Source organism: Hydractinia symbiolongicarpus, chromosome 8, assembly GCF_029227915.1.
Source record: "Hydractinia symbiolongicarpus strain clone_291-10 chromosome 8, HSymV2.1, whole genome shotgun sequence".
Taxonomy (NCBI): Eukaryota; Metazoa; Cnidaria; class Hydrozoa; order Anthoathecata; family Hydractiniidae; genus Hydractinia; species Hydractinia symbiolongicarpus.
In genome coordinates, this window is record NC_079882.1 from 1,736,614 (window position 1) to 2,254,410 (window position 517,797).

General features: G+C 34.8%; 41 protein-coding genes and 2 long non-coding RNA genes across 69 annotated transcripts; 23 read left to right on the forward strand and 20 right to left on the reverse strand.

Annotated features, from left to right (window-relative positions):
• Positions 1-158,192: 158,192 nt before the first annotated feature.
• LOC130655291 (probable inactive 1-aminocyclopropane-1-carboxylate synthase-like protein 2) lies at positions 158,193-159,518 on the forward strand. The gene has a single exon (XM_057458025.1). It carries the CDS (start codon positions 158,193-158,195, stop codon positions 159,516-159,518), a length of 1,326 nt encoding a protein of 441 aa, XP_057314008.1.
• A 2,726-nt stretch (positions 159,519-162,244) lies between these two features.
• Positions 162,245-181,471, forward strand: LOC130654230 (potassium voltage-gated channel unc-103-like). 5 transcript variants are annotated; one of them, XM_057456774.1, is made up of 10 exons: positions 162,245-162,311; positions 163,000-163,079; positions 163,898-163,958; positions 169,043-169,186; positions 177,402-177,815; positions 177,929-178,319; positions 178,992-179,191; positions 179,435-179,687; positions 180,260-180,462; positions 180,584-181,467. In XM_057456774.1, exons 3-10 carry the CDS (start codon positions 163,917-163,919, stop codon positions 181,220-181,222), a joined length of 2,286 nt encoding a protein of 761 aa, XP_057312757.1. In that variant the 5' UTR covers positions 162,245-162,311; positions 163,000-163,079; positions 163,898-163,916; the 3' UTR covers positions 181,223-181,467. The 5 variants fall into 5 exon arrangements, with proteins under 5 accessions (XP_057312757.1, XP_057312758.1, XP_057312759.1 ...); XM_057456775.1 differs by having other exon boundaries at positions 162,294-162,311; positions 163,000-163,107; positions 180,584-181,468; XM_057456776.1 differs by lacking the exons at positions 162,245-162,311; positions 163,000-163,079; positions 163,898-163,958 and adding an exon at positions 165,702-165,801 and having other exon boundaries at positions 180,584-181,468.
• A 681-nt stretch (positions 181,472-182,152) lies between these two features.
• On the reverse strand, positions 182,153-197,368 carry LOC130654229 (uncharacterized). Its single transcript, XM_057456773.1, has 27 exons — positions 197,184-197,368; positions 195,275-195,305; positions 195,048-195,164; positions 194,288-194,405; positions 193,462-193,527; positions 192,758-192,823; positions 192,168-192,309; positions 191,948-191,987; positions 191,511-191,584; positions 190,990-191,063; positions 190,744-190,854; positions 190,573-190,619; positions 190,275-190,479; positions 189,485-189,546; positions 189,338-189,397; positions 189,038-189,149; positions 187,291-187,338; positions 187,079-187,177; positions 186,964-187,008; positions 186,128-186,694; positions 185,824-185,946; positions 185,085-185,202; positions 184,768-184,918; positions 184,494-184,556; positions 183,782-183,854; positions 183,643-183,696; positions 182,153-182,953 (listed from the first exon to the last, which is right to left on the reverse strand). Exons 1-27 carry the CDS (start codon positions 197,341-197,343, stop codon positions 182,798-182,800), a joined length of 2,982 nt encoding a protein of 993 aa, XP_057312756.1. The 5' UTR covers positions 197,344-197,368; the 3' UTR covers positions 182,153-182,797.
• Positions 197,369-199,014: 1,646 nt separating this feature from the next.
• Positions 199,015-203,577, forward strand: LOC130655102 (uncharacterized). 2 transcript variants are annotated; one of them, XM_057457802.1, is made up of 3 exons: positions 199,015-199,156; positions 200,201-200,480; positions 201,290-203,577. In XM_057457802.1, exons 2-3 carry the CDS (start codon positions 200,207-200,209, stop codon positions 202,957-202,959), a joined length of 1,944 nt encoding a protein of 647 aa, XP_057313785.1. In that variant the 5' UTR covers positions 199,015-199,156; positions 200,201-200,206; the 3' UTR covers positions 202,960-203,577. The 2 variants fall into 2 exon arrangements, with proteins under 2 accessions (XP_057313785.1, XP_057313786.1); XM_057457803.1 differs by lacking the exon at positions 199,015-199,156 and adding an exon at positions 199,955-200,096.
• Positions 203,578-209,228: 5,651 nt separating this feature from the next.
• Positions 209,229-219,321, forward strand: LOC130654455 (rho GTPase-activating protein 6-like). Of its 2 annotated transcripts, none has more exons than XM_057457039.1 (11): positions 209,229-209,426; positions 210,231-210,838; positions 211,087-211,243; positions 214,297-214,380; positions 214,806-215,380; positions 215,678-215,828; positions 215,963-216,114; positions 216,197-216,268; positions 216,514-216,627; positions 216,758-216,864; positions 217,171-219,321. In XM_057457039.1, exons 2-11 carry the CDS (start codon positions 210,242-210,244, stop codon positions 218,105-218,107), a joined length of 2,946 nt encoding a protein of 981 aa, XP_057313022.1. In that variant the 5' UTR covers positions 209,229-209,426; positions 210,231-210,241; the 3' UTR covers positions 218,108-219,321. The 2 variants fall into 2 exon arrangements, with proteins under 2 accessions (XP_057313022.1, XP_057313021.1); XM_057457038.1 differs by lacking the exon at positions 209,229-209,426 and adding an exon at positions 209,450-210,073 and having other exon boundaries at positions 217,171-219,320.
• Positions 219,322-219,341: 20 nt separating this feature from the next.
• LOC130654458 (uncharacterized) lies at positions 219,342-222,926 on the forward strand. Its single transcript, XR_008984428.1, has 2 exons — positions 219,342-219,760; positions 222,584-222,926. It is a non-coding gene; the product is annotated as an uncharacterized LOC130654458 (long non-coding RNA).
• A 1,090-nt stretch (positions 222,927-224,016) lies between these two features.
• On the forward strand, positions 224,017-225,986 carry LOC130654457 (prolyl 4-hydroxylase subunit alpha-1-like). Its single transcript, XM_057457041.1, has one exon. The coding sequence runs from the start codon at positions 224,253-224,255 to the stop codon at positions 225,783-225,785; it is 1,533 nt and encodes a 510-aa protein (XP_057313024.1). The 5' UTR covers positions 224,017-224,252; the 3' UTR covers positions 225,786-225,986.
• LOC130654456 (acid-sensing ion channel 2-like) lies at positions 225,883-232,470 on the reverse strand. The gene is made up of 6 exons (XM_057457040.1): positions 230,863-232,470; positions 230,100-230,247; positions 229,937-229,996; positions 227,604-227,820; positions 227,311-227,402; positions 225,883-226,641 (listed from the first exon to the last, which is right to left on the reverse strand). Exons 1-6 carry the CDS (start codon positions 232,060-232,062, stop codon positions 226,454-226,456), a joined length of 1,905 nt encoding a protein of 634 aa, XP_057313023.1. The 5' UTR covers positions 232,063-232,470; the 3' UTR covers positions 225,883-226,453.
• Positions 232,471-234,941: 2,471 nt separating this feature from the next.
• LOC130655053 (acid-sensing ion channel 2-like) lies at positions 234,942-249,609 on the reverse strand. 3 transcript variants are annotated; one of them, XM_057457751.1, is made up of 7 exons: positions 249,479-249,609; positions 237,147-238,206; positions 236,843-236,990; positions 236,217-236,276; positions 235,755-235,974; positions 235,477-235,568; positions 234,942-235,248 (listed from the first exon to the last, which is right to left on the reverse strand). In XM_057457751.1, exons 1-7 carry the CDS (start codon positions 249,511-249,513, stop codon positions 235,067-235,069), a joined length of 1,797 nt encoding a protein of 598 aa, XP_057313734.1. In that variant the 5' UTR covers positions 249,514-249,609; the 3' UTR covers positions 234,942-235,066. The 3 variants fall into 3 exon arrangements, with proteins under 3 accessions (XP_057313734.1, XP_057313735.1, XP_057313736.1); XM_057457752.1 differs by having other exon boundaries at positions 237,147-238,219; positions 249,479-249,579; XM_057457753.1 differs by lacking the exon at positions 249,479-249,609 and adding an exon at positions 247,337-248,837 and having other exon boundaries at positions 237,147-238,219.
• On the reverse strand, positions 238,250-243,309 carry LOC130655054 (acid-sensing ion channel 2-like). Of its 4 annotated transcripts, none has more exons than XR_008984554.1 (8): positions 243,033-243,299; positions 241,698-242,762; positions 241,337-241,484; positions 241,208-241,267; positions 240,782-241,001; positions 240,278-240,369; positions 239,610-240,003; positions 238,251-239,445 (listed from the first exon to the last, which is right to left on the reverse strand). XR_008984554.1 is itself a non-coding variant. In XM_057457755.1 (7 exons), exons 2-7 carry the CDS (start codon positions 242,748-242,750, stop codon positions 239,786-239,788), a joined length of 1,755 nt encoding a protein of 584 aa, XP_057313738.1. In that variant the 5' UTR covers positions 242,751-242,762; positions 243,033-243,309; the 3' UTR covers positions 238,250-239,785. The 4 variants fall into 4 exon arrangements, 2 of the variants coding, with proteins under 2 accessions (XP_057313738.1, XP_057313737.1); XR_008984553.1 differs by having other exon boundaries at positions 238,251-239,486; XM_057457755.1 differs by having other exon boundaries at positions 238,250-240,003; positions 241,373-241,484; positions 243,033-243,309.
• A 1,330-nt stretch (positions 249,610-250,939) lies between the features above and the next one.
• Positions 250,940-252,467, forward strand: LOC130655032 (uncharacterized). Its single transcript, XM_057457733.1, has 2 exons — positions 250,940-251,316; positions 251,954-252,467. Exons 1-2 carry the CDS (start codon positions 251,214-251,216, stop codon positions 252,331-252,333), a joined length of 483 nt encoding a protein of 160 aa, XP_057313716.1. The 5' UTR covers positions 250,940-251,213; the 3' UTR covers positions 252,334-252,467.
• Positions 252,468-253,326: 859 nt separating this feature from the next.
• On the reverse strand, positions 253,327-255,531 carry LOC130654439 (pyrroline-5-carboxylate reductase 3-like). Its single transcript, XM_057457019.1, has 2 exons — positions 255,071-255,531; positions 253,327-254,065 (listed from the first exon to the last, which is right to left on the reverse strand). Exons 1-2 carry the CDS (start codon positions 255,375-255,377, stop codon positions 253,530-253,532), a joined length of 843 nt encoding a protein of 280 aa, XP_057313002.1. The 5' UTR covers positions 255,378-255,531; the 3' UTR covers positions 253,327-253,529.
• An 86-nt stretch (positions 255,532-255,617) lies between these two features.
• Positions 255,618-257,093, forward strand: LOC130654438 (uncharacterized). Its single transcript, XM_057457018.1, has 2 exons — positions 255,618-256,420; positions 256,503-257,093. The coding sequence occupies exons 1-2, from the start codon at positions 255,770-255,772 to the stop codon at positions 256,806-256,808; spliced, it is 957 nt and encodes a 318-aa protein (XP_057313001.1). The 5' UTR covers positions 255,618-255,769; the 3' UTR covers positions 256,809-257,093.
• A 1,152-nt stretch (positions 257,094-258,245) lies between these two features.
• Positions 258,246-270,430, reverse strand: LOC130654437 (phosphatidylinositol 3,4,5-trisphosphate 3-phosphatase TPTE2-like). Its single transcript, XM_057457017.1, has 19 exons — positions 270,288-270,430; positions 267,598-267,763; positions 267,368-267,501; positions 267,041-267,088; positions 266,752-266,827; positions 266,442-266,515; positions 266,231-266,347; positions 265,136-265,226; positions 264,606-264,669; positions 264,430-264,494; positions 264,268-264,328; positions 263,518-263,599; positions 263,293-263,381; positions 262,900-262,961; positions 262,713-262,793; positions 262,443-262,548; positions 260,214-260,410; positions 259,889-259,959; positions 258,246-259,402 (listed from the first exon to the last, which is right to left on the reverse strand). The coding sequence occupies exons 2-19, from the start codon at positions 267,733-267,735 to the stop codon at positions 259,258-259,260; spliced, it is 1,701 nt and encodes a 566-aa protein (XP_057313000.1). The 5' UTR covers positions 267,736-267,763; positions 270,288-270,430; the 3' UTR covers positions 258,246-259,257.
• Positions 270,431-271,789: 1,359 nt separating this feature from the next.
• Positions 271,790-274,407, reverse strand: LOC130655677 (leucine-rich repeat and IQ domain-containing protein 4-like). Its single transcript, XM_057458460.1, has one exon. It carries the CDS (start codon positions 273,780-273,782, stop codon positions 272,775-272,777), a length of 1,008 nt encoding a protein of 335 aa, XP_057314443.1. The 5' UTR covers positions 273,783-274,407; the 3' UTR covers positions 271,790-272,774.
• A 1,018-nt stretch (positions 274,408-275,425) lies between these two features.
• LOC130655335 (zinc metalloproteinase nas-15-like) lies at positions 275,426-282,565 on the forward strand. Of its 2 annotated transcripts, XM_057458076.1 has the most exons (18): positions 275,426-275,577; positions 275,648-275,794; positions 276,134-276,251; positions 276,894-276,997; positions 277,331-277,402; positions 277,511-277,732; positions 278,048-278,089; positions 278,302-278,427; positions 278,514-278,552; positions 278,728-278,769; positions 279,087-279,200; positions 279,277-279,306; positions 279,701-279,820; positions 279,995-280,039; positions 280,115-280,324; positions 280,773-280,988; positions 281,435-281,592; positions 281,946-282,565. In XM_057458076.1, the coding sequence occupies exons 1-18, from the start codon at positions 275,511-275,513 to the stop codon at positions 282,123-282,125; spliced, it is 2,052 nt and encodes a 683-aa protein (XP_057314059.1). In that variant the 5' UTR covers positions 275,426-275,510; the 3' UTR covers positions 282,126-282,565. The 2 variants fall into 2 exon arrangements, with proteins under 2 accessions (XP_057314059.1, XP_057314060.1); XM_057458077.1 differs by lacking the exon at positions 278,514-278,552.
• A 13,831-nt stretch (positions 282,566-296,396) lies between these two features.
• Positions 296,397-297,118, reverse strand: LOC130655395 (putative nuclease HARBI1). Its single transcript, XM_057458145.1, has 2 exons — positions 296,680-297,118; positions 296,397-296,638 (listed from the first exon to the last, which is right to left on the reverse strand). The coding sequence occupies exons 1-2, from the start codon at positions 297,116-297,118 to the stop codon at positions 296,397-296,399; spliced, it is 681 nt and encodes a 226-aa protein (XP_057314128.1).
• Positions 297,119-297,855: 737 nt separating this feature from the next.
• Positions 297,856-308,717, forward strand: LOC130655336 (zinc metalloproteinase nas-15-like). Its single transcript, XM_057458078.1, has 18 exons — positions 297,856-297,897; positions 298,137-298,283; positions 298,725-298,845; positions 300,154-300,257; positions 301,196-301,267; positions 302,050-302,271; positions 302,347-302,382; positions 302,621-302,746; positions 302,933-302,989; positions 304,215-304,328; positions 304,653-304,679; positions 304,867-304,890; positions 305,516-305,635; positions 305,996-306,034; positions 306,109-306,318; positions 306,445-306,660; positions 307,462-307,619; positions 308,352-308,717. The coding sequence occupies exons 1-18, from the start codon at positions 297,891-297,893 to the stop codon at positions 308,529-308,531; spliced, it is 1,980 nt and encodes a 659-aa protein (XP_057314061.1). The 5' UTR covers positions 297,856-297,890; the 3' UTR covers positions 308,532-308,717.
• Positions 308,718-310,497: 1,780 nt separating this feature from the next.
• On the forward strand, positions 310,498-312,089 carry LOC130655337 (uncharacterized). The gene is made up of 5 exons (XM_057458079.1): positions 310,498-310,992; positions 311,188-311,261; positions 311,350-311,458; positions 311,566-311,604; positions 311,693-312,089. Exons 1-5 carry the CDS (start codon positions 310,761-310,763, stop codon positions 311,776-311,778), a joined length of 540 nt encoding a protein of 179 aa, XP_057314062.1. The 5' UTR covers positions 310,498-310,760; the 3' UTR covers positions 311,779-312,089.
• A 3,291-nt stretch (positions 312,090-315,380) lies between these two features.
• LOC130655338 (uncharacterized) lies at positions 315,381-317,255 on the forward strand. The gene has a single exon (XM_057458080.1). The coding sequence runs from the start codon at positions 315,594-315,596 to the stop codon at positions 317,094-317,096; it is 1,503 nt and encodes a 500-aa protein (XP_057314063.1). The 5' UTR covers positions 315,381-315,593; the 3' UTR covers positions 317,097-317,255.
• Positions 317,256-317,653: 398 nt separating this feature from the next.
• LOC130655339 (metalloproteinase inhibitor 3-like) lies at positions 317,654-319,117 on the reverse strand. Its single transcript, XM_057458081.1, has 2 exons — positions 318,787-319,117; positions 317,654-318,538 (listed from the first exon to the last, which is right to left on the reverse strand). Exons 1-2 carry the CDS (start codon positions 318,914-318,916, stop codon positions 318,309-318,311), a joined length of 360 nt encoding a protein of 119 aa, XP_057314064.1. The 5' UTR covers positions 318,917-319,117; the 3' UTR covers positions 317,654-318,308.
• A 2,344-nt stretch (positions 319,118-321,461) lies between these two features.
• LOC130655349 (uncharacterized) lies at positions 321,462-324,349 on the reverse strand. The gene is made up of 9 exons (XM_057458093.1): positions 323,996-324,349; positions 323,854-323,881; positions 323,730-323,771; positions 323,455-323,613; positions 323,186-323,259; positions 322,976-323,084; positions 322,788-322,826; positions 322,662-322,703; positions 321,462-322,545 (listed from the first exon to the last, which is right to left on the reverse strand). The coding sequence occupies exons 1-9, from the start codon at positions 324,053-324,055 to the stop codon at positions 322,415-322,417; spliced, it is 684 nt and encodes a 227-aa protein (XP_057314076.1). The 5' UTR covers positions 324,056-324,349; the 3' UTR covers positions 321,462-322,414.
• LOC130655352 (uncharacterized) lies at positions 322,716-348,201 on the forward strand. Of its 4 annotated transcripts, none has more exons than XM_057458099.1 (4): positions 322,716-323,057; positions 347,053-347,142; positions 347,328-347,472; positions 347,728-348,201. In XM_057458099.1, the coding sequence occupies exons 2-4, from the start codon at positions 347,064-347,066 to the stop codon at positions 348,002-348,004; spliced, it is 501 nt and encodes a 166-aa protein (XP_057314082.1). In that variant the 5' UTR covers positions 322,716-323,057; positions 347,053-347,063; the 3' UTR covers positions 348,005-348,201. The 4 variants fall into 4 exon arrangements, with proteins under 4 accessions (XP_057314082.1, XP_057314079.1, XP_057314081.1 ...); XM_057458096.1 differs by having other exon boundaries at positions 322,721-323,057; positions 346,893-347,142; XM_057458098.1 differs by lacking the exon at positions 322,716-323,057 and adding an exon at positions 340,508-342,328.
• Positions 328,429-335,886, reverse strand: LOC130655344 (uncharacterized). 4 transcript variants are annotated; one of them, XM_057458086.1, is made up of 18 exons: positions 335,480-335,886; positions 334,814-334,965; positions 334,577-334,693; positions 334,138-334,179; positions 333,059-333,184; positions 332,687-332,836; positions 332,208-332,279; positions 332,064-332,120; positions 331,917-331,955; positions 331,788-331,802; positions 331,577-331,621; positions 331,458-331,487; positions 331,251-331,340; positions 330,446-330,487; positions 330,213-330,359; positions 329,666-329,710; positions 329,453-329,588; positions 328,429-329,370 (listed from the first exon to the last, which is right to left on the reverse strand). In XM_057458086.1, the coding sequence occupies exons 1-18, from the start codon at positions 335,767-335,769 to the stop codon at positions 329,271-329,273; spliced, it is 1,695 nt and encodes a 564-aa protein (XP_057314069.1). In that variant the 5' UTR covers positions 335,770-335,886; the 3' UTR covers positions 328,429-329,270. The 4 variants fall into 4 exon arrangements, with proteins under 4 accessions (XP_057314069.1, XP_057314070.1, XP_057314072.1 ...); XM_057458087.1 differs by lacking the exon at positions 334,138-334,179; XM_057458089.1 differs by lacking the exon at positions 333,059-333,184.
• A 59-nt stretch (positions 348,202-348,260) lies between the features above and the next one.
• On the reverse strand, positions 348,261-366,129 carry LOC130655341 (structural maintenance of chromosomes protein 1A-like). 2 transcript variants are annotated; one of them, XM_057458082.1, is made up of 37 exons: positions 365,999-366,129; positions 360,507-360,583; positions 358,865-358,980; positions 358,532-358,652; positions 357,993-358,060; positions 357,821-357,911; positions 357,663-357,740; positions 356,637-356,744; positions 356,295-356,485; positions 356,168-356,216; positions 355,941-356,051; positions 355,791-355,862; positions 355,353-355,495; positions 354,783-354,845; positions 354,420-354,611; positions 353,619-353,721; positions 353,398-353,529; positions 352,708-352,859; positions 352,375-352,570; positions 352,127-352,195; positions 351,956-352,045; positions 351,664-351,707; positions 351,486-351,576; positions 351,106-351,222; positions 350,785-350,862; positions 350,605-350,688; positions 350,464-350,520; positions 350,274-350,384; positions 349,878-350,062; positions 349,687-349,794; positions 349,509-349,569; positions 349,298-349,351; positions 349,160-349,209; positions 349,013-349,087; positions 348,674-348,743; positions 348,489-348,599; positions 348,261-348,412 (listed from the first exon to the last, which is right to left on the reverse strand). In XM_057458082.1, the coding sequence occupies exons 1-37, from the start codon at positions 366,105-366,107 to the stop codon at positions 348,350-348,352; spliced, it is 3,690 nt and encodes a 1,229-aa protein (XP_057314065.1). In that variant the 5' UTR covers positions 366,108-366,129; the 3' UTR covers positions 348,261-348,349. The 2 variants fall into 2 exon arrangements, with proteins under 2 accessions (XP_057314065.1, XP_057314066.1); XM_057458083.1 differs by lacking the exon at positions 365,999-366,129 and adding an exon at positions 363,497-363,637.
• On the forward strand, positions 362,258-363,400 carry LOC130655354 (uncharacterized). Its single transcript, XM_057458100.1, has 2 exons — positions 362,258-362,854; positions 363,197-363,400. The coding sequence occupies exons 1-2, from the start codon at positions 362,474-362,476 to the stop codon at positions 363,293-363,295; spliced, it is 480 nt and encodes a 159-aa protein (XP_057314083.1). The 5' UTR covers positions 362,258-362,473; the 3' UTR covers positions 363,296-363,400.
• On the reverse strand, positions 363,422-363,969 carry LOC130655355 (uncharacterized). The gene is made up of 2 exons (XM_057458101.1): positions 363,585-363,969; positions 363,422-363,519 (listed from the first exon to the last, which is right to left on the reverse strand). Coding segments are annotated over exons 1-2 (387 nt in total). The 3' UTR covers positions 363,422-363,517.
• A 5,945-nt stretch (positions 366,130-372,074) lies between the features above and the next one.
• On the forward strand, positions 372,075-385,936 carry LOC130655346 (digestive cysteine proteinase 1-like). The gene is made up of 9 exons (XM_057458090.1): positions 372,075-372,360; positions 378,046-378,218; positions 382,563-382,788; positions 383,482-383,662; positions 384,204-384,406; positions 384,508-384,599; positions 384,671-384,832; positions 385,047-385,230; positions 385,513-385,936. Exons 1-9 carry the CDS (start codon positions 372,168-372,170, stop codon positions 385,698-385,700), a joined length of 1,602 nt encoding a protein of 533 aa, XP_057314073.1. The 5' UTR covers positions 372,075-372,167; the 3' UTR covers positions 385,701-385,936.
• Positions 378,632-380,321, reverse strand: LOC130655351 (uncharacterized). The gene is made up of 2 exons (XM_057458095.1): positions 380,113-380,321; positions 378,632-379,974 (listed from the first exon to the last, which is right to left on the reverse strand). Exon 2 carries the CDS (start codon positions 379,733-379,735, stop codon positions 379,217-379,219), a length of 519 nt encoding a protein of 172 aa, XP_057314078.1. The 5' UTR covers positions 379,736-379,974; positions 380,113-380,321; the 3' UTR covers positions 378,632-379,216.
• A 5,123-nt stretch (positions 385,937-391,059) lies between the features above and the next one.
• Positions 391,060-400,596, reverse strand: LOC130655343 (hyaluronan-mediated motility receptor-like). The gene is made up of 23 exons (XM_057458085.1): positions 400,416-400,596; positions 398,140-398,238; positions 397,905-397,988; positions 397,656-397,796; positions 397,492-397,557; positions 396,755-396,828; positions 396,595-396,668; positions 396,397-396,504; positions 396,197-396,267; positions 395,996-396,077; positions 395,785-395,914; positions 395,230-395,331; positions 395,008-395,078; positions 394,732-394,785; positions 394,586-394,627; positions 394,234-394,296; positions 394,100-394,153; positions 393,364-393,417; positions 393,082-393,129; positions 392,951-392,999; positions 392,698-392,874; positions 391,981-392,125; positions 391,060-391,888 (listed from the first exon to the last, which is right to left on the reverse strand). Exons 1-23 carry the CDS (start codon positions 400,453-400,455, stop codon positions 391,878-391,880), a joined length of 1,839 nt encoding a protein of 612 aa, XP_057314068.1. The 5' UTR covers positions 400,456-400,596; the 3' UTR covers positions 391,060-391,877.
• Positions 400,597-400,692: 96 nt separating this feature from the next.
• Positions 400,693-402,265, forward strand: LOC130655350 (leucine-rich repeat-containing protein 51-like). The gene is made up of 5 exons (XM_057458094.1): positions 400,693-400,871; positions 401,187-401,296; positions 401,427-401,485; positions 401,557-401,730; positions 401,850-402,265. Exons 2-5 carry the CDS (start codon positions 401,188-401,190, stop codon positions 402,126-402,128), a joined length of 621 nt encoding a protein of 206 aa, XP_057314077.1. The 5' UTR covers positions 400,693-400,871; position 401,187; the 3' UTR covers positions 402,129-402,265.
• A 1,620-nt stretch (positions 402,266-403,885) lies between these two features.
• Positions 403,886-406,877, forward strand: LOC130655347 (beta-2 adrenergic receptor-like). Its single transcript, XM_057458091.1, has 2 exons — positions 403,886-403,962; positions 404,251-406,877. Exon 2 carries the CDS (start codon positions 404,269-404,271, stop codon positions 405,277-405,279), a length of 1,011 nt encoding a protein of 336 aa, XP_057314074.1. The 5' UTR covers positions 403,886-403,962; positions 404,251-404,268; the 3' UTR covers positions 405,280-406,877.
• Positions 406,878-406,998: 121 nt separating this feature from the next.
• Positions 406,999-414,118, reverse strand: LOC130655348 (glutathione-specific gamma-glutamylcyclotransferase 1-like). The gene is made up of 3 exons (XM_057458092.1): positions 414,000-414,118; positions 408,225-408,456; positions 406,999-408,105 (listed from the first exon to the last, which is right to left on the reverse strand). The coding sequence occupies exons 2-3, from the start codon at positions 408,432-408,434 to the stop codon at positions 407,497-407,499; spliced, it is 819 nt and encodes a 272-aa protein (XP_057314075.1). The 5' UTR covers positions 408,435-408,456; positions 414,000-414,118; the 3' UTR covers positions 406,999-407,496.
• Positions 414,119-414,688: 570 nt separating this feature from the next.
• LOC130655342 (protein phosphatase 1 regulatory subunit 12A-like) lies at positions 414,689-417,583 on the reverse strand. The gene is made up of 2 exons (XM_057458084.1): positions 417,425-417,583; positions 414,689-417,222 (listed from the first exon to the last, which is right to left on the reverse strand). The coding sequence occupies exon 2, from the start codon at positions 417,187-417,189 to the stop codon at positions 415,084-415,086; it is 2,106 nt and encodes a 701-aa protein (XP_057314067.1). The 5' UTR covers positions 417,190-417,222; positions 417,425-417,583; the 3' UTR covers positions 414,689-415,083.
• Positions 417,584-419,483: 1,900 nt separating this feature from the next.
• On the forward strand, positions 419,484-428,338 carry LOC130655360 (ubiquitin carboxyl-terminal hydrolase 14-like). 2 transcript variants are annotated; one of them, XM_057458111.1, is made up of 20 exons: positions 419,484-419,732; positions 422,169-422,212; positions 422,311-422,456; positions 422,815-422,847; positions 423,066-423,170; positions 423,245-423,348; positions 423,764-423,825; positions 424,065-424,132; positions 424,248-424,310; positions 424,999-425,128; positions 425,299-425,317; positions 425,439-425,521; positions 425,602-425,633; positions 425,755-425,820; positions 425,906-425,998; positions 426,602-426,718; positions 426,801-426,879; positions 427,106-427,213; positions 427,922-427,996; positions 428,076-428,338. In XM_057458111.1, the coding sequence occupies exons 2-20, from the start codon at positions 422,197-422,199 to the stop codon at positions 428,135-428,137; spliced, it is 1,461 nt and encodes a 486-aa protein (XP_057314094.1). In that variant the 5' UTR covers positions 419,484-419,732; positions 422,169-422,196; the 3' UTR covers positions 428,138-428,338. The 2 variants fall into 2 exon arrangements, with proteins under 2 accessions (XP_057314094.1, XP_057314093.1); XM_057458110.1 differs by having other exon boundaries at positions 419,484-419,660.
• A 1,994-nt stretch (positions 428,339-430,332) lies between these two features.
• Positions 430,333-432,596, reverse strand: LOC130655359 (solute carrier family 22 member 3-like). The gene has a single exon (XM_057458109.1). It carries the CDS (start codon positions 432,322-432,324, stop codon positions 430,798-430,800), a length of 1,527 nt encoding a protein of 508 aa, XP_057314092.1. The 5' UTR covers positions 432,325-432,596; the 3' UTR covers positions 430,333-430,797.
• A 7,369-nt stretch (positions 432,597-439,965) lies between these two features.
• LOC130655363 (uncharacterized) lies at positions 439,966-441,951 on the reverse strand. The gene is made up of 2 exons (XR_008984636.1): positions 441,027-441,951; positions 439,966-440,697 (listed from the first exon to the last, which is right to left on the reverse strand). It is a non-coding gene; the product is annotated as an uncharacterized LOC130655363 (long non-coding RNA).
• On the forward strand, positions 440,206-441,017 carry LOC130655362 (uncharacterized). The gene is made up of 2 exons (XM_057458112.1): positions 440,206-440,748; positions 440,840-441,017. The coding sequence occupies exons 1-2, from the start codon at positions 440,214-440,216 to the stop codon at positions 440,920-440,922; spliced, it is 618 nt and encodes a 205-aa protein (XP_057314095.1). The 5' UTR covers positions 440,206-440,213; the 3' UTR covers positions 440,923-441,017.
• Positions 441,952-443,569: 1,618 nt separating the features above from the next.
• Positions 443,570-447,611, forward strand: LOC130655358 (protection of telomeres protein 1-like). Its single transcript, XM_057458108.1, has 3 exons — positions 443,570-443,919; positions 444,548-445,052; positions 446,125-447,611. The coding sequence occupies exons 1-3, from the start codon at positions 443,609-443,611 to the stop codon at positions 446,890-446,892; spliced, it is 1,584 nt and encodes a 527-aa protein (XP_057314091.1). The 5' UTR covers positions 443,570-443,608; the 3' UTR covers positions 446,893-447,611.
• Positions 447,612-448,305: 694 nt separating this feature from the next.
• Positions 448,306-468,625, reverse strand: LOC130655356 (cyclin-dependent kinase-like 5). Of its 6 annotated transcripts, none has more exons than XM_057458103.1 (19): positions 468,485-468,625; positions 468,145-468,323; positions 459,590-459,624; positions 458,877-458,922; positions 458,687-458,768; positions 458,540-458,594; positions 458,413-458,468; positions 458,162-458,226; positions 458,013-458,072; positions 457,322-457,412; positions 455,849-456,698; positions 455,361-455,412; positions 455,097-455,166; positions 454,570-454,642; positions 454,418-454,485; positions 454,266-454,299; positions 454,048-454,116; positions 449,119-449,199; positions 448,306-449,051 (listed from the first exon to the last, which is right to left on the reverse strand). In XM_057458103.1, exons 2-19 carry the CDS (start codon positions 468,179-468,181, stop codon positions 448,653-448,655), a joined length of 2,223 nt encoding a protein of 740 aa, XP_057314086.1. In that variant the 5' UTR covers positions 468,182-468,323; positions 468,485-468,625; the 3' UTR covers positions 448,306-448,652. The 6 variants fall into 6 exon arrangements, with proteins under 6 accessions (XP_057314086.1, XP_057314085.1, XP_057314087.1 ...); XM_057458102.1 differs by having other exon boundaries at positions 455,097-455,181; XM_057458104.1 differs by lacking the exon at positions 454,048-454,116 and having other exon boundaries at positions 455,097-455,181; positions 468,485-468,624.
• Positions 468,626-476,093: 7,468 nt separating this feature from the next.
• LOC130654539 (nuclear pore complex protein Nup85-like) lies at positions 476,094-492,665 on the forward strand. 2 transcript variants are annotated; one of them, XM_057457150.1, is made up of 25 exons: positions 476,094-476,128; positions 481,626-481,698; positions 481,780-481,869; positions 482,924-482,978; positions 483,125-483,195; positions 484,104-484,147; positions 484,231-484,300; positions 486,083-486,204; positions 486,617-486,703; positions 486,889-486,936; positions 487,006-487,128; positions 487,969-488,006; positions 488,632-488,725; positions 489,158-489,261; positions 489,347-489,430; positions 489,515-489,580; positions 489,651-489,701; positions 490,008-490,108; positions 490,188-490,273; positions 490,442-490,473; positions 490,559-490,659; positions 491,293-491,392; positions 491,477-491,528; positions 491,986-492,081; positions 492,379-492,665. In XM_057457150.1, the coding sequence occupies exons 2-25, from the start codon at positions 481,626-481,628 to the stop codon at positions 492,484-492,486; spliced, it is 1,896 nt and encodes a 631-aa protein (XP_057313133.1). In that variant the 5' UTR covers positions 476,094-476,128; the 3' UTR covers positions 492,487-492,665. The 2 variants fall into 2 exon arrangements, with proteins under 2 accessions (XP_057313133.1, XP_057313132.1); XM_057457149.1 differs by lacking the exon at positions 476,094-476,128 and adding an exon at positions 481,050-481,184.
• Positions 492,666-504,378: 11,713 nt separating this feature from the next.
• On the forward strand, positions 504,379-505,185 carry LOC130655474 (ankyrin repeat domain-containing protein 12-like). Its single transcript, XM_057458237.1, has one exon. It carries the CDS (start codon positions 504,379-504,381, stop codon positions 505,183-505,185), a length of 807 nt encoding a protein of 268 aa, XP_057314220.1.
• A 54-nt stretch (positions 505,186-505,239) lies between these two features.
• LOC130655476 (uncharacterized) lies at positions 505,240-508,308 on the forward strand. The gene is made up of 3 exons (XM_057458238.1): positions 505,240-506,124; positions 506,176-506,297; positions 506,517-508,308. Exons 1-3 carry the CDS (start codon positions 505,240-505,242, stop codon positions 508,306-508,308), a joined length of 2,799 nt encoding a protein of 932 aa, XP_057314221.1.
• Positions 508,309-517,797: the final 9,489 nt, after the last annotated feature.

Here is a 517,797-nt window from a genome sequence, read left to right on the forward strand (position 1 = left end):
TACAACCGAGTAATATGAGAAAAATAACCCTAAGTACATGTTGGTACGAATATGTGACGCAACCGTTGTAACTGAAGCGGATTGATACCGTTTGAAAGTCAATGAAATGTAGTTTTTGAAACTATCGCTATTTCTTCAGCGCTCGATAACAGTTTGTATTGGTCCTACAGCAAAAAATGACTTATTTACCTAAACTTTTAAATGAAGCGCTACCACAGCGCCCAGTGTAATCGCTGAGTTCCGGCAATCACGTAAAACTATAAAGAATGTTATTTCTTGGAGTCCACTTGTCTCACTTATAACATTTATAAAGTCACAGACCAAAATCTAGCCCCACAGTCAATCGTTTCACTGTTAAAAGCGATACAACCGAGCAATATGAGAAAAATATCGCTGATAACATGTTGGTGCGAATATGTGACGCAACAGTTGTAACTGAAGCGGGATGATACCGTTAGAAAGTCAATGAAATGTAGTTTTTGAAACTATCGTTATTTCTTCAGCGCTCGATAACGGCTAGGATTGGTCCCACAGTAAAGAATGACTTATTTACCTAAACTTTTAAATGAAGCGCTACCACAGCGCCCAGTGTAATCGCTGAGTTCCGGCAATCACGTCAAATGAAGAACAATGTTATTTCTTGTAGTCCAATTGTTTCATTTATCCCATTTATCAGGTCACAGTCCAAAGTTAGTTCAATAAAGTCCCACAGTCAATCGTTTCATTGTTAAAAGCGATGCAACCTAGTAATATCAGAAAAATGTCGCTAAATACATGTTGGTACGAATACAGGACCCAACCGTTGTAACTCAAACGGACTGACAACGTTACAAAGTCAATGAAATGTAGTTTCTGAAACTGTCCCTATTTCTTCAGCTCGCGATAACGGCTACGATTGGTGCCACAGTAAAAAAGTGACTTTTTAATCTTAATTCTTAAATGAAGCGCTACCACAGCGCCCAGTGTAATCGCTGAGTTTCGGCAATCATGTCAAATTAAGAAGAATGTTATGTCTTGGAGTCCACTTGTATCACTTAAAACATTTATAAAGTCACAGACGAAAATCAGTTCAATTTAGCCCCACAGTCAATTGTTTCACTGTTAAAAGCGATGCAGCCGAGTAATATGAGAAACATATCCCTAAGTACATGTTGGTACGAATATGTGACGCAACTGTTGTAACTGAAGCGGATTGATACCGTTAGAAAGTCAATGAAATGTAGTTTTTGAAACTATCGCTATTTTTTCAGCGCTCGATAACGGTTAGGATTGGTCCCACAGTAAAGAATGACTTTTTTACCTAAACTTTTAAATGAAGCACTACCACAGAGCCCAGTGTAATCGCTGAGTTCCGGCAATCACGTCAAATGAAGAACAATGTTATTTCTTGTAGTCCAATTGTTTCATTTATCCCATTTATCAGGTCACAGTCCAAAGTTAGTTCAATAAAGTCCCACAGTCAATCGTTTCATTGTTAAAAGCGATGCAACCTAGTAATATCAGAAAAATGTCGCTAAATACATGTTGGTACGAATACAGGACCCAACCGTTGTAACTCAAACGGACTGACAACGTTACAAAGTCAATGAAATGTAGTTTCTGAAACTGTCCCTATTTCTTCAGCTCGCGATAACGGCTACGATTGGTGCCACAGTAAAAAAGTGACTTTTTAATCTTAATTCTTAAATGAAGCGCTACCACAGCGCCCAGTGTAATCGCTGAGTTTCGGCAATCATGTCAAATTAAGAAGAATGTTATTTCTTGGAGTCCACTTGTATCACTTAAAACATTTATAAAGTCACAGACGAAAATCAGTTCAATTTAGCCCCACAGTCAATTGTTTCACTGTTAAAAGCGATGCAGCCGAGTAATATGAGAAACATATCCCTAAGTACATGTTGGTACGAATATGTGACGCAACCGTTGTAACTGAGGCGGATTGATACAGTTAAAAAGTCAATGAAATGTAGTTTTTGAAACTGTCGCTATTTCTTCAGCGCGCGATAACGGCTAGGATTGCTCCCACAGCAAAAAATGACTTAATAATCTAAATTTTTAAATGAAGCGTTACCACAACGCCCAGTGTAATCGCTGAGTTCCGGCAATCATGTCAAATTAAGAAGAATGTTATTTCTTGGAGTCCACTTGTCTCACTTATAACATTTATAAAGTCACAGACCAAAATCAGTTCAATTTAGCCCCTAAGTCAATCGTTTCGCTGTTAAAAGCGATACAACCGAGTAATATGAGAAAAATAACCCTAAGTACATGTTGGTACGAATATGTGACGCAACTGTTGTAACTGAAGCGGATTGATACCGTTAGAAAGTCAATGAAATGTAGTTTTTGAAACTATCGCTATTTTTTCAGCGCTCGATAACGGTTAGGATTGGTCCCACAGTAAAGAATGACTTATTTACCTAAACTTTTAAATGAAGCACTACCACAGAGCCCAGTGTAATCGCTGAGTTCCGGCAATCACGTCAAATGAAGAACAATGTTATTTCTTGTAGTCCAATTGTTTCATTTATCCCATTTATCAGGTCACAGTCCAAAGTTAGTTCAATAAAGTCCCACAGTCAATCGTTTCATTGTTAAAAGCGATGCAACCTAGTAATATCAGAAAAATGTCGCTAAATACATGTTGGTACGAATACAGGACCCAACCGTTGTAACTCAAACGGACTGACAACGTTACAAAGTCAATGAAATGTAGTTTCTGAAACTGTCCCTATTTCTTCAGCTCGCGATAACGGCTACGATTGGTGCCACAGTAAAAAAGTGACTTTTTAATCTTAATTCTTAAATGAAGCGCTACCACAGCGCCCAGTGTAATCGCTGAGTTTCGGCAATCATGTCAAATTAAGAAGAATGTTATTTCTTGGAGTCCACTTGTATCACTTAAAACATTTATAAAGTCACAGACGAAAATCAGTTCAATTTAGCCCCACAGTCAATTGTTTCACTGTTAAAAGCGATGCAGCCGAGTAATATGAGAAACATATCCCTAAGTACATGTTGGTACGAATATGTGACGCAACCGTTGTAACTGAGGCGGATTGATACAGTTAAAAAGTCAATGAAATGTAGTTTTTGAAACTGTCGCTATTTCTTCAGCGCGCGATAACGGCTAGGATTGCTCCCACAGCAAAAAATGACTTAATAATCTAAATTTTTAAATGAAGCGTTACCACAACGCCCAGTGTAATCGCTGAGTTCCGGCAATCATGTCAAATTAAGAAGAATGTTATTTCTTGGAGTCCACTTGTCTCACTTATAACATTTATAAAGTCACAGACCAAAATCAGTTCAATTTAGCCCCTAAGTCAATCGTTTCGCTGTTAAAAGCGATACAACCGAGTAATATGAGAAAAATAACCCTAAGTACATGTTGGTACGAATATGTGACGCAACCGTTGTAACTGAAGCGGATTGATACCGTTTGAAAGTCAATGAAATGTAGTTTTTGAAACTATCGCTATTTCTTCAGCGCTCGATAACAGTTTGTATTGGTCCTACAGCAAAAAATGACTTATTTACCTAAACTTTTAAATGAAGCGCTACCACAGCGCCCAGTGTAATCGCTGAGTTCCGGCAATCACGTAAAACTATAAAGAATGTTATTTCTTGGAGTCCACTTGTCTCACTTATAACATTTATCAGGTCACAGTCCAAAGTTAGTTCAATTAAGTCCCACAGTCAATCGTTTCATTGTTAAAAGCGATGCAACCTAGTAATATCAGAAAAATGTCGCTAAATACATGTTGGTACGAATATATGACGCAACCGTTGTAACTGAAGCGGATTGATACCGTTAGAAACTCAATGAAATGTAGTTTTTGAGACTGTCACTATTTCTTCAGCGCGCGATAACGGCTAGGATTGCTCCAACAGTAAAAAATGACTTATTAATCTAAATTTTTAAATGAAGCGCTACCACAACGCCCAGTGTAATCGCTGAGTTCCGGCAATCATGTCAAGTAAAGAAGAATGTTATTTCTTGGAGTCCACTTGTCTCACTTATAACATTTATAAAGTCACAGACCAAAATCTAGCCCCACAGTCAATCGTTTCACTGTTAAAAGCGATACAACCGAGCAATATGAGAAAAATATCGCTGATAACATGTTGGTGCGAATATGTGACGCAACAGTTGTAACTGAAGCGGGATGATACCGTTAGAAAGTCAATGAAATGTAGTTTTTGAAACTATCGTTATTTCTTCAGCGCTCGATAACGGCTAGGATTGGTCCCACAGTAAAGAATGACTTATTTACCTAAACTTTTAAATGAAGCGCTACCACAGCGCCCAGTGTAATCGCTGAGTTCCGGCAATCACGTCAAATGAAGAACAATGTTATTTCTTGTAGTCCAATTGTTTCATTTATCCCATTTATCAGGTCACAGTCCAAAGTTAGTTCAATAAAGTCCCACAGTCAATCGTTTCATTGTTAAAAGCGATGCAACCTAGTAATATCAGAAAAATGTCGCTAAATACATGTTGGTACGAATACAGGACCCAACCGTTGTAACTCAAACGGACTGACAACGTTACAAAGTCAATGAAATGTAGTTTCTGAAACTGTCCCTATTTCTTCAGCTCGCGATAACGGCTACGATTGGTGCCACAGTAAAAAAGTGACTTTTTAATCTTAATTCTTAAATGAAGCGCTACCACAGCGCCCAGTGTAATCGCTGAGTTTCGGCAATCATGTCAAATTAAGAAGAATGTTATTTCTTGGAGTCCACTTGTATCACTTAAAACATTTATAAAGTCACAGACGAAAATCAGTTCAATTTAGCCCCACAGTCAATTGTTTCACTGTTAAAAGCGATGCAGCCGAGTAATATGAGAAACATATCCCTAAGTACATGTTGGTACGAATATGTGACGCAACCGTTGTAACTGAGGCGGATTGATACAGTTAAAAAGTCAATGAAATGTAGTTTTTGAAACTGTCGCTATTTCTTCAGCGCGCGATAACGGCTAGGATTGCTCCCACAGCAAAAAATGACTTAATAATCTAAATTTTTAAATGAAGCGTTACCACAACGCCCAGTGTAATCGCTGAGTTCCGGCAATCATGTCAAATTAAGAAGAATGTTATTTCTTGGAGTCCACTTGTCTCACTTATAACATTTATAAAGTCACAGACCAAAATCAGTTCAATTTAGCCCCTAAGTCAATCGTTTCGCTGTTAAAAGCGATACAACCGAGTAATATGAGAAAAATAACCCTAAGTACATGTTGGTACGAATATGTGACGCAACCGTTGTAACTGAAGCGGATTGATACCGTTTGAAAGTCAATGAAATGTAGTTTTTGAAACTATCGCTATTTCTTCAGCGCTCGATAACAGTTTGTATTGGTCCTACAGCAAAAAATGACTTATTTACCTAAACTTTTAAATGAAGCGCTACCACAGCGCCCAGTGTAATCGCTGAGTTCCGGCAATCACGTAAAACTATAAAGAATGTTATTTCTTGGAGTCCACTTGTCTCACTTATAACATTTATAAAGTCACAGACCAAAATCTAGCCCCACAGTCAATCGTTTCACTGTTAAAAGCGATACAACCGAGCAATATGAGAAAAATATCGCTGATAACATGTTGGTGCGAATATGTGACGCAACAGTTGTAACTGAAGCGGGATGATACCGTTAGAAAGTCAATGAAATGTAGTTTCTGAAACTGTCGCTATTTCTTCAGCGCAAGATAATGGTTAGGATTGGTCCCACAGTAAAAAATAACTTATTTACCTAAACTTTTAAATGAAGCGCTACCACAGCGCCCAGTGTAATCGCTGAGTTCCGACAATCACGTCAAATGAAGAACAATGTTATTTCTTGGAGTCCAATTGTTTCATTTATCCCATTTATCAGGTCACAGTTCAAAGTTAGTTCAATAAAGTCCCACAGTCAATCGTTTCATTTTTAAAAGCGATGCAACCTAGTAATATCAGAAAAATGTCGCTAAATACATGTTGGTACGAATACAGCACCCAACCGTTGTAGCTCAAACGGACTGACAACGTTACAAAGTCAATGAAATGTAGTTTCTGAAACTGTCGCTATTTCTTCAGCTCGCGATAACGGCTAGGATTGCTCCCACAGCAAAAAATGACTTAATAATCTAAATTTTTAAATGAAGCGTTACGACAACGCCCAGTGTAATCGCTGAGTTCCGGTAATCATGTCAAATTAAGAAGAATGTTATTTCTTGGAGTCCACTTGTCTCACTTATAACATTTATAAAGTCACAGACCAAAATCAGTTCAATTTAGCCCCTCAGTCAATCGTTTCGCTGTTAAATGCGATACAACCGAGTAATATGAGAAAAATAACCCTAAGTACATGTTGGTACGAATATGTGACGCAACCGTTGTAACTGAAGCGGATTGATACCGTTTGAAAGTCAATGAAATGTAGTTTTTGAAACTATCGCTATTTCTTCAGCGCTCGATAACAGTTTGTATTGGTCCTACAGCAAAAAATGACTTATTTACCTAAACTTTTAAATGAAGCGCTACCACAGCGCCCAGTGTAATCGCTGAGTTCCGGCAATCACGTCAAACTAAGAAGAATGTTATTTCTTGGAGTCCAATTGTCTCATTTATCACATTTATCAGGTCACAGTCCAAAATCAGTTCAATTTAGCCCCGCGGTCAATCGTTTCATTGTTAAAAGCGATGCAACCTAGTAATATCAGAAAAATGTCGCTAAATACATGTTGGTACGAATACATTACCCAACCGTTGTAACTCAAACGGACTGACAACGTTCAAAAGTCAATAAAATGTAGTTTCTGAAACTGTCGCTATTTCTTCAGCTCGCGATAACGGCTAGGATTGGTTCCACAGTAAAAAATGACTTTTTAATCTTAATTCTTAAATGAAGCGCTACCACAGCGCACAGTGTAATCGCTGAGTTTCGGCAATCATGTCAAATTAAAAAGAATGTTATTTCTTGGAGTCTACTTGTATCACTTATAACATTTATAAAGTCACAGACCAAAATCAGTTCAATTTAGTCCCACTGTCAATCGTTTCACTGTTAAAAGCGATGCAACCGAGTAATATAAGAAAAATATTGCTGATAACATGTTGGTACGAATATGTGACGCAACTGTTGTAACTGAAGCGGATTGATACCGTTAAAAAGTAAATAAAATGTAGTTTTTGAAACTGTCGCTATTTCTTCAGCGCGCGATAAGGGCTAGGATTGCACCCACAGTAAAAAATGACTAATTAATCTAAATTTTTAAATGAAGCGCTACCACAACGCCCAGTGTAATCGCTGAGTTCCGGCAATCATGTCAAATTAAAAAGAATGTTATTTCTGGAAGTCCACTTGTCTCACTTATAACATTTATGAAGTCACAGACCAAAATCAGTTCAATTTAGCCCCACATTTAATCGTTTCACTTTTAAAAGCGATACAACCGAGTAATATGAGAAAAATATCCCTAAGTACATGTTGGTACGAATATGTGACGCAACCGTTGTAACTGAAGCGGATTGATACCGTTAAAAAGTCAATGAAATGTAGTTTTTGAAACTGTCGCTATTTCTTCAGCGCGCGATAAGGGCTAGGATTGCACCCACAGTAAAAAATGACTTATTAATCTAAATTTTTAAATGAAGCGCTACCACAACGCCCAGTGTAATCGCTGAGTTCCGGCAATCATGTCAAATTAAGAAGAATGTTATTTCTTGGAGTCCACTTGTCTCACTTATAACATTTATAAAGTCACAGACCAAAATCAGTTCAATTTAGCCCCACAGTCAATCGTTTCACTTTTAAAAGCGATACATTCGAGTATTATGAGAAAAATACCCCTAAGTACATGTTGGTACGAATATGTGACGCAACCGTTGTAGCTGAAGCGGATTGATACCGTTAGAAAGTCAATGAGATGTAGTTTTTGAAACTATCTTTATTTCTTCAGCGCTCGATAACGGTTAGGATTGGTCCCACAGTAAAGAATGACTTATTTACCTAAACTTTTATGTGAAGCGCTACCACAGCGCCCAGTGTAATCGCTGAGTTCCGGCAATCACGTCAAACTAAGAAGAATGGTATTTCTTGGCGTCCAATTGTCTCATTTATCACATTTATCAGGTCACAGTCCAAAGTTAGTTTAATTGCGTCCCACAGTCAATCGTTTCATTGTTAAAAGCGATGCAACCTAGCAATATCAGAAAAATGTCGCTAAATGCATGTTGGTACGAATACATGACCCAACCGTTGTAACTCAAACGGACTGACAACGTTAGAAAGTCAATGAAATGTAGTTTCTGGAACTGTCGCTATTTCTTCAGTGCGCGATAACGGCTAGGATTGGTCCCACAGTAAAAAAATGACTTTTTAATGTTAATTCTTAAATGAAGCGCTACCACAGCGCCCAGTGCAATCGCTGAGTTTCGGCAATCATGTCAAAGTAAAAAGAATGTTATTTCTTGGAGTCCACTTGTCTCACTTATAACATTTATAAAGTAACAGACCAAAATCAGTTCAATTTAGCCCCTCAGTCAATCGTTTCGCTGTTAAAAGCGATACAACCGAGTAATATGAGAAAAATAACCCTAAGTACATGTTGGTACGAATATGTGACGCAACCGTTGTAACTGAAGCGGATTGATACCGTTTGAAAGTCAATGAAATGTAGTTTTTGAAACTATCGCTATTTCTTCAGCGCTCGATAACAGTTTGTATTGGTCCTACAGCAAAAAATGACTTATTTACCTAAACGTTTAAATGAAGCGCTACCACAGCGCCCAGTGTAATCGCTGAGTTCCGGCAATCACGTCAAACTAAGAAGAATGTTATTTCTTGGAGTCCAATTGTCTCATTTATCACATTTATCAGGTCACAGTCCAAAATCAGTTCAATTTAGCCCCGCAGTCAATCGTTTCATTGTTAAAAGCGATGCAACCTAGTACTATCAGAAAAATGTCGCTAAATACATGTTGGTACGAATACATTACCCAACCGTTGTAACTCAAACGGACTGACAACGTTAAAAAGTCAATGAAATGTAGTTTCTGAAACTGTCGCTGTTTCTTCAGCTCGCGATAACGGCTAGGATTGGTCCCACAGTAAAAAATGACTTTTTAATCTTAATTCTTAAATGAAGCGCTACCCCAGCGCACAGTGTAATCGCTGAGTTTCGGCAATCATGTCAAATTAAAAAGAATGTTATTTCTTGGAGTCTACTTGTATCACTTATAACATTTATAAAGTCACAGACCAAAATCAGTTCAATTTAGTCCCACTGTCAATCGTTTCACTGTTAAAAGCGATGCAACCGAGTAATATGAGAAAAATATCGCTGATAACATGTTGGTACGAATATGTGACGCAACTGTTGTAACTGAAGCGGATTGATACCGTTAAAAAGTTAATGAAATGTAGTTTTTGAAACTGTCGCTATTTCTTCAGCGCGCGATAAAGGCTAGGATTGCACCCACAGTAAAAAATGACTTTCTTAATCTAAATTTTTAAATGAAGCGCTACCACAACGCCCAGTGTAATCGCTGAGTTCCGGCAATCATGTCAAATTAAGAAGAATGTTATTTCTTGAAGTCCACTTGTCTCACTTATAACATTTATGAAGTCACAGACCAAAATCAGTTCAATTTAGCCCCACAGTCAATCGTTTCACTTTTAAAAGCGATACAACCGAGTAATATGAGAAAAATATCCCTAAGTACATGTTGGTACGAATATGTGACGCAACCGTTGTAACTGAAGCGGATTGATACCGTTAGAAAGTCAATGAGATGTAGTTTTTGAAACTATCGCTATTTCTTCAGCGCTCGATAACGGTTAGGATTGGTCCCAAAGTAAAGAATGACTTATTTACCTAAACTTTTATATGAAGCGCTACCACAGCGCCCAGTGTAATCGCTGAGTTCCGGCAATCACGTCAAACTAAGAAGAATGTTATTTCTTGGCGTCCAATTGTCTCATTTATCACATTTATCAGGTCACAGTCCAAAGTTAGTTCAATTACGTCCCACAGTCAATCGTTTCATTGTTAAAAGCGATGCAACCTAGTAATATCAGAAAGCTGTCGCTAAATACATGTTGGTACGAATACATTACCCAACCGTTGTAACTCAAACGGACTGACAACGTTAGAAAGTCAATGAAATGTAGTTTCTGAAACTGTCGCTATTTCTTCAGCTCGCGATAACGGCTAGGATTGGTCCCACAGTAAAAAAATGACTTTTTAATCTTAATTCTTAAATGAAGCGCTACCACAGCGCACAGTGTAATCGCTGAGTTTCGGCAATCATGTCAAATTAAAAAGAATGTTATTTCTTGGAGTCTACTTGTATCACTTATAACATTTATAAAGTCACAGACCAAAATCAGTTCAATTTAGTCCCACTGTCAATCGTTTCACTGTTAAAAGCGATGCAACCGAGTAATATGAGAAAAATATCGCTGATAACATGTTGGTACGAATATGTGACGCAACTGTTGTAACTGAAGCGGATTGATACCGTTAAAAAGTCAATGAAATGTAGTTTTTGAAACTGTCGCTATTTCTTCAGCGCGCGATAAGGGCTAGGATTGCACCCACAGTAAAAAATGACTTATTAATCTAAATTTTTAAATGAAGCGCTAACACAACGCCCAGTGTAATCGCTGAGTTCCGGCAATCACGTCAAACTAAGAAGAATGTTATTTCTTGGAGTCCAATTGTCTCATTTATCACATTTATTAGGTCATAGACCAAAATCAGTTCAATTTAGCCCCACAGTCAATCGTTTGACTGTTAAAAGCGATACAATCGAGTGATACGAGAAAAATATCCCTAAGTACATGTTGGTACGAATATGTGACGCAACCGTTGTAGCTGAAGCGGATTGATACCGTTAGAAAGTCAATGAGATGTAGTTTTGGAAACTATCGCTATTTCTTCAGCGCTCGATAACGGTTAGGATTGGTCCCACAGTAAAGAATGACTTATTTACCTAAACTTTTATATGAAGCGCTACCACAGCGCCCAGTGTAATCGCTGAGTTCCGGCAATCACGTCAAACTAAGAAGAATGTTATTTCTTGGAGTCCAATTGTCTCATTTATCACATCTATCAGGTCACAGTCCAAAGTTAGTTCAACTACATCCCACAGTCAATCGTTTCATTGTTAAAAGCGATGCAACCTAGTAATATCAGAAAAATGTCGCTAAAAACATGTTGGTACGAATACATTACCCAACCGTTGTAACTCAAACGGACTGACAACGTTAGAAAGTCAATGAAATGTAGTTTCTGAAACTGTCGCTATTTCTTCAGCTCGCGATAACGGCTAGGATTGGTCCCACAGTAAAAAAATGACTTTTTAATCTTAATTCTTAAATGAAGCGCTACCACAGCGCACAGTGTAATCGCTGAGTTTCGGCAATCATGTCAAATTAAAAAGAATGTTATTTCTTGGAGTCTACTTGTATCACTTATAACATTTATAAAGTCACAGACCAAAATCAGTTCAATTTAGTCCCACTGTCAATCGTTTCACTGTTAAAAGCGATGCAACCGAGTAATATGAGAAAAATATCGCTGATAACATGTTGGTACGAATATGTGACGCAACTGTTGTAACTGAAGCGGATTGATACCGTTAAAAAGTCAATGAAATGTAGTTTTTGAAGCTGTCGCTATTTCTTTAGCGCGCGATAACGGCTAGCATTGCTCCCACAGTAAAAAATGACTTATTAATCTCAATTTTTAAATGACGCGCTACCACAACGCCCAGTGTAATTGCTGAGTTGCGGCAATCACGTCAACTTAAGAAGAATGTTATATCTTGGAGTCCACTTGTCTCACTTATAACATTTATAAAGTTACAGACCAAAATCAGTTCAATTTAGCCCCACAGTCAATCGTTTGACTGTTAAAAGCGATACAATCGAGTGATACGAGAAAAATATCCCTAAGTACATGTTGGTACGAATATGTGACGCAACCGTTGTAGCTGAAGCGGATTGATACCGTTAGAAAGTCAATGAGATTTAGTTTTTGAAACTATCGCTATTTCTTCAGCGCTCGATAACGGTTAGGATTGATCCCACAGTAAAGAATGACTTATTTACCTAAACTTTTATGTGAAGCGCTACCACAGCGCCCAGTGTAATCGCTGAGTTCCGGGAATCACGTCAAACTAAGAAGAATGGTATTTCTTGGCGTCCAATTGTCTCATTTATCACATTTATCAGGTCACAGTCCAAAGTTAGTTCAATTACGTCCTACAGTCAATCGTTTCATTGTTAAAAGCGATGCAACCTAGTAATATCAGAAAAATGTTGCTCCCACAGTAAAAAATGACTTATTAATCTCAATTTTTTAATGACGCGCTACCACAACGCCCAGTGTAATTGCTGAGTTGCGGCAATCACGTCAACTTGAGAAGAATGTTATATCTTGGAGTCCACTTGTCTCACTTATAACATTTATAAAGTTACAGACCAAAATCAGTTCAATTTAGCCCCACAGTCAATCGTTTGACTGTTAAAAGCGATACAATCGAGTGATACGAGAAAAATATCCCTAAGTACATGTTGGTACGAATATGTGACGCAACCGTTGTAGCTGAAGCGGATTGATACCGTTAGAAAGTCAATGAGATTTAGTTTTTGAAACTATCGCTATTTCTTCAGCGCTCGATAACGGTTAGGATTGGTCCCACAGTAAAGAATGACTTATTTACCTAAACTTTTATGTGAAGCGCTACCACAGCGCCCAGTGCAATCGCTGAGTTCCGGCAATCACGTCAAACTAAGAAGAATGTTATTTCTTGGCGTCCAATTGTCTCATTTATCACATTTATCAGGTCACAGTCCAAAGTTAGTTCAATTAAGTCCCACAGTCATTCGTTTCATTGTTAAAAGCGATGCAACCTAGTAATATCAGAAAAATGTCACTAAATACATGTTGGTACGAATACATGACCCAACCGTTGTAACTCAAACGGACTGACAACGTTAGAAAGTCAATGAAATGTAGTTTCTGAAACTGTCGCTATTTCTTCAGCTCGCGATAACGGCTAGGATTGGTCCCACAGTAAAAAAATGACTTTTTAATCTTAATTCTTAAATGAAGCGCTACCACAGCGCCCAGTGTAATTGCTGAGTTGCGGCAATCATGTCAAGTTAAAAAGAATGTTATTTCTTGGAGTCCACTTGTATCACTTATAACATTTATAAAGTCACAGACCAAAATCAGTTCAATTTAGTCCCACTGCCAATCATTTCACTGTTAAAAGCGATGCAACCGAGTAATATGAGAAAAATATCGCTGATAACATGTTGGTACGAATATGTGACGCAACCGTTGTAACTGAAGCGGATTGTTACTGTTAGAAAGTCAATGAAATGTAGTTTTTGAAACTATCGCTATTTCTTCAGCGCTCGATAACGGTTAGGATTGGTCCCACAGTAAAGAATGCCTTATTTACCTAAACTTTTAAATGAAGCGCTACCACAGCGCCCAGTGTAATCGCCCAGTGTAATCAAACTAAGAAGAATGTTATTTCTTGGAATCCAATTGTCTCATTTATCACATTTATCAGGTCACAGTCCAAAGTTAGTTCAATTAAGTCCCACAGTCATTCGTTTCATTGTTAAAAGCGATGCAACCTAGTAATATCAGAAAAATGTCACTAAATACATGTTCGTACGAATACATGACCCAACCGTTGTAACTCAAACGGACTGACAACGTTAGAAAGTCAATGAAATGTATTTTCGGAAACTGTCGCTATTTCTTCAGCTCACGATAACGGCTAGGATTGGTCCCACAGTAAAAAAATGACTTTTTAATCTTAATTCTTAAATGAAGCGCTACCACAGCGCCCAGTGTAATCGCTGAGTTTCGGCAATCATGTCAAATTAAAAAGAATGTTATTTCTTCGAGTCCACTTGTATCATTTATAACATTTATAAAATCACAGACCAAAATCAGTTAAATTTAGTCCCACTGTCAATCGTTTCACTGTTAAAAGCAATGCAACGGAGCAATATGAAAAAAATATCGCTGATAACATGTTGGTACGAATATGTGACGCAACCGTTGTAACTGAAGCGGATTGATACCGTTAGAAAGTCAATGAAATGTAGTTTTTGAAACTATCGCTATTTCTTCAGCGCTCGATAACGGATAGGATTGGTCCCACAGTAAAAAATGACTTATTAATCTCAATTTTTAAATGAAGCGCTACCACAACGCCCAGTGTAATTGCTGAGTTGCGGCAATCATATCAACTTAAGAAGAATGTTATATATTGGAGTCCACTTGTCTCACTTATAACATTTATAAAATCACAGACCAAAATCAGTTCAATTTAGCCCCACAGTCAATCGTTTGACTGTTAAAAGCGATACAATCGAGTGATATGAGAAAAATATCCCTAAGTACATGTTGGTACGAATATGTGACGCAACCGTTGTAACTGAAGCGGATTGATACCGTTAGAAAGTCAATGAAATGTAGTTTTTGAAACTATCGCTATTTCTTCAGCGCTCGATAACGGTTAGGATTGGTCCCACAGTAAAGAATAACTTATTTACCTAAACATTTAAATGAAGCGCTACCACAGCGCCCAGTGTAATTGCTGAGTTCCGGCAATCACGTCAAACTAAGAAGAATGTTATTTCTTGGAGTCCAATTGTCTCATTTATCACATTTATCAGGTCACAGTCCAAAGTTAGTTCAATTAAGTCCCACAGTCAATCGTTTCATTGTTAAAAGCGATGCAACCTAGTAATATCAGAAATATATCGCTAAATGCATGTTGGTACGAATACATGACCCAACCGTTGTAAGTCAAACGGACTGACAACGTTAAAAAGTGAATGAAATGTAATTTCTGAAACTGTCGCTATTTCTTCAGCTCACGATAACGGCTAGGATTGGTCCCACAGTAAAAAATGACTTTTTAATCTTAATTCTTAAATGAAGCGCTACCACAGCGCCCAGTGTAATCGCTGAGTTTCGGCAATCATGTCAAATTAAAAAGAATGTTATTTCTTGGAGTCCACTTGTATCACTTATAACATTCATAAAGTCACAGACCAAAATCAGTTCAATTTAGTCCCACTGTCAATCATTTCACTGTTAAAAGCGATGCAACCGAGTAATATGAGAAAAATATCGCTTATAACATGTTGGTACGAATATGTGACGCGACCGTTGTAACTGAAGCGGATTGATACCGTTAGAAAGTCAATGAAATGTAGTTTTTGAAGCTGTCGCTATTTGTTCAGCGCGCGATAACGGCTAGGATTGCTCCCACAGTAAAAAATGACTTATTAATCTCAATTTTTAAATGAAGCGCTACCACAACGCCCAGTGTAATCGCTAAGTTGCGGCAATCATTTCAACTTAAGAAGAATGTTATTTCTTGGAGTCCACTTGTCTCACTTATAACATTTATAAAGTCACAGACCAAAATCAGTTCAATTTAGTCCCACTGTCAATCGTTTCACTGTTAAAAGCGATGCAACCGAGTAATATGAGAAAAATATCGCTGATAACATGTTGGTACGAATATGTGACGCAACCTTGATTTTTTTTGATTTTCTCTTTATTTAACGTCGATAGATACAATAGTATTTAAATAACTAATTTAAATCGACAACAAGACGTAAAACAAGGCAAACAGCGATAAAAAATAAGAAAAATAAATAAATAAATAAGTAAAGTTAAAATATGTATGGTATATCCATGCATATTTTACAGGTGCAAACATCACCTTCCCAAAATTTTATTGAGCTACGGAAGGCTTCGAGAGAAGGAGCATTCTTTGTAGCGTCAGGCACAGATATCCATAGCTTCCCTGCAATATTTGATAAAGTATTTAAGCCATAGTACGTTGTCCGACAAGTTGGTCGCCTGATCAAATTAAAGCAACGAAGGTTGTACTTGTTTTCCCTAACAGAAAATATCTCGTTCATATATAGAGGTGACAATCCATTTAAAAATTTGTAAACCTCTTTCATTAAATTCTGTAAATTGATGATGTGAATATTTTTAACATTACATAAAGATAAAAGTTCATCGTAACTGCCATTTATATCGTCCTGTATGATTCTTAGACAACGTTCATGAATATAAATACCTTTGTAACTGAAGCGGATTGATACCGTTAGAAAGTCAATAAAATGTAGTTTTTGAAACTATCGCTATTTCTTCAGCGCTCGATAACGGTTAGGATTGGTCCCACAGTAAAGAATCACTTATTTACCTAAACTTTTAAATGAAGCGCTACCACAGCGCCCAGTGTAATTGCTGAGTTGCGGCAATCATATTAACTTAAGAAGAATGTTATATATTGGAGTCCACTTGTCTCACTTATAACATTTATAAAATCACAGACCAAAATCCGTTCGATTTAGCCCCACAGTCAATCGTTTGACTGTTAAAAGCGATACAATCGAGTGATATGAGAAAAATATCCCTAAGTACATGTTGGTACGAATATGTGACGCAACCGTTGTAACTGAAGCGGATTGATACCGTTAGAAAGTCAATGAAATGTAGTTTTTGAAACTATCGCTATTTCTTCAGCGCTCGATAACGGTTAGGATTGGTCCCACAGTAAAGAATAACTTATTTACCTAAACATTTAAATGAAGCGCTACCACAGCGCCCAGTGTAATTGCTGAGTTCCGGCAATCACGTCAAACTAAGAAGAATGTTATTTCTTGGAGTCCAATTGTCTCATTTATCACATTTATCAGGTCACAGTCCAAAGTTAGTTCAATTAAGTCCCACAGTCAATCGTTTCATTGTTAAAAGCGATGCAACCTAGTAATATCAGAAAAATATCGCTAAATGCATGTTGGTACGAATACATGACCCAACCGTTGTAACTCAAACGGACTGACAACGTTAAAAAGTCAATGAAATGTAGTTTCTGAAACTGTCGCTATTTCTTCAGCTCACGATAACGGCTAGGATTGGTCCCACAGTAAAAAAATGACTTTTTAATCTTAATTCTTAAATGAAGCGCTACCACAGCGCCCAGTGTAATCGCTGAGTTTCGGCAATCATGTCAAATTAAAAAGAATGTTACTTCTTCGAGTCCACTTGTATCATTTATAACATTTATAAAATCACAGACCAAAATCAGTTAAATTTAGTCCCACTGTCAATCGTTTCACTGTTAAAAGCAATGCAACGGAGCAATATGAAAAAAATATCGCTGATAACATGTTGGTACGAATATGTGACGCAACCGTTGTAACTGAAGCGGATTGATACCGTTAGAAAGTCAATGAAATGTAGTTTTTGAAACTATCGCTATTTCTTCAGCGCTCGATAACGGATAGGATTGGTCCCACAGTAAAAAATGACTTATTAATCTCAATTTTTAAATGAAGCGCTACCACAACGCCCAGTGTAATTGCTGAGTTGCGGCAATCATATCAACTTAAGAAGAATGTTATATATTGGAGTCCACTTGTCTCACTTATAACATTTATAAAATCACAGACCAAAATCAGTTCAATTTAGCCCCACAGTCAATCGTTTGACTGTTAAAAGCGATACAATCGAGTGATATGAGAAAAATATCCCTAAGTACATGTTGGTACGAATATGTGACGCAACCGTTGTAACTGAAGCGGATTGATACCGTTAGAAAGTCAATGAAATGTAGTTTTTGAAACTATCGCTATTTCTTCAGCGCTCGATAACGGTTAGGATTGGTCCCACAGTAAAGAATAACTTATTTACCTAAACATTTAAATGAAGCGCTACCACAGCGCCCAGTGTAATTGCTGAGTTCCGGCAATCACGTCAAACTAAGAAGAATGTTATTTCTTGGAGTCCAATTGTCTCATTTATCACATTTATCAGGTCACAGTCCAAAGTTAGTTCAATTAAGTCCCACAGTCAATCGTTTCATTGTTAAAAGCGATGCAACCTAGTAATATCAGAAATATATCGCTAAATGCATGTTGGTACGAATACATGACCCAACCGTTGTAACTCAAACGGACTGACAACGTTAAAAAGTCAATGAAATGTAGTTTCTGAAACTGTCGCTATTTCTTCAGCTCACGATAACGGCTAGGATTGGTCCCACAGTAAAAAATGACTTTTTAATCTTAATTCTTAAATGAAGCGCTACCACAGCGCCCAGTGTAATCGCTGAGTTTCGGCAATCATGTCAAATTAAAAAGAATGTTATTTCTTGGAGTCCACTTGTATCACTTATAACATTCATAAAGTCACAGACCAAAATCAGTTCAATTTAGTCCCACTGTCAATCATTTCACTGTTAAAAGCGATGCAACCGAGTAATATGAGAAAAATATCGCTTATAACATGTTGGTACGAATATGTGACGCGACCGTTGTAACTGAAGCGGATTGATACCGTTAGAAAGTCAATGAAATGTAGTTTTTGAAGCTGTCGCTATTTGTTCAGCGCGCGATAACGGCTAGGATTGCTCCCACAGTAAAAAATGACTTATTAATCTCAATTTTTAAATGAAGCGCTACCACAACGCCCAGTGTAATCGCTAAGTTGCGGCAATCATTTCAACTTAAGAAGAATGTTATTTCTTGGAGTCCACTTGTCTCACTTATAACATTTATAAAGTCACAGACCAAAATCAGTTCAATTTAGTCCCACTGTCAATCGTTTCACTGTTAAAAGCGATGCAACCGAGTAATATGAGAAAAATATCGCTGATAACATGTTGGTACGAATATGTGACGCAACCTTGATTTTTTTTGATTTTCTCTTTATTTAACGTCGATAGATACAATAGTATTTAAATAACTAATTTAAATCGACAACAAGACGTAAAACAAGGCAAACAGCGATACAAAATAAGAAAAATAAATAAATAAATAAGTAAAGTTAAAATATGTATGGTATATCCATGCATATTTTACAGGTGCAAACATCACCTTCCCAAAATTTTATTGAGCTACGGAAGGCTTCGAGAGAAGGAGCATTCTTTGTAGCGTCAGGCACAGATATCCATAGCTTCCCTGCAATATTTGATAAAGTATTTAAGCCATAGTACGTTGTCCGACAAGTTGGTCGCCTGATCAAATTAAAGCAACGAAGGTTGTACTTGTTTTCCCTAACAGAAAATATCTCGTTCATATATAGAGGTGACAATCCATTTAAAAATTTGTAAACCTCTTTCATTAAATTCTGTAAATTGATGATGTGAATATTTTTAACATTACATAAAGATAAAAGTTCATCGTAACTGCCATTTATATCGTCCTGTATGATTCTTAGACAACGTTCATGAATATAAATACCTTTGTAACTGAAGCGGATTGATACCGTTAGAAAGTCAATAAAATGTAGTTTTTGAAACTATCGCTATTTCTTCAGCGCTCGATAACGGTTAGGATTGGTCCCACAGTAAAGAATCACTTATTTACCTAAACTTTTAAATGAAGCGCTACCACAGCGCCCAGTGTAATCGCTGAGTTCCGGCAATCACCTCAAACTAAGAAGAATGTTATTTCTTGGAGTCCAATTGTCTCATTTATCACAATTATCAGGTCACAGTTCAAAGTTAGTTCAATTAAGTCCCACAGTCAATCGTTTCATTGTTAAAAGCGATGCAACCTAGTAATATCAGAAAAATGTCGCTAAATACATGTTGGTACGAATACATGACCCAACCGTTGCAACTCAAACGGACTGACAACGTTAGAAAGTCAATGAAATGTAGTTTCTGAAACTCTCGCTATTTCTTCAGCTCGCGATAACGGCTAAGATTGTTCCCACAGTAAAAAAATGACTTTTCAATCTTAATTCTTAAATGAAGCGCTACCACAGCGCCCAGTGTAAGCGCTGAATTGCGGCAATCATGTCAAATTAAAAAGAATGTTATTTCTTGGAGTCCACTTGTATCACTTATAACATTCATAAAGTCACAGACCAAAATCAGTTCAATTTAGTCCCACTGTCAATCATTTCACTGTTAAAAGCGATGCAACCGAGTAATATGAGAAAAATATCGCTGATAACATGTTGGTACGAATATGTGACGCGACCGTTGTAACTGAAGCGGATTGATACCGTTAGAAAGTCAATGAAATGTAGTTTCTGAAACTCTCGCTATTTCTTCAGCTCACGATAACGGCTAGGATTGGTCCCACAGTAAAAAAATGACTTTTTAATCTTAATTCTTAAATGAAGCGCTACCACAGCGCCCAGTGTAATCGCTGAGTTTCGGCAATCATGTCAAATTAAAAAGAATGTTATTTCTTGGAGTCCACTTGTATCACTTATAACATTCATAAAGTCACAGACCAAAATCAGTTCAATTTAGTCCCACTGTCAATCATTTCACTGTTAAAAGCGATGCAACCGAGTAATATGAGAAAAATATCGCTGATAACATGTTGGTACGAATATGTGACGCGACCGTTGTAACTGAAGCGGATTGATACCGTTAGAAAGTCAATGAAATGTAGTTTTTGAAGCTGTCGCTATTTGTTCAGCGCGCGATAACGGCTAGGATTGCTCCCACACTAAAAAATGACTTATTAATCTCAATTTTTAAATGAAGCGCTACCACAACGCCCAGTGTAATCGCTAAGTTGCGGCAATCATTTCAACTTAAGAAGAATGTTATTTCTTGGAGTCCACTTGTCTCACTTATAACATTTATAAAGTCACAGACCAAAATCAGTTCAATTTAGTCCCACTGTCAATCGTTTCACTGTTAAAAGCGATGCAACCGAGTAATATGAGAAAAATATCGCTGATAACATGTTGGTACGAATATGTGACGCAACCGTTGTAACTGAAGCGGATTGATACCGTTAGAAAGTCAATGAAATGTAGTTTTTGAAACTGTCGCTATTTCTTCAGCGCGCGATAACGGCTAGGATTACTCCCACAGTAAAAAATGACTTATTAATCTAAATTTTTAAATGAAGCGCTACCACAACGCCCAGTGTAATCGCTGAGTTCCGGCAATCATGTCAAATTAAGAAGAATGTTATTTCTTGGAGTCCACTTGTCTCACTTACAACATTTATAAAGTCACAGACCAAAATTAGTTCAATTTAACCCCAAAGTCAATCGTTTCACTGTTAAAAGCGATACAACCTAGTAATATCAGAAAAATGTCGCTAAATACATGTTGGTACGAATACATGACCCAACCGTTGCAACTCAAACGGACTGACAACGTTAAAAAGTCAATGAAATGTAGTTTCTGAAACTCTCGCTATTTCTTCAGCTCGAGATAACGGCTAAGATTGTTCCCACAGTAAAAAAATGACTTTTCAATCTTAATTCTTAAATGAAGCGCTACCACAGCGCCCAGTGTAAGCGCTGAATTGCGGCAATCATGTCAAATTAAAAAGAATGTTATTTCTTGGAGTCCATTGTATCACTTATAACATTTATAAAGTCACAGACCAAAATCAGTCCAATTTAGCCCCACTGTCAATCATTTCACTGTTAAAAGCGATACAACCGAGTAATATGAGAAAAATATCCCTAAGTACATGTTGGTACGAATATGTGACGCAACTGTTGTAACTGAAGCGGATTGATACCGTTAGAAAGTCAATGAAATGTAGTTTTTGAAACTATCGCTATTTTTTCAGCGCTCGATAACGGTTAGGATTGGTCCCACAGTAAAGAATGACTTATTTACCTAAACTTTTAAATGAAGCACTACCACAGAGCCCAGTGTAATCGCTGAGTTCCGGCAATCACGTCAAACTAAGAAGAATGTTATTTCTTGGAGTCCAATTGTCTCATTTATCACATTTATCAGGTCACAGTCCAAAGTTAGTTCAATTAAGTCCCACAGTCAATCGTTTCATTGTTAAAAGCGATGAAACCTAGTAATATCAGAAATATCGCTAAATGCATGTTGGTACGAATACATGACCCAACCGTTGTAACTCAAACGGACTGACAACGTTTAAAAGTCAATGAAATGTAGTTTCTGAAACTCTCGCTATTTCTTCAGCTCGAGATAACGGCTAAGATTGTTCCCACAGTAAAAAAATGACTTTTCAATCTTAATTCTTAAATGAAGCGCTACCACAGCGCCCAGTGTAAGCGCTGAATTGCGGCAATCATGTCAAATTAAAAAGAATGTTATTTCTTGGAGTCCATTGTATCACTTATAACATTTATAAAGTCACAGACCAAAATCAGTCCAATTTAGCCCCACTGTCAATCATTTCACTGTTAAAAGCGATACAACCGAGTAATATGAGAAAAATATCCCTAAGTACATGTTGGTACGAATATGTGACGCAACTGTTGTAACTGAAGCGGATTGATACCGTTAGAAAGTCAATGAAATGTAGTTTTTGAAACTATCGCTATTTTTTCAGCGCTCGATAACGGTTAGGATTGGTCCCACAGTAAAGAATGACTTATTTACCTAAACTTTTAAATGAAGCACTACCACAGAGCCCAGTGTAATCGCTGAGTTTCGGCAATCATGTCAAATTAAGAAGAATGTTATTTCTTGGAGTCCACTTGTCTCACTTACAACATTTATAAAGTCACAGACCAAAATTAGTTCAATTTAACCCCAAAGTCAATCGTTTCACTGTTAAAAGCGATACAACCTAGTAATATCAGAAAAATGTCGCTAAATACATGTTGGTACGAATACATGACCCAACCGTTGCAACTCAAACGGACTGACAACGTTAAAAAGTCAATGAAATGTAGTTTCTGAAACTCTCGCTATTTCTTCAGCTCGAGATAACGGCTAAGATTGTTCCCACAGTAAAAAAATGACTTTTCAATCTTAATTCTTAAATGAAGCGCTACCACAGCGCCCAGTGTAAGCGCTGAATTGCGGCAATCATGTCAAATTAAAAAGAATGTTATTTCTTGGAGTCCATTGTATCACTTATAACATTTATAAAGTCACAGACCAAAATCAGTCCAATTTAGCCCCACTGTCAATCATTTCACTGTTAAAAGCGATACAACCGAGTAATATGAGAAAAATATCCCTAAGTACATGTTGGTACGAATATGTGACGCAACTGTTGTAACTGAAGCGGATTGATACCGTTAGAAAGTCAATGAAATGTAGTTTTTGAAACTATCGCTATTTTTTCAGCGCTCGATAACGGTTAGGATTGGTCCCACAGTAAAGAATGACTTATTTACCTAAACTTTTAAATGAAGCACTACCACAGAGCCCAGTGTAATCGCTGAGTTCCGGCAATCACGTCAAACTAAGAAGAATGTTATTTCTTGGAGTCCAATTGTCTCATTTATCACATTTATCAGGTCACAGTCCAAAGTTAGTTCAATTAAGTCCCACAGTCAATCGTTTCATTGTTAAAAGCGATGAAACCTAGTAATATCAGAAATATCGCTAAATGCATGTTGGTACGAATACATGACCCAACCGTTGTAACTCAAACGGACTGACAACGTTTAAAAGTCAATGAAATGTAGTTTCTGAAACTCTCGCTATTTCTTCAGCTCGAGATAACGGCTAAGATTGTTCCCACAGTAAAAAAATGACTTTTCAATCTTAATTCTTAAATGAAGCGCTACCACAGCGCCCAGTGTAAGCGCTGAATTGCGGCAATCATGTCAAATTAAAAAGAATGTTATTTCTTGGAGTCCATTGTATCACTTATAACATTTATAAAGTCACAGACCAAAATCAGTCCAATTTAGCCCCACTGTCAATCATTTCACTGTTAAAAGCGATACAACCGAGTAATATGAGAAAAATATCCCTAAGTACATGTTGGTACGAATATGTGACGCAACTGTTGTAACTGAAGCGGATTGATACCGTTAGAAAGTCAATGAAATGTAGTTTTTGAAACTATCGCTATTTTTTCAGCGCTCGATAACGGTTAGGATTGGTCCCACAGTAAAGAATGACTTATTTACCTAAACTTTTAAATGAAGCACTACCACAGAGCCCAGTGTAATCGCTGAGTTCCGGCAATCACGTCAAACTAAGAAGAATGTTATTTCTTGGAGTCCAATTGTCTCATTTATCACATTTATCAGGTCACAGTCCAAAGTTAGTTCAATTAAGTCCCACAGTCAATCGTTTCATTGTAAAAAGCGATGAATCCTAGTAATATCAGAAAAATATCGCTAAATGCATGTTGGTACGAATACATGACCCAACCGTTGTAACTCAAACGGACTGACAACGTTTAAAAGTCAATGAAATGTAGTTTCTGAAACTGTCGCTATTTCTTCAGCTCGCGATAACGGCTAGGATTGGTCCCACAGTAAAAAAATGACTTTTTAATCTTAATTCTTAAATGAAGCGCTACCACAGCGCCCAGTGTAATCGCTGAGTTTCGGCAATCATGTCAAATTAAAAAGAATGTTATTTCTTGGAGTCCACTTGTATCACTTATAACATTTATAAAGTCACAGACCAAAATCAGTTCAATTTAGTCCCACTGTCAATCATTTCACTGTTAAAAGCGATGCAACCGACTAATATGAGAAAAATATCGCTGATAACATGTTGGTACGAATATGTGACGCGACCGTTGTAACTGAAGCGGATTGATACCGTTAGAAAGTCAATGAAATGTAGTTTTTGAAGCTGTCGCTATTTGTTCAGCGCGCGATAACGGCTAGGATTGCTCCCACAGTAAAAAATGACTTATTAATCTCAATTTTTAAATGAAGCGCTACCACAACGCCCAGTGTAATCGCTAAGTTGCGGCAATCATTTCAACTTAAGAAGAATGTTATTTCTTGGAGTCCACTTGTCTCACTTATAACATTTATAAAGTCACAGACCAAAATCAGTTCAATTTAGTCCCACTGTCAATCGTTTCACTGTTAAAAGCGATGCAACCGAGTAATATGAGAAAAATATCGCTGATAACATGTTGGTACGAATATGTGACGCAACTGTTGTAACTGAAGCGGATTGATACCGTTAGAAAGTCAATGAAATGTAGTTTTTGAAACTGTCGCTATTTCTTCAGCGCTCGATAACGGTTAGGATTGGTCCCACAGTAAAGAATCACTTATTTACCTAAACTTTTAAATGAAGCGCTACCACAGCGCCCAGTGTAATCGCTGAGTTCCGGCAATCACCTCAAACTTAGAAGAATGTTATTTCTTGAAGTCCAATTGTCTCATTTATCACATTTATCAGGTCACAGTTCAAAGTTAGTTCAATTAAGTCCCACAGTCAATCGTTTCATTGTTAAAAGCGATGCAACCTAGTAATATCAGAAAAATGTCTCTAAATACATGTTGGTACGAATACATGACCCAACCGTTGCAACTCAAACGGACTGACAACGTTAGAAAGTCAATGAAATGTAGTTTCTGAAACTCTCGCTATTTCTTCAGCTCGCGATAACGGCTAAGATTGTTCCCACAGTAAAAAAATGACTTTTCAATCTTAATTCTTAAATGAAGCGCTACCACAGCGCCCAGTGTAAGCGCTGAATTGCGGCAATCATGTCAAATTAAAAAGAATGTTATTTCTTGGAGTCCATTGTATTACTTATAACATTTATAAAGTCACAGACCAAAATCAGTCCAATTTTGCCCCACTGTCAATCATTTCACTGTTAAAAGCGATACAACCGAGTAATATGAGAAAAATATCCCTAAGTGCATGTTGGTACGAATATGTGACGCAACTGTTGTAACTGAAGCGGATTGATACCGTTAGAAAGTCGATGAAATGTAGTTTTTGAAACTATCGCTATTTTTTCAGCGCTCGATAACGGTTAGGATTGGTCCCACAGTAAAGAATGACTTATTTACCTAAACTTTTAAATGAAGCACTACCACAGAGCCCAGTGTAATCGCTGAGTTCCGGCAATCACGTCAAACTAAGAAGAATGTTATTTCTTGGAGTCCAATTGTCTCATTTATCACATTTATCAGGTCACAGTCCAAAGTTAGTTCAATTAAGTCCCACAGTCAATCGTTTCATTGTTAAAAGCGATGAAACCTAGTAATATCAGAAAAATATCGCTAAATGCATGTTGGTACGAATACATGACCCAACCGTTGTAACTCAAACGGACTGACAACGTTAAAAAGTCAATGAAATGTAGTTTCTGAAACTGTCGCTATTTCTTCAGCTCGCGATAACGGCTAGGATTGGTCCCACAGTAAAAAAATGACTTTTTAATCTTAATTTTTAAATGAAGCGCTACCACAGCGCCCAGTGTAATCGCTGAGTTTCGGCAATCATGTCAAATTAAAAAGAATGTTATTTCTTGGAGTCCACTTGTATCACTTATAACATTTATAAATTCACAGACCAAAATCAGTTCAATTTAGTCCCACTGTCAATCATTTCACTGTTAAAAGCGATGCAACCGAGTAATATGAGAAAAATATCGCTGATAACATGTTGGTACGAATATGTGACGCGACCGTTGTAACTGAAGCGGATTGATACCGTTAGAAAGTCAATGAAATGTAGTTTTTGAAGCTGTCGCTATTTGTTCCGCGCGATAACGGCTAGGATTGCTCCCACAGTAAAAAATGACGTATTAATCTCAATTTTTAAATGACGCGCTACCACAACGCCCAGTGTAATCGCTAAGTTGCGGCAATCATTTCAACTTAAGAAGAATGTTATTTCTTGGAGTCCACTTGTCTCACTTATAACATTTATAAAGTCACAGACCAAAATCAGTTCAATTTAGTCCCACTGTCAATCGTTTCACTGTTAAAAGCGATGCAACCGAGTAATATGAGAAAAATATCGCTGATAACATGTTGGTACGAATATGTGACGCAACCGTTGTAACTGAAGCGGATTGATACCGTTAGAAAGTCAATGAAATGTAGTTTTTGAAACTGTCGCTATTTCTTAAGCGCGCGATAACGGCTAGGATTACTCCCACAGTAAAAAATGACTTATTAATCTAAATTTTTAAATGAAGCGCTACCACAACGCCCAGTGTAATCGCTGAGTTCCGGCAATCATGTCAAATTAAGAAGAATGTTATTTCTTGGAGTCCACTTGTCTCACTTACAACATTTATAAAGTCACAGACCAAAATCAGTTCAATTTAGCCCCACAGTCAATCGTTTCACTGTTAAAAGCGATGCAACCGAGTAATATGAGAAAAATATCGCTGATAACATGTTGGTACGAATATGTGACGCGACCGTTGTAACTGAAGCGGATTGATACCGTTAGAAAGTCAATGAAATGTAGTTTTTGAAGCTGTCGCTATTTGTTCAGCGCGCGATAACGGCTAGGATTGCTCCCACAGTAAAAAATGACTTATTAATCTCAATTTTTAAATGAAGCGCTACCACAGCGCCCAGTGTAATCGCTGAGTTCCGGCAATCACGTCAAACTAAGAAGAATGTTATTTCTTGGAGTCCATTGTATCACTTATAACATTTATCAGGTCACAGTCCAAAGTTAGTTCAATTAAGTCCAACAGTCAATCGTTTCATTGTTAAAAGCGATGAAACCTAGTAATATCAGAAAAATATCGCTAAATGCATGTTGGTACGAATACATGACCCAACCGTTGTAACTCAAACGGACTGACAACGTTAAAAAGTCATTGAAATGTAGTTTCTGAAACTGTCACTATTTCTTCAGCTCGCGATAATGGCTAGGATTGGTCCCACAGTTAAAAAATGACTTTTTAATCTTAATTCTTAAACGAAGCGCTACCACAACGCCCAGTGTAATTGCTGAGTTGCGGCAATTATTTCAACTTAAGAAGAATGTTATTTCTTGGAGTCCACTTGTCTCACTTATAACATTTATAAAGTCACAGACCAAAATTAGTTCAATTTAGCCCCACAGTCAATCGTTTCACTGTTAAAAGCGATACAACCGAGTAATATGAAAAAAATATCCCTAAGTACATTTTGGTACGAATATGTGACGCAACCGTTGTAACTGAAGCGGATTGATACCGTTAGAAAGTCAATAAAATGTAGTTTTTGAAACTATCTCTATTTCTTCAGCGCTCGATAACGGTTAGGATTAGTCCTACAGTAAAGAATCACTTTTTTACCTAAACTTTTAAATGAAGCGCTACCACAGCGCCCAGTGTAATCGCTGATTTTCGGCAATCACGTCAAACTAAGAAGAATGTTATTTCTTGGAGTCCAATTGTCTCATTTATCTCATTTATCAGGTCACAGTCCAAAGTTAGTTCAATTAAGTCCCACAGTCAATCGATTCATTGTTAAAAGCGATGCAACCTAGTAATATCAGAAAAATGTCGCTAAATATATGTTGGTACGAATACATGACCCAACCGTTGTAACTCAAACGGACTGACAACGTTAGAAAGTCAATGAAATGTAGTTTCTGAAACTATCGCTATTTCTTCAGCTCGCGATAACGGCTAGGATTGGTCCCACAGTAACAAGATGACTTTGTAATCTTAATTCTTAAATGAAGCGCTACCACAGCGCCCAGTGTAATCGCTGAGTTTCGGCAATCATGTCAAATTAAAAAGATTGTTATTTCTTGGAGTCCATTGTATCACTTATGACATTTATAAAGTCACAGACCAAAATCAGTCCAATTTAGCCCCACAGTCAATCGTTTCACTGTTAAAAGCGATACAACCGAGTAATATGAGAAAAATATCCCTAAGTACATGTTGGTACGAATATGTGACGCAACCGTTGTAACTGAAGCGGATTGATACCGTTAGAAAGTCAATGAAATGTCGTTTGTGAAACTATCGCTATTTTTTCAGCGCTCGATAACGGTTAGGATCTGTCCCACAGTAAAGAATGACTTATTTACCTAAACTTTTAAATGAAGCGCTACCACAGCGCCCAGTGTAATCGCTGAGTTCCGGCAATCACGTCAAACTAAGAAGAATGTTATTTCTTGCAGTCCAATTGTCTCATTTATCACATTTATCAGGTCACAGTCCAAAGTTAGTTCAATTAAGTCCCACAGTCAATCGATTCATTGTTAAAAGCGATGCAACCTAGTAATATCAGAAAAATGTCGCTAAATATATGTTGGTACGAATACATGACCCAACCGTTGTAACTCAGACGGACTGACAATGTTAGAAAGTCAATGAAATGTAGTTTCTGAAACTGTCGCTATTCCTTCAGCTCGCGATAACGCTAGGATTGGTCCCACAGTAACAAAATGACTTTGTAATCTTAATTCTTAAATGAAGCGCTACCACAACGCCCAGTGTAATCGCTGAGTTCCGGCAATCATGTCAACTTATGAAGAATGTTATATCTTGGAGTCCACTTGTCTCACTTATAACATTTATAAAGTCACAGACCGAAATCAGTTCAATTAAGTCCCACAGTCAATCGTTTCATTGTTAAAAGCGATGCAACCTAGTAATGTCAGAAAAATGTCGCTTAATACATGTTGGTACGAATACATAACCAAACCGTTGTAACTCAAACGGACTGACAACGTTAGAAAGTCAATGAAATGTAGTTTCTGAAACTGTCGCTATTTCTTCAGCTCGCGATAACGGCTAGGATTGGTCCCACAGTAAAAAAATGACTTTTTAATCTTAATTCTTTAATGAAGCGCTACCACAGCGCCCAGTGTAATCGCTGAGTTTCGGCAATCATGTCAAATTAAAAAGAATGTTTTATCTTGGAGTCCACTTGTACCACTTATAACATTTATAAAGTCACAGACCAAAATCAGTTTAATTTAGTCCCACTGTCAATCGTTTCACTGTTAAAAGCGATGCAACCGAGTAATATGAGAAAAATATCGCTGATAACATGTTGGTACGAATATGTGACGCAACCGTTGTAACTGAAGCGGATTGATACCGTTAGAAAGTCAATGAAATGTAGTTTTTGAAACTGTCGCTATTTCTTCAGCGCGCGATAACGGCGAGGATTACTCCCACAGTAAAAAATGACTTATTAATCTAAATTTTTAAATGAAGCGCTACAAAAACGCCCAGTGTAATCGCTGAGTTCCGGCAATCATGTCAAATTAAGAAGAATGTTATTTCTTGGAGTCCACTTGTTTCACTAATAAAATTTACAAAGTCACAGACCAAAATCAGTTCAATTTAGCCCCACTGTCAATCGTTTCACTGTTAAAAGTGATGCAACCGAGTAATATGAGAAAAATATCGCTGATAACATGTTGGTACGAATATGTGACGCAACCGTTGTAACTGAAGCGGATTGATGCCGTTAAATAGTCAATGAAATGTAGTTTGTGAAACTGTCGCTATTTCTTCAGCGCGCGATAACGGCTAGGATTGCTCCCACAGTAAAAAATGACTTATTAATCTAAATTTTTAAATGAAGCGCTACCACAACGCCCAGTGTAATCGCTGAGTTCCGGCAATCATGTCAACTTAAGAAGAATGTTATTTCTTGGAGTCCACTTGTCTCACTTATAACATTTATAAAGTCACAGACCAAAATCAGTTCAATTAAGTCCCACAGTCAATCGTTTCATTGTTAAAAGCGATGCAACCGAGTAATATGAGAAAAATATCCCTAAGTACATGTTGGTACGAATATGTGACGCTACCGTTGTAACTGAAGCGGAGTGATACCGTTAGAAAGTCAATGAAATGTAGTTTTTGAAACTATCGCTGTTTTTTCAGCGCTCGATAACGGTTAGGATTGGTCCCACAGTAAAGATTGACTTATTTACCTAAACTTTTAAATGAAGCGCTACCACAGCGCCCAGTGTAATCGCTGAGTTCCGGCAATCACGTCAAACTAAGAAGAATGTTATTTCTTGGAGTCCAATTGTCTCATTTATCACATTTATCAGGTCACAGTCCAAAGTTAGTTCAATTAAGTCCCACAGTCAATCGTTTCATTGTTAAAAGCGATGCAACCTAGTAATGTCAGAACAATGTCGCTTAATACATGTTGGTACGAATACAAGACCCAACCGTTGTAACTCAAACGGACTGACAACGTTAGAAAGTCAATGATATGTAGTTTCTGAAACTGTCGCTATTTCTTCAGCTCGCGATAACGGCTAGGATTGGTCCCACAGTAAAAAAATGACTTTTTAATCTTAATTCTTAAATGAAGCGCTACCACAGCGCCCAGTGTAATCGCTGAGTTGCGGCAATCATGTCAAATTAAAAAGAATGTTATTTCTTGGAGTCCACTTGTATCACTTATAACATTTCTAAAGTCACAGACCAAAATCAGTCCAATTTAGCCCCACAGTCAATCGTTTCACTGTTAAAAGCGATGCAACCGAGTAATATGAAAAAAATATCCCTAAGTACATGTTGGTACGAATATGTGACGCAACCGTTGTAACTGAAGCGGATTGATACCGTTAGGAAGTCAATGAAATGTAGTTTTTGAAACTGTCGCTATTTCTTCAGTGCGCGATAACGGCTAGGATTACTCCCACAGTAAAAAATGACTTATTAATCTAAATTTTTAAATGAAGCGCTACCACAACGCCCAGTGTAATCGCTGAGTTCCGGCAACCATGTCAAATTAAGAAGAATGTTATTTCTTGGAGTCCACTTGTCTCACTTATAACATTTATAAAGTCACAGACCAAAATTAGTTCAATTTAGCCCCACAGTCAATCGTTTCACTGTTAAAAGCGATACAACCGAGTAATATGAGAAAAATATCCCTAAGTACATGTTGGTACGAATATGTGACGCAACCGTTGTAACTGAAGCGGATTGATACCGTTAGAAAGTCAATAAAATGTAGTTTTTGAAACTATCACTATTTCTTCAGCGCTCGATAACGGTTAGGATTAGTCCCACAGTAAAGAATCACTTATTTACCTAAACTTTTAAATGAAGCGCTACCACAGCGCCCAGTGTAATCGCTGAGTTCCGGCAATCACGTCAAACTAAGAAGAATGTTATTTCTTGGAGTCCAATTGTCTCATTTATCACATTTATCAGGTCACAGTCCAAAGTTAGTTCAATTAAGTCCCACAGTCAATCGATTCATTGTTAAAAGAGATGCAACCTAGTAATATCAGAAAAATGTCGCTAAATATATGTTGGTACGAATACATGACCCAACCGTTGTATCTCAAACGGACTGACAACGTTAGAAAGTCAATGAAATGTAGTTTCTGAAACTATCGCTATTTCTTCAGCTCGCGATAACGGCTAGGATTGGTCCCACAGTAACAAGATGACTTTGTAATCTTAATTCTTAAATGAAGCGCTACCACAGCGCCCAGTGTAATCGCTAAGTTGCGGCAATCATGTCAAATTAAAAAGAATGTTATTTCTTGGAGTCCATTGTATCACTTATAACATTTATAAAGTCACAGACCAAAATCAGTCCAATTTAGCCCCACAGTCAATCGTTTCACTGTTAAAAGCGATACAACCGAGTAATATGAGAAAAATATCCCTAAGTACATGTTGGTACGAATATGTGACGCAACCGTTGTAACTGAAGCGGATTGATACCGTTAGAAAGTCAATGAAATGTAGTTTTTGAAACTATCGATATTTTTTCAGCGCTCGATAACGGTTAGGATTGGTCCCACAGTAAAGAATGACTTATTTACCTAAACTTTTAAATGAAGCGCTACCACAGCGCCCAGTGTAATCGCTGAGTTCCGGCAATCACGTCAAACTAAGAAGAATGTTATTTCTTGGAGTCCAATTGTCTCATTTATCACATTTATCAGGTCACAGTCCAAAGTTAGTTCAAATAAGTCCCACAGTCAATCGATTCATTGTTAAAAGCGATGCAACCTAGTAATATCAGAAAAATGTCGCTAAATATATGTTGGTACGAATACATGACCCAACCGTTGTAACTCAGACGGACTGACAACGTTAGAAAGTCAATGAAATGTAGTTTCTGAAACTGTCGCTATTCCTTCAGCTCGCGATAACGCTAGGATTGGTCCCACAGTAACAAAATGACTTTGTAATCTTAATTCTTAAATGAAGCGCTACCACAGCGCCCAGTGTAATCGCTGAGTTTCGGCAATCATGTCAAATGAAAAAGAATTTTATTCCTTGGAGTCCACTTGTATCACTTATAACATTTATAAAGTCACAGACCAAAATCAGTTCAATTTAGCCCCACTGTCAATCGTTTCACTGTTAAAAGCGATGCAACCGAGTAATATGAGAAAAATATCGCTGATAACATGTTGGTACGAATTTGTGACGCAACCGTTGTAACTGAGGCGGATTGATGCCGTTAAATAGTCAATGAAATGTAGTTTGTGAAACTGTCGCTATTTCTTCAGCGCGCGATAACGGCTAGGATTGCTCCCACATTAAAAAATGACTTATTAATCTAAATTTTTAAATGAAGCGCTACCACAACGCCCAGTGTAATTGCTGAATTGCGGCAATTATTTCAACTTAAGAAGAATGTTATTTCTTGGAGTCCAATTGTCTCATTTATCACATTTATCAGGTCACAGTCCAAAGTTAGTTCAATTAAGTCCCACAGTCAATCGATTCATTGTTAAAAGCGATGCAACCTAGTAATATCAGAAAAATGTCGCTAAATATATGTTGGTACGAATACATGACCCAACCGTTGTAACTCAGACGGACTGACAACGTTAGAAAGTCAATGAAATGTAGTTTCTGAAACTGTCGCTATTCCTTCAGCTCGCGATAACGCTAGGATTGGTCCCACAGTAACAAAATGGTTTTGTAATCTTAATTCTTAAATGAAGCGCTACCACAGCGCCCAGTGTAATCGCTGAGTTTCGGCAATCATGTCAAATGAAAAAGAATTTTAATCCTTGGAGTCCACTTGTATCACTTATAACATTTATAAAGTCACAGACCAAAATCAGTTCAATTTGGCCCCACTGTCAATTGTTTTACTGTTAAAAGCGATGCAACCGAGTAATATGAGAAAAATATCGCTGATAACATGTTGGTACGAATTTCTGACGCAACCGTTGTAACTGAGGCGGATTGATGCCGTTAAATAGTCAATGAAATGTAGTTTGTGAAACTGTCGCTATTTCTTCAGCGCGCGATAACGGCTAGGATTGCTCCCACAGTAAAAAATGACTTATTAATCTAAATTTTTAAATGAAGCGCTACCACAACGCCCAGTGTAATCGCTGAGTTCCGGCAATCATGTCAACTTAAGAAGAATGTTATTTCTTGGAGTCCACTTGTCTCACTTATAACATTTATAAAGTCACAGACAAAAATCAGTTCAATTTAGTCCCACAGTCAATCGTTTCACTGTTAAAAGCGATGCAACCGAGTAATATGAGAAAAATATCGCTGATAACATGTTGGTACGAGTATGTGACGCAACCGTTGTAACTGAAGCGGATTGATACAGTTAGAAAGTCAATGAAATGTAGTTTTTGAAGCTGTCGCTATTTCTTTAGCGCGCGATAACGGCTAGGATTGCTCCCACAGTAAAAAATGACTTATTAATCTCAATTTTTAAATGAAGCGCTACCACAACGCCCAGTGTAATTGCTGAGTTGCGGCAATTATTTCAACTTAAGAAGAATGTTATTTCTTGGAGTCCACTTGTCTCACTTATAACATTTATAAAGTCACAGACCAAAATCAGTTCAATTTAGTCCCACTGTCAATCGTTTCACTGTTAAAAGCGATGCAACCGAGTAATATGAGAAAAATATCGCTGATAACATGTTGGAACGAATATGTGACGCAACCGTTGTAACTGAAGCGGATTGATACCGTTAGAAAGTCAATGAAATGTAGTTTTTGAAACTGTCGCTATTTCTTCAGCGCGCGATAACGGCTAGGATTACTCCCACAGTAAAAAATGACTTATTAATCTGAATTTTTAAATGAAGCGCTACCTCAACGCCCAGTGTAATCGCTGAGTTCCGGCAATCATGTCAAATTAAGAAGAATGTTATTTCTTGGAGTCCACTTGTCTCACTTATAACATTTATAAAGTCACAGACCAAAATTAGTTCAATTTAGCCCCACAGTCAATCGTTTCACTGTTAAAAGCGATACAACCGAGTAATATGAAAAAAATATCCCTAAGTACATTTTGGTACGAATATGTGACGCAACCGTTGTAACTGAAGCGGATTGATACCGTTAGAAAGTCAATAAAATGTAGTTTTTGAAACTATCTCTATTTCTTCAGCGCTCGATAACGGTTAGGATTAGTCCTACAGTAAAGAATCACTTTTTTACCTAAACTTTTAAATGAAGCGCTACCACAGCGCCCAGTGTAATCGCTGATTTCCAGCAATCACGTCAAACTAAGAATAATGTTATTTCTTGGAGTCCAATTGTCTCATTTATCACATTTATCAGGTCACAGTCCAAAGTTAGTTCAATTAAGTCCCACAGTCAATCGATTCATTGTTAAAAGCGATGCAACCTAGTAATATCAGAAAAATGTCGCTAAATATATGTTGGTACGAATACATGACCCAACCGTTGTAACTCAAACGGACTGACAACGTTAGAAAGTCAATGAAATGTAGTTTCTGAAACTATCGCTATTTCTTCAGCTCGCGATAACGGCTAGGATTGGTCCCACAGTAACCAGATGACTTTGTAATCTTAATTCTTAAATGAAGCGCTACCACAGCGCCCAGTGTAATCGCTGAGTTTCGGCAATCATGTCAAATTAAAAAGATTGTTATTTCTTGGAGTCCATTGTATCACTTATGACATTTATAAAGTCACAGACCAAAATCAGTCCAATTTAGCCCCACAGTCAATCGTTTCACTGTTAAAAGCGATACAACCGAGTAATATGAGAAAAATATCCCTAAGTACATGTTGGTACGAATATGTGACCCAACCGTTGTAACTGAAGCGGATTAATACCGTTAGAAAGTCAATGAAATGTAGTTTGTGAAACTATCGCTATTTTTTCAGCGCTCGATAACGGTTAGGATCTGTCCCACAGTAAAGAATGACTTATTTACTTAAACTTTTAAATGAAGCGCTACCACAGCGCCCAGTGTAATCGCTGAGTTCCGGCAATCACGTCAAACTAAGAAGAATGTTATTTCTTGCAGTCCAATTGTCTCATTTATCACATTTATCAGGTCACAGTCCAAAGTTAGTTCAATTAAGTCCCGCAGTCAATCGATTCATTGTTAAAAGCGATGCAACCTAGTAATATCAGAAAAATGTCGCTAAATATATGTTGGTACGAATACATGACCCAACCGTTGTAACTCAGACGGACTGACAATGTTAGAAAGTCAATGAAATGTAGTTTCTGAAACTGTCGCTATTCCTTCAGCTCGCGATAACGCTAGGATTGGTCCCATAGTAACAAAATGACTTTGTAATCTTAATTCTTAAATGAAGCGCTACCACAACGCCCAGTGTAATCGCTGAGTTCCGGCAATCATGTCAACTTATGAAGAATGTTATTTCTTGGAGTCCACTTGTCTCACTTATAACATTTATAAAGTCACAGACCAAAATTAGTTCAATTTAGCCCCACAGTCAATCGTTTCACTGTTAAAAGCGGTACAACCGAGTAATATGAAAAAAATATCCCTAAGTACATTTTGGTACGAATATGTGACGCAACCGTTGTAACTGAAGCGGATTGATACCGTTAGAAAGTCAATAAAATGTAGTTTTTGAAACTATCTCTATTTCTTCAGCGCTCGATAACGGTTAGGATTAGTCCTACAGTAAAGAATCACTTTTTTACCTAAACTTTTAAATGAAGCGCTACCACAGCGCCCAGTGTAATCGCTGATTTCCGGCAATCACGTCAAACTAAGAAGAATGTTATTTCTTGGAGTCCAATTGTCTCATTTATCACATTTATCAGGTCACAGTCCAAAGTTAGTTCAATTAAGTCCCACAGTCAATCGATTCATTGTTAAAAGCGATGCAACCTAGTAATATCAGAAAAATGTCGCTAAATATATGTTGGTACGAATACATGACCCAACCGTTGTAACTCAAACGGACTGACAACGTTAGAAAGTCAATGAAATGTAGTTTCTGAAACTATCGCTCATTCTTCAGCTCGCGATAACGGCTAGGATTGGTCCCACAGTAACCAGATGACTTTGTAATCTTAATTCTTAAATGAAGCGCTACCACAGCGCCCAGTGTAATCGCTGAGTTTCGGCAATCATGTCAAATTAAAAAGATTGTTATTTCTTGGAGTCCATTGTATCACTTATGACATTTATAAAGTCACAGACCAAAATCAGTCCAATTTAGCCCCACAGTCAATCGTTTCACTGTTAAAAGCGATACAACCGAGTAATATGAGAAAAATATCCCTAAGTACATGTTGGTACGAATATGTGACGCAACCGTTGTAACTGAAGCGGATTAATACCGTTAGAAAGTCAATGAAATGTAGTTTGTGAAACTATCGCTATTTTTTCAGCGCTCGATAACGGTTAGGATCTGTCCCACAGTAAAGAATGACTTATTTACTTAAATTTTTAAATGAAGCGCTACCACAGCGCCCAGTGTAATCGCTGAGTTCCGGCAATCACGTCAAACTAAGAAGAATGTTATTTCTTGCAGTCCAATTGTCTCATTTATCACATTTATCAGGTCACAGTCCAAAGTTAGTTCAATTAAGTCCCGCAGTCAATCGATTCATTGTTAAAAGCGATGCAACCTAGTAATATCAGAAAAATGTCGCTAAATATATGTTGGTACGAATACATGACCCAACCGTTGTAACTCAGACGGACTGACAATGTTAGAAAGTCAATGAAATGTAGTTTCTGAAACTGTCGCTATTCCTTCAGCTCGCGATAACGCTAGGATTGGTCCCATAGTAACAAAATGACTTTGTAATCTTAATTCTTAAATGAAGCGCTACCACAACGCCCAGTGTAATCGCTGAGTTCCGGCAATCATGTCAACTTATGAAGAATGTTATTTCTTGGAGTCCACTTGTCTCACTTATAACATTTATAAAGTCACAGACCGAAATCAGTTCAATTAAGTCCCACAGTCAATCGTTTCATTGTTAAAAGCGATGCAACCGAGTAATATGAGAAAAATATCCCTAAGTACATGTTGGTACGAATATGTGACGCTACCGTTGTAACTGAAGCGGAGTGATACCGTTAGAAAGTCAATGAAATGTAGTTTTTGAAACTATCGCTGTTTTTTCAGCGCTCGATAACGGTTAGGATTGGTCCCACAGTAAAGAATGACTTATTTACCTAAACTTTTAAATGAAGCGCTACCACAGCGCCCAGTGTAATCGCTGAGTTCCGGCAATCACGTCAAACTAAGAAGAATGTTATTTCTTGGAGTCCAATTGTCTCATTTATCACATTTATCTGGTCACAGTCCAAAGTTAGTTCAATTAAGTCCCACAGTCAATCGTTTCATTGTTAAAAGCGATGCAACCTAGTAAAGTCAGAACAATGTCGCTTAATACATGTTGGTACGAATACAAGACCCAACCGTTGTAACTCAAACGGACTGACAACGTTAGAAAGTCAATGATATGTAGTTTCTGAAACTGTCGCTATTTCTTCAGCTCGCGATAACGGCTAGGATTGGTCCCACAGTAAAAAAATGACTTTTTAATCTTAATTCTTAAATGAAGCGCTACCACAGCGCCCAGTGTAATCGCTGAGTTGCGGCAATCATGTCAAATTAAAAAGAATGTTATTTCTTGGAGTCCACTTGTATCACTTATAACATTTCTAAAGTCACAGACCAAAATCAGTCCAATTTAGCCCCACAGTCAATCGTTTCACTGTTAAAAGCGATGCAACCGAGTAATATGAAAAAAATATCCCTAAGTACATGTTGGTACGAATATGTGACGCAACCGTTGTAGCTGAAGCGGATTGATACTGTTAGAAAGTCAATGAAATGTAGTTTTTGAAACTATCGCTATTTTTTCAGCGCTCGATAACGGTTAGGATTGGTCCCACAGTAAAGAATGACTTATTTACCTAAACTTTTAAATGAAGCGCTACCACAGCGCCCAGTGTAATCTCTGAGTTCCGGCAATCACGTCAAACTAAGAAGAATGTTATTTCTTGGAGTCCAATTTTCTCATTTATCACATTTATCAGGTCACAGTCCAAAGTTAGTTCAATTAAGTCCCACAGTCAATCGATTCATTATTAAAAGCCATGCAACCTAGTAATATCAGAAAAATGTCGCTAAATATATGTTGGTACGAATACATGACCCAACCGTTGTAACTCAAACGGACTGACAACGTTAGAAAGTCAATGAAATGTAGTTTCTGAAACTATCGCTATTTCTTCAGCTCGCAATAACGGCTAGGATTGGTCCCACAGTAACAAGATGACTTTGTAATCTTAATTCTTAAATGAAGCGCTACCACAGCGCCCAGTGTAATCGCTGAGTTTCGGCAATCATGTCAAATTAAAAAGAATGTTATTTCTTGGAGTCCATTGTATCACTTATAACATTTATAAAGTCACAGACCAAAATCAGTCCAATTTAGCCCCACAGTCAATCGTTTCACTGTTACAAGCGATACAACCGAGTAATATGAGAAAAATATCCCTAAGTACATGTTGGTACGAATATGTGACGCAACCGTTGTAACTGAAGCGGATTGATACCGTTAGAAAGTCAATGAAATGTAGTTTTTGAAACTATCGCTATTTTTTCAGCGCTCGATAACGGTTAGGATTGGTCCCACAGTAAAGAATGACTTATTTACCTACACTTTTAAATGAAGCGCTACCACAGCGCCCAGTGTAATCGCTGAGTTCCGGCAATCACGTCAAACTAAGAAGAATGTTATTTCTTGGAGTCCAATTGTCTCATTTATCACATTTATCAGGTCACAGTCCAAAGTTAGTTCAATTAAGTCCCACAGTCAATCGATTCATTGTTAAAAGCCATGCAACCTAGTAATATCAGAAAAATGTCGCTAAATATATGTTGGTACGAATACATGACCCAACCGTTATAACTCAAACGGACTGACAACGTTAGAAAGTCAATGAAATGTAGTTTCTGAAACTATCGCTATTTCTTCAGCTCGCAATAACGGCTAGGATTGGTCCCACAGTAACAAGATGACTTTGTAATCTTAATTCTTAAATGAAGCGCTACCACAGCGCCCAGTGTAATCGCTGAGTTTCGGCAATCATGTCAAATTAAAAAGAATGTTATTTCTTGGAGTCCATTGTATCACTTATAACATTTATAAAGCCACAGACCAAAATCAGTCCAATTTAGCCCCACAGTCAATCGTTTCACTGTTACAAGCGATACAACCGAGTAATATGAGAAAAATATCCCTAAGTACATGTTGGTACGAATATGTGACGCAACCGTTGTAGCTGAAGCGGATTGATACCGTTAGAAAGTCAATGAAATGTAGTTTTTGAAACTATCGCTATTTTTTCAGCGCTCGATAACGGTTAGGATTGGTCCCACAGTAAAGAATGACTTATTTACCTACACTTTTAAATGAAGCGCTACCACAGCGCCCAGTGTAATCGCTGAGTTCCGGCAATCACGTCAAACTAAGAAGAATGTTATTTCTTGGAGTCCAATTGTCTCATTTATCACATTTATCAGGTCACAGTCCAAAGTTAGTTCAATTAAGTCCCACAGTCAATCGATTCATTGTTAAAAGCCATGCAACCTAGTAATATCAGAAAAATGTCGCTAAATATATGTTGGTACGAATACATGACCCAACCGTTATAACTCAAACGGACTGACAACGTTAGAAAGTCAATGAAATGTAGTTTCTGAAACTATCGCTATTTCTTCAGCTCGCAATAACGGCTAGGATTGGTCCCACAGTAACAAGATGACTTTGTAATCTTAATTCTTAAATGAAGCGCTACCACAGCGCCCAGTGTAATCGCTGAGTTTCGGCAATCATGTCAAATTAAAAAGAATGTTATTTCTTGGAGTCCATTGTATCACTTATAACATTTATAAAGCCACAGACCAAAATCAGTCCAATTTAGCCCCACAGTCAATCGTTTCACTGTTACAAGCGATACAACCGAGTAATATGAGAAAAATATCCCTAAGTACATGTTGGTACGAATATGTGACGCAACCGTTGTAGCTGAAGCGGATTGATACCGTTAGAAAGTCAATGAAATGTAGTTTTTGAAACTATCGCTATTTTTTCAGCGCTCGATAACGGTTAGGATTGGTCCCACAGTAAAGAATGACTTATTTACCTACACTTTTAAATGAAGCGCTACCACAGCGCCCAGTGTAATCGCTGAGTTCCGGCAATCACGTCAAACTAAGAAGAATGTTATTTCTTGGAGTCCAATTGTCTCATTTATCACATTTATCAGGTCCCAGTCCAAAGTTAGTTCAATTAAGTCCCACAGTCAATCGATTCATTGTTAAAAGCGATGCAACCTAGTAATATCAGAAAAATGTCGCTAAATATATGTTGGTACGAATACATGACCCAACCGTTGTAACTCAGACGGACTGACAACGTTAGAAAGTCAATGAAATGTAGTTTCTGAAACTGTCGCTATTCCTTCAGCTCGCGATAACGCTAGGATTGGTCCCACAGTAACAAAATGACTTTGTAATCTTAATTCTTAAATGAAGCGCTACCACAGGGGCCAGTGTAATCGCTGAGTTTCGGCAATCATGTCAAATGAAAAAGAATTTTATTCCTTAGAGTCCACTTGTATCACTTATAACATTTATAAAGTCACAGACCAAAATCAGTTCAATTTAGCCCCACTGTCAATCGTTTCACTGTTAAAAGCGATGCAACCGAGTAATATGAAAAAATATCGCTAATAACATGTTGGTACGAATATGTGACGCAACCGTTGTAACTGAAGCGGATTGATGCCGTTAAATAGTCAATGAAATGTAGTTTGTGAAACTGTCGCTATTTCTTCAGCGCGCGATAACGGCTAGGATTGCTCCCACAGTAAAAAATGACTTATTAATCTAAATTTTTAAATGAAGCGCTACAACAACGCCCAGTGTAATCGCTGAGTTCCGGCAATCATGTCAAATTAAGAAGAATGTTGTTTCTTGGAGTCCACTTGTCTCACTTATAAAATTTACAAAGTCACAGACCAAAATCAGTTCAATTTAGCCCCACTGTCAATCGTTTCACTGTTAAAAGTGATGCAACCGAGTAATATGAGAAAAATATCGCTGATAACATGTTGGTACGAATATGTGACGCTACCGTTGTAACTGAAGCGGATTGATGCCGTTAAATAGTCAATGAAATGTAGTTTGTGAAACTGTCACTATTTCTTCAGCGCGCGATATCGGCTAGGATTGCTCCCACAGTAAAAAATGACTTATTAATCTAAATTTTTTAATGAAGCGCTACCACAACGCCCAGTGTAATCGCTGAGTTCCGGCAATCATGTCAACTTAAGAAGAATGTTATTTCTTGGAGTCCACTTGTCTCACTTATAAAATTTACAAAGTCACAGACCAAAATCAGTTCAATTTAGCCCCACTGTCAATCGTTTCACTGTTAAAAGTGATGCAACCGAGTAATATGAGAAAAATATCGCTGATAACATGTTGGTACGAATATGTGACGCTACCGTTGTAACTGAAGCGGATTGATGCCGTTAAATAGACAATGAAATGTAGTTTGTGAAACTGTCACTATTTCTTCAGAGCGCGATAACGGCTAGGATTGCTCCCACAGTAAAAAATGACTTATTAATCTAAATTTTTTAATGAAGCGCTACCACAACGCCCAGTGTAATCGCTGAGTTCCGGCAATCATGTCAACTTAAGAAGAATGTTATTTCTTGGAGTCCACTTGTCTCACTTATAACATTTATAAAGTCACAGACCAAAATCAGTTCAATTAAGTCCCACAGTCAATCGTTTCATTGTTAAAAGCGATACAACCGAGTAATATGAGAAAAATATCCCTAAGTACATGTTGGTACGAATATGTGACGCTACCGTTGTAACTGAAGCGGAGTGATACCGTTAGAAAGTCAATGAAATGTAGTTTTTGAAACTATCGCTGTTTTTTTCAGCGCTCGATAACGGTTAGGATTGGTCCCACAGTAAAGAATGACTTATTTGCATAAACTTTTAAATGAAGCGCTACCACAGCGCCCAGTGTAATCGCTGAGTTCCGGCAATCACGTCAAACTAAGAAGAATGTTATTTCTTGGAGTCCAATTGTCTCATTTATCACATTTATCAGGTCACAGTCCAAAGTTAGTTCAATTAAGTCCCACAATCAATCGTTTCATTGTTAAAAGCGATGCAACCTAGTAATGTCAGAACAATGTCGCTTAATACATGTTGGTACGAATACATGACCCAACCGTTGTAACTCAAACGGACTGACAACGTTAGAAAGTCAATGATATGTAGTTTCCGAAACTGTCGCTATTTCTTCAGCTAGCGATAACGGCTAGGATTGGTCCCACAGTGAAAAAATGACTTTTTAATCTTAATTCTTAAATGAAGCGCTACCACAGCGCCCAGTGTAATCGCTGAGTTGCGGCAATCATGTCAAATTAAAAAGAATGTTATTTCTTGGAGTCCACTTGTCTCACTTATAAAATTTACAAAGTCACAGACCAAAATCAGTTCAATTTAGCCCCACTGTCAATCGTTTCACTGTTAAAAGTGATGCAACCGAGTAATATGAGAAAAATATCGCTGATAACATGTTGGTACGAATATGTGACGCTACCGTTGTAACTGCAGCAGATTGATGCCGTTAAATAGTCAATGAAATGTAGTTTGTGAAACTGTCACTATTTCTTCAGCGCGCGATAACGGCTAGGATTGCTCCCACAGTAAAAAATGACTTATTAATCTAACTTTTTAAATGAAGCGCTACCACAACGCCCAGTGTAATCGCTGAGTTCCGGCAATCATGTCAAATTAAGAAGAATGTTATTTCTTGGAGTCCACTTGTCTCACTTATAAAATTTACAAAGTCACAGACCAAAATCAGTTCAATTTAGCCCCACTGTCAATCGTTTCACTGTTAAAAGTGATGCAACCGAGTAATATGAGAAAAATATCGCTGATAACATGTTGGTACGAATATGTGACGCTACCGTTGTAACTGAAGCGGATTGATGCCGTTAAATAGTCAATGAAATGTAGTTTGTGAAACTGTCACTATTTCTTCAGCGCGCGATAACGGCTAGGATTGCTTCCACAGTAAAAAATGACTTATTAATCTAAATTTTTTAATGAAGCGCTACCACAACGCCCAGTGTAATCGCTGAGTTCCGGCAATCATGTCAAATTAAGAAGAATGTTATTTCTTGGAGTCCACTTGTCTCACTTATAACATTTATAAAGTCACAGACCAAAATCAGTTCAATTAAGTCCCACAGTCAATCGTTTCATTGTTAAAAGCGATACAACCGAGTAATATGAGAAAAATATCCCTAAGTACATGTTGGTACGAATATGTGACGCTACCGTTGTAACTGAAGCGGAGTGATACCGTTAGAAAGTCAATGAAATGTAGTTTTTGAAACTATCGCTGTTTTTTCAGCGCTCGATAACGGTTAGGATTGGTCCCACAGTAAAGAATGACTTATTTACATAAACTTTTAAATGAAGCGCTACCACAGCGCCCAGTGTAATCGCTGAGTTCCGGCAATCACGTCAAACTAAGAAGAATGTTATTTCTTGGAGTCCAATTGTCTCATTTATCACATTTATCAGGTCACAGTCCAAAGTTAGTTCAATTAAGTCCCACAGTCAATCGTTTCATTGTTAAAAGCGATGCAACCTAGTAATGTCAGAACAATGTCGCTTAATACATGTTGGTACGAATACATGACCCAACCGTTGTAACTCAAACGGACTGACAACGTTAGAAAGTCAATGATATGTAGTTTCTGAAACTGTCGCTATTTCTTCAGCTCGCGATAACGGCTAGGATTGGTCCCACAGTAAAAAAATGACTTTTTAATCTTAATTCTTAAATGAAGCGCTACCACAGCGCCCAGTGTAATCGCTGAGTTGCGGCAATCATGTCAAATTAAAAAGAATGTTATTTCTTCGAGTCCACTTGTCTCACTTATAAAATTTACAAAGTCACAGACCAAAATCAGTTCAATTTAGCCCCACTGTCAATCGTTTCACTGTTAAAAGTGATGCAACCGAGTAATATGAGAAAAATATCGCTGATAACATGTTGGTACGAATATGTGACGCAACCGTTGTAACTGCAGCAGATTGATGCCGTTAAATAGTCAATGAAATGTAGTTTGTGAAACTGTCACTATTTCTTCAGCGCGCGATAACGGCTAGGATTGCTCCCACTGTAAAAAATGACTTATTAATCTAAATTTTTAAATGAAGCGCTACCACAACGCCCAGTGTAATCGCTGAGTTCCGGCAATCATGTCAACTTAAGAAGAATGTTATTTCTTGGAGTCCACTTGTCTCACTTATAACATTTATAAAGTCACAGACCAAAATCAGTCCAATTTAGCCCCACTGTCAATCATTTCACTGTTAAAAGCGATACAACCGAGTAATATGAGAAAAATATCCCTAAGTACATGTTGGTACGAATATGTGACGCAATTGTTGTAACTGAAGCGGATTGATACTATTAGAAAGTCAATGAAATGTAGTTTTTGAAACTATCGCTATTTTTTCAGCGCTCGATAACGGTTAGGATTGGTCCCACAGTAAAGAATGACTTATTTACCTAAACTTTTAAATGAAGCACTACCACAGAGCCCAGTGTAATCGCTGAGTTCCGGCAATCACGTCAAACTAAGAAGAATGTTATTTCTTGGAGTCCAATTGTCTCATTTATCACATTTATCAGGTCACAGTCCAAAGTTAGTTCAATTAAGTCCCACAGTCAATCGTTTCATTGTTAAAAGCGATGAAACCTAGTAATATCAGAAAAATATCGCTAAATGCATGTTGGTACGAATACATGACCCAACCGTTGTAACTCAAACGGACTGACAACGTTAAAAAGTCAATGAAATGTAGTTTCTGAAACTGTCGCTATTTCATCAGCTCGCGATAACGGCTAGGATTGGTCCCACAGTAAAAAAATGACTTTTTAATCTTAATTCTTAAATGAAGCGCTACCACAGCGCCCAGTGTAATCGCTGAGTTTCGGCAATCATGTCAAATTAAAAAGAATGTTATTTATTGGAGTCCACTTGTATCACTTATAACATTTATAAAGTCACAGACCAAAATCAGTTCAATTTAGCCCCACAGTCAATCGTTTCACTGTTAAAAGCGATACAATCGAGTGATATGAGAAAAATATCCCTAAGTACATGTTGGTACGAATGTGTGACGCAACCGTTGTAACTGAAGCGGATTGATACCGTTAGAAATTCAATGAAATGTAGTTTTTGAAACTATCGCTATTTCTTCAGCGCTCGATAACGGTTAGGATTGGTCCCACAGTAAAGAATAACTTATTTACCTAAACATTTAAATGAAGCGCTACCACAGCGCCCAGTGTAATCGCTGAGTTCCGGCAATCACGTCAAACTAAGAAGAATGTTATTTCTTGGAGTCCCATTGTCTCATTTATCACATTTATCAGGTCACAGTCCAAAGTTAGTTCAATTAAGTCCCACAGTCAATCGTTTCATTGTTAAAAGCGATGCAACCTAATAATATCAGAAAAATATCGCTAAATGCATGTTGGTACGAATACATGGCCCAACCGTTGTAACTCAAACGGACTGACAACGTTAAAAAGTCAATGAAATGTAGTTTCTGAAACTGTCGCTATTTCTTCAGCTCGCGATAACGGCTAGGATTGGTCCCACAGTAAAAAAATGACTTTTTAATCTTAATTCTTAAATGAAGCGCTACCACAGCGCCCAGTGTAATTGCTGAGTTTCGGCAATTATGTCAAATTAAAAAGAATGTTATTTATTGGAGTCCACTTGTATCACTTATAACATTTATAAAGTCACAGACGAAAATCAGTTCAATTTAGTCCCACAGTCAATCGTTTCACTGTTAAAAGCGATGCAACCGAGTAATATGAGAAAAATATCGCTGATAACATGTTGGTACGAATTTGTGACGCAACCGTTGTAACTGAAGCGGATTGATGCCGTTAAATAGTCAATGAAATGTAGTTTGTGAAACTGTCGCTATTTCTTCAGCGCGCGATAACGGCTAGGATTGCTCCCACAGTAAAAAATGACTTATTAATCTAAATTTTTAAATGAAGCGCTACCACAACGCCCAGTGTAATCGCTGAGTTCCGGCAATCATGTCAACTTAAGAAGAATGTTATTTCTTGGAGTCCACTTGTCTCACTTATAACATTTATAAAGTCACAGACGAAAATCAGTTCAATTTAGTCCCACAGTCAATTGTTTCACTGTTAAAAGCGATGCAACCGAGTAATATGAGAAAAATATCGCTGATAACATGTTGGTACGAATATGTGACGCAACCGTTGTAACTGAAGCGGATTGATACCGTTAGAAAGTCAATGAAATGTAGTTTTTGAAACTGGCGCTATTTCTTCAGCGCGCGATAACGGCTAGGATTACTCCCACAGTAAAAAATGACTTATTAATCTGAATTTTTAAATGAAGCGCTACCACAACGCCCAGTGTAATCGCTGAGTTCCGGCAATCATGTCAAATTAAGAAGAATGTTATTTCTTGGAGTCCAATTGTCTCATTTATCACATTTATCAGGTCACAGTCCAAAGTTAGTTCAATTAAGTCCCACAGTCAATCGATTCATTGTTAAAAGCGATGCAACCTAGTAATATCAGAAAAATGTCGCTAAATATATGTTGGTACGAATACATGACCCAACCGTTGTAACTCAAACGGACTGACAACGTTAGAAAGTCAATGAAATGTAGTTTCTGAAACTATCGCTATTTCTTCAGCTCGCGATAGCGGCTAGGATTGGTCCCACAGTAACAAGATGACTTTGTAACCTTAATTCTTAAATGAAGCGCTACCACAGCGCCCAGTGTAATCGCTGAGTTTCGACAATCATGTCAAATTAAAAAGAATGTTATTTCTTGGAGTCCATTGTATCACTTATAACATTTATAAAGTCACAGACCAAAATCAGTCCGATTTAGCCCCACAGTCAATCGTTTCACTGTTAAAAGCGATACAACCGAGTAATATGAGAAAAATATCCCTAAGTACATGTTGGTACGAATATGTGACGCAACCGTTGTAACTGAAGCGGATTGATACCGTTAGAAAGTCAATGAAATGTAGTTTTTGAAACTATCGCTATTTTTACCACAGCGCCCAGTGTAATCGCTGAGTTTCGGCAATCATGTCAAATTAAAAAGAATGTTATTTCTTGGAGTCCATTGTATCACTTATAACATTTATAAAGTCACAGACCAAAATCAGTCCAATTTAGCCCCACAGTCAATCGTTTCACTGTTAAAAGCGATACAACCGAGTAATATGAGAAAAATATCCCTAAGTACATGTTGGTACGAATATGTGACGCAACCGTTGTAACTGAAGCGGATTGATACCGTTAGAAAGTCAATGAAATGTAGTTTTTGAAACTATCGCTATTTTTTCAGCGCTCGATAACTGTTAGGATTGGTCCCAGAGTAAAAAATGACTTATTTACCTAAACTTTTAAATGAAGCGCTACCACAGCGCCCAGTGTAATCGCTGAGTTCCGGCAATCACGTCAAACTAAGAAGAATGTTATTTCTTGGAGTCCAATTGTCTCATTTATCACATTTATCAGGTCACAGTCCAAAGTTAGTTCAATTAAGTCCCACAGTCAATCGATTCATTGTTAAAAGCGATGCAACCTAGTAATATCAGAAAAATGTCGCTAAATATATGTTGGTACGAATACATGACCCAACCGTTGTAACTCAGACGGACTGACAACGTTAGAAAGTCAATGAAATGTAGTTTCTGAAACTGTCGCTATTCCTTCAGCTAGCGATAACGGCTAGGATTGGTCCCACAGTAAAAAAATGACTTTTTAATCTTAATTCTTAAATGAAGCGCTACCACAGCGCCCAGTGTAATCGCTGAGTTTCGGCAATCATGTCAAATTAAAAAGAATGTTTTATCTTGGAGTCCACTTGTACCACTTATAACATTTATAAAGTCACAGACCAAAATCAGTTTAATTTAGTCCCACTGTCAATCGTTTCACTGTTAAAAGCGATGCAACCGAGTAATATGAGAAAAATATCGCTGATAACATGTTGGTACGAATATGTGACGCAACCGTTGTAACATAAGCGGATTGATACCGTTAGAAAGTCAATGAAATGTAGTTTTTGAAACTGTCGCTATTTCTTCAGCACGCGATAACGGCCGGGATTACTTCCACAGTAAAAAATGACTTATTAATCTAAATTTTTAAATAAAGCGCTACAAAAACGCCCAGTGTAATCGCTGAGTTCCGGAAATCATGTCAAATTAAGAAGAATGTTATTTCTTGGAGTCCACTTGTCTCACTTATAAAATTTACAAAGTCACAGACCAAAATCAGTTCAATTTAGCCCCACTGTCAATCGTTTCACTGTTAAAAGTGATGCAACCGAGTAATATGAGAAAAATATCGCTGATAACATGTTGGTACGAATATGTGACGCTACCGTTGTAACTGAAGCGGATTGATGCCGTTAAATAGTCAATGAAATGTAGGTTGTGAAACTGTCACTATTTCTTCAGCGCGCGATAACGGCTAGGATTGCTCCCACAGTAAAAAATGACTTATTAATCTAAATTTTTTAATGAAGCGCTACCACAACGCCCAGTGTAATCGCTGAGTTCCGGCAATCATGTCAACTTAAGAAGAATGTTATTTCTTGGAGTCCACTTGTCTCACTTATAACATTTATAAAGTCACAGACCAAAATCAGTTCAATTAAGTCCCACAGTCAATCGTTTCATTGTTAAAAGCGATACAACCGAGTAATATGAGAAAAATATCCCTAAGTACATGTTGGTACGAATATGTGACGCTACCGTTGTAACTGAAGCGGATGGATACCGTTAGAAAGTCAATGAAATGTAGTTTTTGAAACTATCGCTGTTTTTTCAGCGCTCGATAACGGTTAGGATTGGTCCCACAGTAAAGAATGACTTATTTACATAAACTTTTAAATGAAGCGCTACCACAGCGCCCAGTGTAATCGCTGAGTTCCGGCAATCACGTCAAACTAAGAAGAATGTTATTTCTTGGAGTCCAATTGTCTCATTTATCACATTTATCAGGTCACAGTCCAAAGTTAGTTCAATTAAGTCCCACAGTCAATTGTTTCATTGTTAAAAGCGATGCAACCTAGTAATGTCAGAACAATGTCGCTTAATACATGTTGGTACGAATACATGACCCAACCGTTGTAACTCAAACGGACTGACAACGTTAGAAAGTCAATGATATGTAGTTTCTGAAACTGTCGCTATTTCTTCAGCTCGCGATAACGGCTAGGATTGGTCCCACAGTAAAAAAATGACTTTTTAATCTTAATTCTTAAATGAAGCGCTACCACAACGCCCAGTGTAATCGCTGAGTTCCGGCAATCATGTCAACTTAAGAAGAATGTTATTTCTTGGAGTCCACTTGTCTCACTTATAACATTTATAAAGTCACAGACCAAAATCAGTCCAATTTAGCCCCACTGTCAATCATTTCACTGTTAAAAGCGATACAACCGAGTAATATGAGAAAAAAATCCCTAAGTACATGTTGGTACGAATATGTGACGCAACTGTTGTAACTGAAGCGGATTGATACCGTTAGAAAGTCAATGAAATGTAGTTTTTGAAAGTATCGCTATTTTTTCAGCGCTCGATAACGGTTAGGATTGGTCCAACAGTAAAGAATGACTTATTTACCTTAACTTTTAAATGAAGCACTACCACAGAGCCCAGTGTAATCGCTGAGTTCCGGCAATCACGTCAAACTAAGAAGAATGTTATTTCTTGGAGTCCAATTGTCTCATTTATCACATTTATCAGGTCACAGTCCAAAGTTAGTTCAATTAAGTCCCACAGTCAATTGTTTCATTGTTAAAAGCGATGAAACCTAGTAATATCAGAAAAATATCGCTAAATGCATGTTGGTACGAATACATGACCCAACCGTTGTAACTCAAACGGACTGACAACGTTAAAAAGTCAATGAAATGTAGTTTCTGAAACTGTCGCTTTTTCATCAGCTCGCGATAACGGCTAGGATTGGTCCCACAGTAAAAAAATGACTTTTTAATCTTAATTCTTAAATGAAGCGCTACCACAGCGCCCAGTGTAATCGCTGAGTTTCGGCAATCATGTCAAATTAAAAAGAATGTTATTTATTGGAGTCCACTTGTATCACTTATAACATTTATAAAGTCACAGACCAAAATCAGTTCAATTTAGCCCCACAGTCAATCGTTTCACTGTTAAAAGCGATACAATCGAGTGATATGAGAAAAATATCCCTAAGTACATGTTGGTACGAATGTGTGACGCAACCGTTGTAACTGAAGCGGATTGATACCGTTAGAAAGTCAATGAAATGTAGTTTTTGAAACTATCGCTATTTCTTCAGCGCTCGATAACGGTTAGGATTGGTCCCACAGTAAAGAATAACTTATTTACCTAAACATTTAAATGAAGCGCTACCACAGCGCCCAGTGTAATCGCTGAGTTCCGGCAATCACGTCAAACTAAGAAGAATGTTATTTCTTGGAGTCCCATTGTCTCATTTATCACATTTATCAGGTCACAGTCCAAAGTTAGTTCAATTAAGTCCCACAGTCAATCGTTTCATTGTTAAAAGCGATGCAACCTAATAATATCAGAAAAATATCGCTAAATGCATGTTGGTACGAATACATGGCCCAACCGTTGTAACTCAAACGGACTGACATCGTTAAAAAGTCAATGAAATGTAGTTTCTGAAACTGTCGCTATTTCTTCAGCTCGCGATAACGGCTAGGATTGGTCCCACAGTAAAAAAATGACTTTTTAATCTTAATTCTTAAATGAAGCGCTACCACAGCGCCCAGTGTAATTGCTGAGTTTCGGCAATCATGTCAAATTAAAAAGAATGTTATTTATTGGAGTCCACTTGTATCACTTATAACATTTATAAAGTCACAGACGAAAATCAGTTCAATTTAGTCCCACTGTCAATCATTTCACTGTTAAAAGCGATGCAACCGAGTAATATGAGAAAAATATCGCTGATAACATGTTGGTACGAATAATTGACGCAACCGTTGTAACTGAGGCGGATTGATACCGTTAGAAAGTCAATGAAATGTGGTTTTTGAAGCTGTCGCTATTTCTTCAGCGCGCGATGACGGCTAGGATTGCTCCCACAGTAAAAAATGACTTATTAATCTCAATTTTTAAATGAAGCGCTACCACAACGCCCAGTGTAATTGCTGAGTTGCGGCAATCATTTCAACTTAAGAAGAATGTTATTTCTTGGAGTCCACTTGTCTCACTTATAACATTTGTAAAGTCACAGACAAAAATCAGTTCAATTTAGCCCCACTGTCAATCGTTTCACTGTTAAAAGCGATGCAACCGAGTAATATGAGAAAAATATCGCTGATAACATGTTGGTACGAATATGTGACGCAACCGTTGTAACTGAAGCGGATTGATACCGTTAGAAAGTCAATGAAATGTAGTTTTTGAAACTGGCGCTATTTCTTCAGCGCGCGATAACGGCTAGGATTACTCCCACAGTAAAAAATGACTTATTAATCTGAATTGTTAAATGAAGCGCTACCACAACGCCCAGTGTAATCGCTGAGTTCCGGCAATCATGTCAAACTAAGAAGAATGTTATTTCTTGGAGTCCAATTGTCTCATTTATCACATTTATCAGGTCACAGTCCAAAGTTAGTTCAATTAAGTCCCACAGTCAATCGATTCATTGTTAAAAGCGATGCAACCTAGTAATATCAGAAAAATGTCGCTAAATATATGTTGGTACGAATACATGACCCAACAGTTGTAACTCAAACGGACTGACAACGTTAGAAAGTCAATGAAATGTAGTTTCTGAAATTATCGCTATTTCTTCAGCTCGCGATAACGGCTAGGATTGGTCCCACAGTAACAAGATGACTTTGTAATCTTAATTCTTAAATGAAGCTCTACCACAGCGCCCAGTGTAATTGCTGAGTTTCGGCAATCATGTCAAATGAAAAAGAATTTTATTCCTTGGAGTCCACTTGTATTCCTTATAACATTTATAAAATCACAGACCATCTTAATTTCTTGGAATCTTAATTCTTAAATGAAGCGCTACCACAGCGCCCAGTGTAATCGCTGAGTTTCGGCAATCATGTCAAATTAAAAAGAATGTTTTATCTTGGAGTCCACTTGTACCACTGATAACATTTATAAAGTCACAGACCAAAATCAGTTTAATTTAGTCCCACTGTCAATCGTTTCACTGTTAAAAGCGATGCAACCGAGTAATATGAGAAAAATATCGCTGATAACATGTTGGTACGAATATGTGACGCAACCGTTGTAACTGAAGCGGATTGATACCGTTAGAAAGTCAATGAAATGTAGTTTTTGAAACTGTCGCTATTTCTTCAGCGCGCGATAAAGGCCAGGATTACTCCCACAGTAAAAAATGACTTATTAATCTAAATTTTTAAATGAAGCGCTACAAAAACGCCCAGTGTAATCGCTGAGTTCCGGCAATCATGTCAAATTAAGAAGAATGTTATTTCTTGGAGTCCACTTGTCTCACTTATAAAATTTACAAAGTCACAGACCAAAATCAGTTCAATTTAGCCCCACTGTCAATCGTTTCACTGTTAAAAGTGATGCAACCGAGTAATATGAGAAAAATATCGCTGATAACATGTTGGTACGAATATGTGACGCAACCGTTGTAACTGAAGCGGATTGATGCCGTTAAATAGTCAATGAAATGTAGTTTGTGAAACTGTCGCTATTTCTTCAGCGCGCGATAACGGCTAGGATTGCTCCCACAGTAAAAAATGACTTATTAATCCAAATTTTTAAATGAAGCGCTACCACAACGCCCAGTGTAATCGCTGAGTTCCGGCAATCATGTCAACTTAAGAAGAATGTTATTTCTTGGAGTCCACTTGTCTCACTTATAACATTTATAAAGTCACAGACCAAAATCAGTTCAATTAAGTCCCACAGTCAATCGTTTCATTGTTAAAAGCGATGCAACCGAGTAATATGAGAAAAATATCGCTGATAACATGTTGGTACGAATATGTGACGCTACCGTTGTAACTGAAGCGGAGTGATACCGTTAGAAAGTCAATGAAATGTAGTTTTTGAAACTATCGCTATTTCTTCAGCTCGCGATAACGGCTAGGATTGGTCCCACAGTAAAAAAATGACGTTTTAATCTTAATTCTTAAATGAAGCGCTACCACAGCGCCCAGTGTAATCGCTGAGTTCCGGCAATCACGTCAAACTAAGAAGAATGTTATTTCTTGGAGTCCAATTGTCTCATTTATCACATTTATCAGGTCACAGTCCAAAGTTAGTTCAATTAAGTCCCACAGTCAATCGATTCATTGTTAAAAGCGATGCAACCTAGTAATATCAGAAAAATGTCGCTAAATATATGTTGGTACGAATACATGACCCAACCGTTGTAACTCAGACGGACTGACAACGTTAGAAAGTCAATGAAATGTAGTTTCTGAAACTGTCGCTATTCCTTCAGCTCGCCATAACGGCTAGGATTGGTCCCACAGTAACAAGATGACTTTGTAATCTTAATTCTTAAATGAAGCGCTACCACAGCGCCCAGTGTAATCGCTGAGTTTCGGCAATCATGTCAAATTAAAAAGAATGTTATTTCTTGGAGTCCATTGTATCACTTATAACATTTATAAAGTCACAGACCAAAATCAGTCCAATTTAGCCCCACAGTCAATCGTTTCACTGTTAAAAGCGATACAACCGAGTAATATGAGAAAAATATCCCTAAGTACATGTTGGTACGAATATGTGACGCAACCGTTGTAACCGAAGCGGATTGATACCGTTAGAAAGTCAATGAAATGTAGTTTTTGAAACTATCGCTATTTTTACCACAGCGCCCAGTGTAATCGCTTAGTTTCGGCAATCATGTCAAATTAAAAAGAATGTTATTTCTTGGAGTCCATTGTATCACTTATAACATTTATAAAGTCACAGACCAAAATCAGTCCAATTTAGCCCCACAGTCAATCGTTTCACTGTTAAAAGCGATACAACCGAGTAATATGAGAAAAATATCCCTAAGTACATGTTGGTACGAATATGTGACGCAACCGTTGTAACTGAAGCGGATTGATACCGTTAGAAAGTCAATGAAATGTAGTTTTTGAAACTATCGCTATTTTTTCAGCGCTCGATAACGGTTAGGATTGGTCCCACAGTAAAGAATGACTTATTTACCTAAACTTTTAAATGAAGCGCTACCACAGCGCCCAGTGTAATCGCTGAGTTCCGGCAATCACGTCAAACTAAGAAGAATGTTATTTCTTGGAGTCCAATTGTCTCATTTATCACATTTATCAGGTCACAGTCCAAAGTTAGTTCAATTAAGTCCCACAGTCAATCGTGTCATTGTTAAAAGCGATGCAACCTAGTAATATCAGAAAAATGTCGCTAAATATATGTTGGTACGAATACATGACCCAACCGTTGTAACTCAGACGGACTGACAACGTTAGAAAGTCAATGAAATGTAGTTTTTGAAACTGTCGCTATTTCTTCAGCGCGCGATAAAGGCCAGGATTACTCCCACAGTAAAAAATGACTTTGTAATCTTAATTCTTAAATGAAGCGCTACCACAGCGCCCAGTGTAATCGCTGAGTTTCGGCAATCATGTCAAATTAAAAAGAATGTTTTATCTTGGAGTCCACTTGTACCACTTATAACATTTATAAAGTCACAGACCAAAATCAGTTTAATTTAGTCCCACTGTCAATCGTTTCACTGTTAAAAGCGATGCAACCGAGTAATATGAGAAAAATATCGCTGATAACATGTTGGTACGAATATGTGACGCAACCGTTGTAACTGAAGCGGATTGATACCGTTAGAAAGTCAATGAAATGTAGTTTTTGAAACTGTCGCTATTTCTTCAGCGCGCGATAAAGGCCAGGATTACTCCCACAGTAAAAAATGACTTATTAATCTAAATTTTTAAATGAAGCGCTACAAAAACGCCCAGTGTAATCGCTGAGTTCCGGCAATCATGTCAAATTAAGAAGAATGTTATTTCTTGGAGTTCACTTGTCTCACTTATAAAATTTACAAAGTCACAGACCAAAATCAGTTCAATTTAGCCCCACTGTCAATCGTTTCACTGTTAAAAGTGATGCAACCGAGTAATATGAGAAAAATATCGCTGATAACATGTTGGTACGAATATGTGACGCAACCGTTGTAACTGAAGCGGATTGATGCCGTTAAATAGTCAATGAAATGTAGTTTGTGAAACTGTCGCTATTTCTTCAGCGCGCGATAACGGCTAGGATTGCTCCCACAGTAAAAAATGACTTATTAATCCAAATTTTTAAATGAAGCGCTACCACAACGCCCAGTGTAATCGCTGAGTTCCGGCAATCATGTCAACTTAAGAAGAATGTTATTTCTTGGAGTCCACTTGTCTCACTTATAACATTTATAAAGTCACAGACCAAAATCAGTTCAATTAAGTCCCACAGTCAATCGTTTCATTGTTAAAAGCGATGCAACCGAGTAATATGAGAAAAATATCGCTGATAACATGTTGGTACGAATATGTGACGCTACCGTTGTAACTGAAGCGGAGTGATACCGTTAGAAAGTCAATGAAATGTAGTTTTTGAAACTATCGCTATTTCTTCAGCTCGCGATAACGGCTAGGATTGGTCCCACAGTAAAAAAATTACGTTTTAATCTTAATTCTTAAATGAAGCGCTACCACAGCGCCCAGTGTAATCGCTGAGTTGCGGCAATCATGTCAAATTAAAAAGAATGTTATTTCTTGGAGTCCACTTGTATCACTTATAACATTTATAAAGTCACGGACCAAAATCAGTCCAATTTAGCCCCACAGTCAATCGTTTCACTGTTAAAAGCGATACAACCGAGTAATATGAGAAGAATATCCCTAAGTACATGTTGGTACGAATATGTGACGCAACCCTTGTAACTGAAGCGGATTGATACCGTTAGAAAGTCAATGAAATGTAGTTTTTGAAACTGTAGCTATTTCTTCAGCGCGCGATAACGGCTAGGATTACTCCCGCAGCAAAAAATGACTTCTTAATCTGAATTTTTAAATGAAGAGCTACCACAACGCCCAGTGTAATCGCTGAGTTCCGGCAATCATGTCAATTTAAGAAGAATGTTATTTCTTGGAGTCCACTTGTCTCACTTATCAAATTTCTAAAGTCACAGACCAAAATCAGTTTAATTTAGCCCCAGAGTCAATCGTTTCACTGTTAAAAGCGATGCAACCGAGTAATATGAGGAAAATATCCCTAAGTACATGTTGGTACGAATATGTGACGCAACCGTTGTAGCTGAAGCGGATTGATACCGTTAGAAAGTCAATGAAATGTAGTTTTTGAAACTATCGCTATTTTTTCAGCGCTCGATAACGGTTAGGATTGGTCCCACAGTAAAGAATGACTTATTTACCTAAACTTTTAAATGAAGCGCTACCACAGCGCCCAGTGTAATCTCTGAGTTCCGGCAATCACGTCAAACTAAGAAGAATGTTATTTCTTGGAGTCCAATTGTCTCATTTATCACATTTATCAGGTCACAGTCCAAAGTTAGTTCAATTAAGTCCCACAGTCAATCGATTCATTGTTAAAAGCGATGCAACCTAGTAATATCAGAAAAATGTCGCTAAATATATGTTGGTACGAATACATGACCCAACAGTTGTAACTCAAACGGACTGACAACGTTAGAAAGTCAATGAAATGTAGTTTCTGAAACTATCGCTATTTCTTCAGCTCGCGATAACGGCTAGGATTGGTCCCACAGTAACAAGATGACTTTGTAATCTTAATTCTTAAATGAAGCTCTACCACAGCGCCCAGTGTAATCGCTGAGTTTCGGCAATCATGTCAAATGAAAAAGAATTTTATTCCTTGGAGTCCACTTGTATTCCTTATAACATTTATAAAATCACAGACCAAAATCAGTTCAATTTAGCCCCACTGTCAATCGTTTCACTGTTAAAAGCGATGCAACCGAGTAATATGAGAAAAATATCGCTGATAACATGTTGGTACGAATATGTGACGCAACCGTTGTAACTGAAGCGGATTGATGCCGTTAAATAGTCAATGAAATGTAGTTTGTGAAACTGTCGCTATTTCTTCAGCGCGCGATAACGGCTAGGATTGCTCCCACAGTAAAAAATGACTTATTAATCTAAATTTTTAAATGAAGCGCTACAACAACGCCCAGTGTAATCGCTGAGTTCCGGCAATCATGTCAAATTAAGAAGAATGTTATTTCTTGGAGTCCACTTGTCTCACTTATAAAATTTACAAAGTCACAGACCAAAATCAGTTCAATTTAGCCCCACTGTCAATCGTTTCACTGTTAAAAGTGATGCAACCGAGTAATATGAGAAAAATATCGCTGATAACATGTTGGTACGAATATGTGACGCAACCGTTGTAACTGAAGCGGATTGATGCCGTTAAATAGTCAATGAAATGTAATTTGTGAAACTGTCACTATTTTTTCAGCGCGCGATAACGGCTAGAATTGCTCCCACAGTAAAAAATGACTTTTTAATCTAATTTTTTTAATGAAGCGCTACCACAACGCCCAGTGTAATCGCTGAGTTCCGGCAATCATGTCAACTTATGAAGAATGTTATTTCTTGGAGTCCACTTGTCTCACTTATAACATTTATAAAGTCACAGACCAAAATCAGTTCAATTAAGTCCCACAGTCAATCGTTTCATTGTTAAAAGCGATACAACCGAGTAATATGAGAAAAATATCCCTAAGTACATGTTGGTACGAATATGTGACGCTACCGTTGTAACTGAAGCGGATTGATACCGTTAGAAAGTCAATGAAATGTAGTTTTTGAAACTATCGCTGTTTTTTCAGCGCTCGATAACGGTTAGGATTGGTCCCACAGTAAAGAATGACTTATTTACATAAACTTTTAAATGAAGCGCTACCACAGCGCCCAGTGTAATCGCTGAGTTCCGGCAATCACGTCAAACTAAGAAGAATGTTATTTCTTGGAGTCCAATTGTCTCATTTATCACATTTATCAGGTCACAGTCCAAAGTTAGTTCAATTAAGTCCCACAGTCAATCGTTTCATTGTTAAAAGCGATGCAACCTAGTAATGTCAGAACAATGTCGCTTAATACATGTTGGTACGAATACATGACCCAACCGTTGTAACTCAAACGGACTGACAACGTTAGAAAGTCAATGATATGTAGTTTCTGAAACTGTCGCTATTTCTTCAGCTCGCGATAACGGCTAGGATTGGTCCCACAGTAAAAAAATGACTTTTTAATCTTAATTCTTAAATGAAGCGCTACCACAGCGCCCAGTGTAATCGCTGAGTTGCGGCAATCATGTCAAATTAAAAAGAATGTTATTTCTGGGAGTCCACTTGTCTCACTTATAAAATTTACAAAGTCACAGACCAAAATCAGTTCAATTTAGCCCCACTGTCAATCGTTTCACTGTTAAAAGGTGATGCAACCGAGTAATATGAGAAAAATATCGCTGATAACATGTTGGTACGAATATGTGACGCAACCGTTGTAACTGAAGCGGATTGATGCCGTTAAATAGTCAATGAAATGTAGTTTGTGAAACTGTCGCTATTTCTTCAGCGCGCGATAACGGCTAGGATTGCTCCCACAGTAAAAAATGACTTATTAATCCAAATTTTTAAATGAAGCGCTACCACAACGCCCAGTGTAATCGCTGAGTTCCGGCAATCATGTCAACTTAAGAAGAATGTTATTTCTTGGAGTCCACTTGTCTCACTTATAACATTTATAAAGTCACAGACCAAAATCAGTTCAATTAAGTCCCACAGTCAATCGTTACATTGTTAAAAGCGATGCAACCGAGTAATATGAGAAAAATATCGCTGATAACATGTTGGTACGAATATGTGACGCTACCGTTGTAACTGAAGCGGAGTGATACCGTTAGAAAGTCAATGAAATGTAGTTTTTAAAACTATCGCTATTTCTTCAGCTCGCGATAACGGCTAGGATTGGTCCCACAGTAAAAAAATGACGTTTTAATCTTAATTCTTAAATGAAGCGCTACCACAGCGCCAGTGTAATCGCTGAGTTGCGGCAATCATGTCAATTTAAAAAGAATGTTATTTCTTGGAGTCCACTTGTATCACTTATAACATTTATAAAGTCACGGACCAAAATCAGTCCAATTTAGACCCACAGTCAATCGTTTCACTGTTAAAAGCGATACAACCGAGTAATATGAGAAGAATATCCCTAAGTACATGTTGGTACGAATATGTGACGCAACTCTTGTAACTGAAGCGGATTGATACCGTTAGAAAGTCAATGAAATGTAGTTTTTGAAACTGTAGCTATTTCTTCAGCGCGCGATAACGGCTAGGATTACTCCCGCAGCAAAAAATGACTTCTTAATCTGAATTTTTAAATGAAGAGCTACCACAACGCCCAGTGTAATCGCTGAGTTCCGGCAATCATGTCAAATTAAGAAGAATGTTATTTCTTGGAGTCCACTTGTCTCACTTATCAAATTTCTAAAGTCACAGACCAAAATCAGTTTAATTTAGCCCCAGAGTCAATCGTTTCACTGTTAAAAGCGATGCAACCGAGTAATATGAGAAAAATATCCCTAAGTACATGTTGGTACGAATATGTGACGCAACCGTTGTAGCTGAAGCGGATTGATACCGTTAGAAAGTCAATGAAATGTAGTTTTTGAAACTATCGCTATTTTTTCAGCGCTCGATAACGGTAAGGATTGGTCCCACAGTAAAGAATGACTTATTTACCTAAACTTTTAAATGAAGCGCTACCACAGCGCCCAGTGTAATCTCTGAGTTCCGGCAATCACGTCAAACTAAGAAGAATGTTATTTCTTGGAGTCCACTTGTATCACTTATAACATTTATAAAGTCACGGACCAAAATCAGTCCAATTTAGCCCCACAGTCAATCGTTTCACTTTTAAAAGCGATACAACCGAGTAATATGAGAAGAATATCCCTAAGTACATGTTGGTACGAATATGTGACGCAACCCTTGTAACTGAAGCGGATTGATACCGTTAGAAAGTCAATGAAATGTAGTTTTTGAAACTGTAGCTATTTCTTCAGCGCGCGATAACGGCTAGGATTACTCCCGCAGCAAAAAATGACTTCTTAATCTGAATTTTTAAATGAAGAGCTACCACAACGCCCAGTGTAATCGCTGAGTTCCGGCAATCATGTCAACTTATGAAGAATGTTATTTCTTGGAGTCCACTTGTCTCACTTATAACATTTATAAAGTCACAGACCAAAATCAGTTCAATTAAGTCCCACAGTCAATCGTTTCATTGTTAAAAGCGATACAACCGAGTAATATGAGAAAAATATCCCTAAGTACATGTTGGTACGAATATGTGACGCTACCGTTGTAACTGAAGCGGATTGATACCGTTAGAAAGTCAATGAAATGTAGTTTTTGAAACTATCGCTGTTTTTTCAGCGCTCGATAACGGTTAGGATTGGTCCCACAGTAAAGAATGACTTATTTACATAAACTTTTAAATGAAGCGCTACCACAGCGCCCAGTGTAATCGCTGAGTTCCGGCAATCACGTCAAACTAAGAAGAATGTTATTTCTTGGAGTCCAATTGTCTCATTTATCACATTTATCAGGTCACAGTCCAAAGTTAGTTCAATTAAGTCCCACAGTCAATCGTTTCATTGTTAAAAGCGATGCAACCTAGTAATGTCAGAACAATGTCGCTTAATACATGTTGGTACGAATACATGACCCAACCGTTGTAACTCAAACGGACTGACAACGTTAGAAAGTCAATGATATGTAGTTTCTGAAACTGTCGCTATTTCTTCAGCTCGCGATAACGGCTAGGATTGGTCCCACAGTAAAAAAATGACTTTTTAATCTTAATTCTTAAATGAAGCGCTACCACAGCGCCCAGTGTAATCGCTGAGTTGCGGCAATCATGTCAAATTAAAAAGAATGTTATTTCTGGGAGTCCACTTGTCTCACTTATAAAATTTACAAAGTCACAGACCAAAATCAGTTCAATTTAGCCCCACTGTCAATCGTTTCACTGTTAAAAGGTGATGCAACCGAGTAATATGAGAAAAATATCGCTGATAACATGTTGGTACGAATATGTGACGCAACCGTTGTAACTGAAGCGGATTGATGCCGTTAAATAGTCAATGAAATGTAGTTTGTGAAACTGTCGCTATTTCTTCAGCGCGCGATAACGGCTAGGATTGCTCCCACAGTAAAAAATGACTTATTAATCCAAATTTTTAAATGAAGCGCTACCACAACGCCCAGTGTAATCGCTGAGTTCCGGCAATCATGTCAACTTAAGAAGAATGTTATTTCTTGGAGTCCACTTGTCTCACTTATAACATTTATAAAGTCACAGACCAAAATCAGTTCAATTAAGTCCCACAGTCAATCGTTTCATTGTTAAAAGCGATGCAACCGAGTAATATGAGAAAAATATCGCTGATAACATGTTGGTACGAATATGTGACGCTACCGTTGTAACTGAAGCGGAGTGATACCGTTAGAAAGTCAATGAAATGTAGTTTTTAAAACTATCGCTATTTCTTCAGCTCGCGATAACGGCTAGGATTGGTCCCACAGTAAAAAAATGACGTTTTAATCTTAATTCTTAAATGAAGCGCTACCACAGCGCCCAGTGTAATCGCTGAGTTGCGGCAATCATGTCAAATTAAAAAGAATGTTATTTCTTGGAGTCCACTTGTATCACTTATAACATTTATCAAGTCACGGACCAAAATCAGTCCAATTTAGACCCACAGTCAATCGTTTCACTGTTAAAAGCGATACAACCGAGTAATATGAGAAGAATATCCCTAAGTACATGTTGGTACGAATATGTGACGCAACTCTTGTAACTGAAGCGGATTGATACCGTTAGAAAGTCAATGAAATGTAGTTTTTGAAACTGTAGCTATTTCTTCAGCGCGCGATAACGGCTAGGATTACTCCCGCAGCAAAAAATGACTTCTTAATCTGAATTTTTAAATGAAGAGCTACCACAACGCCCAGTGTAATCGCTGAGTTCCGGCAATCATGTCAAATTAAGAAGAATGTTATTTCTTGGAGTCCACTTGTCTCACTTATCAAATTTCTAAAGTCACAGACCAAAATCAGTTTAATTTAGCCCCAGAGTCAATCGTTTCACTGTTAAAAGCGATGCAACCGAGTAATATGAGAAAAATATCCCTAAGTACATGTTGGTACGAATATGTGACGCAACCGTTGTAGCTGAAGCCGATTGATACCGTTAGAAAGTCAATGAAATGTAGTTTTTGAAACTATCGCTATTTTTTCAGCGCTCGATAACGGTTAGGATTGGTCCCACAGTAAAGAATGACTTATTTACCTAAACTTTTAAATGAAGCGCTACCACAGCGCCCAGTGTAATCTCTGAGTTCCGGCAATCACGTCAAACTAAGAAGAATGTTATTTCTTGGAGTCCAATTGTCTCATTTATCACATTTATCAGGTCACAGTCCAAAGTTAGTTCAATTAAGTCCCACAGTCAATCGATTCATTGTTAAAAGCGATGCAACCTAGTAATATCAGAAAAATGTCGCTAAATATATGTTGGTACGAATACATGACCCAACAGTTGTAACTCAAACGGACTGACAACGTTAGAAAGTCAATGAAATGTAGTTTCTGAAACTATCGCTATTTCTTCAGCTCGCGATAACGGCTAGGATTAGTCCCACAGTAACAAGATGACTTTGTAATCTTAATTCTTAAATGAAGCGCTACCACAGCGCCCAGTGTAATCGCTGAGTTTCGGCAATCATGTCAAATGAAAAAGAATTTTATTCCTTGGAGTCCACTTGTATTCCTTATAACATTTATAAAATCACAGACCAAAATCAGTTCAATTTAGCCCCACTGTCAATCGTTTCACTGTTAAAAGCGATGCAACCGAGTAATATGAGAAAAATATCGCTGATAACATGTTGGTACGAATATGTGACGCAACCGTTGTAACTGAAGCGAATTGATGCCGTTAAATAGTCAATGAAATGTAGTTTGTGAAACTGTTGCTATTTCTTCAGCGCCCGATAACGGCTAGGATTGCTCCCACAGTAAAAAATGACTTATTAATCTAAATTTTTAAATGAAGCGCTACAACAACGCCCAGTGTAATCGCTGAGTTCCGGCAATCATGTCAAATTAAGAAGAATGTTATTTCTTGGAGTCCACTTGTCTCACTTATAAAATTTACAAAGTCACAGACCAGAATCAGTTCAATTTAGCCCCACTGTCAATCGTTTCACTGTTAAAAGTGATGCAACCGAGTAATATGAGAAAAATATCGCTGATAACATGTTGGTACGAATATGTGACGCAACCGTTGTAACTGAAGCGGATTGATGCCGTTAAATAGTCAATGAAATGTAGTTTGTGAAACTGTCACTATTTCTTCAGCGCGCGATAACGGTTAGAATTGCTCCCACAGTAAAAAATGACTTATTAATCTAAATTTTTTAATGAAGCGCTACCACAACGCCCAGTGTAATCGCTGAGTTCCGGCAATCATGTCAACTTATGAAGAATGTTATTTCTTGGAGTCCACTTGTCTCACTTATAACATTTATAAAGTCACAGACCAAAATCAGTTCAATTAAGTCCCACAGTCAATCGTTTCATTGTTAAAAGCGATACAACCGAGTAATATGAGAAAAATATCCCTAAGTACATGTTGGTACGAATATGTGACGCTACCGTTGTAACTGAAGCGGATTGATACCGTTAGAAAGTCAATGAAATGTAGTTTTTGAAACTATCGCTGTTTCTTCAGCGCTCGATAACGGTTAGGATTGGTCCCACAGTAAAGAATGACTTATTTACATAAACTTTTAAATGAAGCGCTACCACAGCGCCCAGTGTAATCGTTGAGTTCCGGCAATCACGTCAAACTAAGAAGAATGTTATTTCTTGGAGTCCAATTGTCTCATTTATCACATTTATCAGGTCACAGTGCAAAGTTAGTTCAATTAAGTCCCACAGTCAATCGTTTCATTGTTAAAAGCGATGCAACCTAGTAATGTCAGAACAATGTCGCTTAATACATGTTGGTACGAACACATGACCCAACCGTTGTAACTCAAACGGACTGACAACGTTAGAAAGTCAATGATATGTAGTTTCTGAAACTGTCGCTATTTCTTCAGCTCGCGATAACGGCTAGGATTGGTCCCACAGTAAAAAAATGACTTTTTAATCTTAATTCTTAAATGAAGCGCTACCACAGCGCCCAGTGTAATCGCTGAGTTGCGGCAATCATGTCAAATTAAAAAGAATGTTATTTCTGGGAGTCCACTTGTCTCACTTATAAAATTTACAAAGTCACAGACCAAAATCAGTTCAATTTAGCCCCACTGTCAATCGTTTCACTGTTAAAAGGTGATGCAACCGAGTAATATGAGAAAAATATCGCTGATAACATGTTGGTACGAATATGTGACGCAACCGTTGTAACTCAAACGGACTGACAACGTTAGAAAGTCAATGAAATGTAGTTTCTGAATCTGTCGCTATTTCTTCAGCACGGGATAACGGCTAGGATTGGTCCCACAGTAAAAAAATGACTTTTAAATCTTAATTCTTAAATGAAGCGCTACCACAGCGCCCAGTGTAATCGCTGAGTTGCGGCAATCATGTCAAATTAAAAAGAATGTTATTTCTGGGAGTCCACTTGTCTCATTTATCACATTTATCAGGTCACAGTCCAAAGTTAGTTCAAGTCCCACAGTCAATCGTTTCTTTGTTAAAAGCGATGCAACCTAGTAATGTCAGAACAATGTCGCTTAATACATGTTGGTACGAATACATGACCGAACCGTTGTAACTCAAACGGACTGACAACGTTAGAAAGTCAATGATATGTAGTTTCTGAAACTGTCGCTATTTCTTCAGCTCGCGATAACGGCTAGGATTGGTCCCACAGTAAAAAAATGACTTTTTAATCTTAATTCTTAAATGAAACGCTACCACAGCGCCCAGTGTAATCGCTGAGTTGCGGCAATCATGTCAAATTAAAAAGAATGTTATTTCTTGGAGTCCACTTGTATCACTTATAACATTTATAAAGTCACAGACCAAAATCAGTCCAATTTAGCCCCACAGTCAATCGTTTCACTGTTAAAAGCGATACAACCGAGTAATATGAGAAGAATATCCCTAAGTACATGTTGGTACGAATATGTGACGCAACTGTTGTAACTGAAGCGGATTGATACCTTTAGAAAGTCAATGAAATGTAGTTTCTGAAACTATCGCTATTTCTTCAGCTCGCGATAACGGCTAGGATTGGTCCCACAGTAACAAGATGACTTTGTAATCTTAATTCTTAAATGAAGCGCTACCACAACGCCCAGTGTAATCGCTGAGTTCCGGCAATCATGTCAACTTAAGAAGAATGTTATTTCTTGGAGTCCACTTGTCTCACTTATAACATTTATAAAGTCACAGACCAAAATCAGTTCAATTAAGTCCCACAGTCAATCGTTTCATTGTTAAAAGCGATGCAACCTAGTAATGTCAGAAAAATGTCGCTTAATACATGTTGGTACGAATACATGACCAAACCGTTGTAACTCAAACGGACTGACAACGTTAGAAAGTCAATGAAATGTAGTTTCTGAAACTGTCGCTATTTCTTCAGCTCGCGATAACGGCTAGGATTGGTCCCACAGTAAAAAAATGACTTTTTAATCTTAATTCTTAAATGAAGCGCTACCACAGCGCCCAGTGTAATCGCTGAGTTTCGGCAATCATGTCAAATTAAAAAGAATGTTTTATCTTGGAGTCCACTTGTACCAATTATAACATTTATAAAGTCACAGACCAAAATCAGTTTAATTTAGTCCCACTGTCAATCGTTTCACTGTTAAAAGCGATGCAACCGAGTAATATGAGAAAAATATCGCTGATAACATGTTGGTACAAATATGTGACGCAACCGTTGTAACTCAAACGGACTGACAACGTTAAAAAGTCAATGATATGTAGTTTCTGAAACTGTCGCTATTTCTTCAGCTCGCGATAACGGCTAGGATTGGTCCCACAGTAAAAAAATGACTTTTAAATCTTAATTCTTAAATGAAGCGCTACCACAGCGCCCAGTGTAATCGCTGAGTTGCGGCAATCATGTCAAATTAAAAAGAATGTTATTTCTTGGAGTCCACTTGTATCACTTATAACATTTATAAAGTCACAGACCAAAATCAGTCCAATTTAGCCCCACAGTCAATCGTTTCACTGTTAAAAGCGATACAACCGAGTAATATGAGAAAAATATCCCTAAGTACATGTTGGTATGAATATGTGACGCAACCGTTGTAACTGAAGTGGATTGCTACCGTTAGAAAGTCAATGATATGTAGTTTCTGAAACTGTCGCTATTTCTTCAGCTCGCGATAACGGCTAGGATTGGTCCCACAGTAAAAAATGACTTTTTAATCTTAATTCTTAAATGATGCGCTACCACAGCGCCCAGTGTAATCGCTGAGTTTCGGCAATCATGTCAAATTAAGAAGAATGTTATTTCTTGAAATCCAATTGTCTCATTTATCACATTTATCTGGTCATAGTCCTAAGTTAGTTCAATTAAGTCCCACAGTCAATCGTTTCACTGTTAAAAGCGATACAACCGAGTAATATGAGAAAAATATCCCTAAGTACATGTTGGTACGAATATGTGACGCAACCGTTGTAACTGAAGCGGATTGATACCGTTAGAAAGTTAATGAAATGTAGTTTTTGAAACTGTCGCTATTTCTTCAGCGCGCGATAACGGCTAGGATTACTCCCGCAGCAAAAAATGACTTATTAATCTAAACTTTTAAATGAAGCGCTACCACAACGCCCAGTGTAACCGCTGAGTTCCGGCAATCACGTCAAACTAAGAAGAATGTTATTTCTTGGAGTCCAGCTGTCTCATTTATCACATTTATCAGGTCACAGTCCAAAGTTAGTTCAATTAAGTCCCACAGTCAATCGTTTCATTGCTAAAAGCGATGCAACCTAGTAATGTCAGAAAAATGTCGCTTAATGCATGTTGGTACGAATACATGACCCAACCGTTGTAACTCAAACGGACTGACATCGTTAGAAAGTCAATGAAATGTGTTTTCTGAAACTGTCGCTATTTCTTCAGCTCGCGATAACGGCTAGGATTGGTCCCACAGTAAAAAAATGACTTTTTAATCTTAATTCTTAAATGAAGCGCTACCACAGCGCCCAGTGTAATCGCTGAGTTTCGCCAATCATGTCAAATTAAAAAGAATGTTATATCTTGGAGTCCACTTGTATCACTTATAACATTTATAAAGTCACAGACCAAAATCAGTTCAATTTAGTCCAACTGTCAATGGTTTCACTGTTAAAAGCGATGCAACCGAGTAATATGAGAAAAATATCGCTGATAGCATGTTGGTACGAATATGTGACGCTACCGTTGTAACTGAAGCGGAGTGATACCGTTAGAAAGTCAATGAAATGTAGTTTTTGAAACTATCGCTATTTTTTCAGCGCTCGATAACGGTTAGGATTGGTCCCACAGTAAAGAATGACTTATTTACTAAATCTTTTAAATGAAGCGCTACCACAGCGCCCAGTGTAATCGCTGAGTTCCGGCAATCACGTCAAACTAAGAAGAATGTTATTTCTTGGAGTCCAATTGTCGCATTTATCACATTTATCAGGTCACAGTCCAAAGTTAGTTCAATTAAATCCCACAGTCAATCGTTTCATTGTTAAAAGCGATGCAACCTAGTAATGTCAGAACAATGTCGCTTAATACATGTTGGTACGAATACATGACCCAACCGTTGTAACTCAAACGGACTGACAACGTTAGAAAGTCAATGATATGTAGTTTCTGAAACTGTCACTATTTCTTTAGCTCGCGATAACGGCTAGGATTGGTCCCACAGTAAAAAATGACTTTTTAATCTTAATTCTTAAATGATGCGCTACCACAGCGCCCAGTGTAATCGCTGAGTTTCGGCAATCATGTCAAATTAAGAAGAATGTTATTTCTTGAAATCCAATTGTCTCATTTATCACATTTATCGGGTCACAGTCCTAAGTTAGTTCAATTAAGTCCCACAGTCAATCGTTTCACTGTTAAAAGCGATACAACCGAGTAATATGAGAAAAATATCCCTAAGTACATGTTGGTACGAATATGTGACGCAACCGTTGTAACTGAAGCGGATTGATACCGTTAGAAAGTTAATGAAATGTAGTTTTTAAAACTGTCGCTATTTCTTCAGCGCGCGATAACGGTTAGGATTACTCCCACAGCAAAAAATGACTTATTAATCTAAATTTTTAAATGAAGCGCTACCACAACGCTCAGTGTAATCGCTGAGTTCCGGCAATCATGTCAAATTAAGAAGAATGTTATTTCTTGGAGTCCACTTGTCTCACTTATAAAATTTTTAAAGTCACAGACCAAAATCAGTTCAATTTAGCCCCAGAGTCAATCGTTTCACTGTTAAAAGCGATGCAACCGAGTAATATGAGAAAAATATCCCTAAGTACATGTTGGTACGAATATGTGATGCAACCGTTGTAACTGAAGCGGATTGATACCGTTAGAAAGTCAATGAAATGCAGTTTTTGAAACTATCGCTATTTTTTCAGCGCTCGATAACGGTTAGGATTGGTCCTACAGTAAAGAATGACTTATTTACCTAAACTTTTAAATGAAGCGCTACCACAGCGCCCAGTGTAATCGCTGAGTTCCGGCAATCACGTCAAACTAAAAAGAATGTTATTTCTCGGAGTCCAATTGTCTCATTTATCACATTTATCAGGTCACAGTCCAAAGTTAGTTCAATTAAGTCCCACAGTCAATCGTTTCACTGCTAAAAGCGATGCAACCTAGTAATGTCAGAAAAATGTCGCTTAATACATGTTGGTACGAATACATGACCCAACTGTTGTAACTCAAACGGACTGACACCGTTAGAAAGTCAATGAAATGTAGTTTCTGAAACTGTCGCTATTTCTTCAGCTCGCGATAATGGCTAGGATTTGTCCCACAGTAAAAAAATGACTTTTTAATCTTAATTCTTAAATGAAGCGCTACCACAGCGCCCAGTGTAATCGCTGAGTTTCGGCAATCATGTCAAATTAAAAAGAATGTTATATCTTGGAGTCCACTTGTATCACTTATAACATTTATAAAGTCACAGACCAAAATCAGTTCAATTTAGTCCAACTGTCAATCGTTTCACTGTTAAAAGCGATGCAACCGAGTAATATAAGAAAAATATCGCTGATAACATGTTGGTACGAATACATGACCCAACCGTTGTAACTCAAACGGACTGACAACGTTAGAAAGTCAATGATATGTAGTTTCTGAAACTGTCACTATTTCTTCAGCGCTCGATAACGGTTAGGATTGGTCCCACAGTAAAGAATGACTTATTTACCTAAACTTTTAAATGAAGCGCTACCACAGCGCCCAGTGTAATCGCTGAGTTCCGGCAATCACGTCAAACTAAGAAGAATGTTATTTCTTGGAGTCCAATTGTCTCATTTATCACATTTATCAGGTCACAGTCCAAAGTTAGTTCAATTAAGTCCCACAGTAAATCGTTTCATTGCTAAAAGCGATGCAACCTAGTAATGTCAGAAAAATGTCGCTTAAAACATGTTGGTACGAATACATGACCCAACCGTTGTAACTCAAACGGACTGACACAGTTAGAAAGTCAATGAAATGTAGTTTCTGAAACTGTCGCTATTTCTTCAGCTTGCGATAACGACTAGGATTGGTCCCACAGTAAAAAAATGACTTTTTAATCTTAATTCTTAAATGAAGCGCTACCACAGCGCCCAGTGTAATCGCTGAGTTTCGGCAATCATGTCAAATTAAAAAAAATGTTATATCTTAGAGTCCACTTGTATCACTTATAACATTTATAAAGTCACAGACCAAAATCAGTTCAATTTAGTCCAACTGTCAATCGTTTCACTGTTAAAAGCGATGCAACCGAGTAATATGAGAAAAATATCGCTGATAACATGTTGGTACGAATATGTGACGCAACCGTTGTAACTGAAGCGGATTGATACCGTTAGAAAGTCAATGAAATGTAGTTTTTGAAACTATCTCTATTTCCTCAGCGCTCGATAACGGTTAGGATTGGTCCCACAGTAAAGAATGACTTATTTACCTACACTTTTAAATGAAGCGCTACCACAGCGCCCAGTGTAATCGCTGAGTTTCGGCAATCACGTCAAACTAAGAAGAATGTTATTTCTTGGAGTCCAATTGTCTCATTTATCACATTTATCAGGTCACAGTCCTAAGTTAGTTCAATTAAGTCCCACAGTCAATCGTTTCATTGTTAAAAGCGATGCAACCTAGTAATATCAGAAAAATGTCGCTAAATACATGTTGGTACGAATACATGACCCAACCGTTGTAAGTCAAACGGACTGACAACGTTAGAAAGTCAATGAAATGTAGTTTCTGAAACTGTCGCTAATTCTTCATCTCGGAATAACGGCTAGGATTGGTCCCACAGTAAAAAAAATGACTTTTTAATCTTAATTCTTAAATGAAGCGCTACCACAGCGCCCAGTGTAATCGCTGAGTTGCGGCAATCATGTCAAATTAAAAAGAATGTTATTTCTTGGAGTCCACTTGTATCACTTATAACATTTATAAAGTCACAGACCAAAATCAGTCCAATTTAGCCCCACAGTCAATCGTTTCACTGTTAAAAGCGATACAACCGAGTAATATGAGAAAAATATCCCTAAGTACATGTTGGTACGAATATGTGACGCAACCGTTGTAACTGAAGCGGATTGATACCGTTAGAAAGTCAATGAAATGTAGTTTTTGAAACTGTCGCTATTTCTTCAGCGCGCGATAACGGCTAGGATTACTCCCACAGTAAAAAATGACTTATTAATCCAAATTTTTAAATGAAGCGCTACCACAACGCCCAGTGTAAGCGCTGAGTTCCGGCAATCATGTCAAATTAAGAAGAATGTTATTTCTTGGAGTCCACTTGTCTCACTTATAACATTTATAAAGTCACAGACCAAAATTAGTTTAATTTAGCCCCACAGTCAATCGTTTCACTGTTAAAAGCGATACAACCGAGTAATATGAGAAAAATATCCCTAAGTACATGTTGGTACGAATATGTGACGCAACCGTTGTAATTGAAGCGGATTGATACCGATAGAATGTCAATGAAATGTAGTTTTTGAAACTATCTCTATTTCTTCAACGCTCGATAACGGTTAGGATTGGTCCCACAGTAAAGAATGAGTTATTTACCTAAACTTTTAAATGAAGCGCTACCACAGCGCCCAGTGTAATCGCTGAGTTCCGGCAATCACGTCAAACTAAGAAGAATGTTATTTCTTGGAGTCCAATTGTTCCATTTATCACATTTATCAGGTCACATTCCAAAGTTAGTTCAATTAAGTCCCACAGTCAATCGTTTCATTGTTAAAAGCGATGCAACCTAGTAATATCAGAAAAATGTCGCTAAATGCATGTTGGTACGAATACATGACCCAACCGTTGTAACTCAAATGGACTGACAACGTTAGAAACTCAATGATATGTAGTTTCTGAAACTGTCGCTATTTCTTCAGCTCGCGATAACGGCTAGGATTGGTCCCACAGTAAAAAAATGACTTTTTAATCTTAATTCTTAAATGAAGCGCTAGCACAGCGCCCAGTGTAATCGCTGAGTTTCGGCAATCATGTCAAATTAAAAAGAATGTTATTCCTTGGAGTCCACTTGTATCACTTATAACATTTATAAAGTCACAGACCACAATCAGTTCAATTTAGCCCCACAGTCAACCGTTTCACTGTTAAAAGCGATACAACCGAGTAATATGAGAAAAATATCGCTGATAACATGTTGGTACGAATATGTGACGCAACCGTTGTAACTGAAGCGGATTGATACCGTTAGAAAGTCAATGAACAGTAGTTTTTGAAACTATCGCTATTTTTTCAGCGCTCGATAACGGTTAGGATTGGTCCCACAGTAAAGAATGACTTATTTACCTAAACTTTTAAATGAAGCGCTACCACAGCGCCCAGTGTAATCGCTGAGTTCCGGCAATCACGTCAAACTAAGAAGAATGTTATTCCTTGGAGTCCACTTGTATCACTTATAACATTTATAAAGTCACAGACCAAAATCAGTTCAATTTAGCCCCACTGTCAATCATTTCACTGTTAAAAGCGATGCAACCGAGTAATATGAGAAAAATATCGCTGATAACATGTTGGTACGAATATGTGACGCAACCGTTGTAACTGAAGCGGATTGATACCGTTAAATAGTCAATGAAATGTAGTTTTTGAAACTGTCGCTATTTCTTCAGCGCTCGATAACGGTTAGGATTGGTCCCACAGTAAAGAATGACTTATTTACCTAAACTTTTAAATAAAGCGCTACCACAGCGCCCAGTGTAATCGCTGAGTTCCGGCAATCACGTCAAACTAAAAAGAATGTTATTTCTTGGAGTCCAATTGTTCCATTTATCACATTTATCAGGTCACAGTCCAAAGTTAGTTCAATTAAGTCCCACAGTCAATCGTTTCATTGTTAAAAGCGATACAACCGAGTAATATGAGAAAAATATCCCTAAGTATATGTTGGTACGAATATGTGACGCAACCGTTGTAACTGAAGCGGATTGATACCGTTAGAAAGTCAATGAAATGTAGTTTTTGAAACTGTCGCTATTTCTTCAGCGCGCGATAACGGCCAGGATTACTCCCACAGTAAAAAATGACTTATTAATCTAAATTTTTAAATGAAGCGCTACCACAACGCCCAGTGTAATCGCTGAGTTCCGGCAATCATGTCAAATTAAGAAGAATGTTATTTCTTGGAGTCCACTTTTCTCACTTATAAAATTTATAAAGTCACAGACCAAAATCAGTTCAATTTAGCCCCAGAGTCAATCGATTCACTGTTAAAAGCGATGCATCCTAGTAATATCAGAAACATGTCGCTTAATACATGTTGGTACGAATACATGACCCAACCGTTGTAACTCAAACGGACTGACAACGTTAGAAAGTCAATGAAATGTAGTTTCTGAAACTGTCGCTATTTCTTCAGCTCGCGATAACGGCTAGGATTTGTCCCACAGTAAAAAAATGACTTTTTAATCTTAATTCTTAAATGAAGCGCTACCACAGCGCCCAGTGTAATCGCTGAGTTCCGGCAATCATGTCAACTTAAGAAGAATGTTATTTCTTGGAGTCCACTTGTCTCACTTATGACATTTATAAAGTCAAAGACCAAAATCAGTTCAATTTAGCCCCACAGTCAATCGTTTCACTGTTAAAAGCGATACAACCGAGTAATATGAGAAAAATATCCCTAAGTACATCTTGGTACGAATATGTGACGCAACCGTTGTAACTGAAGCGGATTGATACCGTTAGAAAGTCAATGAACTGTAGTTTTTGAAACTATCGCTATTTTTTCAGCGCTCGATAACGGTTAGGATTGGTCCCACAGTAAAGAATGACTTATTTACCTAAACTTTTAAATGAAGCGCTACCACAGCGCCCAGTGTAATCGCTGAGTTCCGGCAATCACGTCAAACTAAAAAGAATGTTATTTCTTGGAGTCCAATTGTCTCATTTATCACATTTATCAGGTCACAGTCCAAAGTTAGTTCAATTAAGTCCCACAGTCAATCGTTTCATTGTTAAAAGCGATACAACCGAGTAATATGAGAAAAATATCCCTAAGTATATGTTGGTACGAATATGTGACGCAACCGTTGTAACTGAAGCGGATTGATACCGTTAGAAAGTCAATGAAATGTAGTTTTTGAAACTGTCGCTATTTCTTCAGCGCGCGATAACGGCCAGGATTACTCCCACAGTAAAAAATGACTTATTAATCTAAATTTTTAAATGAAGCGCTACCACAACGCCCAGTGTAATCGCTGAGTTCCGGCAATCATGTCAAATTAAGAAGAATGTTATTTCTAGGAGTCCACTTTTCTCACTTATAAAATTTATAAAGTCACAGACCAAAATCAGTTCAATTTAGCCCCAGAGTCAATCGATTCACTGTTAAAAGCGATGCAACCTAGTAATATCAGAAACATGTCGCTTAATACATGTTGGTACGAATACATGACCCAACCGTTGTAACTCAAACGGACTGACAACGTTAGAAAGTCAATGAAATGTAGTTTCTGAAACTGTTGCTATTTCTTCAGCTCGCGATAACGGCTAGGATTTGTCCCACAGTAAAAAAATGACTTTTTAATCTTAATTCTTAAATGAAGCGCTACCACAGCGCCCAGTGTAATCGCTGAGTTTCGGCAATCATGTCAAATTAAAAAGAATGTTATATCTTGGAGTCCACTTGTATCACTTATAACATTTATAAAGTCACAGACCAAAATCAGTTCAATTTAGTCCCACTGTCAATCGTTTCACTGTTAAAAGCGATGCAACCGAGTAATATGAGAAAAATATCCCTAAGTACATGTTGGTACGAATATGTGACGCAACCGTTGTAACTGAAGCGGATTGATACCGTTAGAAAGTCAATGAAATGTAGTTTTTGAAACTGTCGCTATTTCTTCAGCGCGCGATAACGGCCTGGATTACTCCCACAGTAAAAAATGACTTATTAATCTAAATTTTTAAATGAAGCGCTACCACAACGCCCAGTGTAATCGCTGAGTTCCGGCAATCATGTCAAACTAAGAAGAATGTTATTTCTTGGAGTCCAATTGTCTCATTTATCACATTTATCAGGTCACAGTCCAAAGTTAGTTCAATTAAGTCCCACAGTCAATCGTTTCATTGTTAAAAGCGTTACAACCGAGTAATATGAGAAAAATATCCCTAAGTACATGTTGGTACGAATATGTGACGCAACCGTTGTAACTGAAGCGGATTGATACCGTTAGAAAGTCAATGAAATGTAGTTTTTGAAACTGTCGCTATTTCTTCAGCGCGCGATAACGGCCTGGATTACTCCCACAGTAAAAAATGACTTATTAATCTAAATTTTTAAATGAAGCGCTACCACAACGCCCAGTGTAATCGCTGAGTTCCGGCAATCATGTCAAATTAAGAAGAATGTTATTTCTTGGAGTCCACTCTTCTCACTTATAAAATTTATAAAGTCACAGACCAAAATCAGTTCAATTTAGCCCCAGAGTCAATCGTTTCACTGTTAAAAGCGATGCAACCTAGTAATATCAGAAACATGTCGCTTAATACATGTTGGTACGAATACATGACCCAACCGCTGTAACTCAAACGGACTGACAACGTTAGAAAGTCAATGAAATGTAGTTTCTGAAACTGTCGCTATTTCTTCAGCTCGCGATAACGGCTAGGATTTGTCCCACAGTAAAAAAATGACTTTTTAATCTTAATTCTTAAATGAAGCGCTACCACAGCGCCCAGTGTAATCGCTGAGTTTCGGCAATCATGTCAAATTAAAAAGAATGTTATATCTTGGAGTCCACTTGTATCACTTATAACATTTATAAAGTCACAGACCAAAATCAGTTCAATTTAGTCCCACTGTCAATCGTTTCACTGTTAAAAGCGATGCAACCGAGTAATATGAGAAAAATATCGCTGATAACATGTTGGTACGAATGTGTGACGCAACCGTTGTAACTGAAGCAGATTGTTACCGTTAGAAAGTCAATGAAATGTAGTTTTTGAAACTGTCGCTATTTCTTCAGCGCGCGATAACGGCTAGGAATGGTCTCACAGTAAAAAATGACTTATTAATCTAAATTTTTAAATAAAGCGCTACCACAGCGCCCAGTGTAACCGCTGACTTCCGGCAATCATGTCAAACTAAGAAGAATGTTATTTCTTGGAGTCCAATTGTCTCATTTATCACATTTATCAGGTCACAGTCCAAAATCAGTTCAGTTAAGTCCCACAGTCAATTGTTTCACTGTTAAAAGCCATACAACCTAGTAATACCGGAATAATATCACGAAACACATGTTGGTACGATTATGTGACTCAACTGTTGTAACTCAAACGGATTGATACTGTTAGAAAGTCAATGAAATGTAGTTCTTGAAGCTGTCGCTATTTCTTCAGCGCGCGATAACGGCTAGGATGGGTCCCACAGTAAAGAATGACTTATTTATCTAAATTCTTAAATGAAGCGCTACCACAGCGCCCAGTGTAACCGCTGACTTCCGGCAATCATGTCAAACTAAGAAGAATGTTATTTCTTGGAGTCCACTTTTCTTAATTATCGCATTTATCAGGTCACAGTCCACAGTTAGATCAATTAACTCCCACAGTCAATCGTTTCATTGTCAAAAGCGATGCAATCTAGTAATATCAGAAAAATATCGCTAAAGGCATGTTGGTACTAATATGTGACCCAACGGTTGTAACTCAAACGGACTGACACCGTTAGAAAGTCAATGAAATGTAGTTTTTGAAACCATCGCTATTTTTTCAGCGCGCGATAACGGCTAGGAATGGTCTCACAGTAAAAAATGACTTATTAATCTAAATTTTTAAATGAAGCGCTACCACAGCGCCCAGTGTAACCGCTGACTTCCGGCAATCATGTCAAACTAAGAAGAATGTTATTTCTTGGAGTCCACTTTTCTTAATTATCGCATTTATCAGGTCACAGTCCACAGTTAGATCAATTAACTCCCACAGTCAATCGTTTCATTGTCAAAAGCGATGCAATCTAGTAATATCAGAAAAATATCGCTAAAGGCATGTTGGTACTAATATGTGACCCAACCGTTGTAACTCAAACGGACTGACACCGGTAGAAAGTCAATGAAATGTAGTTTTTGAAACCGTCGCTATTTTTTCAGCGCGCGATAACGGCTAGGAATGGTCTCACAGTAAAAAATGACTTATTAATCTAAATTTTTAAATGACGCGCTACCACAGCGCCCAGTGTAACCGCTGAGTTCCGGCAATCATGTCAAATAAAGAAGAATGTTATTTCTTGGAGTCTATTTGTCTCACTTTCACATTTATAAGGTCAAAGTCCATAATCAGTTCAATTAAGTCCCACAGTCAATCGTTTCACTGTTAAAAGCCATACAACATAGAAATACCGGAAAAACATCACGAAATACATGTTGGTACGAATAGGTGACCCAACCGTTGTAACTCAAACAGACTGACACCGTTAGAAAGTCGATGAAAGGTAGTTTTAGAAAATGTCTCTATTCCTTCAGCGCGCGCAAACGGCTAGGATTAGTCCCACAGTAAAGAATGACTTATTTATCGAAATTTTTAAATGAAGCGCTACCAAAGCGCCCAGTGAAATCGCTGAGTTCCGGCAATCATGTCAAATTAAGGAGAATGTTATTTCTTGGAGTCCAATTTTCTCATTTATCACATTTATCAGGTCACAGTCCAAAGTTAGTTCAATTAAGTCCCACAGTCAATCGTTTCATTGTTAAAAGCGATGCAACCTAGTAGTATCAGAAAAATATCGCTAAATGCATGTTGGTACGAATATGTGACCCAACTGTTGTAACTCAAACGGACTGACACCGTTAGAAAGTCAATGAAATGTAGTTTTTGAAACTGTCGCTATTTCTTCAGCGCGCGATAACGGCTAGGAATGGTCTCACAGTAAAAAATGACTTATTAATCTAAATTTTTAAATGAAGCGCTACCACAGCGCCCACTGTAACCGCTGACTTCCGGCAATCATGTCAAACTAAGAAGAATGTTATTTCTTGGAGTCCACTTTTCTTAATTATCGCATTTATCAGGTCACAGTCCACAGTTAGATCAATTAAGTCCCACAGTCAATCGTTTCATTGTCAAAAGCGATGCAATCTAGTAATATCAGAAAAATATCGCTAAAGGCATGTTGGTACTAATATGTGACCCAACCGTTGTAACTCAAACGGACTGACACCGTTAGAAAGTCAATGAAATGTAGTTTTTGAAACCGTCGCTATTTTTTCAGCGCGCGATAACGGCTAGGAATGGTTTCACAGTAAAAAATGACTTATTAATCTAAATTTTTAAATGACGCGCTACCACAGCGCCCAGTGTAACCGCTGAGTTCCGGCAATCATGTCAAATAAAGAAGAATGTTATTTCTTGGAGTCTATTTGTCTCACTTTCACATTTATAAGGTCAAAGTCCATAATCAGTTCAATTAAGTCCCACAGTCAATCGTTTCACTGTTAAAAGCCATACAACATAGAAATACCGGAAAAACATCACGAAATACATGTTGGTACCAATAGGTGACCCAACCGTTGTAACTCAAACAGACTGACACCGTTAGAAAGTCGATGAAAGGTAGTTTTAGAAAATGTCTCTATTCCTTCAGCGCGCGCAAACGGCTAGGATTAGTCCCACAGTAAAGAATGACTTATTTATCGAAATTTTTAAATGAAGCGCTACCAAAGCGCCCAGTGAAATCGCTGAGTTCCGGCAATCATGTCAAATTAAGGAGAATGTTATTTCTTGGAGTCCAATTTTCTCATTTATCACATTTATCAGGTCACAGTCCAAAGTTAGTTCAATTAAGTCCCACAGTCAATCGTTTCATTGTTAAAAGCGATGCAACCTAGTAGTATCAGAAAAATATCGCTAAATGCATGTTGGTACGAATATGTGACCCAACTGTTGTAACTCAAACGGACTGACACCGTTTGAAAGTCAATGAAATGTAGTTTTTGAAACTGTCGCGATTTTTTCAGCGCGCGATAACGGCTAGGAATGGTCCCACAGTAAAAAATGGCTTATTAATCTAAATTTTTAAATGAAGCGCTACCCCACACCCAGTGTAACCACTGAGTTCCGGCAATCATGTTGAATTAAGAAGAATGTTATTTCTTGGAGTCCAATTTTCTCATTTATCACATTTATCAGGTCACAGTCCAATGTTAGTTCAATTAAGTCCCACAGTCAATCGCTTTAATGTTAAAATCGATGCAACCTAGCAATATCAGAAAAATATCGCTAATTGCATGTTGGTGCGAATATGTGACCCAACCGTTGTAACTCAAACGGACTGACACCGTTAGAAAGTCAATGAAAGCTAGTTTTAGGAAATGTCTCTATTTTTTCAGCGCGCGCTAACGGCTAGGATTTGTCCCACAGTAAAGAATGACTTATTTATCTAAATTCTTAAATGAAGCGCTACGAAAGCGCCCAGTGTAAGCGCTGAGTTCCGGCAATCATGTCAAATTAAGAAGAATGTTATTTCTCGGACTCCAATTGTCTCATTTATCACATTTATCAGGTCACAGTCCAAAGTTAGTCCAATTAAGTCCCACAGTCAATCGTTTCATAGTTATAAGCGATGCAACCTAGTAATATCAGAAAAATATCGTTAAATACATGTTGGTACGAATAAGTGACCCAACCGTTGTAACTCAAACGGACTGACACCGTTAGAAAGTTAATGAAAGGTAGTTTTAGAAAATGTCTCTATTTCTTCAGCGCGTGCTAACGGTTAGGATTGGTCCCACAGTAAAGAATGACTTATCTATCTAAATTTTTAAATGAAGCGCTACCAAAGCGCCCAGTGTAATCGCTCAGTTCCGGCAATCATGTCAAATTAAGAAGAATGTTATTTCTTGGAGTCTAATTGTCTCACTTTCACATTTATAAGGTCACAGTCCATAATCAGTTCAATTAAGTCCCACAGTCAATCGTTTCACTGTTAAAAGCCATACAACCCAGTAACACCGCAAAAATATCACGAAGTACATGTTGGTACGAATATGTGACTCAACCGTTGTAACGCAAACGGATTGATACTGTTAGAAAGTCAATGAAATGTAGTTCTTGAAACTGTCGCTATTTCTTGTGCGCGCAATAACGGCTAGGATTGGTCCCACAGTAAAAAATGACTTACTTATCTAAATTCTTAAATGAAGTGCTACCACAGCACCCAGTGTAACCACTGAGTTCCGGCAATCATGTCGAATTAAGAAGAATGTTATTTCTTGGACTCCAATTGTCTCATTTTTCACATTTATAAGGTCACTGTCCAAAGTTAGTTCAATTAAGTCCCACAGTCAATCGCTTCATTGTTAAAAGCGATGCAACCTAGTAATATCAGAAAAATATCGCTAAATACATGTTGGCACGAATTGGTGACCCAACCGTTGTAACTCAAACGGAGTGACACCGTTAGAAAGTCAATGAAAGGTTGTTTTGGAAAACTGTCGCTGTTTCTTCAGCGCGCGATAACGGCTAGGATTGGTCCCACAATAAAGAATGACTTATTTTTCTAAATTCTTAAATGAAACGTTACCACAGCGCCAATTTAATCGCTGAGTTCCAGCAATCATGTCAAATTAAGGAGAATGTTATTTCTTGGAGTCCAATTTTCTGATTTATCACATTTATCAGGTCACAGTCCAAGGTTAGTTCAATTAAGTCCCACAGTGAATCGCTTTAATGTTAAAAGCGATGCAACCTAGTAATATCAGAAAAATATCGCTAAGTGCATGTTGGTACGAATATGTGACCCAACCGTTGTAACTCAAACGGACTGACACCGTTAGAAAGTCAATGAAAGCTAGTTTTAGAAAATGTCTCTATTTTTTCAGCGCGCGCTAACGGCTAGGATTGGTCCCACAGTAAAGAATGACTTATTTATCTAAATTCTTAAATGAAGCGCTACGAAAGCGCCCAGTGTAAGCGCTGAGTTCCGGCAATCATGTCAAATTAAGAAGAATGTTATTTCTTGGAGTCTAATTGTCTGACTTTCACATTTATAAGGTCACAGTCCATAATCAGTTCAATTAAGTCCCACAGTCAATCGTTTCACGGTTAAAAGCCATACAACCTAGTAATACCGCAAAAATATCCCGAAGTACATGTTGGTACGAATATGTGACTCAATCGTTTTAACTCAAACGGATTGATACTGTTAGAAAATAAATGAAATTTAGTTCTTGAAACTGTCGCTATTTCTTGTGCGCGCAATAACGGCTAGGATGGGTCCCACAGTAAAGAATGACTTATTTATCTAAATTCTTAAATGAAGCGCTACCACAGCACCCAGTGTAACCACTGAGTTCCGGCAATCATGTCGAATTAAGAAGAATGTTATTTCTTGGACTCCAATTGTCTCTTTTATCACATTTATAAGGTCACATTCCAAAGTCAGTTCAATTAAGTCACACAGTCTATCGTTTCATTGTTATAAGCGATGCAACCTAGTAATATCAGAAAAATATCGCTAAATACATGTTGGTACGAATAGGTGACCCAACCGTTGTAACTCAAACGGAGTGACACCGTTAGAAAGTCAATGAAATGTTGTTTTTGAAACTGTCGCTGTTTCTTCAGCGCGCGTTAACGGCTAGGATTGGTCCCACAGTAAAGAATGACTTATTTATCTAAATTCTTAAATGACGCGCTGCCACAGCGCCCAGCGTAATCGCTGAGTTCCGGCAATCATGTAGAATTAAGGAGAATGTTATTTCTTGGAGTCCAATTTTCTCATTTATCACATTTTTCTGGTCACAGTCCAATGTCAGTTCAATTAAGTCCTACAGTCAATCGCTTCATTGCTAAAAGTGATGCAACCTAGTAATATCTGAAAAATATCGCTAAATGCATGTTGGTACGAATAGGTGACCCAACCGTTGTAACTCAAACGGACGACACCGTTAGAAAGTCAAAGAAAGCTAGTTTTAGAAAATGTCTCTATTTCTTCAGCGCGCGCTAACGGCTAGGATTGGTTCCACAGTAAAGAATGACTTATTTATCTAAATTCTTAAATGAAGCGCTACCAAAGCGCCCAGTGTAATCGCTCAGTTCCGGCAATCATGTCAAATTAAGAAGAATGTTATTTCTTGGAGTCTAATTGTCTCACTTTTACATTTATAAGGTCACGGTCCATAATCGGTTCAATTAAGTCCCACTGTCAATCGTTTCACTGTTAAAAGCCATACAAACTAGTAAAATCGGAACAATATCACGAAATGTATGTTGGTACGAATATGCGACTCAACCTTTGTAACTCAAACGGATTGATACTGTTAGAAAGTCAATGAAATGTAGTTCTTGAAGCTATTGCTTTATCTTCAGTGCGCGATAACTGCTAGGATTTGTCCCACAGTAAAGACTTATTTATCTAAATTCTTAAATGAAGCGCTACCACAGCGTCCAGTGTAATCGCTAAGTTCCGGAAATCATGTCAAATTAACAAGAATGTTATTTCTTGGAGTCTAATTGTCTCACTTTCACATTTACAAGGTCACAGTCCATAATCAGTTCAATTAAGTCCCACAGTCAATCATTTCATAGTTATAAGCGATGCAACCTAGTAATATCAGAAAAATCTCCCTAAATGCATGTTGGTACGAATATGTGACCCAACCGTTGCAACTCAAACAGACTGACACCGTTAGAAAGTCAATGAAAGTTAGTTTTAGAAATTGTCTCTATTTCTTCAGCGCGCGCTTACGGCTAGGATTGGTCCCACAGTAAAGAATGACTTATTGATCTAAATTTTTAAATCAAGCGCTACCAAAGCGCCCAGTGTAATCGCTCAGTTCCAGCAATCATGTCAAAGTAAGAAGACTGTTAGTTCTAGGACTCCAATTGTATCATTTATCACATTTATCAGGTCACAGTCCAAAGTTAGTTCAATCAAGTCCCACAGTCAACCGTTTCATAGTTATAAGCGATGCAACCTAGTCATATCAGAAAAATATCGTTAAATACATTTTGGTACGAATAGGTGACCCAACCGTTGTAACTCAAACGGACTGACACCGTTAGAAAGTTAATGAAAGGTAGTTTTAGAAAATGTCTCTATTTCTTCAGCGCGTGCTAACGGCTAGGTTTGGTCCCACAGTAAAGAATGACTTATCTATCTAATTTTTTAAATGAAGCGCTACCAAAGCGCCCAGTGTAATCGCTCAGTTCCGGCAGTCATGTCAAATTAAGAAGAATGTTATTTCTTGGAGTCTAATTGTCTCACTTTTACATTTATAAGGTCACAGTCCATAATCGGTTCAATTAAGTCCCACAGTCAATCGTTTCACTGTTAAAAGCCATACAACCTTGTAATACCGCAAAAATATCACGAAGTACATGTTGGTACGAATATGTGACTCAACCGTTGTAACTCAAACGGATTGATACTGTTAGAAAGTCAATGAAATGTAGTTCTTAAAGCTGTCGCTACTTCTTCAGCGCGCGATAACGGCTAGGATTGGTCCCACAGTAAAGAATGACTTATTTATCTAAATTCTTAAACGAAGCGCTACCAAAGCGCCCAGTGTAATCGCTCAGTTCAGGCAATCATGTCAAATTAAGAAGAATGTTATTTCTTGGAGTCTAATTGTCTCACTTTCACATTTATAAGGTCACAGTCCAAAGTTAGTTCAATTAAGTCCCACAGTCAATCGTTTCACTGTTAAAAGCCATACAACCTAGTAATACCGCAAAAATATCACGAAGTACATGTTGGTACGAATATGTGACTCAACCATTGTAACTCAAACGGATTGATACTGTTAGAAAGTCAATGAAATTAGTCCTTGAAGCTGTCGCTACTTCTTCAGTGCGCGATAACGGCTAGGATTGGTCCCACAGTAAAGAATGACTTATTTTTCTAAATTCTTAAACGAAGCGCTACCACAGCGCCCAGTGTAATCACTGAGTCCTGGCAATCATGTCAAATTAAGGAGAATGTTATTTTTTGGAGTCCAATTTTCTCATTTATCACATTTATCAGGTCACAGTCCAAAGTTAGTTCAATTAAGTCCCACAGTCAATCGTTTCATAGTTATAAGCGATGCAACCTAGTCATATCAGAAAAATATCGCTAAATGCATGTTGGTACGAATATGTGACCCAACTGTTGTAACTCAAACGGACTGACACCGTTAGAATGTCGATGAAATGTAGTTTTTGAAACTGTCGCGCATTTTTCTGCGCGCAATAACGGCTAGGAATGGTCTCACAGTAAAAAACGACTTATTAATCTAAATTTTTTAATGAAACGCTATCAAAGCGCCCAGTGTAATCGCTCAGTGCAGGCAATCATGTCAAATTAAGGAGAATGTTATTTCTTGGAGTTAAATTTTCTCATTTATCACATTTATAAGGTCACAGTCCAAAGTCAGTTCAATTAAGTCCCACAGTCAATCGTGTCATTGTTATAAGCGATGCAACCTAGTAATATCAGCAAAATATCGCTAAATACATGCTGGTACGTATAGGTGACCCAACCGTTGTACCTCAAACGGAGTGACACCGTTAGAAAGTCAATGAAATGTTGTTTTTGAAACTGTCGCTGTTTCTTCAGCGCGCGATAACGGCTAGGATTGGTCCCACAGTAAAGAATGACTTATTTTTCTAAATTCTTAAATGAAACGCTACGACAGCGCCCAGTGTAATCGCGGAGTTCCGGCAATCATGTCAAATTAAGGAGAATGTTATTTCTTGGAGTCCAATTTTCTCATTTATCACACTTATCAGGTCACAGTCCAATGTTAGTTCAATTATGTCCCACAGTCAATCGCTTCAATGTTAAAAGCGATTCAACCTAGTAATATCAGAAAAATATCGCTAAATGCATGTTGGTACGAATATGTGAACCAACCGTTGTAACTCAAACGGACTGACACCGTTAGAAAGGCAATGAAAGCTAGTTTTAAATATGTCTCTATTTCTTCAGCGCGCGGTAACGGCTAGGAATGGTCCCACAGTAAAGAATGACTTATTTATCTAAATTCTTAAATGAAGCGCTACCAAAGCGCCCAGTGTAATCGCTCAGTTCCGGCAATCATGTCAAATTAAGAAGAATGTTATTTCTTTGAGTCTAATTGTCTCACTTTCACATTTATCAGGTCACAGTCCAAAGTCAGCTCAATTAAGTCCCACAGTCAATCGTTTCATTGTTATAAGCAATGCAACCTAGTAATATCAGAAAAATATCGCTAAATACATGTTGGTACGAATAGGTAAGCCAACCGTTGTAACTCAAACGGAGTGACACCGTTAGAAAGTCAATAAAATGTAGTTCTTGAAACTGTCGCTATTTCTTGTGCGCGCGATAACGGCTAGGATTGTCCCACAGTAAAGAATGACTTATTTATCTAAATTCCTAAATGAAGCGCTACCACAGCACCCAGTGTAACCACTGAGTTCCAGCAATCATGTCGAATTAAGAGGAAGTTATTTCTTGGACTCCAATTGTCTCATTTATCACATTTATAAGGTCACAGTCCAAAGTCAGTTCAATTAAGTCCCACAGTCAATCGTTTCATTGTTATAAGCGACGCAACCTAGTAATATCAGAAAAATATCGCTAAATACATGTTGGTACGAATAGGTGACCCAACTGTTGTAACTCAAACGGAGTGACAGCGTTAGAAAATCTATGAAATGTTGTTTTTGAAACTGTCGCTGTTTCTTCAGCGCCCAATAACGGCTAGGATTGGTCCCACAGTAAAGAATGACTTATTTATCTAAATTCTTAAATGAAACGCTACCACAGCGCCCAGTGTAATCGCCGAGTTCCGGCAATCGTGTCAAATTAAGGAGAATGTTATTTCTTGGAGTCCAATTTTCTCATTTATCACATTTATCAGGTCACAGTCCAATGTTAGTTCAATTAAGTCGCACAGTCAGTCGCTTCATTGTTAAAAGCGATGCAACCTAGTAATATCAAAAAAATATAGCTAAATGCATTTTGGTACGAATATGTCACACAACCGTTGTAACTTAAACGGACTGTCACCGTTAGAAAGTCAATGAAAGGTAGTTTTATAAAATGTCTCTATTTCTTCAGCGCGCGCTAACGGCTAGTATTGGTGCCACAGTAAAGAATGACTTATTTATCTAAATTCTTAAATGAAGCGCTACGAAAGTGCCCAGTGTAACCGCTCAGTTCCGGCAATCATGTCAAATTAAGAAGAATGTTATTTCTTGGAGTCTAATTGTCTCACTTTCACATTCATCAGGTCACAGTCCAAAGTTAGTTCAATTAAGTCCCACAGTCAATCGTTTCACTGTTAAAAGCCATACAACCTTGTAATACCGCAAAAATATCACGAAGTACATGTTGGTACGAATATGTGACTCAACCGTTGTAACTCAAACGGATTGATACTGTTAGAAAGTCAATGAAATGTAGTTATTGAAGCTGTCGCTACTTCTTCAGCGGGCGATAACGGCTAGGATTGGTCCCACAGTAAAGAATGACTTATTTACCTAAATTCTTAAACGAAGCGCTACCACAGCGCCCAGTGTAATCGCTGAGTTCCGGCAATCATGTCAAATTAAGGAGAATGTTACTTCTTGGAGACCAATTTTCTCATTTATCACATTTATCAGGTCACAGTCCAAAGTTAGTTCAATTAAGTCCCACAGTCAATCGTTTCAATGTTAAAAGCGATGCAACCTAGTAGTATCAGAAAAATATCGCTAAATGCATGTTGGTACGAATATGTGACCCAACTGTTGAAACTCAAACGGACTGACACCGTTAGAAAGTCAATGAAATGTAGTTTTTGAAACTGTCGCGATTTTTTCAGCGCGCGATAACGGCTAGGAATGGTCCCACAGTAAAGAATGACTTATTTATCTAAATTCTTAAATGAAGCGCTACCAAAGCGCCCAGTGTAATCGCTCAGTTCCGGCAATCATGTCAAATTAAGAAGAATGTTATTTCTTTGAGTCTAATTGTCTCACTTTCACATTTATCAGGTCACAGTCCAAAGTCAGTTCAATTAAGTCCCACAGTCAATCGTTTCATTGTTATAAGCAATGCAACCTAGTAATATCAGAAAAATATCGCTAAATACATGTTGGTACGAATAGGTGAGCCAACCGTTGTAACTCAAACGGAGTGACACCGTTAGAAAGTCAATAAAATGTAGTTCTTGAAACTGTCGCTATTTCTTGTGCGCGCGATAACGGCTAGGATTGTCCCACAGTAAAGAATGACTTATTTATCTAAATTCCTAAATGAAGCGCTACCACAGCACCCAGTGTAACCACTGAGTTCCAGCAATCATGTCGAATTAAGAGGAATGTTATTTCTTGGACTCCAATTGTCTCATTTATCACATTTATAAGGTCACAGTCCAAAGTCAGTTCAATTAAGTCCCACAGTCAATCGTTTCATTGTTATAAGCGACGCAACCTAGTAATATCAGAAAAATATCGCTAAATACATGTTGGTACGAATAGGTGACCCAACTGTTGTAACTCAAACGGAGTGACACCGTTAGAAAATCTATGAAATGTTGTTTTTGAAACTGTCGCTGTTTCTTCAGCGCCCAATAACGGCTAGGATTGGTCCCAGAGTAAAGAATGACTTATTTACCTAAATTCTTAAACGAAGCGCTACCACAGCGCCCAGTGTAATCGCTGAGTTCCGGCAATCATGTCAAATTAAAGAGAATGTTACTTCTTGGAGACCAATTTTCTCATTTATCACATTTATCAGGTCACAGTCCAAAGTTAGTTCAATTAAGTCCCACAGTCAATCGTTTCAATGTTAAAAGCGATGCAACCTAGTAGTATCAGAAAAATATCGCTAAATGCATGTTGGTACGAATATGTGACCCAACTGTTGAAACTCAAACGGACTGACACCGTTAGAAAGTCAATGAAATGTAGTTTTTGAAACTGTCGCGATTTTTTCAGCGCGCGATAACGGCTAGGAATGGTCCCACAGTAAAAAATGGCTTATTAATCTAAATTTTTAAATGAAGCGCTACCCCACACCCAGTGTAACCACTGAGTTCCGGCAATCATGTCGAATTAAGAAGAATGTTATTTCTTGTACTCCAATTGTCTCATTTATCACATTTATAAGGTCACAGTCCAAAGTCAGTTCAATTAAGTCCCACAGTCAGTCGTTTCATTGTTATAAGCGATGCAACCTAGTAATATCAGAAAAATATCGCTAAATGCATGTTGGTACGAATATGTGACCCAAATGTTGTAACTCAAACGGACTGACGCCGTTAGAAAGTAAATGAAAGCTAGTTTTAGAAAATGTCTCTATTTTTTCAGCGCGCGCTAACGGCTAGGATTGGTCCCACAGTAAAGAATGACTTATTTATCTAAATTCTTAAATGAAGCGCTACGAAAGCGCCCAGTGTAAGCGCTGAGTTCCGATAATCATGTCAAATTAAGAAGAATGTTATTTCTCGGACTCCAATCGTCTCATCTATCACATTTATCAGGTCACAGTCCAAAGTTAGTTCAATTAGTCCCACAGTCAATCGTTTCATAATTATAAGCGATGCAACCTAGTCATATCAGAAAAATATCGTTAAATACATGTTGGTACGAATAAGTGACCCAACCGTTGTAACTAAAACGGACTGACACCGTTAGAAACTTAATGAAAGGTAGTTTTAGAAAATGTCTCTATTTCTTCAGCGCGTGCTAACGGCTAGGATTGGTCCCACAGTAAAGAATGACTTATCTATCTAAATTTTTAAATGAAGCGCTACCAAAGCGCCAAGTGTAATCGCTCAGTTCTGGAAATCATGTCAAAATAGGAAGAATGTTATTTCTTGGAGTCTAATTGTCTCACTTTCACATTTATAAGGTCACAGTCCATAATCAGTTCATTTAAGTCCCACAGTCAATCGTTTCACTGTTAAAAGCCATACAACCCAGTAATACCGCAAAAATATCACGAAGTACATGTTGGTACGAATATGTGACTCAACCGTTGTAACTCAAACGGATTGATACTGTTAGAAAGTCAATGAAATGTTGTTTTTGAAACTGTCGCTGTTTTTTCAGCGCGCGATAACGGCTAGGATTGGTCCCACAGCAAAGAATGACTTATTTATCTAAATTCTTAAATGAAGCGCTACCACAGCGCCCAGTGTAATCGCTGAATTCCGGCGATCATGTCAAATTAAGGAGAATGTTATTTCTTGGAGTGCAATTTTCTCATTTATCACATTTATCAGGTCACAGTCCAATGTTAGTTCAATTAAGTCCCACAGTCAATCGCTTCATTGTTAAAAGCGATGCAACCTAGTAATATCAGAAAAATATCGCTAAATGCATTTTGGTACGAATATGTCACCCAACCGTTGTAACTTAAACAGACTGACACCGTTAGAATGTTAATGAAAGGTAGTTTTAGAAAATGTCTCTATTTCTTCAGCGCGTGCTAACGGCTAGGATTGGTCCCACAGTAAAGTACGACTTGTCTATCTAAATTTCTAAATGAAGCGCTACCAAAGCGCCCAGTGTAATCGCTCAGTTCCGGCAATCATGTCCAATTAAGAAGAATGTTATTTCTTGGAGTCTAATTGTCTCACTTTCACATTCATCAGGTCACAGTCCAAAGTTAGTTCAATTAAGTCCCACAGTCAATCGTTTCACTGTTAAAAGCCATACAACCTTGTAATACCGCAAAAATATCACGAAGTACATGTTGGTACGAATATGTGACTCAACCGTTGTAACTCAAACGGATTGATACTGTTAGAAAGTCAATGAAATGTAGTTATTGAAGCTGTCGCTACTTCTTCAGCGGGCGATAACGGCTAGGATTGGTCCCACAGTAAAGAATGACTTATTTACCTAAATTCTTAAACGAAGCGCTACCACAGCGCCCAGTGTAATCGCTGAGTTCCGGCAATCATGTCAAATTAAGGAGAATGTTACTTCTTGGAGACCAATTTTCTCATTTATCACATTTATCAGGTCACAGTCCAAAGTTAGTTCAATTAAGTCCCACAGTCAATCGTTTCAATGTTAAAAGCGATGCAACCTAGTAGTATCAGAAAAATATCGCTAAATGCATGTTGGTACGAATATGTGACCCAACTGTTGAAACTCAAACGGACTGACACCGTTAGAAAGTCAATGAAATGTAGTTTTTGAAACTGTCGCGATTTTTTCAGCGCGCGATAACGGCTAGGAATGGTCCCACAGTAAAGAATGACTTATTTATCTAAATTCTTAAATGAAGCGCTACCAAAGCGCCCAGTGTAATCGCTCAGTTCCGGCAATCATGTCAAATTAAGAAGAATGTTATTTCTTTGAGTCTAATTGTCTCACTTTCACATTTATCAGGTCACAGTCCAAAGTCAGTTCAATTAAGTCCCACAGTCAATCGTTTCATTGTTATAAGCAATGCAACCTAGTAATATCAGAAAAATATCGCTAAATACATGTTGGTACGAATAGGTGAGCCAACCGTTGTAACTCAAACGGAGTGACACCGTTAGAAAGTCAATAAAATGTAGTTCTTGAAACTGTCGCTATTTCTTGTGCGCGCGATAACGGCTAGGATTGTCCCACAGTAAAGAATGACTTATTTATCTAAATTCCTAAATGAAGCGCTACCACAGCACCCAGTGTAACCACTGAGTTCCAGCAATCATGTCGAATTAAGAGGAATGTTATTTCTTGGACTCCAATTGTCTCATTTATCACATTTATAAGGTCACAGTCCAAAGTCAGTTCAATTAAGTCCCACAGTCAATCGTTTCATTGTTATAAGCGACGCAACCTAGTAATATCAGAAAAATATCGCTAAATACATGTTGGTACGAATAGGTGACCCAACTGTTGTAACTCAAACGGAGTGACACCGTTAGAAAATCTATGAAATGTTGTTTTTGAAACTGTCGCTGTTTCTTCAGCGCCCAATAACGGCTAGGATTGGTCCCAGAGTAAAGAATGACTTATTTACCTAAATTCTTAAACGAAGCGCTACCACAGCGCCCAGTGTAATCGCTGAGTTCCGGCAATCATGTCAAATTAAAGAGAATGTTACTTCTTGGAGACCAATTTTCTCATTTATCACATTTATCAGGTCACAGTCCAAAGTTAGTTCAATTAAGTCCCACAGTCAATCGTTTCAATGTTAAAAGCGATGCAACCTAGTAGTATCAGAAAAATATCGCTAAATGCATGTTGGTACGAATATGTGACCCAACTGTTGAAACTCAAACGGACTGACACCGTTAGAAAGTCAATGAAATGTAGTTTTTGAAACTGTCGCGATTTTTTCAGCGCGCGATAACGGCTAGGAATGGTCCCACAGTAAAAAATGGCTTATTAATCTAAATTTTTAAATGAAGCGCTACCCCACACCCAGTGTAACCACTGAGTTCCGGCAATCATGTCGAATTAAGAAGAATGTTATTTCTTGTACTCCAATTGTCTCATTTATCACATTTATAAGGTCACAGTCCAAAGTCAGTTCAATTAAGTCCCACAGTCAGTCGTTTCATTGTTATAAGCGATGCAACCTAGTAATATCAGAAAAATATCGCTAAATGCATGTTGGTACGAATATGTGACCCAAATGTTGTAACTCAAACGGACTGACGCCGTTAGAAAGTAAATGAAAGCTAGTTTTAGAAAATGTCTCTATTTTTTCAGCGCGCGCTAACGGCTAGGATTGGTCCCACAGTAAAGAATGACTTATTTATCTAAATTCTTAAATGAAGCGCTACGAAAGCGCCCAGTGTAAGCGCTGAGTTCCGATAATCATGTCAAATTAAGAAGAATGTTATTTCTCGGACTCCAATCGTCTCATCTATCACATTTATCAGGTCACAGTCCAAAGTTAGTTCAATTAGTCCCACAGTCAATCGTTTCATAATTATAAGCGATGCAACCTAGTCATATCAGAAAAATATCGTTAAATACATGTTGGTACGAATAAGTGACCCAACCGTTGTAACTAAAACGGACTGACACCGTTAGAAACTTAATGAAAGGTAGTTTTAGAAAATGTCTCTATTTCTTCAGCGCGTGCTAACGGCTAGGATTGGTCCCACAGTAAAGAATGACTTATCTATCTAAATTTTTAAATGAAGCGCTACCAAAGCGCCAAGTGTAATCGCTCAGTTCTGGAAATCATGTCAAAATAGGAAGAATGTTATTTCTTGGAGTCTAATTGTCTCACTTTCACATTTATAAGGTCACAGTCCATAATCAGTTCATTTAAGTCCCACAGTCAATCGTTTCACTGTTAAAAGCCATACAACCCAGTAATACCGCAAAAATATCACGAAGTACATGTTGGTACGAATATGTGACTCAACCGTTGTAACTCAAACGGATTGATACTGTTAGAAAGTCAATGAAATGTTGTTTTTGAAACTGTCGCTGTTTTTTCAGCGCGCGATAACGGCTAGGATTGGTCCCACAGCAAAGAATGACTTATTTATCTAAATTCTTAAATGAAGCGCTACCACAGCGCCCAGTGTAATCGCTGAATTCCGGCGATCATGTCAAATTAAGGAGAATGTTATTTCTTGGAGTGCAATTTTCTCATTTATCACATTTATCAGGTCACAGTCCAATGTTAGTTCAATTAAGTCCCACAGTCAATCGCTTCATTGTTAAAAGCGATGCAACCTAGTAATATCAGAAAAATATCGCTAAATGCATTTTGGTACGAATATGTCACCCAACCGTTGTAACTTAAACAGACTGACACCGTTAGAATGTTAATGAAAGGTAGTTTTAGAAAATGTCTCTATTTCTTCAGCGCGTGCTAACGGCTAGGATTGGTCCCACAGTAAAGTACGACTTGTCTATCTAAATTTCTAAATGAAGCGCTACCAAAGCGCCCAGTGTAATCGCTCAGTTCCGGCAATCATGTCCAATTAAGAAGAATGTTATTTCTTGGAGTCTAATTGTCTCACTTTCACATTTATAAGGTCACAGTCCATAATCAGTTCAATTAAGTCCTACATTCAATCGTTTCACTGTTAAAAGCCATACAACCTAGTAATACCGCAAAAATATCACGAAGTACATGTTGGTACGAATATGTGACTCAACCGTTGTAACTCAAACAGATTGATACTGTTAGAAAGTCAATGAAATGTAGTTATTGAAACTGTCGCTATTTCTTGTGCGCGCGATAACGGCTAGGATTGGTCCCACAGTAAAGAATGACTTATTTATCTAAATTCTTAAATGAAGCGCTACCACAGCACCCAGTGTAACCACTGAGTTCCGGCAATCATGTCGAATTAAGAAGAATGTTATTTCTTAGACTCCAATTGTCTCATTTATCACATTTATAAGGTCACAGTCCAAAGTCCGTTCAATTATGTCCCGCAGTCAATCGCTTCAATGTTAAAAGCGATTCAACCTAGTAATATCAGAAAAATATCGCTAAATGCATGTTGGTACGAATATGTGAACCAACTGTTGTAACTCAAACGGACTGACACTGTTAGAAAGGCAATGAAAGCTAGTTTTAAATATGTCTCTATTTCTTCAGCGCGCGGTAACGGCTAGGAATGGTCCCACAGTAAAGAATGACTTATTTATCTAAATTCTTAAATGAAGCGCTACCAAAGCGCCCAGTGTAATCGCTCAGTTCCGGCAATCATGTCAAATTAACAAGAATGTTATTTCTTGGAGTCTAATTGTCTCACTTTCACATTTATCAGGTCACAGTCCAAAGTCAGTTCAATTAAGTCCCACAGTCAATCGTTTCATTGTTATAAGCAATGCAACCTAGTAATATCAGAAAAATATCGCTAAATACATGTTGGTACGAATAGGTGAGCCAACCGTTGTAACTCAAACGGAGTGACACCGTTAGAAAGTCAATAAAATGTAGTTCTTGAAACTGTCGCTATTTCTTGTGCGCGCGATAACGGCTAGGATTGTCCCACAGCAAAGAATGACTTATTTATCTAAATTCCTAAATGAAGCGCTACCACAGCACCCAGTGTAACCACTGAGTTCCAGCAATCATGTCGAATTAAGAGGAATGTTATTTCTTGGACTCCAATTGTCTCATTTATCACATTTATAAGGTCACAGTCCAAAGTCAGTTCAATTAAGTCCCACAGTCAATCGTTTCATTGTTATAAGCGATGCAACCTAGTAATATCAGAAAAATATCGCTAAATACATGTTGGTACGAATAGGTGACCCAACTGTTGTAACTCAAACGGAGTGACACCGTTAGAAAATCTATGAAATGTTGTTTTTGAAACTGTCGCTGTTTCTTCAGCGCCCAATAACGGCTAGGATTGGTCCCACAGTAAAGAATGACTTATTTATCTAAATTCTTAAATGAAACGCTACCACAGCGCCCAGTGTAATCGCCGAGTTCCGGCAATCGTGTCAAATTAAGGAGAATGTTATTTCTTGGAGTCCAATTTTCTCATTTATCACATTTATCAGGTCACAGTCCAATGTTAGTTCAATTAAGTCCCACAGTCAGTCGCTTCATTGTTAAAAGCGATGCAACTTAGTAATATCAGAAAAATATAGCTAAATGCATTTTGGTACGAATATGTCACACAACCGTTGTAACTCAAACGGACTGTCACCGTTAGAAAGTCAATGAAAGCTAGTTTTATAAAATGTCTCTATTTCTTCAGCGCGCTCTAACGGCTAGTATTGGTCCCACAGTAAAGAATGACTTATTTATCTAAATTCTTAAATGAAGCGCTACGAAAGTGCCCAGTGTAATCGCTCAGTTCCGGCAATCATGTCAAATTAAGAAGAATGTTATTTCTTGGAGTCTAATTGTCTCACTTTCACATTCATCAGGTCACAGTCCAAAGTTAGTTCAATTAAGTCCCACAGTCAATCGTTTCACTGTTAAAAGCCATACAACCTTGTAATACCGCAAAAATATCACGAAGTACATGTTGGTACGAATATGTGACCCAACTGTTGAAACTCAAACGGACTGACACCGTTAGAAAGTCAATGAAATGTAGTTTTTGAAACTGTCGCGATTTTTTCAGCGCGCGATAACGGCTAGGAATGGTCCCACAGTAAAAAATGGCTTATTAATCTAAATTTTTAAATGAAGCACTACCCCACACCCAGTGTAACCACTGAGTTCCGGCAATCATGTCGAATTAAGAAGAATGTTATTTCTTGGACTCCAATTGTCTCATTTATCACATTTATAAGGTCACAGTCCAAAGTCAGTTCAATTAAGTCCCACAGTCAGTCGTTTCATTGTTATAAGCGATGCAACCTAGTAATATCAGAAAAATATCGCTAAATACATGTTGGTACGAATAGGTGACCCAACCGTTGTACCTCAATCGGAGTGACACCGTTAGAAAGTCAATGAAATGTTGTTTTGGAAACTGTCGCTGTTTCTTCAGCGCGCGATAACGGCTAGGATTGGTCCCACAGTAAAGAATGACTTATTTACCTAAATTCTTAAACGAAGCGCTACCACAGCGCCCAGTGTAATCGCTGAGTTCCGGCAATCATGTCAAATTAAGGAGAATGTTACTTCTTGGAGACCAATTTTCTCATTTATCACATTTATCAGGTCACAGTCCAAACTTAGTTCAATTAAGTCCCACAGTCAATCGTTTCAATGTTAAAAGCGATGCTACCTAGTAGTATCAGAAAAATATCGCTAAATGCATGTTGGTACGAATATGTGACCCAACTGTTGAAACTCAAACGGACTGACACCGTTAGAAAGTCAATGAAATGTTGTTTTGGAAACTGTCGCTGTTTCTTCAGCGCGCGATAACGGCTAGGATTGGTCCCACAGTAAAGAATGACTTATTTTTCTAAATTCTTAAATGAAACGTTACCACAGCGCCCAGTGTAATCGCTGAGTTCCGGCAATCATGTCAAATTAAGGAGAATGTTATTTCTTGGAGTCCAATTTTCTCATTTATCACATTTATCAGGTCACAGTCCAATGTTAGTTCAATTAAGTCCCACAGTCAATCGCTTTAATGTTAAAAGCGATGCAACCTAGTAATATCAGAAAAATATCGCTAAATGCATGTTGGTACGAATATGTGACCCAACCGTTGTAACTCAAACGGACTGACGCCGTTAGAAAGTCAATGAAAGCTAGTTTTAGAAAATGTCTCTATTTTTTCAGCGCGCGCTAACGGCTAGGATTGGTCCCACAGTAAAGAATGACTTATTTATCTAAATTCTTAAATGAAGCGCTACGAAAGCGCCCAGTGTAAGCGCTGAGTTCCGATAATCATGTCAAATTAAGAAGAATGTTATTTCTCGGACTCCAATCGTCTCATCTATCACATTTATCAGGTCACAGTCCAAAGTTAGTTCAATTAGTCCCACAGTCAATCGTTTCATAATTATAAGCGATGCAACCTAGTCATATCAGAAAAATAACGTTAAATACATGTTGGTACGAATAAGTGACCCAACCGTTGTAACTAAAACGGACTGACACCGTTAGAAACTTAATGAAAGGTAGTTTTAGAAAATGTCTCTATTTCTTCAGCGCGTGCTAACGGCTAGGATTGGTCCCACAGTAAAGAATGACTTATCTATCTAAATTTTTAAATGAAGCGCTACCAAAGCGCCAAGTGTAATCGCTCAGTTCTGGCAATCATGTCAAATTAAGAAGAATGTTATTTCTTGGAGTCTAATTGTCTCACTTTCACATTTATAAGGTCACAGTCCATAATCAGTTCATTTAAGTCCCACAGTCAATCGTTTCACTGTTAAAAGCCATACAACCCAGTAATACCGCAAAAATATCACGAAGTACATGTTGGTACGAATATGTGACTCAACCGTTGTAACTCAAACGGATTGATACTGTTAGAAAGTCAATGAAATGTTGTTTTTGAAACTGTCGCTGTTTTTTCAGCGCGCGATAACGGCTAGGATTGGTCCCACAGCAAAGAATGACTTATTTATCTAAATTCTTAAATGAAGCGCTACCACAGCGCCCAGTGTAATCGCTGAATTCCGGCGATCATGTCAAATTAAGGAGAATGTTATTTCTTGGAGTGCAATTTTCTCATTTATCACATTTATCAGGTCACAGTCCAATGTTAGTTCATTTAAGTCCCACAGTCAATCGCTTCATTGTTAAAAGCGATGCAACCTAGTAATATCAGAAAAATATCGCTAAATGCATTTTGGTACGAATATGTCACCCAACCGTTGTAACTTAAACAGACTGACACCGTTAGAATGTTAATGAAAGGTAGTTTTAGAAAATGTCTCTATTTCTTCAGCGCGTGCTAACGGCTAGGATTGGTCCCACAGTAAAGAACGACTTGTCTATCTAAATTTCTAAATGAAGCGCTACCAAAGCGCCCAGTGTAATCGCTCAGTTCCGGCAATCATGTCCAATTAAGAAGAATGTTATTTCTTGGAGTCTAATTGTCTCACTTTCACATTTATAAGGTCACAGTCCATAATCAGTTCAATTAAGTCCTACAGTCAATCGTTTCACTGTTAAAAGCCATACAACCTAGTAATACCGCAAAAATATCACGAAGTACATGTTGGTACGAATATGTGACTCAACCGTTGTAACTCAAACAGATTGATACTGTTAGAAAGTCAATGAAATGTAGTTCTTGAAACTGTCGCTATTTCTTGTGCGCGCGATAACGGCTAGGATTGGTCCCACAGTAAAGAATGACTTATTTATCTAAATTCTTAAATGAAGCGCTACCACAGCACCCAGTGTAACCACTGAGTTCCGGCAATCATGTCGAATTAAGAAGAATGTTATTTCTTGGACTCCAATTGTCTCATTTATCACATTTATAAGGTCACAGTCCAAAGTCCGTTCAATTAAGTCCCACAGTCAATCGTTTTATTGTTATAAGCGATGCAACCTAGTATTATCAGACAAAAATCGCTAAATACATGTTGGTACGAATATGTGACCCAACCGTTGTAACTCAAACGGAGTGACACCGTTAGAAAGTCAATGAAAGGTAGTTTTAGAAAATGTCTCTATTTCTTCAGCGCGTGCTAACGGCTAGGATTGTTCCCACAGTAAAGAATGACTTATCTATCTAAATTTCTAAATGAAGCGCTACCACAGCGCCCAGTGTAATCGCTCAGTTCCGGCAATCATGTCAAATTAAGAAGAATGTTATTTCTTGGAGTCCAATTTTCTCATTTATCACATTTATCAGGTCACAGTCCAATGTTAGTTCAATTAAGTCCCACAGTCAATCGCTTTAATGTTAAAAGCGTTGCAACCTAGTCATATCAGAAAAATATCGTTAAATACATGTTGGTACGAATAAGTGACCCAACCGTTGTAACTAAAACGGACTGACACCGTTAGAAACTTAATGAAAGGCAGTTTTAGAAAATGTCTCTATTTCTTCAGCGCGTGCTAACGGCTAGGATTGGTCCCACAGTAAAGAATGACTTATCTATCTAAATTTTTAAATGAAGCGCTACCAAAACGCCAAGTGTAATCGCTCAGTTCCGGCAATCATGTCAAATTAAGAAGAATGTTATTTCTTGGAGTCTAATTGTCTCACTTTCACATTTATAAGATCACAGTCCATAATCAGTTCATTTAAGTCCCACAGTCAATCGTTTCACTGTTAAAAGCCATACAACCCAGTAATACCGCAAAAATATCACGAAGTACATGTTGGTACGAATATTTGACTCAACTGTTGTAACTCAAACGGATTGATACTGTTAGAAAGTCAATGAAATGTTGTTTTGGAAACTGTCGCTGTTTTTTCAGCGCGCGATAACGGCTAGGATTGGTCCCACAGCAAAGAATGACTTATTTATCTAAATTCTTAAATGAAGCGCTACCACAGCGCCTACTGTAATCGCTGAATACCGGCAATCATGTCAAATTAAGGAGATAGTTATTTCTTGGAGTGCAATTTTCTCATTTATCACATTTATCAGGTCACAGTCCAATGTTAGTTCAATTAAGTCCCACAGTCAATCGCTTCATTGTTAAAAGCGATGCAACCTAGTAATATCAGAAAAATATCGCTAAATCCATTTTGGTACGAATATGTCACCCAACCGTTGTAACTTAAACAGACTGACACCGTTAGAATGTTAATGAAAGGTAGTTTTAGAAAATGTCTCTATTTCTTCAGCGCGTGCTAACGGCTAGGATTGGTCCCACAGTAAAGAATGACTTGTCTATCTAAATTTCTAAATGAAGCGCTACCAAAACGCCCAGTGTAATCGCTCAGTTCCGGCAATCATGTCCAATTAAGAAGAATGTTATTTCTTGGATTCTAATTGTCTCACTTTCACATTTATAAGGTCACAGTCCATAATCAGTTCAATTAAGTCCTACAGTCAATCGTTTCACTGTTAAAAGCCATACAACCTAGTAATACCGCAAAAATATCACGAAGTACATGTTGGTACGAATATGTGACTCAACCGTTGTAACTCAAACGGATTGATACTGTTAGAAAGTCAATGAAATGTAGTTCTCGAAACTGTCGCTATTTCTTGTGCGCACGATAACGGCTAGGATTGGTCCCACAGTAAAGAATGACTTATTTATCTAAATTCTTAAATGAAGCGCTACCACAGCACCCAGTGTAACCACTGAGTTCCGGCAATCATGTCGAATTAAGAAGAATGATATTTCTTGGACTCCAATTGTCTCATTTATCACATTTATAAGGTCACAGTCCAAAGTCCGTTCAATTAAGTCCCACAGTCAATCGTTTCATTGTTATAAGCGATGCAACCTAGTATTATCAGAAAAAAATCGCTAAATACATGTTGGTACGAATATGTGACCCAACCGTTGTAACTCAAACGGAGTGACACCGTTAGAAAGTCAATGAAAGGTAGTTTTAGAAAATGTATCTATTTCTTCAGCGCGTGCTAACGGCTAGGATTGTTCCCACAGTAAAGAATGACTTATCTATCTAAATTTCTAAATGAAGCGCTACCAAAGCGCCCAGTGTAATCGATCAGTTCCGGCAATCATGTCAAATTAAGAAGAATGTTATTTCTTGGAGTCTAATTGTCTCACTTTCACATTTATAAGGTCACAGTCCATAATCAGTTCAATTAAGTCCCACAGTCAATCCTTTCACTGTTAAAAGCCATACAAACTAGTAAAATCGGAACAATATCACGAAATGCATGTTGGTACGAATATGTGACCCAACCGTTGCAACTCAAACAGACTGACACAGTTAGAATGTCAATGAATGGTAGTTTTAGAAAATGTCTCTATTTCTTCAGCGCGCTAACGGCTAGGATTGGTCCCACAGTAAAGAATGACTTATTGATCTAAATTTTTAAATAAAGCGCTACCAAAGCGCCCAGTGTAAGCGCTGAGTTCCGGCAATCATGTCAAATTAAGAAGAATGTTATTTCTTGGACTCCAATTGTCTCATTTATCACATTTATCAGGTCACAGTCCAAAGTTAGTTCAATTAAGTCCCACAGTCAATCGTTTCATAGTTATAAGCGATGCAACCTAGTCATATCAGAAAAATATCGTTAAATACATTTTGGTACGAATAGGTGACTCAACCGTTGTAACTCAAACGGACTGACACCGTTAGAAACTTAATGAAAGGTAGTTTTAGAAAATGTCTCTATTTCTTCAGCGCGTGCTAACGGCTAGGATTGGTCCCACAGTAAAGAATGACTTATCTATCTAAATTTTTAAATGAAGCGCTACCAAAGCGCCCAGTGTAATCGCTCATTTCCGGCAATCATGTCAAATTAAGAAGAATGTTATTTCTTGGAGTCTAATTGTCTCACTTTCACATTTATAAAATCACTGTTCATAATCAGTTCAATTAAGTCCCACAGTCAATCGTTTCACTGTTAAAAGCCATATAACCTTGTAATACCGCAAACATATCACGAAGTACATGTTGGTACGAATATATGACTCAACCGTTGTAACTCAAACGGAATGATACTGTTAGAAAGTCAATGAAATGTAGTTCTTGAAGCTGTCGCTATTTTTTCAGCGCGCGATAACGGTTAGGATTGGTCCCACAGTAAAAAATGACTTATTAATCTAAATTCTTAATTGAAGCGCTACCACAGCGCCCAGTGTAATCGCTGAGTTCCGGCAATCATGTCAAATTAAGGAGAATGTTATTTCTTGGAGTCCAATTTTCTCATATATCACATTTATCAGGTCACAGTCCAAAGTTAGTTCAGTTAAGTCCCACAGTCAATCGTTTCATTGTTAAAAGCGATGCAACCTAGTAATATCAGAAAAATATCGCTAAATGCATGTTGGTACGAATATGTGACTCAACCGTTGTAACTCAAACGGACTGAGAACGTTAGAAAGTCAATGAAATGTAGTTCTTGAAGCTGTCGCTATTTCTTCAGCGCGCGATAACGGCTAGGATTGGTCCCAAAGTAAAGAATGACTTATTTATCTAAATTCTAAAATGAAGAGCTACCACAGCGCCCAATGTAATCGCTGAGTTCCGACAATCATGTCAAATTAATGAGAATGCTACTTCTTGCAGTCCAATTTTCTCATTTATCTCATTTATCAGGTCACAGTCCAAAGTTAGTTCAATTAAGTCCCACAGTCAATCGTTTCATAGTTAAAAGCGATGCAACCTAGTAGTATCAGAAAAAATCGCTAAATGCATGTTGGTACGAATATGTGACCCAACTGTTGTAACTCAAACGGACTGACACCCTTAGAAAGACAATGAAATGTAGTTTTAGAAACTGTCGCGATTTTTCAGCGCGCAATAACAGCTAGGAATGGTCCCACAGTAAAAAACGACTTATTAATCTAAATTTTTAAACGAAGCGCTACCAAAGCGCCCAGTGTAATCGCTCAGTTCAGGCAATCATGTCAAATTAAAAAGAATGTTATTTCTTGGAGTCTAATTGTCTCACTTTCACATTTATGAGGTCACAGCCCATAATCAGTTCAATTAAGTCCCACAGTCAATCGTTTCACTGTTAAAAGCCATACAACCCAGTAATACCGCAAAAATATCACTAAGTACATGTTGGTACGAATATTTGACTCAACTGTAGTAACTCAAACGGATTGATACTGTTAGAAAGTCAATGAAATGTTGTTTTTGAAACTGTCGCTGTTTTTTCAGCGCGCGATAACGGCTAGGATTGGTCCCACAGCAAAGAATGACTTATTTATCTAAATTCTTAAATGAAGCGCTACCACAGCGCCCAGTGTAATCGCTGAATTCCGGCAATAATGTCAAATTAAGGAGAATGTTATTTCTTGGAGTGCAATTTTCTCATTTATCACATTCATCAGGTCACAGTCCAATGTTAGTTCAATTAAGTCCCACAGTCAATCGCTTCATTGTTAAAAGCGATGCAACCTAGTAATATCAGAAAAATATCGCTAAATGCATTTTGGTACGAATATGTCACCCAACCGTTGTAACTTAAACAGACTGACACCGTTAGAATGTTAATGAAAGGTAGTTTTAGAAAATGTCTCTATTTCTTCAGCGCGTGCTAACGGCTAGGATTGGTCCCACAGTAAAGAATGACTTGTCTATCTAAATTTCTAAATGAAGCGCTACCAAAGCGCCCAGTGTAATCGATCAGTTCCGGCAATCATGTCAAATTAAGAAGAATGTTATTTCTTGGAGTCTAATTGTCTCACTTTCACATTTATAAGGTCACAGTCCATAATCAGTTCAATTAAGTCCCACAGTCAATCGTTTCACTGTTAAAAGCCATACAAACTAGTAAAATCGGAACAATATTACGAAATGCATGTTGGTACGAATATGTGACCCAACCGTTGCAACTCAAACAGACTGACACAGTTAGAATGTCAATGAAAGGTAGTTTTAGAAAATGTCTCTATTTCTTCAGCGCGCTAACGGCTAGGATTGGTCCCACAGTAAAGAATGACTTGTCTATCTAAATTTCTAAATGAAGCGCTACCAAAGCGCCCAGTGTAATCGCTCAGTTCCGGCAATCATGTCCAATTAAGAAGAATGTTATTTCTTGGAGTCTAATTGTCTCACTTTCACATTTATCAGGTCACAGTCCATAATCAGTTCAATTAAGTCCTACAGTCAATCGTTTCACTGTTAAAAGCCATACAACCTAGTAATACCGCAAAAATATCACGAAGTACATGTTGGTACGAATATGTGACTCAACCGTTGTAACTCAAACGGATTGATACTGTTAGAAAGTCAATGAAATGTAGTTCTTGAAACTGTCGCTATTTCTTGTGCGCGCGATAACGGCCAGGATTGGTCCCACAGTAAAGAATGACTTATTTATCTAAATTCTTAAATGAAGCGCTACCACAGCACCCAGTGTAACCACTGAGTTCCGGTAATCATGTCGAATTAAGAAGAATGTTATTTCTTGGACTCCAATTGTCTCATTTATCACATTTATAAGGTCACAGTCCAAAGTCCGTTCAATTAAGTCCCACAGTCAATCGTTTCATTGTTATAAGCGATGCAACCTAGTATTATAAGAAAAATCGCTAAATACATGTTGGTACGAATATGTGACCCAACCGTTGTAACTCAAACGGAGTGACACCGTTAGAAAGTCAATGAAAGGTAGTTTTAGAAAATGTCTCTATTTCTTCAGCGCGTGCTAACGGCTAGGATTGTTCCCACAGTAAAGAATGACTTATCTATCTAAATTTCTAAATGAAGCGCTACCAAAGCGCCCAGTGTAATCGATCAGTTCCGGCAATCATGTCAAATTGAGAAGAATGTTATTTCTTGGAGTCTAATTGTCTCACTTTCACATTTATAAGGTCACAGTCCATAATCAGTTCAATTAAGTCCCACAGTCAATCGTTTCACTGTTAAAAGCCATACAAACTAGTAAAATCGGAACAATATTACGAAATGCATGTTGGTACGAATATGTGACCCAACCGTTGCAACTCAAACAGACTGACACAGTTAGAATGTCAATTAAAGGTAGTTTTAGAAAATGTCTCTATTTCTTCAGCGCGCTAACGGCTAGGATTGGTCCCACAGTAAAGAATGACTTATTGATCTAAATTTTTAAATAAAGCGCTACCAAAGCACCCAGTGTAAGCGCTGAGTTCCGGCAATCATGTCAAATTAAGAAGAATGTTATTTCTTGGACTCCAATTGTCTCATTTATCACATTTATCAGGTCACAGTCCAAAGTTAGTTCAATTAAGTCCCACAGTCAATCGTTTCATAGTTATAAGCGATGCAACCTAGTCATATCAGAAAAATATCGTTAAATACATTTTGGTACGAATAGGTGACTCAACCGTTGTAACTCAAACGGACTGACACCGTTAGAAACTTAATGAAAGGTAGTTTTAGAAAATGTCTCTATTTCTTCAGCGCGTGCTAACGGCTAGGATTGGTCCCACAGTAAAGAATGACTTATCTATCTAAATTTTTAAATGAAGCGCTACCAAAGCGCCCAGTGTAATCGCTCATTTCCGGCAATCATGTCAAATTAAGAAGAATGTTATTTCTTGGAGTCTAATTGTCTCACTTTCACATTTATAAAATCACAGTCCATAATCAGTTCAATTAAGTCCCACAGTCAATCGTTTCACTGTTAAAAGCCATATAACCTTGTAATACCGCAAACATATCACGAAGTACATGTTGGTACGAATATGTGACTCAACCGTTGTAACTCAAACGGAATGATACTGTTAGAAAGTCAATGAAATGTAGTTCTTGAAGCTGTCGCTATTTTTTCAGCGCGCGATAACAGTTAGGATTGGTCCCACAGTAAAAAATGACTTATTTATCTAAATTCTTAAATGAAGCGCTACCACAGCGCCCAGTGTAATCGCTGAGTTCCGGCAATCATGTCAAATTAAGGAGAATGTTATTTCTTGGAGTCCAATTTTCTCATATATCACATTTATCAGGTCACAGTCCAAAGTTAGTTCAGTTAAGTCCCACAGTCAATCGTTTCATTGTTAAAAGCGATGCAACCTAGTAATATCAGAAAAATATCGCTAAATGCATGTTGGTACGAATATGTGACTCAACCGTTGTAACTCAAACGGACTGAGAACGTTAGAAAGTCAATGAAATGTAGTTCTTGAAGCTGTCGCTATTTCTTCAGCGCGCGATAACGGCTAGGATTGTTCCCACAGTAAAGAATGACTTATCTATCTAAATTTCTAAATGAAGCGCTACCAAAGCGCCCAGTGTAATCGATCAGTTCCGGCAATCATGTCAAATTAAGAAGAATGTTATTTCTTGGAGTCTAATTGTCTCACTTTCACATTTATAAGGTCACAGTCCATAATCAGTTCAATTAAGTCCCACAGTCAATCGTTTCACTGTTAAAAGCCATACAAACTAGTAAAATCGGAACAATATTACGAAATGCATGTTGGTACGAATATGTGACCCAACCGTTGCAACTCAAACAGACTGACACAGTTAGAATGTCAATGAAAGGTAGTTTTAGAAAATGTCTCTATTTCTTCAGCGCGCTAACGGCTAGAATTGGTCCCACAGTAAAGAATGACTTATTGATCTAAATTTTTAAATAAAGCGCTACCAAAGCGCCCAGTGTAAGCGCTGAGTTCCGGCAATCATGTCAAATTAAGAAGAATGTTATTTCTTGGACTCCAATCGTCTCATTTATCACATTTATCAGGTCACAGTCCAAAGTTAGTTCAATTAAGTCCCACAGTCAATCGTTTCATAGTTATAAGCGATGCAACCTAGTCATATCAGAAAAATATCGTTAAATACATTTTGGTACGAATAGGTGACTCAACCGTTGTAACTCAAACGGACTGACACCGTTAGAAACTTAATGAAAGGTAATTTTAGAAAATGTCTCTATTTCTTCAGCGCGTGCTAACGGCTAGGATTGGTCCCACAGTAAAGAATGACTTATCTATCTAAATTTTTAAATGAAGCGCTACCAAAGCGCCCAGTGTAATCGCTCATTTCCGGCAATCATGTCAAATTAAGAAGAATGTTATTTCTTGGAGTCTAATTGTCTCACTTTCACATTTATAAAATCACAGTCCATAATCAGTTCAATTAAGTCCCACAGTCAATCGTTTCACTGTTAAAAGCCATATAACCTTGTAATACCGCAAATATATCACGAAGTACATGTTGGTACGAATATGTGACTCAACCGTTGTAACTCAAACGGAATGATACTGTTAGAAAGTCAATGAAATGTAGTTCTTGAAGCTGTCGCTATTATTTCAGCGCGCGATAACAGTTAGGATTGGTCCCACAGTAAAAAATGACTTATTTATCTAAATTCTTAAATGAAGCGCTACCACAGCGCCCAGTGTAATCGCTGAGTTCCGGCAATCATGTCAAATTAAGGAGATTGTTATTTCTTGGAGTCCAATTTTCTCATATATCACATTTATCAGGTCACAGTCCAAAGTTAGTTCAATTAAGTCCCACAGTCAATCGTTTCATTGTTAAAAGCGATGCAACCTAGTAATATCAGAAAAATATCGCTAAATGCATGTTGGTACGAATATGTGACTCAACCGTTGTAACTCAAAGGGACTGAGAACGTTAGAAAGTCAATGAAATGTAGTTCTTGAAGCTGTCGCTGTTTCTTCAGCGCGCGATAACGGCTAGGATTGGTCCCAAAGTAAAGAATGACTTATTTATCTAAATTCTAAAATGAAGAGCTACCACAGCGCCCAGTGTAATCGCTGAGTTCCGGCAATCATGTCAAATTAAGGAGAATGCTACTTCTTGCAGTCCAATTTTCTCATTTATCTCATTTATCAGGTCACAGTCCAAAGTTAGTTCAATTAAGTCCCACAGTCAATCGTTTCATAGTTAAAAGCGATGCAACCTAGTAGTATCAGAAAAAATCGCTAAATGCATGTTGGTACGAATATGTGACGCAACCGTTGTAACTGAAGCGGATTGATACCGTTAGAAAATCTATGAAATGTTGCTTTTGAAACTGTTGCTGTTTCTTCAGCGCCCAATAACGGCTAGGATTGGTCCCACAGTAAAGAATGACTTACTCATCTAAATTCTTAAATGAAACGCTACCACAGCGCCCAGTGTAATCGCTGAGTTCCGGCAATCGTGTCAAATTAAGGAGAATGTTATTTCTTGGAGTCCAATTTTCTCATTTATCACATTTATCAGGTCACAGTCCAATGTTAGTTCAATTAAGTCCCACAGTCAATCGCTTCATTGTTAAAAGCGATTCAACCTAGTAATATCAGAACAATATCACGAAATGCATGTTGGTACCAATATGTGACTCAACCTTTGTAACTCAAACGGAGAGATACTGTTAGAAAGTCATTGAAATGTAGTTCTTGAAGCTATCGCTTTTTCTTTAGCGCGCAATAACGGCTAGGATTGGTCCCACAGTAAAGACTTATTTATCTAAATTTTTAAATAAAGCGCTACCAAAGCACCCAGTGTAAGCGCTGAGTTCCGGCAATCATGTCAAATTAAGAAGAATGTTATTTCTTGGACTCCAATTGTCTCATTTATCACATTTATCAGGTCACAGTCCAAAGTTAGTTCAATTAAGTCCCACAGTCAATCGTTTCATAGTTATAAGCGATGCAACCTAGTCATATCAGAAAAATATCGTTAAATACATTTTGGTACGAATAGGTGACTCAACCGTTGTAACTCAAACGGACTGACACCGTTAGAAACTTAATGAAAGGTAGTTTTAGAAAATGTCTCTATTTCTTCAGCGCGTGCTAACGGCTAGGATTGGTCCCACAGTAAAGAATGACTTATCTATCTAAATTTTTAAATGAAGCGCTACCAAAGCGCCCAGTGTAATCGCTCATTTCCGGCAATCATGTCAAATTAAGAAGAATGTTATTTCTTGGAGTCTAATTGTCTCACTTTCACATTTATAAAATCACAGTCCATAATCAGTTCAATTAAGTCCCACAGTCAATCGTTTCACTGTTAAAAGCCATATAACCTTGTAATACCGCAAACATATCACGAAGTACATGTTGGTACGAATATGTGACTCAACCGTTGTAACTCAAACGGAATGATACTGTTAGAAAGTCAATGAAATGTAGTTCTTGAAGCTGTCGCTATTTTTTCAGCGCGCGATAACAGTTAGGATTGGTCCCACAGTAAAAAATGACTTATTTATCTAAATTCTTAAATGAAGCGCTACCACAGCGCCCAGTGTAATCGCTGAGTTCCGGCAATCATGTCAAATTAAGGAGAATGTTATTTCTTGGAGTCCAATTTTCTCATATATCACATTTATCAGGTCACAGTCCAAAGTTAGTTCAGTTAAGTCCCACAGTCAATCGTTTCATTGTTAAAAGCGATGCAACCTAGTAATATCAGAAAAATATCGCTAAATGCATGTTGGTACGAATATGTGACTCAACCGTTGTAACTCAAACGGACTGAGAACGTTAGAAAGTCAATGAAATGTAGTTCTTGAAGCTGTCGCTATTTCTTCAGCGCGCGATAACGGCTAGGATTGTTCCCACAGTAAAGAATGACTTATCTATCTAAATTTCTAAATGAAGCGCTACCAAAGCGCCCAGTGTAATCGATCAGTTCCGGCAATCATGTCAAATTAAGAAGAATGTTATTTCTTGGAGTCTAATTGTCTCACTTTCACATTTATAAGGTCACAGTCCATAATCAGTTCAATTAAGTCCCACAGTCAATCGTTTCACTGTTAAAAGCCATACAAACTAGTAAAATCGGAACAATATTACGAAATGCATGTTGGTACGAATATGTGACCCAACCGTTGCAACTCAAACAGACTGACACAGTTAGAATGTCAATGAAAGGTAGTTTTAGAAAATGTCTCTATTTCTTCAGCGCGCTAACGGCTAGAATTGGTCCCACAGTAAAGAATGACTTATTGATCTAAATTTTTAAATAAAGCGCTACCAAAGCGCCCAGTGTAAGCGCTGAGTTCCGGCAATCATGTCAAATTAAGAAGAATGTTATTTCTTGGACTCCAATCGTCTCATTTATCACATTTATCAGGTCACAGTCCAAAGTTAGTTCAATTAAGTCCCACAGTCAATCGTTTCATAGTTATAAGCGATGCAACCTAGTCATATCAGAAAAATATCGTTAAATACATTTTGGTACGAATAGGTGACTCAACCGTTGTAACTCAAACGGACTGACACCGTTAGAAACTTAATGAAAGGTAATTTTAGAAAATGTCTCTATTTCTTCAGCGCGTGCTAACGGCTAGGATTGGTCCCACAGTAAAGAATGACTTATCTATCTAAATTTTTAAATGAAGCGCTACCAAAGCGCCCAGTGTAATCGCTCATTTCCGGCAATCATGTCAAATTAAGAAGAATGTTATTTCTTGGAGTCTAATTGTCTCACTTTCACATTTATAAAATCACAGTCCATAATCAGTTCAATTAAGTCCCACAGTCAATCGTTTCACTGTTAAAAGCCATATAACCTTGTAATACCGCAAATATATCACGAAGTACATGTTGGTACGAATATGTGACTCAACCGTTGTAACTCAAACGGAATGATACTGTTAGAAAGTCAATGAAATGTAGTTCTTGAAGCTGTCGCTATTATTTCAGCGCGCGATAACAGTTAGGATTGGTCCCACAGTAAAAAATGACTTATTTATCTAAATTCTTAAATGAAGCGCTACCACAGCGCCCAGTGTAATCGCTGAGTTCCGGCAATCATGTCAAATTAAGGAGATTGTTATTTCTTGGAGTCCAATTTTCTCATATATCACATTTATCAGGTCACAGTCCAAAGTTAGTTCAATTAAGTCCCACAGTCAATCGTTTCATTGTTAAAAGCGATGCAACCTAGTAATATCAGAAAAATATCGCTAAATGCATGTTGGTACGAATATGTGACTCAACCGTTGTAACTCAAAGGGACTGAGAACGTTAGAAAGTCAATGAAATGTAGTTCTTGAAGCTGTCGCTGTTTCTTCAGCGCGCGATAACGGCTAGGATTGGTCCCAAAGTAAAGAATGACTTATTTATCTAAATTCTAAAATGAAGAGCTACCACAGCGCCCAGTGTAATCGCTGAGTTCCGGCAATCATGTCAAATTAAGGAGAATGCTACTTCTTGCAGTCCAATTTTCTCATTTATCTCATTTATCAGGTCACAGTCCAAAGTTAGTTCAATTAAGTCCCACAGTCAATCGTTTCATAGTTAAAAGCGATGCAACCTAGTAGTATCAGAAAAAATCGCTAAATGCATGTTGGTACGAATATGTGACGCAACCGTTGTAACTGAAGCGGATTGATACCGTTAGAAAATCTATGAAATGTTGCTTTTGAAACTGTTGCTGTTTCTTCAGCGCCCAATAACGGCTAGGATTGGTCCCACAGTAAAGAATGACTTACTCATCTAAATTCTTAAATGAAACGCTACCACAGCGCCCAGTGTAATCGCTGAGTTCCGGCAATCGTGTCAAATTAAGGAGAATGTTATTTCTTGGAGTCCAATTTTCTCATTTATCACATTTATCAGGTCACAGTCCAATGTTAGTTCAATTAAGTCCCACAGTCAATCGCTTCATTGTTAAAAGCGATTCAACCTAGTAATATCAGAACAATATCACGAAATGCATGTTGGTACCAATATGTGACTCAACCTTTGTAACTCAAACGGAGAGATACTGTTAGAAAGTCATTGAAATGTAGTTCTTGAAGCTATCGCTTTTTCTTTAGCGCGCAATAACGGCTAGGATTGGTCCCACAGTAAAGACTTATTTATCTAAATTCTTAAATGAAGCGCTACCACAGCGCCAAGTGTAATCGCTAAGTTCCGGAAATCATGTCAAATTAAGAAGAATGTTACTTCTTGGAGTCCAATTGTCTCATTTATCACATTTATCAGGTCACAGTCCAAAGTTAGTTCAATTACGTCCCACAGTCAATCGTTTCATAGTTAAAAGCGATGCAACCTAGTAATATCAGAAAAATATTGCTAAATGCATGTTGGTACGAATATGTGACCCAACCGTTGTAACTCAAACAGACTGACACCGTTCGAAAGTCAATGAAAGGTACTTTTAGAAAATGTCTCTATTTCTTCAGCGCGCGCTAACGGCTAGGATTGGTCCCACAGTAAAGAATGACTTATTTATCTAAATTTTTAAATGAAGCTCTACCAGAACGCTCAGTGTAATCGCTAAGTTCCGGAAATCATGTCAAATTAAGAAGAATGTTGCTTCTTGGAGTCCAATTGTCTCATTAATCACATTTATCAGGTCACAGGCCAAAGTTAGTTCAATTACGTCCCACAGTCAATCGTTTCATTGTTAAAATCGATACAACCTAGTAATAACAGAAAAATGTCGCTAAATGCATGTTGGTACGAATATGTGACCCAACCGTTGTAACTCAAACAGACTGACACCGTTAGAAAGTCAATGAAAGGTAGTTTTAGAAAATGTCACTATTTCTTCAGCGCGCGCTAACGGCTAGGATTGGTCCCACAGTAAAGAATGACTTATTTATCTAAATTTTTAAATGAAGCGCTACCAGAGCGCCCAGTGTAATCGCTCAGTTCCGGCAATCATGTCAAATTAAGAAGAATGTTATTTCTTGGAGTCCAATTGTCGCATTTATCACATTTATCAGGTCACAGTCCAAAGTTAGTTAAATTAAGTCCCACAGTCAATCGTTTCACTGTTAAAAGCCATACAAACTAGTAAAATCGGAAAAATATCACGAAATGCATGTTGGTACGAATATGTGACGCAACCGTTGTAACTGAAGCGGATTGATACCGTTAGAAAATCTATGAAATGTTGCTTTTGAAACTGTTGCTGTTTCTTCAGCGCCCAATAACGGCTAGGATTGGTCCCACAGTAAAGAATGACTTACTCATCTAAATTCTTAAATGAAACGCTACCACAGCGCCCAGTGTAATCGCTGAGTTCCGGCAATCGTGTCAAATTAAGGAGAATGTTATTTCTTGGAGTCCAATTTTCTCATTTATCACATTTATCAGGTCACAGTCCAATGTTAGTTCAATTAAGTCCCACAGTCAATCGCTTCATTGTTAAAAGCGATTCAACCTAGTAATATCAGAACAATATCACGAAATGCATGTTGGTACCAATATGTGACTCAACCTTTGTAACTCAAACGGAGAGATACTGTTAGAAAGTCATTGAAATGTAGTTCTTGAAGCTATCGCTTTTTCTTTAGCGCGCAATAACGGCTAGGATTGGTCCCACAGTAAAGACTTATTTATCTAAATTCTTAAATGAAGCGCTACCACAGCGCCAAGTGTAATCGCTAAGTTCCGGAAATCATGTCAAATTAAGAAGAATGTTACTTCTTGGAGTCCAATTGTCTCATTTATCACATTTATCAGGTCACAGTCCAAAGTTAGTTCAATTACGTCCCACAGTCAATCGTTTCATAGTTAAAAGCGATGCAACCTAGTAATATCAGAAAAATATTGCTAAATGCATGTTGGTACGAATATGTGACCCAACCGTTGTAACTCAAACAGACTGACACCGTTCGAAAGTCAATGAAAGGTACTTTTAGAAAATGTCTCTATTTCTTCAGCGCGCGCTAACGGCTAGGATTGGTCCCACAGTAAAGAATGACTTATTTATCTAAATTTTTAAATGAAGCTCTACCAGAACGCTCAGTGTAATCGCTAAGTTCCGGAAATCATGTCAAATTAAGAAGAATGTTGCTTCTTGGAGTCCAATTGTCTCATTAATCACATTTATCAGGTCACAGGCCAAAGTTAGTTCAATTACGTCCCACAGTCAATCGTTTCATTGTTAAAATCGATACAACCTAGTAATAACAGAAAAATGTCGCTAAATGCATGTTGGTACGAATATGTGACCCAACCGTTGTAACTCAAACAGACTGACACCGTTAGAAAGTCAATGAAAGGTAGTTTTAGAAAATGTCACTATTTCTTCAGCGCGCGCTAACGGCTAGGATTGGTCCCACAGTAAAGAATGACTTATTTATCTAAATTTTTAAATGAAGCGCTACCAGAGCGCCCAGTGTAATCGCTCAGTTCCGGCAATCATGTCAAATTAAGAAGAATGTTATTTCTTGGAGTCCAATTGTCGCATTTATCACATTTATCAGGTCACAGTCCAAAGTTAGTTAAATTAAGTCCCACAGTCAATCGTTTCACTGTTAAAAGCCATACAAACTAGTAAAATCGGAAAAATATCACGAAATGCATGTTGGTACGAATATGTGACTCAACCGTTGTAACTCAAACCGATTGATACTGTTAGAAAGTCAATGAATGTAGTTCTTGAAGCTATCGCTTTTTCTTCAGCGCACGATAACGGCTAGGATTGGTCGCACAGTAAAGAATGACTTATTTATCTAAATTCTTAAATGAAGCGCTACCACAGCGCCCAGTGTAATCGCTGAGTTCCGGCAATCATGTCAAATTAAGGAGAATGTTATTTCTTGCAGTCAAATTTTCTCATTTATCACATCTATCAGGTCACAGTCCAACGTTAGTTCAATTAAGTCCCACAGTCAATCGTTTCATAGTTATAAGCGATGCAACATAGTCATATCAGAAAAATATCGCTAAATGCATGTTGGTACGAATATGTGACTCAACCGTTGTAACTCAAAGGGACTGAGAACGTTAGAAAGTCAATGAAATGTAGTTCTTGAAGCTGTCGCTATTTCTTCAGCGCGCGATAACGGCTAGGATTGGTCCCAAAGTAAAGAATGACTTATTTATCTAAATTCTAAAATGAAGAGCTACCACAGCGCCCAGTGTAATCGCTGAGTTCCGGCAATCATGTCAAATTAAGGAGAATGCTACTTCTTGCAGTCCAATTTTCTCATTTATCTCATTTATGAGGTCACAGTCCAAAGTTAGTTCAATTAAGTCCCACAGTCAATCGTTTCATAGTTAAAAGCGATGCAACCTAGTAGTATCAGAAAAAATCGCTAAATGCATGTTGGTACGAATATGTGACGCAACCGTTGTAACTGAAGCGGATTGATACCGTTAGAAAATCTATGAAATGTTGCTTTTGAAACTGTCGCTGTTTCTTCAGCGCCCAATAACGGCTAGGATTGGTCCCACAGTAAAGAATGACTTACTCATCTAAATTCTTAAATGAAACGCTACCACAGCGCCCAGTGTAATCGCTGAGCTCCGGCAATCGTGTCAAATTAAGGAGAATGTTATTTCTTGGAGTCCAATTTTCTCATTTATCACATTTATCAGGTCACAGTCCAATGTTAGTTCAATTAAGTCCCACAGTCAATCGCTTCATTGTTAAAAGCGATTCAACCTAGTAATATCAGAACAATATCACGAAATGCATGTTGGTACCAATATGTGACTCAACCTTTGTAACTCAAACGGAGAGATACTGTTAGAAAGTCATTGAAATGTAGTTCTTGAAGCTATCGCTTTTTCTTTAGCGCGCAATAACGGCTAGGATTGGTCCCACAGTAAAGACTTATTTATCTAAATTCTTAAATGAAGCGCTACCACAGCGCCAAGTGTAATCGCTAAGTTCCGGAAATCATGTCAAATTAAGAAGAATGTTACTTCTTGGAGTCCAATTGTCTCATTTATCACATTTATCAGGTCACAGTCCAAAGTTAGTTCAATTACGTCCCACAGTCAATCGTTTCATAGTTAAAAGCGATGCAACCTAGTAATATCAGAAAAATATTGCTAAATGCATGTTTGTACGAATATGTGACCCAACCGTTGTAACTCAAACAGACTGACACCGTTCGAAAGTCAATGAAAGGTACTTTTAGAAAATGTCTCTATTTCTTCAGCGCGCGCTAACGGCTAGGATTGGTCCCACAGTAAAGAATGACTTATTTATCTAAAATTTTAACTGAAGCTCTACCAGAGCGCTCAGTGTAATCGCTAAGTTCCGGAAATCATGTCAAATTAAGAAGAATGTTGCTTCTTGGAGTCCAATTGTCTCATTAATCACATTTATCAGGTCACAGGCCAAAGTTAGTTCAATTACGTCCCACAGTCAATCGTTTCATTGTTAAAATCGATACAACCTAGTAATAACCGAAAAATGTCGCTAAATGCATGTTGGTACGAATATGTGACCCAACCGTTGTAACTCAAACAGACTGACACCGTTAGAAAGTCAATGAAAGGTAGTTTTAGAAAATGTCACTATTTCTTCAGCGCGCGCTAACGGCTAGGAATGGTCCCACAGTAAAGAATGACTTATTTATCTAAATTTTTAAATGAAGCGCTACCAGAGCGCCCAGTGTAATCGCTCAGTTCCGGCAATCATGTCAAATTAAGAAGAATGTTATTTCTTGGAGTCCAATTGTCGCATTTATCACATTTATCAGGTCACAGTCCAAAGTTAGTTAAATTAAGTCCCACAGTCAATCGTTTCACTGTTAAAAGCCATACAAACTAGTAAAATCGGAAAAATATCACGAAATGCATGTTGGTACGAATATGTGACTCAACCGTTGTAACTCAAACCGATTGATACTGTTAGAAAGTCAATGAATGTAGTTCTTGAAGCTATCGCTTTTTCTTCAGCGCACGATAACGGCTAGGATTGGTCGCACAGTAAAGAATGACTTATTTATCTAAATTCTTAAATGAAGCGCTACCACAGCGCCCAGTGTAATCGCTGAGTTCCGGCAATCATGTCAAATTAAGGAGAATGTTATTTCTTGCAGTCAAATTTTCTCATTTATCACATCTATCAGGTCACAGTCCAACGTTAGTTCAATTAAGTCCCACAGTCAATCGTTTCATAGTTAAAAGCGATGCAACCTAGTAGTATCAGAAAAAATCGCTAAATGCATGTTGGTACGAATATGTGACGCAACCGTTGTAACTGAAGCGGATTGATACCGTTAGAAAATCTATGAAATGTTGCTTTTGAAACTGTCGCTGTTTCTTCAGCGCCCAATAACGGCTAGGATTGGTCCCACAGTAAAGAATGACTTACTCATCTAAATTCTTAAATGAAACGCTACCACAGCGCCCAGTGTAATCGCTGAGCTCCGGCAATCGTGTCAAATTAAGGAGAATGTTATTTCTTGGAGTCCAATTTTCTCATTTATCACATTTATCAGGTCACAGTCCAATGTTAGTTCAATTAAGTCCCACAGTCAATCGCTTCATTGTTAAAAGCGATTCAACCTAGTAATATCAGAACAATATCACGAAATGCATGTTGGTACCAATATGTGACTCAACCTTTGTAACTCAAACGGAGAGATACTGTTAGAAAGTCATTGAAATGTAGTTCTTGAAGCTATCGCTTTTTCTTTAGCGCGCAATAACGGCTAGGATTGGTCCCACAGTAAAGACTTATTTATCTAAATTCTTAAATGAAGCGCTACCACAGCGCCAAGTGTAATCGCTAAGTTCCGGAAATCATGTCAAATTAAGAAGAATGTTACTTCTTGGAGTCCAATTGTCTCATTTATCACATTTATCAGGTCACAGTCCAAAGTTAGTTCAATTACGTCCCACAGTCAATCGTTTCATAGTTAAAAGCGATGCAACCTAGTAATATCAGAAAAATATTGCTAAATGCATGTTTGTACGAATATGTGACCCAACCGTTGTAACTCAAACAGACTGACACCTTTCGAAAGTCAATGAAAGGTACTTTTAGAAAATGTCTCTATTTCTTCAGCGCGCGCTAACGGCTAGGATTGGTCCCACAGTAAAGAATGACTTATTTATCTAAAATTTTAACTGAAGCTCTACCAGAGCGCTCAGTGTAATCGCTAAGTTCCGGAAATCATGTCAAATTAAGAAGAATGTTGCTTCTTGGAGTCCAATTGTCTCATTAATCACATTTATCAGGTCACAGGCCAAAGTTAGTTCAATTACGTCCCACAGTCAATCGTTTCATTGTTAAAATCGATACAACCTAGTAATAACCGAAAAATGTCGCTAAATGCATGTTGGTACGAATATGTGACCCAACCGTTGTAACTCAAACAGACTGACACCGTTAGAAAGTCAATGAAAGGTAGTTTTAGAAAATGTCACTATTTCTTCAGCGCGCGCTAACGGCTAGGAATGGTCCCACAGTAAAGAATGACTTATTTATCTAAATTTTTAAATGAAGCGCTACCAGAGCGCCCAGTGTAATCGCTCAGTTCCGGCAATCATGTCAAATTAAGAAGAATGTTATTTCTTGGAGTCCAATTGTCGCATTTATCACATTTATCAGGTCACAGTCCAAAGTTAGTTAAATTAAGTCCCACAGTCAATCGTTTCACTGTTAAAAGCCATACAAACTAGTAAAATCGGAAAAATATCACGAAATGCATGTTGGTACGAATATGTGACTCAACCGTTGTAACTCAAACCGATTGATACTGTTAGAAAGTCAATGAATGTAGTTCTTGAAGCTATCGCTTTTTCTTCAGCGCACGATAACGGCTAGGATTGGTCGCACAGTAAAGAATGACTTATTTATCTAAATTCTTAAATGAAGCGCTACCACAGCGCCCAGTGTAATCGCTGAGTTCCGGCAATCATGTCAAATTAAGGAGAATGTTATTTCTTGCAGTCAAATTTTCTCATTTATCACATCTATCAGGTCACAGTCCAACGTTAGTTCAATTAAGTCCCACAGTCAATCGTTTCATAGTTATAAGCGATGCAACCTAGTCATATCAGAAAAATATCGTTAAATACATGTTGGTACGAATAGGTGAGCCAACCGTTGTAACTCAAACGGACTGACACGGTTAGAAAGACAATAAAGGTAGTTTTAGAAAATGTCTCTATTTCTTCAGCGCGTGCTAACGGCTAGGATTGGTCCCACAGTAAAGAATGACTTGTTTATCTAAATTTTAGAATGAAGCGCTACCAGAGCGCCCAGTGTAATCGCTCAGTTCCGGCAATCATGTCAAATTAAGAAGAATGTTATTTCTTGGAGTCCAATTGTCGCATTTATCACATTTATCAGGTCACAGTCCAAAGTTAGTTAAATTAAGTCCCACAGTCAATCGTTTCACTGTTAAAAGCCATACAAACTAGTAAAATCGGAAAAATATCACGAAATGCATGTTGGTACGAATATGTGACTCAACCGTTGTAACTCAAACCGATTGATACTGTTAGAAAGTCAATGAATGTAGTTCTTGAAGCTATCGCTTTTTCTTCAGCGCACGATAACGGCTAGGATTGGTCGCACAGTAAAGAATGACTTATTTATCTAATTTCTTAAATGAAGCGCTACCACAGCGCCCAGTGTAATCGCTGAGTTCCGGCAATCATGTCAAATTAAGGAGAATGTTATTTCTTGCAGTCAAATTTTCTCATTTATCACATCTATCAGGTCACAGTCCAACGTTAGTTCAATTAAGTCCCACAGTCAATCGTTTCATAGTTATAAGCGATGCAACCTAGTCATATCAGAAAAATATCGTTAAATACATGTTGGTACGAATAGGTGAGCCAACCGTTGTAACTCAAACGGACTGACACGGTTAGAAAGACAATAATGGTAGTTTTAGAAAATGTCTCTATTTCTTCAGCGCGTGCTAACGGCTAGGATTGGTCCCACAGTAAAGAATGACTTGTTTATCTAAATTTTAGAATGAAGCGCTACCAAATCGCCCAGTGTAATCGCTCAGTTCCGGCAATCATGTCAAATTAAGAATAATGTTATTTCTTGGAGTCTAATTGTCTCACTTTCACATTTATAAGGTTACAGTCCATAATCAGTTCAATTAAGTCCCACAGTCACTCTTTTCACTGTTATAAGCCATACAACCTAGTAATACCGCAAAAACATCACGAAGTACATGTTGGTACTAATATGTGACTCAACCGTTGTAACTCAAACGGATTCATACTGTTAGAAAGTCAATGAAATGTAGTTCTTGAAACTGTCGCTATTTCTTCAGCGCGCGATAACAGCTAGGATTGGTCCCACAGTAAAGAATGACTTATTTATCTAAATTCTTAAATGAAGCGCTACCACAGTACCCAGTGTAACCACTGACTTCCGGCAATCATGTCGAATTAAGAAGAATGTTATTTCTTGGACTCCAATTGTCTCATTTATCACATTTATAAGGTCACAGTCCAAAGTTAGTTCAATTAAGTCCCACAGTCAATCGTTTTATTGTTATAAGCGATGCAACCTAGCAATATCAGAAAAATATCGCTAAACACATGTTGGTACGAATACATGACCCAACCGTTGTAACACAAACGGACTGACACCGTTAGAAAGTCAATGAAATTTAATTTTTGAAACTGTCACTATTTCTTCAGCGCGCGATAACGACTAAGAATGGTCCCACAGTAAAAAATGACTTATTATTCTAAATTTTTAAATGAAGCGCTACCGCAGCGCCCAGTGTAATCGGTGAGTTCCGGCAATCATGTCAAATTAAGAAGAATGTTATTTCTTGGACTCCAATTTTCTCATTTCACACATTTATCAGGTCACAGTCCAAAGTTAGTTCAATTAATTCCCACAGTCAATCGTTTCACTGTTAAAAGCGATGCAACCTAGCTATTTTAGATAAATATCGCTAAATACATGTTGGTACAAAAATGTGACCCAACCGTTCAAACTCAAACAGACTGACACCGTTAGAAAGTCAACGAAATCTAGTATTTGAAACTGTCTCTATTTCTTCAGCCCGCGCTAACGGATAGGATTGGTCCGACAGTAAAAAATTCCTTTTTTCTCTCAATTTTTAATTGAAGCGCTACCACAGCGCCCAGTGTAATCGCTGAGTTCCGGCAATCATGTCAAATTAAGGAGAATGTTATTTCTTGCAGTCAAATTTTCTCATTTATCACACATATCAGGTCACCGTCCAACGTTAGTTCAATTAAGTCCCACAGTCAATCGTTTCATAGTTATAAGCGATGCAACCTAGTCATATCAGAAAAATATCGCTAAATGCATGTTGGTACGAATATGTGACTCAACCGTTGTAACTCAAAGGGACTGAGAACGTTAGAAAGTCAATGAAATGTAGTTCTTGAAGCTGTCGCTATTTCTTCAGCGCGCGATAACGGCTAGGATTGGTCCCAAAGTAAAGAATGACTTATTTATCTAAATTCTAAAATGAAGAGCTACCACAGCGCCCAGTGTAATCGCTGAGTTCCGGCAATCATGTCAAATTAAGGAGAATGCTACTTCTTGCAGTCCAATTTTCTCATTTATCTCATTTATCAGGTCACAGTCCAAAGTTAGTTCAATTAAGTCCCACAGTCAATCGTTTCATAGTTAAAAGCGATGCAACCTAGTAGTATCAGAAAAAATCGCTAAATGCATGTTGGTACGAATATGTGACGCAACCGTTGTAACTGAAGCGGATTGATACCGTTAGAAAATCTATGAAATGTTGCTTTTGAAACTGTCGCTGTTTCTTCAGCGCCCAATAACGGCTAGGATTGGTCCCACAGTAAAGAATGACTTACTCATCTAAATTCTTAAATGAAACGCTACCACAGCGCCCAGTGTAATCGCTGAGCCCCGGCAATCTTGTCAAATTAAGGAGAATGTTATTTCTTGGAGTCCAATTTTCTCATTTATCACATTTATCAGGTCACAGTCCAATGTTAGTTCAATTAAGTCCCACAGTCAATCGCTTCATTGTTAAAAGCGATTCAACCTAGTAATATCAGAACAATATCACGAAATGCATGTTGGTACCAATATGTGACTCAACCTTTGTAACTCAAACGGAGAGATACTGTTAGAAAGTCATTGAAATGTAGTTCTTGAAGCTATCGCTTTTTCTTTAGCGCGCAATAACGGCTAGGATTGGTCCCACAGTAAAGTTTATTTATCTAAATTCTTAAATGAAGCGCTACCACAGCGCCAAGTGTAATCGCTAAGTTCCGGAAATCATGTCAAATTAAGAAGAATGTTACTTCTTGGAGTCCAATTGTCTCATTTATCACATTTATCAGGTCACAGTCCAAAGTTAGTTCAATTACGTCCCACAGTCAATCGTTTCATAGTTAAAAGCGATGCAACCTAGTAATATCAGAAAAATATTGCTAAATGCATGTTGGTACGAATATGTGACCCAACCGCTGTAACTCAAACAGACTGACACCGTTCGAAAGTCAATGAAAGGTACTTTTAGAAAATGTCTCTATTTCTTCAGCGCGCGCTAACGGCTAGGATTGGTCCCACAGTAAAGAATGACTTATTTATCTAAATTTTTAACTGAAGCTCTACCAGAGCGCTCAGTGTAATCGCTAAGTTCCGGAAATCATGTCAAATTAAGAAGAATGTTGCTTCTTGGAGTCCAATTGTCTCATTAATCACATTTATCAGGTCACAGGCCAAAGTTAGTTCAATTACGTCCCACAGTCAATCGTTTCATTGTTAAAATCGATACAACCTAGTAATAACAGAAAAATGTCGCTAAATGCATGTTGGTACGAATATGTGACCCAACCGTTGTAACTCAAACAGACTGACACCGTTAGAAAGTCAATGAAAGGTAGTTTTAGAAAATGTCACTATTTCTTCAGCGCGCGCTAACGGCTAGGATTGGTCCCACAGTAAAGAATGACTTATTTATCTAAATTTTTAAATGAAGCGCTACCAGAGCGCCCAGTGTAATCGCTCAGTTCCGGCAATCATGTCAAATTAAGAAGAATGTTATTTCTTGGAGTCCAATTGTCGCATTTATCACATTTATCAGGTCACAGTCCAAAGTTAGTTAAATTAAGTCCCACAGTCAATCGTTTCACTGTTAAAAGCCATACAAACTAGTAAAATCGGAAAAATATCACGAAATGCATGTTGGTACGAATATGTGACTCAACCGTTGTAACTCAAACCGATTGATACTGTTAGAAAGTCAATGAATGTAGTTCTTGAAGCTATCGCTTTTTCTTCAGCGCACGATAACGGCTAGGATTGGTCGCACAGTAAAGAATGACTTATTTATCTAAATTCTTAAATGAAGCGCTACCACAGCGCCCAGTGTAATCGCTGAGTTCCGGCAATCATGTCAAATTAAGGAGAATGTTATTTCTTGCAGTCAAATTTTCTCATTTATCACATCTATCAGGTCACAGTCCAACGTTAGTTCAATTAAGTCCCACAGTCAATCGTTTCATAGTTATAAGCGATGCAACCTAGTCATATCAGAAAAATATCGTTAAATACATGTTGGTACGAATAGGTGAGCCAACCGTTGTAACTCAAACGGACTGACACGGTTAGAAAGACAATAAAGGTAGTTTTAGAAAATGTCTCTATTTCTTCAGCGCGTGCTAACGGCTAGGATTGGTCCCACAGTAAAGAATGACTTGTTTATCTAAATTTTAGAATGAAGCGCTACCAAATCGCCCAGTGTAATCGCTCAGTTCCGGCAATCATGTCAAATTAAGAATAATGTTATTTCTTGGAGTCTAATTGTCTCACTTTCACATTTATAAGGTTACAGTCCATAATCAGTTCAATTAAGTCCCACAGTCACTCTTTTCACTGTTATAAGCCATACAACCTAGTAATACCGCAAAAACATCACGAAGTACATGTTGGTACTAATATGTGACTCAACCGTTGTAACTCAAACGGATTGATACTGTTAGAAAGTCAATGAAATGTAGTTCTTGAAACTGTCGCTATTTCTTCAGCGCGCGATAACAGCTAGGATTGGTCCCACAGTAAAGAATGACTTATTTATCTAAATTCTTAAATGAAGCGCTACCACAGTACCCAGTGTAACCACTGACTTCCGGCAATCATGTCGAATTAAGAAGAATGTTATTTCTTGGACTCCAATTGTCTCATTTATCACATTTATAAGGTCACAGTCCAAAGTTAGTTCAATTAAGTCCCACAGTCAATCGTTTTATTGTTATAAGCGATGCAACCTAGCAATATCAGAAAAATATCGCTAAACACATGTTGGTACGAATACATGACCCAACCGTTGTAACACAAACGGACTGACACCGTTAGAAAGTCAATGAAATTTAATTTTTGAAACTGTCACTATTTCTTCAGCGCGCGATAACGACTAGGAATGGTCCCACAGTAAAAAATGACTTATTATTCTAAATTTTTAAATGAAGCGCTACCGCAGCGCCCAGTGTAATCGGTGAGTTCCGGCAATCATGTCAAATTAAGAAGAATGTTATTTCTTGGACTCCAATTTTCTCATTTCACACATTTATCAGGTCACAGTCCAAAGTTAGTTCAATTAATTCCCACAGTCAATCGTTTCACTGTTAAAAGCGATGCAACCTAGCTATTTTAGATAAATATCGCTAAATACATGTTGGTACAAAAATGTGACCCAACCGTTCAAACTCAAACAGACTGACACCGTTAGAAAGTCAACGAAATCTAGTATTTGAAACTGTCTCTATTTCTTCAGCCCGCGCTAACGGATAGGATTGGTCCGACAGTAAAAAATTCCTTTTTTCTCTCAATTTTTAATTGAAGCGCTACCACAGCGCCCAGTGTAATTGCTGAGAATCGGCAATCATGTCAAATTAAGAAGAATGTTATTTCTAGGAGTCCAATTGTCTCACTTTCACATTTATAAGGTCACAGTCCATAATCAGTTCAATTAAGTCCCACAGTCAATCGTTTCACTGTTAAAAGCCATACAAACTAGTAAAATCGGAAAAATATCACGAAATGCATGTTGGTACGAATATGTGACGCAACCGTTGTAACTCAAACGATAGATACTGTTGGAAAGTCAATGAAAGGTAGTTTTAGAAAATGTCTCTCTTTCTTCAGCGCGCGCTAACGGCTAGGATTGGTCCGACAGTAAAAAATTACTTTTTTCATCTAAATTCTTAATTGACGCGCTACCACAGCGCCCAGTGTAATCGCTCAGTTCCGGCAATCATGTCAAATTAAGAAGAATGTTATTTCTTGGAGTCTAATTGTCTCACTTTCACATTTATAAGGTCAAAGTCCATAATCAGTTCAATTAAGTCCCACAGTCAATCGTTTCACTGTTAAAAGCGATGCAACATAGTAATATCAGATGAATCTCGCTAAATACATGTTGGTACGAATATGTGACCCAACCGTTGTAACTCAAACAGACTGACACCGTTCGAAAGTCAATGAAAGGTACTTTTAGAAAATGTCTCTATTTCTTCAGCGCGCGCTAACGGCTAGGATTGGTCCCACAGTAAAAAATGACTTATTTATCTAAATTTTTAAATGAAGCTCTACCAGAGCGGTCAGTGTAATCGCTAAGTTCCGGAAATCATGTCAAATTAAGAAGAATGTTGCTTCTTGGAGTCCAATTGTCTCATTAATCACATTTATCAGGTCACAGGCCAAAGTTAGTTCAATTACGTCCCACAGTCAATCGTTTCATTGTTAAAATCGATACAACCTAGTAATAACAGAAAAATGTCGCTAAATGCATGTTGGTACGAATATGTGACCCAACCGTTGTAACTCAAACAGACTGACACCGTTAGAAAGTCAATGAAAGGTAGTTTTAGAAAATGTCACTATTTCTTCAGCGCGCGCTAACGGCTAGGATTGGTCCCACAGTAAAGAATGACTTATTTATCTAAATTTTTAAATGAAGCGCTACCAGAGCGCCCAGTGTAATCGCTCAGTTCCGGCAATCATGTCAGATTAAGAAGAATGTTATTTCTTGGAGTCCAATTGTCGCATTTATCACATTTATCAGGTCACAGTCCAAAGTTAGTTAAATTAAGTCCCACAGTCAATCGTTTCACTGTTAAAAGCCATACAAACTAGTAAAATCGGAAAAATATCACGAAATGCATGTTGGTACGAATATGTGACTCAACCGTTGTAACTCAAACCGATTGATACTGTTAGAAAGTCAATGAATGTAGTTCTTGAAGCTATCGCTTTTTCTTCAGCGCACGATAACGGCTAGGATTGGTCGCACAGTAAAGAATGACTTATTTATCTAAATTCTTAAATGAAGCGCTACCACAGCGCCCAGTGTAATCGCTGAGTTCCGGCAATCATGTCAAATTAAGGAGAATGTTATTTCTTGCAGTCAAATTTTCTCATTTATCACATCTATCAGGTCACAGTCCAACGTTAGTTCAATTAAGTCCCACAGTCAATCGTTTCATAGTTATAAGCGATGCAACCTAGTCATATCAGAAAAATATCGCTAAATGCATGTTGGTACGAATATGTGACTCAACCGTTGTAACTCAAAGGGACTGAGAACGTTAGAAAGTCAATGAAATGTAGTTCTTGAAGCTGTCGCTATTTCTTCAGCGCGCGATAACGGCTAGGATTGGTCCCAAAGTAAAGAATGACTTATTTATCTAAATTCTAAAATGAAGAGCTACCACAGCGCCCAGTGTAATCGCTGAGTTCCGGCAATCATGTCAAATTATGGGGAATGCTACTTCTTGCAGTCCAATTTTCTCATTTATCTCATTTATCAGGTCACAGTCCAAAGTTAGTTCAATTAAGTCCCACAGTCAATCGTTTCATAGTTAAAAGCGATGCAACCTAGTAGTTTCAGAAAAAATCGCTAAATGCATGTTGGTACGAATATGTGACGCAACCGTTGTAACTGAAGCGGATTGATACCGTTAGAAAATCTATGAAATGTTGCTTTTGAAACTGTCGCTGTTTCTTCAGCGCCCAATAACGGCTAGGATTGGTCCCACAGTAAAGAATGACTTACTCATCTAAATTCTTAAATGAAACGCTACCACAGCGCCCAGTGTAATCGCTGAGCTCCGGCAATCGTGTCAAATTAAGGAGAATGTTATTTCTTGGAGTCCAATTTTCTCATTTATCACATTTATCAGGTCACAGTCCAATGTTAGTTCAATTAAGTCCCACAGTCAATCGCTTCATTGTTAAAAGCGATTCAACCTAGTAATATCAGAACAATATCACGAAATGCATGTTGGTACCAATATGTGACTCAACCTTTGTAACTCAAACGGAGAGATACTGTTAGAAAGTCATTGAAATGTAGTTCTTGAAGCTATCGCTTTTTCTTTAGCGCGCAATAACGGCTAGGATTGGTCCCACAGTAAAGACTTATTTATCTAAATTCTTAAATGAAGCGCTACCACAGCGCTAAGTGTAATCGCTAAGTTCCGGAAATCATGTCAAATTAAGAAGAATGTTATTTCTTGGAGTCCAATTGTCTCATTTATCACATTTATCAGGTCACAGTCCAAAGTTAGTTCAATTACGTCCCACAGTCAATCGTTTCATAGTTAAAAGCGATACAACCTAGTAATATCAGAAAAATATTGCTAAATGCATGTTGGTACGAATATGTGACCCAACCGTTGTAACTCAAACAGACTGACACCGTTCAAAAGTCAATGAAAGGTACTTTTAGAAAATGTCTCTATTTCTTCAGCGCGCGCTAACGGCTAGGATTGGTCCCACAGTAAAGAATGACTTATTTTTCTAAATTTTTAACTGAAGCTCTACCAGAGCGCTCAGTGTAATCGCTAAGTTCCGGAAATCATGTCAAATTAAGAAGAATGTTGCTTCTTGGAGTCCAATTGTCTCATTAATCACATTTATCAGGTCACAGGCCAAAGTTAGTTCAATTACGTCCCACAGTCAATCGTTTCATTGTTAAAATCGATACAACCTAGTAATAACAGAAAAATGTCGCTAAATGCATGTTGGTACGAATATGTGACCCAACCGTTGTAACTCAAACAGACTGACACCGTTAGAAAGTCAATGAAAGGTAGTTTTAGAAAATGTCACTATTTCTTCAGCGCGCGCTAACGGCTAGGATTGGTCCCACAGTAAAGAATGACTTATTTATCTAAATTTTTAAATGAAGCGCTACCAGAGCGCCCAGTGTAATCGCTCAGTTCCGGCAATCATGTCAAATTAAGAAGAATGTTATTTCTTGGAGTCCAATTGTCGCATTTATCACATTTATCAGGTCACAGTCCAAAGTTAGTTAAATTAAGTCCCACAGTCAATCGTTTCACTGTTAAAAGCCATACAAACTAGTAAAATCGGAAAAATATCACGAAATGCATGTTGGTACGAATATGTGACTCAACCGTTGTAACTCAAACCGATTGATACTGTTAGAAAGTCAATGAATGTAGTTCTTGAAGCTATCGCTTTTTCTTCAGCGCACGATAACGGCTAGGATTGGTCGCACAGTAAAGAATGACTTATTTATCTAAATTCTTAAATGAAGCGCTACCTCAGCGCCCAGTGTAATCGCTGAGTTCCGGCAATCATGTCAAATTAAGGAGAATGTTATTTCTTGCAGTCAAATTTTCTCATTTATCACATCTATCAGGTCACAGTCCAACGTTAGTTCAATTAAGTCCCACAGTCAATCGTTTCATAGTTATAAGTGATGCAACCTAGTCATATCAGAAAAATATCGTTAAATACATGTTGGTACGAATAGGTGAGCCAACCGTTGTAACTCAAACGGACTGACACGGTTAGAAAGACAATAAAGGTAGTTTTAGAAAATGTCTCTATTTCTTCAGCGCGTGCTAACGGCTAGGATTGGTCCCACAGTAAAGAATGACTTGTTTATCTAAATTTTAGAATGAAGCGCTACCAAATCACCCAGTGTAATCGCTCAGTTCCGGCAATCATGTCAAATTAAGAATAATGTTATTTCTTGGAGTCTAATTGTCTCACTTTCACATTTATAAGGTTACAGTCCATAATCAGTTCAATTAAGTCCCACAGTCACTCTTTTCACTGTTATAAGCCATACAACCTAGTAATGCCGCAAAAACATCACGAAGTACATGTTGGTACTAATATGTGACTCAACCGTTGTAACTCAAACGGATTGATACTGTTAGAAAGTCAATGAAATGTAGTTCTTGAAACTGTCGCTATTTCTTCAGCGCGCGATAACAGCTAGGATTGGTCCCACAGTAAAGAATGACTTATTTATCTAAATTCTTAAATGAAGCGCTACCACAGCACCCAGTGTAACCACTGACTTCCGGCAATCATGTCGAATTAAGAAGAATGTTATTTCTTGGACTCCAATTGTCTCATTTATCACATTTATAAGGTCACAGTCCAAAGTTAGTTCAATTAAGTCCCACAGTCAATCGTTTTATTGTTATAAGCGATGCAACCTAGCAATATCAGAAAAATATCGCTAAACACATGTTGGTACGAATACATGACCCAACCGTTGTAACACAAACGGACTGACACCGTTAGAAAGTCAATGAAATTTAATTTTTGAAACTGTCACTATTTCTTCAGCGCGCGATAACGACTAGGAATGGTCCCACAGTAAAAAATGACTTATTATCCTAAATTTTTAAATGAAGCGCTACCGCAGCGCCCAGTGTAATCGGTGAGTTCCGGCAATCATGTCAAATTAAGAAGAATGTTATTTCTTAGACTCCAATTTTCTCATTTCACACATTTATCAGGTCACAGTCCAAAGTTAGTTCAATTAATTCCCACAGTCAATCGTTTCACTGTTAAAAGCGATGCAACCTAGCTATTTTAGATAAATATCGCTAAATACATGTTGGTACGAAAATGTGACCCAACCGTTCAAACTCAAACAGACTGACACCGTTAGAAAGTCAACGAAATCTAGTATTTGAAACTGTCTCTATTTCTTCAGCCCGCGCTAACGGATAGGATTGGTCCGACAGTAAAAAATTCCTTTTTTCTCTCAATTTTTAATTGAAGCGCTACCACAGCGCCCAGTGTAATTGCTGAGAATCGGCAATCATGTCAAATTAAGAAGAATGTTATTTCTAGGAGTCCAATTGTCTCACTTTCACATTTATAAGGTCACAGTCCATAATCAGTTCAATTAAGTCCCACAGTCAATCGTTTCACTGTTAAAAGCCATACAAACTAGTAAAATCGGAAAAATATCACGAAATGCATGTTGGTACGAATATGTGACGCAACCGTTGTAACTCAAACGGATAGATACTGTTGGAAAGTCAATGAAAGGTAGTTTTAGAAAATGTCTCTCTTTCTTCAGCGCGCGCTAACGGCTAGGATTGGTCCGACAGTAAAAAATTACTTTTTTATCTAAATTCTTAATTGACGCGCTACCACAGCGCCCAGTGTAATCGCTCAGTTCCGGCAATCATGTCAAATTAAGAAGAATGTTATTTCTTGGAGTCTAATTGTCTCACTTTCACATTTATAAGGTCAAAGTCCATAATCAGTTCAATTAAGTCCCACAGTCAATCGTTTCACTGTTAAAAGCGATGCAACATAGTAATATCAGATGAATCTCGCTAAATACATGTTGGTACGAATATGTGACGCAACCGTTGTAACTGAAGCGGATTGATACCGTTGGAAAGTCAATGAAATGTAGTTTTTGAAACTGTCGCTATTTCTTCAGCGCGCGATAACGGCTAGGAATGGTCCCACAGTAAAAAATGACTTATTGATCTAAATTTTTAAATGAAGCGCTACCACAGCGCCCAGTGTAATCGCTGAGTTCCGGCAATCATGTTAAATTAAGAAAAATGTTAATTCTTGGACTTCAATTGTCTCATTTATCACATTCATCAGGTCACAGTCCAAAGTTAGTTCAATTAAGTCCCACAGTCAATCGTTTCACTGTTGAAAGCGATGCAACCTAGTAATATCAGATAAATATCGCTAAATACATGTTGGTACGAATATGTGACCGAACCGTTGTAACTCAAACGGACTGACACCGTTAGAAAGTCAATGAAATGTAGTTTTTGAAACTGTCGCTATTTCTTCAGCGCGCGATAACGGCTAGGAATGGTCCCACAGTAAAAAATGACTTATTAATCTAAATTTTTAAATGAAGCGCTACCACAGCGCCCAGTGTAATCGCTGAGTTCCGGCAATCATGTTAAATTAAGAAGAATGTTAATTCTTGGACTTCAATTGTCGCATTTATCACATTTATCAGGTCACAGTCCAAAGTTAGTTAAATTAAGTCCCACAGTCAATCGTTTCACTGTTAAAAGCCGTACAAACTAGTAAAATCGGAAAAATATCACGAAATGCATGTTGGTACGAATATGTGACTCAACCGTTGTAACTCAAACCGATTGATACTGTTAGAAAGTCAATGAATGTAGTTCTTGAAGCTATCGCTTTTTCTTCAGCGCACGATAACGGCTAGGATTGGTCGCACAGTAAAGAATGACTTATTTATCTAAATTCTTAAATGAAGCGCTACCACATCGCCCAGTGTAATCGCTGAGTTCCGGCAATCATGTCAAATTAAGGAGAATGTTATTTCTTGCAGTCAAATTTTCTCATTTATCACATCTATCAGGTCACAGTCCAACGCTAGTTCAATTAAGTCCCACAGTCAACCGTTTCATAGTTATAAGCGATGCAACCTAGTCATATCAGAAAAATATCGTTAAATACATGTTGGTACGAATAGGTGAGCCAACCGTTGTAACTCAAACGGACTGACACGGTTAGAAAGACAATAAAGGTAGTTTTAGAAAATGTCTCTATTTCTTCAGCGCGTGCTAACGGCTAGGATTGGTCCCACAGTAAAGAATGACTTATTTATCTAAATTTTAGAATGAAGCGCTACCAAATCGCCCAGTGTAATCGCTCAGTTCCGGCAATCATGTCAAATTAAGAATAATGTTATTTCTTGGAGTCTAATTGTCTCACTTTCACATTTATAAGGTTACAGTCCATAATCAGTTCAATTAAGTCCCACAGTCACTCTTTTCACTGTTAAAAGTCATACAACCTAGTAATACCGCAAAAACATCACGAAGTACATGTTGGTACTAATATGTGACTCAACCGTTGTAACTCAAACGGATTGATACTGTTAGAAAGTCAATGAAATGTAGTTCTTGAAACTGTCGCTATTTCTTCAGCGCGCGATAACAGCTAGGATTGGTCCCACAGTAAAGAATGACTTATTTATCTAAATTCTTAAATGAAGCGCTACCACAGCACCCAGTGTAACCACTGATTTCCGGCAATCATGTCGAATTAAGAAGAATGTTATTTCTTGGACTCCAATTGTCTCATTTATCACATTTATAAGGTCACAGTCCAAAGTTAGTTCAATTAAGTCCCACAGTCAATCGTTTTATTGTTATAAGCGATGCAACCTAGCAATATCAGAAAAATATCGCTAAACACATGTTGGTACGAATACATGACCCAACCGTTGCAACACAAACGGACTGACACCGTTAGAAAGTCAATGAAATTTAATTTTTGAAACTGTCACTATTTCTTCAGCGCGCGATAACGACTAGCAATGGTCCCACAGTAAAAAATGACTTATTATTCTAAATTTTTAAATGAAGCGCTACCGCAGCGCCCAGTGTAATCGGTGAGTTCCGGCAATCATGTCAAATTAAGAAGAATGTTATTTCTTGGACTCCAATTTTCTCATTTCACACATTTATCAGGTCACAGTCCAAAGTTAGTTCAATTAATTCCCACAGTCAATCGTTTCACTGTTAAAAGCGATGCAACCTAGCTATTTTAGATAAATATCGCTAAATACATGTTGGTACGAAAATGTGACCCAACCGTTCAAACTCAAACAGACTGACACCGTTAGAAAGTCAACGAAATCTAGTATTTGAAACTGTCTCTATTTCTTCAGCCCGCGCTAACGGATAGGATTGGTCCGACAGTAAAAAATTCCTTTTTTCTCTCAATTTTTAATTGAAGCGCTACCACAGCGCCCAGTGTAATTGCTGAGTTTCGGCAATCATGTCAAATTAAGAAGAATGTTATTTCTAGGAGTCCAATTGTCTCACTTTCACATTTATAAGGTCACAGTCCATAATCAGTTCAATTAAGTCCCACAGTCAATCGTTTCACTGTTAAAAGCCATACAAACTAGTAAAATCGGAAAAATATCACAAAATGCATGTTGGTACGAATATGTGACGCAACCGTTGTAACTCAAACGGATAGATACTGTTGGAAAGTCAATGAAATGTAGTTTTTGAAACTGTCGCTTCTTCTTCAACGCGCAATAACGGCTAGGATTGGTCCCACAGTAAAGAATGACTTATTTATCTAAATTCTTAAATGAAGCGCTACCACAGCACCCAGTGTAACCACTGACTTCCGGCAATCATGTCGAATTAAGAAGAATGTTATTTCTTGGACTCCAATTGTCTCATTTATCACATTTATAAGATCACAGTCCAAAGTTAGTTCAATTAAGTCCCACAGTCAATCGTTTCACTGTTAAAAGCGATGCAACATAGTATTATCAGATAAATCTCTCTAAATACATGTTGGTACGAATATGTGACGCAACCGTTGTAACTGAACCGGATTGATACCGTTGGAAAGTCAGCGAAATGTAGTATTTGAAACTGTCTCTATTTCTTCAGCGCGTGCTAACGGCTACGATTGGTCTCACAGTAAAAAATTACTTTTTTATCTTAATATTTAATAGAAGCGCTACCACAGCGCCCAGTGTAATCGCTGAGTTTCGGCAATCATGTCAAATTAAGAAGAATGTTATTTCTTGGAGTCCAATTGTCTCACTTTCACATTTATAAGGTCAAAGTCCATAATCAGTTTAATTATGTCCCACAGTCAATCGTTTCACTGTTAAAAGCCATACAACCTTGTAATACCGTAAAAATATCACGAAGTACATGTTGGTACGAATATGTGACCCAACCGATGTAACTCAAACAGACTGATACCGTTAGAAAGTCAATGAAAGGTAGTTTTAGAAAATGTCTCTCTTTCTTCAGCGCGCGCTAACGGCTAGGATTGGTCCGACAGTAAAAAATTACTTTTTTATCTAAATTCTTAATTGACGCGCTACCACAGCGCCCAGTGTAATCGCTCAGTTCCGCCAATCATGTCAAATTAAGAAGAATGTTATTTCTTGGAGTCTAATTGTCTCACTTTCACATTTATAAGGTCAAAGTCCATAATCAGTTCAATTAAGTCCCACAGTCAATCCTTTCACTGTTAAAAGCGATGCAACATAGTAATATCAGATGAATCTCGCTAAATACATGTTGGTACGAATATGTGACGCAACCGTTGTAACTGAAGCGAATTGATACCGTTGGAAAGTCAATGAAATGTAGTTTTTGAAACTGTCGCTATTTCTTCAGCGCGCGATAACGGCTAGGAATGGTCCCACAGTAAAAAATGACTTATTAATCTAAATTTTTAAATGAAGCGCTACCACAGCGCCCAGTGTAATCGCTGAGTTCCGGCAATCATGTTAAATTAAGAAGAATGTTAATTCTTGGACTTCAATTGTCTCATTTATCACATTCATCAGGTCACAGTCCAAAGTTAGTTCAATTAAGTCCCACAGTCAATCGTTTCACTGTTGAAAGCGATGCAACATAGCAATATCAGATAAATATCGCTAAATACATGTTGGTACGAATATGTGACCGAACCGTTGTAACTCAAACGGACTGACACCGTTAGAAAGTCAATGAAATGTAGTTTTTGAAACTGTCGCTATTTCTTCAGCGCGTGATAACGGCTAGGAATGGTCCCACAGTAAAAAATGACTTATTAATCTAAATTTTTAAATGAAGCGCTACCACAGCGCCCAGTGTAATCGCTGAGTTCCGGCAATCATGTTAAATTAAGAAGAATGTTAATTCTTGGACTTCAATTGTCTCATTTATCACATTCACCAGGTCACAGTGCAAAGTTAGTTCAATTAAGTCCCACAGTCAATCGTTTCACTGTTGAAAGCGATGCAACCTAGTAATATCAGATAAATATCGGTAAATACATGTTGGTACGAATATGTGACCCAACCGTTGCAACTCAAACAGACTAACACCGTTAGAAAGTCAATGAAATGTAGTTTTTAAAATTGTCGCTACTTCTTCAGCGAGCAATAAGGGCTAGGATAGGTCCTACAGTAAAAAATGAGTTATTATTATAAATTTTTAAATGAAGCGCTATCACAGGACCCAGTGTTACTGCTGAGTTCCGGCAATCATGTAAAATTAAGAAGAATGTTATTTCTCGGAGTCCAATTCTCGCATTTATCTCATTTATCAGGTCACAGTCCAAAGTTAGTTCAATTAAGTCCCACAGTCAATCGTTTCATTGTTAAAAGCGATGCAACTTAGTAATATCAGATAAATATCGCTAAATACATGTTGGTACAAATATGTGACCCAACCGTTGAAACTCAAACGGACTGACACCGTTAGAAAGTCAATGAAATTTGGTTTTTGAAACTGTCGCTATTTCTTCAGCGCGCTATAACGGCTAGGATTGGTTCCACTCTTAACTCTTAATCAGTTTAATCGCTGAGTTCAGGCAATCATGTCAAATTAAGAAGACTGTTATTTCTTGGAGTCCAATTTTCGCATTTATCACATTTATCAGGTCACAGTCCAAAGTTAGTTCAATTACGTCCCACAGTCAATTGCTTCATTGTTAAAAGCGATGCAACCTAGTAATATCAGAAAATTATCGCTAAATGCATATTCGTACGAATATGTGACCCAACCGTTGAAACTCAAACGGACTGACACCGCTAGAAAGTCAGCGAAATGTAGTATTTGAAACTTTCTCTATTTGTCCAGCACGCGCTAACGGCTAGGATTGGTCCCATAGTAAAAAATGACTTATTAATCCAAATTTTTAAATGAAGCGCTACCACAGCGCCCAGTGTAATCGCTGAGTTCCGGCAATCATGTTAAATTAAGAAGAATGTTATTTCTTGGACTCCAATTGTCTCATTTATCACATTCATCAGGTCACAGTCCAAAGTTAGTTCAATTAAGTCCCACAGTCAATCGTTTCACTGCTAAAAGCCATACAACCTAGTAATACCGGAAAAATATCACGAAATACATGTTGGTACGAATATGTCACCCAACCGTTGAAACTCAAACGGTCTGACACCGTTAGAAAGTCAATGAAATGTAGTTTTTGAAACTGTCGCTATTTCTTCAGCGCGCAATAACGGCTAGGAATGGTCCCACAGTAAAAAATGACTTATTAATCTAAATTTTTAAATGAAGCGCTACCACAGCGCCCAGTGTAATCGCTGAGTTCCGGCAATCATGTTAAATTAAGAAGAATGTTAATTCTTGGACTTCAATTGTCTCATTTATCACATTCACCAGGTCACAGTGCAAAATCAGTTCAATTAAGTCTCACAGTCAATCGTTTCACTGTTAAAAGCGATGCAACCTAGTAATATCAGATAAATATCGCTAAATACATGTTGGTGCGAATATGTGACCCAACCGTTGCAACTCAAACAGACTGACACCGTTAGAAAGTCAATGAAATGTAGTTTTTAAAATTGTCGCTACTTCTTCGGCGCGCAATAAGGGCTAGGATAGGTCCTACAGTAAAAAATGACATGTTATTATAAATTTTTAAATAAAGCGCTATCACAGGACCCAGTGTTATTGCTGAGTTCCGGCAATCATGTCAAATTGAGAAGAATGTTATTTCTTGGAGTCCAATTTTCTCATTCATCGCATTTATCAGGTCTCAGTCCAAAGTTAGTTCAATTAAGTCCCACAGTCAATCGCTTCATTGTTAAAAGCGATGCAACCTAGTAATATCAGAAAATATCGCTAAATACAGGTTGGTACGACAATGTGACTCAACCCTTGTAACTCAAACGGACTGACACCGTTAGAAAGTCAATGAAATGTGGTTTTTGAAACTGTCGCTATTTCTTCAGCGCGCGATAACGGATAGGAATGGTCCCAGAGTAAAAAATGACTTATTAATTTAAATTTTTAAATGAAGCGCTACCACAGCGCCCAGTGTAATCGCTGAGTTCCGGCAATCAAGTCAAATTAAGATGAATGTTTTTTCTTGGACTCCAATCGTCTCATTTATCACATTCATCAGGTCACAGTCCAAAGTTAGTTCAATTAAGTTCCACAGTCAATCGTTTCACTGTTAAAAGCGATGCAACTTAGTAATATCAGATAAATATCGCTAAATACATGTTGGTACGAATATGTGACCCAACCGTTGAAACTCAAAAACGGACTGACACCGTTAGAAAGTCAATGAAATTTGGTTTTTGAAACTGTCGCTATTACTTCAGCGCGCTATAACGGCTAGGATTGGCTCCACTCTTAACTCTTAATCAGTTTAATCGCTGAGTTCCGGCAATCATGTCAAATTAAGAAGACTGTTATTTCTTGGAGTCCAATTTTCGCATTTATCACATTTATCAGGTCACAGTCCAAAGTTAGTTCAATTACGTCCCACAGTCAATCGTTTCATTGTTAAAAGCGATGCAACCTAGTAATATCAGAAAAATATCGCTAAATGCATGTTCGTACGAATATGTGACCCAACCGTTGAAACTCAAACGGACTGACACCGCTAGAAAGTCAGCGAAATGTAGTATTTGAAACTTTCTCTATTTCTCCAGCACGCGCTAACGGCTAGGATTGGTCCCATAGTAAAAAATGACTTATTAATCTAAATTTTTAAATGAAGCGCTACCACAGCGCCCAGTGTAATCGCTGAGTTCCGGCAATCATGTTAAATTAAGAAGAATGTTATTTCTTGGACTCCAATTGTCTCATTTATCACATTCATCAGGTCACAGTCCAAAGTTAGTTCAATTAAGTCCCACAGTTAATCGTTTCACTGTTAAAAGCGATGCAACCTAGTAATATCAGATAAATATCGCTAAATACATGTTGGTACGAATATGTGACCCAACCATTGTAACTCAAACGGACTGACACCGGTAAAAAGTCAATGAAATGTAGTTTTTGAAACTGTCGCTATTTCTTCAGCGCGCAATAACGGCTAGGAATGGTCCCACAGTAAAAAATGACTTATTAATCTAAATTTTTAAATGAACTGCTACCACAGCGCCCAGTGTAATCGCTCAGTTCCGGCAATCATGTCAAATTAAGAAGAATGTTATTTCTTGTAGTCTAATTGTCTCACTTTCACATTTATAAAGTCAAAGTCCATAATCAGTTCAATTAAGTCCCACAGTCAATCGTTTCACTGTTAAAAGCGATGCAACATACTATTATCAGATAAATCTAGCTAAATACATGTTGGTACGAATATGTGACGCAACCGTTGTAACTGAAGAGGATTGATGCTGTTAGAAAGTCAATGAAATGTAGTTCTTGAAGCTGTCGCTATTTCTTCAGCTTGCGATAACGGCTAGGATTGGTCCCACAGTAAAGAATGACTTATTTATCTAAATTCTTAAATGAAGCGCTACCACAGCGCCCAGTGTAACCGCTCAGTTCGGCAATCATGTCAAATTAAGAAGAATGTTATTTCTTGGAGTCTAATTGTCTCACTTTCACATTTATAAGGTCAAAGTCCATAATCAGTTCAATTAAGTCCCACAGTCAATCCTTTCACTGTTAAAAGCGATGGAACATAGTATTATCAGATAAATCTAGCTAAATACATGTTTGTACGAATATGTGACGCAACCGTTGTAACTGAAGCGGATTGATACCGTTGGAAAGTCAATGAAATGTAGCTTCTGAAACTGTCACTATTTCTTCAGTGCGCGATAACGGCTAGGAATGGTCCCACAGTAAAGAATGACTTATTTATCTAAATTCTTAAATGAAGCGCTACCACAGCGCCCAGTGTAACCGCTCAGTTCCGGCAATCATGTCAAATTAAGAAGAATGTTATTTCTTGGAGTCTAATTGTCTCACTTTCACATTTATAAAGTCAAAGTCCATAATCAGTTCAATTAAGTCCCACAGTCAATCGTTTCATTGTTAAAAGCGATGCAACCTAGTAATATCAGAAAAATATCGCTAAATGCATGTTCGTACGAATATGTGACCCAACCGTTGAAACTCAAACGGACTGACACCGCTAGAAAGTCAGCGAAATGTAGTATTTGAAACTTTCTCTATTTCTCCAGCACGCGCTAACGGCTAGGATTGGTCCCATAGTAAAAAATGACTTATTAATCTAAATTTTTAAATGAAGCGCTACCACAGCGCCCAGTGTAATCGCTGAGTTCCGGCAATCATGTTAAATTAAGAAGAATGTTATTTCTTGGACTCCAATTGTCTCATTTATCACATTCATCAGGTCACAGTCCAAAGTTAGTTCAATTAAGTCCCACAGTTAATCGTTTCACTGTTAAAAGCGATGCAACCTAGTAATATCAGATAAATATCGCTAAATACATGTTGGTACGAATATGTGACCCAACCGTTGTAACTCAAACGGACTGACACCGTTAAAAAGTCAATGAAATGTAGTTTTTGAAACTGTCGCTATTTCTTCAGCGCGCAATAACGGCTAGGAATGGTCCCACAGTAAAAAATGACTTATTAATCTAAATTTTTAAATGAACTGCTACCACAGCGCCCAGTGTAATCGCTCAGTTCCGGCAATCATGTCAAATTAAGAAGAATGTTATTTCTTGTAGTCTAATTGTCTCACTTTCACATTTATAAAGTCAAAGTCCATAATCAGTTCAATTAAGTCCCACAGTCAATCGTTTCACTGTTAAAAGCGATGCAACATACTATTATCAGATAAATCTAGCTAAATACATGTTGGTACGAATATGTGACGCAACCGTTGTAACTGAAGAGGATTGATGCTGTTAGAAAGTCAATGAAATGTAGTTCTTGAAGCTGTCGCTATTTCTTCAGTTCGCGATAACGGCTAGGATTGGTCCCACAGTAAAGAATGACTTATTTATCTAAATTCTTAAATGAAGCGCTACCACAGCGCCCAGTGTAACCGCTCAGTTCCGGCAATCATGTCAAATTAAGAAGAATGTTATTTCTTGGAGTCTAATTGTCTCACTTTCACATTTATAAGGTCAAAGCCCATAATCAGTTCAATTAAGTCCCACAGTCAATCCTTTCACTGTTAAAAGCGGTGCAACCTAGTAATATCAGATAAATATTGCTAAATACATGTTGGTACGAATAGGTGACCCAACCGTTGTAACTCAAACGGTCTGACACCGTTAGAAAGTCAATGAAATGTAGTTTTTGAAACTGTCGCTATTTCTTCAGCGCGCAATAACGGCTAGGAATGGTCCCACAGTAAAAAATGACTTATTAATCTAAATTTTTAAATGAAGCGCTACCACAGCGCCCAGTGTAATCGCTGAGTTCCGGCAATCATGTTAAATTAAGAAGAATGTTAATTCTTGGACTTCAATTGTCTCATTTATCACATTCACCAGGTCACAGTGCAAAATCAGTTCAATTAAGTCTCACAGTCAATCGTTTCACTGTTAAAAGCGATGCAACCTAGTAATATCAGATAAATATCGCTAAATACATGTTGGTGCGAATATGTGACCCAACCGTTGCAACTCAAACAGACTGACACCGTTAGAAAGTCAATGAAATGTAGTTTTTAAAATTGTCGCTACTTCTTCGGCGCGCAATAAGGGCTAGGATAGGTCCTACAGTAAAAAATGACATGTTATTATAAATTTTTAAATAAAGCGCTATCACAGGACCCAGTGTTATTGCTGAGTTCCGGCAATCATGTCAAATTGAGAAGAATGTTATTTCTTGGAGTCCAATTTTCTCATTCATCGCATTTATCAGGTCTCAGTCCAAAGTTAGTTCAATTAAGTCCCACAGTCAATCGCTTCATTGTTAAAAGCGATGCAACCTAGTAATATCAGAAAATATCGCTAAATACAGGTTGGTACGACAATGTGACTCAACCCTTGTAACTCAAACGGACTGACACCGTTAGAAAGTCAATGAAATGTGGTTTTTGAAACTGTCGCTATTTCTTCAGCGCGCGATAACGGATAGGAATGGTCCCAGAGTAAAAAATGACTTATTAATTTAAATTTTTAAATGAAGCGCTACCACAGCGCCCAGTGTAATCGCTGAGTTCCGGCAATCAAGTCAAATTAAGATGAATGTTTTTTCTTGGACTCCAATCGTCTCATTTATCACATTCATCAGGTCACAGTCCAAAGTTAGTTCAATTAAGTTCCACAGTCAATCGTTTCACTGTTAAAAGCGATGCAACTTAGTAATATCAGATAAATATCGCTAAATACATGTTGGTACGAATATGTGACCCAACCGTTGAAACTCAAAAACGGACTGACACCGTTAGAAAGTCAATGAAATTTGGTTTTTGAAACTGTCGCTATTACTTCAGCGCGCTATAACGGCTAGGATTGGCTCCACTCTTAACTCTTAATCAGTTTAATCGCTGAGTTCCGGCAATCATGTCAAATTAAGAAGACTGTTATTTCTTGGAGTCCAATTTTCGCATTTATCACATTTATCAGGTCACAGTCCAAAGTTAGTTCAATTACGTCCCACAGTCAATCGTTTCATTGTTAAAAGCGATGCAACCTAGTAATATCAGAAAAATATCGCTAAATGCATGTTCGTACGAATATGTGACCCAACCGTTGAAACTCAAACGGACTGACACCGCTAGAAAGTCAGCGAAATGTAGTATTTGAAACTTTCTCTATTTCTCCAGCACGCGCTAACGGCTAGGATTGGTCCCATAGTAAAAAATGACTTATTAATCTAAATTTTTAAATGAAGCGCTACCACAGCGCCCAGTGTAATCGCTGAGTTCCGGCAATCATGTTAAATTAAGAAGAATGTTATTTCTTGGACTCCAATTGTCTCATTTATCACATTCATCAGGTCACAGTCCAAAGTTAGTTCAATTAAGTCCCACAGTTAATCGTTTCACTGTTAAAAGCGATGCAACCTAGTAATATCAGATAAATATCGCTAAATACATGTTGGTACGAATATGTGACCCAACCGTTGTAACTCAAACGGACTGACACCGGTAAAAAGTCAATGAAATGTAGTTTTTGAAACTGTCGCTATTTCTTCAGCGCGCAATAACGGCTAGGAATGGTCCCACAGTAAAAAATGACTTATTAATCTAAATTTTTAAATGAACTGCTACCACAGCGCCCAGTGTAATCGCTCAGTTCCGGCAATCATGTCAAATTAAGAAGAATGTTATTTCTTGTAGTCTAATTGTCTCACTTTCACATTTATAAAGTCAAAGTCCATAATCAGTTCAATTAAGTCCCACAGTCAATCGTTTCACTGTTAAAAGCGATGCAACATACTATTATCAGATAAATCTAGCTAAATACATGTTGGTACGAATATGTGACGCAACCGTTGTAACTGAAGAGGATTGATGCTGTTAGAAAGTCAATGAAATGTAGTTCTTGAAGCTGTCGCTATTTCTTCAGCTCGCGATAACGGCTAGGATTGGTCCCACAGTAAAGAATGACTTATTTATCTAAATTCTTAAATGAAGCGCTACCACAGCGCCCAGTGTAACCGCTCAGTTCCGGCAATCATGTCAAATTAAGAAGAATGTTATTTCTTGGAGTCTAATTGTCTCACTTTCACATTTATAAGGTCAAAGTCCATAATCAGTTCAATTAAGTCCCACAGTCAATCCTTTCACTGTTAAAAGCGATGGAACATAGTATTATCAGATAAATCTAGCTAAATACATGTTTGTACGAATATGTGACGCAACCGTTGTAACTGAAGCGGATTGATACCGTTGGAAAGTCAATGAAATGTAGCTTCTGAAACTGTCACTATTTCTTCAGTGCGCGATAACGGCTAGGAATGGTCCCACAGTAAAGAATGACTTATTTATCTAAATTCTTAAATGAAGCGCTACCACAGCGCCCAGTGTAACCGCTCAGTTCCGGCAATCATGTCAAATTAAGAAGAATGTTATTTCTTGGAGTCTAATTGTCTCACTTTCACATTTATAAAGTCAAAGTCCATAATCAGTTCAATTAAGTCCCACAGTCAATCGTTTCATTGTTAAAAGCGATGCAACCTAGTAATATCAGAAAAATATCGCTAAATGCATGTTCGTACGAATATGTGACCCAACCGTTGAAACTCAAACGGACTGACACCGCTAGAAAGTCAGCGAAATGTAGTATTTGAAACTTTCTCTATTTCTCCAGCACGCGCTAACGGCTAGGATTGGTCCCATAGTAAAAAATGACTTATTAATCTAAATTTTTAAATGAAGCGCTACCACAGCGCCCAGTGTAATCGCTGAGTTCCGGCAATCATGTTAAATTAAGAAGAATGTTATTTCTTGGACTCCAATTGTCTCATTTATCACATTCATCAGGTCACAGTCCAAAGTTAGTTCAATTAAGTCCCACAGTTAATCGTTTCACTGTTAAAAGCGATGCAACCTAGTAATATCAGATAAATATCGCTAAATACATGTTGGTACGAATATGTGACCCAACCGTTGTAACTCAAACGGACTGACACCGTTAAAAAGTCAATGAAATGTAGTTTTTGAAACTGTCGCTATTTCTTCAGCGCGCAATAACGGCTAGGAATGGTCCCACAGTAAAAAATGACTTATTAATCTAAATTTTTAAATGAACTGCTACCACAGCGCCCAGTGTAATCGCTCAGTTCCGGCAATCATGTCAAATTAAGAAGAATGTTATTTCTTGTAGTCTAATTGTCTCACTTTCACATTTATAAAGTCAAAGTCCATAATCAGTTCAATTAAGTCCCACAGTCAATCGTTTCACTGTTAAAAGCGATGCAACATACTATTATCAGATAAATCTAGCTAAATACATGTTGGTACGAATATGTGACGCAACCGTTGTAACTGAAGAGGATTGATGCTGTTAGAAAGTCAATGAAATGTAGTTCTTGAAGCTGTCGCTATTTCTTCAGTTCGCGATAACGGCTAGGATTGGTCCCACAGTAAAGAATGACTTATTTATCTAAATTCTTAAATGAAGCGCTACCACAGCGCCCAGTGTAACCGCTCAGTTCCGGCAATCATGTCAAATTAAGAAGAATGTTATTTCCTGGAGTCTAATTGTCTCACTTTCACATTTATAAGGTCAAAGCCCATAATCAGTTCAATTAAGTCCCACAGTCAATCCTTTCACTGTTAAAAGCGATGGAACATAGTATTATCAGATAAATCTAGCTAAATACATGTTGGTACGAATATGTGACGCAACCGTTGTAACTGAAGCGGATTGATACCGTTGGAAAGTCAATGAAATGTAGCTTCTGAAACTGTCGCTATTTCTTCAGTGCGCGATAACGGCTAGGAATGGTCCCACAGTAAAAAATGACTTATTAATCTAAATTTTTAAATGAAGCGCTACCACAGCGCCCAGTGTAATCGCTGAGTTCCGGCAATCATTTTAAATTAAGAAGAATGTTATTTCTTGGACTCCAATTGTCTCATTTATCACATTCATCAGGTCTCAGTCCAAAGTTAGTTCAATTAAGTCCCACAGTCAATCGTTTCACTGTTAAAAGCGGTGCAACCTAGTAATATCAGATAAATATTGCTAAATACATGTTGGTACGAATAGGTGACCCAACCGTTGTAACTCAAACGGACTAACACCGTTAGAAAGTCAATGAAATGTAGTTTTTAAAACTGTCGCTATTTCTTCAGCGCGCGATAACGGCTAGGAATGGTGCCACAGTAAAAAATGACTTATTAATCTAAATTTTTAAATGAAGTGCTACCACAGCGCCCAGTGTAATCGCTCAGTTCCGGCAATCATGTCAAATTAAGAAGAATGTTATTTCTTGTAGTCTAATTGTCTCACTTTCACATTTATAAAGTCAAAGTCCATAATCAGTTCAATTAAGTCCCACAGTCAATCGTTTCACTGTTAAAAACGATGCAACATAGTATTATCAGATAAATCTAGCTAAATACATGTTGGTACGAATATGTGACGCAACCGTTGTAACTGAAGAGGATTGATGCTGTTAGAAAGTCAATGAAATGTAGTTCTTGAAGCTGTCGCTATTTCTTCAGCTCGCGATAACGGCTAGGATTGGTCCCACAGTAAAGAATGACTTATTTATCTAAATTCTTAAATGAAGCGCTACCACAGCGCCCAGTGTAATCGCTGAGTTCCGGCAATCATGTCAAATTAAGAAGAATGTTATTTCTTGGAGTCCAGTTTTCTCACTTATTACATTTATCAGGTCACAGTCCAAAGTTAGTTCAATTAAGTCCCACAGTCAATCCTTTCACTGTTAAAAGCGATGGAACATAGTATTATCAGATAAATCTAGCTAAATACATGTTGGTACGAATATGTGACGCAACCGTTGTAACTGAAGCGGATTGATACCGTTGGAAAGTCAATGAAATGTAGCTTCTGAAACTGTCGCTATTTCTTCAGTGCGCGATAACGGCTAGGAATGGTCCGACAGTAAAAAATTACTTTTTTATCTAAATTCTTAAATGAAGCGCTACCACAGCGCCCAGTGTAACCGCTCGGTTCCGGCAATCATGTCAAATTAAGAAGAATGTTATTTCTTGGAGTCTAATTGTCTCACTTTCACATTTATAAGGTCAAAGTCCATAATCAGTTCAATTAAGTCCCACAGTCAATCCTTTCACTGTTAAAAGCGATGGAACATAGTATTATCAGATAAATCTAGCTAAATACATGTTGGTACGAATATGTGACGCAACCGTTGTAACTGAAGCGGATTGATACCGTTGGAAAGTCAATGAAATGTAGCTTCTGAAACTGTCGCTATTTCTTCAGTGCGCGATAACGGCTAGGAATGGTCCCACAGTAAAAAATGACTTATTAATCTAAATTTTTAAATGAAGCGCTACCACAGCGCCCAGTGTAATCGCTGAGTTCCGGCAATCATTTTAAATTAAGAAGAATGTTATTTCTTGGACTCCAATTGTCTCATTTATCACATTCATCAGGTCACAGTCCAAAGTTAGTTCAATTAAGTCCCACAGTCAATCGTTTCACTGTTAAAAGCGATGCAACCTAGTAATATCAGATAAATATCGTTAAATACATGTTGGTACGAATATGTGACCCGACCGTTGTAACTCAAACAGACTGACACCGTTAGAAAGTCATTGAAATGTAGTTTTTGAAACTGTCGCTACTTCTTCAGCGCGCGATAACGGCTAGGATTGGTCCTACAGTAAAAAATGACTTATTATTCTAAATTTTTAAATGAAGCGCTACCACAGGGCCCAGTGTAATTGCTGAGTTCCGGCAATCATGTCAAATTAAGAAGAATGTTATTTCTTGGAGTCCAATTTTCTCATTTATCACATTTATCAGGTCACAGTCCAAAGTTAGTACAATTAAGTCCCACAGTCAATCGTTTCACTGTTAAATGCGATGCAACCTAGTAATATCAGATAAGTATCGCTAAATACACGTTGGTACGAATATGTGACCCAACCATTGAAACTCAAACGGACTGACACCGTTAGAAAGTCAGCGAAATGTAGTATTTAAAACTGTCTCTAATTCTTCAGCGCGCGCTAACGGCTAGGATTGGTCCCACAGGAAAAAATTATTTTTTTATCGTAATTTTTAATTAAAGCGCTACCACAGCGCCCAGTGTAATCGCTGAGTTTCGGCAATCATGTCAAATTAAGAAGAATGTTTTTTCTTGGAGTCCAATTGTCTCACTTTCACATTTAAAAGATTACAGTCCAAAATCAGTTCAACTAAGTCCCACAGTCAATCGTTTCACTGTTAAAAGCCATACAACCTAGTAATACCGGAAAAATATCACGAAATACATGTTGGTACGAGTATGTGACTCAACCATCGTAACTCAAACGGGTTGATACTGTTAGAACGTCAATGAAATGTAGTTCTTGAAGCTGTCGCTGTTTCTTCAGCGCGCGATAACGGTTAGGATTGGTTCCACTCTTAATTCTTAATCCGTTTAATCAATGAGTTCCGGCAATCATGTCAACTTAAGAAGAATGTTATTTCTTGGAGTCCAATTTTCGTATTTATCACATTTATCAGGTCACAGTCCAAAGTTAGTTCAATTAAGTCCCACAGTCAATCGTTTCATTGTTAAAAGCGATGCAACCTAGTAATATCAGAAAATATCGCTAAATACAGTTTGGTACGAATATGTGAACCAACCCTTGTAACTCAAACGGACTGACACCGTTAGAAAGTCAATGAAATGTAGTTTTTGAAACTGTCGCTATTTCTTCAGCGCGCGATAACGGCTAGGAATGGTCCTACAGTAAAAAATGACTTATTATTCTAAATTTTTAAATGAAGCGCTACCACAGGGCCAAGTGTAATTGCTGAGTTTCGGCAATCATGTCAAATTAAGAAGAATGTTATTTCTTGGAGTCCAATTTTCTCACTTTCACATTTAAAAGATTACAGTCCAAAATCGGTTCAACTAAGTCCCACAGTCAATCGTTTCACTGTTAAAAGCCATACAACCTAGTAATACCGGAAAAATATCACGAAATACATGTTGGTACGAGTATGTGACTCAACCATCGTAACTCAAACGGGTTGATACTGTTAGAACGTCAATGAAATGTAGTTCTTGAAGCTGTCGCTGTTTCTTCAGCGCGCGATAACGGTTAGGATTGGTTCCACTCTTAATTCTTAATCCGTTTAATCAATGAGTTCCGGCAATCATGTCAACTTAAGAAGAATGTTATTTCTTGGAGTCCAATTTTCGTATTTATCACATTTATCAGGTCACAGTCCAAAGTTAGTTCAATTAAGTCCCACAGTCAATCGTTTCATTGTTAAAAGCGATGCAACCTAGTAATATCAGAAAATATCGCTAAATACAGGTTGGTACGAATATGTGAACCAACCCTTGTAACTCAAACGGACTGACACCGTTAGAAAGTCAATGAAATGTAGTTTTTGAAACTGTCGCTATTTCTTCAGCGCGCGATAACGGCTAGGAATGGTCCCACAGTAACAAATGACTTATTAATCTAAATTTTTAAATGAAGCGCTACCACAGCGCCCAGTGTAATCGCTGAGTTCCGGCAATCATGTCAAATTAAGAAGAATTTTATTTCTTGGACTCCAATTGTCTCATTTATCACATTTGTCACATTCATCAGTTCACAGTCCAAAGTTAGTTCAATTAAGTCCCACAGTCAATCGTTTCACTGTTAAAACCGACGCAACCTAGTAATATCAGATAAATATCGCTAAATACATGTTGGTACGAATATGTGACCCGACCGTTGTAACTCAAACAGACTGACACCGTTAGAAAGTCATTGAAATGTAGTTTTTGAAACTGTCGCTACTTCTTCAGCGCGCGATAACGGCTAAGATTGGTCCTACAGTAAAAAATGACTTATTATTCTAAATTTTTAAATGAAGCGCTACCACAGGGCCAAGTGTAATTGCTGAGTTCCGGCAATCATGTCAAATTAAGAAGAATGTTATTTCTTGGAGTCCAATTTTCTCATTTATCACATTTATCAGGTCACAGTCCAAAGTTAGTTCAATTAAGTCCCACAGTCAATCGTTTCACTGTTAAAAGCGATGCAACCTAGTAATATCAGATAAGTATCGCTAAATACACGTTGGTACGAATATGTGACCCAACCATTGAAACTCAAACGGACTGACACCGTTAGAAAGTCAGTGAAACGTAGTTTTTAAAACTGTCACTATTTCTTCAGCGCTTGGATATTCACCATTATCTCGATACTTGAGTGGTACCTTGTGATCTAGTTCCCACTGTCCCCGGTTGCTCCAGCTCATCCCATCTTTAAATTGATCTTAGATATGGCCAATGAAAGTGCAGATATTGCATCCAAGGTACTCCTGGGAGGCTGTCTCCGTGTCTTTGTTTAGAGCAGCGCGAATCCTGGCTAGAATGCGGTGATACTGATACCCAGGAAAATCACAATCCTTACAATGACCATACAGTTTTTTATGCGGGCATTTGGTACGTGCCTGTGACGCATTATGACTATCCAAGCATTTGATACATTGTTTTGTCCGTTGCCTATTGCGCTTGTTGATCTTGAAATTATGAAAAGATAAATTTTTTTAAAAGTTTGAACAGCACTTGGTCTCCTCCATTTTTTGTTGTATATACTATCAATATATACAAACTTTAGGACAAGAGTCATCACTTATAATTCTAATGGCTTTGTATGAACACCATCCTCATGTACAACTCTCTTATCATAGAACGCTGATAGGCCTACCTTATTTTGCTGATATGTGACCATCCCTTGATTGCGTACCCGGAACCCCCGATTTTTTGCATCATCAAGCTCTCCATTAAGTGCTCGCATATATCCAGACCATGTTATCTCGTTCTGTCTTTTCGACATGCCTTTGCACGATAATTTCGTGCCATCTTGACCTTTGACGAAGTAACATTTACACGTCAGCGCTATCATCCGGGATCCGATGAATTCTTCTTTGAACAAACATCCGGTGCGACTCGAGTGCTTGTCGGTAACGAGCCAATGAGCCACATCCTCATCGTACTGCTCGAGTAATTCAGGATGAACAACATCACGTAGTTTATCTCCAGAAATCGCAAAATATGCGGAGTCCGTATCCATGTATCCGAGTAAATCTACTCAAAATCTCGACGATCTACGTACTTGTCGAGAAAATTGTAGTAAAATTCAAGCATACGCAATTTAGCCAATTGATACACTAGGATTCCACATTGATACGCCCTATTTATGGAAACGCCTTGTTTAAGCCGCCTTACTTCGTACGCGTCTCCAATTTCTTCAATATTGTCCAAGTACGGGCTCCTCATAGCGGCATCTACTACCTTTTCATCCTTTGTAAATGTGGTATTGTTATGTCTCGCCAGGTCCTCGTAGATTAGTGGTTATAGCTCTCGTACTCTGTGCGGGAGACCGGGGTTCGATTCCTCTTGACGGCGATTCAACATGGGCGAGTGAATGTTACCATAGCCCGGGTTAACCCAAGCCATGTGAGGGAAATTGGGAAGATGGCACACTGTGTGGGCCGTTGGATGTTGCCGGGAGTTGTCTAGTAGAGCGCGGGCCCTAATTGGGTCTGCGTCGCTCAAAATGAGCATTAAATACTCTAGGACTCTCCATCTAAGCCATGGCCCCTCCTGGAAATAATAGACAGGGTATATCCCTCGATATTTGTGAGGCTAGCCATGTAAAATATGCACATCTTTATCTTTATCAGCTTGACGTCGCGCATTCGCGATTTCTTCCGGGAACCAAGGGAATGGTTTACCGCGTTTGTATTTGAGTAGCTGGTAGCAAGCCGTAATTTTTAAACCCTGATTAAGATACCATTTAAGCAGGACCGTACAAAGCAGGATCTTATAAGCTCTCATCACTCCCAACTGCTTCCTAGTGCCCGGGATACGTTTTCGCCCGGTCTTGTTTAAGTACTCGTGCATATGCCGAGGGATTTGACTGTCAGGGATCTCTCTAACCACAAATAGCGGTGACATTTCGCTAAATTTGTCGAGCAACTCAGTAGGGACTTCAAGGTCAACTTGAGCAAACCCGAATAGCGATTCATCAAGAATGTCTCGCACCAGTTCATCTATTTTTTCAGCAGGGTCTGCCATTTCTACCAGCTTCTCCTTACCACAACGGAAGTCCTTAGCAGGGTGCTTGCGTAGAGCATATTGGCGTCATACCCGAGTATAGTCTTGCATTTCTTTGGCTCGGTATAAATATGCGATCTTATACCCGTCACATTACTTTCATGATACCTACAAAATACGATTGCGGGACCACCCACCATGCCAGTTTGAAGGAGCTTATATGCTTCATTATTTGTACATAGTGTACAAGATTTTTGAACCTGCTTGCATGCTTTGCATAACGCCTTGGTACAACGAGCCTCACATTTATGCTTACATGGATCACCCGGTGCGTAAAGCTTTATATCCGGGTTCAACCTCAGAGATTTGTTCAGTACATACTGCATCGAAACACCCGGAATGCTCACTGCATCCTTTAGAATGTCAATCTCATCCTGTAGTACGTATTGCGGGTTTTGTCCACAGCCTCTATAAATGGTATTACATCGGCCATATTGTACTCGGCTAGCCAATCCAGCACCGTGACGCATTCTCTTTTAAAAAACTCATCTCTGAAAGCCTGGTAATCTTCGGCGGATAGGGTGTTTTTACCACTGAGAGTGCTATAAAATGCCTCATGATCTACTGACCCCATATGGTTCAACTTTTCGTAGCATGTTAGCCATTCATATGGAAACACGAGCTTCTCGAGATTGCACTCCAGCGATTTGCACCATTTTTCACTCAAGCCTGACGCCAGAAAATTTTTTATATCGATGAATTTGAACCTCGATGTGGTTAGAAACATGTAGTCGTTGTCTTTTTTCGCCATTTTGATATTATCATCATCCGCAATTCGTTCGACAAAATACCGCTTTATCGTACTTGCCACTGTTAAAGCCTATCACCGTCACTTGATTTATCCATTCGTGCCAAGCATTTTGAGTTTGTTCGGAGAGCATATCGAAATCATCCGGCTTGGGGTACATCTTTTTGACTTCTTCCACAATCCTCAATTGTCTCTGTTCCAATTGCTCGACAAAATTTTGCACAAGCACCTTTGGAATTTCATTCATGGTGAAGGTAGGATGTTCTTGTAGACTATCGTGGATGGCTACACTTACAGGGATATGCTCTGATATATATGTTAAGTCAGACGTTTGCTGCTGTTTCAATGGTGTCAGGAAAGCCTCGAAATCAAAAACGATAAAATGGGGATATGCTCGAAATTTTTTCTTGTATAACCTCTTAACCTTGGGAGGCTTTTCGCACCCCCATGCATGGACAAGTTTGTACCCCAGCCCCCGAATGTGGTCTTCTTTAAATTTGGTACGATTGAAATTATTTTTATCGGCATTGGTTAGCTGTGGTTGACATGGATGCCCATGCAATTTGCAGCCTTGGTATTCGTATACTGTTTTTGTATGGGGCTCATACCCATCGATCTTGTATACAGCCTTAATACCCTCACGTATCACGCGTCCTCCCCCATGCCCACAGAGTGCTTGGTGTATATGTCTGCCTGTTTGCTTTGTCATGGCTTTAATCCATTGACAACCCGCGTAACTGAAACCTTTATCGGGGTAGAATACCCTCTCCGAGCTCTTCTGCATGCGCTCGATCTTTTCACCTGTGCAAATAATCTTGGTCTTAATACCTTCGCATTCATTCTGTTTATGTCGTGTGAGGTTCTCCGATCTGTTGCATCTTTGTGTACAAACCTCGCATTCCCAATGCTGAGTTAGGACCTCCATTTTCTTGATATAACAACAGTGACCACCTAACATACCAATGTTGATCGTGCCCAAACCCCTTTTGTATTGGTCTTGTCCATATACGAGACGCCATAGGGCCTTATCGGTGTTTGTCTTCGGTTCGAAGACCCTTATGTTAATTTTGAATTTTTTGGCAATGCCCTCTAAGTCCACGAGCCTCGTAGCCCTTACCTCTTCCCTCTTTAATTTAGGTTCGTCATAGTATTTACGAGCTAATTTGAGGGCTGTCTTTGTGAGGAACTATGTCCCTCTTTTTACATCCCCTCTCTCCCTTACAGCTGGACACCTCCAGAAGCATAGATTGTCCGTTCTAGCATCTCACCGTCCATGGCATCGATACATCTTTTTCCGCACAGGCAATCTGCTAATGGTCCACATCCAAGTAGGGGTTCTCTCGTAGAAATTATCTTGATTTGAACGTGTCTAAATACTACCTTGCCCTCATATGCTCCTGGTGTCTCGATAGTTCTATCTGGTGGCAAGTAGGCTTTCGTCCAAAATTCGGCATCCTCCAGATCAAGGCGCTTAATTTCGCATTCATCCAGAAAGGCCTCGATGTCAGCCATGCTTGAAAGTGACCTTAAGCTCTTGGTTGTGTGATATTTCGCAACATCTCCACTGCCTCGGTAAATCTCGCAGCCGAAGCTGTATATTACCTTCGCACGCATGTCTACGTGTGGTGTGATTTTTCGCATAATGGTATCTTTCAATGGCTGGTTAAGGTTTTTGTTAAACCTCCATGTCTTGATGCGGTTTCCGTCTTCTATCATTTCCGCGTCATCGTTAAAAATATTATGGATATCCTCAATTACATCAGTGTTGGTGGCATGCTTAGATTCTTTCCCAAACATGTGTTTGAGGTCCTCAGTTCCTTGGTATTCATCTTTAATGGTGACCAGTTGAACCTCATCGTGGAGAGTTGGTGTTCCTGAAAATTGATCCCTGATCTTGTTATAATAGTAACTAACGGTATCCCGAACGCTCCTTAGTTCTTCAGTGAGAGCTTCGCAAATTGCCGCTACTGGTGCCGACACGGTATTATATAGTTTACTGATTGCATTTTGAACCAACTCATGGCTTTATTATATACAGATTTTCTTTTCAACCAGAAAATTTTGTTTGGTCAAGGATTGAATATTTTAGGAATTTCCCTTACTCATATTCTGTATACTAGCATATGCTATTGCGCATGCTTTGATGACGTCATGTATATTACATTTAATATTATTATATGTTATTATTTGTATTAATATGATTTTGTGTTGGTGACTGGCATTATAATTTCATATTATTTTGTGTTGATATCAGCATATGATTTAGTTTTTACTTGTTTTGGGATGGAGGTGGTGGTGGAAATGGTGAAAGCGGGATTTTTGGGGGTAAAGGTGTGGAAGGAGCGAAAACTGTATATATTCACTCCTTACTACTACTCATTTGACCAAATATTTTTTAAATTTGGTTAAGAGGTCAGCGTAGCACGTTTTTATTGCAGCCGTCTAATTACACGACGAAAGGTTAAGTTTGCGGTATGTAATAACAATTTGTTAAACGTTCAATAAAATCCTTCAGCTAGAGCAATAGACACATAACACCAAATATTGTTAGCAGCCACCGCGAGTTGCGTGGCGCCACTAATAAAATGACTGACTCGAATTTAAATGGGACAGCTTATTAGATGCGCTACCAATCTCATTCTCACCAAATTTAGTTTGCCTCGACATGTGATAGTTTGTAGGATTGTGTTTTTAGTATAAGTGATTTAAAAATGTCGTGTTTTGGTATTCCAAAAAGATAGAACATTTATGTGTCAGGCTTCATATTCTCGCTAAAACAAGCGTGCGGCAAGTTTAACTCTGTCAGCGAAAAACTTTTTTACGAAATTGAATCCTACGTATTTTACTCAAAAACCAATGTGGACATATCATACAAGTGTAACTTTGCCTTATCACTAAAGGTTTATCATTTCTTAAACATGATAGTTTAGTAGGGGACGTTTCGGAGATCTTCTCGTGTTGTAAGGCAAAGTAAAATAATGTTGGATATCTATGTATATAAACGCGTAGGACAGAAATTCAAAAGGTTTAACCAATCAGGAACAAGCTGCTTATTACTGTTAAGTAAGGGCAATTAATATTTTCCGGAACCGGAAGGAAATGACTAATTCTTCCGTAAGGCTGGCAACTAAATCTCCTAAAACTACATGAGATGTTTATGTGTTTGCTTGTCACCTTCCACGTTTTCAATTGTTTCCTTTATCTTGCTAGTTTTTGTTCTAGATTTGTCGAAAATTTACTATACATTTTCTGATACATTGAATCTCAAAAACACATATTCTGAAAATGTTTTTCTCGCCCTTTTTTAATCACGTGATTATATAATGATGTCGAAGAAAACATTTTCGGCGTAAAAGGGTTAAGAGGGGTCAAATTTTTATTACCTTAGCTTCAATACTATTTAAGATATTGGCAGTTAAACATTTTTACACTGTCGCCTTTTTCATCCTAAAATTTTGACCCTCAACAAGTTGTTGCTTTATTGCAAATTACGCGAATTCTATTTTTTTTACAAGAACCAAGTTTATAATAACATTAAGGCTAAAATTGTGACAAAGACTGAGAACATTCAACTTGCGTTTTTTCGGGGAGTCAAGAATTATTAAGAAATAATTAATTTACAACGGTTATTTTTCTCTTGTTCTAGTACAACATGTATGTTTTTACAAATAATCAACATTATCTTTTGCAGTCCTAAAAATTTACATCAACATTTGTAAACCTGAGCACATATTATATTTGTGTAATTTTTTAGAAAAACACAAATACGAACTTTTTAGTGAAAAAAAGTGTAAGGAATAATTACATATAATATTGCTTTATGTTACTTTCATGTTACTTTCATGGATATGTTTTTCATGATGCTAGAAAAATACATTGTTGTCGTTAATGTTCTGGAAACACATTTCACGAGATTATGCGCGAAGATTCTACTTACTAACAATAGTTTATTATTTCTTTTCTTGATGTATCCACTTATTTATGCAATTTGTTCATCTAGAACTTTCTTTGAATTTATGTATATACATTATATAGGGCAAGGTTGTATATTAAACAGTTTTTATATACAAAGAACATACGTAAACATTATAGCAAAACAGAACTTGATTAAATTAAAGTCTTCCATGAATACAAACCTAAAAAATGTACTATTACATAAAAGCAATTTAAAAGTTCTTCCAAACTCAATTTTTTCAGGAAGATATTTTTCAAGGTCAAAAGGATGATACATCATATCACTGACTTTCAAACAAAAATTTTTGAGTCAATGGACGTCAAATGTTGAGAATGTTCGAGATAGTAAATGCTGTAAATTACTGATTAAGCGCCCTAGCCGTTTATATAATTTTCGAACTATTACACTGAGCGCCTTTTCAGACGGAGCAGTTCTTTAACAACAAGCGCCTTTTTAAAAATTTGACATAAGAAGCAATAATGATGGATAAGAGATCAACAATAAAAATAACGTAATAACTATAATACAAAAGAGATTACAAAGGTCAACAATGTTAGCACGTTGTGTTTAATTCTTTTCTTTCACCTTCTCTATCGTTCCTTGATTTACTAAATCACATCAAATGCCACTATAAATGTTACTACATATGGATAAACTACAAAAAAATACTTGTGTATTGCTTTTTTTAACAAGCGCCCAAAACCTTCCGCTGAGCGTTTATTCAGACTGGACGCTTATTTGTATAATAGAACACAACAGTTTGATTTTTATTTCCACATTTCCTTATTTAAAAAATAAGGCCGGTCAATGTCTCAAACAATATTTTTTATTTAAAAACCAACATGATGTATGTGTATATAGTATAGCTGCTGGTTTATGAAAGCTTATAAAAGTGCGTTTTTAAGACTTTGCGGATGCTTTGAGCTACATATAAGTGATTTTGCAAAAATCTTTCTACTAGTCAGCCAGCTAGCTAGCAACAGCTTTTTCCTTTTAATCAGATCTGACTAATAGTTTTTCTTTGCTGCCTTATTATTGCGCAAATATAATGTAAAGTAAGTAGCTACAGTTGTGATTATCCAGTTGGAATTGAAGTAATCAGCCGCAAAGACGCATTCAGTTATGTATGGCTAGCTAGCTAGACAATGGCTATCTAGCTAGACAGTGGCTAGCAAGCTACCTAGGCGATGCTTAAACTCTTTACACTTGCACTAGTATCTGAAATACCCTTGACTGTTCCAGCTATGATTGGGTAATGACAGATTGAGTATTTAGGGCGTGTAGTTCGTGAACAAATCCTAGAGGTTTCTCAGCAACAACATTGATTGCCTGTAAGGTGATTTATATCCGCAATTAGTTTCCATGAGTTCATTCTGTGAAACAAGAAACACTACATGACTACTTTAGCTACGGCAGTAAAGCGACAGGTTGTAGCTTGTATTTTAAACACAATCGATGCAGTTATTTTTTGAAAAAATACCCAAAGCGATACATGATTCACTTTCTTGCATCTAATTTGTCGAATTCGAGATTTCAAAATTCTCTCATTTGTAGTGTCGCATGCAAAAATAAGTTCACGCTAAGATTGGTTTAAAGGGGAATGAACTATTCGTAACAACATACGATACAACATGTTAATCCACAAACGCTAAATAAAAACGCAAAACCTTACTTAGTAAAAATGCAAAAGAGAATATAATAAAAGAAAAGCAAACATGCACATACACAAAACCCACCCCTACAGGAACAAAACTAATAAAGGACCCATATATCCACCACAACAAACAAGATGGGAAGCAAGTGGCCCAGTGGAGGCCTAAGTTTAGTTGGTGTGAAATTCTCATTATGTATAACATCTAGATTCTAGTAAACCAAGGATACTCAATCAAATAAATACAGTAACCAAACAAAAAGAATAAATAAATGATAGATCGTGCATTGCCCGCTTAAGAGCTACTTCGTGGTACTATTTTTCGCACAAACTTACGAAAACTTTCTTTACCCATCATTCGCGAAAACTAACATCGGCGGAAAAATTAAAAATTTCTCGACATTTGGTTTTATCTCACATTGAAAAAAGTATTGTGAAAATCCAAGGGATCATTAAAAGTGTAATTCCGCGAATATACACCAACTGGTTATCTTTAAATACTATTCGATAACATTTTAACGCGAAACTTGAAACAGCAATAATTCACGAGAATTTAAATCTGTAAAATGTAATATTTTTGGACGTCAATTTTTGAAATTGTCTACCTGAAATCAGTAGCATGAAAATATTTTCAAAACATTTTAACTTTGAAAATTAAAACAATGTTGACACTAAAGGTTTTCGAATTTCGAATCTCGAAACGAAAATATTGTGTTTTAAGAAAACAGATAAATCAATAAAAAAGAACCTAAAAAGCAGGGCGGTTGGAAATTTTTCGGGACGTAACTGGAGGTTTATATTCGGTAAGGTTATCGGACACGTTAACATGAGTATAAAACTTTTGACAAAAGAAACTTTCAGCAAGCGTTTCCTTAATGTCTTGGCACATCCTCAAATATTTTTTGATGCGTCATTCGTTGATGAAAATGCCTCTACTTTAACCTTTTTTTTAACCTAGTGACTCAACTAATGCATTGTTTGTTTAACCAGTTCCCAAACAGGGCGGGAGTATTGGTAGTTACACTCCGCACTAATCATATAATAAATCAAATATTAATAGGAGACACATTGGAACCCAAATTCCTAAAACAAATATAAGGGTTTCCATTATGATATTCATAAAACCACATAAACATGATAATAAAAAAAATTGTTATTCTTTAAGAAAACACATGCTTTAACTGCTATGAATTACTAACTTTGATCATCCTAACAATAAAAATCCAAGACGGAGAGAAAATTTTAATCTACCTAACCGAGATCTCGATTCAACAAAGCATTTGCCATGATAGAGACATGCTTATATACCGGCTTGTTACAGTGCTAAACTTTGTGGCAAGTTTGGATTCGATGTACACCTCGTATTGGGGCTAACATGTGTGGTGAAAATGCGGTTTTTCCAGATGGCTTTGTCACGGTGAATTTAATTTAACGCTCGAAGCCTTCCATAAATATTTGACCTACATTAATGCAAGAAATGATGCTAAGTCATTAATTATTTCCTACACATATCACGTACATGTACGTTTAAAACGAAATAAAACTGGTCAAGGTTATATTCTGAGAAGAAAACACCAAAACTTTGTACAAGTGCGTCATTTCCAGTGTTTAACCATATAATAGGAAAAGGTTGGAAGTTTCAACGTTATTACTATACGTTAGAAAAAACTATAAAAGTTCGATTTATTCGTTGTAATTTTTATTCACTTTCGCTCATTTCAAGAAGAATAGCAACGTAAGTTAACTTTGAACTATTAAATATCATTATGTTGTCAAAACGAGTTTCTCAAAACAAAGCCTCACCAAACCTCCTTCATTCTGCTTGGTACAGACAGCATTTAAACCCATACGATGCTCAAGAGAATCCAACTGGCATTATAAATTTGGGAACTGCTGAAAACCGCTTGTTGTATGATGTTATGCAGGAGAAACTCAAAGATATAAAAATTGAAAATATATCTGAGGAGTACACTCACTATTGCAAACTTTCTGGAACTGATCAATTTCGAGATAAGTTAAATACTTTTTTAACAAAACATTTAAAGCCATCTGAGAAACTTCTAAGAGACGACATTTATGTGATGAATGGCTGTGGAACAGTCATTGAAGCTCTTGGATATTCACTCTGTGATGAAGGTGATGGTGTACTCATTCCTGCTCCATACTACTGTGGATTTAAAAGTGATTTGGAGCAAAGAATTGGTGTAAAAGCATATCCTGTGAATTTAGAAAGTATATCTCTTCATCAGGAGATACCGTTTCAGTTAACAACTCAACAGCTCGAAGAAGCATTTATCAAAGCCGAGGAAAAAGGAATCCATATCAAAGCACTTCTTCTATCTAATCCAAACAATCCACTTGGAATCATATACACTGAAGAAGAACTTGAATCGTATATCACCTTTTGCAGTAAGTATAACATTCATCTTATCTGTGATGAAATATACATGATGTCTGTTTACGATGAAAACGTTGATTTCAAAAGCGTTCTTTCTCTGAAAAGTTACCTAAAACACAGTGATAAGATTCATGTTGTATGGGGCTTCAGCAAAGATTTCGGATTGTCTGGATTTCGATGTGGCGTTGCGATAACGAAAAATGTGGAATTGCAATCGGCTTTAACATCTGTTGGTTACTACACTAGTGTACCAACTGTAACACAATACATTCTTGAAGAACTGATCACAGACGAAATATGGTTAAATAAACTGAAGTCATTCAATCATTCTCGATTGAGAGAGTCTCGCGATCTTGTCACTCAACATTTACAGAAATTGGACATTCCATACATATACCCGACAAGTGGCTTATTTCTTTGGATGAACTTATCCAACTATCTCTTGAGTGGCGACAAACAAGCAGAAATAGATATGTTCAATAATTTAATGAACCACGGATTATACTTGGTACCAGGATTTGCATTTGAATGTATCGAGCACGGTTGGTTTCGAATGATTGTTTCGCACCAAACAAATATCATCTCTGTTGCATTAAGAAGATTATGCCATATATTTGCAAATAAAAAGGTCAACCGTCATTTATCTGGTTCAAATGTCAACAAACGACGCTCTAGTATAATGAGAGGAAACTAACAACTTTTAAATTTGTGCATCCACACAACGTTTTAATGGACATCGAATTCTAAAAGGAAGGAAGAATGTTGAAGGCTAAATGCCCAAAACAATTTGTTTTTATAATTAAAAATAATATATATAATAATATTTGTAAGCATTATAGGTTGTACATTTTAATATTAGTATATTTTACCTAGAAGTTGTAAATAACATACGAAATATGTAGATTCAAATTATATCAATATATGGGGTAATTTAAGTAATGTTTCATTTATTAATCCTAAATTGACAAAAGTAATTTTAATAAGCCTTTTCTTTTCATATTATCAATAGTGAACTATTTTAGATTTCTTGCTTTCAAAATGTATTCCGGTGTAGCTGAGAGAGCTCAATAGAAACATATCTTGTTTAAATTGCATTATGTTGTATTTTATCTGTGTTAAATGAAAACTTAATAAAAAAGAATTAGTATTTGGGACGTGAACACATTTGAGAAATATTGGTCTGTCTGAGGCATTTCTTGATCTGAAGAAAGAAGTAAAACAACTAATTTAAATAAACAAGTCCTACCTACCCTTGTTAGGGTTTATAAAATGCTACGTAAGTTCGCTAAACATCGTCAGGAATGAAAAAACAAAAAAAACAGAAAAGAAATGGCGAACAACATCGAACATACTTGTCTATTCCAACAAATATGAGCTTGAAAGCACTCGATTAAATACTTTTCAACAACAACACAGGGTCGACAATAGGTCAACAAAATGGATGGGTTGAAAATGGCCTAGTTTCACCAAAGTCATGGTGTATAAAATGCACGATTTTCATGATATAGCAAAAAATTCTAAAGATATTTTTAGTGGTTGATCTTTTAAATTTCGGGCGATACATATCCTGCATAATGGTTGCACAACGAAAATCTCTTTAATGAAAACCACGCTTTATATTCGATCGCCCTTGTTCCGCTCGCATTTGTAAATTTAGGAACTTTAGCTAATATAAGATCCTTTATTCTACATACTTCTTCTTAAGAATCAGTAAAATCTGATCTGAGCCTGGTTGTTCTTATTTTTGCATTTTTCTGTTTGATTTTTTCTTATTTTGTTGTGAATAGTAAAGATTGCAACTTATAGATAGTACTACTACTAAAAACTTAAAATGACAAATTCAAAATATTTCTGAACAGTGGAGTCAATATAAGGGAATTCTTACAGTTATTGGAGGCGAGAAAAAAACGACCAAAGGCAAAAATAAAGAAGTTACATCCTCGATTGTCATTTCATCGGATTTCATGTTTTTCGTTATATATAGATGTAAAAAACCTAAGCTTTTAGTTGGGTCTTTTTTTTGTTTTCTTTAAAAATTGATAATTTAGGCTTCAAATGTTTTTAATAATTAGTTGACTCTTAAAATTTCTCTAAAAAATATTTAATTTAAAAGTCCTTGTAGGACATTGAACGATGTTTTTGATACATACGAACGACATTTGCTCTGTTTTGATATTGTTTTTCAGCCTTTAAAATAAAACAGCACATTCTTGTCGCTGTTAATATTCATTAAATGTGCCTGAGAGATGCTCATCCATAATCGGTCACCAAAGGACTGTTTTGGTTATCAAGTCATAATAGTCACATAAACCTCCAAAGGGAAACTGTGATACTATGGATTAACTTAAACTACCATTTTGATTATTATTTACCGACAACACGGAAAATAGCTGCCTGACGGCGATACATGAATGATGCTAATTCAGCTGCACAAACCTCAAGTAATTGTTCTTGTATTTAGGGACCATTCAATATTACATAAAGCCTGAGGAAATGGGGAGGGACAGGGGCAGAGGTAGTATTGTATGATCATTTTTGTTAGGAAGTGGTAGGGCAGAGCTCTTTTGTTATGAAAAAGACCATTTTTTTATTAGTGTATGATCTACATCTGGAGTTTGTTTTGTCTCTAGTAGACTTACGCCAAAGCTGCAAAAACTTTATCTTGCGTGCTAAATACATAGACCTGTTATAATTTTTTTCATATTAAATAGATTAGGTCTTAAGATTGGAAATATAACGTAGCAAAGGGGTTTGGTACTGGATTTGTTACGATGCGTGACAAGGCGTGAAGGAGGTGGCATTCTGTCACAAGTTCTTGGAGAAAATTTTAATGTTATAAATGAAAAGCTACAATTTTTTCATTATATCCTTTACTGGCATACATTGTTAAAAAAAACAAATTTGTCAGACGCTTTTTGATATATTGACACAAAATTTAACTTGTTCCCAAGATAAAATAAATTACCTAGTAAAACCTTGTAAAGAGCTGGGATAACCTGACTTTGGAAACTAAGAAAATTGTATTTTAAAAATACAAGCGTATGAATAAACCATAGTTAGTAAACAAACAAACAAAGAGTTAACACATCCTTATCAAGTTGATTCACGTAAATAACCATTCTTTATGCTATCAGGGAAACAACAGTTCACTCTATCTGAAAGCGGTGTCTATATATTCATTAAACTACCTGAACATCTGTGAGAGAGATTAAAGGAAAACAATTGTGCTCGAAAAGTGTGAAGAAGAGCTAGAAACGTGCACCATCGTTAAGTTCTTTTTTTAGGACGTACGTTTAAAATAATGCGTAGCAGATGGTACTACAACGCTTGGCCAAACATTCGACAATAAATACAACAAATATTTATTTAGATTACGTGTTTTGCACAATACTCCAGGTTATTGGTGTTAATTAGAAACACATCAGAAAATACAAGAGATTTTTGTTTTTTAAAAAAAACAATGAAAAAGAAAGGATGTTAAGAGAGGGTAAGAGAGTTATTATTTGGGGTCTTGGATTTTTTAGAACTTTAACTTTTTATGAAATAAGTTGAACTTAACACAGTGGTAACGGTAATCACGATGTAAGAATAGCAAATTAGACCAAAACCTTTGAAACGCTGACTGTCACTCTGCGCGTTGAAATAATACATGTAACTGCCCTATTTTGAATAACAAAAAGTGCATTTTTTTGCACTTTACAAATGGTATAAAAGACAAATTTCAAAACTTAGTGACCCGTTAATATATTAGTTTAGTGTAGGTTTATTGGCACTCCATATGTTATTATAAATGAAAATTTCTATTTGACACCTGGTAAGGTTACAAGATAATGAATAATAATTCTCATCTAAGCAACTCCATCTCTAAAAAATGACTGTACGCAGACGACGATATTTATTTTTCTATTTTCATCAATTTTTCTTTACGGTGCGCACACGTCAACTAATGCAGGTCAGAAAAGGAAAGAAATAGAAATTCAGAATTTCCCAAACTCACATAAGTAGCTAACATATTTGCAATTGTACCACATATTATAAAAAGTTTAATTATTTGAAGTGAAGTTGTCCTTTTCACCTTGTTTCATTTTCTCCATTCTTGCGTGGTTAAGTAGCTCATTATTGAATACAATTAGCTATCTTTATGGGGTTATGTTTTATGCCAATTCATTTTCTAGATTCTGCTGTTGGATATTTGCTCCACCGCAATAAATATATTCAATTTTCCTGAAAATTCCTAATTTGAGGAAATATCAAGGTACGACTGATCATTTTTTAGAATCAAGGTGAGCGAAGTTGTATTTTGTATAACTTCAAGAGAGTTTATAATTGATACCATAAACACAACTTGCATCGCTTTGCAATTCTCTTTGCTTTAATTTGTAATCCCTGTCCCGATTTGCAGTGATACGCAGTAACATGCTTTGGACACGTGACACGATAAGCTAATTTTTGATGTTCGTTCAAAACAAATTAAAATTTTACCGGAACGTCCGTGATTGTATTCATGTAGAATGCTAATGTGCCTACTTGCAGTGAAATAAGAGCAAGTGAGGAAATTATCACAAATCAGAACAAAATTTACATATTGGAAGCGGGAAAACAAAGTGGACAAATGATCGATAATCCGAACTAAAATTGAAAATCCGAACAAAGAATTACATCTCAGGAGCCGGAGCACAAATGTGGAAAAATGATTAGGAATCTGAACATACATTACGTATTAGGGGAGGGCGGGAACAAATATGGACAAATGATTGAAAATTTGAATAAAAAATTACAAATAGGGATTACAAATAGGTTTAGAATCAATTTTATAATTAAACGTTGAAAATATTATAATTGTTCATACGTAGTAATATTTATGGATGAAACTGGTCAAAAAATAAAATGTCTTTATTTTATTAAAGTGAACAGAATCCTAACGTTTTCAGTTCAGACAATTTAGGCTATATGTTGGTAGAAATGTTTGTGAGTAGAACTAACAGCTTAGTTAGTTTAAAACACAGTATATAACGTACATACAAGAATTGAGGTTCCAATGACTGCACTAAGTTTTTGTATGTTAAATTTTAGGTATAACTTCCAATCCAAAATGACAGCATTACTCGTGGTACCAAAAACACCTATTGAACAGGTTAGTAAATAACATCCAGCCTATTTTTTCATAGATTAATAGCACCAGTAAATAAGTCGTCATGCACAAAATTTATTGGCTGCGCGAATTTCCTTCTTAATCAAACGTTAGTTATTTTTATTACTAGTTGTTTTATTAGATAAGACGTTCCATGTAGATTGTGGATTTATATGCGAAACCATAAATTGTAGAAACCATAACATTGATGATTTTAGTTAGATTAAAAAAAAGTTGATATGTATTATAAAATAAAATAATCTAATGGTTAAAAAATGTTTATTGCTGAACGTTCTAACCGGCCATGTAATTGTTTTTTATAAATATTTTTTTTCTCTGTCAAATATTATCTGTAGTGAATTCTTTTCGGTACTCTTCGAATTGTCTATTCTTGTTCAAATTAGTACAATAAAACATTATAGCATTTTAACGTAATTAATTGACAAATTTTTCCTCATGAAACAATTCTGACATAAGTATTCGTGAAATCTACTTGCAACCCAATTAGATAAAAAACAAAACAACAAAAGATGATTTAATATATACGCAGATAAAATGTGACATAAAAACAATATTTGTCAAAATACTTGTGAATATAGTAAAAATATAAGAACATTTTAAAACATCTAAAAGTAAAAATATTATTTGATTAACAGCGGAAACCATCGCCAAATTGGTCGTTATATTGCCATTAGTAAAAGGAAAAACATTTCAATTATAATAATTACGTTAATATGTGCGGACAGTTACTGTAAACAAAACAGTACAGGAGAAAGCATTTTTAATATACAATGAAGAAACATAAAATAGGTATTGAAAAGAAAACAGAGGTAGGTTGAATTTATGTTATTTATAGTTAGTGAAATTTAAGTAGCGTTCTTATTGCTTTTATTTTTTTGTTTGGTGTTGTTACTATCTGTCATTGTTATTTGTTTGTTTGTTTATTTTTATTTGTTTCTTTGGTGTTATTACTATGTCTCATTGTTAGTTTGTTTGTTTATTTTTATTTGTTTCTTTGGTGTTATTACTATGTCTCATTGTTATTTGTTTGTTTGTTTTATTTCTTTTTATTGATGTCGTTGGTCTTTGGCTCTTTTTTTAAGTAGCTACCCGAGAAAAAAAACTCTATGACGCTCACAGTACGACAAAATCTTTTCATAAAAAGCTTATTGTCATGCAAACACGTTTCTGCACAAACACAAGCTAATAACACACACCTAGCAACTCGTTAACGTAAAATTAACTGGAAATTCATGTGTGGTTAGATTTATGTTTTGACTTGTTTGGTAGACCACACAAAGCACAAATGGAACAAAAGCAAAACATCCTCCATTTTTGCTTTCTCTAAATGGTTATCTTTTATATTTAATATCAAAATTTTTTTATCAAAATAAGTGGAGTAACATCGTTGATTGTGTCAAGGATTAGAAAAGTTTGACTTTGTATTTATATTGTACAACGTTTCGAGCAAAACAACGCTCAGTTTCAAGTAAACGTATTGTCCAATGTTTCAGTATTTATACATACTTTTTTTGGAGTAAAATTGTGAAAGACTCAGGAAATAACTCAATAAGAAATAGAGATCATTTCTAATCCATAAAAATAGGGATGATGATCAATTCTCAACTGATTTGATACATGATTATATTAATCAATTGTATCTTTTTTAATTAAAAGTTAATATGAATTAAAATGACAAAAAGTGTGGTTGGATGCTGGCTTGATATTAATAAATATTTAACAGGTGCTCTCTCTTAAACTAAAATAATAACTAATTTGAAAATTGAGACAAATGTTGAAATGCAAGTAGAAAAGAAAGAATGGGATGTTGAGCAACTTTAGAATGGTATGCAATTAGTTTTTGTGATAAGCCTCATTACGTTTCACGCAATTTCAAAGAATTAAATCTTGCTATATATATTTCATGTTTATTTCTTAATATTTTTGACTCTAACCAATTAATGTGATTGAAATCTTAAATTATGGCTGCATGCAAATATTTATCAGCTCTTTTGTATTTTAGCTACTTTTTTATATTCTCACATTATGGTATTCCTTTCTTAGTAGCTTCAAGGTAATATTATTAAGATTAAAAAAGGATCGAGATACGTACTTAAACCATAAAAAATGAAGTTATTCTTCAAAATAACCAGGTAAAGCGTGACTAAGACCGTGCAAAGTATATATAAGAAATATATACATCCTGTACGCAGCAAAATTTCAAAAATTACATCAATTCTTCAAATAAATTTTAAAAAAAGTAAAAAGTATGGAAATATAAATAATATTTTGCTAAAATACAAAGCAATACAAATGTAAAAAGGTTCCAGCGTTTATATTATCAGATTTTGTCAAATAGATTTATTTGATTCGACAATATCTGATAGGGTAAACAGAAAAATTGGAAGCTTTTTTGATCTGAAAAGTTTCAACTTTTTAGATTTTGTCTGATGAGAATTAACCAATGATGTAACAGTTTGCTTCATTAAATATTAATGATTTGAGAATTCGCATAATTTCGAAAGTACGACAAGATAGAAACATCTTTCAAGATATTAAAATTTCAAAAACAGAAATTTTTATTGAATTTTATTGAATCCTCTGTACAAAGACAGGAATGATAAAGCAAAGGCAATTATCCACATTTGCGACAAATTATATTCCAAATCTTCTCTTTTAGTTTTCCTACTTTTTTCTTCTCAATAAAACAGATCACGATTGCGGCAACAGCACGCCTTAAGCCAAATTTCCACTGCACAATATTCGCGACGATTTTTGCGACGAAAAGTAGAAACCAATTCAACTTTTCGTTATGACGAATATCGCGACCAATCAAATTCGAGTATTGATGACGACCGTCGTAAAAATCGCCCTGTGGAGATTCGCCTTTAAGGAACCATGTTGAAAATAAAAATAAAAAATTTCGACATCTGATACAAATGTAAACGCAAGAATCTGATGTGAATAATTAATCAGAAAACTGATAGTTTAGTAGGCGACGTTTCGGGAGATCCTTCTCCCATCATCGGGCAAAGTAAAATGGTGTTGAGCATGTATTTATATAATTGCAGAGGATCAAAATTCATAAAAATTACCCAATCAGAAACGAGCTGATAATTACAGTTAATTACGGTAATTAACATTTTCGGACCTAAATGTAGGTAACTACTTCTTCTGTAGGGCTGTTAACCAAATCTCATAAAGTTGATACGAGATGCTGTTTATATGTTTGTTACGTGCTACACTGTTGATGGTTTCTTTAATCTTCATGGCTGTTGTTCTGGATTCTCTGTCAATGATTTTCTTCACATCCCAATTAAACTGATGACTTCTGCTCCAGCTGTGGTCCGCAAATTCGTTTTTCTTCACATCTCCGTTTCTCACTGCGCGCATATGTTCTTGTACTCGTTGCTCCCGAAACGTCGCCTACTAAACTATCATGTTCAAGAAATGATAAACTTTCCACAGTAACATGAATACTGGACAGACAAACTGAAATAATATCTTCAATAATAATCAGAAAACTCTTCAGACAAAATCTAATAATGTAAACGCTATTTAAAGTTTTAGGTAGATCCTTTTAGTAAAGTGTCAAAATTTCAAGAATTAAGTTTACTGAATTTTATTACCTGTGAATTTAAAAATAGTTTAATTATAAAATCTCATTTAAGCAAAATTAAATAAAACATTATAAAATTTAAATAAGGAGATAAATATTGAGCTTTTAAAATTATGCACAGTCGATAAACTCTTCAGACAACTTTGTACGGTATGTTCGGTGCTAATTGAGTGAATGTCCTAATTAGCAGAATCTTTTTTTTTCTAGTTCATTTATATTTTATTGATATATAGATAATATAGAGGTCACTTAATTACAATTAAAGAAATTTGGCTAACAAGATGTCTTATGTTTGCACGTCTCAGGTCTGTTGGGTTTTCGCCACTAACTCAATAACGTAAGATCTGCACGTCAATTTGCAATAAGATGTGGAGGATGAATTTGCATAGACAATATATAATTACCGACGTGCAGATGATTGGGTTGACAGCAAAAACTTAAGCGGTCTGGAACAGGAAAGTGCCATTTTGGCATGCTTTTGCATGAAGTATGCAGCGTCATAATTAAATCTAAAAATCTTTAAATGCAAATATCTTGAGAAAGATACATAAAATGTTAAAAAACATGGTTCTAGACCTCCACCATTGTTTTATCACTATAAAATCAATCAATAATTATTAAGCTTCAAGCCTTATTTAATAATAAGTTCTAAAGGACTTTTACCGACGTGGACCAATCAAAAAAGTACTTACTCTTGTGAGACCTTTAAAAAACCGCGTGAAAAAAAAGGTTATGGTAGCATATCAAAAGGTAAAAAATTAATTCAGGCAAAATAAAAGCATTGTCTAATGATTACATGAGAAATTTTGCAGATAATGATTTTGTACCAAACGCCTTTTCTATGCTGCATACTGTGCTAAAGCAGTATATTCATAGTGGGAACAAATATAGTCATATACTCGCTCTTCTAAAAGATTACAGAAAATTACAGATTATTTCCTTGCTTTGAAATGAAAAAGAATTACGAAACATCAGTCCATTGTTTGTGTATTTTGTTATGTATTCTTGCGTTGTTTGTGTTCTTGCTTTTATCAATACCTTTGATGGCTTTTAATAGTCATGCATTTAAAAGTCATAAATTAGGGAAATTGGTATTTCCTAACATCAGTATGGTGTTTTTAAGCGAAAGAGATGTATTAAAGAGAGGCACGTTAATAATACTTTATGCATACATTATTATAAAGTGAAAACATTCAAAAACGATTCTTTAAAATAGAGGATTAAAGAAAAATTTTTAATTAATACACAAGTTATTCGACTTTATGACGAATACAAACTGTTGGAGTTAATTAAGCTGTGTGCAAAGTTATAAACAAATGAGATTTAGTCGTACATACAACGTTGTATGGTTAGTGGAAGGTTGAAAGGTAAATTGTTGTTATCAAAATGGTATTGAAATTAATCCATATGTGTATTTTGTTGAAACCAATCTAGAATGATTATCAAATGACATAATTTGTGATTTTAGGATATGGTGATTAGTCCCAGGAACTTTCCAGCTCCCATGGGAGAGAAAGAAAGAAAGCAGGCTGAAAGAGAAAGATTAGAAGCTGAACAGAACGATGGTAAACTCTTTATGACTGGTATTAAGGTGCAAGCACCAAGGAGTATGGTAGGTAGTAATTTTGTATTGAAACAGGGTAGATGTATTCCCGTGGATGTGCAACAAGGTTATATACACAAGAAATGTATTCCACAGTGCTGTTAATGTTAATATAAGAAACAAACTTTGGCCCTGTTTAAAACCCGTTAAATTTAGAGATCGTTTCCAACAATATTTCAACTTTCGGCACACGCATTTAATCTCAAATCTTCCCAACAAAACTAAAAACCATGCTGAACCATGTTGATCCTTTCCACATACTTAGTTTTTTCTTATTTTCTTATTATTTAATACTAGTCGATAAGACACATAGGAAAATCCACTTAGGTAATAGGACATTGAAAAAGTTGGTTGTTTAAGACGTTTTGCTGACGTCAGCATTGCAAAACCAAAACAAATTGGCGAAATTTAGTTTATTCGTTGCCTGTAACGTGTAGAGGTTGAAACGCTGATCAAAATAATGTATAGGATCATATCTTTTCTACGAACGACTAAGGACATATAAGGGTTTAAAAATTTTGCTGACGTCAGCAATGGCCCGTCAAAACCCCAACATTTTTATCAGTATTATTATAAGAGATTGCCATTAAACGCGTTTATAAATGTTGCCTTATTCTCGTGGGTGCTTTTAACATAAAGAAAAGTGTGTACTAATTTAGAATCATTTAAAAGTGAGCCTAAGCCTCTAAGTATTATTCTTAAGTTCTGGAATGAAGCTATATGAAATGTAAGCATTCAACTTCACAAAATTACAACCCGGTTTTATGTGCTGACTGGATCGAAAGGTGGACCAATCTTTTACACAATTATTTCAAAACGCGTCATGAGTTTAAAGGTCCTATAATCCTTCATGTGTGGGACATAGCTACAGCGGATGTTCTTTAAGTAATTAAGAGTTCACTGCTGTGCCCACTGCTGCGTTCACTACTGTAAATAGACATGACTGTACAATGCTCATGAGGAGGACTTTTTTTATTTCGTAAAATTAGTTTCTGCTAGCTACAATAACACAGATTTTTTTCACATAAAAGCAAGATAATCCAACTTAGCATAAGCGGAAATATTAAAATGATTGATGCCTTTCGGAGTATAACTAATACATTAATAACATGTAGGTAGAAAATTCATTATTACCCCATGCTGGTAAATTATTATAAAATTGCATTTAGTTTGGATTAGCTTAAGAGATAATATTGTTTGTAATGACGTGCGTATTCTTAAATGTACTTCCTTCAACTTATAAAGATTATCAAAACAATTTTTGTGCTGTATTTTTGTTGTAGCTTTTATAAATAATATGAATGTTCTCAGTTTTAAGATTGTGCCGACTTTTTCGTTAAAAGAAGGGGTTGTTGGTCCTCTTCTTTTTACTTTTCGTATGTTGGTTTTAGACCTGCGTTTTGCAAAACTCCTTTTAAGAATAAACAGTTTTTGAGGAGTAGCGCAGACGTAAGACGTTTAAATACAATGTTTTTGTTTCTTAATATTTTTTGTTTATTTTTTATACCCTAACAAACTCAGAGAGCCTTAACTTAATTAAAACATTTGTCCCAAATTTCCAGGTAATAATAAAAAAGTTTTATCGCAAATAGTAGGCTATATTGAATAAAAACGCGACCTATTCTTGATCGACAAGTAACTTTTTATGCTGGCCGTAACCACACTCAATTATGGCACAAGTCCAAAACACTTGGTTCAATTGATGCTTTTTTGTCAATTTAATATTTGTTTTTTGAATACCTTATTAATAATTTTCAAGGTTAATTTAAGTACAATTTGGGCGTTATGGCGCATGCATGGGTTTTTTGCTTTTCACACTTTTTAATTTGCGCTCATTTTCGGAAACGCAGCAAAATTTGTCCGTACGAAAAATAAATATTGAAATTGTTTCGCCCTGTGAGCTATTCTACAAATATATTTTTTGGAATATCTCTCTTTTGTGCCGGCAAGAAGATCAAAACCAAGCTTTTGATTGAAATTGCTTAGCTCTTGCCAAGCATATTTAACCTTGGTCTAACTAAACGAACTTAGTTTTCAAAATGATGATTTGTCTTTAATCTGATGGATTATCCAAATGTCATTTAATGTCAATATACCACAAACGCAAACAGACGAAGGTATAAAACACGAAAGTGTGAAGGACGATATGTAGACATACCGTAATGATCCGATTAAACGCTCAGCATTTTTAAGCGCCCCCTGGAATAAGCGCCCAGGTAATTTCCTCAAAGTTCAATAAGCTCCCGGCACTTATTAAGCGCCCTCCTCGAATAAGCGCCCACCTGATAAAAGGGTGCGCTTAATCAAAAAATACTTTGAGAAACTGGGCGCGTATTTGAAAATTTTACTTTCTTATATTGAGAACCTTAGAAAGACTAAAATTTATTTTCCTACATCTATTGTTCAGTTTTATTTTTTCAAGGAAAAAAATTGAAAATTACCGTTGTCTTTAATTTATATAAAAATAGGAAAAATTTATAAGCGCCCAGCATTTTTAGGCAGCCCTCTCGATTAAGCGCCCATGCAAAAAAAAACAAAAATTTAATAAGCGCCCAGGGCGCTTGTTTAGATCATGACGGTACCAAAGAATTAATAAAATGATAGATCATATAAATCGTAGAGTATTCAAATGGACCTAAACTTTTTTGAAAAACTACAATGATATATATTCATAGAAAGAAAAAGCTACACACGGTATAAAAATCGACTTTATATGTGGTCAAGTGGTTTATAAAATTTTTCAGTCTAGTTTCTTAACATGAAAAATTTATTATAGATCACGGGAGTTGCTATTTTTGTCACCAACAAAAGGAATACAAAAGCATTGTTTACTGAACCAGCATCATATAAAGAATATAAAACAGCCTTTATGAATTTTTATACAGCTATAAGTGTGTATTTTTACAGACCAAATGTATTCACATATCCAAATTCTAATGATCTCAGTGTAGCTAAGCTCAGTGTAGGTGTTTAAAAGTAGCATTGATATATTAGTTAAGGGGTCTTGATGGTCAGTAACATATTATGGTGAAAAAAATTTTGATCGCGTTAGCTACAACAAATTTTAATTTACCATACTTCGTCAGGAACAGGCATACAAGGTATATAAACTATTGATGTTTTACAATTCAAAGGGGCTAACATTGTTCATTTCGAATCCTTACAGCTTGCAAGTAGAGATTTAAATGTTTAGCACATCAACCTCCCAAATCCTTTTTCTTGTCTAATTAAACTGAACAGCTAAACGGATTCATAGTTTTCAGAGCTTTTAGTTTTCCTTTTCTAATTATAATACAATGAGCAACGAGGCTTTACGGTTGTGACAGCCATGATATATTCTCACTCAAAAATGTTTTTTTCAATTTGTCTGCAAAGGTTCAGCAGATACAATTCTTGTTTTTTCAATCTCATTACTTTTACTAATTTTTTAATATATATCAGCCAATATATTATTCTTAATTTTGGATTTCTGCGTGAAAACACAAGAAAGTTTTTTACTTCCGCAAATGCTAGATATATTGTCTCGTCGTACCTTTAATAGTGGTGTCTTATGTTGGTTCTAGATAATTTTCTTTGCATGTTTTAAAAGTACAGGCTGTTAAAGTTACCAATCAGATCTTCACTCAATGCAATTAGAAGTACATCATGTTATTCACCCACGGAATTTTTAAAGATGATGTCAGCAAATTTTGTTTTAAAAAATATTACATTACAAACCAGTCAACCCTACCCACACGGCTTTCAAACATTAAAACAAAGTTTATTACACAATCGGTGATTACAGATGTTTAAGGCATTTGTATGAAACCTGATTTTTTATAACATTATATGCAAGTGATTTTCATACCTCTGACAGTGACGTTTACCTATTTTTAATGGTCAAATAGCTAATATAAAGGGAAAGTGGTTCATATTAGTCATCTCTGTTGGCCTGACAATTGTACCTCTACGTTTCACTTGTCCTTCAACATACGTGGCAATCGGTTCCTACATTTTCTATCTAATTTACAATGGTTGTCTATAATCAGTTTTTAACATCCATTGCAATCCCCTCAACCTAAAAGGTGCTAGGAGTGGCACCGTAGTTGAATTTAACCCCTTGTGCTTAAAGTTTTTGGAAAACTGCGTTAATGTTATGCTTTCAAAATGCGAATTTTTGACAAACCGCGTTAATATCGCGGACGTTAATTCTCTGAGTTGTTAATTTTCTGATTCGTTAATTTCCTAAGGTATTATGAAAAATTAATACATAAAATCATTAGGATTTCATTGACCTATCAAAGATAAACAACAGAATAGAAATAAACAGCTGAAAAAATACTTCCACATGTCGCCATGGTAAAATATTGCTTAACAACAAACAAAACAGAGTTCGTCTTCTTTGTTGCAATGGGACTTACTTTGAATATTCGGATTAGTAATATCAAGAATTAAATGAAATCAAAAATTTATTTCACTAAAATGAAAAAAAGTGACTTTTAGAACCTTTGCTAGGTCAAAATTGAGCAATTAATTAAACTCTGAAAAATGTGTAATATCCTGTTTGTCGGCAAAAATTAGGTCGTGCGTATGAAATCTATAAGTTAAAAATGGCAAATGATTATATTTTTATCGAACTTGCTCTGACCACGCGCGCGTCAACCAATTACAAAAACAACTTTCACAAAACAACCAATCAACATTTTAGCGACCTCTAGATTATTTTTAAAACAATCGACAAAATCCGCCATTTTAAAAGTGTTGTGTTAATAGCATGATGGATGAGATTTGGAGATGGTGCGACATCTAACGACTTTGTAATTTAAAAAGGAATTTTTTGAATTATAAATATTTCTGCTATTTTAGCTTAACATGATAACCCTGTGTTCTGTTTTTCACTTATATCGAACTTGTGAGAAAAGTTATTTTTTAAAAAAAAAGCCGAGCAGTGTGCATGGCAATGCTCTACCCCAGTGTTTGGCTTGCCAATAATCGCATACTGTTGCTGTTCCTGATTCTATAGATTGTAATTTCTTTGCCGAGAATATGACAGACTTTAACCTGTATTTTTATTTAAATCAAAGTTACAATTAATTTTGGAACTTTCACAAAAACACATTCCTCAAAATTGGTAGGAAACATTACGATGAACCCTGTGATTTTATCTGAACCGCTGTTGTGGTAAAATTATTTTTTAAATAAAAATTTAAAAGTAGGCGGGGTAAAGTATATCTGCCCTTAAGCGCTCCAAGTCACTCAGCTACATTTGGATAATAAAACTAGAACTCGAGTAAAAGAATGAGAACAATTTTTGTTATTTAAAAAGCCAAGGAAATTACGCAGACGATTTTTGACGCAGGCTGGTTTGTCTTTTTTTTATATTTTTATCATTTAAGGAATGATATTAATTATTAATCAAAAGTTAAGAAGAAGAATTAGAAAAGTATGCAAAATATATTATGTAAACCACACAAAAAATGTCAATCAACTTAAAAAAATATGAATATACGCACCCACACATAAAAGCCTACAAAATCACTCTTCTTCACCAAGTGCTGACTACATTTTCTGTGTTTTCGCCTCAATTTTTGTTGCTGATACAATAAACAACTGGTGAGCATTAACAGCTCCAACAAAATCATTTAAGGATACTGTAAGGGTATAGACACATATTCAGTATATTCGTTAGTTCTCAATAATTATGTTTTTTTCTTCAAAATTGTTTATTGAATATAAAAGCAAATTAAATTGTCTATAGGATAATATAAATATGAAATTTAAATTTTTTTCCAGGTCTCCCCTCCGTTTTATGTTTTTTATTGATCACTCACTTTACCATAACAACAATACTTTGTCACATTTTTTCGAAAAAGCGCGTCGTTTGTTATAAATTAGTGAGGAAAATGAATTTTTGCTCGCTCCTTTGTGTTTTAACCTGTCTTTTTCTTTACATAATCAAAATGTGCATAAAATGTGACAAAGTCATTTGCAGCAGGGATGAGCACGTGTGGATGGTTTTGTTGAGTTTCTTCATCGTGGAGGGGCGTTTCAGACATTTAAGTCTTGTATACATCGTGAAAAACGAACATCTAAAATTCCTCGCACAATAGTTTTTCGCAACCTGACCTTTACAACAATAGCGTATTGAAAGATGTGCAGAAGGTGTTAAGCGAACTACCGGTAACTTATTAAATACTTATATTATGGTAGAGAATATCAAACTCCACATATTTTGGAGAAAAATTTTTTTTGTAAAGAAATTATATTTATACGATTACAATATCCTTAAATATTAAACTTTAACTTACTTGAGTGTTGTATGAAAATATTCAATAGGTAATCTATTATTAAATTAAACGAAACATCTTTTCACCATCGATGCGAACAGTATTAAATAATATATTGGCTAACAATAAATGGAAGAAGAAATTTGTTACAGATACTGGTTTTCTGTGATAAAGTAGAAAATTATAATTTTGAGGTTCTTAACGAGATTCTAAAAAAGGTTTTGTTTTCGTTATTGATTAAGAAATATAAGTAATGGTTCATTTATATTTAAAGTTAGGCTTCAAAGAAGTTATTGACTGAAAATCCTGAAAATCCTTTTCTTAATACAATTTAAGAAAGTACGAAATATGTTCTCGAGATACAATCATTCAAGAGCTTGCGAAAAAAAAGAAGACTTTGCTGAAATAAAAAAATTGAAAAAAACATCGAAATACTTGAAAGAAAACAAATACAAGCTGGTTTCTACTTATTTGTTAAACCATTTTTTGTTTAAAAATAAAGTTAACTGATGGTACCAGTCATCAAGATTAAAACTGATTAATTCATATCAAAATAATGTTAAATTAAAATTGTTTTAACGTTCACAAATACTAGCTTAAAATCTCCGAGTAAGGTCGCGTAAAACCTATATTTGCTAGCAGGTTCTTGAGTAGTAACTAATCATTAAAACATCGATCAGAGAGCAGGCTTGTTGTAACCAGCAAACCTATTAAATGAGGAGTTTGTAGAAAAACGTTTTCGACATTTTATAGAGTAGAGTAGAAAATGTTAAATTTAAGTTTAAATGCTGATCGAGGACTTCTTTTTGCTGACGAGGTAAGTCAAATTTATAAGCATTTTATTTATTTTGCTTCATATCGTGTACTTGTGCAGTAGTTGTAGAGAATTGCAGATTTTATCTTCTACAACTTTCTTACAAATAATTTTTTTTCTACTCAAAGTCAAACAAGGGTACCGTTTGTTTTTTCACGCATTATGTGAGGCTGGTATGCCTACATATTTATTTAGACTATTTTCTTCTGTTGCTAATTCAGACACTAAAGCAATAAAAAATGTCGACGAATATTGTTTAAACAGTAAGATTAGGCTAACTTTGGCGTGGTATGAAGTTATTCAGTAGGTAATTACTTTAAAATTAAAATAGTGGTCTCTTGGTAGAGCTTTCGCCTCCAGTGTGGAAGGTCTTGGGTTCAAACCCCGCCCGAGTCATGCCAGAGACTATAAAAGTGTTAAATCCACCCTTTCTGTTTAATTTTCAGCAAAAGAATAGGATTGATATCTAAGGCGGTTGTTTAGTTGAGCCACTGTTGTGCTTGCACGCCTTCTGTAGCATAAATGGGAGCTATAAATGCACTAGAACCCCCTTCGTAGGACCCTCATTGATAACAGTTCTATTAGGACTGAAGAGGCTATCCTGAGTAAATAAATAGTTGTAATGATAATAATAATTTACAAACAGGGATATTATTGTTTGTCACTTTAGAAATTATAGCTAAATTTTTTAAATTAAATGTTTCAAAAATATTCTTCAAGATACCATTACAAAATACCTGTGAAGAACTTAACAAGTCGATGATTTGTGGAAAAGAGCGCAAATTCATTTAGACGAAGAAAAAATTCTCAACTCGATAAAAAGCTATGTCACAGCATTTTTTTTTCAGTTTATCTATATTTTTTTTCTTTTATTAAAACTAATTCTTAAAACTTATCCGCAAAATTTAAAAATAAAATTGGCAAAACTATTTGACGACATTAGTCCTTCGTCATTCGCGAAAATTAAGATGCACTCTCAAAATGTGGCTTGTTCTTAAAACCGCGAAATGACATACCCGCGAAAATTAGTACAATTACTATACAATCTGAAACTGTGAATGGTCATCTAATTATTAGCCTGAGCAAGTTTTTCTTTCACAAATGTGTCTACTTCTTAGGTAGTACAATTGCAATTTATCTTTAGGACTCGATAGCAAGTGCTGGGTCGCGCAGTCAAACATCTAACCGATGCAACTGTATTGTATATCACGAGGGACGCTTCAAGATTATATGGGACTGGATGGTTCTTGTCTTGGTCATATTCACTGCTATACAGATACCTTTCTATGCTGCATTTGATTACAAACCTCGCATAATATTGAATGTCGTTGACGGAGGTGTCAAACCAATGGTCATATTAAGTGTTATTGTCGACTTTATGTTCATTCTGGACATTTTTATCAACTTCCGTACAACTTATATTAAATCAAGTTCAGATGAAGTTGTTAGAAATCCTCGTATGTTAGCAAAACATTATCTTAAAACTTGGTTTACCATTGACCTGTTGGCAGCAATTCCTTTCGATTGGATTATGCATAACAGAAATTCAGGCAGTAATGTAAGTAATTTTGGTTGGTAAAATAAAATTAAAAAATTTTAAAATAAATGCCAAATGAAACAAATGAGTTCAGCATTAACATTCAATTTAATCTTTTCTTTCTTTCTTCACAGACATCAACGTTGGTTGGCTTATTGAAAAGTGCCAGATTATTGCGGTTATTCCGAGTAGCTCGAAGAATAGATAGATATTCTGAATACGGCATTGCTGTGTTTTTTTTACTGATGTCATTATTTACATTGATTTCTCATTGGCTTGCATGTGGGTGGAACTTTATTGCCCGTCACGAAGAAGACAACCCGCTCAGTTGGGTTCGACGCATGGACGCCACTCTTCATGGTGAATGGAATTTTACAAACTCCACAATTTCAATGACACAGTCAGAGAGATATGTGGCGTCATTATATTTTGTCGTATCGTCACTTACTAGTGTCGGATTTGGAAATATTGCAGCAACGACGGAAACAGAACAAATATTTAGTATTATCGTCATGTTACTTGGAGGTTAGTACTGATTATCTAAGTATTTGTCATTTTAATAATAAATCAATCAAAAAATAAACTGATACCTTAACCTATAGCGGGAGAAACACGTACACACGTAGATATATGGTCTAAAATCGGGCAAAACAGCCTTACAGTTGAGACGCCATAACTCCTAAGGACTTGGTTGTTATAAAAAGTGTTTCGTATCTTTTACAAAGATGATAAACGACAATGACAAAATTTTAAAAAACATATTTTGTATAAAACTAATTTTGATCAGAATTAATAAACGTTGATACACGAACATTTCAATAAGTAAGAAAATAGTCAAGTGTGTAACAATGTTACACTTTCCAAAAATCAGAAAGTTTCTATGTTGCAATGAAAGAACGCACCTTGTATTGTGCATCTTCTTATGAATAACGAATAAATCCCTATAATAACCTTAATCTGTCTGCTGGCTAAAACCAGGTGTTGCTGAACTATGTAAAAAGATTTTCTACGGGCGAACGACAAGTATAAAATAAACATAGTAAAAATCAAAACAATTCTGATCTTTGGGATGTTCTACGCAGATGATGCAATTACTTTACTCTATGCTTACTCTAACCTAAAACTCTAAACGGTTGTGATATTAAAGTTTTTTTACAATTTTATTAGATTTTACAATATTTAACTACATTGCTTTAGCGTTGATGTATGCATGTATCTTTGGTAATATGGTCGCCATTGTGCAAAGATTGTATTCAAAAGCCTCTACCTTTCACGCAAACATTCAGACTGTTAGAGAATTTTTGAAATTTTACAAAATACCAGAAGAGCTTCGGTCATCGATTAATAATTACGTCCGAAGAGAATGGAATGTATCACAAGGAGTTGATGTAGAAGCTGTATGGAATTCTTTCATATTTTTTGCCATATTTATTTTACAAATTTTTAAATTTAATCTTGTTTAGCACTCGTTTTAGCGTTTTACTTCCTGCTCAAAAGCTTCGCGAAGCTTCTCTCTGAAAATATTCAACGAGCATAAAAAACGTTTCAAAAAGTCAATAACGCCATTTAATATCTGTGAAAGATTCGCATCAAAAGTTTACAGAAGCATTTGCCTCTACTTTAAAATTTCAATTGTTTAGGTTCTCCGACGTTTTCCAGATTGTATTCAAGCTGATTTGACTTACGAGTTGTATCAAGGGGTATTCAACAATGTCAAACCATTTCGTGAAGCCACTGTGAGCTGCATGAGAGCACTGGCCATGCGTTTTAAAACCATAACATTACAAGCTAATACCTACGTCTTGCGGCAAGGAGAGGGAATTAACAGATTGTACATTTTAGGAAAAGGATCGTTAGAAGTTATTACAGACGGGGACTTAAAAGATATTATTGGTAAGTATAGTTATAAACCTAAAGTTATATTCATTGGGAGTTATAGCTTATATAACGTCTTATCTTTAACATTTTCTCTTTTTGGTGTCAAAATTTTATAGGCAAGCATATTCTTTCTATATTCTTAACTTTTTGTCTAATTCCTTTTGAATATTCTTATAGAGTACTTGCTTGCAAAAAAGCGTGTAGAAAAAAAAAAGAAATATTAAGTTATCAAGTGCATCAAGAGTTTCTAGTAATAAAATCTATACCAAGAGTATTAAGAAGAATATCCCGAAATAAGAATAACAATAGGGTAGTTCTTTTTGTTTTTAAATCTTACTTTAAAGATTCCCGCGGCGGTAAGTAATAACCAATCAAAGTTAAAATACAATGATTGACAGATGCTGTGAAATAAATTGCCACGTGGTATCAAAATGAAAAAAATAACTAGCTACATTTCGTAAATTTTAAATTGAGATCACTTCAAAAATTTATTCTATCCAATTTTTTTACGCGATAAAAACAGGAGTGGAAATCCATACGTTCACAAGTAAAAGCTTTAATTTATGTACATTTGTATTGCATCTTAGGACGTTATACAACATTTGGCTACGACTTTACAAAAAAACCAAAATATCCAAAAAGCAACGCCAGCCTCCGTGCATTAAATCTTGTGGAAATTCATTACATACAAAAAGACGATATGATGGAGATATTAAAAATGTATCCAAAGTTTGCAAAACGATTCCGAGAATCTCTGACGCTAGGATACAACTTAAATGACGAAAAAGAGGTAAAAATATACTTCTTCAAAATGACTTCATAAACTGTACTTTTGGCTTTGTTCACTAATTGGTGCTTCTAAACCTTTTGTGTTGCGATCAGTGTTTAGTCCTACACAATTTTGTTTCTAGGAAGGATATCGAAAGTGCATACAAAGAAAGCATAAAATGCACATAACTGCTGTCGCCAAAAATGCTTTAGGTTTGCCGATAATGGCTCGATTTACAAAATCATATCGCAAAAAATCTTCACAATCAGAACCGGGAGAAAGTTTAAACACATTTGTCGAAAGCAACCAAAATGGCACACGGAAATCGATGAGCCACGATGCTATACTTGAAAACTACGAGCCTCCAAGACCAATAATAAAATCACAAACTACAGACATCCCTCTGAAAAGAATAGGGTCTGACTCATCGTACAACAGCGTTCAATTCTCAGATGAAGAACTTCAACGCGAAAGAAAAGATAGTGACACTTCTTTGAAATCAGAAATCAGCTTGGAAAATAGAATCGAGTCCTTAGAAAAACAAGTTCGTCACTTAAATTACGACCTCGACAAAAAGCTAACCATAATTTTGGACTTATTAGGTGCAAACAGAAAACATTCACCTAGGGCGTCACCAACGAACAGTGATTATGTATCAGTGACACTAGATGATGCAGGTAAAGAAACGGACACCCCTCACATTAGGCATGACACCAATGATGCTTCGAATGAAAAACATAAAGAATTATATAATGCTAGATATTTTGAAAGCAAACTTTAGGGTTGCAAAAAAAATAGAAACTAAAATTTATAAAAATATTTGTAAAATAAGTTTTCAATAGTTACGTTAATTTTATTATAATGTAAGATAAGAAAAGTTAAAGAATTTTTTTGTAATTCTGTCTTTTATTTCTCAACATCATGTTAATGATGACAGGAGGAGATTGGCGTATAATAAATGGAGAAGAATTTTCCTCTACTTCAAGATCTTTTAGAACATACCTAAAATGGGAGCATCTGTTACAATACAATTTTACGACCGTAGAACAAATTCGTTTTACGGGACTATTGTCAGGAACTTCCGTAAAAACATATTAAAGACACAAAAAAGAAAACGAAACATGAAATAAACAAACAAATAAACGTATAACCACATAAACCATTTCAAGGCATTCTAAATAGATTAGACACTGAAAGAGACAAGTATACCTTTCTTGGTTATCACATTGGTTTTGTTTCTCATCAAAAGAGTTTACGTAATAACGGTTATGAAATACCGACACAACATAATATACACACGGAGCCAGCCTTAAAAAAAATAACCTGTCAGAAGTTGGCGTATTTATTAGCTTACTAATTACGCCATTTTTTGATTTTGGTTTAAATTTTTTTAAAAGCAAAATATGTAGATTCAATTCTCAGGAAGCTTACATATCTATCAAACAGGTTACGAGATCGACCGAATTTAGATGAATACGCGTACAATAAAAGCCCCCAATAAATCCCAACCCTTCCAATAAGACCCCACCACCACCACCACCACCAAAATCATTTCTGACTTAAAAAACGAATACTCAGCGTACCAACTGTTCCATAGGGAATCTAGATTCCGAATGTTAAGAACAAGATGAGGACAAACACCAAGTTTACTTTCAAATGGATATATTGTTTAAAATAAAGCTAAAGATAAATATATTCAAATAAAATGTTAAAATTATATACTCGTATTATTTTTCATTTTTTAATTTCATTATTTTTCCATTTTTAATTATCTTATTTATTTCGAAGAAATAAAGAAAACTAAGAAGGTGATCTCGCCAATAACTGCATAAGCGTTCGCCAGAAGCCTGAGTATGTAATAAAAATAAAAACATTCACAGAGAAAAATATGTATATAAATGCAACTATAAAATTCCACACACGTTAATCGGTTATAATTTCTTTTCATTTTTGTACATAAAATATTGACTAATAACACAAGTATTCCAGATATATATTACTTGCTTATTCCTAACTGAGACGGTCATAAGTCAACGCAAACCATCGTTTTTTAAAAATATTTACGGTTAAACTCATACTTCTAACACAGGAATTTTACATATGAGAAAAACGCCGATAAAAATCGGCAAAATAAAATACACCAAGTGAATTTTGTGAGTTTTCTTATCATTACAACATTTTACGTTAGTGGTTTAACTGTGGCAAAAACAAAGTCGCTAGAAAAAGAGGCTATAACGTTGTCATCAATTAAATACATCGTCGTAACATGATGTAAATATAAAATTCCTTAGATAAATAATTCGATGCAAATTTTAGAACTTATTATTATTATATTATTATAGCAAAACTTTCTTTTTTAAAAATCGAATTCCTCGTTTTCATTAATAGCTCTTTTCTCTAATCCAGTTTTGTCTTTTGCTAGACACGGGTGCAGTGCAGCCTTTAAGCTTTTAAAGAGATCTGGGAATAAGACCTCCTGTTGAGCTAATACTTGCTTCATTCGATGTCTTTCCTGAAAACGATAAATTAATACAAGGTATAAACTAAATTAAGCTCGCAAAAACAACAACAGCTACAACTATAGAAAACAATTTGTTGGATGAAGCCAGCGACAAGTAATTTGTAAATTTAGATACTCTACTTCCGTCTGTCTGTAACAGGACAAAGTAGTTGTGTTCTTTTTCCCCAACTTTTATTTTTATTCTGTCATTTCTATGTTTTATTTAAAAAATTAATTATGCAAAAGTCGCACGTAATTAACTGTAATTGTTTCTTCATTGTATTTGCTTTAATATTATTCACAGGCGAATTTACGGGCGAATTCACAGGCGAATTTACGGGTGAAGTTACAAGCAATTAAAAATGTCATTAATATCGTTGTCTATTTCGTTTAAAACGTTTACTTATTTTTTAAAAATAATTTTACGGTGACAAAAAGTATAATTGACAGTTTCTTTTTTATTTTTATTTTTTTTCTTGTTCATTTTATTCTTGGCTTTTATTGAAATTAACAAGTATACTTTCAATACTTCACTACCATAAGTGAATTGTTTCGCGAGTTAGACAATTAGGAAAACTAACATTTAAATTAGCACACTACGTACATAGCCAATCCTAACTGCCCAACATGTAAATACTCTATTGAATGATTTATCATACCGCAAAAAAATACATAAATTAAAATAAATAGACAAATAATACCTTTGGAGCTTCAAAGCACGCCGGGCAATTTTCAGGTATTATGGGTAGTCGTACCTAAAGAAGAACAGTATACGTATGTTTATCACTTACAATAATGTACCATTGCTATGAATAAAAAGACTCGGCGTCCCACACGTACCTTTTCAGCAAACTTTCTCAATTCTCTTTCACGGACGTATATCATTGGTCGAATTACACGTAAATCTCCTTCGCTGAAAGCAGAACAAAAAGTCTATAAACTTTGTTGAATTTTTATATAGACTGAATCATATGCTAGCTAAACTAACATAAATCAAAGAACATTACACACGCTCTAAAGATCTTTAGGACGCCAGAAGCAAATATTATGGTGTAAATTAATTCCATAAGTCTCTTCTTTGTAGAATTAATTCCATTAACGTTAATTCGCAGCTTGTTAATAACATAAACGTGTCTTTCTTTAAGATTTTATACATATTTAAGTTGGTAAAGCATGCCTTCGTAAGGTTTGATCGCCACCGGGATCGCCACCTTAAGAGGATTAATTAACATCGAACATTTTGGGAACGGGTTTTACTGCGAATGTGTCTCCCCAGAGAAAAAAATTTTTGTTCTTACTTTCTTACTTTCTACATTTCTACATAATTTATTTTTCTACACTATCTATTTCTATTTTTCATCCTATCTTTGTGATAATTATTTTTAAGAATTTTCGTTTACGAACCACTTTATGGTATTTAGTTCAAACATTGGGTTACGAAAAACTTTTGACAGAATCCTCAAAAATAATTTTCACAAAGAAATAATACCGCTCGATTTAATCTAGTATTAATTTATTCGTGTAAATAGAGTTTTAACATCCTGGTACATACCTTACAAGATAATTAGCTTTCATAGTACGTATGTAGCCGTTGTGAAATGTTGACATTAGAAAGCTAAAATGAAAATTAAAAAAAAAATCTTATATAATAAAAAAAGTGAGCTACTTTTCCCCTAATTTTTACTCTATAGCTCCATGTTAATTTTCCGTCCATGGAAACAGAAGCGGGTGGAAATACAGAAAATAATAAAACGCGTCGAATTTTATGTGTCCACTTGCATACTATTTGTTACCTTTGACTTAACAGCAACTGTTAAAATCCTTACCTTTCTGCAGCATCGTCAAGATGCTGACCTAATGCAATTACGTTGTAGCCTTCACGTCGCGCGCATGCGTAAATACGACCACGTTTCATTCTGGAACAATAGCTGCAGATTGATGCACAAACTGGTAACTGTTCGGCTGCTCCAACGATATCTGAAGATACATTGAAAATATGTAAATCAAAAAACAACAGAGAGACTATTAAGTAGCTATAATCTAAAGCCATTCTGAATATAATTCAGAGTGGATGAAGCAACAAGATTTTTATTAGCACATTTAAGACGAATATACACGCTATAAAAAATCCTTCTTCCCATACCTTGTTCTTCATAGTGATACGGCACGCCCAATGTTTTTAAGTAGCCCTTCAGTGGACTTGGATCATATTGCGCGCTTTGCGGATCCACAGTCATCGCACCAAAGTCGAACGAGATCCCCTAAAACAAGAAGATGGAAACTAAGTTACAACTCATGTTCAGATCTGTTCTCATCACGTTTGCATTGAATGACAAACCACATTAGAAAAAAATTAACAAATACGTCACTGAAGTATACGCCTGACTAAACTAAGACTTTAAGAAATTCATTTATTTTTACCTCTTGTAATCACTTTAATTTTAATTCACTACTGTTGACAGGTTACGCTAACACTAGCAAATCGACAGAAAATCTTTCTAAAAAATCATCTATATAATATTATCTGTAGAATTATCACAAGTTTTTCCTGTTTGCTTAATTGCTTGCTAAGCTGTTTGTTTGTTTTTTGGAAGCCGGTTTGGTTTTAAAAACAAAAAGTCAGTTAAAAAGTTAAAGTCCATTAAAGAACCACCTCACAGACGATGTGACGTGGTATTGACTTGCCTCCAAAACAATGCGTTCACACATGGACAGGCCAAAAAAATTATTATGTATAATTGTGGAAATTATGTATTCTTAAATTAATGTTGTTAGCCAATTAGCTCTATCCAGTCTTTCTTTTTCTGCCTGTCTGCATGCGCGCGCATATACTGAACTTTTATAAAAAAAATCACAAGACACAAATTGTACTGAGAAATCACCTTGCTTTTTGCGTAATGTTTATACTGCTGCATGATATGCAGCATTGATAGAGAATCTTTACCACCTGATAGACACAACAAGATGCGATCATTATCTTCAATCATTTTAAATTCTTCAATGGCCTAAAATGATAAAAGGTTCTCTATTATGCTTCATAGTTTAATTTCTGATACGAGTGGGTTTTTAATATTACGAAATAATAGTGTATTACAGAAAAAATAATCGAAAATGTACTTTAACGTTTCCCGAGAAAACTCCAGTCTCTTCTTAAATGCTAAGCTCTTTGAGAAAAAAAATTTATACCTCAATGGATGGAGCGAATACAATTTTTGGTGGGTTATGAAATGTTAAAACGGTTTCTTTCTTTTTAACATCTTCTAACAGTTGAACCATTTCATGTTCCTTATCTTCATTTAGCTTCTTCTCTTCCTTCGTATTGGCTCTTGTCTCTCCGCCAACAATTAGATTACACTGGTTTAGTTCTCCGGATTGTGGAACCTTTTTTTCATCCGCATCATCTTTCATGATTACCTCAGCCTCAAAACATTTTTTGTTTGTGCTAAAAGTGTCTTCTCTGATGTCACTCTTCTTCATATCTACATTTTCTTTAGGCTGAAAACCGTTTCTTTCTATGATGTTCATAAATACTGGTGAACAGCTGCAGTAATGGACTTTCAGCTCATTCGCCACCTCAGTTTTGTCAAAATTATTAGTCGCCCTTCCTGGAAAAAACGGCATGTTGAAATCAGCACAACTTGTTGGTATATCACCGTGCAGGTAATCTTCAGCCTCGCATGGAAGTAAAAACCATCTCAATCTTTCCCCTCCGTCACCAAACAATAAGGTTTGATCTCCTCCACTGTCAACTATCTGAAACAGGAAGTGACTTAACGTCAATAGCGTTATATAGTCATATTTCACGGATTTCACAATCAAAATTATCTGTGATAAATTGCTTTAAGAAATGGAGTGATATTTTAACTCATGTTTTTATATTATTTTAAAATTATTTATATCGCTTTTTCTTTTTACCGTTAATATATTCCTTTTAATAAGTAAAACTTTAATTTGACTAAGTTTTAGTGAGCTGTTTCCACCTTCTTCAAAGGTGAAAACGGTTTTATTAAGAAGCAACTTACTTTTTTGATGTTGGTCAATAAACGTTTCATGTCAATAATTAATTCCTATAACAAAAAAAAAACTCTGTATATATGTGTCAGGTACCTTACATATTATACAATGACATACTCATACTTCAAAGGTTGTCTCAGTTTTCTCAATGATTTGCTGTGGATACGATACGCCACCATCTTTAAATTTGATTGAACCAAGCCATATCTTATCTTTAAAGATCTGTAAAAAACCAAATCACTGCAAAATTGAAAATATTAGATATCTTTTTTATTTGCATGTGTCAAAAATGCTTACCCTTAAAAATTTGAGAAAAATAAATTTTACGAACTCACGTGGTGATGTTTGTGCCTCCATTCTCCAGTTTCTGGATTTAAGATGTACTAAGATATAAGTAAACGAGTCGAATAATATGTTGAATGATTCTCGGCAGATTGACATAAAAATATTTTATTTAAGCTGATGTTTTTTATATTTGTGTATTCAATGTTTTGTTGGGAAGAACTGTATATGTGATTTCAGTTTTGCTGGAAGAAAATTCCACGGTTTCAAGTTTTTTTGTTGAGAATTTTACAATATCTTAATCCGAAATGTGAATGGAGAACAGCTTGTAAGAAGTAAATTCAAAATCAACAAAAACCAGTTCTTCCAATATTATTTTCAAAACCAATGTCGAAAACTAAGTCATTTCTGTACTTGCAGTTTGACAAAGTTCAATTGATTTGCGGGATTTAATATTTGGTGGTGATCAAAAATTACTAAATGTCATGACTGAAACTGTTTTTTGTTTTTTTTACATTTTGTGTAAATTTTGTAACGGCTGAAATACACTTTATCATTGAAAAATGACAGTGTATACAGGAAAAAATGTCATTTTTGTATTCCCGCCGAAATTTGTCATTTTTAATGTCTTGGAATGTATCATTGAAAAATGATAGTGTATTTCAGCCTTAAGGGAGGAAAAAAAACTTTTATACAGTAACATTTTACGCCTTTTAAGTTGTATTTTTTTATATTTTGTATAAAATCTAATGAGCAAGGACTTTATGCAAGATACTAAAATGACTGACTTTTATGTAAGAGTTTATGGGAAAAGACAATTTAACACCAGCCCGATGAACTGGTTTTTGTTTAGATTTGCTGTTTTATATTTTGTGTAACCTTTTTTGAGGAAGGACTTTAAAATAAAGATTTTTGTTGATTTGAAATTTACTCCTTCCTCGCCACATTTATGACATTTCGGTTTAAAATGTTTGGTAAAGGGCAGTATGGATCGTCATACCAAAGAGCAATTAATTTTGTGGTGTTGACAGGTTAATTTTTACATTTTGTGTAAATTGTTGTGGGAGAGGATGGTATGCAACCGAAATGACTGATTTTTCTAGATTTAAATTGATGCTTTCCGAACTATGGCTTTCTGATATTTTTACGATAAGCTTTTAGCGGAAAGACAATATTTAAAATGCGGAAAGAACTTATTTTTGTTAATTTGTGCTAACTCTTGCAGGCCTCCTTTTGACATTTCATATTAAAATACTGAGGGTTTTCAACATAATCACTCATAAGTTGTACATATTTGAGATGCGTTATTTCTTACATTGTTATTATCCGTGTTGTGACTGTCGGTTTTGTTACTGTCAGTGTTGTTACTGTCGGTTTTGTTACTGTTGGTGTTGTTACTGTCGGTTTTGTAAGTATTTATGTTGTAGGTGTCGATGTTGTAACTTTCAATCAATCTAGATTTTACACCTATAGCGAGCTGTTCTTTTTAATTTTGTGTAAGATCTGTGTGGAGGACTTAATGCGATTTGACATTTGACAATTTGTGTAAGAATTTAAAAACATTTTTGTTAAATTAGAAATAACACCTTGTAAACGGACTTTATTGACATTTTCAGATTCATTTTCTTGGCAAAGGGCAGTGTGCTACTGAAATATTTACTGACGTCATTAAAATTTATATGATAGATTTTTTCCATTGTCCTTCCTTCTGTGTAACTGGATTTTTTCACGGGCCTTATAGACTAGTAAAGCAAAAAATAATTTGCAATGTCAATACAGACATGAATTGATATTACTTACAAACGGTAGTAGTTTCCATCCATAGTCAGCCACTATCAGTACAGCTTTTAAAATGAATGAAATCATTTCGTCATCATAAAAGTAAGGCAGGTTAATGCGAGTGAAGCCAGGTCTAAATAAAAAATGAAGAATTCAAATAAACACGCCCACCTTCCGCACAACGCCAGCGCATTTCATTGAATTCAAAACACTGACATAATAGAATGCTTTTCATTCTTTAGCACTTTTCAACCTAGCGAAAGACATAAAAACTTTAAATCGTATTATCTAGTATGAATAATAATAGTTCACACTGCATACCTTAAGATCTCTTTATCAGAATACTCTCTGTATCGTCTCAAATGATGTCTGTCCAAACGTCTATTAAAGAAATCACGACAAATAAACAACAAATAAACAATTATCCTTGACACACCAATCAGAAACAGGAAGAAATAATTGTCTTACTGATCTTCCAATAACAATGTTTCAATCTCTATTGCGACATCTTCACTCATACCCAGTAATGTCTAAAAGAATAGTCAAGAATCCTTAGTCTCGAAGAATTCTTGGTCTCTTAATACAGTTTTCAATCCCTAAGAATCTTTTTGGAACTCAATGTCTTAAACATTGAGTAAGCTATTTAACTTTCATGTAAGGAAAACAAAATTTAAAAACCATTTGAACGAAAAAAATTCAAAAAAATCAATTTTAAAAATTTTAAGAATTCTCTTAGCCACACATTACATATTCAATTCTATTCCAATAAGATGATGGTTATAAGACTATTGTTGATTTAGTATTTAAAAGGTTGCCATTTTTTACTGCATAGATAACAGACATTTCATGTGTTTTGGCTTTTAATAAACAAGTTAAGTCAATAAAAGAGTAGTTAGTAACTTCTGTTTGCCTCACGTGATTTACTCTAAAATTGTAGTGACCGACTTTTTAATGTGTATGCCACTGATTGACACAGGTCGCCAACTGCAAAATCTTATTAAATTGTGCCTTTTACAACTAAGCACATATTACGCCATTAGTTCGTGAGAAACGCCATACATATATTTTGCCTATTCTTTCAGATGTTTTAAAGAATTATAAACAAGTTTGATATTACATATAATGTGCACTCCGTTCTCAATGTAAACGTTGATTATCTTAGAACTGTTCTTGGCTCACAGAGAATAGGGTATTACATAGAATATAATGTGATATATAATAAAGAAGGTATACATCTACCAATGTAAATATGTCAAACCTGAGCATATGGGCCAGCACAAGCACAACCTCCACGTGACTGAATTCCAAACAGGTCGTTCAGTAACACAGAAACATAATTATGATGCAGCAACCGACCAGATTGAGCGTGTTTGATTACAAATGAAAAAATTGGAAGCTTTTGATGAGTTTTTGGTCCAAGTAGGATTAGATTTAGGCAGTTTTCCCAAGTCTTATATGCCATACTAAAATTTTACACGAGAGAGTTGCTAGTTAATTTACATGCGAACCTTTAAAATAACACCAAGTCCTACAATTACTTTGATCAGACTATTTACCTGATTAGTTCCTTTTCTCTTTTGTCAATATTTTCTTGTTTGACATTCTAAAAATTGATAAGTTATTAGGTACTTAATAATAAACAATGACTAAAAAAAATAAAGGAGAAAAAAACAAAGCCAGGGGGATAGCACTGTATATAATAAAAAAATTAATGTTTAAATGCAAACCTCTTTCAGTTGAAAGACAAGACCCGCACGTACACTGTCAACAATTGCTGGTGTTCCACCTTCTTCCCTCATTTCAATTTCTTTTAGATAACGATGAGTGTGAGCTGTAACCTACAGCATGAAATAGCAAATTTTTTTTTGAAATTAATTTCAAAAACATAATAGTTAAACTAAGTAGTTAAACATTCTTATTTTATCAAGACATCACGATATCAAGATTGACCCGTCGTGAGGGTAATTACTTACATAAAATACTGTACCCCCACCCCCTTCTGAGGGAATTGGGTTAAAGAACATATTCTTCTTTGCAATAAGAACGCCTAAATGAAAAGATGCAATGAATCTTAAATTACGATACAAGAATTCAGAATACAGCCCCAGAAGTTAAAAGCTATATATTGATAAAGCCTTGTAACATATGACTTTCTCATATTCTAATATAAGCAGCATATATTTATCAACATTATCTACTGTTCAAAATGTTCAGAAGTAATACAAAGAACAGTAAAGGTAAAAGGTGTTGTCTCTTGTAATATTATCAAACTACTGTGTTGAAACCTTCAATGAAATAAACAAAATACAAATGCCAGTGATCATTAGTTGTTATTTATGTAACAGTTGCATTACTAGCACTGCATGATGCTCAGGGTTGAGGTTTTTCGTTACCATCAAAGGCATCTCCGGAATAAAAAAGAATGTCATCAAAAACACAAACAAGAGTTGCAACTTATTGTTGTTTTCACTTTAGATATAAAGTTACAACTGACCTGGAGTACCTGGACCTCCAACAAATTTATGAGGCGACAAAAATACAGCATCCTTGAAAGCCAAACCAGACTGGCTAAAAATGATAGATTACTTCATAAATGCAAATATAGCATAACTGTCAACATTTTGAACATTTTGAACACGAAAAACCCTCAAAATTTAACCAATTAGTGAAAAAATGTGTTTTAGCACAATCATGCTTTTTGGTTTTTTCATATCAATTACATGTTACCCTTGAATAATTATAAGAAAATTTTAAAAGTGTTAGAAAAATTCAATAAAACTAATTTTAGGGAATGTCAATAATCACTTCTCATTTTTCAACCTTCCTCCCTCAATCAGATTAAAATTAGTGTTTGTTTTAAAAAGCACCAAAACACTTGATGTATTACGGCATGGCCTACTTAGGAAAAATTTTAGATGTAGCTTAACTAACCTGGCTGTTGTTGGGTTCATATCAATTTTCACATAAGGACCTAAAAAAGTTTCAAGCGTTAAAAAGAGAACAAATTATAAATATAAAATTTGAAATTTTTTGGCTGAAATATTGACTGACTTCATCATACAGTGTTGCTTAAATAGCTTATGAAACTTTCGAAAAAATACAAAATTTATGCAAATTTTGCAAAATTCTAAATTTAACTTAAGTATCCCACCTGCTGAAGCATAATCAAATAATGCCAAAGCTCCATATTTATGTAAACATTCTGAAACTCCATTTACATTTAATAAAATGCCAGTGATATTAGAAGCTGCTGAAAAACAACCTATTAAAGGCCGGCCATGTTTCTTGTATTTCTAAACAACAGTTGTTACGACATTTATATGCCCGCAACAGATTGCAAAAACCTTTAAATCTATTTCCCTAAAGGGGCATACAAGGAGCAGTTTCACCTGACTGTTTAAAACATGCTGGACTTCTTATACAGTTATTGCTATGTTAATGATGATTATATATGGAATAGTTATATATCCTTTAGAATTGCTAACTATAATAGAAGAACTGGTAAATTCTTTCAACTTTGTTTTCTTAAGACAAAAAGACCTATGGTCACATAGATGAGCAACACCAGTTGTTGTGAGACACTAATTTTGGAGATCATAATCCATATTTAGTCGCAAAACTTCAACACGATTACAACAGCTTAGTACATTTACTAAAATTTTGTGCCATCAAAATCTTGGTTGTTTGATGTAACAGTGTGGTGCAAAAAATAACAAAAAAACAGATCAAAATAGCACTTGCTTGCAGGTTTTTTTCCAGGTTGTTGATATCAACAAATCCATCATTATTAACACTTGTCCATACTATCTATAACACAAATAAAGTAGAGTATGCCTTAAGAATCAAATATATCATCCAATGAGTTAAAATCTTCGAAATTTCAAATATTCCAGTAAAAAATATTTTTTACACCATAAAAGTTTTCCATAAAATTCAATTCTAAATTCACAGCATAATTATGCAAAAAGAAAAATTTATGACTGAAGCGTATGAAGATAAAAAAGCTACATGGTATACACTTAGAGAGTTGGAAGAGATTCAAAATGAATGTTTACTTTTTAATCGTAATCAGTTTGAAAATGAAATGCTCAAAGCTGCAGGCTCAAAGGCAAGCTTTTTTTACAAAAAAAATACTGTTGATTTTTGCTTTAAAAAATGTGTTTATTAAAAATGTTTAGGGCATATATCTTCTTGATAAAAGAATGTAAACACTTCACGAGAAAAAGCGTTTGCAAATAAATACAGAATTTTTGGACAGAACCAACTTCATGAAATCACCTAAAATTCACAAAAGTAATGATATCATATTATCTCTTATACTGTGCATGAGAATCTTACAATTTTAAGACTTTAATTTTTCTCTCCACTCTAATTCCCTAATTTTTATATTTAATATAAAATTTAAAAAAAATCTCTTATTCAAATAATAAACCAAAAAGTTATACATCTCCACCAATTTCTTTCCAGGGTAGCAGTACAGAATGATGCTCAAATGGACTAACAAATACAATCTAAAATAAAATTATAAACAGATAAATTGCAGTGGTTTGCACTTTCTATTTATTCCGGCACAAGGAGTAAAAAAAACTGGTATTGAATATTTCATGGATCACCCAATAAAAGAAAAACTTGCTTAGCATTTTTAATGCCAGATTGTATTTTGCAGGGCAGAGCTGGAAAAGACAGGATGACTTTGCCAGCCATACCCTTCTGTGGGTACTACAATAAAGATATGCAAAGAAAGGATTAAGTAGCTTGACCAATTATTCACAAAATAGGTCTGTCACTGTAAAACCTGCACACTGCATCGGAAGATCTACTAAACTGAAAAAATCTATCAATTAAGTTCAAACAAGCTCAATGCAATGAAAAATTTTTGCACTTATTTATATTTAATTATCAGAAGAGTCGCCTTTTCTATTTATTTTGTGTGGCCAAATCTGATCATTCTTAGGAATTAAGACTAGTTGTGTTTATTTGACCTAGCATTTTAAAGTAAACAAATTCAAACTATAGCATATTCCATGTGTTTACCTAGCCCAAAAATAAGGTAATATTCCATGTTTATTACTAAAATACATAAGACGAAATAATTTCAACGAAAAAAACATATTTTTGTTACTCAGATAGATTAAAAATAGGAAAGAGCAGTACAAATCAAATACCAGCAGCAAAGCTGATCTATAGATTTAGAAAACCAAAAACCAATAAATAGTATTGGTTTTCTAACATGATAAACTTTGAATCATTAAAAACTATAGGCTGTCTTACAGGAGGAGATTGGAAATTCAAAGCATGAATTAGTTTATGAACAGCTCCAGTGCATCCATTGGCAGTAAAAATTACAGCATCATCTTCACCTGCATTTACACATTTTCTGACAATATCTCTAAAAAAATACATTACATAAACATAAAAGTAGAAAATGGTTTTTCTCATTTTTAACAAAAATAAATATAATTTTTTGGCAACTCATCTATATCAAACACTTGATGCCTGTCTGTTAGCCCACTTAAAAACTGGGGGTTTTGTAATCAAAAACGCCTGGCCCTAAAATTATAGTTAACCCCAGTCCAGGTAAATTTCATTACTTTATGTTGGAAATATGTATAACTCGTGATCCCACATGAAATTTTGCATCAGCTAACAACTGGTATATATATTAAGTTTTTCAAAATTTTATAAATGAAAAAATGCATATATAAAGTTTATTCAATAGTATATATTATATACATAAGTCTCAATTAATTTTTAATTAGTTTAGTCAGTGCAGTATATACATGAGTCCAATAATATTATTTTTATGTAACTGTGTCACTTATAAACCCTAGGCTTGCTCTTGGAAATTCCCCAATAAATTCTTACAGTATAGCACATAACTGTAGCAGCAAAGACTGCCATTCACACACAACTAAGGATAACTTTTGGATCCAAGAAAAAACTATAAAATTATTGATCTGTGAAGATGTATGCTTTACATATCAATATATGTCTCAAAACTATCAAGTATAGGTACAATAATTATTTCTACCTTGCTTCATGACGAAACATAGTTGTCTGAAGAGAAGTGACTGATGTAGTTGTGTGAGTATTTCCATAATGGGGTAAAACATTTTCTTGAATGTAATCTTCAATGTATTGCAGTGACCTAAATATAAAACAAATAATTTATATAATCAGTTTACAACTACATAACATTATTAGTCTATGCAGTGGTAAGAAAATGGGTATATGGGTTGGGTATTTTTGATGTGTTACCTTCCAGATGCAGTATAGTCACAGTAGACAACTAAAAAAAATAAGAGGAAGAAATATCAATTATCCACATAATCACACAATAAAAACATACTAAAATTTAATCTTTAATGAACCTGACAAGCAAGTGATTTCATGTAAGTTTTATTAGAGAGTTCGGGTTTCATGGCTTCATAAAGACATACTATGGATGCATCAGAGGTCAGGGGCAGTTGTTAAAAAAATGGCTATTATAGAGAACAAAAAGTTAGACACTTTAAAATTTAATATCCATTAAAACATATATTCCATATACAACAAACCAAATACAACAGACGTTGATTAAAACTATGTCAACCATGCCACCCAATGTGGTAAAAAAATGTCAAAAAATATTACGATACTCAGAATAATATGCAGAATCCTGAGATATAAACTTTTCTGTCCCATGGTATTGACTAGATCATAAATATTCCTCATAACACCCTGCCACACAATGTGTTAAAAAATAGGGTGTTTATTTTGCATATCCATTGCAGGATGAAGATAATACACATTTTCACAGTTGAGTAAAAATAACATACCCTTATTTTATCCAACTCAAGTTATCTGTACAACTAGTTGCACCGTACTATTCCTCTTAAAATCAATTTAAAAGACAACTTAAATATTGAAACTGAAAATGACCTTTCCATTTTACCAAAAAACCCACTGATGTGGGCTGGAAAGCGTGTTTGTTGCTTTTTCTTTTGTTTCCATACAGTAGCCTCTGCGCAGATTTTTCTCATAGCCGTAGATTAGTGTTTATAGCTCTCGTACTCTGTGCGGGAGACCGGGGTTCGATTCCTCTTGACGGCGATTCAACATGGGCGAGTGAATGTTACCATAGCCCCGGGTTAACCCAAGCCATGTGAGGGAAATTGGGAAGATGGCACACTGTGTGGGCCGTTGGATGTTGCCGGGAGTTGTCTAGTAGAGCGAGGGCTCTAATTGGGTCTGCGTAGCTCAAAATGAGCATTAAATACTCTAGGACTCTCCATCTACGCCATGGCCCCTCCTGGAAATAATAGACAGGGTATATCCCTCGATATTTGTGAGGCTAGCCATGTAAAATATGCACATCTATCTATCTATCTATCTATGTGGTGCCGTAGATTAGTGGTTATAGCTCTCGTACTCTGTGCGGGAGACCGGGGTTCGATTCCTCTTGACGGCAATTCAACATGGGCGAGTGAATGTTACCATAGCCTCGGGTTAACCCAAGCCATGTGAGGGAAATTGGGAAGATGGCACACTGTGTGGGCCGTTGGATGTTGCCGGGAGTTGTCTAGTAGAGCGCGGGCCCTAATTGGGTCTGCGTCGCTCAAAATGAGCATTAAATACTCTAGGACTCTCCATCTAAGCCATGACCCCTCCTGGAAATAATAGACAGGGTATATCCCTCGATATTTGTGAGGCTAGCCATGTAAAATATGCACATCTAATCTAATCTAATCTATCATAATAACTGTGAAAACGTGTATAGCTTGATCTCGAAATAATGGGGCAGTTGATTTGAACTACTCTACCTACTGGGCTACTCTACCTACTATGATTTTATTAAATATGGACCTGTAGTAAAGGCATACATTATTAAAAGTGAGTTTAAACACCTCACTGTTGTGTGAATAGAATTCATTTATTCATGGTTAAAATTGTACATATGCATGGCGTAATAGTGCTAGCTATAGTACCTTTCCTTGACAAAATTTTTGTGCCATTACCCAGCAACTGTTTCTGAGAATATTATTAAGGCCAAATATCTTCATAGTTTTTATAAGCAAACATATCTCCGATAAGTAAGGAAGCAGACAGGACTTAACTTAGTCTAAAACTACAGTAAAAGTTACAGGAGTAAGGTTTTTTTAATAAACTGACTGATATAGCTAGCTACCTTTTCTTACGCCAAATGGTCCATGAAACATCTGATCCTTTCCAATTACATTTTCATTGATAAAGTAAAATAAAGATTTGCGATTTTCGGTAGGTATGCGATGTTCATTTTGTATCACAGGAAAATCCTCGTAAAATTTTCGTCCTCCTTCCATTGCCATGCTTGTTTTTGTTATGTTATGATTCTAATGTTTACATGGTTTTATGTCAAACTCTCACGAAAATAGTTATAGGCACCTAGTTCCCAGGATATTTAAAGAAAGCTCAAACTAAAATAGCCTAAAAGAACTCGTGCTCTGTTGATCTTTTGATCATTACCTGATGTTATGCACGTTTCTTTCTTCTATTTCACATTCTTTACGGTTTAGAAAAAAATATTTGCAATTTTTGTCAAGGCTACAACAACACGGATGGGAAACCCTTCCTGACTAATGCTTCTTCACACGATCTCAAATTGCGAGCAGAGTAGGGTGAAGATTTAAAGGGACAAATGATGTCTAATTTAAAGGGACACTTTCATGATAACCACGTTAGGTTATGTGTACATATTTTAAACATAAAATACAGCGGCACATCTCCATAATAAAAGAGGACAGAGAAAGAACGATTGCATCTTATTTTCATAGCTTAGCTATTATAGCTATTCTAGTGGTTAGCCCGTGGAAAAATCCACGGGTTCGCCCGTCCTTTAAATTTACCCGTCGCAACAAAGTGGACAAAAATATATCGCATTTGGTATTCGTGCGCATTTTAAAAATTTTGTGTTTCCGTTACGGGACGCTGCTCTCGCGGACACACAGACAGACGACGGCTATTATTAAAGAGATTTTTTTTTGTTATTTTACTCCTTGTAAATTAAAAAAGCTAGCGGGAAATAAGTACAAAAAAATAAAATAACATTTTTTGAATCCTAAATTCTCTTAAATGTTCTTTTACCGAGGAAATATCAGTGTTTTCTTCGTTAGTTCTCTGTTTGTGGCAAAAAGTATAGCAAGCAAGAGGACGGTTTTCTTGGCTACCATAGCAGGGCCGGCAAATTCATTCTTAAAAAAAGAAGGAGGAGAGCAACATTCAATATTGAATCCCAGATCGTTCATTGTTTATTGTTGCTCTTGTCCAAAACTCGTTTCCAGCAAAAAGTGAGACCGTGGTGGTACCGGGGGCTGGTCCCAGAATATAAAAGGGGTAGAAGAGCACCGGGGACGAGGTTGCATCACGTTTGTTTAGTAGTAAATATATAACTGCTTTACTTGTCACGATGGGACAAATAAATTCTTGAGCATTTTTCTTTTCTTTTTCAGGGCACTGATTATTGCCTATATCAGGTTGTAGGGTTACAATTACCAGAGTCTACAAACCTCTATCCCAGGTTTTTTTTCTCACTTTCAGATATTGTCCAAGTGGAAAAAGAGACCCTTGAGACAAGGTTAAAAGTCTACATGAGAATCTACTGTGAATATTTGACCAGGAGAAATCAATGATAATGTAAATTAAGAGGAGGAGAGAGAGGAAGGTGTTGGGGAGCAAGTAGAAGAATTTTTCCGAATACCAGTTATCGATAGAGATCAACAGCGTCTCCAGGGATGCTCTATTATAAGATTTCTGTTTGAACATTATGTTACAATGGGTAATTATCAATTAGGGCTGCCAGTACTGTACTGGAGTACTGTAATAAAAGTATAATCTCCTTTTATTTCAAATGAAACAACTGAGTTCAAGAAATCCCAAAGGTTGGAAATTATTGCCCAGCAACAATAGTTACGGTCATAACAATATTCTTGTGTCCAGGGATTAAGCATTCACATGTTATTATTATATAAGTAAAAAAAAAATCGAATTCGCAGCATTTTCTTTATGAGGGTTCACTTAGTCATTCCACTGGGAAAATAATGCTGACAAGTTATTCCATTTTTGCGTATGCAGAACGTAGCTCTGAAAAAACAAATCTAACGATATCGTTCAATTCTTTAAAAAGTTAGTTTTAAATATCTTTTTTCTGCTATCAATATTTGAGGCCAAGTAAATCTTTCTTTTGTAAATGAACACTTGTTTTTGTCATATCTAGACAGACGTTAAGCAATTTGGTATTTAGCAAGTAAATAATTCTGTCGTATTTTGTGCAGTGGTCAAGCACTTTTGTGCTTCCTTTCAATGTTGTGTTGTCAATTCGTTCGGAGTCTCTTAGTGACCACAATCGGGACATTGTGGCAAACATGTAGACATAAGTGCTACCTCTGGTGACAGTGCAAAAAGTTACAGTCGAAGAGGGGAATCTAGTTGTTTCAATATAATCGCCAAACTTTCGTGTCTCACGTTATATCAACTCTGTATTATATCCCTAATTACAGAGGAAACTAAAACTCTGAAGTAATTAATAAGCATAATTTAAAAAAATAACAAGTTTTAAAATAGCAAGAATTTGCAATTTTTTTGGCTATACATTTTTTCTATAAGAATACCAAAATTTTGACCATGCTGGCCATTACTTTGTTTTTCTATTGTTCTAAACACCAGAAATCAACCTCGATCCCAGGACCTGTTGTTTTTAACCTGAAATCTTCTCGGCCTGTTATTCTTATACTTTACTGACGGGCGCTGGTGTAATTATCAATTTCGTTCTCAGCCTTTCAAGATTGCGTATTACTAAGTACATAACAATTCAAAATCAGTTGTAATTAAATAAGATAAAAAGATTTTATCAGCTAAACTGAATAGAAAGCTTACATGAGACAATAAAACTATAAATTAACTTGTTAAATGCGGTCTTATTATCGTGGTAATACATTCTTTCATTCAACTGTTCGTATAAGCAATCCCTCTAGTAGTGAGTAATCCACTCTGATATGAGTAATATTCTAGCAAAAACAGTAACGAAGTTGGGATTGACTTAAATTTTCAGTGTAAAGGAATAGAGGTGATTTTTGTCTTATAACAGGAGTTTTAATAACGAATATAAAAAAGTGAGTCGTACGTTTTGCGTGTTCGTTATGTTATATACTTGTATTCCTGCTTTTTTAGTACACAATGGGCAACGAACATGGAAAATTACCATCCAGTATCGACTTGTTACAGGAATGTAAAACACATTATGAGTTTATACAAGAGCTAAACTTTTCCCCAATCGTGTTTCATCGTAACACAGTCAAATTAGCTATCATTCGTTATGAAAAATATTGGCTGCCTTTTCTTGTCAAACACCCAAGTGAAAAGTTGGTGGCTCCACTTGATATAGAACTTGTTTGGGTTTCACATATGTTGGACCCGTATGCCTATGAAGCAGATTGCATAACAATAGCGGGTAAGAAATAGCTAAATAGTTTTTTGTTTTATTTTTACTATTCCCCAAACTTATTTATGAAACAAAAATTAAGAAGGAAAAGAACAGCACTTGTTATGCTACAATGTGATAATAAATCCCACTCTAGTAACCACAGTGGTGGATCGTTATGGTACCAATCAGTACTGAATATAATATATTAGCAGAGCGTTTTTTATATTTATATATGTTTATCTATTTTCTACTACCTATCATAATTAAAATTCCTTTTCGAGTATACTGTAAAAGCGATATAATTGAACACTGCAAATCCAATATGGATAATTGCCAAAATTAATAAAAAGAAATAAACCATGTCCTGTTTGTTGTGGACTAACAAGACGTTAATGCGTTTCAAAAAAAAACATATATCATTTAGCTACCTAATACCTTTTTAGTGACTACCATATGGCCTAAAATTTACTGCACTTGTGAAACCGAGGAAAAATCTACTTGTTATTGGTAAAAAATATTTTAAAGTTTCTTTAATGGAGCGGTTTCACAATTAAAATTTAACTAGAGATTAGCTTGTGGAAAGTACATACTTTTAGCATTTTCTATTTTATTCATTCTTGTTTGGCTGACACGAAGTAATGAAATATTTTGCAGGTCTTGAAAAAAAGCTGCGACGTAACCATTTTGGACACATAAAATGCGGCTGTTAAAATGTCATATTATGAGATCGTGGAATTGCTGTTGTTTATTTCTTCTCCAATTTTTCATTGGCTATTGATTTTAAAATTCAACACTAAGAAAAGAATTCTTAAAAAAACGTTTTCTGCTTTCTTTAGGTAAAGTCTTTCCACATCGTCTACCTACGCTAGCTCAACGCAAAAGTGACCACCATACCAAAAAACTATGGAATGCTATGTATCAAGAACGTATTCCATTTAAAATGGATGTTGATACCGTGCAACCAAAACCAGCTCCGTATCAATCTGTGATATCGTGTGATTTACTACAGGCTGTTAATGATTACCGTCTGTTTGCTAGACAAGTATCACTTCCGCATTATGAGGATGAAAAGTTCTTGGAAATTGGATTGCACACATACCTTCTAGATGCTCAACTTGGTGATCAAAGAAAGGTATCTTATCCATACCATAAGGGATTTGTTTGGAAAACACACATGCTGAATCCTTATGCATATAACAAGGATATCAAAGGAGTAAAAGAGGAATTTATTAAGAGCGTTCATAAAAGAAAGAACAGTACCTCACACGCATCCGTTGTGAGACAAGGTAGCTGGCATCAAGTGCATGAATCGGTTCCTGGGGCCATGTTTAGAGGAGATGTCTGTCCATTAGCAGATAGCATAAGTTACAGGGATTTTTTGTTAATGGGAAATAAGGTGTACAGCTTAAGTGTAACAGCGCTGCGGCTAGAAAACCTTGAGCAAACCAAAGGCAAAGCGTATCATCTCAATGTCAACGCCAAAGCTTTTCGCACGAACGACGAAATTAACCTTATGAAGTATGATGTAACAGGGGCAGGAAAAGGAAATATTTTTTTTAAAATATTTGATGATATGTCAGTACAAAACATTGTTCAATTCGACACTACTGCATACGATTTATTCCATTTTCAATTGCTCGAGGGTACGGTCGATCATTCCCCTGTCAATCGTGGCTACTCGACTTATGAAAACTCCTACGATACGGATTTCAGTTTTCCTGGAAATCAGGACTATGCAGAAGGAGATGAATTTAAGGTTTCTTTCACATTACCGCCTACTGAAGGAAGTAGGTTTGACACCAAGGAAATCTCAGGTTGGCTAAAGTTTCGCTGTGATAAAATTAATGTTGGAAACATAACTTTAGCTTTCGCAGCGGATAAAAATCATATATCTCTATCTCAGCATTACGGTGACGTTCTTGCTTATCCAATGATGATGGCGCCGTATACTTCAAAGTTAGACGAAGCTCCTTGTGTTTACCTGAACATGCTTATGATGGATGAAGAGCAAAAGACAACATTAAAATGTAGAATCCTGCAATCAAATCTTGGTGAATTTTCTGCAGTAGAGATCTTTGATTCAAAGAATTCCTTAATTGCAAGTTCATACACTGTTGGTAAGGAATCTCTGCCGAGTGAAAAACAAGTGAAGCATCCTGAAAAATGCTGCATATTGAGAGATAGAGAAGAAACCGTGTTTGTAATTCGAAGCACGAACCATGAATGGGGCATGCTAAAAGTGTTCAAACAAGAAGATGAAATTACGCCTGCAGCTCTTCGTTTTTTGAATCTTAAAAATGTAACACTTGCATGGGAGAATCTATATGATGCATTTGACAACGTCAGGAGTGTATATTTCAAAGCTCACAAAGGAGGTTTGATCGTTGACATCGATTCCGCAAGGATCACTCTTCCACCTTCTTATCGCGAATTTCCAGAGTTACTATCGTTAGGGGCAACCATCATCACTTTATTCTGTGTGAAACAGTTTCAAAAGCTCTCCTAACTGGTAGTAGAAGTAGTACTTCGTAGTTTTAGAACTTTTAGCTTAGTAGAAAAAATAATACTGTATAGACAAGAACGACAACGGAAATAAAAACACTGGCGATAACAACCACAATGACAACATATATTTGACCCTCCGTAAGTTATTTTGACGCCTATTTTATTAGCCCAGTAAAGTTGACCTTTTGAATATACTATATAACACGTAAATAAACAGAAACATCCATAACCCTTGCTAAATTACAGAAAACCTCCATAGACCTACACATTGATACCACGGGTTTACCTGCTAACATCAGAAACTGCCAAATGCAAATATTTCACTAATAAGAATATTATTTTTCTTTTACATATTTTATCATTTTTTTGTAATGTTTTTATGTAATTAATCGACTTTGTATTGCACCTTAAAAGTTGCATTTGTTAAACCACTGTCGTTGGAAACTCTTTTTCAAAAAATGAAAGTATTTTAAAAGGTACCTAAACCTCTATTTGGAGGACACTTATCTTTTCTTCATCCGGCTGTTTGCTACAAACAGGTTTGACTAAATCCTTTGTAGTTTTTGGATTATTTTCATATGTATATATTTTAATTTTCGCAATAAATTAGTTTACAGTTTTTATTTGTTTTCATTGATTAATATATTTATTTGATTGTTGATTTCCACGAAATTTAACGCAAATTTTTAAATTTTTTAAAATTAAATTTTCTGAAAAAATAGTCGATGCCGCTGTAGATTTTGTGGAAAATTATATTCTATTGGTTGGAGAAAAGAAAATAACTCTAGAAGTTTATATAAAACTGTATGACATGTTTGATCTAGATTCGATGAATGGTGTGGACCATTCAGTGGAGCAGCCTTTCAGGCACTTTTAAAAATAACCTCTTCAGGTTGCATAACAACATAAGCTGCAGCCTGTCGTCACACTGTCGTTGATAAAACAGTCATTATTTTCAATTGTCTTCTTTCATTGAAATGACTGAAAATTGTTCTTCGCTCAGCTTTTTAATCTTCTCTCTCCCTAACTTCATGTTACTTCTATGCTTGCTGATAATCGTGGCTGAAGAATGAGTTTGTTTTATTCCATCTCTGTCTGTAAAAACATGGCATTTAGCACACTCAAGTTTGCGTTTTCTTGTGTTAACCCTTAGACTTCTGAGGGTGTTTTTAGAGAAACTAAAAGCATCCGCGAGACTTTGCCCCATTATTAAACTCGGTCATCCGTTCTTCCAAAATTGAGAGAATCGGTTGACACTGAAAGGGCATTTTGACCATCTTTAATCCGGGCATCCGGTTTTTCAAAGTTCATTGGTTATGAACTATGGCTGATAGTTACCATGTTAGAATTTCAGCCTCATTTAGCGTAAAATACGTCTTTGGAGTCTAAAGTGTTAAATTAGGGGCGTTTTTATATTGAGCAGTTGGCTCAACCTTGTCCCTAGGACTATTAGCTTCTCAATGGCACTGCGTTTTCTGATAGTTCTAGTCGAGCTTGCAGTTAGCTAAAATAAATTGTTCTGGTCAAAGCAATGTATGACTGGATCTCCTCCCCACCAAAACTTCTTTTTTGTTTTTCTTCTAAGTATTGCTCTTTACAAATTTAGTTAAAAGAATAGCTGAAGTGGTCATAGGCTGTTTCTCAAATATCTTAAACTCTCCATGTAACTACTAAAATTCTGTGGTTTACGGCGAGTTAACGATAGGCTTGGTAGCACAAACAAATTAACTCCAATTCACTATTTTTCAAAAACTTTTACGATTTAATCTTCAAATAGAACTAAAGGAGCGAAAGTATCGACCGTAGGATATTTACACTGTATATCATCCTAAACATCAAGACGATTCACACCTCATTAGAAATACCTATGCAACGAACAAAAATTTGAACCTGGACCTTTTCATTTCAGATGTTGTCAGTCGCCTTTAAAGATTGTATGTATGAGTTTGACAATCCGAATGACTAAAGTAATATCTATCTTCAACGAAATTATTTCATAGTGCATAAATCAGCATGCACTACTAAGAAAAGTTAAATTAACGACCCCTGTTGCTGCATGGATAAATAACTTTAAAATCCAAAAACGAAAAAAATGCGCACAAGACCTGTCCTAACAGTGATCAAGACCGGAGATATACTTTGAAGAAAAAGTATAAGTCCACAAACCCTTTGTTTTTTGGAAACAACCAAATACAACGAAGTAACAGATCTCTCTATTGACTTGAACAACTATTTCACTACACGACAATCCTAATCAAAAATAAGTATAACCTCTGCGTAAATCATTTTACATGTATACTAAAAGCAAGGTAATTATTCCCAGATGCATAGAAAGTCGCACAGTGCATCTAAAAACCCACCCTCGTCCCCAAGGTTTTACGCCTTTTTGATCTCTCCTATCAGAAAGGCAAAAAACCTGGGGACGAGGGTGCCCAAAATCCCAAGGTAGATTATCATTTCAAACTTGAAAATTAAAGACCTATGTCTGTACTATCAGTTTTATCTAAAGTGTGTGAAATTTTATTATTGCATCAACCATCAGCCCTTTATTGAAAGTAAAGCAATTTATACTCAATCATATTTTCGAAAAGGTCACTCCCTTCGAGATGTATAAATGTGCAATGAATTAAAGTGAAGTAACGTTAGCAATTGTGGTAAATTACTCCGAAAAAATTACTCCAAAACATTGTCTAAAGATTTTCTACATCTTTGAAATAGAAACGAATATGTTTAGGTGGACGACTTTTCATTAAGCATGTTAGGGAATCATTTCGGTGTACCACCAGGTAGTATGTCGTAATTCTTTAATTAAACGCCCCTCTAAAGTCGCCCCCTCTAATAAACGCCCTGCTTTCGAGGGGCGTTTATTTGAAGAAGATAGAAGAAGATAGAAGAATATATCGTTAGCTGTTGATATAAATGACGATGACGATATTGATGATGATGTAAATAATATGTTAACAAATGTATTCTATTGACAAAAGAAAATACGAAAAACATAGAAAAAATAATTTAAATACACCCGCCTCTTTTAAGCGCCTCGCATAAATGCTCTCTCTAAAAGTCTAACAACTTAATAAACGCCCCAGGCGTTTATTCGAAGGATTACAATATCAGGCATGCATAATTCAATATATACGTCGTTGACTTATTAAAACAACCTTTGTGCATTTTTGTGCAATATACAGATGATACAACCCTTTACAAAAGTGTAGAAGTGGCTTTTACAAGAACGCGTGTATTAAATTTAGATTCAGATTTGAAGAATATATCGCAATGGCCGTCTAATTAAAATGTCATTTTTAATAATAGTAAAATAAACGCTATTCTGTTCTTAACGTCATAGTTGAGTAAGAAACGCAAGTATACCGGTACGCTTTCAAAATTGTATATAATGTCTCGGTGTACATTACGACAGCAGCCTCACTTGAAAAGATCACGCTAACTATGTAGTGAAATCTTGCTATGGAACTCTTCAAATGCTTCGACAATTCAAAAGATTTACACTCCACTCTGTTAGGATAATGTTAGCTGAAATTCTATCTATATTGAATTATTGTAACGTCGTGTGCAGGAAGATGTCAATATATTTATTTCACCAACCGCTTTCAACGAATTCCAAATGCAGCTGCTGTATATATCTTTGGTCAATATGCACATTTAATTGATGTTGTCAATCTAAACAAGCAGCAAGTCAAACAGAGTATTTTAACAAAGTTATCATATTTAGATTGACCAAAAAAAATTTGCAGAATTTAAATTGATTTAGAAAAGCCGACAAGAAATTTGCGATAGGCTTTTTTTGTCCCCTCTCCACCTGTCGTCTTTTTAATGTTTAGAAATCTATTTTTAATAAATTCAGCAACTGCCCTAAAGAGACTAGGACTAGACTAGGATTTTACTATTTTTATTAGCGACTTTAAAGTGCTGAATAATCGCCGCCCCTCGAACAAACCCCTACTTCCTACCCTTTGATCGCTCATTTATTTCAATCCACGGACGGTCTCCGCTGCTTAGAAAGTTACGGACTTAACGACGTTTGCAGTCGATAAAATACACAGCTGGCTAAGGACTGACCAGCTAGAATATTTTAATTAGTCAGTAAAATACTAAATAAAGTCTCTATAATAATAGCCGTCGTCTCTCTGTCTATAAGCAAAATGGTGCCGCAAGTAACTAGACACACGAAACTCGACTTATAGCAGGGAAAAAAAGGTATTAGAAAGAAGATGAATGGAATATCGCAGGCAAACAAACAATGAAAAGCGTCCTACCCCAGAGTTTTCGATTTTGCAGGTTGTGACAAAACATGAAATTAAGGCTTCCATCTTCGTTAGGTTTGTGATAGGTTGTATACCTGCCCAATACTCTATTTTATTCATTACACCCGCTAACGCAATCAACACTGAAAAAGTTAAAAAACAAAACAAGAATCTTTTCAATCCGCGAACAACTTAAATGCATTCAGTGAAATATAATGGAAATAACCACATTACTGTCTTTGGCCTTATCAAAGAATTAAAAATAATAAAATAGTATGATGCAGTTGCTGTGGTTAGCACTTTTTCCTTAAATCAATATGGTAATATGTCAAGCACATTAGCATCCATGTCCACCTTGATTACATTTGTTATAATAGTTTCAAGTAACCCTTTTTTAACCTTTGCACGTGTTGGTATGATGATATTATCAAAATAAACAAATCGGTATTAACTTTGATCCTTGGTTGATCACCATTGAAAAGAGGCAGATACGTTTGATGTTTGGTTAAAATGCATAACCAACAGGATGTTAGATACACAGAAGTATAATTAATTGATCCTGCGAATTGTCATGAACGATCATCACAACTGATTTATATCGAGTGATAAAACATCTTCGTAGGGTTTCTTTTGAATTTCTTAAAAGCTTTTGTGTAGAGATATGTAAACAATTGTACCCCTTCCTGCTACTACTGTATGCTAGATTATCCTTTCCTAAGGATTTATATCACGTTTGGTGATGGTGCTGCATTCAATAGGGTAAAAGAAACCCAAACTGTGTTTACAGATGTTGCCAGGACAAAGTAATTTTGTCTGATCTTTCTTTATGTGTTTGCTCAGCTTGCTACTTTTTTTATTGAAAGCAAGAAGAAACCGGATAAGATATGAACGTGTTGAGATTAACCAAGATAAATGGGGATGGCTTGCGTCATCCATTACTGCTATAAATGGAAAGATATGACTTGATTGTTCTTCTACAGTGTCTGCTTTTATAGAAAGAACGAACAGGATCAGTATAAGTTGCTCAGCCATGCGTTATTTGATCATTTAAAATACGTTTTTAGTTTAAGGATTGATTTATCGATACATTTTTAAGATGAGAAGTGGAGACGTAAATAACAACAAGCTTAAATTAAACCCTGCAAAACGTAAACTTTCGAAATTCTTCATTTGTTATCAATTAATTCAATGAAATTATCTTTTTTTATTTTATCTTCACACTATGGCTACCTGCATTCTTTGGATAATTTGTTTTTGTCTAAAAACTAAGCAGTTTCGGACGTTGTTAATACACTGATAAATTCAGTAGTAACACTGAGCTGATTGTTCTTATATCCCAAATTAAAACTTTATTAGGAAAAACCTGGAAAGACCAAAACGATCCTCAAAAAAATAATAGGGTTACAGTGTTTGATTCTATTGTCATATAAACGAGGGACAAATTCCCCAAAAATTGGTAGAAAAATCTCCTACCTAAATTTGATTATTACTAAGCCTTATTTAGATTAAAAGTGACAATAATATATCCTGTGTCCAGTTGGTTTTGGATTATCAACCTTTTCTATACCACTAAATATTTAGCTGAAGTGATGACGTTGTGGACTTGATTTTATCACCATTAAGGAACCAACTCTTTTTATACATTATTGCATATCTTGATCCCCTTTTCGTGACGTCATTTACAAAGCTTTGTTCTTTCAAAAAAATAAACTAATTTTACCATATATATTTGAGTGTTATTAGCGATGTGTTCAAATAGTAAAAAAAAATCGGGTTGTGCTTAAACGCTTATTTCTGTTGCAAGATTTTACATTTCAACAGACACGTTTGATTCGATCTTAAAACGTTTTTTAATGTTTTATTAAATGTCTTATTAGCACTCTCCCTCAGGTGCTAACTAAGTTATTGCGTAAAAAAATAAGTTAATGAACTTTCATTCAACTGCCTGCTCTACTCTAAGTTCAACTCTACTAACAGAGTCAAAAAAGGTGCAGTGGCACAGCTTAACTTTGATTATAAAAATCATGGACTTTTTTTAACTTATAATATCGCTTAATTACCTTAATCCTTTTTGAAATTAACGATTCATTAAAACGCTGATGAGGCACTTATTAAAATATCGCTGCACTTAATTCTTTCAAACAAGATTCAAGCAAAACAACAACTCAAAATTTTTTATCGGAGAGACGTCTGAAATTTATTTCAGGTAGGAATACTAAGAAACACTTTAAATCCTTGTTTTCAGTTTACCACACAAAGCCCTCCTTCACGCTTTGTTAAGATACAACTTATTAATATGTTGGATCAATGTAGGTATTAAACACCATAGTTTTAAAAAACAAAATTAACATATGTACTTTCCTTTAAAAAAACACATGTCATTGACCTAAACCACATCCGAAAATATAATGTTTTTTTAATATGTGCGTCATATAAGAAATGTTTCATATATAATTTCATTCAAGTACTTTAAGTGTCTTTCTTTAACAGGTAATTGAGAAAACGTTCTCTCAAGGAATGATTTGTATAGACAACACATTTTGATATTTTCCCAGTGAACATAGCTAGATAGAGTTACGTTTGCATAGTTTAATGTTTTCAGAGCCATATAAAGAATTGAATGGCATTAATTGACGCCACATGATATGGTATGCTAAAGTATTATTAAAAGCCAATGGAGTGAGACGGTCTTGTCAGATAAGCGCATTATAGCATTTATCACGTTTCATAGGCAAATCAATCTACAAACCTAGTATTTCTATAGGCTTTTACTGCCTAGGTGTATTATGATTTCGTGAGATAGGACAAACCTAGATATTAAATAAGTATAAACAAACAAACAATTATAGACAGGTACAAAGAACTAACAAGTATTTTTTTTTTTTTTTCAAGAAAGTATCACATACTCTTCTTGCATTGATATTGCAAGAATAACTCAAGTTGTTTATTTGTGGGAAAAAATAATTATTTATAAAGTCATGTTCACACTTTCTTCCTCATGTTTATATAGTTAACTTTTCAATGGTGGTTGATGTAGGGAGGACCGTAGATCGAAACATCTTTCGAAGAAATATATCTGACGAAGATAGTGTTTATGAAGATTTACCCATGTCGAGCTCGGTAGGACGACGGAATTTACTGCGGTTAAACATCGATACGTCAGTGAAGCGAAACTCAGATATAATGCGACAAAGTGAGGAAAAACTATGCTCAAAGGAGAAAGATGATAAGTCAGAAACTTTTGAAACTGATGTAAACCGCAACAGCATTGTTGATAAACCAATCTGTATAACACCTGAAGACATATGCGAAGTGACGTCGACGGAAATAACAGAACGGAAAATCAGGAAAAAAAACTCGGCCATAAATAGTTTTCGTAGTTTAGTAAAGGCTACTGTAATTAGTTCTGAACTTAATAAAACGTCACAAAACCAGGACAGTGGAAGTAAAACGTCTCCTGTAACAAAAGCACGAAGCGCCGATGACAATAAAAAAGAAATTAAAATCAGTAATAAGAAAAAAATATCCACAAGTTCAAGAGATAAAAAACTTAGAAAGAAACGAAACAGACGATCTCGAGCGATACCAAATGAAGGAGCGTCACTGTGGGCGCCAATAGTAAGTAATCCGAAAATCCGAAATGTTAACCGAAAATTAACTCAGTAGCATATCTTAACTTCTTTTCATATTTGTAAAATACAAAAATGTTTAAACATTTCAGTGGGGGCTAGAACTTCAACATAAATTACGGGAAGCAATACCAAGATCCATAGCGAAAGCCCAATTGTTTTTTCTACAAAAAGAACCTTAAAAAAATTACCAGCCTAGAGTGCATGTTCCATTACAATAAATATTTATTTTTTAAGGATAATTGCTGTTGGAAGTCAGCAGGTGGTCGAACAGTAAATTTGGAAGATATTTCTTTGGCTCAATTATGTGATGCTGAAAGGCGCGCACTAAAAAAACTTGCAATCTTACGACTACACGAACTAGGAGCTGATTGCCAGGTCACCATCCCAAAAGGTAAGCTATGTTATTCTGGAACTTGTGGTGAATAATATATAAAAATATATACAAAAAACCCCACAAGACAATGAAAAAATTATTAAATAGGTTTTTGCAACTGCCTTGCCACAAATGCGTACAAAGTTAAGTGGTGTACAAATTACAGGTAATCTCTTGGTTAACATAACAAACAAGACGATTTTATACAAGAAGAAAAAAATGGAAACCTTTATTTAACATAGTAGAATTTGAATTCGCACAAATAAAAGCTATGGAATTTATTTCCTAAGCATGTTAGCTAAGTGTGGTAAAACATGTATTTCGTAATCCTTTTTAGTGGATAAAAAAGGGCACATAAAGGGTGTTAAATGGATTTAAATTCGCACGTTTTAATATCGCATCCTGCAAACAATTCAGCATTGTATTTCGTTGATGATAATGTGCTTAGCAGATGTTTTCTTAATCAGTTCAATTTTTTCTTCAGAAACTAAGAAATATGAACACAAAAGTTCAAAATTTAGAGAGTTTAATTTTTTAGCAAAACCGGCTATAAATAAATATCTGGTAATGTTTGATGACTTTATAAACTTTGTGTGAGAAAAGCGGTAGGACTTTTGACTTTCTCAAATTTAAGTATGAGTTTGACACTCAGCTTACAATGTCTTTTTGCATCAACAATGACATCAATTTCGTCCATTTTTTTTTGCATAATTAAAAACACTTTAAACGTTCCTTTTGTCGTCGATGCTAATGATAAATTCATTTTATACAAATGTTGAATAGCTCAGGATTATTAGCTAGAATTGTCCTATTGTTGTTATCAACATATCTTTTGTGACCTGTTTTAATAACTTTATGAAATTAAAGCCGGTACTAACAACTCTCACATCAATTTGAGGTTTGAAGAAAAATATATAATAGCTTCCCCACTGCTTTTCCAATGATAAAGATTACACTAAATACAACAAAAATAAGTTTTTGTGTTTCATTTATGATTTTCAAATTTTCATTGATTTTTATTTTTTTGAGAAATCTGTACATTTCCCTCTACTTTTCAACTTCTTGATAATGGTGGACAGAAGTTTAAATCAGCTTTTGGATTAGAACGGTATACTGCCATAAATTTACCTAACCCCTTTGAGGCGTTTGGACAGATTTGAGGCGTTTGGACAGATTTTGTTTGAAAAAAAACTTGACTTAAGGGGAAATAAACTCCGACGAACAATAAAACTGGGGATTTAAACTTAACCTAGGGAGCAAAGAGGGAGAAAGAAGGGACGGGAAGCTTTGTTATGACTTAACACAACCACTTATACTTTTTGCTACGTAATGTTTTGTTCAGGTTTTAACAAAAATGTCATTTGTTATCCTTTTTTTATGTAATAATAGCGAGCGTGTTTTTTTTTATAGTTTTTAAATCTCTCCGCCCACGAGGGGGTGTTTTTAACTGCCTTGATTTTTGTTTTTACTGACAGAGTTTGTTACACCGTCACTTTAAAACCTGTATAGCGGCTGTGAACTCACAAAGTTGGGGTAGAAATACCTTATAAATTAAAAAGTGTCTAATCAAAAATCTATAAGTTCCAACTAAATGCACGTTTTGTTTAAATTTATACTCAACTTATTAAAAAATACCGCCTGTCATTGTGATAGGCTTTTTGGATTATTAGTTAAATGTATATTAGGAAAGAATTCATTTTGATTTGTGAGAACATACGCTTGTTATCACAAAAATTCTTATGATTGATTCCTTTAGAAGTTTTTTAAATGGGAAGGGATTACAAAGCTCTCCTATGGAATGCGAACCATGTGAGGTTTAATTAGTGTTTAATGAATAGATCTTGATACAGCGACTTATATGGAAACGTGTTTGATTCTTAGTTTGCGAAAGTGGCAGACAGCAAAAGTCATACACAAACTTTTCTGTTCCATGCGCCATCTTGCCCATTTAAAATCGACTTCCGGGAAAATGACAATTAATAAAGACATTATCACAGAGTGTTTTAATGTCTTGTCTTATCTCCTGGTGTTTTTCTAAATCGGTAATTTCTTAAATATTTTAATTGCCATGTTTGTGGTTGGAAATTTTATTAATTTATCAGATAAATTGTTCTCATTTGTTTTATTTTTACCCATTGTCACCACTAATTTGACATTTCATGACTTCCGGCTAAGTCTTTATGTAGCATTTAGACAACAATCTTTTTTTATAAGAAAAGGCTAAGATCGAGTTGCCTTAAAAACCTTAAGAACCTTAAGAGCCCTAAGTGCCACCCTCAATTCATGAGATACACAGACTTTTTATTAAAAAAATCCTAGGTTAAAAAATTGTGGAAAAAGAGAAAAATTAAGAACACCTATACAAAATATAACGTTGCCAAATTTTTCCACACTTGTGACTTTTCTTGTGTTAATTACACTTGACATAAAAAATATGTAAAAAAACCATTCTGCACCCCAGAGCTCTTTGGATAAACTTAATCTCAAAGAGCTCTGGGGACAAAAATGTAGAAGAACAATTGTTCCGGCCTCTTTAAAAAACGATTTTTAATGAGATCCTTAGTTTCTGTTGATCATGTCAATAATAACCCTACAAGGGCGTTTCTGGCGAATAGGATTCTTACAACAAAGCTACCAGAGTCATGGTAAATCAACAGACCAACTAGACAACTGATAACTTCATCAACCTTATTATGACTGATCTGTTCGCAGAAAAGATGAATTTCCATTACCACTATTGTTGTTATGAATCTAGCAAGATTAAACTAAGTGTGTTTATACAGTACCACGCATGGACACATAAGAACTTAGTGTTTTGTTTTTCTCCATTTCCAACACAATTCGACACATTTTAATTTTAGCATTTGTAGATTTGCGTGTCTTACAGTTGACTTTAAAACACTCCATTGTTTTTGAATCATTTCACTGATTCAGGACATAATTTCGACAGAATGTAATAGGGAAGACACAACTTTTGGTAGCTAGTTTTCCCTAACGATATTTTATTACTCTGCTATCCAATTTTACATTTTTGAGATGTTTCTAAAATGTTCTACGACACTTTTATTTAGAACACCATGCAGCTGCTAGAAGAAGATGGAAACAAATTTTAACTATAAAAAGTAAAAAAGTCAAAGGAGATGCAAATGAAAAAGGTACCTTCTTTGTGATAGTTGTTTTGCCATTATTTTCCAGCTATGTAGGTAGTGTGTAAGCAAAAAGTTTATATTACACATTTTCTAAGATTATATAAACATCATGGGTGTTGCTAAATAAGAAACAATTCAAAATTTTATATAAAATATTATTAAAATGTCAAGGTAAAACTTTTTTTAATAAATAATCACAGTAAGAATAAGTAGCGTTGCATTTGTCTTGCTCGATGCGCGTCTAGCACAATTGGGGAAAAGAGTCGTTAAGATCGTTTAAAACTAAAAGCCTTACTAAATTTAAGTCCTAATTCAACGCCAACAATGAACTTTGACAATTTCACAATACGTTTGTCAGTTCTTTTCATTCAAAAAGTAGATAGATACTACTTTAGCTACATATTTACTATTTTGTTTTCGTTTTCTTTCAGCATCAGCAAAACCAACCAATCCCGTCTTTTGCATTGAATTATTTCAAGTCATAGAGAACGATAAGGCAGTTGAGAAAGCTCATCAGGCAGTTATGGAAAAACTAGATATGGTTGGTGAAGAAATAGAAGAAGAAGGAGAAGAGGAAGTGAAGGGACTGGATTTAAAACAAGACGAGTTAAACAACGACCTACCAAATTCTGGAATGTTTGAACGAAGAAATAGTGACCCTATTTTGTTTAGTAATCGTGGGAGTTTATTTAATACTAAAACTGAGGGCGATGATGCAGAGGTTTCAAACTATATGTTGAATGCTTTACGAACTATTGATACTTTAAAAGAAGAAGATGAAGAAGAAATAGCGATTAGTAAACGAAAATCGAGACTTATAGAAGCCCTAACGTTGTCCTCGACATCTGCATCTTCTATGTGTATTTTAGATCGTGAGATAGAATTTAAGGCTCCCGCACCTCAAGTTCCAAAAGTAATAACGCAAACGGTGGATTATATAACGAAATACGCTTTAAATACGATCGGCATCTTTCGAACTGGAGGCTCAAAGAAGCGAGTTCGTCAGGTAGGTCTGAACAAATTCTTGTTGTATTAATAAATACAGTGTCGCCATTTTTTTCACCACCGACGATTAGAATTTGTTGCATGCTAAAAACAGTTAATGATGTAATATTGTTACCTATTTTAAAATTCAGAATCATCAATTTCGTTGACTTTATAATCTGGCATGGATAAATCGTGTCCAGAATTGTTACAAATATTCAATGGTAACAGTTTCTCCTGCATATATTTGGAAACGTTCTGTAACCCATTTAAATATTATATTTCTTCTGCATTAAAGTTATAACTGATTTCCATTCAGATGAAAGAGGACTACGATTCCGGACATTCGTGTGTCATAACAGAAGACACAAACCCACATGATGTTGCTGCGTTATTGAAAGATTTTCTCCGATGCCTTCCAGACCCATTATTAACTAGAGAATTATATCCAGCCTTCCTTTCGTGTGCAAGTAAGTATCGCGCAGTAATTTGCCACTTAATTTTTACAGAAAATCTATGTTGCAATTTACTCTGTGCTGTATTTGCATTTATTTTTTTATTTTTTTAAACAAATGTGTAACATAGTGATTAATTCCTTTGTTAGAAAACCAGAAAAGAAAAATTATGCTGGACATTGTCAAGCCACTTATATGGCTTCTACCTGTACCAAATCGTGATACGTTGAAGTTAACCCTTCATTGTCTACAAATGGTAGCAGATAATGCACTGGACAGAAAAGATGAGGATGGAAATTTGGTAAGAAATCTATAGCTTGCCGATTAACTTTAATCACTTTCGAAATTCCACATGTGCATATTAACGTTCTTTTACAATTTAGATACCTGGAAATAAAATGGACAGCCAAAATCTAGCAACATTAATGGCACCAAACATTCTTCATAGATGCAAGGTAAGGAATTAATCGCCTTATATATATATATATATATATATAAAAGAAGGGAAATTATTCTTTGGTTTTTAAGTAGCTATAATATATTTTAAAAATATGAGAGAAATATGTCTGGTCTCGATATGTTTTGATAACAAAACCAGGAATAATTTGAAATTGGGACAATAGCGTTCGGTTTTACAAGGTTTGTTGTTCTGATCTCATATTAATGCTTAAATAATAAACTAGCTGATTTTATTTCTTAGACATACAAAAATCCACAAGCTTTTCAAGTAGATGGTAGCCTAAACTCGGATGATAATAAATGTTCGATTGAAGTTGTCGAAGCCATGATCTCCAACAACGAAAACTTATTTGAGGTGAATATCTGCCAGATAACATTCCATCATTATTTCAACTTCATATACACTAACTTGTTTCTCTTTTAATGTTAAGTTACGGTAAATGTTATTAACATTTTTTTTGATTTCATATTTTTTTTTTTGTTAGATATCCGCCAATGATCATCACGCTGTCCTTTCTATCCTACTGGAAGAAGATCCAGAGACCGTGGACTACGTGTTGAGACGAAAATCAACCAGGACAAGTCTTGTGGAGTGAGTGTTTGAAAAATTTTGTTGTAAAAATTAAAATATTATTTAAACTTTTTTAGATCAAAAACTTTAATACTAGTAGCTAACTGCTATTCTAAGCACATATTTTAATTTTTGTTTGAAATATCTAGTTACAACCTCGTCCCGAGGGCATCTTGAATTTTTTCTAACATTGGAACGGCGATTCGAACATGTTCGTCTTGCCGTCCTGATATAAGAAGGACACAACAGGCGCTGGGAGCGAGGTTAATCTAATTACACATTTACACATAAGAGCAACTTCATTTACCTATTATTGCATGCCTACAGGGCCATCGAAGGTATGGAGGAAGAAATATGCATCACTGCTAATGTCAATGGAAAGCGCCCCTCTAGTGCAGGTCCACGCACTGTTTATAATCATGAAGAAGTCACTTTCCGAAAGAGTAATTCTTTTAATCAAGGTCCTTATAAACCGTTCGTTCGACGTCGTAAGGACAGCACAGGTAGCAGACCAACTTCGACAAAATCTGATCCAGATAGAAACAGTTTAAGAAGGTCTGGAATGGGTACGCCGCCGCATAGAATAAGACGGAAATCTTCAAAAGTCTTTGCTGAGTTGGGAGATGGAGAGGAAGCGTTAAAAAGAAATTCTGAAAGTCCTCGGGACAGTGGGGTTGTGATCGCTGCATCGACACCTCCATTTCAAAGAAATTCGTTACGTAATTCACTTGAGACAAGGATAGGAAAATCTCTTTCGGACTCACCCACAATTACAAAGATTCCTTTAATCGTGCGAAGACAACAAAGTCGTGACCGCGATTCCAGAGACTCTGCATATGATAGTGGTATGCAAGGTATGTTTTCAAATAGAAACACGACCACTTCAATCCAAATAATTACTGATGAGGAGGGCGACAATCTTGATATTGATTTAACAAGTTCACCATCAGACGTCGGTTCTCCTAAGTCACCTTTTTACTTAAGTGATGTGTTAGATACTCCCTCATTTGTCTCCCCGGAAATGCATTCCCCCAACACTGTAATGAGGAGGAAGATCTCTCTGCCAGCATTTGCTGCCACTGAACGCCCTACCGGGAGGGCCACAAGCAAGTCAATGAGCATCGATGGAGAAAAATGTTGCAGACCAAGCTTATCTTCCACCAAGACTAATTCACCAATAGATTGGAATAACGAAGATAACTGGCCTAATTGGGAAATGAATCCTAGAGAAAGCCAGTTTCCAACACAAGAGACCACACTTTAAAAAGAAGGAAGAAATTCTATTTCTTCTAAAAGGGAATACGATAGAGAACCAATGTAGAGATGTCAACTGTAGGATCAGTGGAAGTTATATGTAATCAGGATGCTTAAGAATTATATTCTTATACAACTTACCTCCTGAAAACTGAAAAAAAGAACACTTTAATAACTCAGTAAGTCTAGACACACTTCTAAAAGCCGACAACCATTACATGTCGCCATTTTCACGAATTAATAATTATTTTATGTAGTAGGTTAATATTTTTTCCCAAAAAGACAAAACTATGTAATATGCCAGAACAAGTGTGAGCACTGCTGCTTAATATTTTTGAGCAAACCATGTCCATGCTATGTATGTGATTGTCTTGGGTTTTTTTAACTCACATTTGTTCAATTTTTTAATGAAAAGTTCCCATTCATGATAGGAAGACGTCACAGTTTATACGCTACAATTTTTCTTATATACTCTACAAAAATATAGCAAAAAAAATAGAAGGAACAAATGTCTTTTTGCAACAAGTTTTAAATGTTATAAGCTTGACACTGAGAGGGCTGAATTCGGAAAACCTCTACGTGCTCGTATTCATCACGTCTCTACTGTCAACGTCAATCCTCCCTAAAAAGATTTTGGAAAGTCAAAGAAAAACAACCGAACTTGTGTAATTTGCATCTATGGTAACACAAAATAAACAACTCATCTCAGCAGATCCTTTTTAAGCGGCTTAATCCCTGTCGTAGAAATTATTTTTAACTTATTTAATTTATAAAATTTAAAAGGGTCTACAAAAACATATTCTGTAGACCCGTGTGCTTGTTTGGGTATCGTGAATGCATACTTTTTTAAAGAGATTACTATGTTCATACTGACTATTTTTCGATATATTTTTTTAAATAAACGTTTTAAATTATTTTTTTGTAAATCCATAGCTTACTTCAGTATTCAGCACTCTCGTATTTATCATGCAATATTTTGATGAAAATATTTTTTGGTCTTATTTTTTTGTCAAGAATGTTAATATTTTGAAATCTAAGAAGTAAATATGTAAATAGAAAGTAGAAAGTTTTGTTCTTTTTTTGTGTCAATGACACCATTCCATAAATTTGGTGTTCTTAAAACCTTATTAGCAGTGACTTCACTTTTTGGATAGCAATAATGGCAGAATCAAAGAAGACCCTATTTTGCTTTATAAAATATATAGATACGATTAGTAACAAAATACAATAACTTAAATCTTTACAGAAATGAATAGCTACAACTCTTGTTATGCTTGCTTTTTGATTTCTCTCTCCGCTAAGCGGAGCGGAATCTTTAAATAGCACAGTATTAGATATATACATATATATATGTATATATAGAGAGAGAGATGAAAACAGCACAGAGCCCGGACGCTATTACGTTGTTGTTAACGAGGCTAAAACTTTTTACCTCGGGAAAATTCCATTTTCTAGAAAGCCAATGTAAATGTTCTCTATGGCTTCATTGTCAACCAATCTAAATATAGATTGTTAATTTTAACCCCGCCGGCCGCTCACGAGAATTCTTCGTGTGGCCAGTAGTCTCGTGAGTCATTGCTAATTTTTTCACTCTTGCTCGTTGTTGATAAAGTCATATATGTATTGTGATAAGTTGATGTCATTCATGAATATATTCTATCAGGTAGGAATTATTATACTTTTTTTGCTAGATAGCTGGGATTAAAGGATTAAAATAAGAAAAAATTTGGCTAACTGGTTAGCTAGCTTAACTTTTAATGCTGGCTAACCCTACCCCTTAACCGTAACTAGCTGGTTTAGCTATATCTATGTAGTAACTAGCCAGATAGCTGCGAGAAAATGAAGAGGCATTCTCCCGGTCGGAATGTCACGTGGTACTACTTTCGGTTGAGGGAGAACACAGACCTTGCACGGTCAAATTCTCACGGAAGAATATTCAATTAAACAAGAACTGCAAGTATCTGAGTTAAAGAAAAAAAAAACTCCCCCCTATTTATGAAGAGGTAACCGCGTAAATGGCGTGTTTGCCTTTAAACCCTAACGGCTGCCTTAAAAAAAAACTGTAATTCTACAGTTTAAGGTGACGGTATACCTTTATTGTATCAAAAAATCGATTTTTTTTATTAGCCATTTATATTAAAGAAACGACGATCTTTCCAATGGTAAAACTATTTATTCATTTTTCGAAAGGGAATATTGATTTTATCCAAATAACTAACTTCTTTTTCTGATCGGTCTCTCACACCTCAAATTGAATATGAGTTAAGAAAAGAAATGACCATCTGAAAAAACCCACCTCAAATCTTTCAGTTCTAAAAATGTATGCCATCCTGTTCTGTTTCTGCAAGTCACAGAAAAATGTTAAACGAATTAGAAAAGTTCTATTTCTATGGTATACTCAGTCACGTCATTGCGAATAATGAATATATTCATCGTCTCGAAAGTATGAAAGTATCACCATCATTATGAGTATGCTTTAAAGGTGTGATAATTTAAAAAATCTTCAAGGCCTTCTTTTTTTGTCGTACCTATGTTATAATACCCGTATACGTCTCTCAGTCTGTCTCGCAAAATGGTAGCCGCAGTAGCCAGACATGAAATGCAGTCAATAAATAACGGGCTAAGCCGTGAATTTATCCACGGGTAACCGACTGGTACCATCTATTACATTTCAAATCTCTTTTACAAAACTACAGAAGCTCTACCAGGAAGGGTGCTACTCTGCTGAAGCCAACGTGTTTATCTAAAAGCGATTTTTTTTATTATTAAAAAATTAACGATTCTCTAGATATTACATCTTAAAGAAGAAAGTTTAAGTTAAAAAATAGCTTTTTTAGAGAAAGTATAAAATAAATCAAAAACGGTGACTTTATGGAAAACAATTAAAAAATCGTTTTTACATACATTTATTACGATTCTAAAGAACATCAAATGAGATTTGGAAACGATGTAGTTTTGTAAACGAAGTCACTTTTTTGAAAGCAGGGTGTGTTTCAAAAATGTCTCTGTACTTTTCACAAGTTAAAATGTTTCAAATTATTTTTATACTATTTGATAGGTGTTTATAAATGCTTTTTGGTGATGTATGAATGAATAAATTTTGATTAACTATCGCTGAAAAATCACGATTTAAAAAAACATGCTCAAAAGGTATACCGTCACCTTAAACACACTTCTCTTCTATGATCCCAACAGTTTTCTTCTGTATCCTCACTCTTCTGCAATTTTGACACTTCTTTTCTGCACTTAACACTTCTCTGCATGTGGCCCGAAACTTTCGCTTAATAACTAAATTTAAAAATCTGGTCCTAAATTTACACCCATGGTCTGTATACTTTTTTCACTTTTCGCAAGAAGTGGCTAAAGGGGGATTTTCATGAAGCGAATTAAACGGCGAATTCGCTTTTTAATTTTCACGACAAAATAAATTAGACGCCAATTCATTGTTTACATATGATTGGTCAATAACTAGCAGCGAAACCTTTAGTCGCGAAAAAGTAGGAACTGTTTCTACTTTTCAGCGAAGCGATTATTTGCGCATGCTCAGATACAACTCGCCGTCGAATTCGCCGTTCAATTCGCTTCGTGAAAATCCCCCTTAACACATGCTCAATTTACAAACAGCTTATTGTAGCAGGTCTTGACGCATGTGCATGAATAAAATAATATCACTAATCAATTCAGATCAGTAGCAGAGTAGTTAATTTTATTTATTAATAGACACATCAGTAAATGTCTGTCCAGAGTCCTCAAAATCATGGTAGTGTCCAACAAGCAAATCACGTGCTTTTTCTTTGTTAATTATAATGAAAATACCAGGCTAGGATTTTAGGGTAAAAACAATAGTTCTTTTGTTTAGAACAATAGAAAAATAAAAATACTGACCAGCCTGGTTAGAATTTAGTCTTATATAAGTGTGTATTGAGAAAGATAAAGAAATGCCTCAAACCACAATATATTTTTATCTAAAGTTAAGCGTAGTGGTCCACTACACACAAAACTTTATGAGAGTTACCAAGAACACTTGATCTTTTTATGGTCGGTATGTCATTTACTCATCCTTGTCCTCAGGTATTTTTCATCATTATATCCGTCATCCATTATATTTCGAAAAAGCAAAAATGCCTGGGGACTAGAGGGTTGTCATTCATTCAAAAACCTGAGTTATCAAAATCCAATTCAATCAACATTCTCGAATTGGGTCTGGGAATTTGAGTTCATGGAAGAGAAATGCTTCTCACTTTGGAAGAGAAGTGTTTCAAACGGAAGAGAAGATTTCGGAGGAAAAAAGGGAAGTGTTTAAGCCATAGGGGCCATCTCACAATTGGTTTAAAAGTATCACGTGACATTTGCCGATCGAGAGAATAATATTTTGTTCAGGCTATGTTATTCTCACTAGAACAGTATGCCGAAATAAATAGACCGAACCATTGAATAGCAAACTGGTGCTAATTCTGTGCTGAAATTGTTTTCTTTTTCTTTATAGATCAGCCGTCGTCAAAATATCCTCATCACAGAAAAATCTTGAATAAGAAAAATATTTTTAAACGCTCAAATATACGGAAACATTTTCAAATGACACTTGGTTTATTTACCTTGTTCACGAGTTGTTGCATTCGAATAAAAAGTGTTCTTATTATTTTTTTTTTCTTATTCATCTTGGAACTGTTTTTCTTTTTTTCTTAATGGTCATATTGAATTATATTGTTCTTGTATAAAAGTAGCTATAGTCAAAAAAGTGATTTGTGATGTAAAATTATAGCTTAGTTACCACAATAATTGAAATTTGATTTTTGTATAAAAATCCATTTATTGATATTGTTTTCCCATACTCTTAGGTCTACTTCTGTCAGCCCTTTCTAAGTTATTGGAAATCCTGTGTTGTTTATGACGAAAATCTTCAAGCCTCAGGGTTTCTTGTTTATGTAGAAAAACGTGTACTATCACTAAAACTGGAAGATTAACCCTTGGAAAGGTTTTGTGCAGTGTCAGGAAGATTCTGTAGTCTCCAAGGTCCCCGTCTTCTTATCCCCAGGGTTTTTTTTGCCTTCTGCACCCCCTTTTCTGGAGATGGTGATTTTGTAGTTATACAAAAGTTATTGTACGGTAATTATAACAACGTTACTGTTTGGTCTTAATATTTACACTTACTGTGTCCCGATGAAACTTCATTGCAAATTGACCCTTCTTTTTTCCAAAAAGTGCTACTAAATATACTTGGCTACTCAGCTATCTGAATTAAGCTTTTGGTGGCGGCGGAATGATTTTTTTTTTTTTTTTTTTGTGGAACAAAATTTAATTCTACAGCAGATCAGAGAAAACTTAATAATTCATACAGCTTAATTATACGAACACATCGTATCTTAAAACTTTTACTCTTCGTTAACCTTTTTTTCTTATAAAAAGGTTGTCGAAACAACGAGACTCCGGAAAAGGTAAAAAGTTAGAACAATGAAAAACAAGACGAAATGTTAATGATTCTCGCTTTTTTTCTTAAAAATCCAAGAAACTTGAAGTAGTACATCTTTTAAGACAGAAATATCTATAGACTTTCGATTTTATAATATGTTAGATTATTGATCACAAGTAAGAAACGAAAGTCTAAAAGTGTGAAAAGAAAAACAAGAACATCTTCGGTTGTTATAAAACAAAAAAATATTGGTTGATTTATTTTTTCGCTTTCATGCCTCAAATAATTAAATGGGCTGAAGGGAAGGTGCTTCTTTCTGCTCACGCATCTTTCTCATCTAAGCATGATTGATGTTTACATATGTACTCCAAAAAAACTGATATTTGAAAGTTTTGAAATTAATCTGTTGTAAAATTATCGTCTAAAAAGTTTTCAGAAATCTTAGTTAGTATACGCTTTTCAAACCAACAAAACTAACGCGAGTTTTCAGCACAGTCATAATTTTATGCAAAAGCTGATTGTTCTGTTCGCTATCACATTCCGCATGAAACCATAGCTGCTCGCATTGCTTCGACCTGGCAACACATAAGCTCGGTATGAAACTGATCAGCCTAGAAACTTCTATCAGAACCGGAGATACGATCACAACGTAGAGAAAACTCAAGAAAGAAACATTGCTTAAAACAAGAAAGAAGAAGAAATCATAAAAAAAACTTAACAAGACAGAACAGAACAGAAAGAAACGATGTCACTTATTTTTTATCTCTTGCTGCTCTGTGGTCTAGCGAGAGCTGACTACTACACAACTGCTTCTGAAATGGAAAATTTACTATTGCTAGAAAGGGAATTGTCAAGAACCTTCCTTGAGTATTATAAGTCTCGTGTAAGAAAGCTGGACGAGCTAGAACGATTTTTAGATGGCTTGGACCAAGAGGTGGAAGTTGACATTTCTCATCCAACAAACTCGTACCTTTTAATAAAGAGATTTGTCCAAAAATGGACAAACATTGATCAATTTGGACATGACGAAAAAGTAAAGACAGACTTCGAGATGCTTATTGCTCAAACTGACAGCATAATAGAATTTAACGATCGTTACGAGTTACAAGGAGCTGTTTTTGCTATAATGAAGACCCAAGAAATTTACAACGTAAAAGTGAGCGATTATGCGAAAAATTTTGGCGGAAATGCTCATAATCTCACACCTGAGGACATTTTGGATATTGGAAAAAATGCTCAAAACTTGAATTACTTTCAACTGGCGACAATGTGGCTGGAAGAAGCACTCAAATATTACAAAAACAACGAGAAAGAAAAATTATCGTCGATATACGAGTACTTAGCCTGGACAACATATCAATCAGGTGAGTTAGAAGCAGCTATTGATTATACTCAAAACCATCTGGATTTGGTTAAAGATTCAGCTGTAGCGGCTTGGAATTTATGGCATTATAAGAGGGAACTAGTCGCAAGTTTCAGCGATCCCACTATACGAAAAGATCCGACTGTTCACGAAAAACCCTGGAATAAACGACACAAGGTTTTATGTCGACACGAAGAGGAAATACCGAAAATGGTAAAAAAAACTTTATTTTGTGATTATTACGCGCCTCATTATCAGTTTTACTTGAAGCCAATGAAAAGAGAGATTGCATACGACGAACCTAACTTGGTCATTTTTCATGATATGATACTTGCACATGAGATAAATCATTTAAAAAAGGTCGCTCGCAACAAGCTCAGTACTGCGCATGTCTACTCCATGATAGATGGAAGGAGAATGACCGCCAATTACCGGATAAGTAAAAACACTTGGATTGATGACAAAACTGACATTTTTGTTGCTAAAATCATCAGACGAGTTGGAGCACTTCTAAACTTAGACATGCGTTACAGCGAGCCTTTACAAGTAGCCAATTACGGCATAGGGGGAAATTATGAACCACATTACGACTTTGCTACACCACCACATAATGCGAGTATATTTGGAGATTATGGTGAGCATGGTAATAGAATGGCCACAATGTTGATTTATCTAACTGATGTAGAAAAAGGAGGGGACACCGTCTTCACTACGACAGGCCCTGGTCTTATTGCCACACCAAAGAAGGGCTCTGCAGCATTTTGGTATAACCTTAAGCGGTCTGGGGAAGGGGATTATAAGACAAAACATGGTGCGTGTCCCATTTTATTAGGTGAAAAATGGGTGGCCAACTTGTGGATACACGAGTACGGTCAAGAGTTGAGACGACCATGTTCGTTAAATCCAGACGAATAAGAACCTTTCGCTTTTATAAGAAGTATTTAGAAGTAACTCCTATTTATAAACTGCATAAATCCTATCAGGCAATAGCTAAGTAACAAAAATGAGAGCGTTTGTAGAGTTATCTTAGACCAGTAATATATATTTGAAATATTTTACTGTTTACACGAATTTTATAATTTTTTTTATTCCGGAAATATATTGTTCTAAAAAATATATTTTTCGTTATTACTTAGCTAAATAGCTGTCGATGAATTTTCTTGCTATACTTTCATATGACAATTTTAATTTGACAGCTAAATGCTTAATGAAATATATGGACAGCCTCATCACTGTCTATAAAATTACATACAAGACTCATACAATATCTACTTCAATCGTACTAATTTTCGCGCGTATTCATTTTCGCACAAGCTTTTTTAACAAAATATGGGTTCATTTAAAACGCCTTTCTGCAATCAGTTTTATTTCTGGAAAAATATCAATTTGCGCGCGTAATTTCTACACTAAAATTCGCGCACTGGCAAGCATTTTTGCGCGAAGACGCGAAAGTATGTGCAAAAAAGGGAAATTAAATTCACGGGTTCGCCTTTACTTTTAAATACCGCATTTCGTGTGTCTCGCTACTGCGGTTAACATCCTGCGCAGAGACAGACGAGGGCTATTTTTATAGAGACAAGCTTTCAAACAGGAGTTGTTTCGTCAACTTGAGTGGTCATCAAGCTCAGTTTTCTTGACTCCTTCACTTCCTTCTTGCGCTTGTGGAAGCGCAAGATTTGATGATAACCAAGAAACGCAAATACGTCAACAAATTCAACAAAGGTCAGCAAGCTAGCGCCAAGCATCAAACCAATTTCACCTCCCATATCACCTAAAAGGAAGAAAAGGAAAAAATCGTCAATGTAAAATATTCCTTACTCGCGATTTTAATAGATTTTGACCACTTTATCAAAACATAACAGATTTACCGATGTGTTCCGTCTTTTGAAATTTCATGACTATCATACTAAAGTCCTATATTTAGCACTATACTTACTATAAATTTTTTACATAGCTCGGTAGTAAAGCGTTTTCAATCGATCAAAATGATTAAGTTAGGCAGACAGCTTAATAAATAATTTATGCTGGTTTGATAACTTTGGCTACGATGAGAAAATAAAATTTTATCCGACTCACGAAAAAAAAAAGTTAAAACTCCGCACGTTCGACGAAAACAACAACGTTGCTTAAAGGAGAATATATTAATTAACTTTATAAACCTCTCCCGATCGCGTCCCCATGTATTTTAAGAAGGTTTAAAGCAACGCAGTCATGAATCGCATAATTGTCAAAGGTTTCAAATTGTCCCAAGGGAACATGTCAACAATTGTTTGGTATAAAATGGTTCTAATGGAAGTATTTTTAGGACATGTTAAAAAAAATTCCGTCATAGAAAATCTTCATCTTGAAAGAACTGTATCATATTTCGTAATATGTCGTGACAACTGCTTCGTGGCAATTGTTTTTTGAGCAGGTTGACCTCATTACTAAAACTACCTACCTAAAAATTGATAAAAGTCGAAAGAGGCTTCTTGTTCGTTTACAACTTTACTCATTTCACCAAAGAAAAATATAACAACAATGATATTCCTCCTGAAACAAAACATAGTAGTAACATGTGAGGTCAACACATTTTTTTGTGTGTTATTTAAGGTTCTATCTACACTAGCATGCTTGTTGTAAGAAGTAGTCACTTGTGAAGCATAGTAACTCATACATTTTTATTTTTTTGGTTCCTTTGTTTTTTAACAAGATTCAATAAGTTTTTCTTAAATAACTGAATTAAAATTTTACTCAATGTACGCATCCAGTTCTTTCTGATTCATCCTGTTGCTTAAGTTTAGCAGATGAGAAGACAGGTTCCTTTTACCAAATTCTTTTTCAAGCAGTATTGGATCGATGCCTTTTGGTGGATTGTGAACGAATCTTGCATCAGAAAGTCGAGTGGTGTAAGAGGTTATCTCGCAATCTATCGGACACTCTAGACGCATTTCGTAATCATTGAAAGATTCTAAAAAATAAAAGAAATAAATGCTTTTGCTGTTTGTTACACAGTACAAAATATATTTCTGGAAGTAGAATTAATTTTTGATTTTGCAGATGGCAGAGAACAAAAAGCATTAACAAAATTTAATTATTTTAGCTTTCCTTTCAAATGTTGTTTAGCAGTTAAAACTGTAATGTTTAGGCTCACATTTTACGTTTTTATAATCTATGAAAGAATTCCAGGATGAATACTACGTTCTTAAAATGTTCTTTATTTTTGGCGTGCGTCAGCCTTCCCAACTAGGTTCTTATAAAAAAACGTTTCTTACAAAATCATGACATGTTAACAATCGGGAACTGATTTGCAGATTAGGTTATAGAATTTCCCGAACTGCTTTGTCGCAGATAGCAGACCTAGTGACAAACCACACAGTATCTTGTGTGTTTGATTAAGGCAGGGAAAGCAGAGATTAAACGTCAGGTTGAGTTAAATATTATAAACAGGTAATTTGTTTTCAAACCGCCTAAAAATAATACTTTCGCCAAACTTATGACTTCGAGTAAGACGAACGTCTTTTTTCGTAACAGTTGGATTTATGACGGCGATTTCTTTTTGATTAATTTTTTGTATTTGCCTGCCGATTACACCTTCGGGTACAAACACGAAAACAAAAGATTAACATTACATTTACATTTTGAAATTATTCGACGTTTTCTTCTATTCGTAAATTACTGCCTGTCGAACATGTCTGAACCTGCAGACAGCATTACAAATGTATTCCACTGCATCGACTGTGAGAGAGTAATAAGTACTGAAATGAGACTCAAATTGCATAAAAAATCCTTCAAGAAGAAAAACGCGATTATTGTTTCGAATATAAATCCAGAGTCTCCAGATAACGATAACGTTGAGCCATCTGCTGTGAAATACAAATGGTGACGACGGGTCTTTTGAAAAGAACTAAGCACCTATATATGACGAAATTGGTTATTAGAGAAAGAATGTTCTCTTTTTACAAACTGGTGGAGCTGGTAAAGCGAATGTAGATAAAGTTTCAAGACTTATATGAATGTTTGTGTTGATGATTTAGCACAGAAGATAGTCGCCTTCAATGCTATAATGGTATACCCAATCAATTGCTTCAGCAACCATCCAAGAAAAGTAAAGCAAAGCAAGGGAACATTTAAGTGCACTTTGAAGATGTGTGAAGCCTTTGCATGCAGGAAATGTTCCTTAACTATATTTGGAATGCAAAGCTATCCAAAATTATTTGAAATGTAGCTATCTAAACCAAACAGGCGGAAATATCAAAGAATTTCACAAACAAGATTCAGAAAGGAAATGTTATTAGATGAAAGCAGCGCTATTGGTGGACGCTGCAAATCCATTTAATTCGTCTTTACAAATAACATTGAAATAATCTGCTCATAGCGACCGTAACCTTTGTCCACAACTGATGAAGCCACTAAAAAGGGTTTTTGTTGCGCTGGTCAGATAGCTATTTTTATATCACGGTGTTCAACCCACTACTCAATAAAGTCACCAACAAATCTCGAAAACTTACTAAATCATCGAGAAAGAAAAGAAGCACCAGTCAACAAAGGCGCTGGATGTCGAGCATTTCAGTTTATGCCAGTTGTGTTTGCTGCAACTGTTAGAGAAGATAGAGAAGGTTACACATTCTTGAAACGATTAGCTGAGACTACCAGAGAAAAGAAAGGAGCGCTATAATATTACATCATGGATCAGACAATATATATGCTTCTTATTGATGAACACTGCAGAAATTTGTTCGCATCACATCATTTCTCTTTTTATAAATTTTAATTCATCATTTGAGAATATTGCACTCATCTATAGGCTGACAATTGATTACCATATGGAAAATTTTTAAAAAAAATAAAAAGCAACTTAGATGGTTACAAGTGCTTGTACATTGTATTTTTTAGAAACACGAACATCTTTTTGCCGTGTGCTTGTAAACTCAGATTCTACTGGAGAAATTACGTGAATCTGGCTGTAAGCTGGGTGCATCAAAAACTGTGAAACTGAAAGAAAATATTATAGTTTGTGAAGTCAATTGGAACGAGTTTATTTAACACAAACAAACATAATTTCAAAAATCATATATAATATTTACCTTTAGCTTCCAGTGCGCACAATATGGTCTCACGAAGCGAACAATACGGCAATCTGTTATCTAAGCAAAAAATTGTGTTAAAAAAGTATTCAACGTTATACCGCCTATTTTAAGTTGCTTTTCGAATTTTGAGTAAATCTATTTTAACAAATCATCATGCTACCTGGCATAAAAGGTTCTCTGCAACCGCATTGCTCACCAACATAATCTGTTAGTGATTCTAGCAAGCAAGCTTTCTGGGAGTAAATATCGAAATACTTTAACTTCTTTTCCCCGCAGTGAGTATCATAGGGCGGAGGAAGATTCTTTGTCTAAAAAAAATAAGCGGAGTAGTTCTACTTTAAATTTTCGGCATTTCGGCATTTCGGCATTTCGGTTTTATTCTTTATAAGTCTCAAAATTTACAGGTGAATTTAGGTCTTGTGAAAGTCATGACTTTCAACAACCATAATTCTGGATGACTATACCTAGACCGAATTGGTTGATGTAGAAAAAATATTCGATTGAATTTAAACTTGACTCATTTCCGACCTTTTAGACTCGAGGAAAGGCTTCTTAAAGTCAAAAAATGAATTTGGACCGCCCGGAGTAAATTAAAAGCAACAATTACGCAAGTTTGTGTGCGTATGTGCTACCCACTAAGGCGGAATAACTGCGTAGATTGATGGATAATATTTTCCTAAAAACAGGTTAGAAACCAGAACACTGACCATTCTACATATTATAAATTAGCAACATGACCAATATTCTTTAATCTTTTAATTATGTAGGTTAAGTGACCTGGTTTCATAGCTATGAAATGCTTAACCAACCTTAATAAAAATTTAGGTTTAACTTGTCCTGGCTTATATTTTAAGTACCGTGCAACACGTTTCGGTAAAGCTTACTAAAATTTATATGCTGACTCCAAACAAATACCTGTTTACCTCTACTCTTTGCATGCTAACATAGGTTTTGAAGCCCGAAGTAAGCATCAATCCAAAGTTCGATGTTGGTAATTCATTTTGATCGTGTACAATTGCTTGCAATCCGCTGTACCCAAAGGTGTGTACAGCATCGTCGTTTTGGAGATCAAACATGGCCTCGAAACCGAACTTTAATCCTTCGTGATCTACACTTAACAGTCGATGACCAACCTTTCCAGAATTTAAAGTAAAACACAGCTGGCCTGTTTCCGAGAAGTAGGAGGTGAAGTTTTGATGACTGCAGTTGTTAGGAGGCAGGTGCGGATGATCGGTTTTTCGTCGGATGTAATCGCATTCCTTGAAAATATCCCGAATTGAAAAAGATGTTCTCTTAAGTTCTTTCACGAATTCATCACCTGGTATGTCATAGCCTGGATCACTCCAGTTTGTGTATATCGGTAATCTTTTGTTTTTATACAATGTTTTGAGGGGACTATCAAGAATTTTACTTTTTTTAAATTGGTTTACTGTGCAAAAACTTATAGCCGGGAATGTTAAATCTGTCACGTACTCCAGTGTCGAAAGAGTGCTAAATGGATAAGACATGTATTCTATAATTCCTTCTTTTAGCTTCACGATGAAGTATACTGTACCAAGTACCATAAGAACAGCCCAAATGAAGCGGCGTATAAGATACGTATCCGAACATGTGTAGCGAAAGCCATGTAGGGTAGACGTATCGACATACCGGCGAAATATTTGTTTAACGGTTAAGCGCTCTTCGGCAATTTTACGCATGCGATCTTTAAGTCTACGACGAATTGTTGAGGAAAGTAACGATTTTGAAGCTTTATCAACATTACTTGCTGTTGTTACGACTTTCGCCATTTTTGCAACACCGTGTTTGTTCTCTTTTTCTTCTTCTTTTTCTTTCTCTATATTTTGTTGTGGTTTCTTCCAAGCTGCTACAAATTTAGCACGTGGTAAGCCATTTGACAAAAATACATTCTGATGCGAAGGTGTTTTCATAATTCTATTACCGTTACCAGTGTTTTCGTTTTCTTGCTCCGTCGTTGTTTCGTCATTTAACGACACTTCGTTATCGAATGCAGCGCATTCATCTAGTAACACCGCTTCATCGTCGTTTTCATTACGTTGATTTTGCTGTTGAGCAAGTCGCGCAAAATTAATAAACTTTTCTGTTCTCCTCAATCCAAACATATTAACAAGAAAAAAGCAACGTTTAAAATGTAAACAAACAAAGTTCAGATTTTTTTGATTTTTTAATTATAACCTTTTCAATAAAAAACAAGATGTAAATTCACACTTCTTTCTTCAAGAAGTTCTCCTACTCTTTGGTGGCTTTTCTTTCAATTTAGATTTTGTGAGCCATCACCTGGTTGATTTAATTCATTTCGCAAATTCGTGTCCAGGCTTTATTGTTCATTCTAATTGCTTTCGAAACTATGGTATAAATGTAATTATATATATGTTCTTTATCTGATCAACATTTGCACCAAACCACACATACGCTTTCTCGTATATTTTTGTGTTAAATTCTTTAAAAAGTAGCCATTAATTCGACATAACATTTTTAAACCTGTTTATAACCATGAAATTGTAGAAGGTACTTTATAGTACCTTCTACAATTTCATGGTTATAAACAGGTTTAAAAATGTTATTTTTCGTTTAAAATACACCATACAGCGTCGAATTAATAACACAAGACTGTATGTAAATAAATCTAGAAAAATAAGCTTTATTATTTTTTGTTCTTTTTTGTTTAATTAGCCGATAAATGTTAGCGGTGATTTTCACAAACTTGTGTTCAAAAAGATAAAGCTTCTTTAACTAAATGTATTATATGATAAATAATGTACATCATTTTGTGCGAAATGTTAATCCGATTCGGGAAAATGTGATGTTTTGTCTTATCCGACATTAAATTAGCTCAGATCGAAAAAATGCATCCTATTTTAAACACCGCTTTTTGTAATTAAACTTTTAAACGCCCTGTTTTAATTAACGCCCATGAAACGCCCTAAATTAACTCAGTAGAATTCAAAATTTACAGCGAGTTTTTTGAATGAACAGAACTCGATTTAAAGTTAGTATGTCAAACTTTGTCAAACAAACTTCCTCTGTTTGATCTTTGGTTCACAAGTTATGTTGACTATATACGTCTTATATGCTATCAGACATAAAAGAAAAAATAACACGGGCAATCAGATAAAGATACTTAAAAGACGTATAAGATCTGCTTTAATTTTGCAAGACAAAGAAAGCACAAGAAACAGGAAAAAAGTGGACGAAATTTAAAATCATGCTACATTTGCATTTACATAATGTATTTTTTACATACATACGTATGAAAGCATACGTCTTTACATGAGCTTATACCATTGACTGCAACAAAGAGGTTGGGAAGAGAGTTTTAAACTGCCTTGCTGAGAACACTTTGCGGGTTGATTTTACTTTTCATCTAAAACTTACCACATGTATGTTGTTTACAGTTCATTCGAAACTATGAGAAACACTAATCCTGTAAAGGATACACACTCAGTGTTTTTGTTTGTCATCAAAATTATTAATCCAAGTTACTTATTTTGTCATCTCTAGTCTGAGAATCTACTTAGTGCCCATTCTCCTAGTCTCGTGATGCGCTTTAACGAGTTTGAATTAAATAGGTGGCATGCTTGTCCAGAAAAACTTCGGGTTGTGTGTTAAGAAACAAGGTTTTTTTATTAGCAACACTTTATAAGCAACACAAGGCTCAAACTTTTTCGAAACAACTGGTTAACAACAGCCCACCCTAAAGGGGGTAAATAAAAAGGTTCATCGGAATTATAAGAAAAAACAATAGTTTCCCAGAGTTACCTTGTTCCAGCTGTTATGTAAAAATTTTACGAGAAAAAAATCAATTTTGATTGGCGTATTAATTAACCTATCAGAGCAGTTAAGCACATCCGGTTTCCAAAGCAGATAGTCAACCAGCAACATCCTATAGAAAAGATAAGCGTTAAACCGCATGGGCGCCAACATTTTGTGTTGCTTATACTAAGAACGTACCGGCAGAAAATCGCGGTCTTCGATGTTGAGGGTAATCAAAAGTTACAGTGAAAAATGGAAAGTCACAGCAGTTGTAAACGGTGTTGGCTTTTTAAGCTGTGACCGTGACTCCCTAAGGCACTTCTATGTTTGATGACGGGGCGATTTGATAATTGTCAACTAAACATGAGACTAAATTTAAACCCAAGTTTTTACGAACAAAAACATGTCACCTTTTTTCATATTTTTGTTGCAATGTCAAATTTTTCGTAAAATGAACAATTAGCCATTATATTCTGTGGGCGGTGATTCATGCTTTCGTTGAAATATAAGCAACAACATATATTTTTCGACAACTTCATCTCTTTATTGGCCTTTCGCTAGAAAAAATACAATTTCATCATCGCCTGAATTCTGCCCAATAAGAACACCATGTAGATAAAAGGATAAAGCATACGCGTTTAGCCCTATTAGACCTGGCTATTTTATGCCCAGAGGCGTACCAGTTCTGCTTAAGTAATGAAACTCGGAACACGCGCGTTACATGTCTTGATACAAACTTTTTCTTGGTTAAGATTAACTTGTCCCGGGCATCATAAATGACGTCACACGTACAAAAATGAGCCGTTTTTCTTATTTTACAATACACTTTAAAATCTCACGTAGTATTGTGTTATGACCGTGCTACTTGGTAAAATTGTAGACCGAATGCAAAAAAATTGGCTTCACACAGAGAAAATAAATTTAGTTACGTCACTGAGATAAAAAAAAAATAATTTATCTGCAATGTTTCTAATTTCAAGTATAATAATATAAAGATACGTTTTTCCAGAAGTATTGACGCTTCTGTCATAAAACTTGGTGCATCTGTATAACATTGCATTCAAAGGTGATCGAGTTAAAAAAGACAAAAGCTATAATGACGTGAATGACGTGAAGATCAGGCAAATGAAGGTATTTCTTCGGATCGATAATTTCTTTCCCTATATAATAGAGTTAAACCTACATGTGTGTTCTACCAAGTTTTGCATTCAAAAATAGGCAAAAGTAATATGATAATAAATTATATTACTTTCAGTGCAGACTGTCGCAAGACAAACTTTATATAAAAATAACCTTTTATAAAACGACACATTAGTTTTACAAAGATAGATAGATTAAAGGAGAAAAATATAGTTAAGTTATTAAACTTTGCTTCTCTTCCAGCACCATACTCTTTCGATTCTCTTTCTCCAGTTTTTGTTGTTTATGCAAACGTAGTAACTGATGGTAGATGAGGAAGGTGAGGAGGTCGACAAACTCGAAAAATGTCAACAAGCTTGCGCCTAACATCAATCCAAACGCACCGCCAATGTCACCTAAAAAAGGTAGAATTTTTGTAATTAACCTTTTTTGAGCTATATTGATTTCCACAACTGCAAAATATTCTTAATTTGTGAATGTAGTTTGGGGTACTTAGAGTAAGAACAGAGAATAAATACATAGAGTATTTTTGGGAGTCTGGTTACTTTTCTTCAGTGTAATAACCGTAAATATTAAATATATATCAGTCCCATAAATGAATTTTAAGCTGTTGATTAACCTACCTAAGAAATTGTAGAAATTAAATGATGCAGTCTGCATGTAGATCACTTTACTCATCTCGCCATAATAGAATATAACTACAATGATATTTTCCCTAAAGAAATATGCGCCCTATCATTACAATTAATTTTTAACTATTAAGCGTGGGCGTATTTATTACTTCTTACAATTAACTTTTCAGAAAATGTCTATTTTGACAAAGATTTTTTTTTAATATATTAGGCTGTTATATATGCTTGCTACTCGTCTTCGTTTTCTAATAATTTGTTTCAACACTTACTCGATGTATTTAGCAAACTCTTCATTGCTGTATTTCTTATACAGCTCCAGTATATGAGATCTGTTCAATTCTTTCTTCTCCAAAGACTTCTTAATCAAAATTGGTTCGATTCCAGTTGGTGGATTGTGTAAAAATTTAGAATCAGATCTTCTCGTGACGTACGATATTTGTCGGCAATCAACTGGGCATTGCGACCTCATTTTGTACTCATTAAATGAATCTAAGGAAAGAAAGACAACACAGATAAAATCCATAAAATGACAAAGCAAATGTGTTAGCAACAAAAAAATTAAAGAATCAAAACATATGAAGGCACTATTAATTGTTTTCTCAGTTATCAAGCATATGTTTAGGTCCCAATATCTCTCCTTAACTATACGTGGAGTGGAAGTTTCCGGTTAGAAATGAGAGCTACACTTTAAAACAGTAGAAATGTTGCTTTGAAAATTTATCTGGTCATACCTTTGACTTGATACAAACATGATGTTCGTTGACGTAATGAGCAATACGGCATGCCATTATCTGAAATGGTATTTGTTATCTTATCAGAATATATTAACAATATGATTTGCAAAAGAAATAATTTAGGGGAAAACGATCTACTGCTCCAGATAAAAATTTTATTAAGACAAATATTTTGTGATTCGACTTTTGTTATGTTTAATAAACGTGGAAACGAACATTGGCGTGCAGAGAAAGCAGCTACGGGTACATAATCGCAGTTTCAACCCTACTCCATTCGGGGGTTTTCGAACATACTATAACCGGGAGAAAAGCTGGACCCCGGTTCCATCCATAATTTTTAATTCACTTTCCCAAAAGCAATACATTTTTGCTGATGTCAACAGTTTTTTGTGACGTCATCAGAAGCTTGAAATTTGTCTAAAGTACAACTGCTTAAAATCTGAATACTTAGTTCCAGATCGAATTTTGGCAGGTGTCTAATATATGAATATAAAAACTCAGCAAGTAGCATAACAATGCAACACAAAAATAAGAAACCAAGAATGTGTTTTGTGGCTACTTTTTATTTCCTTTTTATCAATGAATAAATCTTTTCATCCCTCCAAAGAAAAATCAATGAGTACCTGGCATAAATAGCTCCCGACATTTACATCTTTCCCCAACATAATCTGTTAAAAGTTCCAAAATGCAACTTTTTTGGTTGTAGGTTGAAAAATATTTTAGTTTCGTTTCTCCACATTTTGTTGCGAATGGTGGCGGTAGGTTCTGGGTCTAAAAAAATTGTATTGCGAGAAAATGTATAACTGGGTGTACTTTAGAAAATCTTTTTTGGTACTTGTTGTCCCAGCACGGCTCTCTCGTACTATTCTATACTTTGAATGAATTTGTTATACACTTTTATGTAAAAAAGCATGCTTCACCTCTTACCTCAGATTGTTCCATTTTAATATAACTTTTAAAGCCAGGTGGTAATATAAATCCAGTATTCGATACAGGAGGCTCGTTTTGATCGTGGACGATGACTTGCAGGCCGGATATTTGATATTCTTTTATCGCGTCCTCGTTTCGTAAATCAAACATCAACTCAAAACCATAATTTAGCCCTGCATGGTCCACTTCTAGTAACCGATGACCAATTTTACCGGAGTTTAAAGTAAAACATAATTTTCCGCTCTCTGAAAAATAACTTGTGAAATTTTCTGTCCCACATGGTTGATGAGGTAAATTTGGGTGGTCTGTATCTCTCCTAATATAATCACAATCCTGGTTAATATCCTCTATGGAGAAGGAAGTCCTTCTGATTTCGCTTGCTAACTCCCTCCCGGAGAAATCATGATTCCAATTGCTTAAATTCCTCTGAAAGGGTGAGCCATATTTTTTAAAAAGTTTTTTAAGCGAACTGTTTTTGACTTTTGAAAAACTGAATTGATTCAGTGGACAGAAACTAATGGCAGGAAATGTAAGTTTGTTCACATACTCTAAAGTTGCCTTTGTACTAAAGGGATAGTCGAAGTAGGTGACTAATCCATCGTGGAGCTTTAGTATGAAGTAAATAGCACCTGCTACCATTAACAATGTCCAAATAGCTCTACGGAGGAGATAGGTATCAGTACATGTGTAACGGAATCCGTGGAGCGTTGAAGATTCGACGTAACGTTTAAAGATTTGCCTCACTGTTAGTCTTTCTTCAACTAATTGACGCATGCGTTCTTTTAATTTTAATCTTTCTCTGATTCTTCTTCTCAAGTTGGCTTTTTCTTTAAACACTCCCGCTGCTTTGTTAGCTGCATGAAGCCTCCATGCTATTCCCGCCATGCCAGTGTTTTCTTTTTTCTCGTTTTTTTCTTCTGTAAATTCTTCCGTGTTTGGCGTTTGATTAAATGTTGTTAAGGGTATACTATCTTCATCATCAGGCTCTTTTTGGCTCATGTGTGTGTTGGCGACCGCTTTTTGAACAGCATCGCTAAATCGTGTTGGTGCCATGGTGCTAAAAGTTGAACCTTAAAAATGAATGAGCATGTATGCGAGTATTATGGATTGGATTTATCCATTAACACATTTATTCACCCTATTCTTTTACCCTTTCCTTCTACCTTCTATCTTCTACTCGTGTACTTCCTTTATCAAAACCAACAAATATAACTTCAGACTGATATATTTTCATTTGTTCAAGTCAAAACTGTTATTTAATTTATGTTCCTACACTACTAGTTAGGACAGGTAAAACAGTCGTATGAAATTTTTGTGCAGGTTAGAAACGTTCCATTTGTTGTTGTTTTTTTTATGAAAAAGGAAAACATTGAAATTTCAGCTTTGCTTGTAATTTTAGATCATGTTCTTATTTTTCAATTACTTTCAGATTTTTGGTTTCAAAGAGCATAAAATTGTTCTGAGAAAAAAAAAGAACGTACTAATATCTCTCAAAATAACAGATACAAAGTTAGTAACATTAAACTGATAGGACGGATAAATTTACTCTTTTTTATAAAAACGCTCGCCTAACCTTGTTTCTCTAACATGTTTTTAAATATTATTAGTCAAAATGTTACCTTTCAAGAGGAGAAATGTCCACAAAATCAGGTAGGAGTTGATTACTCGCAAAAATAAGCTATTGATTTACAAAAGTATTGAAAATTGTTACAGACGACGGGCAAGACAAATATCGTTCAAAGAATGTATTTTACTTGTTATTAGATTTTGGTGCTATCTTTGTTGTAATAAAAGCTTTTTGTTATCTTTTTAAATATTAGAAAAATCTTTCATAAATTATCCCCCCCCCCCCAGCATTGGGTATTTGAATAGGGATGAGTACTACCCAATGCCACTCCCCGTGTTTAAGATTAATATACTTGCTGTTTTCCATGCACTCGCATAAATGTACAGATATAGCTAGCATTTTTATTTTGATATTAGAAAGGTTATTTGGAACTGAGCAAGAAGAGACAAACGAGGATACGGATTTTAAGATCCTTCGAAGTAAAGGAACCAAAGAAATACAGATCAAAGGTTGAGATGACGCCTCGGAATGTTACTGTGAGTGGACAGTCTAACAAGAAAATCTTCTTTATTTTTAAGATTGATTTTGTTCTTGTTGATAAGTCCACTAAACATACAACAATTTTTTGTATTTTCAATTTTCTCTAGTTTAAACATAAATTTACAGTAATTCTAATAATTAGACATCTTTTCTTGTCAATGTCACGTCTTCTGTGCAATAATCGTGAATCTACGATGTGAATTCTGGAATTATTATAATTGTTGACTTTTCTATAAAGAAAGCAAACGAGTGCAACTACAAAGACCAGTTACTTCACAGGTATACTACAAACGATATGAAAGCGTATGTTGCGAGATTTTGAGACTATTTTTACACTACTTATCAGTAATTACCTAGTAGAAATGGTCTTTTCCTGAAGAAGAAAAATAAAATTATATTTTTTCTTATCAATTGTTTTCATCCGTAGGAGAAATCCTTAAATATTATTTTCTTTTTCTTTTAAAACTGCCAGAAGAATATCTCAAGTATCCCATTTGTTGCTATAGAGATAGTAAAATTAGTTGTCAAGTCACAGGGCGTTGATATCATTTTCTTTCATTTCCTCATCTTCATCTTCTTCCTCTTCAATTGCTTCATACACACTTCTTCTCTGTGCATCTTTTGCTTTGTTTTTTTTATGGAAACGCAGAAGTTGATGATAGATGAGGAAAATAATCAAGTCAACAAATTCAACAAAGGTCAACAAGCTAGCGCCAAGCATTAAACCAATTTCACCTCCCATATCACCTAAAAAACGAGAGAACATTTAATATTGCTTAGAAAAAAGACGAAGATAAAAAAACCCCTCACTATGTATTGCAAATTTAAAATGACGAATCATAGTTTTTTTATGGGGACTGTTGTTAAATAAACTGACTCATTATACACAATGCGAAACCCAATCCTTTATCCACATATCTTGTTTATCACGAAGTGTAAAATTTATGCACATAGCTAAAACTTTGAAGAAATGCAGAAAATGATAAACTCAAACAAGAATATTTCAAATTGTATTACTCACCTAGAAATTGATAAAAGTCGAACGACGCTTCCTGCTGTAAAATGTCTTTTTTAAGTTCACCATAAAAAAATATCACTTGAATAATATTTTGCCTGAAAAAAAACAAAAATAGTTCCAGTAAAGATGCATTGTATGGTCAAATTCGTTTTTATAAGCGTCACAAAGTGGATAAGATATAAATGAAAAAATGGAAATATGAAGTCAGATAGCTCGCTTTATCGATTTCTCAAATTAGAAGATGAAGTGTTGATGTCATTTATTTTATCTGGTTGTTAAAAGCATCCCAGTTGCAAAGGGCTCACAATGCGTGTTGATAAACAAGATAGAGAACAACGAGAACGGCGAAAAAGCTTTCTATCCTTAGCGTAACGTAATGACTGACCCAACAATTTGAATTACTCATTAAAAATCTCCAGGTTTAAAGCATGGAAAAGAGAGGTTTTTGCCTTGTTTCACAAAAAGTTCTTAAGACTCAAGATGTTGGCAAAATATTGCCTTGCTTACTCGACATATTGGTCCAGCTCTTTGGATGTCATCTGCCTTAGTAATTTCAACAAATGTGTCTCGTTTACTTTCTTTCTCTTTGCTTCTCTCGTCAATATAATTTCATCGGTACCTTTTGGTGGATTATGCAAATATCTTGAGTCTGACAACCTGACAGTATAAGACACAACCTCGCAATTCACGGGGCATTTTTGACGCATGGAAAACTCATCAAATGACTCTAGAAATACAAGAAACATGAAAGCACTCAGAACTCTATCAAGATAACAGAAATGACGTTTAAGTAGAGTGTTACATCAGAGCTAATATAAATTCTGTTCGTGGTAATTTTTTTTGCAATTACAGGTTAATGAATAAGAGCTACTGAATGGTAGCTACGCAGTACAATCATCTAGATGCTACCTCAAAATAGTATGAAGTGAATACCTTTTGCAGGAAGCATACACATAATCGACTGCCTCAGTGAGCATAATGGTCTTCCATTATCTATAAAAGACAGGGAGAATTATTTTTTCTAAGTTTTGCACACATGATGCCGTATGTTAATAATAATACCTGGCATAAAGAGTTCTCTACATCCACATTTTTCACCTGTATAATCTGTTAGCAATTCCAGTAAACACGCTTTTTGGTTGTATGTTGGAAAATATTTCAATTCTATTTCACCACAATGGGTAGCGTAAGGAGGGGGTAGATTTTCAGTCTAAACAAATACAAAATCTCAGTTTTAAAATCCTTTGGATGTGAGGAATACACGTTAGCTTTTAAGTTAAAATTTCAACAGAGCAAAAATAATGAAAATAAAGATTTTTATTTTTCTTACTTTAATTTTCAACCTGTTACCTTCATTATAAGTATTGCTATTATTTTCAAAACTAGACATTTAAATCCAACGAAACAATTTTCACCAACATACCTCTACTCTGCTAAGTTTGACAAAGGTTTTAAAGCCTGGTGAAATACTGAACCCTTCCTCCATGACAGGTGGTTCATCTTGATCATGAATAATTATCCTCATACCAGTATAGAGGAAACTTTTCAAAGCTTCACTGTTGTTCAAGTCAAAAAACAATTCATAGCCATAATTTAAACCAGCATGTTGTACACTCAATAAGGGATGTCCATCCTTTCCTGAATTAAGGGTGTAACACAATTGTCCTCTTTTGTTAAAAAACATAGTAAAGTTTGACGTGCCACATGGGTTGGGGTCTTTTTTTGGGTGATTTGTATCTCTCTTTATCCAGTCGCAGTCTTTTAGTAGCTCTTCAATCTTGTAAGATATATTGTATAAGTATTTAGCATACTCGTCACCAGGAATATCAAATCCAGGATCCTTCCAGCTTTTATCTAACGGTAGTCGATCTTTCAACCTTCGCAGTGGAGTGTTCTCCAACTCGTGCAGTTTATAACTGTTTAAGGGGCATATACTGATCGCTGGATAGTTTAGTTTTGTTGTGTATGACACCATGAACAAAGTGCTAAATGGGTAATCAAAATATTCGATTATGCCTTCTTTTAGTTTCCATATAAAATAGGCAGCGCCTAAGATCATAAGCACAGACCAGATTAATCTACGTATAAAGTAAGTATCTGAACATGTGTAGCGAAAACCATGCAAGGTGGAGTGTTCGACGTATCTTTGAAAAATCTGTCGGATTGTTAACCGTTCGTCGATTATTTTTCGCAATCGATCTTTTAGTGAAGCTCTTATTGTTCCTCTTCGTAATTTGGCAAAACTGCTTTTTCTCTTCTCGTTCATATCATCTGCGACTTCTGTTTCACATGGCTCACTTGGACGCCTAAATTTAGCATATGAATCCATTCGACGAAATCCTTGAAAAGAAGGAGATTCCTTGCTTGAAGCAACGAACGAGTCTTCAAAAACATTGTTCACTTTGCCCTCTTTTGCTGTTTCTGCTGCTACCCTTTTGGCCATATCGGCAAACCTAAAACCGACTTTTCGCTCCATGGTGAAGAAAGTCTAAAAAAGAATACCATGCAATTTAGGTAGATGTTTAAAGGTGCATTTCTTACTCTGCATAAACACCAAAGATTAAAGTTTAAAATATAATCAATCCAAATGGAAGTAATTATTGAAGTTACAGATCTATTATTTTCAATTTAAAATGTTTTATTTTATTCTGTTTCAACTTAATACACAGTCCAAACAATCGATCTAAAACCGAAGAAACTCCAATAAAGTAAAACACCTGGTTGACAAAACCAGTAATCAAAAAAAAATGAGACTTACAATAACTAAATATTTCGGGTAAGATCCAGCAAACTAACTAAAATATAACGATAATAGCAGTTTCAAAGCTTTCTGCATTGAAGACTGAAGTTTTTTGTTTGTTTTCGTGACACGGTAGCCAACTTCATTTGATCATCAATCTATGTAGCATCAAAACATAAATTGATTTTCTAATACGATAACATTAACATAGCTGTATTTTAAATTAGAACGCATTCACATGTCTTAAGAAATACAAAAGCACAATCAAGTATTAATTTGTAAATATTTGAACTATCGAGTCTCGCACAAATAAAACAATTGAGATTCAAAACAAAATGTTAAGTTGTGGAGATGTTTTATATTGTAACGAAAGAAAAAGAAAAAGAGAATATCTAAGTAAACTAGTCTTAAGTTTTTCTCTTATGTAAATGTTTATATGGCTCAAAACATATGTGTTTTTTTACTGCGAAAGCAACCAGCTAGTCTTGTCGCCAACCAATCTGTCGTTAATAAAATTTACATGTGGCGTAATTAAAAAAAATTGGACAGATATATTTTTGTGATAAGTTAGCACGGGATATATTTGCTCGTTTTATTATCGTTAGCTACTAAGCCGCTTAACTGGGGAGCTTTGTATATAAAAATAATTAATACATTCAGTACTCACCTTAAACTCTTCCCATGACACTGTCGCATGATACCCGCCGTCATCAAAAACACCGACTTTTATTAAAATTAAACTCGATTACCGGTTTAACATATGGATTTTAATATCGTTTGTAATAAGCGTTCTAATGAGCGTAGAGGGCTTGATATAAGACATGAGTTGCAGTGTAAAAGGGTACGCAGCAGCCGTAGCGCAGCAGTTCAAGGGGCACAATGTATTGTTGGACTTAAAGCATAGGGTAAAATGGTCGGAACCTTTCACTGGACTTTTTCTGACTCTTCTTAAAATTGGAGTGGTAAGTCGACTGAGGCTTGTTCCTCTGTAAATTATAATAGGTCCTGGGGTCGAGGTTGTCTTAAGGTAAAGATGTAGTGACATTGTTGTCCATTGGATTCCGAATAGAAGACTATTATCAGATGATGAGTGAATTATTAACTTCAAAATGATTTTAAAGCTGTGTTCCATCTTGAGAAAGAAAGTAGTGAAAACTTTTGTGTTATAATCATTGAAGTACATCGTTGTTGCGGAAACTTCTGGAAATAGTTTTGAGTTTGCTTCAAGGGGCTCGCCTACCCAGAAACAACTTCATATACAGGCAATGACATATCAACATTTAATGAACCTGCAAATATATATACACTAGCCGGGGAGCCCTGCATCAAACACGGAGTGCAGAGTTAACCATTCTGATTTACAATAATAAGTCTCAAATATTTTTTTCGTTAAAACGTTACTTTTAATATAACATGAAGAACACTGTGCGTATCTTCTACCATGTAAACTGCACTTTACTTACCACGTGATGCGGAAATTTCTGCAATGTTTTTACCAATTCTCTATTGCATAAAATCATTCTACAGGACATTTTTAGACAAAAAATCCTGGGAACGAGGGTGATTTCTGTGTAAAGTTTTAGAGACTTTACGAAACAAGGACATACATTTTTTTCCTAAATTTTGTGAGTTAACACTGTTCGGCCCCCCTGACGTTTTTTTTTAATAACTCCTTTATGCTATATTGCATGGCTATGATACTAACTGAGTTTCAATATTTATCTATTAGACACTTGCATGACAAATTCTTAGGTTCCATACCCCTCAGAGGCTTTGATTGGCTATTACTTAAAATTCCCCCAAAAAATTCCCCCAAAAAATCCTTATAATCGGGAAAGTAAAATAACACTTGTTAAGATTATCCTTAGAACTTGAAACTTACAACACAACTTTGTTTCATCAAGTAGAATCCTTGAGTATGCTTTTGACACGTGATTAAGCTGATTTCCCATTTTTTCGAATTACATTGTTCATGTGAACAATGTAAAAACCAAAAAATATAAAAATATATTAAATAATTTTTATATTGATTTCAGAAACTTTAAACAAAAGTCGTAACATATTTTTAAAAAAATCCGGACCAAATAGGTTTCTGTCCCTCTTCTTTGATTTTTTTTCAGATTCGCATTTACTTGGAAATTTCGGAAGTAGCATTATTTATTTTAATTTTTTTTCACGTTGTCGCTTTCGCCTAATTTTTCGTAATCAATTTTTGGCACGTTCCTTATAACGGGTTTTATATAAAGTTATGACGACGTTGCAAATAGCCCTTGTTCTTGTTTGTAAATTATGTCAATCTTAAACGTTTATGATTTTTTTCGTTTCAGAAGTGTCAAACTCCGTCGTCGTGGAGTTAGCTACTTCGTTTATTTTTTAAAAAATTGCACAGCAATCAGCAGGTCATCTTGTATGTTATGGAGATCTAAAACCATCACGCGTTTCCGGGTAACGTATCAATACGTTTACGCATGCGCTATTTAAACGTTGACGCTCTCTACTCCGCCCTCTTATTATCATTACTCTTGCTGTTCGAGGTGATACTCTCATAAAGGTGTAAAATCGACCCTTCCAGAGCCGCGATGGAAAATTATAGCCATAAAAGCAGGAGGACGTACCATGTTACTACGAAATTCCGTGCCCAGCTGGAGTCTAAAACTTAACCTATACTAGCAAATACTAGATAAGAGATAACAAATTAACCTAAATGACCTGGTGTTTTAATTAGCAACGAGAAACTCATCGAGACAAATTTAACTTAACCATAGACATGGCTTTTCATATTAGAATATTAATCCAATTAAACGTTTTAAAGCATAAAATTTTTATCATATATGGAATTTCTTAGGGAGCCTTGCGTAGCAAGAAATTAGTTTTAATCCTCACTATACAGCCAACGAATGGTACCTCCATTTTTTTGACGAAAATCTATATGCTTTATATTCTTCTGGAAATACTGAAAGTCAACTCAAATGCATTTACTAAGTTTGACCCACACGACATTATTTACAAGATGTTCATTCAGTAACACACGAACGAGGGCAAGTTAAATACCCAGACAAAAGAATCGGAAAAATTAGCGTAAAAAATTTTAAGTTGCAGGCTGCTTTAATGTGGATTCATTTCAGCTGCGTGTAACGATATCCCATAATTTTGGAGATTTTTAGTGAAATCCCTAGAGATTAGCAGCAACGTCCCAGTTTAAATTTTACCGTAGTTTGGATTTTTACATATTTAACGTGTTTAGCATATATGTCTTTAATTTTTTTATTCAACTTTAAGAAAATTTAAGAGAATTTTGGACTATAACTTTGTTATACATGAGCGGCAGGGATATAGCTGACACACAAATTTTGTGGAGCGAATGAGGGGGATGTAGATCAGAAATTGTGAGATTATAACCTCCTAGTTTGGATAAACTCGCATCCTCTGAACAAATCTCTTCCAAGTTCGACTCTAACCCACCCCTGTCCCTCTAGGCTACTACGGCATTTTATTGATTGGCAAAACTTTCACGGAAAACCTTTAAATTTTTGCTCTTTTAAGCCGAAAGTTTCTTAATGAAACTTTAGAAATTAGAATGGTTTGTAATAAAAAGATGTGTAATAATTTGCGTCAATCTAATCGAGTCATGAAATATCTGGTTTCACAATTCTCCGCTTTGTTAGGTCATAGTGATGGATTAGATGGATCCTATAACCATCACTAAAGGCAGTTTCCACTCAAACGAATGCGGTCGAATCGATCGATCGATGGCGTTTTTATTACAATTTGTTTCCATTTAAATTCGATCATGCCTCGATCGATAGCGATTCATTCAAATTCATTTGGAAACAATTACACAAATTTGATATGAAATAATGATATTGAGCATGGACTTAGAATTCCATGACATATAAATGTGATAAACAAAAGTATTTTTGTACTATTGTTCTATAATTTCTCAGCCATTTGCCTCCAAAGTCTTTACTGTGTTTCGAGATATTGAAATTCGCGAACTCATTCTACAAATGTTATCTAAATTCCTCGACATTCATCTGCGAATAATCATTTACCGGTAATGCATTTACGTCTTTTAACACTTGCTCGTGTTAAATAACGTATTGATGTTGCTGCATCAAACATGCTAATAAATTTTCGTTCGTTTAAAATTTTGTTTTCAAACCAATTTTAATAAAAACGCCATCGACCGATTCGATCACATTCGTTTGAATGAAAACCCGCCTTTAGACTCGTGTCCGGAAAAAGAACAATGCAAACTTCCAATCTCTTCATTATATTTACTCTTCGAAGCAGTGTAAACAAAATATAAAATCATCACCTACCTTAGGCCAGAAATTCGATCGTAATGAAGTGTACACCAACCTCTCTACCAGTCGTCAGTAATCGTCAGCAAATTAATCACTTCAACAATGTAACTATTAGCTTTACAAATATTGACCAATAAAATATGCACACACAAATTCATCTGTTAATAAATAAATTGAGTTTTTTTCTTCATCAGTTGTCAAACACTAACATAACCCGCTGAAAATATGCAAAACAATTTCTTTACTGTTGAAAAGTTCAACCTCATTATTTATTATTGCAAAGGATCGGTATTAAGATATGCAAACAATAAGCAACATAGGTGTTGATGGTTGGTTACCAACATAATTGCCTTTTGTCGTGATTGACATAAAGAAATCCACTCAGGACACCAATTAAGCCCCTCCCCTTTGCAGGGGTTAATGATAAAATTTAATCTGTCTCCAATAAGTGTCTAAGTGTATATTTCTAATTGGCAACACAGCATCAATGAAAGCATTCATGATACATCACGTTGCGTGCTAATACCACTTGACAGGTAATATGCGTTACTCATTGCTTTCTTAATCTGTTTATATCGATATAGATTCTTTTAAAACAAGCAAACCTTCTGCTAACTTTTTTTCCCACTCAACATCGATCTAGCACAGCATGACAATAATCAATGATAAAATTTTCGATAAAACTTTGTGCTATTTCCCAGACTAATTTGTGATCTACAATGCTTGCTGTCTGTCTGTGAGGCAAAGATGGTAGCCAAGAGTAACGACTAGTATTTTAAATTATCATTGCAGGTACATATTGGGATTTGGTCGAAAATTAAAAGTTAATACCCGCGACCCTTAAACGGCGAATAATATTGACAATGAGCACCCTTTTTCATATAGTGATCTAGGTAAAAACACTGAACTGTAAAAAAATATGCAATCAGCTTCTGTGAATTCGCGCGTTATTCAAGATTATAAGACCTTTGTACCGCGAAAATTTCTAAAAATTTCAATTTAGCTGTCATAAAGTAAACCTTGTCCCGAGGAATTATTAGGTTTTTTCGTATTATGGCGGAACTTGCAGCCCTAGGGACAATACAGAAAGTTCAAAAAGTAGTTGTTTTAGAAGTTAAGGGACTTATTGAAAATCTAAGAAGGAATCGAGCTGACGGTTTTTTTAATAACTCCTTAATGCTATATTAAGCATTTTGATAGTTTTTTTTATCTATTAGACACTTGCATGCCATATTTTTAGGTCCCATACCACTCAGGGGCTTTGATATTGGCTATTACTTGAAACTACCCTAAAAATCTCGATGAAATCCCTAATCCCTAATTCCATATTAGGATTATCCTTTAAACTTGAAACTTACAACACAACTTTGTTTCATCAAGTAGAATCCTTTTGTATGTTTTTAACACGTGATTAATCTGATTTCCAAATTTCACCCAAAAATAGGGAAAAACCGGATTTTTGGACAATTTTTGCAGCTTTTTATGCGAACCATCTAAAAACCGGAAATTGTCTTTAAAAACTTTTTTAACTTTTAGAAAATGTTAAAATTTGCTCTAGAACTAAAGTAATTGAATTTTAGGCAAGTAATGACATTTTGATCGATTCTAAGCTTTTATTGACGTCATAGAAAAAATGCTGACATAAGCAAAAATTTATTGCTGCCATTTTGTTCCTTTTGACACGTACTATAAGTTTGTCAAGTTTGATTCAATTTGAACAACCCTATGAAAAGTTAATAAAGGATGTACTGATTCATATAAGATCAGTATAAGGTGAATTTAATCAATTTACATTCACAGCCTGTAAACGTTGGATTTTATTTGTTACATTATGATATAACTTGTTGCTAACATCATCGTTAATTTATTTCAACAACATCAAGACGATCTATTTAAAAACAGCTTTGTATAGAAGTCTTATGCATCGAATAAGATATGAACGCCCTATCCTCGTAGAGAATTATAGGTGTTCTTTTATGACACAAAACAAAGATGAAGTAGTTCTGAAGTTCTTCCCAAAAGATTTTACACATTGCGACAGTAACTTTGTTATAGATTGCGACACATTTTTTACAAATTGCAACAGAGCAACAAGCAGTATATCAGATATTATACTGCGAAAATAAACAGCTATTCTAAAAATACATAAAAAATCACCTGAAAAAAATTGGTTCCCTCAAATTGGATTTCATGTATAATATCAACCCCAGAATTTTTACAATACAATCTTCCCAGAAAGATTAAAAAAAGAGAAGTAAAAAATAAGTTATTATTGTAAGTTTCTTATCAACACAATCTGGAAATTCACATAAAAAATATTTCTTATTTTTCTTAAAAATGTGTTCTCGTATAGGCGGTAAATGTCTACCATTGTAAAAAAATAGAATCTCTAAACACTATACAAGAGGCCCTGGGTAAAAGCTGCGCTCTCAAGTGGATAAATTTCTTATGTAAACTGTTGTATAATTTATACATGACGTATGGCATAATTAGAAACCATGCGGCAGTTGGAAATGGTAGTGCAAGAAGAAAGACGTTTATAAATACTGGGTATTTTTTTGCCTTTCTCTGAAATCCGGAATCTGGAGTTCCGGTACTGTCGCTGAAAATGCTTTGAGTATATGGTTGCTGTCCATGCATGACTTTTACATTTTTCACGCTAAAAATTTATTGCTACTTCCAACATAAAATATTTTATATTTATAAATGTTTTTTTTTGTTTGTAAACTAAGGCTTTTTTCGCAAATTACTTCAACCCTTGGAGGTCTGTGAACTAGGATGTAAAATTGTTTTCATATCGAAACTTGACTCCTAGGTATACATGTAAACAAATTTTTCCATTGAAGAGAAGGAGTAAAAGTGAAGTGGAACGCTCAAATGTGGATAACCAGCATGTTTTTCTTTATATGATTGTCATCATGCCATTCTTAAAGCCCTCTTTACACTATAACGAATCGAAACAATTTTTTTTAATTCCTACTTTGACCCAACTCTGAAAGTAGAGAATTGTTTTTTATCCTGATTGTATGTTTTTTTCACACACAAATCAGTTCCAATCTATGTTTTCTTAAAACAGTGGGCACATCCGGAGACAACATCTGGAGTAAAAACTTTTATTTGGAAATTATTAATTACTCACCCTTTCTGCTAGTTGGTTAAATGGACCATGAACGACTAACCAAAAAAGGACAGCCTTGTTCCCAGGGCATTGTGCCTCACTCCGTAATAACAGCTCAGGGCCACAAGACCATGGGGAAGAGGTTGCAAAAATGGGTTGTTCCATTAGCGTGATGTCGGTGAAGTGAAGAAGAGCTAAAGTGTCGAAAACTGTAATTAATTGCGCTCTTTCTTTAAACAGTTCCTGCGCTACCCGTGACTCACAAGGGACCTTTAAACACGCTAGCATGAAGAACCTAAGTTTTAACGTTGGTTTATGTAAAAATTTGCAGTCGCCGTGCAGTAACCTAATTTAGGCTTTTCCAGTGTGATTTCATCATCGATAAAAAAAAGTTTATAGGGATGAAAGCAAAAATTACAAACTACCGTACGGTTACTAATTCCTTAATATGTTTGAGAATCCCATTTCCTTGTAATCCTGCAAAGCTGCAAATTATTTACTGTAAATGTAAATAAAGCTTCTCTTTTTGTTTTGAATGAAAATAACTCGTCATTACCCCGCACTTTGACTGGCTAAGTTATCTATTGGCAAACTATACTAAAAACAAAATTCCCTTGAAAGTAATTTCAAATTCTGTTGACGGATATTTCAATAAGAAACACCCGGAGAGAAAGACGGAATTTGTAAGAACTGCTTAGATAAACTTTTTTCATTCATTTAAGCTTCATAAGTTTGTTGTTCTCAGGAAACCGTCAAAGTTGAAGAGAGTATTGGATGATTTTAAAGTGTAACTCGCCGCACCGTTACCTACACGTAAAAGTTGTAATGTTGCCAAAAGAGTTGTTGTTAGTGGTTTTATGTCTCGTATTGACTTCAGGTATTTGCGCGTATTATTTATTACTGATGTAAATTTAAGTTAGAATTCTGGTCAGCTGCAATGCAATTTGGCGTTATAAACTTTTGCGAACGGCTTGATTTTAGATATTATGTTCCTAAACTTAAAATGTCGTTCACAAGATTTTTCTATGGCGAAATTTTCGCGTCACCACGCATATTAAAAGGAGAAAAGGAAACTGTATGGACAAGATTCCGAGAGTCCGCGAAGAGAGCATTTTTATATTATTTTTAAAGATAACAAGCCTTTTAAGAAAAAAAAAATTAAAATGGATCAGTCAGGCGATGCTGTTTTGCAATTTCTAGAAATAGACAAAAAATATTTAACCGGGTTGTTGCTTAGGAAAATTAGGCATATTTAGAAAGCGGTTTAAAGTTAATAAGAAAGTTTCTATAATTAATAAATAATAAAATGAGAAAAGTACGAAAGGGAATACAAATGAGAGATAAATATTTTATGTGAGTGTTAACTTTCCCAACCATAAAAGAAAAATTTTAGATACGGGTGTGTGAATCAAAAACTTATTACACGATTTTTATTTTTTTATAAGAATAGTGTTTTTTCGTTTCAACATGATAGGATAAAAGATTCTTATAGAGTATATTCTTACATTTTTTAGATCCAATCCTCTCCCAACTATTACCGGGTTACGAGATCACTGTGTTACAACACGAAAAAAAACGAACGTCGGAGTTACCAAAACTTCAACAAGCCAATCGGAGCACTTGCTGTAAACTGGGCAGAAGTCTTGCAAAACGTGGTTTCACAGAATGTAGCAACAGACGAAACAATATATCGAGACTAGACAAGTTGCTTTCACGCAATGCTGGACGCACTATTCTTGTTTCTAAACGACTTGTGCGAAAATGCGAACTCGTCTACTCAAAGTATTTTGCAAAATGCTGCTTTCGTGTGATTCAAAAAGACGTTATTTATCACAAGCGAAAAGCTACGAAATATTTACTAACCGCCATATCGAAATTGACAACTGACAATTAAAACCTCTTTTTTCATGCATGACATGGTGATATGTGTAGCTACACCAAAAGAAATTTATTAATATTATTATGACTAGAATTGTATTCAACTTAACTTACAAAATGAAATTTACATACATGTTATATCTAACCAAATTCGTCCCAAGTCTTCTTTTTACCAACGTAACTAAAAGGAGAAAATTCCTTCACACATGCACTATGCCATCATCCCTATAGCTAATATTCTTTCACGCGCAGAATTCGGAATTATCCAACCGCAATAGACCAAGTGCTAATTAAGATAAATTCCTCAAAGCTTCACTTACAGCAGGTAGTGCTTCAAATAATGGAGATCTAGTAGAGACCCTTCAAATATACTTAAAAGAAAACTCATAGTCACCTGCCTAAAAAAAAACCTGTCTAGCGAATACCTCACCAAAAAAACCTCTTATAAAGACACGCAAGTTTAGGTCCCGTCTGAAAATACCCATCCTATAATGACTTACCTCTTATCACCATATTTTGGCCAACCTAATAATCGCAGTAAAAAGTAAACCGTACTTCCCAAGGATTTTTTTAAGATAAAAAACGGGGCAAACATCCCGAGCTCAGTAACTTTTTTTATGACACGACGACAGAAGTTATAGTAGCTAATATACAAAATTTTGCCGTTCAGAAGCAACAAACTAAGATTTAAAAATAATATTGTTTCACGATGAATACTCTCTTTAATTAACGGATACTGCAAAAGGCTGACACGTCTGGTCAACGCACAGATTTTAGCCTGGCCGAACTTTGGTCTATAAATCATAGAACAAAGAAAATTTTCTAAAAAGCGGACAAGCATTTAGCGAACACTCTAATTAACGGACAGGATTTTATACACGGTATGGGTATTTCGACCTTTTTTTGTAATTAGTGGACACCTGCAAAAAATGATGCAAATATTTTTGTTTTTTTAATCAATTCTCCTAAGGGAGGACACCTCTAGGGGAAAGATAATTTGCACCAATGCTAATTAGACTAGTACAGGCAATGCCACATACATATGTTTTTAAAATACAAATAAAAAAAATAATACATGCTTAGGGACTCTCTTTATAAATTCACTGTTTTATATATGTCCAGAAGAAAGTCGGTCATTTTTATGTGCTTTTTGATAGCAGGTGTATTGTTTTAAAGCTACAAACTAATTGATTGTATTTCATTTGTTTACATCTATGATCCATTTGATTCGTTCAACAGTTTTCCGAGTTCTTTCGAGCGATCACTAGCTGCTTTCACAGCATCTATAACTGCAGCTCTCATTCCAGCTTTCTCCATGGCGTGTATTCCATGTATGGTACTTCCTCCTCCTGAACAAACTGCATCCTTAAGTTCTCCAGGATGCTTTTGAGTTTCTTCCACCATTCTTGCCGCACCCAGAACCGTTTTAGCTGCCATTCGTAGAGCTTCATCTCGATTCATTCCTCCCAAAACTGCACCATCTGCAATAGCTTCGATAAAGCAATACGCATACGCAGGTCCGCCACCCGCAAATCCTGTAACTGTATCCAGTAAATCTTCTTTGACTTCTCTACAAAAGCCAACAGAAGTCATCAGCTGTTGAATCATTTTTCTGTCTTCAGGTTTACAATGTTGTCCTAATGCAAACGACGAAACTCCTTCCCTGTATTGTACAGGCGTGTTCGTCATCAGTCGAGCTAGTTTGGTTTTGGGAGGCAATAGATATTGCATTGTACGCAGTTTCATACCTATTAAAAAATATACAGTGTGGCAAAAAATGGTGGCAAAGATGTGCTGATTTGAGTACCTCAACCTACAGATTGATAAATAATTCCGCACCCTCGAAGAATAATACCACCTTTTTTTTCTTATGACTATGATAATACCTATGATGTGGTGCGATTTTTCCTTGTCCGAAGTTCGTCCGAACATTATCGTTTAAAGAACATCCGAAATTAATTTGTTCGAAGCTTGTCACTGAAAGGAGACAACGATAAAGTTTTAGGTTGGCTGCGGAAAAAAATGCATGTCTTAATGCTCCATATGACTTTGATGTTTTTTCGGTTGTCTATATTTTCATAACATGCTATCACGCATTCTTCGTTGGTTTGAAGAAAACTTGGATTCGTTCGCTGTAGGCGCCATATAATGAAATTTAGGCATAGACAACCTCGTCCCCAGGCCCATTTTTCTCTCGGATATCAAAAAAGCGAAAAATTGCCCTGGGAACGAGGTTGAGGCATAGAGTAACGTAATGAGGAGAACGCGTGACATTGTGGACCCAATAGCGTTAATTTTAAACACGCAATCGGCGTTGAGTTTGAAATCCAGATTTCCATAGCGTTATTTCGTATGCGCCACATGCCACTCAAAAAAATTGATTGGTTAATTAGACACAATTTACGTTAATGGCTTCAGCTTTCGTAGAGTGTAGTTAATTAATTTGAAGATTGAGAGGTGTGTAGGAGGAATTGTCAGAAATTAGAAAATGTTTATAAGCGTAAGATCTGTCTTGAACTGACTATAGCATTGTGTTTTCCATTCAATGAATTGTAATTTGTCCCAGCGAATAAAGCTTTTTATTTCGGTAAATGACAGAGTTCAGAATGTCAAAGTTTTGGAATTAAAATTGACATTCCGTGGGAGCACTTTACAAGAAGATACAAGGAAACTTACCAAACCAACTCTGTCATGATAGAACTTTTCACCACATATCTATTATTGCTATATTTTTAAGACAAAATTTAACAAACCTGCAGCAAATGATAATAATAAATGGTCCTGAGTAACATGAGGTGATATTTCACGTAGAACATTTGGTAAAACTTGAGGTTTGACTGCCAATACCACCAGTTTATTTTCTTTCAACAAATTTATATTATCTGTGGTAGTTTGGCATCCCAGTTTTTTTGCTCTGTAAACATCTCTTTCAGTTGGCGCACTTGCCCAAACTTGATCAAGTTGAACAGCACCGGCCGATACAAACCCCTTGGTCAAAGCTTCCACAAGGGTTCCTGCTCCTAGAAATGCTATTTGTGGCAGTTTAAAAGTTTGATACATCTTCGCGAATGTATTTTACGAAGATGCTAAGTTTGTTAAAGAATATATCACGGCAAACAAAAACAATGCCCAACACGTGCTTTACACTGGTAGCTTTGAAAAATGTGTAAAGAGATCTTCCTCGCGGTAGTTAAAACAATGCAGTCTTAATTAAATTGTTAAAAATTAAATTAGGAGAAATTATTAAAAATTTTGCTTTGTAAAAATCTTTAATAGTTAACAGATTTTCTCAATACTTTCATCACGCACAACACTGTGGTGTAAATGTGTAAGCAAAGCATGAAAAAAACACCCAGGATGAAGAGCTTACACGTGCGGCAAATAATGGTTCTTTAATTAAACGCGGGATTTCAGTTGTATCGCGGTTATTTATTTTGATTCCGAAAGTAAAGATGGCGGATGGTGGGTCTTGTGATTATCGAGATAAACAAACCAAGTTTAGCAGATATGACATGGAAATAAATAAGTTGGTTAATGAGATGGGGTTTGGAAGGGAAGAATCACGAATGGCTATACAAGATGCTCATGGTAATGTTGATGCGGCAATTGAAAAGCTTCTAAATGGAAATTATGCGCCCCCTCCGTATACCCCTGCAGTTACTGTAGTAGCACCATCAAATCCCCCAGTACCAGTGTTGACAGAAGAGAGCAGTGTTAAAAGGAAAGAGAAAGGCCATACCAGCTTTTTTCCCCATTTCATATCTGATCTAACTCACCGCAATAAAAGTACACCACCTCACGAAGACCACCCGACAGCTCCACCACTTTCAAGTATTGGTGGCATCTATCCAGATCTACCACCTTCCAACTTTGACAATTTAAATTTACTTCTACCTCCTTATGAAAAAATTGAGAAGAGTGAAAAGATACAAAAGTGGGAACAAGATGAGAATGTGTTTCATTTGACTATGGAGAACTATAATGCTAATAATTTTATTGGATTTAGTTATTCAGAAAGATGTTCAGTCTGCTTCAGTCAATTAGCCCATGGAGAATTAGATGTGAAAAGTTTGAAAGAGAATATTATAAAACAAAGAGGGAAGGTAACTAAATACATATATTTTTAATTTTATTGCATAATGGCTGTTGTACTTAATTTCTGTTCTGTTTTCTTTATTTTTTTAGTACTATCATTATAATTGCTTCACAAAAAAATTTGGTCCAAAATGTGCGTACTGTTGCTTTCCGTTAGCACAACCAGATAAAGACCACGAACTTTCTGGAAAATATCTGATGTACAAAAATAAAGATTACCATGTCGAGTGCTATGAAAAGTATGCAGGACCAAGATGTACATATTGTTTTAATGTTATTATTGAAAAACCAAATGGAGAATTTAGTGGAAACTGGGTTGTGGACAGACAACAAGAATTCCATGTTGAGTGTTACCAGAAAAAAATGTATGCCATATGGAGAGCTAAAAATTCATAATCTATCCATGATTAAATGATATAATAAGAAAGAGTTGTGTCTCTGCACTCTTGATACTGAGTCACCATAACCAGACGAAAGTCCAGTTACATTGTCAATTGGCATATATGCGTTATGTTTATTATGTAACTAATATACTGTAAATTTATCAAATTAAAAGCAAACTTATATTTTTGGGCAAGAATTCTTTGAACTATTTTAGCACAATTTAAGCAGGCCTTAAGTTGTATAATGTTTCTGTAACAAAGTTTCCACATACATTTAAAATAAATTAAAATAGAGTAATGTCTGCGTTTTTTTATTTACCTGATACTTAAGCCAGGAGAATAAGAGTAATCTTTCTTACCACCAAAAAATTGACATTGAGAAAAAGAGTGTATTTAAAAAATTTTTGAGAAATTTAATTACTGGACTTCTGATTCTTCGTCTTCAGTTAAATGTGGATGGTCATCAATTAGGAGGAAGTAACGCTACAAAAATTTCTAGTTTATGCAAATTAATTATTTTCCCTCCCGGGAAATCCCATTATTAAAAAGTTATTAATATTTCGCCTAACTTTTGTCAAGAAAATTACTTAAAGAATGAAACTTTCGCTAGTTGAAAATTTTTTTTGCGAGAAATTAATTTTGGGAATGATTTCATTTATTTTTCGCAAGAATTCACTTTTGCAGCTTCTTCGAAAATTTTGCAATTCAATTTTGAGGTAATGTTAAGAAAAAAGAAAGCCCAGGGTCTCTGCCGTTTTTTTACACAATTTTTTACGGCTGTGTAAAAAAACACTCTAAATTAGGCACTGTTTAAAAATGTTGAACCATGGGAAGGTAATCATCCAAACAAGACAATTGATTGGAGCGGCCTCAAAAATATCAAATACGAAGGTCTCTTGTTTCATACGTAATTTATCGGTATAAAATTTTCATCTTTTTAAATGGAATTGACAGTCCTAAAAACGTAAGAATTAACTTATCATTTCAACATATTACGTAGGGATAATTTTTTTCCTAATTGAGCCTCTGTACTATTTGCACAGATCTACTTTTACAATTTTGATCCAACAATCTAAATTTGTCACCTCAGAAAAAACAGTAGTAACTGTCCTAAATAGGAAATATAATAATGACTGGGACCAAGAAGAGTATCTGCAGTCACAAATATATGAAAATTAAAAGCCGATGGAGGGGTGACCTTAGATTCTAAGGTGTCAATAAGAGGGGGGACTTCACATATTTGCGACCACAAATTCGAGTTTAGGTCAAAACTTTAGCGATGGATTCGAATTGACAGGGAGTTAATTTTGTTACTTCAACTTTTTTCTATAGCTAACAAAATTTTTTTCTAACAGCTTTTTTATACTGACATTACCATATCTTCTAATACCCTGCGCCCTAGGTGTCAGAGGCGGTGAAATAAAGGATTCCTTCGTAGTAAAAACAAGTATTATTCCGAACGCGGAACACTAAAATATATTTTAAATTCTACAAAAACAGACAAAATTAATAAATACAATTTGTGAATATGGAAAATTTATATACTAAATTAATATTAAATTATAAACATCTCTTCATTCATTACAAAATTTAGCACTATTTGTACAAAACTTCAGGGACTTGGTAAACTCACCAATGAGTCTTGCAAAATACAAAAACATACCTTCACTTGACATGTCTCAACGGACGGACGTCACGCGTAAGCCAATGAAATTGAAATACAACTTTGAGATATTTTTAAAACTGTTCAGAAATCCATGAACATTTTCGGAAAATTGTCAAAGTTGTATAATAATTTCGTACTATGATTTATATAACTCACTTGTACTCATTTTTGTTCATCGAAACGAAATCAAAATTAAAGTAAATAAAATTAGTCAAACACCTGTGAGAAAACAGACGCTCCAGATCCTAACAGAAACAGTCATTTTTTTTTTGTTTACTTGAGCTTTGATTAATAGCTACATGTACAAAATAGGACAGCGAAGACATACACCTAACTATTCATAATTAAATTTGTTGACATATTTTAAGTGTTGTGTCTAAAAATATGTGATATTGAAAAACTTATAAACAAAAATAGGAAAGAAAAAAAGGCAGGTATAAAAACCTAATGTTATTTTGAAATTTCACAAAAAATTAATCGTATTTAATATTATTGTAAATATAAAAACATTAATTTATACTTTTAATTTTAGACAAAAGATTTATCGGAACCTGACCGAAAATTATGATAAGTGACAGGGAAGTAAAACCAACCGTTCTTAATTGAACAAGCTGGTGTTTTATAAAATATTAAATTTGTCTTTTTACTAACTATTAAAAAAAGTTATTTTAATATGGCTTGCCATCATTGTATACACACAAAGTTTGGCTTTTATAATCTGCTAGTTTGTCGGAAATCATGTGAGGTATAAATCGAATCGACATTTTTCTCACCATTCATAAACCCAAACCGACCATTAAAATTTATCGCTGCTGGGCTCTATTTCAACCATATCCTTCGGCGGATCAGCAAATTTCAAAGTGATAGAAAATTTTTCTGTGTAAATCTTGGAAAATTTCTTTTTGTGGCAATTCCCAATTTCGTGTCTCGCTAGATGAAGTCTAAACAAACGCATAAAGTTATAACCTCAATCAAATAACTATTTATTAGTTCCAGGACAGTAAATAACTTCTTAGAGAATTGACACAAAGAAAACAGCATATTGCAATGAGTTTTAAACCGCCCAGGTAAGCACTGAAAAAATCAAGACCTCTAAAACCACCATCTCAAAAAGTGCCACTGTGAAAGAAAGCGATTTCTTACTCCTAATAAAGTCGTAAATATCAGGATTTTCGAATTTATATTGACGTAAAAAGAAAGTTGGCTGTGTTCTAACTGTAGTTCACATGATAAATATGTATAAGACTAGCTGATAAGCCGCGGTATGTCGAAATAAGATTGTCCTGTAGCGTCCATTTAAACTTCTTTAAAAAAGCTTTCATTTTAGAGGTGGGTACTTATTTGAGATGGAACGTGAAACAAACTAATTTCAAATTATAGTTTTTACCCCAGTTTTAACAAAAATAGGCAAAAAGTAAATAACTCACTTGTGTTCCTTTATAAAGCTCGTATGGAACCAAAAGAAGAAAGCACATCTGTCATACTCCTTTGGAACGTTCTAGAAATAAAATCAAAAAACAAAGGTGAAAGAGTGCAAAAAATGCAGAGCACTTGCTGTTTTGTATGAATTCTTCTTCTGCAAACTCTCTAGTTATTCATTCTACTGAGAACTCTAATCTGCGCTATGCTCCTGAAAATGTTTTATACCTTTTTGTCCCACCTTCTACAATATTGAATTAACGACCTTTGAAGAAAAACGCATTACAACAGAACCAGATTCCTATCGTGCTTTATAAACCAAACAGTACTTACTGCGTTGGACGAATAAAATCTAACTTTTACGTCAGCCGAAACTACGGGCGTGTCATCAACATTGAACTTTACTTTCACTTCGTCTCCCTTTCTCGTCACTTGACCAACGATGGGTACGTTGAAGTTCAGCTCGTAAATCACACGTCCATTTATAATGACTTCCATTTTCAGATCGCTTCCATCTCCATTCCCAACATCTAGACACAAAACGCAATTAAAATTAAACTTGCGAAGTCATCTATGGTTTTACTTTTTGTAACACCTAATACGTTTCTTTCGTGAGAAACCAAATTTACTGAAAAAATATTTTGCAGAACCCACAATACAAGATAGAGATCCAATTAAAGGTCGGTGGTCGGTAAAAATCGGCGTGAATTAAGGGAGCGGCAGCATGGTTGACCCCGCGTACATGATCGTAATGTGAGAGAAGAAGAGAGATTTTTGCCAATTGTGTTTGTTAATTCGCTGTGCCAAAATTAAATTAGTAACATTTCACCAGAACTAAAAAGGACATCGCGTGCATCATAGGAATTTTAAGTTTCCAGCATCCGTTACGAGAATCCGTAGCATATGTCCGCTTTCACTGGTTTAACTGTGATCTTGTCAACCGAGTGGCTGTTCGGACCGTTCACTACACACTCGTGGAGCTCTTGTACGCTGCTTACTCCGTCGCGTATTTTAAGAGGTGAAGTGAGGAGTTAGCTTAAGTGAACGATATATTTTTTGGTGAGTTTTCAACCTTTTTTATCATAGTTTTTCAGGAGAAGACTACTCTGTCGTGGAGTAACAGATAGCTCTGTGGTACATAAATAAATATTGATCAAAAAGTTACATTTTTTTACAAGTTCAAATTAGGTTTTTGGCCACCATGTATGTTTGATTAAAATCTTACATTTCAATTTTTGAACAATGACTATTGCATATTACTCGAAGCAACTCTGCTCGAGTAATGGCCTATGAGAATGCAAGTTACGTGCTAATATTGTTAAAAACCACTATTTGAACATCACTCCAGAATAACTTCTAATAATAGTTGCGGGTAAGGGGTGTTCCGAAAAAAGTTTCCTTATAAATGCAATTAAACAATTGCTTGGCCATTTGAGTGTAGTGTCACTGATATAGCTGTCTTCAACATTAATTGTATAACACTGCACAGCTTATTGCAATTGCGTGAGAAAAAAAATTGTGCACTTAGAGGACCTTAATTAACCAAGATAAGCTTACAAATGTCACGTATTTGATTATTGATGACTTCTCAGTTATAAGTTTGAAAATGCTAGGTTAGTAGATCGACTTTTACATCAAACCAATTGTTTTTAGACTTGTTGGCCCTTCAAAAGTAATCAAGTATGTTAGGGATGAATAATGGCCGATGGTTCGGTACATGTACCATACAGTTGTCCAGAAATAATAAAGTACATGTATACAAATCATGCGTCAATGCTTCGTGTTTCATTTCTAGGAGAAGCCGTGGTAAAATACAATGAAAGTTAATAGATGTAATGAAACAACTTTGCTGAAGGAAGGAATAAGTATCGTAACAATATTCCCAGATATCGTCAAGAAGTTTTTTTCCTAACATTACAAATCATAAACACAACCAGAGGCTGAATTCCTTTTTTAAAAAGATTTAGTTTTACCATCAACAAAAAAAAACTAATAAACTTGACCAAATAAATTGCAATTTATTTTACCGTTTTGCTGAATAGGTGAATATATGAGAGCCGAATAAATGCTGATTACCGCTTTTACACATCGTGAACAAGTTATTGACGTCATACTTTTATTTGACTGAACATTCTATGTACTCGCAAATTATTTTTACTCAAAACGTGAGGTACTTGAAGTTCCTCGGCGGCATAATAGTTCGGGACTATAGCTCGTATTTTAGTTACTTACGCAGAGCTTCGCATTTGTTAATGTGAATATTATTATTTATATTTAACCCATAAAAGACGAATAACGTATATATCTAGGGTCAAATAATTGAATCAAAAACCTCCCAACAGTTGGACCGCCATAACTTCTGAGGACTTGGGTGTGGTGAAACGTGCTCCATATGTTTTAAAAGAAGATGGGTTGGGCTACCCAACGGGACCAAATATGAACTTTAGGTTTGAACAAGCGGAATTTGAATCCTAATAGCTAGAAAAAATTCCAGCACATTTCAATGATGCTACTTCCCAATCAATTACCTTTAAAAGAATATTAATAAAACGTAGTACTTACGTTTTAGACCAGTGATTTTCATACTTTTAAACAAAAGTGGTTTAGGTGTTGGTAGCCGACCGTGCATATCGCGCAAAACCTTTTCCAGGTATCCAACATAGCGGCTCTAAACATAACAAGCTGTAAGTACTTCATCTTTTCACACAAAAGTAAGTTGGGACAAAAATCCTTCACATCGATAGAATTTCCTCACTGGGAATCCGAAGTCAAAAAAATCCGCACAATCATTAATAAATTATAGTGTGAATTAATTAAAAATATTTTTAGTACCTGGCTCGGAGTTTGTACTCCCTGAAACATTGAGCCTTTCGCTTTGTCTGTTCTTCTCAAGCCGAAGTAAGCTAAAGCTTTCTAGAGATTAAATGGAAGTAAGCGTAGTGAAAGAACACCTTATAAAGAGTACCTGTACGTACTTTTAATGTCTCACATGTACCACTCACAGCACCAAAATACCTACCTCGGCTGTTTTAAATTGTCCAGAGTAAAGAAGCCAAGCAGCAACACAAGTGCCTGTTCGACCTATAATTTATGAAAATTTATGAAAAAGAGTTGTAAATTTATGTTTAACCCATAATTATGACAAGCTATGCACATTAATGTTTGACTTATAATTTATGACAATTTATGTAAACAAGTTATGTAAATGTATGTTTAACCCATAATTTATGACAATTTATGTAAGCAAGCTAGGCACATTAACGTTCGACCTATAATTTATGACAATTTACGTAAGCCAGCTACTTGCATTTATTTCAAACCTATAATTTATGACAATTTATGTAAACAAGTTGTGTTCTACCTATAGACGGACACTGTATATCTATACAGAATAAAATAAATGAAAATATACCTTTTCCGCCCTTGCAATGAATGGCTAAAACATTCTTTTCGTCCTTTTGCATCCATTCGTTAGCCACATGACAAAATTGTAATAACTGACTGAAACAAAAAAAAGAAAGCTATTAATAGTATAATAATGACAACAATTCTAAAAATTGCTAACTGCCGTGAAATTTAGTTTGCAACTTGATACCATCTAACTTATTCTGATAAAATTCAACCAGTGATATCTTACCTCAATCTCGGTACGTTATGGTCATCAATCAACACTCTTTCCACGTTGTTATTAAACCAATGTGTTTCATAGCTTCGTTCACCTGAAATTATAAGTGGCTGTCAAGTTGCTGTTACGCCGCATTCTAATCATAGCGACATTCATATCAACAAACTTAATTTATTTGCAACTATTTTTGGTTCACTGAATCAAAATTAGTTGACAAGAATGCCAAGTTGAATGGTATGTTAATGTTAATAGGGGGTTTTGGCAGGCGTTGAAATTTTGCTCATGAAAAATTAGAACTGGGCAAATTAAAAGGAATTCTTTAGCTGGTCATGGAAAGGAAAAACTTTTTTTGCGGCATAATTTCGAGGATTTCTGAAATTATGCCGCAAAAAAGAGGGAATTTATTTTTACAGAAACACATGCAGTAACTAAAGTTTCCATAGAAATTTTTATTTTATAAAATGTAGTTATGTCAAATTATGTTCTTATTTATCAAACATTGTTGCTACAAACAAAAGCACAAACAAAAGAACGAACAACATGCAATGAATAGAAATTTTGATAAATTGTGCGGGGTTTTTTACCCCGCAAAGATTTTGGTAATAAGATGTTACAACTTTCAAAAAATTAGAAAAACTTTACTGGTGAAATTATGCGAACTGATAAAATATAAATTTAAAAGTGAATCAAAAACTGTGACTCCACGTATAAATATTGATTAGAGAAAAGCGACATATCTATGCACAGAAAACATATACTTACTGCACAAATTGACAAGCATGTAATGATCTGGATGCTTTGTATTAAAGAAGCGCGACACCTCCTGTGAAAATAAAAACGTTTCAAGTATACTACTTTTTACAATTCAAATTATGCATGGAGTACTTCCATAAAACATACATAATTTTAAAACAAGTGGCTTACCTCTATAGGATTCCTATACATTGATGTTTTACCAGAAGAAGGAAATGACATAGCAATAACCCGCTCTGAAGAAATAAAAAGTATAAAATGAAAAATTAAAAGTGAAATTTTGCTTAGAAAATACAAAATTTTCAAGATAAAAAAAAGAGCTATAGGTATATAGAAATTTTAAATACCAGTAACATAGGTCAAATCCAAATCAAACCCATCTTTCACGTAACGTCGTTTGTTTTGTGATATCTTAAAATTGGTTACATTTTATTAATATAATTTACAAAAAACAAAAACATATTAGACAATTCTAAAAATGCAATACAGTACCAGATTTTTCAATTGACTTATAATAATACTGTTTTATTTCTTTTTTCATTAGTAAAGACAAGGAAATGGAGCTGTGTGTTTGAAATATTTAAAAATACTCTTGTTGTTTATAAAAATCACATGGTCAGCCTTCGGCACGACGGCAATTGTTACGTCGGCATAATACCATCACAGTGCATCTTCAAATATTCGAAAAACATTAACCATATCAATTAAACATCTAACCTCATATCAACACAATACACCTTACAAATTGCAAGTGTGATGTTGCACAAAACAAACTTCCCTGAGTTTTCATCAATATTTAAAAAAGTCTCTTTTTTTTAGCCAGGTCTGTCTGAACCCTGATTAAGAATTACTTTTTTCTGTTTACTTTAATACTCACTAAATTTCGTGTCGATCTTTCAACATGTTTACGACCAGTACAAATGCGTGCCAGTAGTAGTATTCTTAACAATCGGAATATGACAATCAACCTGAGAAAATAAGAAGAAAATTACTATAAAGCCACAAAAATCTCTATTATCATGAATCCAATTTGTGACATACATTTTCACTAGTGCCCCTAGCTTTTTTACAAGAAAAATTCGTGCATTCAAGCTGCAACAGTTGGTATTAGTTGTCATGTGCTGGTTGAGAAGCACGACTAAATAAGGAGTGAATCAGTAAACATTTTCAAAACTTACGTGATATAATAAACAATGACCATTGACAAACAGAAAAAGAGATACATCAAAGGAGATCTAATTTGCCTAATGTATGTTACAGCTAAATGGTGCCATTTGGAATCCACAACCTCGCTGATAAGGTTTTTTCACTCTAAAACTTATTTTCCATTCTTTTTGGATGACAACTTTTCAATCTAATCGTCTCCGAGTGATCTAACATATATTTGCGTTTGCGACTATATTATGTTTCCGTCATCATCACCCCTGGCACCCCCCCCTAGCCTTTCAAAGTCCCTGAAAATCAGGACCTAAATAATGTTAAGTTAAAATAGAGCCTTCTATAATACACAAAGCCACAAAAGTTCGTAATAAAACAAAAAATCATTGTCAAGCATATGTTTTTTCTAGAAGTGAAATGCTGAGTGAAATGTTGAGCTTGAATATTTGCTTTATTATGGAAATTTTTAAAAAGATAATAATTTTTAAAAAAATTCATCAGTTGTTATTGCTTTAAAGCTATTTTTCATGACTTAGCAAACTTCTATTTTTGCAATAACTTGTGTTTGAATACGCTCGTAGAGCGACTAGTACTAAACTCTATTGTGTATTGACACTACCAAGTGACATCAGGGTGATAGCGATTCCCATAGTTTGGCAAATGTGCAAAAACTTTATCTGCTTAAAATATGAATCTTAATAAAATATTTTAAAAAGCTAAATGTTAAGAAATTTCATAAAAAAATATTTCGAAAAATACAAAAAGAGTATGAAGTCAAACATGTGTCAAATCAACAACAATAGAGGTTACTTACTTGCCATATTTGACATTTTTATTCTGGATAGCGATTTCAAAAATTACGGTGATGAGAAAGGTTAAAATTATGATAACCATGTCAATAATTTCCAATCGATGGTGAAAAAACTCTTTTCTAAGGAAACAGAAAATAGATTTCAGCACTTTAAAATTTTTAGCTTAGATACAAAAGTTGTTTATTCACATGACAATCAACAATTGTTAATTACCCCCAAGAAAATATTCTAAGCGCCAACTCCACCATAAAATATGACACAATTGCTAATGTTATTGGTGCATATACCTAAAAAATTAAAAAGGTGTGCTAAATATACTTAATAAGAGGATTCAGAAAAAAGAAGGAAAATAGGTTAAAATAAAAAGAACTTTACAAAATGGTTTTAAACAAATAAAGTAGCTCGTTCTTAGGGCTAGGAATATAAAAATATAGGCAAAGCACTCTCTTGTTCAGTTGATGATTTGAAAATAGATTTTATATATAATAAACAACAGAAACAAAAAAAAAACAATACAACTTACCTTTGTGTCAGCTTCGGTTGCTAAAGCAACAAGAACTAATACTATATCTGTTAAAACTAGAAGGATGCTAAACAGCCTAGAATACAGAACAGAGAAAATAAACTAGTGTTTTGTTCTACTTTCTTCAATATTTCAAACACTACAAATACTAAAACAAGCCTACAGGGAAGCAACATTGTTTTACCTTTGATACTTTAGTCTTGTTACAAATTCAACATTACCACACATACATAAAAATTATTGCTAGGTGTAAGTTTGACACTCCTAACAACAAGCCTAATGTAATTACCTGGCAGCAACATGGTCCATAATAAGGTGAATTTTGAAACGTACTCTCCTGAGACAAATAAAATTTCATATATATTTACATAATTCAAGGAGAAGTTGCAACAAAGCAAGAAGCAAATGTTGCAAAAAATTTTCAGGTATAAATTATTATAAATATATAAATTCACCATATGTAGTATATATATATATATACACATAGTCAAAATTTTTTTTTTACATAGTAAAGTGTTACGTAAAAGGAACACATGAATGCTGAGATTTACTACTGTATATTTAGACAACACAAACTACCTCACACAAGACTAGCTTGGCTTATCGATAAACATACCCCATTTTAGTGTCTAAATTCCATACATGAGCTCTGTGTTCAGTCGAATCATAAAGAGTATGATCAACAAATAAGGTGTCTTCCACTCCACCAATTTTTACAACACTATCTTGTGCTTCAACGTTTTTAATTACCTATAAATGATAAGAAATTGACTATTCTAAAGAACTATGCATATGCATCTAAAATAAATGAAATCGGAAATTTACAAAATCCTAAATATTACATACGTCGGGACTTTCATCCTCCTCATCCTCGAACTTCCAATTGTCATCTTCGTCATCATCAACCAAAAGATCCTCGTCAGACATGGCTCGTTTTTGAAAACTTACTTTTAAACTGCCTCTAAAACTGCCATTTCTAACCATGATAAAAACCTAAGTATGTTTGCACAAGCTAAAAAAGAAAATAGAAACGAAAAATGCTTTCAGGTAGGTTTCCATGCAACTGCATTTTCTGCTCTAGAAGAAAAACTTCAGAAACATTATTTTCTCAAGTTTGAACTTAATGGAAATCAGTTTTCAGCTTGAGAGAACAGATGTTCAGAATAAAATAGCTGCAGTTAACAAAAAATACATTTTGTGACAAAATTTGAAAGTAAGAACAACTTTGTTTTCATGGCATCATATTAAAAGAAGACTTGATAAGAAACAACTAAACAGGTATGGATGAAAAAAATTTTTGGGACAGAGGAGTTGCACATAATTATTATTGATTGTTTAATTATGTGAGGGAAATTGGGGAGATGGTACACTGTGTGGGTCATTGGATGTTGCAGGGAGTTGTCTAGTGCAGCACGGACCCTAATCGAGTCTGTGTGGCTCGAAATGAGCATTAAATACTTTAGGACTCCCCATCTAAGCCATGGCCCCTCCTGGAAATAATAGACATATTTGTGAGGCTAGCCATGTAAAATATGCACATTTCTATCTCTCTCTCTAACTTTTTTTTATTATTATTATTATTAATCATATTTATACAGGTTTACATCTTCAGTATGATATAATATATCTGCACTGTTATCAACGAGTGACCTGTTAAAACAAAAATAAACAAAGTAAACAAAGAGCCAAAAATTGTTTTTTGGTTTTAAATAATATATATAAAATTATGAGAATGTTAGAAAAAAAGAAAGAAAAGAAAATAAGAATCAAATAGCAGACTATGAACAGAAAAATTAGCAAAAATGGGAATTAGAAAAAATTTGAGTTTAGGATTCCAACTTCACAACAAATCAGAGAAACAATAGCCTATCTCCGAGACACCCTGTAACGTATAGGATCAAGCTAAGGTAAGTTGCCAAAATCAAATTTGAAAAATATTATCAGTAACTCTTTTAGGGAGGATAAGATGGAATGAGAGAGAAAGAAAACATTATATCAATATTGGCATTAAAATCACCCATCAGAAGGTTTTATTTGTTCTCTGTTGAGGCTTTGGAAAGAACAGAAAGCAAATAGTTTTAATAAAGTCATGAAGGGCATATTTAGGTAAGCATATCAAAAAATCTACGTTCTATTTGACTTAACCTTAGAAATATATAATAAGACACTGTCCTTTGTTTCTTCAGTTGATGTGAGTTTGTATAAGTACTCTTTTAGATTACAGTTAATAGATTTATATTCTGAAAGGAAATCTATTTTACAAATCCTATACTGAGGTTAAGCCTAATCTTACCAAGTACATGAAACATGTCAAAATGTTTAGAAAGAGAAGATATAATAATGTTAAAAAGAGAGAATAATTTAGAACTAACATTGCCTGTACAAAAATCATTCGCATCATAGTAACTGTAACTAATAATGTCCATGTCATCAAGCTAAATTAGAGAAAGAAAGTTTTTACCCCTGTGGATGATACAAAGCATAACATTTATGCATTCAGAACAAAACTATTTCTCATCACATTTCTGAAAGTGTTCATAGTCCTTTTTGTATGCACCCATTAGCACATATGCCACTAGCCCTATGCTTCAAATTTACTAACCGGTTACATTCCCTGCAAAGATAATCTATTATTCAAAGTCTGACAAAAACGCAAAAACATATAACATATATACAGCTAAGAAGTTTTCTGGGACATGATTTTTAACTCTTTAAATAGAAATAACACAGGAATTTATAATTGAATCATCGTCTAGTTGTTAGGATGGTGAACTACTTGCAAGACTTAGACAGTGAGCCCCACCTAACAACCATGGACGTGGCAGATGACAAAATCTTGGACAAGGATGTGGCAGACCGAAAGGGCTATCAGAGGAGGAAGGAGACTTTCAAATGAAGGAACCGTGCCTGAGCAAGGACAGGACTTACTGGTACTGGTATGGCGACGTTAATGTATTTTTATTTCCTATTCTATTGATCCCTTGAGTTTCAGCAAAAATTTTATTATATATATAGTGGCTTTATTGTATAGCCTGACGATGTAAAAGTTTTATTTACGAAAAGCTTCGTGTATGTTATTGTAAATTTTATATGTTCTTGTATATAATAAGTTATCAGAGAATATTCGATTTGGTGTTGCTAACAAAAAGGCCAAGCAAATTTTATTTTAATATTTCCGCCCCTCTGCCCCTAAAATTATCGAGCTTTTTAGTTTGAAAGTTAGGGCGGGTGACCCATGTACCAGGCATATTTGCGATTGCAGCCTTACAGCGAACTTAAAAAGATTTGATGGCATTTCCAAGATGAAAGAAATGGTGGTAAAATTAGCTTTTACTGTCTATATATTACCTGAAAACCTTTTAGCTATCTGAGTGATCCTAGCACTTAACAAAATATCTTTATGTTGGGTTTAGAGCTGGCTAGTTGAAAGTAAAGGAAAGAAGCGCCAGACAAACTGAAACAGTGGGACTAGTTATTGTATATTTGGACATTTGTCTATTAGATTATTTGATAAAATAAGTCAAAATATCACTCACGTGCGTCCTACTTGAATTCTTTAGTACATTCATCTGTGGCTACAGTTTCACATTACAAATTTTATGATATTTGATCCGAGTTCATTCCATCAGCGCTCCGATGGTTTGTTTTGATTTTGTAAAACTCTCCACCTCGCACGCTTTAAACATGGTAAATAAACGGGCTTATAAGAAAAGTGAGACCTAATACCCCGGGTGGTACCCGAGGCCCCGATCTTTTATTTTGAATTTTAAGGGAAGAAAAAAACATTTGAAATCACGTTAGAAACGAACCAACTATATAAATGCTTACTTTAAAAAAAGACTTGTAAACGTAACTTTTTCAGGTCAAATAAGGAACATATTAAGAAGAAACATCTGAAGCTTTAACGAAGTTTTAAGAAACTCTCCAGACTCATCAACGAAATGCTTAGGATTACTGTATTGTTATAATTAGTAAAACATCCAGTTCACCCCCCTCCCAAGGTATCGGGGTAGTGCCAGGGTATCGGGTATTTGGTCTCAGGTATCACTTAGGGTTACGGGTCTCACTTTTCTTATGTGTAAATAAATATGTAAATGGTTAAGTGAAAAAACAAGAGTGGGGTCGTGTTTAAAACTAATATATTTGTGATCCCTTAAAAAAGATTGACAGATCCATTAATAAAATTATTAGATCTTAAAATTAACATGTTACAGTGATCTAAATATCTCGGTTGCTCAAGTGAATTAGGTTTCAATGATCTGCGTTTCATTAAATAATACAGGGCAGAATGCAAGTGACTTAAACAGTAGATACCGTAAATGACAGATAAGGCGCGCCATTCCCATAAGCGCTCCTGTCTAATAAGCCCTAAGTTACCTTATAAGTTATCTCAAAACAGATCTGGCTCGGGACAATCTCGTTCTGTCTTGTTAACCAACGGCTCCGGGGACGAGGTAGGGGTCGGGAATGAAGAAATGGCGCAATTATTTGAATACGTGAAGAAAAGTAGATTAAGTCATGATTGAGTTTAACTAAAAGGCTTCATTAGTTTGTGTTTACTTAATTGTTTACGCCTAATTATTTTTTTTCAAATTATTTCAAAGACCAGAATTCCAAACATTCCATGGGGATACATATAAGAATACTTTAACATATTAGATAAGAGTCTTGTAGCTGCATTCCTCAATAGTCTTGCAGAAAATGTACGCTCCCAAAATAAAGAGAGTGAAAAAAAACCAGGAAGAAAGATAAAACTTTGAAACAGCATTTTTAGGATGATCGTTTAGTATTTTGCATAAATTAAACTACCCAGGCTTTTTTCCTATATAATAATTGTTCTTTTATGAAAGTTATAAATAAGTACGTAAGAAATTAAAAAATTTACACTTTAACCCCAATCCCATCGCTTTTTATCTTCTTATACAGTGAACTGTCTATAATTCAAACAGCCACGGGGAATCGGAAACCGTTCGAGCTATAGAGAGGTCCGGGTAAAAGAGAGTTGGGGGGGGGGGGGTTTCCAAGTTTTTGTATAAATTTTGTATAAATGACCAATTAGGCGTGATTTTTCTCCCTTATATTTTTCTCCCTTTCTTTGTACAGGATAAAATCTCAACCTTGTAGGCTAAGAGCGGACTAAAAAAATAAATAATATTTTATCTCAACGATTTATTCTTGGAAAGAGAAGAAATCCGAAATTAGAGCTTGCTTTTTGTATGAAGGAAATCTTTTTCAACAGTTTGATTTAAGTCCTTTAGTCATCTCATCATTGCCTCCCTGAAATTTAAAAAGAGGCTGAAATCTTCAAGAACACTTATAGCTTTCCGCACTTCTCCGTTCGTTGGTTTGGTTACTACATCTTCATATTCTTTGTCCTTATTTTCTTCATCCTCTTCGTTTTCTACTTGTGTCCAGTTACTTCAACAAATATATCAGAAGTTGTTAGTCTGCCATGCGATGTGGCTATTTTGATGTTAAAATCCACATAATCGTCGGTTGAATTATATAAGACCCCTCACACATGTAGATATAAAACATTCGAATCAGTGAAGGCTCTGTTTACGTTTACAGAGTTTACAGAGTTTAAAGTTTTAGATACATGTTTCGATGTTCGAGTTATAGAAAGGAAATACCCGAAGAAACCAAAAAACGTTCCAGTTAAGGAGAGATTCGAGTTATGGGGATTCGAGTAATAGAGAGTTTTTTATGAGAGTTTATTAGGAAATTCCCACCGTGTCAGCGAAATCGTTCGAGTTAGGAGACATTCCAGCCGTAGGGGTTTGAGTTATAAAAAGTTCACTGTATATAAAAACGACAAAATATTTCAGGACAGTGGTTGCTTAATGTACATAAGTCAATACAACAATTCAAATAAACTAGTCCTTAACCCGTAAAAAAGTCCACGGAGTTACCCGTCTTTAAATTACACGCTATTTAGTGTGCACGTTGCACGACACTTTTCTTGCGGACAGGCAAACAAAATACGGTTATTAATAAAAAGACTAAGTACTAAATTGCTTGTATCATAGCGACGTGCTTCGCTTAGCGCTATCGATACCACCAGATGAAAAAGACGAATTTGAGAATGCAAAAGACTGAAACACATATATGTCATTTTCAGAATCGGTTGACGGTGAGTTTCGTCCTTTTTGGTGGATCAATCCTTCCTTTACAGGATCGTTACATTTGCTGTTATTGTAAGGTATTGACGGTAATTGCAAAGGTCGGTGAAAGTGTTCATCTAAATTGTTTTTTAATGTGTGATCAACAAAATCGTTGTTCATAGTAACGCGTCCTTTGTGGCAAAAATTATTAGTTTTCATATCTCCAATATAAACTTCGTGTAGTCGAGATAAATATGTTTTAAGTTTGCTACTTATATTTTTTATGTAATTGCCTCGAACATCAAGTTTTTCTAGATGCCGCAAAGCTAAAAATTGTTTGGACAAATAAGTCAAATTGTTGTGACAAAGCTCTAAATTCTTTAGTTTTTCAATCGTGAATAATGCTTGCGGAACATCCCACAAACCATTGCCGTGGAATTTTAGTTCTTCTAAATGTCTTAAGACCTGGAAACTACATGGCAGAGATTTTATATTATTATAACTTATGTCTAACTTGTTCAGTGACGTAAGATGACCAACTGCGTAAGGAAGAGAATCTAGCTCATTGTAACTGACGTCCAAAACTTCCAATTTCATCAACGAACAAATCTGCACGGGAAAATACCGCAGGTGATTGTGCTGTAAATAGATTTCTCTCAAAGCCGTCATGCTTGCCATGTGATAAGGAAGCGTTTTCAAATAGTTGTTTTGTAGTTTTAGCACCTGAATACCTTTACTAGTAAACTTTTTTAAATTTGCTCTTCTCAGTTCCTTCATACTCATATCTAAAACTTTCCTTCCATCATAACCTTTTAAAATGGAAAACTTTAACTGGGAATTGTAATGGCATTCACTTAAATCCAAACTACGCGCGTACTCATCAACGGAATAATAATCTTTTTGATTATTCGAAGCGATTTGCCCCATCTTGATAACTTGTTCGGCAAAATATCACTAGTTACATTGTTTATTTATTTTTAACAAATCTTGATTGCACTGTTTAGTGGAGCGTGACGGCAGTCTGTTTAATTTTTAAGCTTAGGTGAAATAAACATGCGTTTACCGACGAATTCCTGTAAACCAATAACACTCTTTACAACACGCAGGATGTGCCAAAATATGCGTATTCCGATGCTATATAGCACTTCTAATTAATTTCCCCTTGAAATCTTGAAATTACTTCTACTGCGTCCTCTTTATCGAAGAATTTTCTTTTGAAGCTCACTCTTTTTCTCTTTAACTTTCTTTAAGCAAAAGAACACAACGATTTTTTAAGATATATATATTTAGTTTTCTTCAACGCTTTACTTTTTTCAATATGTTCACAAAAAACTTATCTCGTATTCACTATTCATTGAAACGCTTGTTAATTTTTTATGAGCTTTTTTACAAGTTCATTGCTTGTTAAAAAACCTTTTTTTCTCACCTTTTCAATTAATTTGATTTGGTCCAAGCTAATTCTTCTGTTTTGTACTTAGAAAAGAAGAATTAAGCACAAAGTTTATGCTGGGAAACAAAAAAGCGAACACATGCGTTTTATATATATATATATATATATATATATATATATTATGTATGATGCTAATAACAAAAGCTTCTTATCCAAACGAATAAAAAATATTTAAATTTGTCCCCATTGCTTATCAGTTTTTCATATTTCTATAAATTAAAAAAAAAATGAAATGAAAGAGACTAGAGCCAACAGGACTTCTATGTTTCTTTTTTATAAAAAGCGGACTTAAACAACATAAGATACACTGTGACAGAAAAATTCCCCTTGGATAATTTCCCCCTACGGACAATATCCAGCCGCTAATTTCAATTATCCACTCACCAGTTTATTTTTAGCATTAATAACTGCCCTTTAATAATAACTGGCCCTGGGTAACTTTAACCTAGAACAATTCCTCTTCAATAACAGCTGAACACCCCCTTCCCTGTCAACTTTTGCTTACCCCCTCTTACCCCTAAAGTGCGGACGTCCTTTATAGGTGAATCCTTTTTTTGCTTTCTTCTTCAGCATTCTAATACTTTTTTCTGTTCCTTTTTTTAATTATCTATTTAATTTTTCCTAATTTAATTATTATTATTATTATTTTTGTCAAGACATCTCGTTGTTAAATATTCCATTGCTCCTTACCCTTCCAGCAATTGCATCACTCCCTATTCTTTCTTGTTTGAGGGGAGATTGACTCAAGACTTTTTTATAATTTTTATAAAGTCTTTTAAACTAGGCAATCACAAATATTATTCGTTGTGAATTATGTAGTGTTTTTCTCTTCAAACTGCTACAAAGTGAAGTTAAACATTGAAAAGAAACGCCTTCTCAAATTCTGGACAAACACAGATTTGTACTTTAGCGGGATCTAACAAAACGTTTTATTTACTTTGTCTACAAAATTAAATAAACAGTCTGCTGCTTAAATACTAAAACTAATTTTTCATTCTAATTTAAAAAAACTTAACGAATGAACAAACAGAAAACGATATTGCATCTCGCTCTCTCTTTAATGTGTACTTAACAGCTTTGCTAGTTACGTGTCTCGTCGCTATATCACGTGATATAGTAATAATTGCGCTAAGTAACGCTTGGTTCATTTTTTTACGCAGGAATACTTTTTACGTTCAGTCTAACTTGAGCGATCCATAGACAACATGTGGCAGTTAAGCTTCTTCTTTTTAGTCGTGCCAGCGCTGGTACAGACTTATGAACCAATGGAAGGCAAGTTTTTAAGTCGCTTATCTTCTAGTGGCTGATTTGTTTTTAATTACTTATACTTATACCCCTTTAGATCCTAACCTTTTCGAAGGTGACATGATATTATCTCCAGATCAACTAGAAGAAATTCGAAATGGTAAAATTAACAGAGCTGTTCCCATGGCAGCAACAAAAACAAATTTGTGGCCAAGAAAAATACCTTTTGATTATCACGAGTTAAGTGAGTAGAAAAATGTAATTTTTAAGAACATTAAAAATTAGGAGAGGTGTGACAAATCGATCTCAGTATTTTGTCTGAGGGGAGGGTGGAAACGTATTCTACTTCAGCTGGAAAGGTAAATAAAATGACAAATATGATTCGTTAGAAGGGTTGATTTGAATTATATATCGCTTCTTTTGACTAAACTTATTGTTACTTAAAAGTTTATCATATTGTTTCTGTTTAAGAAATTGCGACTTTTTTTTTCCGCTTTACAGTTTTGTTAATAAAACTTTTTATTTGTTTATTTATTTATTTATAATTTAACTTAATTCTATTTTATATTGCTGACGTTTTTAGAATGGACATCCGGTCGAGCATCAATCGATACAGCCTTCAAAGCGTTTGAAAAACACACTTGTTTACGTTTTGTAAGAAGAACCACCGAAAAGGGCTACCTAAAGTTTTACAACAACGGGTGAGTGTTAAACTCGACACAGTAACCCCTGGTACCTCGAAACTTTAAGAGACCAAAGGAAACAAGAATAGGCAAGACAAGTGAAAGTCAAGTATATACAATGACATGTATATCGTCTTTCCAGTCCGCGATATTATCCTTTTTATTTAATTGAAAACTCTTATCATCGTGTCTGTATATATATTAACAAACAGCGGATAATCTTTTGGTTTTCACCGTTGCCAGCTTTCAGACTAAAAGTCTTCCAACTAATAACCAATTAACATCGTCGGCAAGTAATTTTAAATAGGCGTTTATCTTTTCCAGGGTATTGGAATTCATTTCCGTTTTTGCATGAAAAAACTAAAAGCTATGAACTGCTCTGTAGAGTATAATCGCATACCACATGCCGTTCAGATAAAATGACAGCTTCAGTCGCGAAAATTTTGATGTATCCTTACCTTGTTTTGAATTGAGTATCATTTTGGTCAGAAATATATTTAAGCTATATTTAACCAAACAACATCTTCTTCAGCAAAACATCGCTCCAACTGGCAACGTGTCATCAGAAATTTTCTTTATTTTTTTTGTCCTTATAAAAACGTGCTTAGAAAGGGAGTTGGGATTGTCTAATTTTCTAAATTTCTAATTTTATCATTTTAGCTGCTCGACGCAAGTTGGATATACACAAGGGCCAAGAAGAGTAAATCTTGGAAAAGAATGCTGGGAAAATCATATAGCAACGCATGAAATAATGCATGCTTTAGGTAAAACAAGAACTTCGATTACTTTTCTTCACAATATTTTTTTATATGCTTAGAAAAACACATTACACAAAAACTAAAATGAAAAAAAAATTAAAATATTTTTTTCTACTTTTGTTGAATAAATGGGAACGACATCCTTTAACAAAAAATTTAAAAAAGTAGTTTAATTAAACATAAACAAATCAATTTTTTACTCTTGAGCATCTTGCATTTGTCAGCTTTTTGGAATAAGAATAAGGACTTTCAGTTTAAAATGAGTTCCTGAAAGATTTACTACTGTCTGATTAGACATTGCCAGCAAAAAACAACATTCTTCACCGGTTTTAATTTCAGGTTTTTATCATGAACAAAGTAGGCCTGACCGAGATCAATTCGTGAAAATTAGATACGAAAATATCCTAAAAGGTACTGTACAGTTATTAGTCACCTCTACGTATTATTTTTTAAGCTGACCTAAGATAGTACACTTTCTGTAAAGGTTCTATAAAATGTTAATTTTATAAATTCCTTAAGGACTTGAACGACAATTTGAAAAAAGGGGTAGTAATGTGATCGACTCACTTGGTGTTCCATACGACTATAAATCTATCATGCACTACAGAAAAACTGCCTTTTCAAAAAATCGAGGAATAACTGTCGAAACTTTGGACCCTACCAAACAAGACGTCATTGGCGAACAAAAAGCGTTAAGCAAGTCAGACATCAAGCAAATCAATTTACTTTATAAATGCAATGGTAAGATTCAAATGTTTTCTCGTCCAGAATCTTGTCATGACATTTCGGGAATTACCTACATGGCAAAATTATTTGCGATGACGTTAGTCCAATTTAATTTTCTTGATTTTTTATTCTATTTTTTCTTTTAAATACACAACATTCCATAAATTTACGAAGGTTCTACATATTTGTGTCCTCTTATAAAAGTAATGTTCCGATTCGCAAAACTTAATCCACTCAGAGTTCATTAAAAATTTAACTCCCAATTTAGCAGACATTACTGAGGGCAAATGTTTTTCATTTTTAATCTTTTCTTTACGTATTATGGTTTAGAACCTGAAGTGACACCCTCTCCATCACAAAAGCCAACACCAGGTAGGCTTTACTCAATATGTAGGCAAAAAACATCCTCGCGACTTAAATTAATGGCATTTTCCAAAAAAAAAGGAAAAAAGATTGAAAATTTTCATTAATCTTCAATCTTGAAAATGTTTGAGCAATTCGCAAACTTTTTATCTTGACTTCTGAATAGACATTTAATAAAACCATTAAAAATAATCTTAGTCTTAATATAACGCTATCTATAGATTCCCAATGCACTGATGTTTATGACAGGTGTAATAGTCACAAACATAAATGCTCGTCCCCAAAAGATGACACATGGTTCAAATGGGTAGCCGAGAACTGTAAACGAACATGTGGATTCTGCTCAGGTTGTAAAATCATTCTTTATATTTTTTTCATTTTTTATTTTTCGTAGTGTATTGTGTTAATATCTTTGTCGGCATGTTTTTTGCAGCGTCACCTCAATCAATCGAAAAGCTTGGTGACAATTCAGGTATACCTGTGGCCTTTATTTATTTTCTTCGTGCTGTACGTGTGCTGAGACAGGCTGCAGGTCCATTTCATCATACTTGTTGTTACAACTTTAATCAATTACCTCAATCGAGGTTTAACGTTTACATGATTACTGATGTCAACGCAACGCAATCTATAATTTTCATTTCTTTTAGGTCCTCCTTCTCCTCAAGACACTATCCAAGCTGGTAGTTCAGGTAAAAATCGACTCATAAGTAAGCTATTAAGTAGCCCTTCCACAGGGGTATCTTAAAGTTGATAACCATACTTCGTATTGCAGAAACGAGGAAACTGTTTATAATCTCAAAAGTGATTTATTTTTCCTTTATTTAATATTTTTGGCTTATACTGCTTGATCTGGGATATTTCAAGCTTTGATCAAAGGGCAAATTTCTATGTTCGCTTAAAACCTTTTACTTTAGGTCTGTGTCAACTTTTTTTCTTAATTAATTCTTGATTATTATTTTCGAAGAGGTTCTTTCTGACAGTTATTGTCTTACATATTTCATTTTAGAATGTAAAGACAAGCTTGTCAATTGTGATGCATTTTCCAAATACTGTTTGTCGTCAGAGAGCTCTTGGAAAAATTTTCTAAAAACAAATTGTCCCCAAACATGTGGATATTGCGGTAACTATATTAGTATAAGAAAAAAATAATGAATTAGCCAGTATATTTTTAATATTTTATTCTTTTTGCTTTGTAGGACCAGTTACAAAAACAACAGCAAATCCTAGTATGTCTCATTTTTTTTTTATCTTTTTAAAACTACTTAGGCTTATATGTATAAGCCTAAGGCAATTTATAGAATCGTGTTCTAACTAACAACAGAGTAATATGGTAATATTCGCTAAGTAGTAATTTTCATAGATTCTGACACGGTTATTTGTTTCTATCCAGTCAGTCAGTGTGAGAGCTTATGTATTTAGGTGTCGACATATCACTTAAGTAGTCATAGCGTAAAGCTGATATGTTCGCGTTAAATGCACCAGAATCTCGTTTGTGTAACGTTCGTTAATACAATGACATTGTGAATAGCAGCAGAAAATTTTTTCTATACTTATTAACCAACTTTTCACTAAAACATCACCCACAAATTTATATTAATCAAACTGCTATATTCTCTTCAGATTGCTACGATCTTGCAGACTGCACAGGTTACGTTGCCAGAGGATATTGTAGTCCGAAAGCCATTCCACATTTCCATCGATACATGAAGAAAAATTGCATCAAGAGCTGTGGATGGTGCGGTAGGTTTTTTTTTTATTTTCTTACAACTTTAGCAAATTAAAGTGGTATTAATAATTTAACGGGTCTTAAACCAGCCAATTTTATTATACTGAAATGCTTTCGCATATTTTGAAAATAAAAACTTTACCCACAATTTTATTAGTCGTAACGCAAGGTATATTTTTACGTTCTAGTGAAGGCCACAGCTCTTCCACCAGTTGGAACTGTTCCTCCATGGCGTAAGTATTAAAACTGTTTTTCTTTTGTTAGAAAACAAAATGTACCTACATTGACTATTGTTTTTTTTTTAACAGCAAAAGAGTGCGGAGTACCATCTTTTCAAACATCAAAGGTAATTGGAGGCGTGGATGCAAAGCCAGGGGCATGGCCATGGCAGGCTCGATTATACAAAACAAACACTAAAACATCATATTGTGGTGCCTCGCTTATTTCAACTAATTGGTTAGTAACTGCTGCACATTGTGTCAAAGGAAAGTCTGCATTGGAGATAACGGTTCACCTTGGTAAGTAAAAATAGGATACTTATATGATCGAGATGACAGAAGCACCAATTTTTGGGCGAGTAATCCTTGCCTTTCTCAAATTCTTAGTTCGTAAACACAAAACTTTATAAGGTTGCTATAACTCCAACATAGAGAATCCATGATATGTACACAGTTAATAAACTAGACTGGCTGTAGTGACAAGTCCAAGTTAGGTAAAGGGAAGTTTTTGCGTGTTTCCTATAACAAAATTAAATAGCACCTTTTTTGTTGTTTCAATTTTTCTTTCAACCGATATAATGTAACAACAAAACAGAAAAGTTCCAATAAGTTCCAAAAAAAATATCATTTCTCTCTTTAATTTTGCAAACACAGATTTAAAGTATAGCTTAGTATTAATCAGTGTTGTAGTAATCAAAAGAATATACTGATTATTAAAAAATAGATATTAGACCCTATGTTTTTTTAGGCGTCCACAGTTTAGCTAAGAATGAAAAATCTCTTCAAAAGATACCAGTACGACAAGTTATCATTCATCATTCCTACGGAAGGCCATCCAGAATGAATAATGATATCGCTCTCCTGCAACTTGTTAGACCAGCTATTTTGAATGATCGAGTCAAGTCAGTTTGTTTACCGAAACAGGATGATTCTGTAAAAGTCGGGACTAAATGTTACATAACAGGTAATGTTTGAGGTATTATAAGTCTATGAACATAGAAGTAAATTGCATCCATAAAAATAAACTTCCAGGTTAAGATTTCCCTTTTTTATGACCGCAGCTACATTTGTACTTCGACACAATGCCTAATCATCATCACACTAAAAATGGCAGTTTTGTATTTTTATTGGTTCTTGAACAGATCTTAGTTAGCTGAAGGTTGGAACTTTACTCGTTTCAAACTCTCACGTCTATCCACAAATACTGACCGCTGGTAGCTTTGGCGAAGCCTTAATTAGCAGCAGCCGTTGCGCTTTTACAATGCGTTTCAAAATTTCTTATTTATATTCTACCGTTTAAACACCAAGCATATACATTTATCATATATTTAAGATCCCGTTTTTTTATGTTTTTCCATGTTGCAATTTTGTGAAGGTACTCCAATTGAAATTTTTTATCTTACTTGTTAGGTTGGGGAAAAACAAAGCACCCTGGTACAGGCTCGATCATTCTGCAACAATCCGACTTAGACATTGTTGACAACGGTATATGCCACGCATTGAATTATGGGAATTATAGGATTCGAGTGACAAAAGGAATGGTTTGTGCTGGGTTGGGAAAAGGCACTGTAAGATATTTTTCTACAATAGAGAAATAAACCCTAAATAAAAAAGTTTCCTTAAAGGTTCTAGTTATGTGAGCATACAACCCAATTCTATACAAAATCTCTCGTAAAAACATATATTCTGTCATTTGCTATCCCATAAAAATAGCAGATTCCTTCCTTCGTTTTTTTTAAAACCTTCTATTCATTACTTATCGTCATTTCTTAATAGCAATCTCAACAACAAGATATCTTATAATATCATCTTATAGGTCCAGAAGACAAAATAAGTTAAAGCCTTCGATAAACCACCAACATAATTCACCAAACTTTTGTGTGCCTAGACTATTACACCAACACTTTTTCTGCTTTTTCAGATACAAGGTGGTTGTCATGGAGATTCTGGTGGTCCATTAGTGTGCAAACAAAACGGTAAATTTGTTTTGCATGGTGATGTGAGTTGGGGAAGTCATACTTGTGATACTTCGAAAGGATATACAGTGTTCGGAAGAGTCAGTCATTACAGAACATGGATGGATCAATATATTTACACTTAAAACAATGTTAAATTATTGAAAAATAATTATGCATCAGTTTAAAATTTTCTTTTTTCATTTTATTGTTTTTGGGACTACAAAATTAGAGTTGCATTTGGGCTAAGTTCCTTGATATGTTAGCTGTTTCAGGAGTTGGGTTGACAAAAACTACGCATTCTTAGAAACCAGCGTGCACATAAGAAAACCATTGAAAGCCCTTTTTGGTATGTGTATGGTATATGTCTGGTGAATCGAACACACATAAGGAAATTTAATCGAAGTATCAAATCTTAATGCACTAGTAAACATATTTTTTGGTACAAAAAATCCTCAGGAACCTGTTATTCCTAAAATTGATAAATGAGTGTTTTTCTAATACAAGGGCCTTTCTAACATGTACCTTCCTACCATGTACCTCCTTAACAAGTACCTCCTTAGGATATACCTCCCTAACATATACCTCCCTAATATTTACCTTCCCAACATGTACCTCCGCAATATGTACTTCCCTAACATATACCTCCCTATTTTTTACCGTTCTAACATGTACCCCCTAACATTTACCCGCCTAACATGTACCTCCCTAACATATACCTCCCTAACATATACCTCCCTAATTTTTACCTTCCTGACATGTACCCCCCTAACTGAAATTTGCGAACAAAGTCATAACAACTCTGAGCCAGCACAGTGTTTTGCAAGTTCCAATTCTATTCCCTGCGAGTTAAACGCTCATACGAGATTAAATAACTTGCGCATTAAAAACCTTCATAGAGTAGCTATTGGGCATATAAATATCAACTCAATAAGAAACAAATTTGAGATGCTTTCTGCGACTGTAGATGGTAATCTTGACATTTTGATGGTCTCAGAGTCTAAAATCGACAACTCTTTTCCCACAGCACAATTTTTTATCAATGGCTATACCAAACCATACAGGCTAGACCGAGACTGTTTCGGTGGCGGTATTCTGCTGTATGTACGGCAAGATATTCCATCCCGACCCATTACCTGTAAATTTCAAAACCATGCAGAATACTTATTAGTGGAAATAAATCTGCGGAAACAAAAGTGGCTCTTCTGTTGCGTATGCAACCCTCATAAACAAAATTTGAAAAAACATTTGCAATATATTGAAGAGGAACTTCCTAAACATTCTGCTACTTATGACAATCTTCTTGTGATCGGTGATTTCAATGCTGAACCAAGCGAAATTCCACTTTCTGATTTTGCAAAAATGTATGGTTTGCATAACCTTGTAAAAGAGCCTACTTGTTTTAAAAGCCAATGCAACCCAACTTGCATCGACTTGATCCTTACTAACAAATCATCAAGCTTTCAACACGCTAATGTTGTGGAAACAGGCTTATCTGACTTCCACAAGATGACTGTGACTTTTATGAAAACTAAATTTAAAAAGGGTAAACCGAACATACAACAATATAGGGACTACAAAAAATTTGACCGTGAAACTTTCCGGGGGGACCTTTTTAAATCGTTAAATGAAACCGATTTCTTAGGTATTGATCTTGAAGCATCTTTGAACAAAGTCATGAACACTCTTAATATACATGCTCCAAAGAAAACGAAATATTTGAGAACCAACCAAGCACCTTTTATGAATAAAGAGTTAAATAAGGCAATAATGACTAGATCTAGACTAAGAAATAAATTCTTAAAAAACAAAAGCGATGAAAATGAAACTGCTTTTAAAAAGCAAAGAAATAAATGTGTCAAACTAGTACAAAAAAGTAAAGAAACCTACTATAACAATTTAGAGATTAAAAGTGTTACAGATAATAAAAAATTCTGGAACACAGTTAAACCTTGATTTACTGAGAAAGTCAAAAACAAAGAGCTGATAACATTAGTCGAAAATGGAAAAACTATCACTGATGACCTTGAAATAGCATCGATTTTCAATGATTATTTTTGCAACCTTGTTCCCAATCTTAGAATCAAGCTAAATGAAAATCCACAAAATGATAATATTTTTAATGATAAATCTATTGAGACCTCGTTATCGAAATTTGCTAATCATCCAAGTGTTGTCAAAATCAAACAGTTTTATGGCGAGTCTGGTAAAAAGGTGTCTTTTAGACGAGTCAGCCTATCTGATGTTACCAAAAAAATTAAAGATTTGGATAAAAATAAAACTACACAGCAGTCTGACATTCCAACGAAAATAATACAGGAAAATTCTGACATTTTTGGAAATGTTTTGTGCAATAGCATAAATTATAACATCGACCAATCCAATTTTCCAAAACGCCTTAAGAACGCAGACGTCATTCCAGTTTTCAAAAAGGAGGACCGTATGGACAAGTGTAACTACCGCCCGGTCAGTATACTGCCTAATATCTCTAAGATATTCGAAAAATGCTTATACGAACAAATTGAAGCATTTTTTCAACCTATTTTTAACAAGCAGCAGCGTGGTTTTCGGAGAGGTTTTAGTACGCAGCAATGCCTTATAGCAATGATCGAAAAATGTAAAAAAAGCCTAGATAATAAAGGATCTTACGCAGCGTTATTGACAGACTTGTCTAAAGCTTTTGACTGTATAAATCACGATTTACTTATTGCTAAATTGCACGCTTATGGGTTTGACAAGGATGCTTTGAGATTAATACATAGCTATTTCACTGGCCGGAAACAAAGAGTTAAAATGAACAACTCATTTAGTACGTTACTGGACATCTTATTTGGTGTGCCACAAGGGTCTATTTTAGGCCCACTACTCTTCAACGTTTTCCTGATAGATTTATTTCTGATAACGATTAAAACTGATATAGCTAGCTACGCAGATGACAACACCCCATATACGTATGGGTCTGATAAAAATCAAGTTGTAGAAGACCTTGAAAAAACAGCAAAAAGAATGTTTATATGGTTTGCTGAAAACGGTATGAAAGCCAATGAAGCAAAGAGCCATCTTCTTTCTAGCTTACCACTTGATACAAAAGCTGTCGTTGGAGACACGTACATTGAAAACAGTGACCAACAGAAACTGTTAGGGATAAAAATTGATCGGAAATTAAAATTTGATTTGCATGTAACGGACTTATGTCAAAAAACCAGCCAAAAACTACATGCGTTAGCGCGTGTTGCACCTTACATGGATACTCAAAAAAGAAGAGTTATTATGAAGGCTTTTGTTACCTCTCAATTCAGTTACTGTCCTTTGATATGGATGTTCCACAATAGAACACTGAATAACAGAATTAATAATCTGCATGTAAGAGCACTTCGAATAATCTATTGTGACCATACATCAACATTTAAGGAACTGTTACATAGAGATAAATCAAAAACGATACACGAAAAAAATCTTGAAACACTAGCTATAGAAATATATAAAGCTAAAAACAAACTCTCACCTGATATAATAAGTGATATTTTTCTGTTCCGTAGTAGCACTTATAACTTGAGAAATGAAAGAGAACTTTGCTATCGCACAGCAAAAACGTCTACTTATGGCACTGAAACTATCTCAAACTTCGCGCCAAAATTGTGGCAGATGATACCATCAAATATAAAAACATCTGAAACGTTACAAGAGTTTAAGTCAAAAATTAAGAAATGGAATCCAGAAAGTTGCCCTTGTAGGTTGTGCAAACCGTATATTAATGGATTAGGTTTTATTTGACAGGCAGACTTTTATTTAGTATTTATAGCATTTTGCGGTTTGTTTTTGTTTTTGTTTTTTTTGTTTGTTTTTTTCCCGAATTTTCTGGCATACCACTTCCTTGCAATATATAGGATCTCAAAAATAAAAGCTATAGTCTAACCATCCTTTATTTCAGGATGATGGTATGCAAAGCAAAGAAGTCAAATTAACTAAATTAATTGCCTTCTTCATTGACTTTAATTAGCGACTTTTCCCGAGAAGCTAGAATTTTTTATTTTTTTTTACACGTCAATGTAAAAGAAATTGTTAATAATAATAATAAATAGACATATATCCATTATATGGATGACAGTTATGTTTAAAAATCTACTCGTTTTTTGGGACTATTTCTTTTTGTCCGGTGTTTGCTTTATCAGAGTTCAACCCTAATTTGGCAGGCCTAAAGAAATAGAAAATCCACTAATCGCTATCTATATGTTGCACATAGTATAAACTATATCTTAAAGCCTGATTATATGAGACAAGCTGGCTCGGCATCGGTTCGTAACATGCTCAGCATGATAAAATAAAACACCTTGCTATAATGGCAGATCATATTGACTTGGTTCATAAAATATTACTTTGACGAGGCGCCGTGTTGAAAAATAAGAGCATGTGCATTGCGATCCAATACAGAAGAAAACCAATAATGGCGAGCGAAGGAGCTGACTAGAAGTTAATTAGGCTTCCAAGTTTGTAAAGCAGAAATGATAATTTTAATTTAATTGCGCTTGTTTGTTTACATCTTGCATCCTCCGTTTTTAAAGAATTACGCACATTTTTTTTCAACCCGGCAGCAGCGTAGGTCTTGTTGTTGGTTGACTTGCCCCATATAATACTTTTTTAAACGGGTTGCCCCGCCAACGGATCTTACACCGAGACAACTCGCCTCATATAATTAGGCTTTAAAATCCTCTTCTTCCAGGGGAAGAAAGGCACTGTGTTTCCTAAAATTAAGATTAAGTTTTAAACAGGCACCTTGATACAACTTCCAGAAAATCGAAACAGAAAAAAAATTTGAAATGTACTTACGAAAATTAATGGTTTGTTCCTGTGACTATACAAAACTGTCAACTTTAGTAGAAATATAACCACACACCTGCATTTCTGCCAAAACTAAATAGAACACCGAGTGCGTTAGATACGCGAAATTAAAAATTAAAACAAAAATCACGACAATTGGAATATAAGGAACAAAAATTGCACGTTGAATTTACTCGTTACATTAATCAATCAGCACAGACAAAAACCATGTGCTCGACGCTTCTTTGACTAGGCATAAATTTTCTTAGTTCAGGAAGGTGGCAAACGTGATTTTTATATAAAAAATCTAATACAGTTAACTCCCGGTAACTCAGACCTCCAAGGTACCGAGGTGAGAATTTACTCCCATTAAGTCAAATTTAGTCTAAAATTTGAGTATAAATTTTTTCAAGAGAGTTACCGGGAAGAGGTTCAATCTTGGCGATGAAAAAGGCATGCAAGTCCCTTGTAAACTTAATTTGCCTTGACAGACAACATTACCTGTTTATATTACATCAGGAGTTAATAAAAACTAGTTTTTGATGTCCTTTTTAAGGGTAAAAAGTTCGAGTTATTCCAAGAAATAAACCTCAGAGTTAAAATAAGTTATTTATAAGAAAGTATTAACGAAAGTTCAAGTAACCCAAGAAAATAGTTCGAAATAATGAAAGTTTGAGTTATCCGGTGTTTGAGTTAAAACTCCGAGAGAAAACTGTATATGATATATGATACAAGCTTGTAAAACTTTATAGAGATTTTGGTTTTTTTAGTTGCATTGCAAGAGTTAAGATATTCAGATAGATAGTGAGTTAGCAATGTCTCCGTTACACAACAACGCGATTGGCTAAATCTAAAAAATTTCCTGTCCCACGGGCAACTATCAATCAAGAAGAAACAAAATCTATATCTTTTTATTTGAAAAGACTTTACATGTCACTAGAAGCAACTTCATAGATGCACATAGAACGAATGCAGCTTGCATATCTTATATGAGTCTTAGCTTAAGCGAACACAGTTACCCTAAGAAACCTTAATATCTCTAAATTCATGTTTAGAAGAGATACTTCAAATAAAAAGAAATTTACCACTTTATTTCAAACGCTGCATAAACAAAGAAAACTATTTTTCAAGTGCTTTGTTTCTCCCTCAGTACCTAAATATTACTTTTTGACATATGATCAAATATGTCGTGTTGATATATTTAACATGTTTGTTTATTATGTTGGCTAGACTTGTTTTACAGACCTTTTAAATAAAGAAGTCCAACAATTTAGTGCATTATATCTCCTTGAAAAAAGTGAAAACAAGATGTGGCGATTTAACGTATTGCTCTTAGGGGCTGTTTATATGAGAGGCGGGACGGGACGATTGCCGGGACGGGACGTTTGCCGGGATCCCGCTCTCATTGATAATTATACTTAAAATCACTTTGCGTTTATATGGAAAATTTTTGTCCCGGGACAATTTCGTCCCGTCCCGGCTGAGCGGGATCCCGCTTGAGCTAAGCGGGATCCCGGCTTAGGCGGGACGTTTTTTTCCATATAAACACACCGTCCCGGGACAAACGAGGTAATATTTGCACTATCAGCATATTTCAATAGAAAGAAAAAAACAAACATGGCTGCTAAACGTGCACTTGTTAAGAAGCCAACAGATGTTCCAACCAAGAAAAAGTGTTTTAGATTCAATGATGAAATGGTTTTTAACCTCATTAACTGTCTATTAGATTATAAAGCAAAGTGTGAGTTTGAGAACATTGATTTTGATGCAGACAAACCAATGCAATACAAAGTCATTCGAACTGAGTTGGCAAAATTATATCAAAATGAAGAAGAAGTGTTTGGGCCAGTGGAGGATACCTCCACTGAGCTCTCCCAAGAAAATGTTAGGGAAATGAAAAAATTGATAGCAAGAGGCTACCAAAGAGTGTTAGAAAAAATAAAAGATTTACGGCAGGGATTTTCTAAAGCAGTAATTAGTGGCACGCGTAGTGGCTGTGGCAGATTAGTGTATGAACACTATGACAGTTTGAAGCTCCTTTGTAGTGGAAGTGCAAACACAGAGCCCCTACCCAATGGCATTGATAGTGCTGATGTGAATCAAACAAAATCAAGTAATGAAATGTTATCTGACCATGATGATCCAACTGCAAATATTAATAGTGTTGACAGTGGTGAATATGAAGATCCAGCAGATGACGATAATTTGAGCTTGTCATCAAGTGATCAGTCAGTCTCGAAAAATTCATGCATTGTTACTTCCACACCAAAAACTACATCAGCAGTGCCAAAACTTATTGATAATAAAAGAAAACAACTTGAGAGAAAGTTGTCATCTGCTCAGCGTGATACCTTACTGTTGAGAGAAGCAAAAGAAGAAAGATCTGATCGTAAAGAGCTCCAAGAGATGATTAAAAATTCTAATGAGTCCTTTACAGCTGCACTTAATAATATAAGCCAGGCTATGTTGCAAATTAGCGAAACTATGTCACACTCCATGCAGCTGATGGCACAATCATTCAGCCAGCAAGCAGGTCCAAGCTCACAAAATTATGAAAGCTATGGTAGACGTCACCATTTTCAGCATATAAATCCAAATTGTAATGTCGTCTCAAGCATCGTAACCCAAAACAACAACATAAGTCCCAACGATCCCAGTGGCGGTGGTTATTATCAATCATTAATGAGGGAATGATACGAAGAAAAAAAAACATGTGTATATAGTTCAGAGAGTGTTTCAGGAACAATTAATTGCTTTGGGTTCCAGAATAATAACACAAATTGATAGAAACAATGTATTTCTGTTGGAATGAGTAGATACAACACATTCAGTATGCGTAGACTATTTATGAAATTTTTGGGGAATGGGTAGGAATGAAGGTGCCTCCTTCGTGCTCCGTCATATGCACAAATATATAATGCATAACCTGAGCGTCAGGTTATGCGTTATAGACGTTTTCATGCCCTGAGCGTCAGGTGCATGAGACAGATGAGATGCACTGAGCGTCAGATGCATCGACATGTCCTGAGCGTCAGGCACATGCTAATTATGGTGTTCTCTTCCATACCCTGAGCGTCAGGTGTATGAGAGATGCCCTGAGCGTCAGGGGCTTCATCATGCCCTGAGCGTCAGGTGCATGTTTCTTATTCACATAATGACTACACTAGAGATGCCCTGAGCGTCAGGTGCATCGACATGTCCTGAGCGTCAGGTACATGCTAATTACTGGTGTTTTTATTCATACCCTGAGCGTCAGGTGTATGAGAGATGCCCTGAGCGTCAGGGACTTCATCATGCCCTGAGCGTCAGGCGCATGTTTCTTATTCACATGATGACTACACTAGAGATGCCCTGAGCGTCAGGTGCATCGACATGTCCTGAGCGTCAGGCACATGCTAATTACTGGTGTTTTTATTCATACCCTGAGCGTCAGGTGTATGAGAGATGCCCTGAGCGTCAGGGGCTTCATCATGCCCTGAGCGTCAGGCGCATGTTTCTTATTCACATGATGACTACACTAGAGATGCCCTGAGCGTCAGGCGCATCGACATGTCCTGAGCGTCAGGCACATGCTAATTACTTGTGTTCTTATTCTACAATGACTTTTATCATAACATTACTTGCCTAAACGGCTGACGAAGGAGGCCCAACACACCCACCAATTAAATTAGAGGCTCCCTACAGACTTGTTGTTTCTACCTCTGGACTAAAACCCTGACATAACATGAGCCAAAAGAAATGTCAGGGAAACCTTGAGGCAGAAGCAATTTGTCTGGTTATGTTGTGCTGCGTGCTCACATAACAGTTGTGATGTGGTTGTCTTTAGTTGCATTGGAGAGGTTCATGATATTTCCATTTCGACTCGAGTCCATTGCACCACGATGATTGAATTGGTATCTCATCCACCATTAGTAGGCGTGTTGATGACATAAAATAAAAAAAAGAAATAGGTGAAAAAATCAATCTATAAAAGGGTGGGAGGGTGGGTAACTGTAAGCTGTAAGGTACATCTGAAGAACTTGTGCAGTGTGGGATGTTGGGTTCTTATATGCAACCATTAATAATCAAGACCTGGGTAGGGTCCAGTTCCTTTACAGGCAAGTGAGACTAATAACCCTGGCAATCTTTAAGATTAGGTCTATAGGTAGAAACCACCCCCACTGTGTCAGGCTCTACATGACATGTTTAATGACTAAGGTAAACCTAATGTATATTAACCACAATACTAAAGAACTGTAATTCTGTCACCACAATTAACATGAGCAAAACTTGCAGTTTAGCTCCATTTAATTGCTTTGGGTTCCAGAATAATAACACAAATTGATAGAAACAATGTATTTCTGTTGGAATGAGTAGATACAACACATTCAGTATGCGTAGACTATTTATGAAATTTTTGGGGAATGGGTAGGAATGAAGGTGCCTCCTTCGTGCTCCGTCATATGCACAAATATATAATGCATAACCTGAGCGTCAGGTTATGCGTTATAGGCGTTTTCATGCCCTGAGCGTCAGGTGCATGAGACAGATGAGATGCACTGAGCGTCAGATGCATCGACATGTCCTGAGCGTCAGGCACATGCTAATTATGGTGTTCTCTTCCATACCCTGAGCGTCAGGTGTATGAGAGATGCCCTGAGCGTCAGGGGCTTCATCATGCCCTGAGCGTCAGGTGCATGTTTCTTATTCACATAATGACTACACTAGAGATGCCCTGAGCGTCAGGTGCATCGACATGTCCTGAGCGTCAGGTACATGCTAATTACTGGTGTTTTTATTCATACCCTGAGCGTCAGGTGTATGAGAGATGCCCTGAGCGTCAGGGACTTCATCATGCCCTGAGCGTCAGGCGCATGTTTCTTATTCACATGATGACTACACTAGAGATGCCCTGAGCGTCAGGTGCATCGACATGTCCTGAGCGTCAGGCACATGCTAATTACTGGTGTTTTTATTCATACCCTGAGCGTCAGGTGTATGAGAGATGCCCTGAGCGTCAGGGGCTTCATCATGCCCTGAGCGTCAGGCGCATGTTTCTTATTCACATGATGACTACACTAGAGATGCCCTGAGCGTCAGGCGCATCGACATGTCCTGAGCGTCAGGCACATGCTAATTACTTGTGTTCTTATTATACAATGACTTTTATCATAACATTACTTGCCTAAACGGCTGACGAAGGAGGCCCAACACACCCAAATTCCCCCATATTGTAAAAAGGAACAATAAGAAGAAACACACTATTGCATAATTCTCCAATATGACGTGATGCAATGTAATAACACAATAATAAATTCACATATGTAATTGACTGACACTGCCACACTTTATTGCACCAACACTCACAGCTGATATTACACAATGCAGTCATAAAAAAAATTAATTTTGAATAAAGAAACTGTTAACGTTAAATAATATTAAGACAATTTAAATATGTCAACAAATTACACTGAACACACTAAAGAAGCCTCACATTCCATAGCCTAGTGATCTTATTAATCATTGGCAATATTATTACACCGGTTTTCTAAAACATTGTAATTAAGTGAATATATCTGTGATAACAGTCACATCCTAGTTAACCAGATCTTACAGACTCCAAATATAATTTTTTAACTTGATATGAATGTTAAGAATGTTATTGTCCTATGAACTAAAATCATGTGGTGATAAGTGTGTGAGAGGATTCCATTTGTGTTTGGTAGGAGAGATGTACTTGAAAATGGCTGAAAATGTCACTGATACTAAGTAATGCAACATAGTTTTATCATAGTTAGGAAATTGACTATCCCTCTAAAACAACAAAATCTCAGATAGATGAGCTGGAGTAATTGGTAGGCAAAGTACATGTATGTTACGCAAGCCTCCTGCTAAGCAGTCGGTTGAGCCTGGAGTTTAAAATTTCAAAAACTAGTTTGTGATAAATAGATAACACAATAATAACTGGTTTCTCATTCATACCCTGAGCGTCAGGTGTATGAGAGATGCCCTGATCTTCAGATGCTTCATCATGCCCTGAGCGTCAGGCACATGTTTCTTATTCACATGATAACTGCACTAGAGATGCCCTGAGCGTCAGGTGCATCAACATGTTCTGAGCGTCAGGTACATGCTAATTACTGGTGTTCTTATTCTACTTTATGAGAAACTCTTTTTATTCTGTCCACCCTTTTGTCTGTTATATGAAAATAAGTTTCTTAATGTTGAAGATTATCTCATCCTGCTCAAATTTTTAAAGGTTTCTTAAAATTTTTGACTTTCCAAGCCTAAGGTTTCTTATGGACTGGTTTCTTATAAAAAAAAAACGTGTAAAATGCATAGTTTATTCATGTTTGGCATTGTGTTATAACCATAATAACGCTCTCATATTGGACTCCAGCAAGACAAACTCTCATGGTTTTTATTTGACCATTGACACAAGGGAGGTACTCAAAGATTTTTAACCTAATTCCTGAAGTGGAAATAAAGGTGTTGACAATCGACAGCAGAACCCTTTGTATGCACGAAAACCAATACTTTCATAAAATTGTTTGTAAATTTAGCTTCTGTTAATCCTTGTACTTATATACACTACAAGCTTTATGTAAATATTTAGACTGAAGATGACATAAGAGTAGCTCAGAACATGTATATGAATTAAAAAAAAATGTGAGATTTTATTAAATTAGTAGTTATTATTTTTATAATGCAATAAACGTCACAGTCAAAGCACAAGAGTGACCTAATCTAACAATTTTTGTAATAGCAAAGGTGGAATGCCAACATGATAAAATGTTTAATGTGCATTTCCTTTTCTTTTAAAGAACCCTCTTGTCACTATGGGTGTTCCCAAATAGAATTCCTGTAAATGGAAAGCCTGACCATTTTTATACCTTCACTTACTTTGCATGTAGAATCGTTTTTAACAATTTATTTCCTGATTTCCAAACACTCAGTGATCTAATTTATATGATTGTAACAAAATTGTGTAATGATTGCAAAACAGAATTTGTATTTATTATAAAGTCATAGCAAAAGCATGATAAAGTTAATATGCATTTCCTTAATTTTGAAGAAGAATTACAAGGAAAGCCTGTCGTTTTATACTACCAATCGCTCAGCATCTAGGGATCAGCCAATAAGGTTATAATTGTTCTAAATTAACAAAAAGTCATGTACCTAGGCACAAGAGTAGCCAATCCGACACAAAATTGCATTCAACGTCGATGTTTGTTAATGTTACCCTAATAAGTGTTTAGATGAAATCATCTTGGGAGCTAAACTCCCAAGAGGCTTTTCGACTTAAGAACCCATCATAAGGGGAACATCTCTGATTTTTTTTTTTTTTTTTTTGCAGATACTCCGATTGATATTATAAGCTATTTAGTTAAAAGGATTGTTTGCTTGAAGTTTCATTTTTGTGAGAATTGTCTCTTTTGTGTTCCTTAACAGGCCCGGCTAAATTAAATTATTAAATTCTTCAGTGTTAAAGGAGGCCGACCATGGTTGAGGCCAACAGGCTAAGAAAATTTTTAAACTTTCGGCCCCCTAGATTGGCTAAAACATAGTTCAAATTCTGAAATATTGCGCTTGAAAGCCTTCACCAATGCAGGATTATATATAGAAACACCATATTGTATGTAAGATATATTTTCAAAATAAGCAATATTACCATGGAAGCAAAAAAAAAAAAAAAAAGATAATGCCAGTCCTTTGTAAATTTTCCAAATACTCGCTTCCAGTTGTTGTGTGATTGAACAAATGAGTTGGCAATTTTGATCAGGTCTAGTTTATCATTCCTATCTTTTTGGAAACGGAGAATCGAGACAGAGTTGAAACAAGCTGGAAGTATATATTGTTAATCTCATACAGAGCATATATATATTAATCAATTAATTATTAGAACACATGATAACCTTATAAAAAACATCACTTTTTGACAATTCAGCCTGGTAATGTTTCTTACATGTTTCCCAAGTATCTTTATAAATTTTTATATAAGCAATTGAAATGCTAAAATGGGGCTTACAGAGGCTTATGAAAAACATGATCAGGCCCAAAATAGTCTAATTGTGTTCAGCACCATTAATTACAATTTAAATCTTAAGACATACTGGTTAATGCAGATATAAAGAATAAAGAAAAACTGCTAACGAAACAAAACATAAAAAAAATGTTTTCTTCGGCTTCGCATAACGCTTATATATGCTTAAAATGACTAAATTTAAGCCTAGGGATGCTTATAAATGTCATGCTCATAAAATAAACATGTATAAGAATCGGAGCTTCGCATATAGAAAAATTTTTATTTGCATTACCACCTGGTAAAGGAATTCATAATAAAACAGCTATGTGTAGTCGTTCTGACACTGTTGTTCTAGGAATTTCGAACAGGTTTTAGGATGTTAACAACGGTATGTTGCTAGGCAACTTAAAGGAGGGAATGTATATATGTGTGTGAATCTAGAAATAAAGCAAAATGAGCCACAACAACAGATAGGTTTTCCTGTTAAGTAAGGATCTGTTAGATAATCCTACCTACCACGACTCACAATGTTGGCCTTTGTAGCCCCTAACTACTATTACTTAGTATTAACAAATGTAAAAGGATGATGAATTAAAACCACAGGGTTCAAATTGAACTTGCATAAAATCCATAATGGCTACTAGAAGTGCATAACTAATTGGATAACTAAGCTTTCTATTCCATAATACCTTCTCTGCTAACCAGATTTCTCAGAAAGAAGTGTGCTATTAACCCTATGCTGGGGCCCACAGTTGCAAGAGACATGCCCTTTGCCTTCTATAGTTTAAAAGTGACATTGCCTGAACTCTCTTAACATTAATAGATAGTAAATAATATGAAAAGAACTGACCTGGCTACATGCAATGTCTCTTCTGATGAAATATCCAAAGCTTTTTATCTAATGCCTCCTTGTGCAATATAATCCAGTATATACATAGAAGGATAATGGCTAGATAGATAACTGTAAGCTGTAAGGTACATCTGAAGAACTTGTGCAGTGTGGGATGTTGGGTTCTTATATGCAACCATTAATAATCAAGACCTGGGTAGGGTCCAGTTCCTTTACAGGCAAGTGAGACTAATAACCCTGGCAATCTTTAAGATTAGGTCTATAGGTAGAAACCACCCCCACTGTGTCAGGCTCTACATGACATGTTTAATGACTAAGGTAAACCTAATGTATATTAACCACAATACTAAAGAACTGTAATTCTGTCACCACAATTAACATGAGCAAAACTTGCAGTTTAGCTCCATTTACATTGATGCAAGTTTATGTTCACAGACAAACCTAAAAGTTATATTATGTTGATTGCCTAAACATTTATGTTATGTTAGTTGCCCAACAAACTATATGCCCAAAACGTTCTAATCCGTAGATTTTTAACAAAAATTAACAACAAACAAAAATATTTTCACTGTGAGTTACATTGAGCATAATAGGCTTTCAAATCTTTAGCAGTATCAGAAGAAACTTTTTATTGAAATTAATGTGCGAATGTTTGAATTTAGCCTTTATCATTTCCTTTTACAGAACATGCAATACTTTATAAATCTTTACATTTTTTGTATATATTGTATATATATATAATTGTTAGTATGGAAGACTGTCTTGTATAAAATTTGTTATTACTTCCCATACAACATCACCCTCTGCAAGATTTCCTAAATACACAGAGTAATCTAATTGTTGTGTCTCTGCTTTATGCTTTTCTATTTCAATTTTCACCAAATCAGGGTCAATAACACATTTGTTAAGTTCACATATATTGTGCAGCACAAAACATGCATAGATTGCCACAGGAACAAAATCTATTTTTAAATCAACTTTCTTTGCTAAAAAACCCCATCTGGCTTTTAAGCGTCCAAAAGCACACTCGACTGGGTTTCTTGCTGACCGGAGCATGTTGTTAAATAACACTTAGCATTTGTTGAACAACTATGGTACTCTTTCATACAGTACGGTGTCAAGGGGTATGCAGGGTCACCAATTAAATAGTTTGAAACTTTGGCTCGGCCTGGCAGGATGTCCTCATAAGTAATGGATATTTCCTCATCTTTAAGTTTAGCAGCAATATTTAAGTTGGCGAACACCTTCGCGTCATGTACACTGCCTGGCCACCTACAATCAACATCCATGAAATAGCCACGGAAATCGCATACTGCCTGAACGTTAAGAGAAAAATACATTTTGTAAGAAAAATAATCTTGTGAATGTTCACTAGGTCGTAAAATTTGTACGTGGGTGCCATCTATGCAGCCAAAAGCTTGCGTCATTCCAAATTTGGCCTCAAATTCTCCTACTTTTTCAAGCATCTCTTCTTTCGTTTTTGGCAGGGCTATGTATTTTGGTCCAAGCTTGTAAGTTATGCAGTTACAAACATCTCTTATGACTTTTTACACCGTAGATATGTGCAGGCCAAAAGTGTTTGCTGTCATTGACAAAGATCCTGTGTCTTTCAAGTAGTACAACGTTACTGCAACTTTTTTTTCTGCAGACAAGGCTCGATAATTTGGAGATGTGTTGTCAGGAGTAATCCATATGCGTATTTGATCTACTAAATCAGTAAACATAGCCTTTGTCATTCTGAAGTTCTTTTTCCAATCCTCCTCGGGAAGAACATCAAAAAACATGTTCAACCACCACTGTTCCACTCGTCCTTATTTGAACCATGTTGAACGAGGAATTCGGTTTTTCCTTTGCTCTTTCAATGCTTTCTGTTTTTTTATCCAACAGTTTCTTTTGCTTCCACTCAAAAGTGATGCAGTTAAAAGAGTTCTATAGTGAGTGTATTGAAGTGCTAAAATCATTAACAATGTATTGAGCTGCAACAACAATGTTGATGATGTTAAAAAAATCTGTTTATTCGCTTGCAATTTTGTTTTGTTTTCGTTTTGACGCGCCATTATACTTTAGAAAAATTTAAATTTGGCGCTTGTGTTGTGAAATCGTCCCGGCGCACTTTTTTCCATATAAAGGCGGGTTAAAATCATCCCGGCAAACGTCCCGTCCCGGCAATCGTCCCGTCCCGCCTCTCATATAAACAGCCCCTTATTCGCAGTCACTTTTGCAGACTGTCATGGCCCTATGGAAGGTAAAGTTTTCAAGTTTTTTGTTATATACTTCGAATTGAAACACGTGAAGCCTAATGTGACAATTGTCCTACAAATCTTCTGAAGTGACACCGTAAAGTATATATATTTGTACCAAGACGTTTCTAGACCCGTTTCTAGATCCTGACCGTTTGGGGGATACATTTCTTCTAGATCCTAACCGTTTTACGAGTATGTTTCTTCTAGATCCTAAACTTTTGTAGGGGTATGTTTCTTCTAGATCCTAACCTATTCGAAGGCGATATGATTTTGTCTCCTGACCAACTGGACAATATTCAAAATGGTAGGATTAACAAAGCTATTCCAATGGCAGCAGCGAAGACAAATTTGTGGCCAAGAATCATCCCATTTGATTATAAAGAACTTGGTGAGCCTTTTGTTATGTAATCAACTTTTATCTTACAAAGATGTTATATTGTTCAAAAAACTGCTTTGCTGCAAAATATTCCGCAATATTCAAATTCTATAAATTAAATTCGCGCCAAATTTAAAAATGGATGCTTTTTTTTAATGGCGAATGAATGAAATACCATATCAGAAAAAAGTCCCAGAAAAGTATAAAAAACTTTGCATGCAATTCTCCAGACTTTTCTTTAATCCGAATAATTCATCCGGAGAAAAAAGGCATTGGTTTAGGCTCTTTTGTAAATGTGATTTAGTTTTTAAGAAATTCAATGCCTTTTCATTATTCTCAAATTCAACTTCTCGTCAAATTTAACAAAATATTTCAAATAGTCAAATTAAATTCAAATTTTCTCCAATTCAGGGTAGATATATGACGTATTAATTGTTTTCGTTCATTTTTTAGAATCTACACCTGGCCGCGTTGCAATTGACAAAGCTATTAAAGAAATCGAGCAACATACGTGTTTACGTTTTGTTAAAAGAACAACCGAAAGAGGTTACTTGAAATTCATTAACCGTTTTAAGTAAGTTTTTTAAAGTTACAGTGGTATTTACAACACTAGATGGGAAAACTAAATTCGGGTAAACCATGTTGCGCATCGGGGTAGAATTCTTGCAGAACAGCATCAAATAAGCTGTTTTAAAAATACTTTCCCGTAATTTCGGTTCAGGTGAAAATAGATGGTACAAACTGGCCTGGAACGAACAAACAAGTCTTATTTTGGTTAAAAAAATCGTGTTAATCAATTCACTTCTATAGTATCTATAAATTGATAAAGTTCGAATGTACATCAAGCAAGTCCAAAATTACAGATGACATCATAATTTATGTAGTATAATTAGGTCTAATAACATTTAAATGTGAATATCTTGAGAACGAATTAAAAAGTTTAAAAAGATTTGTTAAACAACTTTTTAACTTCTATAAAGTAAATCCAACATCATTTAGCACACCAGGACACCTTTCATGCTCGACCTCAGTATAATCTGCATTTCTTAGACAAATTAAGGCAAAAGATTTGCGAAGGAGGTTTTTTTAGAAAAATCTTCCAAATAGCTATTTTGGTCCTATATCCAAGCGTTAGATGTCTTCGATATGCGAAAAACTGCATCAATCGCGTCATAAGCAAAAAAGTAATTGTATCTAAAAAAAACAAGCTACACTCGTACATTAAACGCAAGATATTAATACTAATGTTGCAACGAGATAAAGTTGAAGAATCTGTCTGACTGCTCGTATTTAGCTAGGTAGACTGAACATAAAGAAGAAATAAAGTTGACTAGGATAAAGTCCATTAATACCAAACTTAACAAAACGCTTTAGCTAGATAGCCTTGATCATAAAGCCTGTTTAGTAGGCAAAATTTGCTTGTCTACGATTTGTATACAGTTAAAAAGCTTGATAAAATATTCCTCTGAACAGGTATGGCTATAAACATAAAAATCTTTCCAGAAAGAGCTTTTGACATCGTAGCCCTGATCGTTGCATGTTTTATTGTCAGTATGTTGGAGATCGTGCAAAACTTGTTGACAAAATCTCTAAATCTTGTCTATGTCTTTGTCAAAAGTGTTTTCGCGACGGATTACTGACTAGAATAAGACCTCGGAAAGAGAAGTTCATGTCAAGTTAAAAAATTCAAATACTAATTCCGTTTGTTTTGTTACGTTATTAAAACGAGTGACTTTCCAAGGGACACGTAATGCAACACACTCGTAACAAACTTAGCAGGTTTATTAAAAAATTAACAGATACACGAAACATTGAAAGTGAGTGAAGAAAAAGTTCACAAGTATCGATTCCTCAACTTAATATATTATAAACTTTAATTTAGATGCGCAACTTTTGTTGGTTACTCGCCAATGATGATAAAAGTTTCCTTTGGGAGTCTTTGCTGGGAGCCTGGTATTGCCGTTCACGAAATCCTGCACGCCTTAGGTATATTTTTAGTTAATTTTTTTTGTTAGGATACCTTAACAAATTTCCCCATCTCTACCTTATACGTTTAGCCAAGCCTATGCTTACAACCTCTGGAATTTAACCATGTCTCCAAGCAAATACAGACCGATTCTCCTCCCCGGGACGGGAGTGCAACAGACCATCCTTATAACAACATGCACTAAGTAGGTGCGAAGTAAAATGTTGGTATAAAGAAAAACTCCCACCTGAATTTCAACCATTTTTGTGTAAAAGAAACAAAGTGAATCAAAAAGGCGCTAAGAAACGAGGCTGCTGTATCGTTTCTCTCTATCTCCCCATTATTCTAAAAATCTTAATCAAGCTAAATTATTCTTCCAAAAAATGTACCCTTAAACAATCCCGACAGCAACGTCTGCACGCATTGCAACCCTTTTACTAAGCCCCTTCGTCCCCTCCTTTATAAACACTTTTATAAGTATTATTGAAGATATTATTTCGGTTTGTCTGTTTAATATTCATATTACTGTGGAAAGTTTATCATTTCTTGAACATGATAGTTTAGTAGGCAACGTTTCAGGAGATCCTTCACCCATCATCGGGCCCGTTGATAGGAAAAGGATCTCCCGAAACGTCGCCTACTAAACTATCATGTTCAAGAAATGATAAACTTTCCACAGTAACTTTTTTAAGTCTTATTATTATATAAAAACGAATTGTGGATGTTACAGAAAAAAATCAACAACAAAGGTAGTAAAATATATATGTAATAGTTGAAGAGAAAATAAATAGTTTTTTTTACCAAAACCAGTTGCGCAAATATTTGAATGTTGTGTCGCGAACGTCGTCACCAAGGTGTAGTAATAATAAAAGGGTTTGTGTATAAAATATGTATTCTCTCTTTCCTAACTCATTCACAATATTTATTAATGAATTTGATTTTACTAATTTTTTCGTAGGTTTCTATCATGAGCAGAGCAGACCAGATCGAGATAACTTTGTTAAAATTAACTACGAAAATGTACTGCAAGGTATCTTGTTGTTTTACCCAGTTGATCCAAGGACCGACAAAACGCTATTCTAAAACACTATGTAGCAAATTTTTAACCGCAATGTAGAGGTCTTAAAATTTAAAGTTAAGGTCCTCAACATTATATTGTTGCTGCTTTGAATGTATAAGCGTTGTTTCAAGTGAATTTTTAAAAGCAGCAGCGTGTATAAAATATGCTGTGTACAATTTAACGCAGAGTCGTTGCAACGGAATTTGTCAAAAATTGTTTCATGTCGCTGTTAGCAAAATTAATAAACGCTATGGGTGAAAGAACTTATGCGGTAATTTGGGCAATTGAAATCAAACGTGATACATGCGCCAAATGTTATGAGTACTTTTTTTAAAAGTCGTGGGAGAAAGTGAGAAGAAGAAAGAGAAGGGTTTCTAAATAAGATATGAATTATCAAATATATAATAAAATTTACTAAATGTTATGCTACTTTAGGTTTACAAAAAATCATTAGGCGTCCTTGTACTTAAATCGTAACAATATTTAGGACTATACACATTCCAAGCCATGTTTTAGAGAGACAAAATGTACTTTCTTATGACTTCTAGAGGGTTTTTCGCTTGTATCAATAAATCAACTCAGTTGGTGAAAGAGAAGTTCAATCATGTAGTTAGAATTTTTATTTTCCTAATAGCGTTAGCTTTTAGAGGGCTGTGGGAACGAGGTTAAGGGAAGTATACTTTATCTGGCACTTATCGACGCTTAGTCATAGAGAAAAGCAAATAATCTGATGTTTACAATTAAATGTTTAGGCTCCGCAATACAGTTCAAAAAGTACGGCACAGATAAAATTAATTCGCTTGGTATTCCGTACGACTATCAATCCATCATGCATTATGGGGAAAAAGCCTTTTCAAAGAACAGAAAAAATACAATTGAAACATTGGACCCCAAGAAGCAATCTTTGATTGGACAACGAAAAGGGTTAAGCAAATTAGATATTCAACAAATCAATTTACTTTACAAATGCAACGGTATGTTACAAATAATGTTTATATTCTTTAAAATATCAGTTTCCACGGTATTTTGATTGTTTTGTTTGTTTACAGAGAAATTGAACACGTCTACGTTACCAAGAACAAAAGGTGGGTGGAACACATAATGATTGTTAAAACTCGAGGAAGCACAACACGAAAATGTTTGAAATTAACTCTTAAATAATTTTCAGAACAACATGGTTGAGACAAAACACAATTTGTTTGTTTGAACTTTTTGGTTCATATTTTTTATATGTTTATGTCCAACTCTCGTGTGCACTCTCGTATGTGACTGGCAACTAATAAAATCCACAATAAAATTATGCACTTTTCTATTCAATATTAGCGTCAACATGCACGGATAGAACCCCTGATTGTAGTTTGTTCAAACAGAAATGTCAGCTGAAGAAAGATCCTCTGCACAAATGGACTGTACGCTACTGCAAAAAGACTTGCGGGTTGTGTGCCAAAGGTATATCAGGCGTTGAAATCCACAATAATTACGATAACTAGCTAGCGTTATCTGCAATCATAAAAAAGATGAAAAAAGTTGGATGCCTGAATGGTTGTGATATTTAACTTGCTTCTGTTATTCTGTATATCGCAGAGGTTAAAATTAGTGAATAAAGGTATTAACTTTCTTATTTTTTATTTGTAGTTTCAACATTAGCTAAACAAAATGTTCAAGTGGAATCAAGATACGAATACCAACAAGGTAACAGACTCGCTTATTGTTATTGTTGTTGTTGTTGTTGTTGTTGTTGTTGTTGTTGTTGTTGTTGTTGTTGTTGTTGTCACGCCACTTAGCTAGACATGTATTAGGTTTATTTTTGTCAGCTTATTTATGAAAATAAATGAAAGTTCAAAATAGCAAAATGTTGAACAACATGTGACGAATATAAATTCATTATTTTTCTACTAAACGTTACTAAACAATTTTGTGAGTAAAGGTAAAAAAAATTAAGATTTTTGAATAACAATGAAGCCACCATATTGCGCTGTATCATGTCAATTTAATGTTGAATGTTTCCGGTCTGTATAGTTATCAAACTTTGCGCCATCTCCTCATAACAAACATCATCGTACGAAACTGGTAGTACGTTTTGTAAAGGAGATTTAAAACATGAAAAAAAAATTGTTGTTGGTCCTGACAGGTATTTTTTAAGTTCAGAGAAGTTTAAACGAAGGTTATAAAATATGTTAGTACTATAGTAACGTAAAATATTTTTGGTTCTCGAGACAAAGATCTTATTTTTGATATTTACTATCCATCCAAAACCTACTTATTTTCACCCATATAGTTATGAAGATTTAGTAAAAACGTGGCTAGAAAGATAGTCACTAACCCGTGGATAAATCCACAGCTTCGCTCGTTTTTTATTAACCGCATTTCGTGTGTCTCGCTACTGCGGTTACCATTTTGCGTGACTATTATAGTAGAATTTATCGCTTAAAGTGTATTTTACAACAGATCCTGGTAGACCTCCCACATACCTGGACTTCCGGTGTGCAAATTGTCGTAAAAAGGCATTTAGTGAGACTTAGTGAGATTTAGTGAGATGCATTTTATCGGAAGTAGTGGACTTCAAAAATATTCACGTTTAACCGAGTTTAATGCCAGTAAATCGTGTCTCACGCAGTTGATAAGGTAGTTAATAAGGTCAACTTTCGTTGCTGGATGTTTTGAAAGTGCTGTACTGCAACTACGCTTCTTTCTTCTTGGAGCCAAATGCTATGTACCTTTGAGACACATTCTTAGTTTAATAATTCTATTTCCTTGCATTTATATTGTTGTCAATTTCAAATTATCACTTTTTCTACATTGAGCAGAATTTACTACTCTTCATATGGGCCGACCAGTAACTTCTGTGTTTCGCAATCTCTTTGATAAACAAATCTTCAAATATTTCTTTGTAATTATTTCTCACATTGGTGTTTAGTTTGCAAGGATGAATTGGTCAATTGCGATGCATTTTCGCACAAATGTAAATCCTCGGAAAGCTCCTGGAAAAGTTTTGTAAAAAATCAATGTGCCAAAACGTGCGGATATTGCTGTAAGTTGTATTCTCTTCACTTCCTTTTTAAACTATCACCATACACTTATGGCATTAGTTGGAATGCATTAGCTTCCAACAACCATTACATTTTCGTGAACTAACAAATATGGTAAGCTTTGTAACTAATCAAGATTATCATAAGCTGGCCAACAAAACATTATGTTGCTGTACCTAGTAAAAAATAATCTGTTCAAAATGGAATGAAATACCCTTCGACGCATTTACTTGTAGTTCATATTGCCTGTTACCATGATCTCCTTTCCATGATCGAGCAAACGTTTCATTATAATCATGCATTCTAGATTGTTTTTTTACCTTTAGCAATGGCTGTAAAGACAACAGTCCCTGGTACGTATTAACATTGCAAATGTATATAAGCATTTTTATCAGATGTACCTTTTCATAAATAGGTTGTATTAAACAGTAGATAGACTTAAGAAAAAAATTTTAAATATTACAATGTTATAATATTACCATATTGCAATGTTACGACGTTACAATGGTATGAAAAGATTTCCTTATATCTTTATTGTAGCACCAGTCACTACTGCAAACCCCTGTAAGTTTTTCTTATTATGCCAATTTCTTGCCGCATATTTTATTTATTCATTTATTTGTTCGTTTGTTCGTTTGTTCGTTTGTTCGCTTGTTCGTTTGTTCGTTCGTTCGTTCGTTCGTTCGTTCGTTCGTTCGTTCGTTCGTTCGTTCGTTCGTTCGTTCGTTCGTTCGTTCGTTCGTTCGTTCGTTCGTTCGTTCGTTCGTTCGTTCGTTCGTTCGTTCGTTCGTTCGTTTGTTCGTTTGTTCGTTTGTTCGTTTGTTCGTTTGTTCGTTTGTTCGTTTGTTCGTTTGTTCGTTTGTTCGTTTGTTCGTTTGTTCGTTTGTTCGTTTGTTCGTTTGTTCGTTTGTTCGTTTGTTCGTTTGTTCGTTTGTTCGTTTGTTCGTTTGTTCGTTTGTTCGTTTGTTCGTTTGTTCGTTTGTTCGTTTGTTCGTTTGTTCGTTTGTTCGTTTGTTCGTTTGTTCGTTTGTTCGTTTGTTCGTTTGTTCGTTTGTTCGTTTGTTCGTTTGTTCGTTTGTTCGTTTGTTCGTTTGTTCGTTTGTTCGTTTGTTCGTTTGTTCGTTTGTTCGTTTGTTCGTTTGTTCGTTTGTTTATACATCTGTTTATCTATTGAATGTTATTAACCTAGATTGTTATGACAAAGTCAATTGTAAAGACTACGTCGCAAATGGATATTGCAGTCCAAAATCGCCTTCATTTTTCCATCAATACATGAAGAAGAATTGTATAAAAAGCTGCGGATGGTGTGGTGGGTCAATCTTACATAAAAATTTATATATACGTGTATTTGAAGATTACTAATGTTACTACTAATACTAAGGATTGCATCTCAACTCTTATTTGTACGACGTGAAGCTAATTTCGTCAAGTGATTAATGAAAGGGATAACCTCTAGCAAAAACTAAGATCGAAACACAAAATATAGAAGATTTTTGACTAATTTAACTCTATTGCTTCTACGATTTAGTTTTGTTACATTTTCATTGTATTATTAAAACAACATGTAAAGGAAAATCATCGTGAGAGGCCTGATGAATAATACAATAATAAACCAAATACATTTAAAGATGTTGGTGTCATCAGAATAAAACATTGTTCTGTGTTTTAGTAACTGTTCTTCCACCCATTGGAACACCCCCTCCATGGCGTAAGTAGTGATTTGTTTTGTGAATCTTCAATAATACCTTTGTGATACAAGCATAAATGTAATATTTTTCACAGCTAAGGATTGTGGTGTCCCAACTTATCAAACATCAAAAGTGATTGGTGGAGTTGACGCAAAACGAGGAGCATGGCCATGGCAGGCTCGATTATACAAAACAAATACTTATGCATCGTATTGTGGTGCCTCGCTTATCTCAACAACTTGGTTAGTAACTGCAGCACATTGTGTCAGCGGTAAATCTGCGAAAGATATCACTGTTCATCTAGGTATGATTTTACGAATGTTTTGAAATGCATGTTTAAGCAAGTGGGTAACATTAGTAATTTATTAATGGTGCGAAGACAAGGTTTTTGCGAGAAGTTAAAGAATAGTTCGAATTTATTTATTTATAGGACTACATAACTTGGCCAAAGCAGAAAATTCTATCCAAGAGATACTTGTACGACAAATTATTGTCCATCCGTCATATAACAAACCGACAAGAATGAATAATGACATAGCTTTATTGCAACTTGTTAAACCAGCTATTTTGAATGATCGAGTCAAAGCAGTATGTTTACCGAAACAGGGAAAAGCCGTGAAATTGGGGACGAAATGTTACTTAACAGGTTTCCTTATAAATGTGTAGTTATTATTGTCTCGCCTACTCGTTTTCACATTTTGTTTGTTATGTTTGTGAACGAATTCTTAAAAAATCATACTTGAGTATCTGTAAAATAAAATACGCATTCTCTAATCTGGTTTATGACAGTTATAAAATCAGTTATAAACTTGATAATTCTTCTGCTCATCCGCAGTGCAATGTAAAAGCGCATAAAAGAAAAAATTATTAGAAGTTTTCTTTAATGGTATTTGGCTGTTATTTTCACAACTTCTACTGAGTGTATCATCAATTATTATTACTTTAAATGGCTGTCAAGTGAACATTGTGGCTATTTTAGCGGGCATCAACACAATAATCGCCTGCTTACCAGGCAGGTCATTGTCATTGTTACTTTTAGCCCGCGAATATATCTCCTTTTCAAGATTTTTGAAAACTAAAAATCGTTATCGTGTCGGTATTTCTTTTATTGTGCTCATTAGACTAGTTACGTTAAATATTCCCAAGTTGGACCATATAATGTATTGATCGTAAAAGTAAAATTGACACACAATATTTTGGTAGCGAACGTGGAAATAATTTGCCACAATTTATGTTGTGCTATATGGATTGCTATATGGTCCTCGGTCATAATTGTGGCGCCCCGTTTGGCGTCGGAACCAAAAATTCTGAACTCGTGGTTTTCCGCGGGCAATTAAAAATCCATATCACCTTTCAAATCATGTTATTGCTATATTTTTTGACGTTAGACTTTATGTTTGGCAATGCTTAATTTCTCCGTGTTCCATAAACTTAATTGTTTATTCAGGCTGGGGAAAGACAAAACATCCTGGAGGACCGTCCTTAGTCTTGCAACAAACTGATCTAGATATTGTCGACAGTAGTATTTGTCATGCATTGAATTATGGGAATTACAGAATTCCGGTTACCAAAGGAATGGTTTGCGCTGGTCTTGGACACAACACGGTAAAACACAGATTATTTTGAATGTTTTGATTGGGACAGTTCAAGATTTTACAAATCCATTAGAAAGTTAAGATAAGTAACATAAGTTTTTGGTATGAGTTCTATTATACGTTTCACTTGAAACCATATTGTTTTTCGCTCTCAACATGTTAAAGTTAAAGCGAATTCTCGAATAAACGTATGGTACCTACATAATTTTTAATAAAATTAATTTCTGTCCTAGTTTCTAGTCTACTAGCATAAAAATTTAAAGTCAAAAAAGGTTTCGCACTTTGATTTAAATGAAATAGGTAAAAGACGCGCATGACTAATTGGCATCAGTATTTTTTTATCAACCATTGATACCTTTTACTGCACAGCTAAAATGTTGGCATTCATGAAGAGCACTTTCACTGTTCGATATGAATAGGATTGCATGTGATATGGTGAATCAAAGCATTTTTAGATATCTTGTGGAAACGTAATTTTTATAGCATTGTAATTCTTTTTTTTTGTATTCGCCATTCCAATAACTCCACACCTCGTAGGAAACTAGATCGTTCCAGGGAGGGGGTTAAGTCTTTGTCTGATCAGGCTTAGAAAATTTGTAAATTCAAAAGTTTAGATAATGTAAAAACACAACAAATATAAAATCTTTTTGTTCGTTTGTTTTGTCGGTCTCCCCGGTTGCTAAGGGTTTGCTTCAATTTTTGAATTATTGCTTAGATAAATTCATCAAAATTTCAATTTTAGATACAAAGTGGTTGCCATGGAGATTCTGGTGGTCCATTGGTGTGCAAAGAAAACAATAAATTTGTTTTGCATGGTGATGTAAGTTGGGGAAGTCATATTTGTGATGCTTCGAAAGGATATACAGTGTTTGGAAGAGTCAGTCATTACAGAACATGGATGGATCAATATATTTACACTTAAAATATAATAACATAAAACAGAATATACGAAAATAAAATCATGACAAAAAATTATTAATTTTACGCATTGTCCGCTTTTTAGCACCAAAAGCTCAATTTTGCGTACTTGCCAGGTTATCAAAGGTTTACTGATTGAATTTATTTAAAGTGTCAATTTTTATTTATTTTTCACAACGTACCTGCAAGAACAGTATCACTAGGGGAACATTACTGTATATTACTGTATATTTACATCTATTCATGCTGGAGTTGTCCTTACATCTAAAATACTGCTCTAACAGGCCTAAAACTTGATGACTTTTAATATCCTACAACATTTCTTAAAAAAATTTAAAATACCATTTCAGGAGTTACCATGGCAACTGTGCTGCTAATTGTAGTCCACCCAAAAATTATCCTGATTTTTAGGACTGTTTTTGCTCACCTTCTATATTATCCAATGCGAGTGATAACATAAGAACCATCTAGCAAAAAAATTACGCATGAATTTATTATAGTCAACACCTGTTCTCTGAAAAATTTCAAACTCTGTCTTATTTATTTTTTCATGCTTTAATAAATTATCAACATAAAGCCATTCAAAGGTGTACTGTCCCCCCTCCCCAAACACCACCACCACAACTCCAGAAAACTCAATAATCAAAAACATTAATGCGGAAGTACTTTATAATCATTTTATGATTTCTTGTAATAAAATATGTAACATATGTATTCCCCAGGGCAACTTGTGTCTTTTCTAAGATAACAGGCGCTGGGAACGAGGTTGTTAAAAGTTTGTTTAAAAAATATTGATAACATCAGCAGCGACCTTTTCATATACTAAAGAAGTTTTTTAAAATAGCCGTTGGTCCTATTACGTAAAGCTGGGATCGCTAATTAAAACAATGTATAGGATCATGTGCTATTTACAAACTGTTAAGAAGGTTTTGTAGAGGTCATCGACCCATCATCAACGGGTTTGGCTTCACTAAGCTTTGAGAATCAGACCGATCTTGTTCCCAGGTGACCCTTAATAGCGCACACGAGATAAGGAACAGTTGTCTAAGTATACACAACTACAAACTCTGGAGTAGAACTCGCAAGGAACTGGTAAACTTATTTGAGATAAAGAAAGTTAGAGAAAAAGCATATAAGAAGAGAAAATCGGGTAAGGGACTTTGGGCATTTTTTGTGCAGACAGGGAGATGGACAAGATAGAGGCCACTGTATATTAAACTTTGGATTTTTCTAGATCAAATCATTTTGTACACCTGTGTGCACTTAGAGAGGTTCTTTTGTATTTTCACACCAGACTCGAGCACTGCAGCGATGTCAGCAGAAATCTTTTTTCTCCCCTTTCACTTCATTATAATGTGGATAGGCTGGCTTTAAACAACAATTTTATTCCTTTTGTTTTAAAGCCTCACACTTTTTTGTACGTATTCTGTCCTATAACATATTAATTACTATTGTTTTAATTATTGATGTTTTACTAATAAATTTTATTAACTAATATACTAACTTATGCATAACTTATTAATATTTATAAACTACAGAAGAAGAAAATCTTTCTACAAGGAACCCCGCGTAGACACTGCGTGGTTGTAAACCTCCAATTACTCATTTATGCCTTTGAACTGATTGAGGTCTGCAGAATCTGTAGGCACTTGCACAATGAAAATACAGATGACGTCTTTAGAAACTGTATTTACATGCGTTCCGAAAATGCAGGCGGTATGTCTTATTTATAAAAACATAACAATAAATTCATTAGCCTCCGCATCAAGAAATGTTATATAAACTCATCCACATGCAAGTTGCAATCATAAAATTGCTTTAGAAGCTTACAGTGTAACATCAAGTGAATATTTTTCTTACGACAAAATGGTTGGAGCAAATATATTATTTTTCATATTCGTGCATGCAACATCTGGATCTGTTCTGGTAGGTATTCAACTTGTTTGTTGTTTTTGGAAATAATTGTACGACTTATTCTTTTTGTGGTTATTATGACTGAACTATATAATACATATTTCTAATTTTGTCGTTTCCATTTAGCATAAAAATGGACAAGATGGCAACAAAGGTGAAATTTCTTTTATGCTAAAATTTTTATACTTGCAATTTCACCAAAAACCCATGCTAAGTTAAATTTTTCGTTTTTTAGAAATTTCGAAGGATCAATTTGTCAAAATGTTTGTGAAAACAAGTAAGTATTTTTTTATGCTGCAACAATTAACACATTCTAACCATGTCTTTCCAATATTTGTGTGGCACTCATGATAGAAAAGTTAAAAAATTTTCAAATAATCTATTTTCTTTAGATAAACTGTTGACAGATCAAGATTATCATCAACTACAGAACAATCCAAACTTCCCTTTACAATGTGCAAAAAGTAAAGCATCAATTGGAGGAATGTTTGCGAGAGATCAGAATGGAAAATTAGCTCTTCTGTTTTATGTTAATAGAATTTCAGCAGCAGGTTGGCGAATTTTAATCATTTTACAGTTACTCCTGAATGGAGAACAAAAAGTTTTTCTTGCTTACTGTTTTTTTATACCTGTCGACTTTGATATTTATTTTCACACCAGCGAAACAAATTTGTCATGTTGTCACCAACGAAATATAATAACGATTGCCATTGTGAAGTAAAAAACATTGAAATAATTAATTTCAGGTTGTTGGGGATATTATTTGCATCTTCAGGAAGGATCAAAAATTCAACAAGAATACTTTAATTTCCACAATATTGTAAGTACTTTTTATCTCTTTCAACTGGTTTAAAAAAAATCATTTTTCTGCTTTTATTACCGAGTTTACAATTGCTTCAACATTGTAGGACAAAGACTTTCAAAAAGTTGCTTACCTTCAACTTTCCACTTCGTATAACTTCACTGTGATACCGTTACCCAATGGTCCACCAAAACATTTAGTTTTCACATCACCAAGTGAGTACTAAATATCTGAATATGTGCATCTTATTTTTAAAGCTTTCAAACTCACAAAGTATTTCTTAAATACCCTTTTATATTATATTACTTTATTTATTTTTTAGGTCCATGTGTATTTGAATTGATATATGAAATAACAATGGGTAAGTGTGATTGAGGTATCTTCGTGTTTCAGTAAATATAGTAATGTTTCATTTAAATTCAAAACATAAATAATTATTAATTTTTCAGAAGTGGGAAAATCGAATATTTTTGATGGCTGTGGCTTACCAGGTAAAAATTTTCAAATATTTTTTACAGCACATCAGCTAAAGTAAATTGTGTATTTTAAAAATGTATTTTTTAAATTTGTATTACTCGTACATGCCTTTGAATTATTTGATAAAATTTTACATTTAGGATTCGTTGAGAAGAGAGGAGTGGCTGAAAAAATATGTGAGACGTATCCTAGCAACAAAAAGATGCAAACTCAAGTTGTCAGACACGAGTTACAAAATACAAACTGCATGTTGGATTGGAAAAAGATTTAGAAATAAATATATACTAACAAAATTTGAAAGTTGATCTTTCAAGATATTGTACGGTGTAAATTTCTACTTGCTATATAAAAGTTGTTACGTTATTATAATCATTCTTGTGCTGTATAAATAATTATTTAACTTATGATGAGTGTATAAACTTGAAATGTAAACTACCAATTTGGAATAAAATCTGAAATTTCAACTTTTGTGTACTCGATGCATTTCAGTGAATGCACGTTTCCCGAATTGCATATTTTTTTATTTATAAAAATTGACTTGTGCATAAATTTTGTGAAAGTGAAAATGCTGTTTTGGTGGTATAAATGTTACGGTCAAAATCTTTTTAATTTTCTACTTGTACTATTAAGCCTCAATTTCAATCAGAAATCAATTAGTACAAAATTAAAAAACTGATGTAGGAGGTTGTTTGTATGAATCTCAAGATTTAACATCAAAGAAAGCTAATTCGGGAAAGGTGTATTAGAAAGATTAGCGATACATTTCTATCTCAAATAAAAGGTAAAAAAATAAAGTTGCCAGACAAATAAGCATTTTTGGGAACAAATATCTTCTATTTTTTTAATCAAATTTTAAATAGTGTGTAAAATATTGTTTATCATAAAAATAAAATTTATTGTTGTAAAGTATGTACAGTAAAAATTTCCCTGATGAAAGTAAAATTTCACAATATAAAAGAAACTGTGGTGTGATGGCGACGATGATGTCACTACATTTTTTTAATTTCAAATTTATTTTTCCAACAGCCTCATTTCCACTTGGACCACACTTCATGTATTGCTTCAAATGTTTTGAAAACATTGTGTTAACCTCAAGTAAATAGTCAATATAAATCTTTTTTTTACAAAGCAATGGAGCCTTCACATGAAGTTTCATTTTGGTACGGGCGAAATGAAAATTTTATTTCGGTCAACCTCGTCCCCAGGGTCTTGTGGCCCCTGAGCTGTTATTACGAAGTGGCCAACAATGATCCTGGAACAGGCTGGTCATGTGATAGATATACTGGGCATTTTTGAAATTCCAAAGATAATGAGATGCAAGTTTGGCGCTCGCCTTAAGAATTAGAGATGGCGGACGAAAAAAGACACAACGTTGAAGAAACTATTCTGTCGATGGAAGCAAAATTGTCAGAATATTACTGACGTAAAGTGTATTAATCTGGCTTAGCTTTATTATTCAATCTTGGCGAAAAGCCTTTAATTTAGAAAATGTTTTGGAAATTTGTTCCATTAAAATTCATGAGCTCTAGCTAGCTGGGCTGTGTATTAGGTGACTGTCTAGTGAGCTAGATAACGTGACAACCTGAGACAGCTTTACTCAACCATATTTGTAAAGGACATATTAAAATGGCTATTATTTTTCAGGTAGGTGATTTTGTTAAGAAAACGTTAGAAATTGTAGGAGAAGATCTGGTACTCTAGTTGCACGCAAATTTTTCTAGTATGCACAACAAATTTTCCTACTTCTAAAATCAAAACTAAGAATGACAGGTTGTAGTGCTATATTTATGGATTATTCTCGGATCCAGGTTAACATGCGTGACACTTTATGATCATTTTCAACAAAAATGACCAAAATTTGAATTCAGCATCAAAACTTATGGAATCTTGCATTTTTCAAGTTTATACTCAATTACCTTAAGTGGATAAATTTTGGCGAGTATTTAATTTGGCGAATGACCAAAATGGAATTTTTGTCGGGGATTTAATTTGGCGAATGACACAAAGAATTTAATTTTTATGTCTTTTTTGTCATCAAATTTATCAACAAGCGAAATGCCCTGGAAACGAGGTTGTATTCGTAGTCTATCAATATGTACATGATTTCAGGCGAAATGAAACTCATTTCCGTGTTGATTTCATTTTGATCTAAAGGACGGAAATAAATTTGTTTTGCACAAAAAATTCAAAAATTTCTGAGAAACACAAAATGTTATAGGGATCCGTGCATTAAAAAAATCGTTTATATAAAAACTTTAAATGTGTTAAGAAGTCTACCTTACTACATCATCAATAATGACGTCACAAAGTCAGTTAAAATTTTTTGAAGCCAAATATAAAGGCGAGTTTCCACTCAAACGAATCGATCGATGGCGTTTTTATTAAAATTGATTTACATTTGAATTCGATCGATGTCAAGTCAGTCCCAAGACACTGAAATCCGCGAACTTATACTACAAATATTATCACTAATTCCTTAACATTTATCTGCGAATAATCACTTATCGGTAATCTTTTAACACTTGCTCGTGTTAAATAATGTATTGATGTTGCTGCATCAAACATGCTAATAAATTTTCGTTTGTTTGAAATGTTTTAGCCACTTTTTACTTTTACCCGCTTCTCAGTGTAGTTCATTTCTTCGTCGATTTTTTTACATCACGTGGGTATAAAACAATCTCATTGGATAAATTTCAATCGATCGACGAAAAAGTAGAAAGCAATCCTATTTTTGAATTCGATCCACAAATATTACGCAATGTTCTATTTTTAGTAACATCGATGCGTAGAGTGAAAACCCGCCTTAGGGGCTATTTATATGGAGGTGGGCTGGCTCGGCAAACCGAGCTGGCTTACTTACATGCCGGGCTGGCTTACTTGCCTTTTAACTTATTTTTATATGAAAACAGAACTACCTCGATTGGGTTGAATAATGAAACATTAAATAATGTACAACAAAGGAAATAATTTTCATAACAAAAGAATTTAATTACTTGAGCATAATAAATCATCTCGCCCAGGCGCGCTAGCCCGTTTAGTTACTGTTTATATGGAGTTTTATCCAGCTTGCTTGCCGAGATATTTCGAGTAAAATAGGCGAGATCTCGGCAAGCGGGTCAGCTCGCCTCTCCATATAAACGAAAGTTTAAATTCCTTTCAAAATAGCTTTTAGGCGAGATCACGGCTCTGCAACCATATAAACAGCCTCTTAAGAAAAAAGTTCCAAAAAGTCTTATTAACCGATTTTTGTCTACAACGTACAAAAATATTTTAGTTAATTTAAGTTAGTTAATTATTTTAGTTAAATATTTTTTTATTAAAAATTTTGTTTACAATTTTTGCCACTCGGTGTGAGTATAGCCATAAAGAGCAAAAGTCAAAGTGAGATTGTGTTTGGTATTCTTCAAATCATGTAATATCGCGCTTACAATGGAAGACGTTATCATACTTAATTTGTTCCATTTAAATTTCATTTAATGGTGTTGGAAGTCTTATATATTCGTCAAATTAAACCTAATTTGAACACAAAAGACGAGTATAAAAGTCATACATTAGTGGATTATAATAATGAACGACGTCTTCAGGGATGTTGGCAATAGCTTATTATAATTATAATCCGATTAAAGATGTGTTTAACATTCGTAGTATTTTTTTTAAGCTGTGTATAAGTTTTTTAATAAAACTTTTTTTAAACTGTTATTTATTTGTTTTATAGAGAATGAATCTCATGATGAGTTACAAAAGCTCAAAATATATTATTTAATGAAATTGCGTTGTTGGTCATTAAAAGTTTCCCGAGGAAATTGTGGTTAGCATAATTTAAATGATATTCACTGCAAAATTCCATCATTATCTGGAAATACATCAACCAAAATGGCAATGCTTTTCTTAAGCGTGACTGCGACGATATTAAGCACAACGGCTGGCAAGTTATGTTCAGGATTGTACGTAATTTTTGAAAAAAAACGACAACGCGAACACGAATTGCTACAAGAAGATAATTACACGGAATTTACGGAATTAATCACATGTGCAGAACCATATGAGGAATTTTTGGATGTCGATCTTAGACCAAAAAATATTTATTGGTTTTATAAATGCGCGTTAACAACTATCGCTATTGTATTAACATCATTATTGATTATTCTAGTGTGTTTTATTTTCACTCCTTCCATATCTCCCTGCGTGAACTACATGAGTTATGGAAAAAGTACTGTAATCCTACGATTTATTTATGACTGCCTAGCTGGAGTACTTCTTCAAATGTGGTTTTCAGTCCAGGCGTCATTTTTGCTGTCAATTAGACAAGTCTGGAAAATGAACATTATGCAGAATCATTTACTTGCATCCATGGTTGATGTCGGCTATCGTTGTTATTTACTCGTGCGTGGCAAATATCCGTGCAGAAATGGACATTGCTACGTTTTATCAGCGGTTTGGTTGATCAATTCCTGCGTTAGTGCAACAATAATTACAATCAAATGTCAAAATGGATGGAGAAATAGAATTAAATTGTTCTTTGTAATTTCCTCTCAACATTTGTTTTCGTTTGCACTTATATGTATTATTAATGAAATTGTGATACCGTTCTTTGCTGGACTTCCTGGTCGTCAACAAATCTTTTTTACTGTCGCAGTAATGACTCCATGTTTTATTGCAAGACTAATAAGTCGGGCTGCAAGTCAAAGCAAGAATGTACCATTTTACCCTTCAAAGCTTTATTTATTGTCGGCTTCCATCGACATTTTGGTAAAATTGGAATACCGCTTTTTGCAAGCATACATTCGTCGACCTGAAACGTATATATTAATGAGCCTTATTCAGAGTTTTTTAGCTTTTTTCGAACGTATCAGCATCTTATTGACTAATTACATATTAATGTTGTTTATAAAAAAGTATTTTAAGGGGCAACAAGTCAATCTTTCCTCTCCTGTATCAAGAAGAATTATGGCAGACCTTATTATCATTGGCTTTGTAAGTGAAATCGTAACAGCGATATTGCCCCCAACATTTATTTACTTTATTTTCAGAGTGCGCCAAATCCGGATACAAGTTGGAGCAAATGACGTGATCTACTCTCATGAAGATCATTTTATAGATTACTGCACACGCGCTGGGTCAACACTCGCTATAACGTTTGTATTTTTGCTGGCCTCGATATACATTGTTAGCAGATACGTGAATTTACCGGTTGTAATATTGTGGAAGAAAACATGGAAAGAAAAATCTCTTTTTACGTTTTGCACAATAGCGGGAGGTGTTCTTTACGGGGCTCAAAATTTAATAACTAAACCATTTTATGAAATGAAAAATCTGGAGTATAATTCTACGCAACCCATCTTCATCTGTAATAGTTCTTATCACATATTTTGGTAACACTTCAAAAAACCGTTTGTTCTGGAAACAAAAATGTTTCATAAATCAGACAAAGGACATGGTGAATCTGCTTAACAGGAATGTACGTGCAACTCTTAGAAATATACTCTGTTTGTACAGTTTGTACCTAGAATATATATTTTTACTTATTGTCTTTAATACATTTTCTTACTCCTATTTTGTATACATACATACTGTATGATGCTGCTCTATTTATTTGGGCACTTAACTAGTATCATTCGGTTTCATAGCAACAATGTTCTTAAAAAGAAAGGGAGGGGTTAACCACTTTGGAGCAATTGATGGTTTGTTGATAACACTTGGAAGGAACATAGTGGCGTTTAAATTCATTTTTCTGAGAACACGTATTTTTAACTCTGAACATTGTGCGATGGTTAAGTTGACAAATGCGTGAATTTTGTTTAGTAAACGGTTCCCTTTTTGGACATTTAAAAAGGTGATTAAAAGCAATGCCCCAACCCCTCTTAAAAAAACTAGGAAAAATAGTTTCTTTAAATGAAGATAACTGGAAGGCTCGGTGGAACGAACAGTATTCATAAAAAACATAAATTATTGTGTGTGTGTATTTGTACTCTTTTACAGTGTCAATATTTTTCATGTTAATTTTTTAATCGTTATGTTTACAATTCTTATCGTCATGATCGTCATCTTTTATATAATTCAGTTTCGTCAAAAATAATTCATGCGTCAATAATAATAAATATAACAATTAAAATAACTCATTTTACTTTCTCTTTACTTCTCTTAATTGGGAAGAATTTTGAATAATCAGAAAGTAGAAGTGAAAATACAAAATCCTAAATGTCATCGTAATTCAAAGTAAATTAAATTTTTGGTTTTGCTTTGTAAAACCAAAAATTTTATAAAAAATAAAATTATTTTAGACATTATTGGACCAATTTATTGGCCTCCAAGGCTAACATTTTGTATATTGGTCATCGGATATCCATGAGCACTCGCTGCCTCTTCTGCCGCACATGCGATACTTGGCCGAACATTCATCAGCAACATCCCATTGGCATGAGCTTTTGTAATCGCAGTAACCATCCACACATGTCGCTATAGTACAGTCGCACTCATATGCTCCGTGTACACCATTCTTAATTTGTTCTGATAGCAAGTGCCACTCATTGTTCAAATCACACTTGCTAAGCATCATCCAGCAACCAAGTAAATAGATGCCTCCTTTTCTTAGCAATAAACTGCAGGAATTTGCTCCATCGTTTGATGTTGTGTACACAACAGCTTTGGTAGAGCTTCTTCTCTCAGTAAATGTTGTATGTTAGACTGTCCTTTAAAAATTTTCATGACAGTGATGTTGTAAAAAGCAATCTGCAAGGGAGGGAGCCCCATATCGACATATTGTTGGTAATTTTCGACCAGTGAATATTGGTGTTTAGAGGTTATTGTAACTTTGATGACTATAAAATAATAAAATGACGTTATATAACCGGTTTTTTTTCTTTTCTTTTTTTGTGACATCAGCATTTTCGTCTAACCTTTTCAAATTTCTCAAGTTAAAGCCTATCTTACGCTTTATTTTGTTGAGGTTAAACGTAGTTGATTTTGAGCATGAAATGAAAAACAGAGAGGTCTATTTCACGAAGGTTTACAAGTTTACGAAAGATGGTGGTGAAGATAATTTGCTAATTAAGAAAGAATGACTTACCGAAATCTGAATTGCAGAAAGCATTTTGTGGATGCGCTGGCATACACACGCAACTTTCAACTATTATCGCCAATCTAGAAAAAGACAGCAATGAAAGAAAAACTGTAAATGTGTAGTTTACGAATCCCATTGCTTCTCGTCTTTATTCGTTGTGTTGTACTGACTTGCTGACTTGCTTGTGATTTTCGCAATGTGAAAGTAGCGTACAAATAATGTAATCAGAAGGTTGTATTTATATGACATCAGGAGGCATACTGTGTACACATAAATTTGTCACGATCTGAAATCACCCTCCTTCATCGGATATGAGCTTATATAATCAGGAAACATGTATTATTTTTGGAAGATTGGTTGTTTATCTGAGAAGAGGGAAAAATGCTGAATCTCTTTTTACTATTTTTGTTTGTTTGTTTGTTTAATATTAACTTATTTTTATCTCGATACACGTCAGAATGTCAGCTAGCATGTACATACAAACAATGTTAGTGATTGTTTGTTAATTTAAATTTTATTTGTTTTGTTTTCGGCAAACTTTGTTTATCGCGATTCATTAAAGTTTGATCATAGAGATAATATCTCTATAGTTTGATACATTTACGTAGTGTTTTGTTGTCAAAGAAAGAAATTAATAGAAAAAAATACGGTTAACTTCCAGTAACGAGTTACCGGGAGTTAAGCAAAGCTCCCGTTAAGTTGAATTTAGTCTAAAAGAGATTATAGTTCGAGCTAAAGCAATTTTTTCAAGAGGTAGGGCAACGTAACCGAAAAAAGGTGCATTCTGGGCCCTTGTAAATTGAATTTTCCTTGACAGACAACACCCTCTACCTATAATACATCAGGACTTTATAAAAATTTCGAGTTATGCGAAAAATTAGCCTGGAGGGGGGGGGGGACGTAAAATGGGTCGAGTTAACGGATGTTCGAGTTATCCGAGGTTCGAGTTAACCGGAATCGTTTATAAGAAAGTATAAACGAAAGTTCGAGGGACCCTAGAAAATGGTTTGAGAAAATGAAAGTTAAGCTAACTGTAAGTAAACAATCGTAAACCCAAAAAATCCAATTATTTGTCGTGAGATGAATTAATCAACTATGAGAGAAAACTGAAATAGATTTCGAACGTTTATTAGAATTATTGGCGACGTATTTCTTCCTCTATTTTTTTAAAGCAGGAGAAGCAACATACGGTAAAAAATGATAAAAAAAGATCTTTTTTTACTCTCGATATGCAATATCTCAAGTTATTGTTTATTTATGTTTTTCTTCGATGACACTGTGTTAAGTTAGGGGAGCTCTTTTGTAATCCCTTTTGCGTTTTGGTGTATTATTTTGTTTGCTTGATGTTTCGTGAGTCAATATTTTTGCTCAACTGTCCATGTTGATGACACACTAGTGTCATCACGATTTTTACTTTGTTTAACATAAAAAACATTTGTTATAAAGAAACCCTCAATTCAAAATTTCGTTTTGTACCCAAGTTGCTGTATTTTTGATTTTTGACGAAGTAGGCTTGACGATTAATCATGACTATATGACAACTATGGCTTAACTGATCGAATTTTTGTCCATAATTTCTTATATTAAGTTGACCACTACACTAATATTTCAAAAAAATATTTCGTACGTAAGGCAGTGATCAACCAAAGGAATGCAAATCCTGTTATCATGTAAGGCTACATCCGACGTAAGACCAAAATAATGAATCCAGTATATATATATTCTATTCGAATTTCGAGTCTCTCATCAAATGAGGGTGTTCATTGACTTGAAATGATTGTTTTGATTTACTGTATGTTGACAATGTTATAATGTTCGAAATTGACTTGAGTTGTGTGCCCTCCAGCCATATCTCAGTTGTCGAAATATAGTCACAACTTTTAATATGATTTAATTTATCATCAGCTCTTTATCATTGTATATTTTATATTTTAATAAATACATTTTAATTATTTATCATCATACTGTTGTGTGAGTGTTCAAACTGCTTCAATTCTTGTTGTTTTTACATGAGACATTAGAAATTCGATTGACAATATTTTATGTTAAAACTTGTACATCCATGAGTATGTGTACAAATTAAAACCACATTTTACGACGTTTCGGGTGTGATACACCCATTTTCAAGTAAAATAAAAATTATACAACAGGTCTATATAAACAACAACGTTGCCATAGATACAGAATATACAAAAATAATCAATACAATATTTAAGTATAAAGTATGTGTACAATAAGTGTGATCAAACCGGACGGTTTTCTTGTTATATATAAGAGACTAGTCGGTTAGAAAATTCACCACGTTCGCCTTTAGCAAAATGTACACCTTTGAGGGATCTGAAATGAAGCTACGACGCTAACATTTTGCGCGGAAGCAATATTCGGGTATCAATAAAGAAGATTAAAAGCAATTCATTTATTTAAACATATTTCACGAAATCCTGGATGAAACAACAGCATGTTTTAGGAGCTGAAATTTTCGCGATTGTTTGCTATGCACGATATTTCACCATAAAACAAGGTATTTCTGCAGGGATACAGATATACCTACTATCTCTATAAATAATAAAGCAGTGTTGAATAAGAAGTGTTGTGTAAGAAGTGTGCAGTGTTGTGTAAGAAGTGTGCAGTGTTGTGTAAGAAGTGTGCAGTGTTGTGTAAGAAGTGTGCAGTGTTGTAAAAGAAGTGTGCAGTGTTGTAAAGGAAGTGTGCAGTGTTGTGTAAGAAGTGTGCAGTGTTGTGTAAGAAGTGTGCAGTGTTGTGTAAGAAGTGTGCAGTGTTGTGTAAGAAGTGTGCAGTGTTGTAAAGGAAGTGTGCAGTGTTGTTTAAGAAGTGTGCAGTGTTGTGTAAGAAGTGTGCAGTGTTGTAAAAGAAGTGTGCAGTGTTGTAAAAGAAGTGTGCAGTGTTGTGTAAGAAGTGTGCAGTGTTGTAAAGGAAGTGTGCAGTGTTGTAAAGGAAGTGTGCAGTGTTGTGTAAGAAGTGTGCAGTGTTGTAAAGGAAGTGTGCAGTGTTGTGTAAGAAGTGTGCAGTGTTGTAAAGGAAGTGTGCAGTGTTGTGTAAGAAGTGTGCAGTGTTGTAAAAGAAGTGTGCAGTGTTGTGCAAAAAGTGTGCAGTGTTGAATAGGAAGTGTGCAGTATTGTACAAGAAGTACGCAGTGTTTCATTTACGAAGAGCCATCGTAATATTGATCTTAGGCGAAGGAACACGTCGTTGATGAGGTGAGAATTACGACACATATTAATTATTTTTTTGTCCTTTTTTTTAAAAAAAAAAATTTTTTTTTGGAATAAGGCATTCACACTGAAACATGCTTCAAGAACAAAATCAGAAAAATTATTTTTTATCAAGAAAACAGCTCGTGAACAAACAAAAGTTGCAATGCTGTGTGTATTTAAGCCACTCGCAAAATGGTATATGACACAAATACACATATATTAAGTTGTATTAAAAATCAGATTTTATTCCAATTTGGTAGTTTACATTTCAAGTTTATACACTCATCAAGAGTTAAATAATTATTTATACAGCATAAGAATGATTATAATAACGTAACAACTTTTATATAGCAAGTAGAAATTTACACCGTACAATATCTTGAAAGATCAACTTTCAAATTTTGTGAGTATATTTATTTCTAAATCTTCTTCCAATTTAACATGCAGTTTGTATTTTGTAACTCATGTCTGACAACTTGAATTTGCATCTTTTTGTTGCTAGGATACGCCTTACATATTTTTTCAGCCATAGCTCTCTTCTCAACAAATCCTAAATGTATTAACACAAATGTATTATTTCTTAAGTGAGTAAGCATTTTCGCTGGCTGATATAAGTGTTTTCGTCAAATGTATGTTTTTTGTCAGAAGTTATTTAAAAATATTTACCTGGTAAATTACATCCATCGAAGATATTCGAAATTCTCATTTCTAAAAAAAAAATACTTTGAAAGTTAACATCATTTTATACAATATTACATTTATTTTCTATATATACATAGAAATCGCACTTACCCATAGTTATTTCATATATCAAATCAAACACACATGGACCTAACCAATAAATACATGAAAATTAATGAATAAAAAACAGACATTTACATAATACGTGTGAAAAGTTAGAATTTATGATGCATATATCCGGCCTGTCAAATTTAACGACAACATTAAACTTACAAAATAGTACACAAATGTTAACTCACTTGGTGATGTGAAAACTAAATGTTTTGGTGGACCATTGGGTAACGGTATCACCGTGAAGTTATACGAAGTGGAAAGCTGAAGGTAAGCAACTTTTTGAAAGTCTTTGTCCTACAATGTTAAAAGAAAATACACAATGGTTAAAAACATAATGTATAAACATAATGTTTTCAGTTTAGACGTAAGCATATTTTATTATTTTAAGTACTTACAACATTGTGGAAATTAAAGTATTCTTGTTGGATTTTTGATCCTTCCTGAAGATGCAAATAATATCCCCAACAACCTGAAATTGATTATTTCAATGTTTGTTACTTCACAATGGCAATCGTTATTATATTTCGTTGGTGACAACATCTCAAATTTGTTTCGCTGGTGTGAAAATTAATATCAAAGTCGACAGGTATAAAAAAACAGTAAGCAAGAAAAACTTTTTGTTCTCCATTCAGGAGTAACTGTAAAATGATTAAAATTCACCAACCTGCTGCTGAGATTCTATTAACATAAAACAGAAGAGCTAATTTTCCATTCTGATCTCTCGCAAACATTCCTCCAATTGATGCTTTACTTTTTGCACATTGTAAAGGTAAGTTTGGATTGCTCTGTAGTTGATGATAATCTTGATCTGTCAACAGTTTATCTAAAGAAATTGTATTATTTTAAATACTTTCCACACTTTTCTATCATGACTGCCACACAAATATTGGAAAGACATGGTTAGGATGTGTTAATTGTTGCAGCATAAAAAATACTTACTTGTTTTCACAAACATTTTGACAAATTGATCCTTCGAAATTTCTAAAAAACGAAAAACTTTAACTTAGCATGGGATTTTGGTAAAATTGCAAGTGTGAAAATTTTAGCATAAGAGAAATTTCACCTTTGTTGCCATCTTGTCCATTTTTATGCTAAATGGAAACGACAAAATTAGAAATATGTATTATATAGTTCAGTCATAATAACCACAAGAAGAATAAGTCGTACAATTATTTCCAAAAACAACAAACAAGTTGAATACCTACCAGAACAGATCCAGATGTTGCATGCACGAATATGAAAAATAATATATTTGCTCCAACCATTTTGTTGTAAGAAAAATATTCACTTGATGTTACACTGTAAGCTTTTAAACCAGTTCATGATTGCGACTTGCATGTGGATGAGTTTATATAACATTTCTTGATGCGGAGGCTGATGAATTTATTGTTATGTTTTTAAAAGAAAATGCCTGCGCTTTTAGAACACATGCAATGACAGTTTCTAAGGACGTCATCTATGTTCCCTGTTTGCAAGCTGCCTACAGATTCTGCAGATCTTCTCAATAACTGCAGCTGCCTACACATTCTCAATAAGTTGAGGTACATGAATGAGTAAAGTCTAAATATTATTACACACCCTCCCCCACGTCTTTTATTTGACCACACTAAGTTTCTATGCGGGGTTCCTTGTAATAATTATTTTCTCATACTAAAATATTAATGCTGTATGTATAATTTACATTTTCTGGCTCTATCAAATATCGTAATGCGAAGGAGTGTGAAAAAAATATAATGGCCTTAACAAAACGGTCTGTCCACACCCTTGTCCCCAGGCTTTTTTTGTCTTTTTGATATGAGAGAAGACTCATATCAAGGAGTCAAAAAATCCTGGGACGAGGTTGGGTGTGTCCACGCTACCGCTAAAGTTCCATCTATGACTGTTAAATGCACGTCGCAGCAGATGAATTAGACAGGAGATGTGACCCTATGAATATTTGTTACGTGATTTTTTTAAAAATACATGAAACCTTCTAAAAGTTTATTTGAAACGTTTAAACAAAAAGTGAAACAGTAAAATTAACATTCCCAGATTTTATGCATAATTGGTGAAAACAAAAGATAAATTTGCTTTGAAATTTTGTACAGTTGCTGATAAACTGGTTGTTTCTAAAAATACGTGTGTATTCACCATTAAGTTGAGAAATAACGAACTTGAGATAAACTTTTTATTGGAGTAGTATTTTCAGTGTCTTCGTTTTTTTCATTCCAATAGTGGGGGAGGGGGAAGATAGTATGGAGGACCCTTACCCTTGTGACGTCTTTTTTGTCCTTAATGAAATAAATTTTCGCAAGAATTTAAATTTGCGTTTTTGCGAATCTAAATTTGCAATTTTTTTTAATTTCGCGAGAATTCAATTTCGCGAATGAATAGTTTCAATTACTTTCACGTGAATAAATTTTCGCGGATGGCCAATTACTTGCATTTAAGGAAACCCGTTGATAAGAAGGGGACTGCTAATTGCTTATAAAATAACGAGCCAAATATTTTAAAACCTACACCGGGGCATCTTTTCGAAAAGCATGAATTGCTACGGTAGGTTTTCGTCCAGCTAATAGTCGAAGAGAAAATGTCCGGTCAAAGAAAACCGTCTGATGACAAGATACAGAAACCAGAAAACACTCAATCCACAATTAATCAATCAATGTATTATTTAATTAGTGTATTCTTGATTATTGTATTTTTTACATTGCAATCAAAAACTTCATTTGCAAGATTGTAATTGCAAATGACAAAAATTGAAAAAAATTAGCGAGAACAAATTTTCGCAAATTGCGACAGTGACAAACATTTCGCAAAAATTCCAAAAATAAGATTTAGCTACTCCATTCGTAACGGAATTTATTTAAGCAGACGAATACAGTAAACCTTGGATTTGGAATAGCAAAAGGTTGGCGACCGATTTTAGTTTTCTTTCGCCGGTTTTGTTTGCACACTAATTTTTACCCCGGCAACATTGTCCCGTTAAAATGACTACAGGTCCACAGCGCATTTTCAGTCGCGAACATTTTGTAATTTATTTATTTTTTTTACTAAAAAAATTCCTCTAAATTGATGGAGAAGTTGTTTAAGATTACCAGAAAACTTTGCTAAAATATCACAAGCAATTGTTTGATTTTATTGTCAAACTCTTACTTAAAAGTCAAAAAAGTAAATTGTTATTAATTGTTACTTAAAACCCATAGTAAATTGTTATTCAGTCCTATATGAGATTTCTTATATATGATATAAAGGATCACCTTAGAGACACGTAAAGACCATCTGTCAAAACCAACATTGGTCAATATTGCACATAAGGAACATTTGTTGCATATGTCTAATATTATTCGAGTTGCTTGGTAATCTTTCAAAAAAAATACATGTGGTCATTAAATTTTAACGTTACTTTGACGTAACGTTGACGTTTTTAACGTTACTTTCACTTGTAGTAACGTTAACGTTACTACAAGTGTTTTTGTTTTTAAGAAGAGCCTCGAGGCGGTGACACACGATCTGATTAATCGTATTCGATTTGTCGAAATTATATTGAGCATTAAAATTAAATCGAAACTTAACAGGTGGCAAGGTGATGATACACGATTCAATTATTCGAATTCGATTTATCGAAATATATTGAACATTATTAAAAACTGGACAGATTTTTGATAATTTCCTTTCGATAAAATGTCTTTAGGGAGTGAAGACAGAGTTGAACTCGCTGCTGTTACATTTATTACTACAACTACTAAAAATTTAAGAAAACGTTAGAAACTGAGTGTGTTATTTGTTACTTCTCCGTTAATAAGCTTCATTCACTGATAAAAATCTCGTTGATTTCTGGTTTATCCTTTTTTGACGACATGATGTGCTTAAAGTTCCTCTACTAATGTTCATTTTTTATATAGAGACTAACATTTTTTTATACGCACATTTGATGTACAGATTTTAAGCGTTTTGATTGGTTAAAAACCTTTCGATTATTCGAAAAAGTTGAGCCGGTCCAAATTTTAAAAAATCGAATTCGAATTTCCCTCCTTCAAACGAAAAACATGTATACGACATTAACAGCCAATATTAAGGTTTAAAAAACGGTTCATATGACACCAACAGCTGCACAGCCTGCAAAATACAAAACCATACAGAAAAATACTAAAGCATAAATCAACTCGATAAAGTTAAACGAAATAGGATAGACTAAAGTTAGCAAATATCCTGTTTTTCCAAACAGTAAATAGATAGCTGACAATAAAGTCACTCGTTTTGACGTCATCCAGAGTTTCGGTAGTAAAACGGATTCATCATTATACCAGCTGATTGAGTGAATGGCAACGACGAGGTGAAGGAAGAGTTTTTTAACAAACACATTTCCATTAACAGAACTCAAAAACAGGAGCAGCATACTCCCCATCCTGCTCAGCTGCCACACAGCTATCACGTTGGCTTCATCAAAGTGACGCAGTAAAACTGGAGACAGTCTGTTGCCTATCATAGCAACAGAGTAACGCAACCCAAACAGCAGAGAAAGATTCCAACTGCTTATTTTGTAAATTTCGCCATATTCCTGCAACGTCATTGTTGATATCTGCCAGGTTAACCTCACCAATAACGGACAAAAAAGTATAATCGCTATTGTTATTGTGTTTTCACCCGTTGTTTCTTCACACTCTTTTGCGTTCGCTTGATCGTAAATGATTGCAGTTGATTGGCATCTAGGGACACATAATGTTGCGATAATAGCAATGAAGAACAAAACTGCTACAACTAAGGTGGGTAGGGTTGATGTTGTTATGCGTTTGGTAAACAGAATGAATGTGAAGTCTCTTGGTAAGAGTCTCAGTAAACATGCAGTGAAATTACCTGTCAAACATGCGAAATAAAACCTACTTATTAATTCAACTTGCTTTTTCTTCTCTACCAAATGTTTAACTTCTGCAAATAGTATTGGTTTCAACTCCTTAGATAGACCAGCCACCATCAAGCTAACAAGTGCGACATATTCGTTCTGTGAGAAACTGTAGCAAATCAATGCAACTATCTTCACTGCCATTAGAGAAACTAACGTTGAGATTCTCCAGCCGGTTTTATCCACAAATAGTCCAACAATCGGATCAAAAACAAAAGACGAAATCCAAAATAGACCGAAACCAATACTAAAATCTTTTTGGGCGTTTTTCGCATTTATGTCATTAACGAAGTGACTGAACAGAAAAATAGCATAGACCGTTCCCTCTAAGCCGATCACAAAAAACAAATATGTTAAAAGACAACGATATGCTATATTCATCTTGTGTGTTAAATATCTTTTTTATCGCTCAAAACACTTCCTTCCGTACTAACACTTCCTTGCATGTTTCAAATGACTTTCGCTGTTAAGAGGTTTTTTACACTGTCCCAGAAGTCATTTGTTCATGCATCGACGCAAATTCGTTTTTTTTTATTTCAACCACTTTGGTTTGTTAATCACAAGACCTTTGTTTAATTTCATAATTATGCGTAGTAATTATTTATTTTTTTATGTTGTTATTAAGTACTATTTGTGTGCCCTATCTTTTTAGCACATTGCTAAGGAAGCTTGTTCTTGTTTTGTGAGATACTGCACCTATCTTGCACTCTCTTGATGGGGTTTCCAACAAAGGGTAGAAAAAAAGAAAAAATAATATTTATTTACAATTATTATATTTGAGGCGCGAATAAAATAAAAATGATATCGTATGAAATAAAACAATGATTTGAAGATCGCCCAACACAAATATACAATCCTTATTATCTAGCTGCTTAAAGTACCTGTTTTATGACGTGTTATCAGAGCTTTACGCTAAGTTCATAACGTTATGAATTAGTTACACGGTTTTTTGTATCAGGAGGAAAGATATGTTAATTATTAAGAAGCACGTCAAATCTAAAATTTTTTAAAAACAAGCAGGAACAGCTAATCCTTAAAAAAACAATAAATATAAAATTCAAGAAAGGGTTCATTATTTACTAACCTTATACATCTACACAACATTTCAGGCTCATCCAAGTATTAATAATAACGATACAACATCTCAGGCCAACGAATTTGCAAAACATTTAGAAGAATTAAATTGTGCAGTGCTCAGAATAAAGGTACTTGTGCTTCGTAAACAACTGTATATAATAAAGATATATGCACAACAGTATGTGCACGGCTCACAATTAAATTTTTACGTAAAAAACAGCAGTTCAAAAAGTTCAGTGGTTAGGTACAAGAATGAAAATATATCTTTTAGTCTACAAGTAAAAGTGTAGTAGAAAAAAAAGCGATGTATAAAAAATGAATTGAAAAAAAGCACGATTATACATGTTTTCTACTGTCATGTGAGCAGGTCATGTGACACGATTTGCAGTCGAACAAGATTTAATGATATTTATTCTACGTCTTTCTTTGGTATGTTTTGAATAATTATAAAATGAATTTTGATAAATATAGTTGAGTGTGTTTCGAGTGTGCCAGACCAACCCTCACACTCAGCATTTTTTTTAATAATCCGCCTGCCAGCTTTGCGTCACGACCTGGCCACGAGGTCTCGGAACTCCGCTACCTGGACTGTGACTTCTTCGAGGACGAGCCGCCGATTCACTAAAATACAAAGCGGTGAATAAATAACATGAAGTGGGGATTAAAACATGTTTGAAATGATAAAACTTTTTATTCTCCTCACCTTTTTACAGGTAGAGAGCCAGTGCTTCTTCTGACCTGCGGTATACCTTGAACTCGTGCTACGGCCGACGGTTCTTTTGGCCTCCTAGGAGATGGACTCGAGTCTTGAACAGGGGCTGGTCCCCTCCTGCGAATAACTAAAAACAAACAAATAGTATAAAGCAATGCTACTACCCTTAAACGTTTTTACAAAGAAAGTACAATTTTTTCTTACCGGCTCCTTCTCCTGAATTAGGCAAATTAACTTTAAAACTTGCGTCTAAGAGAAATAAATAAATAATAAATAAATTGCGTTATGCCCAGAAAATTCTTAGCTGTTAGAAATATACGGAATACAGATAAGTCTGCTTACAGTGGACAAATTTCTAAGGGTCCTAGCCTAATACCGGTCAGATTGTTACAGAAAAACATTGTAAATAAAAACAAATTACGGCGAATGTATGGTCAGTATGCTTAAAACTGCAATTATGTTGGGATATTTTAATTTCCACGCGATATCGAAGCCAAATTAAAGAATGTGAAAAGAGGAATATTTAAAGTTATTAAATACAAAAATAATATTATCACATTAAAAACAATTGAAAACCCAGCCATATTGTGTGTAAATGAGAACTGAATTAAGCGTTAACTTTACTAAATGAGAAAAAATAGTGATACGAAGTCCATAATTTTAAAATTAAACCAATTTTCGAATGTACTGAGCCTATAAAGCTGGTGACCGCTATAGAAAGGTTGTATTCAGTGACCATTACGTGATTTACCTCCAGACTTGGTTTGAAGTTCAGACGCCGAATGTGACTTCCCTAAACCGCCTGGACCACGTGGTTTTAGATTATTAAAACTCCCTGGTCCGCGCAAACGCACTGCGCCCACTTGTTCCGCTTGTTCGGGTGCCTTTCGGCGTTGTACTGAAAAGTGGAAAAAACTCGTGTTATGAGGTCGCACAACATTCATTGTTGTTGAATGCAAAAAAATATAAATGCTCTACATATACCTGGCTTGGCGATGTTACCGACACCTCTAGGAGAAGCAACATCTAAAAGTATCAAAACAACCTTAAATGGCGCGCTTAAACAATAAATTTCGTTTTGGCGCATCATAGCCTTAAATTTCCGGTTTCACTCAGTCTTTAAAGTGACTCTTCTACTTACAGTCCCTAAATAAATTATTTACATCGAGCCGAAAAAAATTGTTATTAATCTACTAATCAGTGACATAATTTAGTTTATCAAGTCAGCGAGGCGGATATAAAAATCGTTGAATTAGCTTAAATTTGGAAGGTGAAATACAAATCATCAACTAGTTTGTACAGTCAACAACAAAAAAAAAAACAATTCATTAACTGAGTTTAGAGGACTAACAAATCAGTTTGTCATGTTGAATGGTCAACAGCAGCCCGAGGAAAGGCTGACTGTAAAAAGTCTTCAAAAAAAATAACGAAGAATGATTCATTTTCATTTACCTCTGACTTCTCCAGACTAGATTGCACATTTTTCAGTCTTGCGTATGTAAAATTGCACATTAACAAATTCGCTATCTTCACTATTCATCTTACCTGGTGTGATTACGAACAACTTAACACGCTGTATTGAACTAATCCATCCTACTCACTGATTATTTGAACAATTTAATAACTTCACCTCCTTCATAAATTTATTCGGCGTTTTTTTTTCAACTTGATAAACTTAATTAGGACACTGATCGTGTTCATTTTATTTAAAACATTATATTAAGTAATTAATGTTAATTATTTTACAACACCTTTATTATCCAAAAACTATTTTTGAAAAAAAAATTACCAACGGCACGGAACGCGCGGAAATCCTCTTCTATTATGACGTCACAGCTAGCAAAAGTGATTCTATGTTTAGTGTGTGAAGTCTGTCGGGCTAGCAAGTAAATTAATATACTTTATATTTATTTTAACTATTTAACATTACTTTTAATATCAATTCATTTAAATTTATTATTTAACCTGTTTATAACTAACAGTAATTATCCCTTACCTCTTTTGGCTCCTCTGGGTACAACAGGTGCTACAAGAGAGGAAAAAAACCAAAAAATGTGAAGAGGTAATTTTCATCTCACTTTTAGAATTACAAATAAAGCACCACAACCAACTTACCGTGTTCGCTGAATTCTGCATCGTCAGGTGATGACATGCGAAAATCTGGAGATAAAATGGAAATTTGAAAGGAAAATGTTTTATATTTTGACTCAATAGACTAGGTGAGTTTTAAGGCATGCTCCAAATTAGAGGAGTTTCTTAAATGGAATTTACAATGCAGTTAGAAAAAATGAAACACCAAAGTGAGAAAAAATATTCGCCCACAAACCTGTGTCATCACGTGCTAAAAAGAAAAAACAAAACACATTTAATTCCATTGTTTTGAATCGTCAGTTTAAATCAAATTTGCCTATTAAGTGCGGCAAGATGTACTGCAAGTTAACAAGGTTAAACTTACTTGGTCCTTTTCTTGGTCTGACACCACCAGTGGGCTTAGCTGAATCAAAAAATACAACGGAGTATAGTGTCATTGTCCCTTACGTTCTTATCTCAGATGTAAGGGTAGGGTAGAGAAGGAAAACATCAAAATAAACAATCAACATACCGACAAGGTCGTCATAATCGTAATTTTCTCGAGCACGTGGAGTAGCAACACCAAGTCCTAAGTGGACAGACGTTTATAAATAAAAAAATGGGTTATGGAAACAAAATTGATGTAAAAAAAATGAATCGGATATTCATCTCATACCTGATCCACCGCGTTTCACGATAGTTGGGTTTGGTGCCACCTGAATCCTACTTCTGGCAGAACTTTGTGATGCTACAAGAAAAGTGATCACACAATTTAATAAAATTTGACAATAGAAAGATTTCGTACCGGCCAACACCGAAAGTTAAGTCGGCCTAAGTGGAGACGAAATCAGTACTTGTACTCGTACAAACAGATCGCGCTGATTAAACAGTCGAAATTGGAGATGAATACTGTAGATAAAAGCACTGTTGTTGCAGCCTCTAAGCTTTCCCATTTTTTAATATCATTCCTGACACAACATAAAGGAACGTTTGGTGTCAAATATTTAGATTGCATTTTCTAGTTACTGTGCCAATGTTTGTGAAATCTTATTCATCATGGAGATTGCAAAATTTGTCCAAGGTAGCTAACAGAATGTCATGACAGTTAAAAGAACCTAAAACATAACAGAAAGAAACCCGGCAACACAAGCTTACATTTATTGAAATCGATTTGCATTGGATGTAATTCTTCATCATCGCTCCAATCAAGTGAAAAAGTCCGTTCAATCGACGTATCAGCTTTTGTTTTACGGCCAGGATCTGTCCACGCGTGTCTGTCTCTGCTAAGATTCAGTAATTGCGACGCTATGAAATGAAGAAAAGTTAAAAATGAAGACCTAAATAAAAATTCTATCATTATGTAATATATTAAAAGATCATTCAAAGTAGCATAACGGTAACATTAAATAAAATATTGGTGAGGATAATATAAAGAGAATTTTCACATTTCTTCTGGTCTGAAAGCAGAGTAGGTGAAGGGTTTAAAATGGGAAAGGACGTAAAACAAGGTGGGCAATAATACTAAACCTATTTGAGGTGGCATATCATGATAGGCACGAGGTTCTGGGTCAGAATCATAGTCATCTTCTGGTCGATAATGGTTTGTTACGTCTTCAAGGCTAACATGCTCTGAACCGATAGATAGTTCGTCATCTGAAAACATTCACAATTAAAAAAGTAAACGTGCAATGGAGATCCTTCTGCCGATTAGTTTTTAATTTTAAGCTTCCACCTGCATAAAAATCCAACCTATCAGTCCAATACATATGCTGTTAAATGAATATTAGCAGTGCACTGAGAGTTGATAGTTGACTTTTCAAAGTCAAAACACATCTTAAACGATAACAATATGTCACAGACATGCTTACTTATAAACACAAAGACATGGTGCATTTTAAAAAAATTATCTTTAAAAATACAACATTTATATCAAATGTAGAAGTTTACGAAGGTGTGTAGAACATAAATCTCCAAATACCGTAAATAATTAAAAAGACAACTATAATTCACAAAATCATTTTTGTCTCCGAAGGTGTGTATTTGAAAGGTGTAGAGAAAGTGTAGCGGGAGGGGAAAGGGGGGGAGGGGAAAGGGGGAGGTATTTCAGCCTGGAGACTTATTGATTCACATTGTAGAATTTTTTAATAATCCTGGAACTTTACTTGAGAGGATTGGCTTTCCAAAATTTGGGGCTTTTTTGATTATTTACTGTATGTATAAATTCACATGAAATTGCTAATATTTTATTCAATGTTTAATTCCACGTATTAATGTTTCTGATTACGTCATGTTCGTATGTTATTTAATAAAAACCTGAAAATTAGCATGCATGCATCAAACTAACAACATCTAATTAAGTTTAAAGTTGACAATTAGAATCATTTACCAATGCATTAGTATATACTATTCTATGCATGACGATAATTCTGAGTTTCATTTAATTTTTATGACTTTTTAAACATGTTAGAATAACAATAAATTAAGAAGGGATATAATTCTATGCATAATTATTTTACTCTGAGCAAGTCAAACAACTTCCATAAAGTCAGCACATAGATTTATACCCCCTTGAAAACAGTTTAGTCGGGTTAGTTAGAATAACTTACTTGACAAGTTAGTCCTGTTAAACGAATTCGAACGGTTTTTGGCTAAGAAGAATAACATTTTACAATATTAATGATGACATTCATGCATGTAGTGGTGCTCCTTCCTCTTCCTCTTCGTTACAACTTATAACAAGGAAAGGATAACATTAAAATTCATTAACAAGTTTTATCAAACACAAAAAAGCTTTAAAGTTTAAAGCAATACTTTTTCAGCTTTGGGTTGGGCAAGAGGCATTAGAAATTTTTTCACCGGACAAATGCCAATAAAAGGACCGTATAAAGCCTCAAAAAAAAATGACTCAACCCAAACCTGATATGTATTGCCAGAACCACGGTTAAAATCTTGGTGCAAAATACAATATGTAAGAGTGCAGTTTAGGGTCTCCCTTTTTGTTTATTAAAAAAATTTATTGAAAAAAAAAAGAAAAATGTTTTTTACCTTCATCATAATCCCAGTCAAGGCTGAGCACACTGTTCATACTACCAAACTTATTTTGTTTAGAAATTCGTCGAACCTCGCTACTGTCTTTACGATTGGATAATTTTTGATACTGACCTATGTATAGGGGAAATAAATTTATAAAAAGAAAAAACTATTTTACTACACACAATATAACTGCTCACACAGTATACATAAAACAACTGTATTAAAATTATATTTCATTTGAATATAAACCTTTTCGGCTTTCAAAAGCGATAACTTCTAACTTAGCTGACAACGATCCTCGAACTCTCATCAGTTCAGGTGTTGAAGTATCATCTTTAAGCCATTTTTCTGGACTTCTTGATGGACCAGGTGTTTGGAACTTCTTAGGAGATTCAAATAACCTAAAATAGTATTGTAATGATGATACACATAAACTTTGATCTTCAAAGGAAAAAAAGTGGACATATTCAAAGTTTGTTGTCAGGCTTTCTGACAGCATGTGCAAAATGTCAAATTCACCAATGTTGCACACCGGAGAGCAAGCCCAAACCAATTAAATGGGCTTTTGCTGCACATGTGAAACAATATATCTAAAAAAACCTGTATAGCACAGGTTTTTTTGGGTATATTGTTAATAATATATATATAAATATCTATCCACATAATTATATCCTCCATAAAAATCTTTTTTGTAAATTGACATAATGTATCCTAAGAAAGATCTAAAGTTTAAAAATACTATCTCGGCATGTTTGAAAGCCAATAAAATTTACTTTCCATCTTAAATATTGCTATAAAGGCCTAAAAAATTGCCATTGTTTCTCAACTTATACTTCCTGCATTAATTTCTTTCACGTGGACCCTTTTTTTAAAGTAATAGAAAAGGAGAAACAATAGTAGAATAGACCAACTTACCAACTATCTTCAGAATCAAGGTCAGTGTCAAATTCAAACTCTTGAACTGGTCCAACATTTTCCAAGGAGCACCGATCATTATTGTTCATGTTTTCGTCATGGCTAACTGAGTTACTACTCTCAAAATGTTCTGAAAACCCATTTTCATGTTTTTTAGGAGAAGGCAGATCATTCTCCTCTTCCAGTTTATGAACTAAGTCATGAAGTTTATTTACACTTTCCCTTGCTCCAACCTTCTGGTGCACATTCTCACCATTCACAACAATAGTTTCTACATCAACAGAACCCATATGCTGATATTTACATGAACCATTAAGTCAAATTTTCATATTAATATAGCTAATGTATGCCACTATATATTACAAACTGTGGCAATGTGTGTTTTTCTGAAAAAGTAAAAAAGAAAATAAACAAAAAATAGTATACACAAAGTATACCCCATTACCCAAATACACTTACACATGTTAATTTTTTTCGGCATTTGATGTAATATGCCGTGGTGCATTTTTGCAAATCTACATAAACAGCACCTTTGTATGTACATCACTTAGCTTTTACAAATTGAAACTTAACCACACTTAAATACTCCTCCATTTTGTTAGTATCTATTCTTTCATATTTTGAGTTTATCTGTTTTGGTGCTACATAATATAAAGTTGTGTTAACCTTTTCATGGTACTCTAAACCATGTAATATTATTAGTCATCTATTTAATAGTTTGGAAATAAGCAGTCCTTCAAGCACAGGGAATGTTATTCTTTTTATTTAACATCGTTTTAGTCAAAATACACCAAATTAGTCTCAGCTGGTTGGTTGTACTCTTGCAGCTGTTTTAGGTGTTTAAACTCCTTTTGGAAAATATATTTTATTAAATAGTAGACTTAAAGGATGTCAAGTAAGCTCATTTAAATCAAGTCTAAGAATTTAAGATTTTTTTTAACTTACTGACGTAATACCCAAGAGGATTCAAGAATTTAAGTACATCTAGGCAAGAATATAATATTATTATCCATAAAACATTTGCATCTAAAGAGGTTCCTTAAAAAAAAAAAGATACGGATTGAAAGTTAACATATGTATAGGAAAAATGTTTCATGGAAGAGTACTAACAAAAAAAATTATATAACTAAAAGTATAAAGCATTGGGAACAATCTGGTAAGAGACGGCATCTGGGACAAACACAGATTCAGGATATAGCTCCACTTAAAATATATAGGCATGAAGAAATATCAATGTAGTACAGTCCATAGCAGAGATTTGTGGATATCCCATAATTTTTCATTTTTTCTTTCTCAATTGAAAAACACTAAAGGACAAAAAAAATCACCAATTACTTTATCCACACAATGGCCCTAAACTAAAATCACTGCACTTAGAGGTTTTCATGTTTACTGCAACACTGTTAATTGGGAGCCGTATGTTGGGCAAAAAATATCTTTTAAGCGTGAACACAATAACAAGTACGATAAGTTTGCGGTGGCTGGACAAGCGTTCTTGAGAGGTCGATTAGGAGAAATAATTGTTAGACATATTCCTAGAGAAGTTTTCCGTTATACTTGGTATGCTATGGCAGGAGGAGCATTTGTTAAGGATACAAAACAGAGGCCATCCCCATTACTTCAGGGTGGGCTTGAAATACAAATCAAAATGGAAGTAAGCTGGCTGAACAAACAAAAACTTTTGATTTACACAGCAAAAGTTACAGAAGTTCAATATCCAATGTATTTGGATTATGTCGACAGCTTCAAAGCTATCTTGGAAGAACTTGTTGGCCATGAAATCGAAGATTTAGATAACGATGAGGAAGTGGAAAGTGACAATGAAGAAGAAAGTAATTGCGAAGAAGCTGCTGAAAACTGCAGTGACAATGAATGTATGATTACTCATTAGTTATAATTAGTATTTCTTTTCGTTGAAAATTTATTAAAATCTAGTATCTGTCTTGTTCTTTTCAGGATAACATAGCCTTGAAATTTAATCGATGCGCGAAAATAAATTTTAATTGAGGACAAAAAATGATATATATATGATGTATATGGTAATGTATACACACTAGGGAGTTTTTAAATTTTTTTAGTTTTTTTTTTTAGATCACAAATTAAGGGTGGTTTAATTAACACGGACCAGAAATTAAGGGCGGTTTAATTAACACGGTTGGAAGTCAACCGCGTTGCGTTAATAACCACACAGCGTTAATTTTGTGTAATAAGGTATGTTGGTAATAATGTACCTAACAAGTCTTTTAAAACACACAATCATATGAAACTTGTCGATACGGAGTTCCCCTGAACTTAAGAAATCATTGTTCTTTGTTTTAAAATATAACAACGAGACATTGTCCAAATTCATTCAAAAAAATATTGAAACAAAGAATAACGTAAACACAGAAACACATTTTTAGAAAATATCAGAAAGTTTCTCGTTTAATTATACCGTTTGCCTATCGTGCACGCTAGCGAGTACTGTGTGAGTAAAATAGAAAAAATGTGTGAGTATTTTCGAAGTACTCGTACGTGCAGGATACTTGTCGCATACTCATAGAATACCCACAGAAGAAATTACTGGTACCCGTAGTTTAATACTCGTGTATAGTTACTCGTGATCGGCATTGTATTTCCTTGGTTTTCAATAATTTATGTTTGTCTACGGTAAGGTGAAAAGTATCTACAAAATATGTATAAAAAGAACATTGTTTTTTACCTAATTAAGGGGGTGTTGACAATTCACCTTTATATTTTTTAATGACTACAGACTGCTAGACGTCAAGCTGCTTTTTCCAAAGTCGCTGGAAGAGTACAAATATTCTTTGATGGTTCTGCTTTTCTCTGTTTGAAAAAAACTTGTTTTTGCTGCTTTAAAGCATGACAAGCCATATAAAGGATGGCATAATTTCCCAAATTAGGATTCGATTAGCTAGGCAAATTTAGTGACATTAGGAAATGGTTGTTTAAGCCATAAAAGTTGTACCTCAGTTTACCATAAGACACCTACATGTTTATTTAGCACTGAATCTCTCATTAAACCCATGTACCAAACAAAAACATACCATACAGTAATTTGAATTTTCAAAACTTACATTTCAACCTGGACCCCAGGCTCTTTGTCTCTTTTATAACAGGACGGCAAAGTGAGATAGAAATCCTGGAATGGAGGTTGCTCACAATCTGCATTATTCTATGTTTATAACCGCCAAAACAAAACATCTAACAATTTATGCACATGCAACAAAAATAAAAATAAAATAATAATAAAATAAAAATGGAAAATGTCCAAAAAAATCAAAGGTGTCTAAGAACTGTTACGTAAAAAGCGAAATACGCTAAAACTATATACTTGCTTTGCCATTCCAGAAGTACACTAGGGGAAAAAAGTATACCAGACATTGAAAAAAGTCCATCATTTTTTATTAAGTCATACAAAATCAGCAGTTCAGTCTATTGTATACGGCAACCCTTTCAAAGTTATACTCAAAATATAAGAAACCAATAGTTGACAACACATAAAAAGAAATATAAAAACTTGAATCATTTGTTATATTGTATATCTACCGAAATATTCCAATCCAAAATATTAAAAGAACAGTTTGCCTTACAGACCCAAACTTATAATTTAGAAAATCAAAATCAAGGAAAACTTTATGTGTCAGGAAAGCAGTACAAACGTGCCATGCGTGATAGCAATGCAGCGTTTTCAAATTTAAGATTTAAATATATTTCAAGCAATCGTAACGTAACAGATGTAAGTATTGATTTAAGTTTAGGTTTTAGGTTTATTATAACATCAATAAGAACAACAACACTGAATTCATACACTCTGTAGGATTAAAAACAGTATATAACAATGGAAAAATTACTATTTACAGTTGATCTAATTTTTTTGTAGAATATACATGCTGTTTTTATAAGAATAGTGTGTTTTCGTTTTAGCCTTCATGTTCTTAACAAATGTTTATATGTAAAACAATCAATCAAGCTTAGACATATTCTTAGGATATTCTTAACTTCTGACCAATTTTTCAGAGTATATTCTTACAAATTAATTGCTTGAGGAAAATATTTTCTGGCTCAAGACACAGCAAGAAACTTAATATTTAAGGAAAAATTTAACTCTGAAAGTTAAAACGGCTAAAAATGGTTATACACCCAAATTCATTTCTCTACCAAATAATCTCAACAACACACCTGCTTTTTTTTGCGTTCTTAGTAGGAAGTTTACTAGCATTCTCTGGATAAAAAACAGTTCAATCAGCTTCTCACTTTAAATATTAAACTTCGTTTTATCCTGAAGAGAGCGAATTGGAAGCGTATACAATTTTTTGATACATACATCATACATACATTTTACTCGTTTCAGCCTCAATATTCATAACTTTCTTAACAAAAACTATCCTAATTAATCTTAAAAAATGTCCCTAGCATGGCTATGGCCTGAAAAATATAATTTTCTTAATAAAATAAAGCTTGCTATAAGTCACTTGGCTATTTGTAGCGCCGTAGATTAGTGGTTATAGCTCTCGCACTCTGTGCGGGAGACTGGGGTTCGATTGACGTCGGTTCAACATGGGTGAGTGAATGTTACCATAGCCCTGGGTTAACCCAAGCCATGTGAGGGAAATTGGGGAGATGGCACATTGTGTGGGCCGTTGGATATTGCCAGGAGTGTCTAGTACAGCGCAGGCCCTAATTGGGTCTGTGTAGCGTAGCTCAAAAAGAGCATTAAATACTTTAGGACTCTCCATCTAAGTCAAGGCCCATCCTGGTAATAATAGACAGAGTATATCCCTCGATATTTGTGACGCTAGCCATGTAACATATGCACTTTTATATTAAGAACAAACAATCGAGATTGGACATATTCTTACGATATTCTGAACTTCTAACCCATTTTTATCAGCATTATATATCTTAAGGCTTTGTTTTTCTAGAAAAATTATATAATTTTTTAAAACATGCTAAATCCAAGGTGTATTGGAAATTCATGAATTACAACCTGGCACAAGGTCTGGGGGTTTAGGAATGCTTAAATGTAAACAAAGACGTGTGCCAGAGAGGCAATAAATCTTTTTAAAAAAAGAGCCTCTCCTTGTTAGTACTTCTCTTATGCGGATTTAAAGTCCAGCTTACACCATTTGCAGAAAAAATAATTATGGCTGCGCTAACTCCAAAAAGCGTATTGAGTTGAGGGAGATCGTCAATAGTTAACAAAATATTTTTTGTGAAAACCAAACAAAGAAGAATGCAGCTGATTTCCAACGCAAAGAAGTTGTGATTCCTTTTGTAACGCGTGTCGCATAATTATTTTACACCTTTTGGGAAAGAATTGGAAAATATAAAAGATCTTAAGCAATCAAAACAATTACTAGCATTCTATTAACATTTCAAAGATAAACAAACCAAACCACCCTCCTGCTGTCAAAACGTAACTCCGCCGCCATCTTACATTCAAAGCTTGTTTTCTTTTTTACAACGACCGTAAAGTAAGCGAACACGGCCCTGTTTGCAATCTGTTGTTTTTTTTCGCGATAAAAAATAATGACACTTTTGTGGCACATCTCGTGTAGGGATTGTTGCCTGATGTCGGATGAGCTATCGACAACCTTGATAAAATACGATATATTCATTTTTAATTAAATAGGAAAAAGTTACGGAACCGTTTTCATTGTACATAATCTCTTTAACAAAAATCGAAGCTTATTATTTCCAACATTGGCTCCACTAATTTTTACGTTTTTTTGCCATAAGTAATTTAATATCGTCCTCGTTCCCAGACCCCTTATCTTGGAGAGCTGTGCGAACGAGAGCGTGTTGCATCAAAACTATTACACATATTTGGTCTGTTATGGATTTTTGCTAAACTATGTGCTGGACATGGATTACACCTATTCGTGGCGGACAGAAAACAAACCGTAACTATTAGAAACATTCCATGTAAATACTCTTTTTTTTCTCTTAAAGTCAAGAATAAAAAGGGAACAATTGTATGTATAGTGTCGTAGATGGATATTTAGAGCAAATTTATTGTTGTTTTTTAACCTATCGACTTGACATAAAAATGTTTTTCACATAAAGCCGCCTTAAAATTTTGTTATAAAATATGTCTAAATTCATATGTCTGTCCTTAGAAAAGAAGACTAATTCCGAGGACACTTAAAAGAGCTATGTAGCCCAGTCTCTACTCTAAAATAAATTTATTGGCTCTTATAAGAACTTTCACCTATGTAAACAACTGCCTGAATTGCTCTGTTTGTCGAAGAGAAGTGCTGGCTATATATCTTTAAAACGTAGAGTTCAATAAACATTTCTACTAAGCTTTTTTTTTATAAAATAATAGTGATGTGGTATTATAATTCAATGTTAATTTTCTTTGAGTTAAATTAGGGATTTGTTCGGATGCGGTTAATAAAGTGAATACAGAATTTGCTTTCACGAAGATAAAAAGAAAAAAAGGAAGGCAGTGGATATGTTTTCTTTTTGTTGCATCATTGAAATCGCAAGATCTTTTATCTAAAACTGAAAGATTGGAAATTAGTTTTTGTACGTCTCGTCTTCAAGCGATATAGCCTAAATTATTTAATTAACAATTCCAATCGTTCTTGATAACATAACAGGCAGGAATTTTTTGCTCAAACATTCTAAGCAAAAGTTTTGTCCAACATCGTCTTCTTCCGACCAAAACACGTTTATTTCACAAAGAAATTTTTTTGAAATGTCATCTTTCTGTTTTTGTCATGTAATGTTTTGATTTCATTCAAAAAAGATTTGTACAATTAAAAGGAATCATTGGACTAATGTTGATAGCTCTGATTGAATTTTCTTTTATTTAAAAACTGTTGTATGAAAGGAATACAGGTATTTTATTTTCTATATTTTCGTTGTTCTTGTTGTTGATGTAAAAGGATAACACAGTTTTGATAAACAAAAGTTTTCTTTGTGTACCACCCTGTACCACTCGGTATTTTTTTTGCGGTTTGTAGTCGTAAAAGCAAACTTTAGTTGGGCTGAATTCTGTGGGGTTGTCAACCCCAGTTATGTTATTTCCACACGTGAGAAGTGGCTTATGTGCATAATTATATATATATAGCTTATGGTGATAGATTCTGAAGTTTGTCAGTTAAAAAAACCAAAGGTTAGACAGCAACAACTTTGGTTCCAGTATATCTTTTCTTTGTCATCTTTCGGATCTTAAAAATAAATTGTAGGTTTATCCTTTTCACGCCGTATTTCGCAGTGCAACTCATTGTTTACATAATCACATAAAAAATAGAAGACAAAAAATTAGTTAAGTTAAAACGGTACAAATTTCTGTCCCTAACGAGAAAGTAATTTACCAATGCAAATGGCTATCTACTGTAATAAAGCAACGGAAATGAAAAGATTGATACAGTACGCACAATGGTTAATTGCACAATGATTAACCGCAAAATGTTTAAGCGAGACTTTATTTTATCATCCGCATCTTTTATATGCAACTCCATTTTTTAACTTCAGTCACAGCTGTTTAGGGACAAACTTATTCAAATATGTTTGACGTTTTTACATGTTGTTATACATGTTATTGGAGAGGCTACGAAACGATTCAATCAGCTAAATCCTCGCACGTTCTGAAGAATGGCGTGTAATGAACGGACCACTCACAAGGTCAATTGTACACATTTTAGAACCACATAGATATCTAAACAACCTGTTTATAAATAATTTATTTTTCTGATGAACTTGTTACTTTTTTTTTTTATTTTTCGAAAAAAAAGAAATTTTTTTCTTCAATGCTATGTTACTATAGCTTTAAGAAGGTAATCAATACCTCTAAAAAGATTGTAAATCATTCTTGTTGCTTCGATTTGATTTATGTGCACTAAACTTGTGTGTTTCTATGCAAAACTTCAAAGGATGTAGCTAGTTTGTTTAAAAAGTTTGAAGTTTATTTTAAAAGAAAACCTGTAATACGGACATACGATGTTAAAAAAATTATAAGATGCTCTGGGGACAAGCTGGTGGTAATGCTGACATGATAAAACAAAATTAAAAAGTTGATCTGGCTTTAAAAAGTAACGCTGCTATTTTTTTTTATACTTAGCTCATAAGTGTATTATAGTTGACACAGATAATAATTTCTTTTATTTTCTAATTTCAATCTAATATCTTTAACACACTTTCTTTAACCCGTTTAGGCCAGCCTCGATCCCAGGACCTAATCCTATTTCTTAAATGCAGTTTTGAGAAGGCATTACTGCACTGCGTTTGTTTTAATATTGAGTATATTCTTTTTGTTTGGAACAACTTTAAAAATTTGATATTGAACAGTTGAACAGACAATTTTTGATAGGATTATTCATCTATCTTGAATTTTTCTCTGCTAATTAAAATTATCTTGCTCGTGTAATCTATTATCGTATATAATTATAATATTTAAAATCGAAGATCTGAGTACTAAATTAATTTTAAGAAAATAAATTTTAATTCAAGGTTTACGCCCTTTAGAATTAAATGACATCAAGCACACAAATGCATGACTATTTAGTAGAAGTTTAGTGATCTTGTTACGTTTTAAGTGTCACGGATTTGCAAGAATATTACTGCAGGACTCATGGTGAACATCGCGACTCGGCAAAAAAATGACTTTGTGTGTTAATTTTTAATATTATTTAATATTATATATAGTATATATATACATAGCTATAGTATATTTAATTTATATTGTTTTGCTAGAATACCATAGAATCTAGACCTATTTAAAATATATTGAATGCAAATTTAGACGAAATTGTATGTGGTATTTTTAGAGTTAGATTTGGTTGACATATTATACGGAGAATAAAGTTGCAAAGTGAAAGTTTTTTGATCTGGAAGTTTTTTATACAAATGTTTGAATAATCTCAATGTTACAACTTTTTTATAATTTCGCAATTTCGCCAGATATCTAAGCCGTTTAGGATTTCCTAACTTGTATTTTTATCGTTTTAATAAAACTTTAATTTTGATATGGTAAATATCGACCGATATTTTGCTTCAATAAAATAAGTATGAAATGTGTTGGCAAGGCTTCTTTATGCATTTTGGCGGAGTGTTATCTGTGGGCACAGCTAGTTTAGATAATCTGTTATTAATTTGAAATTTTTTTTGTCAATACAATCACACAGGTTTGACAGTTACTACTTTTCGTGTTTTTCTGATTCTTTTAGCGAAACTTTTGGAAACTTCAAAAACAAAATGTCAACTCATCAAAAGAAATTTTTAATCATGTTAGTGCAAGGAGGTTTTCTTAATGGGATCAAAAATGAGAATTACTACATCGTCGTCGCTCCAATTAAGTTGTAAATTTTTCGACTAAAAGTCGAAAATAATAAAAATGTTCTTTAGCTATTAAATCTAACCTTTATCGATTTTTGCTTTAACAAATGACGACTTTTTTACTTTGTAGCTAGCATGTCATTCCATTACATTGTAACATATTGTAAAGCTAAAGTTTATTGACCTCTGTTGTGTTTTATGAATTAAATTTGAGTCGACTAAATTCTCCAGGTTTTTTTCGTGCAGAGTTATACTAAAAAGTTAACCTCTATTCTTACATATTTAGGTTACAATTGGTGTTACGTTTTTTAATATTTTACAACCAATTCACATTTGAACTACTTTTTTTTATAAGCATGCTTTTTTTTGACCCAGCCTCAGTATGCTTAGAAAAAAGGTGTTTTTAGGCTTAAATTATGCTTAATTTTTAGGATTTTTTAGCGTAAGTGTACTTATAAAAAAAGGGTTTAGAATGAGGCAATATGATCAGTTTCTGAAAATTCTTAAAATGCGATCGGCGATGGAGTACATAAGCTTAAAACGTAACTCTAATTTACGATGGCCCCTATGGCTCACTTCTCTTCCAAATCAAAATCACTTCTCTTCTATATAACGAAACACTTCTCTTCTGTATTTTGACACTTCTCTTCAGTATTTTGACACTTCTCTTCTGCACTTAACACTTCTCTTGCATGTGGCTCTTTACAACTTGAATTCTAAAATCTGGTCCGCAATTTTACACCATTGGTCCGTAGCTTTAACCTTTTGTGAGGTTTATTACACGGGATCAGTGCCCTCGCCATGTGACATTTTTTCAACAAGAAAAAGGTCTGATGATGGTACTGAAAACTGTATTTTGGATGCTGTTGAGATTGCATTAAGATCTCAGCATAATGACGAATATGCTGGCACTGGCAGTTTTATTGTTGGTACATTCCCAGCTAATCAAAGAATCAAATCTTTTTGGTCACAACTTTCAAAAGACAGACCAAGTTGGTGGAGGTTATTTTTTAGAGAACTTACAGACTTAGGATTTTTGCTGGTGATGCACTCATTGCTGAATGTGTACGCCACTGCTTTATGGATTTGATCAGAAAGAGCCTTAATGAATTTGCGATTCGTTGGAATCAACATCTGTTAGCACCAAGCAAAGGTGCTCCCCGTAGAAGGCCTGATACATTGTACTTTGTTCCAGAATTATATGGTTGCGAGTCCTATCTGTACCAGATCACGATAATGAGCCTGAATTTATTGAGTTTGCGGAAACAGTTCTTCCAATGGAGGGTTTCTCCAAACTTAAGCCAGATACAGCTCATGAAGCTATTGATTATTATATCGCCTTGATTTGTGCAGTAGAAAGATATATGTAATACAACACCTGTAACAATGTAAAATGCTTGGATTTTAGAAATATATATATCTTGTTTTTTGAAAACCACGAGTTCTTTTCCCAATAAACATCACAATGTTTATTGCTGCAAAAAAAAAATATCTTGGTTTTTGTAAACCACGAGTTCTGTTCCTAACAGACATCACAATCAATGTTTATTCCCGGACAAAGTAGGGTCAATTGTAACACGCAAAACGTCTAGTTTCGCCGAATCGCAATTATAAAAGTTCAAAGTTAGTGGAAACTAGATAAAAAAAGCTATCTCGTATTACGCTTCTGGAACCGTATAAGAATATAGCTTAAAATTTCGCAAAGTTTCTCCCGCGAAAAATCTAATTTTGTAGGAACGTTCATATGCCCCCCCGTAAGAATTTATGCAAACTGTACTGGGTCCAAAATTTCCTATGCGCAGGGCCCGGGGTGTGCCATTTATTCATAAACAATATTTGAATAAATTCATATATTAAGGACCAGATTCGGTCTGGGAAATTTTCCAGCTTATGGAAGAGAAGTGTTTCGCGCTTGGAAGAGAAGTGTTTCGAACGGAAGAGAACTTTAGGTATCAAAGTAGAGAAGTTTTTTATACAGAAGAGAAGTGTTTTTATACAGAAGAGAAGTGTTGTTATACAGAAGAGAAGTGTTTTTATTGAGAAGAGAAGTGAGCCATAGGGGCCATCGTACTAATTGTGCACTCTCTGAAATCATTAATTTTGTTATTTGTTATTTTCTTGTCAGATTATGCTAAAGATCGAAGGTTCAGATTATGCTTGTCTTTTACTTAAAATTTGAGGGATTTTCAGCCTGTGCATGCTGTTCATTCTTATAAAGAAAAAAGTGTAGCCGTGTGCAGACGTTGAATACAATCAAACTGAATCTGTTTAACGTATCTTCTCAGGACATGTCAACATGATGCAATCGACGTTTCATTCTGGTTTTACTGACACTGTGCTGTTGTTTAAAGAATGGAAAATTTCAACGTCTGGAGGTATATATGTTTATTTTCTGCTTGTACATAAACTGCTTCAAGTTTTATTACATTTTTAACGAATCTTCTCCTGGATCTCATTCGAATATGCATTTTGACAATTGATAAAGAAATTCTTTTCTTCAAAACCATGTCCTACAGAAAATTTTATCCTTTAAAATACCGATTTTAATTTCCTAATTTAGAATTTCTTCTATCACTTTTATTCATCATATCGATCACAATCTGCGCAGAAGGTTGTCGAGCATACCAAACGTTCCTAGCATACAGTTTAAGCGTCAGACGAGCAAACAATGAAAGTCGAAAGGTTACTTTAACACGTCGAACAAGGTGAGTGTTTATGTATCAACGAACTTTTCAAATCTAGTAAGAAGTGTGTAACAAAATTAAAAAAAGAATCACAATTTTCTGATACATCGTGTACTCACTCTGTCGTCTAATTTTTCATATTTCTTAAAATGTTATAAATTTGTTATCGATTTAAGACGTTTTTATAAATAACGAATATTAAACACTAATCCAATTCTCCAAGGATTAAGCCATTGTTTTTTATGAATCAACTTTAAACTTTTTTTTTAATTATAGAATATACCGTCATCTCCTAGCGACCGTTGTATACGTTTTTCAACTGACGTTCGCATACGTCATTATGTTGTGCGTCATGACGTTTCAGGTGTACATACTTGTCGTTGTTTTAATCGGCGTCGGACTAGGTTATTACCTATCCCAACCAGTTATTTTGAAAGGCATCGGAACATTATATATAAAAGTTAGTAACCAACATGAAAAAATAGCGGGAGAAGAAAGCGAAAAAGTATTGCTCACGGAAAATAACGAGGACATATCACTGCAACCGCTGTAGAAGGCTACCATGTAAAAGTTTTTATAATCTATGTACTTAGTTTACTATGTAATTTTAAATAATCTTTTTTTTTGTTATGAAGAAACGAAAGCCATTCAACTAACCACGCCCTTGTTCCTTACTCCCATAGTAAGGCATGAAGGTAAGGCGTCGAGTTACAACGTCGAGATGGTTTTTAATTATATATCTAAAACTTTTGGCGAGATTTGGCTTTATGTTAGTGCGGACTAAGTTCATTGCAATAATAAAAAAAAGATTTCGAACAGTTATATTAACAAAAAGGTTGAACAAACAAATATACATAAATAAGGCGAAAAGTTTTGATATAGTTTCTGGCTTCGCTCATCAGTCTTCGTATTCTCGAAGATCTAGCATAAACGTTTCCGTTGTGGTGCATTCATTATCAGGCTATAAAATAAAAAGTGTTTAGTGAACATAACGATAAATGCCAATACAGAAACATGCTTGGAAAAGGTCAACTTACGTCAGCTGTTACACCAACAAGACTATCTGCTTTCGTGTAGAATTCCTCTTTCAGTGAAATGACAATGCACTGAAAATTGTTTTCCGTTTGATTCTTGATATAATTTGTAACCTAGACACGAAAACATCTTAAACATTTTTGAATTCACAATTTATCGTGTGTAGAAAAGAATAACATGTGCATACCCTGTTAATATTTGTGTTATCCAATGCGGCATCTATTTCATCCAACACGAAAAAAGGCGAGGGTTGGTAACTAAGGTTAAAAAAACTTAAAAATAAATACAGCGTCTTTGGTGTAACAAATATATAAACAATAAAACTTTTAAACACGTGACCATATCATATTAATCATATTAAAACGACGTGAACTAACATATAAAAACATCAACCAAATGTATCACAAATCTGCTGCAACTGCTATCGTTATGCGGAGAAAAAAATGGCATTAATAAAAAAAGTTGTTTTGTACTCGGTTAAAAAGTAACAACTGTATCTAAAATAAGAGAGGTAAAAATATATCACCTGTGAATAGCAAAAAGAAGAGCTAAAGCGGCAACTGTCTTTTCTCCTCCAGATAAGTTATCCATTGGTCGGAATCTAAAAAAAATAGATTTGTTCAACTTAACAATTTACATAAGACAGAAGTCCCAAAAGTCAAACGCTACTAACCTTTTCCCAGGAGCTACGCAGTTATAACTGATACCTTCTAGATAAGGTTCCTGCAAAAGAAGATAATGAACATTGCAGTTCATGCAAGCCCAACACTACACTACAACATGTCAGTAGAGCGAGAAATAAAGTCAATACCTCCGCATTTTCAGAGCCAAGGAAAGCTTGAGCACTTGGATTATTTGATAATTCCTGCAAAGAAGAAAAGAAAATTTCAGCTCGAGTACAACGCATCAGAAACAACACGAAATAAAGAAACATGAAAACCAATGTGTGTCGCTACTTTATGTCAAATAAGTACTGCGGTATACTTGTGACTTAGAGGAATAAAAATACGCGGTTGCCATACCTTGTAAATATCATCTATCTTTTGAGAAACATGTTCAAACGCATCCATAAATTTGTCGTACCTAAATAAAGGAACAGGAAAAAATACTAAAGCATAAAAAGATAAGAAAAAAAGAGCAGTGCATAGAATTATTTTAATGATAATTTTTAATAAATTTTTTGACGTTGACCGACACTACCTTTCTTTCTGTATAGCTTCATACTCCATTTTTGCTTTTCTTGCTCGCTTTCGCGTTGTTTCGAACTCGTCACTCGTTTCCTTCAACCGATGCTGAACATCGTCTAATCTAAAAATTAGTTAAAGTTCAAAACAATTAATTACCTCCAACAGAATAACACATTCAGGGTAACGAACGAACATACTACATACTTGCTCACTGCTTTCATATTAGGAGCAGCAATGCGCGATAATGTAGCATCAAGTTTATTAACGTTCGAGGTAAGTTCTTGAGATATCTTTTTAACTTCATCCTCATCGCCTGGATCCTTATAATTTGCACTCAAACCTCTGTAATTCACTTCAATGCCATCGTCCATACTCGACAGTTTCGTACTCTGTAATGCAAAACGTAGGATGGTCATGGGAGCAAACGGCAATTGCAAAAAGAGAAGTTCAAAAAAAACAAATAAACTCCGCTAGACTTATTCTGATGTACTAAATACATACTAACAGCATTTACGTAAGCAAAAGCATTACGAAGATAACACGGTACATAACTTCATCGTACCTAGAGGTAGACAACATATATGAAGGTACATTGCATACCTGGCTAGAGCCATCTACCTCCATTTCTTCATCGGCTTGATTAGACGTAGCTGCCGACGCATCTATATTGTTTAATGAACCCTTTTTAAGTGGTATTTTAATATCATCCATCTACAAACAAAGTCTCCAATATTAGCTTTGTAATAAAAAACGTAAATTTATAGTAACAAAAATTAACTTCCAGTCTTACCTTGCATTGCTTTAGAAGGCTAACACGATCACCAAGTTTCTCTTCATATTGTCGTTCCTGAAATAATAAAATAAAAGAGCTTGTAATGCAAAAATAACGTTCAGATTTAAACTGGGAAGATGTTGCTGAATTGTGACCCACCTTGGAGGAGATTTTCTTTTGCAATGCAACTTCATCCTTGGTGTGCGAGGTCATTCGTTTTTTAACTTCTTTTATTTCAATTTCCTTCAGACATACAAAAGCAAATACTTTTTGTCAGGATAACTTGAAGTAAAACATAAATACTTTTTTTTGTTGATCTATATTTCAATCCAACTATACCTTGTCGTTCATTTCATTTTTTAACACCTGAATATCGAGGCGAAGTTTTTCCAATTCGCTAGTGTCTCGGTCGATCTCCTAAAATGTTTAAAAAGTATCAACTTAATCGCGCTTGCTCATACTCTATCAAGAATTACCGAACGTGATTGGTCGTTATTTGCTGATTTGTCCGCACATTAAAACCTTAAAACTTGCTGCTGTGCGGAAAAACTAATTCTCAACTAATCAAAAAAGGGTCAGACTCAATCAATACAGTGGAAAATACTAGGTTGCGTTTGAACAAGTGACAATATTAAGAAACCATGAAAGGGAAATGAATACCTGCATTTGTTGTTTTTCTTGTGCTTTCAATTTTTCAATTTCCTCTTCATATTTTTTCATACTTCTTTCCAATTTCTTAAGCTGATCCTTATGGTCGTGGGATTTTGCGTAATCCAGCTAGTGCATAACAAAAAGAAACCGAGGTCAGATTCAAACTAACAACACGCTTTTTATTTATTTATTACTAAGGCTACCGTGATATCTTAGAGGCAATAAAACTCTTTTCTCCGATGTAAGACAGCGAAATAATGAAATGGGGTAAGCGATTCACGAGGACGATATAAAGAACCACACCTAGCCTGACACAAGCCGTATATGAAGGTTTTCGCTGCAGGTTCAGTCAATGAACGTATCTGCTATTTTTCAGTATTTTTACTCACCTGACTCTGTAAACGTCCTTCTTGTTTTTGAAACTCCAACCTCTTCTGCGTTTTTTCTTGTTGTGCTACTAATTGTTTTTCTTCGTATTGCCTACGCAAAAAAATGTAAACAAACATTTATTTATAGACATAAAGAGCACGATAACGGAAAGTAAGTGCTATAAAGAGTAAACAATACCTGATATTATCAACGCCTATTTGTTCACAAAACGATCCAAATATCTAAGGAGACATGACAAGTTAATTTTTCATGCTAATTTTAAAATTATCGTTAAGTGAAACTGTACTAAGCGGTTGTAATTGTCATCACGTGGCTGATTCTATTCTGAGCGATGGGAATGTTACTTAATGCGACTCATAACTAAATCTCCGAGAAACATTTTGTTAAACTAAGTTATAGCATAGAAAGGTATAAAAACTAAAAAAAACAACTAAAATTAACATAAAATAAAATGCACTAGACTTGATACCTCGTCATCGACTGCATTCTTTTGTTCTTGCAGTTTCTCAATTTCTTTCTTACGCTTCGAAATAGCAACTACGTGTTTCTCAGATTGAGGCTAAAAAGAAAAGATCAAGAATTAAAAAAAAATCGCTTTCTCTATTTGCAAACATTCGATAAAAACAACTTCTAAACATACCTCAATTTCTTCGAGTTTTGAAGCAATAACTTCTAGCTCTCTTTCGTTACTCACAAGTGATTGTTGTTCCTAACAGAAAGAAAAAGTAATAAAGTTAAAATTAAAAAAACAACTCAGTACTTAAAAGAATTACACGCTAAAAATACTCAAATACAGAAAAAAAAAAACCAGGAACTCCGAGTTCTGCTTTTACCAACCAGAGCACTATGCTTCGAATACTAAATTAAGGAAAAAACTACAAATTTTACTATCGTTTCTTTATCTCTTCTTGTGTATTTAAGTCGTGACTCTAAACCGCTGATTTGAGATTTTAAATCTTGTAAAGCAGATTCTTTTCTGCGCTCTGCGGTGAGGTCTTTTACTTCAGTAACATACTGGTCACGTCGACGTTTCAATTGATCAATTTGTTTAGAATCCCAACGCTTCGCTTTTCTCTGAATATCACTACACATAAAAAATAGCATATTACAGAAGACTGAACAACAGAGAAACATATAAAAAATAAATTAGTACTTATGCTATAAAATACTTGCTAGTTCCCTAGTTGGACATTCACAACATAAAATCACAAATAAACTAACCCAAGTCCGCCAGAAAAAACTCCTGATTTTTCGAACATTGTTCCATCCACCGATACAGTTTTCTTGCGTTGTGATCCAGTGAATGCTAACTTCCTGGCTTCCTCCATAGTATCACAAACAAGAGCATTACCACAAGAAAAAACCAGTGCACGCTGAAAAACAAAAAGTAATGGAAGAGCATTGAGCAGCAATAACAAGAACATCTGCGGGTTTAGTGATTTAAATTTTAGGAACTAAAACCCAACTTTTATTCAAGAGTTTACATCAAGCTACGGGGTATGAGGCAATATTCTCAGGCGATGGTCACAAATTTAATACTGTTACAATCGCTTACAAGTTGCATGCCGCTTTAAAGATACAAATCGATCAAATCGATTTGATTTTATATCTTGTTAATTGACGTTGTTAGCAACAAAAACCTACAATGACGACACAAGCTACATTTTAGGCGATAGTAATTGAATTTGTTCCTGTTGCCTTTAAAAATTGTCCCCATGGTGTTAGCTTTAGTAGATATAAAATATTAAGAGGCCGCTATGCAAAAGAGCATTCGAAATAAGATAAAACATATATGGAGAGAAACTAGAATCACATTTATCAGCACAAATTCCTTTTCTAATATGCAACATTTCCCGATTTTGGGCTGCGCGAGAAGGCAGTGTTCTCCCACACAAGTCAAATAAAACTTACCTTAATACACTCAGGATCATACTTGATAACATCGACAACAAGTTTTGCAGTTCCTCCCACTTGACGAAGCTGTTCATTGATTGGTTTCACTTTAAGTGTATCGAGAGGTAAGTACAGCTCACGTTGAATCATCTATGATAAATAGAGAACACAACTACACTTATTGACTGTATTTATTCAAATATATTACATAAAAGCTGAAAGAAGTATCAATAACAAACCTGTTCTTTCATGTACTGGATACACTCTCTACCAGTCTTTTCAGTATCCACTACAATAGCTTCCATGTTCTTGCCTAACACTTTCGTTAAAGCAACTGCGTACCTGAAAAAAAAGGCATGAAACATACCGTAAACGACAGATTAAGCGCTCCGTGCCCAATAAGCGCTCCTTCAAATAGACGGCCCGGGGTTAGAAATATATTTGTAAATAAGCGCCCCTGCTCTAATAAGCGCCCCCTGTCAAAATGGAATTTTTATATAAACGCCCCGGGCGCCTAATCCGTTATTTACGGTATTTGCAACTAAAGGCTTACAAATTGTTGTTAAGTTTTGTCAAATGTTGAAAATCCTGGTTTGCATATTCACATTAAAGAAAGGTCAGTTTTCAAACAGAGAAATACTCAAAGCGATATTTATCGCGTTGCATTTATTTTTTAGCCCCTGTGCTCTAACCAAGAAAGGTTGAATAAAGTTTTACAAAAAAAATTATTTCATATTCTCAGCATATATCTGAACTATGATTGGTTGTCCACGTTAAGCGCAAAATATAGCTTGCAATACTTCCCAACACATACTTTTTTCTGTCAGAACGCAGGAATTCTGTTGTATGTAAACAACTGATTTACAAACTTTAAAATAGTTTTGCTTAACTTATATAAAATTTACAAAGTATTCGATTGATTACAAGTATAATTCGTAGATAAATATAATTTTACAACTCAGTCACCTAGCCAGACGCTAACTATTTGGATCTGTCAATATTTTGATAAAAATGCTAAATCTTTAAAAATAATTGTTTACCTTTTGTGAACAGGCTCACACAAATCAACCAAACGTCCATAAACACCAGGAAACAACTTCTTTAAGTTATCCACAAATTCCGCTTTTCTTTGCGAGCGAGTATTTTCTGATTTGTCAGCTTTCGCCTCATTAATTTCTTTTTGTACGCCTTCAAGCAGGGTGTTGACTTCTTGGTAGCGCTGATTAGCTTGCCTAAATAAATACGAAAGATACACGAGTATCAGGGTAGAGTTAACTACAGAAAGTATATTTGACATAATCGATATCTCCAAAGTTCCCGCTATTGGCACATATTACCTTGAGTCAAACACCAGGTACGGAACAACGAAATGTGTATTCAGTTTTAAATGAAATATGAAGTACCTCACAGATTTTTCAAGGTTGTCATACTCGTCTTTGTGCTTCTTCATTTTTTCAACGTTACTCCTATAATATACGATTAAAAAAGCTTTACATGTACGTTTAAAACTGAATTTTTTTTTTTTTAGGTAATGAGAACGCCATAATTTAAAAATCAATGTTAACAAACCATTTTGCTGCAAAATTTTGAAATTTAGGATTTTTCTGCTTTAGTTCCCATATCTATATATTTCAAATTTGGATAATTTTATTTTTACTATAGTTGGCTATTAAAATGAAAACTTTGTCACTGTCAAAGTCAGTACACTTTAGTATTTCACACTATTTGCAGTCTCACTCACGACAGCAATTAAAATTTCCATCCGTTCACAATTTTTAAGTGAAAAAATGTTTCTGTTAGGACACAATTATGCAGAAATTTGAAAGAAATAGCAAAAATATTTCACCAAAATTTCTGACCATTCAAACCTATTCCCACCAACTTTTCCTTGTAATTTTTTTTATCACAATTGTATATACTATATATACAATTGTAACTGTATATGAACAGTTATAATCATTCATTCGACATACTTGACATATTCATCACATTGTGTAATACGTTGCTGTAATTGTTGCTTCTGCTCTTTTAATTCTTTTTGTCGTGCAAGGAAATCTTGTTTACGTTGTTTCACTTGTTGCAAGCTCTCTGTGTCAGCACGCTGCTCACGGTTAATCTAAAAGACAAAGTAGCTAGTTGATTTTCAATCAGATACAAGGTGAATATAATGTACAGAGATATAGAGATTTTAACTAAGACATTTCTTTGAGTCTAGTAGAAGGGGGACAGGGTAAACATATTGTTTAGCACAGTGTACACTATAAAAAATAAACCCTCCATAGACAAAACAAAGCTTAAATGCAATGATAGAAATTTTCGTTGCATTTTCCAACAAACAGAAAACAACAAAGACTTTTCACATTTTTTCCAGATTTACCTTCGTCTGTCAGACCCATTATAATTTAGTATACCTTGTCCAGCTGGGCTTGAATAGCAGCTGCTTGCTTCCCAGCAGCTTCTTTCAGTTGATTGTATTCAGCAATCTGAAGAAAATTAATCAATAATAATCAAATGGTTATATGACATATCTTTAAACACATTTCGAGATAAAAAATACTGACTTGATTATCCATTAGCTCTAAACTTTGGCCTTGACTTTCCTGTGAAACTTCCTCATCGTATTGTTTGGCCATTGCTTGAACCTCTTGCAGTTCTCTTTCCAATTCCTTAATCTAAACATTAAAATAAGGGTTTAGAAACAGTTCTGTTTTTATTCATTATAAACGGGACAAACTTTGAACTCTTAAGTTGTTGTGGAAAGTTAATAGTTTTATATTTTCCACCTTACCTCATTCTTTTGCTTTTCAGCATTTCGTTTTGTCTTCGAGTGAGCTTGTCTTAAATCATGAATAAAAATTAAGAGAGGTTGGTCGAATAACTATCAAGACACAAATCGTCTACATTATATTTCCCACCTTGTATCTTCAAGCTTCTTATTGTGATGTTGCGTTGTTTGTTTGGCTTTTAAGTACAGAGGTCTCTTCTTGTTTAAGTCTGCTTCTTTATCAGCGATGCCTTTCTCCTTCAACGCAATTTCTCGAGACAATTTACCATTTTCAGATTTCTTAGCTTTTAGCTGAGTTTCTATAACACTTTTTTTGGAATCCTAATAACAAAAGGAGGATGGAAAAATTTTTAGGAATTAATTGGTTTGAATTTTAACAAAACAAATTTAATAATATAAATTAAGTTAACATTCACACATCCATACATAAAAATAATGTACACAAATTGTGGATTAAACTGAAGAAAATTACCAATTTGTTTTGTTCCTTCTGGTGTTCTTTTATTTCAACCTCAATTTTTTTGATATCCTGTTCTGTGTGGTACAATTTAAACAGCTGTGCCTGGAGTTTTGCATCAACCTATACATAAAAAAGTAAACTTAGCCTTCGACATAATTGCAAGGGATTAATTGTCTGTCCAACCACAGCACTTGAGGAAATGATCATTGCATCGCATAAAATTTCTATGGAAATAGACTTTTTTAGAAGAAAATTTTATTTTTATTTTTTTTTATTTTCTTATACATTCTGAAAATGAATTTAAAATAAATTTAAACGCAGTAGACAAATTATTTTTCTCCATAATGATTACATTGAATTTATGATATATTATCTAAGTGGTCATCCATCCATACTGACTTTTTACCCCCTCCCTGTGTATGTGCAGATACAAACTGTGACATTTTCATCAATTCTTCGTGGTCGATATAGTTTCTTAGTAAACCCACCGATACATCCCTGTACTAACGCAGAAATTTGTTAGTTAATGCCTAATATAGAGAATTAAAAAGCAAAAAAAGTTCCCATACAAAAACGATTAAGAATTCTTGAATAAAAATGATTTTAATGCACAGGGATAAACAAACTACTTGTATAATACTCTGTTCTCTCCAAAGTGAGAACTAAAATCCAGAAAAAAACAAAAAATTTTTTGTAAAAGACGTCCGCATTTAGACTGAACACCCCCTGCCCTCTTTTGCATTCATTATTCCTAACCCTCTCGCCTCAAATATGTGGACCTCCTTTAGATGGCTAAAGATTGTTTAAATTAGGAACTGTCCCAAACACTTGAATTACTTTAAAAAATTGAATGTGCTCTCAGCAATTATAGTGTACATGAGAAAATGAAATACAACAATGGAAAGGATAGTGTGTTTTGTTTTTCTTAACATTTTTTACTCACATTTAATGACAAAATATTGGGCACCAGGTTAATAACACTTATGGTTCACCTAAAATGTGTTTTTTTTTGTTAATTTTTAAAAATGCTGACATTACCAAATCCTGCAACAGTTTCTGGTATTTCTCAGCCTCATCTTTCTCTGCTTTAGCTTCTTTTCGTTCTGCAGTAATACCCTGCAAAGAAATACATATCACTCTCCATAAAAACAATTTAAATTTGACCAAAAAGAAATATACAACAGAAAATATTTTACTTTTTTCTTATGCAAGGAAAATGTTGTGTCTTCTTCAGCTTTAGCCATTGCTTGCTTACGCTTCTCATATTCTTCTGCTAGGACTCCAGATCTAAAATAACATTGCATTTTCAAAAGTTGAAAGATGTACAACACTACTCCAAATTATTACTTTAAATTCTTTTTAACATACCCACTGATTTTTTCAAACATTTCAGTTCTCTCTTTTGGTGTTTTCATTGCAATCGATTCTACTGCTCCCTGAAAATTAAATTAAGTTTACATTATAAAACTTCAACAAGTGCACTTTTCCTTCCTTCCACACTTAAATACTTCAGGTTTTTTTTTGGCTTTTCTAATCCTGTTAACCAGGATAGCTTTTGCAAGAGACTTGGTTTGGACAGAAGTTTTGTTTTCAGTAAGGCATGACTCACAAATCGGGAAATGTACACTTCAATCAAATGTTAGGGAGGAAGGGGGGTAAAACTTTGACGTTAAATATTTCATACAATGAAACATTGTTGTTTTGGAGAATAGAGATTTTTTCGGGTGATTTGTCGTCCACATGCTTCACAGAAGTTTATGTAGGAGTCCAGGGAATCTTGATGCTCAAGGAAATTTAAGGAAGGAGTAAAATTTGAATGCCAGATTGACATATGGGGTAACTTTTCGATTCCCCAAAAACATCAATGGATATTCCATAAAAATTTGTTTAATCGACAATATATTCACCTGGAAAACAAGAAAGTTTTTGGCTTTGATTAAAATTCCAATGTTTTCCAAGGCTTGTTGATAATCCTTGTTATTAATGACTTTACCATTAATGCGATACTCTGTGCCTGAGCCAACAATTCTGAAAAGGTTAAATCAAAAATAAGAAAAATAAAAATAGGTGGAACTCGTTTACAACATGATCATAATTATTTGTTCTTCTGCTTAGTGTTGAAAGATGCACTAAATAAAAGCATGCTTGAAATGTAAAAAATGATGTCAGGCATTGATATGTTATTTTAACATCTGTGTATGGTTAAACTTTTTGAAAGCAATTCTTGCACCTATACTTACTTTCTTGTAAAAACTGTTTGTGTGCTTTTCCCAACCTTGTCAGTGTCAATGTAAAATGCAGATACACTAGCAGTTGTTGCAATCGGTTTGTTTACAGGTGCACCATGGATGAGTTCCTAAATATAAATGTTAATTTTTACTGCCAAAAAATGTAAGCAGTACATGTTTTGCTTCAAATTGATAACTACTTATAACCCCTAAAGGAAAAAAGGTTACACAGCTTCAGTTTATTGTATCTTGAAGGAGGATTAACAATTTTACGATAATTGCGGAGCGAAACCTATTTCCTTGTTAACTAAGGCAAATATAAGTAAAAAGTAATTATGGTGGGGAGTATATAGTATTTCCCTGCATCTATACATTCAAAAATATCAAAATTTCATTCATTTTCAGTTCTGTTTTTTTCAGTGTTTTAATATTGTCTTTCTTTACTACATACTACAAACGTTCCAGGGTAGTACACATTGCCAAATTGACTTTTTTTAACCCTGTTGGTAAGCATATATCGGTTTTGGTCAAATGACAGAAACAGAAAGTATTTCTATATCGGACATATTAATAAGGCCTATCAAATTATAATGAGCGTTTCTCCTGCAATTATCAACACATACTGAAAATTTTTAAATATATTTATCACATTCATTTTTTAGGTTTAATCAAAACGCATTTAAGAAACACAAAGTAATTTTCTGGATAAGAATTCTCATAATTTCTACACCGAAAAAATAATTTTTCTGATATACTAATAATTTCCTGATAAAGAAATAATTTTCGAGTCTGTAAATTGACACGAATTGTACATCGATTCTGGATACCATTCTTGTTTTGTTTAACATTTTTCAGCATTTTCTGATACATCAGGTTTTAAACAGAATATGTGACTGGCCCATGGAATATTGTGTCCCAAAAAGATTGCAGTACTGCTAATGCAGGAGCCCTGGGACATATTTCATCAAATTAACTTTTTTCGCTTTGGCAAAAAATAAAACTGTTTAATTGGATAAATCGAGCCAAGGGGATTTGTTTTTATATGATTTGACTGAAAGCGGCACCTACAATTTTTCTCTTGCAAACCTAGAGGATCCTGTCCCCCACTCCGCAACCCTTTCTATATAATTCTATTTAGAAAACAAACATGAGGAAATGAGAGAAGAGAAAAAGGTTTTGGATATCATAAATGAACATATTTACATTAGGTCTAAAACCAAAAATTTTAGAGTAAATTTTAACTAGCCTTGCTGCACGAATAAGGTATTTATACTGTTTTATTAACATTGCAGAGTTGGTGTAGTGGTAGCGCATTCGATTTGTAATCATAAGGTTTCAGGTTCAAGTCCCCACTCCGGCGCACTTTAAATGCAGTGTCGTCAGTCCATTTGGTGCCATCTACTGGCCGCTAAACGGCTTGTGTGGCAGGCAGGCAAGTTTCAGCAATGCTATATGTATCTCTGGCGGTAATGTAACATACTTACAGTTGGAGGGGAGGAAGAGCCAACCGTTAGGATGGAATCCCCAAGGACGTTAAAACTTTCCATTAATTACTTACTACTGACTATTGATTTTATAAGCTATGTATTTTTGAATAAAGTTATTCAGAATATAAATTTTGTTTAAAGTTAGGTAAAACAATGTACAGACCCACCTTGACTGTTTTTACTCTAAGATTTGATGTTCTTTCACCCAGGACAAAACTGATAGCATCCATCATATTTGACTTTCCTACATACAAACAAAGTTATGGTTAATTTTAAAAATTTTTAATTTTGATGCAATGTGTGTATTAAAAATGTGCTGGCCCATGGTTTACCACATGATTTACTTTTCCTTTTGTTCTTAGATGAATTTAGATAATAGTTATTATATACTTTCTTTAACCAAAAAAAATAATTAAGCCTCCGGTTTTCATTATTAGCAAGTAGCACAAGTTAAAATTAAGAAGATTTGTATTTACTTACATAACCAGGTACTTTATGTATTATTATTAATTTTGATTTTTAACTTCAAATATTTTTTAGCTGTAAAATATGATATATCATGGAAAGAGTGTTCTATATTATTCTATGATTATTACTTGCATTTTTAGTTTATACTACTAATTAACCCGTGGAAAAAACCACAAGGTAACAGACAGACAAAAAACAACTATAATTATAGAGAAATGCTTTTGTAAGGAGTTATTTTTCTATAAATTCCTTCATTCTCTATAACAGCAAATGACAGCAATTTTAACTTTTTTAGTTTTTTTCCTTCTGGACAAAGTATTTTGTTTGATAGGAAGAATCATTGCGCTAGTAAATTGACAACAAAAAGAAAAACATTTTGATTGTTCTCCCTTTTTTAGGTAAAACATCTTTACAAACAAGAACGAAGTTATAAAAACTTTTTAAATCTACTTTGCTTTGTTGTAAACTTTCTGTTGTTTTCAGAACTCACACCTGCTTATCTAACTTTTTCAGATTTAAAGACCTGTTGCCCAATGAATTAAAGTCAGGCGTCATTTACAAATATAAGTGCAGTGGCTGCAACGCCACTTATATAGGTGAGACGTCACGTCATCAAAGGTTTGGGCCAGCAAGCACCTCGGAGTGTCTCCCTTAACAGGTAAGAAATCAACCTCATCTAAATCGACGTCATCTTGCATCTTAAAGCCTGTCACACCACATCATCTCTTGACGATTTTAGTATACTCTCTAAGGGTAACAACCGGTATTTGCTACAGATTAAAGAGAGTTTCTTCATAATGCGGGATAGTCCCCAGTTGAATAACAACGTTAGATCTGCTCTATTGTATTTATACAATAAGTATTTAATCTGTAACTATGGTTACTGTTAAACTTGTATATACTTAGGAGAACTTTGTACGTTTTTAATTGCTTAAAAATGGGTGTGTGAAACACCCGAATTGTCGCAGATAGTTGTTTGCTTTAACATTTTTATTGGTATACATGAAATAAAAATGCTGATGTATATATTCATTTTAGTTTCTACCAAGCTTTTTCAAATTATTTTTTCCCCAGTTGCTAACACATGTGGGTAGAATGGTACCCTGTGAGTTTTTTATAGTGTTTGTAAAAGAAACTTTTATAATCTTTAGAAAGAATGCAAACGTTTGTTTTTAAATTTTTATGTGCACGAAAAGATAACAAACACTAGGTTTAATTTTACATGTCAGGAAATAAAGCAAAAACAAAGAGGAGGAACCAAAAGCAAAAAATAATTTTGTGAGGAAAAAAGGAAAAAGTTAAAAATTAATTTTCTGAGAAAACAAGACAAAATTAAAAAGTAATTTTTAAAATGCATTGGTTTAAAGGGAAACTAAGGTCAAAATTTTTTTTTTCATAAAAACGTTTATTATACTATTTAAAAAAGATACCTTAAATTTTTTGTCAAAAAAAATGTATTTTTATGAGGATTTTAGAGTAAAAAGGTTATTATTTACATCTCCGTTAGAGTACATAAAAAAACTCTACGATGGAGAGCAATGACGTATGATCCGCGAGTGAGTAAGTGAAACCATACTATAAGGTTCGCCTGATTTGATGTATGAAGACATAAAAGATGAATTTTACTTCTTAACTATAATTGTACATTTTGTCTTTACTACTCAAAATGCCAAGTTGCCTGGCATATGGATGTTCGCAAACCACTGGGAGAGTAACTGCTAAAAAAAGTTTTTTCATGATCCCAAAGCCAGAGAAACTTCGCGCAGCACAATGGTTGCATAATATTGGTACTGGATTGAATGTAGAAACATTTCCATTTGGGAAAAATAAAGTTGTATGTGAAGACCACTTCCATCCTGACTGCATAAAAGATGATTTAAAAGGACGTCTAACGGGGATACCATCGAAACGGAAAGTAGAGCTACTTTGTGGAGCAGTTCCAACTATTTTTAAACACAAAACTTACGAATTTATTAACATGGATGGCACTACCGTATTAAAACGTGATTCATCTTTAAAAAGAAAAATGCAGGAAGAATGCCTACATGTGAGTTACAAAAATCATATTTTTTAATTTCAACCTTTTCTGGTACAACTCTTTTAGCGAACATATTTAATTAGATAGCCTGGTTTCTATATTGTAATTAAAATATAAATGTGTTTCGTAATTTTTTTTAAGTAGTGAAAATAAGTGGAAATTTTATAAAAATTTCCATGAAAAATTCTTAATAAAATTTGGAAAAACGCACGAATATTATTACTAGTATTACTTTTTATTATCATATGTTATTTTTGTTATCAATGTTAATGAAAACCAGGTTAAGTTTTCATGCGCACCTGGCTGGACTTCGAAGAAAAATCTGATCTACACTTTATTTTTTTATTCTAGACCGTAAAGAAGTTACTTAGTGAAAACAAAGAAACCACACTTTCACAGACATTACATTTCATAGTAATGCACCCAAGCCGTATATTGTCTGTATGCTGAAAAGCGTAGTTGTCTAAAAAGAATATAATATGTTTTGTTGTTGTGGAACCTAGGCCTTACAAAATGTTGTATATATATTTTTAAATATTCTTTGACTCACATTCAGTAAACGAACTTTTATGTAGATAAAGAACGCATTTTTTTTTTCGCATATGAAGTAATATTTTATATTTGTTTTGAAAGGTAGAATAATAAGCTTACTTGTTTTGAAAAGATTTTATATCCTTGAAATTATTTTGATATCTGCGATGTCTAATGCTTGCTGTCTCTAATACGGTGCGATTTAAACAAAGAATATTAAAATCTTTATGCAAGGTAATACATGTATTCTCTTCCAGCTTTTCTCCCAGTAAAGTTGTAAACTCCAAACAACACTTGCATTCTTCAACAGTCATTAACTCGCGTATATCACATTTTTTACACTTACACCAATGTAAGTTTTCTAACCTGCTTGAGTCTAAATCCTCATCTTCGTCGTCGTCTGAAATATCATTCGCAGTTTTTGATGAACAAATGTTTTTCAACTGACTTTCAGTATATTCAGGTTCGTTATCATAACACCCTTTGCAAATACTTTCATCTGTTTCAGAACTATATACTTCGCTATGTTCACTAGCACAACTACTTTTTTCGCTGCTATCCATGACTAAGTGATTTTGAGTCTCGCGGCTCATACGTCATAATTCTGTATGGTTCACGAGGAACCGTGAATGGAGTACACGGTTAATTTCAGAAAACCTTAGAACTTTTAATGGGCTAAAACAGCCTAAATAATGAAAATTAAGAGTTAATTTTTTTTTCAATAGTTTATTTAGATGTTATACAACGTTCTTAATTTTTTTTTAATAACATTTTTTTTTGACCTTAGTTTCCCTTTAAAAGACAATGTAAAAAGTATTCCTTCATCATCACTAATTCAATTAACACTTGTGTGTCTGCTGCTTCTGCTTGCTGCGGCCGTTAAAGTACTTAGCTTGCTGCAGCCGTTTAAGAACTTAATAATAACAACTGACATATTTGACATTAATTCTGAAATGTAAACTCCTGGTAGCATATTAACATTTAAATGTTCTCTTTCACAATCAGATGTAGTGATCTGTGACAAGAACAACTTGTCAGAGGCACATAATGGCATTATTTAAATAGAAAAAATTATGAGAAGTTTGGCGCAATAAATCACAATAGAAGCAACTTGTGAGAAGAGAATTTAATATAGAACAAAATTTAATTACTAATATATATAAATTAAAACAAGATAATCAATGACAATCATTTACAGATACATAGAAATGCACTTTTTCAATTTGCAGCAACACCACATTTATCCCAGTCATAAATGGTGTAGTTAGGAAATAAGATTCAATCAACCTTTCTGGCAGATGTCTTGCCTAAACTTTGTTTGAATGGTGATTATTCATCATTTGTATGTAGAAAATTATATGCATAACCTTACACGGCTACCATGTATTACCTTAAAATTGGCATTACAATTACACAAGATTTCGTGGAAAATATTACATTCATTCTCTGGACATAGTTCAAATGTGACAGTATACTCTTGTTTTTAGATTGAACACTAGTTTTATTTGTCTTTTTAACTACCCAACGAAGTATGTCTCTGGTATATGACACACTAACTTGTTCGTATATATGGCATACACTCTTGTCATTCAACGCGTAATTACTTGTGGCTTAAAAACATGGTGTTTAGACATGGGGTCTCCTGCTAGAAACACAGCAAAAAAAAATGAAATAACATTTCAACACATCTTTAGTTGTGTCAGTTGAGAAAGCATTATTTGCTTCTGACAAGCTGTTTTTGTCTCGTGAAATTGTTATAAACTCTACTTATGTGTCTCTGACAATAAATAAATAAAGGAGAATATTCATACAGATTGAGTTAATGTTAGACTGCAAGTTGACCAAAATAATCAAGACCAAATTGATTTTTTCTAAAATTTTCAGAATAATAAATATAGAAAACACTTTAATTGTTATAATTGACTTTTTTTACACATATTAGCATGGTGTGAAAAAAAAGTTAAAAATAGAATAAACACATGTGCCTTTTAAAATATTTTTATCTCTTAAGCTCAATAACGGAAATCTTAAAAGGAAAAAAAGCTTCTTTTTGTTTGCTCATGATTTGATTTTGATATGCTTTTCGCAATTTTCTCAACATTGGCAAAAAATTCCCTTTCAAATTTTGGTGTTGTTATAATTCTTTTTCTTTTTCAATTTTCACAGATTATAAAATTGAGATTACGCAGTTCATCATTTTTTGTTTCCTTTTTTTATTACAGTGGCCCCTAGTGAAAACAATTTTCATTTGCGTCAGCAATATTTTACCAAGGTGCTTTTTGCTAAATTTAAGAATCGTTTATATACTTCCTTTCTTACCACAGTCTCCTAAAAAAAGTTTGGTATGGACCACAACACACAGGTCTTCTGTAGACAGCTTTGACTTAAATTTGTGATATGATATTCATTCTGATGTTATTGATGTCATACAAACATATATTTTAAAAAATATTTTCTAGCTTTTAAAATATACCCAATATTAATATCCCAAAAATGACAGAAACGGCCCTAAAGATACTGTGCTAACTTTAACATAGATTTTATCAAATGCAATTTTTCAATTCCACTTTACTGCTGACAATAAAAGCGGAATATATAGCTACATTAGAATTTATTCCTTACCACATCCATTGGGTCCAATAATACTTGCAAACTTTGTGAATCCAACAACATGCTTGCCTTTGTATGATTTGAAATTTTGTATTTCAAGTCTTTCAAGATAACCAGGCATCTCTTTATTGTTTATTTATTTCCTAAATTAAGTTAGATAGTGCATATTTTACATGGCTAGGTTCACAAATACCAAGGGATCTATTGCTGTCTCAGGCTGCGTCATATTAGGTGCGCAATCGCACCTTGGTACGCTCCTAAAGTGTGTTAGGTGAGTGAAAAATAACTCGCCTAAAATATCAATTCATTTCTTAGGTGCGTGAACAATCACGCTCCTAAATAAAACTGTAGCGGGAATAATTCTTAAAAATCACATTACGGAAAGAAAAAATTTTAAAAATGCGAAACTCCAAAATTTTTCTTCTAAATAAGGTCACGCGATGTCTAGAATATTAAAGAAAAAGATTTGCGTGTTCGAAAGTAAATCGGGGAAAACTCATTGATCACTTTTTGAATTAACAGGTAAAACCCATTGATCATTTTTTTGAATAAAAAGGTAAAAACAATAAAACTTCTTTCAAAATAAACAGAATTGCGAGTAGCGTGGAGAGATAACAACTGTAAAGGGAAATTGTTTAGCCTTAAAAACCTTTTTAAATTATAACGTGCCAGATGTAATTGGCTATAAAACCATTGAAAAAGACGGGCCAAAAGTTGGTAATTTTGTGTGGTGTAAGATCTGTGCCAAATTTAGGAGATAAAAAATTGTTCTACGATAAAAGGGACAGCAAAAACCGCAATGTAGGCATATATCAAAGGAACAAGTTTTGTGACAAAGTATCAGGTATGCTTTGTTTTTTTATTGGTATCGACCTAATTTTGTTGTGAAATTTGACTGCCACGATCAAAAACGATTGGAGGTATTATGAAGAACGTAAGGTATAGAGAACATTAAAGTCGGCCCTTTTCATTCATGCTGAAACTCTTATGTTCGGCTGGTGCATTACACTGAGACTCGAACGAAAGACGGAAGACCATTTAGAACCATGCCACAAGTCAGTCTGACCTTCATGGTCACAGAGAATACTGAGTGAAGAGTGCTCACCCATGCAAGTTAAATATAACCAAAACATGGGAGAGGTTAGGTGTCTTGTAACTTAATACAGCTTTCGGACGAATGTTCTCGTGATGATACCAAAGAAAAAACATGTTGAATAAAGTTTAAACAAGAAGCCCAGGGGCTTGAAGATTTCCTCCATTAGCCTAAAAAATTTTAAAATTTGAAGTTGATCTTGAAAACGGAGAATTATGGGGTAAATAAATCATTGAGTATTCTCAATTATTATTGTAAAGGGCCTGATACACTTGTACAATATGACTTTGAAATATCACTTATAATATCAATATAATTTAAAAAAATATGTTTAAAATAGAGTTATAATTTCTTATAATTTCTTATAATATAGCTATAATATGTACAATTTCAACACCTGACATGTGCGTCATAACCTCATAATTTGCGGCATGGCTATAATATTTGAATAAAATCAAAATAATAATATATATATTGTTGGTGATCTGGTTTCGAATGCCTTTTGTTAGTGTGACAATAGATCTATTATCTGCTAGCTGTTATGAAATCAAATGAAATTATAACCATATTTTAACAAATTATAAGTATATTGTAGAAAAATTATAACTGTATTATAGAATATATTTAATGATATTATACAGGTGAATCCTGGCCTTAACTAACCTGCAATGTTAAAATACAACTCAATAAATAAAAAATAAAATTCATGAATAATTAATTAGTTCTGCTGAATATAGCTTTAGTCTACGTGCTTGAAAAATTGTACAGAAAGAAATGACGTCACATCAAAGATGGCGCATTATAAGACGATCTTCATTATGCTACAATGCACAAGCTTTAACTTTCGATAGCATATAAACTTCAATAAAGTATTGTTCATTGGATAATAAAACAATCTGTTGCACTGTTAGGATTCTTATTGGCTTAAAACTCATTTTAGCCTCGTTCTCAGAAAAAAATCTTTAGCCTGGATAAGTTTCGGGCGTCCAGCCTAGCTGCGCTGTCTCTATCTATCTCTCTATCTCCTTATCTCCTCAGGCGATTTTAAAGATTCAGCCTTTCGTTGGCAGAAATCAAAAATTCTTAAAAGGGGAAAGAGAAATGAAATATGTTTAGTAATAATAATCGAAAAAATTGTATATTGTATTAAAAAGAAGTCCAGACGTTCTGTCTCCCACATGACACAGCAGGCAATAAGTCAGCCCTGCCCTCGGTTTTGTGAGAAGAGACATTCTGCAAAGACTCAAACCTGTACAGTTTTGCTTCATGTTAAGCTGTGCCAGTGACAAGCATTTTCGAAGCATGCCACTGGCGACTACTGCGATATACAACCTAATGATGCCATAAACTAATAAATAAATAATTCATTTTTAAACGCGCATGTTTTTCATTCAAATTCCAAACTGTAAGTCATTTTTTTCTTTGATTATTAGTATAGTAATTACTTTATACAAAAGACACTTCAGGTGCGCATTATTGAAGTGACTTAGGTGTTTTTGGTGTGTGATTGAAAACGCTGCTCCATTGTTGCAGGAGCGTGCAGAGGTACAGGGCGCAATTGCGCACCTCAAAAGACCAGGACTGCTCAGGCAAGTGATAAATCACGCACCAAAATCTCTGAAAACATTTTTTAGGAGCGCAACGTACCACATGCCTGTGTTTTTTTATATGATGCAGCCTGCTGTCTATTATTTCTGGGAGAAGTCTGAAAATAATGCTGGGTCCTAGAGTATGTAATGCTCATTTTGAGCTATGCCGATCTAATAGGGCCATGCTCTACCAGACCACTCAAAAGTTAACAAATATTTTTGTGACATTACTGATATTTTTCAGCTTAAAAGCCTAACATTTTTTTAATTTTCTTCCCTACTTTTTCCTAAAGTTATGGTTGATAAACTAGAGCAGTTCAGTAAAGAAAAAAATACAACATACATGAAGAAAAAGAGAAACAAAGGATGCCACAAATACAGTTAAAGATAAAAACTCACATTGAAAAACATGTTACAATGAGAAGCATATGCATTATGGGGACTGAAAAGTTTAAATTCCTGATCTTTTCTGACATTTCATAAAAAGACCAAATTTTCCTGACACCTTGCAAATATTTTCGTTGAATTATTTTAAAATCAGTTAAAAATCCATAAAGTATTTTCAAAAAATACTTTATTTAAAAATGTTATATATTTTTAAAAGTGTTCTTTGAAATATTTTCTTTTAATATTTGCTAACAAATTCCCAACATTTCTGACAGAGTAAATGTTAAGTTTCTATAATATAGAATAACAAAAATTTAATTAGTCCTCAATCTTTTATTATATTGTTTAGTAAATACAATATTATATTATCATTAAAGCCTAAGAACTTTATTATAAATAATGGTACAAAGCATATTTTGCAGGCAATGAGAAAAAATCTCTAACAGTGATGAGAAAACTGGTGTGGTACTCAAATCGCTCTCAATCGATGTAAAATTTTACTCAAGAATCAATTTAATCAACAAACTTTATTCGTATTAGGCCATCTGGTAAGCTTCTGGTTTTTTCATTAGTTTGTATTTGTTTCTCTCTCATTGTTTTTTGCAGTGGCTAGGCTAGTTTTTTAGTTTAATTTACATTAAACTTTACATATAACTAATTTATTTATTTGTAGTTTGAACCTGATCTCAATAATTCAATGTTACAAACACTCGCCTATTCACTTTTTGTCGGTATGACATTACAGTACACACCTGAGTTTTTTCCTTCAATTGTCCTTTTCATGGCATTGAGGTACATCTTGATTGTGATTTATTTTGATAACTGTATTCATCTTATATCTTCAGAATATCGTAATTCAGTTAACAAAAATGCTCATGGCAAAAAAATGAGAAAAATAACGCATATGCCGTAAAAAGTGGCGGCGTTTTCAGGCAAGTTCGACGTTTTGAAAAAAAAATCAAGTATATATTCTCCTGAAAAACCCCGTATAGATCCGAATACCTGAAAAAGCACCTTCTTCCCACTTTCCAACAAGGAATGTTATTTTGGGAATGCTCCGGGCGAGTGCGGGAAAGTGCGAGCTGTTTCAGAGGACAGCCGCCAATTTAATTTGAAAAGTCACCCAAACTTGCCCTTATATGAGGTAGGCAATATAACCAGGGATCAAGTCAGAGGTCTCATACAAAATAATTTTCGCGAGTTAACTTGATGGTCTTGATAGTTAACTTGATGGTCTTGATAGTTAACTTGATGGTCTCGTTAGTCCATAAAACAAGAAAAGTTTTGAAAACTAACGCCCAGGAAGATATCAAAACACTATAAGTAACATAAATAAAACATGTGGTTTTATTTTGAAAATTGGTTTCATTTTAAAAATTTTGTATATTAATTTTAATTCTTCTTTTTAATTCTTGCCAATTTTAAAAACATTCTCTCGAAATTGATTGGTGATTAAATAAACAGAAATACTGTGAATCAAATTTATAACATGAAAATATCCTCGCAAACTTAAAACATTTTTGGTGTGCACAAACATATTTAAATTTAGCTAGAATTTATTTCATTAAGCCAAGATGAATGATAAAGTTCCTCAACGAGTTGTGACAAGTAACTCAAAGAAATTAATTTTATAGATTCGCCTCTGACTTGATGCCTGCTGGTTATAGTGCCTCACATGAGGAGGAAGAGGGGGCGTTTGCGGCTTCTCAGCACCCTCTTCAGAAATATTTTAAGTACAGAAAATTTAAAGATGTGGTGAACCTAGGTCCAGATTTTGACCATCAAATCTTGTGCTTAATGAAATACTACTATAAACTTACACTATGCTTGCAAGCCATGGGATCAATGCTGTGTTTAGCTAGCTGTTAGTTATATAAAAAAGTATAGCTAGCTAGCAATCTTGATTTGGTGACAAACCAAGAATGGCAAATGCTACCATTTTGTATGCCTTTGGATGACCACCTCTCCCTTTAGAACGTACATATTTTATCGAATGACCCAATTGTATTGTATTCACACGAATAACAGAAACAGAACAGAAAATCTTGGTGTCTTTTGGTTGTTTTTTTTGTATGCAATAGCTACCTAACAAGATGCCTCAATAGGCCGGTGTTTGCAATAATACGAACCTCGCTGCTTTAGTCACTGCAACAATTACTTTTTTTAACTCTATGGCAGTAAATATTTATTGCTTCAGATAAGCTTTTGGACGTGGATATTCTGCCGGTACCGGCAGAATAAGTAGGGGTGTTTATTCTGCCGGCAGTAACCAACTACCGGCAGAATAAAGAGAGATAGTCTGCCGGCAGTAACTGCCGGCAGAATAAAGGGGGCTATTAATTCTGCCGGCAGTAATCAACTACCGGCAGAATAAAGAGAGATATTAGTCTGCCGGCAGTAATAACGGAAATCACGATAAATACACCAAAAAGGTATTATTTTGCAAAAAGTAAATATAGTACATAATCGTGGCAAAAATACAAAAAAACTCAAAGCAAACAAAACTCCGGTTTTATTCCACGACATGACGGAGACAAAAAAAACGTGTAAAGTGTACCAAACACTACTAAAAACTGTACTATTAAAATTGCAGTATATAAAGATAAAGATCTCCATATACCAAACTTTCTGAATTTTTACAAAATGAAAGTTCTTGAACCAACACAAGTAAGTTAATTAGAACAAAAATAAAAATACATCAGTCGTGTTACCGGTTCATGACTTATACGCATTGACGAGTCGCATAACAATATGTTCTAATCTAGCACAGGTAGTTTTACCAATGTCAAAGCTCTCCTTATAACCGTGATGGACAAAATTTTATTTATTTTGTTTCGGCGTCTTTTAGGCCTGCTAAAATTATGCGCCAAAACAAATTTTATGGCGCGAACTCCATCGGAGAGTCCAGCTACTCAGCAAGGCATCACGTGCCGAACACGAGAAACGAGGTATGGCTGCACGTATTAAAACAAAAATATTAAATGGTAATACAACCACAACTGGATTTCATGAAGACCAGGCCATTCTTTTGTGGTACATAAAACGAGACAAAATCATTCGAAATTGGTAGGTGGTTCTGTTTACATCACTTTCATTATTCGAATCGATCAGCATGTTGGCAAGTTATATTATCCTAATATTTACTCCTGCAATTTTTGGATACATCACCCATAGAACTCCACCGAAATGGCCGGAAAGATACTACGTGGAAGGAATACTAAGTTTGCCATATGCAGAACTGAACGAGCCCTTCAACGCATGGTATGATGGTGTTTCTAAAAGAAGTAGAGTCGATTTATACGCAGGTTAGTATATCTAGCTATCTTTTCTAAGTTTGGTATAACAGGTAATTAGCCCTATTCTGTGAGGGGATTCCTTTTATAAACCCAAACTCAAATTACTTATGGCATGACCCCTTAAATTTGTGCAGAAAATAATAACATCGTCCATTGCAGCATGAGCTGTTGATGTATTTAGCATCAGTTTGTATAAGTTTAAAGGGCAGGTAAGTTTGCTACTAAAAAAATAAGACCCCGGGAAACTGCTACTGAATCCAAAGCTTTATTTTTGTTAAAACAATAGTATAGCTGTCTGTCTTACCATGGCACCTAGGCCTAAGAAATTGAACAAGGGTGCTGACCAAAAACACCCGTATATATAAGGGTAAGTTTGGGCAACTTTTTGAATAAAGTTTGCATTTTTCATCTGATAACTTCCGAACTCACCCAAATTATTCTCAAATGCAAAAAAGTGCAAGCCTTTTTGAAAACTCTATGCCAATAAACCTTATTCTCGGATCCGGGTTAATCACTGACGGTAATTTTCTGCGCATGCGCGATTTACTGCAGTGAAAACAAACTCTCCTGGAGCAGTCATTTTAACCTAGCGAAGCTGGAGTGAACACATAGAAGTTTTTAAAATGCCAAATAGTTGTGCTGCTTTTGGTTGTTCAAACCATAATTTAATGGAAAATAAACCTGGATTCTACAGATTCCTGGTCAAGACCTTTATAATTGCAATATTGGGAACTGTAAAAAATTTTTTATCATAAGCAATACAATTGAAAAAGTCTTGACCAGGAATCGAACCTGGGTTTCCTACTGTTTAAAACAGTGAGGTGTCCTACCACTGGACGATCAAGACAGATGTGGCTATAAAAATAGCCGGTTTGACGTTTAAAGTCATGTCACTGACTGTGTTGAGATACCTTTTGTTTTCTGGCCTTTCGACACAAGGGACAATACCATGAACCTTTTGGGACTCTTTTCAATTTAACACAGCTCAAATGAAACCATTCATACTTGCAAGATGTAGAGTCACAACCAATAAATGTTTCGTCATTAGGATTGTATTCAGACTGACAGAGACAATACAATTTTTCACTTGCATTTGCTTGAGGAGGAGGAGGTGGAGCTTTACGCTCTAGTCTTCTTGTCAATAACTCTGGTATAATGTGTCGGAGATAAAACTGTTCAACTTTGTCCATATTCAAATTGATGAAGTTCACATCAAACAAAACTCAACAGCATGTAACCAATGTGGAGTCCACACAATAAAAAAACAGCTTTTGCAATTGAAAACAAACATTTGAAACTGTACTTGATAGTAATACCTGTGCTCTTTTTTCAACTTTCCTTCAGAATTCATAACAAATTTGTTGTCAGATACAGCAGCAGCGAAGGAAACAATGTTGCGATAACTGTACGGGCACTTGATTTCAATTAACTTTTCTTCCTTATGACAATCACATGTGAATATTCCATCAGGTGTAGCCCCAATATACGTCCGTTCTGGTACAAGTTTCAACCCACAATCAACAATCTTTGCATTTAAATGGTTACTACGTTTTAAAAAATCAGCGACAGCATGTTTCTCATGGTCAAGGCCCCAACGTAAAGAGGATACAGTGGTGGATACAACAGATGAAATTTTACAAATCCTTTTGATTAGGGACTCTGATGGAGTTTCCAAGTTAGTGTGGAGAACATCATATACTTTTGATGCAGTAATTCTGCCAACACGTATCTCATGCCAAATAAAACTTTTCGATTGTTTCGTACTTGAGTTGTAAATGTAATCAATAACCTCTGCTGACAAAGTCATGTTATTATAAATATCTCTTGACATTTGTTGTAACTCGTCACCATCTTTATCAATGTTGTTACTGTTAAATAGCGTTCTCAATGACTTTGGTAACTTGGCTCTTCTAGGTGGTTCATATATTGGCACGAATGGTTTATAAAAATCAGAGAATGTATGCAAAACAATGGATTTTTTGTCCAATTTAGACAGTTTTGATAAAAACCTTGCCTTTTCTTCATCAGTTGGTGGAACATTACTACCAGGAAATTTATTACTGCTACGATTGTTTTTCTTAAAGTTCTCAACAGCCTTCTCAGAATAAAATTTAATGTCAGAAATCTTCTTCGGTGCAACTTTTTTGACAAAATCGACATTCCACTTACATGCTTTTTCAGTACATGCTTTCTTTAGTGAATCCAGCACGAACAGCAGCCTCGATTTTAAATAACAAAGCCCCTATGTGACTACATGACTCACCAAGCCCAGCCATACATGTGCAGTGGGCAGAAAGAACATTAACATTTTTTATGTCCACAATGATCCAGGGTATGTGAGGATCCTCATTTACTCTTTGAGAAGGCATAACTTCTGCCTTCAGTAAAATATATGGCCATGTTTTGTCTTTCTTAAAGAAAAACACAGTTCTAACCCATCCACTAACAAATTGATTGTGGGCTTCCAAACTTTTTCGACTCTTCATAGCTTCTCTTGTAAAAATGCCAGGGGTGTTTACCAAGTAATCATAAACCTCAGGGTACTCCAAGTTTGGCCACTTCGAAGGATCGTTTATCCAAGCATCTGCTGGCAATTGGTATGGACAAGTATCCAAATTAACAATTTTTAGCTTATTAAAATATCTTGTTTTCGCTTCGACACTTATTTCTTCAATGTTGTAACTCATTGTGTCATAGACCTTCTCTTACAGTAAACTGCAGTGAAAAAAGCTTTCCACAGCTAGCGCAAAACGTTTGTTTTCACTGCAGTTACTCGCGCATGCGCGAAGATTGGCCAATCTTCAGCGGTGTGACGTCAGCCCGGATCCGAGAATTGGCAAAGTTCATTTGTGATACCATCATAGTTTATCTTACGTTATGTTTTTTGTCAAAATTATGTACAGGACTTTTGGGATACAATGCTCATCCTGCTTTAAATAAATAGAAAAGGGATCCTTAGTCAATGCAATTCTTGTTTCATAGACAAAGTAATGTTGAGATTAACTCTGTGATTTTCGGACCAGTTCCTGTATGGCTCTAAAATACAGCAGAGACATTACTACAACCAAGCTTATTCAAGCTTATTTGGGCTTATCAAGCTTATGTGGGCAAAACTCTTGAATTGGTTGAATTGGTACCTTAGTACACTGTTGTGATGTGATGTGCACAAAATATTTCAAAAAGCTTATTTAGGTATTATTTGGTTAATACACCTCTTCACAGTTAAGGTTATTCACCATTTCTGTATTGAAAAAAGGAAGTAAACAGTGTGAATTCAATTAGGCTTTGATCATGGGCATTATGGATATTTCTCATTTTATGAAGAAATAATTAGGCTCACAGCTAGAAAAGTTAGTATACTATTGCCAGAATTTTAACTTTCCTTTGCACAATATTTCACTTCAATGTCAGAGGTCTCAATAAGAGCATTGTAACAAAAGAAAGATTTATTTTAACAATGTTTAGCTGAAACTGTGAACCCATGTATTGATCTTAGGTTTCTTTAAGGGAAAATAATGAACTTTTCATGTGGTGGTAAATATACAAGTCTTTCCAAATCTGTATATACTCCAACATAGCATGTAGTGAAACTTTAAAAGCATGCTAATCTTATTATGTTAACAATGTTCAAGTGCCTCAAGTGGTATGAAATCATAAAAAAATCCTTCAGGTGGGGGTACTCAATTTTCGTCAAAAGCCTTGTTGTTGTAATTTCAAAAAAAGTATTTCGCTTAAGCACAAAAAAATCTTTCAGGGTGGCTTTTATAATATGCTCTGGGTTGAATTTCTGTAAAATTTCTACACATAATACACACATGCATGTATTATATAGTTAAGCGCATATTCATCAACGATATGGTGTAATACGTAAGAAGCTGCTTAACTATCCTGCGAGTAACTTTGCATGTTGTTTTATTAGGGGGCACAAAATTCAGTTATTTGCTTTAATTCACTGTAAAAATTGTAGCGTATACCCCCTAATTTAATCTCACTGTACTTCAACTTACTTGTTGTATTAGGGAAAATGAAGAATATAAATAATGGTTAATATGTGATCGTAAAAAGCATAAGTCAACCCCCGTAATTTTAACATAATTAAGTTGAATAAGGCAAGAATATTCATTAAGGGGTAGTGCCTTGTGAAATACCGTTAAAAACCGTTAAAACAAAAACAAATGGTGCTTTACTTCGTCGCACAATAGTTTTTCGCAACAAAAAAAATAATAAAGAACATATTTAATTTTAAAGATTTGTTAGCAAGGTCATAAAACAGCAAAGAAACAAGAACTTGACAAAAATTGTGCAACTACCCCCTGATAAATTTATGTCGACCGACTTGTAAAAAGATTTCCATGCTAAACTGAATATAAAACTTTGGAGCCGTAGCATGTGTGGTGTTCGTACAAAGTTTTTTTGTCAGCTGGAGGAAGAAAAAGCATGATGTTTTTTTTTTTACTAAAGCTTTGCTCTATCTTGGTTAAGTTGGATAAAGAAAGTTGCTGTGCCTGACACTATTTTCGAATTAAAAGCAGATATAAAGTGGAATAAACTGCTCTCAATCAACGATTGTAGCTTAAAAGAATGGTTTACTTTACAAGAACTCGATAAACACGGAAAATGCCTTATTCACATAAAGAATGTAATTTATATTTTATAAAATATAATTTTATGCTGTCTTGTAAAATTTTATTCTGTTTTTTTTTCCTCACACATGCTTTCATAAAACGGTACATTTGTTCAGCTGGTCACCAAAAATATGCTCTCCAGTGTAAAATAAGCCATGCGGTATACAAAAATTTGTAGTTTTTAAAAAAATGCCTCCTGGATAGAGGGTTAAAATACTCGAGATTTTTTTTTAAAGCGTGCAGAAATTTTGACAACACAGGGTGTGAAAACTGGTCACCCTATGAAACATGTCATTTTAAGTAAACCGGCTTTAATCTCAGTATAAAACTGGGTAATATATAGACCTGTCCCTGCTTGGTTTTCTTTGTATTGGCTTTAATGTATTTTTAAAATGGGATTTTAAGCGCTAAGTAAAAATGGACTAACTTGTTTAAATTCCTGTATCTGCCCTTGCAGGGTAATATATATTTGAGGTTTTTGAAAATAGAATGCTTTTTTCATTCAGTGTCCTTGTTTAGTAAAAATGTGTATTGGTCTGAAGAGGAGTTGGTATGTAAAGCAGAAACTCTTCAAACCATTCTTTTGCCTCAGCTCAGCAAGATGGAAAGCGCTTCTGCTTAATGTTCCCTGATTCAAAAATTGGTAAAAGTTGATAACAATGGCTGAGAAAGTGCAATTTACGTTCATGTTGAAAATAATTGAAATTACCTGTAAATCTTATTTTGATTAAAATTTTCATAACACAAAAAACTAAATTGGTATGCTCCATGGTGCATAGACTACTAAATATAAAAAAGTTTGCCAGCACCAAAAAAGGGGTCAGAAAATCCAAGGTCAGCATTTCATATTGTCCTAGTCCTTTGTGTTTTACTTTCTTTAGTTTAAAACTGTAATGTAAATTTTTGAAAAGTTTATAAAGCAAATTAATGCTGTAAAAGATCACAAATGAAGTTTTAAAACAAGGAAAAATAGTTATTGTATTCATAACTCACAGTTTGGAAATTATATAATAATAGGTCATGGAATTTTTTGTGGATGTGTTTTATTAAGATTTATTTGTGTATGTAGGTACTACAAAAACAATCCAGAGAGGTGATAAAGGATCATATGGCCAACATTTCATGATTGCACCCATGTCAAATGAGGAGGTTCTAAATCAAATAACATGTTTTCAACTCAATGGGACTGCAGATGCAGTTGTTGGCCCACAGCATATGCTTCCTGACATGGCTAACTTTTCTGTAAGTTTGTTTTTAAACAATATAGTACCCTGGTTTAAATCCTCAAGATTTTTAAGAGCCTATCAGTTCCTATAAGATCCTTAGATATATCTTTAGTAATAGTTGTATTCTGTCTGCCTATTCAAAAGGTTTTTCAAAAGTTATTCAAAAGTAATTAAATAGACATTCAGACGTAAAAAGCACATGCCTTTGAAAAAAAATATTTCACATCAACTGTGTCTGAAACTTTTTTTACCGTTTTCTGGTCATTGTAAAACTTTCCTAGCATTGTTTTTTCAACATTATAGAATGATATACTTTAAGGAAAAACTTTCGCAGGAAGAAAGTTTCGCGGTTTCGCGGTTTTTGAGGCCTTTCCGCAAAAGTTTTTTCCACAAAATTTTTAAAAATGTGTTGCTGTGAAAGTTTTTTCCTGCAAATTATTCTAAAACGTGTTGTCCATGAAAGTTTTTTCCCACGAATTCTGTAATCTTGTAAATTTACTTCCCAGTGAGGGCTTTTTATTTAATTGTATTTAACTACTCAGTAAAAGCAAAGAACAAGTATCTTTGTCTTAATTTTTTTTAATTAGCTGAGTTTATAGAAATTGGAAAAAGGCTTAGAAATTATAACAAAAGTGATAAAGAAGCAGAACTATAATTTTTGTAATTTTTGTCAACGAGAAAATAATTTTCATTTAAAGGCTGATGAAATTTCGGAATGGTATGTAACAACTAAAAACAAATAACTCTTGGATTTGTTCTTCCTCTTTTCTTCCTCGTCTAACTCGTCCAAAACACTAAAAATTTTCTTTGTCTGCTGGTTGCCAGTAATCGTCATTGTCGTCAGAATCTTCTTCACGAGAGTAGCCGATTTTGTTTCAGGCGTAAGGCTACAGATTGCAGTGAAATCATCAGCAACTACAAGATTCGTTTCTACCATAGGCTCTAAGTCAAATGGATCGATTGAGGGAAGCTGACTAAGACCTAAACGGCATCTGTTACACCCGCAGACCACCATCACCTTTCAATATCATTTTTCACTGTGCTGGAAGTCATGTGGTTGTAAAAATTGGTGATCCACTCGGCGTGTAATAGCTTCAGCAGAGACAACCAAAAATTAATGCTGATTTCGTCAATTGGAACTCCTTTATCCAATTCTTCACTTAGTTTCTTTGTGTACCAGTCGTTGAACTTATTGGACATGTACCATTTGGCAAATCCATTCACAGTAAGGTCTAAGGGCTGGTAATATTTGGTCATGTTTGAGGGGACGTTGGTGAGGAGAACATTGTTTCCACTGAGCAGATTCAGGACATCACTCGTCATCTGACCAGTACACACATTTATGATAACTAAAGCTCGTTGATCAGCTCCCATATCATGGAACAAGCGCTTGGACTCGATGTAGGGAATAATTATATTGTTGAGGAACTTCAATGAATCCTGTGTGTTGGAGTAATGTTTTCCGTTGACGCTTAGCGAAAAAACATTCAGGGAATTTGTACCGTGGGAGGCATTGTTGCGTTTTCCCTCCATAAATCAGTTGCATCGGGAGAAATTCACCAAACAAAGCAACAACAAATGTGGCTGTTATGGTTCTTTTGTCTAACTGTTAACGGAGGCATACTTTCCGATAATGTACCGTTCTTCGTCACTCCATTTTGTATATTTCGATCGTTTGGACGACGATGCTCCAGCATTGAAGCCAGAATCAAATACAAAGAAAACAAAATTACCTAAACCAGTTTCTTATCTGGTAACACGTGGAACTAGCGCTATAAAACAAAATAAACAAAGAATGTTTTTAATGAAAAAGAAACAAAGTATTTGTATACCGTAAATCTTTAAATTAGCGCCCCAATAATATTTGTCATTATCTTAAAAATTCTGCGCACAAAAAAACCCGTCTTTACCAGAATTATCTTTTTCTGTTGTTGGAGGATCGTTTGAGGATTATGATTCTTGAGCTTCTTTCACTTTTTCATCGTTTTTCTTCTTATTCATATCTGCTCTTAAAAACGACATACTTTCACCAACTTTTTTTGTTGGTATGAACCTTTTCTTTCTTTTTGGCACGAATAAAAGGTAAGAAAAAAGAATACACATTCATGTTATTTATATCATACGAATCTTTTTTCCTTCTTTTGTATTTGTTCAATATCTTCATTTTAGAGGCTTAAAAAATACTTTAATTGGATAAATTTTCACGGGGATTAAATTTTGCACATTTCACTGTAAAAATATGTTATATGAAAATGTGCAGGTGTTATATTTTTTAATGATTTTAGAAATAAAGCGAGTTTGAAAACTACTTAATGAAGTACAATAGATATAATTTTAGCTGATTTCCCTTTTTTTTCGACTGTCTTCACGCGTAGGTCCGGTTCTAGCAGCACCGTTTAAAAACATCGTTCTGATGTCGCTATCTCATCGTGGTTTCTTGGATGGAACAGCAGCAGATCTTTACTCTTTTGTCGCATTTGCCAGGGAAATTGCATCGCAAAATGTAATCAAAAATGACCCAAGGATCTTTGAGTTTCAACAAAACTCACTACAGTAACGCAGATAACGCTTTCCAAATGATCAAAGAAGTTCTCAGGCCGTACGTAGAAACAGTTATTAAAGAAGAAGAAAAAATTTTAATTTTACCACTTATCAAAATATGGATGTCTTTACTGGACAAATGACAAAGGAAGTCTTGGATCTGTAAAAGAAAGAAAATAACAAAATCTTCTGCGTTCCTGCTAATATGCAAACTTCTCCAATCTCTGGATTTGACCGTAAATGGTTACGCAAAGAAGCACACACGTAAAAAGTTTAACGATTGGTATACCGCTCAGATTGGTCTGCAACCAGATGGAGGTAAATCGCTGCAAGACATCACCGTCCCAACTTACCTGCTTGAAGCTCAATGGATGGTGGATTTATACAACGATATGACGAAAGTGTCACAGAAGCGCTTGAAGCTGGTGTAGAAGGTCTCGAATCACTTGACCCTTTCCAAGATATCGAACCTTTGCTCCCAGTTTCTAATGCAAATAGTCAACTGGATTAAAAAGTTGCTTACACCCCACGAAGTGAAACAGTAGTGGATGAATCAGATGAAAAATCAAATATAAACCAATCTTTAGAGAGGAAGATGATGTTGACTTCTCTCGTACCGCGTTTGACGCTTTTCAGCCCGAACCCTTTTGGCAACTTATTTTACCTCTTTTAAAAATTGCTATCATGACCTCATCTGCGATGTTAAGTCCCCGCGAAAAATTAGAACATCCCTCATTCGCGAAAATAAGTCTCCGTAAAATGCTAAAATTTCGCGGATGAGCTCAACCGCGAAATTAAATCCCCGCGAAAATTTATCCCATGAAAGTAGCCTATTTGCAACTTTTAAATTCTTTTTTAATTTTTCACTTTTTCTTTTTGACCCAAGGTGAAGTGGCATATTTTGTTTACATTTGAGCTCTTTGGTCTAAATACAAGCGGAAAGAATTATAAGCAAGAAAATAGCTTATACGAAAACCTTTGAATTCACCGCTGCAGTGCGTGGGTACCACTACTATAGAAGATTTTGGATACCACAACCTGCACAACATCTCAACTGTTCACAAGAATCAGATAACCCGTTCGATCAGTTTGCAATAAAAGTATGCGAAACAGGTTGTGAAATTCCGGTTGGTCACTTACCAAGAGAGATATCGAGAACCGCTAGATTTTTTAGTGACAGGGGAGCTGTTGTAAATGCAATTGTTACTGGAGAACATTACCAACGATCTCCGCTCGTGCAGGGGGGGTCTTGAAATACCCTGTGTAATAAAGGTTTCAGTCCCTGGTACTTGTTTAAACTTATTGCTGATGAAGCATTACAAGGAAGTAACAGCAAAAAGTTACACTGAACAAAAAAAAAGAAATAGTAGGTTGTTATTTACGACAAGAACCTTTATCACAAACCCCGAATCTAGAAAAAGAACCAAGGAAGAGAGCGAACAAAAAACAAACTACGGAAAACAAAAGCGAAGCGAAAAGCAAAGACATACGAATGTTTTTTGGACAAGTTACTGCCAATAACAGTAATCATATGACTCATCTACCGACTCCGAAGATAGCGAAGACATTATAATCATAGACTAAGAATATTATATACTATTTTTTTGGTGATAAGTAATTTCAACATTTATATTCTTTTGTTTTATATTGTTTTTTAATACTTCATTATCGGTCCGCAAAAGTTTTTTCCTGCGATTATATAACTTGTCACAGTATGGTATAGAATTAAGCTTTTTAGTTTATATGTCATTAATGCAGGAATTACTTTAATAATTAACTTCAGTAAATACTTACTGTAGTTACTCTGTTCTATTTGTAGTACATTGGTGTTGCTGCTAATGTTGATGTCTGGCAACTAAAAAATCATGCTGGTGGAAAATACAACACATACACACTCTACGTCAGTAAACAAACGTATGTTCCAGTATATTATGAAATGTATGGCTACGATTCATTACTTGGGTCACATTATGACGATTACAAGCTCACCTACAAAGTGTATGCAGAGAATTTTCCAGATGATGTATTCGACACTCCAATGGCAGGTACCAATGTGATAATAATAGCATGTATTTATTCAATCATCTTGGTTCCTTTCACCATTTCGCATAGAAGCAACAAGGTCTCTGGCAATGTTATGTTCGTCTACGTCTTGAAAAGTCGGAACTAGCTCATCATTCCCTACTCTTTCCGGCTCGAATTGAAATCCTAGAACCTTCGAATTATTTTCATTCATTGCTATCTTCATGAAGAACTTTTTTAAGCAAAGGAAAAAAATTATAAATAAACATTTAGTCGTTCGATGCGCAAGTCAGGGGGTTTGCCTAATAAGAAGCCAGGTAGCTACGTCACAAGCAAAAATGTGCTGAATAATGAATTTACCCAGTCCTTTTGCCGTGAAGATGGTAGGCGATTGAGACAAGATCAAAACAAACAAACGATGGTGCTAAGTATTGGATAAATCTTTGTTGTTTAAGAGTGCAATCTTCGCTATTTTTGATACTTAATAAAACAAAAGAAAAGATATTGTTTTTTAATCGGACAGTACCTTTAATGTAATCTTATAAAAAATAGGCTTAATACATTCCTGATACAATCTTCAATAGGACTGCATTTTCCGCGCTAGCAGTTACCACAAGCACGTGTAATGAAGTAGAATGACTGCTGACTCTACTCCTCTCAAAAAGTTGAATTCATTCATGTTCCAACTATGCTATTTCACAACATTATTTTTGTAGGAAAAGAATGTACTGGCTTCCCAGGTCCAGGTTACGAAGCAAGAATTATAGCTAATCCTATGCAAGAGTTTATTTATCCTATAGACGATACACATTTACATCCAATGTTCAAGGACTTTACAGAGAGATTTTCAAAAGAATTTAACCCTGATAAGAAGCATGTATTTAAACATAATCTTAGGTATGTAGTAACAGTTTTAAAATGTTAAATGTATTTCTTGTACAAGTGTATAATGCTTCTATTAACGATGATAGCTAAAGGGTAATTCATGCATCTGTGTCTGTTACAGTCCAACCTGTATAAGACAACCACTTAGGGGACTTATTCGTCTTAGCCAAGTGGTCGTCTCTTAAAAAGCACCCCTGTAGTACGGTCAGCCTCTGACGTGGTGTGATATGAAAGAAACTATTTGGTGTAGTCTCCAAGTTATGCTAACTGTAATGTAAATTTGCTTTAATATTATGTATTAGTTTTGCGGTAAAAAAGTTAGGGATTACAGAATAACAGACGATTGGGTGCAGTGCTTTCTTAATCTTAGCTCTCTTTCTAGGTTTGTTAAAATGATGCGTGTCTTTAACGTCAACAAAGCAAAAAGAATTATTTACATAATTGACACATTTGTTTACTGTTCATGAGATAGAAAATTACGTTTATCTTGCACAAGTATTATCTCTTATAATAATAGCATTCCCTAGTTGTCTAAAAGTATATATTTGTTTAGATACATTAATTCCATGAATCGACGTAAACTTTCGTTCAAACTTAAAGTGAACCATTTAGCTGATCATTCCCCAAGCGACTTGCGCAAATTAAGAGGTCGAAAAACTACTGTTGGAACGAAAGGCAAATCAAACAATGGAAAACCGTTTGTTACAAAGCTTACTGTAAATGATGTCCCCACTGAGCTCAATTGGAGATTATATGGTAAATTCTTTGATTTATTATTGTTCGACAAATTTTTTTTTTTTTTTAAGCTTCCAGTAAAATTGAACAGTATCTTAAGTAAAATATTACTTCGCTTTTAGGTGCTGTGACGCCGGTAAAGGATCAGGCCGTTTGCGGTTCTTGCTGGAGTTTTGGAACTACAGGAACGATTGAGGGGACATTGTTTTTAAAGGTAAGTTGCGAATCTATTTACTTACTTTTATTACTGGCAGTCTCCTTATATGTTCTGCTTTTTCTTTGCAGACTAAGCGATTGATTCGCCTGTCTCAACAAAACTTGATGGACTGTTCGTGGGGATTCGGAAATAACGGCTGCGATGGTGGGGAGGAATTCCGCTCCTATGAATACATGATGAAACACGGCGGCATTTTTACTGAAGAAAGCTACGGCCCGTATCGTGCTATTGTAAGCATCTTTTAGCTTTTAAAAGAGTGTTTGTAATAGCATTTTCTCTTTTAGAAGCTACAAGTTGCTTCCAGAACCAGTTATCTAGAAGCTAGTAGTAGTGATGTATTTCTTTCCATCATTTACGTAGTATTTAATTCCTTTTACGTCTACGTCCAGAGACCGTTTACCGATGTATTTAGGTTTAGTTGCGACGCCATTATCGTTTTTCTAGGACGGCTTCTGTCACAAAGGCAAAGTTGGTGCTAACATTACCGGCTACGTAAACGTGACATCGGGCGACTTAAATGCATTAAAGATTGCCATTGCGCAACGAGGTCCAGTAGCTGTTGGAATTGACGCTGCCCACTTGTCACTTGTGTTTTATTCACATGGAGTTTATTACGAGCCAGAATGTGGTGAGTCTCAGTGTACTTTTTTGTGGTGTTTTGGAAAGTGTTCTTGAGGTACCATGCAAACAAATGCAAACCGTACCTTTGAGTTAAGCTAAATTTGCAAAATTTAATGATTTCGGCAAAAATAACCTTGGCAAAATTTTTGAAGATTGTAGATTAGTTACGCGTTGTTGTATTTGCTAATCCGTCACTGAACACATTGAACGGATTATGTTGTGCTGGCGGTACTTATAAATTTTCCTGAATAGCTTCATTATTATCTAAAGTAACACATTCTTCTTACAGGAAATACCCCTGATCGGCTTGATCACGCTGTATTGGCTGTAGGTTATGGAGTGCAAAACGGACAGGCTTACTGGTTGATAAAGAACTCGTGGTCGACACATTGGGGTAACGACGGATATGTGTTGATGTCGCAAAAAGACAACAATTGCGGCGTGGCGACAGACGCGACATATGTGCTGATGGACTAAGTGTTTTGCACACAACGTGACACAGAAAGTTTTTGTATACTATTTTGTATGGCTTTTAGAACGTTTTTGAAGACTCTGTACACAATTAATCTCCCAATGGACAACTATAGGCGATTAAAAAACAGAAAATATTTGATTTTTGATTAATAATGTTGTAGAAATTTATACTAAACTTTAAAATTGTTAATAAAAAATTGTAACTTTCTTTTCATTTAAAATATTCTGTATTTGCTCCAGTATTATTTTTTTCTGGTTGTTGCTTTTATCTTATAAATGTAAGGCTGTTTCACAGATGCTTGTACGTTTTCAATGTCAGGATTTGTGCATTTTCTTCTCCAAGTAAATATTGACATCACACGGGTTTAGAGAACTTTTTTTTATTGGTTATGCAGGAAACTACACAAAGTGCCAACATGTCGGGAAAGTGTTTGAATAGCACAGTAGTCCTTATATTCTTAGAAAAAATATTTTATCAAGATTCGGTATTATCTGAAGTCCCAATGCAACCCTTATTGTCGCGACAGACGTACACAAGACAGTATGAATGTTTGTCTTGGTTATCTAAAAAGTTTTTATGATAATCTGCCACTAAATTTTGGTGACGAAAGGTTGCAGATTATTTTCTGTTTATTGTTGCCCTCGAATGAATATATATTATACATCATTGTGTCAACGTCGCTTTACAAAAAAGTAAATTTCAAAAAATTAAACGCAATTAAATTACCTATTGCTAATTATTGTATAAAAGAATGAGTCACGAAAAATACGTGGAGCTAATCAAGATGTTGGATGCTTTTGTTTAACGGGATTACCTATCACAAAAGAAATATTATGTTGAAAATCGCATCTTAAAAATGCATCATTAAAAAAAACAAGTGAACATCTTGGAGATGCCACGTTAAAAGTTGAAAGTTATTAAATATGAAGACTGAAGGAAAAGTTATCCTTGTTATTGTACGTAAGATCGATTTTTTTTTAATTTCTCTATCGACAGCACAAGCTTCATTTTTTGAAGGAAAGAAAAAAAATCAATGTAGCATAACCTTGTATTTTATGACACAATCTTGATGACAGCAGGTCACTGCTCGATGTTTTGTTTTTATTATTCATATGACTATCTTGTGCTGTGTATTAGCATGGTATCGTTATTTCGGTATTTACTACACGCGCTTGTTATTCGATTCAAAACGCTAAACCACTTGGCTGTTTGAGCCCCTTTTCAATTCCGTGATAAGTTTTGTACGTGAGTGCACAAAAAGAACAGGTAACGTGAAAGGTTTTTCGTTTCGTACGGAGGCAAGGTTGTACAGTGGAATCACACTGAAGCGGGGTTTACACAGTTTAAACCGAAAAAGGTTTTTTAGGCTTTATTTGACGAGGATTGCAAACTAAAAACTCTGTATTACTCTTTGATTGACAGCTATTTTCGAACTGAAAAGATCCTTTCTTGTGATTGTTGTAAATATATCTTGGCTATGGATTGGGCAGAAAAAAACATAAAAAGTATTTGATAATTTAAATAAAAAATTATAAATTGTCTATCATGGAAAAAGGTAAAAATATTGATGGATATTTTTTTTCGTCATTTTATTATTTATATTTTTCGCTTATAGGACCCAAAGTACCGCGTGTTGAAAATGGCATTTATTAGTAGAAAAGCCCTTGCTTTCTCATACCCGTAAAATTTCCATATTATATTTTCACAACTTTCACAGCAATTGAATAATTCTTCGGTAATGTATTACCTTCTGTCTATAAATAGGCGTCTAGGGTAGGCGGATCTGGAAACGACCGTGACTCCTTTTCTATTTTTATGCTGCAGTTTGACAACATACACGCTTTTTATAAAACTATATAAGAACACGAATAAAATAAACCTCAGATTAAAACTATTGTTCTTATGTAATTACATTATATGTATTATATATGTACCAGTCGATAAAGCCCGTGGAAAAATCCACTGAAGCAGGATAATATTGAAAAATAAGCGTCATATGAATTTTGATGACGTCAGCAACCCATCTGCAAAAAAAATTAGAACCTTGTTTTTACGTTGCCTTTATTGTGTAGACCTTAAAGCGCTGATCAAGGAAATGTATGTAATCACGTGCTTTTGATGAATGGTTTATGAGATTTACGGGTTTAAAAATTTTGCGGACGTCAGCAAAGTCCCTAATAAAACTACAGAAAATTATTTTTTCGAAATTTGTATACCCGTTGCCTTCATGTTATAGCTCTTGAAACGTTGATCAAGAAAATGTATAGGATCATGTACTCTTGACAAACGGTTACGGAAATATTGTGGTTTTTTAAAGGTTTTTTGATGACGTCATCAACCCGTCCATTCCGAAACGGATTCGGGGATCCGGGTTTGGGAATATTACCCAAATTGATCCTAGGTGGTCCCTAGTTACCCACGCGGTGAAAAATCATTGACGTCATCAACTCGTTTCCAAGTTATTTGGCCTTAAAATTTTAGCTGCACTGTAATGGTTTCATTAATTTAATATAGGATATTGACGTTAAAGTAGTGTTATTTTCGTCGCGCCGTAACGTCAGAAAATTTGACATATTAGAGATGCATTTTTCGGCAACATCAAAGGAAAATGAAGACATCCACTTTGCCTGTCACAGACACACAGACACACTTAGCGTATTATTATATAGACTAGTCGATAAGGCCCGTGGAAAAATCCACTTAGGCAGGATAACAGAGAAAAATACCCGTCATTTAAATTTTGATGACGTCAGCAGAGACATGTCAGAACACAAAACTTTTTTTTTCAGAAATGTGTATACCTGTTGCCTTCATCGTATAGATCTTGAAACGCTGATCAAGAAAATGTAAAGGATCGTGTATTTTTGACAAACGGTTGCAGAGATATTAGGGTTTGAAGGTTTTTTGATGACGTCATCAACCCGTCCATTCCCGAAACGGATTCAGGGACCCAGGTTTGGGAAACTTACCCAAATTGGTCAAAGGTAGTCCCTAGTTACCTACGCAGGAGATGACGTCAGTTATTTCCACCCGTTTCCAAGTTATTTAGCCTTAAATTTAAAAGTGCAATGCAATGGCTTCACTAATCTTAATATACTTTCCTTTGACGTCAATATTGCTTTAACGTCAAAGTTTGGTAATTTACAGAACAAATTTATAGACGATGTTTTATAGACTTTATCAAGGAAATTTTATCCACTTTGCAAAAGTGACAGACAGACACACTTAGCGTATTATTATAAGAGATTGACGTTAAAGTAGTGTTATTTTCGTCGCTCCCTAGCGTCAAAAAATTTAACATAATAGACATAACTTTTTTTTCGGCAACATCAAAGGAAAATGAAGACATCCGCTGTGTCTGTTTGTAACAGGCTTTTATTAGGGACTTTGCTGACGTCAGCAAATTTTTTAAACCCTGAAAATCTCATTAACCATTCATCAAAAGCACGTGATTACATACATTTCCTTGATCAGCGCTTTAAGGTCTACACAACAAAGGCAACGTAAAAACAAGGTTCTAATTTTTTTTGCAGATGAGTTGCTGACGTCATCAAAATTCATATGACGCTTATTTTTCAATTTTATCCTGCTTCAGTGGATTTTTCCACGGGCTTTATCGACTTGTAAAAACATAAATTTGAGAAAAAAGCCCACAAGAACGAATGAGGCTAAATTCTGAAGTTGTGTTCTTACTGAGAATAGAGAAGGAACAAATACTTAAAAATAAGAACAGCCAGCCTTAGGCCAGATTTAATTGGTTCTTATAAAAATAACGTGTAGCACAATTCAACATTTATGTCAACGAGCCTCGAAAATTATTTCCCTTAGGATTTTGTATTTTGTTTTGCTCTGTTTAGTTCTATATTTGATTACTTTTTTTCTATTCAGATTGTAGTATGCAGTGCATACTTTCTCCTCAAAAGAATGTACACGAAACCAATCAAAACAACAATTCCACCTCATCTCGACCCGAAGAATTTTATACCTGCTGAAAAATATATTGATCCAGAGCACTGTCCACAGATTAAAGATTGCAACCACCTTAAATGTGACGGTCATGATTACGATCGGGTTATACGATTTCGCAAAGATGGTTGCAGAGAATGTGCATGGTTCGTGTCTTTTTATTTTTTGTAGTTCGCCGCGCTTTTTTTGTGATTTAAGATGGTGGTATGAACTCGATGCCATGTTTTCTCTTTCGAGGACAATTTTTGTATGTTAAGGTGGTAGAAAAGCTTGAAATCGAGGTCACGAGTGGATGGTCGATTTTACAACATGGCGCTAAGAAACACAAATGACCAACTTTATTGATTTATTGGTGGATATTTCTTAACTGTGACAAGTAAAAGCGGGTCGCCCTGATTTCGTGTAATAAGAAGCATTGTTAAATTGCGAATGGTAAACCCTAAAAGTTTGTTTTCTAGAAATATTTTCAGGTTATTCGCAATGAGATAAAAAAAAGTTTATCCTGGCATCTAATGATCTAACTTCCTAACTTATTTTTAGTGTTTATGAACCATTGAATCCACTGTGAGCATGCGCCGGAAGACGACGACATACGACACGTGTTTGAAAAAGATATAATTATTTTTATAACTCCTTGTGTTTTTATTGGAAGCTAAGTTAAGTGTTCATAACCTCAGGCCAACCTTGATCCTAAGACCTGTAGTCTTAAGAAGGAAACGTTTCACAAAAAAACTGACGACTTTATTGTGAGCGTGATTTACAACAAAGTGACGCAAAAAATTTATTTTTGCAACAGGTGCATGCAAATTGTAATGGAAACCAAGTTACTTTAGTTGCGAACAGACTAATTGTTGCTCATTTATCGCTTGTCGGCCATCTTATTCGATTTATTTTAAAAGACCAACCTTTATACTTTTTATAATTCCTGTCATTTGCTCTTAATAAGCTGGATTTTCGCTTCCCAGTAGCTTATTGCAAGTGGTCCTGGATGTTTGACTTAGATATAACGAGCACATACGTATGATGTACCTCACACGGTCCAACATAGCAAAACATCACCACTCAGCAAGTGTTTTTGACCCAGAATATAGCTCTATTTCTACTAGCATAATTAAGGTTAAATATTCCGGCAGCGGCCTTGAAAAGCGGACATGTCGTTTTTCTGGACTGGATAAATTGTTTAAACCTGACACGCGTTTTATTTAGACCCTATTTGACTTATTTCAATCATGAGAATTGCTTTTTATATTTTCTGCACATGTATCTTTGTGAGAATTGATATGCTGTCAAAAACAAGTTATCAGCACCTCTGAAAACGCTTAAAAGTTATGACTTTCAATTTTAACGGAAAGTGCAGTTTCTCAACTTTGATATAAAATTAAAATTCCTAAGATGATATCTGTTTATCTGCAATATTTAATTTCACTGCGCGTTTAAACTAAACGGTACAGAAAAAAAATATGGTTTACAGCACTTGAAAAAGATTTTATAGATGCGTAAAATATATTTTAATAAAATAAATATTAATAACGTCGTTAAAGAAACTCTTCACCTCGGGATTCCTTTAAAATTTAGCGCCAATAAAATTTAACGAATTGAGCGATTGGTTTCTAATCGATGAACTGAGGCTACGGAAAATTTTCCTTAAAAGAACTGCTTAAGTATGTCGGCAAGGTTTATTTACTAAGATCAAATTAAAAATATCAAAGTTCCATTCAGTCCTTACATCGTTATAAAAGGCGTGCTACAAAGTAAAAGCAAAGAAAGATTTTAAAAGAGAAACGTGATTCTTTGTTGCTAAGAAGAAAATCATATTTATGTTATTAACAGAACACCTTGCCAATATCAAGCATTTTAAATGACGCAAAAGTCTATCTGAAAGATTACTTTTATAAGAGTGAACTGCTTCATTCGTTGATATCCGAAATCAGGAGAGAGAGTTGGCATCAAAAATATGGCCGTCATAAAAAATGTTATCTCACAGCACGCAGGAAATAAAACTTATTCACACACGCAGGAAATAAAATTATTCACAAGATACTCTTAGACTACGAACTTACAAATTTCATTATATTGTCTTTAAACAATTCATATAAACACTGTGATTCTTCTCACATTCTTATCGCAAACGAGTATCTACCTTTAGTATATACATGTTTGCAAATACGCATGCGTCAGTGTTTTTTGTGCCTACACTGTTTTTTGTGCCAGGATCACGAATTAGCTGAAAATAAAAATCGAAAACACAATAACCCAAACACAGACAATAGGAAAACATTAAAAAGAAATATTACAAACACAAGCGCTGATACATACTTGGCTTCAAAGGTTGTCGCGCATTCTCTTTGTCTGCATGTTTGAAAGCTTTCGATGTGTCGATTTTTTTAGGATATATTTGATTTTCTAACTGACTTATCTTGAGCCTATCTTTTGAAGTAGCAGCTTTTAACTGCATCACATCCTATAGAGAAAAAAAAACACCAGTCAGCCAGAAAACCGCTATCGTGTTTTCAGTGGTTTTTTAACATGATTCGTTTGTTAACTTTTTAAATAATAGCATATGTTTCATCAGCCAAATGTCAAAAATATACATATCAATTTAATAAGTGTACGCAATGTGAATGTCGTACACTACGTCACGCGATTTTCTTAATTCCATCAAAATAGCTGTCCTGACAAAAAGTGGCGCAATAAAAGAAAGAATCAGGACATGGTAATATGATAGTCTTAAAGATCCGACATCTTGAAGCTTGCAGCAGGGCTTTTAACAAACCCATCGTAAGTCTCCAAAACTCAATTATTAGCAATAACAAGAAACTAATCTTTCAATGAAAAGTTATAAAAACATTTTAAGATATTCCCTGCTTTTTCATCTAAGAGCAAAAATATGCATTTATCTAGTTTACCAGTCACAATCAATACCAATAACACTGATAGGTTTTACAGAAGAAAGAACGTAGAGAACGACATGTATGTAAGAAGTGCTACATGTACCAGAGAAAAATCGAAGAATAAACCAAAATTTAATATTACCGCTTTCAATTTCAAATTCTCTTCCTTTAACTTTCTCACATGATGAATCTTTTGTTTATTATTTTGATGTCCAAGAATCTGAGCATATTTTTCGGACAGCTTATTTATTTCTTTTTGAGTAAACGAATTTTCATTCAGTAGGCTCTGCTTCTCCAATTCATACTGATCCAGTTGCGCCTAAACCGTATAAAACATGAGAATGCGATCTTCAAAGGGAGAACAAACAGACACTTGGAAATAAAACAATACTTACCATAAATGGTGAAACTTTATTTTCCAATTCTTCGTATTTATTTTTCCATCTAAAGAAAAGGAGGAAAATTAATTAGCACTAGATAAAAAAAAATTTCTTCTCCCTATAAAGAAATTTAAAAAAAAACTTACAGAGTGAGTTCTTCGATCATTTCTTTGTACTTTGCTTCGTCTGTCTCACTAAAAGCAGTTATAGTCAAAGCTAGTGGATAGCTAAAGATATACAGATTAATGCGTAGTATATAAACTCTGCTCAAATTTCTTAAACGTTTCTAAAAATGCCATTTATCAAGCTTGCTATGAAAGAGTCTTACTCGGTCGAATTTCATGTAAGTCTTAGTAGAAATGTCACATACAAAAAGTGAAGGATACACTTACATTCCGTAATCTAAGGTTAACGTGTTTATAACATACCTCGCACATTTTTCTTCAGCTTTGTTCAGTTTTATCTGGGTTTCAATTAATTGCCTATAATCATATTATGGTCACAAATAAGATATATATAAAAAGTTGACGACAAGCAATAACGAAACAACGTTAAAATTGACATACTGCTAACCAGTTGCCAAAAATTAAAAAATTAATTTTCTTTCTTTATGCTCGGCAATTGTTGGTACTAGGTGAATTTTCCCCCAGCAGATTGCCTCTCGGAGGATTACCCCCAGCGAATCCCCTTCCCACTCCCTGTCAATTGCTTCTAATAAAATGACGGAACCAGGAAATTTTTTTTATCGTGTTTAGCCTGGAATTGTTCTTATATTTTTCTTACATTTAACAGCCATTCCAAGCCTTTTTTCTGTTATAAAAATTGTTCTTATGAAGAGAAAAGTGTACTTTTCTAAAAAAATAAATGTTTTTTTCTTTAAACGCATTTTAATGCAACAAATGCTAAATCTATGAAGAATGAAACTATCATTGTCCAAACAAAAAACCACAAACTAACTTTCTGATAGCAAAGAAAGAAACGAATTCGCTTAAAAACGATACAGAATGTCTAACAAAAGTAATTTTCTGAGAGGGCTATTCTCCCAGGCAAGTCACTGCCAATGGCAATGAAAAAAGCGTTCCGGATTGCACCGGGCTGATTATTTAATTGTAGGAAATTTGTTAAAGTGTCTTGAATCTAAATCAAAGCTTAAACACTCTTTACCTGCCTATTTCATCTTGTATTTTTCGATATTCCGTTTTCATCTCTAACTTCTCTCTAATTATATAAAAAAAACAATATAAAAAGAGCAATAGAATCATATACACCTGAATATAAGATATTATAAAAAACATCACCTGTTGAATTCCTGTTCTTTTTCATTATTTGATTTTTGTTCTAAAGCAAGTTTTTCGTTCAACCTAAAAATATTACCCATTTATGCGTCAAACTTACACGACAGAAATTATATCAAGAAAAATCCTGGCTACTACACTGAATTACCTCTCATTCTCCTTTAGCATAATTTCACGAGTGTTACTTAAAATTTGTAAAGGCTAAAAAATATAGGACTTTGGAGTTTTATTTAAAAAAAACATTTTTTACAGGAGGCCTGGCATCGGTCAGAAAGAGAAAAGTTTTTACGATTTATTTTAATCAAAGAACATTATAATTTGAAAGAGTATCAGAAATTATATAACAGCCACTTACTGTACATTTTCTGCACGCAAAGTATCAACTTGTTTTTGAAGGCTAAAACGTGAAAAATATATACATAAACAACCGTAAACCGTTGTTCTCAGGGTTTAGAAATTTCCATCACAAAATCATTTTTAAAAAGATATAAGAATCAGTACCTTTCATTAAGATTTTCACAACGTTCTACCAATTCCTGCTTCTCCTCTAATTTACTTGAATGAGAAAACAAAAGATCGTTGAAATAATGTGTGTACTTCAATAATCGCAGCAATTGAAGTTATCCAGAGAAATATCGTTAACCTGAGGTTTAGACCATGGGCTTACACAAAAAATCGTAATACATGTAAAAGCTATAAGAAAACTCTATCCATGCTAGAAAAGGACGGAAATGAGTAACAGAAATGAGGATAACATGATAAATTCAAAGAACAAACCTTGACAGATCTTGTTTTTCATTTCTTGATTGTGCTAGCTCTTCTAAATATTTTTTATTTTCTTTTTCAATCTAGAAGAAAGTAAAAATGTGACGATGTTATACACCTTAACGTAAGAAATTTATCAAATTTACTTTCTACCAAATTTTATTTGCACCAAAATTTCTTCCTAGTGATATTTGCTGATAGAAAATTTACACATTCAGAAAAAAACTAACAAACCTTTTTATTATATGAGTTTATCGTTTCCATGAAATCCTTTTCAAGCTTCGTTTTGGATTCTTCTGCTAATTTTAAACTTTGTAACAAGCTGGTCTCAAGTTTCTTAAATAATAGAAAAAAGTATTCTGACTTGTACATTACAATTGATTCGGCTATAAAAAAGCCATACCTGGTTCCTTAAGACTAGTATTCTAATATTATAAACCAAAATTTTCAGATAGAAAAATTTTCGAATTCCTTTTTTGTAAGAAAATCTTTCTTGCAAAATCTAGGTCCCCCAAAAGTTTTTCCGACTGAAAATTTTATCTTTTCTAATTTTTTTTTAAAATTCATTCGAAGCTTTCAAATTATATATATAAAATTTTGTAATTATATATGAAAACACCGTGATTATAGTCAGATTTTTATTTTAGGAAGCTTTTTAAAAAAAGGAATTTGCATAAAAATTAATTAAAGAGGGTAGTAGCAAACAACAAAAAACCCAGCAAGAAGAAAGAAACTTGCCATTGAAGAGTAATTGAAGTGCATACTTCACAGCTAACAACTTTTACAAACCTTCTTTTCCAGCAATTCTACTTCTGTCCCAGCTAATTGTTTTTCAACTCTTTTACTGTTCACTTCTAAGCAGTTGTAATCTTCTCTAAGTTGTGCATACACTTGATTCATTGTATCAGCATCAATTTTACTATGACAGGAGACGAGTTTAGGCATAACAAAGTGAAAAAAAAAAATATATTTTTTATGTATTATTGAAAGTTGTCCCTACCTACTCTCATAAGCCTCTTTTGTCTTATCAAGTAAAGAATTTGATCTTTCCAGCCGCCCTTTATAATCAGTTTGTACATTTTCTAATTAGAAAAGTGATGAATTTATGAACATTTACAATTATACCTAGGTTAATATATAGCTAGCGAAAAAAGTAAATTGGAATGTAAAATTGTCATAAGACATGATCAAGTTTGCTCACCAAGTGTTTGTTCCAGACATTCATATTTTACAGACAGGTCTCGCAAGTTTTCTGTCATTGATTGTTCAATGCTGCAGTAACAAAAAAAAAATTTTACTGCCTATTCTAAAAGCAACATACTTTGCATAGTCTTTTACATTCAATTTTACATCTACTTGAGTTTTACAGGAATTGTATTCAGAAAAAATGTAATTAGAAACCTTTCCAGCTGTACTCTGAAATCACAATTTAGATCTTGAGACAGACGAAGTCGCTCCTCAAGTTCTTGGCATTTCTGCTCATGCATCTGTTTTGTTTCCATCAAACGCCTAGTATGAAAACAAATATCACAACATTTCATACAAAAAGGATATATATGTAACATTTTCCATGAATATCAAAGTACTGAAGTTTCTTACTTCTCTAGTGTGGCAGTATTTTCAGTATCGTTTCTCCGTGAAGACTCTAATATTTTTAATTCTGCATTCACTTTCTAAAAATGGCAATACAAATGTAATAAATGCAATATGCATAGAACAAGACCACGATCCACATGTAAAGAAAAAACAGTTGACTTACCAAGAATTGTTCTTCCACTTGTTGGTTTTTTGTTTGCAAGGAGAACTTCTCAGCACGTAATTTATCCAATATTTCTATAAACACAGAACACGTTTTATAAGCAACTCCATTTTTCATTGAAGACTCAGTTGGTAAGAAAAAAGGATTTAGTCTCAAAGCTGCAAGGATAAGGGATAAGACTTTAGCTTTTACACTTGCTTTTTTGTGCTTTTTGATATAAATAGACTTTACAACTAAGGTTGCTGATTAAATTATGTAGATTAAAATCTTGGCTGCCTAATGTTTTAAATTTTTAGTGTGACTAGTTGCTTAGTTTCTAGCCAATATCTCATGCTTGTTCCTAGCAACTCAGTTGCTTTTAAAAGTATTATGTCATCCCTTTGTATGAAGTACTACGGATTGATCCAATCTGATATATATGCGTAGCCGTTGTTTTTAAGGTTACTTCTAATAAAAAGCTTTATGTCATTGACAAAAAAACAAATTATGAAAGTACATCAAATACCTTAAGGGAACAAATTTTCATGAATATTTTGTGATTGTTAAAACATTTTTTTTCCTAAAAATCGATTTAATTGGTGAAAAGTTTAGTTAATTTTTGCAGTAATGTAAGTTAGCATCTAGTGTCAAACTTTGAAAAACTTTATGATAATTTAATTATGTCTATCTATGCTAAGAACGCAAAAATTTAGTTCATGCGAAAGTTTGTTTTTGTTAGGTAGAAAAAAGTAACCTACCATGAAGTTTTGTATTACTGTCTTCTATGTCAACAGCATGCTTTTTTGTTTCATCCATTTGTAATTCTAAATGTGAAAATTACATGCACTGAAACAAACAGGAAAATTTTTTAGCACATTCTTTGTAGAGCAAAAAACATAAAGTATATGAATAAACAACCTACCCAGTGATTTTATTTTCTCCAGCAATGAATTAACCTTACTTTCTTGAAATTCAATATCTGCTTCAAGAGATTTTCTGCAACTATCAGTGTCATTGCCAAGTAAACTCATGATTGGTGTTATCTTTTTGCATGAAGAATGTGCTATGAAAATACAAGTGCACTTATAAATGTTAAACCAAAAAACTTTCAAAAAATATTAAGAAGTACATTATATTTTTTAAGAATAACTTCATAAAATGATGGTCTCACTTTTAGGTAGGATAGACTTGTTGAAAGAATGAATGGATGAGGCGCTAGAATTATTACCAGTACAATTAACATTAGAACCAGTATCTAAAACAAAAGATTAACTTGTCAAAGCAAGTTTAATCTGCATTAGAATGCAAAGAAAGATTATAAAGCAAAAACTAATAACTAATAAACCAGAAGATCTGTTTTCAAAATTCTCCATTAATTAATAATATATACAACTTTAATGTAATACCTTTTGTCTCTTTCCATCGCATAGATTTTGGAAAACTGGCAAACTTTGATGCTTTATTTTCGGAAATATTATAGCTACCAACCGGTGGTGCACAAGATACTATGGAGAGGTATATATATATATATTATATATATATGGACAAGTTCATAAATACCAGACACTAATTTGGACATTGCAAAAAAGCAAAATTTCCTCATAATTTGTTTATAAAACCGCCAAGTTTGCTAAAATTTTGAGGGATGCTGCTTATGCTTGTTCTTCAAAAGCTAAGTTGGTCAAAATACTAAAAAACCTATTGTAGTACACGATTTTGATAAAAAAATAACATTGTTAGTAATTTATCGTTTTTTTTGGTTATCCTTATCCTTGTTGAAGCACTTTTTAATGGTTTATTTACTGAAAAAAAAATTCAAGGCACAAATTTATCAGAGTATTTGAACAATATACTGATAAATTTTAACAAACGATAATTATTAAAATGTCAGAATAATACTCATTTTCAATTAGATATAAATGTCCTGTATTTTGTAAAGAGCATTAAAATCATATCAAGTCTTATTTAATAATGCCTAAAAACAATTTTAGGGGTAATAAAATGATAAAATCTTAACAATTCACATAACCAAAATCTACTTTATTATTGCCCTTCTAAGTTTTTTTAGACTGTTATGTTAGACTTGTTGAGTATTGAGTGCATAAATGGTTACTGCCACATATGGTTAAAAATTTTTAATATGTATGTTTACCATACTATGTTTACTATGTATAAATGAAATGGGCAGGATTTGATAACACAATAACTAGAAGTGGAGTATTTACAAAGAAAAATACCCTGATTCAGAATTGTTAACAAATTATCACATTTTTGCTCTACATGGGAAATATATTCAGTACTGTTCCAGTTAACTGTATTTTTACAAAAAAATAGTTATCTGTCTTTTTTTGTTTTGGGGTCACAAGCTGATAAAACCTAACAATTTTGTAGCTTTAAGGTGTTATATTTTTATCAATTTTGTGTCCTGGAAATAAAAAAATATGCAAATTGCTCAGAAAGTTCCTAAAAACATCATATTCAAAGCAAAATACATAACTCATAAAAATAAGGAGTTAAACCACAAAAATAAGGAGTTAAACCACAATAATGATATTATCGAAGATATTATTTCCATTTGTCTGTTCAGTATTCATATCAACAATATGCAAGTATCACTTTTCTTGACACTTTGGTCAAACATAAGAATGTACCATTTCAGTTTCAGTGTATTGTAAAACAATACACACTGACCAGTACCTTAACTTTAAATTAAACCATCATAAATCTTGCAAAGACAGTGTCATATCTTTATTACTCAATCGTGCCAACAGTGTAGTCAGTGACAAAAATGAGAAGAAACAAGAAATTTGACATGTAAAGAATACATTAATTGCAAATAGATACAGTCAGAAAGTCATCGCATTTAGAAAATACAATGTGGAGAAGATGCAACAGAGACAACAGGGAAACATCAAAGGGTTTTATCGCATCAGCATCGCTGCCCTTTGTACCAGGTACCAGCAAGGTCCTTCATTAAGTTTTAAGGCAACACAAGACCAAATGCATTCTTAACTCTAAAGACACCCTACGAAGCAGTTTGTCTGAATCAAAAGACAAAATGAACCTGAAAGAACAAAGCAATGTCATTTACAAAATCCTGTGTAAAGACAAAGTATATATAGGCGAAACAAAAAGAAAGTTCAAGCAAGGGTCTGGGATAAAGGTACAGATATTGAAACAGTTTCCGTATATATAATAAAACTCTCTTAAAAAAAAGAAACAGTTTCCGAATTGGAAACCAGATTTTATGTTTTTTTTTGTAAAGAGAAATTGTTTGACTTTGGAAACTGTTTTTCAGTTTGGCTAAGGGTAAATAAACTTAAAACAGGGGTAATATTTATAAGGACTCCAGTAGTAAAAAAACCCTAAAGTCCCAGTTCCATATAATATTTTAAAGTTTATTGGGAGGGTATCTATAGCTAGTGGTCAAAACATTATAATGCAGAAATCTGAAGTAGCTGGTGGAAAACTTAAATTAGTTGTCATATTCAGAAACTATTTCCTATTTTTACACAAAAAGAGTTTCTGAATATAGAAACTGTTTCTCAACAGGGAAACTGTTTCCAAATCTGTACCTTATAGTGAGAGAACTACTGGCTGGGGGTGGTTGTTTTGTTGTGAGGGATATGCTCATTTCTAAGGAGGACACGATCCCCTTTTATGTTAACAAAACGAAACTAACCTTCATCTTGAAAACGCTTTGTTTTCGACTTTGAAAACATAATTCTGTATTTTCCAAGTAAGCACCAATTTATTCTATCACTTCGTGAAGTGCCAACAAACAATCAAAAATGCCCGCGCCAAAATACTTTTGTGGCTTTCAAATACTACCTTTAGCATTTTAAAGATCCTGTTCTATTTTTTTCATAAAGATCTACTATTAAGGAAGAGAAAAATATAAATTATTTTTAAAAAAAAAATAGATATAAGCTCATTATAAAAAAAAAATTGTAAGTGAAAAGTATTTGAAAATAAAACTAAACAAAAGTGGATCTAGTCATAATTGGTCTTTCATATTCTGGATTTTATTCGTCTGTTTCCAAGACGAGGATAGCTATACCTTAGAACCACTGTAAACAAAAAGGAACACACGATCAATCACAGATTGACTCGCAGATCAAATATCAATTTTTTAAAGGTAATATATACTGATAAAAACCATTAAGTGGCTATTTTATTTTGTATAATATCTAAGATGGGTTCGACTAGCTCCCTTTATTTTACTTTTTTTATTAAATTCGTTTTGCAATGTAGTCAAAAAAGCCAAATTACAAAGATACACATGCAATTTAAATTGATATTATATAGCTTTTGATGACAATATTAACAGCAACAACAAGAATCAAAACAAAGGTTGATTTTCTGACTTAGCTAGAGGCTAGCTAAGATAAACGACTGGTAAAAAGTGCTAGCTAGGTAATTTTTAAATGACAAGAAAAACATATGATTTTAGGATGGCACTTTCAACAAGAGGGAAGTTAGCAGTAAGATCTGCAATGGATATTGAACAAGGATTTGAACCACCACTTGATTTCACTTTTATGTGTTTAACATCTGTAGCAGGTAACTATGTTATACTGGTGTTGTAAAATTAGAAGAATTATTTTTACATGGCTTAATTGGAATTTTAAATGAATGTCATAAACTAAAAAAGTTTATTTTAGTATCTCTAGTGAAGTAAAATTAATTTTAGATTGCTTAGAAGAGCAACCACGTGACACAACACCTGAGAAATCTAAAACTCAGACCTCTGTAAGATACCATATACTTTCTTTTCATAGTGGGTTGTTTTTAACACTATAGCACATTATACCAATTCTTAGCAAGAACATAAACAACAAGAAGCAATAAAAAGAAAAACTAATGCCATCCGTTTGAGCAACAATGTTATCACAGAGTGGAGAGAGCTTTCCTCCACTGTGCAGAAACTGGTTGAAAATCCGAATGACATAGAATGGATAGATCTTTCCTTTAATGATCTAACTTCTATTGACAAGGTAAGCCATTTAACAATATATTTTTTTGTGATACTGTGTACTTATGTTAAAAATGTTATAAACTTTAAATGCATGTCTGCAGAAAAAGTTAAAATAGTAAATCTCTTTTTTAATTTTAGTGTGTTTTGGAATATCCAAATCTAAAGGTTTTATACCTACATGGTAACAGCATCGAAAAGATAACGGAAATAGATAAGTTAAACTCTCTTCTTCATCTAAAAACTCTGACACTACACGGTAATCCAATTGAGGTTAGCTGTAAAGGTTACAGACAGTATGTTTTATCGAGATTACCCTTGTTGAAAAATATTGATTTCAGCTGCGTTACAAAATCAGATCGTGCATGTGGGCATACATGGCATGAAATGAATAAACAGAAAAGAAAGAAAACGGACTAATAGGAAAAAGCATTTCTTATGTTGTATTTTTGATTTGAATATAAATATCACAGTTTTAAACACACATTCTACATAATTTAAATCATTAATTTTTTTTAATTATCACCCTAAGGTAATTAATTTTCGCGAAAACCTTTCTCAATACTTTTAAAAGGAATTTTTTTTTCGTTTTTTCTCTTTCTTCTTTAATAAAAAAAAAATTTACAAGCTTTCTTTATTACATCTTTCTGCTTTTTTTAACATTTCGCCAATATTAATAATATAATAGTACCCATGATAATCTCCTCTTTGGGCTGGTTTGAGTAAATCTAGACCTAAATTAGGAAAAAATTGTAGAATGCTAGAATGTCGAAAATAATTATTTGCACAATAATCTTAAAAGAGTCCATTTGTGAAAAATTCTTCTCAAAGAATCTGAAATCCGATTCACAAAAATTAATTTTTGTGAAATTTTTAAAAAATTTCCTGATTTGCAAAAATTGATCTTCGCGAAATTTTTTGACCTCGAAAATATATCGTGAAAATTATTCAACTTAAGGTAGTTCCTATTATTTTACAGTTACGCCAAAACAAAATAACCTCCTTAAAGATATTAAATTTCGCGCTAGACACTATTCGTCAACTTCTGCAGGTTAAATACCCCAAAAACGAAGTTTAAATTTTGTGGAAGAGGGCCAATAATAACGTTAGTCAAATCTCTACTACCGGGTTTTTGTTGAAAAAATAGCCTGCAGGGTTAGACAATTTTTTATAGTTTTGTGAATTTCCACGTCTCGTTTTTTCCCTGGATATAGTTTCGTAGGTTTGAGTACCAATCGCGAATTCTGCGAGATTAAATTATTGTCACCTAAAATTTTTTGGGAATTCTTGTTTGTTTTTGATTTTTTTATCAACATAACTGTCTCCCCAGTGTTTCATATTTCTTTTTTTTTATTAAAAAAGATAAGCTGAGATAAATAAAAAGCCAACATTGATCTTGCTCCACTACTAATCTTTTTATGAACCATTAGTTGTCTTTTATTTAGAAGTCTATATTACTTTTCCACATATCTTAAATTTTCCTCGAAAACCCTTAATAAAACATACAAAAATTCAGGTTTTTGTCTTGACTTCTCTTTTCATAAAAAAGACAAATAATCAGGCTTTGTCTTTCCCTGAACTTTCTTAATTAATATATGAAAATGTCTGATTATGGAGAACTATAGCATTCTCAACTTCTCTCTTTTTAAGTGGATTTTTTTGTGTCGGGTCTCACGACACCAAAAGAGGTAAATCAATCACAGAGGTGACCTTTCTGATATCGTTTGATATCAGAAAGGCCACCTGAAAAAGAAAAATAGTCTGGGGACGAGGTTGGAGACGAGCCGTCTTCTCTCACACTTTTTAACACAGTTGGTCTTTCGCGTTTAATCTCTGCAAGCTTCTGCTTAGATATGCTATTTTCCTATTTGTAAAAAAGCTGACTAACCGTGAATAAACACTCCGACTTAGAGTTTAATTTTTTTTCTCTATTACGAATCCCACTACCACGCTTTTAATTGAATTTTAAACTAATTCAATAAAACAGTACAATAGTAAACGTCAAAAACACGGTTTTTGAATTCCGAGTTTTGGTAACGTAATATTTGGTCCCGTTATTTTTCTAAAAATTAATTGTAATAAATATGCTTTCAAAGAAATGGAATTAACAAACTAATTAAGAAAAATCAACTCCAGCTATTGTTAACGACACAATAGAAAAATTATAGAATTAGAGTTCTTAACTGACAAGGTAGAATAAAACGACTTTCATCGACATAAAAAACAGATAGAGCATTTCAGAGGGACAGCAAAGGTAATACGAAGGAGTCGCAGCCATTTTGGCGATTTTTTATTTCTTACTTAACTTCTTTGAAATCTCCTTTTTAAATATACGCGAGGTATCATTTAAGCTTTAAATACCCATGAAACATAAGATTTTTAAACTCAAATGCAATCTTCGAAACTGATATGACTGGATTTCTGGCAACAAACTTTCTGTTAAATCGTGATATTATTCATACTATATCTAGTTAATTGGTTGTTCTACTTATTATTTTTGTTGTTGTTCTAAGCATGTTCGTATACGAATAATATCATTTAGGAACTGCATGATATAAAAATGAAAATGGCACTTTTGTCAAACATTTCAATGGTCATACTTTCGATAATTGGAATAGTTTTGAATGGTACCATATCCTTCATCATCATGAGCAACCGCAGGCTACGCAGAAGAAAATCAAACAAGTTTTTACTAAACTTATTGTTTTCTGATATGTGTGTTTGCGTTTCATTTTTTTGTTACAGCGTCGTGAATATTAGTGACGAAAAAATGAATTTTGACTCACATATGACATTTGCTTTTCTTATATCAGTCTTAATGTTGCTGTCGTTGGACAATTTGATCGTAGTTACATTAGATCGATTAATAGCCGTCAAATGGTCCTTTTACTACCAGAACAAGCTGAAATCGAAGCATGTCTATGTTACGATATGTGCAGCATGGTCTATCACTGTTCTGTATTTTATCATACTTATGGTCGTTCGACATACCAGCACTATTTTAATCGCTTTCGACCTTGTACATTTTTCTTTCTTAAGTGTAATTATTGCTGGTTTTGTCGTTATGCTTATTTCAAACATTATTATATACGTCGAAGCAAAGAGGCAGCTCAAAGCTATTTCTAAAACATTTGTATCAGCTACCTTGAGTAAGACAGAGCGCGGGAAAAATATGCAAAGGCATAAAGAATGCAGACTAGTTCGTATAAGCATGAGCATGGTGTTATCATTTGTAATCTTTTGGTTACCTTCTGTGGTTTCTTGCTTTTATATGAAAGTACAAGAAAAGTTTTTATCAGAGGAGTATCATTACATAAGCTGGTGCTTAGTAAGTCTTAATTATATCTGCGATCCTCTAATTTACGTCGCTTTGAGCAAAGATGTTAAAACTGAAATAAAAAGAATTTGTAGAAAACGCGATGCTGCAATGGACGCTAGCTATTCCGTTGAAAGTACTACGGTGCAAAAAGATGTTGAACACTTGTCAGGTATAATCTTTCAAATTGAACCTGTAGAGAATGCAACGACAACAACAACAACAACAACAACAACAACAACAACAACAACGTGAAAATGGTGTGAAGCTGCACATAATTATTGTAAATTATTTTCTAAACAACTTAATCCTTTGTAATCATGTATTATTACTGGCTTTTTTTAGAATGCAATCATGGAATAATAACTAATGGAAGCTAGTTCAATTTTACATATTTTGCACTGTACAAGAAAGTAACGGCAAAAATGGTCAAAACTCCATCATTGACCACAGTACATCTCTCCTACTTACAATGTTTGAAAATAAAAAAATTCAACAAACACCAAAATAAAAAGCCGATGAACGAGGATTTATAACGGTGGAGAACATACACCACCTCATGTGACTTGCTAAAGAATTTTTTTATTATAAGCAACTTATGCTAAATACAAGTAAAGAGATTTGTTGAATAATCCGATAAAATTTAGCGTCGCTAAGTTATTTTACCGAGAACATGCTGATTTTCTTAAAACATATTGATAATTGATAACAAAACAATTTGGTGCGGACACATCTTTTATATCAGAAAGTAAAAGTTCTAATAGTTCTTAATGCATTTCTTGAATAAATTCTGTGTGTGTAAAAAATGCTTTAATGGCACTGATTTTTGCGGGTAGTTAATTTCGCGGGAAAATATTACATTTCGTCGGTATTCATTTTCGCGGATGAAGATCTGCAAAACGGTTTGTGAGTATTAATTCTCGATACCGAGGTAAAAAATGTTATCAATCGTTTTTGAAAGAAAAGCCTTTTCTCAATGAAACATCCACAGAAGAAACCTCGTTTCCAGGCCTGTTGTCTCTTTTCTATAACCGGGACGGCGAGACGAACAACTTTTTCATCGCCATCCCGATGTTAGAAAAGATACAAGATGCCCTGGGGACAAGGTTGCCACAGAAGTATACTTCTTATTCTTCTCTTTATCGCTTTAGCCACACCGTTTGATAATTTACTTAAATTGCCCTCTAATTCCCTCTTGGTCTAATATATTGAATTTTTTTCGTGCTTTTTTTTCACATTTATAAATTGTCTTAAAGGTTATTTCGCGGGTACTCAATTTCGCGAATTTGGTTTTAAATTTCCGAAAAGTGCGAAAAGTACATGTACTATTAAAAATCTTAGTTAGAAAATGCACCAAATATATATTACATTGCTTTTTCAGTATTTTAAATTATGTTAGTCTAAAATTTAAAATTGTACAATCCTCATGGCTAATTGGCTTCCCCTGGAAAATTGCCCCCGCCCATTCCCCTACCTCCCCGCACAATTTACGTCCAAGATAACTTTTTTCTGGAGGCTCCCTAGATTTATGAGAAAGTCTGTCTTTTAGCGAGTTAATCTTCTAAGTCATTCTTTAATCCTGACTCTTATGATATATTTTGTTATTTAATTATTACATTGTTTGCTGATAAAATTATAGTATTGTGAAAGGAATTGCAGCGGTGGGGTTATCCAGAGCAAAGTGTCCTAGATGTGAGATATTTAAGTGGGGCGGGACATTGTTGTAGAGGAATTGTTCTGAAGTGGAAGTTACGAAGGATCAATTATTATTAAAAGGTAGTTATATAGGCCAATGAGTGGGGCAATTTTTCAATGGAAATTAGCGTGGAGAAATTTTCCCGGGGAGCAATTATCCAGGGGGTTATCCTGTCACCTGGTAAGCCATTTGTAAATTTCTTATAAGCTGATTACGATTACAAAAATACGTGCAGTCGCATGCAGTGTCAGTTAGAATTGAAATACTAAATTAGCAGGTACAAAGATGCTTGAACAGACAGTTCACTTCCACATTGTTTTACGAAACATCCTGTTATAGTAAAATACATAAAAAGAACACATGATAAAAATAATAACAACAACAACAGATTTAACATACGTTTTATCAAATATTTCGAAAAGATTATATAAAGCAGTTCTACAAGATTTTTTAAATTTGAAATCCTTTTCAAATGTAATTGTATAAAATACAATATAAAAATTCTACTCTAAATTGATAGTTTATACCCAGGCTCTTCAAAAACATCCAAACTACTCTTTTCATATCTTTGCACACAAGATTCTTTGATTTTAAGAGGTCATGCATTTAAAAAGGCAGGACTGATTTCTTAAATCTAAAAAAACTTCGACCCTAATTTATCCATCTGTCTAAGATTTATTTTATTGTTTTTGTGGATGGTAAAATATGTTTGCCCTTCTAATAACATGCTTATCTAAATTCAATAATTTTAATTTAACTAACAAATTAACACCGCATTAATACCGAAAAGCAGATTCACCAAGATTGGCATTCACCAATGGACTGACACCTCCTTCCTTCATTTTTTGAATTTCTTTCAAAAGTTCGATCCATCTGTTAATACTTGGTGTTTTGTTCATTGTCTCTGAAATCGCAACTTTCCACTTAGCTTTATAATCCACTGGTTTTACAAGTCGTCTAAAAGAGGAATCCAACAGTAACTGCTTCCAAGGCAAAATGTTATCAGTAGGAAGTCCTATTATCTCGCGAACTGCTTTATCTAAGGCGTACATGTGCTCTTCCTCCACATCAGGTAGACTCTCTCTCATAAAGTCCACACATCTAAAAAGATATTCAATGTTATGACCAATCTTTCCTATCGCTGTAGCAATGTCATTTGCAAGTACGGAGATTGGTCCACCACCAAGGAAGCCCGTGCAATCTGCTGTAGCAACATAAACAACGGAGTAGATTTGTTTGTCTACATCCTCTTTTTCTTTTGGATACACAGGAACAACAAACACTTCGTAACCGCCTAGTTTTTGTTCTCGAACGTTGAGATAATCTAATGCTTTTGCGATTTTTAATGGTCCTCGAATCTCATATATTATTCCCCAACAAATGCCCTACAAATTATTAAAAATAATGCCACTCAATATATGTTTGTATTAGTCTTTTCCCATGAAAAGCGAGATTAAGAAAATATTTATATAGAAGAACGTATAGATTACTTTATAACAAGTACCTTGTCTACTTTTGTTAGTGTCAAGCATCTTCCTGGTTTTTCAACTGTGCCTCTGTGATATGTGCTAGCTTGCCAAAACCTTCTTTCGTAGCCCTCGATATACCCGATAATTTTGTGATCATATTCGAAGTCAGGTTTCCATGTCAACGAACCATATCCAAATATGTAAAGTGCATCCTTCTCGTTTAAAATATCATCAATAACCACCATTTTTGTAAGAATTGTTAATTCCCTAAGATACAAGAAAGGTAAAATAATTTTTTTTTTTATTTTTAATATTTAATGATTATTTTATATAATTTATTAGCACTTTAGCTTCGGTAATAAACTTTTTTGTTTTTCGATTTTAAGATGCTAGAGCTAAAAAATTATTGTTGTTGTTGAAATTTTGTCGGTTTTGTCTTGTTTTAGTTCGTTCTTTGTGTTTTAGAAATAACAAATCTTTAAAACAAAAACCAATCATGTAGCAGCGTTTCTTCAATCTCATATTTTCGCAGAATAGTTGCTACGTGCTACACTGTCTGTGGTGTAAAACTGTTTTGAAGTTACCAGGTAGAAGTAAAACACGTTTTCTAACAACAAAGAATTGGGAGTACGTATGTGGTATTTTGTGTTGTCACAGCAACAACCACATCTTTTTGCGTCAATTAACGCTAACCAATCAGAACATTTTAGCGTATCACTAGCACACAAATTGGTCACTTTTTTATCAACTAAAGACCGCTTATCACTAAGACGTTCTTGCCCACAGCTTTCCGCGTTTAGCATCTGCGTATGCGCATTGGAAAGTTTTTCTAGTCACAGCGCCTGTACCTTGTCAGTCTGTCTATATGTACCAACCAAAATTTTAGATCTTTTTAGTTAAACCTTTTGTTAGTTGAAATTATTATATGAAAAGGAGAAGTTTTAAATTCATTTTGATATATTTTTTATTTTATAAACTTTATAAACTCGCCAAGTATTTTTAATCAGTTAGTTGGCTAATAGTGGCCATGTTTTTGCAAAATTTTGCAGGTACAAGTGATTACCCTTTGTGGTGCTGCTGGTGTATATTTTTTGTCAACTAAAAGTTTTTACCGACCTTTCTTATTTATTATAAAGGCATTTTGGCTGCTTTTGAAGTTAAGACGAGTCAACTTCCAGAAGTTTTGCAGACGGATAGTTTTTCTAACAAACCAATACGCTGCCATCTTTAATGCTATGGAATTTGACATAATTGAGTGTTGACATTTAATGACTAGAAACTGCCACCACATGAACGCTTTCATTGAGAGCAACCCTAGGCTTAATTAACTAATTAACTAAAGTTTATTCAAATTATATAATAATAATAATAATAATAATAATAATAATAATAATAATAATAATAATAATAATAATAATAATAATAATAATAATAATAATAATAATAATATGGATTTCGGTATAACATTACTGTACTGAACACGTTATCCTTCTGATTTTTTATGACTGTGAAAATTGAAAGACTAAGAAGTTAGTGAAAGTCTTAGCTGCTTCCATGAAAAACGGTGTCTTTATCGCTCCAAGAAAGGCAAGTTCAGTTGGTAACAATTAGCCGCAATAGAAACAATTAACAACCACAACCACAACAAGTCCAACTGGAAGACCTCTCTACACTTTGTTGACAGAAATGTTATTAAAATTAATTTTGAACAAACGCAAGAATGATGGACAAATATTTGACAAAATATCAGCAAAAAATATTCAAATAAAACAACATCTGCTTTGCTCTTCAACTATTTTCAAGATGTCTGACTTCGAAGTACAAATAAACACTATTCGCCTTAATTTGATACAACACAATAAATTTCAAAATTAAAAAAATATAAGCTTGTAAAGCACAATATAACAGATTTCCATTTAACCTAATTACTATTTTTATGAACACTACACGAAGTTAACTAACCAATTTCAAACGTATGCATATAATCATGAGTTAAATATGTTCATATATGTACTGCCATAAAAATCACACAGCTTGAGATTTCCTTTTAATGATATTCAGTTTTCCTAAATATATACGGAGTTTTAACAATTCGATAATTCTAATTGTATTGACTCGTTACCAATTTTTTTCTGTACTGTTAAGGTGGCTTACCAACAAATAACCTATATCGCAGAGGATTGTCTTTTTTAAAGTTAATTGATGAGGATATCATAGTACGCGACAGTACGACAGAATTAGGTCCAAAACTTAATTGATTGGTTGTCATGGTTACCCGTAATAATCAGGCGGCGTTTCCAAAATGCTATCGTTTAATTGAAGTAAAAACGATTTGAAAATTTCCATGCAAACTGATAACAAATTTTAACTAACTGTTGTCAACATTAAAAATTACATCCTCTCGTTAACCAAAAAAATACATTTACAAAATTGAGTTGCATTTAACACTCTCAACTAAATATATGTTTTAATAAAGCAAAAAATTAACAGTAACTGTCTTGTCCACCAATCTTTTACTTACAAACAAATAAAAAAGAGTTTTAACAAAAAAATAGATATATTTTCCAATTAAGTCATTTGTCAGCCTGATCACTTTTAAAAAGGAACTAAAAAGCGCTATGATATATGTCTAACTGAACTTTAACAAAAAAAGGCATTATAAACAACAACAAAAAGTTTAAAGCATGTATCAAAGGACCTAACAAATGAATTGTTAGGCTATATATTTAAACTGTATATTCCCACCACAAACGAAGGCAAGCAGTACATTACTGCATGTTCGTGAATGACTGAATGTTAGAGAATTTTCCAGGCTGTAAAATAAAAAAACATACACTTATCTATGAAAAAACATGCACGTGCCTATAACGGACATACCTAACTTGCTTTAGAACTGGACGGCGTCTGGCGTCTTTTTGCTGTATGGCTTTCTCAAAAGCAAGGTCTGGAATTGAGGTTGTTCCAAAAGCAGCAATTTTAACTTACAGACATTCTACAGCCTTGTCCGCATGGCTCTTCTACTTTTTTCACCTGGAAGCGTGGTTGACAGGAAGTGATAGAAGGAAAGTGCACTATCTGCGTGGGAGAGCAGCCACGTGGGCATATCAACTGGCTATTCAACAAAACGTAAAAACTATACACACTTTACAGATACATCTATGTTTCGATGTATCTGTTCATACGTGCGTTTTTGTATTTACTCTTGAAATTAGCAAATTCCAGAGAACCGTGTAAGAAGGTAAACGAGGCTTTTGTACTATTATTTGCCTTGGTAACCCCATTATAACTTGGTTTGCATTATCCTTTTCAACAACCGTACAACATTTTACAGAATCACACCAGGAGTTAAAAATATCAATGACCAAAAAAATCTAATTCATGCACAAGTACACTTGCAACCAAATTTGCCTCGTCTTTTAAAATATAAAATTAGAAATATATCCGAAAAAGCAAAAAAAAAAACAAAAACATTTGCTTAAAGCTTACATCCCCTTTTAATCCCACGTTTATATACCTGTATACCTGTTCGAAGCGTTCAGCCTGATTAACATTCATTTTGAACTTTCACCGGCTATATTTTCCGAAAAATATCACTCCCGAAACACCATAATGTTATGTGCGCTTCACTCAATTTACGACATGTTGCATACCTGTACAAGAGAGCGCTTCCTCTGAACGTTTGGCACAGTTTACGGTTCTTATTAATTGCTCCATTGGGTATTTAACGTTGGGTTATGCTCTTACTTGTGGTTTTCAATGGTGGATCCTCTGGCTAGTATTACAATATTTTTTATTATCCACAAAAGTAAACTAAAAAATAAAATTTTAGACAATTTTGGGTAAAGTTTTTGACCTTATTTGCGAAAATATGTTTCAAAAAATTACTTTCGAAGTTTTATCTCAAAGAGCTGAGGGGATGAGAATTGGTGTGGTGTGGTGTTATTCACTCCCATACCTTTCGTGCAACTTTTTGTTACTTTGTCTTGCCATTTATTTAATTTTAATTTTCCGGATAGCTTTTTTCAGAAAATACAGTATTCTCTCTAATTAACGGACACTCTAAAAGACGGACACCTCTAATTAGCGGGAAAATTTTTTTGCATGTAATGACAACTATAGGCTTTTTTTCTCTTCAATTACAAATAACCGAAATAGTCCAAAAAATTAGGGAACACCATACAAAAGTAAGGAAAAATTGATTAATTTTAAAATATTTTTTTTAAACACTTTGAAATTTTACAAGAAATGTCGGCTTTTACTTTTGTTGTCCATAAAACGTATATATAACTGGTATTTCCAGACCATATCCATCTCGACGATTACCCCCCCCCCCTTTCCACAAACCTCAGCTAATCGAAGTATTCGGGAAGAACATGAAGCGCTTTAACTTGAAAGATTTTAATAGAAGTTCTTTACCCTCACTTAAGGACAGATATAAAATTATTCGAGTCAGGAACTTAAAACACCAATCTTTTAATTTCTTTTTTCTCCAAGTAAAGTTTTTTAAAAAACCTTTTCGTTAATTTAGTTGATATTATGATGTTGATATTTGTTTGTTTTTTTTTCAAAAAAGTTATATTACGTTCAATTTAGTTGTTCCTTTTTCGTGTCTAATTCCGGCGCAATACCCGCTAATTTTTTTTAGTTACACATTTCGTATACAAAATCGCATTTTCTTCAAATTTGGAGCTTACATTGCAAAACTTTCCAAAGGGCAGACACCTCTAATTAGCGGACACTTTGTTCATGCACCAACGGTTTCCGCTAATTTGAGAGAATACTGTATGTCATAGTATTGCTAACCAACAAATTTTTTCGATTTGAGTTAAGTTTCGACATAAATTTTTTTTATGCCATGTTGATTTTCTAAGAATGTTTTTATTACGAAACAACAGATATGTAAGTTTTTTCGTTAGTTCTTCTTTAAGTTCTGGGCAACACTTGGGAAAACTTTCATGTCTATTGAGCGACAACTATAGAAATTACAGAGGGATGGAGGGGGGGGGGGGGGGTAACTTTCAAACAGCCCAGTAGGAATAGGGTTAATCCAAATTCCCATCACAAACTGTACAAGGCTGGATAGTTTATTTTTTAAGATGACTGGGATGGGGGATGGATGGATGCGGTGGAGGAGTTAACATATTGTCGATATATTTTCACAGATCTTTGCTCGCCAATATTGTTGTTATTATAATTTCATAGTCAACATTTGAAAATTTATTACTGATGAACTTGTGTAGGGTAATGGGTAGACAATCTCTCTGCCCCTGAGTGCGCTTGTTGATTGGTTAATTCTATTGTTCTTTTCTCACGTGGTCAATATCGGAAAATATTTTTGCTTCACTCACCTGAACAAATATAATTAATTCTTTTTTTATTTAAAAGGGTAACATGTAACCACGCCGGCTTCTGCTTGCTAGGAATTACTTGGTTCTACTTTACTATTGCCAGTCCTTATATTTCTGAGCCTTCATTTTTCATTCGTCGCGCACGGTTCTTTATATTATAATCCTTTTTGTTTTCTTGCATGGATTTCTTAACTTGAACACTGATTTTGAAATGAAAATTTTATGAACAAAACAAAAAGTCAGTGTTGTAACGATAGTGGCAAAACGTGTACTTTGCATATATGCGATTTAACTACATCGATGTTAGGCATGGTGGGATATTTCAGAATTTGTTTGCATTCCCAGAATGCTGCACAAGCCTTATATGCACGAGTTGTCTGAATTGGCGTACGAGGGATAAGCTACGTTCAAACGACAGTCTCTGCTATAAAATTAAGACGTTAAATATTAAATGTTACTTACAATCTTCCTGTGATGAACAGACGGAAATTATCAGATGTTTGGAACAGATATATTTTCTGATTTTTTATAAAATGATAGTATGATGTGATGCAAGGTCACGTGACTCAGTTTATGTCTATTTTGTTTTGTTGCACAACTTAATCTTAATCTTAACAATGACAAATAAAAAAAAACATCTGCGCATGAAAACGAACCTATAAAAATATTTTATACAATGCAAAACAATCCATTGGAAATATGACGTACACTGATTGTTTGTTAAAGAAAAAATAAAATAATAACTTACATAAAGTTATGCACCTTTTTAGTTAAAATGGCCTTAGAGAAAGAACATGTTTTTATGTGCCGGTGCAGGCCATCCAAAATATACATAACACCTCAACCCGGTCCCCAAGGTTAGGTCTTGTAGCCCCGGTGGACAATTTTGACTCCTAATAGACGCCTGTGTGTTATGAAAAATGGTAAATTAAAAAACCTCTTTCATATAACGAAAAAACTTTGGAACTACCACCAGTTCCATATTTCTGTAGCAGTTAGTAACAGAAATGACAATCCTGTAACTATATTATGGCCATTTTTAGCTCAAAGAATATTTTCTATATCTCTGTTTGAATGGTTAGTAGTTGCTGGCAGGAAATGCAGAAGTTACCCTGGGTATCCCGTGTTGAAACATAATAAAATGAAGCATGTGGGTTGTTTAGGAGAATTATTATATCAATTTAAAATGTCTGTATCACACTTAGTTAGATCTCTCAACAGTTGTACAACAAGAAGTGTGTGACAGACATTAGTAATACACACAAGACGTGACACGCGGCAAAAGGCTACCAAAAAACTAACTTAGAAAATATTACAAATCTTATTCATGAAACAGGTTTATTCTTAAAGTGTTTTCCTCCAAACTGATGTTTCTTTGCAACATTGACACTCTGGTGACGAACAGGAACTGTAGCCATGCGACTTGTGGCTGTTCACATGTCCTGAGCTAATATGAGACATCGCTGATTTTCGGGTCACTAACTATTGAATGTGAGCCTTGATACTCTTCAATCTGCCGATTTTTTAAGCGCGGATCGTTTAAATCTTATGGATTTTTTCCAAAATGTTTTTGGTTATGTTCTTCATTTTTGGGCGTATTTTTCTGTTGATATATTCCAAGAAATTTTTGTGGGTTAATTTGATAATCAGATCGATTAGGCCCGTCAAATACTAAGTCGTTTAGAAAATCTTGCGGACTTGAATCAGTGAATGACGGGTAATCGTCGTAAAATTCCTCGTTCGTCGTCATGATATATGAATCAGAAAAGTGGATAGGTGGTGAAACGACTTGATTGTGAGGATAAACATTGACTTCATCAGATACATAATCTCTTCTGCTACCCGAAAAAGAATTGCTTTTCCGAACAGCATGGCGCTGTTGGATCATGTTAGATTTATCCCGATCTCGTATGGATACAGAAAACAATATCCCGGCATCATCCATCACAGGTGCTTGTCCAGAACTTGCTCGATGGACTCTTATGTTGTCTTTAAACATTGACTTGATACCAGAAATCAATTTATTCTTACGCTTTCTTGGTTTATATGCTCTATCAGTATCGAAATACATATGTTTTTCAATAGTGGTGGCTGGGTAATAATGTGGATGATAATAACTGGATGCTGGTACCATTCCATATGGCATTTGTTTTTCAGGAGAGAAAACAATCGGTTCACCTAAATGGATTACCTTTCGACTTGATGCACGGATATCTGGTGAAAAGGCATATCCCATCTTTTTACAATTTGGACAGTTACAAAATTCATTAGATGACTCTAAGTTTTTAAAACGAACGTTCCGACTTTTTAACTCTTTGTAATCAAAAGTATCAGAAACTTGCGATGTCGTCTTTTGTTTTAAGGGGGAGACAGTCTTTTGAGTTATTTCTGTGTTCCCATGTTTGGGAACTGGATATTTTTGTTGATCCTGTACCGAACTTAGCACGTCTCCTTCTTTGTATGTTTCAAATGATTTAGTCACTGGTTGAGATACAATATAAGTTCCTGACTCCGTCACACGCGTGGTAGTTTTGATGACGTTTACCGGTTGGTTCTTCTCTCTCTCCCTCTCGACATCAATGTCGCCGTCATCATAATCATCATCATCGGCATCATCATCATCATCATCTGCATCATCATCCTCTGTTGAATTAGTGTAGTCAATATGAAGTTCTATTTTGCTTGGCTTTCTTTGCATGTTTTGACTGTTCCTCTTGTTTTTCCTAAGTGTGCCATAACGAAGTGGAGGATCTCCATCCGTTCCAGTTTCCGTTATTGAAACCATTGATCTTGAGCTTTTTATTTCATCTGGTGTCAACGCACTTAGTTTGCGTTTTGGGGATTCACCAGAGGAAACCGATGTTGAGTTTCTCATGCGTGTATATTCTCCTGAGTTACGGTTGAGCACAGCCTCATTAAGGTAGCCACTCGAGTACGTCAAATAAGATGTATTTTCTTGTTCAGTCACCTCCAACCGCAGGTTATCTTTTCTGTTTCTTAACGTTTCGCTTTCCTGCTTTGGCCAAAATGCAGTATTTTGCGATTGCTTAACAGGCGAGCGAAGGAAAACGTCGTTATTTTCGTGGTAGTGGCGAACATAATATGGATATGCTGTTGAATAGGATTTATCGTAGTGATCATCACAGGCTAAATCTAAAAGTGTGTTGGTCGATAAAACATAATAAGCCCCCTCTCGTGCTGCGAGTTTTCTCATATACCATTGTGCTAATTCACTGTAACCAACACGCGACATCTCTCTTGCTAACTTTATCTTGATTTCACGAGTAGCTGCAAGATCAATTGGTAGCTCTTCATTTTTAGTCAAAGCAATCAAGTCTGCGCAGTGATTTATCAAAGTGGTAACAATATCTAAGTCGCCCAGTGCTGATGCTATATGTAAACACGTCCACCCGTTTGATGTTTTCGCTTCAATATCAGCACTCGACTCTAATAAGACAATTGCTAATTTGCCGTTACCGTCTAAAACGCTCTGTTGCAACGCGGTTAGACCTTGTCTATTACGTTCGTTCCGTCTTGGATGTATTCCATATTTGAGTAGCAGTTTTACTACAGCAGAATCGTTCCTGATAATAGCTTCTTGAAATATTTGATTGGTGTAAGGATTAACATGGTCGACAAGACGTGATTCCATCTTTAGTTTCTAATTTGCTGTCTTCAACAGAATCTAAATACAACATGAGACGTAAGATTTGTTTCACTTCAGAAGTAAAACAAAAAAAAACGCTATTATCTTTTCTGATTCCATTCAGTATATTCGCATTATAACAGTTACTGATTTTTTTGCGGTAAAATTTACAAGAAACTTTATTATTTGACAGTAATGATAAATTAAAAACGTATCAGTCAATAAAATAATACTTACATACCTGTCGAGACAAGTAGCAGATAATCTTTCAAATCTACGAAGGTTCTCACATGTATCTTCACTTCATTTAACTCAAGATATATTTGTTCAAACACAAACTTAAAAAATAAACGCGAACGCACACAGTATTATAACAGCCAACATTTTTTTCTTTCTTTTATTACTTAAAGACACACGTGTGTAATTCGTGTTGTCAGAGGGTTGAAACAAAGAAATAATATGAATATTTTATTCGTGGAACACCTGCGTTAACAAATGTTTTTCACTGTATTTTTCATTTTTCCTTCAGATTTAAATGAATAAAATGGACAGATAATGTTGCTAGAAAATCTTCTTTTTGGGGAATTCTACAGCGATTAAAAATTAAGCTGAATTCTAATTAAAAATTGTTCGCTAATTCTTCTTTCTTCATTTTGCCTATATTTTTGTGTTTTTTTTTTATTTCGTTCGATTAGCGCAATATTTTGTTATTATTTAAAGGAAGAATACAACAACAGTATTCTTTCAACATTTTGTTTTTGATTACTAACTTAAGAAGCGATATCTAGTTAACGAAAGAGATAACGATTTCGTAGAGTTTTTTAACTGAAGAAGGACATTTCCAGCCGGCACAAAGATCTCTAAAAGTGCTATAAGTTGATATTAGTGGTAACGCTCGCAAGGCTTACAATCGTTAAATAAAATTTCCTGATGTTCCTCCCCTAAACTGTAAGAACCCTGTAGTTTATCTCTAGAGCATTTAAAGATTACTTTCCAAAATCAGCAAAATAAATATTTGAAATAATAAAGAAGTCAGTTCATAAGAAACAAAAAGAGAGTTAAGTCGAAAGTGCTTTTCCTTTGTTTTTTAGAAATTTATACATTTAAGGTACCCATTATGTCCCAATTATGCGTCGTATTTCTTGCTCATTTGAAACGCTTTTATTAAGTGTTCTGATGATCAGCATAACAAAGTGCTGATGTAATGAAATAAAAACTTATTAAGAATCACCAAAATGCAGTAGTAAAGAATAATTTAAAGTGACAATTATCACTTTCAATTTTGTGAAAAACTGATCTCCAAAAAAAAAAACTTTTTTGAAAAGATGTTCTTAAAAAGGATTTTTTTGGACTGAAAACTAAGCAACTAGTTAAAGGCTAAAATTTAAAAAAAAATAAGCAGTTGACGCTTAAATCTAGACAATCAAGAGGGTAATCTAACAAACTGACAAAGCAGTTTTTTGGAATAATGAAATGATTTTTTTTTGGTAAATAAAATATCAGAGTGCAAAATTAGCCAAATGTTGAATTCTACGCTTCTGCAACATTGAGATCGAAGTCAAAACTTTGCTCTTAGTAACAAAGGCTAAAAAATGAAATTGGGGTTGCTTATAAAAAGTGTACTTCATATGTTTTTCTTATAAATATAACGATTAAGAAAAAAAAAGGATTACTAAATTTCTTATATTCAAAGCATGATGAAAGACCGAAATATATGCAGAGATTATGTTTCTCTGGTCAGCAATTGGACCATGAAAACATGCTAATCTGGTAACTCATGCACCCTCGTTCCCCGTTATTTTTGACTCTTTGATATGAGAGGATGAAGGTGGTGTAACTGATGTTGTTAGTGATATAAGAACGTTCTCATTGTGGGATTTATTCCCCAACCCATACGCAATATTTTATGAAAGTACAAAATACCTAGCTATAGTAAGTTACAGGTATTCTCATAGTATTTTTCTTAAAAACAATTGCATAAATACAATGAAAAATACACATCTTACCCTGACCCTGCGCGGATCATTTTGAGAATAGGTTTCCAGTAGTTGGTGGGCGCTGCTTTCTAGAAAGTGTCGTAGCAGGTTTACAACTTGCAAAAATATTGCCCAAAAAATTCTTGTCGATGCATTTTAGAAGTTGTGGTTGCGGTTTTTTTGGGTGAGGGAAGGGGGCGGGTTTCTCTTTGTTTTATTTGCAATCATCATAACAAATAATCTTTAATTATAAATATTTTTAATTTGTTTGTTGAAAGGTATTCTGTAAGTCAAGCATTTGTAATGATTTTTATATTTTTACGAATTGATAAGGTTTTCTTTGTTGTGTTAAACCTATTTTCTCTAAATTTTGTGGGTGCAACACACCAGAAGTGCTGAGACAGCAATACAGCTGAAGCTATGTTACAACCAACACGAAAATAATAAAATGGCGCTAGCATAAGTTTGAACATTTTTGTGTTGGTGGTTCCTGCTTGCATTGTTAGTGTTTGAGTTTTATGTGGTTGACCTTAATAATTTTAAGCGGTATAACCTTTCAATGTTACCCAACAGGTATACCAGAGTCGTTAGTCGTTTGTTAACTTGTTGCAGCTAGCCTCTAAAACCATATAGAGGGAGCTAAATAGAATAGCTAGCTAGAGCTAGCTGGCTGGAACTTGCCAAATTAGGATAGTAGCTTTAGTTAGAACATTTTCCATAGACTAGTTCGGAGAGCAACTCCTATTTAGCAGATTGGGAGCAACTTTAGAATACCATCACAGCTTTTTAATTTGTGGCCAACACGAGCCAACGAACCAACAAGTCAACGAACCAACATAGCCAACGAACCAACTTCTTAGCCAACAAGCAAACATAGTCAACAAACCAACATAGCCAATATACCAAACAACCAACATAGCCAACAATCCAACAGGCCAACAAACCAACATACAGTACAGGATCTTTCCCAGATCGGGTGGAGTGTCACCCGATTGAGTTAATTACTTGTTCGAGTGAGTCAGCACTGGCGTCAATTTTTCATGACCACCCGATTGAATGAGTCATATCTGGTGGTAAATTTTTAGCTAGCTAAATACATAACAAACCAAAGGGGCATATGAGAGACTTAGTTCTTGCCTAGCAAGTCAGCTTAAGCTCTAGAGACAACTAACTAGCTATGTTAAAGATATCAATATTTCTCTACTATACTTTGTGTCAGATATGATAAAAATATGGACATTTTTCTCTATATAGCTTGCTATACTGGCTTCTTACTAAACTAATTCCAAGTACATGTCTATAAGACAACTAAAATGAGCTTCAAAGCCTCAACATCTGCAACCTAGACTGAAAATATGCACCATGTAGTCAATCCAACTCAAGAAATTATCAATTAGAATGCCACAGTGAATTTTTTTTATTGGTGAAACGGCGCAAAATAAGTTTATGACTTAATGAAAACAAAAATTAAATTGCACTTTTGGCCAGCGTCTTGCACTTTAAAAAAGCGATTTTAAGCAAGAAAAATACTCATCCGATTCAGGTAAGTCTCTCCTGATCAGGTGGTTGCGCACTCACTGGATCGGGTGATTTACCCCGATCGGGGGACAGTCACTTGATCAGGGAAAGATCCAGTACTGACATAGCCAACGAACCAACATAGCTAATAAACCCTAAACCCTAACCCTAACATTATGTTTAGTGATTTCTTGTTGTATTCTTCCGCGGTAGCTTGAAGACTACCACACGTAGGAGGGGATGGGGACTAGGAAATAGTCGTTGGATCGTTGACTCAGTGGATTCATTCTAGGTCTAATAAATTAGTCAATGGCTCGTTAGTTCTCCGCTACCACTGCCCAACATTAAAATAATGAATTATATGTAATACTGGGTAATAAATATTTTAAAAAAAAATGTTGTTTCGGGTTGATTCGGATTTTTCGGGCAAAATTTTGAGTTTTTTTTGAAACACCGGAAGACGTCCGACAGCCCCAGTGGTTTTGCGGTGTTTCCAGCGAGTCGGCACCCTTGTTTGTGAAACAAAGGAGTCGTAACAAAGTTAATGTATTCTTAAGTCAAAACAAACTAAACAAATAATAATGAAACGTCAAATAATAATGGACCGTCAAAAGCAGCTAGGTTTGATAGAATGTTTTTATATTAGCTAATAAAATTTTGGTGAATAAGGGAGCAGCGATATGCAGCGAAAACCATGTTTAGAAGAGAAAGAAATCTTGGAGATAGCTAATTAGACTATGGCATAACCTAATATGCAGTTATCCCTGACTGTCTTACTTGTAAAGGCAAATAATATTTATTTTGCTAAAGCATGTTATGCAAGTTTTCCCATGCTTCACTGTTTAAAACTATGGATATTATTATTTACAGTGGTGAATGAACGTTTGGTAGGGTTTAGTGCAAGCTCCTAGGCATGTTTACAAAAATTTTAAAAAGTCTTGGTAGTAATTCAACAATTCTTTAAAATAAATTTCATCAATTATTTTGATATAATGTAACTTGCCACTATCTTACTTGCACATGCAGTTTTCGTCATTAGGAAAACAATTTGGTTGTTACTGCCTATAGCTATTACAATAAATGTTTTTGAGTGGAAATATGATTCTTCATCAAAATGTTTTAAAATAATAGGAGGTGGTTACAGTACACATTATGTAGTTGTTTCTTTGTAAGTAAGAAAGAGGCAAAACTTAGCATACAGTATATAAATAATATAAAATTTAAACAACCTAATTGAGTAACAGCTTGAATGGGATGTACTGTGCTGGTAATTAAGAAGAGTTATCTTTTGTTAAGATAGCTTTATGAAAAAAAATATCCTTGTACATGCTGTTGCACTCTCATTGGCGTAATTTACCCATACGATGGTACAGTCTATGTACAGCAATGCTAGAAGTTGTGTTAGGATTAACGATTCACTTAGTGATGAATTTAGTGTAAATGTTGGTGTACATCAGGGTTCTGTACGTAGTCCTTTGTTGTTTGTTCTAGTCTTAGAAGCGCTATCATTTCCTGAATAATGGCAAGTTTTAAAGGTAATGTTAACAATACTTATAGATGCTTAGATACTGTTCTTGTTAATTGTGTGTAGTAAATATAGTATAGTTATGTCATTCTTATGTCTTTTTTCTAGTTAACATTAAATGGGGTAAGACAAAGTTTGATAATGTGTTAGTCAATCAAGGGGAAGCTCCAGAAGTTTTCCAAGCTCAATTATTCGCACTGTCAGGTGTTCCACTGGAGCGACAAAAAATTATGGCGAAAGGAAAAGCTTTGAAGGTGAAGGTTCAGTTCCTATTGACATTGTTATTAATAAGAGTCGTACAAATGGATCGGGGTCCATGTGTCTCTCCTTTGATCTACAAATGTCATACAAACATAGCAATTTATCAAGTAGACAACTGGCTAAAATGTCAATACTATTCTCACTAAGCAGAAAAGATTGAGTCATATTTTAATAGTCTCCAGCATACTAAGCTACGGTTTAAACACACAGCCTGCAATTGCAGAAAACACGCTATATCAGACTGCTGGTCAGAGACAACTAAATTAAACTTCTATCAATTGTTTTCTTGATTTTCTAATGTTTAATATCAAATCATAATCTTAGTCTAACATATGTTTTTGTACTGCACAGGATGGTTCTTGGGATGGATTTGTATTAAAAGATGTAAGTTTACATTTGTATCACACACATTTTTCTTCTTTTGGAAAGTTGTCAAGTGGATTTGGAATTCCTTGCGAAGACATACAAATGCTTTTTTTCATTAAGCAAAACTTTGAACTCATGCTACTAAATTTAACATAAAAAGTAAACTTAAAGGTTATTTTCTGTTTTAAGAAAGGTGATATGGTTACTGTTGTTAATGTGTTTATTATTGTGCATAGGGAATGACCATACTGATGATGGGAAGTGCAGATGAATTACCTGCTGCACCTGTTCAGAAAACACAATTTGTAGAAGATATGTCTGATTCTCAGTTAGCAAAAGCTGTAAGTAATTTGCTTTTACAGACTTTCTTGTTTGATCTGCACATGCATTAATTTTTCTAAATAACTTCATTCAGACTGACTTACCTGCTGGATTGACAAACTTAGGTAATACATGTTATATGAATGCTACAATACAATGTTTAAAGAATGTTCCAGAACTTAAGCAAGAATTAAAAAGGTAGGGAATGGTATCAATTAATTTTGAATTAGACGAAACCTTTGAGTGTTGCTCCTTACTTGATTGAAGAGCTTTACAGTAAGAACCTAATCTATCTAAGCAAGAAAATTTTTAGAGAGTTGGTGCATTACTTTTAGTGTATATAATATGCTCTATGATTTTGTGTTTATTCTTACGTTTTGTTGCTTAATAGTGAAACTTAAACTTCTTGTGCCATTAAGAGTTTTTATGAACTTTTAATCTAAGCAAGAAAATTTTTAGAGAGTTGGTGCATTACTTTTAGTGTATATAATATGCTCTATGATTGTGTGTTTATTCTTACGTTTTGTTGCTTAATAGTGAAACTTAAACTTCTTGTGCCATTAAGAGTTTTTATGAACTTTTATCAATTTTCGATTTTGTAATTTTTGTTAAGGTACAATGGACAGCTTAGTTTTGGTGGTATCATGGCAAATCCATCAGATGCTGTCACCATATGTTAGTACCAACACATTCCTTTATGAAATTCCTGCTTTTTCTCAATTCACATTTAATATTAACTCTGTCATGCTGTAGAGCTGTAGAGATTTTTATATCTGGAAGTAGCACAAGATGTTTATCTGATAATCTCAATAAACTATCGCAAGTCAGTACTGTTATAATGTGCAAATGAATTTAACATTGCAATTTTGGTTGGACTTTCTTAACAATGAGTTTAAATTATTTTATTATTTTAGCATTGAGAGATCTGTATTCAATGATGGATAGAGCTGCTGATAGTTTCCCTCCTATTATGTTTTTACAGGTACTGCATATCTATTATTATACATTTGCTTAATTTTGACCATAGAATTCACCTGTTGTAGTTCTTTAACAAACTTTATCGTTATAATTTGCGTATCTATATATTTCTGCTTCAGGTTTTACACACAGTATTCCCTCATTTTGCTGAAAAAACTGAGCAAGGTGTTTATCAACAACAAGTAGGTTTGATCTCACAGTCTTTTATTTCTTTCTCATTGGATGTTGTAGCTACTCTTGTAAAGAACAAGTTGTTGTTTGATTGAACGCTTTTTTACAAGCAACATTGCTGAGCGGAGAAATAGACTGAGTACTAATTTGGGTCAAAATCTAAGCAATTGCTAAGCAACTAGCTAGGATTAACATGTGAAATGTTAAGCGACCAAGGCTTGAACTTAACAACTTTTAAGCTAAAAATAATTTTTTTTTACCTTTGGCACTGACGCCGAAATAAAATACTAGACTTGCTTTGCTTATATAAAAAACCGAAGTAGCTAAACTCATTTTTTCATACTTCAGAGTGAATCTTAATGAAAATAAGAAATTTAAACAGATAATTAATTGCTTCTTCTTTTGGTTTCTTAAGTAATTTAGCAACCGTGCATAATGTAGCATTTTTGGTTGAAATGTAGCATTTCAACCAATCAAAACGTGTGAATTGTATTATTAAGAATCAACAGGAATCGTCTGAACTGCTTCATTTGATTTTGATCTACTTTTATTTGGATTTCTTCCTTTTATGCGGAAGAGTATGACGAAGTCTAACCTTCTGACTTTAAAAATACGCATGTCCGGTAGATATTTCGTAATGCTTGCATCTCCGGTAGATATTTCGTAATGCTTGCATCTTCTAGGTGTACTTTATTTTAGGATGCCAATGAATGCTGGAACCAATTGGTCCGCATGTTGCATCAAAGGTTACCTTCAATTAAACCAAATGAAGAAACTCCTGCAGCAGAAGCAGCGTCAAAACCAGCATCTATGGTTGACCAATACTTTGGTATGAATTTTCTCCTATTTTCATGCACTAAGGCTAAACTTTTTTTAATTTTTTTATATTTTCTTCTTTTTTTATAAGTTGTTATTGTTGTTGGCAGTGTTGTTGGTGTTGTTAGTGTTGTTGGTGTTGTTAGTGAAGTGATTTTAAAATAATTTTTTTATTATTTATAGGTATCGATATGAAATCATCGTATCTTTTCGACAAGAATTTTCCGTTACTTTGTATTGTAGTAGAATGAATTGATTTTTTGGATTTAAAGCATTCTAGCATGTTTTTAACTGCTTTTTTTCCTGAACTTAAAAAAATACAGATTAAAATGTGACGAGTCTGCAGAAGAACCTGAAACTCACTCGACAGATCAATTATACCAACTGAGTTGTTTTATTTCTCAAGGTAAGTTCTAGTAAAAAGAAAAACACACATCTAACCGATATGTTTTGATCATTGATGATGAAATTCGTATTTTATTTCAGATGTCAAATACATGCACACTGGTCTTGTATCGGTAAGTAAAACATTGGGACTTGTCTCACTGACACACTTTGTATCACTAAAACTTGTACTTTGCATGAAACAACAGATTACTCTTCTTTATTGTTTGTTTTATTTTTATTTGCAATTTGTAGAGACTGAAAGAATCTATAACGAAACATTCGCCATCTTTGGGTAGGGACGCATCTTATACAAAAACAGTACGTTACGTTGTTTACCTTTTTTCGTGCTAAATAATGCACTTACAATGCGTTGGTAATATATGTTTTTATTTTGATAATTTAGTCGGTTATAAATCGTTTACCGGCATATTTGACGATACAATTCGTACGCTTTTTTTACAAAGAAAAAGAAAAAGTAAACGCAAAAATTTTAAAGGTATGTGACGAGTTTTTTTTTCTGTTTTTAAGTACTACGACACTCAACATTCCAGGGAAAACAATTTTTCCTGTACTAAACCAACTTTTGCTATTTAAGAGCTTTTGTACTAAAGCATTTGTTACCAACCAATGTGTTTGTAGCGTTTGATATGTCAGGCGGTCTCCATTCAGAACTTTCGTACACGCAGTTAGTGGAAATGTTGCGAAAATTTAACATTTAACATGTAAAAGCAATGACAAAAATGACTGTGATCTTGAAAAGTCATTTTAACAACGAGAATTGCAAAACTCCTTGCGGTTAGCAAGTGAAAGCTTGGTTGCTTTTTTTTTCCATGTTAGGTTGCTTCTGTTTGCCATGATTTCAAAATATTTATACTGCGCACATGCGCAATAAACGGTCATTTATAGTTTTTGTGTTTTTTTTTATCTCAAACTCACTGTCGTGGATTTTGACCTGATTTGAGACATCGTTTCCCGTGTACCCTATTTGGTTTTACCGCATTTTTTTTAGAAAATTTCCCGTCTTAAATCAGTAGTCGATATTTCCGTCGTGGCCATAGGAAGCATTTAATCGCTACAACTGGCTATTTTGTATTTTCAGGATGTGAAATTTCCGCTCAACTTAGACGTATATGAACTATGCAGTCCTGAGCTTAAAACAAAACTTAAGGTTATGAGGGACAAGTTTCAAGAAGAGGAGGAGAAAGTGGCTGAAAAGGTTACTAACACTTCTAAACGCTGACTCGTGTTTGTTTAGCTCACTACGTTTGCAGCGTAACTTTTTGTTTTTTTATTAATAGAAATTAAAAATGATAAAAGATGAGAAACAGGAAAATGGCAACAAAACAGAGACTGTTTTACCTAGTTCCTTTGCTGATGGTAAGCGTAATTTTTTCTCCCAATTTTTTCAAAGCTTCTAAGGTTAGTTATTAACCATATTTTTTGTACAAACAGAATGTCAAGTAACTTGTGAAAAAGCAACATTTCTTGTTGCAAGAATCCGAAAGACGCGACCCTTCTAACTTTTTCATAATTTTAAAAATAGAAATGTTTTCCTGATGTAAAATTGTATCCCATATTAGCCTAGTCTTTTCCTTGTTTTTAGACATTGGGTCAAACAATAGTGGATACTATGAACTGTCAGCTGTTTTAACTCATCGTGGAAGATCTTCTTCGTCCGGCCATTACGTGGCTTGGGTTCGTCGTAAAGGCGGTATGGACACTAAAATTATACTAAAACACTGAAAATCGCGCGTTTTCGTGATAGATGTATATAAGTTCATAATCAACATAATTATTTTAAGGACAAAATTGGAAAATTTTTCGTTATAAATAAAAAGACAAATCTACATGGCCACATTATAAAGGTTGTTGTAGAGAATATTTGCATCCTTCTTGAGTTTGACTTCAATCTTGATAATCTTCAGAGGTCGAGCAGCGCACGCCAACTTGTTTGCCCTCTGCACCATCAAACTCGCATTTTCTACTGTGTAATTCATACATTCGTTGATTTTACTTTTTGCTTCAACTTTTAGGTGAGAATTTTATTGTTTGCGTCAATTGCGTAAGCAGCTGTGTCGTTATTTCTGCAACTTTAGAAGCAGTGTAATTATGTTATCACTGCCAGGTGGATCAATCAACTTAACCTATTTAAACATATTTCCCGCGTGCTAGTTCGCGCAATAATTTGGAAATGCACAACAAATTAGTACATCTATTACATACAAAAGGAGTGTACGCGAAAATTTATTTGCGCACAGATGTTTTCGTTAAAAGTAAAATATAGAATGCGATGTATAATTGACACAACATTTTAAGTTTTATCAAGTTTGTTGTTGTTGTTGTTGTTTTGTTTTATTGATGAACAAATAAAGAATTTATAAAGAAGGCAAATTACTCGCTAATTTTCTTTACTTTTTAGACGAGTGGCTTATGTGTGATGATGATAATGTTAGTAATGTCACCTCGCAAGATGTATTGAAATTGTCTGGAGGAGGTAAAAAACAGAAATTTCTTGTTGTCGTGTTACGGTTACAGAATAAATCCACCTTCTTTGTGTTTCATGTATATTTTAGGAGATTGGCACTGTGCTTACGTTCTATTATATGCCCCAAAGAAGTTAACTATAACTGAATAAACGAGCCACTGCTTTTCTCGCCAGTGTGAATTGGCTTCAACCTCGTTTTGTACTAGAAAACCCTGGCAATATTATTGTGGAGGTGCTATCAAGAAGGGGAAGAAGAAGAAGAAGAAGGAGAATTCATTTTATTTCCTAAACATTTCTTACACATTTTCAATGTACCGAATGCTGATTTCTAAATAACTTAATGTCAACATTTTTTTTGGAACCTCCCTAAAGCAGGCACTTATGCGGTACCTTTTCATTTTAGGGCTTGTTTCCTTGAAAAGGTGAAAACCATTAAATCGAGATTCCATGCGTCCGGTCCTAGACACTGAAAATATTAAATTAATAAAAAGGTTTCAGGTTACATGGACTAATTCTTTACGCTACCCATCTCTAAGAAAAATTACCGAATGTCTAAGAAATAGAATCTTTTTACAGAATTTTTTTAAAATAGGAAGCAGCATCACTCAACAAAAATATTTTAATCCTTAGCAACAAAAATGTTTGCAAATAAGTACTTTATAACGTACTTTTTTATGTTCGGTTTGTAACACTGCTGCTATACACGCTCTTTTTGTAAGAATATGGTTTATAAGAATATCGGGCTGGTATTTCAAGTTAAAAAAAATAGGTCTATTGTTTAAAACAATGGAGAGATAAGAATAATGAGTAGCCTGGTTAGAATTAGAGTATTCTTATAAAACTGCCACTCGCCCTTTTATTTCACCTACTGTCACGATATTAAAAAAACAAAAACAATAGAGAAACTTTAAATGTTTGCAAAAATTTAATCCATAATCTCTACGTAATTAAACACGTGTTATGTTTAAGTTGAATAATTCGTAGATAACATCGCGACGTGTGAAAATAGCTTTTAGTTTCAAAAAGCTCAATCTTCGCCAAAATTATAGATTCCTTGAACCTCAATCCCAGGTCTACTTTCGCGCTAGGCACAATTAGAAAGCAAAAAACAAATCCAGCAAGTAAATTTGGAGCAGTACTAACGTTCCTAGAATCTTCTGATAAAAGTAGTTTCCTTCAACACAAAGTCAAAGTACGAGACGAAAAAGTAAACTAAACTTGTTGAAATTGTTTAAAAAATTCGTAACCTCAAACCCAGGGCCTATCAAAAAAGTTCAGAGATTCAGGTTGCATTCAGCTTTTAAAGGCAATCTTGTTCCCAACCAAGTATAATATAGTTCTCATTAAGAAAAGTCAGCTAGTTTTAGCACAAGGTTTTAGGCGTTCTTTGCCGGGCGATTAATTTATTCTCAATATTTTTTTAGTTGTTTTGAAGTGCTGCGAATTTTGGAGTGTACTCAAACTATTGTTACTCTTTTAAAGATGAGTCATTTAATTTTTAAAATTGTCATCAAAAACACTATGTCCCAGGGCTTCTTTTTCGCTTCCTGGAGAAGCTCTTGGACGAGATTGATCATAAATTAAAAGATAAAATTATTGCAAACAATCGTAAAAAGTCTTCACTACTTAAGATAAGTGGAATTTTTTGAGGTACAGTCATTACATATGCAAAGTTATAGCGATTCTAAACCTCGTTCCCAGGGCATTTTACGTTGTCGATGAAGTTGATCACTCCGTAATAATGGCTCCAGGGGCCACAAGACAATGGAGTAGAGGTTGAGCGGTCCGTGTAAAATCATTTGTACTCTGATATTTAGTTTTTTAAATTTCTTTGGTAAAAAATATACAATAGAATCAGGTATGTTATTTATGTTAGAGGGTGTGTCATCTTTATACACGAAACAGAGTCAAAATTGGGTATATTTAGGAAGAGTAATGCAAGAATAAAGAAACTGACTTTGTTCCCATATCTTTTTGTTTCTCAACAGCGCTAAACACTCCGTTGTCCAAAACTCGAAAATGCCACAGCTGCTGGGACCGAAGTTGGGTAAATCATAAAAATAGGTTTGTTATTACATTTACCTGTTTCTAAAATCAACAAAGTGGAGATTTGTTATCCACGTGATGTTAAATAAAACTAGCTTTATTACTTCCGTACAACATGACTATCTTTGCGGGTCATGTTGACATTAAATTATAATTGGTCCATTTTTTTAATCCCTTCTTCTTAGAACTGTGACATAAACACAATTAATAAAAACATTAAGAATCATTTCTGCAGCGTGACGTGAAGAGCGAGGACAGGGGACTTAACCAAGTCCACATTGGGAAAAAACTAACATGCATAATATTTAACACAACATCTTCTACAACACACATATTGCAACTTTGCTAATGTCACAAGAAGAGATGAACAGCTACAAACCTGAGGAAAAAATAGCTATCTTTTCTACCTATGATGTTGAAAAGAATGGGAAGGGTAAAGAATGCTTTCTTACAGTTGTGGACGCTGAAAATCTGCAAACTGTCGTGGACGTAAAAGAGACTTTACATTTGACTTGCTGTCTGGTTTGTTTTCTATGTTGCGCTTTGGTGGCGTTGTTCGTGTATTTATCAAGTTAGTTTACGGAGATGCTATGTTTAGTTGAATCCGCAAGCAAATAAAAACTCTGCGCTGTGTAGCTAAAGAATGGAGTTATTGAACTTTAAAGATATTTCTTTTAAATATAAAAATAGTTTTTATATGAAATCATAACAAAAATTAGTTGTAAAAACATGTAAATGACACGTAAGAAGCTTTGTAAAATGGTTTATAAACTTTCGTTCACATCTTGAAGCTGTAGATCTTGCTCTTCCTCAGTCGTTTCTGATGTCACTACGCCTCGTGTTTCAGGCAGGACCAGTAGGCCTGCAACCGCTAGCAGAGTTGCTATGCCCATAAATGCGAATGGAACGGACTTATGTAATGATCTAAGCCCCTTGGCGACCCATGGTGCGCTGGCTGCTCCTATCCTGCTTGTTACTTGTAAAAATCCCATTCCTTCTGCCCGAACAGCCGTTGGGTATATCTCTACAGACCATGTGTATATGGCGTCGAAGCTTAGCGTGATACACATTTTTCCTAGCAAACCTATCACAACGCGTACATACTTTGCGTCCCCTGTATCTGGCACGAATGCAACAAGAATGCAAGCGATGCCACCAACTACCATAGGCATTATAACAGTTTTTTTTCTTCCAAAGCGTTCACAAAAATCAATAGCCATTACCATTGCTGGAAATTCGATCGCACTAAACAATACATAATTCCTATATAAGGAACCACCTAAATCGTCTGCTGCCAATGACAACCCATAATACACCATTCCATTAACCATCCAACCGTAACCTTGTGTTAAAGTTTTAATAGCCATTCTTCGAGTCTTAAACAAATCCAATGGGCTGGACTTGTGTGCTTCCACACTCTTTGGTGCCGAACAAATTCTAACACCGGAAGGGATTTCTCGTTTATTCCATTTAGCAATGTTCTCCAGAATATTCATGGCTTCGTCAACTTTTCCGTGTAAGCGTAGCCAACGCACAGATTCAGGGATAAATTTGAAGAATAACAATACAAATACATAAGGTACTGTACACACGATAAACAATATTTTCCATTCTCTAATGAAATAAGCTTTTAAGCCTAATATACACAAACCCAAAGTGAAAAAAACCCACAAGATAATCCCGGCCAAAGGTCGAAACCTCGAGCCTACAACTTCAGATATCAAGATGAACATTTGCACTGATGTACCCGGTGTGAAAAATCCCACTGCAAACCGACATAAAATAAACAACGTAATATTTGGAACAAACGACGTGACGAACCCAATAAGTATCACCATAACCATGCAGGGAAACAACACAATTTTGCGCCCATAGTTATCCGCTACCCAACCTAAGACAACTGCGCCAATGCCCCACCCGATGAATAAAATTGAGGTTGTTAAATGTACTTGCCATTCATTGTCGCAATTTATATCAAACTGAGTAACTATGGAGTATTCTTTGGCTTCTGTATACTCCCACTCTGACCTGGGGAGGTTGCACCGAGTTTTATCATCGCCATCAAACGTTTGGTTTGATGTGCAAACTGTACCGTTTTTTATGCATCTCCATGGTGGATTGAGTGCAGCGAAATACATGATTAAAACTTGGTATGTTGCAGGAATCAACATAATGCAATAAATTGCATCTAACAGCCATTGATATCGTTTGAATTCACCAACATGTGTCAACATTTGGTCGACTGTTACTTCAGTGTTTTTACTCGCCACAAGCTCTTTTTCTTCCTCCATATTTAGTTAAAAGTACGTTTTTTCAAACGCAATCTATAAAGGTTCGAAATCTGTCGATAGAACAAGCTGCGAAAAAAATCAAGCCTTGTAATTATCGAACGACTCTCAGTTTGTTGCTTTTTATGTTAAAAAAGCGTTTTCGAATCAAAAACTACTTCCAACTCATTAATTTCAATAAATAGCTACAAATGAATGCTTTCGTGGATTATCATGAAGATAAACTCAAGTTTTTTCAATAATCTTTTTTTACAATAACAACTCAGTTGTTTACTTATTTTAAGAGGAGGGTATCATTTTCATGTCAATTAATTTTATAATGTGTTTTTCATTGTCATGACCTATCTTAACGACTTGTTTTTTAACAACTTATATCAACCTTTTTTGCTTTTATATTAACACTGTCACGACTTTAGCGTGATTCACAGGATCTAAGTTAGTTGTCAATGCGGGTTTTTTTTCAATGCGACACAAGAATGTTATATGGATGAGGGTAAGTATGCGAAAGCGCATGCGTTGTAATAAGGAAAAGAACTTGTGCTAACAACCTCAAATTTAACTTTTACTATGAATATATTCTTTTCTTTTCTTTATAGCCTGCGAGCACAAAAACAGTTCAGATGATGTACAGTGCGACGACGACGACTTCACAAAGCAACATTGGCAAGCTTCATACACTGTTTCTGCCCAGGAACATGTTTCATCTTAAATCTTAAAGGCTATGCCACAAGGGAATTAGCAAGTTTAAAGAGAACTACTGGAAATCGCAAAAATAATAATATGAAAGAAATCTTGGAAGAATAGAATATGTAAATTACTCAACGAATACGGAATTCTTTTCTACAATACGTTAAGGTTATATATTTTAAGGAGATGTCAACATCCCCAGATCTTGCTGTATCTGAATATTCCATTAAAATACCTGCAGATGAGGTTGCGGGAAGATACTTTGAAGTACTCATTTTAGTAGATAATTCAGCAAAAGACATATTGTTTTTTAATAAGAATTTTTATTCTCAGATATAACTCAAAAGATGTCAAATATAAAGAGTATAACGCACAAAATATCTGCTACCATGACAACTTCTTTCGTAGAAAAAAATTGGTTCAAAGAACAATCACTCTTCTAGTTTACACACTAGCCTAAATTTCTATCTACTACTAACGGTTTTATCGCTTTATAAATGAACGTATAAATAACTGTGGAGGGACAACGAAGTGTTTAACTTTCCGTGTTTTTTTTTACCATCTGAAACCAACTGAAAACTTGTCAATATATTAATGTGAAACTACTTAGCACGGAAGACAAAATGTGAAATTAGGGGTGGCTTGAGTAACAATTAAGCACGCATACTATTCTCGTTTCCAGAGCTCTTTTGGGATAAAACTTCGAGTTTATCTCAAGGAGCTCTGGGGTCGTGCACGTATACCACAATTGGGTTATCGGAAATATATACAGCGTATTCACTCGGTTTATGTCGTTATTTTGAGACTTCTTACTTTTGTTGAAAGCAGAAAGTTTATTGTAAATGCAATAATCTTCCTCTCAGGGGAGAGAATGAGATGAACAATGCATTCCTTCTAACTTACAAGTGTTTTTTTAGGGAAACATCCTTATAAAAAATAGCGCAGTAGTTAAGAGCTTTTGCTGCTTCGCGATACGTTTTTTGATCGTCATGAACGACGGTTTACAAGAGTCGCATAACTAAACAAAAAACCTTCGCGATCACACATAAAAGAGGACGCAATCTTAACCTCGTTCCCAGAGTCTTGTTGCCCCTGAGCCGTTATTACGGAGTGTCCAATATCGACGCTATCAACTTTATCAACAAGGCAAAGTTCCCTGGGAACGAGGCTGGACACAAAAGTGTTTAATGGCGGGAAAGTAATAAAGCTATATTTGAATACCCTGTGCTATTTACAAATAGGATTAATTATGGAAATTTATGCAACTTTAGCTACCTATTGTAATACAAAAACAACCTGCGAAAATGCGTTTTATATTTGGTGTTTTATCTCTGTGACATAAACTCGTCCTTTTACTTAGCCAGCTGAGCTGAGTATATTGAAAGTTGTTCTGCCCAGATTGCGAAAACGGCCTCTGCTTACAACCGGGACAGCCGGATTATGTACGCATGGTCCGATTATGTTTTTTTGCACTGGTTATGTTGTGGTGACCGGATTATGAACGCTGATATAATGGCTGGTCAGGCAGGCTGTGACTCATTTTCTTCGAACTTTTGTGAATTAAACATTCTCTGGAAGATAGAACACCCCTAAAAATTAGACATGGCGAAAGAAAAAAGTCTCAACGTAATTCTTATTATAAACTACTCTTGTAGTAAATACATTTCAACAAAATATACTTTGAAATAACTAAATTTCACGGAACCTAAATTATTCTTTTTGCGGGAATTAAGTTTGGTGAAAAGTTATTAAACTTGCGAATCCCAAAATTTCATTTGAGAACAACAACAACTTTGCCACGAGGGCTATTTGCTTGTCAGAAGTGATGATGAATGATATGAACTTGGTCGATTATGTGCGTTCTGTAATAAGTGAGAAATAATACAAAAATATCCTATATAAGCCGGTCGACCCCGATTACGTTCGTTCTATAAGTCTCGAATAATATTTGACCATTTCGGAGATTATGCGCCATTATGGATTTTCGAAGCCCGTGGTGCAAGTTGAACTTTGAACCCTATATGCCGTAGTAGAAAACTCTCTTAAAACACACAAAAAGAAACGAGTTTTGTATACACTCTTAGCGTGTTTAGGTCTTCGTAATGTTTTTTATCTAAGTAACATTTATTTAAGCGTATTGCTTTGATCTATTAATGAATTATAAATAGCAATTAAATACACGTGTAGGACGACTGAGTGTGTTTTATTATTATTTAAGGCTAAAGTGGATATTTATTCAACTTTAAACATATTTTTACGATCGAATTACAGTCAGGGATAACCGCAAATTAGGCTATAATAGTCTAATTAGTCTACGATAGCCTATTTAGGCGATTTATCTCTCCTAATTAGGCTATCAACATGGTTTTTGCTGCCTATCGCTGTTCTGTTGCATAATCGCAATGATTTTATTAGCTAAAAACATTCTATAGAACCCCCTTTTGATGGTCCAAATATATTTTTCTTTATTATTTGCGCTGTCAGAAGATATAGCGTTTAGTTTGTTTTGATTAAGAACGCATGCGCTGTGTTACGGCTTCTTTGTTTTACGGCCACGGTTGCTTCTGAAAAAAGGGTAAATTTCTTGGCGCATCTCATTAATTTCAATAAATAGCTACAAATGAATGCTTTCGTGGATTATCATGAAGATAAACTCAAGTTTTTTCAATAATCTTTTTTTACAATAACAACTCAGTTGTTTACTTATTTTAAGAGGAGGGTATCATTTTCATGTCAATTAATTTTATAATGTGTTTTTCATTGTCATGACCTATCTTAACGACTTGTTTTTTAACAACTTATATCAACCTTTTTTGCTTTTATATTAACACTGTCACGACTTTAGCGTGATTCACAGGATCTAAGTTAGTTGTCAATGCGGGTTTTTTTTCAATGCGACACAAGAATGTTATATGGATGAGGGTAAGTATGCGAAAGCGCATGCGTTGTAATAAGGAAAAGAACTTGTGCTAACAACCTCAAATTTAACTTTTACTATGAATATATTCTTTTCTTTTCTTTATAGCCTGCGAGCACAAAAACAGTTCAGATGATGTACAGTGCGACGACGACGACTTCACAAAGCAACATTGGCAAGCTTCATACACTGTTTCTGCCCAGGAACATGTTTCATCTTAAATCTTAAAGGCTATGCCACAAGGGAATTAGCAAGTTTAAAGAGAACTACTGGAAATCGCAAAAATAATAATATGAAAGAAATCTTGGAAGAATAGAATATGTAAATTACTCAACGAATACGGAATTCTTTTCTACAATACGTTAAGGTTATATATTTTAAGGAGATGTCAACATCCCCAGATCTTGCTGTATCTGAATATTCCATTAAAATACCTGCAGATGAGGTTGCGGGAAGATACTTTGAAGTACTCATTTTAGTAGATAATTCAGCAAAAGACATATTGTTTTTTAATAAGAATTTTTATTCTCAGATATAACTCAAAAGATGTCAAATATAAAGAGTATAACGCACAAAATATCTGCTACCATGACAACTTCTTTCGTAGAAAAAAATTGGTTCAAAGAACAATCACTCTTCTAGTTTACACACTAGCCTAAATTTCTATCTACTACTAACGGTTTTATCGCTTTATAAATGAACGTATAAATAACTGTGGAGGGACAACGAAGTGTTTAACTTTCCGTGTTTTTTTTTACCATCTGAAACCAACTGAAAACTTGTCAATATATTAATGTGAAACTACTTAGCACGGAAGACAAAATGTGAAATTAGGGGTGGCTTGAGTAACAATTAAGCACGCATACTATTCTCGTTTCCAGAGCTCTTTTGGGATAAAACTTCGAGTTTATCTCAAGGAGCTCTGGGGTCGTGCACGTATACCACAATTGGGTTATCGGAAATATATACAGCGTATTCACTCGGTTTATGTCGTTATTTTGAGACTTCTTACTTTTGTTGAAAGCAGAAAGTTTATTGTAAATGCAATAATCTTCCTCTCAGGGGAGAGAATGAGATGAACAATGCATTCCTTCTAACTTACAAGTGTTTTTTTAGGGAAACATCCTTATAAAAAATAGCGCAGTAGTTAAGAGCTTTTGCTGCTTCGCGATACGTTTTTTGATCGTCATGAACGACGGTTTACAAGAGTCGCATAACTAAACAAAAAACCTTCGCGATCACACATAAAAGAGGACGCAATCTTAACCTCGTTCCCAGAGTCTTGTTGCCCCTGAGCCGTTATTACGGAGTGTCCAATATCGACGCTATCAACTTTATCAACAAGGCAAAGTTCCCTGGGAACGAGGCTGGACACAAAAGTGTTTAATGGCGGGAAAGTAATAAAGCTATATTTGAATACCCTGTGCTATTTACAAATAGGATTAATTATGGAAATTTATGCAACTTTAGCTACCTATTGTAATACAAAAACAACCTGCGAAAATGCGTTTTATATTTGGTGTTTTATCTCTGTGACATAAACTCGTCCTTTTACTTAGCCAGCTGAGCTGAGTATATTGAAAGTTGTTCTGCCCAGATTGCGAAAACGGCCTCTGCTTACAACCGGGACAGCCGGATTATGTACGCATGGTCCGATTATGTTTTTTTGCACTGGTTATGTTGTGGTGACCGGATTATGAACGCTGATATAATGGCTGGTCAGGCAGGCTGTGACTCATTTTCTTCGAACTTTTGTGAATTAAACATTCTCTGGAAGATAGAACACCCCTAAAAATTAGACATGGCGAAAGAAAAAAGTCTCAACGTAATTCTTATTATAAACTACTCTTGTAGTAAATACATTTCAACAAAATATACTTTGAAATAACTAAATTTCACGGAACCTAAATTATTCTTTTTGCGGGAATTAAGTTTGGTGAAAAGTTATTAAACTTGCGAATCCCAAAATTTCATTTGAGAACAACAACAACTTTGCCACGAGGGCTATTTGCTTGTCAGAAGTGATGATGAATGATATGAACTTGGTCGATTATGTGCGTTCTGTAATAAGTGAGAAATAATACAAAAATATCCTATATAAGCCGGTCGACCCCGATTACGTTCGTTCTATAAGTCTCGAATAATATTTGACCATTTCGGAGATTATGCGCCATTATGGATTTTCGAAGCCCGTGGTGCAAGTTGAACTTTGAACCCTATATGCCGTAGTAGAAAACTCTCTTAAAACACACAAAAAGAAACGAGTTTTGTATACACTCTTAGCGTGTTTAGGTCTTCGTAATGTTTTTTATCTAAGTAACATTTATTTAAGCGTATTGCTTTGATCTATTAATGAATTATAAATAGCAATTAAATACACGTGTAGGACGACTGAGTGTGTTTTATTATTATTTAAGGCTAAAGTGGATATTTATTCAACTTTAAACATATTTTTACGATCGAATTACAGTCAGGGATAACCGCAAATTAGGCTATAATAGTCTAATTAGTCTACGATAGCCTATTTAGGCGATTTATCTCTCCTAATTAGGCTATCAACATGGTTTTTGCTGCCTATCGCTGTTCTGTTGCATAATCGCAATGATTTTATTAGCTAAAAACATTCTATAGAACCCCCTTTTGATGGTCCAAATATATTTTTCTTTATTATTTGCGCTGTCAGAAGATATAGCGTTTAGTTTGTTTTGATTAAGAACGCATGCGCTGTGTTACGGCTTCTTTGTTTTACGGCCACGGTTGCTTCTGAAAAAAGGGTAAATTTCTTGGCGCATCCAAAGACTTTTGACGTATAATTTTTAGTCCCGTGAAGCAAACTATAAAAAATTTTGCTCGAACAAAGATGATGTAATGAGCAACAAAGCTCCGAAAGAAGATGGTGCGACTGTTCTGCCCGGATAATGAACATTGGCCTGATTAAGTACGGCAGCTTGCCCCGGTTAAGAACAGGGCAGAAAATACATAATCAGGGCAACATAATCAGGACAGGCCGGCTTATTACTCAAAAAATATTATTTGGCACTTATAAAAGGAACATAATCAGGGCAGGCCAGTTTATATACGACAGTGTAATATTATTTCTCACTTATTATAGAACGAACATAATCGGGGCAGGCCGACTTATGTATGACAGTCAAATATTATTCGACACTTATAGAACGAACGTAATCGGGGCCGACCGGCTTATGTATGACAGTCAAATATTATTCGACACTTATAGAACGAACGTAATCGGGGCCGACCGGCTTATGTATGACATTTTTCTATTATTTCTCACTTATTATAGAACGCACATAATCGGGGAAGGCCGGCTTATGTATGACAGTCAAATATTATTCGACACTTACACAACGAACGTAATCGGGGCCGACCGGCTTTTATATCATTCGTGACAAGCAAATAGGAAAGTATCGCAAATGAAACGAAATTCGCAATTTACGTGGAGCCTTTTTTTCTTTCGCCAGACAGGATGTCTAGTTTCTTACAAATTCGAAGAAAACGTTTGAAAAAACTTTCATTTAAATTTTTCAATCGTCGGAGCTACACTAGTTTTAGTTAAGCCATGGAAGTTCATCGCCAAAAATTTGAACAATTTGCCCGGCGTTACACAGGCACTGGTAAAAGACCAACGAGTGGCACAATAACAAGAGAGTTCGGGAAGAAAATTTCCCAGAACTTAAAAAGCAATGAGTCGGACAGTAAAAAGGGTACAGAAGCACGTCGCTTCAGATTATTGACCCAGAAGTTTAAGCTGATGAACTGCGAAGAGCTGGGAATGGTGGATATTTTGATTGTGCCTTCACAAGAAGCTGTAAGTGAAAAATCGTGATTTCAAATTTTTAGTTCGATGTTCAACAATGTAAGTAATTATTATAACCGTTACTTTTTTCAGAAAAACCATACAAGTAATCAATCGATTCCTGAAGGTTACTTAAGAGTGGCATACGTAGATGAATTCTTTGACATCATACGCTCAATTCACTGTAATGAATTAAAACACGCTGGTGTGAAAAAGACATTCAAAAAGGTATTAGTGTTTTCTTATCAGAATTAATAACTATATTTACATAAAAAATTGTACCCTAGACAAAATATAAAGATTGATACAAATAACTACTCAATTCGTATTTTTCCTACTAAGGTTTCAAGTTCATTTTGGGGTATCCCAAGATCGACTATTGAAGAGTATATCAATCTTTGCGAAACTTGCCACTTAAAACAGCCACAGAAGACTGTACCGCCAATCAAGCCTATTATATCAAATGGCTTCATGAAACGCTTCCAAGTAAGTTCGCACACAACTGAACTAAAATATTCAGAATTTGTAAATAAATCTGTAGATTATCTTATCGAAGCTTGGCCAGGGGAGATTCAGGTGGTTCGTGGTCGTCCTCGCCATCCACAGAGTCAAGGCATGATAGAACAGGCTCATATCAATGTGGAGCATAAAATATCAGTCATGATAGCTGAGTGTGCCAGTGAAACTAAACCTTGGAGCTCGTGGTTGCCACAAATATGTTGTAGGTTGATAACAATAGTTCCGAAATGCAGATCGAATTGTCGTTACTTATTTTTCATTTTTTTAATAGATGCCATCAACACACAACAACACAGCGCTACAGGATTTACTCCGTACGAGCTGGTATTTGGACAGCCACCATCAACCACAATCATACCGAGTGTTTCAAAACAGTTGAAGGTTATCACTGATTCGAACTTTGATAACGATGAAGACATCGACTTTTTCTCCATACCTGTTAAAGAACAAATGAATTACAAACGTCATGCTGAACAGCCACACGATGGTATGTACTTTTTCTTCAACTGAACTGAAATTAAAATAGACGTTTTATTATGAATTTTGTGTTTAATCTTTGTTGTGAATCAATTGTGTAGGCGAAGAGAATACGAATTCGAAGAACGTCACAAATGAAGCACATGTTATTGAAGACGATTGCAAAACTGGTTGTAAGTACTGACACGTTTTTAAAAAAAAAATATAAAAACTTACAAGTGGACCTTCATATTAATGAAAAATAATCAATTTTCAAAGAAGAAACATATAGTACATAAAAATATTTACCTTGAAAACCATCAACATGGTGCTTTTCCATTCACAAGACAATAAGAAATAGTAACGTCCATACTCAGTTTTTTTATATTTATATTAATAGTTCTTGCATATATTACAGCATTGTCAACACTCCAACGACATTGGACTCCACGAACAACAGCTTCTAAAAAGATAAAAAAAACGAGAGAGGAGATGGTTTAACGGTTTGAGAAAAACCATTGTTTGAATATATTCTGGCTGATATTGTGAATATATACAGCACGTTTTATGTTCGGTTTAGACATAGATTTTTTCAATATGCTAAGGCTGAATCTAGCTTGGCTACCCCAGACCTTTGTTTATATTCATATTATGTTCTTTAACATGGTTTTATCATTTATCAAAAAGGTGAAGCAGAGAAAATTATCGTACTATACACTCTTTTTATAAGAAAACATTTTATCAGAACAACGAAGAATTAACATAAAATAACGAGTGTGAAACCCTTTGTTAGTTCATATTTTTATTGTAAATACTGCTTTATATCGAGAAGAAATGTATCTTTGACTAATGTTTCATGCTAGCTACATTACCCCATACCTAATTTGCGCGAAAAACTTAGCTATATTAAACATCTTCTAGAAGATTTTTTATCAGATTCAAAACCTTCATTTTTATCAGATTACCACGTTCACAGCTTTGAAATTAGTTCTTTGGAATAACAGGTGTTTAAAACGATAAAATAAACTTACCCACGTACATAAAGATTCGTCAATGTTTCATTTACAAAAGTCGGAAGGAAATGCCAATCACAGCCTGCCTGCCATTATATCAGCGTTCATAAACCGGTCACCACGACATAATTAGGGCTAAAAAAACATAATCGGACCATGCGTACATAATCCGGCTGTCCCGGTTGTAAACGGGCCGTTTTCGCAATCTGGGCAGAACACGACCAAACGTGGTTTTCGAGATAATCATAAAAGAAGATAGCAAATCGCCTAAATAGGAGATACTCGCCTAAATAGTCTATGAAAAATCTCCTAACTAAGCTACTAGCCTAATTTGGCGTGATAGCCTAATTTGCCGTTATCCCTGACTGAATTATGCCTCTTACAACGTATGAGGATTTTTTAGAACTTAGTGTGAGGCAGCTGACTGACTTCTTGTGGACTGAGTAATAGTTAAGTTAATCGCCAGAGCTTTTTCTGCAATGGAACTTATTATGCCAATAATTCAAACAAGCTTCACAGAGTAATTTATTTATTCATCATAAAGATTTACACTAGTAATAAATTACTGCTATAATTGCGTGTCCTGATAAAGAAACCGATAAAGACATATATAACAAAATATAACAAAAAATCATGTAAAATATACATTGTGACTGAAACAAATAACAGAAAAACAAAAAATCGAATACCACTTTAGTCTAGTAAACTAAACTCATCATTTTTCCCTTTTTCATATTTTTTAATAAGGGAAGCGTACAAAAAAATTATAGGGCAATAGCAAAAGCAGGGAAGAGAGACAGGTATTCTTTCTAATACCACTCTTGAAAGACTCAAAGATAGGAGTGTTTAAGACGAATCAAGGGACAAACATACAGATTAGTTTAATTATCACCGAAAAACAAAATTATAAAAATATCAAAATAATAAAAATTATTTGCAATTAAAATGACTAATGACTGCAAATCCATAATGGCGCATAATCTCCGAAATGGTCTATTGAGGGATATCCCTTGCTGTCTATTACTCCAGGGAGGGGCCATGGCTTCCATGGGGAGTCCTAGAGTAATTAGGTTAGGTGCTCTGCAAGACAACTCCAAACAGCCACACAGTGTGCAATCATCCCAATTTCCCTCACACTGCCTGGGTTAACCCAGGGTTATTGTAACATTCACACTTCTATATTGGATCGCCACTGCTAGAGTTAACCACTAAGCTGTAGCACCACTTGATACAATGATACAGTAAAATTTACTCCATCTGTCTGTCCGTCCTTACGCACAGATCTTTTTTTTGGATCCCCTCATTAGTTTTTTCTGATTTTTTTGCACAAAGTTACTTATCAATAAATACTATATAGAAATTTACAATGGTGGCATCTTAGCCAAAATCAACTGAATTTGGGCCCAATTTTCAAGTGTTTCTTGAAAAAATACCATTACAATGCAAGAACAGATCATTAGATATCTGCAAATTTCATATGCAACAAATTTTGTTTCAAATTATATAGCTAAAATTATGTTCTTTAACATTTTCTCAAAATTATTTGTTTGTTTTTTATATAATGATGAACTTCTATATATAACCTGAGATTTTAGTTGATTTCATGTTTGAGAAAGATAATGCTGCTCAAGAGCTGGCCTAAAGTACCCCAAATTAATAGTAATAAAGTTTTATTGGTGTCAATATTCCTGTCCTTTTGCAAAAAAATACTTTTGTTTTGGTTGCATGCTAGAATTGTTGTGTAGAGCTTGAATGCTTACTAAATTGTTTAGCTATTGTTTAAGATTTTGTCAATTATTGGGTCAATTGCTAAAATTTGACATTGTTTATATAAAAAGAATGTAATGACAGTATATTTGTTTTTATACAGAAAATAAGATGCAATCATATGAATATAAGAATATTTCCGAGCTAACAGCAGGTGACACAAAAGTAAACGTATATGGTGTAGTAAAATATTATCGACCTGCTGTGCAAACAAAGATTGGTCAATACAATGCCTTATATACCATTATTGATCCATCTGTAGAAGATGACGTCGAGAAAGGCATACGCTGCAGTTTGTTTGCGTTCGAAAAGGAAAAGTTACCACAAGTAAAAAATATTGGAGATATTATACGCTTGCATAGAATGTCAGTTACCCAATTTAATGATCGTTTGCAAATGAAAGGAACTAAAGGTTCTTCATGGTATATTTTATTATGAATTTTTTGTTTTTGCTGAAAAAAAAATAGCTTGATAAAACTAAAGTAACACATACACAACCTAATGTGTGATGCTTTGTCACTTGAAACAAGGAAATTCAGGGTGGTAAATGGTGTTGAATCATGAAAGTATTGTTCATTTTATTAGCTACCCTTTTTTCAAAATTTATTTATGCATAACAAAAGCAACTGTGTTTAAAGCAAGAGTGTGTATTCAGCTTATAGCCAAACTACAACTATCGCTGAACGCAGCTGCCATATTTGTTTTGGAAAGACGCGATTTCTCAAAGTATTATTTGTGTACCTTCTTTTCTTTTCTCCTTTTTTGTGTTTTGAAAGAAATCATATTAGTTAGCTAATGCAGTAGAACTGAATTTTATGGTTCCTTGTTGCTTCTGACAACATGGTTAACGGCCATGGCACCACCTTAAAGCTGCTTCAGGACTAGTTTCAGACCATTTGGGGCATACGGTTTTGAACAGCATAAGTTCAACATCATTTATATATTCCCCTTAAAATTCTATGATATAAAAGAAATTAAAAAACAATGGTTAATCCAGCACAAAGAGACCTTGATTTTTTATTGATTTCTTTCAGTTTTTCTTATTTCAAGGTTGGTATACAGCTATGATTATCCTACATCAAACACATCATCTTCACATCCAAACCCAACAATATCTAAGGCCGACAAGGATAAGGTTTCTCAACTCCAATCATTTTTTCATAGAGTGAAACATAAAATCACTGAAAGCGCAGCGACACATCAAATCACACCCCTTTCTGATATAAAGTTAGATTCTTATTTCAATTGTATCGTTCAAGTGATTGCTACATATTTCTTTGAAGAAGATAAAAACCATGTGGTCCTAAAAGTTTCAGATGGTACAAGTGTCTATTACAGTTCTTTGCGACAAAATGGAGTTTTGTCCTCTACAAATCAGACTGAGCTAATGTTAGCAACGAAGAAGCACTGTTTTGATGTGTCCTTGTTTGATGACCATGTAAGCGATGTTGCAGGCGTGCAAGTGGGTGATTTTCTGAAGATTTCTAACATACACGCCAAAAAGGTGTCATTTGATGTTGCACAGATGTGTGTGGATAAGCTTGGATTAAAAGAGGTATGTTAATGTCATAATTTTTTTAAAGGAATATTTCTGAAAATTTATTAAACTTCAACCTTTTTTATTACCTTAAGAGTGCTCCTCAGCAAAAGCCCTGTCTATTTAGTAAGGTGTTTAATTCAATCTAGGGCGTTCACTTTTGTCAGAAAAGTTTAAGAATTGTCAGGCATTTCCAAAGTATTTTCAAAATACAGGGAAAAGTTGAAATGTCAGCAATTTGTTTTGATATGTCGGGAAAATGTCAGGTATTTTAATTTTCAGTATTAAATGTCAGAACCCTTTTTTAAAGAACTTTTAGAGTCTGGTTTATAGGTTTGCTTGTAACTAAATTTACATTTTTTAAAGTAATTAAAACCTAAAATAGCTTAATCAGAAAAAAATTCAAGAGTTTTGATAAAAAATGTCAGAAAGTATGTTAAAATTGTCAGGAAAATAATGACTTAATGTTGAGTGGACTGCACGAAATATCAAGATAAATACATAACTCAGTTTTTCGTAATGTTTCTGGTTTTGTTTGCTGTGCTAACAGTTTTCTGAAACGATTTTTAAATAAAAATAAACACAAAATTTATAACAGTTTCATCCACAATTAAAAAAATACAGAAATTTAATTTGGTGCAGGGACGATTTTGTAACATCTATAGCGGGCACCATCAGGACCTAAAAAAGGTTCCGTTATGGAGAGGTGTCCGCTACATAAAGGTTCTTCCTAAATTGGCTTACATTAGTTCAAAAGCCTACTATTGCATGTTAGTCTCTAGTAAAAAAGCAATTAACGGGCTAAAAATGATATAACAAAAAGTCAAATAATAACAGGGAATATACACTCTTCAAGAATTATCTTACATGACCCGTTGTCCACTTTAATAGAGAGGTGTCGGGTATAAAAGATGTCCGCTATTAGAAAGTTTTACTTGTTATGCAATGCGATTTTGTTTTATGATGTTTGCATGGGAACTGACTTCGCCTTCTTTTGGTCTGTTCATCTAAATTTACAGTCTACTGAATATGGAGAACGGCTTTTTTCCTTTAACGTATCACATTACTATCTTATTTTACTTATATTTAGGTCGATGGATGCAACGAGTGGGTCGAGTTGGTCGTTCACACTGGAAAGCATTATGGACGCGGTGTAAAAACATTGACCAATTTCGATGACGAAAAAATAGTTGATATTAAGGAAAGAATATCTGAACTTCTGTTAAAACATCGAAAAAACATTTCGCAACGGACCAGCTGCGTTCCTGCAGTATCGCCAATTCAACCAAAAGCATTACAAGAGTCTTACACAACCATCGACTTCCCTTTACAAACATGCTCCAGAACTAGGAATGTTAGAGAAGCAAACGGCTTGCCTAGCAAGTATAGACTTAAAGCTAAAGTTATAGCGCTTTTTCCCACAAACTTGAAACAGTTTATTGTGGGTAGGTGTGACCAGTGTAGTGCTTTTATTAAGCATTTCGAAATCATAAACGACATGAGGAAAGAGGGTGTTTTACCGCAGTGTCCGTTTTGCAAAGACAATGTTTTAAGGTTGACTTATTTGTTTAAAATGTTAGTTCAAGACGATACTGGTTTTCTAGAGATCTATGTGTACGATGAAGATGCTTTGTATTTTTTTAACAACATTAGACCGTCCCAGCTTCTACACGATGAAGATATGCTGTTAAATTTTGAAGAAAAACTCAAGAAAATTAAAAGTGATGAAAATCTTATTATTGGTGACCAAGGTGATTGTGGTGTAGGGGAAAAACCGCTATTAGTGGATTTATGTGTTTATTCTTTTACTAGCAGGGCTGGGCCAATACATAGACTGTTTTCCACAGCTTTGATTTGAATTGGACTTCCTTTTTTTAAAGAAATAGGAAATAGAAAGTAGTGTTTCAGAGCTTAAAAGTTGTTTAAAGTGACATCAAAGTAAAAGATATTATTGCGTCTCCCGTCGATCAGTAAAAAATGGAAGCAAGTGGGTGGATTATGATTCTGTGCTTTAAAACATTGGTATCAATACCTTCTTTGTTCGCAATTTTTTGTACCCTCAAAGGTTAATTAAAATGGGTGTTGATTTTTTTAAGTTTATCGCCCCTAACAAGTTGGTTTTAAAATACCTTCAAATAGCGTGTGAAGCATTTTGGATCGATTCAAAGATTTGGTTAACGTTTTCTACACGGAATCTTAAGCAATAAGCAGCAACCTATTATAAATTCTCTTTTTTTTACATCTAACAAAAAAATCACAGAGTAAAAAAATTCGAAATAATGAATTTTCGAAAATACCCTACTACTTTTGCTATTGAACCTTGTCCAAAACTTTCGCAGGAAACTAACTTTCGCGACTTTGACCCAAAATTTTCTTTCTTTAACGTAATTGTAAAGAGAAAATTGTGTGGTCACCCATGTTAAAGTAATTTCTCCTGGAGTAGAAATAGTATTAGAAGACTCCTGAAAACCTAGAATTTCTTTTTTAAATAGATTGGCAACCTTGTAATTTACTAGTATTTTTTCGTAGGAAAACAGTGTTACGAGATTTTAAATTTTCAAACTTTTTAAAGTGTAATCAGAGTTTTATTTTTTCACCCTGGTCCAGCTCTAAGGAAATGTGAAGAATAATTTGCTTGTGACGACAGTTTTGAGCGGAAAATTTCAACAGTCGCATATTAAAAGTATTTGCTTCGTTAAAACTTTCTCATTTAGAATATAGCACTTATTTTTGCATTTCACCCTCCCATCATAATAAATCAGCAATTTTGATTAAATATTATTTTCAGTTAAAATCTTTTTGTTACAAATTGCGAATTTCCCTTTGCATTTTGCGAAAATTTAAGTCTAAAAAAACTGTTTAAATATACCAACCTAAAAGCTGTGTCGGTAGCTATCAAACATCTTCTGGTTTCAAAGCAACGATAAAATTATTTTCCTTATTGTTCAAGGTTTCCTTAAGCAACTTTTTGAGACCACTTAAAATCGTTTAAAATACATTTATATCGCTGTATTACGGGAAAATGTATTCGCGGGCGAAAATTAGTAGAAGTTATAATAAAACTAGTTCATAAGTGGAAAGACATGCTTTATATTCAAATTTCAAGCATTTCTTTGAAAAAAGAAGGGTAGTAACACCACCTAATCTAAGGTCTTTAGGCCTGGCAGACACCTGGATTAAATAATGTCTTGTAGAAGCAGTGCGTATTATTTTAAGGGAAGACAATTTCTTAAGTCAAAGTTTGGAAAAACGATAGACAAGCTGCGTAAAGTAACAGTGAATCGAAATATATTAAACTTTGCTATAAACACCATTTATATAATACAGACAATATAAGAATTAAAAATTAAATTTTCATACATTGAAAAAAATTAAAAATTAGACCTACTTTACACTACGTACAAGGATTTGTTGTGGTTATTCTGTTTAAGACAAGAAAAAGAACCCTTTTTATACTCTGTCTGAGGATCCGCATAAAGCGACTGAAGTTTTATTGCAAAGGTAGATAAGAATAGTTGTTTTACTAAATTATTCCCGAAGTAGGAGTTAAGAGGACCACGATAACTCTAAAAAATACATGACCTAGCAAAAGTCTGATTGGAACACCAGTTTACATTTTTAAAAGTAGCTATCTTTGAGCGATCTATATTTGCCAAAATCCCGATTATCACCCTCGTGTCTTGACTTGAACGACACAATTGGTTTTAACGGTTCCGGTGACAATGGATTTAACCGGAGTTCGGATCCAAATGAGTCCTCCAAATTAAATTCATTCCGTGATTTTACAGTCCTTCGAACTGGTTGCAAATATCCGGGCGCGTGTAGTTGCGACGTTTCGTTCATTGATTCAAAAGAAAACCTCTTGTTCGGATTAGGATGAATAATTTGCATGTGATTATTAGGTAAGTCGTTTTGTTGTCTCACTTTTTTGTTTTGCTCTTTAAATAATTTTGAATTTTTCTTGGATATAGGTAGTAATTTTAACTCGCTAACGGATGACCTATGTAAAAGGCCGTCCTATAAAAAAAAGAAAATGATTAACGGCTTTCTTCTTTCATTTTTCCAACGAGAAATTTAAACTTACCCTTTCTCCGTGTCTTGAATCCGGCTGTTGTCCTCCGTAGTAGCTAAATCCATTCGTTTTATTCTTGCGATTTTCCAAATACTAAAGCCAAATAGAAAATTTAAACATTATATTAAGAAACTTTCTATACAAATATACACTTACATGCTGCTACCGACAAAAACTAGAATAGGGGGAAAACGGCAATTTGCAAATGATAGTTTAATCGCAGCATCCCTATTTAACAAAAGTGACATAATCGTTAATATCTTGGGCTGCACAGTTTGATTAATGACGTGACATAATTTACGTCACATTTAACTTGTAGATATATTTGACGTCAAATAACTATCCTGTATATTTGAAAGTTTTGATGTCAGCATCATGTCCTGCATGATGGATCAAATTTATTTTTAATGTTTACTTTATAGAATGAAGATATATATGTAAAAATTTATTCAATATGACACGAGCGCAGAATGGTCGGAAGTCAGAAATGGTAAGTATGGCAATTCTTATGTATTGTTGATACGCTTTAGAAGTATAGTTGTTTACTAAGCAAATATTTTACTAGGGGCTGACTGCATCACAAGAAGATAAAGCAAGCAGCAGCACAACACAATTAGATGGACCTCAGAGTGAATTGGTTTTGCAGCCTGTCGCTACGCAAGGGGTCAAGTATCGCAAAATAAATTTAAAGATATACGAACCGAAAGAAAAATTCAAAAGCAACAACAAATATTTGCAGAGGAGAAAAGAAATTGAACTTTTAGAAGCAGTTTCTTGTGTTAATGGGTTGATTAACAACATAGAAGATAAACATGCAGTGATTAAAGCAAATGAAGAGAAGATTGAAGAACAGAAATATCGAATTGGAAGGCTGGAGCATGATTTGAACCAGTATAAATCTTCCATAGCTGCGCTAGATAGGAAATATAGTAAAAGTCAGATGCGAGCAGAGAAATTAGATAGTCAGTTACGTAACTGCAAATCTGATGTTCAAACCAAGGTGGTACATGTAGAGAATCTTAAAAAACAACTTGACGATTCAATTGTTGGTGTGGAATCTTTAACGCTAAAGAACAAAAAATTAGAAGTTCAAATTAGTGAAGCTGAAACCCACAATCTTAAGACGGTGAACGAATATCAAAAAAGATTCAGTCAGATGAAATGTAAAACAGAATTGTTGGAAAAAGAAGTCCAAACGTCTTCCTTCGAATTGAGCGAGTTAAAAATAAAGAATGCAAAGAAAGAAAACAAAATACAGGCATTGGAAGAGAAAGGAAAATTGGAAGAACAAACGAGTTCAGCTGAGCTTAACAGATTGTCGGAGGAATTGAATAACACCCGCTTAAAATTGCATGACAGCTATATAATCCACGAGGATATGAAAATGGAAAACCAAAATTTAAACGTCAAGCTATATGGTCTTCAAAAAGAACGCTCAGAAGAGAAAGATAGGTTAACGGAAGAAGTGAGGAAGTTAAATAAAGAGATTATCTTTTTGAAGGAGAAACAGAAAGAAATGATAAATAGCGAAAATATTCACGAGGAAGTCAGAGTATTGATGGATAAGGTTAGAAAAGATCAGGAAATATTAGAACAACTCAAGAAAGACATGCGAGTTGAGAAACACGTTCTTCATGCCTCGACTAATACAATGGTGGCGATTCGTGAGAGGTTACCGCCCGTTGCTCCAGCTGCCAACGCCCTACTTACACGGCTACAGGAGTCGCAAAGTCGATTATTTGAGACGTTGGGAGATTTAGCAATCGAAGATGCCGAACGTCGAATGGCATGGAATAACATTAAACACGAAGGAGAATCAATCGACAAATTAAGCACAGCGTTTAAATGCCGCGAAATCCAGAGGCAAGAAAAAGTGAATAATGAAGACATACTGTTAAAAAGTTTGTCAAGGTCAAACGAACAAAATGCAAACGTAGCAAAAGAAAATGAGATTCTAAAAGCAAATAATGTTGTTTGTCGAGAGGAGAACACCAAGTTAGCCGAAACCATCAGAATGTTGGAACAGAGATTGAAAGAAACTGATGTAGAAACAGAAAAGCAGGCCACTTTAAAGATCAGGATTGAGGAACTGACATATGAGATGGAATCGTTACAACGCAAAATTGAAAGATTAGAAGATCAAAAACGAGATTCTGAGCACTGCATAAATTTGCTCAACAACGATATTGAGCATTACAGAAGAGCTTCTGTAACTTTACAGAACAGCTCAAAGCAATGTTGTCATTTGATTAAGATCAAAAACAAGAGATTGGAAGAAAAGTTGCTGGAAATGGAAGAAGAGCATCAATATTTTCAAGATGTCAAAAGGAAATACCACATTATGAGAAAAGAATTGCTGAAGTGTAAAGAGGTAATACAAGGGCTGCGAGAAAAGATAATGGCAGAGAAAAACGAGACGGACGCTGGAAATGTAGCTATCTCAGATAAGCACATTATCAATCTGCAAGTGCATGTTGATAAGGATGAGCAAAAGGAACAAAAGGAAGATTTTCAAGTTGCACAGTTGAAAGAAGACTTGAAACATTTGCACCAACATATGCTCCTGCTTCGCGAATGCAAGGAAAAAGGTGATTCCACCAACGGCGCCGCAAGAATAGATAATACAAGGAAACGTAAAGATCAACCTACTGTTGTTGAATCACACATTACATCACTGCAAAAAGAAATGGAAGAGATGCAAAAAGAGATTCTGTTACTAAAAGAGAAAAGGGAACCAGTAAGAAACATCACAGATGAAAATATGGAAAAGGTAGATGGCATTAACACGGAGGATGCTATCAGTGAAGCAAAAAGTTCAGAGAAAATAGAAAAAAAGGAAGAATTGTTTAACAGGCGAGAAAAAGAACTTGAAAGTTTGCAGTTGGAAAATATAAGACTACAGAACGAGATGGCAAAACTTAAGGAAAGTGTGAAGGAATGTGATTTATCACGAGAGATGAGTGAAGCCAAGTATAAAAAAAAAATTACAGACTTGCAAGCTGAACTTGATCAGTGGGGTGGTAGCAGACGGGAAGAAATTAATCTGTTGAATTTGAAAATTAAAGATATGAATTCAGTAAAACAGAAAAATGAAAACGTTATTCGCAATTTAAAAGAAGAGAAAGATGAACTTCAAATGAATATCAGAAGAATGGAAAGAGAAATTGCTAATTTCAAACAAAAACTTGATTTTGTGGAATCAAATAGGTATGTTTTATGCTAAGAACCGGTGTATTTTTTATACCAGTGTGTTTATTTTTTACTAGCATGTACACAATTCGTGCAATTAGTAAAATTTATTACTAGAAGTTACTTTTATTTTAGAAAGCAAAAAGACAATGCTGACAATTCGAGAGAAAACAATAATCCATCTGAAAAGTGCAATGAAGCTAGTATAATGATTGCTCAGGAAGAGACTAAACAAACGACTGATGCTGTAAAGAAGGCAAGAAAACCGATCTGGATGACTAAGCACGATGCGGGAACAGTTGCTGATGTAAGAGATGGTTATTTAGAATCAAAACAACCACAACAGAGTCATAAAGGGAAAAACGTAAAGGAAGAAAACCACAATTCGTCTGGAAATGTCAAATTAACAAATAAGAGAGCTTTAACATTAAACGAGCAGGAAGAAGGTATTGTTAGCTTTGGGAGGCGGCGAAACATTCCTGCATCTGAGGCCGAAGAGGAGAGTGACGAAGATTTTTTGAACATCGACACCCCAATCAGTTCTGCAAAAACTCTGAAAGCATCCAATCAACACGCTTTGTCATTTAAAAAGAGTACAGTAAGTTTCGGACGTCGTCAAAATACCTCTCAGTGTGACGACGATAGCGGAGAAAGTGGCGACGATTTTCTGAACTTGAATACACCAATAAAATCATCAAAATATATGAAACCAGTCAATCAGAAAGCTCACACATCATACAGATCACATGCATCAAACACGCAGCGAGGTAAAACTCTCGACGTTGGAACACTTGATGATAATGATATTTTCTGGAGCTTGAATGCGAAGGCCCCTAAAAGCTTTAGACAAAAAGGACAAACTGATATAGCGACTCATGGAAACAACGACAATTCGTTTCGTCGATCGGTTGTCAAAACAACAGGCTATCCAACGCGTCGGTCAAACTTGCAGATGTTTGACGAACAGTCCACTTCAAAAGCATATATTGCGCCGGGCCAACCACGACTTGCCACCAATTTTGTGAAGAAACAAACGTCGTCATGGTCCGATGATGAGGAAGAACTCATTGCGAAGTGTTTGACGAGATAGAACAAATTTAAATTTAGTTTTATTTAATAAATTAATATAAAAAATATCAAATGGTAGTTTCCATATTCCACTAGTTTGTACCTCACGTCAATTCACATGATTAACAATTAACAGATTATGGAACTCAATAGTTTAAAAAATTAAATAATGTGAGTTGGTTTATCGTGTCAATACGATGCCAGAAAGAACCCTGATGAATTAGGAACGTGGATATTGCCATAGTTTTGCTATATTTATTACAGACTGTGAGTTTATTAAAGTTTTGGATTTTTTGGAGAGCATTCGTTGGGGAGGGGCGCTTAATGGAGACTTTGGAGCATTTACGGTCGAAAAAACATTTCCACGTGCACATAAAACTAAAAATAAATAAATGATGAAGTGCGTGCGTATCTGTATATCCATTTGGCAAACCTGGAGTCAGAAACTTTTATAAAAATTTTTTTGTTAAGTTGCGAATTTAAATTTTCACTAATTCTGAACTTAAACAGGATCTTTACCGCTAAATTTTATTTGTAACTTGTAGAATTTAATTTCTTCTATATTTATGGATTATTTTTATCGACTTTTAACTCCGAAAATTGCAGTACGCTTTTTTTAACGGTAAAATTTCTGACATTAAAAACCTTGTTTCACCAAATAATCATTCTTACAAATATACCCACCTTTTCACAAACGTCTGAATTTATCCACGACTGATAGTCGGACATGTCTGAAGGACTGTACCTGATGAGCTAAAATGTGTGTGGGTGGTAAATGAATAATTATCCCGGCGATAAACAACGACAATCGAGTGTGAGATGGAGTAAATATGGTATGAAAGTTCGTACGGGTATAGTAAAAGAGACTAAAAGGTACATATAGATGTAAAAACATTTCTTACTTGATCAGCAACATTCCCCGACTGTGTTTGGTCACTGAAATTAAAAGAGATTATACAGTTTTGACCTAAAAGCATTCTCAAAAGTTAAGCATTGTAAACCAATTTCCTGGACACAAATAACGTATAATTAATTAGAATCCTACTTGCATTACCTTTCAGATTCAAATGTATTAGAGCGTGATTTTTGGGACAGATTCATTTGTGATATCGTTGTATCCCTCTAAAAAGAAATGATTCTCACTTGTTGTTTTAAAACAATTTCGATGACGACATCGACGACGACGACAAGAGTAGAAAAATTTACTTGTTTTGCTCTTCTTTTTTTTCTGCTATCAAATTTGACATGACTTAGTTGGCTTTCAGTCATTTTTTCTCTTCTATAATAATAATAAAAAAATTAGCATGCTGTTATTTTCGACGTTTGAGTGTGTCATGTATGGTTTCATTAAAGCCGCTGGGCCACGATCAACATTTTTCAGACGCAAGCAACAAAAATGTTGTTGAGGTAAAAACTACACCTTTGCAGCAAAAGAACGTTGCGAAAACACCCCTGTAGAACTCGTTACCGAAGACATGGTTTTGCGCAGTGCTTTAATTTTCGTTGAAGCACCGTAAATCTAATTTTCTAATGCTAATGCGTTTTTTTTTTCAACGCCCTGTCAGTGGATAAGTAAGCTAATGCGTGTTTTTACACCGCCCTGTTAGCAAATAAGTAAGCTAATACGTGTTTTTTTGCAACACCCTGTTAGCAAATTAGTGTCCTCGGTAACTGCAGTAAATTAAAAATCAAATTTTTACACAAAACCATGCTTGCAAATAAATACCACTTACCCAAACAAAGGTGAAAAGCGGACGCCCTCTGCTTTGCTTTCATCCACAGGAAGTGTATCGTCTGGATCAACTACAGAGGAAAAACCTAAAATAATAAAATACAGAACTATAAAACGCAGATAACGTCGCGGTGCTAAATGTAGATGAGTTTGACAGCGAAAATTTAAAAATTACCATTATTAGGGGCGTAAGAAGATGGGCGTTGATTTAGGCCGGGTGAGATAAAATCCGAGGAGGTCTATATAATATGTATTTTGTTTTTACCGTTGTCTATATGTCTTGTTTTTGATGCATGTTCAAAGTGATGCTTCATAGGCTAAATAAAAAAAAGAGTACGAAATAAATTATCAGCCTGAACATAACAGGAACAAATAAACTGCATCAAATCCTCTTGCGAAGGCGTCTGGCGTCTGATGTCAAGAATAAAAATAAGATACCTTATCAGTGAAAAAAGTCGGTATAAACAAGAGTAGATGAAACATTTTGGCAGGTAAAAATTTTACTGACTTTGGAAATATACTTGTTATATAATACAAAATATTAGTCACTTTTCCTTTTTTTACTGGTAAAGTAGTTAACTTCTTGATATAAGTAAAAAAGTTATACAACAGAATATTAAAGATATGGAAACTTTTTTTAGTATAACATAGGCAACAGGTACTACTTTCTACATCAAACTTCACTTCAAAGTAAGGCTGACTTTGATATTCAAATCTCTCATATCAAAAAACCAGTGTAAAAAAAAGGTTCACCTTTTTATGAGAATCTTGTTTTTGAGTGTGTCGTGAAAAATTGACCCCTTTTGAACCAGGAACATTACTATAACCTTGCGACCGATCATGCTGTGAGTAATTCGATGTTATTAAATTCGAATTTAAACTAGATGTCACTAAATTCGACTTAAACTTTTGTTTTTTTAGTTTTTCCTTTGGAATATGTTTTTCAGTTTTTCTCTGAAAGCTTTGCTTCTTTGGCTTTGCTAAAGACGGCTCTTTTATTGAAAATTTGTTCGAATCACTAATAAATTCATTGTACAATTTATCGGTTCCTTCATCGTCGTTTCGAGTACTATGAAATACGAAACTGTTTTTTTTATCATTGGAGATTTGTGGTTGATATTTTGTAGTTTTTTCTTCTGTTACTTTTGGGGTAGGCTCACGTTTGATAGGATAATCAACTTTGCTCCATTCTTCATTCATATAGTCTTCCAAACTACTCCCGCTATCATCCCTAACCACTATTTTATTTTTTTTGCTGTTGTCATTGAACGCATAATGTTCCACGCATTGATCTATAGTTGGACGCTTATCTGGCTCTAACGTCAAAACCCATTCCATGAACTGAACAAGATCTGAACTTAAAACACCTGAATATCGAGTTTTTAATGTCAACGGGTTGGTAATAGCTGGAAATTTTAACCCCCGGAAACGTGTATTGATGTTAAAAAGATGCATTTGTGAAGGGGGCAGTGGTCCAATCAGTTTTTGTATCACATATAATTGATCTATTTCGCTTTCACCAGGAAATACAGGTTGTCCATCACTAAGTTCTCCAAGGATACATCCGATTGACCACACATCAACTGCTTTTCCGTATCCTCCACTAAAAGAAAAATAATGCAGTAACGTACAGTTAGTAGTTTGGACATCTCAGTACATAAAACACGTTAAAAAATTAAATTAAAAGTGAGATGGGCAGTCAAAAATTTAGAAATGAAACACTTAAGGCTCGTTTCCATTTGGATGTATTTTTTGCTATAACGCAAAAAGCTCACAAGTTTTTTCGTTAGCATATGCACACTTTGAAAAACTTTGAATTAACAGTGAGTAACAGTTCTCTGATAACTTTGGATTTACTTGAGAGGACAAAATTTATTTTAAAAAGATGGTGCGAGTAAAAGAGGATTTTTTATAAATAAATACTTTTTAATAAAAACCATAACCTGGAAATAAAACAGTAAAACAAAATTTAACATGATGATATGCATTACGTTGTTCCCACGTTTGTAAGTCATAATTTATTATTAAAGGATGGTGAAAAAAAAGTATAGTAAATCTTTTCAAAAAGTAGATTAGGCTGTCGAAAACTGGTGCAATTTAATAAACTCTTCAATAAACAACATTAACGTACATAGTTGCAGACACATAAACTCGGTACAAAGTATGACAAAGCATATGACAAAGGCAGAACAAAGTAAAAACAGCTCAGACATCTTACTATCATACCCTAGTAAAAGTTCCGGCGATCTGTACCAACGTGTTGCAACGTAGTCTGTGTACTGCCCACTTCCCGAATCAGACACTGCTCTTGCAAAACCTAATTTGATCAAAAATAAATAATAAATAGAATCAAGTTGTGAATTATTTACCCCTTAAAAACCAGAAACCAATATTTTTGCAATATATACATAAACGAGTCTATAAGGCCCGTGGAAAAATCCACTGAGGCGGGATAAAACCAAAAAAACCTCAATTGAGTTTTATTGACGCCAAAAAGGGTGATCAAGAAAATGTATAAGATCATGCAATTTTAACGAACGGCTACATAGATATTGGGGTTTAAAGACTTTTTAATGACGCCATCAACCCGTCCATTCTGAAGTTGATTTACCCAATTAAGTCCCAGGATGTCTATAGTTATCTCGCGTGGTGGAAAATGACTGACGTCACCACCCTGTTTCTAAGTTATTTGACCTCAAGGTTTCAAGTGCATTGTAATGGCTTTGTTATTTTAAATTAAGATATTGATGTTACATTAATGTTATTAATGTTGTGCCCTAACATCAGAAAATTTAACTTTGAGATACACTTTGCCTATTACAGACAGAGAGACAGACATAGTGTTTGTATAGATGTATAGATTATATAGAAGATGAAAGACATGACAACAATCAAATAAAAAAAGCAATAAACAAACCAAAATCACAAAGCTTTAATAGTCCAGTGTTACTGATCAAGAGATTTTCTGGTTTGATATCTAAAAAGAATTACAACAAATGAAGCATAATATTTTAAATGATAAGATACAAAACAACTAGAAAAAAAAGTACTAACAACGTTACATACCTCTATGTATAACATCATTCTTGTGACACCATTGGACAGCTTTATTCAATTGGTTTATGTAATTTCTAATTAGAACAAATAGAAATACTTTAATATTGTTAATACTGACACTCACTAATCCCTTTGCACACAAAAAGAGCATTGCCAGAAACATTTCTACCTAATCTGGATTACAAGTTTTAATTCGAGATGCATTCTGGTCTATAAATAGCAGTCCAAATTTTTTCAAACTACCATCAAATAATACTCACTTAAGTTGGGGTATTGGAACTCCATTTGGTGTCCTTTCTAACAATTCTAACATATTCTAAATAAAAAAACCAAACTGTTTATAATTATCTATGCTTCTGAATTGGAAGATATTAAAAGATATTCCACCTTTTCCACATACTCAAAGACGAGATACAACTTTCCTCGTTTGCGAAATGCTTCCCTAAATTTATAAAGTTAAACATTCAAGTGCTACGGCATATATTTATGTGGCATCACTAAATAAAAAAAAACACACACTCAGATAAGATTTACCTTAGTTGAACTATGTTTTCTTGTTTTAACATTCGCAATACTTTTAACTCTCGCAGTGTTGTTCTTTTCACATCTTCACTTTCTGAAGAACATAAAATAAAATAATTCTAATACAGTGAACAGGCTACAAAGGGTTAAACAAAAATCAAAATAATGAACTACCATAAGTGGCAATCAAAATTGTACTAACCTTCGCTGTCCTTAAACTTTTTTATTGCAACGATATCATTACTTTCCTTAAAAATAAAATGACATGGATTTATTAGAGTGTGCAGTTCTAACATTATTACATTCTCAAAGTGTCTTTTGTAAAAACATGTCATCAAAAATTTAGAATAGGCTCAGATTAAGAATTACATTGTGCAAAATGCCCGTGAGCATGTATATATCCAAAATAGAATAACCCTTACTCCATTGACTCCGGACAGACTTTTTTATTATTTTCACCCATTATTCTTATTCAAGTGAGAGGAGACCATTCATCGCGTACAACCATCGAAATATTCACTCTGTCATGTGTTTGCTTCTAGCATATTCTCTGTTTGTCCATTCATTAATACTTAAGATTTCACCCCACCCCTTGAACCTTTTTGAAAAACCAAATCACACAAAAAAAACTTATTTGGCTTTTTAATAAATAACTTAACAAAAGGAAGGAAAAGTTAACATTCACAATGTTAAATGTGAAGCGAAGATCATGTGGATGTTATTTTTACATATATTTAACAATGCTTTTACCAACTACTTACAAAAATTAAGCAACACATGTCACAGAACATAACCCTTTTATTTGTTGGTTTTTTGTTTATTATTAAGTGCCCTATCTCCTCTCCTCTGATTGGAACGAACTACTTTTTGTACAAACTGTGCAATGTTGTAAAATTGCAAATAATATAAACATACTTTGTGTCTGCATTTCATAACTACTCCATATGCACCTGTAAAAAAAGAGAAACTAAGATTTTAAAAGTATACTAAGCAGAAGATTTTAAATGATTATTGGTTTAAAAATCATAGTTTTATATATATCACACGCACCTTTTTATTGAATTTTTTATTTGTATATTCGCCATAATTATTACAAAGGATAAGGTATACCGAAAATATTATGGATAAATTCTTTCCTCTCTTGTTTCTTTGCTTGTTTTTTTCAACTTGTAGACTGACAAAAAAAATTTCCGGAAACTTTACTGCATTGCTTCACTGAATTAATCTTACACAAATTTGCTTTCGCCATATTGACTTCTATGTAGCTTAACTTAACGAAACCTATCAAAACATCTTTTACCTCTAATGAATATTTGATAGACATTTTTTACCATTTTTATACCAGGTGGTTGCCTAAACACATTTTGAATTGTCCAGAAAATCTTAAAAATTTGATATTATATGCCAGGCATTTTATGTAAAAAATGTAGGTTTTTGGATCAAAACTAAAAATTTATTGTATAATTCCAGGCATGAGAGATTTGCACTGAAGATTAAAATGCAATTTCTATATACTACTTATAATGTTGACCTAAGGAGCAAGATACTTCTCCAGGTTACAGACTACATTATATTCCAGATTTTATATACCAAAATGTTAAAGGATGAAATGTTAAATGTTAAATTTTTAGACCATTCGACCACCTTGTTAAAGCAGAGAACTATTGCATTTTCAGAACAAAAAACCTGTGCAAACGTAACTATATATATACTTTTATTTATTTTATTTATTTATTTATTTATTTATGAAAGGTAATATTAACAAGTACAGATGCAGAGTGTAATTTAGCATCTCTTGTTGATATTAATATGTTGTCTCCATAATATAGACTGTAAACAATAGTGAATGTTCTTGGTGGGGCCTCAAGTGGTTGTGCAGTTGTGTTGATATCCAGTTGTGTTGTTGTGTTACGGATCAAGTTGTGTTGTTGTGTTCCTGCTGGTTGTGTTTGTGATACCACTGAGTAATCAAGTGAGACAATCAAAGTAAGTCATTATTGTTACTTAACAAATGGTAGCAGAGGAATAATGGCTTCAAAAAAAGATTACAAGGCCCCGCCAACGTTAAGTGAGGACATTTCATATGAAAACTGGAAAAAGGAGATAAAAATTTGGCAAATTTTTACAAATGTTGATAAAAAGAAACAGGCTGCTGCTATTTTTCTTACACTTGAAGGTAAAGCTAGAGATGCAGTTCTTGAAATGAACATTGAGACTCTTAATGCAGATAATGGTGTTGATAAAGTAATAGAAACTCTTGACAGCTTATTTAAAAAAGACACGTTACAATTAGCTTTTACTAACTATGATAATTTTGAAAAATTTTGCAAAACTGAAGAAATGACAATGAAACAATATGTAATTGAGTTTGAACGCTTACACAACAAAGCTAAGCAATATGGCATGGAATTACCGGATTAGCATATAAACTTTTGGTAAACGCAAGACTACCTGAGCAACAAGAACGACTGGTAAAAGCAACTATTACTGAACTCACATTTTCCGGAATGAAAAATCAACTTAAGAGGATCTTTGGTGATATAGTTCAACAAGATAGAGTCAATGTAAATGATATTCAGTTAGAACCGACTTATCATGGCAGTCATCAGTATTTCAGAGGAAGAGGAAGATACTTTAGAGGTGCGACCAACTACACAAGACCTACTGCTGACAGAAATAGTAAAGATAATCGTCAAAGAAATCCTGTGGATATGAATGGAGAAATATCGAGATGTAACATTTGTTGATTCTGTGTTTCATTGGCAAAGATTGCCCAGACTCATACGAAAATAGAAAGAAAAAGAAAGAGGAAGTGAATGTAACATTGTATACAGAGGTAATGGATGTATTTATGGGTAAAACATTGAGCGCTGCTGTTCTGGATTCAGGCTGTTCAAAAACTGTTTGTGGAGAAAGTTGGCTGAAAGAATATTTAGAGACATTGAGTGATAATGAACTTAATCATGTCACAGAGTCACAAAGTAATACAATATTTAAGTTTGGAGATGGAAATGAAATGAGATCTATTAAACAAATGAAATTGCCAGCCAGAATTGGAGATACTAATATCAATATTGTAACAGATGTTGTGAAAGGAGATTTGTCACTACTTTTTAGTAAAGATGCCATGAAGAAAGCAGGCACAAAAATTGATTTTTCAAAGGACACAATAGAAATTCTGGGAATGAAGCAAAAGGTGTTTTTCACATCCTCAGAACACTATTGTATCCCTTTAGGCAAAATAAAATTTGAATTTGATGATATTTCAAGTGTGGATGCGGGAGAAATAGTTCTGTATTCAAAGAGTTTTGCTATGAAAAATGAAACCGAAAGATTAAAAGACATTGTTAAACTTCATAAACAATTTAGTCATCCGCCACCAGAACGTTTAAAGAAGTTACTTCGGGATGCAGGTGTTGAGGATAAGAAGTTACATACATTGATTGACCATATATCACAGAAATGTGAGACATGTTTCAAGTACAAGAAACTATCTCCAAGACCTATGGTGGGTTTGCGTATGTCCAATGACTTTAATGACTGTGTAGCAATGGACCTAAAAGAGTGGACAGATGGCAATACAAAAACATGGTCTTTACATTTAATTGATACTTTTACAAAGTATAGTGCTGCTACTGTCATACATAGCAAACGAAAAGAAGTGATTGTCAAAAAGATATTTGAAATCTGGGTAGGAACATTTGGCTGTGCAGGGAAGTTCATGGTTGAAAATGGAGGGGAGTTCGATAACAGTGAATTCATTGATTTCTGTGAAAAATTTAACATTAGGGTTGTAACCACGGCTGCAGAGAGTCCATGGAGTAACGGAATAGTTGAAAGGCATAATGCTATCATTGGAGAGACTGTTCGAAAAATTATGAATGATCAAAACTGTGAGTTAGAAGTGGCTTTAAGTTGGGCAATTAGTGCAAAGAACTCACTTGCAAATTACAATGGCTACAGTCCAAACCAATTACTTTTTGGCAAGAACCCCAATATACCATGCATATTGACAAATAAGCCACCTGCAATGGGAAGTGAAACTGCTAGTTAAGTAGTAGCAAAAAATTTAAATGCTATGCATGCAGCAAGACGGGCATATATCGAAAACGAGTCATTAGAAAAGATACGACGAGCTTTGAGACATCAAATTAGACCTTCTGGAAATGTGAATACATGAATGGCGATAAAGTCTATTATCGGAGAAAAGACGACAAACATTGGCATGGCCCAGGTACAGTTATAGGTTATGAAAGTCAGCAAGTTTTGGTAAAACATGGAAGTCGCATCCATGTAATTTAATGCATGAGAAAGGTCAAGAGAGAATAGTTTCTGATGACACACCGAAACCTGAAACAAACACAGAACAGTTTATGAAACATCTTGCACTAGAAGATGATGTATACAGTTAAAATGATTATTTATTATTATTATTATTCATATTTATTTACAGGTGTCCTAATCAGGGTTCATAAAGACAATCCTGGTATCAATAAGGTTCCTGTATATACAAGTATATAATAAATAATGTTAAAAATTTTAAAAATGATAAAAAAAATGTATTATCTATAAGACAAAAAATGAAATATACAAGATAGTAGAATAGGCGAATGTGCTGGGATAGATAGTTTCGACACCACACTGAAAAAGACATGAAGAGGAAAAACAAAACTGATGGAAAGGAAATCTAAGTGAGCAGAGGTAATTAGACGCGACGCTGTGTGGGAACAAAAGTAAAATTTAAAATTTAATAACCCTAATGCTTCTTTTAAATAAAAACAATGATGATTCTTTCTGCAGTACAGTTGGTAATTCGTTAAAAATCATACCACCTTGATGACCGAAAGATTTTCTTGCAAATTCAGTCCTAAGATGGCCAAGTTTGATGTTTGATTGATTTCTTCGAGTATTCATTGTGTGGTTGATTTGCTCAAAATTGAAGTGGTTTTCAGTGATGCCATTGATGCTTTTGAAAACTTCAACCGCAGCTCTTTGTTTCTTGATCGTTGCAATAGAATCCCATTGATGGGTACCACCACAAATTTTAAACGCTCGATTGTGTAAATATTGTAGCTTGTCTTCCTGGGTTCTCGATAAAGACAGCATTATTGGATAACAATAAAGTAAATTCGGCAGGATAACAGTGTTATAAACCGATTTTACTATGTCAGCTGTCAAAAGATATCGAATACTTTTGAGTAATTTGAGCTTTCCAGATGCCTTTTTGTACGTTGTGTTGAGATGTTCCTGTAGTGTCAGATGGTTGTTAAATATAATTATCTTCTTTGTTAATGGACGTAGCATTTAGCTTGATGGTACATGCTTCCTGTTTACGTAGGTTTTGATGAGCTCCATACATAACAAACTCAGTCTTTCCCTTTTTAAGATTTATTATTAAACAGTTTTCATTCATCCAGTCTGCAATACGTTGGACTTCGTTATTAAGAACTGATTTAACTTCTTGATTTTGCTCGATTTTGATGAGTAATATACAACAGTGTCATCGGCATACAAAAGTACTTTCGATTTACTTAGTAGTTGGTGTAAGTCGTTAACGAGTAGAAGGAATAGTAATGGACCCAGGGTTGAACCCTGGGGTACACCACAAGTAATCTGTTGAGGTGATGAATTTATGTTATCGTATGTGACATATTGGGTACGATTGAATAAATAATCTTCGAACCACTGCAACTCGATATCATGGATGCCATGAAGTTGGAGTTTGTGTAAAAGCCGCGAGTGGTTCACAGTGTCGAAGGCTTTTCGCAAGTCGAGATAAATCGCCCCAGTGCATTCTCCTTTATCTGCATTTTTGCGAATAGTTTCGACAAACAATGACACCGCTTGTTGCGTAGATCGCTGTTTACGAAATCCGAATTGTTGGCATTGAAGAAGGTTGTTTTCTTCTAGATAAATGTACAGTTGGTGATGTACAATTTGTTCGATAATCTTCGAGAATACATTTAGCGCGGAAATTGGTCGATAGTTATCAAGTTTTGATTTATCGTCCGATTTGTATACTGGAGTCACGCATGCTACTTTTTCAGCTGATGGAAACGTATGAGACCGAAGACTCAAGTTAATTAGGTAGCATAATGGAAGTAAAATTTCATCGGCGCAATCCTTTATGAGACGAGGCGGTATTCCATCCGGACCGGCACCTTTTGACACTTTCAGTTTCTTTAGTCGTTTTTTAAGTAAATCAGGAGTAACTGCATTAAATTTGAACACTGACATATTCTTGTTAAGGGAAAGCTTGCTCGACTCATAATATATCCATCTCCGATCACCAATGGAAGTAATAGTATTCGCAAGTTTGGAACCGATACTTGAGAAAAATTTACAGAAACAACCAGCTATCCTCGATTTATTACTTATTAAGCATCCATCAACATTGATAACATTACTAACACCTTTTTTTGGTTTAACCGGGTAAACCTTTTTAATCAAATTCCAAAATGTTTTAGAATCATTTACGTTTTCAGTAAAAATGTTTTGGTGATATTTCTTTTTACTTTGACGTATAAGAGTGGTGACTTTATTACGGATTCTTTTGTAGCTTTCCCAGTCAAAACTGTTGTTATATTTCCTCGCTTTTCTCAAAAAATGGTCCCTTTCTCTCATTTTTGTTTTAATTTCACCAGAGAGCCACGGACACGACTTTCCTCCAATAGATATTACTTTGAGTGGAACATGAATATTAATGATTTCGAGGATTCTTGATTTAAATGCATCCCAGCTTTCATTCATGGTATCTTTAAAGATAATAGAATCCCAATCAGAGTTTTTCATATCATCCTTAAAACGAGTTGCGTTGTAATTTTTATAATCTCGAATTTTAATTCTACGAGGTACATAGCGATTGACATTTATTTTTCTGTTTACACCAATTAAGTCATGATCACTGATCCCTAATGGTAGAACTATTGTTTCTTTGACATTGTTTTGATGCGAGGTAAAAATTACATCAATTATCGTTTTTGAACTTTCCGTTTCTCTAGTGAACTGTTTGATGAGTTGCTTGAGACCCACAATAACAAATAGGTCTTTTAATTGTTTATGATCATTGCGTTTATTTTAATCTATATTAAGATCTCCCAGTAGTAAAGTTTCTTTATCTTCCGTTGAGCTAATTGTCAAAAAGTCGTTAAGACAAGTTTCGAAATTTTTTGTACCATGTAATGAACTATCCGGGGGTCGGTACATGACACAAACGATAAAAGATTTGGACTTTTCTACAAAGATTTCTACAACTATGGATTCAATATCACTCTCCAAGTCAAATCTACGTTGCCATTTGAGATCGTCTCTAATGTAAACAATAACACCACCACCAATTCCTGTTTTTCGATCTTTCCTTACAGTACGGTATCCTTCAATTGAAACTAGTGAATCCGGAATTATTTCAGTAAGATGAGATTCAGTTATTCCAAATATGTGAATGTTTTTTCTAGTACTGAATAACATGTCCCGGATTTGGTCAATTTTTCCAAACAAGCCATTGACGTTCAGATGAAGAAGTTTGAAACCACGCTTTTCTGAAAAGGAGTTAATAGTATCATTTTCAGTTCGACCCCCGTCGTGGTTGAGTCTGCATTGAGTGCAAAGAGATGTTGTGATAAAATCTTTTATGTTGATACAATTTTTGTGAAAAAATTGAGTACATCCAATACATGTTACTTTTTGTTTGTTATGCTTTATATTATTCAAGCAAGCGCCACAATCAGGACCCGGACAGATTTCAACGTCCCCGGCAAGTATTAAAAGTAACCAAGTCGTTTCTCTGAGATCAAGATTAAGTTTATAAATGTGATTCTGTTTATAAACCCATAAAGATGAACTGTAATAACAGTCTTGCACGAAATCAAACGATTCCATAGTAAAACCAGTATTTGTATCCATATTATCATAAATTGCAGGTCCAGCTGATGTAAAAGTAGGCCTTTTCACAGAAAATATAACAACAAGTAATAAAAGGTGGCGGAACATGTCCGTACACCGCAGTGCCATCTTTGAGATGAGGATGATGTAGATGCTGTTACACTAGAAGAGGACAATGTATACTTTGAAGATACTGAAAATACTATTGAAGAAGAAGAAATGAGGAGAAATGATGATGACTTTGATAGTATAAATCATATTGATGAAGTAAGCAAATTAGAAAATATGGAACACAATAAAGATGTAAGCGAACAGCGGAATGTCAATGCTAACAATAAAAATGATGATGCTGAAAATGATGTTGTTAAATTAAAACCAAAGATGAAAATACGCATTGCAACAAATGAAGATTTGCAATTAAAAGAAGTTGAAGTAATTTCAAGAGCTGGAAAAGTTGGAAAGGCTCAGGGAGGAAAATATAAAGATTTTTGGAATGTTCACCATAAAGATGGCTCTACAGAATGTATTGATATGAAAAAGGGAATATCAAAAATAGAAAGAATATATAAATGAAGAAATTAGTCCATCAAATAGTGAAGAGATACTGTTAGTTGACAGCACAGAGACTGAATTAATTAAGCAAGCAAAAACGAATGAGCTGGAAAATTGGATCAAAAACAATTTTTATGAAGAGGTTCCAGTGTCTAAGCAATCATTGATATCGACAAGATGGGTGATTACCAAGAAATGTGACCAGTCTGGTTTGGTCAAATTTAAAGCAAGGTTTGTAGCAAGAGGATTTGAAGATAAAGCAGATGTACAAACAGATTCTCCGACCTGCTGCAAAGAGTCACTTAGGATTATGTTTGCTATTATGTCTGTCATAGAAGCTGCAGAATCGTCATACTGGTTATCAATTATTATTTGAGATGTTGTCTTTGATGGCAAAGGACTCCAGATTGCGATGGAATGTTATACTGATTGCAAGTCTTTGGTAGATGCTGCACATTCCTGTAAAGGTATTTTAGACAGAAGATTAAGAGTCGACATTGCCATCTTGAAAGAAATGATAGAAAAGAAAGAAATTTCAAAACTTAGTTGGATAACAACAAAAGACCAAATAGCAGATCCAATGACAAAGAATGGAGCTTCGTCAAGTCGACTTTTGCAAGCAATTGCAGAGGCTCGGCTGCTGAGAAAGTGAAGAAGTTTGTAAATAGTGTACATATGAGTGAGTTGATTTACAGTAAATGAAAAAGACTAAAAAAAATGAGAAGACACAGATTCTCACCAACATTCACTAATTGAAGAAAGAGAAGGGAGATTGTTGATATTAATATGTTGTCTCCATAATATAGACTGTAAACAATAGTGAATGTTCTTGGTGGGGGCTCAAGTGGTTGTGCAGTTGTGTTGATATCCAGTTGTGTTGTTGTGTTACGGATCAAGTTGTGTTGTTGTGTTCCTGCTGGTTGTGTTTGTGATACCACTGAGTAATCAAGTGAGACAATCACAGTAAGTCATTATTGTTACTTAACATCTCTAATATACAAGATTAAAATAAGCAGCTACTCAAATAATTTACTAACCTTCACCAACTATACCAAGTACTTCATATTTATTCATTATTTAAGAAAACCTTTCTCTTAAAACAATTCACCAAGACTTCTCCAAAATACAATTTTGAAAGAGTGATAAATCTTAAAAGAAACATCTATCACCTCACGTTTTATTTGTTGATGTTAGCAACATAAATTGATAATTGGATCTACAAAAAGATTGGACTAAATTATTCATGACAAACATTTGAACAGTTTTTCACAGAAAATCCAATTCAGTGTCAAATACAAATTTAAAATGTAGTTTTAAATAGAATACAAGTGTGATATCTCCCTCATGCAAAGAATAGTGAATCATAGAAAAACAAACCTTTATTAATAGTATAGTATTGTAAGTGCCATATTGAATTATATTCAAGATTTTTTCATTCCTTTTTCATGTTATTTTTTGATTTATTTAAGCTTCAATAATTAATTTTAATTTCTTAGGTTGCACCTACAAAAAAATTGATGATTGAAAATTACTGGGGAAATTCTACAAAACTTTAAAGTTAAACTAACAGAAATTATAAAACAATATATCACAACTTCTAGGCAAAAGACGAAGCTGACCTTTACATTTTGCCAGTAACTTGGTCCAATTGTTTAGGGGTTTTCCAGTGTCTGATAACATTTTTGAAATCAATAAGGACAAAAAGTTTGCATATTTTTCAAAGGAGTAAGAATGCTTAGGTTATAGTGTAATAAAATCCAGCTTTTAGATTCGAACATGTTTTACAGTGTGCTTATTTTTTTAAAAAAATTATTTTAAAGATGTCAATAATACATTAACATGTCTTTTAATTTAAAGATCTATTCAAGGAATGAAAATTTCATTAAGAAAAACTTTTTGAATAATGCAGAATATCGAGGGATATACCCTGTCTATTATTTCCAGGAGGGCCAATGGCTTAGGAGAGTCCTAGAGTATTTAATGGTCATTTTTGAGCTGCACAGATCAACGACCAACACAGTGTGCCAACTCTCCAATTGCCCTTACATGGCTTGGGTTAACCCGGGGCTATGGTAACATTCACTCGCCCATGTTGAATCGCCGTCAAGAGGAATCGAACCCTGGTCTCCCGAAGAGTACGAGAGCTATACTGAACCACTAATCTACAGCATCACATGATCATGAAAAACTTGTCAAGAATTCTCCAAATTGGATGCCTTAGGGGAGCCAGTAGATGGAAAATTGATTTTGTATGAAACAGAGTTACTTAAAAAGTACTGTAATACAAAAAAAGATTCTACCAGTTTTTTTTAACTATTTTTCTCAAAATAGCTTTTGTTTTTTTTGAAAGAAATCTTCTTGGCATTATGCTACTGAGATTTATTTTAAAACAATGCTGCATCTAGCTGCTGTCAAAAGAAATATGTTCAAAAACAATTCAGCATACCATTTTAAGGTTGTAGGATTTACATAACTTGTGTTAAAATCTTAAAGAGAAATGAAAATGCTATCAGAAGTTAGAGCAAAGTTTAGTTTCACTTTATGTGCGATTTTTGTTTTTGTTAATGTGTCTGATGATGATGATGATGATGATGATGATGTCTCTTTAATAATTATGTAATTTCTTTCTGTATAATTTCACAAGCTTGTTAAAGAAAGCAGGGACCTAAGGAGTTTATCCTTTAAACGAAAGACGGAAGGGACCTGGGAAGCTACGACAGACAACTTGCAAGGAACAACTATACAACTGTTTGCTAAACAATTTTTTAAGGCATGTCCTGTAGTAAGGTAGACCATAAATACGGCAACACAATAAGAACCTTCTTCTTTAGGTACATCAAAGTCAGATACAACAGCACTAGCTAGGTCTGCATATCTTTTAAGAAATCTTTTAACACACATGTCCATAAAACGTATGAGCTAAAAACTTAAAAGAACATGTCATATATGTTGCAACGTTGTGCTGTTGTTGTTTTTATTTGACTTAGACATGTCATGAGACATTTTCACTGCAGTTGATTTATGTGGTCATTTCTTCATAGAATATCAAATGTTTGGCTACTAACAAAGGCAGTTCTACTTAGTGTATAAATGTCAATTTTTTTACTTTTCCATAACTTTGAGCTGGAATTTGATGCTTATACTAGCTATAGCTAGCTAGCTAGCTATATACTTACAATAAATTAAATCAATTATGGTAATTAACTAGCTTAGTTTTTCCTATGGGGGCCTGCTTTTTTCTGCTTCCACGTAGATTATAGAGTTTTTTTAACGCTTGTTATCTAAATTGTTGCACCTCAGAATTTTAGCTAAGCTAAGCTAAGCTGGCTTATCCTTCTCAAAACTATTTAATCCATCTTGTGCAACTTGGGTACAGACAGCATGTCAAAAATACATCAGGAAAAGGAGGTGCAGCGGGAACAAAAACAGTGAAATGAGACTGCACGTTACTTCCACGGTGATAATATCCCTCCCCAATCATCCTTTCTTTCTTGCATAAGTTTCAATTCAAAAATATATTTTCACTGCTTTGGCTGCAATATTGCATTTGGATAGAATGTATTATTAATTCGAATGCATAAATTATGTAACCAAAACAAACAATTTTTTTATGTCTAAGTTCCTGAATGAAATTGTTTTTCTTTTCTTCTAATATTTTGAACATATTTATTTATTTTCAGTACAAGTTTCTAAAATATTTCCCATGTCTTTTTGTGTCTTAAAGGAGCAGGCCCCTTACCGGGAAAAACCTTGCTCTTCACTAAAAAAAGTTCAACTTGAAAAAAATTTACGAGACATGTCAATTAAAGCATTTCGGCGCATTTTCTGAAATTATAGTTATATTATTAAAATAAACAAGAAAAGTGTAAAAAATATTAAAGTCCCCTTAACCCCTGTTATGCATGCATAAACAGTGGAGTATATATATATTAAAACATTATAATATCAACAATAGACGACATTTAAAACATGACGTTAAACGTGGATAACAAATTACCACGAAAAGTTGACGTTGCAATGTTCATTCATTGTTGGCCCTTGAATCGATTGCGGCAAGTTTAATGTTTGTACACTCCGAAAAAAATCTGCAGCACGAAGGAGAACCTGCTGCACTCACGAGACATTCCACCAAACACGAAAGCACTCCCTCCGGCAAAAAAACGTCCTAAAAACGGATTTCCATTAAAGACGTCTTTTTGCAGTCCTAAAGACGTCTTTGTAATGCATTTTAAAGACGTCTTTCAATTGCGTCTTAAATACGTCTTTTTTAGGTTATGGTTTATAACTTCTTTTTCGAGCCTTTAAAGAGTCTTTGTAAAACGTTTCTTTAATGCACCTAAAGTGCGCTGTTCACTTTTCTAACGTCTTTCTTGTGCGTCTTTTTTTAGTGACCGATAAAACGTAAACTCTGTAAGGCTGTTAAAATAACCTTTGTCATTCTTTGGTAGGATTATATTTCATCTTTTTGTAATACTATCAATATCATAAATAAATTTATTATCAATAAAAATATACATTTTTTTATTTACAACAATCTAACTGTGGAAAGTTTATCATTTCTTGAACATGATAATTTAGTAGGCGATATTATTTCGGTTTGTCTGTTGCAATGACGATGCACACGCGGGTGTAGACAAAGAGCTAATGGATTGTAAATCTTTCCAACAGACAACTCACGACAGAAGAAACAAACCTTCTATTAAAAGGAATAAATTTCTGTATAACACCAGTTTTATTCCCGAAAACAGAAATAGTTGCGAAAGTGGAAGATGCAATTAAAGATCTACTGTGAGAGATGCAGCCTCACGCTACAGAAAAACAAAACACCTAAGGACAATTTAAAAAAATCTGAAGAGTCTAAAGAAAGACAAAGATATCATAATCCTACCGGCTGACAAGGGAAGAACAACGGTTATCATAAATACACCTGGCTACATCAACAAGTGCAACAAACACATTAACAACAGGCCTTACAAACTTCTTAAGAAAGATCCTACGGAAGTCATCAGAGGAGTAGCGAGAAACGTCTGAGTTAAAGAGAAAGGAATAAGCAGTATTACTAACTGAAACCTTGTGACGGACCATCACCGCGATTATACGGACTACCAAAATTTCATAAATAGGGGAAATCCAATTCGACCAATAGTTTCCTGTACTGGAACACCGTTATCTAACCTATCAAAATTTATTGCTTCTATCCTCAGCAAATTTACAGCAAGTGACCATAGCAATAACTCAAAAGAATTCTCGGAATACATCAGAGAAATGAAGATAGCAGACGACGAATGCATGATATCTTTTAATGTAACATCACTTCACACAAATGTTCTCATAAAAGACACCTTCAACATCATTAAAGACCTTATCAAAAACGATGCTGTGAATTCGATTCGATGAAAAGACAAAGATTCCAGTACCGGATTTTCTGCGTTTGGTTAGCTTGTTCTAACCAAAACATTGCATCTGTTTAATAAGAACTTCTAGACTCAAACAGACGGAGTTGCCATGGGAGGTCCTGCATTATCAGTAGTTGCAAAAGTATACATGCAAGCACATGAGAGTCATTTAATTGCATTTCTTTTAGTCGCCAGATCATTGTTGCGCTTAAACCTCGATGTTAGAAGCAGTTTATTCTGTTATTTGCTGGAATACATATACTCATCGTCTGATATTTTAATGAAATTATAATGCCAAGACTTTTATTTTTTTGCATTGACGGAATAATCATCTAGAAGATGTTTTATGAAGTTCTCAATGGTATAATCAACTCGCTCAAAGAGGTTCGAAATTCTTAATCAGTTCCCATCACAGTACTTTCTTTTCCACAAACATGAAATATAAGTGCCTTTAGCAAACTCTCCAAGATGTAAAAATCATTCAGTTGATATGCTGATGTTCGAACCAGAAAAGAGTTCTTCTGCTTCATCGTTATGTTCTTCTTTTACCACTAGCCATGACTTTCTCTCGTTCAGAAGTATCCCACATACTCGCTATATTGTAGAACTCGATCCCGCCATTGCCTCAGTTTTTTAAATATTTCTATCCCAATCAAATCGTCTGCTTAAGTTGACTGGATCAACTTCTTTTCGCCTGTGAGATCTTTTGTAGACGTAAGCAATGACATCAACCCGATGGCATACATGGTTGTAACAAATTCACCTTTAACATAGTATGCAAGAAAACAATGTAATATGTTTATTTTAGCAATATATTTCGAAGTATTACTTCATCATCAGGCTATACGTAAAAGTATATAAACAGTAAAACTGCTAAATAAAAAGTATTCACATCACATATCAACATTTACCTACATACACTATACACAAGTAAAAAGGTATTAAATGATTAAAACTCCCATGAGGGATAAGTCATAATTAAACTTTTATTACTAATTCACGGTTTTTAAACTCGTCCTTTGTGTTTATTTTAGGCTTTATTTGCCGAATGAAAAGTGCCTCCAGTGTCATTAAATGATATTCCGACTTAATCGATTTTGCCATTATTTCTGCATGATTGATTGATAGCTCCACATTACATGTCTTGAAATGACGTCCCACAGCAGTATATTTATGCTCTTTGATACGGGTTAGAAGATGTCGGGTAGTCTGCCCCACATAACACGATAGACATCGTGAACACGTTATTTTGTACATTAAACCGCTTTGCATATGCTTCGCCACAAGTGCTTTCAATGATGGTAGAACTGATTTTATATTCTTAATTGTAGAGACAATTTTGCATGGTGCATTGATGCGTTTTAACGAGCGTTTAAATTTCTCCGTCACCTTCCCTTGATATTGAAGAAAAACAAGTTTTCTCTCTGCTTCATCGTCGTTACTTTCTTCTACCGTAGGTGGTTTCGGTCGGTATATCTTTTCCAGGGTCTTCTCGATAATTTCTTCGTAAAACGATGGAGGGTACTTGTTATGGTTTAACTAAACAACCACGAAAATACGTCATCGAAACTTTAACTTTGGGTCCAAAAAACGCAGTGATGCAGAGTTTTGACAAAAATGAGGTGCTCTCGGAGTTAGATGACTTATTGAGATTTTGCAGGAAACAAGAGGTTGGCGAAGAAGTTATAACAGACATTAATGTTAAAGCGTTGACATACATCAAAAACTGCAAAAAACAGAAAACACCCAGGAACGTCCAAATGACTCGTAAATATCTTAAAGAAAATGATTTGCTAGCTGCTCCCTTTGATAAGGGTATAGGCATTTGCTTAATGAAAACTGATACATACAACCGAAAACTTGACGAAATTATAAACCTTCCACAATTTGAGAAGCATGCGAAAACGCGAAAAAACGAAAAACATCCGGTACTAAAAGAAGAGGAAAAGATAGTCCACATGCTGAAGGAACTCAAAGATCAGAATAAAATAACTGAAAAACCCTTTGACAAACTAAAACCAACCAGAAGTCAACCACCCAGACTTTACGGCTTGGCAAAGGTACACAAACCTCTTAACACCACTTAGACCCGTCTTGTCGATGCCCGGTTCAGCGTACTACCGCGTGGCAAAACAGGTAGCTGACTGGCTTTCAGTAGTGAAGGAATGTCAAATAAATTCGTCAACACAATCGATATCACAAAGTTTGAAAGATATACATCTAGATGATAACGAAGAAATGATAAGCTTCGACGTTTCGTCTTTATATACCAATGTCCCAGTAGAGGAAGCGATTAACTACTGCGCTGACATGTTGTTTTCAGATAGGTACGAAAAGCCACCGGTATCAAAGGAACACTATGCTATTTCCTTTCCACCACCAACAAAAGTCTGACAGGCTTGTTATAAAAATTTGACAGATGTATATGTAGCAACTTCTGGACACAGCATTTCGGAGTTATGGAGGAGAACAGCTCTATTATTCGTGTTAAAGGCATTCGAAGCATCTATTTTTATGAATCCTTCAACAAATCCGTCTTCTTGAAACAAATCAACAAAAGCATAAATAGCCTCACTTCCTGCCTCAATACCAGCGCATAATTGTTGGCATTGGTTAACAACATCTTGTTTTACCACGTGCATTATTGATTTCGCCAATTCCAATGGGTCTTAAATCAGGTGATTTATTACATGGAACAAGTCTACAAGCAGCCACAACAGACAAATCTTCTCCCTCCACTTTCCTAGAACAAATTTTGCATGTCATGCAATTGCATTTGTGTCATGCAATTGCATGACACAAATCATCAGAAACCAATCCACACCCCATTTCCACCAATTATTTTTCGCCAACTATCTACATCAAAAGCTGGAAGGACCAGATGCGATCAAATGGCTAATAATGCAATCAAATATCACTGCTCCTTTTTGCCTGGTCCCCGGAGCAACAATTTTTCATACATAGGCTGTGCAATGTTTCGCAAGACATTTCATAGTATCTTCCGTTAGCTGAAAAGTTCCATGTTTTTCTACGTTTTTCAATAAAAAACGTGTGGAAGGATTAACTTTGCCAGCCATCAATAAACGGAGAAACGTTTTGATAATTCTTCGGAATCGTTATCATTTGTTTTTCCATGATTTATAAACCCCTGATAGACAACACCAAAGCGAAAGTTTATTTATAGCGATAATATGAAGAGAAGCGGAAAATAAAGAACATTTTGTGCAGCCACACGATAATTTCTGGAATATGATTGGTTGATAAAGTTTTCGGTTCCAATCCGTTCCGTTCTAATCTGAATTTTAAGGGATGTCAACTTTGCCTGCACACAGGAGCAGAAAGAGTATAAAAACAAATGAATAGTCACCGGACGATTACAGTCCTGTAAACTCCACTATCTTTAAACTCTTGGCAGCAAAAACGGGTTGTTTTTTATCTGTTGCTATCTGCTGCTGACTTTTTTCTTGTTTTCTCTTATTCTTCCGCGGATTTTTTTCTACTTTCCGCGGCCCTGTACCGTACCCTAACGCCGATAAGAGAGAGGAACCCGGGCTATAGCGGTTTTTAAACTTTTTTTAAGCATGGTGCACAATTTTTGGAACGTGTTTTAACACTTATAAAAAAGGTATGGATGGCTACCTAAGCTAAGCACTAAAAAACAGGATATGAGTTATAAGAAAACCGATTTTTTAACGATAAAGGTGCAAAAAATGAGATCCTTTGTTGGTATATATTTAAAAACCTTTTTGAATGTTTGCATTTTTTCTGCCGTAAAAGCACTTCCATCTCTATAACAACCAAGTACGTGTTCCCAGCTGTGTGTGCTTTTGACCAATTGCATATGCTGCAACTGGCAAACAATCTTTTTAATTGATATGGGACCAGCAGCCAGCTTGTTACCCACTTGCAAGGGGCTTCTACATCACCCAAGCGCCCTCCTTCCTATTCGGGGACATTTTGCTACTGATTTTCCTATATTATAGACCTTGGGGATCAGAGTTGTTTCGCATTACTCTGTGCAAACAACTGCTTCCAAATGCAAATGTGAAGCATTTTCCAAAAGTCACCTAGAAACTCGCTGTTCATTCTGGCCCTCTCAACCTAGTACCAAGTAATTTTTTCCTCCTTTCGTTTTTAGTGCATGCTCCTTTAAATGTTGCGTTATTTAGCAAACTACTACTGTCTCACCCTGATCGGATATTGGTTAATTTTTCCATTGAGAGCAGCACCTAAAAATGACGGTACTATTCAGGTAGTTTTAGATTTTTCCTTCCCACATTAGCTTTCAGTTAATGATGGAATTTCTAATGCTACTTGGTTAGTTACTCATCATTTGATGATGCTCTTGACATGGTTGTCATCTTAGATGGAATGTTTTTTAGCCAAAATACAGTATATAGATATTAAACATACCTTTCGTTTATGTCCAGTTCACCAGGATGATTGTCTTCTACTAGAATACAGATGGGAGGGGCAATATTTTTTCATGTTGTACTCCTTTTTGGGGGTAGGCCCTTTTACCTTCAATCACTTTGCAGACTTGCTACCACTGAATTCTTCAGTCACTTATTCAACATTTTCCTAACTACCTTATGACTTTATCACAGGTGATCAGTCATGCGCAGAACTCATCAAGTTGATTAAAAAGGTTTTTTAGGACTTAGAGGTGCCATTGATAAAATTGTGGGACCGTCGCAGGTGATTACTTTTTATAGGCATAGAAGTCAATACTGCCTATTTGGAACCATTCACCACAGGATATATTTTAAGCTCTTTTGTCCCCTTTAAGAGTATGGGAAGACAGGAAAAAAGCTCCTTTCTCTTATTGGTGAGTTATCATTCGGATGTAAGGTGGTCAAGTGTGGTCGGATTTTTTTGTGGCGGTTGATTGACTGATGCTTCACATTAAGACCTGGGGGAATTTACAATAGGAAATGGTTTTCTAACCTTTTCATAACTCGAATAGAATAATGGGGTGCAAAATGGGTTGATGCTTAAATTACTATCTACACAGAAAACAAAACCATTGTGCACATAAAAGGCCTCGTAAAATTCTTACACCTGCAAGAGCCCTTTCTTGCAGGTGTAACAATATCATGAGGCCTTTTGTAGTTGTTCTTTTTCTTTATTCCCAACCATAGCCAACCATAGAAATAAAACTTCAATTGTGTGTCACCTCTGCAATTAAAGTGTACTTGTGTGGTATACAATACCAAAGCTTAGTTTCCGGATTTTCAGAGAAAATATCAGATATGAGTATACTATTTTATGTGTTGAGGGGACGAAAATACCATTATATATCACGGAGTCTCCAGGAGATCACCCATCACATCACCTCACTCACATAAAATGTTGAAATTTATTGATAAATCCAGATTTACACGTTCTAATTAAGCTTGTGGAAATGTATGGTCATTTCTTGAAGAGAAATTAAGAAAGTAAAAGGTAAAAAAATCTGTATGAATAACAATATTTTTTTAAGTACCTAATGATATCCATTGTTTTAATGTTGTCACTATTAGTCACCATTAAACTTTCTGTAATTTAATTTACACATGTATTTATTTATCACAAATATTTATACAGGATGGCCATTTAAAGGTTAGTAAAATATACAATACATATATGTAACAAAATTTCTGTTCTTCCATGGATCCTCTTTCATTATTGTTTGTTCCAGAAGTAGTTAAAGAGTTTAATTAATGATTCCAGTTACCACTTTCTTAAACATGTGTTAAAATTCCCTGTTTTGACCACTGCTTGAACTTTTATTATGTTTATTCCCATACACTAAAACATCAGTTAAAGGTTTATCATTTCTTGAACATAATTGTTTATTGTTTTGTATAATTATTTATATGATTAATATAATAATTATGTAATTTTGAAAATTTTAACAGGCCTTGTCATGAGCAAATAACCTCCCGAGCAATTATTTGCTTGCGTCAGAGTGTCCACGCGAGAAATTTTGCTCGCCATATTTTTCGCTAAAAAAACTTTACATTTAGTCTCTCAGGGCGTCTTTTTCAGGAGAGGCGTGCGCCTTGGCACACACCTAAATAGTTTCAGGCGTGTGATTGAAATGCCTGTCACATTTCCAGTTTGGTCCGACATGTCCGTGGCTCGCTTAGAACTTTTGTTGGTTAAAACGTCCGATAGATTTCCGTCTTGGTCGGACACTTTTAGATCTCAGAATTATTGAATAGTCCTGGTCCTTGAAATCCATGAGGAAGCCTATTCATAGCCAACCTGACCATCTTAGCTAATTCACCGACTCCTGACTTAGTTAAAAAACAACGTAGACATAAATCTCTTTTGCCTGGCCCCTTCGTCGTTGGTAACCAGGTTTTACACAAAAAATCCAGCCATGCGGTTCTTAACTAATGCGGAGGTGAACGTCGACGGAGCACGGATGACGCAAGTCTGCAAAACTGCACTTACAGGCGGAACAGACAATTTATCATGGATTTAATTGTAGATAATTTCTTCATTTGACAAAACAATTGGAAACCATACAGGTCCAAATTTAATGGATTATTTTCTTTATGCCGCAACTGTTATTCAAACAATTTTAAAAACGAAACCCACGTGTGGTATAATTTTTTTTTCTGTATAAATTTTATGTACCTGAAGTTTTATTTAAACCATGCAGATAAAGATTTTTTTTTAATTTGAAATTGAAGCATATTTTTTTCTATTTGCTGAAAAATAAACAATAAATTTATGAAAACAACAGTATAGTCATGCATACTATTTCGGACATGTAGAAAAGGAAGTTAAGATAGAGAGAGTCGCTATACCGGTAGACGCTCGATCATCGTGTTTGGGGTTCACGATTTAAAACGTCCCCCACTTTTCTACTGCAAAATGAATGCGCAACAAAGATTAACCTTAATGCCCGTATCGCACGCGTTTTACAAAATGGCGAATGAACTTTTGCATGATGGGTGGAAAATAATCACACCAAATATCTTTTCAGTTTCAGGTTGAGTGTTTGTGCAGGAATTTTACTTAAAAGACCAATCAATTCTTGAGAAAAACGTTTACACTTATCTCAAAATGTTAATATTTACGCGAGCAATAGAATGCTCGGGTAACGAGCATTTACGCGAGCACAGCGCAGGCGCGAGCAATTACTCGCAACTCATGGCAAGGCCTGTTTAATTACCATAATTGGTTAATTCTAACATATTCTTATGAATTGCGATTCTCTGTAATTATATATCGTCCAATAAATATCCAACATTATTTTCTTTGCTCGATGATGAGAGAAATATCTCCCAAACGTCGCCTACTAGGTTCGAGAAATAAGAAGATCTATTTTTTGGTTAAGTGCAATTTGTGGAAGAATTTTGGAAATTTTAGCATGGTTTTAATGTTACAAACATACAATCACCATTTGCTCTTAAAAATACTTTAGTAAATACCCTACCGTATTTTCCGGTATATAACCCACACATCGTATAACCCGCGGCTCAGCTTTTTTAGGGAGTTTTAAACTAGATGCTCTCAGATAGCCCGCACCTTTGTATAACCCGCATAAAATTTCAATCAATGTGTTTTACTTATCTGCACCTTTGCATAACCCGCATTGTGTTAAGAAAAAAATCCAGCGGATTTTTACTTACCTGAATCATTTTATAAGCATGTGCGTGTGTGTTCTGTTTTCTTTCATGCAAGGAACCGAATGTTTGAACTAGCGACTCTCTTAGTCTTAACTTCCTTGTCTCCGATTGCCGAAATAATAATGAATTAAAATTAATTTGACAAGTCGATCTTCCGCTAATTCCGACAGTACTGAATCAGACAATGCGAGGTTTTTTATTATTTGTAGACATTAGTTTCAGCCTATAATAACCCTTGCTTCCTGCAATTAAACAAACAAACAAATAAAAAAACACGCTATCTGGTTAAAACCTAAAATAAAATCTCTGTTTTTATGTATATTTAGGTTTTTTTGGCATAAAAATAAACATAATAATTATCACCGATTGTCTGTAACAGCAATGTATGGAATGTTCTTTTCTAATGTTTATAGAATTTTGTTATCCATTTATATCTCAGCAATCACAGTGTGCATGATAAAATGAATGGTGGCAATTGGGAGGAGATAGTTGCATGTCTCTTGTTAAATGTATTTTATATTTATTTTTGATATTTTCAGTGGCCACCAGTTGCTTAAAGGTAGCGAAGATAAAAGAAGAAAATTATTATCTATACTTTAATTTTAACATTGTTCAATATTTTTAACAGGAATTAATAATTAAGTCCTGGGCACTAAGTTGTGAAATACGTGTCAATTAAACCTAAAAATGATACCTGCTATATTGCTCTATTATGAGACGCAAATCATTTCAATGTGCTCAATGTGATTGCGAAGATATAAATAGATTAGAATTACATTCAACACAAAAGAAAAATGATCTTCAGAATTGTGTTTCAGAGAGAGCTCGTAATATTAGCACTGGCAAGCAATAGTATAGCGCATGTAATTATATCAATGTACGTATTTTATCCCATCAGCACTATTTTCTTTATTAAATGTATAAACTTTAAATTTCACAATAAATGGCAGAAAATATAAAACTTATCACACAACTCGCACCACATTATAACCCGCACCAACGGTGGAAGTCGTAAAAATCAACTTATAACCTGCGGGTTATATACCGGAAAATACGGTAAATTTACTCTTTCATTTTTGTTAATACTTATGAGTTATAGCTGTTGAAAGTTCATTCATTGTGTTTAAAAAAGATTAACAATTATTACTTTAATTGTGCGTTTTGCAAAGACAGATGGACCAAAAAACAAATGATCCTAACAATTTTGAAAATAAACATGTTTGTCCCTTAGTGATTTTTTTGTTGACTATAGACTTATGTTTAACAAAAAAAAATTTTCTTTGTGATAAAATGTGGATCATATATATACAATATATATACAATGATCCAATAAATTTTGCATGCCCTCTTTTATCTTTTCCTTACAAGAAATTCAGGGATACGCAGTGAATAAGAAATAAAATTTTCAAAGTCTAGGACCTAGGTTTATGGACAGAAATCAGGCTAAATTAAAGTATCAAAAAAGTATTAAAACGATGATCTAAATTAAATATTTAGATGTGTGATATACATCAAAATATAGCAAAATGGCAGGGTGTTAATTCATTGATTGTGCATTACAACATGGGAGGTATATCCTTATTTTTAACTGTTTTAATTCTTTTGTCATTGTTGCTTTGATAACTCGAAAGTATTTTATGATTTCCTTTAGGTCAAGCTGGTGATGGCATATTGAAAGAGTTACGTTGGAATGTAGACATTCAGAATAGTGTGACGAGAAAACTGCTCAATGAAACCCATGGTATTCTATTATTCCATTCATTTTTTTCGCGTTTTTTTTTCTTCACCCTTCGTATTCCAATTTTTGATTAAATGGAAAAGATAATCACTTCCAAATTTTACTGGAAGTTGGGAACAAAATTGGTTATGAAAAACAAAGCAAGCTTATGATGGTTTAAAAATATTTTTGCAGACATATTTTGCTAAAGTTTTTTAAGGTGGTTGACATTTGCTTTGTTTTTTTGCGTGTTTACTTGCCTCTTCTAACACCTCCCATCTCCAAATTCGACAAAAAACTTCCCACGGTTACAGAGATAAAAACACAATTCTCAGTCCCTTTTACAAATTAATTTTTCAGTGTAGCAACATTTTAATTAGGTAAAGACACTTATTTTTTTTATTATTTAGAAATGTTTATCCAAAATAAATGAAATTTTGAATGTAACAACAAAAAGTTGACTCTTACAGCTGTTAACTGGCTTTTAACTTTAAAAGAGTAGAAAAGAATACTCACAGGGTGCTAGAATAACCTAATTTGTGAATCTCGCAAAGGATTAACTAACCTATTTTGAATTGTAAAGAAACTTTAAGCCTACTTATCTCCTTAGACTGTTTTTCAAAGCAGTTTGAGTCTTTAAAGACCATTATAAAAAAAGAAAAATAATTCCTTGGAAAGAATGCAATTGAGTCCAGTGGTCATTGTTATTGCATGTCATTGTCAATGTAACATTTGTATATTCCCATGTGGTTGTATGTGGTCTAAATATTAGTGCAAACTAGTCGTTAGCCCGTGGAAAAATCCACAGGTTCGCCCGTCACAGCTAAGCTACCATTTTGCGTGACAGACAGATGGACGGACGGATAGACGCATACAGGCATTATAATATAGATGTTATTGCAAAAAAAGGAGTCTTAAGTTCTTATTTTAAATAATTTCTTTATTAATTTTTATGATAATTAGAGGAATTGTGAGGCAATTTTTGGTTTGCAGCACTACCTGTCCAATACCACCACTTGTTGGCAGGGACAGGAATGTATTGGCAGTACTAAATTTTTTTTATTTTTTTGACTTTTAGGAATCTTCTTAGATCTACAGGAAGCATGTGAGGATGATGGTGGTGAGAAGGAAGCGTAAGTTCATTTTTTGTTGCTTCATATTGTTCGAAAGGTATAAATCGAATTACATCAGGTGTTTATCCTACTGATATTTGCCAGCAACATGAATAGTAGTGTTTATTTTGTAATATGTCAGACATATTTCTTTTATTTTTATATAGATGGATTAAAACTAGTCTAGAATATCGGGCTGTCATTCAGTCATGTATTATTAAACTACGAGAGAAGCTGAGTAAGTGTTTGTTTGTTTTAGTTAAAAAGTAAAAGTGCAATATTGGGTATATATATTTTAGAGAATAGGTGAATTTCGAGTCACAGAGTTGGAGAGCTATGTAGTTACCATAGTGGGAGTTGGAGAGTTGCTAAATTTTACGGCAATGATGTTGAAATCTTTATCTGTTTTCTCTTGTGCTATCAATAAGGATAAACGTGTTCAAATCCCTTACCCATAAAGCAATCTCTTACCCATAAAGAGCTTAGTCCTCAGTCTCATAAGATTAGTTTCCACGAATTTTAAGCAAAAAAACTGATGCTTAGGTCAACTTAACCTTTTTATTCCTCATATCTCCGTAACATATGCAATGAAAGAAAAGAAAAAAACATACATTCATTGAAAACAATGAATGAAAATGTCAGGTTTATGATACTTTCAACGGCCTAATTCAAAATAATTAAACATATAAAAGATTGCTTTGCTGATAATGACGTTCATAAAACATGGTTGTCAATGAAATTTATTACGGATACCTAATGGTTGCTTGTTACTGTAGATTTATGTTTCTGCGCAAAAATAGCTAAAATTTGCCTTTCTTTTCCTATCTTTGATATTGTGTACCTCCTGCTATACACTTTCATTAATTAGAGAGATTCGTCATAATTTCTAAAAAATATGTACACAAACAGTTGTTATCTATATTTAATGTTGGATAAATAAAAAGTGTTGTAGTCCATTCGTTTCCGTATCTCCATTGCACCATGAATTTTTAAAATATGCACAAGCCAAGAGATTGAGAGCGACATTTTTAATTGAAATAGTCGCAACTCCTTAACTCACAGACTACTAACTCTCCAACTACCTAACTACCTAAATTCCTGACTATAAAGTTTCTGTACTCTATTTTATATTTTATTTTTATTTAGAGTATCAACGAGAGAGGACTGTAAAGGAAAGCATGGAAAATGAAGTTTGTCCAAACTTCTGTTTACAGTAAAATACACCATGTCTTCTGAAGTGTCTAACATTTAATATTTTAATTTCTTTTTCTAGCTAAATTTGTTAAGCTTTATGGAAATGATTTGGTATTTGTGTGAAGTTCTTCTTGTACAGTCACAAAGTGGTATGTCTTTAACTAAATAGAGAAGTAGATTTGAACATTCGATTGATATTTTTATTGGAAGAAAGGATGCAAGGTGAACAATCTGACCTAGAATTAGATATGATAATTAGATAGACAATACACTTAGTTTGTTCCCATGTCAAGAGTTTTCAAAAATGTCCTGAGGAAATACTTTTAAGTGTTACTTTTACTTGTTACCTTATTGTCATTATTTGCACCATGTTTTAAATCAATAACGGAAATGATTATGCATAGCCAGATATATAACTTGAAAAATGTAAAATTTGGCAAGAATCTATTCCTTATAGATTACTTCCCATGTAACAAGGTGTGTATTGGTTTAAACTTTGTAAAAGCTTTATAAAGAACTTTTGTTACAAACCAATGAAAACAATTTACAAATCAGACATAAGTTTATAGTGATGGCCATAAATTAGAAGTTACCCTTAAAAAACTATTAAAAAAGTATAGCAACAAAAATGAGGAATAATCTGTCTATTCGAATCTTAGCGATTATTCCTGATCCCTTTAATATTACCAAATTTTAACTAAATGCCACTTGAGCCGTGTTTTACTCCACCCTGCAAACCATAAGCAATTCTCTGTTTCATGCCTGATACAGTGGTATGTACTTCCTTTTTGATAGGGTGGTGTTTTGAGTCGTACAAATTCGAGGTGAAAGTCCTAGGAGGGGCAGGGAATGTCCTACCCTTCCGTTTTTTGACTTTTAACTTTTGATTGCCTGGCTTATTTTACCTGAAATTTTACTTGAGTTTCTATCTATATGAAGTTAATTTATCGAAAAATATTGGTAGGGCATCCCCCTAAAGAAGGGTCACTCTGACCCCAATATGAATAGGGTTAAACAGGGTCACCAAAAATGGGAGCTCTCACTTAGCAGACTTTTTTTTTAGCCTAAGTTGATAAAGAAAATTTAATTGAAATTGAAAATCAGTTCGACTAAGCTCGGCGTGAAAGGGACTGATAAGAAAATAACCACTATCAAAGTAATTTCATTACTTTATGCTAACAGGGGAACAAGGATTAAAAAAGTGAGAAATTGGATTGATCACTTTATAGAATGCTAACCCCTTAATGAATTAAAGTTGTAAGTTCTATAAGAATAATCCTTACAAAACTTATAGCATTTTGTGACACACCATAGTAGTGTTTTCATACCAATGTAATTTGGTAGTTACTTTACAGAGAGAAAGTTTCAGGGGGGGGGGGAGTTTCGTGAGGAAAAAAACATGAAATTTTAGGGATTTACTTTTGTGAATGAGTGATTAAATCTATTTTGTGTAAAATAATCGTTCACGTTTAACTTGAAAAGTGAATTGCAAGTGGGATAATCTTTTGCGATTTTCGGTTTTTGTGCATTTTTTTCACTAAATATTTTGGAATTTTGACAAATAAAACAGAGATTTGTTTACATCAAACAGAAATATTTCTTTCTCATTAGACAATTATTATGATATTGATTTAGACTGATATAATACTTATGTTGTCAAAAAAAATGTGTGAAAAACATGAAATATGAGTTTTTTCCTTCAATTTAACTGTCACGAATCGGCTTCCTAGGCTAATTTGCGTGGGATAAATTTTCCTGAATCCGAATGGTAATCTTTTTTGCAGGTACTTGAATTCGCAAAAACAGCCAAAAAACGCGAAAACGCGAAACTTTCTCCTCATAATTCCCCATTCAATTTTAGGCTGGAATGTCACTACATTGAACTAATTTTTTTAATTTACATTGTTTTAAAATGATTTGTGTTACTTTAGGAAGCTATTGTTTACAACATTTGTTGGAATGGGTGAGATGTCATTTCAATGAGGCAGATATACTTGGGCAAAATGTCATGTCATCAGATGATCCGTATTCACATCAAGATTACTGGCCAACTGTAGGTTTGTTTATCTTCTCCTTTTTCTTCTTCTTCAGATGCTTTATTTTATACCTTAAATTTTCCCTGCCAAATTATTTCTGTTAAATCTGTTTGAACAAATACATATATAGAGAAGTCAATGTAATTGTCAATAAATTAATTGAATCTTTTCGTTTTCTACTTTGTCAAATGATAATATTAAAGTAAAAATGCATAAATTCATTTTATGAAATTTAATTGCTGAGAAATATTCACCAGTTTCCAAAGACGAGCAGGTGGAAACTTGTGCACTGTTACTATGTTTTGGTGATTTTATTGTATTTTTACAGAGTTTGTTAGTAGCATAGTTTAAAATCCTGTGTCTTTTTATTCCGCTGTGCTCTTATTGTCTCACATTCAGATTGGTACAGCTTAAGTTATTGTTGTTTAGGTTTATGGCTTTGTGTTACAAGGTCGACTTAATGAAGTTTGTGACTTATTAATGCATCATCCTGATCGTGATCCAAGAAGATTTGATGTATGTTGCAATAACATTACACCTTTAGCCTGATTGACCTAATTGCTTGATAGTCTCCTTTTTATTGAAGCAGCAGAAATACCACAAATGTTTTTGAAATACATCTGACCTGTGGAAAGTTTTATTATGTCGATTGAAACTGTATTCAAATAACTTACACAATTACCACTATAATTTTTCTACAGGCATTTGCAAATATCGAGGAACTATTGAAGAAGATGCCTGTTTTTCATGTGGGTAATTTTATTTGTAGATATGGGGGACTGAAAATAACCATCTTAATCATGTTTAAAATGTTTCAGGTATATCAAGGTCAGACAATGAATGATTTTAATTCAAAATGGCAGCATTGGCATTCAGAATGCGCATCACGATTAAGTGATGGAGATTTTTTAGAATATCCACAGTTGCAAGTGTTGTGTGAGGTAATTATGCATGGAAAGTTACCTCAGTTTCTATAACGTGGACCACCCTAAAATATTTCTTTGTTTGCTACCTCTCTTCACAAATATCTAAAAATTCTGTCCACTAGTTGTACAGTAGACGTCCGTTAATTCGAACACGCAAGGGACTAAATTATTTGTTCGAATTAACGAATGTTCGGATTATTGGAAGTTCGGAAAAAAAATTATTGTAAAAATATATAATATTGCATTTGTGTTTTCCAGCGATTAACATCTATAAACGTGAATAGCAAACGAAAATACAAACAGCTAAAAAAACATTGGATTTGATTCTAAAGTATTTAAAAAATGAGCGTTTTAAACGTTCGGTTTGATTCTGAAACATTTTTAAAAATTATTGGGAATGCCAATTTAATTGATAAATTGAAAGATATTTTGCCACCATTGATGCAATAAAAATGGAAACGTTTTTTTATTTTCCCATAACATTTTATTTATCGATACACAAAAGTTCGAATTAACGAGCATAATGTAGCCTTAGGACTAAAGAATTGTTCGAATTAGCGGAATGTTCGAATTATCGAAGTTCGAATTAAGCAGCTCAAAATATAAGACTTTATTAAACCAAACTCAAGGGACTTGGCAATTTGCTCGAAATAACGGAAAGTTCGAATAAAGCGGCATGCGTATTATCGGACGTCTACTGTAATTATAATTTTAGTGCCTAAAAAAGGGTAGCATAGGTCCTATCTTTTTCCTTTTTTATGTTTAAAGCAGAATTCACCTTTTTTAGAGTCATTCAATAATGTGTTTTGAATAATGACCGACATTAAAGATGATATATACTTTTATTTTGTTTAGTTGTTATGTGGTGGAGATGCAGCTCTTCTCAAACAAAAGTACAATACTCATGATTCTACTGAACTTTTTTCAATTTTATATACAGTTAGTGCTGGTAACTCCAACCTCCAAGAGACCAAGAAAAATAGTTGGACTAAACGATTTTTAGAGTTAAACGAAGCTCCTGTTAAGGCGAATTTAGTCTAAATTGAGATTATAGTTTGAGTTTTTCAAAAGATGGGGCGACAGGTACCGGTAAAAAGTACATTCTTGGCAATGAAAGTCCCTTGTTAAATTGAATTTTTCTTAACAGACAACATTACCTATCTGTATTACATCAGGAGTTAATAAAAACTAAAAAAATAATTATAATATCTGACATTTATGTAGTTTTTGATTTCCTTTTCTCGAGTGAAAGTTTATGTTATCCAAAGAAATTAGTTAACGAATTAACGAAGTTATTCGAGGTTCAAGGTAACCAGAGTTTTTTATAAGAAAGTATTAACGAAAGTTCAAGGTACCCAAGAAAATGGTTCAATTGAACGAATGTTCAAGGTAACCGGTGTTTGAATTACCGGGAGCTAACTGTAATAAAAATAATGAATATTTTTGTAGTACTGGCATAAAAGCCTGTGTTTAATTTGACATTTCTGTACATTCTAATGGTTTATTTTATTTCTTCAGAGACTTATTTCGGTCTTGGTATCAGCTGATGACTGCCAAACTATTGTTTGCTGATCCTACAGTGAAGACATTTCATCTAAAACAATACGCTGTGGTAAGGCTTCATAACTAAAACGAAGATTTCTGAAGGTTTTCCAAATGTGTGGAAGTGATCTCAAGTTATGACCAAAATAATATTCAGGAAAGCGTATTTTTTTACAGGTCAAATATTTGGACATCAAGTTTATGCAGAATAATTGAAAACATCTTTAAACGTGTATATCTTCAGAACGAAAAGAGCTTTTATTTCAACGACTCGACTTATTAAGCTCTAAAACATAAGTTGCACATCGCTTCGTAGTCCTCTCACAAAATGAAGTTGTTATTCCTATTATGTTCGGACCTCCTTAAAAGATTTCCTAAGACTTCCCCTTTGTTGCTTTGAATATCAAAGAGAACGTTTTTGTTGTCAATGATTTCATTAACATGGATAAGGATTTCATTAAGTTGTTGCTTTTAACAATTGATTATTTAGAATATGTTTTAGGAATGTATGGAAATGTACAATGGTATTGGTAAAGTGACGGCTTTGGATGAAATCTTTCTTTCTATTATGGCGTTTGATATTCATAAGATCATTGAAAAGTGCAGGTATATCCAACATTATTTTTTGCATTTACTCATATAAAAACGATAAGTAAATTTTATTTGACATAAGTTTTTCTTGTTATCATAGTGCAACTCTACCCAATTGGTGGTTTGTTGCGCACCTTACTGATTTGTTATTCCATTGTGGATTGCTAAGAAGTTCAAATTTAGAGTAAGTCAGTAATTCTTTATTATTGGTAAACTCCTTTTCGTTGCGGATGTTTTATATATATATTCTCTCTCTCGGTTGATTTAGTTATGGCGAAGAACTCAGAGAGTTCATAATATTAGAATATAGCGCAAGTTTGATGTCTCATTCAAGGTAATGTACGTCATAAATGTATCACCATCATGGATGTTAGCAGGCTGAGTTATGTTGTACTTTTTTATAGTTTATGGAGCATTGCTGCGGATTATTTGATGACGTGTCCAGTACATGGAAGGTAGAAAAATAACTTTTTTTATGTTTAAAGAATATCGTTTTTACGTTGACAAATTATGCCTATATTTGATTCTGTCAACCGTTAATTTTGTCCGACCGAAATTGTGAAAGGGTTTTTCTAATTGTAATTACAGTATTTTTTCTGTATAACTTTATTGAAATTAACGTGCTGAATAAAGAAAGAACGTAATAATTTCGTAGTCTGTCGAAATATCACTTTAGTATCCAAGCATTTTTAGTCCCGCACAAGGTTTTGTCATTTAAAGCTGTGTGTTGTATAATTCTTGTTGTCTGAACACATTTTTAGGGAACATTTGGAAGCTTATTTGGAGAAGATCTCTTTAGATAGTGAAGCAAAAGCGTTAAAAGTGATCCACTTATGTACAAAATATGGATTTACTGAACAAAGTAGACTTTTTTGTTCTGTTTTTACTTTCCTTTGATAAATGGAAGTATTGCGTTCTTAACTATTGTTTACTTTTTGTAGGCAATACGGTGTGTAAAGTAATGGGTATGAAAGCTCTCAGGAGGAAAAGATTGGGTGTAGCCTTGTCCTGGTGCTTAAGGGCAAAAGTAAATACTTTTAGCAAATTCTTACATTTTATTTGTGAATGTCGTTGATTTTCACCGCAATGCGTTTGAAGATTCAGGAAACAATTAAAGGGAAACAATAAAAGTTATACACGTAAAATTTAAAGTATTATTAATTCACAACTGTGTTAAGCTTTGTATATTTTTTAGGATGAAGTCTTTGTTTCGTTTTTAACAGAAAAGTAAGTTTGTCTTGTTTTGTGTGATCAAGGCTTGCTACACTACGAAATGTGCATAACATGCGATTTTCTCTTTTTTTTTCTACAGATTTTTAAACCACTACATGGAAACAGGAACTTTCGCTCAGTGTGATCTGATAGAGAACCTTGGTTCTTCTATGTTACTGAACAATAAACTTACATTTCTAGGTAGGGTAATGTCATTTAATTTCCTAGCCTAAAAGCTAATGAATGAAAATAAGAAAATTTTTATACTAGCAAAAAATCCCAACATTCTTGTGTTGCACCACTTTTGTGAACTTTTTTCAACTTTTTTTAATAGAGTACCCTTTTTCACCCTAAATTAGCATTTTTCCACCCTATTGGCAACCACGTGGTCTTTGCGGCGCACTGTTGCGTCTGTCGCCAATCTAACACAAAAGGAAACCAGAAAAACACTGCGAGCAAAAATTCCATGATTTTGAAACTCATTATTATACTCGCCCGTTAATTCCAATATTTTCAAAAGTTATATATCTCGATTAAATTATTAGCCATAATATTAACCATGAGTATAATTCTTTTGTTATATTTTGTTAGCATAACCAGCAAAATCTTAAAACACTAAAACGCAAAATGTTAACTGCGAAACAAGGATGCACATAAGACAAACATATAGGTATACTTCAGCGAAAATATCTTGTAGTATCTTCGCTCGGAGATAAATATTTTGTCCGTAAAATGTTTGCTTGACAGAAATGATTACTGTATACTTAAACCAACCCAAGCTTAAAAAAATGAAAGTCAACTTCTTTGTTTTACTGATCTTAATTTTGTTTACAGGAAAATATCACGAATTTCATAAACTATATTTATCCAGCCAGTACAGAAAAGCTGGTGCATTGTTGGTGTCTCTGCTAACATCAAATTTAGCGCCAAAAAAGTAATTTTTTTTTCCAATGTGAAGCATCTGTAATAACTAAAAATAAAAGTAAATGTTAAGTTGAAAGAATTTATTAACATTTAGATTTTGGATGATTCTGTTGATTGATTCACTTCCACTACTAGAAAATAAAGAAGTAGGTATCCTATGTGACTGATCTTCTTAAACTCACTCATTTTGTTGTGTTTAACTATTTATTCACGCATCCTACAATTTATCTTTGTGAAAACGTTTTCGAGGTTGTGTTGGAACTGTTTTCATAACCTTTTTCATTTTTGCCATATTGTTTTCAAAATAATTTTAAACATAACTGTTTAAATAATTAACAAATGTCAAATTTGCAGACCAGACCCCTTTTCTAGACGTTTATCACAATTTATGCGAAGATGCGTTTAAAAACAACACCGTTTCGCCAAAAAGTTAACAAAAAACCAAAACCCTCCAAATAATTGAAGTTGATAATACACCAGCTTAAAGGTTGGGGGAGAATACACAATTAATTGGAGTATTGCCGCACAGCGCCTCACCGTGCTGATATGGTTTACAACGTTTTTCGTTTCCACCTGAAGCAATTAAAGTGTTTGACTCTTTAGATTATATTTACCAGTGAACAAACGTACGAATTGATGCAATGCTTGAAGGAGTTGCAGTTATGTTATAATCCTGATGTCACACAAAAACAAAATAAGGTGTGTAATGTATGTATTGCCTGATTCTGTGAATATCTTTTCTTTTTAATGCGTAAAAATCTTTGTCATTTGGCATATAGTTATCTTGCTTTTACGACATGAAGATCTTGCATATGTACCGCATGAAATTCTTTTTGTTTGCTGCTAAAAATCTTGTTTTTTGCCGCGTAAATCCACTGCTTGGCTAGAAAATCTTGATTATTTCCATATTTCCATGACAGTGTTAAACGACAGATGCAGTGCAAAAAACGTTTTACGTACTAAATAAGTATTAACACAACTCACTGTTTTTATTAGACAATTGAAGAAGAAGAAATTGCGAAAGTAGAACGACTTCACTTCGCGTTAACTCGCAATTTAGGACGGGCATTACTTGTACAGAGTGATCATGACGTCATCAGATAACTGGATGTTGTATAGTTGTACAGACTTTGTGAACTGGAATAGTGTCTGGATACATTGCGTTTTTGCTTAGGCTGAGGCTGCTTCTCTTAGTAACCTAATCGGAGGGGCGGGGGCTTATTGAGGAGGAAGGGTGTTGATAAATTGGCGTAGGTGGATTTTCATAAATTGAAACGAGTGGTAAGATTTTCCAAAATTTGGTGTTGTTTCCCTGCCCCCCCCCCCCCTTCCCCCCCCCCCTACGATTAGGTTACTAAGTGTAACTAACATGGAAAAATTTCTCATATAAGGCAACTGAAAAGATATGTATGATACTTTGGATGAAAAACATATTTTTCCAAACTTGCTTTCTTTCTTACCTAGACACCTTATGTTACATAAACTGGTTCTAATTCTTTATCCTTTTCTCAACCCTGCGCCCCCCTTCAGCTTGCTTCCTAGGGCTTCATTCATTTTTGTATTCACGCTAATATAGAAGAGCATTGAGAGAGAGAAATACAGGTATTGCATGCTCCCCTATCAAAATAGCATTCATATAAAATTGCAAATGACTGTTTTTTACTATTAAGGAGCCTGAAATTATTTAAACGACTTATTCCACTCAAGATAAACAAGAACTTGCGCATACACTTGTATTGTCTGAGCTCGGAGACGTTGTTCTAAATCCTCTGTCGAAGATTCTTTAAAATCGTCTGTAAACGAATGCAGCCGCTGGTTGTTTTGAACCGATATGCGAAAGAAACTTCCTTTAGAGGATCGTTTGGAATATTCTACGGCCATTTTGTTTTTCATAGGTGTATTTGAAAATGTTCAAACAGATATAAAGCAACACCTGGTGAATCATGCATGAACCCTTAGAAGTAACGGTAATTTTGTCGCTCAGGCTTTTACCCAAACCAACGCATGAATCGAAAACAAGGAATACTGTAACTATAGGTAGGCAAGGAAGTTCTCTGACAAGCCTGTCAATTGTGATTGATAGCTGCGTCACTAACACTGTCTTAGATCTTTTTCACATGTCGCTGATAGAAGTCATTCCGCAACACGATGCGTTCTGCATTTTAGCAAAATCATTTCACTTTTTATATCGAAACGGAATTATTTCGTTTCACATATGGGATAGCGCCGGTTTTGAGTGAACAGACACCTTATTCGGTACGGAATTTGTTTCAGAACGATTTCTATCGGGAATGCGTGAATAGGAGATAGGTGATACACACAATCCGGATAGACTTTCTGCGCGAATCACTAAAATTTGCCACACGTAATGTAGTGCGTTTGTCTGCGGCTTACAATTCTGGGGATCGCAGATCGAATCCCGCTCATAGACAGGCAGTACTTTAATGTGATACAAAGTAGTTCTTCAATATGATTTGTAGATGTGTTGGGGCTTACAGGGTATTTGATGACGTAATTAACCTGTCTGTTCCTCAACAAGTGGTTGGACCCAGCTTTAAAAAATTGTCCTAAAATTGGCCCCAGGTGGTCTTTAATTACTCACGCAGGAGTTATTTCCACTCCTTTCTTTGAAAAGACAGGAAACAAAATCTGGAGACCAATTTTGTTCCAGAAATTGTTTAACCCATCCCTTTTATTGTGTAGAGCTTGAAACACTGATCAAAATATTGTATAAGATCCCATGCTTTCATCAAACCATTGAGTAGATATAGGCTTTAAAGGAATTGTGATGACGTCATCTGCCATTTTATCTGTATATATTCAAAATATTCTTTTCAGAAAAACTCTAACCCGTTGACTCTATTGTGTAGAGCATGGAACGTGACCAGGAAATGTATAAGGCCATATTCTTTCGACAAGCAGTTGAGGAGAAGTTAAGTGGCTAGTTTCGCCAAGTGATCTTCGCGCCAAATATTGCTTAAATACGGCAACTAAGATTGCGGATGTTGGATACCAATGTTTTTTTTTATAAATATATTTTGATTTGTTTTAATAACTGTATCCACAAGCTAATCTCTAACCTCGTCCCCAGGATTTTTATATGTTTATGGTACCCTGCAGGATAATTTATAAGCGAGGACGAGGTTGGTTAATTCTGAATAACTTTATAGCAAAGCATTCTTTAGTTTATTCAGTCGATATCCTGTAAGCAGTAAGAAGTGGTTGACAGAAACGTAAGTAGTAACATAAGAAAGAAGAACTTCCTTTTATCCCGATTTTTAATTTGTTTATTTTATTTGTTTATTCCTTAGTATAAACTGCTGTAAATTAAATGTGTTTAGTTTCAGTTGAAGTGAACGCCGCCATTTGAAGTGAACGTCGCCATTGAAGTGAACGTCGCCATTGCATACGCTGTTAAAATTTAAGGGGTTATATACTGATCAAAGTTGAATATTAAACAAAGTTGAGTATTGCTTGAAACGTCACACGATTCCAGGTAAGCATCTTTTTTTGTTTTAGAGATTTTCATATATGGTTTTGAAGTTTATTTTTTTAGGAAAAATGTAAACTATTAGTAACGAGAAAAAACTGTTCTGAAATAATTAAATCACACGTTAGTGTAGTATGTTGGTTTACCCTTTTGTCGCGGCGGTCTGCAGGAAATTTTTATCACACTAGATTCGAGTCATTGTGATTGCTTATTTCACTAGAATAAAAATTTTTTACTATTTTCTCGTCGAAACGGAAAGCTGATGTCTTTTCCTGATATAAAGTTAAGAAACAAGGCTTTTATCTTTAGCTGTTTCTTTTTAAGCATCGCCCTTAGTTAAGATGGAAAAAGAAGCTGTTGTTGCTGTGCTATCTATGATCTATGAAATTTTAGGATGACTTGAAAGGACGCTATGTTTTAAAGTGTTTTTATGTTACAATACGTAATATTTCTTTCTCTTTGTAGAGTTCCTCATAGCTAGCTAGAATTTAGAGAGTTTATGCAGGAAAAATTTTTATTTTTCTTTTCAGCGAAACAAACGAAATCATGATTTGAAAAAAAGATAGGAAAGAATTTAAGGAATACATACGCATGGACGAAAATCAATTCAAAATTTGATCAAAGTTTTATTTCTTCATCGGACAACTTCTGCCATCTTGAGTATAAAGCTGTTCACGTTTCGAATCTTTTAAATATATATAATTCATAAGTGTTAATACGCATTTTGATTAGTTCAAAACTCATATAGACTATATAAAAAATGTTGCAGTGGGTGGCACACGATGCAAATTTTGAAATTCTTGCTTTGCAGCATAAAAAAACGTGGCTGCAACACTGCAACAAAATCAAACTGATTTGATTTTGTTACAGTGTTGCAGCACATTTTTTGGTGATTTTTCCTTCATTGCGCGTGAAAAAAATCTATTAGCCACGGTGCCATCTTTTGCTGCGCATGTAATCCAGCATATTGCATTGCATGCGCATAAAAGAATTGCACTGTGGACCTAAAGCTTATTATCCACTTCAGTATTCTAGCGACACATCTTTTTATTCTTTGCCGGAACGCGTACGATGAATTTTTTTTGATAAGTGTGATTTCAAATCGACCGCGGTTTCTTGTTGTTTTTTAATTCGAGATCTGCATTGTCTTATTTTTTTGTAATTTATGATATAGTCTTATGTTAAAAAAAAAAAACTTAACTTTGACGTTCTTATAAAATAGGATAAAAAACGTATGAGTTTTCTGAAGGGTTTACTTTATGTTATATCTTATAGCGATATAGAAGACAAGAAGCAATGTCTTGGACAATCGAAAAATTAATCAGTGAAAATGTAGGTGCTACATCAATGTCTGATGGATTGTCTGTTACCAACCACGAAAGAGGTGGTACGGGATCATGCTATAGAATGTACATACTTGAAGATGGAATGATCGAATGCATTGATCATGGCAATGCTTTGTACTTTAACAATGTAAAATATGAGGGAACATTTCCAGCTAAAATAACTTTGACCGTACAACCAGAAAACTTTTCGATTTCTGGTATATCCACCACAGGTGTCTATACTCCTTTCCCAGCTGAAGTAGCCGATGCAGATGTTAAGTCATTACAAAAACAAATTGAAATCAAGTTAATTCCTTATCAAGCCATGCCGCCTGTTTCTAATCCACAAACTATGGAGGAGGTAATTGCAAAATCCCCTCAATATTTCCCTTACACCACCAACAGAGAAGAACTTGCAGTTTCAACATTTGATTGGACATCAGCCAACTTCACCAGAATAGTCTACTTTCGAATGTTTGCATACACTCTACTTAAAGATGATCCTTGGCGTTGGATTATGCCTCCATAACAAATGCAATTTGGACATCAGACTGGGGAGATTACAACCCAAGTAATGAAGCATACATGAATTCATTCATGATGGTACCAGCAGAAACGGAGGAATCAGTGGCCACACAGCTTCAACAAAAAGCTCCTACATTGTATTCTTACGTAAATGCGGAGATTAATTTAATTGCAGCAGCCCTTCGTGGACTTCCAAGAACAAGCACATTGGCAGTACCGAAACTTTACTCTGGCCAAGTCGATATATCACAGTTATCAAAGTCCCAACTGTGTGCACATTACAAAGAATTGCCTGCGAATGAAGGACCAAAAGGCACCAAATTACAGATGCAACTTTACCTAGCACGTGTTGGTTTCATGGCACCTGGGAAAACAATTACGGTTAAGGGCATTATGTCTTTTACAGATTCGTCTGCCGATGCAATGAAATACTCAAATGGCATACTGCTTACCGTCAAGCCGCCACCTGTCGAGGCGTTAATCTGGAGAAAAGCTGCATATATAACACCTTTGTCAAACAATTTAGATAAAACTGAATATTTATTCTATCCTGACACACGTTTCACCGTTAAAGAATGGAAAGATCACAACAAGGAAGTGCATGGGAGGCGAGTTGTTGAAATTGTGATGCAAGTTCTTTGAGGTAAGGTAAAGAGAAGAAAAAGTTACTAAGCAAAATTTGTAAAACAGTATAATAAATGATAGTACAATGCTTTCTTATCCTATTTTAAACGCTAGAAAGACAAATATCGGGAAGAGTTTTTAAGAATTTATGAAAATTACCATCTCCTTATAACATGCCAAAATTCAATGGAACGGGTGAAGCGGATTGGTTTTAAAGGAGCGAGGAAACGATATTATAACTTTTATGTATTTTTTTAAGGAAGCATCATTCTTTTAAGGGAGTGAGGAAACGATATTGTAATTTTTATGTAATTTTTTCAAGAAACCTTCACCTTCAACGAAAATCTCTTTCTGTGTATGGACTGCTTATTGCTTACGTCATCAAAATGCATAGATTTACTCACAATTCACAATTTACACAAGTAAATCTAGCACAAATTTACTTTATTATTATTATTTATTGCAGAAGGATGCTCACGGGACTGCATGTTTGAAGTGACCGTTGTTCTATAAATAACAGTTATTTTTATTAATAAAATTTTTTACTCCTCAAGATGAAAAAGTTTCAATTTTACACTTTTAACGTGTTGATGTCATTAACTGTCATAATTTGCACCAGTGATGAATATACACATTCCGAAACCTTTTCACCACTGTTATCAAAGAATACTCTAAAGAGACTACCGGTATCATATTATTCTAATTCTAATGCAACGTTTAATCGCATTACCACGAGCAATGTAGAACAAAATCCGTGGCCCGTTTTTTACCGCTCCTAACTGTAGCACTCGTTCTATAACTGTTAGACTGGTAGTCTTATGGTAGAGCGTTCGCTTTTAGTGCAGGAGGTCTTAGGTTAAAACCCCAGCCGAGTCATGTCAGAGACTACAAAAGTGTGAATATATCCTTTCTGCTTAGTGTTCAGCTGAAATGGTAGCTTTAAATACACTAGAACCTCTTCGCAGGACCCTCGTTGATAGCATAGCCAATAGGAACTGAAGAGGCTATCTTGGGTATATAATTTCAATAATAATATGTAATCAAAGGTGAATTTTTTGTACTCAATGTCTCGACTTTTTCATGCTAAATGTCAAAATAAACAATACTTAGTGATGAACTCTCGGTTACCGTACGACACGATATGTGATTGGCGTTTAACTACTGCTATCCCATTTTGAATAGTTTAATAATAAATACGCGCCCTGAAGTAAACGTAAAAAATATGGATGACTGACTATCATTTACAAGCTTTAAACGAAAACATTTGTTAAAGAGATCTCATCTGAATACTCAATCTTTATTAGCTACCGTCCTTCGCCGAATTTGAACCCGACTTTAACACAATGACAATGCCTGATACCTTGTTGAAAAACAATAACCTCATTGATTATGTTGACATACCTGGTTTTAGAATCGCTTACAAAAACAGGTGCTACGCAATTATATCATAGATCTAGATGACGGACGTGGGCAGATAAGGCTAGAAATAAACAGTAGAAATAAACACAGCAAAATTATTTTAGGTGTTCTTTACCAACCGAACTTTGATGATGTTAGCAAAATTGATTGGCTTGATAAAATGGATCACATACTCGAAAAAGTGTTATGGAAAGGTTATATTGTGATTACAGGAGGCATGAATATAAACTTGCTGGACTCTTCACGATTTACAACTCGATTCGTACAACTTAGTAAAGCAGTTTAAAACCAACTAGAAGAGAGATCTCTGTAATCGATCATTTATAACTAATTCTCAATGTAGGGTTAAGCTTTGTGACGCCATAAGCGATCACGCAACCTCGTCCCCAGACCCATTTTTCTCGCACCGTCTCAGATATTAAAAAAGCGAAATATTGCCCTGGGAACGAGGTTGGCGATAACGATGCGATATACGTTTGTATCAATATCAGGGTTTCAAGATGCCAACCCCGATTCAAATTTATACGTCATGGCGCGTGACTTTGTGGTTATGGAGTTTGCTTCGGCAAAGCCAAATTGGGTAGGTATTGCCGGTGTATAATTAATGTATACATTCCGAACACAGGACCCACATTGATAACAGTGCTTCCAACACTAAAGTGACTATCCCGTAAAAATGTTCGGAATAATAATAATAATAATAATAATAATAATAATAATAATAATAATAATAATAATAATAATAATAATAATAATAATAATAATAATAATAATAATAATAATAATAATAATAATAATAATAATAATAATAATAATAATAATAATAATAATAATAATAATAATAATAATAATAATAATAATAATAATAATAATAATAATAATAATAATAATAATAATAATAAAAATTATTTTCTACATGATTATGACTTTTTTATCACTGACTTTTTACAGCTTCCATTAAGTCTTGTTTACACCTCAGAATCCGCTGACGATAAACTTGATAGGCTCGATTATCTAATATCTTTGTGTATAAATCGACACGCACCTCTAAAGAGAATCAATTTAACCTGACCACCAGCACTGTGGCTAAAAGACCTTCATATAGTGGTCTTGCAAAGTAAATGCCAACATATGCGTTTCAAAGGTCACGAAACGCAGTCTGAAAGCGATTGGACAAATTTCAAGGATGTTCGGAATAAATTAAAAGAAGCCATTAAGTATACAAGAATAACTTTTTTCAAGAAAGCATTGGGCTCGAATAGACCTGCTGAGTTCTGGAAGTTTATTCATCGTATTCTTAATCTGAAAAGATAAAAAGTTTGTGTCGATCCAACTGCACTTAAAACCATTATCTTTCAACCGCTAATGGAATACTGAACACTACAACTACTTCACAGAATAACTTATCAAACCACATCAATAATGTTGAACCTGGTCATGATCGTTCTAATTCAATATACAACCAGTTAATCTTATAAAACATAATGATACCACAACAACAATAGAGAAAGGTGAAGTGACACTTGCCATGTTTTATTATTTCAAGACATTCAATTGATTTTAAAACTATTTTAACAAAACTGCACCATCTTGTATTTTCTATACCAGCTTTATTACATATATTTTCTTATTTGAGTAACTGACATCAGTCAACCAAGCCCCAAGTCCTTGGGGCTTGTTCAATTTGGTGTACAACAGGGATCGGTCTTTCGGCCGATGTTTTTTAACCTTTTCGTTACTGACATACAGTCAATGGAACGATTTGCTAATGATACATGTTGTTGCGATCAATCTAAGCCGAAAGATATAGCAAAGTTCATTATCAAACTAACACAACGCTTGGACAGTTTCTATCGGCGAAAGAGAAAACTTAGACAGAGTGGCTGAGCAGTCTACTGAAATAATTTTAGTAGACTTTAGTGTGAATAGCTGATGTGAAAACTGTGTGTATTTTTAGTATAGATTTTAATATGCTTTTATTTTATTTTAGCTGATTTAGCTATTAACGTTTAAATTTGAAGTTTAGTTTAATATATTAATTCATTCCATGGTGTTTTTTCATACTGTTCTGCCATTCATTGTATTTTTTCGTGGTTGCCTCTTATGCCTGTGTCACATTTCTGTGAAGTTCTCTCACTACTCACCACTCTGTTTGCACCAAATAGTTTTATTTTTTTATTTTTTGATGATATATATACATATATATTTTTAGTCTAAACGTTTTAATTTAAAGTTTATTTAATATATTAATCAAAAAAACTAATTTACTAATATTGTACAGGAGAAACATTGATAATAGTTGTGCGTATATATTTTATGCGTAGCTGAAGTTTTATGCCTGTATAAATATTCTTTTAATAATAAATAATAATATATAAATTCTAACATCTTTTGGTTAAAGATAAATGCCATATTCTTGTAGTACAGGATATTGCTGAAAACTGACAATCTCCATCACCCTGTGGATTATAAGCAAGGTAAAACTCCTGGTCGGACAGGCTTAGTAATTTTCTGCGTGAGAGGAATGAGAAAAGTTGCTGGTCCTTAGATGTGACTTTTCACTTTTCTTTGACATTAATTTATTTTTATTTTTCAAATTAAAGTCAGTAATGTCTTCAACATTATTTGACACATGACTTTTTGCGACTGGGTAGAGTTATTGAAATGTCAAATCGTCATATTGAAAAAAATCCATAAGCTGTTTTCCTTCAAATGATGGACTTTGTGTCGTGCACCATGGTAAAATTTCCGGAGAAATTTCAACATGCTGATTCTCCTTAACATTGATTTTGCCAGCCTGCAATGTCTGTTGTACAATATTTATAAAGTGATAGTAAACTTACGTCTCACGTCAGAAGCATGCGTAAATAGGCTCCATTTTTAGTTAATTATGTGCTTATAAGTAACCTTAGCGGAATTTTTAATGAATGTTAATTTTGCCATGTCACGTTTAATCAAGGAAATGATAATTTACTTAGTTTAAAATACCTACAAAGCTGCCGCTCTTGCTTTTTTCGGAAAAACTTTTGCGAGAGAAATTTTGTCGAATTTCTTAATTTTAGGACTTTTTCGCAAACTCCTTTATCATAAACAATCGGGGGCAAGTACACAAAAATAAGTTGTATTGCTTATCTTTAACATAGGGTAAAAACAAAAAAAATACTAATCTACAATACAACATGCATGAAAATAAACATTAACAGTAAACTGTTTAACAACGAAAAATAAAAAAATAATGATCGTGTTAAATTTACTTTCGGCGAGCTCATTAAATAAAGCACAAAGTGCTAGACCTGAGTCTAAAATTTATCATAAAATAAGAACAATGCTGAATGTGAATTATTTTTCAGCTTTCTCTCAAGATACACACTTTTTTTATAAGAACAATTTTATACAAACACGACCCACAAATTTTGCACACAAATCAGAACAAAATAAAATCAATTCTGAAGGTCTGTTCTTACTATAAGAAATAAAATAAGAAAAAATAATTAATTATGGAAAGTTTACGATGTCTTGGCCCGATGATGGGAGAAGGATCGTCTGAAACGTCGCCTACAAAACTATCATGTTCAAGAAATGATAAACTCTCCACAATAATATGAATACTGGACAGTCAAATCGAAATAATACTTTAATAAGAGCAAATAAGTTCGACGAAATCTCGGAAATTAAGAACGAAGTAAAACTTTCCGATTGATTGTCCAATGCTCTAAGAAAAGAAGTTTAAATTTGCAAAATGTTTGCAGGGGAAAGAAAAGAAAAGTCAGGAAATGGCAGCAGCAGGTGGAACAGAAGGAAGACCGCCCCTGTTTGTGATCGGGAAACCCTCACTGTTTCAAGAGTGTCAAGAGTTAGATGAATAGTGAGATCTCTCAACAGTGGTTTCGTGAACTCAACTAAACGTTTCGTGCAGGTGATTGGAAAATTCCTCTTACCATTGACAATTGTCCATCCCATCCATCGATCTCAACTTGAACTCGTACTTTAGCCTCTAACGTGACGTCTATACTTTAAGTGGTACATGAAAATGGCAAAACTGGCTTTGTGTGTTTGACGGCTATATGCGACTATACTCAATCGACGATTCCCAGAAATTACAGAATGAGGAGAGACACTACTGGAAGAGAAATAAAAGATACTTGCACTGCTATTCGTATTAATTAGATTAAATTGATCAATAATGATGGACCTCTCTAAGAACAATCATGACGATTGTGCTGCTGGCAATACTACTTGTCTTAGGTTAAGGAACTAATACCTAAAAATGTGAAGGTCATAAAACAAGATAGGGTTGTATTCAATGTAGCACTTGTAGCAACTTGTCAATACAGGTATAAAACGGTTGAGGTAGGCTGTATTGTGTGATTTTCACACGAAAAAAATTGAAAAAAGGGCTATAACACAACTTACTTACGCAAGTTCTTGATAAAGAAAATTGGTGGTAACTAATGATTTGACAAAAGTGTGGTGTCTGGTCGATCTTAAAAAATTTTCTGTCCTCACAGGATTAATGAATACAAAAAATCACCAACTATCATAGCCATAAACATAACCAAAAAATTAACAAGCGCGCAAGCGGATGAAGAGAGACGAAATAACACAAAAATATGAGAACTATTATTATTAAAATAACAGAAAATGCAAGGGAGTCACATCTTAAAAGTGGTATTTGACACACAGTTCTACATTTTAATGATCAGTAAGCTTCGCAAAAAAGACAAGTAAGGGTTTAACAAAGGCTTATTTTTTTAACTATGGTAAATATTTTAATGTTGAAAAATATAATTTTAGCAAATTTTAGCACTCTCTCTCAGTTTGCCCAAATTAGATTTTAACGTACGAACGTAGTATACAGTTGAATGAAAAACCTACGAGTGATAAAATTGCAATAAATAGATAAGTTAAGGAATATCATTTTCATAATGTGGCTTTCCAGACCATTCTGTGAAGTCATCAGACAGAGTGAAGAGAAATAATTCCGTTTCGATATAAAAAGTGAAATGTTTTTGCTAAAATGCAGAACGCATCGTGTTGCAGAATGACTTCTATCAGCGACATGTGAAAAAGATCTAAGAGAGTGTTAGTGACGCAGCTACCAATCACAATTGACAGGCTTGTCACAGAAATTCCTTGCCTACCTATAGTTACAGTATTCCTTGTTTTCGATTCATGCGTTGGTTTGGGTAAAAATCTGAGCGACAAAATTACCAAATAAATTAAAATATTGCTTCGTTGGATCATCCAACCCATATTTTTCCAGTTACTTCTAAGGGTTCATGCATTATTCACCAGATGTTGCTTTATATCCCAATTCCATGGCGCATTTCATTGTTTAAACACCGCATGTAATCAGGCAGAGGTTTTACCCAATTAATACCCTATCGGTTTGGGCTCAACACATCGTAATTAATTTTGTTTCGTAGTACTCGATGAAATCTTTCAACTTATCCCTGTGTTTGGGGTGGTACGGCCGCCATCTTACTACTATGATTAATGTGTTAATTAGCGGACGTGTTTTTAACTACTGCGGAAGAGGGAATTTAAATTTTGATATTTTATTTAAATTTTACTATTTTACTTAATACTTACTCAATACTTATATTTACAAATATGGAATCTAATCAAGTGAACATAATTTCTGTGGAAATGGTGCGTGATATTTTTACAACAATGTTTCAAAAGCAACAGCAGGATATTGTTCAGTTAATTAGCAGTAATCTGAAGATCACAAACGAACAGATTGGTGAATTAGACAAAAAACTGAAAGAAATTGCATCATCATATGAAGCTATCCAAGAAGAAAATAGAACATTAAAAAATAATCTTTTTGGAGCAATTGAAAAAATTAAAGCCTTAGAAAAGGACAAAAGAGATATAGAGGAAAGCCTGACAGTGACACAAAGTTTGAATGAGGAAAGTTTTAAAAAAATGGAAGCTGGCTTACTTGAACAGACAACGAATCGTAAAGAACAATTGAGTATTTATGAGGAAAAACTACGACACTTAGAGGATAGACAAAGAAGAAACAATTTACGTATTGATGGGTTGGAAGAAAGCGAGTCGGAGAGTTGGGACGATACTGAAAAGAAAGTGGTCAATTTATTTGAACACAAATTAGGATTGTCGAATGTGCACGTAGAGAGAGCACACCGCACAGGAGAGAAAAGCAATGGGAAAAAGCGTACTATCGTACTTAAACTGTTGGACTATAAGGATAAAGTTAATATTTTAAACAACTCGAAGAAACTAAAAGGCACCGGAATATATGTAAATGAGGATTACTCCACTTCGACGAATCAGATTAGGGCGAATCTCTTCAAGGAAATGAAGATTCATAGAGAAAATGGTAAATATGCTATCGTTCTTTATGATCGTCTTGTTGTTAGGGAGTTTAAGAAACCGAAAAACATTGTTTAACGCTTTCTTATTTACACGATTTATATTTTCTTTTTAATTATCTTTTCTACTACAATGACGGAAACAAATTTTGAAAATTTGGAATTTCATCCATTCCAAACCAACGAAACCTTACTATTAAACGATGAAAATGACCCAGACTTAAATTTTTATAACTGTACATTGTCCAAGAACACTAATACAAAATATTATTCTCCAAATTCAGACAATATTTTTGCACACGCAAAAAATTATTCCTTTTCTATACTACATCTCAACATTAGAAGCATGCAAAAGAATTTTGAGAGTTTTAAACAGTTTCTCCACACTCTGAATTTTCGTTTTAAAATAATTTGTCTCACTGAAACTTGGTGTCGTGATGAAGCCATAAAAAACAATTCAAATTTTCAATTGTGTAATTACTCGGTGATTCATCAAATTAGAAACTCTAACAAGGCGGGTGGTGGCGTGTGTGTGTTTATTCATAATTCTCTATTGTATAAAAAAAGAACAGAGCTATGTGTGAATAATAACGATTGTGAGTCATTAAGTGTAGAAATACTGAACAAAACAACAACGAACATCATTGTGAGCGTAATATACAGGCAACCTGCAGGATCAATTGATAATTTTAAAACGTTAATTGAACCTATTATATTGATCAATAAAAACACCAGCAAAGCAGTATACCTCGTGGGGGATCTTAACCTCAATACACTTGATTACGAAACAAACAGAAACATCCAGTGTTTCTTTAACTTTATATTTCAAAGTGGGTATATTCCTCTCATAAATAAACCAACCCGGGTAACTAAACAAAACGCTACAGTAATTGATCACATCATAACAAATTCATTTTGCGACAAAGAACTACATTCGGGTATTATCAAAACAGACATCTCTGATCATTTTCCCATCTTTATCACGTCCAATACAAACTTTGATAAACAGTCAAACCATGTAAAAATAAAAACGCGAAAAATAAATGAAAATACAATAACATTATTTAAGTATTTATTGGCTAAGGTAAAATGGGACGATGTGGTAAAAGGGGAGGATGCAAATGACGCATATGATAGCTTTCTGAAAATTTTTTTGGAAGCTTATGATGCGGCATTTCCAGAAGAAATTAAGTTTATTAAGACCAAAACATTCTTTAATCCCTGGATGACTAGGGGCCTCCAAAAATCTTCCCGAAGAAAACAAAAACTATATGAAAAGTATTTAAGAAAGAAAACCTACGGGAATGAAACACTGTATAAAAATTATAAAAACCTTTTTGAATTGATAAAAAAGCGTGCTAAGAATTTTTACTTCAATGAACAAATTAATAAATACAAACATAATGCAAGAAAAACATGGAATATCATCAAGGAAGTGATTGGTAAAATAAAAATTAGAAGTAATAATTTTCCTTCAAAACTTGTAAACGACGAAAATGAAATTGAAGAACCATCTTTGATAGCTGAAGAATTTAACAATTTTTTCACTAAAGTGGGGCCGACCCTGGCGTCGAAAATAGGTCACAGTACAAAATCCTTTAAATCGTATTTGTCATATTATGATAATGAAATAGAGAAAAAAGAGCTAAGTGAGGAGGAACTAGAAGCAGCATTTCATTCTTTGCAAATCAACAAAAGTCCTGGCTTTGATCAAATCAGCAGCAATGTCTTAAAGAACTGTTTCAATGAACTAAAATCTCCACTACTGCATATATTTAATTCATCTCTAATTACAGGCATTGTTCCTAAAAAGTTAAAAATAGCTAGAGTTGTCCCAGTCCTTAAAGCAGGAGAAGTTTGTAAAGTATCTAACTACAGACCAATTTCAATACTCCCTTGCTTCTCGAAGATTTTAGAGAGAATCATGTACAACAGGGTTTATTCTTTCTTGAACAATAACGATATTTTGTATAATAAGCAATTTGGATTTCAAGCAGGTCATTCAACTGATCACGCAATCATTCAGTTGAGTCAGGAAATATTTCAAGCCTTTGATGAGAATAAATTTACAATTGGGGTCTTTATTGATCTCAGTAAGGCATTCGATACAGTCAACCATGAGATTCTATTAGAAAAACTAAAAAATTATGGCATAAGAAATACATATCTCGCATGGTTCAATAACTACCTCTTCGAAAGAAAACAATATATTTCTTATGACGAAGGAAATACTAACTACAGGATTATAACATGTGGAGTACCTCAAGGGTCAATTTTAGGGCCACTGTTGTTTCTTATTTATATCAATGATATATTTAGAGCATCTAGTGTCTTAAATTCAATTTTATTTGCTGATGATACAAATTTATTCTTTACTCATAAAGATATAAACGTACTTTTTGAAACCACTAACCTAGAATTGGCTAAATTGGCTGATTGGTTTAAAGCGAATAAATTATCCCTTAACACTTCAAAAACTAGATATACCTTTTTTCACAAACTTAGTAAAAAAGATAAAATACCTCTTAGGTTACCTGGATTAGTTATTGATCATGTAAACATAAGAAGAGAATATTCAATGAAATTTCTTGGAGTTCTCCTAGACGAAAATTTAACTTGGAGAGAACACATTAAATTAGTGGAAAACAAAGTTTCCAAAAGCTTAGGAATCTTATATAAAGCCAGTTTCGCTTTGAATAAGAACTGCTTAAGAAGCATATATTTTTCCTTTATACACTGCTATTTAAACTATGCAAACATTGCATGGGGTAGCACTAATATAACAAAATTAAAAAAACTGCACATTCAGCAAAAACATGCCAGTAGGATTATATTACGACAGAACAAATGTTCCCATTCTAGACCATTGCTAAAAGAACTGGGTATTCTTAATGTATGTCAGCTAAACATTTTTCAAGTCCTTATTTTCATGTATAAGATTAAAAATTTAATAGCACCAAATATATTCATTACATTATTTAAGAAAGTTCAACATAAATATCCAACTAGATTTTCAGGTAATAATTTCCTTCGGCCAAAAATCATATCTAATGTAACAAAATTTTCAATATCAAACCGAGGCCCAAAGCTCTGGAGCATGCTTCTAAACGATGAGATAAAAAGCATTCCATCTACAAAACAATTTAAAATTGCACTAAGAAATCAGCTGTTACGAAGTAATAACGAACAAGTCTTCTTCTGAAACAACACTACGTGTGATAATTAAACGCTTTCTTTTATTTAACATAACATTTAATATTTTATTAAGTTTTTAATTATCAATTTTTATTTGACGCTCTTTTTAATGACGGCTATGTAAGGTGTGAGATGATAAGACTGCATAGTCTTCTACTTACTCCTGCCATTTTATTCTACGTACGTGATACAGTTATGTATATATATATGTATATATATATATATATCCTAATGTAGAAATTTATGCCTGTACTTATGTGTATGTAGAACTTGTATCTGTAATTTTGAAATAGTTGTATGTAAATTTCTTTTGGCGAAAAAAAAAAAAAAAAAAAAAAAAAAAAAAATCTTATCATTGTTATCTTTTTATCACGACAATATCTTGGAACTTTTTTCTTGAACTCGCCCTCTGAAGACGACTTGGTTGGCCATGAAGAGAGTAGATGTTTTGGATCTTTCTTTCTGCATGTCGTGAGTTTTTGTTTCAATGGAACTAGCCAATAGCGGTCAGGTTTTTTGTATCAAACAGACTTACTAATGGCATATACAAATTTCAAACACAACACTTACGGTTGCACCGTTTAAATTTTGTCATTTGTTATGTATCCATCTCTTCGGATAGCAAAAACTGACCAGGTATGAATCGCAGAAACGACTAGTTATATTTACACTATACTTGCCCTTCGAAATATACACAAATTCGACCGTCCTTTGATTTTCGCCTGTGGTACATAACCAAAGTAACGCTATTTCGTGCACTCGTAACACAAAGTTAAAGGAACTCGGTTACTATTTTAAACAAACTACATAAATTTTATATGAAATATACATCATATGGCTAATTTTTCTCTTGTATTTATATAAGAGTTTTTTATACCACAGATTGTAATGTAGCTGATTATATCATTCACGTTTATTGAGTTTATTATTATTATTATTAAGATATAACAAAGCAGAGACAGCATGAATTTTTACGTGAAGAAGTAATTGACAGGAAGTCTAATAAAAAAAAGCAATTATCAAGTCACAGTAACGTTGAGTGATGCAAACTTGAATTAAAGGTGTAGCTAATATTCGGAACGAGAAACGTTAGGATAAACAGTATTTCTTAATCATCAATATAGTCTGAAACACAGGATATCATAGTGTCGCGTGCTATTTACATTTAAGTGATTGGTTAGGATCATAATTTACCTGCTAACAAAAAAGTGGAATTGCAATTCATCTTTTTTAAGCATCGACAAAAAGATTAATTTTTTCTATAGACAAACTTACCTTTATGCGACATGGGTACAGTTCACTGAAGTAGGAACCATCGATGCAAAAAAATATTATCTGCTTTATGCAGATTTTGTCAAAAATGTAGTTTCTTAACAAGGATTGTAAAATAAAAGATTATGAAGCATTAATTATAAAAAAGTATGTTTTTTTTGATGCTGTCGAATAAACAGAAAAACATATAAAAATGGATAACTTAAAGGTACTGTCCGATTAAAAATCAACTAAAATTTTGACAAAAAATTCTTATTTGGAACTAATTTCTATAAAATAATTAAATAATTATTTGTTTTCTTTCCTAACACCAACTGAACAATATCTCATTCTTGTTTACAAAAAAACATGCGGTCTCTCGCTTCGATTGTTTATATGGATGGCGGATGATAGGCACTAAAGCGAGGCTGAAATAATATGTCGCGTGTGACGTATTTACCTGGAGCGCGCTGAACTGACGAAAATAGATAAAACGTGGGCCAGGGCTGATATTTTATTATATGTTTAAAAATTTTGGTAATTTTACCCCCTGAATTGTGAAAGACCGCTTTTTATGAATTATTCATATGGAATTAAAAAATCGAAGGCGAGAGATGTGTCTAGACCTTAAGGTAAACACACACTGTGCTAATTCTGTACGAACCTAAGTAAGAAACTTTCGCTAATAAACTTGAAGTTCAATATGACTTTAGCCTTAGGGTTGCATAGTTGTTTCAGCTACTCTAAAGACAACCAATCAATAATTAAAAATTAGTTTCCTCTTCGCTAGATGTCCCGCCACAGAGAGATTAGACTCAGATCGCACATTGAGTAAGGTTGAGAGGCAGAATAATGTCGTGGTGCGCTGTTGTGAATTGCACTAACAACAGTCGAAAAAAACCGGATAAAATTTTTTTTTCGCTGCTCAAGGATCCAAAAAAAAATCTTCCGTATAAGGAAAAACCAAAAGTCAGAGAAATATCTGAACGGAGGAAAGAAAAGGATGTTAAGGAGGTGAGTGGGGGCTGGTAACTAGGTGGTCGTTCGAAACTCTCTGTCATGGAGTGCCACCAAAGATGTTCACAGCGTACTCTTCAATAAAACCACCGCTCGGAATTCTTCGTGTTCCGTAATACATTTTTTATCTGAAAAATATTACAATATTACTCAATCACACTCGCATCTAAGAATTACTCATGAAGGAGTAGAAACTTTTATACCATGTAATTGAAAATATTTAATAGAGTCCAGTCTTTTTCAGGAGAGGCGTGCGATCGCACGCGCACACCTTGGCACACGCCTAAATCGTTTCAGGCGTGTGATTAATCGCACGCCTGAAAAATAAATATTGAGTTTTCAAAATCAACCTATAAAATCCATTTTGTAGCGTGCGATGGCAGCCCTCGAAATAATTTTTGGACAGTCGTCAGACAAAACGTCCGATAGATTTCCGTATTGGTCGGACACTTTTAGATCTCAGAAATTATTGAATAGTCCTAGTCCTTTTAATCCACGAGCAAGCCTATTCATAGCCAACCTGACCATCCTAGCTAATTCACCGACTCCTGACTTAGTTAAAAGAACTACGTAGACATAAATCTCTTTTGCCTGGCCCCTTCGTCGTTGGTAACCAGGTCTTACACAAGAAATCCAGCCATGCGGTTCTTAACTAATGCGGAGGTGAACGCCGACGGAGCACGGATGAAGCAAGTCTGCAAAACTGCACTTACAGGCGGAATAGACATTTTATCATCATATTTTTGCCTATTTGCTTGTGAAAAATAAACAATAAATATAAAAATGACAGTATAGTCATGCATACTATTTCGGACATGTAGAAAAGGAAGTTAAGATTGAGAGAGTCGCTATACCAGTAGACGCTCGATCATCGTGTTTGGGGTTCACGATTGAAAACGTCCCCCACTTTTCTACCGCAAAATGAATGCGCAACAAAAATAACCTCGGAGCCCGTATCGCAGGCGTAACATTCTTTGCACGTGCGTTTTACATCGCACGAGTTACTTGATTTACACGTGCAAATCATCGCACACCTACTCAAGTATTCCTGAAAAAGACTGAGAGCCTGTCTCGTGACAGCAAAAACATTCTACACTTCAGAGGGCATCCTCTCACATTTAGGAGTAGGAGCAACAAGGTTTCCAATGTTATGTTCGTCTACGTCTTGAAAAGTCGGAACTAGCTCATCATTCGCTGTTCTTTCCGGCTCGAATTGAAATCCTAAAACCTGCGAATTATTTTCATTCATTGCTATCTTCATGAAGAACTTTTTTAAACAAAGGAAAAAAATTATAAATAAACATTTAGTCGTTCGATGCGCAAGTCGGGGGGGTTCGCCTAATAAGAAGCCAGGTAACTACGTCACAAGCAAAAATGTGCTGAATAATGAATTGACCCAGTCCTTTTGCCGCGTTCGAAAGTTCGTGAAGATGGTAGGCTAGTGCAGCAAGATCAAAACAAACAAACGATGGTGCTAAGTATTGGATAAATCTTTGTTGTTTAAGAGTGCAATCTTCGTTATTTTTGATACTTAATAAAACAAAAGAAAAGATATTGTTTTTTAATCGGACAGTACCTTTAAATACGAAAGTTATAAAATATCTGAAATAAAAAAAATTAAAAATATTAATAATATATTAATGAACATCTTTTTGTTGCCTTTCTATTTAATAATGCAGAGTCACGTGATGTTTTTTTAGCTTTACATGACCTTTCTAAGGTATTTAGAGAGCTTCCAAATAAAAATTTTCTTTCGTCGCCAAATTATGGTGGGTGACATTTTTTTAGGAATTCTAGGTCCCCCATTAAGAAATTCTCACCGAAAACCCTGTAACGCGCACTTTATATGCAGCGTTTATGGTGAGAAATTTTATTTAGTGCAAAAAATTATCCGACTTATTGAGTGTTTCGTCTTACAGAGGCTTTTGTATAGAATCTGTCCTAAAATCTATCTGTACCACTGTCCATCTTATAGAGCTTTCCACTTTATACGGTGTCTGCTACTCTAGCTAAGACTTGAAACTTACATCGCAGTGCTAGGATTAGAGACGTTACATCTATATATATATTCTTATGAATTTATCCAAATATCTAGAAACATCTAATTTTTAGGCGATTTTCCTCAAATATATTATTTCAAATATAATTTTTTTAAAATGGGTTGTTGGTGCGTGTTGTTGTTTCCATTCACGATGAGTTTATTCTAACACAAAAGACAGCTACGCTTGTTTAAGAACTAGCGCGAATGCCGGCTGGTCGAACTTAATTCTCAAACTACAAAGTCGAAGATAAATTTCATGGAGAAAAGATTTTTGGCATGAATTTATCCCCTGAATTCACCCCATGGTAAATGTTATTACAAACAAAATTATTTACTTCAATGGCAAATTTCACTTTGAGTTAAGTTTGACAAAGATTTTATGTCCACCAACTTTCCCTACTTCCTCCAAATAACTTTCTTTTAAAAGACATTGCTTGATAAGTTACATTTATGTTATGATGAATAAGCATCAAAAGAAGCTACTTGCAAAATGCGGCACTCCTTTCCATCACATAACTGAAATCATGGTTAATACGTACGTACGTGACAATTAACAACTACAAATTATCGCTGGAGATAGCGTTGCTAAGTTTCATTAGACTACGTGCCTTCTTCCGCAACACAACATCACGTTTGTGGAGGCTCTGATCATCCACAATACCCTTTGTTTGCCTTCCTGATGGATTGTTCAAATATTTTTAATTTTATCACTCGTAGGTTTTTAATTGCTTTGTTTTCTGTTCAATTTATGTTGGTTTATTGTGAAACTTGTTTGTAATCACCTACCCAGGACACCTCGTCTGCCCCTAATACATCGAAAATAATTAAAGCAGGTCACAGTCGTAATGAATGTAAATGTTGCCCACAACTCAAGTAAAAAAGCCGTCCATCTAAAGGGTTGTCTAATAACTTCAACGTTATTTTGGTGAATTTAACATGCAAACACTTTTGTAATCCATACAACAATTTGAACTGGAATATGACACATCTAATTAAATAATTTGTAATAAATACTGAATGAAAAATATATACTTTTATATTTTTAAGTATATTACAGACATATGTATAATAAAAGAGAGCTCATGAATAAATATGGTACAAGTAAAGTACGGAAAAATTGTCGATTTTTTAGCTGCAACATACTTGTTTCAATGGAAAATAAGAAACACACACGTATGCAGATTTTCCTATACAAATACTGTAACTTTCGCAACAACAAAAACATTGTCTAAATATTTTATTGTGTGTCTCTGTAATAATAGCCGTCCTCTGTCTGTTTGTCTGTCTGTTACGGAAATACAAAATGCGATATATAGCGGACAGGCGACCTTCGAGATTTTTCCACGAGTTAAGGACTAGTTAGTTATATTTTTACTAAAATTGCTTACTTCACATTGATTTACAAATAATATTTTACAAGAATTAAAAGGTTTGCAATTCCGTACCAATTAGGACTGACTGTGCAACGCAAAAATATTTTGCAAATTATTCAATGTCACTATTTTCTAATAAAAATAATATATTATACGTGTTAACCTTATTGTAGTATCAATAATTAAAAATATTGGCAACATCTACATTTTCCTGTCAGTGAATTTAAACGCTGTGCTGAAATATCATTAGTTCTATAGTCAAAGAAAGTGTTATTTCTGCTTTTGTGTGGAGAAGAATTATAATGAGGATATTGTATAGATGGTCGCACCACTGCCAGAGTTGATGGTGTTGATTCTAATCTATTGGGATGTGTAAAAATTTGGTGTGTTGGATAGGGTAATAAGCGCTGCGAGAAAGACTCTCTATGTGTAGACCTGTGATGATTCGCATATTTATTTTGTCTTTGCCAGTCGTATTCAGCTTGCTGACACATATCTTTCATGCATTTTTTCATCTTGTATCTATTGTAAGAAACACATCACGTAACATCAAGTGTTTATTCTTTCCATTAATAACAGGAGATAAAGGATAATAACAGCACTAAATCCTCTTATCTGCATGCTTAAAATAAATATAACATTCTTTTTCTGGTTCTTGTATATCTATTTATTATTTGAAAACAAATGGCTTTCTTTAATAGGATCAATCATTTCCCTGATTGTGCATTCCTGTCTTCCTATTGTAGTATTTTGTTTTCAGTATCAAAGTATACCTTCGTCATGTTAAAAATTTCATTGTGTTTTTTAATGTTGTTAAGCAAATCAGAAAAATAAAGTTTTCTTATTTTCTTATCTTAATTTTTTAATATTCTATAACATAATATCGTCTACTGAAAACAACAACTTATCTTTACGGCAGTGAAACAACTATGATAAGGACACCCCTGACTACCTGTGAAACGGTAGAGATGGTGCGAAAACTATGTGTCAAATCGAAGAAACGCGAACATTCTAATCAAATTTTACAAGAGAACTTTTCTACGAATCTAAAAAAATTTTTTTTTGCAAAGCACGTACCTGTGGTTCTGAAACCAAATCTTTATTTGTGTTGGTGTTAAGCTTATCTTCTTTGCCAAAACTTCTCTTTCTGGTGCAGACAAGTAAGGTTGTTGGCGAAAGATACGTTCTAATTCCCATGTTTGTTGTCTTGAAAAAAGAATTCTTCTTTTCTTAAAATAAGATTCTGCCATTTCTTCTTCATCTTCTTCTTCTGCACTGGAAACGTCATCAGATATATCTACACAAGAAAACAAAAAGCAAATACGCCTTTTTGTATATATGTTGAGTCCTTTTAAGACAGACGGCACTGTCACCTCCTCACGGAAATAACTGCTATTTATGAAGGGGTTCTTCCTAAAGTTTTTAGATGATAGCTACATCTTAACTAGTCACACCTATTTTGTTATAAAGATTTTTTGCACTTTCTTTCTGCGAGTCTGATGTATCTATTAATCTCGTAGTTTGTCAATGGTATTACATTCACTAAATATTCGTTCTAACATATTCTTTATGGAAGTATGATTTAAATTATGAATGTTAATGAATGAAAACTCTAGAACGCGTGCCGCAATAATAGAATTGTAAGAATTTTTGATAGGAAAAGCGTTCCTATGCCTTCAGAACCTAACTATTAGCGGGCACTTGGTCATTTCTAAGGACGTACTTAAACTTTCAAACTATATTTACCTTCCGATTGTAATCTTTTATTTCCACCACTATAAGATAAAGATGGCATCTTTCTATCCACGACTTTCTTTTCGACTTTAGTTCTGTCCGATTTTAGTATATTCTCGATCAAAAAAGACATACTTGTGTCGCCCTCTAAGATGTCACACACAATCACTTTCTGACTTTATCTTATAATGAATATGAAAGTTATGTTGCTCTTTTATTCAACTGTTTATCTACATTTGCTAGGATCTTTTTCCTAATTTCCGGCCTCTTGCAGGCACAATATGCAGCTGTCTATATAAAGCACTTAGAACAAGTGCTATTCTTTGTACTGAATGGTTAAGCCCATTACAAAGGGATTATGCATAACAGTGCACCATAGGGTCTTTAATACCATTTATTCAGATCATTATAAAACAAACATTTTCATATCTATTTAGTTAAGGAACCGATTGACACAATCAGCGTGAAATTCAGGACTTACAACATCAATTTTCTATTGTAAAGATGTAGGCTGTTATTTCCCATAACGGATTATCATTCTACCTATATACGAGTACTTCCATTCTTCACAAAACTAATACTCCTTTGGAGGGCTTTATAATAGGTCAATTATTTTTTTCTCTTTTTTTAGCATATGAAAGATTCGTTGTAAATATTGTTAAGCATGACTATATGGAACTTTGTCACATGAGTATAAGACAGCAGCCTACTTTTTATCTCAATAGGGTGCGGTATCACTAATCATATTACAATTTAACATTAATTTATATTTTATAATACTTCCTCCATTAATCTTACTGTATTCTTGACTCATTACTTTTTTAAATCTTTTGAATTTAAAGTTTATATCCTCAACATAAAGAGAAGCAATGTTATTTCCTGTCCCAAAACGTTCTTTAGTACTTAGTTCTACAGCTTTCCTTCTCTATCGTATCAAGGTGATTAACTGTCGTAGGAACCGTGCACACTAATTCTTATCCTTATTTTCTCTCAGTTTTAAATGACGCTATACAGAACGATATAGATTAAATCTCTCTCTTTACTAAAAACTAACCTTTTTATGGTGCAAAGGTAAAGTGAAGGTCCTTAACAAGCTTTTTCTATTCAGAGTTCCGTCGTCTCTTATTTGAAAAAATGTTAAGTACATGTTGGAAATATCTAGCTTCCCTCTCAAAACGCCAAAATCAATATTTTATTCTACATTAAGACGTCATTGAAGAAGATTCTTTTGGAAAAAGATAGTATTGAGGAACTTTGTTGGTTACACCCTTCACAGGATTGACGATACTTAAGTATTACATTTTTTTTTTTTACATTTAGGGCAGAAGGAGAGGTAGAATAAATTTCGTGTGTCAACCCTCAAATCAGTTAGTGCCAATCTAATGAGAAAAAAGCAAGAGTTAGTTAAACTATTTATGCATACATACACATTATTCTATCCTATAATTAACTTTCTATATTTCTATATCGAGATAAACACAATTCTTTCGCTGTATAATAAAGCTTTCTACAAGCTAGATATACTTCCCACGGGTGTCACTTACAGTGCAGAAAACATTTGTAATGTGAATGCTTTTAAAAGTGTAGTAGTTTGATAAACGTATAGCTAATTACATTCATACAGCACAAAGTTGCTTAGAATATAACGGAAACAGCAATAATAAATTCAAGTTAATTCGATGTAATCTATACATATCTCATTATATAGGATATAGAATAAGCGTTATAAAAGCTACTCAACTTTAAGACAAAATACATTGGAGCCAAAATAATTAAAAGTTTCTCACAGAAAAATTCCAACCTAATTTAATTAGGTTATTAAAGACAATTAATTTTGATACATATCACACCAAGATCTAAGTATCAGTTATGTAAATAGCAAAATTTATGTACAAGGTACTTTCATTTTATGGACATGGGTAGCACACACAAAGATTATACACGTAAAATTTGGTACTTAAATAAATACCAACGACAAGTGGTTATAAAAAAGGATAGCTTCAGCGTTGTTTGATGTTGTTCTTAAACAGGGAGCTTAGCTTTCCTATAACTATATTTAGGGTTTACCCAGCATCTATTA

Coding starts and splice junctions, on each gene's coding strand:
- LOC130655291 (XM_057458025.1), top strand. CDS start 158,193: ATGTTGTCAAAACGAGTTTCTCAAAACAAAGCCTCACCAAACCTCCTT.
- LOC130654230 (XM_057456774.1), top strand. CDS start 163,917: ATGACAGCATTACTCGTGGTACCAAAAACACCTATTGAACAG. Junction 169,187..177,401: donor TGCAAGCACCAAGGAGTATG/GTAGGTAGTAAT, acceptor ATTTATCTTTAG/GACTCGATAGCAAGTGCTGG. Junction 179,688..180,259: donor GGACTTAAAAGATATTATTG/GTAAGTATAGTT, acceptor ATTGCATCTTAG/GACGTTATACAACATTTGGC.
- LOC130654229 (XM_057456773.1), bottom strand. CDS start 197,343: ATGGCAATGGAAGGAGGACGAAAATTTTACGAGGATTTTCCTGTGATA. Junction 187,009..187,078: donor AAACTGAGACAACCTTTGAA/GTATGAGTATGT, acceptor TTTTTGTTATAG/GAATTAATTATTGACATGAA. Junction 185,947..186,127: donor TATTCGCTCCATCCATTGAG/GTATAAATTTTT, acceptor TTATCATTTTAG/GCCATTGAAGAATTTAAAAT.
- LOC130655102 (XM_057457802.1), top strand. CDS start 200,207: ATGGGCAACGAACATGGAAAATTACCATCCAGTATCGACTTGTTACAG. Junction 200,481..201,289: donor AGATTGCATAACAATAGCGG/GTAAGAAATAGC, acceptor TGCTTTCTTTAG/GTAAAGTCTTTCCACATCGT.
- LOC130654455 (XM_057457039.1), top strand. CDS start 210,242: ATGGTGGTTGATGTAGGGAGGACCGTAGATCGAAACATCTTTCGAAGA. Junction 215,381..215,677: donor CAAAGAAGCGAGTTCGTCAG/GTAGGTCTGAAC, acceptor ATTTCCATTCAG/ATGAAAGAGGACTACGATTC. Junction 216,628..216,757: donor ACAACGAAAACTTATTTGAG/GTGAATATCTGC, acceptor TTTTTTTGTTAG/ATATCCGCCAATGATCATCA.
- LOC130654457 (XM_057457041.1), top strand. CDS start 224,253: ATGTCACTTATTTTTTATCTCTTGCTGCTCTGTGGTCTAGCGAGAGCT.
- LOC130654456 (XM_057457040.1), bottom strand. CDS start 232,062: ATGTTTGGATTGAGGAGAACAGAAAAGTTTATTAATTTTGCGCGACTT. Junction 230,248..230,862: donor TTAGCATGCAAAGAGTAGAG/GTAAACAGGTAT, acceptor TATTTTTTTTAG/ACAAAGAATCTTCCTCCGCC. Junction 229,997..230,099: donor CAGAGAACCTTTTATGCCAG/GTAGCATGATGA, acceptor TTTTTTGCTTAG/ATAACAGATTGCCGTATTGT.
- LOC130655054 (XM_057457754.1), bottom strand. CDS start 242,750: ATGGAGCGAAAAGTCGGTTTTAGGTTTGCCGATATGGCCAAAAGGGTA. Junction 241,002..241,207: donor GTGTATGCTTCCTGCAAAAG/GTATTCACTTCA, acceptor TTGTATTTCTAG/AGTCATTTGATGAGTTTTCC. Junction 240,004..240,277: donor CGACTTTTATCAATTTCTAG/GTGAGTAATACA, acceptor CTCGTTTTTTAG/GTGATATGGGAGGTGAAATT.
- LOC130655053 (XM_057457751.1), bottom strand. CDS start 249,513: ATGAAATCCAATTTGAGGGAACCAATTTTTTTCAG. Junction 236,991..237,146: donor TTAAAATGGAACAATCTGAG/GTAAGAGGTGAA, acceptor CAATTTTTTTAG/ACCCAGAACCTACCGCCACC. Junction 235,569..235,754: donor GAGTTTGCTAAATACATCGA/GTAAGTGTTGAA, acceptor ATATTTCTTTAG/GGAAAATATCATTGTAGTTA.
- LOC130655032 (XM_057457733.1), top strand. CDS start 251,214: ATGATTTTAAAGTGTAACTCGCCGCACCGTTACCTACACGTAAAAGTT. Junction 251,317..251,953: donor ATGTCTCGTATTGACTTCAG/GTATTTGCGCGT, acceptor TACATTTTTTAG/ATCCAATCCTCTCCCAACTA.
- LOC130654439 (XM_057457019.1), bottom strand. CDS start 255,377: ATGTATCAAACTTTTAAACTGCCACAAATAGCATTTCTAGGAGCAGGA. Junction 254,066..255,070: donor ATTATTATCATTTGCTGCAG/GTTTGTTAAATT, acceptor ATTTTTTAATAG/GTATGAAACTGCGTACAATG.
- LOC130654438 (XM_057457018.1), top strand. CDS start 255,770: ATGGCGGATGGTGGGTCTTGTGATTATCGAGATAAACAAACCAAGTTT. Junction 256,421..256,502: donor TTATAAAACAAAGAGGGAAG/GTAACTAAATAC, acceptor TTATTTTTTTAG/TACTATCATTATAATTGCTT.
- LOC130654437 (XM_057457017.1), bottom strand. CDS start 267,735: ATGGTTAGAAATGGCAGTTTTAGAGGCAGTTTAAAAGTAAGTTTTCAA. Junction 266,828..267,040: donor ATGGACCATGTTGCTGCCAG/GTAATTACATTA, acceptor TCTGTATTCTAG/GCTGTTTAGCATCCTTCTAG. Junction 259,403..259,888: donor AGCTTTATAAAGGAACACAA/GTGAGTTATTTA, acceptor GCGTTTGTTTAG/ACTTCATCTAGCGAGACACG.
- LOC130655677 (XM_057458460.1), bottom strand. CDS start 273,782: ATGGGGCAAATCGCTTCGAATAATCAAAAAGATTATTATTCCGTTGAT.
- LOC130655335 (XM_057458076.1), top strand. CDS start 275,511: ATGTGGCAGTTAAGCTTCTTCTTTTTAGTCGTGCCAGCGCTGGTACAG. Junction 275,578..275,647: donor GACTTATGAACCAATGGAAG/GCAAGTTTTTAA, acceptor ATACCCCTTTAG/ATCCTAACCTTTTCGAAGGT. Junction 278,428..278,513: donor AACATGTGGATTCTGCTCAG/GTTGTAAAATCA, acceptor TGTTTTTTGCAG/CGTCACCTCAATCAATCGAA.
- LOC130655395 (XM_057458145.1), bottom strand. CDS start 297,118: ATGCTTGAAAAAGTAGGAGAATTTGAGGCCAAATTTGGAATGACGCAA. Junction 296,639..296,679: donor TCAGCAAGAAACCCAGTCGA/GTGTGCTTTTGG, acceptor GGGGTTTTTTAG/CAAAGAAAGTTGATTTAAAA.
- LOC130655336 (XM_057458078.1), top strand. Junction 302,272..302,346: donor TTTACTTTACAAATGCAACG/GTATGTTACAAA, acceptor GTTTGTTTACAG/AGAAATTGAACACGTCTACG. Junction 304,680..304,866: donor TGTAAAGACAACAGTCCCTG/GTACGTATTAAC, acceptor TCTTTATTGTAG/CACCAGTCACTACTGCAAAC.
- LOC130655337 (XM_057458079.1), top strand. CDS start 310,761: ATGTCTTTCCAATATTTGTGTGGCACTCATGATAGAAAAGTTAAAAAA. Junction 310,993..311,187: donor TAATAGAATTTCAGCAGCAG/GTTGGCGAATTT, acceptor AATTAATTTCAG/GTTGTTGGGGATATTATTTG. Junction 311,605..311,692: donor GATATATGAAATAACAATGG/GTAAGTGTGATT, acceptor TTAATTTTTCAG/AAGTGGGAAAATCGAATATT.
- LOC130655338 (XM_057458080.1), top strand. CDS start 315,594: ATGGCAATGCTTTTCTTAAGCGTGACTGCGACGATATTAAGCACAACG.
- LOC130655339 (XM_057458081.1), bottom strand. CDS start 318,916: ATGGGATTCGTAAACTACACATTTACAGTTTTTCTTTCATTGCTGTCT. Junction 318,539..318,786: donor TTTCTGCAATTCAGATTTCG/GTAAGTCATTCT, acceptor ATTATTTTATAG/TCATCAAAGTTACAATAACC.
- LOC130655349 (XM_057458093.1), bottom strand. CDS start 324,055: ATGGTTGGAGCAAATATATTATTTTTCATATTCGTGCATGCAACATCT. Junction 323,085..323,185: donor ACTTTAATTTCCACAATGTT/GTAAGTACTTAA, acceptor TTAACATTGTAG/GACAAAGACTTTCAAAAAGT. Junction 322,704..322,787: donor GATATATGAAATAACTATGG/GTAAGTGCGATT, acceptor TTTTTTTTTTAG/AAATGAGAATTTCGAATATC.
- LOC130655344 (XM_057458086.1), bottom strand. CDS start 335,769: ATGGGTTCTGTTGATGTAGAAACTATTGTTGTGAATGGTGAGAATGTG. Junction 332,280..332,686: donor GCAAATCGATTTCAATAAAT/GTAAGCTTGTGT, acceptor CTTTTCTTGTAG/CATCACAAAGTTCTGCCAGA. Junction 330,488..331,250: donor CCGCGCGTTCCGTGCCGTTG/GTAATTTTTTTT, acceptor TGATACTTTTAG/ATGTTGCTTCTCCTAGAGGT.
- LOC130655352 (XM_057458099.1), top strand. CDS start 347,064: ATGATGCAATCGACGTTTCATTCTGGTTTTACTGACACTGTGCTGTTG. Junction 347,143..347,327: donor GAAAATTTCAACGTCTGGAG/GTATATATGTTT, acceptor TTCCTAATTTAG/AATTTCTTCTATCACTTTTA. Junction 347,473..347,727: donor ACTTTAACACGTCGAACAAG/GTGAGTGTTTAT, acceptor TTTTAATTATAG/AATATACCGTCATCTCCTAG.
- LOC130655354 (XM_057458100.1), top strand. CDS start 362,474: ATGCCAAGTTGCCTGGCATATGGATGTTCGCAAACCACTGGGAGAGTA. Junction 362,855..363,196: donor TGCAGGAAGAATGCCTACAT/GTGAGTTACAAA, acceptor TTTTTATTCTAG/ACCGTAAAGAAGTTACTTAG.
- LOC130655355 (XM_057458101.1), bottom strand. CDS start 363,969: ATGAGCCGCGAGACTCAAAATCACTTAGTCATGGATAGCAGCGAAAAA.
- LOC130655341 (XM_057458082.1), bottom strand. CDS start 366,107: ATGCCTGGTTATCTTGAAAGACTTGAAATACAAAATTTCAAATCATAC. Junction 358,653..358,864: donor CAAACAGTTTTTACAAGAAA/GTAAGTATAGGT, acceptor TAACCTTTTCAG/AATTGTTGGCTCAGGCACAG. Junction 356,217..356,294: donor AAGAAGCTTGAAGATACAAG/GTGGGAAATATA, acceptor TCATGATTTAAG/ACAAGCTCACTCGAAGACAA.
- LOC130655346 (XM_057458090.1), top strand. CDS start 372,168: ATGTTGGCAAGTTATATTATCCTAATATTTACTCCTGCAATTTTTGGA. Junction 372,361..378,045: donor TAGAGTCGATTTATACGCAG/GTTAGTATATCT, acceptor TTGTGTATGTAG/GTACTACAAAAACAATCCAG. Junction 384,833..385,046: donor ACGGCCCGTATCGTGCTATT/GTAAGCATCTTT, acceptor TCGTTTTTCTAG/GACGGCTTCTGTCACAAAGG.
- LOC130655351 (XM_057458095.1), bottom strand. CDS start 379,735: ATGGAGGGAAAACGCAACAATGCCTCCCACGGTACAAATTCCCTGAAT.
- LOC130655343 (XM_057458085.1), bottom strand. CDS start 400,455: ATGTTTTCAAAGTCGAAAACAAAGCGTTTTCAAGATGAAG. Junction 398,239..400,415: donor AAAGCGTTTTCAAGATGAAG/GTTAGTTTCGTT, acceptor ACCTCTCCATAG/TATCTTGTGCACCACCGGTT. Junction 395,079..395,229: donor TAAACTCATATAATAAAAAG/GTTTGTTAGTTT, acceptor ACTTTCTTCTAG/ATTGAAAAAGAAAATAAAAA.
- LOC130655350 (XM_057458094.1), top strand. CDS start 401,188: ATGGCACTTTCAACAAGAGGGAAGTTAGCAGTAAGATCTGCAATGGAT. Junction 401,297..401,426: donor GTGTTTAACATCTGTAGCAG/GTAACTATGTTA, acceptor AATTAATTTTAG/ATTGCTTAGAAGAGCAACCA. Junction 401,486..401,556: donor AATCTAAAACTCAGACCTCT/GTAAGATACCAT, acceptor ACCAATTCTTAG/CAAGAACATAAACAACAAGA.
- LOC130655347 (XM_057458091.1), top strand. CDS start 404,269: ATGAAAATGGCACTTTTGTCAAACATTTCAATGGTCATACTTTCGATA.
- LOC130655348 (XM_057458092.1), bottom strand. CDS start 408,434: ATGGTGGTTATTGATGATATTTTAAACGAGAAGGATGCACTTTACATA. Junction 408,106..408,224: donor CACTAACAAAAGTAGACAAG/GTACTTGTTATA, acceptor AATAATTTGTAG/GGCATTTGTTGGGGAATAAT.
- LOC130655342 (XM_057458084.1), bottom strand. CDS start 417,189: ATGGAATCACGTCTTGTCGACCATGTTAATCCTTACACCAATCAAATA.
- LOC130655360 (XM_057458111.1), top strand. Junction 425,999..426,601: donor TAAACGCAAAAATTTTAAAG/GTATGTGACGAG, acceptor TTGTATTTTCAG/GATGTGAAATTTCCGCTCAA. Junction 427,214..427,921: donor TTGGGTTCGTCGTAAAGGCG/GTATGGACACTA, acceptor TTTACTTTTTAG/ACGAGTGGCTTATGTGTGAT.
- LOC130655359 (XM_057458109.1), bottom strand. CDS start 432,324: ATGGAGGAAGAAAAAGAGCTTGTGGCGAGTAAAAACACTGAAGTAACA.
- LOC130655362 (XM_057458112.1), top strand. CDS start 440,214: ATGAAACGCTTCCAAGTAAGTTCGCACACAACTGAACTAAAATATTCA. Junction 440,749..440,839: donor TGCTGAACAGCCACACGATG/GTATGTACTTTT, acceptor TCAATTGTGTAG/GCGAAGAGAATACGAATTCG.
- LOC130655358 (XM_057458108.1), top strand. CDS start 443,609: ATGCAATCATATGAATATAAGAATATTTCCGAGCTAACAGCAGGTGAC. Junction 443,920..444,547: donor GGAACTAAAGGTTCTTCATG/GTATATTTTATT, acceptor TCTTATTTCAAG/GTTGGTATACAGCTATGATT. Junction 445,053..446,124: donor ATAAGCTTGGATTAAAAGAG/GTATGTTAATGT, acceptor ACTTATATTTAG/GTCGATGGATGCAACGAGTG.
- LOC130655356 (XM_057458102.1), bottom strand. CDS start 468,181: ATGAATAAATATGAAGTACTTGGTATAGTTGGTGAAG. Junction 449,200..454,047: donor ATTCAGACGTTTGTGAAAAG/GTGGGTATATTT, acceptor ATTTGGCTTTAG/TATTTGGAAAATCGCAAGAA. Junction 449,052..449,118: donor ATTCAAGACACGGAGAAAGG/GTAAGTTTAAAT, acceptor TTTTTTTTATAG/GACGGCCTTTTACATAGGTC.
- LOC130654539 (XM_057457150.1), top strand. CDS start 481,626: ATGTGTGATATACATCAAAATATAGCAAAATGGCAGGGTGTTAATTCA. Junction 481,870..482,923: donor ACTGCTCAATGAAACCCATG/GTATTCTATTAT, acceptor TTTGACTTTTAG/GAATCTTCTTAGATCTACAG. Junction 489,702..490,007: donor ACGTGTCCAGTACATGGAAG/GTAGAAAAATAA, acceptor ACACATTTTTAG/GGAACATTTGGAAGCTTATT.
- LOC130655474 (XM_057458237.1), top strand. CDS start 504,379: ATGGAATCTAATCAAGTGAACATAATTTCTGTGGAAATGGTGCGTGAT.
- LOC130655476 (XM_057458238.1), top strand. CDS start 505,240: ATGACGGAAACAAATTTTGAAAATTTGGAATTTCATCCATTCCAAACC. Junction 506,125..506,175: donor TTGATAAACAGTCAAACCAT/GTAAAAATAAAA, acceptor ACATTATTTAAG/TATTTATTGGCTAAGGTAAA. Junction 506,298..506,516: donor GCATTTCCAGAAGAAATTAA/GTTTATTAAGAC, acceptor ACATAATGCAAG/AAAAACATGGAATATCATCA.